Source organism: Corvus moneduloides, chromosome 18 (assembly GCF_009650955.1).
Source record: "Corvus moneduloides isolate bCorMon1 chromosome 18, bCorMon1.pri, whole genome shotgun sequence".
Lineage (NCBI taxonomy): Eukaryota > Metazoa > Chordata > Aves > Passeriformes > Corvidae > Corvus > Corvus moneduloides.
Window position 1 is genome coordinate 11,468,340 of NC_045493.1, and position 561,383 is coordinate 12,029,722.

Sequence of the window (561,383 nt, forward strand, 5' to 3'; positions counted from 1 at the left end):
CGCCGCCGCCGCGGGCCGCCCCGAACTGGTAGGTCTGGCAGGTCTGCTCGTTGACCGTGTCGAAGTCGTAGCCCTTCTTGGGCGGGTGCTCACTGTGAGGCGACGAGACCATGAAGTGCCCCGAGTGGATGATCTGTGGGCCCGGGGGCTGCCCCCGCCGCGGCCCGCACCGCCGCCCCCCGCCCGGCGACGCTCCGCCATCGTCCGTGTCCGACGAGTCCTCGTCGGGCTCCGTGCGGGGGGACAGCGGCCCCGCCGCCCCGAGCAGCCGCGCCGGCCGCATGAACACGTCGGCGGCCATGGCCCCGCTGCCGCCGCGGCCGAGCCCGCGCCCGCTCTGCGCCGCCACCGCCCCGCTCCGCCCCGCGCCGGCCCCCGCCGCGCTTAAAGGAGACGGAGCGGCCCCGCCGCCGCCCTGCCCCCGTCAGCAGCGCGGCACCGGGGGGGCGGAACGGGGCATACCCCGAGCTTCCACTGGGATCACCAAGAAAAAAAAAAAAGGGGAAGGCAGTACTGCTGCCCTCTGCCAGGAATTGCCCGCCCACTCCTTCTGAGGATAGCTGATTCAAATGATCCAGCGGGGACTTCCATCCAGCAGGATTTTTTTTTTTTTTTAAACCAAACTGAGACACAAAAAGTTTCACCTCAACGTGAGGAAGAACTCCTTTACGTTGAGAGTGGCAGAGCACAATTCTCCCTTTCTGGAGACTTTGCAAACACACCTGGATGCGTTCCTGTGTCACCTGCTCCAGGTGACCCTGCCTGGGCAGGAGGGTTGGACTGAGCGATCTCCAGAAGTCCCTTCCAGCCCTAACGATTATGGATAACATCCCTAAACTTAAGGCACTGTGAGGAACACGAGATGTAGAGGATAGCCCAGAAACGGCTGAAGAATGTTGAGAGAGCAATTGCACTAGAAATACTTAAACTGTCTTTAATACGCTAAATTGCTTATTATTTTCCAGAAGCAGTCTGCAAGAAGCCAGGGCAGCCAGGGAAGCTGGAAACCTGCAGAGTCACAGAGACGTCAGGACATGGAGCTTCTGCTGCCAGGCTGGTGGCTCACACCTAACCCAGTACCTGCTCAGTGCCACGTGAAAAGGAACCACAATTGTTGCAGGGGAAGTCAAGATCGGATTTCATCCTTCTCAAAAGCATAAAGGAAGCAATGGATCCTGCAGGTGAACATAAAAGTATGGCAATAGGGCGGGTGTGGGGAGAGAGCATCATCCTACAGCACAAAACCCCATGCATGTATGTGTACACAAAGTCAAGAGAAAAGATCTCAAACTTGCCCTGTAGTGCAACCCTCTGTGACCAGGAGAGCAGTCAGATCCTAGGACGCACATTCCAAAGCATTTATACTAATTGCATATATTATTTCAGTTCTAGGACCTCACACTTAAAATGAAAAAAACAGGCTCTTCTACATAGCCACCCTCAGGAGGGAAAAAGCTTCCAAACATTAAATAGCCACATGCTTCTTTTTCTGGTGTGTTAAACCAGAAATAAGATGAAGGGAGACATAAGAAATTGAGAGCAAGTGTTGGGCGAGGAGGGAAGAGGCATCCCTGTAATATCCCAATTACGCCCATGCAATGATCTGACATTCCCCATTAGCATGGAATCAAGGCTGATCCCTGTGTTTAGGGGAGGAGTGGTAGGTCAAACACTTCCCCACATATGAAAGCAACAGTAAGGAATGATCACATCATGTGAGAGCTGTCTCAGATCTTTGAAAACCAAAACTAGCATTTAGCTCTTAGTCAGCATCACATATGACTCAAATTCTGAAGAAAAGGCCCTTCATATTTAGCTTCAAAGCTGGTTATTGCTACTTTGTATTAACATCTGCTTTAAAAAAAGAAAAAGTGCTGCCTGTCAGCAAGGCATTCTGAGAATATTTTAAGTACAAAAAAATTAAAACATTTCAAAATAACATTCTCAGTTTAACAATACTTATTAAAAGTCTCCCATGTAGTTTGTTAAGAACTAAACCTGAACTAAAAAAATCACATCAGTAGCAGCACTGTAAAAAGTACTTCCGTGACAACAGCCTGTACATTGACCTCACTAAACTCTATGCAAGCCACACGTGTTTCCTCCTGTAGGAAAAGAGGGGTGACTTGTTAAAATAAAGTCATTAGGTAGCAGTGCAATTTTCTAGGAAGTTAGGAGTACACCATCATTTAAAGAAAGGGCAGCAGCCTTAAGCTACAACTACTAACTTAATAAAAGTTCAGGGTTTTCTCCTCTGCCAGATGCAAGGCAAGGGGCATCCCTTAAAATAAATCCACTTACTTTGGAGACAGACCTCTTGGTTTGCCTTTTTAAGATGAGCTTTTAGGTGATCAGTAACAGTTCAAGACTGCCAGCAATCCTCTCCTCCTCCACAGCAATGAATTCCAGGAGGCACGGGGAAACACTAAGAGGCCACAGCATCTTTTGAGTGTGTCTTTTCTTACTGTTTTTCATCAATCCACAGTGCAGGGTGAAACACAGGCCACCAGCTTCTGATGATGCTCCTTCAAGGAACATGAATTCCTTGAAATAGGCTTTTAGCACAGGAGGAGGACTCAGAATTCAACTGTAATACACACTGAACAGAGCCATCCAAGCTGTTTAATGCCCACAGTATATCCCACACCACTTAGTGGTGAGATTATCCTCCCGAATCTACAGACAGGAAGATAAGCATTCCCATATTGATGAGGGAAAGAGCTCAAGGAATCTTACTCACAGCCTGGGCCGGGGCTGAGTGCGGGAGTCCGGCCCAGCCGTGCATGCCTCACTCCGCCGGGGCTCCGTGCCTCTCCTGCTCCCAGGAAACCACAAGGACAACCTCCAGCCGTGCCCTGCTCCAGGCTGCTGCTGCTCGCTCCCTGGCACAAGCCTTACCTGTTCAGAGGCCTTTCCTTCTGGGACCCATCTTGAGTTACAGCCTTGCTTCTACCTGTCCTTTCCTCTCTCTCCAGTTCCACCCCGTATGGAACTTCTTGATGTGCGTCTCCTGGTTTAATTCACTAATCTGGAGAAGGAAAAAAAACCAAACTAAAAATAGTTTCCTTCCCAGGTTAGTGAATGTAAGGGGTCGGTGAGGATGTTACAAGCAGCCCAGTAAATGCGAAGGGGCAACAGAGCCAAGGTAGGAGTGGGCTGGAGCTGCCTGTAGAACTCCAGGCCACCTTGGGACAGAGCACACAGAACACTAAAAATAAGCTGGACACTTTATATCTATCTTGAATGTAAAGAATCTTTCCAAAACTCTTCTGGAGTTTTACCCTTGCAAGTATCAGACTCGAGCTCGTTTCCAAAGTGAAGCACGTTTCCACACTCTGCCTTCCCTCCCCCCTCCAATTTAAGTTACCACAACACATTAACTGAGCGCCAACTGAGGAATTTGGTACTTGAATTATCTGAAACTACCAAATTATTCTGCAGATTGTTGTAAATACATTGGCCGTATCTGTTTGTTGTTCTTACAACCACCGCCTGCCCCTGCCCCACCACACAATTATCAAGACACCTTTGGACTGCTCAAAGGTGGATCATTTTACACGTTACCAAACGAGACAACACCAGAGGACGCACATTTTAAAATACTATTTATAGAAACAGAAATTTATTGCAAATTTAAAAAAAAAAAAAACAAAACTGAGATTAAATTTCTTGATAAAAATTATTCACACAGCATTCATGTTGTGATTTTTTATTTTATTTTGAAATGAAACCATTGTACATTGTACAAACCATAACTACCGATGGAATAAATAAGTGAAAAATTATACTGCTGTACAACACACACACACACAAATCATAAGATGGAAAACGATTAGGTATTGAAGAAAACAAAATTCATTACACCTTCTAACAGGCCCTTAGATATAAAGAACATTCCAAAACATGACAATGTTTATGTATGAAGATAGCCACCCAAAACTGATATTTTATACTGCCTTGTTGATTTTTTTTTTGTTGTTTTGTAAGTGCCAGCACTTTTTGGAATGTTTAACAACTACTTTCCCAAGCATAAAAATTCCAAGGAATAGTTCTGCTATAAAATGTTTGGCTGAGTAAATCGATTATCCGGAAGGCCTTCCCACATGTTCCACCAACTCAGCTAAATTACTTGCTTGCTTCTAGTTTCTTTTTATTTTTTTTATCTTTTTTTTTTTGTTATTTAATTTATTTATTTATTTGTAACTGAAGCTCCAACATTCAGCATTGTAGCAAGGAAGCACTTCTTGATATTTGCACTATTTCTAAAATATCAGCTGTATGAGAACTTTCAGTCATCTTGAAAAAAATTACATCTCTCCTCCTGCTCCACCTCTCAATGCTTTCAATAAACCCTTATACAGTGAGTTCATAAAACAAGTTTTGGGTAGAGATAGGTCCAAGCCAAAAATAGCTGGATTTAGATCTGGTTTCAAACCTCAGGTGGATTTGAATTCCATGTTCTGGCTTGGTCCCATCTGTACTTTCTGGCATTAAAATGTGTTCAATCACATCCGTTGGCCCATAAATGTTATCAGGCACTTCAAAAGAAGACTAATAACAGTCTTATACACTATTTTGGATTTCTTTATACCAGATAATGTCAAAGTCTCTTCCCCCAGAGACTGACAATAACAGGTCTAAGGAACCCAAATCTATCTGCTTGTTCAGTTGTCTGTTGTCACTAGAATCTCTGGTTAAAATAAAAGATCTGAATGCATTCTGTAGAAGCTGTACATAAAGGATTTCTACCTCAGAAATAAAGCCTCTAGGAAGATGGTTATGATGCCTTGTCTCATTAGCCACAGAACAATGAACAGTTCTGAGCAGAAGCCACAGGAGAGAAAAGGAAGTTTATAATTAAACCTGTTGATGTCAATAATGCCAATAAATGCTTCTATCTAATGAAAAATTTGAGGTATTTTTAGTGCTATTTATATATTTTATTTCTTCCTAAAGTACAGGAATTAGTTCCTAAATGAAAAGTCTATTTACTCCCTTGGAAACGTCTACAAAATGAAAATTAAAAACTTGCTGCGATGCACCTGAAGAGAGGGATTAGTAAACACAACTACTTGTCAAAGGTGGCATCAATTTGTTTTGTTTTAGCATTAAGAATAACGAAAAGTTAGTAAATCAAAAATATTTAAAAGTTTGAATCTTTCTAGATTTGCCCATTTAATATATCAATAGAACTTCTCACAAAATATCACTTAAATCTGAATGTAATATACATACAAATCAATCGTCATGGACCAGTTATCCACATTTTAGGCATACACACAATTCAAGAGAGAATTCTACCGTTTCATTGCATATATCGTGCAAATTCAGTTTTTGGCTCCTCATTTCCTTATTTTCAGAATGTTAATGGACTTCATGATCAGACCAGAAATCCCAAAATCTTATTAGGGAGCACGCTGTTTTCATGAATGATTTGCAATCAGATTTTATTCAGTTAAAATCCAAAATGTTTTATTTCAACATAAAGGAAAAGTTGAGTGTCATAGGTTATTTGGGGTTCAATCCTACAAACATCTTACGGAAGGTCAGTATTGGCTCCCCACTCGTCCCTCCCCTTTTCCCTCCCCCCAATTCCTCATTATTTTTCCTAATAAAGTGGTAATTGCAAACGTAATGCAGTAGTCTAGGTGCAAGCCATTTTCACTATTGGAGAATTCAGACCTAAATAAGCTTCACGAAGACCTAATTTATGAAAAAATGTTATCAACTGGAAGCAACGTCTTTTTTTCGTCTAAAAAAGTATTTAGTTTTTCAGCTTACAAACTACACGCAACCATCTCCAGAGCTGTGAGATCGTATTTTAAATTACAAGTTCCATCTCCCACACCAGGAGAAGGCAGAGCAAGGGCCCGATCCAGCAGCATGTGTGTACACATGGATGGATGTGTGTGCATGGAAGTGGGAGATCAGCGGTTCCACCGACACCGGGTGTTTATTCCCTGGAAGTACAAAGCCCACTGGAAGACCAGACCCTCGTGACCTGATGCAGATGGTTCCACACTTCTGCTTGCCAGGAATTTGAGGGGAGCTGCACCTACCTTGTGCCTTTCCATTAGTTTAATTAGCATTAGCACACTTCAATGTAATTGGAAGAGAAGGAACATTCCTAACTGGTGTTAGGAACTGGACTACGGAAACAACAAGGCTTATTTACAAGACTTGCTGAAAGAGAATAAGGAACCCCCCTCCCCCCCAATACAGTATTTTCCTGGAACATAGAAGTAAACATCTCATAATGAAACAGTACAATGAAATCCAGTTCAGTGAAAACATGATATCAAAAAAGACCAATTGAAAATAAACTCACTGTGCATCAATCCCTTTGATCCTATTTATGTACATAGTGGAACTTTCCTGTAAAGCAAGTTGTACCCAGTACAGAGATCTGGACCTAATACGTAAGTATTTTAAGTGCCTGTGTTATAATCTATTCAGATCTGGACTATAAATGGTAAACAGATCATGTTAACTTCTGATGAAGTTAAGTATTTAGAAGACCAAATTTACAGTTGCGAATGCCATGCATTCAATAAAAGATCTCCACTATAGCTGCTAAAATAAAATATCAAGCTCCTTTTTCTCCTTGGACTCCAAGAGTGAAAATGGCTTCCTGATTCATAGTTGTTTAAAAATTTAAGCACCAGGGATTTAAAACTTAAAAACGAAACAAAAACCCCGAACAAAAAAAAAAAAAAAAAAAAAAAAAAAAAAAGCCTTACTACATGGCATTATGCAAACATAGGCCACTTTGCAAAGGAGACAGTTGCAAAACAACTTTTAAAAGTTAGCACTGTTTTCAGAACACAAGGCACAAAACAAAAGCAGACATCACGCCAGAACAATGAACTTCACATGAAAGCTAATACCTGACCTGTACCATCCTTAAATATCTTACAATGTTAAATAGAGAAATGAAAAAAAAAATACAGCAGCAACATAATTGTAATTTTGACTTTAGAAACAGTGCGTAGACCCCTCCTGAGTTGTTTACTCCAACCATTTCAGAGACAGTAACTTAAAAGTTCTCAATGTTTGTTTCACAGGAAAAAGTTTTCAGTGTCTGAGAAGTTAAACCTTTGTTAGGCTTTCTTGGATTTTTGCTTGGTAACTTGAAAAGTTAGGAGTTCTGTCCTCATCCAAGAGAAGATGCTTAAGTAAGGTTGTTCTATAATTAAGCCCACTGATGTACCTTACATAAAAACTGACCAGAAAAATCTATAGTCTAAATCTCTTCAACATTTTGTTGGGAAGCCTCTACTTTCATCTTTTTAGAAGGTGGCACTCCTTCAGAGTCCTTAATGAGGGGGAAAAGAAAAACAGCCACGTTATCATTGCACTGAAGTTCAGGCACCATAAACATCAAACAAACAGCACCAACAAATTCCCCGGTGTGTGACGTGTCCCAGACAAAGCATCCCTGGATGCCAGAACATGTCCCAGTGCTGCCTGAAGTCACTCCTCTACTTACATCTTACCTCAGCATCTTTGCACTTGTCGTCTACAAAGGGCAAAATTCTAGTTCCAGGCTAAAACCCACAGTGAATATTCCAAGGAACAGCCTCGATGGAGGGTGCACTGAAACCAAGGACCCACAGCAAAACCAGGAGGAGCGGTGCTCTGCCTGAGGATCTGGACTTGTCCTGCCCTGAGAAGGGCACAATTGCAAGGATAATTTCTTCCTCCCACCCATCCAGAATTTTTCAGTGTTTCAGTGAGTAAACACCCAAATATCCACAAATTAACTCTCCTAACTGCCATAAGCAATTACCTTTATAGAAGGTGTTTTACTTCTGAATGGTCCTCAAAGGGTCCAGTAGGTTTGTTCCAAGCAATTTATTAATGTAAAATGTTAATATTCCCTTAAAAACATGGTCTGGTTTAATAAACTGAGAAACCCATCAGACCAATCTGGTCTTACTGTTCCAGTTCTGTGAGATTCAAGCAGCCAGTCACCTGCACCACAAAACCAGGCACAGGCACATTTCATACTTTACAGCTGCTTTACTGTCCTCACTTTTGAAATCAATGGAAATACGAAACTGTCCTCCTTACATTTGCTTTTAAGTAAAAATAAGCTTTTCCAAGACCATGTAATCTGACTTTTGCACTTGAAGTTACCTGAGAGTTTTTAGATGCCTCTGTAATTAAATCATTTTCTCCAGAGGACTGAATTTCTGCTTTCTCTGAACTATTCATGGAATTCTCCATTGAAGACTGTGAATTCTGTTCATCAGAGGTATCTGAAATGTCAAGAAATAATTTTAAACAAATGAAAGCTTTCAGCAGGAGCTTTCCAGGATGTCTTTCCATCAGCAACATCCCCAGCACACACATTTCACCCACACTGTAACCATTAATGACAACACACCTAACAAGTGTACGGATATGGTGAATTAAGCTCAAACTCCAGGATCACAACCTGGCTGCTGCCAGAACTTTTCCTTCCTGCTGCCAGAGCACAGACCCTAGGATCAGACCCTAGAGGGAGCCAAGCTCCTGCACAGCCTCACACAGAATGTCCGAGCCCTCAGCAAACAAGTCTGGACTGCAAGGGAATTCCTTCAAACCAGAAGCAAAAGGGCTGAATTGTTACAACTAATGGCTCTAAAAACCTGTGGTTAAGCAGAGAGAATAAAGTTACCTGAATCAAAATTCAGCCATATATTTAAAATCCTTTTTTTCGCCTGATACTACATTTGAGATAGAATTCAGCTAACTAGCTTAACAACTAAATTTTTAATTCTGGTGCATAGGTGTAAAGAAGTCCTCCAGCCTGTTACAGCTGTTACTTGCTTCCAGCTTTCACTGGGAGGTTTTATTTTTTTGGTTGACTGGTTGTTTTTTTAAACCCTTCCCTCTCTCAAAACAAGACTTACAGAAGACTCAAGGTTAAAGCACCCATTTACTTAAACAGGGGACAGGGACATGTAAAATGTACTCCTAGATCCCTGACCCAAAGAACATATGAATTTATTCCAGATGAAGAGAAATGCAAGATCAAACAAAACTGCTGGACAGCTTTGGTTAATGAAGATGCCATAACCAGTGAGTAATGTATATTTTTGTGGTGTACTGTATAGAAAGCATCACAAGCATTTCTGAATTCAAGACAAAGTGACGCCCATGATGAGCATCTCAAAGATCACATTCAGCAAACTTGGGCAGAATTCTCTTCCTGTCCATGTCTAACCAGAAATGCATCTTCATGCTGATAAAGAAACAAGTCCCAAGGGTCCAAAGAAATCTGAGTTTCAATTTTTGCTGTGTATGTCTCAGCACCCACTGAGCTGAGGAGCACTTTGCCATGTGCCCATCTCCCCGTGACAAAGCCAGCTCATCACCGCTGTTCTCTTCCAGCTGCTCCTGAGGACACACTCAGGCTGCTGCTGACCTTTGGACAAGGGGATCCATACCTTAAACCACCAAAGCTATTCCAACGCCTGCAGGACTTGTTCACACAGCAGAATGCTTTGAATCCACCTTATTTAAGAATTCCTCATTAAGCATTTCTGACCACCCAAACTGGCTTACAGGAACCTCCCTGATTTCAGTGGAGTAACATGAGATAGACGTGCAAGGTCATTAACCCTGACCAGCTGAATAATGTCCCAATTGCAGGGTTCTGATTGATCACAACAAGGTAGATAAATGTTTAATAAATTGTTTAACACAGCATTTAACCAACTGAAAAAAACCCACATAGCGGGTATTTTTTGCCATTATGTCTCCCTTTCATTTTACAATAACTGGTGCTGGAACTAATCCAGAGGACTTGGTATGATTTTCCCTGAACCTAAATTTAGCCAGGGGAACATGTATGCTATGTAGCAGCTTCACATAAGCAGGTTCAGACAATATTAGACTTGGGAGTAAATCCTTACTGTTTACTGTGGCCAAATATGCAAGTGGAGATTTTCTTTGAAGGAAATGATGTTCTGATTTATTCCCATTTGGTGCTGGTTCTGCTGTCAGATTTGAACCCCAGTTAAGAATGACAACACTTAATATATTTAACCACTCTGGCATTACCAAGATAAAAGTTCTAAATTTAAATTGGTCAGTGGATCTACTGAGTGAAGAACTAAATCAGGAGGGCATAATTTAATTGCTTTGGTACGGGAAGAATTCCGCAAGCAAATTATTAGAATGGTGTTAAGGACATCTTTTATCTGTTATAATAGGACAAAGAAAGTTATCTTTCCAAGAATATAAATACAGAGCATGTTTCAATTACCCAAAATACCATTTAAAGAGTGAGGTTCAGAACAATCTCTTAACCCACATGTATTTTTAATCTGTGCACAACTGCAATAGAATCTTGTAATGCTTTTAGAAAATTAGGACAGAACTCAGAGCTAACTTTTGAGTAAGTAGCTAGCAGGGTTAAGAGAAAAGAGAGGTTTCATTATAGTTTACACAACTAAAAAAGTAATTTCAAAGTATCTCACCTCTCATTTAATGTCACACTAGAGAGCAAACCTCCACAGATCTACACAAAATAATACCTTCAAGGATTTGTGTGATTACATCGTAGCAGCCATTTCAAAGATGATTTTAAATTATTTCTTCTTTCAAGGCTGAGATTTGGGAACAATACACCAGTATTTTGTTTGTTTCTCTCTGAAAAGACCCTGAATGTCAGTGTGACCTTTCCAGTTGTATGGAAGATCACCAGTAGGTCAGAGAAACTGTGGCCCATTTTCACATAAATGCTGAGAATTTAGAAACCATTTCTTTCAAATTGTTATTTTCCAGTTCTTAAAGTGGATAAGCAAATAAATAACACACTGAAGGATAACTTCTTTTTGTTTGGCTTTCAAATGGCCCTCCTAGCTCACCTTCTGAACCAGGCTGCTCCTTTGCCTCTGCCTGAGTTTCGTCAGACTTGACTTCAGTGCCGTCTGCTTGTATTGCCAAGTTCTGCTCTGGTGCTGGACTGGAATTACTGCTGTTTTCCTGTTTTATTGGGGAAGCATCAGCTATTGAGCTCTGGTTGCTGTTGTCATCTGTAAACAGAGGAGTGGAAAGCAACAAAGTTTGATTTGACAAGGTACAAAGCACACCTTAATTCTTCCACATTATTCCCTGGTAACACATGATATAATTTAGTTCATTAGGGATCAAGTCCAATCATTTAGACTCACACTACACATCCAACTTTTTTCCACAACAGCCCATGGAGTTTTCAAGCAGTGACCAAAAATCTAATTCTAACAAATTTTATACATTAAAATCAAGAGTGTTTTACTCAGATCTGATCCCAAAGAACCCAGAATTTTGTAGTATGAGTAAACCAGATCAACTGAAGTGACGATCTCATATAACACAGGGCTAAGTAAGTTCATGCTGCAGATTTACAAATACTCATCACTCCAATGTTCAGATGAGCAGATATTTTTTGAATTGTGTCCTTAAGGTCAAAAATACCAACCCAAAACCTCTTCAAGGTAAAATGTAACATCCAGTCCCAATATCAATAGTTTCTAAGCGATAATTGTCCAGAATATTCTCTAGCCCTCAAAGACTTGGATCACAGGAATTTTCTGCAGCACAATCTGTAGATAACAGGAAATACTCTGCCTGTGCCCTCTCCCTGTGACAGTGGTTTAAGCAGCTCAGCTATTATTTTATGGACAGTAGTGGGGTACAACTTCCTTTAAGCCAGACTAACATCCATGGATAACCAAAAGGGAAGCTCCTGCTCCCTAAAGAAAACTAAGCCTGCAAAACATTGTGACTTAAATTACTAGAATACAAGTCAATCCACCTCCCTCTGCATCTGTACAACTATTACATCCAAAGGACTTCAGGAACACAGAGCTGCTGGTGGGACCACCTCTCTCCAGAGCAGCCTGAAGTCAGACCACAGTAACTTTATCACGAAACTGTACAGTGTGAAATTGTACAGTTAAAAACACAGGTGATAAATGATAAAAAAAGCAAGTAGTACATTCACCTCATGGATGGGAGAATCAAGACTTAAAAAAATTAAATGATCTGATCAAGGCAAAAGTTAAAAGGTTTGAAACAGATGAAAAACTAATCCAGATCTGCAAAACTCCTGCTCACTCCTTTAACTGCAAGCCCACACTTGCTCTCAGCAATGCAAAAAGCAACCAGGAGGCAACACAAATGCAAATAAAACTGAAATTAAAAATTTACAACCCACTAAAACGTGATCCTCTCTTATCAGCTCAAACAGTGCTGCGTTCTCAGCCATAATTGCTATCCAAACACCCAGAAGGTAAAAACCTGAAGCAGAGCTGAGCTGTGCAAGCTGCTCTGTAATAAACACCAGGCTAACACTCAAAAGTCACATTTTAAAAAAAAATTAAATGAAATAAAATTGACCTCATAGTGCCTGACTGGCCAACAAAAAAATGCTTTCTTGAGCAGTTAATTTCATCAAGCTGCAGCAGAAGGAAGGCACCACAGAACCAGAGCTCTCTTTCCTGGCTCTTGAAGAATTCTCTTGACCTTTATCAGTTAGAAAGTTAATAAGTACAAAACCTGCCTAAATTATAGCAGGTACCACTGAGGCTTTGGGGGTCTTTTGGTTCTTCAAGCAGCAAACTCGACAGACTTATTACTTCACCTGAGTGCAGCGCTTTGAATGACAGGTATTTCCATTTTATTTTCATATTTAGCTCCACTAACAGTATTTTTTCCCTCACACTCATAGCCCAAATATAAATAGCATTTAAACAACAGTTAGTACATCCACAGAAGAGACATCCAAGGTACCAAGTGAGATCTGATGCTGTTTTCACTTTGATTCAAGTCCATACATCGGAGCAATGCAGAAGCTGAGGTTGTTGGTTTACACTTTCACAGCAGTGTAAGAGGGTAATTGGGTCTGACCTTCTCCCACTCACCATGCATGTCCATCATCCCTGGGGAGGAGCTGTTCTCTGGAGTGGTCACTTCAGAGCCACATTTTTCATCTTTGCCCTTTTTCTTATTCTTATTTTTCTGAAAAACAAAAGGCCCCACACACAAATGAGACTACGGCCGTGCAGAGAAATCCACATTGCTGTGTAAAACCCTCCCCACTCAGCGCTTCTGTAAGAACAGCTCACAATTTCAAATGAAACCCTCTTCTCTAAAACTAATGCTGTTTCTTCATTCAAACTGGAAGATGGATTAAGAAAAATCAGACTGACCTAAACCAAAGAGCACAAGCACAACAACCCTGTGTGAACTGTAGGTCCCAACCTGCTCCCAACCCACAAGGATTAAGACAAAGGAAGGGACCGTAGCATCCATCACGTGGGGAATCTGTGCCTGCTAAGGGATGCAGCATTTGCAATTAGGAGGTGACGTAATCAGTCTCACAGGAAAAAGAGCCAGCTGCACCGCTTTTGGAGATCCTGCCTGCTGAGGAGACAATTAAAAGCCTGACTCCAGGAAGAATGCTCTCAGCCCATCCTTTCAGACAGAAACTGTCCCCCAACGAGGGAAGAAACTGAAACACAATCAAATATTGTCTAAGACTGCAGAAGAAATTCAACAAGTGATATCTGGAGGGACTTTTCTCTCTATTTTAAACAGATTATTAAGCTTGTTTCCAAATTGTATTTTTACTTCAGAGAAGCCAGATTTTACTCGCTGATGCATGAAACAGAGGCGAGAGCACATGGACTTCTTTACCTTTGCAAAACGAAAGGTCACAGGGGTCATGATCTCTCTCAGGTTTGGTTTTGTCATTTTTTAAAGATAAAAAGGACACTTTTGCCAGAAAAGAAATATCGAAAGTGACTGTGAGCAATTTAAGCTGAGAAGTGCTTTTTAAAGAGGCTTAACCATCAAAGTGATGAGGTTCCAGAACAGCCTTCTACAACCAGTAGGAGGAAGAGCCAAGCTAACTGTAGTGCAGAGAAATGTCAAAGTGTCTTAGGAGCAACACATGATGGGGAAAGTAATTTAATTTCTGTTCACCAAAATCAAAGACAACTTCCACTTGAAATAGGGAAGGTCCCATTCTCCTGTTTTAGTGAAAAGCAAATATATTGTCTGGATGAAATTGGATATAAAAGGATGTCCACAACAAAATTTAATAGCCGAAATTATCCCTGCCTGATATTTATTGTTAAAATATACGTGCTTGTGTTCTGTGTGAGACCTTCCAGAGCAGTAAGACAGAAACCTTGCAACACCAAGCCTGCAACAACTGCAGCTGCACAACAGCCTCTACCCAAAATGAAAAGAATGTGACTGTAGGACATCAATGTAACTGGTCTTAAACAAGTGTCCCAATTTCAGCAAATCTGGAGCCTCAACTTAAAGATGATGGCTCAGGAAACACAATTAAACTCTGCACATAGAGACCATTATATAAGCCCATTCTTCATAATAGAGAACCTGACTTTGGGTAGCAGTGACCTTGAAAATTCATCCAGAAGCTCACTTAGAAATTCCGTTTCCAAGTCCCACAGCACCCATCCTGCAGGCACAGCTGAACAGCAGGAAGACAACTGCCAGAAGCCATGAGCCTAAATATCCTAAACCCTGCACTCCCTCTCATACGGATAGCACAATTTTCCCCCACTATGTACTATTAATAATAAAATCCAGACCAAACATTTGACAACTAGAAAGAATGAACAGGTTTCCCAGTTCCCAAGGGGGAACTTCACAGAGATGCTGCCCAAGCAATGGAAGAACCCCCACAACTCTGACAGTCCCTGAAATCTGTGGGACAACAAGTATAGAAATAAACAAACTCAGTTAAAACAACCCTAATAAAAAAAAATAGGTCTTAAATTTGGAGTCTGAGTAAGACAAGGTCATGACACTGTCTTGTCTGAAAAACCACCATTTTGCACATCTATTAATGGAGAAGTTTTCGTCCAGATAGGCCTTCACTCCTATTTCTGGTAAAGTAAAAGCACATGACAGCCCAAGGAAAGAGTAGCAAACTTAGGATATGTTTTCTCTTGTATCATTAATTTACTGTGGTATCATGGGTTAGTGTTCTTTGTATCACAGTATTACAATTTATAAGATGAGAGCAACGATCATTTTGAAAGGCAGTTTGCAAGTCCTATCGACTTTGATTTTTACACTTACTTCTGCCAACACCACATGAACAGTGCACACAAAGAACATAAACATGATGCACAGACAGAACATTTATCAAGGGAAAACACACATGACAACAGAAGCATGGTGTTGCTGTATCACTTGGGCTGGACATCTTAATACAAGTGATCCCAGTGCCACAGGATATTCCTACCCTCATGTCAGTGTTTTGCAACCTATTTTTGAGCAGAATAGCAGTGACCCACACATAGAATATGCTCTCTGCCCTGTTCCAAACCAGCTACTTTCTTTAAATCATCAGAGAGAAAGAGGGGAAAAATAATCCATGTCAAAACTTACCCTCCCTGCCTCCCAGTTATTGAAAGGTTTAAAACTCAGTTTCAGCTGCATGTTTAACAGTTATCTGAGAACTGATCCCAGCTGACTCCAGGGAGACTGTCACACACTGACCCATCAACATCACTTGCTGTAGAGATCAACATCTCCCTGCAGCTTGCAAGACCCACACCAGTCTTAGCTTAAAGGCTCAAAGAAAATCAAAGAATATTTCTTTCGACTTTGCTTCAACAAGAGCAACTGCATCTGGAAAAAGCAAGATACTGCAGGATACTTACATCATCCACTTTAGGCTCTGTTACTGGTACCCATTTGTAAATCCTTAGGGATGTGTCGCCAACTGTCACCCACTTCTTCTCCCTATAAAATTACAATGCAGGAGAAGTTAAACTTCAGATTCAGAAGAGAGTGATCTACTATTGTAAGTTGTCAAGGATTTAAACAGGCTATTAAGTAGGATGATCTCTATTACATCATCTTTAGCACTGCATTGTGCAAATTGTTCTTTGCATTTCACAACTTGCTAGAGCACTGCTAACCTCCAGATTTCTCAGGGCTGTTACTTGACTGGGTGAGTAACTGCAGTAGCAGTAATAAGATCTGAATTAAAGATAAAGTTAAGAAGAACAGCAATTGAAAATGCGGATTTAATGCCTACAATTTTCATTTAAGTTTCTAGACAGCAGAAGAGGGTTTAGACAGACCAGTGTGTTTTGATTGTCATGAAGCTGTTTAATGGGATTAGAAATCTAGATGCATTTTGACCACCTGAGGTTTATCTGGGGGCAGAAATTTGCTGCTGGCAATTTAATGTTCACTCCACACCCCTGACAGACAGCTCTGCAATTCCAGCCATAGGACCAACAGCCTCATGGGGAGCAATATGTGCCATGGTGCAGAATCCAGGCTCTGGAGAGCCCAGCTCTGGGGAAAGGCAAGGCTGAGGCTATCAGAGAGGGGAAAGCACAACCTCAGGCACTGTGTGCAGACTCTGCCAGCCGTGAATGGTGACACTGACAAATTGTGAAGGAAAAGTGGCTGCAGGGCAGCTCTGCCTTAGGGGGTCACAGTGCTGGGCTGGAGAGGGATGCTGAGCGCTCGGCTGAGGGATGAATTCCTTGAGCTCTGCACATCAGGGCATTAAAAGAAGGTCCATAATGCCAGAGAAATTTCATCACGTTTCTGTGATCAGTTTTCAGGTCACAGATTACCACTGCTGGTTCCTGGGTTTGCAATGCAGCTCTGCAAATGGATCGATTAAAAGTTAACAACAAAGACCGATTCCATTAAATATTCAGGAACATCTGAAATTAATTTGGCATGAGATCTCAGGCTTTTTTTTGTTTGTTTCCATAAGCACGTTTAAATAATAGATTTGGGATCCAGTTATAGATTAAAAAAATAAAAAATGTTCTTTGCAGGATGGGAGAAGCTGGATGTGACTCCAAATATATGTATTTATATATATGTGATAGCTCCATTTTTAGAAAGGGCCTCCAGAATCAAAAGCAGCCACACTGTACAAATGTCACAAACATCCTCCGATTTGTTTTAGCCACTAAAGCCCAATCTTGTATTTTCCCTTTAGAAGAAGAGGCATTTTCCTGTTTAATTAAGAACAAAAGCAAAACTAAATTATGCATGACTATTTGATACATTTTTGGATCTGTCCATAATGATATTTTAATTGAAGTCCAAAACTATTTCAAATTCATTTCTTTCCCACTGCTCTTTGTGGAGCAGTGTTCCCTCAATGTGTTTAGACACAGCCATTTGGGTACACTAGGTGGCTGAAGTATGTCAAAATCCAATTTCACTCTAATTTGGAGCTCTACATGCGATAAAATGACAGTGGAGATGAGGGCATGTCAATAATGAGAGCATACTTAATTGTGAAAAGATGATCATGATATAATTTGGGGTTTTTTAAGGATACAAGACAAACTAGATTTATTTCTACTAAAGAAAACCTTTGAAATTATGGAAATAAAACCAGCTGGGGTTTTGTTTTGGGTGTGGGGAGAGGTGAATAAATGTTTTTTTAAAAAATCAAGATTTTATTCTTTTCCTACAGCAAAATATTACTTAGAGATGCTGCACTGGAAAACCAAAAGTTCAAGATACCTGTTAGCATCTCAAAGCAGCCTCACACAGCATCTTCACTGGACAGACTGTAGAACACAGGAGGAAACCTATATTAGTAACTTTTTCCTTCTAGTATTAAAGTTAGCCCTGACATTTTAACTCTTCTGAGCTTCTTATGTACCACTTTAAGTTTTGATAACCCTCAGCTATAGGGATTTTTAAGCTGATTTCAATACACAGTAAGTCAGACAACAACGGGAATAAGAATATTTTGTGATGGAAGTACACCAACATCCCAGTCCTGCAAACACTTATGGCTAAAAAGAAAACCCAACATCACAGTGCTATTATGCAAATATTTTACATGTGTAAGTATTTACAGTATTGACAGTTTAAGACCATGAAAGTATTAATAAGAAAAAAAGAAAGACAACCTCCTCTAAAACTTAATAAAAGCATTGGCAGCACAAACACAAATCTGTTAACAAAGAAACGCAATGAATTTCAGACATTTAAAGATCAACAGGGTAAAATCATTTCAAGATTTAAGACATTTATTGCAAATTAAGCTTAGAATATTATCTGTAATACTTACTGCCTTACCATTTCAAAACAAAACCCAAAATGCAAACAAGCAAACAAAAACCCCAAACCCACTTCTACTCTGAACACTCACTTTTTAATCTTTTGTGCAAAGACACCATCCCAACCTGCTGATCAGGGACTTTCCTTTTCACTCAGTGAGAATTGATAATTTACTGATGCTGCCCATGGCAGCAAGTTTGGGAAATGCTGCACAAACCACAGAATATCCTCATCGGCCCAGTGCTGGAGTAGGAACGAGGAATTAATGAACTCTTGTGCTCAGTCTGTTGTGAAACCTTAAGTAGTTTCTTCACCTGTTTTCCTGTCTGCTGCACCCACCCAAAGATCCTGACCAGAATTCCACCCCCGTCACTCTATTCCACCTTCGATAAGTGATGACTGAGCAATATCTGTCATTGCACCGTCCCCTGTTATTCTCTATAGGTTGATCTCTGTGTTGACTGTTGGATTGGAAAAGATGGCTAATGTAACACCATCAGCCTGACACTTTATCAGGCTAAAAATGTGGTAATTATTAACTTTACTTGTCCATGTCTAGCTGATAAAACTCCACAGTTTTATAAAAAAACCCATTTTGCCTGTTTTCAAAGCTCTCCTGTTCCTCCATGAATGACTCAGGAGTAACAACACCAGAAAATGGCAAAACTAAAATATATACAATAAAATTTTTAATTTTAATCTTCCACACTGAAAAGTATCTTCAATATTTTAGTTATAGTAAATTCAGAAACTAATCAGTGCAACAGAAACAAACCCTTACATTTATCTGAAATTGTGTAAAAGCATTTTTAAATTCTGAACTGTATCTGCACAGCATTTAAAGGACAGCCAAGGGTACAAAGGGTAAGCATTAGTATCAACACTTCTTCAGCGCTCATGCCTGAGGCATACTAATATCTCAGAACTTACATCATTATATACTCAATTCCCCATTCTAAAAAACCCAAGACTCTTAAATATATTTATACTTTGTTTAGTAACACTAAAGCGCCACAGATGAACATCAGATTCCACGTATAAAAGTAATATACGGGTGAGCAAACACAACAGTGTATATTACACTTATACAGAAAGTGTCAAGGCAGCTTCTGCAGCAGCAGTGAGTGCCAGAAACATTTGACAGCAGAGACACAGAAAGCCTTTACTGCCAATATATCACTCAAGGAAAGGCTTTCCCACTTGTTTGGCCTTTTCCCATGACTACCATTCATCACGGTGATCTGCATTTACACAAGGATTTGCTCCCACATACCCCATCTTCTGCTGGTGATCACGAAGTGACGTCATAATGCTGAATTTATCACATCACACTCACTTGCATTGCAACAGAGTTTGGTGAAAATCACAGAATTATGACCTCCCTGTGGGATCAAGCAAAAGAGAAAGGGGATGGGAAAGAATATGCCATTATTATACACAAAAAGTGCTGTCAGATGCACAAAAAATGATTTTTTGAAGCGTAGGCGTGCTTTTCCGAGCACGCCTACTGCTGAGTAGATGTTTGTCTAGTGACTAACGTGAAGGAGCCCCAAACACACATGGTGTTTATTGACCAGGCTGCAAATACAATAAAATGCCATGTAGGGTAACTGGACAAGGACATGTGGTCACAGACACCTTCTCTCTGAGTTTATCTCAGTACAGCACATTTGGGGAGTCTCCTGTAATGCACACAGGCCAGCATGGCTTAAAGCAAGCCCTGCCTGGTTCCACGTGGCCACAAGCACCTTGCTCACAGCAGACAGAACCATGGCTTACACATTACAAAACTTTAACTTCAAGTTCTACTGAAGTCAGAGAGCGTATCCTGGCTCAAAAAGAAATAATCACAAGCCAGAATTAAAAAAAGGTATCATAATTCAAGCATGGTAACAGCATGTTTGGGCCACTACAGAACTTCAGAGCATTCCTGCACATACACTGGGTATTTTTACTTCAACTGCCACTACCTGAACTACAATCTTAGCAGGAAACCCAACACAGCCAGGCTAAAGCAGTGATCTGGGAGTAGCAAACAGCCTTTTTCCAAAGACATCATGTTAAGGAGTTCTATGTCATTAACTCCTTTTCAGAGCGAAAGCCTATTTGAAGAAGGAGGCACAAGCAGCAAAACCTACAGAAGCTCAATCTCAGAGCATTACATACCACACAAAAACATTTTAGCAAGTCTGAATGGAGACAGTGAACAGAAAAGCTACAGCAGCATTGCCTAGAAATCCTGAACAGCCACAGCTCACAATCCCAGCCAACGGGACCAGGTAACACAGCCTGTAGAGACTCTTCCCCTGACTTTCTCCAAATACTTTCACCAGCTGTCCAGGTTCACCTCTTCTCCCTAAGGTGTTATCAGCCTCCAGATCAGGGCTTTGATGGGTCAGAAGAAGGTCGAAGGACTTCTGAGAAATACTGCAATTCAAAGACAAGGCAACGCAGTCGGATTTCCCAATTCCTAGAGCATTCTCTAAAGCCAGGGTTACCTATCCCCACCAGGTACTGCAGACCTCCACCCTTAAATGTTTGCACAGCTGTCCGAAAGTCCAGCAGTGCTACATGCAAATTATTTCACTGCCTCCTAAGACATCCTACCACTTAAGCTTTCCTCCTGCTCATCCCTTCTCTCTTCAGTAAATGTCTGCGTTTTCCTTCATTTAATAAATCAGACATTGACAAAAACCAAGCATGTCTCCAGTATTTTTCTTACGCTGGCTGAGGGCATAAGAGTTTTTGCCCCTCTTTTCTTGGAGCCCACTTGGAATCTACACGTCCCCATCAACCTTTAAAGACAAAAAACCAATCCTGTACCATTCACTGTGACAAATTAATCTCAGACGATTTTTTAAATAGACTGAGAAAAGAATTTTAAGTATTGTTAAAGAAAGGTAGAACTGTTCTCTTACTGTGGAAATTTAACATTTCTGCCACACAAACACAAGGCAACCGTGTATTCTGTAAGCCATGTGCTGTGTGTTTTCCAAAACAGATGCTCATTCATGAGCAAGGTTTAAACAAAGGAGATAAGGTTACAGTAATCTCAAGATAAAAATGTAACAACTTCACTGTTTACTACTAAGTTCCAGCAATAACCAGAAGTGCCACGCGCTCCTGAACAGACAGGAAGACAGAGGACCTGCATCCAAGGGCTGGCTGTCCAGGAACACTAATTTTCTAAGGAACAAAGCCTGCCCTGATGGAAGCTGCCTTCCAGCAGGCACAGATGTGACAGCACAGGGGCTCAGGAATACCAAGCACAGCAAGGTGCTGCACACCTGCACAGGTGGATAAAGCTCTGGATAAAGCCAATGTCCCCTCGGATGAGTTCACAGCCCAGTCTGTCTCCCTGCCCATCCCTGGCACGCACCACCCCAAGCACACAAGTGTCACAAAACTCTGTTCTAGGAAATGTTGGACGCAAGGTATTTTAATTTTCAGTGGCTGCATTTCCACAGAAGAGCTGTGGATGGCAACAAATTGCTCCTATTATGCAAATGAAACTGCACACTTGGAAATTGCCGATGTGGCTCTTCTGAAGATGCAGGAATTGCTAGTGTGGAAAGTTCAATTTAACAAGCCAAGTCTTCTCAAAACACTGAAACCACAAAACACAGAATCTCTCTTGCTAATTTCCCACTGTATTTGACTGCAGGTAGGGGGTAATCATGAGAGTCACCTTCAAATTATGATTCCTCTGAAAATAAGAGAATTGCTTTATGTAAATACTTGTGAAGTGCACGTACAGAAAGTCATATCAATACTTCTGATAATAATCAACAGAAACACTGCATGACTGTACAGGAATCCTTTAAAGCAAGTTGTCTATCGTGAAGGTTAAAATGTAGAAAAATCTATTTATATCATAAGATTTCTGTTTTACAGAAAGAGCCATAGCAACGGGCATGATGGCAGAGAGTCCTTGCCAAGAAAAAATAAATAAATTAGGTATTTTGTTGAATGGCCAAGCTTCTGTCTCTACTCTTTCTGAATTCCACAAACCAGGATTCAAAAGGAGCGTGCTGCGCTCATGAATGAAATACCTACAGACAGAACAGTCCCACACATCCAACCACGCTCCCGTTGGAACAAAAGTCCTGTCACACCGCGGCACATTGTTCTGACCCTCCAAAACCGGCCCAGCAGTCAGCAAACTGCACTTAAAAACAACACCCGAGTAGAAGAGAGTTCCTGAAACCACCCGAGCTGCGGTGCTGGGGCTGCTCCGGCTCCCCACACAATGGCTGGATTCTTTGAAATCCCCATCCCGTGCCCGGCGTTACTGGACACACGTCCCGATTCTTTGTCCGGCTCACGCCAACGGACCCATTCGTGTGCTCAAGGCCATTTAAAACTTAACAATCCATTTCGCCCTAATAACGAACACGAATTCTGTATTTTGCTTTTCTTTTAACGAAAACAAAGCGCTAGCTGAGGAGGGCAATAGAAGTGTCCCCTTGACTTCAAAGCCTCGAACCAGCTGAGTGATGCACAATAACAATAACGCAAGGGATTTCCCCGTGGATTCCAAACATTTAAAGAAAGTATTTTAAGATACATGCACAGAGACTGCTGAGCAGTCAGCTAACTTGCTGGAAGAAAGATTCACTCTTGAGTCACACCGGCACTGCTCTTTATCCCATCCCAAATCCCCGGACCGACCATGCAGAGCACGGCGGCGACCGCTTTACTGCATTGTTTAAACACCTCGTGTGGGTTTTTCTAACAAAAGCAGAAAAAAAAAAAAAAGACAAAAGCGGGAAAATGCCAAAACGCGTTGAAGGCCTAACAAGAGGGACTTATTTCACATGGGGTATAACCTTTTATTTTATGATTTAGGAGAGGTGCCAGGGGCAGTTTCGCGCTCTCTCCCGGAGCGTCGGTGGGAGACGATCGCGCTTGGGTTTGCTGCGCTTTTACGCGCAAACCCCGGGAACTTGGGAGGTGAAATCAATACACAAACAGGCAACGACAAAAAAAAAAAAAAACACCTCTCGGGAGCTTCACAGGGGTATTCTCAACGTGTTTTCTTTTTTTCCAGAACACTTCTCCGAGCACTACTTCCACCCAGAAGAGCGGGCGGCGGAGCCACCCCGGGCCCGCTCCTCGGGCCCTTTGTAGGGGCCGGCGGCGGGAGGCGCCCGACACGACCCCGCCGCCCGCCCATGCCCGAGGCGCCGGGCCCGGGACCCGCGGCGCGGGGCAACGGGCCGGGGTCCGCGGGGAGCGGCGGGGGGCGGCGGGGAGGGGGCTCGGCCGCACAATGGAGCCGCCTCTCGCCCTCACACGCCGCCGCCGCCTTCATGTGACTCGCCGGAGCGAAATGGCTGCTGGGTGCCGCCGGCTCCCCGCCCCCCGCGGCCGCCGGCGAGCCCCGGACCCGCGCGGGGCCGGCGCGGGGGGCGCGGGGGGACGCGGGCGCGGGGTCCCGGCGCGGCGCGGCCCGCTCACCATTTGCGCACTTTCTCGATGGCCGCCATCACCCGCTTGATATCATCCTTCGCCCGGCTCCGGGTCTCGGCCCGCACCGACCGGCCCGACATGCTGCTGGGGGGCGGCGGGCTCAGCGGGGAACGCGGCGCTCGGCGCGGCCAGCGGCTCGGTCCGTGTGTCGGGGCGCCCGCCCGCACAATGCCGGGGCTGCGCGGGGCTCGGCGCGGCTGCGCTCCGCGGCTCCGCTCGGCTCCGCCCGCCCGCCCGGCGGGGCCCGCGCTCCGCGCACGCGCGGGGCCGGCGGGGAGGGGAGGGGCGGCCGCCGTGAGGGGACGGCGGGTGGCGGGAAGCGCGGCCGCGGCGTGAGGGAGAGGAGGGGGGGGGGTCGGACCCCCGGGCGGCTCTCGGGGCTAAGGGGACACCGCGGAACCGCGGGGACAGCGAGCCGCCCCCGGCGGGGACCTGCGGAGGAGGTGCCGGGCGGGAAGGAGCCCGCGCGGCGGAGAGTCCGGAGGCGGCCGCCGGCCCCGCGCGCGCGGGGGCTTCCAGAGTTCCCGTCGCTGGTTTTCCTCGAGTGTTCGCTGGAGCGGGCACAAGACAACGTTCTTTCCCCACTTCCACCAAGCTCAGCCCGTAAGTTACCCTAGAACTAAAAAGTTTGTCCGATTTCAGCTCGCCTCAAGTCTAAAGGGCTGTCAAGAGCTGCCCAGGGAGGTGGTGGAATCACCTCCCTTTCAGGGAAGGACTGGATGTGGCACTTAGTGCTATGGTCTAGGTGAGAAGGTGCTGACCGGTCAAGGGTTGGACTCGAGGATCCCAAAGATTTTCTCCAACCAAATTGATTCTCGTGATTCTGTGATAAACCAGTGCAGTCTAGCAGCATCAAGAGCACAGTTACACTTTACCACAAAGCAAACTCCAGTCCTAAAATCCAGGGATTTTAAAAACCTCAAAGCACTTTACATATAGAGAAAATACGGGTTTTTGTGCAGGGCGGCGACAGAGACCCCTGCCACCTTTGCACCAGTTGCTGTGACAGACCTTGAACACAGGAATGGGCAATGTAGTCCCCTGTTTAACAGGAAGCATAATTAGCAGAGTTTGATTTTTTTCCCCCCAGTGCTTATAAAGTTTCTCAGCTGCTTTAAATAATTCCAGTAATATCCATGGAATTGGGCTGCTTTTGAGCAGTGGAGGCTCAGCTCCGACAGAGATCCATGGCAGTACACGAACATAAAGGGTAAATGAGTTACATGGGAGGTGATGCTCTGCAGGAAATTTGTCACAGACCTGCGAGCTCTGGTGTGGTACTGCTGGACTCCTTCATTAACTTCTCCCTAATGCACACCTTGCTGCTCCTGCTAATTGTACAATCACAGATGCTCTGAGTACACAACAGCGATCTCTGTTTAAAAAACATTGCTTCTGAAAGGAACGCTTCTTAAGGGCCTACATTATTATTCAAATTGATGCCGAGGATGATGTAAAGAAGGGAGCTGTTCAACAGCACTTCACTGATCTTTCTACGGCAACTTGTATCAGTCTCATTATGCTGTTTATACACACACAGTGCGATGCCGTCCCATTGGTATTACACTGCTAATTGGAATTACTACTTTCAGAAAGAAAAAGTCAGTTTAAAGGCCAAAAGAGAAGCGTGGTTGTAATGTACACCACAGCATTGCTTTCTTTACCGAGGTCCATTGGATTTATAATTACAAATCCATTCTAACCTGTCAAAGCATTTATCAATGTATTTAATCAATACAGTACTCTTACACTGCTCTTTTGCTGTCAGGTTTCACAAATGAATACTGTCCTAACATAATGAAAATAGACTGCATCTGACATAAACCCACCTGAAATGACTTCTAGGAAGGTTCCAGCCAAGGTTGGAGTGGCCACCTGCTTCATTCTTTCCAGCCACCCCAGTGTTTCCCTAGATAGGCATGAAATTACAGGTTTGTGGCATGTGCCAAACTGGGGACTTATTCTAGAGTTTGACTGAAATGCAACTATGTGACCTTTACTTTATAATAAACACAAGCCATAAATTTTGCAGATATTCGAGGAGAGGATCCTGGAAAGTAGGAACAGACAGAAAATCTTGTGGTTGCTATGATTCTGAGTCTCTGTAGATCAAAGCTTGTTCTCTTTCCTTCTGTTCTTTTTCTCTGGTTTAGCAATAGGTAAGCTAAGAATGTCTGCAACAAATACCTCTGTTGTGATTTCTGCTGGAATTTCTTCAGTCAAAGCTGCTGCACCTGTAGAGCAGTAACAACAACACAAGACACAGAGAAGCAACGTAAAAATGGCTTTCCAGTAAAATTTATAAGCAGCAAGAAGTGAATGAAATGTTTTTAAAGATGTACGAAGGGATCATGACAAAGTGATGGTTTACTAGCTTGATACTTTGTGTGTTTATATCAGGGATTAAACCTGTGTGTCTCACCTTGCAGCAGGTCCCTGCCTCAGAGGAGTCACGAGACAACTTTTACACTTGGTCGATTTGATGTGATTTAGGATCCTGAGGGATCCAGGGATTTCCAAGTTGCTTTGCAGCACCAGGCAGCTCCCTTCGGGAGCGGCACCTTTGCTGCATGCGGCCCATTGCCAGTGACCCTAAACAGATGCTGTTCCAAACTGGTGGGGACTGGGACATGAACTGTACAAAAATGCAGTTCCAGTTACAATGGGCAATTAAATACAGCCGCTTGGCTCAAATCAATGCTATAATTTGCTGTTCCAGACTGGTGTAGACTGGGACATAAATTGCAGACAAATGCAGTCGTTACCAACAGCTCTGTTACAATGGGCACTGCGTCCTGGGTAAAATCAGCACTGGGATTTCCCTGTGTGTTTCTAATTTCAGTTCCAGCCAGCAGATAAACAGCAATGTAATCTTGTCAGGCCCCAGTTATAGTTCATTGTCCATTTATTTTTAGATACACCCATGTAATTGCTGCGTGGATGAAGGACAGTCTGTAGCTCTGTGACTATTTTTGCAATCCCATCTGAGCAGTTTTGACAGCTCTTGGCCTAACAGGGTAAATGGGTTTGAAATTTAAATTATTCCATCTGGGAGTTGAAACAATCCTGCTTCTGTGCTGTGTGGAATGCTAATCCCGTACCTGTGGGATCACAGGTGTCCGGTTCAGATCCTCCTTCCCTGGGTCTCCTGCCCAGCAAGGTGATCAGACATTCAGCCAGCTCGTCCTCTGTCATCTGCTCCCCTGTACACAACAGAGCAACCCCAGCCCGTGGGTTATGGGGTTGAGAGCACAAAAACTCAAAAGCAATTCAAATTACAAAGTGCATGAATTAAACAGGACAGTTCAAAGGAGGATCTGGCTTCTCTGAGATACACACATTGCCAACCAAAACACGTGATCCCAATGCAGGAAAACGTTGATCCTAAGGAAAATTGCTCTTCCCTATGGCATTTTGGGAAAAAATGTCAGTCAAAGGGAGAAATTCTGATGCAGACAGCTCTTTAAGATACATTGCAGTTGCAGGGGCTTGAGCTTCTATTCCCACTGGAGAATTCCTGGCACAGATCACAGTCCATGTAGCCATTTTCATGCAGGCCAGAAAGAGGAAGGTGGAGAAAAGTCTTGATTTAGTATCTTGAAATAACATGGACATAGCACTTGTTCCCGATTAGTGGTTGGCTCATGCCCTGGAGCATGAGGTTATAGATCTGTTATGAAACTGTTCTATCTGATGTACCTATTTATGGATGTTCACACCATCTGTATAAATAGCTAACCTTTCTCACACTGGTTGAATCCTTGGTTTCCAAGGATCTTTGTGGCAAGGAGTCTTGCCAGGTGATGTACTGACAAGTACATCAGTAAACCAGCATTTCCCTTTACCTGTTTTAATGCTCAGCTGCGCTTTTACACCAGAAGTAAGACAACAGAAGTTTGTTATTAACACTCTATGGCACTGGCACAAGCATATGAACACCCACATTTACAGTGTTCTCCCTGATTCAGCTCAACTAAACCATCCAGTCTTTCACACAGATTCAGCCCAGGACCAATTTCATCCCTCCTCTCTTGTCTCCCTTTTATCAATTTTATACTACTTTTCCAGAGCCTGTGTGACTGGAAGAGAGAACAGCAATTCAGATAAGGGCACACTGGGAGAAAGATACATTTTGCCAAGATCCGTACTTATCATTTAACAGCCAAGATACCTCAGGCCAGGAGAGATTTCCAGAGCAGTAAAAGAAGCACAGCTGGGACAAGACATGTGATTATTCAATTTAAAATCTTAAGGCAGATGGGTCCTCACGCCTGCCCTGGTTACCAGGCTATCGTTCTATAATAATTTCTTGCTACAGTAAAAAAGTTCTGAAATTGCAGGCAGAACTAGCAAGCATAAAACTGATATTAGAAACAAAATAACTCACCTCTGCACTGAAGCAGTGACAGGAAGTCTCCTGTGTCAATAACTTTGTCTCCCTTCTCATTATCGTAACCAAGAACCTGAAATGCTCGTTGTATGGTTTTCATTGACAAGCCAAGTGCAGGTCGATGATTTATGTAAAGTTTGATAAAATCCCCTAAATTGATTTTTATCACTTGTTCTCCAGTATCCGCATACTTGCTGAATTTTACCTCATTTATCATTTCTTCAATCTAAAGATCAAGACAAGGCAGATTGTTACATGTTTTATTTTGAAGAGCGTTGGGCCAGTTTCCGATCCCGTGAATGCCAATGTCCCCTAACCGCGCATGTGTTGGTGCCATGGGTGCCATGACCACATCCCAGTAGGAAGCTGCACTCAGCAGCTGAGAGTGGGCATGGCAAACAGTTACACACCTGCTGACAGGACAGTAGTAAGTTAAAATGGGGGTTACACATAAGACAGTCATTTTGGATTTCCTCTCTTGTGACAGGCACTCAGTGACCCTGCAGCTGTTACCGGCACCTTTGGCACAGCTGTGTCTCCGCTCTGGGACAGTGGGCAGGCAAACCACAAACCAGTAAACACACCATCCTTGCTCTTGGAGCACACACATGAGGGTCCCGACAGAACCAGGCTGCACACCCTGGCTGGCATTAGAAATCTTATCTTCCCCTGCTCTGACCTGTGTCTGGGGTGGTTCTGGTGCTGCACAAGCCAAATCTGAAATGTGCTCAGTGGGGCTGACACCCTGCACTGCTGGATCACTTACTCTCCTCTCAGACAAACAGGCAAGCACTGGCTGTGCTAGATACCAGTGGTTTTCCTGAACTCTGGTGCTGTGAGTCAGTCCAGTTGGCAGCTGTGCAGATGTGTGTCCAAAAGGCAGCATCTGCTCCATGCCTTCATTGTACTCGCAGCCCCTTCAGAGATACACGGGCACAGAGAAACACTGGGAGAATTCCCCGTGCCAACACGTACCAAGCGTGCTGCTCCCCGGGAAGGGAAGCTGATGCAAGATCTCCCCAGGGAGGACTTTGCATTCAGCCTTGGGCCTTTGTCCTGGTGTCACAAGTTTTTCCACTGAATGAAGCCCGGGGAAGAGGGAAATCTCAGCCTTATATTTTTCCTGTAGTGAATGTCATTTTCACTCGGCTCTGGCTGATCTGGGATTAGGTTTTATATCAACCCCACTGAACTACAAAAGAAAAACACCAATTCCCAAAAGCTTTTCTAGTCAGCCCAAGCTGCCTTTTCTCCCTCCTGCTTTTCTTTTATTAAAACACGAGAGAGAGAGAGAGAGATGAACCTTCTCTCTGGATTTATTACTGATTTTAGGTTGCCTGGTTTCACAACAGCTCAGCACCTCTGTTTCCATGCCTGAAATGCTGTTTATATTTTAATTTGGGGAAGTTTGGGACATTATCAGTTATTCTTCCAGAGACATTTCCCAAGGGAATATGTTCTCTGTGTCCCCAAGATGCAAAAATGCAATAACCCAAGGAAAAGATCTAACACAATATGAGGAGATAACACCTCAACTTGACACCAGGGCAAAGCAGCCCCAGCTCAGACAAACATTTGCTGGTTGTGGGGGCTCCAAAGTGAGTCAGTTTGCTGGCGGCTGTGGCGAAGGTCCTGCCTTCCATCTGGCTCTCGCAGCGGAGCATCCTTGGGTAGATGGGATGGCACAAACTCACAGCACTGCCTCAGCAGCCTGTGGGTTCCTGTGCCATGGCAGAGATGAACACAGCCTCCCCCACGGAAAGACCGAGGGAGCGCAGTGATGCACCGCTGCCCTCGGGAGAACCCCTCCTGCGGTGACAGGCTGGAGCTGGGGCTCAGAGGCCGTTATTCAAATCTCCTTGCTTCAGATTCAGTAATGCCAGGTTACACATTACCAAATGAGGTTTGTATACATACAAACTGCCTTGGAGAAACAGCCACACAAAGGGGAAGAAGCAGCACCCTTATTAAATCAGTTCTCTCTGCTGTAAAATTTTGACCCTGAGGTTGCCCTGTTGAACAACTATGAGCTGTCAGGCTCCAGGTTTGTTCAGCCTTCCCTGCAGTTGCCCAGCTTGCTAGCAAGGAAAATTTTGAGGAATTTGCTGCCAGATTCTGACTACTACTATATTTATGCAGATCAGATAAAATACACTGAAAGCCAATAAATACATTCTAGAGCCGTCCAGCACAGCAATGGTCAGAATCTGGCCCTTAGAACACTTGGGAGGTGCAGTCAGTCTTGCTTTTTCTTCTTTTAAAAACAATAAAAACAGCTGACCAACCTCTTCCTCTGATGGATAAAATCCTATTGCTCTCATTACAGAAGGAATTTCCTCCAAGGGAATATGTGTTGACACCTGTCTCTTCTCCATTGTATCGATACCTTGGCTGCACAGCTGTACGTAGTAAAAATAGTCCTCCAGTTCCTGCCAGGGATTCAAACAAACACTGCAAATTTCAGTTACCAACAGGCAGGGAAGATAAGGCTCCTTTTAGGGTTTACTAACAGGCATATCAATGAGATTGCTGTTAAAGGCGAGTTGGACAAAACATAAAGAAATGTCAGGCCTGTATAAATTAAACTCCAGCCAGATGTGGCCAGACAGCATTCACGGTGAGCATAATTACCCTGAAGAATTCCCCTTCTCTGCCACCATTCAGGAGGTTGTAGAATGGGATCAAGTCCTCCCCACCCAGGAAAGCAGCAGCATCCAAGGCACTGGCAGAAGTGGAGAAAAGAAGGTACAGGAAGGGTTCATGTGAGGAGAGCCTTCACGGTTCCCTTTCTAGTCGTTCACAGACACTTTCAATAAATAAAATCCCTGGGCCTGAGAATTCAGGAAAGAAAAGCACTGCCTTGAACCCTGTGCTATTTTATCATCAGCTGCACTTCTACAGCATATTTCATACCCAGGTTTTACATACAATAGCACAGTGTGGGAATTAATTATTACTGAATGGTCCTCTTGTTGAGTGGAATGAGTACAGGGCTTGGAGCCAGGAGCTTTTCCATGGACTTGAACTTGGTGTCTGGCATTTGGCTTTTCTGCTTCCTTATAGAGACATTGAGAGAGATGAATTAGCTAGATCAGCATTTTGAACATGCAGAGAAGGCTGGGACTTGGTGTTTGCAATAAACCACACAACTCCCTGTTCCTTGATCTAACACATTTTTTCCCCAATAACTCAGTGCAATCCATTACCCGACTTCCTCTGCCGTGGCGGGCAACGGAGTCACAGGTGCAGTTTGCATTAAACTGAAAGCGCCTGAGTAGCCACCTCTTTGTTTCAATTTCATAGGCAGTTGGAGCCAAAAGAATCCCTTTGGCTTGTGCAGATATAATAAGAAACCAAGCCTGGCAGTGCAATCATGGCATAGCACTGCCATATAATACCCCATGCCTGGCAGCAAGGCTGCAGCTTTCACACACACCTCTGTAGTGCTGCTTCCATGGGGTTTTTTTTGCAAGCTTCATGCTTTTTTCATAATTAAGTTATTTGGGTATTAAACACAGTGGAGATGCACAAGATGCCAGAAGCAGCAATAAAATGATAATTAGCTCATCAAGAACTTCGCTCCAAAAACAAATTACATAGAAATTCAGTGTTGCCTGGACTCTGGCCAACCATTATAAAGAAGGATCATTTATATTCTATTGCCTTCCTTAAAATGTCGCTTATCCTGACCCCCGACTGTTTAAGCCACACAAAGTGGAAAAGAAAATAAATAAACCCGTTGCTTTCCCACCCAGGTTTCCTTTGTTCTGGCACATGAAGGTGAGCTGGCTTGGCACCCCTTGGGCTTTCCTCAGAGCGAATGGTACCTGCAAAATGTTTTCCTTGCAGGACCAGCGGGGTCTTAACCACAAAATCTTGGTCCTAGGAAGGTGAGGGGCAGTGGTGTTTCCCAGGTAAGGCAAACATAGGAGCAAGGGCTAAAAGCCAGCTCCCATGGAGTTATTTCCCAGAAACCAGGAGACAGAGTGCTCTGTGCTAGGAGGGTGTTGCACAGGATTTGAAAAAGAGAAAACCAAACCAACACAAACTGAGGGAGACCATGCCACACTATCCTAACTCTGCCATGTACTAAGCTCCCTTCCCAGTCCCTGAAGTGTGAAGTGGTTCCATGCTGGGCTGGAAGCCTTCATGCCATTCACAGCTGCCTTGCTCCCTCTCTATGTACAAATGTACCTACCGGGCACCTGCAGCCGTGAGGGAAGAGCCTCTGCCCCACAAATGTATTCCAACGAGCAGCTTTGGTCCTTGATGTGCCAAGAAACCAGTATATCTATCCTGCCTCTGCTGTGTTACCCCCCTGCCACGTGGGAGCACATCTGGCACCACTGCCCAAGGGATCTGGCAGAGGGAAACCTGCAGAGGATGGCGTAAGAAACCTGGCAGGATTCATCGCTGCTGCTCTGGGCCAGAGCCTGGAGATCCTCCTTTGTTAAAGCAGCCTCCACTCTTCCAGCCACCCCATTTACTGCAGGCCATTTATTCATGTAAGCAAAGCTTTATAGGATTAAGGTGGCTTGTCCTAAATCCAGTCTTCAAATGCAGGGGGGATTTCCCAGCAAATTCCTATCCCATTTGGAGAGCAGACAGTTTTGTATCAGCAGCTGCCCTGTGTGCTCCTCCTGCAGCAGCCAGTGCTGCTCTTCTGGTCCCTGCCTAACCTTGACAATCTCCCATCATGCTGGCCAGGCCACAGGGGCCACAAAATCCTCTGCCCAACTTCTTACCATTTGGGCACCATTTCCCAGACCGTTCCCCTCCTGTTTCAGCTGCCACCCCACAGAGCTGCTTGGGGCCCAGTGGGTTGACCAAGCAGCTGTGGAAAGCATTAACAAGATTCCTTTCCCTTTCCTGCCATAACTCACGGTAGGTTGACCTTCCATTTCATAAAAGTGCGCTCCTTCCCCCCGGCTGTAAAGATGTAACGCCCGTCATGGGAGGTGGCAAAGTCAGAGGCACCGTCTGGGTGGCAAATGAAGGCTGAGGACTTGTGGGGGTTGCCATCGACAGGCAGAATCTGCAAGCCCACCTGGAAGGGAAGAGGGAGTCTGGGAGGGCTGGGGGTCCCATTGGGGCAATGCCACATCCTCTTCCCCAGGAGTTCTCTCAGCTCTCAGGCAGGACCAGCCTACATGTGGTTTCATCTCCAGTGAAATTCCCAAGGGACCACCAGCTCTGCAAGTGGGGGCTCTTGTACATCTGGGCAGCTGGGGCTCCATACCTTGTCCTTTGTAATGTACACCAGGTAGTGTTGCTGGGGGTCCGCAGAGCTTGTCCTAGGGAGGATTTGTATCTTCTCCAAGGGGGAGCCATAGATTGGTCCCAAAACGGTCTTTCTAAAGGCAAACAACATATTTATCCACTCTAGGCCACCCAAAACATTTTTCCCCTCTGAACAGCTGTTGTGTGTGAGGATGGGTAGATATGGGAGGTGTGCAGAGGCTTTGTGCTGAGGCTGAGAGAACAGGATAGGACAGGGTCCCTGGCTAGAAGGAACTACACTGGGGCTCAGAAATTAATTTAGTGCTCAGGGATTATTATGCTTTGCTCATGTGAACTCCTGTCTCTTTATCTGATGTCTAACTGCTGCATCTCAAGTCCAACATGCTGAGCAGACCAAGACCCAGCTGCAGCCACAACCTTGCTAAATGACACATCAGTGAACAGCAGAATGGGCATAAGAGTGGAGTGACCTGAAGGCTCTAGATTTACTAGAGCCTTCCCAAGATCTGCATCACAGATGGACAATCCCATGCTCATGGGTGGGAGTATGGTGGTTATTAGACCAAGGATCAGGAGGAGGTTCCCAGGCAATGGCAGGCCTGAATCAATCCTCTACCTGCACATTTTGGTTGTCACATTGTAGAGCTTCATTTTGTAGCAGCTGTTGGCAGTGAGGAAAAAGGACTCGGTGCTGAGCTGTGGGTACCAGGCCAAGCACAGGGGCACCGCAGCCTGCTCCAGCCTGTCCCTGTGTGTGACCACCAAGTGGTCCTTGATGCTGCTGTTCAGGTCATATTCAACCTGGAGGAAAGACAAGGAAACACAGCAACTCCCCTGTGGTCTGCCAGCACCCTTGACCTTGTGGAATCACTGGGTTTGCATCTCCTGGAGAAGCCACAATAGGAGAGCCTCAGTGCCGAGACCAGTCTGAGAAACAACCCCCAGCAATGGAACTGGTGAGGAGAGAGTTGGGAGCCAAGGAACCAAACACGGAGTCTCCTCTGATGGCCTTGTCCAGCCCCACCCCTTTAACCACAAATCATCTCTGTCCTTTAAACTTTCACATCAACCCACCAGCTGCCGGTCCTCCCCGAGGCTCAGGAGCCTGGGCTCGTTGCTGTCCGAGTGGACCCCAAAGAGGATGCTCCGGATGGGTTTGTAGTGGGAGTCCAGCCCTGCCAGGTGTTCCCAGCATCTGCTCCCATTCTGCAGGACTCTCTTGTAAACAGTCACTGAATGATTCTCATCCTGCAACAACAGCACAAAGGTCAATGAGCCACGATCCCCGCACACATCCCCTGGCTGGCAGTGGGTTACTTGGTGTGTCCCCTCTAGGCTTAGCCTGGCCCTTTCTGTTCTGGAGTCCCACCAGGATGTTTGGAGTCACTGCCAGGATAAAGCACTGGGCTGGACCCATTTGGGCAGCTGCTCTCAAGAGAGCACCACAGAAATCCTCAACCTGGTGGGAGCATCTGAGCCACTCCCTGCCATGCTCATGTAGAAAAAGGGCAGTAAATGAATTTCTGTGATTCCCTAGAAATCACAAGGAAGATGCTTCCCACTGCTGTGCTCTGGCACATGTGCAGGGAAGGGGAATCTTTTTCTTTGTAGAGATCAGCACCAGTTGCTACAACCTCTGAGTCAAACTGCTTCAAGCTGCCTCTACACTTCTATATCGAGACATGGGATCGAGGGAGCAGCCCTCTCGCAGAGCACCAGCCAGAAGGAAATCCCTGCTCCAGCCCTTTCTACAGATGGATGCAGAGCTAGGATTTGTCACTAAAGTTAGGAACGGGGCGCTGCCAGCAGCGGGTCTGCGGAGCCACTGTGACTGGTGACGTTTTTACAGAGTGAGTCTTCAAGCCAGGAAAAGCACTTCGGAGTCAGGAAGCCCCAGGGGAGGAACAACTCTCTGCCTTGCTCACTCTGCATTTCAGAGTCACCAAGCCCCAGGGGAGGGACAGCTCTCTGCCCCGCTCACTCTGTGCCTTGCAGGATGGCCGGCAATTCCCAGTCCCTCCCAAAGCTGCCCCAGGAACAGCGCATGTAAATCACCGAGCGGAAAAAACAAGCTTACAGCAGTTGCGAGGTACTTGGAATCGTAAGAGAAGCTGATGTGAGTCACAGGACCTTGCGAGAACTGGAATTTTTCGCAGATGGACTGAAGGGAAATTGCATCAAGGATGTAAACGCTTCCATCAGTAAAACCAGCAGCCAGCAAATAACCTGGAAAGCAGATCAGAAACGTCTCACAACACCATCACTCCTCACAGGAAAGCCAGTGCTTGGCACGTGGGGAGGTGACAGGGCTTCGATACCTTCAGGGTCATAAGATAAGCACTGGATGCCAGCCTCAGTGAATATCCTGCTAACGAGGTACTGGGTCTCCTTGTAGTCCCACACCTTCAGCAGCCCACAGTGACTCCCCGCAGCCACGAGTGGCTCCTGCGGGTGGCAGGCAATGGCATTCACAGCTTTCTTCACCTCTTTCATGATTCTTTCAAAGTTTGTGCTGTCTGTTGCAACATGGAACATGGTTGCATCAGAGGTTGAAAGGATAAAGTTCCTGTTTAGTGTGAGAGAAACAGAATTCGATGAATCAGACCAACTGGCTCATGTCCCTCCAAGCTATATTACACATCAGTCTCTTTTTGGCAAGTTAGTTGGACAATCACTTGTATTTTGTGATACACAATATGCAAACGCTCCTTGACCTGGAAGGCAAGTGGCACTTTGTATTCATGACCTGGGAAATGGCCATGGGAAGACACTGGAGTCAGTTCCATTTTCTACTAGGCTGGGCAAGCCAGAAGATGAATGACATCTGGGGAGCTCCTGCCATTTGCAAGTCACTGGTGTGTGAGATAGACAAATGAGCAATTGGAGATACTCTGAATGGGCTTTTCACGTGTCTCCACACCACCATTGTCAGTGGCTCCAGGTTGACTGCGCTGCCATGGCCAAGGTCGGAGGGCAGTTTCAGTCCCTGTCTGTTCACTCAGCCACGCTGACCAGCACGGCAGAGAGGTTTCACTGGGTGACTGGTGATGTGTGGACAGCTGGGTAATTATTCACATTACAGCACAAACGTGTATAGTTTCAGTCTGCCTGATAGAGAGTCTGGACCCAGGAAAAGGGACAAGAGAGGATCACACAGAAATCCCAGACTGGTTTGAGGAGAAAGGAACCTCAAAGATCATCTTGTTTCAACACCTTCCACTAGACCAGGTTATTCCAAGCCCTGTCCAACCTGGCCTTGAACAATTCTAGGCATGGGGCATCCACAGCTTTTCTGGGCAACCTGTGCCAGGACATCACCATTCTCACAGTGAGGAATTTCTTCCTATATTCCATCTAACCCTGCCCTGTCAATTTTAAGCCATTCTCCCCTTGTCCTCTCACTCCATACCCTTGTCCAAAGTCCCTCTCCAGCTGTTTTGGAGCCCTTGAGGAACTGGAAGGTGCTGTAAGGTCTCCTTGGAGCCTTCTCCAGGCTGAGTCTAGGAGCTGCACAGACAGACACAAGTGGGGAAGCACAGCTTCTTTGCCAGCTGTTCCATCACGGCCACCAGTTTATGCACATCTGGCCCAGGCACTGATGGACTCTGCACCTCTTGCGTGCCTTAGCTGGGCTCTCCAGCCATTCCTAATCTCACCACCCTCTGGGATGAGCTCAGGCCCTCCCCTTTGGTTTTCTGCCTTTTGTGCTGCCCAGAGCAGCTACAAGTGGCAGGAGCTACAGCAGTGACCCAGGAAGAGGCATGAGACAACAGAGACCAACAGGGAAACCAAACCATCCTCCAGGACACTGCTCCAGGCTGGAAAAGAATCTGTCCCACATGGCTCATTGGAAAACACGTGTGCCTAAGAACAGACGTTGCCAGGAAAGCTGTAACAGGAGTGACAGACATATGGTTTGCAGGCTGGATGGAGACACACAACAGCTTCATCTGGCCTGCAGACTCCCTATAAATCCTCACAGGCACAGCTACGTCACGCAGAGGGACAGAGAGGAGCTGGTGACCGGTCAGTGTGGTACAGCCCTGCGCTGGCGCCATGGCCCCAGTTAGCTTGCCAAGCCATGATAAAATCCAACTGGATATAGCCATCCCTGGGAGGGGCTTAAGGGGGGGATTAAGGGGCCCAGTGAGAGCTGGAGGCTCAGCATTAGTACTGCCTGGTGTGCCGGGTACGTGACAGAGAAGCTGATCATTGCCGTCCCTGCACTAACGCCATGTCTGCGCCAAGGCATCACCTCAAGCTCAGAATCTGGGATGTGATGGAGCCCGCCCACACTCCCTCCCTGTCCTGCCCAGAAGCCTGAGCACAGGGTTGAAACCTGCTCCAGACCAGGCAGAAGCTCATGGAGCAGCTCTCACTGACCTCCTCCCCAGTTTGGAGCTGCAAGGCAAACACAGAAGAGCTGGGTTCGTAAAGAGACACTCACCTGGTGAGAAAGGGCTTGCTGCTGTCTGGGGAGGCACCAGGAGGATCACGAAGGATTGTGGAGAACGAGATGGACCGGATGGGACCCACTTTGTCATGGCTGTAGATGGTGAGGAGCCGCAGCTGCCCATCATAGAATTTAACCTGTCCTTTCACATCACCTGTGACTACACAGCTGCAAGGAAGGGGAAGTTCTTAACCAACACACTGACTGACAACTCCCAGATATTTGTTGAAGGGCATCCTTAGGCGGAAGCAAATCTCTTCCCCACTTCTCTGCACAAGCACATGAGCAGAGCCCTGCACAGTTGTTCAGGAGAAAGCCGGGGCTGTGCAGAAACCAGCAGCTCTGCTGTGACCCTGCCGTGTCCCTGCCGTGTCTCCGAGGCTGTGGCGGCGTTTGGTGGCTGTCTGCTCCCTCTGCCGGTAGCGGCCAGGAGGCTGAGCCACTGTCTGAGCTACCCCAGCAGAGCTGGCATCTCATCACCACGACTTTTCAACCTTGTTTCCACCCCCAGCCAAATCCATTGCTGGAAAATTACTCATAAACCAGCAGCACTTTCCTGCATGAGTGACCATGCTGCCAAGTGACTTAAAACTCCAACATTTTTTCTGCCACTACTACAGCTGAGGTACCCAAGGACTACAGCTACGGAAAAGGGCTGCCCCGTTACCTCTCCAACACTTTGAGCACGGTAAGACTCTCCTTCTGCATTGACACCACTTTGGTGGCTGTTATTCCGTGGGGTTTGGCTGGCAGTTCCTCGGGGAGAGTGCGGGGATTGTCCATGTCCCACACCACCAGCTTCCCGGCTGAGGTGCCCGTCAGAGCTTGGGCGTTGTTAAAATGGAAAACTGACTGGCTGAACTGTCCCACCAGGCACTTGAAGGTCTGTGGAGACAGCAGCCAGGCCGTGTTTTCATCCCAGAGCTGGCTCTGCCCTTCTCCAGCAGAGAGGTTTCTGCTTGGTCCTCATGACATTCCCTCCCTGCCCCACAGCAGGACAAGAGGACAAGAGCCTCCGGAGAAAGTGCAGCGGGGCACCTTGGAGAGAGAGCCCTGCTTGACCTCAGCTCAGGCAACCCAACAGGCTTGTCCCTGTCCAAGGGGGACAAGCTGGGGACATGGCCACCGTTTTTGCTTGAGGGGATGGGGAGGGACAGTGCTGCTGCAAGCAGGAAAGCCAAGAGGGTAACATACTGTGGTCCCTCCCTGCTGTGCTCACCTGGTTGCTCAGGAATGGTGCCCTGTACTGCAAACCTGCATCATCCTGGGGAAAGCAGAGAAAACATCCAGGACAAGGATTTTGGAATCGAGCTCTGCAGTGCCAGCGTGTTCCCTCCCCACCATCTGGGCACTGGCCCCACACTGTGGTGACCAAAGCAGGGCTCCTGGGGCAGAAAGGCTCCAAGATCTTCCAGAGAGCATGAAACATCCTCTCCTTCCGCCTGCTTCTCTTCCAAAAGCTGCTGAATGGCACAAGGCCCATGGGAAAGCAGGAGTGGGAGAGGTGAAGAGCATCCCTGCTGCAGCAGCTGGGCCTCACCAGTGTGGGAGTGGAGGGAGGGTGATACTCTGCCCAGACCACTTTGAGATCTGGCAAGGGCAGGGAGCAGGGTAGGGGGATGGGGGCGAGGGCAGGGACAGATCTGCAATGTGTGACCCAAGTTGTGGACAGACACCTGGCCCCAGAGTTTCCCCGTCACCTCCTTTCTAGCACCCGAAACATGACTTCCCGTGTCCCTACTTACCCACAGGTAAAATATCACCTGGGTTTTGCTGTTGCTGACAAACTCCTGGGGATTCTGAGGGTTAAAAATGACATAATCCTGAAATTCAAAGGTGAGAATCACATTAGCACCAAGCTGAGCACTGCTTTCTGCTTATTCTTCCATGCAGAACAACTGCTTTTATCCAGAACCACCTCACCAGCTGCACTGAACTGAAAACAGAGGGCACCCTGTGCCTGTCAGGTATCAGAGGAACAGGGATAACCCCTTGGGATGCTCTGCTGCATCCGGGTGCTCCAGGGATGGGGTGTGATCCTGCCTCCCACCCCCAGCTGGCACCCACCAGCAGCCCCATGCTGAATGGGGACATGGGGGCACAGGGGGGAGCAGGTGAGGATGGGGCTGCCTGGTCCAGCCCCTCCGCCCTCCTCAGCCATGGTCACTCACCTGATGCCCAAACTCAGGCTTCAGCTCTGTGCTGCACATGGGTTTCTCTGTGGGCAAAGTCCATCTCCAAACACAAACTTTCTAGAAGAGAAGGGAAGAAAAATCCAAGGAACACTTGTGGCTTTCTGGGAGGTTGGGGGAGCCAGGTGAGTCCCATTCCCCACCCACTGCAGGGGATGGTGTGGCCTAAAAGACTGGAGCAGGGTAAAACCCGGCACAGCCTGGCAGCAGAAAGCTTAATTTCAGGAAATAATGCTAGAAATTGCTTAGATGAAAGTGATGAAGTCAGAAGCTTTTATAACAAATTAAGATCCATTTTCTCAACTCTGCAGCATTCATTTTAATGAAATCCAGGTCTATCTTCTAATGGCTCAGCAAAAACAAGCCATCACTCTGCAAACCCCCTCCCCTCTCTCCTGCTCTCCCCATCCAAATTCCCACCTCCCCTGTGCTGCACTGCGAAAAACTTCCAGGTCTATATCCTGCAAAGCTATGGAAGAGGAGATATTCTCTTCACCTGCACAGTACCAGCACTAATGGTCACCAAATACTTGGCATCCTGGGAAATGGCAATGGCACAGACCCCGTCCTCCGGATGACTCTCGAAGATGGTGCGCACGGGTACCCTACGGAGCAGAGACCCCATGGGTGCTCCTGGCAGCACAGGGGGTTCAAGGCAGTCACTTGGCAAAGTCTGTGGCACAACCCACCCACCCTGGTCTGTGTGGAAGGAGAGATGGAGGGAGGGAGGCTGCAAACACTGGTGCTGCCACAGGCTGGTGGTGCTCAATGTCCCCTCCATCCCTTCCTCCTAAGTAAATGGCACTGGGAAACAACTCACCAGGGATCTCCATCACATCATGAAGATGTGATGTACTTAGTCTGGGAGAGCTCAGCCCCATCTCAGTGTCTCATGGGTATGGGTGATATGAGGATCATGAAGGCCTTGGTTTTGGTTTTGGTTCCTTTGCTGCTTTTTAGTCTGTCCCTGTGTTCTCTCATTTTACTCTCAGCTGAGGCTGGAATCAGTCCTGAGTGATTTACTGGACACAGGGGGTTTCCAAAGAGGAGGTTCCTGGGAGCTTACCCGGAGTAGGAGTCCCACACAATGATCAGAGCGTCTGGCCCTCGGTCGGCGGTCGCGACCCAGCGTTTGTCTTCACTCACACACAGGCAAGAGATGACATTTGTGTGGCCCTGGGGGAGGGAAGCAGCAAAATGCCTTGCAGGCTGCAAACCTGGGGCTGTTTTGTCCATACCTTTTGTTTGGGCTGCCTCTGGGTTTGGTTATAGGTGCCCCGTAAGCACAGGGCACCAGAAAAAAAGATGGAGGGAGGGGGTTCAGGAGAAGGGGAGGAGGAGGGAGATGCTTGGCTGTGTGCCAGACCTGCAGGTGGTACTGCTTGTTCCCCAGGATGTCATGGATGACCACTATGTGGGAGGAGACATACAGGAGCACCCGGTCCTCCCCGTCCATCAGGCTGTGCACGGCCAGGCTGCTGTTGTAGCCAAACACCCAGGACAGGTTCTGCAGGGAAATGGCAGCTCTCAGCAGCCAGGACAAAAAAGGCAAACGAGGTCTGTGGAGTGGTGGAAGAGAGCGGGGCAGGCACGCCAGGTGCAGTGTGGACCATCCTGGTGGCACTGTGCCCGTTGGTACTCACAAGGGGGTGAAGGCTGCTGTCCCTGTTCTTCCGGAACAGCATCCCCGGCATGGCCGCCCACACCAAGCTGGCAAAGCCTTTATGCTGCGTGTGCTGCTCCCTGTAGCCTGAGAGAGGGCTGGAAATGGCTCCCTTGGTCTCAGACAGTGCTGGGGCTGGTTCAGGGGGTCCAGCACCCTCCAGGCATGATGTCCCAGCACTGCCTTCCCCCAGGGTGCCCTGGCTCCCAGCCCAGGTACTGGGCAGGGTGTCTGAGATCCCCATACCTAAAGGAGATGATGGGGGACACATCGGTGGTTCTCCAGTATCCTCTGGTGCTCCTTCCTTCTCCCTGGCAGCAGCAAGGGGATCCTAGAAAAGGGAGAGAGGTTTTGGTGAATGCTGGCTCCTGGGCTGGTCTGGATGGGGACCGCCCTGTGGCTACTGGGAATGAACCCCAGCATGTCTCAGATCCTGGGGGCTCTGTTTCCACTAGGATCTGCCCCAGACCCTGTCTCAAACAGGACTTTCCATGGTACAGCCCCCACCTCCATCTCCTGAGCCATCTGTCTGTCCTGGAACATCTCCTTGGGTTCGCTGCTTAGTGCTGCTCTTCCCTCAGTGGGTTACTCCAGCGTGACTTCACAGGGACCATCCATCCACACCTCTGCCCTCCTCCCAGGGAGCTGGGGTGTGGAGATGCTCTGAAACACACACACTCTCCCAGATTTGGCTGCACAACGACCTGGAATTGGGCACAGCAGGAGGAAAGGGCACCTGTGAAGCTGGGAAATGGGTCCCAGAGCCTCTTCTCAGCTCCAGTAACACTCCCGCACTGAGCACAAGCAAGCCCAGTACTGCCCGGGTTATTCCAGCCTGAGCGCAGACTCCCTCCCTTGTCTGCCCGCACACCGCGCTGGGCATGGAAATTTCCCTTTGGATGGGGGTTTTGCCACAGTCCCTGTAAGCACAGAGTTGCTCCTGGGCGGCAGCTGGTTCATCTCCGGCTTCACGGGTCTGCATTTGAGCCAACACCGAAACCTTGTGCACAGAAAACTTTCACGGGAGGGGAAGGAGGCCCTGGGAAAAACCCTCCCAGGGCCCCGGCAGGCGGGACGGGAGCTCGGGAACGGCCGCTTGGGAACCGCCGCGGTCGCCGGGTCTCACCGCGCTCACACGGAGCCGTTCCCAACACCCCTCCTGGGAACCTCTCCAGACTTCGGTGCCTCCTGCTGTCCCGAGGGACCCTCCCGGAGACCCTCCCCGCTCACCGACACAGCGATCTCCGCGTCTCTTTGCCTCTGCGACCGCCGTTCCCAGGCAACGGCCGCACCGGCAGCACCGGCAGCACCGGCTGCGCCACCGGCTGCACCGGGAAACGCCGGGAGAGGGGGAGGAACCCTCCTCATCTGCACCGGGAAACGCCGGGAGAGAGGGGAGGAACCCTCCTCATCTGCACCGGGAAACGCCGGGAGAGAGGGGAGGACCCTCCTCATCTCCACCGGCTGCCAGAAAGAGGCAGCGTTGACCCCCCCGCCGCTCCGTTCCTTCCCGGAGGAGTGAACCCTCAGCCTTTCACCCTGCCCAAACCTAAATCCCGCTCATGGCTGCGACAAAGCCCCTCTTGGCATGGCTGGAGCCCTTGTTCCCCAGGATATCGTCCTGGGCTTAAGAATCTTTACCCGATGCCCCCCACAAGGAGTTGTAGGCTGCTCTGCTCCAATGGCTTCCCTGAGCAGCACAAGCGGAATCAAAGCGAGAAAAATCATCCCCCATCCCCTGGCAGTCCCCCACGGTCCCCAGCTCTCTGCCAGGACGGCCCTTGCACAGCAAACCCACTCCCAAGGATCACTCCAAGCTCTCACTTCACCCCTGCAGATAATCAGCTCCAAACGCTCCCAGCTGTTGACCTCACCCTTGCTGTTAAGCTCAAATAATAACCATTTCTAAATTTAATTTGTTTTTCCTTCTGCCCAGAAAGAGCCTCACACCCTGCTGGGAGCAGAAACGAGATTTGTTACCAGCTCCTATTATCTCCCTGACCCGGAGAGGCTGCCCCAAATAATGACTACAAGAGCAGAGAGAGGCAATACTCAGTTTTATTGTTTTGGGAGACTATTTTGAAGTTCAACTAGAAATAAGCTTTGAACAAACAAACCAGTCATTCCCGGAATCCCCTCAGTTTATGCACCTTTGGTGGTTTAGGAATGGTATTCCCCAGTTTACTGTTCCCACTGAAAACACCCCAGACCATGTGCCACCCACCACTCCCCCCACTGCTCCTGGGAATGGGAGGAACAAAATGTAAACCCTGTCCTGGCTGGAACCAGGAAAACACCCCAAAATCAACTCCCGCAAATAAACAAATTTTTTAAAAATTAAAAGAAAAAAGAGAGAGAAGACAGATTAGGAGTGCTTTTATCATGACTACATAAACTACTAGAAGTTCCAAAAGCAGAATTATAACCCCTATTCCTTACCTCGTTGTCTTAAAATAACTGGGCATTCCAAAAATCCTTTCAGTATGTTCAGTGACTTTAAAAGTTATGGCAACGTGGGGAAGATGCATATCTCTTGTCTGTCATCTACTGTGACAGGCATCAAAAAGTGCTCTAGGACTTTTTAGCATGTATTACATGATATTCAGTGAGGAGTTTTAAAGGGGGAGAAAAAAGGAATGTTCTGTTATCACCAAATAAGAGCATTTCAAGCTCTTTGGAGGTTGTATCAAGTGAGGTTTGGGTCTCTCTAGAGCCTTATTCTAAACTGATACAAGGTGGAAGAGATGAGAAGCCACATCTTGCAGCTCTGCAGGTTCCTCCTGACAACCAATGCAATTCTGAACTGCAGGCAGGCCCTGCTCTGCCAGAACCCTCCACGCACCAGAGGCCACAGCAACAACACGTAGGGAAGTTTTCAAACCAGATCAGAGTCCAGAAAGCACGCACAAGCTTCAGCTTTATTGTTCTCCAGGCCATGGTCATCTTTGTAAGGGAATGATATTGCAGCTGAAAAAGAAGAAGGTAGAAGGAAATATTAAACGTCCTTTCTCAAACAGGCACAGAAGATCTGACATGGGATAGATCAGACCATAACCCTTCTCCACTGGTTTCCTCTACCAGACAAACCAGCCCCTGAGACCTTTCTCCCTGTGTTCATGGAACTCAATTTTTTGAGTTTGATGGAACTCAATTCCCTTATCCCTGTGCAGAACCAGCAGCCTCCAGCTCCCTGGTGCCCACAGTGGGCATTGACATAGCCCAGGGCTGGCCCTGCTCAGGAAACGTGCCCTGAGCTGGTGAAAGCCTCTTCCCTTCCAGCAAGTAAAACAGCAGCTCACCCCAGGAGACCCTTCCCAGCCCAGCGCTTCGGAGTCAGCCCCACGTGCACCCTTCTACCACTGCGGATCACAGTCACACTCAGAGGTCTCTGAAAGAGAGGTAAAATAAAAAATAAATTCACTTTTCCATCACCAAGTCAACTCTCTGCCTTCTTTTGCTGAAACACCAGAAGAACATTAAGCCCAAGGAGCTGTTCTGCAGCAGTGCCCATTCCCATTCTGGTGACTATAACTGAAAGAAGGGAGTGTTTTGTGTGAAGTCATCTCCAGGAGATCCCCCACTTCCACCATCAACCACAGAGAAGCTGTGGCAGCTTCTCTGGCCAGTCCATGAGGCTGGCAGAGCAATGCTGCTGCAGGGAGTCCCTGGGGAGAACAAACAACAGTGATGCTCACAGCAAAGAGCACACACTCCTCAGCTCTTCCATTCATGAGCAAATAGCTCAGTGCTGTGAGAGAACAAGGCTACAACAGCATAGACTGAATCTGACACTGTTTCTGACATGGAAATTATGATTCCAGAGATCAAAGTTCCATAGAAAAAGCTGTGGCTAACAGAGACAGGCAAGAGAATGCAGTCATGCAGAAATAAGCTCACCCCCTCACTGTGCTGCACCACCGTGGCGATGTTCTGCAGGTTTTGGAAGTTGTTTACATTGACAGATCCAAACTCCACAATCTCATCATCAACTTGAAGTCCCTGGACAGAGATAGAAGAGAGATGAGCACCTGCATTCTCCAAAGACAAGTAACATCACAGGTAATAACACAGGAGCATCACCCTTCACCCAGCCACAAGGAGAGAGATGTGCTACAACACTTCTCACACTCAGGCAAGTGACCATCACTACAGCCTCTCAAAGGCCATAGGGAGAGGTAAGTGTTCATTCCTCTGTTCTGTTTCATGGGAAGAGAAATCCTGAGGCTGGAACGGTCAGTGGGGTGTGGGAGGAGCTGTGTGGTGCCAGGATACAGCTCAGAGAACACCCATCTCATCCCTGTACTGTGACCAGCCCATTCACAGCACATCCCAGCGTGACTAAAGAGAGGGGGTGACACCCTAATCAAGCCCCCAACTTATTCCCACTTACTAACAAGAGACAGAGGAAGCCATGAGCTGTCTGGCTCCAGACAAAGCCTTCCCCACAAGCTGTGCCTGACATACCGAGATGCTGGCAGGAGAGCCTGGGGTCACGGCGTTCACTTTGGCAAAGGCCTGGGGCAGGCTCTGGTTCTGGCTCATGGCCTCAGCCAAGGCCTCCGCCTCATCCTTGGCGTGTTTCTCCTTCTCCCGGGCGTGCAGCTTGTGTAGAGCTTCCTCCACCTGCTTCATCAGGGCCTTGTGATCATTCTGCAAACCTGTGGGTGACACCATGAGCACATGGGAAGCTGTAAAGGATTCCCCCAAAGGACTCTCAGCACCTGCTCCCCTCTGCAGCCATGCAGAGCAGTGCCCTGGCTGTCTCTGATCTCAGCAAGAACCTCTGCTGGTCTATCTGCTGGGGCCTGGTGCCAGCCCAGCAGATGTTTATCAGTAAAAGTCAGACACAGAGAAAACCACCCTACAAATTTTGGTAAACATGCAAAGGCAGCAGGACTGGGAGGCCTATGATCCTTTAGAACTTAGTGAGCAGCTCAAGTCCTCTTTTCATTAAGTCATCTGCTGTCATGTATGAAGAGAAAAACCCATCCTGAAAGTCAGGGCACTGGGAAACCCTGGGATGAAATAAATGCCGAGCTGTTTCCTACCCAAATTTTGTTCCACAAACAGCACAGCAAAGCTTTATTGTGTTTCGCAGATCCCAAATGGCTCCACAGCAGAGGCAGAATTTCAGTGCCGCTGCAGTAACACGCGGACAAAGGCATTTTACTGACTCAGCCCAGGCGGCAGCTCCGAGCGCTGAGCAGAACCACTGGGAAACCGGCTCAGCGCAGCCCTGGGCTCCGGTTCTGAGGAATTACAACGAGGAGATGGGAGTTTGAGAGACTTAAGCGGTGTCACCGCTGTTACGCGGTGCCTGTCCCCGGGCAGAGGCCGGGTTTCTCCCGCACATCCCGGTTTCGCTGGCTCATCCCGCGGGATGGGGGCGCGACCCGGCCCCGCGGCCCCGGGAAGGGCGCCCCCGCCCGGTTCCCGTTCCCCGCTCACAGATGATGTTGTGCCGGGCGGTGCGCACTTGGTACAGGTCGATGTCTGCGCGGGGGAAGCCCTCGGCGTCCACCAGCGGCTCGTGCATCCCGACGCCCTTTTGCTGTGAGGGAAGAGGCGGCGGTTGGGAGGGGGCCGGGCCCGCGGGCCCGCACGGCGCCCCCCGGCCCTGCCCGGCCCGGCCCGGCCCTGCCCGGCCCTGCCCGGGCACTGACCCCCTCCAGCAGCTCGTAGCACGCCTTGATCTGCGCCTCGATCTCGTCCTTGCGCCGCACCAGCTGCTGGACGTCGCTGACGGTGACGGAGCGGCCCCCACCAGGCTCCGCCATGGCCGCGGCCGGACGGGAGCCGGGAGGGGCGCGGGGCGGGGCCGGAGGCGGCCGCGGGCGGGGCAGGGGCGGGCCCAGCGCCGGGGGCCGGGGCCGGCGGGGGCCGTGCCGGGGGTGACAGCGGGGCGGCAGCGGTGGCAATAACGGGGTGGCACAGCCGCGTCAGTGCCTCTGCGGCACACCGCTGTGGCGCTAGCATGGGGTGGCACAGCAATGTCACCGTCACTGGGTCACACTGCTGTGGTGGTGCCGTGGGGTGCCTGTGATGGTGACATGTGGTGGCACAGCAGTGTCACCGTCGGTGAGTTACACAGCTTTGATGGTGACATGTAGTGGCACAGCGGTGTCACCATCACCGGGTGACACAGCTGTGGTGGTATGATGTTACGACCCTCTCCCTGCTGCTGACCCCTCTCCAGTCTGTGCCTTAGCCGGGTGGTGCACGGCATCCATGTCCCATGGATTGTGGCAGCAGGGGACAGCCCCACCACTAGACCCTGACCCCTGTCCTCCGTGCCACTGGCACCCCCCCAAGCCCCCTGTGCTCATCCTCCCTGGCCCCGCTGGTGGCTCCGACTTCCCACCACTCCCACTCAGGTGGAGTCTGTGCGCTGGTGTCTTCCCCGGCAGGGCCACCTCCTGCCCCCTCCTCCTGCTGCTCCCACATTTTGGGGTCCCTGCAGCACTGGGCTCACCGGGGCTGAAGGTGGCACCGCGTGGCCCCGTGCACCACGCACCCAGCTGGACTCTACAGGCTGTCCTGGCTCAGCGCTGCCCAGGATGACACGTCCCCAGGGAGGGGTGAACGTCCCCAGGGGCAGCGGGCGGGCCGGGGGATGCGCTACCCCAATTGCGTCACTCCTCTGTGACCCCGGCACAGACGGGGCAGGGGTTTGCTTGGGGGGTCAGCAGGGTCCCAACCCACGGCAGAGCCTCACACTCACCCCCTGCACACTCACCCTCACCACCCTCCACGTTTCACCCCGCAGTGCCACTGCCGGGGCTGCAAACGGCCCCAGTGACAGCCACCCACCACCCCCAGTCTGGGCAGTGCCCAGCCCAAACCAAACACATGCCTGGGTTGGTGGGGGGAGAAGGTGGGGCCGAGGAGGAGCCTCCTGGTCCCGCCGTTATATTAAAAGCCCCGTTCTCTTGCTCTCTTTGCTGCTGTCACATCGCCAAGTCACAAAAATGGTAAGGGGCACCAGATGAGAATTAATTGAAATGTCGGGGGCTCCATGGCCTTGGGAGGTTTAAGCTGTGCTTGAATTTGGATTTTCCAGTGACTGTGCTGGAAGTGGCACAGCAGAGCTGCTCCTCACAGCCTGACCTTTGGATTCAGCTCCCTGGGGGCTGCCGTAGCTGCCCGACCCGCTAATGTCTCTCTTTTCTCTTTCTCTTTCAGACGTCTTACACAGACAAGGGAGAAAAGGTAAGAGCCGAGTCGTGTCCCTGTCCTGCCCCTCTGCCTGGTGTGAAATATCGGTCCTGTTAGTGCAGATAATATCCATTCCTTGATTACCTGTTGAAATCAGAAGTAAAACTGGTCTGGCTGGGCCATGCTGTAAATTAGTATTAAGAATTGAAATTTCTGTTTTGGGAGGAGAGTGACAAACAGGAGATGATGGGTATTTCCCAGTCAAACCAATCCTTAAGTAGAATCCTCATTCCATGCAACATTTATTTCCAAATGCTGCCTCTTTTTGCCACCTTTTTCACCTTTAAAGTGTTTCCAGTGCTGGGTGCCCTGTGCCAGGCTGGGCAGTGGTGGGGAACAGAGCGAAGGGGGATCTGTCCTGGCCCTGGTGGTTGTGTAAGAGCTTTTGTGGGAGAATTAATCTTTAACACTGTGAGGTTTGTGGGTGGGCAGCCCACTAGGACAGCCACTTATGGGGGGCACTGGGAGAACTGGAAGTATGGCTGTGGCCCCAGGCAAGCTGAGGCTTTGTACCTTCCAACCTGCAGTGCAGGATCCTGTGGATTTGACTGTAAAGCACTTTGGAAAATCACCATTCGGGGGCTGTGCCACACAGTTAATTCAGATGCATTTGGAGGAAATGCATTTTCAGGGTCATGGCTGCTGCTTCCCCCTGCTCCGGAGCTGAGCTGAAGGAAAGGCAGCAGCAGCAGCTTTCAGCCCTGTTTTCCTTTCCTTTTAGCCCCAACGAGGCCGCTTCATCCATTTCCACTCCATCACCTTCTGGGTCGGCAATGCCAAGCAGGTGAGAGGCTGCGGGCACCGGGCACGTGTGCCAGGACACAGCCGTGCCAGGGGACACCTCCCACGCCGGGACAGGCCGGGCGCTCTGGGCATTGGCTGCCGGGGGGGTGGTGGTTCATCCCAGCAGCCCCTCGGGCAGGGATGTGCCGATGTCCCAAAGCCCGGCCCTGGCCTGGCGCCGATGGCCTTGGTGGCCCTTGCGCAAGGCGAGGGGCGACTGCCGGGGGCGTGCGCGGGGACATGGCTCATGTGAACCAGCGCACGTGGCCGGGCCCAGCCGTGGCCACCAGCCCGCAGAGCTGCACGGCCTCGTGGCAGCTGCTCTCCATCCCTGGGCGAGTTAAAAACCGCTCTGCTTCACACCCGAGCTGCTTTTCACCCAGCCTTGCAGAACAGAGGACAGGCAGAAATGTTTCCTGCTCGATGGCGGCCCTTGCAGAAAGTTCTGGAGGCTGCACTTCCCACTCAATTTGGGCTTTTTCCTCAATCTGGGCCCTTTCTTGCCTCTGCTTTCCCCCCCTGGGCTGCTGGAGGAGGCAGAGAAGCTGCTGCCCGTGCCCACGCACACATACAGACACACACAGGGCAAGTGTGACTTGTACCTGCCATGGTGGCTGTTCTCCACGGGCTGTGGGCCACCAGCACCACAGCTTCAACCAGAGGGACTCTTTCCTGCCCATAGGCTGCATCCTACTACTGCAACAAGCTGGGGTTTGAGGAGCTGGCGTACCGGGGGCTGGAGACTGGCAGCAGGGAGGTGGTGTCACACGTCATCAAGCAGGACAAGGTAAGGGAGCCCCTGGCAGAGGTGCCACTGCCAGGGCAGGGAGAGATGAGGTGGTGTCAGACACCTGGGGGCTGCCAAACCCTGTTTGAACCATGAAAACCTTCACCTGTGCTTCCATCCTCACTGCTCCTCCTCTTCCTCGGCAGATTGTGTTTGTTTTCTCGTCTGCTCTGAACCCAGGCAATGAGGGTAGGTGTCCTTGGGGGGGGATGGAGTGGAAAATGGCCGTGGCAGAGCAAAGCAGTTCTGCTCATGCCTGTGGCTGTTCCTGCTCTGGGCAGAGATGGGGGAGCACCTGGTGAAGCATGGTGATGGGGTGAAGGACGTCGCCTTCGAAGTGGAGGACTGTGACTTCATCGTGCAGGTGGGCAGCCCCTCCACCCCCTCCCTCACAGCCCCCCAAAACGGTGAGGGGAGGCAGGGAGGGCCTGGGGATGTCTCCCCCTGGCCCAGGGGAGCTGTGGCAGGACAGGATCTCTCTCCTTCCACCCAGAAAGCCAAGGAGCGTGGGGCTGTGGTGGTGAAGGAGCCGTGGGTGGAGCAAGACAAATTTGGGAAGGTGAAGTTTGCAGTGATCCAGACGGTGAGTGGCAGGGCAGGGTGGGGTCCATGGAGCAGGGAGGCCCCCACATAAACGAAGCCACAACACAACCACTTTTCCCCCTTGCAGTACGGTGACACCACCCACACCTTGATAGAAAAGCTCAACTACAAGGGCCTGTTCCTCCCGGGGTACCAACCGCCCCTCTTCAAGGACCCCCTGCTGCCCAAGTTGTGAGTACTTTCCAGAGGGTCCTGCCTGGCTCTTTTCCATCGTGTCCTGGTGGGATATCCCACCAAGGAGCTGGACAGGTCCCCACTGCCTTACCCTGGAGCCCCCCAAACTGTGGGGTGCCCTTGAGCCTGGCTGAGACCCTCCTTGGTTTCCTCCCACAGACCGAGCACCAAGCTCAGCTTTGTTGATCACGTTGTGGGGAACCAGCCCGACCTCCAGATGGTCCCAGTGGCGGACTGGTAAGAGTGGGGAGAGCTGGTGGGAGGTGGGATGGAGCAGCAGCACAGCTCTGCTGGTCTCACCACTTCTGACGAGGGTGGCTAGGGCTAATGGAGCCAGAGCAGAGCTCCATTAGTGCAGGGAGGAAGCGAGAGGTTGATTGTGCCCTTTGTGGCCTGGGCAGGTACCAGAAGAACCTGTTCTTCCACCGCTTCTGGTCAGTGGATGACAAGCAGCTGCACACCGAGTTCAGTGCCCTGCGCTCCATCGTGGTCACCAACTACGAGGAGACCATCAAGATGCCCATCAATGAGCCAGCACCTGGCAAGAAGAAATCCCAGATTCAGGTGAGTGGACACTGGTGGTTGAGACATCTGGCTGCCTCCACTTCCAGGGTGGCCTTGATGAAGGAAAAGGGACCAAGGGTCAGTGATTTGGAGCCGGAGCAGACCTGCTGTGCTAAAGTGGCTGCTAGAAAGCAATCCTGGCTCTGCTTGGGTCTGACAAACCCTGGGGAAGCCACTGCGCAGAGCCGGTTTACCCCTGATCTCATCAAGAGTGTCTCTGTCATTCCATGGTGCCCCTGGCCTGATCTTGCCTGCATATTTTTAAGCCCACACCCATCCCTTTGAACTTGTAGCTGCACTGTCATTACCATGGTGACATCTTTTCCCTGTAGGAATATATAGATTACTACGGAGGGGCCGGAGTCCAGCACATCGCACTGAACACCCCCGACATCATCTCAGCAGTGAGTGCAGCCCTGGGACCCCCTGCCCTGGGATCCCCCTACCCTGAGAGCTCCCTGGCATGGGAGCCCCCTGCCCCAGCCTGTCCTGCCCTGACTCTGGGCATGGTGCTTGTCACAGACTGTGGTGGACCATGACCCCATCAGGGTACAAGGACACAGAGTGAACGGGCTTTGTGCTGTGGTTGTTTTACAACCAGGATTAACTGCCCAGGGAGTCACTGCAAAGGGACCTTCCTGCACATGTGAGCTGCCTGTCCCTCCAACTTAAAGCAATTGGGGTCTGCAGGGCCCGTGGTGGCACCTTTGTCCTTGCAGGGTGCCTGGTGGGGACTCAGGCAGCCCAGGCTGCAGAGCTGAGCCCCAGAGCCCATCACCCACCTTCAACTGGGGCAGGGGCAGGTCTGGGTTGAGCCCAGCTATTGCTGAGCACCTGGGTCTGGGCTCCTCTCCAGACCAAAGGGCCTCCAGAAGTATCAGTAGGTCAGAGCAGGACAAATCCTCCTTGCACAGCTCTCTGCAGTGCCTGGGGAGGGCATCTTGGGCCTGCCCATTCCTGGTGCCAAAGAGAAACGATGAGCCAGGTTCCCATGCTTGACATTAGCCAATGCCACGGGAAAGCATCTGTGCCCCAACACTGCCCATCCCAGGAAATGCTCCTGGCACAAACCACTCCCAAACTGAGCCAAGCTGGGTCTCCCCTGCCTTGCAGATCACCAACCTGAAGCAGCGGGGCATGCAGTTCATGGATGTGCCCTCCACCTACTACCAAGTGCTGCGGGAGAGGCTCAAAACGGCCAAAATCAAAGTGAAGGAGAACATTGACAAGCTGGCGGTGAGTCAGGGAGGGAAAAGGCCTGCCCAGGGCTGGACCAGCTCCCCAGAGTGCTTTGCAGGGATGTGAGTGACACAGAGAGCCCCATTCGCTCCGCTGTGCGTCTTCAAAGTGTCACCTCATTTCTTTTCTCCAGGAACTGAAAATCCTGGTGGATTTCGATGAAAAAGGCTACTTGCTCCAGATCTTCACCAAACCAGTTCAAGACAGACCCACGGTCTTTTTGGAGGTGATCCAGAGGCACAATCACCAGGTTGGTTTGAGGATCTCCCACTGATCCTGGCCGTGAGCCCTCAGGGCCACCAAGCCCCTGGTCTGTAATGTTGCTGTCTCCACAGGGCTTTGGTGCCGGGAACTTCAAGTCTCTGTTTGAAGCCATAGAAATGGATCAGGATGCCAGAGGAAACCTGACTGTCCTGGAGCCCAACGGGGAGACCAAGCTCATGTAGAGGATGGCAGGAAGTGCCACCCTCACCCCTAAGGAGCTGATTCCAAATAAACTGGGAAACACCCGATGTTTTGGTAAATAGCCCAGACTTGAGTGCCACAAACCCAGGGAAGCCACTGCCAAGTTGGACAATGTCAAAGGACCCAACACCTCTCCCAACCCAGCCCCGGCGCTGCCCTTCCTGGGAGATGGGGTGTGGGAAATAGCAAACACACTCTCAGAAAGCAGCTTAGTCTGATCCAAATCACGGAATTCTTAACAAAGGGCAGATTTAAGGCATGGGCCAAAGACATGCAGCTACAGAGGAAGACAGAAGAAACAACTGGGAGTGCTCAAATTTAGTCTATCCAAAGTTTTAATTTTAGCTACACAGGAAACTGCGAAAGCACAGAGGCGTTTGCCTCTCTGCGCATCTCCTTTTCTAAGATTTTGGTTTAATTGCTTTTAGACTCAATCTTGAATTTCAATTTGCTGAGAATAAACACAGTTTTAGGGAATGAGAATTAATCGTATTTATGTATTTCAGCCTTCCCAAGGCAACAGAGTCTTGCTCTAATACCTGTAAATTCCTGCATTAATGATGGGTTGGGGCTTCTCCCATGTTTCAAGCAGTAATTGCTGGCATTGGCAGCGATTCCTTGGCTCAGATCCTGGCTGCATGTGCAAAGTCTCCTCTGGGTGTTGCTCTGGTGTTGTCACTGTCCTTTGCACGGGGAGTTCCTCCCCAACACAATAAATCCCTTTTCTGACATGGCCTGAGTGCCTGGGGAGTCCCTGTGTTCCCCAAGGCTACAAATCCAGCAGACCCCATGTACAACCCTCAGCCCACAGCTGCTGAAGGACACCCTGGGGTCCCCACTGTTGCACAGCCACCCTCCAAAGCCCCCATGTTCCCAGTTTCCCAGCGTGGGAGCTCTCAGACTCTGAGCAGCCCAAGCCCCTGCCGAGCCCTCGGCTCAGGACGAGCTCCTTGGACACGAGTCCTTCCCCCAGCCCCCTCCCAGCCCCTCCAGGCTGAGCCCCCGAGGCGTGGCTGCCCTGCAGCCCTGTCCTGTGCTCACCTGTGGAATCCAGGAGCTGAGCTGGGAAGTCACCTACAGCCTCTGTCCTGTCTCTGCCACCCCCTCCTCCATCAGCCATTCCACTGGTCCCTGCTCCAGGTATTTCTTTTTAAATAAAAGCTCAGAGAGGCCACTGTGACCCCCCCACACTGGGGAGGGGTACATGGGCCAAACCTCAGCAGCCCCCCCAGCTGCCCCCTTCTCTGGATCCCAGGGAGCAGAACTAATCCAGATTTCATAGAATCACAGAATATCCTGAGCTGAAAGGGACCCACAAGGATCATCCAAGTCCAACTCCTGACAATTTGAATAAAATGATTTTAAAAAGAAGGAAACCAAAGAGCCTCTGGCCCCAGCAGCCTCACAGCATCACTGACACCTTGCCTGGTGGTTAAGGGCTTTTGCCTTCATAAAGTTAAAAATAAATAAATAAAAAAAGGATATGAACTCAGACAATCCAGGGCAGAGGCTGGAGGAGCAGGGACCCCTCACCTGCTGAGGCTGGACATGTTTGGGACTCCTGGCTCACTGTCAGGAGGGCTCTGCTTCAGCTCTGCAGCGTTGTCAAGATTTTTAATACTGAGACATTTCTTAAAGTTTATAGACTTGAATCACTCACATACTTCTTTCGTGCAATATAATGTTGCTTAAATTCATTTCCTGCTCACCAGAGTTAATATTTTCAGTAAACTTTGCTGAAAACCAGTTCTTCACACTGTTCTTGTTCTGGATCTGCCTCCTTGAGCTCTCACAGTTCCCAGCACAGGTCTAAGAGCAAAAAGCTGCCCTGGTAATATATTAAGCACAACATAATTTTTCTGTAAGAAAAGTCAGTATATTTATGGTTTGCTTTATAAAAGTTACTATAATACAATGGTACATAGTATTCAATTCACAAAAATATGAACAAATATATACAGCATGACACATCCACAACAAAAACACTTTCTTCAAAACAAGATACATACTGGTGACAGATTCTATATGCACAAAACATCCCTAAATTTATAAATTTGCTTAACGAAAGAAAAAGCAGAAATCCTAAATCTTCAAAGAAGAGTTGTTGTTTTTTTTAAAGGAACTTAGAAAAAAAAAATTTTTTTAATTTATTGCAAATCATTTGACCTGCCTACTTTTAAAGGAGGCCCTTGATTTCCACACTGGGAATTAAAACAACCAGAAAACTGCAAGAATTGGGAGCTGGGTGTTCTTCCACTTTGCTTCAAAACTGCCCCATTGATTTAGAGTGTCCTTCTTGATGTGTTTCTTTGCACTTGGACAAATCCTACAGTGGCAATTAAGGAGGAAACTCATAAAAAACAAATATTAAACTGAAAAAATCCAGTTGCAAATTCGCTTAAATACATTTTAGGGTGTCTATTAGACTGTACACATTTCCTCGCTTGAAATAAATAGATTTTGCACATTAGGTTTCAGACTGAGGGAGGGGGGAAAAGAAGAAGCCTTGACTTGGCAATTTTTTGTCTTCAGTTTCTTAATGCTTCTAATTTCATCTATTTATTTGACAAAAAACCCCCGTATTTATACAGAATTTACATTATACAAAGCTTGACACAAGCTGTAAATGCCACCAGCTCCTTTGCTATACTCAGTCCTTCTTCCTCCCCATCTCGACATGATTTAGAGCTGGAATCTGTTTTAAAAGAACTCCAAATTACAATAGTCACTTTTAATAAACTATTTACATGCTCTTGAAGTACAAAGAAATCAGCAAAAAATTTCAACATGTTTCTACAAGAAACAGTGTTTGAAGAGAAGATTCTTGAGTTCACCTATGTACAGAAGATGCATTTTTTTTATACTTCAAAATCCTTTTCTTCCTTAAATTTTTATTTTGTACAGAAATGCACTGAAATGATCCCTGAAAAAGGTCACAGAAACCGGAACTGAAACTACTGTGTAATTTGCTGGAGTTTAAAAATGATGGTTGCTTTTTTCTTCCTTGTAGAAATAAGCTGCTCTATACAATATAAATAACTGCAAGATGAGCCCCATCCCCTCCCAGACCCCCGAGAGTCACGGACCAGCCTGGGACTGCAGAGAGGTGAGAACCCCATGGATCCCGTGGATGCCAGCAGGGAGGCACCTGCAGCCTGAACTCACACCAGCTGCTAACTGAAGGCTTAAATTCTATTTCCATAATTTTGCTCTGCTCTCTTGGGTCATTCCTCCCAGCGAGATGGAATTTTGCAGGGAGCACAATGTCTCTCTCTTTTCTTGTCTTAGGCTCGAGCTGAAGTGACAATAAATTTGGGGGTGGGCTTTTCACTGCACAAAAGCACTGCAGTCCCCGTAAGCAGCACAGGCTGGTGAGGTTCCTCTTTATCCCTGTCACTGTATCCATGGGGTGCTGGGGAGCCTGTGCTGAATGTGAACCACACAGCTCCTGCCCTCCTCTCATCCCACCCCTTGCCAAGTACACAGCAAAGGATTAGAGGCATCCCCAAACCTCATCTGTGGCTGCAGAGCTCCCCTGGCCCAACGAGACCCCGCTGGCTGGCAGGGACAGAGCGCCCATGGAAATCACTGCATCAGACTTGGGAGTCCTCACCCTAAAGTGATTTATTTGGGGGTCAGGCAGCTTCCCAGTCCAAGGCAAAATATCTCCCAGTTAGGACTCTGCAAGCCAAGATTTACGGAGAAAAAAAGAGAAGCCTCAGGTCTGGCTTTGAGACCGGACTAACATGATTTTTCAGAAGTGCTGTGGCTTCAACAGCTCTGTTTCTTCCTGGGGAACTTCTGGGAGCTCAGCTCTTCTAAAAACTCACATTATTTGTCTGGGATCCTGAAAGGGGATGTATTACAGGCAGTTTTAGAAGTACCCAAGTGATTTAGGTGCTCATGGTCTTCGGCACCCAAATCCCTTTGGTGCTCCTAAAAACACACAGTGAATGTGACAGTGACCTTCCTCCCCACCTTCCTCACCAAGGATTAAGGCAAACTGCAGGGGCTAATCCCATCCAGAGCACACAGATATGCTGGGAAACACAGAACTGCCAGCAGGTTCTCAGGGCTGGGCCATTTGGGGTATCCTCACCCCCACAAATCCACCATTAACACACTGGTTTGATGGAGCAGAGAGGGAGAAGGCCAAGGACAGGGGCTTCAGTTCTGACACACAGGAAACTTCCGTGCATTTCCAAAGCTTTGAAAGTCAAAGGCCAAGCTGCAGAGGTGCCAACTGGAGCATCAACACATTGAACCTCATTCAAAAAAACAACAACTAAACTGAGCAGCTGGTTTAACTCCCAAATGCCACCACTGCAGTTCCAACCAACATTCAGTGACAGAAACTTGTGCTTCTCACAATTTTAGGTTCTGGGTCACCAACACCCAGTTGCTGGAGAGATTTATGGAGAAAGGGGGGAAAACAACAAAACTGAACTGAAACAAAAGCAGAGATGGACCATGGACTGTCCAATCTCAGAGACAATTTGCTCGCCCTCAGACAGAAACACAGGTGGTATTAAGGCAGCTTGTAGCAGTCTGTGTATTCCTGCTCTATCAGACCTTTTGTCTGAAAAAGAAATTCAGAGGCAGAGGTCTAACCTACATTACAAGCTCCACGCTGCAGTGCAGGCCTGGCAACTCCATGGAAGAGCTGAAAAAACTTCCAGGAACCTCCTCTGCAAGGTTGTCACCTCTGCTCAGGGAGGTTTGGAAAGGCTACAAGAACACAGCTGCGCAATTTGTTCTGTGGGGAGAAGGTGTTTAGTTATGCAGATAATCTTCCCATTTCATAATGACATTGCAACTTCCCCTTACAAGCCAATTAAAAAGGGTTTAGTACAACTAATCTCTACTTTTAAAGCAGGAGAAATTAAATGCAAATTGAAAAACTGATCCTGTCTATACCTGAATGGTCGCATAACATTTCCAGATCTCATCCAAAGAGCTGGTTTTTTGGTGTTTTGTCCCATTTTTAAATGGAACCTCTTGAAAAACTGCAACCTTCACCTCAGCATATCTACAAGGACAAAATACATTGAGAAATCATTTTAAAACATGCCTTCCAAATTTAGAGAAGCATTCATTCCCATGCTATAGATGGGGGGGGACAGGATTGCTCTCAGGGACACTTTTACCATGATTTTCTGGAGGGATGGGACCACCCCAGGCCAAGTTACTGAGTAACAGAGGGAGGAGAGCGGGGCACAGCTTGCTCCTATCACAGGAGGCATCTCCCACATCCAAGGACAGAGCAAATACTCCACGTAAAACACTGGAAGGGCAGGGAAATGCAGATGAAAGTGAGAAAAAATGAATACAAGTCACACATCAGCCTGCTTCCCATCCACAGGAAGAAAATCCTGCTACAATGTGGGCCGTAGTCTTTGCTTGCAAGCAGGGCAGGATTTCTACAGCGTAAACAAGGGCTGAGCTGTCCTCTTAATCTCAGCCTCCTCTGCAAGCAAGACAAGCCCATCTCCAAGGAATGGGCATCCCCAAAGGCCACACGATGCTACAGCTGCACAGCTGACTCCACTTCTTCCTAGTGACTGCAGTATCCAAGGGTTTCTCACAGGCAGGTGCAGAGGTTTTGATCCCCCATGGACCAGCATGGCATAGAAAATGAGAGAGGAGCCCAAGGAGGGGAGCTGAGGTCTGGCTGACCTGACTCTGCCCCAGGGGTCTGGCTGAGGGGACTTGTTCAGGCTCATCCCTAATGAAAAGGCAGGACAGTTCAGCTCTAGTCTCACTGTGGACACATCTCCACACACACACACACACCCCTAAGCACACACACACACTCATTCACACACCCTCAAGCCTCTGGCTTGCTCTGTAACATCAACCTTACATTTATTTACAGCTTACTCTGAGAAATCTGTGCAATTTCAGCCAATCAAGCTCCCAACAAACCCTATTATGGCATTTTCAGTCTCTGCTTCACATTTAAACGTTGAATGTCTTTTTCAGCCAACGAAACTGATGAGAAAAAGGTAGCAGCATTTATGAAAAGATGAAGGTTTATAACAACAACTAAAAAAAAAAGGTACCATTATCCCATTACGGAGCATTACTGTAGGGACTGAACAGAGAAGCTAGTGTTTGGATAGACCATGCCACAAAAGGTAGCCACCTTTTTGTGTGCGTGTTGGATCTGAAAAGGAAAGAGCACCTGAAACATGAACAGTCCTCGTAAGCGTGTGCGCTTTTTGCTTTCACTCGTGATCCTGGCAGAAGTGCGAAACTTGCTTGGTTTTCTTCTCTTTTTCCTTTTTTTTTTTTTTTTTTGTAAGTATTTTTTTGCTTTTAAATTTTTTTCTTCCTTTTTTCTGTTGTTTTTTTTTTTTCCTCTTTTTTTGGCAAAGTGCAACCACACCTGGTTACCACAGTTTTGACATGGCCGAAGGTGCAAGTGTGACGAGAAACCTTGAGTTCAGTTCAGGGTTCCCCTGCAGTTCTCAGAGCCACAGAGACACGGGATTTTTACATCCTCAATTGGAAACTTGTAGTCGTAGGTAATTTCCTCGTTCACATTGATGTGCTGCTTGGAGTAGATGACGATCTTCTTCTGAGACTCCACCGTGATCACTTTAGCATAACAATTTGGCTGCAAGAGTGACAGAACAGGTGATGATGGTTCTGAGGGCCATGGCTTCCCAGCCTCCACACAATCATTCCAAGATAAAATAAAATGGGGCCATCCTTTCCCGAGACAGCCCCAGCCATGCTTCCAGAGCCTGGACCCAGGGCAATCCTAGGGAGGGAGGCATAAAGCCAGAAAACAGAGCAGCCCTCCTTGTGCTGCTCCAAAATATCCACATTCTGGTCATTTGTGGCGCAAAAGAGCCTGGATGATGCTCCACCAAATTTGTCACAGGTTAAGAGCAGCTCAGTGCTTAATATTTTGGCCAGGCAGGCAAGTCTGAGTGTAGACTGCAGCACAGAGCAGAGGGGGAAAACAGCAGGGAATATTTTCCCATGTGGGCACTAGAAGCTGTTCCCACAGCTGATATTTGGTATGTTTTGAGGAAATATTTGTTAGATTTGCTTGCTCAGTGTCCATCAGGGTCCCCCAAGACAGTCAGGAGGGCTTTTGAGCGCACTCAGTCTCCCTGCATGTTTCATTTCTCAGGTCTCTCCAACCTCTTTACACTACTTTAGACCCTGCTCTGATCTGCTGTGATTCATTAACATTTAATCACAACCCTGCGACCCCCTGCCACTTCTGAGCACCCCAGTCAAGGCTGGCAGGGACTCCCCGGGTTTATCAGCATGTCAGGGAACAGTGACAGGCGAGGACACGGTACTCACATTGCAGCTGTGATTGATAAACCTGGCGAAGTTCCCGCATTTGGTGGCATCGATGATGGTGTCGTGGTCAACTCTGAACATGTAACTGCTGCCGATGCCTTCATCCTCGTATCGCTTCTCACGCATGTCAGCAATGACCTGCAGGAACCCCCAGGCAGGCTCAGGCCACGCTGAGCAACTGACCTGTGAGCAGCCACCTACACAAGGCTCCCCTGAGCTCTCCTGCGCCAGGCACTGGGGCTTTATACAACCCCCATCACCCCAAGAGAACACAGTTCAGGATGGGCCTCTTAAGGAGGATTCTCCGGAGTGCTCAGTTTCCATGGGTTGTTGAAAATCCCACCCCTGTACCTCCAAGCCGTATGTCAACCTCTGCCCAGCCCACAGAGCTGATGCCTCCAACCCAGGACTCCAACCCTTGCTGTTATACTCAAGGACTTCTTCCAGGGCTGGTATTTGCTCAGATTTCACACACAGCTTACCTGCCTGATGTTCTGACCCACGTATTCGATCACCATCTCATCAGCTGCAATGGGCTCCATAGCAAAAAGGCCCCAGTCGTGAATGTGACTCTTGCAGAATTTTAGCTTTTTCTTCCGGAACTGCATGAAGAAAACACCCCAAAACCCCAGCCCTGAATTAGCCACAGCACAGAAAGGGAAAGGATGTCTGTGGGTCCAAAATTTGCAGCAGGGGGTGATCTACCTTGAGCTGGTTGAACTTGAGCAGGTCACTGTCACAGCTACCAGTGAAGGAGGAGAGGAGCCTGCGTTGCTCTGATCGCCTCTCGGAACCAGCCCGGGTGGAAGCATGAGGTTGGGCAGGGATGCTCATACCCTGAGAGGACAAATGGGTGATTCAAAGCTGACCCAACACCCTGCAGGCTCCCTGTGAGCAGCCCCTCATGCTACAACACATCACCACAGAACACCTGACATCAAACATTAACACTTCCCACACAGCCCCAGCACGACAGGAAGCACCTACTGTGTGTGACAGAGCGTAAAACCAAATCCCATTCACACCTGGCACTCGTGGAGCACGATTCCTCACCTGTGTGTCAGCTGGAGGCTCCTCTGCAAAAGCTCGGCTATTGTTGAGGTATTTGAGTTTGTCCTTCTTATCAATTTTGTAATAGCCTTCGCTCCGTGCACAGCCCGTCACGTGCTCCCGCATCCCGTCATCCCGCTTCTTCTTCTTGGGGGTAGAAAAGCTGGTAGGTGTCAAGAAGTTAAGGAGAAACACAGCCAGAGGTGGATATCAGACTAAACTTGCTACAGTTGCACAAAGCTAACACCAGGAGCATGGAAAATTAGGAAGGTTTTGTGGGGTTGCAAAAAATAACACTGCTACTGAGATGTCCTCAGCCCAAAGGCCTTGGAGAGATGCTGCTCTCACCAGCCTTGGGAAATCAGCTCCTTCAGACACACATTACAAACCTTCAGGTTTGAAGGCACCTTCAGGGCTTTGGTTCCTGGAAGGACAGTGGAGCTGCACTACTGCCAGCTCACCCCACAGACACAGCCATGAAGGCTACAACTGAGACTGACCCAAAAATGCTCCCTGTGAGGCAAAACGTATCTTCAACACCAGAAAATTGAAGCAGAGGGACCATAAAAACCAAGAGGTGACTGCCTCAAAACCGGAGTGCTGAGGGTTTGCTGCAAAGCAGGTGAGCCTGCAGGTACTTTCACACTTGTCATGCAGTGTGGCACAGGATGAACTCAAGGTGATTTTTAAGTGGCTTAAAAAGTGAGTGTAATTTTGCTGTTACAATATAATCCTTATCATCAGGGAAACAGATTTATTTTCACTATGGGTTGTTAGTTATCACCGACTGTTTTAGGTGGTTTGGGCTTTTTTGGTTTTGCTTTCCTGTCTTGCAGGAAGCAAGGGATGAAGATATCTGAACTTCACACAATCTCTAGTATATATCTAGACAAACACACAAGGTGGTGTGTTTGTCTTCTTCAACACAAACCTGTATATCCTTCCTAAAAACACTACAGGAGAGTTCTGAGGTTTTAAGAACAGTCTTTTAGGCTCTGCTCTGGAGATCACTGCTGATGGCTGCACACACACAGAGCCCTGATGTGCCACCTAGAAACCACTGATTTTATCAGTATTTCAAACTCAAAGCAAGTTAAAGCTGCGAGAACCACTAACTCATCATTTTGGGCACAGATGGTGAGATTATTTTTACAGCGAGTTTTAGCTCCAAGTGAAAGCTCTGTATGTGCAGACTAGAAATTCCACAGGCAAACTGGAAAAAAAGTCTGGTTACATGCAGACAGAAGCTTCTCAAACTAGGAAGGAAACCTCCCCAGAAGAGGTGCCTACAGACTGCCCCTGCAGTCCCAGACTGAACGTGCAGCAAGAACAGCCACTTCTGCAGTATTTTTGTATTGCAGCTTCAGAGAATAAAACAGCCTAAAATTCCCTGCTCATCCAAGCAATTGCTATTCCTGTAAGCAACTGGTTCTCCCACCAACAAAGAGCCTTTTGCATTTGAAGTCCTAGCCAGCCACCATCTCATGCATCTCACACGTGTTGCCAATACAGTGAGAAAGGATATAAGGATGGAAAACCCACAGGGTGTCATTGAGCCAGTCCATACCATTGTCCTGCTGTAACAAGCGGTCATATGTGATACACATGAATTTGATATCCTCCTCATCTATGCCTCCGTTCCAGATATCATACAAAATGGTCATCTCCTCAAACTCGGAGCGCGGCCTGAACTGCGGCCGGGGCGGGGAATACTCGGGGGAAGGGATCACTGGCAGCTCCTCAGATGTCTTCTTCTGCCTTCGCCACTGTCTCTTAGGTTTTGCGTGAGCTTCTTCTTCCTTGAAGTCTTCATTCCACTGGTTCTCCAGTTCCTTGAATGGCAGTTTCTCTGCAACTGTCTCAGCTGCTATTTTCTCATGGAAACCGTCATTCCTGAAGTCCAGGGTGACGGCTTCAGGGTCTTTCAGTCCATAGTAGGCATCAGGATGTCCACTCAACAGCTCTTTGCCCATAGCACCTTCCACCAAGGCCACTGGCACGGGAGGAGGTTCTATGGTTTTGCCTGGGTACACATCCAGCGAGAGGACAGAAGGTGGGGACCGCCTTGGCCGACCCGGCCTCCTTTTGGGAAGAACAGAAGGTGGTGGTGGGGGAGGAAGAATAGAAGCCCCAGGGGGTACTTCTGGGGAGAGCAAACCAGGTTTCACTTCTGCCTTGCATTCCTCGATGGGCATTCTTCCATCTCCATGCATGCACGGCAGGGCTGCTACAGGTATTGGCTCATCAGGTGGCAAACCCATGTCCATGTGGAAATCTGCTTGCGGGGGGCTGGCAAAGGGGATAGGGGAGGGAACACTGTTCATGCTGATCGTAAGGGAAGCACCAAGAGGCTCTTTAGAGGGTTTCTCCTCTAGTTCATCCTCTGACTGTTTCTTGCCAGACAGAAGGCAAGGAATGGTAGCACCAGCCTCTGGGAAAGTAGGGGTGAAATTGAAATCTCTCCCAGGAGTCCGAGGAATGCCACTGTTAATGCCAGGAGATTGGGATGGGTAGGAAAAGGGGCTCCCTGGGACTTGAGGGGAACTGAGGGTCAAGCTACTTCCTGTAAGGGGAGCATCACTTCCTGGCGTGGCTGGAACAGTGTCCGTGCTCTGCGACTTCGCGAGGGGGTGTGAAGACTTGGCCAAAATGTCCCGCCCGGGAGTCCTAGGAATCTCTTCTTCCACGGATGTTTTGGTCACCATTAATTGTTCAGGGAACTTTTCTGGAGGGACTAAAGATTCTTCCTTGCCAGGAGTTGATGGCAGGGGAAGCATGGAGGATGGCACCTTGTGGGCTGGAAGCAGAAGAGTCTCAGTCTCCGAGTGGATCATCACCTCCCGTCCAGGCGTACGAGGCAGCCGCTCGTCCTCCTCCGCTGCCGATGGCGGCTTTGCTTTAACTCGGCCTTCCAAAGTGCTGTCCTCAGACTTGCCAAAGAAGCTGCTTTTGCTGGGCAGAGGTTCTCCAAAGACTCCCACTGGAGCAGAGATACAGAGCGTTGCCTCCTCATCTTGAGATGCAGGCTTTGGACCTTCCTGTACCTCTGCCTCCAGCATGGAAGTGGGTTCGGACTCTTCCTCTGAAAGGGGAAAAGAGAGGAGAATCAGGAGCTTTGCCTCCACTTGGTTACTTGCCACTTGCTAGTAAAGGCATGTTTAAGATGCCACAATTACAGAACAGCTCAATTCCACTGGGAGGCTTTAAAACTCCAGTGCTTTACATTTTGGAGGCACAGAGTGTAGAGTAATTAGACACTACCACACACTTTCCTAATGGACCATAAAAAACCCGCACTATTAATTTGAGGATTAGCTACGACACAGACCAGAACGACGGTTTCTCTGCTTTCAAAAGCCCTGACAACCTTTTGTACAGACATTAAAGGAATGAGAGGATTGTGGGGCGAGGACTTTGGAGGAGAGCTGTCAGAGCCCAGAGCTATCACCTTTTCTAATGTGGGAACTAAACTAATTGCAGGCCAAGGAGCACCCTCAGCTCTCCAAGGAGGGAGCAGTGAAGGGAGGAGCAGAACACTCCTGAACAACACATGAAGGAAATGGGAAGGCCTTGTAATGGATGAGGAGACACTCAGATGGTATCAATGAGGCAATTTATATGCTGCTCTCCCTGCAGCAGCCTCATTTGTCTGGAGTTTATTTACCCACTTAGGGCCAGGTCCAAAAGGAATCAACGGTGAATCTTGTTAGGCAGCTCAAAATAACATTTTCAAGTGGGAGAATGAAAGGAGGTTAAAATGCCCAGGGAGTTGGAAGGGAAGCATTCCCTGTTTGCACTGAACAAACCAGGGCTGCTGGAGAAGGGTCTGAGCCCTGCAACTCCTGTATGACAGGGCTGGGCTGCTCAAGAACAATGTTAGAGCTTGTTTCTACAGCTTACTTGGAAAGCTCCTTACACATGTCATGGTGCTCAAATGCAGGTGTCCTCAATTTTACATCCTTTCTGCATGCTGACCTGCTCTAGAAAGGATTCATGCAAAACCAGTTCTTCTTTGCCCTGCCCAGTTTAACATTTTACTGCTCTGTGACTTTCAGATTTTGCAGCAGCCAAGGAGTGACACCCTGTGCAGGGACTGGATTTTTAGCTCTCCAAGTGGCAAAATACTGCTTAATCCTCAGACACCTCGGTGCTGCCCAAGGCTCCACAGCAGGCCCCACTAGATGTGCCCTCCGTGTTGGCTCCAATTTTAACTTTTAGATTCCCCCTAGTTGCCAAATTTGTCAAGCACTATACATCTCACTCCTGCTCTAGTAAAAGGTTTCCAATTTCCTTGGGTTAAATACAACTCTGTATTGACTGAAAATAATTTCCTTCTTCCAGAAAACTAGAGAGTATCACTCCTTTAAAAGGAGTAAGTGACAAAAACCCCCACAAATAATACTAGGAACCAAACATAACTCTGAGACTCCCCTCACCTGCCCCATGCAGCTTCCCTGTCATATACTGCTTTGATATTAAATCCAAAAAGAGCCAGTAGTGACATTCCTGCTCTGTTTTAGCAGCCATGGCTTTTCTATCTTGAGCTTCAGCCACCACACCACCCGATCAGTCACCCTCAGATGATGACAACTGTTCAGTTCCGGTAGGACTCCAACTAAACTGGCCCAGGATAAGATTCTGGATACAGTAACCACAGTATTTTTAGTAGCAGATGGCTCATGTAAAGCTCCTTACTAGGAAGGAAAGTTCAGCACAGACCTCTTCCCCTGCACAGATAATCCCCTAGCCTAGAGCCAAGACTGGAGGAAGAAAGAGAACAAGGGAAATACAAACCCATGCATATTGGGCACTGTGAGAAAATTTACTTGGAAACGTAGTAACAAAACTCCAAAGCACATGGAAGGGCATACCTGGCCTACAGATGGGAGAGAGTGCAAGTTTTGTCTCCTGGTCTCTTTCCATAACCAAGTGTTTCAGAGTTTCAGCAGCAAGAGATGCCCCCGGGACTTGGCCACACTCACTTTCCTCTGCCTTGATTTCTTCACCGCCTTCATCTTTCACTGCCAAAGCTGGCTCGGCAAGTCCCAAGCCTGTTGCATCCATGTAGTCATCCACAGGATACAGGTCCAAAATAGTCTCCCTCTCATCCTCAGGAAGCTCATGACCAGCAGGTTCATGCTCTGGCTCAGCAACCATGGCTTCTCTGCCTTGATCTTCAGCCACCTCTTCCTCCTCTTCCTCCTCCTCATCTTCATCATCATCATCCTCCTCATCTTCATCATCCGAGTCAGAACTTGATTCGAATTCAGAGGAGTCCTCACTTTCATCAGATGATTCAACTTCAGCCTTGGAAGACGAGGGACTTGCTACATCTACAAGAACAAACTGCCATTAGTTCTGCTTTCTGGCTTTATTAAACAATGAGGGGCAAATATCCCTTCCACTACAAAAGTGTGGAAACAGCATCAACAGCAGCGTGTGGGTGCGAAGGAGCGGCTCCCAATTTATTTATTTTTGCAGAGATTTATAAATCCTGTCTCTGGCTGCTTACAACAATCACCAAACAACAGGCAGTTCCAGGAGCAGTGCTGCCCACGTGGGTCTCTTGGTGCATTGTATCTTTTACTAAGATTTTCTGCTGCCTTTACACATGGTCTTAGAAAGTGGAAACTACCACCTTCCAGGGCAGAAAGTGATTGATAGGACAGAGTTATTAGCAGCCAAATTACCCTTGTCTGAAATCTGGTCCCTTCTCCTCCCGGCCACTCCCGTTTCACAAAACAAGCACACATTTAACTGGCTTTGAGACCTCTGCCCCTCTGCCAGGTTGGGCTGAGATCAGATAGGGACTGGAGAGCTACTGTAAAGGGACCCACTGACTGAGGGATCATGGAAATCTCACAGGTAATAATTAAAAATACCTCTGTGCATTTTCTTGTGTAAAACTGCCCATCAGTGAAAGGAGGTGCACAAGTAACAAAATCAGCTCACAAAGGCAAAAGGGAGACCACGGCTGACCCTATGGTGACACTTGCTGCTTCCACTGGAGCTGCTTACCCTCCTCGGAGTCCTGCTCCTCCTCCTTGTCACTTGTATCTATGCCCGTCTCCTCCTCATCATCTTCATCCTCGTCTTCATCATCATCTTCATCCTCATCATCTTCATCCTCCTCATCCTCCTCTTCCTCCTTTGCAAGAAAGCATTGCCAAAAATGAACAGTGCCTGACCCTGCGACCTGGCTGTCAGTACAGTAACCATCAGGGAGGCTGGTCAGAGAATCTGAAGAGGGAGTGACCTGACAGAGGTTCTGTGAGGACAGGAGCACTCATCTCCTAGAAAAGGGAACTTTAGCATTTGGCATTACCAGGCCCCCTTTTAATGACAAACAGCATTGAAATCGCAGTCACAAACCAACACACCTTGCCAGGTGCTGCTTTCACCAAGCCTCCCTCTTCTTCCTGCTCCTCTTCCTTCTCTGAGGAGGACTCCTCTTCTTTCCCTGATGTCTCATCTCCCTCTTCTCCCTCGCTGTCGAGCTCCAATGGCCTTGCTGGTCGCCGTCGCAGCCCCACTGCCTCTGCATCCTTCTTTGACAGGTCAGATGTTGTATCAGAAGCATCCCTGTCCCTCTCCGACTCTGAGGAGCAAAAGCAACAGAAATTACCATCAAATACCTTGGAAAGGATGGAAAGAGTTAACTACATAAGGGAAATTTCTTTGGGAAGATCAAAGTTAGGAGCAATGTGCCCATGTGGTGTGGGTCCCCAGGCTTACAGGGACTTGCTGATGTCACAGTGAACAGTGCTGATGGCAAAACGTAGGCAGCCAAAGCTGACACTCCCTACGCAGAGCAGACAGCAGACATAGCATGACTGAGGTCAGGACAGGTAACCTGAATTTAATCCTTTTTTTTCCCATTTTTTGGCTTCAAACCCACTTGTTAATCTGAATCAACTTTAAAATGAACTTATGTTTTTATGCAAAACAAAGGGTATTCAAAGCTTTGTCCTCCCTAGTTACAGGAAATAATGTTAAGATATTTTCAAACAGATTTTTCTGGCAAATAACTTTGGTTTCTTTTTCAAATCAAATGCAGAGCAAACTGCTACGTGCTTCCTCCCACCACGTCCCAGTGAGCCGTGAGCACACCCCAAACAGCCCATGAACCCATCTGAGCTCCTTCTGCTGGGGCCCAGCACAGCTAAAATAGGTTATGAGTTATTCTTAAAATGTGGGTCTTAAACTTTCCACCAGTGAATTTCAGATAATTGAACCCAGAGGGGCCATCTCCCAGCTGATCAGAGCTCTGTGAGAAGCAGGGTTTGGCTCAGATCCTTGACTCTGTGTTTAACTGTAAGCGAGCACACTGCTGTGAAGTTTAAAGGGATTCAGCTTGCTTGGGGTTTGCATCTGCTCTTATGTATCAAACAAATGCGCTTTGCAAACCTTCATCTTCATCATCCACAGAAGTAGAAGGCCGGATTCTCTTCTGATCTCCTGCTGAGGCAGCTTCAGGTGGCTCCTTTCTTTTCACCTGAACAAAAGCCACAATTAGCATTTCTGAAAGTTTAGAAACAGCAGAAATCAACTTCTTAAGCAAATTGCCACTTCTTTGCTTTGCTGTGGTCACTTACAGCAGAAACCAAGGGCCACTTCCCAGCTCTTGATCTCTTTATTTGCTTGCAAACAGAATTTCACTCTGAATGAAACTCTACCCCTTCAATTTGCATGAAAACACCCCGGGTACCAGCATGGTGCATGTCATCACCAGGTACTTTGAGGATGACAGGGAAAACTCGACAAATCCATGTGTCTGAGATTGTGGCAGAACAGAAAGAGAGCCTAAACCCACGGCATCTTAAAGAACCTCAAAGCAAGTTTTACTCTAAATAAAGACTGCAGAATCTCTCATCCCAAACCTTTACTTGCACCTTCTGTGCATTCAAAAATCCTAATTTCAGGGAAGCCCTCTACACTCCCCTACCCCACACTTCTTTTAAGATACTTTCAATTTTTTTATGCAAATGCTTTTTAAAATGGATACCCTGTGCTTCTGAGGAGACAGAGTTTAAGCAAACTTCAGGTGAGACTCAGCTGCCAAACTATCAGACATTCCAACCAAAACAAGAACTGTGGAAAGCACTATGAGCGTAAGTGTATTTTTTATGATAATGCTGAAACGCTGTGTCCTAAACACAGGCAAATGTCCCCTTTCCCTTGCAGAGCAGGGAGATCCCCTATTGTGTGACAATTCACACAAGTGGAGGATGAAAAGCTAAAGCTGGAACAGAGGGTCCTTGCTCTGGTCCTGGGGGGTCAGAAGCAACTCCCTGAAAGAACACAGAGTGCGGTGAACAGCCTGCGGGCTCTGGGGCACAAACCTAGTGAGGTCTGTCCTCCTAAGGCTCCTCTGGGGGATGTCAGCATAAGGAAGACAGTTTTTTGTTTTCACCTTGAAGGATGGCAGCCGGATGGCCCCTCGTAACCCAATGCCCAAGCCGATTGCCTCATATCCCAGCCCTTCTCCTTTGTTCCAGTTCTCCAAAAGACAAGAGGCGATTCGATCCTTCGGCTTTGGTTTTTCCTCCAATTCTCCTCCAGACTTCACTGGAGTGAGAGATGCCTGCAACAGAGAAGGCACATTTGAGAGGGGAAGTTTCCTGGGAAGGACACAAACTCTGGAAACCATTTAGACAGTCGAGGTTTGGGAAATATCACTGCCCTGCCCGGGCATCAGTTTCTCTGAGGGCATCTGAAGGTGCCCCACACCTGAAAGGAAATAGAGCTGCACATAATAATACAAATAATTGGAGTGTGCTTTAGGCAAGTCAGCCCAACAACATGTTATTTACCTTTCTTTGCTAACCCACATAACTGAAAGCAATTCCAGACCTTCCAGTTGGGAACACCTTCCTTCTTTTGAGTGTAAGGCCAAATATAGTGCATCAAAAATCACACACATCCTTGTGTTTCCTTAGCAACCACAGCCCAAGTCCACAAAACCTGTCAGAAGGCTCCAGTCCTCGAACAGGAACATCCAAATATTTAGTTGAAACACCAAAGGGTCTACAAAATAGACGCACAGCCTCAACAAATCCTTTTTCACCAGAGCTGAGGTGTGAGGGAAGAGCAGGAATTCAGACCTCTGCAGCTGTGGAGAGGTGGACAAGCTGGGAGAATGTCACACATGATGGTATGTCATGCTCTGCCCGAGCCAGGGGCACTGGAGGTGACACTCACTTGCATCAGCCCATGGCACAACACTCCCTCTTGCACACCCTAACAGAGCTCACATGCTGAAGTGGGCTGGAATCACCAAAGAGGCAGCACAAGCTCAGCTTTCCCGCTAATAAGGGAACAAGACTAATGGGAATATCAAGCAGAGAATCCAAGTGGCAGCACTCCATGGCCAGGGGTGACTGCTTATCGCTGGCACTCTGCTTAATGCATCTTATTCAGGCTTTCAAACCTGACCCACCACTAGATTTGGGAACAAGGAAAAGCTTTCCCCTAGCTCAGGCAGAAAAGGTTCATGGGATGTGCTGCCTTCCCTAGCAACGTGCTCCTTTCACAGCTTTCACCCCATTTGTTTTCCACCCTGCCTGAGCCAGGACACCAGCTTTATCCTTGAGCCCTCCCATCTTTTACCTAGGCATGATGTCTCTTGGAAGTCAATCAACTGCCAGAGTTGGAATCAATCAATCAGCTGCTTTTGATGGAATATAGCAGCCAGAATCAGTGTGACTGCAGAGCACATGGGGAACTGACCTCCAGCTGCCACCAAGGAGCTCAGTTGCCTCATCCTCACACACACACAGACAGCAGCAATAGGAAGGTACAGCTTAAGCTGAATATTCATATTTTGTTTTCTGCAAAAGCAGGCAGCTTGTGACTGAGAAGGAATCCTGTCCCACCCCAATGCCAGGGGTGCTCAGCCCTAGCAGAAAGAAGGCTCTGGAATCTGTGGGGTTTTTCTGCACACAACAGTAACACATGCCCTGGGGCAGAAATGGTTCTGGCATCTCTGTTCCCGGACAGAAAGCACAGTGGTTTTCCATGCAGCAATTTCATATTTTCAATTACACTGCTCACATCCAACATAACCTGTGGCAAGGACTGTGGTACAGTCAGCTTCCCTTCCCAAAATGGTTTACAAATCCCAGGTGAGGGAAGAACACACCAAATCCAGCCATAGCTCAGGATGTAAAAGAGCCTGAAGATCTGCCTTGACTTGCTTCTGCTTCTTCACAGCAGATGTCTGGTTTAAAACAATTTCTAGAGTATTTCAGTTGCTGTTTTTGCAACTATTTGCTGGATCTGTTTCCTTCATTGCCCTGGAAACTCAGGGGCCTCCTCCAAGACTGTCAGCACACGCTCGCTGGCAGGAGAAAAGCTCTGAGCATTAGTCAGGAGGAGAGGTTTCTGCTGCACGTCACGCCAGCCAGCTTTAAGCCAGAGCAAATTACACTGTCATAAAACAGCTGTTAAGCAGCAGCATTACCAACCTCTCCAGAAAGCCAAGGAGCTCTCCCAGGCACCAGAATTAACACACAATTGGTTTACAAAAACAGGTGGTGAGGATACTGCTCTGAAAACTGACATCTGAAACAGAGGATCTACCTGCAGGTTGTGGTTTGTTTTGTTATTTTTGCAGTAATTCACTGCAACGGTAATTTTGAGGCTTGCATTAACCTTTCTGTAGTGTTAGGTATTTTGGGTAGTGACAAATTCACCATACGTTAAATCACAGAGCTGTTTGCTGGCTGAGGTACACTTCAAATTGGGTGAGAAAAGGATCAGAGGATTCATGCAAAGCTGTTTTCTCAACTAATCCCTGGAACTCTTCATGTATTTGGCCAATGTTCGGCTCTTGAGTTAATTGCTGCTTTGTACATGTGCTGGGGAGGGGGAGAACTGGAAACACCCACAAATCTCATTGCACAAAGTGGGGAAAACAAAATGGAGGCTTGGTGGTTTCAAACGCTTCTCTTGCATCTGACCTTACTTTTTGGAGCTAAACATCAGCTTCCTCTTGTACATAACAACTTAGGGCTGTGGGTTTTTTAAAGTCAGTTCCAAACCCCTGCTGACCCCACATGCTGGCCACAAGCACTAAGAACAGCTCTCCCCAGGACCCAGGACAGAGCACGTGAAAACCCACCTTTGCCAGACGTTCCTTCTTGTCCCACCAGTCATCAAACGCCCGGAATGCCACCACTTCGACCATCTTGCGGTTCAGGTCCCTTTTCATGATAGCCTTTAGTTCCTTCACTATGACCAGGAGGACTCCATCCACAGTGGCTTTGTGGGGATCCTCCTTCTTCGGCTCATAACCCGGGGGTGGAACCGAGGGGTCAAACTTGGGCAGTGGTGGCCACTGCTGCCCGCGGGCAAGAGCGGCTCCCATCGAGAAAGGGCGGTAGGGAGGAAGATTCACAAACTGCATCCGGCCTGTTATGAAAGGAGGATACTGGTACGTGTTCTGTGCCTGCATCATGCGGCTCAGCATCTGAGTTTGCATCTGGAACGACATTGGCATGCCACCCCACTGGTTGCCCAAGACACTGATCATATCCACCTGCATGACGGGGAACATGCCAGGATGGAACGGGGGGAGCGGGGGCAGGATGTGGGGCGGAGGGACCCCGGGCGGGGCGGGCAGCGGCGGCGGGGGGACGGTGACGGCCGGGTGGGTGGGCGGCGGCGGCGGAGGCAGCGGCGGAGGCATCGGGAAGCCCGGCTGTGGAGGTGGCGGAGGAGGAAGAGGAGGGAATCCCGGTGGTGGCAGCGGGGGGATCGACGGGGCCAGCACGGCCGTGTTGCTGACGGAGGAGTTCACCACAATGGTTTTGGCACATTCTGCGCTGGTGATGGGCGCAGGGTTGGTCTCGTCGTCAGAGATTTCCATGTCCTCCCCTGAGGAATGCTGACCCTGCCACAAAAGAGGGAGAAAAGGTGACGAGCACATTCTCTTTACATTAAATACCACAGCGCTGGGCTGCTTCAAACAAAAGCTAAGTTTAACACACATTTTAATTGGGAACGGAGAAAAGCGAGCGATGCTCTGAAAAGACAGGGCCCACTGAGCAGCTGGTGCCTATTGAAGCTTTTCTCTTCTGTGTCAGACCTTAGGAATCAGAGAGGTAAAAGCTTTCTAAAAGAGCATCAGCACCAACTGAACAAAACCCTCAGCTTCTATGGAGCAGGAGGAACTGCTCCCGTGCTTGGTGAAATTACACACAATCCAAACGTCCTTCACCGCAAGATACATTATCTCTTATTTGCATCTAGTACTCATAGGCACATTACACTGTGAGTTTTTATTCCTTAGTTTCTCCATGCACAAATAATTACCTTGGTTTTTAATTATAATCCCTGGCTCATTTGCTGTCAACTCCTAACCTCTAATTGTGGAAAGACAGTATCTCCACATGGTTGCTGCTACTGAAAGTTGTCGTGACTAGACCACAGCAATTCACATGGGGAAAAAAAGAACCCCAAATCTGGTTAAACTGCTTTTAAACATCAAAGTCATGAATGCTGCGATTCAAAGACATAGCCTATGTTGTGTTTTGGGACAAAATGAATACTTTACTAGCCACAAGAAATACAGACTTACAGAAAATGCTAAAACTATGTCCTACCTCTGCTGCCAAAGGGATGGAAATTGGACTAAGACAGAGGGTGCCTGCTTGCTCTCAAGTGTCAGAGCTGCCCAACTAGGTCTTGTACAAAAGAAAAGTCTCAGGAACTACCTCCATCCTCAGCAGCATGTGGTCACACCTGCACAGTGTCTGTCCTACAGGCACTTCAGTCCTGGAGGTGTCTCCAGCACCAGGAATCCATATGCATGACTCTCACATCCCTCAGGTATCAAAACCTTGATACAAAATACAGTAACCAAATACTGCTGGAAAACATATCCACACAGTGACAGTTTATCTGGGACACATGAATGGCGCTGATCTTTGACCAGAGTGATGACAGCAGACAGGACAGGATCCCTGTAATGTCCAAACATGTCTTACATTGCCGACATGAGTAAAGAGCCTCCGCGTGTTCCCCAGCACAGCCCAGGGCACAGCAGGGATGCTCCTCCTGGCCAGAGCCCTCCTGCTGCCCTGGGAGCTTTGGCAGCCCAGCTGAGCCAGGAAGAGATCACCATCAAGTGGTCTGTCAGTGCCTCTCTGTATCACAATCCTGGCAAGAGTTTTGGAACCTGCTGGCTGCTGTCAGCCAAATTTGATGGTGGATCTCAAAGATATTTATTATTTGCTCCACATTTCGTGCCAGCAGGTGCCTCTTCTGTCTGCTCTCCTACCAGTCTTCCCAGTCTGAAAGGAAAGAGCAGTATCAGACACTGGAGAACCTAGAAGTTCTGGGAAGAGCTGCTGAGGAGCAGACTTTGTTGGCAGTTTTCACATTGAAGCTGCTGTGATTTGGTTCTTAACCTGTGAATTTTTTACTGGGGTATGCAAACAAAAGCAGGAGCAGCTGAATTGACTCTGCTACAAACTGTCGCTGTGTGAAACTGAGCAGCCACAACTATCCAAATCACTCCAAATGTTTCCCGTTTTATCAAAGGTCATCTCTGCTACAGCAGCTACCACCAGAGAGCAGGCTGAGCACGACGCTTGCAACAGCAGCTGTGCAAATCCTCCAGTCCTGGCACCTCCCCTCACCCTGGCTTCCCCGCATTCCTCTGCTGCGGCACAAACTCACTGCCTCCCACAGCACCTGGGTCACCCACAAAAAAACACTCGTAGTTTTAGAGCCCAAAATGCCCAACAAGGAGACACCATTCACCTGGCAAACCCTGAGCAAGAGCTATTGACCCTTGGTAATAGTGATGGAGAGGGGACTCCCCTGTAGTCACAGTCACTTCAGCGCATCTGTGCATGCAGGGAGGACTCTGAGGGCTGTTTCGTAAACCCTAAAATGAACAGCTAAAAAAGAAGTAGAGGTGATAACCCATTGCACTCAAGTCTTTCCAAAGCCCAGTTGTATCATGCCCTTGAGCTGCCCACATCTGGCTCACATTTCTCAGTGGGTCTCATACCCTGCATCCTCTCCCCAGCTGCTCTATTGCAGTCACGTCCCACGCCGAGGATGCTGGGGAATGAAAGGACATTCTGCAGTTTCAACTACTGCAGCTCCAGTGAAAGGAGCAGAGGAAGAGCAAAAAGGATGACTGTGGCAGGTGTAAACAAGATTCCTGTGAAACAGACCCCGGTTTTCAGTAAGTGAACACAAAAGGCCCTGTTAAAAGCACTGTCTCCAATTGCAAACGCCGGGTGATGCTAAAGGTCGGTGCTGGATAGAAAGCCAGGAGCGTTCAGGCTACCAAAGACAGACTAAATCAGCTTCGAGTTCACATTCATCTCATCTGATGGGATATGGAGAAAAGTCACCTCAGGAGGCCTCAGGGAAGCACTAGAACCAAGCAGTGTCAAGCCACAAATTCTTCCCAGTCCCTCCTGCAGGACCCTGCACCCTCCCAGAGCCCTCCCAACCTCCCATCCTGGAGCACCAGCAGCCTCAAACCTGTCCCAGCCAGTCCTGCCTCAGGAGACTCGTGTGCTCTTGCCCATCACTCAGAGCCCACTGCCATCCACACCAGCCTCTAATCAGCCTCAGTACCAATGAGTCCTGCCTGATAAATTTGGCTGGTTTTCCCTTTTGAAGGAAACATCACATAGAAAAGCCAGTCCTGAAATTGCAGAGAGGTGGCAGGACTAGCAGGATTCCATGCTTTAGGGCACAGAGCTTCCTTCATCCATACATGCATTAATTTTATTTAAGCTGAAATGAGAATTGCTAAAGCAATAACCAGCATGTTTGAAAGACTGAAAGATTTTTCTCTTTTTTTTCACTTCTGGTGCTCAGATGGATCTACAGGAAGCAACAACAGATTCCCTGCTTCCTACAATGCTGGGCTGACAACTCACCTCCACTTGCACAGTGCACAGAGTCTGTGCTCCAGTTTTATCCCAAGCAAGATGGACAGAGAGAAAGAACGAGATTAAATGGCAGGGAGAAAAGGATCAGAAAAGGCACAGGGGGTAGGGGGAAAGAATCACAAGGTTAGGAAAGAGGTCAAACCAAAAGAAGATCATCTACAAGGAAGTCTTTAAAGAAAGTTAAGCGTAACAAATATTTAAAGCGGATGACTTTCCTGTAACTGCTCATATCTAAGGGGAAAAAATGTAGGCACCAAGTGAAAGAGATCAAGGTACAGATAGAAAAACCAAGGAGAGACATAGAAAGATCTTGTGTTACTTGAATTTCTTTTCATTCACCTGTCTGAACCTGGATTTACTATGGTTGCTACCAAATACCTCTCAGGGTAGAGCTGAAAAGCACCTGTGCTGTACTCTCAAAGAAACTGCCTTCTAGCTGGCCTCCCTCTTTGCTCTCACAAGCAGAAAAAAGTGGGCTGATGGATGACATACATACTGCTATGAGAATGTCACGGCCATCACTGTCAAAAAAACCTGTGTCAATCAGTCCCGGAGCTCACCTGCCTGTTTCTGAGGTCATCTGGTACAATGCCACCAGAAAACCTCCCTTCAGCCCACTGAGAGAAAAGCCATTTCCAGCTAAATTAATTTGTGCTGCCATCTTTACTTTGGATTAATTAAATTAAGAGTTAGCAAAACAGGTATTTAATTATACGCATGACACATTTTTCCAAAGGTTCTTTAATGATGCAAATTTGTTGGGAGAGATTCATGTCAGCGTAACTGGTTATAAATGGCCTCATTCACTGTTCACCCAAAATGTTAATTGTCACCTTTAACACCAGCACAGTGTGCAGAGACTCTTAAGTTAAATGAGGGAACATCCTGGGATGCCACTCCTGCATCAGCTGGAATAGTGACAGGGTAGGGCCACTGGCTGCAGGGTATCGATCCCACCTCAGAGCCATACTCAGCACTTTGCAAGCAAATGTTAGTACCTCCAAAGAAACTAAATCCTAATATTTGCATGCAGAACTGGCAGCTTCCAGATGTGAGGAGGCTGTTCCATCCCCTGACCCAGAGGAGCACTGACACTGTGGCAGCAATTGGGACCTTCACTGTACACATTGTTCAGTACCTTGCTTACAGGCAGAGAAACTTCACATCCTTCCATTTCCTTCTAAAAGGCCATCTGAGAAAGAATCTACTCAGAATTTCAGAACACATTGTGAATACCATCAGCTTACAGTTCATTTTGCTTAAACATTCTGCTGGGTACTAAGTTACTTATATTTGAGGCAGGGAATTGTACCACTGAACATAGCAACTACTCTGGCATTACCTGGCTGAGCTCTGGTGCATCAAAATAATGAAATGCAGGATCGATGGCATTCAGCACAGTACAAGGGCACCAGCCTTCATGTTTTTCATTAAAGCTAGAACTAAAATCAGAAGGGACTCTTGGACAAAAAAGTTTTCCTACCCTGGTTAAACAGTCATCACTTGGTTTTGGATTAAGTCCAACCAAGCGTTGAAAAAACTTCACAAGTGCTCATCTCACACTTTATCCTTACAAAAAAGCAGGGAAAGAAAAGCCTTCAGAGGTGAGGAGGAGAGGACAACTGACTGAAGAGGGTCATACACCATGTTGCTGACAGAGTCAAGAACAGACTCCAGGTCTCTCTGACCTCCTATACCCCAACTCCAGTTGCCTCCCCACACTGGGCTCACACCAGGCTCCTCACTGCCTGTGCTCTGTGTTTGACAAGGGAAACAGCCCTAGTGCCGTGATCCCTGGGTGAAACTAGCTCAAGTTCTCTATCACACAATTCTCTCCCCAGACTCCTTCAGCAGAGCATGTTAAAGAGAATGAGACATTTCAAACCTGCCACACTTCTTATGCTACCATCCGGAACAAAAATGAAGCCTGAGGCCACCAACCAGCCACCTGCAACTCTTCCTCCAAGACAACTTCACTGAAAAACTCCTTTCAAGTTCAGCCCAGAGAATCCCACCATTCACTCTGCTAACAGAGTAAATATCAAATACCTCTTGCAGCCCAAAATCTGCAAGCCCAGCGAGGGCTTCAGAGAGTATTGCTTTGTTCATCTTTAATCTGCTTTTAGCTTGCAGGTTCAACGTTCCTGGCAAAGCACATGAGGAGGAGCCATGGCTCTGAACTGCCCTCTTGTCTTGCTGGGAGGGCACAATGACATGGCAGAGGGACTGCGCTGAGCATTCACACCTCGCCGTGTCAGGCGTGAACAAGGCAGACTCGGCACCTTATTTACAATGCACACCAGTATTTTTACTTTGCTAACCATAATTATAGCCCTGCCTCGGGAGGAACACACACAAGGGCGGTGCTTCACTGGTGTTGCAGACGTGGAGTACAAGAGGGCAGAGCCACTCCAGGTGGTTTGCCAGCAGTCCAGCAGCAAAAACACGGAGCAAACACTGCCTACACTTTCCTGGGTGAGCTTTCCAACTTGGTCAGGTCACTGTGCTGTCCCCAGCGCCCGTGGTGGCTCATGGTGGCCAACCCACCACCACCACAGCCTGGATTGATACTGGAATTAGGTTGCTGCCTCCTCCCCGTGGGTTAGTCAGGTCTTTCAACCTCCTCTGGGCAGCTGAGAGAGCTCCCGTTCTCCTGCTGCAGTCAGAGCCCACGAGGGCAACCACACCAGCTTTTAATTGGGACAACTTTCTGGTGTTTGCGCTGTAACAAAATGCTCAGCTCAGTAATTGGCAAATGGAAAGATTTACATATTACAAATCAGTGATTATAAAATATCTCCAGCAACATGTGATTCTACCTCTAGAAAAGAAGACTGCAAGGTTTTTATATAGTTATATATTTATACAGCACTTCATAAATGAACTCACAAGCAAAGGCTGCAAACACACAGATCAGAGCAATGGACTCAATGTTGTATCCCACAAAAAGGGACACCAAAAAGGCCCTAATGGAACTGGGATTTCTCACAGAAGGAGGGACATTCCTTGGCTGTTTTGGTTTCTCTATTACCAATTGCCAAAGTACCTCTCACTACCTGAAAAAGAGAATTCAAGCTCTCTATGATGACAATATCCCACCTGACACACTGTGTTGGCTCAGGTTGTGTTTTGGTCTGGTGCTTACTTGCAGCACTTCTTTGGCACACACAGTGCTCCCCACACCTACAGGGCTGCCCAACGAGTAAAACAAGTGACAATAATATCCAAGTGCTCATTGTAAACAAACAGCACTGCGAACACCAGCCCAATTTACGCCACTTACTTTCCTTCCTAAAGCCAAGAGGGAACTTTGAGTTGATATCTCAAACCACAGAAGGACAGAGGGAGAATTCCCTAGAAGACCCTGCTGGTCCCAGAAGAGGGGAACAGGGGTGAGGAAATGCCACATGCTTGTTTGTGGCTCACAATGTGCTCCATCAGGTGCTGGTCCCTAATTAGACCATCCTGCACATGGGGAGATGCCACAAGTACGGATTTGGAAGGATGCAGGGAAGCAGCTCAACTGGGCTGCAAGTGTAGGGCAGGAAGGGCTCTTGAGAGGGGGAGGTACATGGGGCTAATGTTTACAAAGGGAAAAGGTCTCCTCAGTCACTTCCAGTATTTCCTGACACCAGGAACAGAAGTAAATTGACTTATGTTTTAAGGACAGCAGGAGAGCTGGACAGCTGCCCAACAGTCCATGCCATCATCAGAAAATCTAGTGAATCAAGATGACAAAACAAGCTAAAATGACTCCTGTAGGATGGACAGCAGTGGCAAAGAGCATCCCAGCCTTGTGCAAATCCACACCACACTTCCTACAGGCCCTCACATGCACTGAGCAGCTGAAATGGGTCTCGACACTTCAAGGCCCCGTTTCAGACTCCAGAGAGGATTATCTTGTCTCCCTGCAGGACAGTGGAATAACATCAACATCTCCAAGGAAAGGAACTGAGCAGTAGCTTAAATCAGTATTTCCCAAACCAAAGCCCCTGATGTGACACAGGGCATGAAATGGTCCACACAAAAACCACACAAAAAATAGGAGAAAATTAATGCAATGATTGAACAGGAGGGGTTCAGGCTGTTTTTACTTGACTGTACATCGGCGCTCCAGTGGCTGTAGGAAATGATGTATGGATTCTTCCTTCCAGAAATCGAAATGGATTCTGGAGTAAGAAACACCCACTCAGGCAGCCTCCAGGCATTTCCATGAGACTAAAAACTTCTTTCATTCAGCAAGTGATGCAGGGAAGGACAGACAATTCTAGGTGAAGCAAGAGGACAGAGAAGGGAAGCCCATGTGGTGCAGTCTGAGGTAAACAGATCTTTACTGATCCAGAAAAAAGACAACTTGAGGAATGTGATCCCAAGGGGAGAACACTTAATCATCATTCAGTACTTTCAAAAATCCATTCTCTTGGCAAGACAGCACAACAGTCCAGTTTTCAATGTGGATTTCAAGAGCCCACTGCAAGAGCTTCCGAGGACAGAAATCCTCAGAGCGAGGAATTAAACCAGTGGGAAAACAACTGCCAGATGTGCCTCAGCAGAAATCCTGAAGAGATGAACTGGCAAAGAGAGCTAGGTTGAGGGGGTTGCTCTGTATGTTAGTAAGTGCATCACCTTCCACAAAGGGGATGGCTAAATTCAGGTCTTTCTCCCTTCCAAAAGGAGGAGGCTCTGAATTGCAAATCTCACGGCATATGATGTGGTTACACTACTCCTGTCGGCAAGATCATCGAAGAAGGGATATTTGGAGAAGGCAGACACTGTCTCTGGGCTTCCCAAGCACAAGAGACTCTCCAGTGTCTGCAAGGAGAGGCCAACATAGCATCCTTGGGGTCCACACTCAGCAATGCCAAGACTGGAAACTTCCAGACTCCCCGACCGCGCAGATCTGAGCAGAGACCGCCATGAACATCCAACTGGGTAGGTCACAAAATACAGTGAGAGTATGAGATGGGGAGTCCCTGGCTCCCAGCCCAAGCTCAGGGAGGCCTGGGCAGCCTGTGTGTGCCCCCATGTGAGGCTGGCCTGGACAGTCGCCCCTCCTGCATTATGTGGACAAATCCGAACTGGCAGGGCGAATGTGTGCCAATTCAGGGGCAGCGTCATGTGGCCACAGTGTTTTTCATCACATATGAAACACCCTAAAATTGGATTTACCATCTCATGGAACCATGGCCTTTTCCCTCAAGTCTTAAGTAGATCTTATTAAGGGAAAAAAAAGGGTTTCTTTATGGGGGGAGGAGGAGGTAGGGAAAAGGAAGGAGGAAAAGAGAGGGGTGTTAACATTGGGAAGCCATGTAACAAGGCAGGCTCTTTCCACAGCAATGGTTGTTCTGGTTTCCCTATTTTACATGGGGGGAAGGGACAACTGAAGAGCTATTTGCAATCTAACTTCAAAGGCTTTAGTCGGCTGGGAAGCTAAGTCATGCATAAAAGGATGGTAGAGTGGCAAGAAAATACCCCCTACAGATAAATTAGTCAGGGAATGTTCTCTGCTTCTCCCAAAGACTTTCATACAGCCAGACCGACTTTACCCAGTCAGGTAAAGCCCTTTTCAGACACCAGGTTCAGTGATGCAGAGTTCTGGGAACTAACCAGCCAAATCCAACAGGGGAACTGAACCGTCTCTCTGAAAAACAGAAAGGCAGTGGCATGCATGCAATGGCCTCCTCTGTCATTTTCTGCCACCTCAGCTATTATTTTATTCTAAGGTCTGTCCACACAAAAAAAATGCGGAGCTCGAGGCAGCATCTGCTTCTCTAAAGATGCAAAGAAAAGCAATGAATTCAGAAGAAATCCCACTGTACACAGAGAACTCATTTCCCAAATAATTCTGTAATGCTGTCTTGCTCTTCACACTGGTGTGCAGAAATGTACCCACATTTCTAAAGAAGGTACTTTGCAATCAAAGATAAAAGGAACTGGCAACATTAGATCAGAGTCCACCTATAAGTAAAAAAAACCACCACCCTGCAATAACTGCATGTGCAGAGTACACAGATCCCTCACAGTTCAGTGCCAGGCAGGAGCTCACATGCCAGCCCCTGACCTCACCCTCATACTTAAACCTTGGGTCAAATGGAGCCATGAATTCAGATCTTGCTACCAAGAGGATGATAAGAAAGGAGATAAGCATGGAAAACAGTCTAGCTTCCCAGCTGATAGCAGCCTGTTGAAGAATAGGTTGTACACATGCTGTATTTAAACAGTTCTAATCAGCACAACTAGGCCAGTTTGATACTCCTCCCCTTTTACATAGTACTACTGTACCCTTGAGTATCTGAAATCACGTGGCTATCACAGTTATGGCAGCATTTTCAGTGTCCTGTTCAGGCTCAGGAGACACAAACCCGACTGTGGCCAGGCTGTGAGTCCCTCGCAGCAGTGGCCACAAATGATGAGCGGCACCCTAATGAGCTTAGCAGCTCCTTATTTTCTGAGCATTACAACACAAACCTAACAAGTCCTTCCCAGCAAAGCTGTAGATGCATTAAAACCCAGCTAGGCCATGGGAGATGCTTCACTCTGAGGAGCCTATTCCCAGCAGCTGAGTAGATGTTCTTCCTCAAAAGTAAGGGTAAGGCCAGCAAGAAACAGTTCCCCTTTGGTAACATTTCTCTTCTCTTTTGAGGCATCTTGAATTTTTCACTGCTTTATTTCCTGCTTAGATTTTCCTTCTCTTGCTGTGCTCAGATTTAACTAAGTGCACGCAGTTAGAGAGGACAGCATCAGGCACAACAACTGAGGAATGTAACATATTAATTAAAACAATATAAATCTTTTTTCTAATACAAAGAGCAAGAAATATCTCCAAACTGTCCTTTTTCAAAACCTGCCTAATGAGGGAAATGCAACTTTTCCCCCCCTACCACTCCCTTTGGGAGACAGAAACATAACCCTTGTGGCTGTCAACTGCTGACTGATCCCTTAACAAAAATAATCCCTGCGCAGGACATAACATTTCTCATGGCCTTCAAGAAGATACCAAACTTTTACTATCAAACTATCCCCACTATATGCAAAATAAATTGTATAACCGCAAGTGTTCTAAAGCACCAGAGTGGAAATACCCCCCAGCTGGGCTGCATTCCCACTGCCATTTGTGCAGGCATAAAATATGCAAAGAAGAGAGGAGAGGTAAAGTGTGCTGATTTCCCCACCTGTCCCCTAATTAGCAAGCAGGAGGTTTAAACAAACACACGGAAACACTTTTCACCTAGAACAAAATTCAGCTGTGCATCTCACTGTCACAGGATACTGCACAGGCTCAGGGGTGCAGATGGGTTGAAAAATGGATTAGATGTTTGTGGTAGACAGGTCCAGCAGCAGCTACTGAGCTGAGCATTGCTAATCTGCTGGTCGGGAGGGACCCCAGGGGAGCTGCTGAGGGCCTGCTGCATGGCAGCCACTGCAGACCCAAAGGAAATAACTCCCAACAAAACAGCCAAGAAAAGGTAAAGATGTGCCTTTTCCTTGTTTACTCATGAGTTAGTCTGAAATCTCTCCTGCTGTCTCTTGCAGCAGAGCTGTAATCAAGCTCTCCCACCGGTGACTGCTCAAGTGGAAGGGCAGCGTGTCCACAGCAGAGCCTTTCAGCAGAAGCCAGCACCAGGTGGTCCATGTTCTGCTCCTCAGACCCACCACTCCGACCTTCGGGCTCTTTTAGGCCTCCCCATGTTAGTGACTCTTACTTTACTCACTTCTTTACTACCTGCTTTAAAGAGCTTTGCGAAAATGCTCGAGGATGAGTGAAGCCCTGCAGAAGCTCACAGCAGTACAGCATCACCACAGCCCATCCTTGAGCAGACACAGCTAAACCCCTCTCCATCACACAGCTCTTTATTTGTATTTTTAAAGCAGCATTCCTATTAGACTGGTTCATTAGTTTGAAGTCTTAAAAAGGCAGGTTACTTACTTAAGGAGTTATGTGAAACAGTTGTGAGAAAGGCACAAAACCAGGTGAACACTGCTCTGTGCTCATGCATTCCATGCCCTGTTCACTGATCCAGGTGCCCAGCTGGAAGGCACGGGCATCTTTTTATTTTTTAAGCAGTTCTGCAGGAACAGCTGCCGTGGTGGTTTGCAGCTCATCATTTATTACTTAGCACCATTTGGCCTCAGCACCTTTTGAAGCACCAGAGCTGCACAGTGGTCCTTATATCACAGACCACCATCAATACATCTCACTGGACATGATACTAAGGTTGTGCTTCACTAGAACAATTACACTGTGCAGTGTTCTTGATACCAGAGCTCAGTTAAAACAGTAAAAATACTGCATGAACTGCCACTTCTCTGACTGCAGCATGTGTGCCCCAGCAATGACCCAAGACAAAGCCATGCAACAAGACTTCCTCAAGCTGAAGCCTGAGCATCCAACCCAGCAGGGTTCACAGCTCCCTTGCAGCCAGACCAGGTGCCCCCAGCATGATGCCAGCTCCCAGGGAATTTAAAAGCAATCCCAGCATCAGGACAACACCCTCCCATCAGGGCTCTGCTAGGGCCAGGCTGCCCCTTGCCACCAAACCCTCACCACCTGCGTGCCTCTCACTGACCTGGAACACACCTTAGCTTTACAAACCCATCTGCTGTTACTACTTTTCTGAGGTAATTTGGGAGATACCTGACACTATATTAACAAGCAAATAAATTTGTTGAGATTCCCTTGTCAAAATTCATCCTTTCACGCACGTCTCCATGGCATACATTCCACTGGTAGACTGCCCTTTACGTCTTACTGCAATTTGAATAATTTCATGCAGTATGAAGGATTTTCATATTTTCCAAGTATTTCTTTCTCCTGACAATAGCAAAATGCTTGTAGCACCATGATAACAGTTGCTCACATTTATCTGCATCCTTCAAAGACAATATTTCAATTATCTGCACTGGAAACTCTGAGCCACATCTGCCGACCAAAATGCCACGTTTGGCAACTGCTTAGCAACAAGGACTGGATTGGGAAACAGCCCCCAGAGCCACGTGCCAACATCACACCAGCTCCTGCTTCCACCAAACAACACTGCCATCACCTCAAATAGGTATATTTTGCTCTGCCTGGGATACACAAGACACCAGAAATAACAAGCTCCCTTGGGAAAAGGGAAACCTGGAAAAAAGCCACCTACTTCAGCAATCCCTCCCCAGGCTCCACTGGGAATGTCTTCCTGGTGTGTGCAACACATGTTGATGCTGCACCACGGGAGGAGGACACGCCACTTGGACACAAGCACAAAACTGTATCTGCTCACCGCCAAACACAGTTCTTTAGGAAAAAATCTGGATGTAAGAGAGCAACTCCAACTTCACACCACCTACAAAAGCAGCAGACATCAGATTCCTTGATCAGGACAGCAAAAGGCCCAGGAAAAACAAACAGCATCTGTCCTTGATGTCACCCAACCTGCACCATCAGCCCTCTTCTTCCTAAGGCTCCGTGCCACCACACCCAGTGGCACAGGGACTCTGGGCAGTGGTGAGCCTGAGGACATCCCACCTTGAATGCTTGAAGTTGCAGGCAAGGAGGAAAGACAGGAAAGACTGGACCCTAGCGAGACCATCTTTGTTTCTCCTCTTCTTCCCCTCCTCACCATTCTCAGAGCCTTTTCCTAACTATCTCCCTGACTTACTGCCTGATACAGAGAAAGAGATTGAGCAAAACACAGGTGAGCTGGTCAAAGGTGTGTGATAATTGCACTTAGCACACTGCTATCAACTCCACATAAATACACAGTCCAAACACAGCATTCAGAGCAGTCAGCAATTCCAAACACCAACAGGAAGTGCCAAAGTTGAGGCAAAACTGGAAGTTGAGCTCCAGCTGTCTGACCCCTTTGCAGGCAAGCCTCCCAAGCACAGGCACTGCTGCCAGCTCCGCGCCTGGGCGGTTTTGGTTCCGGCGCAGGCTGTGCCGCGCAGGCTCGCGGTGCCCTCCGTGCACAGAGCCATTGCCAGAGCCCAAGCCACCAACAACTTCCTCTACTCAAACTGCTTCTAGAGCAACAGTCTTGCAGCAGCCAGAGGAGCAAACCTATTCCACCTATTCCAGCCTGGAGAGAAATGAGAAAGTCCAATTTGCTGCCTTGCTATTTCCACCTCATGAGTCCTGTCTGCACTGCTGGAGATGTGTGAATGCAGACACTGACTTTATTTCAGCACTATGCAAAAAAACCCCCACATTTTAAACTTCTTTTTTTTTTCCTTTACCATTTTCTTTCTTCTTTGTTTTTTAAAATATTTTGCTTTTAGGAACACAAAATTTGAGCAATCTTTTTGTCATGATGAATGAGCATTTCCAAAAGCAAGCACTGCACTTTCATAATAAATCCTGAGACAGCAGTAACACGTCTGGGTCAAAGGAGCCCTTGTGGGCAGGTACATGATACACAGAGTTAACAATCTCACAAGTTTCATTTTGAGTTCTGCCCTGTCTTCACTAGGTACAAACAAGTACCCCAAACTGAAAATTAAAATTAACAGAAGGGGGGTGGCAAAGTCATGGGCCTCAAAATTAATGCAACATGGAAAAAACATTCAACTGATGAACTGTATCTATTTAGAAGACTCCAGGAAAGGCACCAGCCAGCAGAAATTTGAATAAGAGCTCGTCTGCTCAGTGCTCTGTGTCAGACACAGACACATATAGAACACAGCCGCTGCTCCGGCATCTTCATAACCAGACCCAGAAATTAGTGCTGTTCTGGCGGCTGCCAGCACAATATGTTAACAGCAATTATTTTCTCAATATTTCTACTGATTACCTAACACACTGGCACGTTTTCTCAGTGTCACTGCATGTTGCAACACACGCCGCCATCCAGTAACTTGTCTGCATTCCCTTGGTCACTTTTCACAGCCATCAGATGCGAAACGCAACTGGAATGATAATGGGTTGGAGAAACTGTGAGGAAAATGTGTCACTTCAATGTGAGGCTTCACAGCCTGCATTTATGACATCTGAACATTCAATATCGTCACTGCTAAATCCTCAGTGTTGTAAAGAATAGGAAGAACTCTGCAAGCAGCAAAAGGAAGATGCCAAAGGCTGTCTAACTGTGGATGGTCTGCAGAGCTCAGATTTGCAGATGTTATTCCACCATAAGTTACGTGCTACGGTTAAACACTGTAATTTGGATCTAACTTCACAGTGTGGGAGCATCTGCAGATTACACAAACACAAAATAAGCAATGCTCTACCTATTAACAAGCAGTTCAAGTATACACAGCCAGTCCACCAGGAACTGAAAATTTGCAGAAAGTCACTGGTGGGGAAACAGAACAAACTGAGCTAGTGGTGAGAGTATTGTCAGCAACAGTGATTTATAAAAAGGAATGGCAATGTCAATTCTATCAGGTATGCAAAATGCAAAAGCCTCAAAGCCTTGGCCTGGTGTGAGAGCAAAAGAACCACTCAGCCTCCCAACCACAGCCTGCTTTCTATTTTTCAGTTACACTCCAGGGCATTTCACCATTTCCAGCTCTGTTATCAACCAGAGACACGTTCTCTCACTCTACTGGAGTTGTTTGTATCCAAAAAAATCAAACCACAAACAGTCAAATATTTTTCCATTCAGGTTTCCTTCCCCCCACAAGCATACACGTATGAGGGGTGTATCATCAGGAACACCAGGTGAATCCTACGCAATCCTGCTCTAAAAATGGGACTGTGAAAACCAACACTGGGCTTGTTACCTCTTGCTGCTTCCTCTATTGAACATTTGTCTGGCCAAGCCCTCCGCTCTGCTAACCACTCTGCAAGCACTCCAAGAATCAAATGAGAGCCAAATACAAAAAGTGAAATACAACTTAGCAAAAACGAACAGACTCCTCTGCTTCATATAAATTTTTGTAGGAGCAGTAGGTTGTCATGTGGTAAATGAATCAGTGTACAAGGAAGCAGTCCCTGCCTGTGGTCTTCCAGCATCAGTTCTGAAAAAAAAGGTAAGATAACAACCTCCACCTCCACTGCTCTGGGAGCCTGGACATCCTTGCCTTGGTCAGGTTATTTAGGAACTGACCCTCAGCATCCCCGGGAGGATGCAGGGCTGCAGTCCTGCCCCAGCCTGCTCCCTCCTCAGGACTCAGAGGCTGAACCGATCCCTGAGCTCTCAAAGGGCCCAGTGTAGAGTCACATTTAAATCACCTTTTGAGGGATTTGTGTGCTGCCTTTCTTTTCTGAACAAGCCTAAAGTCCACAAGATCCCCTGAAGTCCCTGTGGCTTCTCACTGCTGCTGTACATGGGTCAGGGAGGGCAGAACTGAACCCACAGCTTAAGCAGTTCACTCTCATTTTAATTTCACAGGTTTAGCATGGCTAGTGTAATTCACATGTAAAACCACAGCAGCCATCCAAATCTCTGCTGCCTGGGCATTGGCTGGCTGCATTTCTGGAAATTCATGGTCATAATATGATACCTATTTTTTGAGTTTCCATTAGGAACCGGTTCTGTCAGGCATGATCACATTTGCAAGAGCTCAGGAGGCAGGAAAATTTGAAAAAGTGTTTATGAGACTGGGCATAAATCACAGCTCTTAGGTTTTTCTCTCTTCTTCAATTAAAAGACTACATTCAGAGCAACCATTTCCCCCATTTACTCTCCCCATCTCCCTCCAGAAATGATAAATCCCACTCCAGCTGTAAACTGGATCCCAGGTGTATCCATATATTATATATACATAACAGCTACTTATGGGCACAAGGACTCATGCACAGTTACTGTGGAAACGAAGGTATCAAATTTCCTGGCTCTTAAGGATCTACCTTCTCAACCTTATGTGCATTTACCTTGAATAAATCACTTCTGAGCTCTTCAGCCCAGAAACATCCCTCAGTAGAGTGAGATTGGGTTCATCTTTAGGAGGCTCCATGTAACTCATCACCAATGTCCCAGGGGCCGCCTCCAACCCACACAATCCATGGAGAAGAACATCCTCCTGCATGCACAGATGGACTTGCTCTGCTCAGCTCAGCTCCAAGGGACATCAACTGCCCCTGGGGCAACCACTGCAGGTACTGCTAGCACCAAAACCTTCAACAGCTCCTCTCATTGCCCGGACAACACCTGGGCTCTGTTTTGTCTCACAGGAGTTTGAACATCTAAAGGCTGAATTTGGCTCTGCAGGAATGGGGAATCATTTACCAGTTACTGAAACAATGCCCAGTCTGGATGGGGATGCAGCAGCATGGAGCCACACAAGACACGAGGCAGTGTCTTGAGGGGAATGTCATCACATCCTGCTAAGGCTCCAGAGGGGCAATATGACACTTCAACAAAAATTTCTTCCAGTTCTGGCCGTGACCACACAAGAACCCAAAGACGCTTCAACACGAAGGGCAAATTCAGCCCAGATGTAACCTCAGGGACTTCAGCAGAGCTTGTTGTAGGGCTGAGCCTGACCCACCTCGTTTGTGTGTAAGCACAGCTGGGAAATTCTCCCTGGGTAGCTGCAAGAGGACCCACTGCATCCACACAGCTTGTCCCAGGGATGCTGATGCTGTCCTGCAAGAGGCACCTCAGCAACCAGCACGGCATTCAAAGCACGCACAACAGCCGGGTGAGACAGCTGGTGACAGCGGTGGCTTTCAGGGTCTCTAGGGCTGTTGGGCACTGTGTAACTTCCAGTTCACTCCCCAAACCATTTGCTAAAATTCCCAGCAAGCAGCAGAACTGCGCTCGCCTCATTCATGCTTCAGGATCTTTATGATGATCTTTGGCGTTTTTAAGGCACCCCTCCCATCTCAATAAGTCAGTGTTTAGCCAAACTACCAGGAGAACAGGAGACTGCTGATCCCTCAATTAAAAAGTGCTTTTGTACTTATAAATCTGGAAAAACACCATTGTCAACTATACAGTCTTCCTATTACACACTGGCTATGCATACAAACTGATACATTCATAAGCTGAAACATGAAAGGCATCATCAATATACAACGAAGTGACTCCTTGCAATCCTGTCACCCTCCCCAGCACAAAGGCAGGGCCTCTTCCCGTCACAAGCCAAGCCAAAACAAGACCTGGCTCAGATGGGATGTCAAAACGTCAAACTGTACATACTTAACCTTTGCACTTCCGAAACAGCAAAGATCCTGTGAAAAAAAAAATTACTACAATTCTTTCCTTTTTATCTTCTCAAGCACATAGGAAAGAAAGTTTGTACATTGCTCCCTCAAAAATTTCCTTCATATAACAATGCAGCTCAGCTTTTTTTCTTTCCTTTTTTCTTTGTCATCTCCTAGTTTCTTGAAAAAGCCCTCTCTGCCCTGCCTTCCTGTCTGGCAGGTTGTGCTGTTTGGAAAGGATCCTTTTCCTCCCCTTACCTCGTACTGCCCACATCCCACTGTTCCACCTCTCAGCCTGCTCCCTTGGCTAAGCTTAGCTGGACTTTCTCTGCAGACCTTAATCACTGCTCTGAGATTAGCAGGGTTAGGTGTTGCAGACAGATGTAGAGCCCTTCCTCTCCCACACCCCAAATCCCTGCCAAACTCTGGCTTAGGAGCATCATACTGGATCTTGAAATCAAACTCCAGGCTCTTGCATGATAAATCAGAGCATTTGCTGGGCTTGGCTGTACCTCCTTTATTTACGGCAAGTCTGGGTGGGTTAATCTGCCTGATGATTTGACAGCACTTCACCTATAGAACCGATGTTACTGTATCAGCAATCATTGACAAAAACCGTGCTTGTTTTGATGGGAAACAGGAGGTCCTTCAAAAGCACTGATCACCTCAGGAAAAACTTCCCTGTGACTTTGCTGGCATCCTCATGAATCCTGAGATTTTCCCAGCTACAGCACCTACCCAAAGAGAGCTGGCCTGGGGCTGCTCTGACCCTTGAAGAGCCAAGTATTAAGTCAGTAAGTTCAAACTCTCTGCCCTTTATTGCTTCCTTATGATACTTAATGAGCCTTCCCTATGCTAAGATATCACTCCTGCTCTGCTCCCCAAGCCACACAGTCACTAGAAATATTCGTGTCTGCCTTCCCTCTGTTTTGCCGGAGGATTCTCTGGAGGACTGGAGTTGAATAGTGGTATCACAATAGGCTGAAGCCGGAGGTTCAGCTTTCCAGCCCTTACACAGACTCAATGCCCCTCTCTAACTCAGCTGGAAAGCTACAGCTCAAATTTCAGCCTATGTTAAGTCACTGTTCAGCTCTGCTCCTTCAGCAAAAGAGAGGGAAGCCAGAAGAGCCTTTTTCTAAAGCAAAAAACTGTGTGGGGAAAAGGGTGGGGAAAGGAACCAAAAACACATGGAGATCATTTTTATGCATCACAAGGAGCAATGAAAGGCGCAGGCAACTTTTCAAACATGTCAGAATAGTTTAGTGTGATTTGTAACCAAGAGGAAGTTTGAGTAAACAGCTCCAACAACAAACATCAACTTTTTCGGGGGAGGAGACGAATAAGGCAGCGATGACCTGCATGGAGACCCTGCTATCAACCTTCGGACTTCTGCAGAGGATTGAGGCATTTACATCATTCTGTATCATAGAACCATCGACGTGAACTTCTGACACCAGCATCTCATTAAGGAGAAACAAAGACTTACCATGGGCTTAAACGTCAGCACGCTGCTGCCCCGTATCACATCCCAGCCAGTCCCCCAACCCCAGCGTCTGCTACGGAAGTGCCTGACCCCACACACCAAGCTGGCACCTACCCATCTTCCTAAACACACTCATAATTGGCTGCAACCCACTCACATGAGAGCAAGGACAGCAGATACAAACCCAGAAAGGCAAGGAGACGAGGGATGTCTTCCTCGCTGGCTTTTAGGCAAACTAAGAGTATCCTCTCTTAAGCCTGCCAGACCGGAGCTCAAGGAATCAAAACTCCATTCCTAATTAACACATCATCAGGCCCCACCAGCCAGGGACTTGCCTCCCAAGAGGGGGGCCTGGGCCAGCCTGGATGATGAATGGAGATACTCAAGCAGCTGAATTGTTTCAAAGGCTAAACTGGCAACTGCAAGGACAAGCAGGTTTGGAAAGGCATGCAGCAAAAACAAAATATCCAGCACAGTCACATTGTTTTCACTATTTAGCACCCAGACCTGCACTGCTGTTACTGCTGCAGAGCTTTCCCTCCAGTGAAGCACCAGGCAAAGCCCATGGCTAGGGGAGCAGCTCCTCCTCTCCCGAAATGCAGCCGCTTCTCTGGTGAAAACCTCACAACTGCAAACCACTGGAGAGAAATCCATTCTGCCAGCTTAACCCCAGTAAACTTTAATGAGTAAATTAAATTGATCTATCACACTCGGGACATTTACACAAGACCAGCCCTCTTGACTGCAGCATTCTTGCACACCAGGGACAGCAGTTTCACCTGCTAGCATGACCATTCTAAACATTGAGGAGAAAGGTCTGGCATTTGCAAAGATCTGTATTTTGACTGTTCCTTGACACAGTACAACAGGACCAACAAGTCCACTGCAGTGATACTCACATTTGTTGCAACAGACTTCCCAAACAGACATGCCATGCAACATAATTCCTGTCCGCTGGCACCACGCCACTCTCTTCAGCTCTCTCTCCCCCCCTTCAGCCACAAATGCCCCGGCAGAGGCAACAAGCTCCACTCTATTATTGGAAGACTCAGTGGAGCACATCCCCCACAAGTCAACTGCCTCCCCCTTTCAAATACTCCCTCCCTCCGGAGCAAAGTGAGTACTAAAACCCAGCAACTGTCTCCTGTTGGAACCAGACGGCAGGAATAGCTGGAGAGCTTTCAAACACCCCATACACTCAATACTTCAGTGCAACATGAAAGCCCCGTTAAGCAAGTGTGTGCTTGCATACACAGCCCTGCTCAGGGACCACAGCAATGGCAGAAAGTGCTCCATTAACTCCTCTAGTGGCTTAAGTGCTTGTCAACACTCAGGACGTTCACACAGCCTAAATACTGGCCAAACTTTGGTGGCTTCTGCAGTCCTTGAGCTCTCCTGAAGCTATAAATTGCAGCAGGCTGATATTATAAATAAGGAAAGCTGGAGACTGCAAATTGATTAAGACCATTACTTTGTGTCACATCTAACTCATATCCAGCTGGCTTGAGTGAAAGGAAAAGCCACCAGAAACCCCACGCTCTGACAACACAAAGTGCAATTCCCCACCTTGTCCAGCTCTGAGGACATGTGCAAAGCTTCATAACTCAGTTCCAGCTCACTTACCTCGTCCATTTTTTCTGATGTTGGAGTCTGATCACCAGGCACCATTTCTTTAGCCTCCAAGATTTCAGTTTTGGAGGTCCTGCTCAGTTGATCAATGGGAGTCATGCTGGCCTCTGATGTCCCCCGGGAATTCTGACTCAGAGAAGCTGTCCCAGGGATGGGCTCATCATCATCAGAGTCAGGTAACGGTGTGGGGCTGATGTCCTCCAAGCCTGTGCTGGAAGGGCGCGAGGAAGGCGTCTGACCCCTGAAACCGGGCTGAGAGTTCGAACCATATGTTGGGATGGGGGAGAGCTGGGAAGAAGAGGAGGAAATAGGGCTACCTTCCATTCGGACCTCATTATCCGAGTCATGCTCATTAAGAAAGGGTAACTTTGTTCTCTGCTCTTTTAAGAGCATCTCAATCCTTGAGTCCAAACTGTTATGTTGCATTTCAGACTCCATGGTGGGGGTGCCAGGGGTCTCACTCCTCTCTGGAGTCTGAGAGAAGGATGCTGTGCTCGGTTCAGGAACAGAGTTCGAGTCGGGCAAGGGCGGAGGCTCCTCCGGCTTCTCCTTCACTGGGACAAAATCGATGCTTGGGGCAGCACTGCTCTCCACAACCATCTCGGTGGGAGGTGGAGCAGGTCTCCGGTACTCTGTCTCCCTGGAAGTTTGGGGAAACGGCTGCTCATCAGATTGGGGAAATACAGCTGGTGCTTGGTAGGGAGAGAAGGCAGATTTATAGCTCGAAGAACTAGAGTGGCTCAGGGGAGGAGTGTGAGAGAACTGAACTGGCTCCTGCTGATGGGATTTGAATGTACTAAACTGATGCTCCGTGCCTCGGAACACCCCCGCCGAGTTGTGCACGTAGTGGTGTCCCGGGCGACGGTTGTACGCATCCGTAAATTTCGTCTCGTGCCTCCGGGGTTTGTACCCACTGTCCTGCCCAAAATGGTACACGGGCGTTGTCTGACGGCTGGAATAGGTGGAATCCTGGGAGAACGGCGTCCCCAAGCGTGGGGTGTGGGGCGTTCCTTGGGACTGCGGGGTGAATTGGCTGTACGAGTTTGGGGTGTCTTGCCGACAGCTGGAATAGGCTGTGTCATGGGAAAAGGGCGTGCTGCTGTTTGGGGTAACGGAGGATCCCGCGGAAGAAAGGGAACTGTCCTTCATGCGCTTCAGGGAATCCGTCAACTGTAACGACAGAAGAGAGAAAGGCACCTAAACACACACTTTTATAAAGATATTTGTCTAATCTGTTTGGTTTTCAGAGGAGTTGAGCACCCAAGAGTTCGTGCTGATTTCCATGGCAAAAAAATAAATAGGTTACAGCATCCCTGAAAACACAAACCATTATCCATTATTAACAGTCCCCTTTGATTTAAAAGAAAAAGTCAGGCAAAGAGGAACTGGTCTGCAGGAGGAGGAAGAAGAAAGCAGATACAAGTTTTTCTTCTAAGCCACCCCCCAAGAGCATCAGGTGAACAGCAGACTTGCACACCACTTCTAGCTGAAACAGTTCCAGTTTCTAGCAACTATGTAATGCTTGTCTAAACTGCAAACACAGAGGAAAATAAGAAAAGCCTTGAGATGTGAAATTGTCAATTTATCTTTTTTGTGAACAAATCAAAACATACAAATGAGTGAACTGCCAGCCTGCAGCCAAACTCACGCAGCAGAGGTGACCTAACATCCTCCCTACCGCTCATCTGTAACAAGGGAGAAGGCTACACAAATAAAAAGTACAAAAAGTTCTCAACCGCCAGAAAGACCATTTTAAAGCTTTTCACAAAGACAAATGCTCAGAGAGCTACTGATTGTGGCATTTGAAACTGAAACCCTGCAAAACTACAGAATAGCCAAGTAATTGCTCTGCAACTCACTTCACGGGCACGTTCAGGGGGTTTCTAGGAGCAGCCCTGCTCCAGTTATGACTCTGCTGAGTCATAACAGTGCCATACTAATCATCAGCTCCAGAATCAATTTTCCATAATGCAAAGCAGGAGCTCAGTGAGAATCCTCCTAGTAGCAACAGAGGATGGACTGAGCTCCAGCTCCTCAAGAGCACACCAGGACAGTCAAGTGGTGAGACCACAGGCTGGCTGCTCCTCTCTCAAGCACAGGTAGACAAAGACCTGTAAAATTACCTACTTGGAACACGCCAGCACCATCAAACTCAAGCTGAACTCTCACCTAGCTGCTATGTGCACACATCTCACCCACTCAGTAGCGTGGACTTGCTCTCAGTTTGACCCCCTGGACACCATGACCACAGAGGCACCAGTAAAGTTTCTTCCTCAACTGTTCTAAACCCACAGAAAGGAGCAGGAAGCATGTGGCTGGTTCTTAACAACATCCACACCTCTGCACCTTTAGTGTAGATGTGCTGTGGACTGTTTTTCAGTGGGGTTTGTGTATGGCCTGGCGGCAGGGATTGCAGAACTGTCAGGTCTTTGCTGCTCTGCATGAGGGGAGGAGCAAATGCCAGGAGTAATTTACTAAACTAAAACAGCAAACAAGTTTGTTGGCAGATTGTAGTGTCAAAACCACGATGCAAACAGTTAAAAGTTACTCACAAGGCAATAATTCTGGTGGTAATTGGGAAAAAAATCAATTCAGGACAATAAATAACACATATGAACACAACATCTAGAGAAAGAATCTTAAGGATAATTACAGCAGGGACTGCTTTGGGCGATACCATCAACTAAGTGTTTTGCTGTTAACCCTGAAAAAAGACTAAGAACAAATCTGCCCATTTTTATTTGAGATGTGGAAGCAGCAGAAATGAGCAGTCAGGGTCTACTCATAGCAGGGCTCCCAGCAAAATCATTACTTGCCTCCCTTCTGCCTTTAAAAGCACCTTGCTGGGAGGTCAGGAAGAACCAACCTCTTTATGATTTTGTTAAAAGGATACCAGAGTTTTGCCTTGGTGCTGTTAGGGTGCTTTGTGGGAGGAGATATTTAGTTTTTCAGATCAATAGGATTTTCATGTTCAATGTACAGCTATTACCTGTCCTGAGAAGAACACCTGATCACAGAATTAATGAAATCATGGCATTTTAAGAAGTTGTAGAGAAGCAGAGAGAAAGAAAAAAAAAAAATCTCTGCCAAATCTCTTTCAAATTTGATGTCTTAAAATGAGTTCTTAAGTCACAATGAGGAGCCAAAGTACATTTAGACAAGCCAAAGAGGCTGATGACTTCACACAAACAGGCTTCCCTTCCCCTGGCCCTCTCATCCCAGTGGGATTCACAGGGAAGCAGGTAACTGTGCAAAGCCACATAGAGAATTGTGCCCTAAATATCGAGGGACCCCTGGAAGCACGCAGGAATTCTGTCCAGTGCTTTTATGAAAAGCTGATTCCAGCAACTAATTAAGATTCTGGAAAATTGATGCCACTATTGAAGCTCAGACACCTTCCACCTCTTAGCCTTTAAGCAAGGCTGAAGTCCGTGCGCGCTGAGGATTACACACCGCAGACGCCAGGCCAAATGTACCACTGTAAATCATTCCCCTGACTTCAAGGGAATAATCTCATCTCAGGGACAGATCTGATCCAGTCCTAACTGCAGGAATTTCTAATGTTAATAGGGCACGTTCTGTCGGTTCTGTAGGCATTTTTCACTCAGAAAGACAAAAAGCACTTCCCGTGCAAAGCAGGCACAGATGAGCCACATGCTCTACATTCAGAAGTACATTTGCTATGGCAATTATGAGCAAGTTCTATTTAAATGTGAATTAGTAACATCCACTGGAACTACAGCAAGACAAAGAAAAGAAGCTAAATTAAAAATGTTAAAATGCTTATGTTAATGTTTGGGATTTTCTAGAAAGTTATTCTTAAAAAAAAAAAAGCCAAGCACACCTACCTGGAGAGCTTCGTTCCCAGTCGGGGACACGTCCTGTTCGGTGCCTACAGGGAGGGTCTGAGGAGTGTAAAGACCACTAACGAGCAGTTCATAGAATCTCATGCGGGTTTCACCTGCACAGACCACAATGCAAGAGTTGATTAAACTGAAATATCACAGTCTATGTAAAAATACACATTCTTGACACTCACATGACCCTGCTACCACTCCCGGCCCACTGCATCCACACAAGAGAGGAGCATTTATCACCTCTGAGCTCACAGGGATCATTTTTAAATAATCTGCTGGACAAGTGAAGTCAGACACTCCCTTCTCCAGCCAAGACAAGGAGGTTTCTAAATCCTTTTTCCTCTCTCAGCCTCCTTGGCAGCTCTGCTCTCTACCATGCTTTCTGGAGCGCAGCCGTTTCCCTCCTCTCCAAAGTGCCAAGCAAATAGCTTGCAGATTTGAGAAGTGAAACTCTCACCCAAGGGAGAAGCCTCTGCCAACACCCAGAGCCACTTCAGAAAGCTCTCCCCACACACCTTGCTCATAGAAACTGCCTGTTACTAATGCAAACACAATATATGGGAATGCTGAGGGCAAAACCTTGAATGCTGTCTTTCCAAAAAGACACCAATTAATTCTTTTTTCCCCCCCTAGTTTAAGGGGAACCCAGTGGCATCCTTCGAAGAATAAAAGCAGAGAAGCAAACTGTCCCATATAGTGTTACTGAGCCTCAGCCTTTTCATTCCTAAAGTCTACAAAGACCCAGTTTCTTACTATTGAATTTTTCATTGCTACAAAAACTTAATCCTACTTATTTTGCAGCCTGTAAGAAATCTGTCATCAGCTTCAAAGGCAACAGAATCAGACCCTGAAACTGTCTGAATTTTGCTCTGAAAGATAAAGAATACATAGAAAAATGGACAGACCCAGCACCTGAGCCTAGAAAACGAATTCAGGCAATATCTCCCCAAAACCAGGACTACTTTCATGAGAAAGCCCTGCAGGATCAAACCCCAAACTCACTGTGAATCACCCTGCTCAATTCAAAAACAAAGCACCCCTCAGCACAATTTTGTCCTGAAAAAGACTTATTTATCTTGAACAAACGCTGCAGATGGAGTTATTTGGGTATCAAATCTCATTTCACAAAGTCATGAGCCACATCCCCAACTATGTAAACTGTTTTAGTTTAACCGAAGTCATGACAAAATAGATCTCTTCACTGCAAGAGTTTGAAGATAAGCTTGAAATATTAACACACACCACCCACACATGACACTACAATGCCACAGATATGGAAGTGTTAGGCTTACTTTCACTTGCTCTTAAAAAAATATAAAGTAATTGTTACAGTTTCATAGTCCTTCCCGGATCCCAAACAGAATGCAGGAAAAGTTACAATTTCAAAGAGGTTCATGAATGTGAAATGATTCCTAGCTATTGCTCTAAGACAGGCAATTACTAATTGTGTCCAGTCTGTAGATGGATAAACTGAGCCAGAAGAGTTTCTTTAAACAACCCTGTCTCAGATGAGGAGACTGGATTTATTAGTTTGAGATTCCCAGGCCTATGCTCACGCCAGACAGATAAAAATGACACTGTCACTCCTAATATTTATTTTGCTACACTGTGAAAACAAAGTTTTTAACCAACCTTTCATTGTCTTGCAAAGCAGAATACTAGAAAGAAATGCTGAAAATGACACATACGTATTTTAAGTATGTCCTAACCTGCTAATGCTATTTTAGGATCACCATTTTTACTTGATTCTGACAGATTATAGCACACTGACAATCCTACTCTTTTAGAACGAAAGAGAAGCAACTGTGTGAAAAAAAAATACATTGGGAGCATAAAGATGGCAAACAAAACAGCAATGCAATTTGAAACTGACTTCAGCATTTTCTCCCAGGAAACAGAAGCACAACCCCCCCCCCCCCCTCATTTTCCTGATGTGCTACAAACTTTCTGGAACAGCTGCCTGGTCAAGACTTGCAGTGTAGTTTATAAACGGAGGAGAACAAGGAGGAAGGTAGTATAATCAGCTTGTTTAAAATGATTGTCATTAAGACATCCATCACTTACAAAACAGCTTTAGCTTATATTATTAAATCTGCAAGTGGTTAATTTGTCCTTAAACGTGATTTTTACCTTCAAATTTCAAAACAAGGGAAGGAACCCGTCTGTAAAAATTATTGATACTAGAATTTCAAAGTATACATATGTAAGGCCAAGCCTAGCTCCCAACAGAAAATATTACACTACTACTGTGATTTTTCTTCTAACAGTGGTCAGTAATGTCAATAAACATCCTGTTCTACTCTATCACATGTGGCACACCAACTGCTGTGTTGGTTGTGCACTAAACTGTTGAAACCTTTTAATACAGAACAAAAACATCAGCATTTTTAAGAAAATGGTGTTAGCAATGTCTTTTTCCCAATAAAGAGTGCAGCAAGTAAGTTTTAAGCTAGAAATGCCGCCTTTGGAACGTAGAAATACAATCAGCAACTGATCCACACCTCCTCAGTTTTAGACATTTTCTAAAATTCAGGCAGATTTCAGCAAAGTCCTTTCACTAGCACGCTTGGAGGAGAGAGAACAGACCAAACGCAATGCCTTCACACTTCCAGAAACTTTGTTGGGCTTCTGAGGGCTCAGTGTGGGGCTGGGAGCTGGCTCCTCCAGGACAGGGAGCTGCTGTCACTTTAAGAGCCAGTCTCACACTTACACACTCGCACACACCGACAAGTGCTGCGTGTGCACTCTGCTGTGCCAGCCCCCGGTCCGCTCTAAGTATCAATGAAATGCCAGGCACGCAGAGGACAGCACCCAGCCCCGCTGCTGCCGCTGGAATCCACACATTTGGGTCCCAGGAACAACCAGGACTCGCCCAAAAATCCCAAGTTTGCGAAAGGCAGGTGCCACCGGGTCCAGCAGCCCTGGCAGGTGGCTGAGAGGGACCAGCCTGGGGCAAGGAGATGGGGGACACGGGAGGGCAGCGAGCAGGGACAGGGACGGGCAGGGGAGAGGCAGGATGGCAGCATTTTGCAAATTACAGGGCTGTCTCTTAGCAACAGACAACACATTTGGCTCCACGTGACTCGCCCAGGCCCCAGACACCAGACCCGCTGCCGGCTCCCTTCGTATTTTTAATCACCAGGTCCCTGCCCTCTGCAACAGCCTCTGCGGTGGGAGTGGGACAGGCAGGGGCTCTGCAAACCTCAAACGCATGAGGCCCGAATGTGCCCCCTCACCTTTTGTATCCAGCTCCACGTGGATGATGTTGCCCATGACAGAGGTGTTGTGAAGGTGCTGCACAGCCTCCCGGGCACCCTTGACAGTGGCAAAGACGACTTTGGCAATGCCCAGGTGCTTCTTGTTCTTGGGGTTGTAGAGAATCTCCACCTCTTCCACTTCGCCGTATTTCTTGCACATGTCGGCCAAAAAGTTTTCACGGATGTTGTCGTTCAGCTTGGCAAAGGTGACCTGCTTGGGAGGCACTGGCCCCACGTAAAATTCATCAATCTGGAAACGGGCACAAGGTGGGGAACAATAAAAATAATTGGCGTTGTTAATGAGTGTGGGGGAGGACCTAAGCATGGCACGGGAGGGAGGGGGTTAAAGCATCCTGCAAACTTCGGGGGAAAAAAAAGCCTCTGAGGCTCTGGATGAACCTCAGAGCTAAACAGAGGCTCTGCCGCTGCAGCCATTCATTGGAACCGGCTCCTTTCTGGGCTACAAAGATGCATTTTGAGCCGTACTGTCAGTGGAGAGTCCCCCCTCATTGCCCCCCGCCCGAGAAGCCCCAGCTCCAAAACCTTCAAGTGATCTCGTTAGACAGATGCATTGATTTCTTGTTATCCTCATAGAAGAGGATTATTGTTAAACAGTTTACTAAATAACAATGTTAATAGGAATATGACTATCATTTAAACGGTCCATTAAACTATTTGGAACTCAGGCTTCACTCCCAGATAAACAAGTATACAGAGCTAAAGCCAAAAGTCAGGGCAGTACCTTGAATTTGGGGACAGACAACTCCAACTCCTTAGTTTTGGTCCATATTCGCCCTATTCTGGGATCCCTGACACAATCCACAGGAGCGATTCCCGAGTTCTGGGAGGAGGAGGAAGAGGAGAGAAAACACAGAAACAGCAACAACAAGGCTTGAGATTTAAGACAAAAATAAAAGAAAAAATAAACCCCAAGGAAGCACGGGCTGTCTCAAGAGAAGGGGAAAGCGCGCACACACACACACGTGTCAAATTGCAATACTGCTGGGAAATGCACAGAGATTGGAAACACAGAAAAAAGCCGCAGGTTTGGGCTCCTGACAGTTGAATACACAGTGTCAGGTGGCTGTAACTTTGGTGGCTGTGCGTGTCCCCCCCAGACCCCCCTCCCACACACATGTGCTACGGCGGGGATCACCACGACCCGGAGGGACCCCCAGCCCCCAAAACGCCGGTAAGACGGAGGCTGGCAGGGGGAGACACGACACAATGGGGGAAACCCGGGAGCCCCCCACTCACAGGCATGCTGAAATGTTGCCCATCGTAACGGTAGAGTTTGTGCTGTCCTTTTTTCAGAGCCGGGTCAATAATCAACTTGTAACTTCTCCAATGGTGATTTCTTTTCTCGACAGAAGTGCTGGCTTGCGTGCTGTTCTCCATTCCGTTGATCCAACCTGAACGCGGGGCGGGGGGGGGGGGGTGGAGGGCGGGGGGCGAGAGAGAAAGGGGGAAGGGGAAAAGAAAAAAAAAACACACGAAAAACCATAAAGTTAAAAAAAATATTCAACAAAGACCTCTTCGTTTCGGTGTGGTTTTTTTTTTTTTAACGAGCCGCCCGCTCTACACACCCAGGCAGGGAGGAAATCCACCGCGAAGCGAGCCCCAAAATGGGGGAATTACCAACCGGGTCCCCCCCTCCACCCCAGCCAGACAAGAGGCAGAGAGGGAGGAGGAGGAGAGGAGGAGGGAGAAAAAAAAAAAAAAAAAAAAAAGAAGAAAAAAAAAAAAGACCCAATCTCACTTGAACTCTGCTTTTTGCCATGATCTTCAGGGTGCTTGGCTTTTTCCCCCGCCTTGGTCTCTCGGAAAGACATCGCGCTGGGCGGCCGATCGTCTCCGGGCGGCGAAAGGCGAGCTCCCGTCTCACATGGGGCCGGTTACCGGCGCGGGCTGCCCGCCAGGCTCCTGCCTCCCGTTTTCGCGAGCCACCACATATTGTGTGTGCTCGCTGCTGGCGGCGGCCGGGATCCCACAATACACCGCTGCGAGCGCCGCGAACGCCTAACCGCGCTCCGCCGCCTGCACATTCACGGCGGCCGCGCCGCGCAGCCCCCGGCCCGCGGCCGCCCGCCGCCGCCCCGCCGCCGCCGAGTGCCGCCGCATGGGCCGCCGCCGGGACGCGCGGCTTTTTTTTCCCTCCCCGCCGCGGGGTTAACGGCATGCGGGGGGGCGAGTGGAATCTGCCCGCTGCATTTACCTTAGCGCAAACTGTTTCTAAACAAGATGGACCTATAGGTGGGACAAGTTGGGGTTTTTTTTGCCTTTCTTTTTTTTTTCCCTCTCTTAATCTTTTTTTAGGGGAAGACTTCGGCGAGCCAGGGCGACCGCGGGGGCGGGCGGAGCGCGGACCCGCCGCGCTGCTGCGGCGGAGAGTGCGGGGGGGGGGGGATAGGGGGGTGGCAACACACGCAGAGGAGGGGGTGATGGAGGATGGGGGAGCAGTTTTGCTTATTAAAGGTCCGGAGCCGTCGTCAGCCAATCAGCGGGGAGGTTCCATTTTGTTTTCGGTATTAAAGGCGGGCGGGCGGGCGGCGCGGTGCCCCCGGCGCTCGGCGGGCGCGGGGCCGGGCGGAGCGCGGCGGGCGCATGGCGCGGCCGTCCCGGGGCGCGGGGCCGCGGCGGCCCCGGGAGCGGCCGCGCCATTGGCTGGGGCGGCGGCAGCGCGGCGGGCGCAGCCAATGGGAGCGCGGCTTCCATGGGGCTTGAGTTATTAGACGGCGGGGTAAAAGCACCGCGCGGCAGAAGCCAAGGAGAGGCCGCGGGACCCGCAGCCATTTTTCTGCAGTGGAGCGAAATGGCCAACTGGGCTTTTCCTTTGTTCCATAAAGGGGGATCCGCCATGTGAATCCACACCACGCGGGGTGGTGGGAGCCTCTAGCACGGTGCCAGACGACTCACTGAAGAAGGAAGATATAAAAATATATATATATATCAAGCCCTTAACAAAAAAAAAAAAAAAGAGTAATGCGGATTTTTTTTTTTTTCTCCCTTATGATTCGGGATCCATCTTTGTCTTGTGTAACTAGGTCATGGCACACCCTATGTCAGCAGTTAACAATTTCGAATGCCAACAAAAAAAGAGTAAATACATTCTTTTTATATTTTTTCGTTGTTTTGGGGGTTTTTAAGCTTTAAGCAGCTCTGATGACTGAACAATAAATTTGAGAGACTTCTCTCCTGTATTAAACACTTGCTTACTGGCCATTTTTATTAACTCCTTTGGTGCTTAAAAGGTAATGTTTTAAATATAGGTATAGGAATAGTGAATTCTGGCAAAAATAAGGCAATTTTACTATGATAAGCTTTTTTTCTTTCTTTCCTCTTACATTGTAAGTACCCAATCCATTCTGTCCTTGCTAAGTGTAGTTTTCATGTTAATGTTACTGAAGTGGTCCTTATTGCTAAGCCTTCATTTGCATGTCTTATGTTTTTGTCTGTTTAAACCAATTTATGCTTTTTGAAATATTTTACTTATAAAGCAATATATCTGGCTAAGATACGCTTAAAAGTTAGAACCAGTAAATGTTAACTAGGTGTTTTCACACTGACATGTGCAACCTAAAACTATTGAGGAGAATATTTTTAGTGTCTGCGTGCTCTGTGGAAAAAACACTGAACGTCCTTTTTATGTACAGAGTAAATCTGCCACAGGAAGGTAGATTTAAGCCTCGAGCAGGAGTCCTCGCCTGTGTACGGTCAGTCAACATAGCTGGACTTTTTCTATAGCTTTTTTCCCCCTTTTTTTTCCTCTTTTTTTGATGCTAGACCAATGCCATACAAAGATCCGTAACTTATCTTAACAAGATCCGCTTTGGCTTGCAAACTTACAAGAGAAGTGGTGATACAGATCATATATATATTTATAGCCATTATTTTAAAAAAGAGTAACAACTTCACCTTCAGAGCTGCATTCAACTATGGTGTGCGGGTAAGTAAACCCTTTTGCCCTTGCAGAGGAACAAATAGCCCAGGCCTGTAGCTAATGGTATTGTCCTGGGTGGAAAGATCCCAATGGTCGTCTGAAAGCGGTGGCGATCTCCTTCTCCTCAGAAACCTCTAACAGTGCCTCTGAAACGTCTGTTTTCAGGGAGGGATTTGATTTCTTTTTCTGCACAAAGCTCTTGGTCGTCCTCAGCCCTGGGTGGGTTGGTTTTTTTTTTTGTGCGGAGAGACGCTGTGAATCCATTGCAGGCGTTACTTGGCTGTTAAATTGAAAGCACCAAAAAAATAAAAGTATCTGCCTGTGGACAGTAAGATGTTAGTGCGCTTGATGTTAAAAAAAGGCGAGAAGGTGGTGGTGGTAGTAGGGATCCCTTACATGTTTTATCCGTCTAATTACAGAAGCTCGACAAAAAACAGGCAACAAAATGGGGGGGGGGGAGGGGGATGTTTTTCACGACGGTGAATCTTAATGGCGGATATCTCCCTAGAAAGCACTGTAAAATCCTTCATACCGAGAGGTAGTGACTTGGAGAGAGGGGGGAAAAAGGAGGTCTGGAAGTATATCCAAAATGAGGGAGTTTCCTTCCAAGTGAGGGACCCTTTGCAGCCTGAGTGTTACAGATGGAGAGCCGTGACGCAGTTGATATTCACAGCAGTTGTGCTTTAGTGCCGCCACCCAGCCCACGAAATGGCCTCCCCGCCGAATTCTGGTGGGTTTATTATGTGAAAGGCTGCAGCAGCACCGTGTCCCGGGCGGCGGGAGGGGCGGCCGGCGGTGGGCACGGCGCTCCCGGTCGCGCTCCGTGTTGTGTGAGGGCAGCCGCCATCATGGCTTCTCCTTCCATTCGGCGCCGCGTTGTCCTCAGTGCTGGGCGGTGGCGCGGCGGGCTCTCCCCCGCTGCCTCCCGGCGCTCCCCGTCTCGGGCGCTGCAGGGAAATGGTGGGTTTGGGGTGGGTTTTTTTTTCTTTCCCCTTTCTCTCCCCTTTCCCGCCCCCCCCCCGTTTCCCCAGCGCTTTGTGAGGGGCTGTGGAAGAGTGAAGCCGGGCAGGGAGTGGCGGCTTTTTCTCCCCGCGCACAACATGGCGGGAGCGCCCTGCGGCAGCGGGGCTGGCGGCGCTCCAGCCGGGCCGGGCGGGGGGGCGGCCGGCCGGGAGGACAAAGGCAGCTCGGATAATGCCGGCGCAGCCCTGGCTGCTATAAATAACACCGCCCTTCCCCCGCCGCAGCCTCCAGCTCGCTTTAAAAACATCAAGCCATGGAACTCGCCTAATGCAGAGGGGGAAAAAAGAGGAACAAACAACACCATCCCCCTTCTCCACACACACATAAAGGAAAAACTAAAATGCACAAAAAAATTAAAGCCCGGGCCGTGTGGGGGACGGGGGGAACAAGCAGCGCTGGCCGCGGGAGGGGCCGGGCGCCGCCACCACCTCCCCGCCCGGAGCGGGTGCGCCGGGGGGAGCGCGGCCGCCGCTCCCCGTCACATGGCTCTTTGTTGTTTTCCTTCTCTGCCTCTCCTGGGCTGTTCCCCCTCCGCCATCACCCAGCCGGGGCAGCGCTGCCCTGCCTCCTTCGGCCTGCAGCGCCGAGCTCCCCGGGCCCGCACGGGCAGGGCTGGCGCGGAGCCGGTGCCGCGCTGCAGTGGAGCCGCCATGACCCCATGAGGTGTTACATGTGGCGTCTTTTTTTTTTTTTTCCTTTTTTTTTTTTTTCTCCGTGTGGTTTGTTGGTTTTTTTTTTTTTCCCCGAGCAGATTCTGCTGCAGCTCGCTTTGGGTGGAGGCTGGGGGTTATCTCGGAACTTCACAAGCCTCGCTGTGCTCTGCGGGGAATTGCAGCTTGTGCTCACTGCAGACCCAGAGTAGGTGAGCCAGGAAAGCCTGGCTTGAGCAACCACTTCAGAGGGCAGGACAGGGAGGAAAAGCAAACACTGTAGAGAGGTGGCCTCCCTGGTAAGGCTAGAGCAGGACCGTCCTGCGGACCCTGAGGGAGGGAGAAGGTAAGTGGCTGCTTGGCAGAGGCTGCCTGCGGGAGCGGCATGTGCCGGGCAGGGTGCGCCCTGCCCGCAGTTCCTTCGGCTCAGCACCAGCCGCTCCGTGGGTTTGTACAACCTGTGCTGTGGTATGTGCCGAGGCTCAGGGCTGTTTCCCTGCGAGGGAGCAGGGTGCTACCGCGAAGGAGGCACCGCAGCCCGCGCCTTTCGCAACGACTGCGCTCATCGCTCCATTCCTCGCTTCCCCCTCGCTCCTCACCGGGTCAGGCTCTATGTCGAGAACAAGCGACAAACCGTCTGCACAAAACAGAACACGTTCCTATGGAGAGGGAGAAAACCAAACAAACCAACAACAAAACCAAAGCGTTTACGCAGTGCCAGGCTGGCGTTGTAGCGCTGCGAGCCCTGTCCGGGGCTGCGGCGCTCGGAGCCGTGGCCGCCCGAGCCGCCGCTCGGTCCCTGCCCGGCCAGGAGCGCCGGGCCCACGCTGGAGCTAGCGCTGAGCACCCGGCCCGGTCACGGCGGCTCTCAGTGACCGTCTGCTGGCAAAATCGGAAGGAACGGTGACGTTGTTCTTAGCTGAACACCATTAAAATGCTCCTGTGGTATCTCTCAATAGAGGTGAAAAGCATTTCAGCTTCCTGGAAATGGCCGAAAGAGGCGGCGTGTAGATCAAAGTACGGCGCAGAGCTGGGCTCGTGTTTGCAGGGGTTTTTGAACTGTAGTGAAAACGTTTCTGCAGCTTGCATCGTAATGAGTTAAGTCAGCACGTGAAGCGACTAAAAAAGGCATATTTAAACAGCATCGGGCTATTAACTTTCTTGGGATTTAAGATTTATGTTTAAATATATATTTGGCTGTTAGCAATACCAGCATTTAAACCGTAACGTTGATCTGTTCAACCCTGAAGCAAACCAGCTCTGCCTAACGCAGCTTTGAAGCGACACAGCCAGACCATAATACTGTGGGAGCTTAGACAGCTTTGTCTGTACTTGCATCTCTCTGCATATTTTTCCAGGACTCTGATCTATGTCTGCGATTAATCACTGTCCAGGACGGCTGTTCCCGGTGGTAGAATCCATGAAGTGCTCCAGCTGGGAGAGGTCCTAACGCGTGTGCCTGGCGCTGCGTACGTGCAAACCAGGGCCAGAAATTGCTGGGGCAGCAGGCTCTGGACAGCGAGCCTGCCGTGCCGCCCCAGTGAGTTGTGTGGGTCCTCAGCACTTCTGGAAGTTGTTTTTGTAAGTCTGAGCCGAAAATTTCTTTCCGTTTTTAGAGTTTCTAAATGACTATAATGTTCAGTGTAGTTTAAAAGTCACCAAGGCAGTTGAGACCGGTTGTGCTCTCAGAGTGGGTGGTTTCATGGCTGAACCTCGTATCTGAAAAGCGAAATGTTCTGGTACAGTGTGTTTAAATCCCAGAAAGGTCAAACCAGACTTTCATACTTCAGTTAGATTGACCCTGGTTTGCTGCATGAGACTCTTTAGATAAAGAGGTCTTTCAGGGAAAAGGGGAAAACAAAAATTTTTTTTTCTGAACAGCTTGTGGTGACTCTGTGCACATTCTTGAAGCAAAGGAGTTTGTTCTTGCCCACAGCGTCCCTCCCCGGCATTGTTGAGTGGAAAACTCTTATGCTAATTATATCACTGTCTGTTATCAATAAGAAGTGATTTAATTTCTTTGGCAAAGTGTTGCAACAAGAGCAAATTAGATTGAGAGGCAAAGTGAAATAAAAAATATGCAGCTGTTCTGCCAAACAATGATCCTGACTGTTCACAACATTTTGTTTTAAACTGCCTTGTACACAGAATCCTTTATATTGAAGGTTTTCAAGTCACAATCCACTGCTTGTGCAAGGAAACTAGATTAATAGGTTATAAGAGACAAAAGAGACCAAGGTTCATCTGGTTCAGCTTCCTGCATTATGCAGGTCTCTGGATTTTTGTGAATATTTTGCTTTTTCTCATTTGAAAGAATTTAACTGCAGCATAGCTGCATCTTAGATCAGATTTTCATTTTCAAATGGGCTGTGAAGGGGAGTAAAATAAGACTGAATTGTTTCCATCAAAAATCTACCTGACAGACTAGAAATCAAAGTACCTTTTTAAACTTATCTAGTTTCTGCTTTTCAGTTTCTGGATGTGTCTGTCCCTCAGTCTCCTTGGCAGAGGAATGCTCCATGACCAGATTTTCATCCCCTCATAGCTTTGTGCAGGCTGAGCATTTAGACACTCCATTGCAGGCTGCAGAGCTCCCCCTCGGGTCCGTCTTTGCTAATCCTGTAATTGTTCCTGCTCCAGTTTGTCACCATTTTGATCTGGGCGGAAGGGGACGGAGCCATCGGCAGTGACCATGCCCGAGCCAACAGCCCTCCTGGCTCAGATGTGTCTGTCAGGCATCCAGGGATTACACCAGCCCATGTTCAGCTGGTTTCCCAGCAGGGCTGCTAAAATACTCTCAGATCTGCTCCTTCTTAGGATGACAACCCTGTACTGTAGGATTGTGCTCTTTGTTTTGCATGTTTACTCTGGTCCTCTTGAAAACCCTTGGACAGTGTTGTTGCTTGCAATGGCCTTTTTTAATTTTTATTTGATATTCCCTCCTGATACTGCTGAGTGTCACCTACAAACTTGGTTGGTCATGATTTTATATTTTCTTCCAGATAAACAACCTATCTGCACTGTGGGTGTTTCCTGGTTCCGGGTATGTGTACGCACACCTCAGCAGTGTCAATATTGTGTCAGGAGGAGGTCTGGTTGCACACCATCCCTTGCCACACCCCAGTTGCATGGGAAGAAAGCCCAGTTTAGGAGCTGGAAGGGAGCCAGAGGCACACTGCAACGTTTGCCTGCCCTGGTGTCTATTATGTAGCCATTAAATAATGCAGAGCACAAAACAGGTGGTTGCAGGACCCATAAAAGAAAGATGAGAGGTCTGGGGCAGCATGGTTACAAAGTACATTTTGAGACCTTCCTGTTTAGATGGGTTTTTTAGAGGTGATGCCTTATTACATACTCTCTATCCAGCTATTCATTCAAGACCTAAGTACATTAAGGACTTCTTCCCCCCTGCCAAATTTGATTGGGAGTGGAGGAAGGAAGGGGGAAAATGACATATAGCAATACAGTCGCATTAGGCAGTTTTATTTTTAGGAAACCAGGCTAAGAATATCAAAGGAATATTGAGTAGGAATATGGACAGGGTATTTGCCTGTTCAGATTTTCTTGCCATGAAATTTTTCATTCCTTCCTTAGAACAACAGATGATCCGTCTAGGGAATTGTCAGCCAAAATAAGCAACCTGCTGACAGATTTCACCTGTGTCCCAGCATGCTCTGAGGATGCATGGGATGTGAGCCTTGAACAATGACAGGGAATCACTAGGCTGTGTTGTTTGGCTGCCGGGGTGCAGAGATGCATGGTGACACCCAACAGTGGAACAAACATTTACTGTGTTTAAGATCCAGACAAATTTTGATGGATGTGTTGGCTATTTGCCAGAGCGGAGGGGGTTTTTTGTTACTTTTTAAACTGTATGTGTTCATATTATTTCTGCTAGTATTATGACAAAGCTACCTCTGTAAGGTACGGAGTGAGTGCTTTCAGAGATCTGATCTTTCTTGAGCTATAAAGGAATAAAGAAGCTGTTTCAACACCTGACTTGCAGAATGTTTTGTGTTGCTCCTTGCCTATTGAAATGCAGCTGCCATTGAAATGCTGTGATCCCATCAGGATGTAGAACTGGTTATTTTTAAGAATGCTTTCAAGCTTATAAAAATCATGAAATAAATCAAGACGGTTGGCAATTCTAATCAGCATTCTAAAGCCATCAAATTACAAAACAGTTCAGTGCTTCATGGCCCCTGAACAGTACAGTTTTACAGAAATAAAAGAGAAAGAATGAAAAGAATGTACCATTTAAAGATGCCGGGCACTTGCAAAGCTTGCATCAAAAGGAAATGAAGATACAAATAAGTAATCTAAAAGGATATTTATGCATTAAATTACTTGTGTCTCTGGACACTTCATTAAACAGTCTGGATGTAATGGTAGCTGGGGACCTGGGAACGTTTTTAACACATGCAGCACATTCAAGGAACATTCTGATTATAAGTGATGGAATATAAAACGTTGCAGCCAGAAACTGATGACAAAGATCAAATGGAATGAGTTCAGCTTACAAATCAGAGCCGGGTCTCCCACTGGTGCGATGTGACACGAGACCAAGACTTTGTTTTGCCCTTGACATTGCCACTATTGCTCTCAATCCCGCAGTTAAAGATTTGCATCTTGATTTATTGTTTGACAGGACAGTGGGGAGTGTCCCAGCTGGTCCCCCGAGCCCTGGGTTGCTGCCGAATGGGCCTGAAGGCGCTGGATCGGTGAAGGCTGTGCTGTCCATGGCTCCCTGTGCTGCTGCGCTACAGCAGCTCCCAGTTGCTAAGCAGCTGCAGGGCTGTCTCTGCCTGTGCTGTATGAGGGGAACAGCACGGGTTCCTCTTGATTGCTGGAGAGGAGCAGGCAACATGGAAACGGGAGCAGTGGCCATGGCAAAATCGTTCCATTGCTGGCTGGCTCATGGACCCGCTGGCAAAAACGCTGGAGCGAGGAGAAGGGACACTCGGTGGAGCAGGGGGTGGCAGGAGGGGAGGGGAGAGCCAACATATGTGCACAGCAGAGGCTACAAAGACAGCAGATCCTGGCAGAGCAGGGGGCACACACTGAGGAGAAAGGAATGGGAGAGAGGCCAAAGGCACAGTGCAGAATTAAGAAAAAAAAACCCAGGAGGAGAGTGTGGCATATGGAGAGGGGAAATAAAGCAGAACTTGCACAGCCTGCGAATAATTGAATAGAAAACACAGGAAGAGGGAAGGAGCTTGATTCATTGGTGCCCTTCACCTTGTGGAGACAGCTACAGCCAGGAAGAGGAGGTGTGGAATACAACAGCATCCTTCATGTTTCACAGTGAACTGTAGGTTTTACATTTCAACCCATTGCCATTTGTGGTTTTCTGCTTTCATAGCCCATGCCTTTTGTTCAGACTTGATTCCTGCATGCTCTGTTCTTATCTTTGTCTACTTTCTGATTTATTTTTTAACTTGCTTTAGCTTTTTTTTAAGGTAACTTTTAATTAAAATATGTTTTCCAGATATTTTAGTTGTTTTAACCTTCCAGAGGGCAGGCTAGTTTCTAACTGAAGTTATTTTCCACTAAATCCACACAGCCATTGCTGCATTTCTCCCTGTCTCTCTCCTGGGAGCTGCTGCTAGAGGCCAGAATTTTGTTTGCTTCCTGACACCTTCCCCTGCACGTTGTCTTTCCCTTTCCCTGGGCAGTGCCTGCCAGCAGTCCGGAAGGACTTGCAGTTATCAGCGTGCAGGAAGTGGTTTCTGTGGCAGTAAGTTATCACAAGCGCCTGACATGTTGCATAAAGGGGAGTAAAAAAGGTGTCATGAACATATGCAGGGGGTTCTGACCAAAAGGGATCCTTAGTTTCACCACCACTGCCCACATGAAAAAGCACTTAGTGTCAGCACCTAATGTGCAATTGGCTGCAGAATAAGAAATGCCAGTGGAGCTGGCAGGGAAGCAGGAAAGCTGGACGTTCCTCTCTCTGGCTCCTCCAGGCACAGGACTGAGGGGCACGGCTTGTGCAGCAGGGTGGGGAGAGGAATTTAAGCTCCTGCAGCTGTTGCTCCACTGTGACCAGCCCAGGCTTGCTTGGAGGCCTTTCTACTGAGAACACTTTTCCCCAGGTCCAAAAGTGAGTCCTAAAAGGAAAATGGAGGTGCCCACTCAGATCTACAGCAGAAAGGATTTGCTGTGGGTGCTGTGTGTGTAGTTCAGGCCAATAAAATACTTGACAAATATGCAGCCAGATGTGTTCTATACTTAGAAAATTTTTGTCTAAGATGTCTGATTTGGGGGAATGCTGTATTTGCTTCCTTCTTCCATTTGCCTGGAGCTCTTATCTTTGAACAGGCACTGTCTGTACTATTGTTAGACTCCCAAGACCATTAAAGGTCTTTGAACACTGACATTTTACAAGCAGATTCAGCTGTCATTCACACAGGGGCATTTTTAGCCTTATGAGAGATGTAAATTTAATTAGAACAGTTTTAACCAGGAAATCTCCCTACCTTAAGAAATCAGAGCTACTGTGTTAGTCCCAATAAGGAACTGGGAACTTGACAATGTGCCTGTTGTTATGAAAAGATTCAGGAAGGGTGAGATGTGTGTAGGAAGGGAGAAATGCACAGGAAATGTGCCATCAAGGACAGAGGTGTGGAGCAGGGCAGGGCAGTATGCCAGACCCAGCACATTCAGCTTGCTGCTCTCTGTCTGCCCTCACAACCCAACATCACTGCTTGAACACCTTCCTGACCTGCTCTGGTGACTCTCAGCGAGGACATCCAGCCAGGCCACTCTGCACTGTCAGCCCATCCAGCTCCCACAAACCAGGCACAGGCCAAGAATCACAGCTCTAAAGCAAACATCACTCAATTACAAACTGGGTTTATTTCCAGCGCCTCAAGTTATTAATTAACCTGCTCTGAGCGTCGCTGTTCCTGTGCAGGATTTGCTCTGGCCAGGTTATGGCTGCTCTCAGGTCTGAGAGAAACTCAGTCTGGGCCTGTCCTTTGCCTGGCCATGCTCTGACAAGCCACAAGCTCCTCTGGCTCCTGCCAAACCTCCACCTCTGTAAACCAGCAGCTTGCCAGCCAGACAACGACAGAGCAAGCGCTTCCCGCTTAGCTCTACCCATACATCCAGCACTCCACAAAAAGCGGGCAGAAATTGTGGTGTCGCCCATATGAACAGAGGATTTTATCATCTCTTCAGTCTGCCATTGCTGCCTTCCTGTGGGAAATTTGGACAGATACCAGAGGGGAGGATGCAAACTTCACGTTAACTGCCCTTTAATGTCAGTGCTATGCATTACTCAGCAAAAACATGGCCCTATTTAATCCACAGTCCATTCTCTTATAGCCTACTTCACCATCTTTTATTCTTCCCCTATGAATATTCCCAGTTTCCCTGCATCCTTGTCCAAAAGGTTTGAGAGCTTTCTGCTTGTGCCAGGTGCAAGAGTGCAGGAATGACATGTTGATCAAAGCCTGACTCACGACTCTGTAAAACACACACTTGTTCAGGTTGTGCTGTAGCTCACATAGTGAAAAGCATATTTAGGAAGCCAAACCTGGGTTCACTTAAACTAGATGTTCTCTAAAACCTCACAAAAAAGTACAACTCCACGTATTTCAGGTTTAGAGGAATTTTCCAACAGAATTTTGGGGAGCGTAACCCAGATCTGGCAATCCACAGTTGACTCACCCACTCTATATCAATCCCTACTGTGTAAGCTAAAGCAGCTGCCTGCAACTCCTGCCCTGATGCCGTGGTCCTCTTAATTAACACACACTCCTCTTGGATTTAGTCTTCCCTTGTTTCTGAACCAGCAAGTACATTAAAAGAAAATATCTCTATCCACATAATTATGTAATTTGGGAATGAGAGAAGAAGGGAAAAGTGATCTGAAGGAAGTAGACACTTCAGAGAGCGCTCCAATTTTGAAAAAAATAATGTCTTTGTGCTTGCTGGGTTAGGTGGAGTGTTGGGTAATGAAAACACAGGAAGGCCTAAGCCAGAGGGATTTTAGAGGTTATACTAAAGGCATTGGTTGGATACTGGCTAAGAACACATTGTGTTGCAAGCAAAGCTATTTGTAACCCTTTTCCCTAAATTTCCCCAAATTACTCCTGATGGGGTGTGTTCTCTGCTGCAGATCTGGATGCGGGAGAGCATCTGATGGTGACTAATTTCATGCAGATTTGTAGCAGAGCCTTGATCTCTGTCAGCCTTGGGCAAGGCTGTGCCTTATTCCTGAACCTGCTGCTTCTGGCTGTTTGCATGGCAAAAGCAAGCCCAGCTCCCAAGGCAAACACAACTGCAGATCTCACCTGAAACGAGGCGTTCTGGATCCCTCTCTCTCCGCCAAACCTCCAGATTGCCTTCCCAGCACAGAGGCAGGGGTTGAGATCCAGCATTGCTGTGGTAGCTCTGCCAGCCCGTGGTGACAAATTCCCGCCCATGGCTCAGGGAAGCTGTGCCATCACATCTGGGAGACACACATCCCCCAGATCTGTGGGGGCAGAGCTGTGGAGGTGTTGGCAGACACTTGCCTGTTCATTTCATGATTTCAGAGATCATTCGTTGTGTTTGATGTTGAAGAAAGCATAGGATGATCCTAACCTTGTGTTACCTGTTTTTCACAAAAGAATTTGGCTTGAGAGTTTATGCTCTAGTGAGCAACAGAAACTTGAAACTGCCTCTAAGCACCTACTGTATGAGGATGAGATTCTACCATGTTGATTTACTTCATGTTCATAAAATGGGGTGTTTTTCTCCCACAGATGCGAAGCCAAGAACTCCGTTTCTAATGAAAGGTGAAATTCAAAACACAGCACATTGGCCATTTGTGTATCAGGTAGGCCATATTTGGCCCACATGGTTGGCACCCCTGATTTAGAGAATACCAGAGAAAATAACCCGAGAAACAGTTTGTGTTCCCTATAAATAGCTGCTCACCAGATAGTTGTGAGTGTGCTGTCTACGAATGAAGTTTGTCCAAACTACATCAAAGTGCCTGAATGTTCTCTGCCTGATTTTGCTGAGTTGTGTGTCTTAATTTGTCTCACACCTCGTGTTGCAGACCCTTGTCCTGTTTTCTTTCCCAGCCCTCTGAACTCCCTGGTAGCATTTGGACAGATTTTATGCAGAGTTTATCCAAAGATTTCTGCACTGATTTAGTGCATGGGCTACTTGAGCCAAGTGAAACAGGAACTACTTCCAAGGCATGAAAAGGCAGAAAGGAAATTTTCTTATTGAAATATAATTTTTCCATATTACTTAATAGTCTAGAAAGTTAATGCCTTTCTGGCAGCATTTCCTACTGGGAAAAAAGTATGGTTCCTACTCAGCCAAACAACAATGTAATAATGCTTTAGGTTGGGTTAAACGTCTTAGAAACTGGCAGGTGTCACAGCCACCTTGCCTTCAGTGAAAAAGGCAATTGAGAGCCCTTATGGAACAAGGGATTTACATCAGTAGGAGCTACTACACAAAAAACCAGGCACATGGCAAGGTTTGAATAGATGGTGAATCATGTGGCCCAAGGGACTTTTCAGGATGGGGGTGTGTGTGTAAAATATCAGGCCATGAGGACCAGATGGTTGAGCTCTGCATGTGCGAGAGGAACAGCGAGAAACACTGCAGAAATGGAGACAGAGAAGCTGCTGAAAGTCAAGGACACTGGGGAGCTTTGATTTTGGAAATTGTATGGAGAGTTTAGTGAGGGTCAGAGCAGTGTTGGCACTGTGAGCAAAAGCACAACTGAAAAACAATTTTGTACATTTGTTCTGTAAAAAGGATGAATCACCTTTAGTAGTATACACCTGCTTTGTCATAGGCTTCTCCTCTCACTCTGACTCTGTCATCAGAACTTTGTGCTGTGTGCAGGGACAGTTCAGCTCTCCCACATCATAGTTCCCCCTTCCTTCTGTGCCCTGTCCATTCTAAATTCCGTGGGGCAAGGACTCTCCCTCAGTAAGACTCTGTGTGCACGTGACAAACAATTGCTGGCCTTGTGCAATATCTGAAATTTATCAGAGATTCACTTGACTTACTTGGTAAATCCCATTCCTTAGGGTCTGTCTTTCCTATTGTAAATTTTTCAAGGCATTGCTCTTGCTCAGTACATGCTGTAGTGGGAATTCATAGCTGAAAACACAAATAATTAATGTCACTGGTAATGTTAAAAAATAAATATTTAAGGGTATGTCTTGTTATGCACTTTCTTAACTAAGTTTATGAATATTTCCTTGGACACAAATGGGATTAGTTGTTATGTTGAAGTCTTTGTAAGCTGGGGCCTGTGTTATGAAGAAAAAAATTAATTGTATTTCAAAAATGTAGTTCCGAAGACAATAAGGAGGAACAGGTCCCCATTCTTGTCCAGCTTGTGTTACCAAATAAGCTAACAAAATGAGTATGCAGCAGATGGTGTGTGCAAACAATGTTGAACCTAATCTGTGAGTCTTTTTTGGGTGTTTTTCTAGCTAACCTGAATTACCCATCAATATCACCCAGAGTATTAAAGCATCTTTTAAAAATCATGAACTCCCAGCAGTTTTCATAAGCAGTGTGTTAACCTTTCACTCCTTCCTAATTTTTTCCTTGGCGATCACGAAGCAACAAATTGGTACCAAGACTGGAGCACAGATATTTTCCATACCCCACTAAAGCCCTGGTTTTTTTGTACTCACTGAGAATTTCCACACACTCATTGACCCCTGAGCTGCAGATGCATAAGCTTTTGATGAAAGAACTTGTGCCGAAATCAATATACAGGCCAAAACTGAACTAGAGAAGGACGGTTGCAATTAGTAATTATTAGATTTGAATTTCACTAGTAGAGGGTTGAATCTTCTTCCATTTAGATCAGTGGCACAATTCCATTTTAGATTTTGCATTTTTGGAGTCAGCAAAATAGGCTCAGCTTTTGCCCAAAATCAAATGATATGCCTGAAGCTCTGCATAGCTGTTAATTAAAATTAAGTACCTGAGACACTGAAATGTTATAGTTCTTCCATACAAAGTTGACTCATTACAAGTAGAACGTCCATTACTTAAAAACAGTCTTTGGAGTGTTTACAGTTGGACTTATAATCTGCTCATTTTATGTTGTTTAATCCGAAATCTAAAGGTGTACAAATCTATAAGTTTCAATAAGTATAAAATGTGTAAGGAGACAAAACTGTGAGAAATGTAAAGATTGTTTTGTGAGACTTGGGAAAAAAACCCAAAAGCAAAGAAAGAAAGAAACAAACAACAAAAAAAGCAAACCCCACAAATTAATAATGAACCACAAAATACTTTTATCCCCCCAAAAATCCCCTTTTGGCAATAATTGACTGGAAAATAAAACCTGAATTCTTCAGTCACAGGAAGACTGTTAACTCTACTTGCTGATTGTATCATACATAGTGTGATGCTGGTTTTGAGCATCATTTTAGGATTAAACAAATCCTTTCCTGGCCCATCCATTCCTGTGCCATCAGATTGCCCTCACCCATTACAGTGGACAGGAGCTGATGGCTTTTCCTGTGTTCCAGATAAGATTTATGTGGTTCATAAAGCATTTTTTTGACAGCTTCTATGTGCTTGCATCAACTTTTTCCTCGGTAAAATGGTGAATTTTAAACAGATGTGAATTGGACTGCCTTTTAATTATTATAATTTGAATTATGTGACACTTCGTTGGGTATTAGAGGTCCTTTTTCGTCTCAATTGCAGAAATATCCCTTTCTAGCTTTTTGTTTCCCCTGTGCACAAAGCAGGATCCTCGTTGCCCGGGTGCAGTGGTGTTTGTATTGGGTCTGGAAGGCCATCTAGTGACACAACCGTGCAGGGGAAAATGCAAAGCCCTACTCGAATTGTGGTTTTGCGTTTTTTTCCTAGTAGAATTCAATAGTCTTGCTACAGCCGAGCATGTTCTTAGGGGTTTGTTGCTATTCCCACAAGTAGTATTAAAAAAAAAAAAAAAAAAAGGAATTGTTTATTTCTTAAAAACAAACAGGGTTTACTTAAGATAGAGCACATTGTTAATTTCTGCCAGGAAAGAGACACCTTTTTTTGGTGCTGAATGGTGGTAGATTGGCACTGAGCAGTTCTGTCCAAAACTCAGTGTCACTTCCCTGACCTATGCATTGGAGCCAAACACAATCCAGCAACTGTGATCCCCTTCCAGCGCCAAACATACGCAGCTGTTGTGGTCCCCTGCCTTCCACGGTACCAAAAAACACCATGTGGAAGTCTGGGGCCACCACATCTCTGCAATTACAATGTGAAATTCCAGTTATTTTTGCAGCTCACCTTGAGTGGTGAGCAGATGATGAGCAGAGCTGTCGGTTCCTACCCAAGCAATAAATCAGTAGAAATCAAGCAGTGAGTCACTGCCAGTGCCAGCACCAAGGTGCCTTCCCGGGGGTATCTCGCGGGTCTCTGCCTGCCCTCACCGTGGCTGGCACTGCTCGGCCTTCGGGACTGGACACACACCGACGCTGAACTGGAGCCGTCCTTCGGCGCTGGAGGGGCTCCCTGTGGGAATAAACGGAAATCGGAATAAATAAATGGGTATGAGGTGTGTGGGTGGAAGGGCAGAGGGGACGGGGCCCGATGCTCCCGGGGGATGGAGCTTCGAGGGCTGCCCGGCGGGACGGGCGGGCAGAGCAGCCCCGGTGGGTCTGAGGGGACAGACATGGCGCCGAGGGGCCCTCCCGCCGTGACCCCGAGCAGCCGCAGCCTGCGGGCGGCCCCGGGCCGGCGAAGGGGTCCGGGAGAGGCTCCCCCAGTGTCCCGGGGGACCCGGGCGGGGCCCTGCGGCACCTGAGGCGGCGGCCTCGGCGCGGCCAATCCCCGGCGGGGCGCGGGCGGCTCTGCCCACCCCGGGCGCGGAGGCGAGCGGAGCCTCGTCCCGGCCGCGCTGCGCCTTCAGCGGGCCCGCTCCGCTCCCGTGCCCGCTCCGCTCCCGCTCCATGGAAGCGGCCAACGGGGCCGTGCCCGAGGGCGCGGCGGAGCAGCCCCACGGCCCCGCGGCCGCCCCGTCGGGCAGGAAGGAGGTGAAGGTGGTGATCGTGGGCGACGGAGGCTGCGGGAAGACGTCGCTGCTGATGGTGTACGCCAAGGGCGCCTTCCCCGAGGTGAGGGGCTGCCACCCCCGCGGGGCTGGGGGCCGCAGCCGGGGCCGGCCCCAGAGCTTGGGCCCCGCCAGAACCGCTTCGCACAACCACAGAGTCCATTAAGGTTGGAAAAGGCCTCTGAGATCATCGAGATCGTTCTCCTCCCTTTGCAGCAATACGCGCCCTCTGTTTTTGAGAAGTACACAACGAGTGTGACGGTGGGGAAGAAGGAGGTCACCCTGAACCTGTACGACACAGCAGGTAAGGGGTTCCACTTTCCCAGTCCCAGCCGGACTGCGGGGGGCAGCTCCTGTGCGGCCACAGCGATGACACCACTCAGGGGCATTGGCCTGGGACTGAGCCCAAACCCGGCCCCGGCCTTTCGTAACTTCAGGCAAATAAGCAGAAATTGCGTTTTTTACTGTAAAATGCTTCTCCGGTCAATGCGCACCTATTTCTGTTCCAGCAGATTTTCCTATGTCAACTTAAGCCAGGCCGATATTTGAAGCCTGTAAAGATGAACAGATTTTCAAATTGCTTCTTTACCAGCACAGTTTTACCATAGCATTGCAGCTAAGACTGCTATAGACTAAAGTACAAACAAACCAACCACCATTACCTGTTGCATATCAATGTGCCTTCCAGAAAAAAAAAAGAGTCGATTGTCTAATGGCAGTTCTGGTCATCGACTCATTCATTATCTTAACAACCCAGTTAATTCAGAAACATCAAATAGCAAACATATCTGAAAGTATTAAAACCCAGTTCCCAGATGCAAAGCATAATACAATCAACCAGGAAAATATTTTAATCTGCTGCCATGTGTGATTGAATAGGGAAGGAGAAGAAGGCTGGTTTGTGTTCAAAATCAAAAGGCCATAGCAGTAAAAGTTATTTGAAAATGCTGATAGTTTGTTCAGGTTCATTTGAGGAACTTGTGAAATGCTTTGTGTTCAGCTTCACTCCAAGTTCCCAGACTCTGTTATCCAGCTGTGTTCCTAAATGAATCCTAAAATTGACACGTGCTCGGTTTCAGCTCAGTGTAAATCATCTGTTTCAGTTCAAGCCTGTGGAGTCCTTCCAAATTTACACCAAGACAAATAAGAACCGAATGCAGTCCAGTCATTAATAGTAGTAAAACGCATTTACCTTCTTGTATACTGCACGTGATAGCTGAAAACATAATTTTAAAGGCTTTTAATCTAGAAGTGAATTTTATTGTTAATTTTTATTACAGTGTAGTAATACCCTGAGCACCCAATTTGCCAATGTGTCTTCTTGTGTCAGTGTTACTGTTCTAAGTCCAGTTAGCTGGGATAACATACCTTCTACTGAATGGCAAGGGGTTTGGGTCTAAGTCTTAGAGGAAAAGAGAAGGGCTGGAATCTCATGTGAGTAACCAAAGAGGGATTTCCTTAATACAGTGTGTTGGCACCAAGAACCTGCCACCGCACTCGTCATTTTTATGTTTGTTTGCTGTCAGTGTGGAATTTTTGCCTGTCTCACAGTTCCTAGTTCTCATTTAAAATCCCCGTGCTGCACATTCCAGCATTTGCCTTTGGAGTCTCTTCCAGTCTCTGAGAAGCACAGGCTGCATCCGGAGGTGGCAGTAGGCTGAGCAGGTCCAGCATTGCAGCACTGAGCTCTCCCAAGCCTGGCAGGAGTGCACAGCTCCTTGTGTCCCAGAGGTCAGCTCTGCACAAGACCTGCAGCCACCAGCAGCCCAGGGACCGCTCGCTGAGCCCAGTGCTGGTGGCTTATCACAGAATAAGGACAGTTTGGGTGGGAAGGGACATTTAAAGGTCGTCTAGTCCAGCCCCCCTGCAGTGAACAATGACATCTTTAACTAGATCAGGTTGCTCAGGTCCCTGCCCAACCTGACCTTGAGTGTTTTCATGGATGGAGCAGCCACAGCTTCTCTGGGCAACCTATGCCTCATTGTGAAAAATTTCTCCTTTATATCTAGTGCAAATTTATCCTCTGATAGTTTAAAACCATTACCCCACATCCTGTAATTTCCCTGTTCATGCATGTAACTAGCAGGCAGTGTGTACCTTCCACATTGAGTTCACAGCTCTAAAAACTGATTTGGACTAAAACACTGCTCCACTGAAGAACAGTGGGGTGTATTTTGTGTCTTGTGAGACACTTTGGATAGTGGAGCTGCCACTGTTGCCGTGAAAAAGCAATTGCTTTCCATTTGTCGTCTGGAAACATTGAAACCCAAGGTTTTTCACCTCCCAAAACAGCATCATGGCCACAAGGCTACAAGTTTCTTGAGGCTGTTGACACTTGTCTCCTCCCTTCCTGTTAAATTTCTTTCGCTTTTCATAAAACACGGCAAGAAAGCAAGCAGGGAGATTGTCACCTGGGTTAAGACATTTGATTGGGTTTTGGTTCTGTTTCAAAGCTGCTTGCATAGTTTTATGTTACATATCTGTGTCAAACTCTAATTCAAGTAGCTTTTCATCCTCTTTCTGTAACTGGAAGTTTTGCTAGAGGGAGGACTCATTTGAGCACACATTTTAGTCCCATCCTGTTTTTAATAACACAGAACTGATGTTGAGTTCCTTAAGGGTTAGGTTAGGACCAAGAGTTGTGTGTTTTTAGGATCTTGCTTGGAGAAACACTAAATAGATCTGGGTGTACTTCAGCATCATGGGAAGGTAAAGGACAGGTTCAGCTCCATGGGCTGTTTAAAGTTGGAAGGACTCTTTGTATTGTCAGGTCCTGTGCAGCTTGAACCTTTGAGCTTGTCCTACTTACTGAGGAAGGAGGACACAAACAAAATGCTTAAGAATCAGACGTTTCAATATATAAAAGGTATTCTTCTCTTGACAAGAATTTCAGTAACAAATGAACTTAATGGATTAGTCTAAAATGTAACAGAAAAAGAACTTTTGGTGAGACTTCTATACTATGCTACTGTGTCTTCCTCATCAAACACTTCTTGCTGTCGCAGGAAGTTGGGGGTACACATACACAATGTAAAGGCTTTGTAACATCACTTGTCTGGTCTGCAAACAGCCTTTGCAGCTTCTTTTTCAATTAAAAGTTCCCATTTGAAGCTGTGCTTGGCAGAGGCAAAGGCACTGGGAAGTAAATGAAATCTGTAATTTTTCCATGCCAAGGGAGCAGTGTCGATGCTTTAGGTGCAGTTCAGACACAAGGCTCAGTTCCTGGTGCAGGAGTTTCTCAGAACTGAGAGCAGTGCTGGGCTGGGGAGGAAGTAATGTCTCATCATTGTGGGTACTTGCTCTGCCTGACAAGAGGCACATGCAAGGCCTCCAGTGAGGTTTTTCAGGTCTCTGATGACAGAAGCACGGCAGCCTGAGGTCTTCAGAGAAATTTTAAAAGCCAGTGAATGAAAGAATAATTTCTCATGAGTTTGAGAGGGAAGTCAGGCCTGAGTAAGATAAAAAACCCAACTTTTTAATTGAAGTGTGCCCCTCCTGCCCCAAGTGTCCACTTCCACCAGTTTTCTTCCTGCCAAGAATGTCTGTTTCCCCATCTGTTTTAAACTCAATAGTGAAAAAACATAGCTGGCAAGCAACTCACAGGCTGGCACTTCTTTGGTGATGAATGGGCAAAGGGGTGAGGAAGAGCAGACAGAGGTGAACACGCACATGGGACTGAGACCTGTGGTTTCACTTCTCCTGTTCACCCTCAACCATCACCAGAGCTCCCTCCCCAACCCAGGGCCCGACTGCAGTGATGTGGTTACACAGCATCTCCCAGAGGCATGCAGGACTGGGAGCTTGGCAGAGAATTAGCAAATTTTAGGTGAATTCAATTGGGTGGAGTTTTTTCTTCAGAAAAACCCAAAATCTCTGATGGTACGATGAATCGAGGGAGACAGAGGGGTCACAGATGTGCTCACACGTAGGCAGATACTTAACCAGCTCTTCCACAGCATGTTGTTTGTTAATTGGGGAAAGAAAACAGCTACCTGTGTTTGAGGAAGCACACACAGGGGCTTTGCATATACATTCAGTTACTGCTTAGGTTCACCCCTGTTCCTCCTTTTCAAAACTCTTTTAGTAAAAGACCTAAATCTGTGCCAAGTTAGCTCTGACCACAGACTGAGCGGCTTTACAGAGAAAAAAATTCTCCCAGGCTCTTTCTTACATTTCACCAGCAGCACTTGAGGCCAGGGGGTGAAAGGGATTGTTTTCAGAGAGGGGGATGTCTATGTTTAGACACAGCTTGATCTGGGTCCTGTTACATCCTCAGCAGCTGAGGAGCTGCATCTGAGCTCCTAAAGAGCAGTTTCCTTCTCCTTCCCCATGAGTGCTGCAAGCACGCAACTGTAACACAGGTTAAGCAATTGCCACTTCACCTTCCCTCTCTGCTCTCTGCACCCCACCCTGTTCTGTGCTCTGTATCCCACATTCCAAATGCACACGGAGCCGTGTTTTATACAGCAGAATTTTCTCATGCATTTATTGTTTGCTTAAAAACCCTTAAGTGCAAAGCTGGATTTGAAGATGAAGGAGCAGTTGACCAGGGCATATCTATAGTTTTTGACTTGCAACACAACATATTAAAGACACTTTTTCTGTTATCCCATCCAGGAGAGTGTGAATTTGGAGGTGTGTTCTGATTCCAAGCAAATAAACATGTTTCTCCCAATGGGACAGTCCTGTCTGCCTCAAAAATTGCCAACAACAACTTGGAGGACCTTTTAATTTTACAAGCTAGGTTGATAGAAACTCGGAGGCCTGAACTTGAACAAGGAATACTTTACACAGCACTAGAGGAAGTTAGGAAGGAAAAAAAAGTTTGGCACCTGATGTGTTTAATGCATTTAGGGGATTATCTCAGCAACAAAATGGTAAATCAGTTGCAAACAAGTAGACGGATTGGGAGAATAAGAAGGGATAAGCAGTACAGTCTTTGCTCTGAATGTTTATACAACATGCATAATTTTGTCAACTGTCTATTATTTCTGGATTAAACCCTGAGGGATCAATCCCTCTTTGTTCTGCACCTCCCCACAGAGCACATGGCTTTTGCAGAAGCTCAAATACCAAGTGGTCCAAACCCAAGATTCCCATTGTCCAAACATCTCAGGCAAACTTAGTAATGGCTTGTCCAGCAGGGATTACCTTGGAATAACCTGTATCTCAACCAATCATTTAAATTAAGGAAGGGAGAAAAATATTGCAGTATTATTGGCCTTGTGGTATCTGCAGTTCTTCAGACTGGAGACAAAAATGTTGGCAAGTGATGAGTACATGACTTTGGACTGAGGCAGGTGCCAGGGCAGGAATCATTGCTGTAGGGTTGGGGCACACTGAAATTTTCTGCATTCCTTCATTTGAAATATCAACGTGAAGATTTGAGATGTGGAACTTCCCTGTAAGGCAGTTTCTGGTCTGTGTGTGGATTGTGGTGATATTGGGAAGAAGCAGCATTCCCAGTTCTCCTCATGGAAATTCAGTACATCACAGACATATACCTGATTCCAGCATTCAGGTGACAAATTCTACAGACTGCTTGAATCATGTTTTCTTCCTTATTAAATGAAGAAGATTGGGTTTTTTTCCTGAGCTGCCAACTGTATCTGGGAACTACTGCTTTCTTGAACTTAATCTCTCAAAGCAAGACACCCTCAGACCCTGGCATGGTGATTACTGTAAGGGGAAGAGTACAGGTCTGAAGCAAATCAGCTTCCTCTTGTCAGAATATCCCTAATCAGAAGTATGACAAATCCCCTGCTTTTCCAGAATTCAGCAGAATTCCCTTAGATCTGCTGTGGAGTCCTGCTTCAAAGGCCAGTTAAGCCTGGCTTGTGCTGCAGCATGGCTTGTACAATCCTGTATGTAATCGCTGCTTCCTCTCAGCTCACCAGGCTGGGAAAAGCAAGTTTGCCACTAAGGTTTCTGCTTCAGCATTCCTGTCTAGCAAATACATTGTTTCTTCTCCTCACAGCATCACATGTGCAAATGTTTTTGGGGACTGCCACTGTCAAAATTAATAATAATTTTCAGATTTCTCTTGATGACTTTACTTTTGAGTGGTAACTTGGCAGTCAGTGTTTAGAACTGCTCCTAAGTCCTTAGCAAGTGGACAAAGCAGGCTTTTTATTAAAACCTGCCAAGGATGTGTTCTGTATTCTAAACCATCAGTTTTGTCAGTGAGGAGGAATCTCCTGGACTCAAAGGCAGGAATTTTACAAGTATGAAAAATTTGCAGTCTGTGCAATTACAGCACCATTGTTCTTGATCTCAAGTATGTGCCTGTACATATCCCCATCACTCTGCTTGTTCAGGACAGAGATTTCTTCTTCCAAACCATCCTGTGTGTTTCAGGGCAGGAGGACTACGATCGGCTACGGCCACTTTCTTACCAGAACACCAATGTCGTGTTAATTTGTTACGATGTCATGAACCCCACCAGCTATGATAATGTAGCAGCCAAGGTAAGAGGCTTTCCTAATTACTCCAGCCTTCTAAATGAATTACACATACCTGATATATGACAAGATATCAGATGAAAAATGCTGGTGCTTTTAGTGTCCTGTACCCTGGGCGTGTAGATGCCCAGATCACTCATCGTGTGCTGAGCTGCAGATCACAGACCTTAGACCTGGGGCTCACCTCTCCACGGCTCCTAAGTGCTCAGAACTGGGGTTGACTCTCACTAAAAAGATCAAACACCAGCAGTGAAATCACTGCTTTATCAGTAGTGATGCCACATGACCAACATTGCACATCTTAGAGTCAAGACTACTTCCATCACATCCATATTTAACTGCAGGGGAGAGATGAGAGCAACCACTTCTCTGTGCTGGGATTTCTGTAATGCTCCAAAGCGTGCTTGGACGTAGCACCAGGAAAACAAAGCAAGACTTAGTCCAAATTCTGTTTTTAAATATGACTTTAGAGGAGCTCCTCAGAATTTAAACAGATGGTAAATAAACATTTTGGCATAGAGACAGATGCCACTATGTTTTTATAAAGCAGCTGACTTTAGGTAGGACTTTTAAACATTTCTGTGATGTAAATAGTGCATGTTGGCCCCCCCCCCCCACCAGACTAACAACTCTAAAACTGAAATTGCTTCTTACATTAAATGCTGTTTGGCTGTATTGTTTTGATTTCAGGAAACAACAAAATAAAAGCCAGATGTAAAAGTTTTGTTTTTCTACCCCCAGTGGTATCCTGAAGTGAATCACTTCTGCCGGGGTGTCCCGCTCGTGCTGATCGGCTGCAAGACAGACCTTCGGAAGGACAAGGAGCAGCTGCGCAAGCTCAGAGCTTCCAAGCAGGAACCCATCACCTACAACCAGGTAAACTTCAGTGTATCTAAAGTGGTGGCCTCTTGGCAGGAGATAAAGCACATGATGGCATTGTCCTCATGAGTACAATCACAGACACTCCAAAATTAGGTGATCACTAACAGAGGTCAGCACTAACAGAGATTTCTGTAAGTTCTTTTTGGAAGTGGCCAAATCAGCACCCATTTTTAATGCCAGAGTAAAGAGAAATATGAGCAGTTTGAAAGGACACAACTATCTATGCCTTCTATGCTCATTACATCTTGTTCTTCTTTCCTTTCACAGCTGGGTTATTACTGTTATAAGTTTGTAAGCCTTAACAAGTTTGCTGGACTTCCTTCATAATTATTGTTAGCCTACATTGCAGCCATCACTGGTGCTTTGATCAGCGCTGTTACAAAGACTGGAGATGTTAGGAAACACATTCCAGGATTAAATACACTGACCGTTCTGGAATAAATGTGTTCTGCAAATCCTACTTAAAAATAAATCCTTTCAAAGCCAATAGCAAGAACATCTGCAAGGTTTCTCTGACATGAGAGAGTGTTCTTTGAAGTCCCTAAAGTAATCTTAAGAAAACTACATATTATCAATGTCTTTAAATATTATGAAGCAGTGAGATTTATAAGTAGTGTTATGTCACTGGCATAGCCGTCCTTGGTACAAGAGAAACAGTGATGGAACAGCTTGTCCCATGTCACACAAGACCTTTCTGCTCTGGTCCTCCACTTTTTCTTTTCTTTTTCTTTAAACTACAAAGCCATCCTTCTCCTCTCACCTCAGAGCAAGAACGGCAGCTTTCAAACTGAGACACACGTCCGGGGAACAGGGTCAAGTGCACTACGACCTTGAGTGAATCACCACTTCTTCTAAACAGCAGGAAAATAAACTGCAACTGCATCACCACAAAACCATGCTGGGCCTTTTAGTTTGGCTCCCTTGCACACAAGATGAGGTCCCAGCCTGTCACTATGAACAGTTGCAGATTGTCCCTTGTTTGCATGAATAAATCCCTTCATCGTCCTCACATGAGAGAGGTTCAGGGCAAGCAACAGACACTTCTGGCCAGTTGGCTGAGGCCTCATGCAGTTTAAACTCAAGGGCCCACATGATATACAAACTTTGTCTCCTATGTGAGCCCTCCCACTTGGTTTTCCCCCCTGAAATGTGCTCTACCTCAGTCTTTTACAGCTGATGGCACCTTGAGCCACAGGACGTGATGCTTCCCATGCCAGGCACAGAGGATCTGAACAGTATCTGCCACTGCAGCTTGCAAACAACTGGAAGGAGACAAACTGCTTAAATATGAAGAACCACTCCCCCCTATAAAAGCCCAAGTGCTCAAGTGATCCCACTCCCAGAGGTTATAATGAATAAATGCAGAGTTTGTGAGCCATGGGTTGCAGACCTGGAATTCACAGTAAAAGGCTCACAAGGATTCAAACCTGGGGGCTGGCTCTGCAGGGACAATAAAAGGATCACAAGTAAGAAATCACTGTGCTTTGTCTGTAGTGATTTCACGCAACCAGCATTGCATGGAAATATTTTAGATTCAAGTCTATTCCCATTGCATGGCTGAGAAGTGCATGCACCCGTTTGTTTTGATGAGGATTTTGGCTGAGCCCTTGTGATGCTTCAAAGCAAAAGTCAAGGTTCCTGCATGCACACCAGCAAAACGAGGCAAGGCATCACTGCAGATTCTGTTCTTGCATGTGACATTTATTACTGAAGGTGACATCACAGAATAGTTAAGGTCAGGCCTGAAAAAAATACCACCATCTTATCCATCTTAGACATCTTATCCTCACTTAAGTACCTACCTCAGGATTTAGTTTAAAGAAATTCAATACTGAGAATATTTTTGTGCTATCAGGACTCTGCACCTCAGGAGTCTCTAATGCTCTGAACTCTTAGGCCAAGCTTTGGTTCAACATAGTGGAAAAACCCCAAGTTTATTTACAGTGCTTCAGTTTATTACCAATGTCACTCACACTCTAGCACTGCACTCAGAGGCAGCTTCTTTCTTCATGACTGCAAAGATGTACAAAATAATTCCCTTTCTTCCCCAACTCACCTTCCTTCTCTCATCCACCAAACTTACATCTTTTCTTACCTTTTTGCTCTCTCCAGGGTGAGGCAGCTTGCAAGGAGATTAATGCAGAAATTTACCTGGAATGCTCAGCAAAATGTCGTGAGAACATAGAAAATGTTTTTAAAGAAGCCACAACCATTGCACTGAGTGCCATGAAGAAAGCCAAGTGCCACAGGAAACGGAAAGTGTGCTCAGTGTTATGATCTGGACTGCACGAGAGCCAAGTGATTCAGATTTTATAAAGAGTTTAACTTTAAAAACCTTTTTCTTTTTTTTTTTTTACACGTTTGTATCCCTAGGAAAATTTTTATTTTAAAATTGTAATTATTTTTAGTATTTTTGCACTTTCGTTACACTGTTCTCACAAAGTTTTCAAAGCTGCTTATCACAGTTAACCGATGCTGTGTGCCTTCACCCATCTGGCTTTTGCTTCTAAGTGCAAACAACTCACTATTTAAACTGCAATGAACAGCAACTGCTCCTATACAACTTAGCACTGGGGGCTTTTTTCCTCTGCAAAATAATTGTGGCACATTAGAGCTAAAATTTACTGCCTTTTCCCAGCAGAAAATCCACATCTTTTAGAAGTGATGTTAAAGCAGATTATCAGGCACCTTTGAAAAGACAGAAAAGGTTTTGTCTTAGCATTTTCAAGTTAATTAACTTGGTGGCAATGGCATGAGTTGGCCTCAAGCTGCCCTGCAGATGGAACATCCACTACCCCCGTGGACCAGCTCTGCAGAGCTGCACCTCAGAGTTCTTCAAGGCTTGATGCTGGAATGCAAAGTGGCATTTATCTATGGAAACACGTGAGTTGCTCCAGTTAAAAAATAGAGTATCGTGGAAAATAGTTAATTTACAGCACTCAAATTTAGAAGTACTCCAAGCAGCTACTACATATAATGTTAAAAGCCAGTCTTATGATAAACATTTACAGCTTATTTAATACCAGACAAATGCAAATCGTGGTGCACACTGGAGGAAATATTCATTCACTCATGAAATCATCTCTACTGCTATAAATTAAAATGTTCCCTTTTGTGATGAAGGTGTCAGTTGTCTATCTAAGATCAGGGATGCTCCCACTGTACAACCTGGTACACGTGCCTCATATCTTCTGGTTCTTTTGCACATCCCCTCACTGAGATCTTGGATTGCAGGAGCAATTCCTACTCTGTAATCATTATAAACCAAACCTGTGAGGGGAAATGAGGTTCCTGCAGTACAGATGTTGCTGAAAGCTTTCTGTGTAAGGCAAATTGTACATGACCAGCTGGTGAAAAGCTGTTTTGGAGCAAGCCATCATTATTGTTTTACATGCAGGGTAAACAGATCTTGATCCTTGAAAAATCTTTTTTCCTTTTCATTTTTCTCCTAACTTGTTTTGATTTAATTAAGGTTTGTGAATACCTATGAGCCTAAAATGGAAAATTAAATTAATTGGAAGTTTGTGCACATCCTTGACTATGGAAAAAACTTGAAGAATTGTGCAGCCCTTTCTTCACTTGTCAGTAAAAGAAATACAATCACCCCTCACCTCACCCAGTACGAAACTGAAACACCAACATTCAGGAAGTGACTCATTTATCATCAGCTCCACAGTGGAAATCTCTCCGGCTTTTTTAATCTGAGTTTCTCAGGCTGCAGAACTCATGTAACTCACCCCTGCAGAACCAGGTTCCTGCATTGCTCTCAACAGAAAAGAATTTACATCTCACAGAGTTCAAGGAGTAAAAAAAACCAAAAAAACCTCACAGTGTGTGCAAAAGATAGCAAAATACAGCCCAACTGGTTTGAAAACTGTTGAAAATAGGTAAATTGCAGTTTAGTGTTCATGTCCACAGGACAGTGACGTGGCAAAGGTAATTTTGAATTTTGCTAGTTTGCAGCCACAGAACTGGTGAATCCATCTCAAGCCTGTGGTGCACTATCTGTCCCCTCATGAGCACACTCTGGGGAGGAGGGCACTGTTTTCAACTCACACGGCCAGAGGATGTGCCCAATCTGGGCTCTGTGCTGGCTCAAAGGGAGCCCTCAGAGTTGGGAAAGACACAGCCTCAGGCAGCTCAGTGCTGCAGCTGCCTGAGAAGGTACAGAAGTTACAGCACTCAAAAAAGGGTGTTCCAATGAGTAAGTGTAAATTCGAGCAGCACAAGGACTTTAGCAGGGTGGCAGTCAGTGTTTGTCCCCTGCCATCCCCCCAACCCAGTGTTTACATTCTCTTCAGTATTGGTGCGAGTATTTAATATTTGAGCTGAGCCTATCCTTCCCTTTCCAGAACCATGCCTCAAAAAACCAACCCAAGGGCTGTGTGTTTGTTACTAAAAAGGGGCTGAGGCAGCTGCATATTGAATGGTTTATTTTAGGTCCTTTCAGGCCTGGACAGATGACCTGGTCTCCCTGGAAAAGGGCTAGCAGACTTCCCTGCCATTTAAAAACTGCTTTTGCTTGCATGATTTTTTTTTCAAAGGAGGAATTTCTCTTCTTTAAATAGCTTTTTGCAGTGTATATAGCAGCAGTATGGTACAAAGATGAGCATTTTCTTTTCACAGTACACACAGGTTAGTATTGCCACTGAAAATATGCCTTAAACAAATGCCTTGAAAAACAGCATTTGCTCTGTATTATTGATCCACCCAGAGTGTTCATAAACCTCTGCAAATTCAATACCCAGAATTTAAATAATAAAACTGGAAAGTGTCAGGTACCATTCCAGAACTGGAATTACAGTAGATCCCACATTTTCCCCAACGCTGGTGCTTTGCCAGGCAGGTGCATGCTGTTGTATATACAGAAAAAAACCCCAGAAGCAAATACATTTTATATTAAATATACATAAATAGCAGGAGTGTGACTGGAGAGCCATGCTTGCATTAATACTGAGTCTGTGCTGCCAGAGTCCTTCACCAAACACGGGGACAGGCAAGTCCTTCTGAGCCTGTCCATCACCTGTGGCTGGGCTTGAGCAGGATCTGTCCCAAACCCAGCCCTGCTGGGGGGCAGAGGGATGGATGCACACTGGGAGCAGGGGGAGTCACAGCTTCTTCACCTTGTCTTTGTTCTTCTGGAGTTTAGTGTGTACCACCTTGAGAGTAGTGAGGAAGTTCCCGAGGAAGAGCAGCAGGAATGTGAAAGCCAACACAAAAACCTGAGAGGGGAAAGGAAGCAGCATTTATTACCTTGTAATATTGCAACATGGATTATATTCAGCATTGCTGGACTCTACCAGACATAGAACAGGCTCTGTGCCGCATTATCTTGAGATATTTAAATGGAGTTAGATGCCCAAATATCTTTCAGGATGTGGTCAAGCACCCCCTCTCCCCTGCTCTGTGCTTCCTCTGAGCAGAGCCAACACCCACCTGCCATTCTTTGCATTCCTTGTGCCTTGACAATCTGAAAAGCGTGATTGCATTATATAGCTGCCAGAACTGCAAAGGGGAAAAGAAAAAGGCAATTTAATTATGAGCAAAAAGAATGAAACCTTGGAAACATTTGCCATGGGTGCATGTGATCCAAAGCACCTTTGTGTGGTGCAGCAGCAGACACTGCACTGCAGAGTGAGGATGGGATCACCCAACTTACATGTCCAAAGAACAAGAAGGGAAGGAGAAACGTCAGCCCCCGCCACATCCAGGACTGAAATCCTTCTGGAAAAGGTTGACAGAAGAGACAAGAGTGTGAGCATGGATGAGCAGGACTGGACCTGCAGCTCTTCCTCACCCAAACCACTCCATTAGGGCTATTCCTGTCAAGTGAAAATATATACTTGAAATTGCAGTAGCTGGAGTAGGATGAAGATGGGGATGACCAAAACCTTCATCTTAGTCTCCTCAAATGCTGACAAAGATCAGATTCCTCTGCTCCTGACCCACAGGACCTGAGGAGGGGGATAAAAGCCTCACTGCTCCTTGCGCCTTGGGACACAGGCAGCTCTGCTATGGGGAGGCACACAGCCCTCTCCCTCCCTATCACTGCATCTAAAACCTCTACAAAAGCAGTGCAAAGAAAGTATAGCAGGAAACCTCACCTACTGTAAGGTCCAAGTGGTTTCTCTCCCCCAAAGCCCGGAGTCTATAGAGGCAGCCCCTTTGGTAATAATACTGTAAGAACTGAACACAGCCTGGAGAAAGAGAGAGAAAACATCACTACATTGGTTATTCAGAAGTATGGTAAGTATCAAACTACTTTAATAATGTTTAATCCAACAGCATTTAATTATTGCTTATATTTGTGGGTTGCATATTTGTACACTATCTTTGTATTCCTACAGTTTAATATTCCAGTATTTACCAAAACGTGTTTTCTTCTAAGCATGTATGACACAAAATGAATTTATCCCCTGAATTAGCAAAGTAAGATATACTCACTCTGAAATATTGAAAATGCTAAAAATTGACTGCGAAACATCTGATACATGAGTCCATCTGGCCTGGAAGCAAAACACAGGGGAGGCCTTTTAGTTTGCTAAAAGCATCCAATGCAGTGCCCTTCCCCTTCACCACCAGGCCTGATCCCATTAGCAAACAAACTAGCAGCTGGTGCCCAGCCCATTCCACCCACTGGGAGCCCAGAAAGGTGCTACAGCCACACGGGAAATGCTCTCACCGATTAGGTTTCCCCTCTCTAACATGGATGAATGCTGTCCCCTCTTCTCCATTATCACAGTTTTCTCCAGGCAGCAAAGCCATTCAGCATCATCTGCATGGAGAATCCAAGCCCTGGAGCAGGGGGTGGTTGTGCTGCTTATCCCAAGGGCAGTTCAGGATAGATGGAGGGCAAGGGACCTTCTGCCCCAGCCACTATGTCAGCCCCTTACAGACTCAGGAGCAGAAGCTTTTGTTGTTTTAAAACAATTTTTAATAATTAATCAGTTCATCCCCAAGTTGAGACACGTTGCACGGGGGCTGTACGTGGGGTGCATCGTGGGTTGTCTGACCAACACCACCACCCACTGCAAGGGGGCAGCTTGCATTTTTTGCTTTAAATTCTGTAATCAAGGCTCAATAAAGGCACCAAACATTCATTTTGTGGTGTCCCTCCTCTATAGCAAAGTGCTGCTTGTTTCCTTAGTTACAGAGACAGAAACTGGGAGACTTGCAGAGATTTTGCTATCACCAGCCCAACTACAGCCAAAGGGTTTGCGTTTCTTTCTTTCTTTTTCATTTTAAACCAGCAGTGTAAATATAAACTTGCAGCATTGTATTTATCATTGAAAACATCTGTAACATCAAACAAATATTAAGGCTGACACATGTGTCCTGTGGCCACAGCTCCGTGGTCACACTGGATTTAAATGCTCAGATGATATAAACACCATGAAATAGGCTTGAAGCACCTCGAGCAGGCAAGAGCAGACTCACCACGTTAACATCACTCCAGACAGGAACGTGGAAACGTAGTGATGAGACACCCACCAGCCTTTGATCCTGAGCAGAAGAAAACATGACAGTTAGACAAGAAACATGGATTTCAGCATTGATGTCCAGCCTCACAGACAAAAAATGATCCAGAAACTGGGAACAAAACAGATGTCCCAACTCAAGCACAAGGGATGCTGTGGCATTTCCAACCAAAAATGTGTGACCTCTAACAGAAGGCAGCACGCTTACACCCCAGACCACATCTACAACTAACCCACAGCTACCAAAAACAGCCAACATCTTGGACCAAGACCTTAGGGCCTCCTAAGAACTGCAACTTCTCTCTCTCCAAACCTCAGGTGGCCACATTTGCCTTTGGAAGTGACATGGGAGGAGGAGAGAGACAAGAGACTCTGCAGAGAAGCATCAGCATCTCAGATTTGCTGTGTTTCAGTGCCAAGCTGAATCCCTTTTTGTTGCCTGGTTTTCTTTTAAGGACATTTCATGCTTTCCATGGTTTTTGCAGGTGGCACTGTACCTTGAGCCATTGCTAATGAGAATGCTTTCCCGTATCGTCAGCGTGCAGTAATACCACACCAACAGAAAGTTAAACACTTCATCTGTCACCCTGTTAAACAGAAAAAACACAGAATAAAAAACCATCTTGTTAATTATAAACATGCATTTTAAAAATCCCTATTTTTCCTTCCTCCTCCAGGGTAAATGAAAAGCTGCCCCAGTGAGGCTATGGACACAAAGCCCCATCCTGAACATCTCTAACCCACATGCAGCCAGGCTCCAGGGCCCTTCCTCCCCCCCACCCCTTCCCATGACCCAACACTGCAGATCCTGAGCTGATAAGCAGGTATGCAGGGATGGCTTTAAGTGCTGCTCAAGGAGAGAAAACACCATGGAAGCAGCAGATGATCCAATTTAGTGAGGCCTTTCCAGGCTAATTCAATGAGGAGATTCCATGAGATCTATATAAATCCTATCAACTAGAAGAATGGAAGAGCATTATGCTCTGGGGCAAAAAAACCAAAACACCAAAACTTTATTTTGCCATTTGCAAACTCCAGAAGCCAAGGGGACTTGGGGCAGCCTCTGTACAGGGCAGCATCATTCCTGGTACAATCTTGCATGCACCCAGACACACAGAGACTGTAGCGGAAGTACTTGGCTCCAACACCTTCCTGGTTTTTAAGCAAAACTGAATAGTGGAAGCCTGTTGGTGCTCAGACACTTTATCACAACCTAGAGATAATGTTTCAAGTCTGATTATTTCACGCAAATTCTCTTCTGTTGTTTTTGCAACCCCAGAGCTGCAGCACAGTGTTGGTCTCTGCCTGGGACAACCCACAAGCAAAACCAACTGTTCATTCCCAAGGACAGCATGATGCCAGAATAACAACATCATCAATTTTTAGCATCATCAGGAAACATGATGTTGGACTTTCTCAGTTACAAAAGACTCTTTTATAAAGGAAAAACAATTAGCTAAAATACAGCTCCTGCCAGAGTTGAAGAGGTGCAGGTGTCCTGCTGCCCAATTGCTCAAAGCCTAAATAGCACCTGAGCTGTCTCACTGTCCTTAACAAGACATAAGATAATTCAAACCCAGCACAATTTTATGCAAAATACTTGATAAGAAATAAAAATGCAGCTTACCTGTAGTGGAGGAAAAACCTGCAGGCGACAGCCCCGAGTAACAAGATTATTGTCAGATAAAGTTTGAACTTCTCATACTCGTCCTTGTAGGCAAACCTGGAAGGAAACAGGTTCTGTTTATGGACACAGATATTTGATTGGAATGTGGCTTCACCTCTTCCAAACCAGATACAAATGCCAAGCCCAGAGACAGAGGTTTTGCTGAAACACTTAGAAAAGCAGTGGACAGTGGTGAAAGGCAGTGTTCTGCCTGCAGGGAGGGTCTGTCTCAGCTGCAACACAATGGCTTGTCCATCAGAGCTGGTTTCTGGGTTGGCATGAAAAGATTTTAAAAATACATGTATATCTACATCTCCATTTTCTGGAGCACCATATGCCTAGAAGTCACAGTGCCCTTTTTCATCACAAAAAAACTCCAGACACTTTTACAATTAAGGCCACAGGCTGAGCTGGGCTTAAAAGCAAGTGATGGATGGAATCAACTGGAGCTAGATAAGATGTTAGCTTATCCCCATGTCCTATTTCCAACCCTCAACATTTCACTTATCAGGTCTAAGAGAAACCCGTTCCCCTCTCGAGGCTTCAGTCCACACCCACAACTGGCCCGAGAGAAACCCAAATTCACACGTGTGGGAACACACACTCACTTTGCTTGGTTGCTCAGGAGAGTGACATTCACGTTTCCCAGCACCAGATTTAAGTACAAGCTGGAAGACAAAAGCCAAGAGCAGACCCAAGTAAGTTGTTTCATTTGAACACCACAGGATGATGCAGATCGAGGTGATGAGAAAGTGGCTCTGCCAAAGCCACGCTCGCTGGAGGTTTTTAATTAAGACAAACTGGAGGGAAAGACCACAGAAGAGGCTTTAAACACGGAAATATTGGTCAGCATTTCAAGTTATTGAAAAAGGTTATTTTCCTGGTGCCTTTTTTGCATTACAGTCTAAGGGCAATATATGTAGTGTGCATTGTCCAAACATCACAGGGAGGATTTGGAAGTAAACTTTCTGATAGAAACTTCCAAGGGGTTGCAGCATCACACAGCCCTTGGCAACCGACAGAATTCTGCCCTAGCAGCCCCGCTTGAAGAAAAGTGTAAATTTAAAGATGGTTAAAAATACCATTTTTTAAAAAGAGAAAAGTCTTCTGCTGATTCAGCCCTCAAAAAAATTAGCCCAGGAAAACATCAGTGTGGAACAGTGAACTGCACAATCCCTTGCCAGTGTGGGTTACTGTCATTTTAACAGAAAACCTGCACTGCCCACACACATTTACATCCACTCACAGCTAATGAATTCTGTGTACAACTGACATAGCAGCTCAGCAAGAGATTTATGACTAATCCAATTTTACAGGTCTTTCTTCAACATGCACCATTTCCTTTGGGAACAAAGCGCTGTGACCATTTAAAAATCCAAAATTCCTGGAGTGAGTGAGCCTCCCCAGCGGAGCACGTACCCATTCCTCTTGGGCAGGTAGGCTTCCATGTCAAAGAAGGCATTCTGCCTCTCCTTGATCTGGCTGCTGATCTCCTGAATGAGAGCAAACTCCTCAGGACTCGCTCTGGGCTTGCACCTGCAAGAACACAGAAACAAGATATTCCTGTTCATGTTTTCACCTCCTTTTCATTTGAAGGAAAATAATGTCATAAAATCCATGCTGCTAAAAAACTGGCTGTGTGAGGTGATGTGCTTTGCTCCTGTATTTCTGCAGCACCATTTGGCTTATCACGACTTTATTTTGCTGCCAGGTTTATGCTGCTGTAGGTTACTTCAACCAGCTGGTTTATAAATCAGCTTCTCTTTTCATGAGCTCAGTGACAAGATCGTGTGGGAATATTGTGCTTTTCTGAAGGAACTCCTTCCACCTTGGGAACTTTGTGCGTGGTTTCAGGCACTGCCCTTGCAGAGACTGCAGCTCGTCAGGTACGAAACATTTCAGGACGTAACAGGACACAGAGCTGATGATTTACTGACAAACTGTGGTTTTAGTAATTAACGTTAACCAGAGAGCAGTGAGCAGCAGAGCCAGCAGCCCGTGGTGTCAGAGGTGCTGTACTCTGGCCTGCACACAAGGAACTCAGCCCGTGGCTCCTGGGGATCAGCCAAGCAGCCAGAGACAGTTCCCTCCTGTAAATCCACCCAGGAGCAAGTTACACCTTCAGGTTCAAGGACTGATGTTGTTCTTCCAGTGCAGTTTATAGAGCAAAGCATTGCTCACTTGGCACAGCCAAAAGCTGCACAGTCCTGCAATGTACAGCATGCACTGCAAGGATGAAATCCACACCAGCTCCTTTAAACTTCTTTATTTACAGGACTCCATCTCTCACGCAGTTATGAACATTCTACCTGGCTACAATATAGAACAACTTTAGCACTGCAACACAGATTGTCTATTAAAAGTGCTAAAAGTCCAAGCATTTCAGCCCTTTGGGAAGGAGAAATATTCCATCCCTGCCTCCTCCACCCTCCAGGTCTCCTGTTACCGTTGCAGGCTGTGCTTCAGATCCCTCAGTGTCTTCTTCTGCCGATGTATGGAGCTGCTGCAGGCTGTCTGCAAGCTGGTGACTTCTTCCAGTTTCTGCCTGTAAACTTTGTGTGTTTCCTGCAGGAGAAGAGGAGACAGTTGGTAGGAAGAGCCCTTCTAGGTTATTAATGGCATTTGGTCCTCACCTCCGAGGGAAACAAGGAAAATCCTGTTTCTTTGGGATACAATAGGCACCCCTTTAACAAGCAAGGAGGGGGAGATACCAAACCAGTACAGATACAACAGGGCTTAAATGGCCACTGATGAAATTCCTGCAAGAGGAAAAGCATCCTCTACAGTCATCTAATTTCCTCTTTCTAATGAGCTTTCCCACTCAGGAGCTCCTCACTCCCATCCTACCCTGCAATGAAGACCCTAATCCTTGAATCCCCTAATCCTCCATTTGATTCTGATCCATGCGCATCAAATGGTGGCTACATCACAGAACAGGCACTCCAATTTCACAGCCAGATTAAATCTGGAAGAAAAAAGATGAGGACCTAACAGAGTGGGGGGGGGGGGGGGGAAGGGGAAAGACACAAAACCAGACACAGATCCACAGCTGGGGGTTTAAGCACCTCCTGGCCACCACTGCCATCCCAACCCCATGGATATTCAACCAACTTACTGCCCCATATTCCTGTTTAAAGACCTGAACTGGTGTCCCCACCTGTGGCCTCAGATGCTCCTTGGGAGGAACTGCTTTATCACAGCTCATGGGTCCCTGAAGTCCCCAGTTAGTGCCCAGCCATAACAAGCACCTGCTCACCAACTGCAAACCCATCGAGAGGAGCCTCTGCTCTCACCCCTCCCTCCACTCGGGGATACCTGGGCTCTGCTTTTCCACCCTTTGCAAGGATTTCACCCCCTTCCCCATGAGGGAGGTCTCAGGAAGGGCTCCCCAAGCACCAAGCAATGACCTCTGGGTCAATTCTAAGATCTATAAGATGGAAAACAGAGTTTGCAGAGTTAGTGCCAAGAGACAGTGTGGGTTACATGGCTGCTTCACCCACAAGCACACCAAAAACCACAGGAAATTCCCACTGTTTTTCCCAGAGCATAAACTTGGTGGTGAAACCACACAAACCAAATCTTTGCTCTCCTTGTTACGACCCACCTAGTAGCCGTTCTTTATTTACAGGAACCATCCAAAACAAGCTCCAGTATCTGATTTAAAGACCTTAATAACCAAACTAACCATGTACAGGCACTGCAGCTCTTACCGTTTCAGGATCACTTTGGTTGTGCTGAGCACACCTCTACAGCACTAACCCCTGGTCAATGACACATCGACCACCAGCAGCTGCCACCCCACCAAAAAGTGTTTCTACTTTCCTTGGGGAAACTGAGGCAAGGACAAGTCACTGACATTTGCTGTGGTTTAGGTCAGACTCAGGCTGTGTGCTCCTCGAGAACAGAGCACACAGCAAACAAGTGACAAACAAAGCCACACCAGCTGATCTCCCGCAACACCCAACTCTTGCTTCTGCTAACAAGAGTACAACCTGAACTGAGTTTTAGTTAAGAAACAAGCTACATCTAGAAATCACACTTTTTTTTTGCATGCACGGTCTGTTCAACAGCTTAAAAGAGGCTAAAACAGCCTCCAGAGTCAAAACAGCCGGTCGTACTTTAAAACCGGCTTTAAGATTTACAGCACGTGTATAGGTGCAGCACTGACGACAGGGAGGGAAGGGAAGGTTTCTGGAGGTAAAAGCATCTTGTAGAACAGCTCTTGGCCCCCACTCCGAGGCCTTTCTGTCCCTCAATGCACTTTTGCAAGATGGAAAAACAGCACTTGGACCCCTCCTATCCCACCACGGGAAATCAAACTCCGCCAGGAGATGCTGGCGGGACAGGCACTGCCTGCACTGCTCTTTGCACCACGCCATGGGTGCACAGCCACGCCGCGTCCCCTTTCTCCATCCTTGTTCCAGCAGTGGGAACCGCGGCACCACATCTCGGTGCATCCTCAGAGGGACCTGGGGCACGGTCGTGGTTCGGTCTGGGCTGTCCCATGCGCTCGCAGCACGTGCCTGGGGTAGCGGGGCGCAGGCTGTTTGTGGGTGCCGGGCAGGGATGCCCATCCTCGCACCGCCGCGCTCCGTGCGGGCACCCCGCGGCCGCAGCGAAGGCACCGAGCACGCTTGGCCGCCCCGGGCGGAGCGAGGGAGAGCCCGCCCGCACCTCCGGCTGCTCCCGCCGACCCGCCCCGGGGATGCAGCCGGCGGTGAGGACCCTCGGTCCCGCTCCTGCCGGGTCCCCTCCCAGGCTGGGCGAGCCGGGGCCGGCCCCGCGTCACGATGTGAAGCGGAGCCGGCAAGGGCAACGCGGGGCAGTGCGGGGGAATCCGCGGCCGCGCAGGCGGGGGAGGCGCCGCGATGCCGCCCAGGGCCCCGCCGGCCCCGCTCACCTGGAGCTGCTGGAACTCCTCCTCCAGCTCCCGCCACCCGCCGCGGCACCGCTCCAGCTGCTCCCGCATGGCGCGCGGCGGCGCGTGCTCCCCGGGCCGCCGCCGCGCGCCCCCGCGCCCGCGCGCGCGCCCCCGCGCCGCTGACGTCATCGCGCGCGGTCATGGGCGCGGCCCCGCGGCGGCGCGCGCCACCCGCCGCCCCGCCCCCCTCAGGGGAGGGACTCGTCAGGTGAGGGAACGCTCCGGTCTGTGCTCCCCTCGGGCCACGCGTTCCCTCAGGTCGGAGATTCCTCTCAGCTCAAGGCTCCCTTCAGCTGCGGGATCCCCTCAGGTGTGGGCTCCCCTCAAGTGAGGGTCCCTCTCAGGCCCGGGATGCCCTCCTGTGATGGTCTCCCTCAGGCCTGCGCTCTCCTCAGGCCAGGGCTCCCCTCAGATGGGGGCTCCCCTCAAGTGAGGGTCCCTCTCAGGCCCGGGATGCCCTCCTGTGATGGTCTCCCTCAGGCCTGCGCTCTCCTCAGGCCAGGGCTCCCCTCAGATGGGGGCTCCCCTCAGCTGCTGTCACGCGCCCTGCCCCGGTCACCTCCTGGAGGCCCTGCACCTCTCCTCAGCCCCCTCGTGTTGTGCCAGCACCTGAAGTGCTCCGTGGTGTGACCTGGAAGCTCCTTCCTGCCCTGTAAGGGTGGTTCATCACACATGGGGCTGAGAGTGGAGATAAAACCTCCACTGCACGGGGCCAGCCCCCTCAAAGGGACCTGGTGGCTGAATGACCACGCACCTGGGCTGAGGCAGCCCAGCCCTGCAGCTGCCTGGAGCTTGAACACAGGTCCTTAATATCAGAGAAGGTGACAAAGAGGATTCCTGATCTCTTTATTTTTACGATAATTACCCACTCAGCAGCTGGACTGGCCAGTTGTGAGCAGGGCCCAGTGTTCTCAGGCAGGGTGTGAAGAGCTGTAAATGTTGGCACCATGTCCTGTGGGTTTCTTGTGAACGGGTAGAAATAGGCAAAGAGGAAGACAAAAGGAAGGGGAAGGAAGCAATTGAAAAAAAAGGTACAAGGGGGAGGGGAGGGAAGGAGTGAAGCCGAAGTGAAGCCACAAATACAGTGCTGCCTTTTCATGAGGAGCGTATGTAGGATCCCATTTCCTTGAATTGACATAAACAACCAAAAATGTGTAGAGACGCTCCTCAGTGTTCTTGCTGTCCCTCCTCTAGGTCTATATTCACACTGTTTGCCCTTTTTGCATGTTTTTTTCCTACATTTGTGGGTGGACACCTGAAATGCAGTCAATGACCTTCTGCATTCAGTTTCCAGAGAAACCTGCTCAGAGCTTGCAGTGGTTTGGGATTTCTGCTGGTTTAAGAATCACCAACCCCAGGGATGTTGCATTGTCCCTGCTGCTTCTCCAGTGAGGCCATGATTGTCCAGAGATCAAACATATGTGTTACGGCAGGTCTTGATAATCCTGAAGTAGAATAATAAACTAATCAACATAATAGAAATGTCACAGGAATTTGTTATGTCTGTATTAAATTTTTCCTGGATTCTAGCATTTGTCCACAATCCTATGTAACAGGACTTTATGTTACAGGAGGCCTGGATTTTGGATTACAGACTTTGGAAGAAAAAGGATCCCAGATCGGAGCGTTAATTCTGTGCTGGATACGTGCCGAAACTTTCCAGTTCTCCACAAGGTTGGAATACTCTCTGCTAGCAAAGTTACTTTTCCTTCCCACATGAAAACATTCCCTCCACCTTTGCTGTTCTCTATCAGATCAGTTTATCACAGAGCCACCCCTAAGATGTTGCTGCATCTTACCCCTTGCTGTTGAGGGGAGGCTGAGGTGCTGACCCTGCAGACCTGGGAGAATCCAGAAAGTAAAAACACTTCCATATTTGTAGGATTGCCTGTGTCAGTCCTAACATTCAGGAAAAGGTATTTCTAGAAGACATCATAAATTGTCAATAACCCTTAAAAGTATTCCTTTCCCTGCTGATCTGTAAGACTCAAAAGAGCAGAAGGAAACTCTTATCAGTCATGAATATTTGCCCTGGGCTGTAATTCTGCAGGCTGAGGACATTTCATTAGGGCCGTGGTTGGTGTTTGTCATACAAAGGCAGGAAATATTGCGCATTTCCCACTCAGAGCCCTGCTTTGCCGGCCCCAGAGCTCTCCCAGAACACCAAGGAATCACCAGACATTTATCCCAAACTCTCCTACCTCTCCCCTACACCTCTTGACAGGCAACAATTCTGATGCATGTTGTGGCTGTGCATAATGTTTACCTCAAAAGATTTCTTTCAACTTTTTAACTAAGCCATGCTAATTAATATTCATCCAAGAGATCTGCATTTTCTTTCAAACAGAAACTACGGAAACATTTAATTAAGCACAAACAATGTGAGTGTAGCACTGCTGGCCTTACAGCTGGTCCTGCATTGTTTGACATTGCACCATTATGAAATACTTCAGAATTACCTGTAAACTCTCTCCACCTCCTGGGAGGCTGTAGCTGTTTGTATAATCTCAGTATTTCAATCACATCTTTGTGAATAAAACCAAAGCAAGCTGAGACAACAGTGATCCCCTCAGCCCTGGATGGGGAGCAGAGCTCTGTGCAGCTGATGTTTGGGGTTCCCACACCTCGCCTGTCTTTCACTTGTGGCAACACATGAGAAATGGTGCCTTTCCTCTGAATTTCAGTATTTTGTGATCCTTTTTCTAGGTATCTTGCAGCTTTTTAATGGCTGTTTTCTGCTGCCAGAGATCATCTAAGGCCACTGCACAGCAAATCTACAAACACGAAATCTCTGGTTTGTCTTTACCTTAATTAATCCCCAATTCACCAACCTTTCACTGCCAGAAAACATATCTAAGAAATTGAGTTAATAAATCAAGTTAAGGATCACAGCAAAATTGTGACTGTTTGTTCTCTGGGTGTTAGATTTTGTTTTCGTACACATAGTTATGTATATGTACAGGCATATGTTAGCTCCTTTCCTTCAACCTCCAGACTATTCCTGAATGCAAATTCCATTCATTCTTTCCTCTTAAGATAATTGAGGCTTTTTCCTTTGATGCTTTTCCCCTGTTCTAGAAATACAGATTCTTTCCAGCATAGCAAACGGGAAAGGACAAAATATAAATGTAGATGAGTCCCTATTCTAACATCAGGTGACAAGAAGATGTGGTAAATAAAATACTTGGCACGTGTTTCAGCTGGAGATTGATGCTGCTGATTCATCTTGTATTCATCTGGATTTATCCCTTAGTTAAGGAATAAATTAAGGACTTCAAGTGAGGCGTTAGCTCAAGTATGGCCAAATTTATCTGCTTCCAACAATATTAAGAGTCTTGCAAAGCACTCCACGGTTGCAGTAAATAATTCTCAGCTTTGGGTGACTTCAGAAATTAACTTCATAACTTTACCTTTAAACCTCTACCTTGTTGCAGGTAGTTAAGCAGAGACCATGAGCTGTAAATCTGCAGCAGCAGGAACTCATGGGGAGAGGGTATCTGGTGTCAGCTTCCAGGATTTCAGCCTTTCAGTTTGCATCACTATCTAAGTGCCTGAACATTCCAGATAACGAAGGGGTTTAGCTTTAGGTTGTTTTGATGTAAAACAAACATGGTTTTTATCTTGAGAGAGCTGCTCCCAGCAAAAAGGAGGGAAGAATTTTAAATGCTTTCCCACAAGGCTGCCTCTTAAGCCAGAGTCAACCAGGTGAAGTTTACACCTCAAACCTTTCACTTCAATCCCTCCTAAATCCTGCTGATGACAATTCTTTGGAGCAGAGTGGTGGGGAAGCTCCTTCAGCTCACTGACACAGGCTTGGTTGGAGTCCAAGACCCTCCCACCTCTTCCCTGGCTTTTCTTTTGAATATAGCAGCAATAAAACACGCGTTTGAGCATCCCACTTCCACAGTATGTTGTTGTCACACTCTTCACCTTTAAAGAATTCCAACATATGTTTCCCTAAATGCTTTTTCTCTATTTATTCTACGAACTTCCCAGAATAAATTTAATTTATTGATTCTGACAGTTTTCAGTTGGTTTGGACACTTAACATGGGTGATTCCCCAAGCTTAGTGAGAGCAAACTCAGCTTGGAGCAGCTGTCTCCTTTCAGTGAGAAAATGATTGGTTTCAGATGTAGAATACTGAGGGCCTTGGGCTATATTTAATTTTTTTAAAAAATCCTGCTCTTAAAAGTGAAAAAAATGAAAGTGCATCATATGTCACAGGACCTTGCTGCAGAAAGGTGTTTTTCTGGGCATGTTTCCACGCACAAACTCCCAGTGCTTGATTTGTTCTTCAGTGTGTCCAGCCTGGAAGTAAGTGGAGTTCAACGAACTGTGTTGGCAGAATAAGGGGCTGAGTTACAGCATAATTTACATGGACAGATTTAAAAGCTTCCTTTCAGTCTTAATAAATGTAAGGTTTAATCAACTTCCAGACAATTAAAGCAGCAACAGTACAAACAGCAGCAGAACTGAAGCCCTGTCGCTGCCTGGTGAAGGAGGCTTTGCTGTTCCTTGATATCAACGGCCAATGCCTGTCACAGTGAAACAAGAAAAAGAAACCAAACCGCCAGGAAAGGTATTTGGGGCCAAATCTTGGCTGGCAAGGCTGGAACGAGGGGAATTGTGTCAAGGAAAACCCAAATTCTCCTGCTAGCACATCATAACTTGACTTTTTGACCCTACTTTTCATAGTGGCCTCAATGTTGTGCCTGGAAACAACTGCTCTTGGGAGAGGAAGAGAGTTTGGTTAGGACATTTCAGGGTCACTTTGGGTTTATATCTCACTCTTTGACTGAATTAAATATTCTAGATATATCTGACACCCTTTGCAAAAATTATCCCCACTTCCTACTTACTAAGGGGGTTCCTTCTCTCAAAATGGAATAACATTTTCTAAGTAAAATTTCAGTTGAGTGAGTCAAAAGAACTTTTTGATTAAACTTCAAATATCACCACCTTCTCTTCAAGCTGGTATAATTTTGTCTTTTTTTGTAAGAAGAACATGCTTACATTTTCCCACTCTGTACCCTTGTAATACAAAAAGGTACAGAATGATATTGTCAAGTGACAAAATAATTAAGTATGATTCAAGTGTTTATACCTGGACTAAGAAAACTGTAGATGGGAACCACACACTGCCCCTTCCTAGATAAATGTCTCTGTGAAGCCCCCATGGAGGGGGCAGGAGGGTCTGTAAGGGTGCTGATAACCCATTCTGGGACCATGTAAGTAAAATAAAAACCACACAGAGACCAGGAGCAGAAGAATTTAAAATAAGTGACTCAGAACTGGAGGCAGCACCCTCCATCATATCCAGATACAGAGGTTTTTGCAGAGGGAGTTTTTGATCTCAATTTGTGAATTTTAATTTGTTGCTAAAATATTTTAAGTCTTTTGAAGTTTTTATTGTTTTCAAATGTATATTGATTTTCAAATATGTCTGTAACTACTGGTCAGCAGAAGCTGTGGTTAGGTATGGCGTAGTTTGGACTAACAGTTCAAAAACTTCAGGCAGCCTGTGCTCTTTAAAAATAAACAAGTGAAATGGTCTGAATTAGCTAATTATTTTAATTGCCAATCTCTCAGTTAAGTGCAGTGCAATATAGAGGCCGAAGTTAAAAAATAGTTAACACTTTTCCAGAGATGGCTATTTCTGGTTGTAATTTCAGGCTGTAGATTTTGGGCTGCAATAGGCATTTTTTCTTCTCCCTCATGGGTTTCTTTATTTCTTCCCCAAAGCTCTGTCCTCACTCCAGCCCTTACAACTGGCCATGGTAAAACACAGGAATGATTGTCTTCAGTAATTCTTAGGCTCTGCCCCAAACCAGAGCACATTAATGTGACTGACTGTGAATAAATCCTTCCTGAATATCTTCATCTCGTTTTTAATAACAGGAGACATTTTCTCTTGTATAAGTATTTCTTAACTTGGTCAGCTTCCATGGTTTTCTCTCCGGTTTTTTTTCTGCTTAAAGAAGTCTTTAAGTTCTACCTCTCCTACATCCCTGGAAATGCTTGCTAGCAGCCGCCATCTTTGTAGTTCATCTAAACTAACACAAGAAATTCCATGTGTGTATTTTCCCTTGGTACAGATTTCCCTCCACCATTTCCACACGTGTTGTCTGTGGAGCACCTCTTTCTTCCCTCCACTTCATTTTCCTTCACCGGATTTCTCAGGCAGTGGCATTGTCTCCTTTGGGTCCATGGCCCTCACACGTGTAATGGGAAATGGAATATTTGCCTTTAGTCACACTCACACTTGGAATAAATCCATTCTCTGTCCTATCTGAGCATGGACACAACACTGAAGCCACATTCAATGCCACAGATATCGAAGATGGCAAAGGAGCACCTGTCAGGGAAGACTGAGCTGTATCTCATCTTTACAGAAGCAGCTGCTTGTTTCCATCGCAAGATTTCCCACCTACCTCAGCATTTTTACCATACAGCTTGCAGAGCTGTGCACAAAAATTACGGTGAAAGGATTAGAATCAAATGCATTTGGCTCATGGGAGTCATACAAGAGCTTTGGTTTGATACTAGAAATGTGCACAGTCAATTACCCATTAGAGAAGATGATTACAGACACCCACAAGGCCAGAGTGGCAATCCCTGCTCACCACGGCTGTGGAAGAAATGTAATGGATGAGGGAATTAGTGTCAGGTTTATTCAGATTTCTCCTTTAAGATCACTGATGTGCATTTTCAGCGGCTTCCTCCTGTTTCTCCTGACATTTGCAAGGCTGATTTATTTGTTACTCATAGGTGCTGTAATCAGTGCTTTCATTTCCAGTGTTCTGCTGCTGGGTGTATGAAAAACCAACCAGAGGGGAAACACTCGTTGCTTATTAGCACTTTATATTCTGCTGGAAAATCCCGAGCTCAGGGCACGTAGCTGCACAGCGCTGTATGTCCCCAGTGGCTCCGGCTCCATCCCCCGTGCTCAGCGTGGGGACCAGAGTGTGATGCCGTGTCCCAGCACATCCCTCTCCGCCCCGGGCCGCTCCCGTGGCCCTTAGCGCTGGAGTTTGGCACGTCGCTATGGCGACCCCGCCGCCGCCGCGGGCAGCCCCCAGCCGCCACCATGGCAGGTCGGTGTCCGCGGTTTGATCCTCGGCATCAGGGGAGGCAGGAGAGCGGCGGCCACACTCCAGGGTGCTTTGCAAACCGAGCTCGTGGTCTTTCCCTGTCGGCCGCTCGCACCGCTGCCCTCCTTCCCGGCTCACGCCGGGGAGGAGCAGCAACAGGCGCCCTGAGCATTCCCCTCGCAGACAGTACCCTGGGGGCGAGGAGGGGATGGGGGTGCCTCTGCTGCGCCGGTGGATGCTGGCAAAGGGACCCCGGTGCGGAGCAGTGCCGTGGTGCTGCGTCACTGCAAGGGTTGAGCTCAGCTGGGGCACCTCGGGGCCGGGGGAGAGTCAGGCAGGGTGCACAGGGGTGTGGTGCCAGGCGCGATGCTTCCAGGGACAGTCAGCAGCCGCTTCTCTGCACCCGGGTGTGTTTCCCTCCTTGCTCTTCATTCAGTTAAGATGTAAGATGAAAAAAAGTAGCTACATTGCATTGCTCTGAAGTTCCGCAAAGAGCCAGAGGAAAAAATGGGCTTCCTGTAGGGCCGTGCAAACTAAGCATTTTACCAGAGACCTGACAAAAGTCGCAGAGCAGCGTCTGGAGGAGGACGCGGAGGTCTGTACGAGCCTCATCCCCCAGCGCCGCGGCAGAGACGCACGGGAGCTGCAGCCTCTCGCCCTCGGCACCGAGAGCTGCAGCCGGAACGACTCTGCACCGCCTGCCTCTCGCTGCCAGCCTCCCCGCGCCCTGGTAGTAGGCGGCTAAAAACATACAGGGAGGCGAATACCGACTGCGTTATCACTTACGCAAACCTGTCATCGCTGACGTAAATTTAGAAGGGAATTCAGCAAGTAAAGGCGGCTCCCGCTGGCCCGCCTTACCCCGGGTACTCTGCGCGGGTTGTGCCTCGCAGGACACGGCGAGCAGATGGGGCTGCCCCCGCAGCTGGGAATCCTCCCTGGGGTTTGTAAATCCTAAGCTTTGAGTTAAAGAAGTGGTGGGATGTGATGGTGGGAAAGCGATGCTCCCATCTGGCAGGGGTAGTGAAGAGACTTCTTGTCACAGGCATGAGCTGCTCAGAGGTCATGGCCAGTGTCAGGGTGGGTACAGGTTGCTGTAGCTCGGCTCTTCAGCTTCCCCAGCAAAGGCAGGGCAGACACAAGCCAGCAATGTGTGGCACGGTGTCCTGAAAAACCCCAGCCCTTGGCAAATATTGGCAAGGCCCCCCATTCTCCAAGAGCTGCAGCACCCAAAAGTGAGGGAGGAACTCAGCAGTTTTAGTGTATCCTGTATTTGCATTGCTGGAAAAACATCCTCTATGAGGGGCTGTGACTCCATCATACCGAGGGATGCATCCTGTCCTCGGTGTTCAAGACTCATTCTGGACACATAACTACTTTTATTTAGCAATGTTGTCCTCCCAAATAGCTGTTGAATGACCATTGCCCACAGCTGAAAATGGAGAACTGAGGATGAACCCTTAACAGTATTTTCTTAGTTAGTATTTCTAGCTTTTATTTCCTAGAAAGGACGTAAAGCACCTTTCTTTTCCCCTCTCCTCCCACGGTCCATGTTTTCTCCCCTGCCGGGCTTCCCGGCACCCGCAGCACAGCAGGAACCAGAGCTTCGCTCTGCCGAGAAGGGAAAGACGCAGCAAAATCGCTCGATACGGCTCAGTCCAGAGGATCAGGACAGAAGGGGGAGCCCAGGAGACAAAATCGGAGAGCATCCCACCCCGCCGGGCTCCAGCCGAGCTCTGGATGTTAACGGCATTCATAGAAACTTGCTTTTGTTTCTACAGCCACCTTTTGGCTTTTGTTTATGGTTTATAGGAGACCGCTCTCACCTCCGAGTCTGTGCCCAATTCCCACTGTGCTGAACAGTGGTTCCATTGGCAGTGCTCAGAAATCACCTCCATGCTGCACTCCGCCATTGTTCTCTGTATTTATGAGGCAAAACATCTCCTTTTCCCTCCTCTTCCCCCGCACTGACCCTTTCCCTCCAGGCCTCCAACACCTGAAACACCCCCACTGTGCCTGTCATCCCCTGCCTGCTGTTCCTGCTTTAAACCCACGTCACCTCAGAAGTCACTCCTTGGCAGCTTGATGGGCTGGTGAGCACTTGGCCTGCCGTGGGCTAGTCCACAGCTTCCTGGGAGATGGAAACATTGTGGTTTCAACCCCTTTTAATAAGGCACCTGGAGGACTGATATTTTTAGCAGTAAAGGAGCCTGAGCTGCATTACTGCTGAGGGTATGAAGTGTCCCAGCTCTGGGTGGGCCTCAGGGACACTGGACAACTCCCTGACCCGTTCCATCAGTTGTATGGAATAGATGCCTTTCCCTGCACTCCCCAAGATCTCGAGCAGGTGCAGAGATCAACGCCCACCACAAACCTGACCTGCTGAGATTTATTTAACATTTCCTAACAGGCCAGGCTATGCTATGAGCCCATTTTCACATAGTGCTGGTTTGTACTTCAGTATCTTTAGTTGCCTCCTGTTTGTTGTATCTCTTGTTTCACCCCTCCAAAGCCAGGCATCAGTTACTGACTCGGGTGCATCTTAAAGCATGGCTCACAAATACTGTTCTGCCTGTACCTGCCTGAGTAATTTCTAATTTATTGCTGATAATAATTTGTTTTCTTCTCCAGATACCAACAATATGCCCGTTATAAAGTACCCCAGGATTAGAGACCCTCTCTTTTATGAATGGGACAGGAAAGCCCAGAAATGTGGATTAAGACACACAATCTATGCTGTAAATGGGGATCAGTATACTGGAGAATGGTTGGACAACTTGAAACATGGTAAGATAATTTTGAGAAAAAGTAGCACCTTAGATGTCCTTACAAAGGTTCCTAGGGGCAGGGAGCAGTCAGTGGTTCTATGCTCCTGGAAGAGCATTCATTCATGTATGACTATATTACACACACACACATTTATATATATTTGATAAATGTAATGGAAAAACGCAGAAACATTTCTAATATGTAACTTGAAGAGCTTTTGCATGCACTCAGGGGCAATTACCCAAAATATCTCTATTACAGATGTTTCAAAATCCTTTCCAAATACAGCAAGCTGCAGTCAGCTCCATGCACTGGGATGTGCCCTGGCTGCACAGTCCCTGGAGCTCTCTCAGCTCCTGACTTGGCTCCAGGAATCTTAATTTATTCTCAAGATGTGGCAGGGGCTGCAGGAGACAGAGCAGGGGAAGGAGACCCTGTCCAAGCCTGGAGCAGCCGGAGCAGGACAGGCTTGTTTACAAGCAGTAAACTGAGGTTTGGAAAGATTTCAGTGCATTCAGCAGAGGCCACACAGGAAGCCCCTGATCAAGATTAACAATAGTTCCAACTTGGGAAGCTAAACTGAATCCCAGACATAAGCCTGTCTTGGTGCAGGGAGTGCTACCCTGCCTGCGATGGAGCAGGAAGGGCAGCCCTGTACACCCTTCTCCTAACCATGATGGTCTCCCTGTCACTCCTCTCGTTTGTTAACCAGGTAAAGGCACCCAGCTATGGAAAAACACAGGAGCTATTTACAGCGGTGACTGGAAGTTTGGGAAGCGGGATGGTTATGGCTCATACAGCATTCCTGACCCAGTAACCAAGGAATACAAGAGGGTGTACACAGGCTGGTGGGAAAATGACCGAAGAGGTGTAAGTGAGATTTTCTGCATGTGCCAACAGTGAGGCAGCGGGACCCAAAACACAGGAAAGAGCTGGGTGCACATGTGCAAAAAGATTACTTAAAATACTATTTTTCCCAATACTGAGGCTGAATTGAATGGTCAAGACTAAAAATCCAAGATTTTTATGGGAGTGCCATCTCCTTCCTGGAGAGGGAGTCATCCCCACCCATCTGCTGGTTACCAGGCTATAGCCCCAAGTTCACCACCAGCTGCTGCAGAGCAGTGGTTACTGCTCAGACTCACTTGCAGCTTGGCTAGGCAGGATGGGAGGTTTCCCATCCCATCTCTTAATCCTCCTCACCCATCCCCTTCATTCCTCTTATCCTTGAACAAGTCAGAGGAACCTGTATTATAGGCACTGCCAGAAAATGTACTTTCTTCTGGGAGTTTTACAGCATAATAGGCAACTAACTTGAGTTATTTTGGAAATTAAGCCTGTCACATAAATCACTGGTTTTTTTCTAAAAGGAACATAATGAGAAAGTAATCTGGTAGAAGTGACTGCAATGTAATGTGCAAAATCCCTGTAGGAACGTTTTTGGATCTGCCAGTGGAAACCTTGTGTTTGTCTTCGTGTCTGCTTTTAAATTAAACTCATCTCCACCAACGCTTCTAATGGGCGTGTGGCTCCATGGCTCCTGTCTCTTGGAGGGAGCTTCCCTTCCTGTTCTTTAAGGTCATATTTTGGATAATTGAGCTTTGGTGAAAGATGTATAATGACATCCAAATATCACTATGGTTAGGTTTTCTTCTAAAAAAGTTTCTCCCTTACATCCATGCAGTTTAATAAAATCAACACTCAGAAAAATCAGTTGTTTCCAGAACTGGTTTTATTATTTGTTCAGAGAAAAAAGAACACTTTATTCCAATGGGAAAATGTGTTAGTAATATGGAAATATTTCTTATTGGTATCACTCTCTGGCATAGGGGGTACTTCTGGACTTCACTTGATGGCAAACATACACCTAAGACAAACAAGGGCTGGAGTTGCCCAGCCTGGGACACACTGAGCTGGAAATGTCATCAGGGTTGAAAGACATGAAATCCCCATGTTGAGAGATACATCCTTTAATGCTGCCTATCCCCAGGCAGGTTTATATACTTCTAAAACCCGCTTTTAGCTAAATATTAGCAGCAATCATGCCAATAATAACACACTGAGATATAAACCCAGGGTTTTGTCAAGGGAATAAAACTGTTTGCCAAAAAAAAAATCCTATACTACCACATCTCATTTCCTTCAGCACGAGAACAGCCACAGAGCTGGGCTGCCAGCAGCCATGTGTAAGAGTAATAAACAAAGGAGTCTTCTATCAAAGTGATGTCCCAAAGTAGAACACTGACCCCTTTCAATAGAGCAGCTCCTAACCAGCCATCTCTGTGCTGCTGCCCAGGGCCGGGGGGTGTTCTTTTACCCCAACGGGGAGTGCTACGAGGGCGAGTGGAGCAACGGTTTGCGGAGTGGCTGGGGAAAGATGCAGTACAAGGACGGTTCCGTCTACGAGGGACAGTGGCTGGTGGATCAGCCCAATGGGCAGGGCGTGCTGCGGCTCCGTAAGTACTGACCATCCTCACCCTGCCCCTTCCAAGCTGCCCTCCGGGTGTCTCTGCCATCCAGATTTCTGAGTGCTACACTGCAGCCTTGCAGCAGGGCTGCAGCCGGTCCGTGTCATCCCTCCCCTCCTGGTCTGGAGCTGGGGGCAGCACAGGCTGAGCAAGGGCCCATAAGCCCACACGCACGAAAGCCTACTTTTGCTGTGATTTACATTTAAATGACTGGGATGGTTCGGGTTAGAGATAATATACTGTTGGGTCAGAGAAGAGCAAATCTCTCTTTTCAAGCCAGGCACTTTGCCAGACAGGCTTTCTAGCTCTGCATACCAAAGAAGAGTCCAGTTTCCAGCACAGGAAAAAAAAAAAACAACAACAGTTTTCTTTTTGTGTTCACTCCATCCCCTCTGTCTGCTTCCGACAGTGGCTCATGTTGAGTGAACACAGGGGTTTCATTAGTACACAATCCTTTTCCATAAATAACACCAAGCACATCATGGATTGGAAATGTTAGGGCCAATCTCAGCATAAATACAGAAATTTAAATTTTTTCCCCTTGGACTTTAACACATTTTTTCCCAAAGCCAAGAATCCCAAAAATCTCTGTAATACCAGGCACGGCATTCCAAGAACATCTGAAGAAATATTATCTCCATATTATTATTCATCTATTCTATTTTTTTGCTTGGAAGTGATCTCAAGGCGAGTAATTAGCTAAGCAAAGCAGCTGGGAGGAATGAGCATGACCTTCACTGCACAGCACATGCATGACTGTGCTCTCTCGCTTTGGACCAATGGCTCATCCAGATGAAATCAGCACCCGCTTCCAGAGGGAATCTTCCACTGATCTGCTGTGCTCCCATCAAAGGCCCTGTTAGTTATAAACTAACAGCCCCTGCAGGCTGAGCTGTGGCTGATGAACCATTTCAGAGCCCAGTTGCCTCCAGCGTAGCCTCTGACTGATTGTTAGCTGGATTCCTTTTGGTTAAAATTAGCCGGAGCAATTATTTCATACCCACGAGCTTAATGCATTCAGCTCAGCTGCTGGAAGTGCGCCCACGTGCCAGCAGCTTTGCCATGTGAAAGAAAAGGAGTTCTTCAGTGGAGGTCACGATGAGCTGCAGCTCAAGATTAAATTGCTTGTAGTGGCAGCGTGCCCGGTGAGGGTGAGATTGGCTGAGAGCACCGTGCTGATCTGCCGCCTCTGCTACATCCATTCCCCAACAGCTTTGTACCAGAGCACTTTGCATCCACAGGGATCATGGTTGTGAGCAACACAGCCTCGGGTGCTCTGGGAGGAGAGCAGATGGGAGCAGCTGGGCACCACAGTGCAGTCAGGGCGTTCGCTGCCCCCTCCTTTCAGCCAGGGCTGTGATTTTGGTGGTTTCTCACTTGTTGGTGGCTGGAGTGCAAAAGCCAAGCTGCTCCCACCCCTGTGGGCAGGGCACGTTGGTGCTGCAGATAAGCACAAAACCAAATCAAGGTTGCAGATAACCATCACCATAGCTCCAGCCTGTAAACCAGACCCTGCCTGAGCAGCCCAGCAGCTACATTCTCCAGAAGCATTTTTGGTTTTTCCCTCTTCCCTTACAGCATCCTGGCTATCTCTGCAGCACCATGTGGTGTGCCCTGATATTTCAGCCACTTCTTGTGATGAAGAATGGCAGAGTTCAGCTGAGACTCAAAGGTATTTCCACTAACATGGTCAGAAATCCCCATGGGTTTGGGCTTAGAAACACTGTATGTAGGAAAAGGGGTGAGCAGAGGACTCTCTTAGTGACAGCAGGGTGGTCTGGATGTATCCCAGCTCCAGCGTCACCACGGGTATGATGCCCCTTCTCAACCAGCATCCATGGATGAGGCTGCTCTCTTCCCCTTGCAGCTCTACTTTCCCTGTTAGTGATGGATGGGTGGATTCCTGGAGAGCAGCACAGAGCCCAAAAAAAGCCTCTCTCAACTTGCAGAAAAATGCCAAGACAAGCAGTACAGCTGGAAAAACAGTCTGTAACTGACTGCCTGAACCGTTCAGACTCTCACAGCAATTCTCACCCCGTAATTCATTGAGGAAAAACTTAACTAAAAGTATTCTTTGAAATCAAGATTATTTTGACTGGACAGCAATCAGTGCTCTGTTCCTTGCCCAGACAAGCAAATCTCTTCAAGCCAGAGATCCTGTGTGATTTGTTGCAGTAACAAATCTGAAACTCGTGTCCTGTAATTTTTCTTGTTGTGAAGAGTGACTCAGGGACCAGTCCCTTACCCTGAGCACACTTGCTCCTTGTGTCAGCAAAGAATGAGTATCACTGTGAGAAGAACAAAGCAGGTGAGCACTGTCCTGGTTCCAAGTGGGCAAGTGTGGGCTCCTTCTACAGCATTTTCTCCCTCTGTGGCACAGCAAATGGAGCACTGCAAAATCAAAATGACACACAGTGCCACAGCCACCTTGAAATTACTAAGAGGAGCCAAACACATGATCTCTGCTGGTTTGCTCTGTTGATTGATTTCATTTGTAACCCCTTAACCAAATGGTGCAAATTTCAAGGTCTGTTCATGTATTTAATTGCAGCAAATGGAAATCGGTACGAAGGAGGTTGGAAAGATGGCAAGAAGCATGGCCCAGGGAAATACTTCTACCTCGATAAGGGACAGCAGTTAGAAGGCATCTGGGTAGCAGATATACCGAAGTGTGGAGTTCTGGTTGACTTTGGCAGAGACAACGCTCCAGCCCCTACTCAGTATCCACTCCCAGAGGTAATTGCTTGGAAATTTTGGTGTTTGCATTCATCAGTGCTCGGGTCAGCTCTCCAGGTAGCATTTCACTCCCCAAGAGATTTCCCCCACGGGGTGTGTGCTCAGTCTTTTGGCCAGCAGTGTCCTAAATGGCCCCTAGGGACTAACAGCTCATGCAGCCTCTGCTGGAGCCTCCCAATTGCCTACATCTGAAAAAATGCAGTTCTCATGCACCAGAACCGCTCAGAGACCTGATGCAGCACAAAGGAAACGGGGACAATACAGGCAGAGACAATAGTGGGATTTGCGTCAAGACCAAATGATTTCACCAAGCCCAGGTGCTGAGGCTGAGCAGACCCTGCAGCAACCCGAGCAGCTGCAGGGTGAACAGCAGCTCTTTCCTCCCTGTCAGGGCTCACCGTGTCCAGCAGCCCCAAGGGCAGAGGGGCATGTGCAGCTTCCCACCTGGGCCCAAGGTGGGTAGATGGTGTCCTAGAGCTCACATCCCCTGCTCCTCTTTTCCCTTGACTGACACACACTGCAGAGGAAGAGCCAGGCCCTATCCCCATCCCACAGACTTGGTGAGACAAAGACACACTGGGCCACCAGCCTGGCAGCCACGGGGTCCTTGCGTGTCACTTTGGTGCACGACCTGGAGGACAGGAGAGCCTGTCCCCAACTCCATGCCCTTGGACGAAGACAGGAAATGGGAATCAGCAGTGAACAGTTGTGGCTCCAAGTGACAGCTGTCCGTAAGAGTCTCAGCTTGAACCTCCGTGGTCTGCAAACTGCAGATGTGAAACACAAAGGCATCAGTTTCCAAGGGATGGTCAGTGCACGATGGGGTGGGGAAGCTCCCCTTCACTTAGAGCCAAGCAGAGCCACCCTGGATAACCACAGCACACTACTCTGCTCCAGTAACACAGGGAATAGCACGGCCCCTGGGCAGGTAAAGCCACCCACCTTCCTCTGGCCCAGGGCCAGGGCTGTTCCAAATGACACCACGCACCACTTCCGAAGCTCACAGCTGTTATATCTTTGTTGCCCCTGTTTTTACAAATCCGGTTTCAATAACCAAGGGCCCTTTGAGCACAGTTTTGACAAGCCAGTTAATCCTGTAAGAACCAGGCACACCCACAGCAGTGCAGAATAATAAATCCCAAATACCCACCAGGGAAAAACAATCTCTGTTTTGCAAAAAGAGTGAAAGGAGCAGCACTTCTGTACCTAAAAATATTTACTTTATGTGGTTTGTCAAAGGTCACTGAGAAGAGCCTCAACAACCCAACAGCCTGGGATGAACTGCTGGTACATTAAGGCAGGATGTGCAAGTCTGGCTGTTTATTTAACTCCCCAAAGACCAAGTGATGATCCAATTCTCTTCGGCTCTATAAGCAAAAACAAAGCACCAACTTTCACTGCTGTTACAGTGCTTTCAAAGGGTAGAGATGTGTTGATCTCAGAATATGAAGTAATAGATAAAAGGAGAAAAATTGAATTGAGGTTTTCATAAGCCTTTTGTCACCAGCACCCCCTTTACTAAAACTAGAGGTGAGGCCCAAGAGGCTACAAATCAAAGCCACTTTTGTCCAAGAGTGTGTTTTGTTAAAGTCACTCACACAGAGCTATTTCAAGGAGATGAAGTGATGTACAACACACTAATAAAATAAAGCGAGTATAGTTGTTTCTAAAACAATAATTGAAAGGCTGCAATATGAGCTGAAGTCCTGATATGTGGGAGACTCTCCAATAATGCTCAAGTAATCAAGATCTATAAAACCTTAAGCTTCTTCAATTACACTGCATAACTGATTTGTATTCTTTTTATTTAGATTGAACTACATGATCCAGCTGGTGTTTTAGCAGAGGCCCGGGCAATGTTTGATGACAGCCATAATTAATAACCAGATGCTGAAGAAAAAAAAAAAAAATTAAGAACACGATCCTTGGTTGTTTATTCCTCCGAGTCTCAAATCCACACCGTGGTTATCGTGTCGTGGTCTGCCTCACCCTTCCCTCAAGGCTGCTCAGGTACACTTCATTCTGCTCAGTAGCCTCTTCCCACCCCCATTATTTTGGAAAAGAAAAAAATTAAGTGGAAAAAACCCCAAAAGACAAGCACCAAAACGCTGCAAGAAAGGCAGAGCGACTCTTCGCGCAGCTCCTCTGACTTATTCCTCCTGCAAAGAAATCACCCTCCTGTTGGTTTCGAGGTCTTTGCTTTGGAGAAGGAGGGTTTCTAGTATGTGTTCTAAAAGCACACAGAAAAATACAATCAAGTATTTGTGTCCTCCACTGCCCCCAAACATAGCCCAATACATACCTGTGACCCAAGATGTCTTTTGAAGTTACAACAGCTCATGTTTCAGTTAACAAGTATATTTTAGGCCTCTAGATACCAAATAATCCGCAACAATTGAGTATATTTTATTTCACGAAAGTATTTTATACCCAAATAAGTGATATACAATAACCAATGTTTAAAATGATTGAGGTAAATGCCTAACACCGTTAGTATAAATAAGGGATAAAAAAATTTTAAGTGCACTCAATGTTTAGATCCACGTGTTTGTGTCTGGTTACTGCCTGGGTACACAGTCATGAAGGTACCCAAGGTGTAACTTTCATGACCATTTCCACAGGTGGAAAATGAGAAAAAACATACTTGATATCGTGGCTTAAAGTGCAGAAAATAGTCAGAAAATTAGCTGTAATAACAGCGCCATTAGCTCAGAGCCTACCAGCTTGAGAAAACGAAAAATAACCTTGTCCCACTAGTTTCTAATTCTGTATCTTTTAAACAACAAGAAAACCCCACACTTCTCAGTCCTGTTGTAAAAGATCCACAAATCAAAGAGAAATTCAGTTACTTATCCAGGACAGCAAGGAATTTTACAAAATAAACTTTGAAAACTGATTTTCTGGACATCCATTCAGAACCATGTAACTTCTAAATACAAAATTTACAGACAAGTAAAATTTTTACACCTGACCACACCCTTTCAATCAGTTACTCTAGTGTGAATACCAAGTCAGGTTTTCTTCCTTTAGTGGGGGCATTTAGGGGCCTGTTTCCCCAAGACAGAACTAGTATTCCAGTAAAGGATGGGAAAATACATTTTGTGCCTACTACCAAGATTTTGTGGTTTGGAATGCTGCTTCCTTATTGCCTTTACTAAAGCGATGCCTCCAGGGCTCCATGAACGAGCACCTGTGAGCCTGTAGTTACAATCCTCATCATCAGATTTACTTTAGGAATAGAATATATTTGAAGCATGTAATGGCAGAGCTGAGAAAATCCAGTTTAGCCTCTGTATGACAGGACCTGTGAAAACACCAAGTGGAAAGCTGTTTGCTGCTTGTGAACCATGACTGCTGCTGAAAAACCAAACAACCCAGTAGGTTTTTGTTGTGTTTTTTTTTTATAGTTATGTTTTTAGAATACAAAGGCACCACAGGTGACCTTGTCAGCACTTTGCACTGCAGTGCTGCTGACAGGTGAGATCAGTCCCCATCTGCTCCAGTAGTAACCACACTCTGCACCTGAACTCCATAGGCACTTCCCACAGTTTGCAAGTACGTTGGGATAACCTGAGATGGAGGTTGGTGTGAGAGACCACGTTCAGCCCAGGCTGTTAGGCACAGCTCACTGTACTATCACAGTCCCTCCTGACTCACAGCAAAATCCCAGGTTTCTATTCCACAGTGATAGCTACGACAGGGATGTCAAGTTTTCTTCCCTTTGGCTTGAAACTTGTCTCAAGTTTGTGTTCAAAAAACAGCTTTTACCCATTAAAGCCCAAAGCTACTCCATAGAAGAACTGTGTTCCCAAAAATTCAACTCCTAGACATAGCCAGAATTACTGAAGCAGCCCAGGACAACTGCTGGAATCTTTCTTGGACAAGCCTCTTACCTAGGAGACCAAATGGAAGTTTTTGCCTAGAGAGGAAATGAACAACACAGTAGCCTTGGTGTCACAGAGGTGTCTGAAAGAAAGCAGCAATATTAATCACAAATAACCTACTTCCATAAATAAATATACATCAAGAAAAGTTGTCTTCCAGATCCTTTGGAAGCAAAAAATGTATAATGAGTTATTAAATACTTCAGCAAGGAGAACACTTTTCTAAACAGGGAAGACCAAGGCATAGCTAATTACTTGGGAATCCAACACAGAGAAAGCACCTTTTGCTGCTTGTTTCTGAGGGTTTATTAAAAATATATTTTCAATATAAAAGTATAAAATAATTACTACTTTGGCTTGGAAAAAAAACAGCAGTGGTTCTGATTTTCAAGCAAAAAAAAATTATCCAGTGATAATTTCCATCTAGTTCCATCTTTTTTAAAAAAGATTCTTAAATGAGAAACAGGCAAATCTATCTCTCCAGATAGTATGTGCCAGCTCATGAGAACTTTAAAACAGTTATTGCTTTTATTTTCTTCCACGGAAGAGTTGAGTCTCATTCCTACTCATGTGGCCACACCACATTGCAGTAAGTCTAGTCCTGGGTGTTTAGCAAGTTACAAAATGTGTAAGTGCCACGGGAAAAAGGCACTGGAGAAATCAGCAAAGTAATAATTACTTGGCAGCAAAACATACTGGGGAAAGTGGTGGGAAAGCTTTCACTCCTACCATCTGTCAAGCTTTCCAGGGAGAGCAGCGCTAGCGCTGAAACCAAGCGCTAATTGCTGCATGTCCCAAGTAATTTGTATCATGCCATGCAATATGGGTAGGACAAGCAGTATCTTCTACTAAATGCCAACATCAGATAAACAGAGAAAAAAACCCCACAACTTCTCTATCCATGCCTAACAAATACCCAAATGTACAATGTTATTTTCCATGTATTTATACAGCCACCATTCAGCATTAACGAGAAAGATGCGAGACAGTGATCACAGGAGGAGGGCTGCACACACAGTGCAATCACACCCCAACTTCCGTTCCTTCAGATAGCAAAACTTGTATGAAAGGAACATTTTTTCCTTCTCTAAAGGGTTAGAACAATATTTATAATTATTCTTTAAATGGTAATCAGCAGTTTGACCAGTTCATCCACAGGGAGTCACCATAAGGCAGAAGCAGGATAGCGGGTTTATCTTCTTAAGCGCAGGTTTATGCAAAATTGGTGACGGCTGAGGTGACAGTATCACCTCTGTGATCCAGCTGATCCTGGAGCCGTGCAAATTCAGCAAGTTCATTGAGTTCCTGAAACTGCCTGTCTGTTTTATGGCTCACCAGTGACCGGTAGAAGTGGACTGCAAACACAATGAAAATCAATCCAAAGGGCACCATAATGGACGTCGATGCAATGGCTGCTGCCTGTCCTGATGTGATGGTAGAACTGTTGCTCTGTGGGGTGCTGTCAGTTTTCTTCTTTAAAGGAAGGAACTTCACCCAGCACAGTAACACCACCTCTGCAAGAAAGAGCAAAGTCCCAATGACAGTGGAAAATGCCCATGCGAGCTCAATGTGCCGGTGCATACGCTCGTGAGGAGATTCCTTGACAGAGTTGAGGTTATGCACATTGCTAACAGCCTCTATGTTTGGAAGAATGCAGGTACTTATCATGAGCGCAAAAAGGTGAACTGCAACAAGCACAGTCGTGCAGGCACTGAAGGCTATCAAGAGCCCCTGAGGGTAGTCGTGTTCTGCATCGAGCTGAACTTCCACCATAGCCACCTGAAAAGGAAGGGAGACAGATGCAGTTACCTACATCATATATTATTTGACTATAGGTCATTCAAAGTTTACACTATGTTTCTGGAAGATCATCTGATCCAAACAGAGTAATTTACATTCCTCTTCATGTCAATCTGCACCCTTTTCATGAGGTCCACGTTTACATCTGAGCTATCAAGCAAAGGCCACTGTTTTCACACTTACTGTTCTGTTGTAGAGCAAACCCACAACCACCTTGCCACCTCCAGCTCATGCCAGCAAAACAGCTGACCCTTATGAGCAGCATACTTGCACTCAAGTGAAATATTTCTTCTTTTATGTTAAATTGAAGACGCAGCTTTTGATCTTTCACTTACAAAGTCTTTTGAAGTGTAATACAAAAGGCTGCAAAGGCAGGGAACTGCTGAAACAGCCTCAGTGGTCCTTTCTCCTTGGATATTTGGGTTTAAGTTCTAAAGTGCAGAAACCTTTCATGAGAAAGATCACCTTTCCATGGAGTTCTCAGCTAGATTCTTTCATTGAAGTATTTAAGCAGACTCTGGAACACAGATTCACAACATGAAAGTCTCCAAAATGCCCATGGCAGCCAAGCAAGCCTGTTAAGAAGCTGGAGGAAAGACAATGTCTCCAGAAAAGATAACACAGTGCTCCCAGGCATCATTGCTCCCCCAAAGATGAGGCTACTCATGAAGATGCTCCAGCCTTCCACTACCATATGCGGCCATGCCCTTTTATAATCTTAGATCTCCAAGCATGTTTTTGCCTAAGGAGTAAAAAAATCAGCATTCAATAACAGCACTAGGAAACTCATAAAACCAGCTGGGATATTTCTGATAAAGCAAATGAACTAGAATGCCTTTTAACTGGTTTAAAAACTGCCAGGTGGTTTTATGCATATGTGCAATTGATGAGTGACATCAATCCCAACAGCTCTCCTGAAATGATCTTTCCTGGTAAATTTGCCTTTCAGACAAAGGACAGTTCCAAAGAGGAAATGATGCACCACGGTCTCCACATTTAGTGCTCTTTCTCAAAGGAACTCATTAAACAGACAAAATACAGGTAAAATGCAGAGGAAAAAACCTGACACCAATCTGAAATATAAGCACATCAAGCTGATAGGAAGAAAAATTCATGAGTGATATGGATGCAGGGAGGCATGGAAACTAGGGCCCAAAGACAGCTGCAAAAGCAGCAGGAACATTCAAACCTCACTATTTTGCAAGAGCTGAGCCAGGCTAACCTAGTCCTGGATCCCATCTTCTTATGTATGTTCCAGGACACCAGAACTCTGAATCACTAATGCACCCAATATATTAAGGCAACCCAGGGTTTTGCTCAGACATGTTTCAACAGGCATTTGAGGCCATTTGCCAATTTTTTAATTCCTTTATTGAAAGCTTTTATTGTCATAAGCCTAACCACCCAGCCAACTAGTAAGCAGTTTCCACGTGTTACAAGAAACTCAACAAGAAGTTATATTAATGCACATACAGTCCTTGCTCAAGGATTTAAAAATACCATTTTTCAGCTGTGGGAAACTTCACATTTGAGAGGATAAGCATTTGCTTGTCAGGTCTCTCTTCTGCAAGATTGCTTGTTAAGTCCCAACATACTCGTGGGATGTTGGGCTTCCTGTGTTTTTCACAGAACAATTGCAATCCTTCACCACTGAGGATTCATTTTCGTACGTAAAGATTTTTCTTGTAAGTCTTCTGCTGTTCCTAGATTCAAAGCATGGCAAGACACTTTAATCCTTTATCCTAGTACTTAGTATGATAACATAAACATGGCACTAAAGAGCTTCATGAGAGGAAGACTTTATTTTCTTTTAAGAACTGATGTATTTAGTTTACCAAATATTGAAGACATTTTGTATTTCCATTAATCAATGCCTCCATAGTAATGATATCAAGCATCTGATTTTGAACACCTTGTGTTCATGTCTGGCAGACAGCCTGACCCATAAGTGAAAAATCAGTTCATGTTTTCTGTCTCCTCAAACTCTCAGTGAAGCTAATTTGGGAACTCTTTCAGTGTAAACTAGCAGAAAAGCTGCCAACTCTTTTCAACTCTGAGTTTACTTCCTGGGCCAAGCTTGAGCCAGGCACCTAAAACAAAAAGCTTCATTTTTCACCATGAGGGCCTGTGCCTGTTTTCTAACAATGATGCAGTGTCAGAAGTTCTTCCCTCCTTTGCTCATGCTGCAATTTCAAAATAAACAGATCACAACTGCTCTTGTAAAGTAATACCTGCAAGAACAGGGCCCTGGTGAGGTCATCTGATATGATCCAAATTTATATAAAGCCTGAACTCACAGGTACACGCTGATGTTCTAGGCAGGATATGTTCCTGCTCTACTTGTTCAGAAGAGCTGCTCAGGGCAGGAACTGTCGTCAATGGCTGCACACTTTCCAATACAACACTTTTAGCACCTTCTCCTTCACCACTTTCAAAGCTTCTCTGAGCATTTGCTGCATGATTTGACTGTGCAGCTGCCATGCTGCAAGTGCCCGGCCTTGCTGCGTAGTCACAGTGTAACACGGGCTGGAAGACACCTCAGGAGGTCATCTGGGCTAATCCCTGGTTCAAAGAAGAGCTAACTTTAACTTCAGATCATCCTACAGATATGACTGACAGATTTACTATGGCTCTTGCCAAAGCTGTACATCTGAAGTACAGCTTCTTGACAAAACTAAAGGACTCATGGCACCAAGACACAAGACTGAAGCTCTCATAAGCCTAAAAACAGTGGGTATTCAGATGTTTTCAGAAGATAACTGAATTCTGGCACATAACCTTGTTAAGCCTTCAACAGTCCTGGATTTCAGTCACAGCAGCCTCATTAGTACCACAGTGCAAAAAATTTAACAACTTGCCCTCTAGAAGAATCTGCACTTCTTTTAAAGTATAATACCTTGACCAAGTTCATTTCACTTACTTATTCATAATGCTCTCATGTCTTATTCGACCAGAGGGGCTTAAATAAAGCCCCTGCTTTTAAATTAAAATCACAGGCTTACAGCTTTTTCAGAATCAGTAGACAGTGCTGTAGAGAAAAGGAAATAAAAAGCTTTATCTCAAGTAAATCTGTATTATCTATGAGCTATAATTTATAGATGACTTCCTTTCTTCCCCTTCCCCACAAAGATGCCTCTGAGCTCAGGTTGGTGGGAACATAACCCTGAACTGGGACTGCATTTTATACAGTCTAGCACTGGAATGGCTGAAAAGAAAGCTGTGTTGATCAAATATCACAACTGCATTTTTGAGGGTCCATCCATCATTGCTTGTCTATGGGTGGGACCACAGAGGAAACTCAATAAGGAGCCGAGTGTCACAGCATCACTGGGAATCAGCTCCTCTGGCTGGCTCCCTGTTTTCCTGACTACTATTCACTCCAGAGGCAGAGGCGCAGAGCCAGGCTCTCACAGACTGTCTGCACCATTCATAAAGAGTTATAAACAACTCATACAGAGACTCTGTATGAGCCAGAATAACTTACAGGAAATTAAAAACAGATAAGTCAAAATAATGATCTTATTTACTGGTTTCATACAGAAGGGAAACTAAGCATCATTTATTAGTCCAGGATCTTGACTGCAGATTACTGTATGCTGCAGAATGGCAAAACACATTAATATTTGCTGATGCTGACACTGGAATACAAATATAGGATTTCATTTTATTTTGCTAGCAAACAAGAAAAGGCAATACCCGTGTGATTGGAGCAAATGCATCTTGAGGAGGTAGCACCCCTCCACGCAGTGTAACTTACACCAAATCTATTCAGTAAGTACAAGTTCAGGTTATCCAGAGGCTCAGTATCCCCTTTACATCCTCCAAACTACAGCAGCCACTTACAGCTGCTCCAAGACAGAACAGCAAGAGCCCCAAATACTCCACACTGCCTACTTTGCTTGTCTATAACCTTGAGACAGGGATGTTCAAAGGAGGCACAAAACTTCCCTTTCGTGACTGGAATAAAAGAAACTTCTTGTGTGGGGGAAGATTCTCCAGCACAGCTCTAACCTGTAAGTGCAGTAGCATTACAGAAGGCTACATGGAAGCAGAAACCACAAAACTGGGCCTCTTTCCTGCAGGTTACAAAATGCCATTGTTTCATGTTATTCTACCAGCAACCCAGCTACATGCCGCTAAAAAACTTCTATAGACACTGTTTCAGTATTTAGAAAAGCAAAGTGACCTTTACTGGACAAGGACAATGCTGTGTTGAGCACCTGTACAGCTCTGACACCAGCGGCCCCAGGTCCCACCTAACCTTACCTCAGCATCAACTGTTATGGAAATCAGTTTCAGAAATATTTATCACCACAGTCAGTCTTCTGCAGAACACGACTGAAGCTGTCTTCAGGAGACCGTACGGGCCATATTTCAAAGGCAAGAGTTGACAATTCTTTGATGATATTCAACATCTGAAGCATATATATCCCCATCTAGTCAAAGCCCAGCCAGCCTGGATCACTAGAGAGATTTAAAAGAAAACTGCTGCCTAGTAAATATCATCATCTGAATCCTACATATAAGGAAGCCAACCACAGTGTATAATTCAGACCCCTAACTCTGACTCAGTTCTTTTCACAAAGCTTTTAACTGGTGGCAGGAGGAGATGTTGAGCCTTCTGGTTTTATGACTATTGGCAATTAACAGCTTTCCTACGATTTCTGACTCCCATATTGTGACATTGTCATGCTACTGTGTGATGTATCCCTGGTGACAAAATGATGCCAAGTCAGAATAATTGTTCAAACAAAAATAACCTGCCAGCAGCCTGTTCACTGTGAAGCTCTTGACTCTGCTGCTGTAGGTGCAGATGAGCTGGTGCTTGCAGTGTTGGATACAATCTGCAAACTATTTCCCACATTCAAATAAACTGGATTGAGAAATAAAAACAGATAAAGCCAGGCATGAGAGGGAAGATCACGCAACAATATCTGGGCTCTAATACAGAAGTGAGAAATATGTGATGTATGGAAGGAATCCTCCATTCTTTCATGGACTACACACACCCTACAATGTACAATTTCTTTCTTTACCTCTAACAATTAATTTAGGGGGGTGATATTACTTGCTGGCTCCATAAATTGGAAAAGTATACTAAATGAAGATTATAAACTTCATGGATTTTCCCTTGGACATGTGGCACTGGATGACAGCATCCATGGAAACCTGAGTGAAAAAAATGCTCAGGTTTACTGGGGGGAGCTCAGCTCTCACATCAGTTGCCATCACCAGCCCCTACAACTGTTTCTGAAGCTCACTTATAGTAGCAAATCCTGATGTCTGAAACAAAACTAATTGTAAAACAGGTTTTTAATATTTTCTGAGGAAACATAACACTTCAGGGTTTGAAACCTGGCTGAGCATTTCATACTCCACCTCACTGTCTGAGCGATCCCTTGCCTTTGGCATGCCTCATTCCACCAGGGTATACATCACCAATCCTGAGGGAATAAACTTCGCAAAATGGCTGCAGTTTGACACAAAAATAGTCCAAAAAAAGGGAACAGTTCAGCGGAGATAAACTTAGTTTTTACTAGAGGACGCAAGTACTGTCTAATCAAAGAGCAAGGATCAGTGGGGCTGGCATGGAAACCAGCACACTCCACTCCTGACAATTCCCATCAATTCACTGGGTGGTCCTGGATGTGTCACTTAACCTCTTTCTTCCTTGCCTGATAAGGAAAAGAGAGGAACAATGACCCTTCATTGCTGTTGTCAGCTTTGGTCCAAGACTAGACTGTACTTCAGCAGCATTTTGTTCAAGTATCAGGTGCCAAAGAACTGCAGTTGGTAAACAATGCACAGGCGTGACAGCAAAACAGCTCAGCTTTTCAAGGCAGAGGGACAACTCTGAAAGATAAACAAAGTTTTTAAAAGAAATCTAAAAATATTCGAAATTTAACTCATCTCTTCTGAAATTCGATTAGGAAGTCTTGGCTAGAGGAGTAGGACTAGGTCTGTCAGTGCACAACTGAAGAGACTAGGGGTGGATTTCCACACTGAACTCGTTAAAGGAAGAAAAGAAGTGGATTTTTTTGAGGGGGAGCTTGGAAAAACTAAAACATGAATGTTCACATGTAACATTCCTGGCAATTAGAGATTTTGTTAATTGAAACAAAGTGGCTTTTTCCTGAAATACTGTAAGCAACAAATTCAAAAGCAGCGGTTTTCAACAGCAGGAGACTGATCCCCCAGAATTCTAAAGAATTGAGAAACAAGCAGAAGCCTCACCTCATGCATCCACGGATTTTGAGAGTCCGCATACCATATATTTAGAGAAAACCCAAAGGAATTCAAGACATTGAGTATGACCTTAAAATAATAGGATTTACATTAACTGAGATGCACCCTCCCTTAAAAGAAAATCTGTAAAACCCAACAAACTACTTTTTTCCCATGTTCTCTCTCTACGTAGAGGCCTGACTCAAGCAGCCTCAAACTGCTCTGAGACGGCAGAACGAGTGTTCAACAAGGAAAACTCATTATCAGAAGCAGCTTGTGAGCTCCCTGCCGGATGCGTGTTACCCCAGGAGAACCGACTCAAACGCATGAACACAGCTGCCTGTCAGTCAAACGAGCAGCACTCCACCACCTCCCGAAGAGTTGTGGTCTGTTTTTAGCCATTGAAGGAGGACAGTGACATTTATTTGACCGTCAGGAGGCTGCTGTGTTTTCCAACAGCATCATTGGAACAATGGCTCTGGAAAGGAGTAGATTCAACGGCTGAAAATGTTCAGTTTGTTACAAGCGGGGCAAAAAATCAAACTAAAGCGAGTCAGAGGAGTGAAATTCCGAATTTATAAACCGTGAAGGATTCGTAACAGCTGCATAAAGGGGCCGAGGACAGAGTTTGCAGCTTTGCATGTCAGAGGTCTGGGCAGATGAGGAAGTCTGTGAGTTACTGTATTTCAAACTAAATGGAGCTTCCATATGACACAATTCGGGCTACTACACTGTGCTTCACATCAAACTCGAAAGAAAACACACACGAACAAAAAACTGTTTCTAAACCACGCAAAACACTCCAAACTAAGCAACACCCTAGTTTTCCTTAAATAAAAACCAGAAACCTCTCAACTGCAAAGGACTGACGATGGATGAGTCTGAGTGGCACCACCAACTTTAATCAGTTGTATTTCTTGGTTATCTAAAAGCAGGTCCAGTGCAAGAGCTGCCCCTGCCCTCGCAGCGCAAGGCGCGCGGTCTGGGAGAAGAGCGGCATGGAAGCCCCGCAACCCGGGCAGCGCCGCGGGGCTCCGTGCGCGGCCCCTTCGCTCCCGACACCCCGAAACACGGCACGGTGACGCCGCACTCAGCGCCCCGGGGAGCTGCCCACGGTACACGCGGCGGGCACCGCGGCTTCTGCGGTCCCGAGCATCCTCCGCGGGGGAAATATGTAACAATCAAACAAATCTTGCACTATCTGGCGGAGATAAAAGCCGAGAGGCAGCTCTGAACTCGTGCCATGAAGCGCTCCAAAACAAACGAGCTACCGAAACGAACTGCCGGGAGCGCTGCTCCCTCTGCCCGGGGCTGGCCGGGCGCTCCGGGGCGGCGGCAGCAGCGCCCGCCCCGCTCCCCGCCGCCCCAGGTGCCACACGCCGCGTCGGGGGCAGCGCCCGGGCCGGGCCCGGCTCCCCCGTCCTCCCCGCAGTGGGCTCCGGCCGGAGAAACAGAAGCTGCGGCAGCGCTGCCGGCCCCGTGCCACCCCCCTGCCCGCCGGGCCAGGCCGGGCGCTCACCATGGCGAAGCCGGAGAGCAGCGCGGAGGTGCGGCTGGAGGCTTTCAGCTTGGCGCGGCTCAGGTAGAGCTTCCGCCAGGACAGCGCCTGCATCGAGTGCTCGTTCAGGCTCATGGGCTCGGGGCGGAGGAGCGGAGCGGGGCGAGGCGAGGTGAGATGAGGCGAGGCGAGGCGGAGCGGGGCCGGCGGGAGGTGGCGGCTCTCTCCAGCACAGCGGGCCCGGCCGCGCTAACACCCCATGGCGGCAGCGCGGCTCTGGCGGGCCGGGGCCGCGCCCGCCGCGCGCCCCGCGAGCCTGCGCGCCCCGGCCCGGCCCCGCCCCGCCGCGCCCCATTGGCCCTCGCCGCCCGGCCGCGCCCCCGGGCCCGCCGCGCGCCGCCGCTTCCCGGCAGCCTCGAGGCTCAGCCCAGGCGGGCGCTGTGCCCCGGGGGCGCCGCCCGCCACCAGGGGGCGCCGCGGCGGGAGAGCTGCGGCCCCGGGCCCTGAGGGCGCTGAGGCCCTGGCGGAGCTGTGGGGTCGAGCCGCTGCTGGAGCCCCGCCCCGAGCCCCGATTGGAGCCCCCGCTGGAGCCCCCCGCGCGTTCCCCGGGTGAGCAGCTCAGCTGGAGTGCAGCTGACGGGAATCTGTCGCTTCCGGTGGGTTTGTGCCCCCTCAGCCCGGTGCGGGAGCCCTTGCGCTCCCCAGCGGACAGGATGGGGTGTCCCACTGCAACACTTCCCTCAGAACAAAACACAAAGCCGTGCCTCAACCTCCTCCTTATGTAGCCTCCTGTCCTGAAATGCTTAAACATTTAACCGACACCTGTCCTGTGGATCCAGACTGGCCAAAGCATCCACCCTCGCTTCCAGTTAAAATTGATGCACCTAACCTTTTGTCACGTAGTTCAGGTGTTTTGCAACATTTTGTAGGCCAAGAGCTCTTTGATAAACCTGCCTTTATTAGCAAGCAGTTGATAAGGTTGATTAAGCAGAAGATTTCAACATCTACACATGCCAGTGTTGAAACATCTTTTATTACCAGGTTCACATAAACCCTTTAAACCATAATTTATTTTTTCCGTGTTTTACAGAGGGAAAAGTGAGGCGTAGAGCAGAACTCCCTAGCGAACACTTGGCACAGTTCTGAAGATGATTTCTGAAAAGGTGAGGCAAAATGCTGCTTGTGCCACATCAAATTTGTGCATCAGGAGGCTTAAGGGATGTGTAAGAAACAAACCTGTTGCTCTCAATTTGTAGTTAAGAAAAATAGGATTTTAAAAGTACAAATATTGCTGGACAAGGATACTTTTACTATTAACAGGAACATGGATGGTCGCCTAGGAGATGAATCCATGCTAGTTCCATTAGCAATCAAAAGAACCGCTAGTTTGTATTGTTTTGACATTTTCCACCTTACTTACAAGTAGGAAAATCACAGCACATTGTCTTTGCTTTTTTCTTCTCTTCACACCTTTCTGATTTGCAAGGTCCTTCACTTACTTAAGCGCAGCAAAGGGACTGACAATCTAAACCAACAAGGTCACTTGATGCTTTTCATGTACAAGGCATTATTTTTAAAAAGATGTAGCGAAAACATCCAAGAAAAATAGTCTTAACGATTTGAAGTCTTCAGAGGCATTCCCTGTACCATGTAGATCTGATCTCATTCCCTTCTCAGGAAATAAACACAGTCCTCTTGTTATAAACAACTTCGGGTGAGATTTTTATCTACAGGGGCATTAAAACACCTCAGTGGAAGAAAGAGTTTGACTTAGTCTTTCCATAAAAGCCTTTGCTGTTCTCTCACTGACTCCACGGAATGTTGACCGCCTTCTTTCTCTTTTTTTGGGTGACCATACTGCTGTGTAGGATCCATTTGAGTGGAAGTCCAGCATAAGTTAAAATTTAGAGGCAGATTTGGCACTGTTAGGTTTGTGGTTAGACTTGATGATCTTAAAGGTTTTTTCCAACATAAAAGATTCTGTGATTATAAAACATTACTCTTTCTTTGGTGTGCTTTAATTATTTTAAAAAACCCAAAAAAACAGAACAGAAGTCCTCACCCCACAATCAACATTCTCTGTGTCTCCCACTGGTGCCTGAGGCTAAGTCTGAGCACCACATTGCAAAGCAATGAGGAACAAACCCATTGTGATTTCTTTGTCACTTTTTTCTTGGGAGATATGACAACCATCAAAAAACAGTAACTAGAACTTCCTCCGTATCTCAAACAAACATTTAAGTCTCTGTCATTTAGTTCCTATGGAATCATATATTTAAAAATATTTTGCATTGCTGCTCATGACAAATGTTTATGTACATGTACATAACCAACATTGATTGTTCACTATTTCGTCTTGTTTCTGTGCAAAATTATGGTTGAACTGTAACATCATGAGGGATTACTACTGCACTAATAACACCTAGGTCTGGACCTGTTCCCTAAAATCAGATTTCCCTAAAAAAAACCACCTGCAAGAGACATACATCTGACAAGGACTTCAAGTATCTTTCTAAATAATTGTATTAAAATAGACTCTTTGAACTCACTGTTGGTCTATTTTTCAGTCCATCACTCTTACTTCTGTTTATTGGAAAAGGCTTTGAAAGATACAACAACGTTAAACACTGATGTACGGCTGAGTTTGTATTTCATTCAGAGAAACAGTATGAAAAAGGACCTACAGAATCAGAGAAGCATCTCATCTCATGCCCTTTTCCAAACCAGACCCATGTGTCATTTTGAGCTTCCAAGCCTCGGCGTTGTAGCTATGAAATAAACATTCCTTTCCTATAAGAAAGAAAAGAAAAAACGGTTTGTTAAGCAGAAAAACATACATTAAGAATCAAGCCTTCTTTCTGCAACTAAAACATGAAGATCACAGCATGCACCCTTTTCCCTTTCTGTTCCATTTTACAGCTCCATCTGAGGTACAAACTAAACAGGATAAATTATTTCCAACTCTATTACTCATTATGACACACCTCTACACTGCCACTCTAGAGTTAGCTGAAACTATAAGAGTCAGCCATGCTTAATTAACTCTTAGAAATGCTTCAGGGAGTTCTTCTGAAGTCACGCTGGGGCTCAGAGCCGGAGTTCGCTGTCACCTGTGACCCGTGCAATTGCGGAAGGCCACCAAAAGGGTGTATCCTGCCCTCTCCCTTCATCTCAGCCCTCTCCAGCCTGTGGATTGCACCGATCAAATGGCTACAGAGCTTCAGTGGATTGACCTAATGAAATAAATACATATTTTTTTCTTAATGGCTGAGTTTTCTGCCGGATCAGGTCACTGAACTGACTCGCCCCGTGGCTGCACCAACATCAGACCTACTGCAGGAAAGTGAGGGATGCAAGAGAAAGGGAACGGGCCCTTTCAGCAGCAGGCTGTTATTACCCCTAATTAGAGGTAATGTCAACCCGTTCTCTGGATCATTTATGCATGAACACAATCGGAGCAGGTGGCAGAAGTCCAAGTTTCTTTCCAGAAAGCCCTGAGAAATCTGTACACTGTCACAAGGATACTCACAGTTCTTTTTTTCTGCTAAAAATGTACTTCTGTATTTTCTGTAGGAGGCTGAATAGGTTCGCTGAGTACCCTGTGATTAATGTGATCCGGTGCTGAGCACACCGAGCTGCTGCCCTCGGCAGAGCAGCTTTGCTAAAACGTATCTCCAGCTTCACATGCAAATCAGCACTTCCATTTGTTCCTGTTACTGCACCCAACCCGAATCGAGCCACCACAAAGTGGAAGTCATGGTAGATCTGCATTAAAAACAACACATTTGAACTTGCAAAAGGCAAATAAAGGTTTGCCAGCAGTCCTAGGGAGGCTAAAGGAAACATCTTTGCAAATCTCATCTGAAGTAGAGCTTAATGTTTAGTTGATGGAATTTCTGCAGAGGAAAGATTTTGATCTGCCATGTCTAGAAAAATGGTATTTCAGCTTCCTTCATAAAACAGTGAAATAGTTAAATATCTCATCTTCAATCTTGACCCAAGGTAAAGTATAGAATGGTAGATCGTACAGGATAAACAGTATTTTCAAAAATGTTTTAAGATTAGTCCGGTCCATTCTATGCAATGGGAAGTAACTGTTTTAAAGCTCAGTGGGGTGAAATGATTCCATGTCTTCATACAGCTTTCCCAAGCACAGCACTTCAGCTCTGGTTTCAGCATGAGCCCTGCCGCACAACATTAATTAAATGACAACTCCCAGTTCCAAGCTAACGAGGTCAGGATCCAGCGCCTTGGAATGATTAGATCTTAAATAATTTAAGCTACATTAATGTCTAGCAAAAAAAAAAGTTTTAGAGTTTTTTTCAAAGAGTTCAGCTTAGCCCCTTTCCAATAACCACCACTCCCTTTCCACAGTTGATGCTGTGGTTTTGACACTGCATCACAATGTTGGTGTGTTTTTCCCATATTTTTGACTGTGATTAAGGCCAGCCTTGTGTCAGCCCTGGGCTGTCCTGTTTCCAAGCACTGCCTGATGGGGCTCAGCTCTGGGCATTGTTGGAAAACTGTGCCATAATCTGCTCAGAGGAGAAATCAGCCCCAACCCTCATCAGCCAGCAATAAGCATGGGAATTTAATATTGCTTCTAAATGTTTTTATCCTGTCTAATGCAGCTGTGGATATGGATATTCTTAGCATCCACAGCCTACACATTCCCATTCCCATCCTTTTTTTTTTTTTCCCAGTTCTTTTAAGTTTGGGATAGGTTTTTTGTTATTGACACACAGATTATTTCCATGGTATAATGAACTGTAGTTGAATAGGTATCACTTCTGTCTTAAAACAAGGTTTAAAAAGTGTTTTCTATTTTTGGAGATCTATAGATAGATATTGTGTTGTTTCTGAAACATTTATTTCCACACTTCCAAAATGTGCTCTGGTGTTTCCAGGTGTATGTGATGGATACAGTCCTTGGTGGGTTTGCTTGATACACCAAGAGTCTCAGATTGTCCATGTCCGAAAAAAAATATTTAGAAAAATGAGTTGATTTTCTTTTATGTCTCTGTTCTGTCTCTTTTGGTGGACTTTTGCAGCATGGATGGATGATGTGTTTTTTGTCTGATGATTCTCTAGTAACATCCATTTATCTTGTATTCTGACCTCAATCCTACAGATGTACACATGTATTTAATTTTAAGATTGAGTAATCTTGGCTGAAAGGTCGAGATATGTATATATCTCCTCAGGATTATGGATTAATAATGCACTTGCTCCAACAGACATCTGGAATCCACACTTCAATATATAGGCTATAAAACACTTCCATACCATAATAAAGTTCAATCATCTGCAAATAGGGAGATGTTAGAGAAAGACTACATAATTTTTCAAGATTCTGCAAACAGTTCTTGGCAGATTCAGAAGGAGAAGCTCGCTGCCTTAAATCCTGTTAGAACTCTGTCCTCTCCTGCTTTTATCCATGCATCATGGATCATTAAAATAGGGATCGTTCCAAAGAGATCAACGGCAAGGCCTGCAAAGTTGAATTTTAATGTGTTTTAAATTTTGCATTAACACTTAATATATTTCATATAGTACCTAGGACGCTTAACTGATTGCAAAAAGCAAACCAGAGGAGCACTGCCAAAGCCATCAACCCCGACCCTGGGTTTGGGTACCCTTTGATGTTCCCTTTCTGGGGGTGTGGATGGGGAGTAAAGGATGTCACTTCAGAGAGGAGCCACGCTGTGGAACCTGGGGGCTGTTCAAAACCTGCACTCTGACCCTGCTATTGCAATCAGATGGTCCCAATACTTGCTCAGCATCAATTTAGAGTAGATGTTAGTGGGTGTTGTAGAAATGAGACCCGCCGATAGTTTTAGGAACTGCAGGATTTCCATCCTGCAGGTTTTTTGTATCAGCAGCTACTTTATAGCATTTTTACCTACTTTTTCATGCGATTTCTAACTGCCTGTTGTACATGCATATTGCAAAGGCAATTTTGGTTTATTTAACACCTGTTTAACACCGTTTACCATACATTCTAGATTTTATGACCCGTTCTCACAAGACACGTGGGTGCAGTGCCGGGAGCGGTGCCGGCACCAGCCGGGGTGCGCTTTTCGCGCCGAGCTGCTCCGCACATGTGGCACAGGCACGGAGCGAAGCCAACACCACAATTAACCCCAAGTCCGTGTATTATAAGATTATTTTCAAGTGTTGCTACATTAATTCCCCACTCTTTACCCCGGCTTTACGCCGTTGGGGTCGGACACACTCGCGGAGCTCAAATTACCCCCCGGTTGAGCAGAACCGCTCAACTCTTCGGGCACGTCGCGGGGGCTGCGGTACCAACCCAGGGACCGTCCTCGCCTTTGTGGGGCCCCGTCCCCGTCCCCCCGCTGCCGCTCAGCGCCTGCGTGCCGCGCACTCGTGACCGAACACCGCACGGCGGGGCCGGCGGCCAGCACAGCGCCGGTACCGCCCCGGTACCCCGGCCAGCAGAGCGCCGGTACCGCTCCGGTATCCCACCCAGCCCCCCATCCCGGCCAGCCCAGCGCCGGTACCGCCCCGGTACCCCGGCGAGCCCCCCATCCCGACCAGCACAGCGCCGGTACCGCCCCGGTATCCCACCCAGCCCCCCATCCCGGCCACCCCAGCGCCGGTACCGCCCCGGTACCCCGGACATTCTCCCCATCCCGGCCAGCCCAGCGCCGGTCCTGTGCCGTGCCCCCGGACATCAACCCCGCCCGCCCCGGCCAGCCCAGCGCCGGTACCGCGCCGTGTCCCCGGTCCGCCCCCCCGCCACCCCCCCGGCCCCGCCGCTGTTTACGTTCCGGGCACTGCGACGCCTGCGCCCCGCTCCGCACGCAGCGCCTGAACATGGTTCCTTAGGACTTTGCAAAAGGCATCGCCGCCGCCCCCCTCCCCTTCCCTCCCCCTTTCTCCCCCCCCCCCCAAAAAAAAAAAAAAGTCCTGGTGCAAAATTGCAAAACTTTAGCGAGCCCTGGATGGCTTTTGTTTTGCCTCCTCCCCATTTGGGCCAAATATGCAGGACAGGAACTGTTGACAAATAAGTGATGAAACTCTCCAAAAAAATGGAGGCAAAGAAAGACTCTGGAAGAAGATTGGTGTGTAGCTGGCTTCGGTCTCTTTCCTATTCGTGCCTTTTAATTGATTTTGCTTAATTGTTTGCAAAGGGAGAAATGCATGTGGGACGTAGGCAGCGGAGCGACTTAGTTTGCAAGAGCGCGGCTGAGGCAGCGGGGAAGGGGCGGAATGGAACCGAGGGACGGGCAGGGTGGGACGATCATGGATCATTTTTTTTCCGGTGCGTGCGGGTTTGCGCTAATCCACCGCGCGTGTCCGCGGGGCTGCGGGGCGGGTTCGCAGGGCGAGAGCTACCGGGAGAGGGGCAGAGCCGCCGGCGGCAACCGGTGCACCGGGCTCCCCCCGCTCCTCCGGGGACCTACCTTGTGCCGGTCCCCGGCCGCCTCCAGCCCCGTCTCCGCGCCCGCCGCAGCTTCCCCGGGGCAGCGGCACTGGCCTCCGCCGGGCCTACCCTCCATCCCCCCGCATTGAACTCGTTGCTGCCCCTCAGCCGCGGACCCCCGCGCTTTCGGCGCTGTCGAGCGTGCGGGGCGGCGGGGGGAGCGCGCGGGGGCTGCGCATCCATCGCGGCGTTACATAAAGCGATCTGGTTTTTTAAATCGCCGCTTCCGGTGTGACTATGGAAACACTCGGATTATGTAAATACCGAAACCTGGATGCTGGGCATCAGATGCGAAGATTCGCCCCCCTTCCCTTCCCCGGGGAATTAGCTCGTGTTCACGTGTAATAATATTAATAATAGTAATAATAATAATAGTAATAATAATGATAATAATAATGATGATCCGGTCGCTAAGGAGCGTTGGCCGCCGTTCACGGTTTTTTGTGGGATTGCAAAACGCATCGGTGCTGTAGCTTGTGAATTGTCGGCGAGTTACGTGTCCCCCGCTCGCCTTCCAGCGCCAGCCCCTGCTCAGCAGCCCAAGTTTGAGTTTTTCTGAAGCCAAGCACCTGTTATTCCTACTGAGTTCCGTGTCACGGGATGGAAAAGGTGCATGCAGATGGATTGGAGCTTGTTTGGGTTCAGGTTTTGTTCAGTTTGTGCCTTGCCATCTTAATTATTTCCCCCAGAATGTGTCATCAAACAGTTGTGCACGATTCATGTGCTTTCCTCGGTTTTTTCTTTTCCGGACAATGTGTTTTATTTTGGTTTTTGTGTCTTTTCTAGCGCTGCATCGGCCGAAGGCGGTACGATGAGAACGAGGACCTCTCGGACGTGGAGGAAATTGTCAGCATCAGGAGTTTCAATTTGGAAGAGAAATTAAAGAGCAAAATGTACCACGGGGATTTCGTGCATGCCATGGACGGCAAAGGTAACACTGCCGGGCCGGGGGCTGTCCGGCCGCGCTCGCCGCCGCCTCCACGTGCGGCTCCGCTCCGGCTTCGGATTTCGCGCCCGCGCCCCTGCCCGGGGATCCGGTGACGCCGCCGGCCCGAGGGGAGCCGGGGGGCGGCTGCTGATGGGGTCCTGCAGCCTGTCCTGCCCCGGGGGGGCTGCCCCGGCCCGTCCCCCCCGCACCCGGAGGGCGGTTTTTGCCCCGCCGCGGTGCTGGGATGAGCGCGGTGATCCATGGCAGCAGCGCCCAGCGCTCCCCCCGCCGTGCCCCGCCACCGTGACCCCAGCGCAGCACCGGACTGTTCAGGAATTAGGTCCTGGCACGGGAGAGGCCGAAACCCCAGCCCCTACTTAGCCAGAGGTGATTCCTGCTCCCCCTCCGCCCCCTCTTGAATCCAGGACCCTTTTTGCGAAAGGGTGCGATTGATGAGCCTCTTCGCCAGGCTCGGAGACTTTAAAGTCAATAACTTCTTTGTGTGTTTATCATATATTAAATTACAGCGCTCCCCTCCCCAAAGTTACTTGCTTTGCTTAGGTGACTCGAATTCCGGAGCGGTAAACAGAGCCAGACAGCCCAGCTCTGCCGCACGGCTGCCGGGCAGGAAGGGAAACGGGAGAGGTTTGCCCGGGAATCAAACGGGCCGGGGGGGCTGCAGGTCACCTTTATTTACCGCTGTACTGTTGACACGGATCCCTAATCCCAGATGGCTATCACCAAAACTCGGCCTGACTGAGGATGCCTGTTTAGGATGGCTTTCTCAGGAAAGAGAAGTTTCGGCTGTAATCCTCCTGAAATTGCCCTAACTGTGCGGAGCCACTAATCGAGTTTAGAAAATTTCCTTTTCTCCCCTAGGCGTAGTTTTGCATGAGCATTTTAAGCTCCTTTTAGAAAAGCTGATATGGTAGAGAAATTAAATACCTGTCTTACTTAGGAAGGTATTTGTTTAGGAGATAAGCTCAACCCTGACCCGTCTTCCTCCAAACAAAACACAAGCAACTATTTTTTAGCTGGAAAATGTTAATTAATTTTCCAGAAAATGATTGCATTCTACCCTACAGCTTCCAAACACTCCAGTGGCTGCCACTGCTCCATGCTAAGGATAGTACAATCCACATCTTCCCTGGCTTGGCAGCTCCAAAATCTTTGGGCAGCTCTCTCCTTTCTAGGGAACTTGAAAATAAATGAGTGTCTTTTGTTATTTTGTTGTGGTCTGTGTCGGCTTTGTTCAACCCCACAAGGGATTTAAATGCTTTGTTGGGGCATTAGGAAGAAAGGATCTGCCTTGCTATTTGCTCTGGTTTTATTTTTACTATTGGTTTACTTTTTTTCCTCTATAAATCCAAGAGTTGAATTGAATCTGGGCAAAACAATGACAGTAGTATGTAAGAATAAAACAGTTTATATGAACACATGGAATTAGTTGAGCAGTGGTTTTTTTTCTTTCCCATGTCCTTGTTTTTATTTTTAATGATAACTCTACTTGGAGTGGTGTGATTTTTGGCTTGAATGCAGTTTGTCATAGCTACTTGTTCTCTAGTCTGCAAGGCTATTTAGCTTCCAGTGCTTCTTCCACCAATATTACTCCTGATGTTTGTTGACTTTCTGACTTGGATCAGTGTCTGTAAAAAGTCTCTGTGGTTTATTTATTTGCTTACCTAAAGGCAATAGCTTTAATGGGGATGCGTATGGGAAAGGACGACTTCTCTAGCACAGAAATATTTACTTGGTAACTTTAGTTAAATGGAGTATTCACTGCACTTACTTTGAGACTATTGGCAATAAAGTTTCTGTAGTTTTAATGTTTCTGTAAATGGATAATTACAGTGCTCTGATTTGGTACCTCTTAAGTAGGAACATTATATCCCTACTTGTCATAATTACTAACTGAATACAGCAAAGAAAAAGTTGTAAAAATAGAGGGAAGTACATGTGCAGGCATGGGAGCTTGGCCTCTGGGCCCCTTCTTACTTTCAGTGTGGGTTTTAGAGCAGAGAAACATCAGGAGTACAAGCTCAGGCTGAGATGCTTGTGCTCTCCCAGGAAGCACAGACAGCTGGATGAATCTTGGAGTTAAACTGCTCGTGTGTACCTGAATATCCTGCAGGGAGTGTACGCTGGGTTTGGCAGTGCAGGGCATTTTGTAGTGCTAAACAGTCAAGCAATGCTTTCCATTTTAAGGCAGTGTATGGACTCTTTATAAAAGTAATTTTTTCCTGTAGAAAAGGGGGAATAGCAGAGCCATAGAAACAGTCCATGGCCGCTGCAGGAATTCCTCTGCTCTCTGTGGCAGAAGGCTCCAAATGGAGCGGAGGTTTTGTAGCCATGGCTCACCCAAATCGCTGCCTTGTAACTTCCTCTCTAATCCCCAAATCACTGCTATTGTGTCAGACAGTGCATAGAGAAATCCCCAGGAAAGCCCAGTCCTGTGTAATCCTCAGAGAGGAGCAACAAGGTAATGCTGGCCAGTGTTAACATGACAAATTTATGTTTAATTTTCACTTTGATTGTGTATTATACTGTGACTCCCCACAATTCATTTTTCACAGACCTCCTAAGTGCCAGGAGTTGTATAAAATATAACTATGAGCTCCTAAAGTTACGTTTCTGATTAATTAAAAGTTGTTCAGTTGAAATCAACAGTAACCCCCACATAAAAAGAATGATGTGTTCACAGAATCAGGGCTTTCTGCTAGAACCAGATAATGCTCCATAAGAAAACATGTATTTGTCTAAGCAGAAATGTGTAACTTAGAATATCTAAACTTACACATACACTTTAAACTACACATTTGCCCAAAAAATACCAGACTGATTTGCAGTAATTTAGTCAGGATTATCTTTTAACTGTTAATTTGGTATTTCATTACAGCCTGGGTGTTTCAACACAGACCTTAATTGACAAACTGACTGGCTTCTATTTTATGTGCATCAGTGAACAGGAAAAATAGGGAGCAGCTGGGAGAGCATTGTCTGTCATTGGGTTTCCGGTTTGGATCTAAAATATGCATTCTCTTTCTATTTCTCTTGAGGTGATAGGGAATTCTTTGGTGAGAAAAGAGAAATGGGGAGAGTCTGAGAAAATGTAACGTGAGGTGCCAACACCATTGTAATTGCCTTTGGATGTTGTTCTTATTCATTTTCACAGATTTTACTTTTGAGTATGTGCAAAGAGAAGCTCTCAGAGTTCCCCTCATCTTCAGAAATAAGGATGGACTGGGAATTAAGTAAGTTACAACCAAATTTTGGTGATTAATAAATGCTTTTATAAAATAACCATTATGCTTTCCACTTGTATCTGATATTTCTTTTGATGATCTCAAAATGGATTGCAATTAGTAAGACTTTCAGCACCCTTGAGAGGAGGAATGATTATTTTCCTCTTATAAACAAGCAGATAATGAGGTCTGTAAAAGTTATGTGCATACAGCATGGTACTACACAGTGAAAAATAAGTCAGTAGTGAAAGTTAGGAATGAAATCCAAAGGTTTTTAAACCCAATCCATGCTGTAATGACAGAACAAACTCCCTTCAATTTTTGAGTTTTCAATTCTTTCCTTCATTGCAGGTGGAATTCTAATGATGCCTGTTGTTTTCCATTATAATTATGTCTCTTCAGAAGGTTACAGCTTTGTAAATATTTAATAATGTCTACTTAAATAAGGGATTACTGGAGCCTTTTTGAGGTAGCATTTTGTTAATATCCAGTCATAATGGATTTGGTATTTTAATAAGAGAATCCTGCAACGTTGTGAAAGTGACAGCATCTAAGAAAGATGTATTAAAAGCATTAACTTTATCAACCATATAATCCATAGTTTAAATGAATGTTCCTTGATAATTTTGGAAATTAGGATTGTGTAACTGACTACAGCTGAAAGAAAGAAAAATAATTTTTTGAAAGCATCATTACTTTACTCAGTTTCACCTCAGTTTCCAACTGTGGAACACCTCACAGTTGAGGTGACCAGGGCGTCCCAATTATTAATTAAAAAGAATCAAGCCACCCCAGTATAATTTAAAGAGAGAAAGAGAAGAAGCAGAGTTTGGGGTATTTGACAACCATGTGTCCCTTTACTATAACAGCAAACAGGAGCTGCTATGATGCTTCTGGTGATGTAGTAAAATAGTTTTGTATGTTGAACTCTCAACAAGAAGTGCTCAATAGACCCTCTCTGTATGCATTGATTTTAAACTGCTGCTCCTAAGGGGCAAATGGTAAAAGCTTCAAGAATTTCTTCCTGAAGAAGCCATGAGCTGTTCAGTGAGGCTGGGGAGTGTTTAGGAGTGAGAGATACTGCAGCACCTTCCCAGCAGCCAGATCCTCCTCTTGTGTTTGAGGAAGTTCACATGAAATTCCCCTCAGTTCAAGAAGAAAACGGGGGAGATGTTTCAGCTCCCGCTGTGCCAATGGTACCAGTTCAGCTCCTGCTCCAGCAGCAGAGAAGTGTGAAAATGAGAGCTCATCCTGCAGACACAAACATTCCTGGGCTTCAGATCACAGGAGGCTGTGACCATCATAATGTGGTAGATTGGGTGATCCACATATATGTAGAGTGACTTTTGAGATACGGTGGTCTACAAAATACATGATAGAAGATTATTTTGTTACTTCTGATGTTTTGAATAACTAGTGATACCTGCTTCCAGTTCTGCTTGTGCTGAGCAGTCAGCCTGCATGTCTGTGCCTGGCAGATGTACAGAGCTGAACAGTTTGGTTACTGTGCTTGGAGGTACTCTGAAATGGCAAGGAATGAGAGGAATGAGGAAAAATCCTTACAATGAAACCCTGAAAATTGCTTTCCTCTGTACTTCTGACCATCATGAGCTGCTACTTGTAAGTCTGAAAGCAGGAAAGCCCACCTGTGATCTCTGAGCAGAAGAGATGCTGTTTTTCTTGGAGGGCTTTTTCCAGGATTGTAACTCAGGGAGAGAATGCTCTTTGGAGAGATGTTATCTCATTTGAACAGCAGTCATCTTGCATTGTATTGTGGTTAATCAGATACCTGTGCTGACCAGAGCTCATCCTCATTAGGATTTGAATAGATTCTCTAGCAAATCTTTAAACATTTGCTAAAATGCACCCAGTCCAGACTGAAGTGTTTGCATTTCTCTTCTGGCTGAGGAAACAAGCAACACTATTTGTGTATTACAGACTGCTGAAAATCTCAAATGTAGTTAGTCATATTTTGGAATTAAGTCACCCTGCTGTACTATTCTTTGCTATTTTTTATGTTTGAAATCTTCAGAAGCATTCATGGTGGCTTTACACAAGATACATTTGTCTGAAAATTGTATAACATCAAGGAAAAAACATTTCTGTGCAGTTCTTTCATTGCTGCTATTCTGGATTTATAAACAGAAAAAAACCAAATGACTGGTGAGATTAAAGAAAAAAAATTTTTTTTTTGCTATCATAGTTTTGTACCAAACCAGCCCTAATTGTATAAGAGGGAGTGTGGCAGTTATGCTGGTGTGGCTGGAGCTGAAGAAGTCCAGTCATCTGTGGCAACAGAGTGGGCTGGAATTAAAGCTGGACCTTCCAAGGCTACCCAACTACAAAATGAATTCTTGAAACTTGCTGTTATCAGGCCTGAATTTTTTCATTTAGTGTACTCCTTTTTTTAATGTATCACACATCCGTAGACTGCAGAGAAAAAAACCCAAGAATCTGCCAGGTGTACTCTCCAAAGAGCTAAACATGTTTATTGTTTACAAGGATTGTATTCTTCAAGTTTCAGTAATGTTTATTTTTGACTGCTGCTGAAGCTCTCAGAAAGAATGGAATTGCTCATATCCATGTGGGCTAAGGCTGTTCTCCGTCTTCGTGGTTGGTTTTTATTTTGATTTATACGAATATGAAATAGATTGCCCATCTAATTGTTGGACATTTCCGACACCAAATACAAGCAAACTGTGTCATTTGCAGACAAGCTTTGCATGTTCTTGTCACCCACAAATAGTTCTTCCTTCCCCTACTTCTGACTTTCTAGTGCTTGGAAAGGAAAGATGAGCTCTGAATGAACCCTGAAGGTCAGTAGATTCAGGCTGTTTCATTCCGGCAGGGGAGTGAATTCCAAAGCTGTGAGGCCCTCACAGCCAAATGCAAAGATGTGAGGGTTGGCAGAGAACTAACAAAAGATACTTTCCAGCCTCTGCATCCCACCAGAGGAAGGTGATAAGGGTAAAAGAAAGTGGACAAGCAGAATTTGGCAAATAGTTCTCAAGATATGTGCATGCCAGTAAATGCATTTTTTAACTTTACCTTTTAGTGGTTTCCTAATAGTAAAAATTATTGTTCTGCATGTTTTCCCATGGGCTGGATTGTTCTAATTTTCAACTAAATGATGGCAAAAGTCCAGAGGAAAATTGTTTATCTTCAACCTGGGGCAGTACAAGAGGAGCAGAGCACTGAGCTGGCAGGTCCCACTGGGCTGTTTTTCATTACAATTCCTTAGTCAGCTTTTGTGCAATGTGAAGTGTGAAATATTGTCAGTAAAATGAAGTCAATCACCCTTAAAACCCCACTACTGTTTTTGTTTTCTTCTTCTGTCCAGTTTATATCCTGCAGAATTTTACTCTCTCCCTGACAGGTAGAAGTCGCTCACTTGATGTACCAGGCTACTCTCTAATTACATTAATCCCTAAAACATTGCCTGTGTTAGAAGTGATCCTGTAAATGCATCAACATCCCCGAACCAATTATGCTACCATTTAATTTAGCTCTGAATTAGCCCAAATTGAATTGAACCATTTCCCAACGCACCAAATACAGCCGGGTTGTCTTCTGCCAGACGAGGAGGTTGGAACAGTCATTAAAACAAAGGGGCTTTGATTCTTTTTTTAAAATATATTTTATTTCCAAGCCATGATTTCAACCTGTGATGATGTGACTTTGAGCAGGTTGTTTTACTGCTCTGTGCCTCAGTTTGGCAAGTGTGGTAATGCTCACCTTGGGAAACACATGAGGCACCGTGAGTTGCAAATCACCATGAGTTGCTTAACAAGCTATAAAGGTTTAGGATTTTATTGAAATCAGTACCAATCCCTTCCCTTCTCTCCCACTCTGGTGCTGATAAAAAGTACTTGAAAAGACACCTCTTCTCTTTCATTGTGAGTAGAGAAACTGTTGTACACTTGCCAATGCAAAGGTGTCATGTGTGTCATTAAAACTTGCACTGTCCACACTTCAGAGAGGCCTTGCTTGATTCCACCTCCTGCACTAGGGACAAAGAGCACTATACATTTATTTCTCTTTTATTATGGTAACGAGAGTGTACCCATACTTATCTTGACAGTATTTAACATTGCTTTCTTTGCTAATTACAGAATGCCTGACCCGGATTTCACCGTCAGAGATGTGAAGCTATTAGTGGGTGAGTTATTTTGAATGCTCTGGATTAACTCTATACAGAACAGAATTGCTTTTAAATACTTGTCCAGTTGTGTTTGTAGACATTTGTGATAACTCTCAGAATCTGGGAGAAGGCATGGAGAAGCAATTTGTAAATTAAAAAGGCTGGGAGAACCCTAATTAGTAGTTGTGCTGACCAGACTCCAATCTCATGCTGGATAATTGGCCATTTGGAAGGGAGGGAATGCTTTTGCTCTTAACAGGTGTCCTACAAACACTTTTGGAAAGCAGCAGTTCTCTTGATTGAGTTCCTATTTTTTTTTTTAAATTCTGTTGTAGAGCATCTGTTTGTAAAAGGTGTGACTGGAGCTCTATCACCTTTTGCCTGCGTTCTCTCCACAGTATTTATCAGTGTAAGGGCAGGTCAGTGCTTTGAGGGATGGTTGTGAAGAGAGGCTGAGCACAAAGCCTTGCAAACTGCCTGGCTTTTGATGAGACACAAACCAGAGAACTCGTGACTGTCATCAAATGTTTCCTAGCAATCTTTGCAAAATAAATGTTTTTTAACTCTAAGAAAAGCTACATTTTGAGTAGGAGATCATACTGTATGTTCCTTTGAAATCTGTTTTTATTGCAGATGGGTGTGTTATTTATTGTTATCTGAAATTGTTACTCAATAGTGATCCTGCACTCCAAGAAGTCGTTGCTGTGGAGCAAGCTGGGTGTTGGATGTGTTGGCTGCAGTCCTTCTTGGAGACTTTTAACTGCATTCCTGCTAGTTAGAATTTACAGGGTTTATTTACCTGTGTTGTGGCAGGAGTTAATCTTTAAAATTAGCTCAAATGCTGCATTCTGAAAGACCAAGTTTTTAAAAAATTACTCTTTTATAGTCAATAGGAATATCAAGTCTGGAAAAGATGTAGCTAAGAAAAACAAAGGAGAGGAACTTGTGCCTCATTTCTGCTCACTTGGGGTTATCAGTGAGAGAGGGGTTATCTCTGATAACCTTCTTTCACAAACAACTCAGCAATCTTGCTTAATTTATGACCATTTATAAGCTCAGGAAAAATCCCCAGATATCTGGCAGAAAATGTTTGAGAAGTAGTGTGGGAAGTGCTATTTGTTGGTCAATCTGCATTAAATTAGAAAATAAAGACCTAAATTTTATGGATTTCCTAAATACCTGCATGTGCACATTTGCAGGTACAGAAAAAAACCTTTTTCCTGTGGATAAGCCTCGTGCATAAACCTTGTAATTATCTGGACCCTGTTGCAGTTTTTTGTGAACTTGTCCCATGGCTGATAAACTGCCATTCCTGTCTCTGAGGCTGCTGGAGCTGAGGGTCTGATGTTGAGATGTTTTGGAACAGCGTAGTGTTGCATAACAACAGTGTTTTTCCTGTGTAACAGTCAAAGTGTGGGAGTTGCATTTCCTCAAGACTGATGTCCTTTGAAGTATTAGGGGGTGGAGATTCCTGTGTACATGGCCAGCAAAGTGGGAGGATATTTATAAATAAAATTGCATTTATGAAACAATGGAGCAGAAATAACATTTTCAATTAACTTTGAGATGAAGTTTACTGTAAAAGCGTGCCTGATCACAGCTGGATCAGCAATCCCTGTACCTGCTCTTGGCTAGATATCACATCATGGGTCCTTTCATATCATGTTTGGTCAAACTCCCTTGGGAGTCATTGTGCTGACCCCTTAAGTGGTCCAGAACATTGTCACCTGTCCTTTTTATAATACAGTTGATAACTTTTGGCATCACAGGTGGAAACTCTGATTCAAAAGATCTAAAATATTTGGGAAATGGACTGTAAGTTGTACCTGAAAAAGTCACAGTTCTTATGGCAAATAGTTTTTTCTTGCTGTGGAATTTGTGCTGGATGGAACAGCCATGTTGACACTATGAGCACATGGGGGAATTCCTGTCTCCGTGCCAAATTTTGAAATTATCTATTAATTACTTCTGGAAATACTAGTGAGCATCTTCCTATTGCATATCATTGCTGATATTTTTTCTAGTTTTAGGTTAGAACGTGTGCTACACTCACTATCTCATGTTCAAATAAAGCAGATGAAAAGTCTTGTTTTATTAACTTCTCCTGTCACTGGAGATGTTGATATGTCATTGTCCCTGCATTTTTTTAGCATATCCCTCAGATCTGCCTGAACCTCCAGGTTTGCATTTCCAACGTGTGGTATATTCAAAACTTATTCAATGCCTTGCTGAACCTGGGGAGGGAAGGATGTTTGGTGAATGTGAAATGGGATGATCACAACTCTATGCATCTGATTGTGCGTGGGAGTCAACAGAGAGAGAACACAGCCTGAAAAATGTTGTGTTCTGTGTAAACTTGTTGGGTTTTTAAGTACTCATTATTATAGTTTGCTGGTGCTATTTAAACCTCTCATTTGTTCTCTTTTCTTCTTTGAATCACAGGAAGCACATTTGCTACAGAACCCTTTAAGGATATGGTCCTAGGTTTTTCCAAAGCACATAAATTCCATGGGAAGTTAATGAGACTTTGGTCCCAAACTCTTCTGAAATCTTACTTTCTGTTTCTAATGTGACTGTTGTACCATCTTTGCAGGGGAGTACCTAAAAGTCACAGGGAAATAACAACAAGCTTTTAAACCTCCCTTTGAAAACTCTGGTCTGTGGCAATAATAAGGAGAATTAAAAAAGGATGGGTTTTTTGCTTGTTGTGTTTAGTTGAGCTTAGGTGTCTATTTTTTAGTCTTTTGCCAGACTTCCAAAGAAACATTGCCATTGCGTGATGGATTTTTCTGTTTTCCTGGCTTAAAAAATGCAGCAACCAGCTGTAATTTAGTTTGGTGATGTTCTTGACCTCCTGTTTCTGACACCAGTGCCTGATTGTGCACCCATGTGTAATGGGTGTGCATGAAACACTGCCCTACAGTAGCTTTACTTTACAGACCCATCCATGTCTATAGCCAGACTCCCACCTCCACAGGAACCATATCGTGGATGCTCTGTAAAACCTGAGATGATGGATTAATTTCAGCAGTTGGAAATGTCTCATCTCTGAAATGGCTGTGAGCCAAGAATACAAATGGAGAGGTGGAAAGGAATTCCTGGCCTGCACAGGAACTTGAGACAACTCTTGAAAGATGTAAAGCTCTGTTGTAATTTAATAACTCTTAAGCTTTGTAATTTCATTGCATAAAGTAGATTGATTGCTAATTCTGAAGGGCAGAATGTCACTGTCATCTCTTCATAAGCTGTTTTAAAATTCGATTGAGGGTCATTGGCCCTCTGAGAGTGTCCTTAAACATCTGCCACATATGCAGGAAAACTTTGGTAAGTGTTATTTCTGCAGGGGTGCCTGTCATAGATGGGCAGAAAAGCAAAAGTGTGTTCTCCCAGACTGTCAGCTTGACTCTCTGTACATAAGTACCTGTGTGAATGCTCTGTGCCAGTCACTTTGCAGAACAAGGGGGATCGCTTGCTGGGGCTGAGCAGGGAGAAAGGTGACTGCCTTACTCAGCAAGCTGCTGAAAGCCAGGGCTTCCCTGGTCGCTGTGGACCCTCTCCAGCCTTTGCCACTCCTGAATTCAAGGACTGAATGCAGTCATTTGTTTTAGTCTTTGATGTCAGAAAACCAAAGCATTCCATTTTGTCATTTGTTTGAATTTTGTCTTTATATTATCCTTCATGGACATCACACAATTTGAAGGTGGCAGCCCTGAATACTTTTGGAAGCTGTGAACCATGTAAGGGAGAGAGAAAGAGGAAGTGCTCATGGATGTGTGCCTCAGTCTATCACTCTGAGCTCCTTGCTCTTCCTTTGATTACTTCTTTTTATTGTTTTTTTTTAGTGGTTTTCTTGGGTCATCACTGGTTGAACTGAGAAGAGTATCTGCTTTTCTGTGGCATCTGCAGTGCCTCCCTTCTGACTCTGCACTGCCTTTGTTTCCCTGGGCTGTCCCAGTCTGCCCAGGAGCTCCCTGGATAGGTGTGCAGACCCTGCATGAGGCACAGTGTCTCTCTAAACAGTAATGGCCAGTCTGGATGTATTTGCTTTTATTTCGAATTTTTAGCTGACCTATTTTCAGTTTGCTTGCCACAGGCTCACAGTCTAAGGCTATCGAATCCCAGATTTTACACTCGTACCTCAATAAAGTAAATAAAAAAGTAAATGAATGAAAGTGGTGCTGGGTTTGTGATGTGCATCACATCCTCCCTCTCTGGGCTGGTGTAGCTTTGTGCACCAGGGTAGGTATTTGTTGTGCACTCCTAAAGTGGAGCTTGCAATCCCAGCAAGTGGCAAAAGGGGAGATTTCAAACATTGTAAGAAAGAAAAGAGACTTTGGGTTATTGTGGTCTCTGGGCTGAAGAGGTTAAAGTTGTGACCACAGCGGTCACTTCTGTAGGATCAGCAGCATTGTCCTATGGAATTCACCGTGCCCAGCCAGGCATTGTATCAGTGGGAACAGTGCAAGTACAGGACTTAGACTATTCATGGGGTGGTCTAACAACTGACATCAACTCACTGATTGATTTTATTTAACTAACTCACTAAGGGTTTATTTATAGAATTCAAAAAGAAAAAGTGTAGGAGCAGCGAAGGATGTGTCATCAGTCATGTAATTTGCTATTAAAATCTGATGCTGTAGACTGGACTGGGCCATGATGCTCACAAGTGTAGGAAATGTTTGGTTGCTGTGTTCACAAACTGCAGTGAAAGGCTTTGGTGTTTTCATCTTGTATAAAGAATCCAAGTAAAGTTGAAAGCAGCAAAGCTTTTAATTGTGATACAATTTGTGCATTGAGGTATGGCAGTAAAGAGCAAACATGAGCAAGCTCCAGTAACTGTTGCAGAGACCAATCTTTATCTGGCCCAAGGAGATGATGCACAAGATGGGACCTAATAGATCATTTCAATATTTGATTCCTGTGATTCTGTCAAATCCCTAAAGACCTGGCAGCAGGCTTTGATCTCAAGACAAAGGGTGAAAGGAAAACCAAGGGTCTACATATCCTGTCGCTTTCTTTGGTGGGAGTAACTGAAGAAATACTTGATTATTGCTGGGATTTGCCTTCTCATTAGAAACACCAAAAGAACAGGAGCTGAGCCAAAAATTTCAGTTGCAAATTGACTGTTTAAAGAAATATGTGTGAAGGTCTCTGCCTCAATATGAGTTTATAATCATGGTGTTAGGGGAGCAAGATAATAGAATAAATTGCATCATTAAATCCCTGATGTTTTCAAGGGAAAAGTCCTACTAATGGGTGGGGGGGAGGGGGGGGCAGGTTGGCACTGCAAGTGCAGGTCAGCCTTCCCTCATGCTGCTGACAAGTTCTGGAGGAGATGCTGTGTGCTGTTACACATCTGCTCATGGTTTATTCACTAAGTGCATCATAGTGCCCTGAAGTGAGGATCTGAGCTTTCTTTAACATCAGTGGATGAAATCAGACCTGCAGAGGAGTATTTCCCTGGCTGTTTAGATTTTTTTTTCACAGGGGAGAGCCCCAAGCAAGGTTTGTGAAGTTTGGTATTGCAACGTTTTCCTCATTCTAGGAGGAGCTGCAATTCTGCAGTGTAGTGGTGCACAGCAGAAAGTGTGGCCTTGTTTTCTCAGGTGGGAACCAGACTGAAAAGTGAAATGATTTGCTAAAATCAGAATTTGGGGAGTCTCAGTTTCTAGTTTTCCTGTAAACTGTAAATTATATAGTGAATGTGGCAAGCCATGGCCTCTTTGTGCAGGGACTGTGGTGGGGAGGAGCAAGTTCCCTGACTAGTTAATGTAAGCAGGCTGATGTAAATAATTTAAATTCAGTTGGGACAGAAAGGATTACTGTCCATCAAATGTACCTAACAGCCATAAGCTATGTGAGGCTCTGCATCTTTCATCCAGCCATTTCTTTTCTCTTAAATACACACACTGCTGTAGTCCCCACAAATTCCAGCTAAAATGAGAGTATGCATGCCAGGTACTCCACAGAGAGACAAGAACCCCCCATATCCATGCTTCTGGAAGTAGGTGATATTGAAAAAGGAATAGAAAGAGATGTAAACATTGTAGGTAATAATTATTCTGGCTTTATAAAATGTGTTTTATATATCTATTAAAAACTGTACACGTTTATAGATGTATTCACATACACATGTATAAATTTCATTCAGTACTGAATCAAGAATCATAAGTGGTGTTTCCATGGAAGAGAAAATTGTGGTGCAGGTCAGCTGGGTAAAGGCAGGAGGGAGGGCAGAGACCATGTAAAACACTCCTTTTACATTAGCATACATTTCTTGTGGTGTGCCAGCACAATGGTCTCTGAGCTGGCTGTGCAAGTGTTCAGCTTTTTGTTAGCTGCTACTCAAAAAAGCTGAAAGTGAATCAGAGAAGTGTCCCTGAGTAGCTGATTCCTAGTGATTTTTTTGGTTCATTCCTCCTGCGTGTTTGCTGCTCCTCTCAAATTGATCTGTTCTGAAAATTGTATCATGGTTGAATTCACATCCAACTACAAAGCAAGTTGAGAGGCTTGTAGTGTGGTCTGCGGGCAAGTAGGGGAAATTTTGTCTTAATCAATGTACAGTTCTCCATCCTGTGAAAGAAAATTAGCCATGTAGATACAAAAGAAGGACAAAGCAACCACACACTGCAGCTCAGAAAACTTTCCGTCATTTCTGCTGAATAGGGACCCAGTGTGGCTTTTTCTATAGAGCAACGCTCCATTTGTTTCAAGGAAGTTGTGAAATTGGAGACCGAGAGGAGTTAGGAGGGAGGCTCATTAGAGAGGCTCTGTTGTAAGGAGCACTTCCCAAAATTAAACTGGCTGCTCAAAGGAAGTGCAAAAGTCTGCCCCCAGACTTGCATCCAAGTCTTGATTAAGATGTATGGTTCTCCCCTGGTGTGGGGATTTGTCCTGTGAATGGGAATGCCACGTTGGGAAGAGCAGAAGAGCTGAGTCAGGAGTCATTAATGGCTGTGTCTCCAGGAGTCTTGTGGGGAGGGACAAGGAGAAAGCAGCAAGGTTTGTGCTCTGCTCCTGGTGCCCAAATAATGCATTTTTCAAAACACATTGGACCAGGCTCTTCTAGGGGAGAGGAGTCATCACTGATCTCATGGGAGGGGAGGTACTTGGAGGAAATATTTCCATTCACTGTAAGATTTCTCCTCTTACTACTCACGGGGATTTTGTGCCCCACTGTGTGATCTGTGCCTGGCCTGCTCTCTGGGTTCTGCTTTTTTTTTTCATGTAAGTGGGACTATTGGAATATTAAGAGAACTGAGTTAATGAAACATCCTCCTTGTTCTCGTAGTTGGGAAGGCCAGCATCTGTGTAGTTTTATGCCAGCTTGTGAACGTGTTCCTCAGGCTGTGAGAATTCAGACTGAGGGTACCTCAGCCTCTGGACCCTGCAGGTCACACCCTGAGTTCATCAAGGGACTCAGATCCACAAGAGACCTACATATCTCTGATAGCTGAGAGGAGCAGCACCTCAAAGCAGGAGACAAGGATGACTCCTTGCAGGAGGAGGCTGAATTTGGATGTTCCTCACAAGTGACTGTAAAATAGCTGCAAGTCAGTGCTATTTCCATTGATCTGAGATTACAAACTCAAAGCCTGTGTTTTCAGGAAGCTGAGTTATGTACCTGCCTACAAACTTTTCCAAGAGGAAAAATGGAGAATCAGAAAGCAGCTTACATCAGGGTCCCACTGATTTGTCTCAGATGTTATTCAGAAACATGTGTTTGAGATCCAGGCCATAAAAATAAATTGTTTCCTCCATCATGTTGTTTTGTGACCAAAGCTTGTTTTAAAAACTCACACTATCTTTTAAAAATGCTTTGTTTTTAAAGTCAAGTTCCAAATTCCTCACAGTCATTCTGTCAGGACTGTCAACATGCTTCATGCTCTAAATTGGAAAATGTGCTAAGTCAGGCCTAAAATCAGTAAATAAATATTACCACGGAAAATGATAATTTCCCAGTGCCTGTAAGCTCAGATGGAGTCAAACCAATGGTCTGTCAACAAAAGGGTTTATAGGTACTATTGGTATGAGCTAGACAGACTTCTAGCTGCTGCATTTATTTTAAAATTTGAGTACTGCAAAGAGGAAACATCTGGACAATAAAAAATAAAAGAAAACAAAACGTGCTATTTCATTGAAATTATTGATTCCAATTCTGTCTAGCAGGTTTCTCTTTCCAAAGTACAGCACCGGAGGTTTATTGGCTCATCCTTTTGTCTTTGTACTTTTTTCTTTCTTTTCCCTTGAGCGACCTCTCCTGTTTTCTCTGTATCCCTCTTTCCTTGGTGAGGCTGTACTGTACTGTACAGAACCTGTATTACTCCCCAGTTCCAGAGAAACTTGTGAGGAAGTACAAATAAATCCTTCCAGACTTGAGCAAGTGCTCTTAGCATACTCTTGCCAACCATGAACCAATAGTGATAAAGAGATCAACACACTTTGCTGTAAACAGGACCAGTAGGACTTGACAGGTGGGGTTTTTTTGGTTTCCCATGGAATCTATCCCTTCTTTCTGGGACACCAGCAGTCCCATATGTCGACCAGACAGCCTAATGGGATTTCTGACCTTCTCCATGTTTGCTCAGTGCTAGGAAGAATTACAAAGTTGTGGAGCTGCACTGTGTTCTCTCCTGAGCAAAATTAAAACTAGTAACTGGACATCAGAGTTTCTGAATGGATTTTTTTCAAGTCAAGGTTCCATTAGTGATTTTCCTACAGTCTGAGGGCTCTAATTTGTTGGAAATTGAAGTGGTTTGTAGCAGCTCTGAAGGAACCCTTTGGGACTTTGGCTTCCACCAGTGTTAAGGTGGAGCAGTGCATGAATAAAGTGGAAATCTCTGTCTATTAAAGTGTTGTATTGCAGACTTTCAGAGGATGTTGCTTCATATAACACTCACTGGTTTTGTGCCTCTTAAACAGCTTATTGTTTAAGAAGAAAACTGCAGTCTGTAATAGCCGGAGGGAGCTGGGGCTGTGGTTGATGTCACCATGGGATTTCCCACAGTGCTGGTGCTGGCTGCACATCCTTGCCCTGATGTTTGTAGAACTGTGCTGGGAAACAGGCAGGGAGCTGACCCCGCTTAAAAAAATTATTTAAGCCTCATCAATTTCTTGAGTATTGGTGAACAGTTTGTATCATGAAACCAGGACCTAGGGCAGACAGAGGTTAAAACTTACCCAGTGTTCCTGATAGACTGGAAATAGAAACTTCTTCCTTAATTCCAGTACCAGGCTCTGGTGCCAGACCATCTCTTTGTCATCTAAAGTGGCCTCTGGTTTTGCTGCTGCTGCCTGTTATGTGACCAGGGGAAGCGTCTCTGTTCCTTGTGCTCCCTATTGCATCCAACAATTTGCTTTTTTTGCCATGCCAATTAAGCAAGTTTAAACTGACGTCCTGCTCATTCTCTTCCTTCTCGCCTCACTTCTGGCATTGCTCTCCCATCCCCTCCTGTGTGCTGGCACAGGCTTTCCTCTTTCTTGTAGTGAGGTGGTTCAGGAAGTTGAACTGGCAGAAAACTCATGCTGTCTTTCTCCCTTGCAGAAAGGTGGAGGAATATATATATACATTTATTATTTCTATATTTTTTTGGTGCTTGTTTAGCTCTCAGCACTAACCAGTGCTGGGCTAAGCTGTGATGGATGTAGCCTTCCACCTCTGTCATAAGTTTCCACTGGGGGTCTGTGCATCAGAAGTGTCAGGTGAGTGAGCTTTGAACCACAATTAGGGTTTTTGTGTAATAAAATAAATAAAAATAGGGCATTTGATGCTCTCTCATTATGCCTTTTTTTTTCTCCTAGAAGTAAAAATGAAATATTATAACACTCACTTGCCTATGTTTAGCACGTCCGCTGACTTGCCATTTTGGAAGTAGAACCAGTTCTATTTTTAGAGCTGAACTTCCTGTTTGAGCTCTCTTTAAGTTTGTCCTTTGCCTAACACAGGCAAACTCTTAAAAAAAATCTTAGTTAAACTGGGACAGTTTTGCTAAAAACAGTCATGTTCATGTCCAGATATAAACAGCAATAAATCTGCTTTGAATGAACATTACAACAAAAATACAACCTCTCAAGAGAATGTACTTCCATGATGTCAGGACGTGAAAGTGAAATTGAAGAGACGTGTTGGTGTGGTCACAGGCATCTCAAAGCCTCTGTCTACAGGTGGATTTAAAGCTGAATTGTCCTTGTGGGACAATCAAGCAGAACAAAGAAAATAGAAAGCTATTTTAGAAAAACTCCCCATAGCCACAGTGTGTTTCTGCAATAAGCATCCTCTGCTTTAATTCATCCAAACTAGAAATGAGCTGTCTTATTTTGGAATGATACCACCCAAAATCCTAAATATCTTATGGTAGTTGTTATGCTTTAGTGTCATAATATACCTTAGTTCAAAATTACCTTCAAGTGTACTGCCTTCACCTAAAAAATATACATTAATACCAGCATGTTTTGGAGGTTTGATGTAATCATAGCTGTATATTTCTTCAGATGTCCTCATAAATGTGGGTACAAGATGTGGGGGGGGTGCTACCAACCCTTTGACACCTTCAAATACCCTTCTAGACCAGAGGGGAGCTGCAGGATTGTTCCTGCAGGTATAGTGCACATGTTGATTGGTGATGTGAGTGTAGTTGAAGGTCTTCTTCCATTTCCTAACTGCCAAGTAGGAGGGAAATCAAGGCCAAAGTTTTCCTCATTATGGGCTGAGGATGAGGTTTCAGAGGGTGGAAAGCTTATAATTTTTATAACGTTTTTCTTTATTGTTACTGTTAGATGTATTTTATATTGAGACATTTTAGGAAATGATTAATGGTCTTAAAATAAATTTGATAGATAAATAAAACATAAGATTTTCACCAAAGTTATATCCTGTCCCACTTTTCTTAGACCTTGTATTATTTTTCTTTCTATAACTGTTATTTGTATGCTCTGTGTTTTCAGCCACCTGGAGTATGCTTATACTACAGGTTAATGCATTGGTATACTGTACAAAAAATTGGAAGTAAAATGCTTCTTTGTATAAGGAATTTTTTTTCTGTGTGCTTTTCACTGTCTGAAGCTTCTAAGAATCATTAGAAATGATGGCTTCGGTAGGTGTAGGGATACGGATTAATTCTATATAATGCCACTAAAACACATGATTTGCCCTGAGCCCTTTTCTCCGGCCCAGTCCTGTAGCATTAAGGCTGAACAGTTCCACAGGCAGTTCCTGTGGCCACGCTCTGCACAGCGTTTGTTGTGTGCAAACAGCTCCTAACGCGGGTTATTGCAGTTTGGCACTTTTATATGCAGTGATAAAGCTACAGAGGGGCCGGAGGGGAAGGTTCGCGTCAGGCACGGCAGTTTTACACCTCCATAAGGAGGAGATGCTGTGACCCCACTGAAAGGGCTCCTGCTGCACAGCCAGAGTGGCGCTGGGGACAGAGACCTGGCCGAGGGGGAGGAGGGAAGGCAGAGAGCTCTGCAAAGCGGGATCCTTGGCGTACGCCTTTCCTGGGGGCCCGGCTGTGCTGGGGAAGGTGCTGGGTGAGGAGGTGTGGGGGAGAGCTGTGTGCGATGTCCGGGCTCGTTTCCCTTTGTTCTTCTGTGCCCTCTGGTGGCACTGGGAGTGATGGGATCGGGACGCGTCTCTTAATTTGTTCGTACCCTCGCTGTGAAATGCAGGGAATGTCGGGAATAGCTCCACTTGAGCAAGGACTTTCTGCTCGGATTCACATCCCTCCCAGTTAGCAGGGGATATCATAATAGTCTCCCGTGGGCAGCAGAAGAATACGTGCTTCCAGCTCCGGGAGCTCCGGGGGGATTAACTGGGATGCAAGTCAAAGCCTCAGTCTTTAGGTACAATTAACCCGCTAGTGAGGCTGGCAGATTTCCTGAGGCTCTGCCAAAAATCCTGCTTTACAAACCAGGGATTCTTTCCTCGTAAGAAGCATAAAGATTAGGCAGGACCAGCGGGCCGGTCCCTCGGCATTGCAGGTTGGTTTCTGGTTGTCAACACTATATTGTACCTTCAGCACAGATCTCAATTCAGACACAGAGGGTTAAAATAATTCTCCAAGGTAGCTTTATCCTCTTAATGGACAGGCTTGGTAATCATTCTTACAGAAAGGACATTTCCTCTTTCCTCTGCTGTGGGGGAGTTGCACCTTTTCCTGCTGGTGCTGTGCTGGAGAAGAGACCACAGCCTAGAAAACTCTGGTGTCGTTTGCAGCTCTGATTCACACCTCCTGTGCATTTCTCATACTCTACTGTGTGGTTCACGTTTGCGTTGCTTCCACTGCTCCAAATATCCATGCTAAATCCACGTCATGGGAAATGATGGGCTATTCTGAAGATGGGAGTCTGGCAGCTTGGATAACCTGAAGCTCAGGGCAGGGGAAGGCAGTGCTTCACCTGGTTAGAAATAGGAAATGGCAGCTGTTGGACCACAGAGGAGATTTTTATAGTCCCAGTATTTCCCATTCCCTGTTCCCTCTCTGGAAAATCATTACAATATTCTATACATGAAGGAAAGCGTGGGTGCAAACTCTGCAGGGAAGATCAACAGGAGTTCTACTGAATGACTTCAGAGCTGGAGCCCATCATTCCTGAAGTATCTGGGGTGGGCTTGGTGAGCTGTGATTTGGGAAATCATTTGCTGATGCAGCGAAGGTGCCTGTGTAATCTGCATTCCTGGAGTGCAGTTCTCTCTCTGACAAGTGGACAAGGTTTGCTTCCCTGTTGCTCTTGTTTTACCAAGAAGCCCAGAACAGAAAGGACCAGCTCTCCACACCAAACCAACTTGACCAGGGTGGGCAGTGGGAGACAAGTAATTTTTCCTCCAGATGTTCATTTCTGTATTAAAAGAATAAGGATATTACAGCACACAGTTGTACAATTCAATCTATTAGAATCTTTACAGTGTCTTGGTCAATAGGTCTCCAAATAATGGGAACAGATATTACATATGCTATTGTCCCCTTAATTTTAATGTGGATTTTACTAATACATGGGCTGGAGTAACGATAATGTTTTTAAGGCTTTAAGTAAAGCATCGTTCTTCTGTAGCTCATCCTGATGGATTTTATTTTCCAGCTTACATCCCTGCAATTGATTCTTCTGTCTCCTTCTTGCTGTTGTCTGTTCCCCTTGTCAGAGATGGCACTAGCTTGTTTCTTAGTTACTGTCTTTGTGATTCTTTGGGGATTCACTTGTGCTCCATGAGCAAGCAGCAGGAGAGGAAGATGTTTCTTTAGGCTGTAAAATCCCCCAGCATCACCACTCCACCTCTGAGTCACATCTGCTGCCAGAGATGAAGCAGTGCTTCTTAATCCCACATTGCCCAGTCCAGAGTTCCACTGGAAAAACATCCAGGGAAGTCAAGGGTGAAGTGGTGCATGGCGCACTGAAGCTTCTCATGTCAGCAGGAAGAGACTTTGCCAGGGCTCCAGGTGTCTGTAAATCCATGTCCAGTGGGTGATGAGCTGAAGTGAGGGATAGGTGGGAACAAGGACAAGAGGCTGCCAGGGTCACTGAGATCCTGCTGGGACCTGCTGGCTGCCCCAGGCTTGGTTGAGCGAGGTCCATTCTTTGAGAACATGGTGAGAGTGTGGCAAGGGGATGCCTAGGAATTGGTTAACAGAAATGGATCATGGTAAAATGCGTGTGGAACTGCCCAAAAATCCAGCCTGACCTGAGATCTCTCAGCCTGCCACCACTTTTTGGAGCCTTTGTGTGCTTCTTTCCCTTGTCCTTTACTCTCCTAGATGATATTTTTTCACCTTCTATTAGGAACAGGAGATAGAAGAAAGAGCTGAATCTTTTCAGGACAGAAGAGATAAAGCTGGCAGTGAGCCAGGGCTGCTGTGCAGTGGGCAGTGAACACCAGGATGTGAACCTGTAATTATACATCTCAAATTCTGTGAGCAGTACTCCAAGAATCATTATGTATGGGCTTGTTTGACAGTACTGTGGCTTAAGAGAAAAACATCCCCTCAAATTACTCTTTAATTTGGAAGTCAAGAGATTATCAATTCAAATCTTAAGCTCTTCTGCCTGTAATTGATAATCGTGTTCATTTAACAAACCTGCTATTGAACTGCTCCTCATACTCTTAATTCATCAGGTAACTGCTGATTTTTCTTTTGGAAAGGATAATTGAGAGGCTCTACAAGGTTGCTTCCAGCAAAGCTGAGATCAAACCTAGACTAAAATATGGCAGGTCCCAGGCTCAGCCACGTAGCCCTTCAAATAGAATTTTTCAGTATCTGTGTCCTTAACCCCTCCAGGCTGTGGCCATTGCTTTGATCCCAGGCTCTGGAAGCGGAGATCAGGATGGCTTTCATTAGGGGCCTGTTTAACAGGACTCCACCCCAGCTGCTGACCTGTGGGATTGAAAAAAGACCACTCCCCTAGATAGTAAAGTTTACCGTTAAAAAAACAACAACACTCCCCCCTCCCAACCCATAACTAGATTTTATATATGTTGTTTCAAACATGCAGATACGAAATTTAAGGACTCTTGTGCTTTTCCACACATAGCTTAACTCTCCTCATCCTGCCTCAAGGTGGCAACACTCCAGACAGTCCCAAGCCCAGCCCAAGGATGGGATCCTGTTCCCTGGCCTTGGAACGAGGAGGTTGACTGACAGGCTGGTGGGACTATTCCAGATTTACACTATATAAATTTTTCGTCTTGATTTCAAAGCTTTATGGTCTTGAGTTCTTTTGCAGAATCATTATCACATCTGTCACTGTCACTGCTATCAGGGGCTAAAGATGTTTGTAATGGAGAGCTGCAATCCAAGCTATCACTCTTGCTGAAATACTGCTCCCAAGCACATGATAGGCCAGGTGCTGTAATTATTAATAATTCCCTCTGATGGTGCATATGAGCCCTACATTTTGTTTTAATGCAATTTATTTTGAGTTATTTCTTCGGCGGTGAAAATGGTTTTGGAGAGATTTTTTGGAAGCATTGCGAGTTTGTTTGCTGGAAACCTCTCCTGGAAATGAGGCATGTCTCTCATGGGCTCCTGTTCGCTCACACACAAATGAACTGCTAATTAGGATGATAAAATTGCTGGGAGAGGTGAAACCTTCCAGTTGGCCAAAGAGAAGATTGTGGATTAATCTGTGTAAAGCTGAAGGCTCGACTAAAACTGCTGCTCAACATTCTGGTGCTAATGAGACTTGTATGTCTGCCACTCGAGGAGCTGAAAGTATGTCCTGTAGTTTTTGCTGAGAGATCCAAAGTGGGGGCTCACTCCTCTATGGCATTTAGTGCTTTCATCCCCACTGGTGCTGACTGGAATTGGGAATGTTCAGCAGTTTACAGTATCCAGTGATGCAAGGCAGTTTTTGCACTTTGTGGATAGTTTCTGTCCATGAGTAAAAGCATCTTGAGAGACATATGGATGTTTAGAAAATTGTAGTATGATTTGGAGAGCTATTTGTCTTGCCTGCCCCCTACTACCATATTGTATCACTTCTTCATAGTTTTTAATGTACTTCTGCTCACATCAATTCACATAAAGGAGGAAACTGCTCTCGCCATCTCTGTGAACCACGTGACCTGTTCAGTGTCATATTGGGAAAAAGTCCAGCTCCAAGTTAGTTCCTTGCTCACTGTTTGAGATTTAGGAGTCATGGAGAGGCTGGTACTGGTCTCTTATCCTCTTTTCCTGCAGTTTCCCTGCAGTCACTGAGAACTGATATATATATAGATATATAAAATAATATACATACATATGTGTATATATACATAAATAAAGCCAAGGCAGATGTTTTGAGACTGCTGCTGTGTTTGCAGGAAGCCGCCGGATCGTGGATGTGATGGATGTGAACACACAGAGAGGAGTGGAGATGAGCATGTCTCAGTTCGTGAGGTACTACGAGACCCCAGAGGCCCAGCGAGAGAAGCTCTACAACGTCATCAGCCTGGAGTTCAGTCACACCAAGCTGGAGAACATTGTCAAGCGCCCCAACGTGGTAAGGGAGCCCGTGGTGATGGGCTTTATTTCAGCTTCTTCCCAGAAATAAACCATGGAGTTTAAACAAGGTGATGGGAAGTGCCCAGAACTCCTGCTCATTTGGTGTTGGGATATCATTTTTAGCCAAGTAGAAAGCTGGTCTGCTTGACAGTGGAATTTAATTTACAGGAATTAGGTACCTGATGAGCTGTTAATCATTCAATTTGCACAGATACACAGTTCCTCTCAAGGTATTTAGGGGAAACTTCATCCAAAATTAAATACCTATCTAGTATTTTTCCTCCTCTACGCAAGCTTAAACTATCAAGAAGCTTGGATTCATTATATATGAACCCTCCTTTTATCCAAAAAATGTTCTGGGGCTTCCAAAGCAAAAAAGTTGGAAACGCAATTGTTAAATGTAGAAATGTATACATAATTAAATCAGCATAATCACTGCTTTGTCAGAATTGGCAGTAGAGGAACGGGGTAGATTTGTACATACTTTTTAAAGGTAGAGGGCTTTTGTGATTTTATTCGCAATGGAGTCACTGGTGTGAAACTGTGACCTTATTAGTAAAGATGATTTCATTTATCTCTGTAATGTATCTATGTGTGCTATGCTAGCATGTAGCTGGGTGTGAAACTACAGCTCTATGATGTTTTGTTTTCAGACACTTTTTGCCTGGTTTCTAAGTCCTTTTCTAGTTACAACAGTAGTTTTTTAGCTGGGGATATCTCTTACCCAAGAAGACAGTAGGAACACCACACTTCTGCCTGAACAGGTCACAAATAAATGGCAACTCTAATTGCTGATCTGTAGAAGTAATTCTTTACTAGACTTCTTTGTTCTTTTAAACGTGGATCGCAAATTGAATATTAAACACATATTTAGAAGTTCATTCAGATTTTTGCTGTCATTCAGACACTTAGCGGGTAATTTGAAGGTGCTCTGGGGAGTTTCTGGTGTTCAACTGATCCCGGTTTGCCCAAACACATTGTGCTCAGTGAGCTTTTAAAACATCTGTGCAAATTTCCTGGGTGCCTAGAAATAAAAAATGCTGTTAGGTACCTGTTATCTCGTGTAAATGGTTATTTCATAGCTGTTGAAAATGGCCTGAGTGCACAGTTGTTTGTAAAAGCAGGAATATTTAGATTTCACCGAAAGAGACATTTGCATTCCCATGGGAGTATGAGAGGGTGTTGTGGAAGTCCAGTACCTAAAGTCAGCTCCCATATATTTTGTATAAGATGTCCCCTTGAATTCTGCAGAGTTTTGAGCCCATGTAAGACTGAAATACCTGATTTAGGTTCCCTGCTGTGTAAACTCTGGGTTGCAATATCAGAATGTGGGAATTATCTCAGAATCAGGGCAGTAGCCAAGTTTTGTTTTCACATACAGTTGTGATATTCATGGAATCAGTCCTATTTCCTCCTTGAAATGGAAGATATTAAAATAGTATCATCCCTTTTATGTTTGCATTTTAATGTTCATAAATGCAATATCTAGGCTGTTGGCTACAAAAATGCCACAGACAGAATACAAGAGAAGGTGCTCACAGGTGCCCATGAGACAAAATTTGCACCCAGGTAAATTGCCTGTAAAACTCTCCTTCCCCTGGGTTTTAAAGGGCTGAGTTGTGGTGATGAAATGCTGCACCTTAACAAGTTGGGTGCACGGGACTTTTGCTGTATAGCAAGGTTCTTCCTGTCTGTGAGCATCTGCTGCTGTCACTAGAGGAGTTTTAGCCAACGAGAATATGTCCTACCGTGTGTTCAGGAGCTAACAGTTGATTTTGGTGGTGTTTCAGGTGGATTTAGTCGACTGGGTGGATAATATGTGGCCACAGCATTTGAAGGAGAGACAGACGGATGCTACCAATGCTATTTCAGAGATGAAATACCCCAAAGTGAAAAAGTAAGTATTTAAAAAGCTCTGCTCTTGACTGCCTTAAGTCATTTTAACTTTGCTGAATACAGTCTTTAATCAAATCTCTTTGAAAAGTGCATTTTTATTTTTCAGTTTTAAGCAACTCTGTTCTGAAAGTGGCAGACTGACCTTAAGTAGTAAATTCTCTGAAAGTGCTGCCCAAAGAAATCACCTCACATCACACAGATATGTCACACAGTGTAGTCAGAGTCCTGCTGTAGGCTGGGCTCCAATCCTTCCCAGGTTCTAAACTGCTAATGACAGATGTTATTAGCTGAGAAATGTTTTGTGAAATGAGCTTCAAGTCCATTTTTAATAGGTGTGTGACTTCCCAGAAACTCTCTCACTGCCCTTTCTGCCAGTTTACTTTTCTATTCACTTTTTCAAGAGCAAGGGCAAATATTGGACTGACTATCCAGGCTCAGGACCCACTCAGGGCAGGTTTGATACTGAACACAAGAGCAGTTTGTCCTGGTTCTGCCTACTTCAGCTATAGTTTTTGGGTAAGCATAGGCTCACATCACTGTTTCTTCTGCTTTAATGTCTTCCTTGAAACTTTTTATGTGATGATTGGAAAAAGGAACTATTTGGGGGCCTCAAAATGTGCACTGCAAGTTTCCTGGGAATGAGTAGAGCTGAGATAGGGGTTCCTATAATGATGCAATGACCTGTATGGCTGATGAACAGGTAATCTTGGAAGCCCTTCACTGCTGTTTGTGTTTTATTGGCCAGACCAAATGCTGGCAACATCCCAGGCTCTGCTGTTGAACCGACCTCTGGTGCTCTGCAAATCACTCAGAACTCCTTCCAAACTGTAAAATAGATTGGTACTAACAGATACAAAGGAGTGTGCAGTCAGGAAGTAATATGTAGCATTTGCTCTTGTTCTGTAAAAATAAACATTTTGGAAGGTAAAGTAAAGGTCTTCATAAAAGAAGAGACTCTGTGACAGGCATTGGGGGGACATGCTCAGCACCATTGATTTCAGTGGAAGCTAAAGATACTCCTACATTTTGAAAGGATCAAACTGCTCCTTAGGGTAACTGACTGTGGATTGGAGTGCCCCATGCATTTGGAAATGTCCTAAGTGACTTGCCTGAGGTCACACAATAAACCAGTGGCAGAGCAACACTTGCTTCCCAAGTGGTTAGTCAGCAAATAACATTCTTTGTAATTTGCCAGAGCTAAGAAACTGAATCATGATTCAGGGCCTAAGGATTCATGGATGGTACAAGGTAAGAAGTAAAGAAAATTATTCCTTTCCTAGAGCAGGCACACTCCAGATGCTGAAAAAGATGTAGCAAGTAAACAGAACAAGGCAGAGATGGTTTGAAGGATAAGGTAGCAACATGACTAACAGAATTTAGCAGAAAAAGAGTATATGCTTGCAGTTCACTGCTTGCATCATGAAATGCCAGATGGTAGGTTTCAAAGGGATTTTAGAGACGTACCAATTCAACAGATTTTGACATGGAGTTTTTCCCATTTGTGGAGGGTGGCCTGGTAGAAAGGCAGGAGATGCCTGATGAAGAAGCAGACATGGAGCTGTGGAGGTTGCTGTCACTGGCAAAGGGAAGGTGGAGGTTGACAGCTTGATAAACTAGTAGATGTGATAGGTGCAGGGAAGCTAAACACTGAAAGATTGTGAATGCTTGAAATGTGACAATAGAGTTTGATGCTGGGAAAAGGAGTTACCAGGCATGAGTGTTAAAGGCGAGGGTGATACAGCTGGAGTGATGAAGATGTTGCTACTGAGTGTCATCTCACAGAAAGACTAGAGAAGGATGATTTACAGCACTGTTGGCACAAACCCCTCATCAGTCTGAAGAAGCCACAAAGCTAAAACCAGTAACAAACAGTGACAGTCTGTGAGCACAAGAGAAGCTGTACCAGATCAGGACAAAGATCTGTGGCTGTCAGTAACCTGTCTGCTGTTGGCTGCTGGCTGGCATTGATGCCCTGGCAGGAGCGTAAGAACGGTGTGAGCGTAAAATGATGCCACTCCTAAAAATTATCTTCTGAACTTCAACTGCAGTCCAGGCAGGGGCTGTCCTGAGGTAGAAGTTGTTGCTGTGTGCTCAGTGACTCTCAAGAGATTGCTCTTGCATGAACTCGTCTGGTTTAAAGATGAACTCCTCAAGAGATTGGCTTTCTCCATGTTTGGGAATTCAACTTGACACTTTCCTGTAGAGATACTGGTCCCAGCTATTGCTGTGAGTGTCCAGAGGGTTTGAGCCCTTATTAAGGAGATCATGTTCAGTTGTGGAGCCACAAGTCAGTGCTGTCACTTGTTTCACGCTGCCCATTCTTTTATGTGAATCATCAGTACTCATATGCTTTATTAATGACTGTTGTTGCTCAGAAATGGGATCGATTCATTCCATTCTTGTTCTTAGCATTCCCATAATTCTGAGAGTTTGCAGTATGCCATCCCCACCATTAACGTGTTCCCTACAAACAAAAAGCACTCCAGCGAGAGCGCTGCAGTTTCGCAGACACAGATGGCATTACCAGACACAAATGTCTGTCTTGGCTCCTGCACGTCGAGTTCCGTGCTGGGAGTGAAGTTAGAGAACGCTCCATCTGCTGCTTCAGTTACCAGGAGCACCGCGCGCGCTGGAGACCACCCTGCCTCGCACTTGGACTTGCACCATTAACTTTTTAAAAAAATTCTGGGTAATGAAGTTATTTTTCTGTCTGTAGGTAAATGGCTGCTTACCAAAAAGGAGACTTAGAGGACTGAATTAAGCAAGGAAATAGTTTATGTCCCCTCTTTCACATCCCAGGATGCAAGTTCCGGAGAAAAGCCTCTCAGACATGGGATCCTGGATCAGAGTGGGAAGATACTGTGTAACCAAGAGCCAGCAGAAAAAGGCAGTGCTGTTGTAACATCAGCTTTTAGGGGCAGAAGCTTGTTATATCACCATAACCGTTTTCAGTTCGCTCAAAACAAGCTCAGATTTGTTTTTCTGTTTAAATTCATCCAGAATTGAAGCAATCTGGATACAGCTGAGCCAACCAAAAAAGAAAAAAAAAGTACTAATTTGATTTTTCATTTATCAAAAGAGATGGCTCTGCTGAAATTATTATCCCCTTTATTAGGTTTTATGTTTGTAGCCTTGCAAGATTATTTGCAATGCAGTGGCAGTGAATAGCTACTGTTCAGGACATGAAACAGTAACAGGCACTTTTAAGAACTTGGTAATGTTTGTGCTGTGGAACAAATGAAAATGAAAGATTTAGTCACTGCAGCATCCTTTTTACCTTCAAAATTCTTCCTATTACTTGAAATACCTAAGCACTGCTGTAATAGGTTTCTATATTGCTGCTGTCCTTCAGTTAAGGAGGGGGTATCCTGTGTGGAACATCTACCTGTTCACAAAAGAATGCTGCTCCGTTAGCATGTCCTCAGCTCTATTCTTCCTCTCCCAGGCTGTTGTTCAGCCATCCATTCCTTTCTATTCATTCCTTTACTAAGTAGGGATGGATTTAAACAGATGCTAAAATGCTCTGCTGAGCTGTGGTCTAATTAGACGCCCAGGGTGCCTCTGGAGACAGGGAATCGAGGGAGCTCGCAGGTCCCACAAGGCAACCTGGCACTGGTTTACGCATGTGAGAGACTTGTCTGCACTTTGTATGCCATTTGTGGATTGCTTTTGATACAAAACCTCTATAAGTACAATGCAGTAAAAAAAATTAGACCAATAAGTGCGAGTTCTCCTTAAGACTTTCCAAGCTAGCAAAATAAATAAAATGTGATGTCTTCAGATCAGTGCATGAGTGACAAATCCTCCTTTGGGTAGAACTTGGAGGACTTGCAGCATCACACATGTAACTCAGATAACCACCAGTGTTTACAACAGTTTGTGGTGACCCTGGAAGTGAACAGCCTTGTCACAGGGTGGAGAAACGAGTCATGCTCTCACAGATACCAAACTGCTGTTCCAGGGGCAGACAGGCCTGGCTCGCAGTGAGTTGGCAGCTTGGTTCAGTTCATTGTGGTGGTGGGTAACCTCTTCAGAAATTTAAGCTTCCAATCAAAAAAAACCAAACCAAAACAAAAACAAACAAAAAAACCCCCCCAAACAAACAAACCTCTTCATTCTTGAAGTTCTGAGGTTCCAGCGCTTGTGCGCTGTTGGAAGCCAAAATCTGGAAGGTCAACCAGGGGTCCCTGTGCGGTCCCCACTCGTGGCAGCGGCACACTCGGATGTGCGCCCACCCCGCGCGCTCTTCCTGTCCCACCGGGGCTGGGACCGGGCAAGGGTGCGACGAGGGAAGTGTTGTCGCTTACTTTGGTCCCAGTGTGGTCTGAGAGTGTCATTTGCAGGCACTTCACAAACACTCCGGTGCCTGGCAGAAAATTGGCTTCTGTTATCTCGGGTGTTGTCTCTATGTGTGACTGACTCGGACCGTAACCCCCTCGGGGCATGAGCCGGGCCTTTCATGTGCGTTTGAAGTGCCCGGTGCGCGCACAGGGTGCGGTGACCACGGAGTGTGACGATTTGGTTTGTTTCCCTCGGGCTGGGAGCGCTCGGTACCGCTCCCCGAGAGGGGGACGGGGCGAAGGTGGGTCCCGGCAGGGCACGGGCACAGGGCCCGCTGCGGCCGGCTCTGAGCGGCCTTCCACGGGCAGGGCTGGCCCGGCGGCCACGGCTGGGTGCTGGGGGGCCCTGCGAGAGCGAGGAGCCGGGGTTCCTCACCCCTGACGCGGGAGCCGGGGCTCATCCTTGAGAAAAGCCGGGTTCATCCCCGCAGGAGCAGCCAGGGCTCACCCCTAGGGAAGCCGGAGCCCTCCGTGAGGAGATGCTGCGGCTCATCCCCGCGGAGCAGCCGGGCCCTCCCCGCCGCGGCGGGGCCGGTCGCTGCCGGTGAGGCGGGGATGGGGGCGGCAGCCGGGCCGGTGCCTCCCGGGTGACAATGGTTTCTTTTGTCTTGCGGCGCAATTCGTGGCTTCCAGTTGCAGGGCCCCAGTGTGGGAGCGCTGTCGGTGCGGGCCGAGGCGCCCCGAGGTAGCTATTGTTCCTGCTGCCTCCTGCCAGCCCCGCTCCCAGGCCCGGCAGAAGGGCCCCCGCGGTGCCGGGATGCTGCCGGGGGCCGCTCTCCCCCGACACCGGGAGCGTCGCTCCCGCCCGGGGATGGGGAGCGAGGCCCGCGCCTTTCCCCGCGCTGGCACTTGCAGTTGGCTCATGGGTCTGTGGTATTCGGTTTCAGGCTCAGGGATTTCAACCAGCCGGCGCTGCTCCTGGGAGGAAGGAAGAGTGAGCTATACTTTTCTCATTGGCCCGAACAAAAAACAGAAGCCTCTGCTGGGGTTTGGGAGTGGTTTATGGGCTGAGCTCAGTGGCAGGGGAGCCCTCGCAATGCCAGAGGGAATAGAGCCGTATGGTGCGCGGTGCCTATTGCGGGAGAGAAGGAGCTGAGCTCAGGGTAATGCTGCTGCCTGTGCGTCCGCTCGCGTCTCCCCGGGCCCATGTGCATGAACGCTGCCGCTGCCTGCCCTGCCCGGCGCTGCCTTCGCATCCCGGCGCGGCTCTCGCTGTCTTTGTTTCTCTGTTTGCTTGCGGGTTTGTAGCGATGCGTGGCGAGTGCATTGTGGGTTTGCCTGGGAGTGTGGGCTCTGCGCTGGCTTATCGAGTGGTGTCTGTGTTGTTCCTGTGTTCCCAGCTCGCTGTGTTTGCTTAGTGGTTTAGCTTCATTTGTATCATCTCCCTCTCTTTTTTTGGATCTCTGTGTTTGTTCTTCCTCGTGAGTTTGCAGGTTACTCCATATTTCTTCGCATCATTTCTCTAACAAATTTCCCCAGATGTTTGGGTTTTTTTTTTGGGGGGGGGGGGGGGGGGGGAGTGGGAGGGGGAAGTTCCCCTTTTCTCCACATCACAAATCCTTCCTCCAAAATAACAATACATTAACTCGACAGATATCAGCCTTGTGGAGAACACAAACCAAACTCTTCAATCGGGAAGGGAAGCTCCCCCACAACAGATTACAAGCAGCTGCATGTTTTAAAACCCTGACTGAGGCTGTGCAGGGAGATAAAGTGGAATGTTCAGGGGTTGGATGTGGTAGCAGTTGTGAAAATATTCAACTTGGGGCATCTTTTGCGTCGCCTGTGTTTTCAGGGTGTAACTCTGGTCAGGTTGTCTCCCCATGCCTGATGTGGGATTGTGTTCCTGTAACCACTGTACCTGCCCTGGCCCAGAGCACGGTGGCCACAGCACACAGTGGGATGTAGTTCCTCGATTTCTTTCAACATGGATGCTGTGTTGTGGCTTTTTTTTTTCCCCTCCGTATTTTTTTTTTTCTTTTTCACTGTTGTTATGGAAAACCCTGAAAAGTTGAGTGGTTCCCCAAATTAGTAGCTGTTGGTGATGAGAAGCCGCTGGCTGAGGCTGGAGCTGAGCGGTGCCTGAGATTAGCTGTGGCATGGAGTGTGCTGGGACCATGTGACTGCGGTGTACATTGGAAGAGGAAGCTGTAGAGGTCAATGCAAAGGCATTGTGCCAGACTCTGGCAACCAGGGAGAGAGCTGGATGGCGGAAGATCCTCCCGCAGGCTCCTGAGCCGGCCGGGAGCTGTTGGGTTTGGACAAAAGCAGGCCTGGGAGATTACCAGCAGAAATTAAGGCATGGCTTGTTTGTGGATGGAAAGAAAAACAGTTTATTTTCCAAATGCTTTGCAGGTTTTTATTAATTGCCATATGTGACTCTTTCACTAAAACCACCTTTATTGGAGTGGAAATTGTGTTTAGAGGAGTTTCAAGAAAACAGAGGGGAAAATGGGGAAAAACAAGGAAAAGAAAGAGTTGCGTGTTCACAGTAATACCTGCTTCAGTGCTTTCTCACCAAACTAAATTTTAAGCGCTTTGATTTGACAAATTCAATAAGAACAGGATTCAATCCTGTTATTTCCTCTCTGAACATAAACAGTTTGACTGCTTCAGGCTTAGATTATTGACTACTGAGGAATACCTAAAACCAGCTAATGCCCAAGCCATGTTTGCTCTTCCAGAATATCTTAATTCAATGGGTGATTGTTGGTAGGTAGCACTGTCTAGAAAATTTTTGTTCGTGTGATGTATTTTACATCTGACCTTTTGGAAAGTGAAAATAATTGACTCCATAAGGATTTGAATTTTTTACTTTAAAACAACATGAACCTCTAATACTCAGCACTGCCTACAAGCTGAGAATTTCCATGCTGATTTTTTTTTTTTTCCTAATGAGCAATAATTATTCAATCTGTGACTTTTTGCAGTTTGGCTGGAAGAAAGGCAACTTCCTTTCTGGGCTTCTTTTATTGTTTTTAAATTCTATCTGACTTGTAATCAACAACATCTTGGTAGAGAAAACATAAAAGGAGAAATTAAAAAAAAGTGTTTGGGAGGGAAGGACTCATATTTTGAAATGGAGCATATTGAGAGTGTAGACAGCTTCTTGGCTAGCTGTGATTTTTGAAGCATCTGAAATACCCCAGGGGCAGCAAAAGCTTCTTCCTGCTTCTGAAGGATTAAAAAAAAAAAATTAAAAAAATTCCAGAGTGGGCAAGAGGAGAGACGTGTAATTGCACAAGGAGAGGTTTTAATTGTGAGATGAAGGCGCAGGACCTTTTTTGAAGCCCACAAATTGACTGTCTTCATGACAGCATTGCGTATCATTCTGTCAACTCCGGCTCGGGATGTGGTTGCTAGGCAGCGGCTCTTATGGACCCAGAGTGGCTCTGATTTGCCAGCCTTCTGCAGACACATGGTAAGGTCCTTCCTAGCCTATCATCTACAGGGACTTCTGCACGCCGGCTGCATACTGCTGAGCTTCTCCTACCTGAATGTGAGCAGAAAAAGACACACTTAAATCAAACCTTTTTTCCTTTTATTTATTTATTTATTTTTTTAACAAATCCCCTTCCGGTAGGGTTTCCATAACTCCCTTTAAAAACCAATCCAAACCAAACCAAACCAAAAAAAAAAAAAAAAAAAAAAAAAAAAAAAGCCATGAAACGGAGACCGGAACAAGGAAAAGAGGTTAGTGGGTTAAGTGGTGTGTGTTTCCTGCGTTTGCAAAGGTGCCTACAGTGAGGAGGGCGGCTGTGATTCGGCCATTAGTTACAGATGGTGGCTGCAGGCTGGAGATTCCTGCAGCCAGACCACAGCTCTTGTGTCTTTTCCAGCAATGCAGACTTTAACTGCTCAAAACCTGTATCAAGATGGCATAAAAAATAGTGGATTTGATACTTAGTGTGGCTGCCAGCTGGGTCCTTTATGTATTTTGATGCAGAATGCCTAGAATTGTGAACAAAAAGGAGTTAGTTTGCCAAATGAGGTTTCTGTCCCCTAATCCTTGCAAAAATGGCATGAGTGGCAAGTAGGTAAAGAACATTCAGGAGGATTTATAAGCAAATTAGATTTTTCAAAACTTTGAAGCAATTTGTGTACAACTTTGGTGAAGGTTGTGTCTCTGGAGCGATGAAGGAGAGCATTAAACAGATCACCCCAGGGACTGGCAGTGGCATAAGAAATATTTCTGAACAGCCTAACTTTTAATGTTTTTCTATTCCCTAACTCCGAAAGCTTTAATTCCTCTCATATGAACAGCAAACTCAGACATGGAGATACGCATTTTTCAGCAGAAACCTCATTATCTTCATGAGACAAATCCCCGTACTGTAAATGCAGAAACTTAATTGGTGGAAGCAGCATTGCACAGGCAGTTAACCTCTGCAAATTAAGATGTGAAAAATACTGTTTCAGACTGATTCATTTTTGTCCTTCACTCTGCTTGCAGGTACTGTTTGATGAGTGTGAAAGGATGCTTCACTGATTTTCATATTGATTTTGGTGGCACTTCAGTGTGGTATCACGTTTTCCGTGGGGGGAAGGTAGGTGAACCTTTTTTGATATTTGGTTTTATTTCTCTGTTCTTCTCATAGAGGGGAGGGGTTGTTTTCTTTTCTTTTCTTTTTTCCTATCTTTCTCTTTTTTTTTCCTTGAGCGGATCAGCCAGTGATCAGACTGTTTCAGCAGCTTTGTTGATATACAGAGAGTTTGCTGAACTAGAAGGATGCCACTCACCATTATGAAACAAACAAGTGATTTATTTGAAATACCAAATGTGTTATTTGCTAGTGGTGGTGCTTTTAGGCTTGCTGTTGCTGTGTGGTCCAGAAGTGTCTTGCAGCGAGATGTGGCTGTGCGTACCCTTGCTGTGTCAGAGTGCCCTCACAAGTCTCCTGTAGCTAAAGCTTCTGTTCCTTTTAGAGATTCCGTGTTCCTTTGGTGTGTACAGGCACAGTAAGCCAGAACTGAAACATTCAAGGGTACAGAAGCCTTAAAATACGCAGCATGTATGGCTACATTCACATCTTTTCTGGTTTATGATGTTTTTCCCAGTTGCAGTATGGACAGTGTAGGGTGGGAACTGAAATCAATCAGTGGTGCAGATCCTGCTCCTCTCTGTAGCCCAGTGCAGTTGTACTGTACCAACACACTGTTCTGAACTGCAGGTGAACCACAGGCAGCTTCTGAGTAAGATGTTTCTGGAAGAGAGATGACAACTGACAGTTACCCAGCCACTTCCAGCACGTGGGCTAATTGCTGCTGCTGTCTGTGTATGCCTCTGTGTACAACACCTGGAAAACAGGTGTTTCATGCAGAAAGCAGCTCATTTGCCTAACACACGGTAGCCTTGGTGGAGTCTCTCAGCTGTTTCTTTTTGTTGACTGTTGGTAATAGTTAAATCTTAATTTTGTTTTTAGATCTTCTGGCTGATTCCACCTACTCTGCAGAATCTAGAACTTTATGAAGAATGGGTTCTCTCAGGAAAGCAAAGTGATATCTTTCTGGGAGACAGGGTGGAACGGTGCCAAAGAATTGAGCTGAAACAAGGCTACACGTTCTTCATTCCTTCAGGTATCCCTGTTAACTAACCTTTTGGAATGACTGAGATTGTGTTTTACTAACAGTTCTCTGTAAAAGTATTCTTCACACCAAAACCCCATACTGACATCTTTATTTGCTGTGGCAGAAGAATGGCCAGGGACTAAATGTGCTTTGTTTTCCAGAAATTAAGACTGATGCAAAATGTACTGTGAGGAAGTGTGTGCAGTGATCACTTGTGTGTACTGGGAGAAAGGAGAGAGGAGTTGGGCCTCTGGAGCTGTCAGTTCACCACTTCTCATCAGGGCTGTACTGACTGCTGCTGTGAGCTTTCTGGGAAAGACAATTTTCTCTTTTTGTGATCTCTTCTGGCAGGTTTCACCTGCAGTTCAGTAGCTTGCTTCTTTGCCTCTGTCTGTAGCCAGAGATGGGTCTTGATTCTCTGGTGGAACTCAAGAGAGATTCCAGTCCATGGAAGAGCAGGTGCTGTGCTCCCTCAGGATTGCTTCTTGGGGAAGCAGCTTCATTGTTATAACTCTTCAGAATTTCTGCTGGTGGAGATGGTGCTGAATCTGGACATCTTCCAGCAGCCTGGCCACACTCAATTTTACACTGCTGCCCACCTCAGTAGCTGTGTTGCATGATCCAGGCTCATCTTGCAAAGACACCAAATAGTTGCTGCTTTGAAGGCTGATGCTTCAGCCCTTTCTGCTCCTGCCTAAATTGGATTAAGGATGGTGGAATGTGTAACAGTCCTCATTTAAGATGATATCAGACTTTGCTTTCCATTACTATTATGGGATTGTAAGTTTGTTTATATTAATTTAACACATTGCCTCTGTCTATTGGATCTTACCAGGGAAATAAATATACGTAGACTTTCTACATGACAGAAAGGCAGGCTGGTAGTTTTTCAGCTCTGGAATTAATTAGTCTGTGGAGATAAGATGATTATTTTTTAACCCTAGAGACAGAGAGAATGCAAGTCATGCAGAGACAGGGACAACGTTCTTCTCATCTGGGGAGTGTTGTTAGGATCAGTTGAAGGCCACAAATGTGCACCTTTGTAAGTATTTGGTAAGATTCAGCCTGGGAGATGACAGGGAAAATGACTTTGAGGGTGGAGGAGTTAATCCGTTAAAGGAATTAGATCTTCCCTTGAAACAGGTCAGAATGTGCCGTTACTGTTTGAACTGGGTGTTTGAGTGTGGCTGTGCTGTTTGCTTAGATCCCATTACTGCATCTTCTATTTATCTCCATCCTCCTGTGAGAAGCCTCCTACAAGTAAGACTTTCTGTATGTCAGTTTAGTCATGTTCAGCAGCTGGAACACTGCAGGTTGTGGGAGCTTGGACAGGACACAGCTGTAACATGGTGGCTGACACAAAGTGATTCCAAATGGGTTTTTGACTGTAGTTTCTGTTTTCTTAGGAAAGCCCCGAGTACAGAAATGCCAACACTGAGACATTTTAGGCTCCATGCCAGATTTGAAAGGCATTTATGAATAATGTCTCTGTAAGCACCTCATAGATTCAAGGGGTTTTGCTCTCTTGTATTTTGTTTGGAAAACTTATTTGCAAATCTCTTATTTATGTGAAAGGGCATTATTTCTGCCTTTGTTTTAAGAGTATGGAAATGCCTAATTAAAGGCTGTTCCAGGTCAGTGAATTGAGCATAGCTGTGTAAAACAGGTCAATTCCTGTGACCTCTTTGCTCTGGTTTGTGCACATATCATGTTAGTAATGTTTGAAAGTGGTTTTTATGTGCTTTAGAAGTGTTCTTAGTGTTTAGATTCTGTTTATGGGTGTCTGTAAAACCAGCGTGTCCTGTATTTTCAATTGAGCCTGATAAACCCTTGACCAGTCTCAACTCATCCATGAGGAAATACCTTCTAATTACAGGTTTGGTCACAGAAAGTGTAAGGAATTAGTGCTCAGCTGGGCTGTGAATGGGGAGCATTTCAACAAAGGACCTTTCCCATAAAATATCTTGCTCTGCTCCTGTTTTCAAGTAATTTTTTGGAGTAGTCCTAGAAATGCTGTTATACCCTAGCAGTGTGAGGGTGAAGTAGGTAGAGAAGACTGTAAGAATTCAAGTGAGGGAGTGAAATCACAGGTTGCTGGGAAATGGAAGGTTTGTCTGAGAATCTGGGATCAGCAGCAGATCCAGTAAATCCCCGAAAGTACAAACCCCTTGGACAAGAATGGGGATCATTCTTACGGAAGGCATCATTATAGTGCTCACCAGGGCCTCAGGGTATTTTCCTCTCCATCACTGCCATAATTTTTCAGGATTAAGTTTAAACCAGTAGATTTCTATTGGTGTTTGTAACTGCAGAGCACTGAGAGCGCGATCCCAGCTGTGGTATCAAGGAGGAAGTGAGCCCAATATTGTCAGCACAGTGAGTTGTTACGGGCCAAGGTGCATTTTGCAGCATTTAGGGGTTCCTCCTAAATATGGGGAGGGGGAAAGTAAGCTGGGATTCTGAGGGGTACTCATGTAGGAGCCCAACTGTGCCCTGGTGACCCCACAGGGCTGTTCCACATGAACGATGCACCGTTACAGGTTCTCATCTCCCACTTTACTGGTTCCCGCTGGTGAGTCAAGGATGATAACTCTGCTACAAAGTCTGTGGTAAAGTGATAAAATCAGCTAGGAACCTGGCCTTTTCCATTCTTGTAACTGGTGTCAGTGGAGCTGTTGATTGGGAAACACACACATTGTGCCATTCTGAGGTTTATGGCCAGATTAGATTCAAGATGTTAGACCAGCTGAAGGTTCAAGGGGGAGGAAGCTATAACTGCTACCAGTGTCAGGGAATGATTTAAATTTTTTTTTTTTTTCTGTGTAAATCTAACTGTTGTTTTCCCAGGATGGGAGCAAACTTGTGCTTATGCAGGGAAAGTGTCCCAGGATGTTTGCACTTGTATGTTACCATGGGCAAAGTTTAATACGTAAAGTTTTCATATGGTAAACATTCACCACAGATAAAATTTGGTTGAGGTAACATGTCTCACTCTGGGATATTGGACAGGGGATGCTGCCTATCTGACTCACATGCCAAATGGAAGGGAAATTCTTTATAGAGTGTGCTTCTCTTCAGGTGGAAACTGTGATGATCCAGAAGAGAAAAAGCATTATTTCAGTGCTCAGTTATTGTCTCAGTAGGAAAACAACAAAATTTTACCAGTCACAGTCAAATCTAGTGTTTGTCCAGTACTGTTTTTGCTGTAGTTCTCTTTTGCACCATGTGATGACTTTCCAGGGGGATGTGTGAAGTGTTCGGAGTCTGTTTTGGTGGTGTTATGGAGAAGTAATTAAGGTATCTCCCATCACTGTGCAGGGACACACAGAATCAGTGTTTGGGCAGCATCCCTCAGATTTCTACAGCCACGATTTCTGTAGACACGTGGTTTTGGCTGCTACATGGCACTTGTTCTGTTACATCCTGACTGTTCCTCTACAGCCTTTTTGAAATACTGCTCACTAAGTTAATGCCAGTTAACCAGGTTTTTAGTATCTTCAGTGCTTCTCCCTTTATAAGTATCTTCTCCTTTTACATCACTGCATAACTTCACTGGAACCTTTCTCTCTCCTTCTCTTGCCCTTCGCCCTCCACTCCAGTCTTTATTCTCTGTAAATTGTCTTTCACTTCTCTCCTTGCACTTGTTCTCTCAAGTGGTACATTCATTATGCATCGATTTCCCTCTCTCTTGGTCTCTGGACACCACATTAGTTTCTCTCATGTCCTCCTAAACATCACTGTTGTTACCTAAACCCAAGCTCAAAACTAAGCATACACAAAAATCCATCCTTTTTTCAATCCACTTGCTCTTTTAAGTCTTAGTCTTGCTGAATAAGTAATTTTGATTATGAGTGATGGACCTGTGACATGGATATTGTCTTTCACCTCTTCCCTGTTGCCCTCTACAAGCAAGATTTTGCCATAATTTGAAATACATTAAATTTGTTTGCTTTTCTCTCAATTTCTTGGTGGGCCTCTCTTTCAAAAAATGACCTTTTCTTTCATGCATGTGTATATATGTCTAGTGCAGACACTTTTACTTCAAATTCAGGGGAGTATGCACATGTAAAATTTGTGCATACAAAAGCAGCCAGCTTGTAGTATCTCATGGAAAATTTGTCTTGCAATGTTTTTTCCTGTTAATGTTGTGAAGTCAGAGTGTAATCAGTGCATGTCTTGAGAAGGTGAACTTGAGCCAGTTCTGGATTGCCACTGATGTTGTCTGCCAGAATAGGATAAACTTGGATTTTCTTCTTTTTTTGTGAAGACCAGTTTTACTGAACTCCAAGGTAGTTGCCACACTTGTGGATACAAGTTGTGGATACAGGGTTGATTCTGGGGTTTGTGGTGTGATTGGTCTCAGAAAATTTGCGAACGTCCTGGTTTGGGTTCCTTTGGGAGGAGATGGCTGATGCTACCAAGGGTTGCTCTATCATCCTCTCTTTCTTACAGCCTTTTTCTGAGCCTCTGTCACTGGTCAGAGGCAGTGGGCTCATGAGCAGCTGTGGGCTTGGGTTGGGTCTTCTGGTCTTACTGTAGGCTTTTCAAATCTGTAGCTTTAATGTGAGTCCATGGAAGAGATGAGATGTTGGGCTGCTATCAGATATTGCAGAAGACTTCTGCAGTGCTGATTTATTCAACATTCCTACGATCAAAATCCAGCCAGGGTAACCTGCTGTCAACTGGATGATGTTCCTTTCTGCTTCTTCTTCAAACTTCTCGTGTTGCTGGATGCAATTTTGTAACAGTTGTGTTTCACCTGGGAGCTGGCAGTGTTCCACTGAGGAGTAAGCTGTTTGTTTTACTTTATTTTTCTTATGTTCTCTATACTGCACTTCAGGGCCTTTGGCATGGAAACATGCTGTTAGAGTCTCTCTTAATTATTGTGGTAACCTGAGAGAGCTCCAGAGTTCTTGTCTCCAGTCAAATGCAGAAATAATGACCTTTCTCAGATGAGTGTTTTTGGGAAGGAGAGTGGACAGAAAGAGATGTTCTGTGTGGACTGTAGGCAGCTATTTGGAAGGATTCAAAGTGTTTCAAATGCTGTCTCACTGGTTATCAGTGGGATTTTGTCTATTAGGAGTGTGTGGTCTTAGGTCACCTCTGCTGTGCCAGTGAGAGTTTGACGGATTATTGTGTGATGGGGCCAGAAGGTGGCACATAGCCCTTACAGCAGGGAGAATGACAGGCTATTAAAATCTGGCTGGTACATTTTTTGCAGGGTGTTGTGCTAGGGCTGCAGAGCTGCCTGGCTATTTTTGGTTGCTGTTTAGCTTTTTCCCATTCTGTGAGCTTCCACTGACATTAATGGAATCTCTATGCTTGGAACCTCAGGGACCACATGAAGAAGATTGGTGGAGAGGATCAAAGAGAGGCTTTTTGTCTTGAGTGTCTGCTTTCAGATCAAAGGTGACAGCATAATGTTGGATTTTTGGTTCTACACCTAATGCAGAGCTCTGCCTAATTCTTAAAAACAATTTAAGATTGAGAGTTGCTGTATTGCTTGTACTACTGGGGCAAAACTAATAAACTTTAAACTTTAAAAATGTAAACATCATCTTTCCTTGATAGATTTGGTTGTGGGCACCGTTATGACGCAGTCATTATTCTTTTGAGATTCGCTGGCAGTGCCCACTCTCAGGTTATCTCTTTAGTCACTTTCATTTTTGAGGCATATATGTTTCATCTTTTCCATCCCAAGTTGCTGTAGAATTGCATGAAAATGTGTGGCGACTTCTATATCACAAGGCAAAATATCAGTTCAGTTACTAATGGAAACAGATGCACCATGGTTTTGGCTTCGAGCTTGTAGGCTGTTTGCCCCATAGCTTTATAAGTTAATATTCTTTTTCATTATTCTCAGATGGATGATTGCATCCTTGAGTAGGAATTTGCAGCCCACTGAAATCTTCTAACAAGTTTGCAATGCTTAATAATACTTGTTTTATAAAATTCAAAAGATAATGAGATCATATCTTTCTTTTAACTGTTCAGAAAAACGTTTGTTACTGTTAATTTTACCTTCTTGATTTACTAGAGATGATAAAATCTAAATATTCAAGTGTATCTTAGGAGTGGTGGAATAATTCATAACTGTAAATCAGCTGAGAGCATTTCTGAGTCTCCTGAACAGAATTCCTGCTCAGTGTTGGCTTGGCTTCATACACTAGGATTGTTTTGGGAAGGAAAAAGCACTTATCGATGGCCAGGAACTGAAATAAAAACCATCAGCTTCAGAAAAACCGTAAGTGGATGGTCTTCTTGTTGAGGCTTGACATGAGGGCTGTGAGCAGTGACTGTGCAGTGTCTGTACTCCCAAATCCATTTATCCCACGTGGTGGAGCCTGTCCTGGGCAGGATGGGGCAGTGGCTGTGCCGGAGCCGCTCCAGCTGCCCAGGGAGGCCGGGCTGGTTCCACCTCCACTCCGGCGTCGCTGCTGTTGCCACAGGCTGGTTGAGAAGCGGTCGCCCGTGGGGAAGAATCTTCTAGTTCATGACTGGTCCTCGAAGCCACACAGTCAATGTCCTCCTCTCATCTGTAGGATTTGATTGTAGCTTTAGGTAATATTTAGCAGGTGCTTTTGTTTGTGGCTTTCAGACAGAAATTAGCAATTTCTTGTTCCACTGACCTTTGACTTTTTCAGTACTTATTCCAGTTGTTCTTATATTATACCAGTGCTTTTTTTAGCATTAAGGATAAAATTAAATTTGTGGCTTTTTTCTCTGTTTTTGAGACAATTACCAAGAGGTGGGTTGTTATCTCCTGTCTTGCACGAAGTCATGAAACACAAAGGGTTATGCAGCAGTAGCAGGGTTTGTGTAAGCAGCACTGAGGAGAGAACTGATGAACTCGCTCCAGAGGTGTTGGTATTGGAGGCTGTGTGGCAAGTTTGTGCTGTGAGAGCTGGGAGTCAGGCACACAGGAACAGACGTGACAGGCTGTTCAACACAGGTGACACGATCTAAAATGTCAACAGACCTTCAATTCATCCAGCAAAAAGTAACGGCACAGGTGAAGGTGAGGCAGGGGTGTGGTGCATGATATTAAAGAAAATCCCTTGGCTGTCCTTTTGTGTTAACCCTATGTGCAGCAACTCCTGTTCTGGAGGCTTGTCTTCCCCTTTAAAAACTGTGGTAATTGGGGAGCTGAGAAGATGGGTGGTTTTGTTTGCAAATGGTCACAATGAACATTCATCCTCCACAGTTTATTTCTGAGTCGTGCTGTAGCTAAGCTGTGGGAATGGATTGAATGTGCCATCCAAGCTTCTCTGTTCTCAGAGCTCATTTCCACAATACATTACCCTGATGGAAACTGTTTCCTGTTTTCTGCTCATCTCTCTTTCCTCCTACTTCTACTTGTCTGGTGCTGACCTCCAGTTTTTCTCCATACGCAGCCTGGTTAATATTAGAACAAGAGATTTTTATGTTGGGTTTTTTTCCTCTGTCACATCTGTGCCAATTGTGCTGGGATTTTGTACCTTGTCAGTTCTCCCATCTTTTTTGTCTAACCTTGCCCGTTCTGTCCTGTGTCCCTGGAATCCACCTCTTGGTGCTCATGTCTCTGCAGTTTCAATTATGCACGTACACTCCTCAGGCAAGTGGAAGCTATTTTGAGATGCAGTGTGACTGAAATGCTGCACAGCTGAGTGGCCAAAATCTATTTTATGCACAGGTAACTCCCCTGGCAGGGCTGTGTCCTGCAGAGGGGCTGAGCTGGATGCTGCCTGTGGGAGCACATCAACTGCAGGAGATCTGGGATTCCCCAGGACTGAGCTGTGTGCCCAGCTCAGCACTTCAGCACTGAGGGGATGGTACCCACAGCCATACTTATCTCTGAGCTATGCCTGGCAATCATCCCTGCATTGGCAGGGCTAGGAACTTGACTTCCCAGGACTTAATAGTTGATGACTTTGTTGCTTGGTCTCTCGTTTATTTTTGTTTACCCAACCCCAATGGATTTCAGTACTGTGATATTAAAGGGCTTTGCTATTGACAACTGTGTCATTAACAGCAGTATTTTCAGTCTTGTTATTAGAAATACTTGCATCTTGAAGGACCTAGTGTTCAGTTAATTCAGCAGCTGGGAGCTGAAGGTGCTAAGTGCTTGTAAGATGTTTAGTCCTCGATTGTAAATGCAAGTAGGGAATTAAAGACCTTCTCCACAGAACCAGAGGTTGTTTCAGATACTTTACAGAAGACTTTCAGTTTGCACTGTACCAGCTCTGCAAGAATAGATGTTTGAAACTATATTTGTGTTCATTATTCTTTCTGTTGAGGGTTTGTCATGTCTGGGACACCCTTTGTTGGAGCACTGGCTCAAGCCAGTGATAGATCCTTCCACATTTCTCCCCAAAATATTTGGACTACTACCAAGAAGGTCTAGCAGTTATTAACACAAAGACCCTTGGCATCTCGTGGGGGCAGAGTTGAGAAGTCAGGGAAGGTGTGATGAGAGACCCGAAGACCAGGAAACAATGAAACCAGCTGTACTCCAGTGTGAAATGTTCACTAAGGAAATACAATTTGTAGGAGAGGGCTACTGTGTGGTTTCAGTGGAAGCACCCACTCAAAGAACAACTGCATTGATGGGATTTAATTTTATTGATTATTAAATGAAGGGATATCTCCTTTTAACCTTTCAAATAGGACAAGAATCAGCTCAGTTACTCCTTTTAATTAAGTTGTAAATATTTGATAACAAATTGTATTTTGAATTATGTTGATCATTTCACTAAAATAACAGCTGCAGTAAGGTTGGACATTGACACCTTTGCAGAGAACTGCTGTGGGAAGTGGTACTGAGGACTCCTCAGTGTTGTGCTGGTAACTGCCTGGATCTGAGTTGTCTTCTGCCACCACTCAGTTGTGGGGTCATTAAAGTAATTTCACTTTTTCAAGTTTCAGTTTGTTCATCTCTAAACCTGACAATTAAGGTGGATTGTCACGCAAACCAGCCCTGTGTTTCAGCACCCAGCCAATTAAGTTGGCTTTGGGGACCCAGATTTGCCTCAGCACATGGTTTCCATTCTTTCCCCCAACCACAGAAATCTTTGTTTACCCAGTGGAAGCAGTGGCCCCAACTTCCTTGACCTTGGATCTGTTTTCCTTCCCAAAGACTAGGATGAAGACCATTTATTTTTCTAGTAGTTTGCTCCTAGTACAGACTGATGGATTTCATGTGAGGTGCTGAACTACTTCAGCTGTGAAGTATTTTTAGTGTTGATGTGTGTAGTTGCCATCCTACCCTTACATGAAAAAAAATTCCTCTCTAGTTGGTTGTTCTTGATTTGGAAGTAATAAAACAGGCTGGATCACTGTAACTGAAATTATACTGACCAGAGAGGAAAGAGGGAGTAATTTTGAGAGCTGCCAGAGCCATGAGCCACCCGCTGGTTTTATATGCATCACATCTAGTGTTTGGAGTCAGACCTGTAAACTGACTAAAACCTGGAACAGGTTGCCCAGAGGGGCTGTGGAGTCTCCATCCCAGGAGATACTGAAGAGCCATCTGGACACAGTTCTGTGCAGCTGGCTCTGGGTAGTCCTGCTTAAGCAGGAGTTTGGACCTCCAGAAGTCCCTCCCAACCTCTACCATTCCGTGATTCTGAAATTCAGAAAAATGTACCCAGAGTGATGAGCTTGTGTTTCCAGGGAGAAAAATCTAGTGCTGATTTCTTTTCCTTCGTATCATTCTCCTACCAACATGCCCTTAAATGAAAGCCCCAGTCCTGCCATCTGCTGTGGCTCAAGGACTTCCCAGATAGAGCTTTGCAGGCCTTTATGGTTGAAAGATTGTTGTGGAGGAGCACTTTTGTGGCTGCTGGCTGGAAAACCCTCTAGGTTGAATGGCATTTTCCTGCTCCCTCACTGATCTGGAAGTGAAGGAAAGCTGCCACAGCTTTAATGGAAAGTACTGCACAGTCAGGAGAAAATTGACTGCCCCCCATGTTGCTTTGCTGTCTGCTGGTTTATAAATTGCAATGCTTTTCATTTAAAAAGAAGGGGGAAAAAAGTGTCAGGTCTCTGTGGGTCCCAGATCATTAGCAGGATCAATTCCTTTTTCACTGCAGAGATCAGAGGCTACAGTCTTGCATAGCCAGAGCTTCAGCTCCTGACAGACCAAGCAAACAATGCAGAGGCAGAAGAGTGGTGTGTGGCTGCCTGAATCGCTGTACCTGGATTTTCGTTGTGATAGAAGATTCTTTGGAGCCTGTGAAATGAATTCAGGCCCTTGCAGGATTGGGTCAGAACAGTCTCATCAGCTCCAGTACTAGAAATGTTAAATCCCTTAACTTGAAGCTTGCAGTGAAAATGATGTCTCACTTACTTCAGGAAGTTGATCGTAGGAGATGAAACTTTCACCTCTGAAGGAGGGCTGGTAATAATTTGAAATCTTTTACATCTGAAGGTGTGTGTTCTGGTGCTGGTGTGAAGGAAGTTTGGTGTGCCTCAGTCCAGTTCCACAACCCTTGGCCCACCACCAGTACTGACATGGTTTGCAGCCGTGCTGGAGGTGCCAGTCTGAGAGCCAAGTGTATGGAACAGACCGAATTTACTTCTTAGTCATGGACGTGGTTGAGTCATAAACTTGCGTGTGCTCAGTAAACACTGTAACTGTTCGGTGAATAAAGAGAAGAACTGATTTACAGAAGGTTGCAAGACAGCACGTCACAAGGTGCCCTTCTGCTATGACTAGTCCTGAAGTGCGGCTGTGAGCATCCCATTTAACCTTTCACTGCTTTAACTTCTCATCCCCTGCACAGTGGGATTCAGGGGGTTGTTAAAATTTGATTATAAATTGCTCTGTAATGCTACATAGCACGAGGCATTCTCAGTTCTCTGCTTTCCCTCTCTAGGGTGGATACATGCGGTTTATACTCCAGTAGATTCTCTGGTGTTTGGTGGAAATATCCTGCATAGCTTTAATGTTCCCATGCAGCTTCGCATCTATGAAATTGAGGACAGAACAAGGGTAAGGATACTTGATTCTCTTTTTAACTGAGCAGTTCTTTGTGACTACGATCTGTCATAGTCTCTCCCTCGTATTCCCTTCTGACAAACAACAACTGACGGGATCTCCGTGTCAGAGTCGTTGAAACGAGGTAAACACGAAGTAATGAGACTTTCAAATGTTGGTTATTTTTAGTGGGATTTACTCATCTTCTTCCCACAGATGTGTCCCTTCTGTGTCTTTTGTCTGCCTGTTAAACTTTCATAAAACACCTTCCCTTTTGCACAAAAACATTTTGCACTTTACAGACCTGTGTACCAGTATTTCTGGTAACCCTCTGCTTATCACCTCTCCGTGCACACCTGGGATGGATACCTGAGCCTGGAGAACTGATGGCACTGGGCTAGTTCTGCTGCCCACAGCTGAATTGACAAAGCTGTGCAGAAGTTGTGTATGAAATGACTTCTTCTGTAATTCGCAGTCACTACAGTGACTTGATACCATGCAAGAATGTCTTGGAACAGAGAGTCTGGGGTGGGACATTATTCTGAACGTTGCGATGTTCATCTGGCTGTAGCACCTACCTGATGGCAAGGCTGGGGGAGGTCACTGTGCCACCTCTTTGTTGGGAGTGACAGTTTTATCCTTGGTTAATAAACAGGGCACCTACTCACCATATCCTTTGAGTTTTGTAAAGCAGCAGGATCTGAAGGAAGTGACACGGTTTCAGTAGGCTGTTAAATAAGCTGTGCAAGGCCATCGTGGCATTTTGACGTAAAAATGGACCAGAGGGATGTGCAATCCAGATGGGGACTATTTTGGAAGCCTCACTCTGAGACAGTGCTGGCAAACCACTGACACAGGTGCCAGCTCTGGTGTTAATGGAAATTTGGGCTGGCAAAATGGCAGGAAATTGCAATTCTTCTTCACTAAGAAGTCTTAAAATGATATCTTGTGGACATCAGTGCAGTTCACTGTTGTTCACCTCTACAAGCAGCACAGTTCCTGCTCCAAGTTGGATTTTACCCCAAATTGCTTTCTTTGCAGCGAGAGTGCATAGGCCTGAAGCAAATACAAATTTTTTTGAAGTACATCTCTGACTCAGTGGGAGGAAGGGTGTCCTGCCCCCAGCCTCCCTGGCTTCCCAGCAGGTCCAAGGCCTGGTAATCTTCACATTGCAGAGCAGTGGTGGGAGCAGTTGGTTTCCTGGAGTGACTTTAATGAAGAGAAGCAGAAAAATTAATTCTTAGCAGAAGAGAGATGACAAAAGCTGAAATTTAGGGGGAATTAGAACAGAGGGAATGTGGCAGAGAGCAGAAGTAGAGGTCGAGACCAGAGTGGATTCAGCCTGGCTTGGAACAGGTGAGAGTGTCAAGTGTCTTGAGAAAGTGCAGGAGGACTTGGACAGGAAAGTTACGGTGACAGAAGCAGGAAGGGGCTCACTGTGGCCTGGCAGAGGTGCTGGGCACAGGAAGGTTTCCAGAGTGACTGTGAATAAGAACCACCAATATATGCTGGGAGTACACTGCGGGTGTGCAGGGGAGGGTGTGTTGTTGCTGGGAAGGATGTTTGCACAGGCAGCTCACATGAAGAATGGAGAAGGGGAGACTGGAAGGGAGGATCAGTGCCAGAAATGAGTTATTTCCATTGAAGTCTTTGGGGAGGATGGGAAGGAAACACTCTTTTTTCCTTAAGTTAAATAAAAACTGACGTTCTGTTCACACAGGACTTGAGCAACCCAAGATCACACACCTTTGGTTGTAACTGCTCAGTTGTGCTTCATGTCAGGCCCTTCTCCTTCAGAAGCTGGGTGCAGCTTTGATTTTCTAAGCTCTTTATGCCAGCAGGCAAAACTCCTTGTAACAGTCAAATACTTTGGTAACTTCTAGGAACTTACCAGCCAGTTACGCTGAAATGCCTTTTCAAATTTACTGGCACCCTGATCCTGTGAGGAGGTTCTGGGAGTTGGGTATCTGCGTCTTGAAAAATGTCGTGTCACCATTGATTGGGAAAGGGACACTGCAACGTTTGGAAAGCCCAAATCAGACCTTTTTTCTTGACATTTTTTGTTTAAATTTTCTTTGCAGTCTGTGTAGTTCTTTATCATTTTCCTTTCAAAAATACTGGAGTGCTTTAAAAAAGACCAATGAAAGCCAACAGCCCAGAATATCCACGACTTCACAGAAGCAATTTCATCGCTTGGATGTTGCTGTGTGCTGGCAATGTGTTACGCACAATCTGTACCTGTGCTCACAAACTTGTGTTCGTGGGCAGATGTAGAAAATCAGAACTGTGTGAACAGTTGAAGAATAGCAAGAATTTCTGGACAGAAGCAAAACAGAAGCCGTGCAGCTGAGGCATACAGAAGTTTGATAAAAGGCAGGAAAATCAATACTGTGATTTAGAAATAATAACAACCCCCCCCAAACTAAAAATATCATGCAGGAATCTTGAAGGGGAAATGGTTTCAAAACAGGATTCTGGTGTGTACTACATTATTTGCTTTGTCAATCAAATTTTGTCATTTCTTTGTTGAAATGATTCCATTCATACACTGGCTGGTCTGGCAGACTCAGTACAATGCAGTTCACCCAAATTTGCCAGTGTGAGCATACTGCAAATGAGTTTCTCATCAGTATTGATCTTTCCATTGTGTATGGCACAGAAGTAAATTACATGATGTGATTGACAAAGTAATTTGCCACACTCAAATCAAAGTGTAATATAGGTGTGCTTCCCCTCTTCATTTTGCACAGAGCAATTTTATGGAGGTTTCACTGTGTTTAAACCTGCTATGTAGTGTTTAATCATCTTTGATTGCTGATACTCAAAGTCATTTTTATGCTAGGTGTAGTTGTTATTGTCTTAGCTCAGACAAGAATAAATACAGGGTTGAAATGGTAATGCTGATTTACAGCCTGATAAAATTGCCTAGTTTATATACTTGTCATGCTTATTCTAGCTTAATTCCTCATACCCCTGGGAGACTTTTTAAGAGGGTTGTAGCCATTTAAAAATAGTTTTAAGGAGTAATAAAAAACATGTCTATTGTTGGAAACAGCTCCTAATGTGCAATTGAGGTAAACAAATATTCTCCAGCTTTACAGTTCGTAGAGACTCTCATTTTGCAGCCTGCCTTTCCTGGAGGCCAATTAACAGCCAGTCAAACAGGCCAAGCTGTTTAGCTCTCTGCAAGCCCAGCTTGAGGAACTGCAGAGCAGGATGCCATGCAGGGATTCATCATTTGGCATAGGGGTGATACAGCTCTGTAGTACTGAAGAGGAAGAATGTGTCAAACTTACTCCCAATTCATCTAAATTTAACTGCCTTAAAATATTGGAATGTGGTGGGGACAAGGGCACTCCAAATATATACGTAAGGTGGTCACTCACAGATGATGGTGTTTGCTATTCACTTGGTTTTCTGAATGTAAGATAACATTTTAAGTGGCTAGATTAATTATTTTGTAAATAATCATAAATTGCTTTTCAATATTGTGATTAGATTGATTAAACACAAGTGGAGTTTGTAATGATTTTAATGGGCATTGTGGAAGAGATTAATACTTTTTTCAGGAAAACCTGTGTCTTACTTGCTTAGGGGTTTGTTTTGTTTTGTTTTGTTTTGTTTTTGGAGGGGTATATAAATCTCTAAAATAATTTCACTTTGAACTGAAGAAATGGATCATATTCCAGAGAGGATTTTTTTCTTGCTGTACAGGAATAATTAATTTTTTTTTCAGTGGATTGTAAATTATTAATCACAGAAGTTAGAGCTGGAAATGCCTATTAGATGATCCAGTGTATTTCCCTGCTGGTGGGGAATTTAGTCCTCTGGCAGTGTCTGTATCAGATATTACACTTCAAACTCATCACAGAACATTTTTAATTTTTTCCTTCTTTCTCTTATTCCTCCCCCCCTGCCCATAAGAGTTCATTTGACTATGAGTGTACAATGGAAAGAGTATGGACATGCACATAATGCAGTTCAGGTCCATTATCATTAATAAATGTTCAGGGATATCATAAAGAGCATATTCCTCTATACTTTTCCATAAAGCAAACTTGGAAAGTTTTTGAAGCACTGTTAGAGTCTCTCTACTGGCAGAAGGCCCTACAGATCTCTGCACAGTATCTCTGTCTACAGATGGTAGGGAGAGCTCTTCCTTCTGAAGGTTTGTAAAAGCAAAGCCTTCTTGGGCAAACAGTGGATTACAGAGGCATGGAGGGATTTGCTGTGGGTTGGAACATTGATAGTGAGGCAATTAGGAACTCAAATTGAATATTAAAGATTGATATACATAATGGGAGCACTGCATGCATTACTGCCTTGTCTTTCACATTGAATTAACATTGGTAACAACTAAATTTGGTGAAGCTCAGAATCTGTCAACAAATGTTGAGCAATGATGTCTTTAATATTCCCAGGCATGTGGCTGAAAACCTTTTGAAGGCTGAGGGGTGGAAGGCGGCTTCCTGTTTGTAAGTCAATTCTTTGCAAATTTTGTTTCCTGCAGTGCTCTCTTGGAAAAATTTGAGTTCCTTTATTAGCATATATTTTAGCATGGATAATTTCCCCTGTGTTCCCTAATAGTCATAAGTGACTTGATCTCTTCTCTGTGACAAATAACTAAACTAAAGGAAAAATTTTCTTCAATGCAAAAAGGCCCTGGGGTTAAATGTTCTCACATTTAGGGGGTTGTTTGGCTGGTTTCTTTTTCCTTTTCTTTTTCCCCTTCTTTTTTGGTATGTGTGCTTTGTAACAAACCACACAGGGAAACATTTGGAAAGGTGCAGCAGTGCTGGATGCATGACCTGTAGCAACAAGCAGTTCAGATTTGCCAGCTGTATTTGTGTTGAATTTAAGAGATTTTAACTTCTGGGAATTGCCATGGAGTATTTTAATCCTACAGTGTGATACATCTAGTGTGACAATACAGAATATTTTCCCTTCGTTACATTTTGTTTTACTGCTAAGAGTGTTTGCATTTCCTGTGCCCTGGGAAAAAGGGCAAGTTCTTTGGCTGACCACCTTGGGGACAGTTTTCAAATATGGGCATTCCAGTAAGTCACTGATCTGCTCAAGTGGATGCTTTGATCACCATGCAGGTGTTTGGACAGTGCCTGCTTTGCAGAGCTGAATCAGAGTTTTGCAGGTGCTGGGTTAGTGGTTCTGTTTAGACTTTGGGCTTTTGGCTGATCTGAGGTGGGTGGTGTTTTGTTTTTTTTTCTGAGATAATGCTCCTTTCTGGTGCAGTCCAGCTTTTCACTAAAGGTGGGTGCCCACCTCTGGGCTTAGGGAGCAGTGAATATGCAGAGAATATTTTAAAGCAGCTCCTGTAATCCCAGTGCAGTGCATGCACCTGAGCCTGCAAAATGCAGATTTCTGTGCCACCAGGAGAAAGAGGTGTGCAGTGTAAGTACAAGTGCATGCAAGATGCATGGCATCCATTTTTAATAAATCACAACAAATACACATATCTTCCTGCATTTTAGAATTCTTTGGTACAGTGACCTTCTACAGATAGAAAACTGTGTTGGAAAGGAAGGAAACCCTCTTTGTTTTCTTTTGAATCTGAAATACTTTCACAAATAACTAGTGTTGGAGAATTCAGCTTTTTGTGTGAGAACAACAGGTCTAAGATGTAAGAAAAGGTACACAGTTTGACAGGATCTTTTGTCAAAATCCTGCTTTTCTATTCTTACTCTGTTTGTGGCAAAAGCTAACTTGCTACCAAAAGGTAAACCACATAAGGGATTTCTACTTTAATGTGCAGTTATCAAGAATTTGGGTGTTCATTTGTTTAATCAAATTGTTGAGACAACCACAAATTAAAAAGATGAATTTCCTGCTTGACTCATTTTAGGTAATGTTGCCATTTTTAGAAAAATCCAATGATAGTGTTTAGGAGATGAAAACCCACACCTTTATTTTAAGTTTTAGTGACTAACATCTGTATGTGACCACCCTATGTTTATACAGCAGGTAAATAATTCCGTGGGGGCCATCCATCAGTTTCATGATTTCACAAGAACACAAACCCTCTCCTCTCCCACCACCCCAAGAGGATACAAATTAGTGAACCAAGAAATGATGCTGTCGTGGCAGGCAGGCTGGCTCCTCATTCCGTATGCTGGAGGCATTCAGCTCCCTGCTCCCACCCTCTCCCCTCCCCCTCCTCACACTGTTTGTGCTCTTGATAACACGATGGGAATGATGACTGGCCCTTGTGCTGCAAACTTCTCTCCCTTCCCATGGACTGACAGTGTTGATCTTGCTTTCAGGTGCATGCCAAATTCCGGTATCCTTTCTACTATGAAATGTGCTGGTATGTTCTGGAGAGATACGTGTCCTGTGTGACCCAGCGCTGCCACCTCAGCAAAGAGTACCAGAAAGAATCAATGTTAATTGGTGAGTGAATCCTTTGAGTGCAGATTCAGAACTGATGCTGGCACCTCAGGCTAGCTGCTGCTTTGGTTTCTGCAAAGCAGATTATAAATTGAACTGGAGAACTGGAGAAATTCTAATGAACTGTTTCTTTATTTTGGGGTGGGGAAGATTTTTGACTCTTAAGCATTTCCATGAAGTACCAACCTACTTCAAATTATATTTATTGAACATTCCCGTAGCAAGTGGATCCCAGAAAAATAATTTTTGGATGTGTTTGTTCCTTGGTTTCAGTAATGTTAGTGTTGGGATGAGCTGCCAAACAGTTGAGGATTTACTGCCACGTTCAGCACAGTACCTCAGTAGCCAGAATGTGTGTATTGCAAACGTGCTCTGGTGGGTTGGATCTTTAGTCCTTTTGTAGAGGAGCTCCTCTACAGAACATGTTGCGGTCACTAAACCTTCTTTCTTTCTCTTCTCTTTTCCATAAATTCTCCTGTAATTCTCTGGTGACTGAGTTCTAGTTCTGCAGAAAAACAAACCCAAGAAAACACCTACCCAAATCTCCATGATCTGTAACCCAGGTGCAGGGAGGTCAAATAAACCTTTGCAACAAGAGCTGAAAATGGACCCGAGGAGGGACAGATGAATGTGCCTGAGGCATTACCTTGGCACTGGTGTGAGCTTTGCATCAATGTGTGACAATCCTGTTGCTGCTGTGCTGAACTGCCCCCTTTTTCCTCCTTTTCATGCAACAAGGTGGTGGGCCATGTTCCCTCTGCTTTTAAGCTCAGAATAGCTGAAAATAGCACAAGCACCAGCTAAATCTTAACTGATACGTGTTAAGTGTGGAGGAGGACTAAAGTATTTCTGTGCCTCCTGCTCCCTGAGGTGCCACTTGCAGTGAACCTGGCATGGCTGGCCCTGCCCCAGGCTCTGGATGGAGGAGGGAAATGTTCACCTAAGAGCACAATTCTTAGTAGAAGGGATTGAAGAAGTTATGGGCAGGTGTCACTCTCCAGTGAGTTTTACTGACCAAGAATAACTTGACGGAGCTAATAGTCTGTGTAGATAGGCCAGAGGGAATTCCTGGGGTCACTGGGAATTTGGGTGCTTCACATTTTAGCTCTGAGACCCTGGTCAGAAAGGCTAGTTAAGCAGAAATTCTGTGTGCAGAGGAATTTTTCTCATAAGATCATCCTAAAGGAGGAAAGGATGAATTAGCCCTTTGGATCAGCTCTTCAGAAAGCAGTGATGAAAATGATAACTGCATTCTTTGGAAAATAAGGAACAATCTCCTGTTGTCTAAACCACTGGCATGGAAAGAAGCTGGTCCTGCAGGCAGGGCGGGGGTGCCAGATCAGCGACGTGTAATTTCAGAACAAATTAGATGTGGAGAGTGGATGGTTCAGGATACTGAGATGGGACCTTTTCCAGCTAAATCACCAGTGTGAATTCCAGCCCAGTTCCATAATTACTGATAATGGTTTGGTGATCCCCACGAAATGTGCCTCAGTCCAGTTAGCTGGGAGATATTCCAGTCATATAAAAGCTCACTGGGAGCTATAGATACCCGCTGTCTAGAGGGAACTGGACTGTTTTGCATGACCAAAGAGTGCCAGCTGCAAAGGTTTCAGGGAAAGGAGCCTGGCTAGTTGGAAAAGGGCTTGGTGGTGCCTTTGTCAGGGTCTTGTGACCTACGGTGGCTTCAGTTGGAGGCAGAGACAGATGCATACTTTTGTTTCGTCAGAAACTTGGGGTTTTGTTTTTATTTCTTGGCAGAAACTTAAACTAATTAGTGGGGGTTGTGGTTCAAATTATCAGGTCTGCTATACTGCTGGATCTTTCACTTTGGCATTTGCCAAATTCAAAGGAGTAAAGGTACATTATTTACCTTTACAAAACTGCATTGCTTTGTTCTGTGTGAGTCATACTGTTTCCAGTGCTTCCTTTGCTTTTCTTTTAACCGGTCTGTGCCCACCCTCTTGACTTGAATCTCTACGAACTGTAACCCTTGAGTTAAACTGGTTTGTCCTGTGGAGTCTCTACCTTGACTTTGTTCACTTGCTGAGGGATGGGATATCCTAAAGACACCAGTGTTCCAAACCCTACCTCTTTGTTTTTAAGCTTTTCTTCAGAGCTGCAAAGGTCCTTAAATTTTCTGTTCTTTAGGGACTTCTCTATCTGCAAGCAATTTCTTGATTTCCCGTGAGGGAATATCCCTTGACAAAGAATTTCCCATTATTCTCCTTAAAGAGTAATGAAGCAAAGTACTTAACTTCTCCTCAAACCCCTCAATAGATTTAATTGTCTTCTGTCCTTCTTGGTTTAAGAAAAAATTCTTCACATACTTGTATTCATTTTCAGAAATTTCTCTTGAATAAGCGAAATGTTTCTCCTACTTTCAAAAAATAATTTCCTTGACATATTTTGTTCTAAGTGTCTGTTTTCTGCCTTTCCTTTTGGGTGCTAGAACTGGCTATTTTTCACCCTCGAGTTGTGCTGCTTTCTTTCCCTATGTAGCTTCTGGTACAGTGGTTATAGTGGATCTCTGAAGTTAAGAAAGTGATTATTAGTTGAGGAGACATCAACCAGAGAGAGTGCAGGACACTGCTCACAGTCTCTGGGATCTACAAGGGAGTAGTTTTCATAGAATTGGTGGAGATTCTGTTCTCCTGCATTTAAAAAAAAAAAAAAATTACTGTGTTGATAAAGAGCATCTTTGGAGAAGACAGAAAACTGAGTTCATCAGCATATGGATTTTAAGAATGTCTTTAGACTTTTCATACTGTGTTATAGTATTTATTTGCTTTGACATGAAGGTTGTTAAATTCAGAGTGACTTTCAAGACACTGTCTATTCATGAAAGTGTATTTGTGTGATTGTGTTGAGATACCTCTGTCCCAACACTTGTGTGCTGGTGTAGCAATTTATATTGTTCTTTGTATTTCTGTTTTCTAAATGTCTCCACTCACAAAACTTCAGACAGGAAAAAACCCCACCTCTGTGGAGGCATGGCTGAAACCTGGAGTCTTCCCACTCCCTAAATAAAAATGTGAGTCCAGCTCTAAATGAGGTGGAAGATGATGGCTGTGTCTTCCTCCCCCATGCTGCAGGCCCAGAATGAATTTCCAGGCCGTGTCCTCCCAGGCAGTGTGTGAGGCTGTTCTTTCTCAGATCTTTCCCAGGAGGGCAAACACTCAGGGGAATGATGACATGACAGCAGTCACAGGCTGCTGTAAAAGCACACAATCTCTTCTTCTTTTTTCTTCTGCTTGTCTCTCTCAACTGGGACATTTGTCCTGCCAGCTGAAATCAGAAGGGAGCCTGTTTGGGTTTCCTACTAGATTTGAACGTGTGCTGTTTTTCAGGGCGGATATGTCTTCATTATTTTTACTCTTATCATGAATGAGTCTGTACTGGATGTTTTCAACTACAGTTGACCTTCAGTGAGATATGGATGTTGAGAGTGAGCTGACAAAGAGTAATTGGGAGAAGATCCTGGGCTATCAGAGACGTGCTTTCTCTGTAGCCTGCAGCTTTGAAGATTCCCATTGCTAAAATTTTAACAGGATGGCTCTAGCTGTATGTTAAGCCTGATGGATATTGAAAATATGCCCTCTGGCACAGTGAAGGAACCATGTCTTTTTTTCCCCCCTTCTCAGGGGATGGAAAAGATTTGCTTATGATAGACAGGTACCTGAGTATATTGAGTGGTTCCTGTGTGGGGTGCTCCATGCAGTGATACATTTCTAGTATGCTCAGGGTTTTTCTGCTAATGAAAATGTCATTGCTGTCTTTAGCAGATTGATAGCAACTGCTGCTCCCAAGTCACAGTGTCAGGGTTGGGAGCTGGGGTTGGCAAGGTAGACACTACACACTGGACTGTTCTAAAGAGTTAAGAAAGGTTTCATAATTATGCCTGATCCCCAACCCTTTCTTTTAAGTTCTGTAATACAGCAAGCTGCTTTTCAGCACGGAAAGAAACTGTGTATAATTATTCTTGTACAAGTGGGTAACTGTGGGGAAAGTTAAGTGATCTGCCCAGAACCAGAGGGAAGTGAACTGCTATAGAAAAAAAGACTTCTAATGCTCTGTCCTGTGGTCAAGTCTGTGCTGCTCCACCTCTTCACTGAGCTAGATCACAGAATGGTTTGTATAAGCTGGTTTTATTTGCTTTGAGATGAAGGGGGCGAAGGTCTTTTTGCACTAAGTTGTGTGGGAGCCCAGACTGGATAACCCGTCTGAAACTGGGGTTCAGACCTGGGACTCACTGGTGCATTGACTCAGAAACACAGCTGAGCTGAGCAGGAGCTGCTTCCTATAGAGAGACTTTATAAACCAGAAACCTCCAAGTCAGCGGAGCCCTGGTAGTACAGTGCTTAAAATGCACTCCTCAACAAAGTAAATGCAGATTATGCTTATGTAGGGCCTCAGCTCACAGCACAGTAACTCTGTCAGACAGTGTTTTCATTGAAATGAATAAATAAAAATCATGGCATGTTGCATTACAACAAAACACTTGAAAACACAAAATTGAATCTCCCTCACCTTGAAGTTATCCTTCCATTATTGATTCCCTTGGCTGCTTTTTTTTTTTTTTTTTTCAGATTAGCAGCAGTAGCAGACAGTTGTTGTGTTTTGAGAGCAGCCTGCTCTTAATCCGGTGGTGCACCAGCACTGTAATCCCCTGGTGCTCCAGAATAGCCTGGTACACTCCAGGTTAGCAGCAAGCCCTGTGCCCAAGGGGAAAGTCAGGCAAGGCATGAGGTGACTGCCAGGCATGCAGAGAACAGGGCACTGCTTTGGTGGTGGTTTGTTTGGGGTTAGATGTGAGTTGTGTTTGCCTGTCCATGCCCAGGTGTGGCTGGCACAGCAGGGCTGCCTGGTGCCGACAGCCGGTGGCAGGGACGCGGTGGCAGCTGGCAGAACGGAATTGCTGGCCCCCCTCCATGTGCTGGCTTCTCGTGGGAATAGGCCCCCAGTATGCTCTGGTGCTCCACTCCTCTCCTGCCTTTTGTTTCCATAGATTAGAGCAAGAGACAAAAAGTGGAGATCTCTCTTGGAAGCTTTTCCTCCTCACACCAGAGCATTACTTGGAGTAAATTATTCACACCTCTATAACATGATCTCCCTAGTTTTCTTTAGGCCTTATTTACGCTTGTGATTTGCCTCAGTTACAGCCATTAGTTCTTGTTCTGCAGAGCTGCAGCATAGGAGGACAGAAACACGATTTTCTTTGTGCAGATTTATACCACTTTCTGTTAATGACGCTGTCCTGGCAGCGTAGGGATGTGTATCTGCTTTCACCCTCTCCTGTTTGATGCCTGGCATTTTCTCCCATCTAGGCTGGGCTTTGTGCTTCAGTCAGTTGTAAAACAGCTCACCAAGGCTGTGTGGCTCAGAGAAGGGGCTCCAGCCCTGGATCCGAGAGCCTGGATTCTGATTCCTGGTTTTTCCCTAGATTTGATGTGTGACAATGAGCAAATCGTGCTTTCTCCCAAGCATCTGTTTCCTCAGTTGTAAAATGGGAGAATGACATAAGCTGATTATGTAGCCTTTGAGGTGGGTACGTGTGCTTGCTACTGTGGACAAAGGAAAAAACAGTGTGAAATAAAAGTTGGATAACTGAGTGGGTTTTAAATGTTCTGGTTAAGATATTTTCTAATCCTGTTTATTTTTCTAAGAGAAGTATGGGGGTGTATTAGCACAGAGCAGAGAGGAGGAGCTGCTTTGGAGTGCTGATGCCACCACCTCAGCACACAAAATAATCTATGAAGCATTTTTGGAGGGTTGCAGGGAGGAAGTTACCCTGCCCTGTGGATGGAGCTGGATTGGGCTGCACCCTGCCTTGGTGATAGCTGGTATTTTCTGTGGCTGCCATCTTTTGACAGGCATTTCAGCTTGAACTTGCCTTTCAGGAGTCATTTTATGGCCATTTTGGTTTTGAGGAAAAATACAAGCCTGTCTGAAGGAGTAGACAGGACAGAGATGCTGGATGTTTGCAGACCCTGTAGCAGCAGCACACTTACCCTGAGAAGTGTGAGGTGACCAACTCGTATCTCTGGGGCAGTAACACACAGAGCAGACCTGGCCTTGCAGGGTTTTTGTTGGGAACTGCAGAGCTGAGCAGCCAGGCAGGCTGAGCAAGCTTGCCCTCAGACACTGCCACTGCCTGTGGCATCTCTGGTACCCAGCTGACCAGTGTGTTTGGGACAAGATGGTACAGACTGTGCACGAGACAAGGAGCTTCTCTGTGATCAGGAGGAATTCTACAGCTTGGAACTGGGCTCCAGCATTTGTTTTCAACCTCCCTGTTTAACAACCGGATGCTGAGCTTTCTCATTAATGTCCATTTAATCCTTCCTTAAGCATGGTTCACATTGTCCTAATCCAAACCTACTGCACTGCAAAGCATGGAAGCTGTGAAAGGAACTTTTCATTAATTGTTCTCTCACTTTTTCTGTGTGACTTCTGTTTCCTTCGCAGTGTGTTTTTGTTTGCAGCTTGATCTCATACCCATTTCAGCCAGTAATAAAATTCACATTGACTTAACTGGGTGTTGCCAGTGTTAACTTTATTTTCCACAGAAATTCCTGCTGTTGCTAGCCTGCATTCAATGTTGTTCACTTAGTAAGGGAAACTGTGTCTAATAAATAAGAAAAGATGTGTGCTTGAGGGAACCATGGCCACTGGTTTCCTACATTGCTTTCACTGCTTGATTGCACGGAGTTGGGTAACAACTGGGGCTCTTAGGGGGAAACTAAGATTAATAGTTCTTTAGACTCAGAAACTTGCCTTTAACTTTTCCTGAGAAGTACCTAGAATGTATTGGGAATGGCATTAAGAAAACCAGTAGCATGTAGCTGTGACTATCTCTGTGTTTCTCAGTGTGTTTTGTCTTGTTGTCGTAAAATAAGCACAATTGAAATCCTCTGTCTCGGAAGAGCAATGAGTATTCATGCACTAACAACTGGGGATTCTTGTTTTATCAATAGTTAGTTGCTTGCAGAGAGGAAAAGTATTGAGGAGTTGATTTTGTGCTGTGCAGGGTTCCTGGAAGAATGATGATGTACAGCATTTTAACGTGCTTTCTCTCATCATTTCCCCCTCCTCCTTCTGTGCTAACTCTCCTCTTAAAGCTGTAAAGCTGCCGAATCTGGTCTTTTTCGGATTTGTGGGAAAATTAATTGTGTGTGACTTAAGAGCTCTGCCTACTCCTAATTGAAGGCATAGAGGACTGAAGCTTTGAAGAAAGCATAATTTTTCCCTAAATGTTTCCCAGTCATTTGAACTGAGTAGATGTTAATGAAAACCAGCATTAAAACAGACAAACAAGTGCCCCCCTCAAAGAAAAAAAAATTAAAAATCAGCTGAATAAAGCCCATTCCTGTCACATACTCACTAAACCATTCTCCAGTGCACTTTGAAATAGGCAGCACCTGGCCCCAGTGGTACAGAAGTGCTTCAGCTGTGAGGTTACAGTGGGTAAAAATTCAGCATTCTTTTTCTAACTTTCAGATGCAAAAAGAAAACGCAGCACAGACAGCTACTCATCAGATTCGTGGTTAGACATGGATGAAGAATCTTGTGATGCCCATCTCCAGGAGGAGAAGGATGACAGCGTAGATAAGAACTCCAGATCCTTGGTGGATGGCTCCTCCTCACCCAACAGCACGCACTCGGAAGGGAAGGAGGCTGCAGGGAGGAAACAAAAAGCCACAGTAATGAGGTACCTAAAAAGAACTTTGTCTAATGAGTCAGATGACAGCGTAAAATCAACAACCCCGACGGACTATCCCAAAACACCCACGGGGTCTCCAGCTACAGAAGTTTCAACCAAATGGACTCACCTCACAGAATTTGAACTGAAAGGTTTAAAAGCCCTGGTGGAAAAGCTTGAATCTCTCCCAGAGAACAAGAAGTGTGTTCCAGAAGGCATTGAAGACCCACAGGCTCTCCTGGAGGACATGAAGGTGGGTGTGATAACTTGCTGATCCACACAAACTCTGCTCTGTGGGCACAGAAGTCAGCAGGAAAGCAGAAAGCAACGTTCTGCAGAGGGGTGGCAGCTTGTGTGTGGTGACCAGCTCATGTCAGGCTGCTCTGCCACAGACAGGGAAATGATTCCTTGAACCAAAGCTGTCTCTGGCTCCTGTTTGCAGCCAGATTTAAGTGACACAGTCCTTTCTGACTGTCACAGTAGTGGCCAAAAGTTTATATCCTCTCATAATTCAGCACTTACTATGTTCCACATGTAAATATTGTACCTCAAAAAGTCTGTTTATATTTATAGTCTTAATCAGCCCTTTTTGGTCTCGTATCTCCATGGTGTACACCTCATTAGCTGACACATACAAAATGTAAATACGTGATTGCAGCTCAGAAGATAGATTGTCTAACACTTCCAGTTGCTTTTTTTTTCTTTCACCTTTTTCATTTTCCTTTCCTCCATTGCCCTCTATAGGTTGATAATTATTCTCCACTGGTACAATATATTGGTTTTGGAGATGGTGTGAGGAGTGAGTGCTCACTAGTGACACAACTTCTTTGTGGATTTTCAGTCTGTGAACAGTATGGGTCTTCAGTTATGTATTTTCTATACACAAGAGCTCTGTAAGGCACAATCTGAGGGGAAAAACACATGTTTATATGGTAAATGGGGAGAGAGCCTGTACTTTCTTAGTGCAAGTGGTGTAACAGCTGCTTAGAAAGGCTTCAAAGCCAGCTAAAGAAGGCTGAACATGTGCAATGTGCAGTGGAACCATATTCCCTGATCTTGGAGCTCAGAAGTGTGATACACTGCACTCGTTCTGGTAAACCACGAGAGCTCAAAAATTCTCTTCTTGCAAAATCAGCCACTTTGTACATGGAAGTGGACACACCTGCTCAAAGTTGTGGATGTAGATTCACGAGCTTGCTCTGGGATCAGTCATCTTCTAATCAGAAATCAAAATGAAGCCTCAAGACCAGGAGTTGAATTTGTGGTGAAGCAGAAAGAATGGTCATGTTACTTCTCCAAGCTTGATGCACAGAGTAATTTTCACTTAAAAATCCAGAAAGGGGTGCAACATATAATGGCTGGTGCAGATGTTCCGAGTGGGATTCTGCTCCCTCTTTTGATGACATACTCCAGAGTGCTGTGAGACATCTCCCCAGAACACGGTACCATATGTGAATCTGGCTTAAAGCTCAGTGTGGGAGTATCTGTTTTCTTATTCCTCTCCAGAGCAGTGGATGCATTGACTACAGAGATGGAGAACTACAAATGGACATTTTTAAAAAAGGCCAATAGCACCTTTTTGGTGATACTGTGCTGTAACTGGTATTAAGTGAGCACCTGCCAGTTTATTGTGTGCAGCTTGATGTTCCATCGCCTCTGAAAACTGCCTGCTTCTAAACTTTCTGTCCTTGCCAGCACACACTGTAACCATCAGGATGTAGCCCAACATCTGGATACTGATGGTTCCCTGCTGGTTAAAGAGCCCATGACCACATCTAAACATCAGACACGCTGCAGGATTGTTTTTTTCTGGAATCACCTCTGGATGTTTGGCCAGTCTGTGACTGATTAGCCAGAGTGAGACCTTTTCAAAACCATGTTAACTCAAACATCTTCTTGAACGGTGTCTAAAGAACTACTGAAGAACTTCCTCACCCATCTTTTTTACAATATTGGCCCACGTATAAGCCAGCCCCCAGTTTCCAGAGAGTGGGAGTCAGTATGGCAGAGTAAATTAATTAAAGCCCATACAGCCATCTTCGTCCATAACTCCCTGTGGTTGCACAATCCACTTCCCAGGTGCTCTGAAGGAATGGGGGCAGTTTGGGGCAGTTGAGTACATTTCCTCCCAGGTCAGGAGGGGAGTCCAGGATTCCCAGCACAGGCCCTTTCTTGTCTCATCAGCAAATTGTCACAGGCAGCCCCTGACAAAGTGTGTCCCATTCCCATCTGCTTCTGGGACCCTGGATGCAACAGCCCATCACTCCTTTCTGCCACTGTGTTCGTTGATGTGGTAGAGAGCAGTGCAGTGGAGCCAAAGCATCTGATCTCCTCAGAGCATGAGGTTTGTTTTATTCAGTTTATTCAGCTTCAAAAAAAATAATCAAACCCAAGTGTGTGTGTTTAGAGCTTTTACCTTCAAAGGATGGAGCGTGCTGAGGGAGGAGTTGCCAAGTGACAGATTTTAGTCCTCTGAGCATGCGTCCAGCATAATGGTCCTTGCAGGATCCCTGTGTTCTGTGGTGTAAGGATGCAGCTGTTCCATCCTTGCTATTCCATCAGGTACTGATGTTCAGCTTCTCAGCTGAACAGGGTGAATGAACGTTCCCAGGGATCCTCACCCTGTGCTCCACACATGGTAATGGATGAGCTGTCGTTACCACAGGGAACTGGGGTGCAGAGAGATTAAGATAAAAGTAATTTTGGATGCTGGCTTTATGTGCCACAGAACAGTTAGTGTATTTAACAAGGATAAGTGCAAAAGATGAATTTAATTATATTGAAACTGTAGTGGCTTAACATTTCTGCAGAGCAGGAGTTCTGATCTCTAGTATCCAGATCCCAAGCCAGGCATGAGGAAGAGCAGGAGCACACAATTCATGACAGCCTGTGGAAACTCCACTTAAAAGATTTGCCCTGTACCACATAGAGACATAAGGGCAGAGGAAGAAATACAGTCCATTTTCCAGAATGGTATTTATCTCCTTGACCACTGAATCATGTTCCGTTTTACTTTGCCGCTAATTTTCCAACCTGTACAGATAATAACATGGGGGTGTTGCTGATAGCATCAGCAGTGGAGTGAGCAGAGGCCTGGCCCCTTTACCTCACCCTGATGAATACTCAGAGCACCAGTCAGCTGTGTGACTGAATGGAGGCAAGAATCCTTCAGAAGCCATGCAAATGACCCATGCTGTGACTGTATTTGGCTGTATTAACAAGGTTTATTTCATGGGCAACCCAACTTTCGGGCATGTGATCTATTAATAATGCATCCTATTAGAAGTATCCTTTTAGTGCACCCATTTGAGAGTTATTTTTAACAAATGCATAGCAAGAACATGCTCTGACAAAGTCTGAAAGCTCTTGCTCTGCTTGCAAAGTCTTAAACAAGTTTCTTCCTGAAGCAAATAAATCAGCATTTATTGTAGGACTTTTATTTCTTAATGAAATACACTCAGGAACTTTTTTTGTATGACATTCAGGTCTGTCTTTGTGCTTCAGGAAGATAATTAATGTTTTCAGAAAACAGGATATGGATAGTTAAACTGGAGAAAGGAAACCATTTTATTCAGTGATGTGAAGTTTCACAGAACTAATCGAGGTAGCTCACAAAGAATCCATGCTTTCCCAGCTGAGCAAGAGCACAGTATAGGATGGGTGACTGGATTACTGCTCTTAGTGGTAAATACAACCACAGCTATATACAGCTATTTAATGTCAAGTAGGTGAGACTGTCTGAAGTAAAGTAATTTATTTTCCTTATGAGAAGGGAGACTGAAAAGTAAACTAAGCCAGTGTAAATTCCTTACACATCATCTAAGCTCCAAACTAACTGTGCCTGTCTGGTGGGGACACAGCAATCCAAAAGTGCCAACTGCTGCCTCTGCAGATTGAGCACCCATTTATCACTGTGATCGATGGAGTGCAGCAGCACAAGGGAGGCTTATTTGCAGAGTGGAACAGGCCTTTCTTGGAGAGCAGGTCAGTTCTTCCCTCAGCCCAAACAGGGAATTAAATCCCTGCTGGCTGCAGCAGTGCTGTGGTGGGCTTATGCATGAAGAAAAGAATAAAGAGGTCACCATCGTACTCCTTGGTGTAGTTTGCACCCCATATCACAGGGCAGGTAAAGCTGAGCAGACCTTTGATTGTGCAGCCCCACACACATTAAACACACTGCCAGGGATACTCACCTGTGTGCAGCTTCTGATTTCTGCACATAGCACTTCTGTGTGTTACCAGCAGGATGGTAGTTCCTCTGCTGCTGTTGGGGAGCAGGATTGTGAGATCTGCCTCTTAGTAATGCCACAGATCTTCCCCACTTCAAAGCAAAAGCACTGCCCTTCTTCAGAAGGGCCTGTGGAAGTCCATTAGAGCAGAAGAAACTCAGTTTGAAGAACAGAGGTTGTCAAATATCTGCAACTCCTTGGCAGCAGGAGAAGATTCTTGTGCAAGACAGATGATATCTACTGAAATATGTTCTTACTTTTTCTTGCCAAGAAATCTTACCCCCTTTTCATTCTGATGACAGAAAAAACCTCCCTCTACTGAATGCATTTCAGGGGAGTCGTTCCTTGCTGTGCTTTTGAAATTAATGGCTAAGCTGAATTCTTACATAGTTAATCAGCTTCTTCCCTTCATACCTGCTGTTGTCACCACAGCCCTCAAGTGTAATGAATCGGGCCGCCTTGTGCTGGAAGAGCATCACGTTGTTCCTCTAACTGGAGCCCCATGGCTTTTCTTTATCTATTTTTCTTGTTTTTAAGCAGGTGAACAAAACCCTGCCTCCCCCAGCCTGTTGTGAGCTGACACTTGACGCTCCAGTCAGCGCAACTGTGGCTGTGCTGCGGCTCTGCTGCGCAGACAGCCGTTGTTTTCAGCTGCCTCAGATGATAAGCTGCCATAGTTTTACATTTCTCCTTGGATAATATTTTCACGTGATACATATGATAACAAGAAACCTTCATTACCTTGCCAAGTTCTTGGAATATACTGTGCTTTCCATTGAACTCCGAGTCTCTGACAGTCGTTAGTGGAAATGTTAAGGTTTTCTGTCTTACAGGCTTTCAAACCTAAGAGTAGCAAAGTAAAAAGGGATTAATTTGTCCTTTGTTTATGGCTCTCAAGCTGCCTCCTTGATCTGGAGAATTTTGGCTTTGCAATGAGAGTACAAAAGAGCTCTCAGTTTTTAGGACTGAACTTTGAGAATGTGGTCACAGCTCGGTTAATGCAGTGATCTCTCTCCAAATAAAAAGGACATGAGAAAAGAGGTGCTCACTTCACCTCAGCTCAGCCAAGAGTTAATTTGCCAATGATTAGTCCCTGTGTAAAAGTTGTTGGGTGTTGCACTGGATGAGCAGGTACAATACAGACTCTGCATCACAGCCAGGCTGGGGCAAGCTGGGTTTTACTCCTCACCTTTGCAAACTCCTGAGTGCAGCCACAGCACCGGGCTGATGAAACTGGGCTTGTACTGGTATCGCTCATTTTGGTCACTGGCACTGCTTTCGGCCTAACCAGTATCACCACCAGCCTTGCTGGTGTGGTGGTGTCTGAAGGAGCAGCGCTGTGCTGGGGCTGTGCTGTCTGTTACTAACACAGCTCTCACTCAAGCGCAGGCTGGGGAATTGGGCTGAGTGTCACAGGTTGTCTGAGCTCCAGGGAGAAAGTCAGCCCCAGGGACACTCATCCAAACTCGGGCTCCTGGGGACTGGAACATGCCATCACACTCCGGGCTTTAGTTGGATGATTACAGATGAATTCCAAGTGCACTCCCTATTAAAACAATTACTGTATTTTAAGCTCTTTTTGTATAGTGTGTGAAATTACTAATTACTAGAGTGCTGCACTGGGGACTGACAGAGCCTGCTGCCTGTTGTTGGCTAATTAAGCTTTTTCCATATACTTGGAGCAGCAGCACTGAACTTCATTGTCTGGGGTCATCTCCTACTATTCTGTTGAGGTAATTCCCAACCTGCAGTTCTCATTTGTTCTATTGGAGCTTTTTTTTTTTGGTCTTTAACCTGTTAGTGCTGATTTGGCCTTCAGTTTTCAGCAGCACAGCAGAATCCTCCTTTTGACTTGTTTTTTTGTTTTCATTTCTTCCTTTTTAGCCACCTGAACTCCAAATGAAGAGCTTTGTAGCTAAATTAGTGAGCATGTAAGGAGTCATGGGAGGCGAGTGTGGACTATTCCCAGCTCCATCACTGAGTGTTTTACCACCTCTGTGTTGAATTACTGGTCATGGGAGTGATTCACAGTGGTGGAAGCTGTGTCAGCCTGTGCAACCCACTCACGAAATTTCTAGAACAGTGCATCAAAGGAAAGGGTTTGGTGGGGGTGGAAGGGAGGGGAGATCAATCTTTTTCCCTTAATGCTGTCCATAGTCAGATCCTTTCCTAGTGAACACTCAGGAGCCTGAATGCTTCAGCTGGTCACATAAAGGGAACTAGATTCCAGCAGCTCTGCCAACTACAGGGGAAGGAAGGGCAGTGGGAATGATGGTGCTCTTGGATTGCCATGTGCAAAAAGATGAAAGATTCCAGAGTACATTTTTATTCTTAGCTTACCTGAATGACCAGACTTCTGAGCATTGCTCCAGACTACACACCTGATGCCCTGTGGTGGCTGAAATAACAGGGGCAGAGCTTCGGTGCTTCTCAGGTCTTCCGTAGCCTTGATTAGGAGAGAAGGGGTCAGTTGTGGGGTCAGTTGGGATTCAATGACCTGGAGTTTGAGGCAGAGAGGTGATACTGGTAAGACACCGGTCTTGGACACACCAATATTAAAGAATTCTGTAACATTTGAGATGATTGATGGCTGATTTTGCTGCCTGTTTTGCAAGAAGTTTCGCATCTTGGCTGTTAACAGGTGCGAGAGTTTCAGTGGGAACTGGAAGCAAAAGTAACTTGCAGAGGTCTTGTCACTCTGTCATCAGAGCAGAGTGTTGTCTTCTGTAGGTCTCTGCACTCTTCAATTGGAGAAACGTTTCTCTGGTTAATAAAGGCCTTTTCATTTGCAACAGAACATACTGAAGGAACACGCTGATGATGACCAAAATCTTGCCATTTCGGGTGTCCCTGTGGTCAGCTGGCCCAAGAAGACCACAAAGGTAATGAGACACATTTACTTACTAACCATTGTTGTGCCTGGTCTGGTGTTTATTTATCTATAATCTGACAAAGTGCTGTGTATAATCTGTTGGCAGCTGCTAGCATTTTTAACACAAAATGTTACTTTCAATGGTTTTGTGATTAAGTCTTGAAGCAGAACAAGAAAGTGCCTCGCCAGGGAGAAATCATTAGAGTTTCCATTTAAAAAGAATTTGTTTGGGCCTTACTTAGCAGTATAAAACTTTGATATGTCTTGATCGTTTACTAATTATGGTTAAATCTAAAAATTTTGATGCCTTTTGTGTAAAATTAAATGATGTGTAAATGCTACAAATCAGTCACTTAGGGAGCACTCTCGTCTGAACTAGATGATGGTTTTTCTCTTACACTATGAGACTCCCTTAATGCTCTGTACAATGTGCCCCTGTAACTTTGAAGCATTGATTTCTGTCCTTATATCCTAATTTTTCCTCTTGTACACGGCAGTAATTCTTTTCACTTTGCAGGAGAACCGTGAGGTTTGCTTTGTTAAGGCTTATAAGGAATTCGAAATAATTAACGAAAGAACAATGTCAAAAGGCTGGTTGTTATTTATAACAGTGGCATGTTTACCACACTCCAGTTATTCAGCATGCTGTAAAAGCAGCTTTGCTTATTTAGAAGATGTCTCATCGCTTCTATTTTTACTTTCATTTTTCACTGAATTAGTTTTATAATCCATTATTTCTTTAGAAACGCTGAAGGGGTCGGTCAGCTTAAATCAGACTTCGATCTGAAAATCTGTCGCTGTTACCATTGTAGATTCCTTTCAAATAATTGTCAGGGAAAGTAATTCACTCAGTTCTCACTTTTCGTGCTGGTGAACTTGTTATGGCACATGTAGCCATGAGAATTGGCTGCCTTCAGATGGGAAGGAGGAGACCATAGACATGGAACTGCCAGAGGAGAGTGGGGCAGGATGAGCACATCACGTTCCCTCTTGTGCTTCTTTTTGGGTTTTGGCTCAGCACATTTCAGAGGAATTGTATCTTGTTAAATACGTTTTCCTTTTAGCTTGTAATAAATCCATGAGAATATGCTGTGTTTAAAGCATTTGTTTAGAAACAACAGTGGAAAACCTTGAGAAATAGGTGTGGGATTCTCCACTCCACTGGTTCGATGGCTGCTGCTCATTCCATGGTCAGGTATATTCTAGGCTTTGAATAAAGCAAAATCTCTGTGACCAGAGAAAAGGTGGTGTGTGAAACATACAAAATAAAACTAAGGAACAACTGACTCTCCTTTGAGCTTGTGAGAGAAGGGAGGGTCTGAGTGCTTTGAGGCTTTTATAAGCTTTGGCATTTGTTAATGTTCTTGTTGACTTTATTTTGGAACCTTGATAAATGCTTCATTTCTTCTCTTTTATTTCTGTGTATTGGCAACATAACTGCAACTGTAAAGGATTTGTAATTTTTGTGACTTAAATCTTACCCTTTTTTGCAAAATCCATCTTGCTGGCTTGCAGGGTTTTTTTTCAGGTGTTTATTTTCCTTCAGCCCTTCTGAAAGCAAAAACTTTTAGGAGGCATCATTCCCACTGGCATGACAATAACAAACATATCAGTTAATAACAAATATACAGAAAACTTTTACAGAAAGTCAGACTTTAGGTTGAAGTTTGGAAATAAAAATTGATAGCAGAAAAAATCCTTTCACCATTCTCTTCATATCTGCTTTGCTTAATCTGTGATCAGTTTTTGTTATGTCTTATGTTTTAGTTCGAAGGTACACATGCAGATAGGGCTGCACATTTCCCAAGAGGAATTTGTTGTTGTGCTTCTAATTGGCAAATGTCCTTGTCATCTTCCATGTTCCAGCTATTTCCCTTCCTGGGAACAGAGGCCAAGTGAACAGGCTGGGAAGAGACATCTTAGAGCTGAGCCTTTTGAGTCCCAAATTAAAATCTGTGGGAAAGACAATATAGGGGAGATTTGTCTAAAAGCAGTTTTAGCAGTTAAGCTTGGTTATTTCGCCTTTGTTCCCTGTAAGCCCTGATAATGAAATAGAAGATTTTACAGAGAAGAAAAACCCTTAGGGAGGGGGAAACTCCCTTGGAAAATGGATTGTAGCTGGTGGAGCAAGTGTTCATGGCCAGAAGATTCCACAAATGTTGAGCACAAGGCAGAGGAGTAAAATCTACCAGTAATTTTACTTTCTGCAGTCCTGCTCTTGAGTATTTATAGGAGAAATGGCAGATATTTCCCAGTGCTTTCCCTGAAATCGTTGTGTTCAAAGGGAGCAGGAGATCCAGTACAGCACAGTACTAGCTACTGTGGGGCTGTAAGGAGATGTGGTAGCTGGTATCAGCTTCCTGGGACAGGGGGGTTGTCTGATTCCAAGGCATAAATGAAAAGAAGGGAACTGAAATCCAGAAAGAAGTAGTAGTACATGGAACAGAGTACATCTCTTGCTTTCTCCCAAGAGAAGGCTCCAGAAGAGATTTAGAAAGACAAGAGCAGCAGATGGAGAAGGAAGAATAAAGCCAGCATTAAATGCCAAAACATTTCAAAGAAAATGGAAATGACTGTAAAGAAAGGAGGGGAGGAGGCTAGAAATGGCGAGAGAGCAGGATTAGGAGAGAAGCAAGTACTGAAAAGGGATGGAGTGGGAAAAGCAAAGAGCAGAGGGAGAGAACTCTGACTGAAGTCGGAGATCCTTGGAATAGGGACAGGGAGTGTCTGTGTAAGTAACCCAAGCTGGGGAAGGGCGAGCTTGGTTACATTGACTTGCCTTTGAAAGAACATGCCTTTGATAACCTGAACGATTTTTGAAGCAGCAAATAATATTTCCCTTTAAGACGGAGTCAGTTTCTTTTACGTGTTGTGAGTGTGACGTGAGCAGTGTGCACAGAGCTGCAGAATGGCTGCTTGAAGCCTGTGCTGGGGTTTAGGGAAGAAATGTGTTCATTCACCTCAAATCCCACTTGACAGAGGATGAGGTGTAATGGGGAGGACATTTAACCAAGTACAGGGAAGACCCATCCCTGTGTCGTGGCCCCGCAGTTCCGCATCGCTCTGTCCACCTTTTCCAAAGGCATTTGGGGCTGCCAGGCACACTGCAGTTCCCTGACGAAGAAAATGACTCGCTGGGAAAAGAAACAGAAGTAATAATCAGCAATGGTTTAGTGAGGAGATGGAATAGCTGGGTGACATTTGATGATCTTGTGGTTAGTGCACAAAATGGGAGGCCGGGGTCTGTGCCTGTTCCCAGCTCTGCTGCAGCACCTTGTGTCGTGTGAGGTGAATGGCACATTCCTGCTCCCTGAGCTTTTCCGGGGGGAGATGGGGCTTCCCATCTGGGAGGCTGGGAGGTGAAATTAATGTTTATAAAGATATCTGGCATGTTCAGCAGAAAGTTTTGTAGTAAAATGTACGAACCATTATTATTTTGTGGTAATAAGAGAGATGAAGTGTGATTCATAGGCACCTCTTCAGATCATATTTACTCATCTTTATGGAGCTATTTTGAGTCGCTTGTACTTCTTATAATTTACTGGTAATTATTTAGCACAATAATTACTCTCCTTTAGGCACCTTTTTATTTTTTCCCCTTTGGTAACTCTATTTCAGAAGAAGCAAGAATCTGTCTTTTTCTTCTATCTGTAAAGTAAGAGAAAACAGTCCAGTGCCAGGGGTCTTAGGATATTTACAACAATCCTAATTTAGGCCTGTGGAAGGAATCAGGAATGTGGGACTGAGTGGATATTTGAAACCTGCTTGTCCTGATGGCTGACTGACAGTTCATGTACCTTCAGGCAGGACGTTTCCCACTGGCTGCTGGCGCGGATGCAGCTGTGAATGTGCAGCCCCCATCCCCTTCCTGTGCCGGGGGCTGTGCAGCAGTGGCCTCTCCTCACTTGGTGCAGGGCTCAGTGTTGTCTGGGGGGTCGCAATCATGGATCATTAAGGTTGGCAAAGACCTCCAGGATCATCAAGTGCACCCTTTGACCGAATCCCGCTATGCGATGCTGTCCAAAGGGCGTGCCTTCAAATGCTGGGTTCTTAAGCAACTAAAGAGAAGCAAGAAATCATCCCAACTAACTTCTACCCCATCCCTGGGGCATGAACTTTTGGGTGGTGTGAACAGAGAGCAGGGCCTATACCTGATTTTCCACTGCAGCAACTCATGGCTGGTCACTGGTGCAGGAAGCTGGTGACTGCCAAGCCCAGTCTTGAAACCCATTCCCATGAGTTGCTCACCCCTACAGTACCCGATTTATCTGCACAGGAATTAGGGATAGTATTTTATTTAAGGAACTCAGAATATGGCTCAAGCAGAAACCACATTTTTTGAACCATTTCCTATTTCTGGAAGAAAACAGTCAACTCCAGCAGCGTGCAATTACACTCTGTGGCAGTGCCTTCTGTTTTTATCGTGATAAAGATCTTTAGTTGTCTATGAAGAGCAGCTATAAAGAACTAAAATATGTTTGGACTCTCCTGTTCTGTGAAGAGTTAGAAATGCAGACTGGGAGCTGGATTCTCATCTCTCTTACCTGGCACAAAACTAAAGCCACTGCATTTGCAATGAGAGCGAGTGTCCAAATATATTTAGGTCTGGCTCTGAGCAGGAGATGGAGCTGTAATTTTCAGTAGCTGGTTAACAGTGCTGCAATATGTGGCTGTTTCTCTGATGCCTGTTCATGTTCTTTCTCCATGTAATTTTTACCTGTTGATTTTAAAAGAAGATAGCTGAGAAGTATAATAAGGAAATGGTAATGTTCTTATTTAAAGGAATACTATTAATTACTAAAGGCCACAAACTGAAACTTTGATTGGATTACTGGGTTTTTTAAACACAAGTTTCCCTGCAATTGGCAATGCAAATAATGTTCATAGCTCTGTACCAGGGCATGAGAACCAGGAAGAAAAAGTGATCATTGAAAAAAATAAGAAAGGCCTCCCTCAGGCTGGTTTTTTTGCTGTTGCTGTTTTGGGTTGGGATGGTCATGGGTGGGCATCGCATTGAAAGAAACCATCTGGGATGGCAGCATCTCATTTCTGTCATTAGTGAGTTCTGTCCTACAGCAGTTCAGTTTGTACCCCATTATTTTTACTTTTGCAGAATTCTACAGATACATCCATGGATCTGAAAAAGAAGGATTAACTCATATGAACTAATCTGTGAGAGGCAGAGCAAAAGGCTGATTCCTGTGGCTGAGGAAAGTCGTGTTCCACCAGCACACAGTCCTTGTAGCACTGTCCTGTTCCTGGTGGTGCCATCACCGCCATTAAAGGAGTCATAGGAACAAAGCAGAAATACAGAGATTCCCTCTGCTTATCTTCCCCGTTAAGATGGAAGATTATATCTTCATCTTTTCTGCTTAGTGTCCCCCTGGTAGAAGTTTTTTCCCCTCTGTGAATTTACCTAATAATTTGTGGAACCTGTTGATCTTTTTGATCTCCTCAGCATCCTGTGCCAGTGTCCCCTGCAGTTTAATAAAGCTCTGTGTAGATAAGTACTTCCTTATGTTGTTTCAGATCTGTCCTTTAATATCATAAATACACTTCATGCCCTCTGTATGGTGCATTCTGGGAAATTTGAATGAGGTCTCTGTTCATCTCTGCTGTCAAGGATTTTCTTACGTCCCCATTACTTTCAGTATTTTTTTCCCTATTTTGAAGTTGAAAATCACAAGTCAGTTCAGCCTTTTCTGGTACAAAAAACATATATTTGAGCATTTTTTTTTAATTCTAGTTTCATTATAGGTAGTTTTGTGGTGAGGGTGAATGTATCACATATATTCAAGATGTGATGTTTGAGAGAAGGGACTGGCAGGACAGATGGTTCAGCATGGCCCAGCAGAGTTGAAGGGGAGATGATTGTTGTGTAAGGACTTCAGGGAGTATAATCATTGGGGCAGAAAAGAGTTATTTAAGCTAATGGACAATGCTGGCATGGGATGAAGTGACTATAAACATACTATAAATAGATTTAGGCTGGAAATAAGATTTCTGATCATTGTTCACAGTCTGAACCAAAGAGCACACAAGAAGAACAGTAGACAGCTGTTGTGAAAAGGGTGGTAGATTTTTAGAATGAACCTGTATTTTAAAGAATAAAAGGCAGTGGGATTAGCCACCATCTCCAGATCTGGACCCTATCGATGTCCCTATGTACTTTCACGTGTCTGCTGCCATTTCCTGCACGGTACCTTTTCCCCTCTTTTTGGTGTTTCACCTTAAAAGTGCTGGGAAGAGAAGAAAATCCACTAGTTTTTAGTAACATAGCTCCTTTATTTATGGATCCAGTTTTATGTGACATTATGCATTGGATCAAACCTAAGAAATAGTAAGTAAATGGACTAAGAATCAGTGGACACAATAAATTCAATTGTAAGCAAAAATTAGGGGGTAAAGCATTAAATGGAGTGTTTTGATTAACTTGAAACCAATGTGATTTTTCAGAAGTGTTGAGCATTGTTTTACATCAGATTTTCTTTCAGTTCAGGGGGAGAGGTGTGAGGTGGACAAAGAACATTCCTGAAAACCTTTGAATAAGTGCTTCCAGTTTTTACTTGCTTGCTTACGAAGAATTCCTGCCATAGCTACCGCTGGGCCAGCTCCACCCAGAGAAGCAGGAGCAGTGAGGGACTCGTTACAGCAATCAGTGTTTTAACCAGAGTGGTGTGTCTGAAACAGATCTGAGCACGTAGAAATGGCACAACATCAAACCAGCATCAGCTTCAGGAGCCTGCCCGGGGGCTACCACCAGGAAAGCAACATTCCATGTAGCAGCAGTGGGAAAACTCTGCCAGATTCCCTAAGACAGGCCAGTCCTTGGAGATCTACTCAGGGTGCTTCCTGTGGGAATACAAATGTATTAGAAAGCACATACTGACAATTAAAAACAAGCACTTAAGAATTAAAGTGAAAATTGAGTCTATCTAGTGTTAGAAAAATTCTGGGAAGGATAAAAAGAGGTAGATAAGACAGCAAAATAATCCTGTGTAAATTGTTGTATGATCTATTTTCTGGTTGAGATTCTGGGTGAGTTGTTGTATGGTGTATTTTTCTGCTTGAGATTCAAATAAGTTTTCCATCAGTCATTCCAAGTGGCGCAGGAGCAAAAAGGAGATTTAAACTGTCACATTTCATTCTTGCCAGGCACCAGCTTAAAGGTGTTTGAAGTGATCCCACACAGCAGAGCCTGAACTCTGTTTGGTGTCAACAACAATTTTAAATGCCAGTAGTCTGGAAGGAGATTTGCATATACAAATATGTGTGTATTGTGAATCCTTTTTGTTGATAAAAAGTCCTGATTATAAAGTTCATAATCTACTGCAAATCAGGCATTTCTTCATAGTTATCAGATGCTAATAATTACTTTTCTCCCAGAAAATAACATAAGTACAAAAGAAAATGAGGATTTAAATCAATTTAAATTTGTTTTTCTCTTTACTGATTTAAATTGTGATTGGAATCAGTGATTTAAATAATTTTGAATAATTTGTGTTCTTTTACACTGTATGATAGTAGATGCCATGTGGTAGGAGAGAGCTGAAATGCATTCAAGAAAAATACCCCAGTTCTGGCTCCTGACAAATTTATTAAGACACAAAACCACATAGTTGAGGTTTGGGGGATATTGTTTTTTAGGGGACTTCCCACAGTAGCTGTACACATACGAAACCAAGGCCTTCCCCTTCTAAGTACACTTGGAGGCAGGAAAAAAACCTGATGCACCAGAACCAAAGGCTTCTTGGGGTACTGTGCAAAGGAGTAAAAGCTGTTGAAGCTACTGGGAGTTCCTGTCAAGCCTCTGCTTTCCCGGGGCAGTGCTGCCCAGGAAGGCAGCTCCTTGCCTGACCTGTTTATTTTTCTGAGCACTGTTTCAGTCTCTTACACACATTAGTCCTCCAGACAAATTCATTTGTGCAGAAGCTCGGTGGAGACCCGAGGAGTCCCAGGGTTTGGTGTACGTGTATCATATGTAACATGCCACGGGAGGCTGGAGCTACATGGTCTTGAAGGTCCCTTCCAACCCAACCCACTCCGTGACTCTACGAAAGAGCTTCACTGCTTTTTGCTTCAGTATTTTTCTAAAACCTTTGCCTGGTGACTTGACAGATTATTTCTCACCTCAAGAGGCTGTACTTGAAATATTGTGTCCCTTCAGGGAGTAATTATAAATAGCAAGGACTTGAATGAGCACCTTCTTAATCTTCCATCTTTGACTTAATATTTTCACTTCTTATCAACACTCAGCCACTTGCTTTGAAATCTGACCAATGCCTTTATGTGATTAATACATCAAACAGGTAAATTAGAGCTATTTTGACTCTGACTAGAAATCTAAATGGATTGGGGAAAAAATGAAGAGACATCTCTGTTTTCCAACTGTTGTGCTCCAGGTATCACACGAGAAGATTTATGTATTCCTCCCCATTGTCATTCTTCTACCGTAGACACGAATATTCAGTAATGCGAATTTTTCCCAACTACGCCTTGACTGCCATTTTTCAAGACAGAAGCTTTCTCTTTATTTCATAACAGTAAAAGTGCTGATGAAAACTGCTGTAGTCTTAAGACCTTTTCCTTAGATAATGTATGTGAAATGAGTTGACAGATCTTAGATTTTATCATCAGGAGCTTGGCCTACATTCATTGCTGAGCTGGCCAACAAAACCAGACCAAATGCTAAGTTTGAACCTGGTTTAAGAATTCCAGCATCCTTGTGCTCTCCAGCACCCCGACATCAAAACAATCCATGCTTTGAGTTAGGTATCTGAAAGTTAATAGTTTTGTTTCTGGATCGAAGCACATTGGCAGAGCGGCGGGAAAGGCGTTTGTCATTCCACAGTACAGGCCGTGCAATTATGGACATTAATCCTGCGTGCACTTTTCAGAACAAAATTGAATTGTATGTTCTGTCCCCAAGAAGATGGCTTCCTCTTAGTTCCACAGCACACTGAAATTAAAATCTGCTGAGAATATAAATGAGGGCTTGTTTCAACTTCACGACTTTCCTGCAGGCACTAGTGGACCAGATAGAAGAGGGACAGCAGTGCTCTCCTTTCTGAAAATAACAAATATAACAAAATATATGGGTAAATTCCAATAAAAGCAAAGCAGCTGTGAGTCTTAGCCTAGTGTAGTTTAGTTGTTAGTCCTGGATGTTTCCCCACAAATCCAAGTCAAGTTTCTAGTTGACAACAATGAGCAATGAGCCCTCATAGGCAAACTGCACTTCAGCATTTCCTTTGCTTACCATGTGTTTGGGTTTGGTCTCTGGATTTTCAGGCTGCTGCCCACACGTTGGACACAGCTGACTGTCTCCCAGCATTCTGTGCTGTGTATCAGAGCACACTGAGCCTCTTGCAGGAAAGCAGGTTTCCTATTCCGGTTAATCCACTCTATCAGCCACATCTATTTGCATGTTCCTCCACAGCATGGCAGTCACTGCTTATCTTCTTAGGAACCTCCTTCACTAGTTTTTGCGTTTACTGACAGAACATGGCTCTTGGAGACACAGACTGTGCTGTGGAAACACTTTGTGTCATAAGTTCTGTGGTAGAGGGAAGCAAAGCAGGATTTCCCTAATTTCCCAGTGCATAGTCCCAGTCATGTCATGGCTCTTCCTGCAGAGAAGAGTCTGTCTTGTGTGATAGATGAAGTCCATGTTTCACCACTCTGCAGTCTTATTTATTACTTTTTTAACATGACAGGGTGTTGGGGTTTGGGGAGGGTTGTTTGGATTTTAAGGCTTATGAGTGAGTGAGTTACTGTCAGCATGTTCTGTCTGGGCTCTTGCTTGTTTGGGTGCTGCTCCTCTGCCGCAGTAGCCCAAGGTTGTCCTCCTTCAGGAGGTGTTTGTACAGCCCTTGCTGCCTTTGGTTCTCCTGGAACAGTGCTGGACACTGGTTAGGGAAGTATGATCAGTAGCATTGCATGGAGGGAGCAGTCAATATTATTTCATCTTGTGTTAACTTTATTTGATCTAAGGTTGATCAATCAGACTGTTTATTGAAAAGATTGTGACAGATACTCAGTGTATCTGATGACAACTCTTATGTCATAGTTCAGATAAAGTAGAAATGAAGTAGTAAGATTGTGGGTATTTAGGCTGTCAGACTGTCACTGCTGGTGCTGAGAATACAACTGAAATATTTCTCAAACTCTTGAGAAAAGTGTCATGAAATTTGCCCAGGCCCAACAGTTAAGATCATATTTCATGTGAATGGACACTTACACCAAAACAATGAACCTTAGAAAGCTACTAGGTAACTCTCTTATTCTGATACAGGTCAATAATTGTGATTCATAAACATCTCAGTGGGTTTCCTTTTCAAAAACATGTGTGCTGGCCTGCAGAAAGCAGCAGCAGCTCACATCACAACATCTTTTTTCAAGGACTTGCATATCAACCAGCTTGAGGTTGTGTGTCCAGTTGTTTCTGTGTAAATATTTTTTCCTAATACCAGCTAAATATAATACTCTGTAAAGGTGCATAAAAAGTTTCGAGGGAAGGTTAAATCAAAGGTGTGTTTGTGCCACATAAAAAACTTTATTTCACTTCATATTGAGCATCATAAACTCTAGTGTGTCATAGGAAAACACGGATCCTGTTCAGCGCTGGCGGCAGCAGCTGCAATCTGTTGGTACAGGAGATGCTCAGGAGTGAGTGAGTACAGCACAGGGGTTGTAGTCGTCCTCCCCCATCTTGGTTTTACTACTTAAGGATATTTGCATGAGAATAAAATCTGGCTCTTTGGCACTCATCTGCTCCTGCTGTTTATTCTTCGCTTGAGGTTATTGTCTCAGTTTGTGACAACATAATTGGTTTCTGTGGAGAAGATTATGATATTGATGAGACTTATATATGACTTCAGGTGAGGTGCAATCAAAGCAACAGTTCAAAATAGAAGGTGCTGTCTGTTTTCATGCAGTTTTCACTACGGCTCATTCAGCAGCGTAATTAAGGATGTTATTTATTACTGAACTGTATCACACTAAGTTGAAGTATGGACACAGTTCTGCCACTGCAGGCAGGACTGGGGTCACTGCTGCTTATTTTGTGTTCTAAACTGTTGTAAACTCCACCAGGCTGGGCAACTAGATGGTGTTCACACAAGGGTTGCTCACTATTTGTTGTAATTTAGTGTTCTCTAGTGTAGACAAGCTGAAAGAATTGAGCTGGAAAATGCTCTCTTAATAGTTCCTTCTGTGTATTAAATATTCCTTTGAATGGTTAGCTGCTCTTGTACAGGATGAGGTTTTTTGAGAGCAATTATAATCACAAAAAATTATTTTATTGTGTTGTTTCCCCCTTGCTGATTCCCAATTTGCTATTTTATATCATACCCTATCCCGGCTTTTTAAACACCACCTCGGCAAAGTTTACCTAGTGTTGGGAAACCATTCCAAGATCTTGGCATGTGTGAGATTTCCCTCCTAACTCAGACTCTGTAATTAGAGCTCATTTGTCACTTGTGGTGCTGTTGCAAGGGCAGCGTGGCCACACTCTCAGGTGGCAGGGCTGGCTGTGGGGTGAGGGTGGTGTGGGTTACATTGGGAAGGAACCTGCTGCAGCCCAGAGAGGCCAGTGCCAACATCAGGAGTGCTGGAATGCCTTGCAGATTGAGAGGAGTAGGATGATCTCTATCATGATTTAATTTGCTGTGAATGACATTTTGCCGTGGTGTGACTGGTGGATTGTCCTTGGGGGATGTCACAAGTTATTTTTTTCTCTCGTCTGGATTACGGAGCCAAAAGGCTGGAGGGACAAACAAGTGTGAGCCAGGTTACACGGAGCCTCGCAGGGAATTGGGCTAGTGGAGACTTGGTCTGCCTGTGGGCAGGTGTGGGACCAGGCTTCTTCCTTCTGGATGTCACCTGTCCTGCTGCTGCTGCTGCTGCAGGCCAAGTGTGTTATGGCACCACAAACACGGCTGTAGCCACGTTCTTGCTCGTAGTTTGAAACTCTCCACTGTAGGGCTGTCATGAGATACATCCCCCCCTTCCTCTCTCCTCCAGAAAACACTGGATTCTGATATTACCTTGTGATTCTGAAAGCCAAGGCCTTAGGCACATGCCTTTCGTGCCTCAGCTTTCGTCTGCTCCTGCTCTGGTTGTGTAGGAACACAATGGGGGAAGAGAGAAACCTGAGGAGACAGGCTGAGCACATCCCATTGCCTTCTGGGGAGCCCCATCATGTGTTGTGAGTAAATGCTTTTTGCTCCAGGCATGGTGGATGAGCAGGATGGGGAGAACACCATCACCTACCCATCATTTAAGTTTGAGTTGGCAAGAGGACAGGAGTACAACAAACAATGGATATTTAATGTATTGAAAATAAGGAAGGGGCATAATTACACAATTCACGTGGCTTTATCAGCAGTTGCCTGTAAATATGTGTTTAAAGTTTGACTGTGTTTTGTTACTTAAACTTGAGGGACCAAGTGTGGATCCTGGTGTCACAAGGGCTGTGTTGCTCCTTGCTCCCGTGCCAGCTCCTGCCTGTTGCTGCCTCTTCTGAACTACCCAAAGTGGTTGTGCCATGTGGTAATTCAGACCAGGGAACTGAGCTGAAACTAGTTTGGCAAAAATCCTGATGGAAGGACCATTAGATGTGCTTCTTTATGGCTTCTTGGTTGCTCAGCACATGCAAATATTTAATCTCATGTTTAATTCTGTGTTGTGGGCGTAGGAGCCGGAGGCAAAATCCTAACAACTTGAGTGGAATCGGGATTTCCCCTGAAAGCAGGCCCATAAATCTAATGGGAACTTTAAATCTCCGGCACTCAAATACAGGCCTGTGACCCTCAGCTGCAGGCTCTGGAGGGCGAAGGCAGTGTCCGTGTTGAGGTGCTGGCCCTGGGACCTTTGGATCCAGAACAGGTCCCCCAGCTGACCAGTGTGTAACGTGTCACACTGCGGGGAGAGTATTTCACTGTGAAACCCCAGCAGCGGGTCAGGATGGTCACAGTAGGGCTAGAAATGGTTCCTTGGGAGCAAGTAAAAGAGCGGGTGCCTGCACAGGGAGCACGCAGCGTGAGACCAGCTGCGAGCAGCTCCACAAGCCGGGTCGCCTCGTCTTAGCCCAGCGCTGGTTCTGCCGCTTGCAATCTCGAAGTTTGCTCGGTGCCTTCCTCCTCCCGAGGGATGGAGGTTCCCCGCTGCCGGCCCGCCCCGCGCAGCGGGAGTGGAGCGGGCAGGTAGCGCGGTGCAGGGTGTGTGTGTGTCTGTGCGCGTCTCCTTTGTCTGAGCAGCCCGAGCAGCGCCGAGCGCCCCGCGGGCGGCCGCGCATCCTCCCCGCCCAGCGCCGCTCGGCACACCCGAGCCTCGGCCCGCCCCCGCCGGCCCTCGGCACATCGCGGGGCTCATTACCGGCGGGGGGCCAATTGCCGGCCGGGCGGCCGAGTCCCCCGTCCCCAGCCGCGCCGTGTGCGGGAGGCGGCCGCGGTGCCCCGGCCGCGCGGTGCCCGCTGTCCCCGCAGGCCGGCGGTGTGGAAGCGGCCCGCGATTGGCCGTGCCGGCAGGGCCAGCCCCTTCCTGGCTGCCTGGCATGAATATGCACGGCCCCCCTTCCTCCTCCTCCTCCTCCTGCATGTGTGTGTGTGTGTGCGGGGAGCGGGGCTCCGCCAGCAGCGCCGCTCCAGCCATGTCAGCTCGGCTCCGCCTGGGCCCACCATGAGCCATGGCCATGTCTGCGAGCGCCGACGAGGAGGACTACGAGTCGGAGCCGGAGCCCGAGCCGGGGCCGGGGCCCGAGCTGGGGCCGGAGCAGGTCCGGGGCGGGCGGCGAAGTTTGCAGCGGGAAGGGAGGGGAGGAGGCCGGGCCGGGCAGCGCCGCGCCGGCCGCGGGGACGGGAACAATGTGGGGTCGGGAGCGGCCCCGGGGCAGCGCCGCCCGCCGAGGGGCCGCGCCGGGCGGGGCCGCGGAGCCTCCGCGGGGCCGGCCCGGGGCGCTCGGCCTCGCCCGCCGCGGGCGCCCCGGGCACCGCGAGTTCGGCACCTCCCAGGGCCCCGAACGCGCCGCGAGCGGGTGGTTGTTGCCTCTCGGGGGCTGCCCTGTCCGCGGCAGAATTGTTATTTTTTTTTCTATTAAGATTCCTCAAATAGCTGAGAGGGCTGCGGGACTTGGGGGAGAGTCTGATGCTGAGCCTGGCTACCTTGTCTTGGTTTGATTTATAGCTAAAGCCTCCTTTCCATTCCCAGGGACGAGGGATGTAGAAGAAAGAGAAGGATGTGCGCCGAAATGAAAAGAGAACTTTTATTAATACTTGCAGGGTTTATTCTCTGAAGGCTTTTTTTTTTTTTTTTTCCCCTGTGGGGGAAGGAGAATAAACTTTTTGAATTTATGAAGTAATCTGTGAAAAATAATCCAGAACATATGTTCTAGATTGCGTATTTTACTCTCTAAGAACTGCCTAAGCAATTAAAAATGCACCAGGAATAGTATTAAACATGTGTATGCAATTTAAACATAAACTTGATAGTTTTGTTCATAACTCGAGGTGTTTCACTCTTTAAAATAGCCTAATATTTTGCTTTTAGAGACAAGTTTCTTCGTAGGCCAGGTGTTGAGTCTATCCTCCAAAACCCATCTTGTTTTGAACAACTTTACCTTGTTTTGCTTCAGAATTGCATATAGAAAACAGGGCCGAGAAAGAGTTTGGGGTGGTGGTGTGCCTTGGGTGCTCCCCAGGGATGGCAGATCTGATGCAGAAACCTTGGGGGAGACAGTGTGCTGCACTGGCCTGGCGTAGTGTCAGTCCAAGAACCTAAGATGAGGTTTAGATGAGTAACTTTATTAAGCCTTTACCTACTTCTGAGGATTGTGAGAATGTGCAGGCCTGTGCTGCTGCTCAGTTCACTGCTATGCTCCCAGACAAAGTAGTTAAAATGTCCCAGTCCTCTTCTTAAATTTATTCTCATGCCAGGCCTTTTCCATTTGTGTCTGTGTCTTGGTGCAATCACTGCCCACTTTTTAAAAAGAGCTAATGGTTGGGAGAGCAGATTGGTCTCAGCTGTATTGTACCAGCTGTGAAATTGCTACTTGGAGGTGCTGGTTCTTGCTGGATGAATCTGGAAAGTTGGTTATGTTCTGGGATTCTTCAACTCTTCTAAAACCTGAGGCTTTCATAGCATTTTTGTATCTTAGAAGTTTAAAACGAAAATTACTGCAAGCAAGGGGAAATCTTTCTTTTGGAGTTTCTTAAGAGTTTTGGTCTGATCCTAAACTATAACGCAGTGACCTATGTACCAAAGACCTGTGGAATGTTTTCCTTTCTGTTCAGAACTGTTCCAGTGGTAAAACACCTCATGTAGCTCCAGCTGTATTTTCATACAGGCTTGCTTTAATGTCTGCTTACCCTGTTTTTCTACACAGGACGTGTCAAATCAATATTATGTTGCTTTTTCTGCTGCAACAGCCCTTGTATGTAACAGGTGAAAGGCTTCACTTCTAAAGGTGTAGTTGAACAGCACAATTTCAGTGCTTGAGTAGAAGCTGCAGATTTTGTCACTTTTTATGCTGACTTTCTTTCCTCTTTCCCTGGTCTGTGTCTAAACTAAGAAGGCAGAAAGACTGCGGGGTCTTGCAGCACAGAGCACACAGGATTTACTGCACTTGTGGTAGTTACCAGCAGTGCTGGGGGCTTGGAAGTGTGTGGGTGCCGGGGCTGTGTCCTGGGCTGTGGGGTGGGCAGCACCTGCCCCAGCCCACCAGGTCGCTGTGTTGCTCCTGCTGTGAAGAAATTTGATTTCTGACTGTGGCATTTCACTGTGTGTAAAGAGAGGAAACTGCCCCTGGCTGGGGCAGGGGGATTTGTCCTGAAGCAGCAGTAAAAAAAGCTGCATTGTGCCCCAAGTCTGTGCAACTTACTGGTGTCTTTAAGAGCTCCTACTTTTAATGCAGCTTATCTCCCAAAGCATATTTTTGCCAATATATCTTATTCCATCCTCCAGGCCTAACTTCTGCCTCCTCACCACCAGAGGAAAATAAACAGGGCGCACTGGCATTGGCCAGTTAATCACACCCTAAACAACATTGCTATGTTGGCAGAAAAGCTGCTGGAGTATCATTAACACCCAGATGAACCTGCAAGTATAAACTTTTTTATTTTCTTTCTGTTTTCTTGTGGGAAATTAGTCTGATTCAGTAGCAGAGCTCTGTGTGGTCACCTGGAAGGGTCACTAGGAGCTACTCTGGTTTTGGTAGAAGAGGATTTTGTAGGTATGAGCTGGAGGAGATGGTGGCAGTGAACATCTGGAGAGGATTAATGCTGATTGGGGATGGCTGGGATTGAAAGTTCCAGTGCCTTCTCTTTCCCTCCAGTGCTGCTTGTTTAATGAGGGACCTTGGACTTGGAGGACACCTCCACCCCAGCAGGAGCATATTCTGAAGGAGGGTGATATAACTGTAAACACTCACTGTGAGGAAAACAGCCCTCCTGGAGTTTACATTGCAGATTTTCGGGCAGATATGCTTTAGTCAGACATGATCCGTGGTGTTGGCATGTGCTCTTCAGTTAATACAACTTTTAAGGATGTTATTGTCATCGGTGTGTTTTTTTTGCTCTCTTACTCTAGCTTCTTCCTTGGCCCCACTGCATTCCTGCAGTTACATCATCCTGTCCTTCCTTCTTCCTCTAAGTTCTTCCTTTGACAAGGGTTTCTGTTAATTGCTAAACAGACATAAGGGTTTAATACGGAAGAACTGTTGACTTGGTAGTGATTATTCCCAGGTGTCACCCCAAGACACCAGGCTCCTCAGGGAAGTGGTGGAATCACTGTCTGTGGAAGTGTTAAAAATACATGTGGATGTGGTGCTTGGGGACATGGCTTAGTGGTGAACATGGCAGTGCTGTGTTAATGGTTGGACTCGATGATCTTTGAGGTCTTTCCAACTTTAAAAATTCTGTGATTGTGTAGTGCCTGGCAGTGTGAGTGTAACAGGCCAACCTTGCCAGGCAGCCAAGGCCAGTCCCCGTATTTTGGGGTTAATGTAGAGTTACTTGGTCTGCACCACTGCTGGGAATTGTCAGTTTGAGTGCGTTTCTAGCAGGAATGCCAGAGCTCCCTGCCTAAGGAGACTGGGAGAGGGATGGGGCACTGGAGCTGGAGAGGATAGTGCTGCTCATTGCCCTAGGCAGCAAGTAGGAGCCTTGTCCTCCAGAACTTGGACCCTGTTTGGATGGAAAAATGCACCTCTGATGTGATGGGAAAGGGCAAAGACAACCGACCAGAAGCCTTTGCTGTGCCATCCCGTGGGTGTCTGCAGAGCCCAGTGTTGCCTGTGACCCAGCCCATTTAGGGTGGTGTTTTAGGTGACAGCAGTTGTGAGTTGTGGGTTAATGCATGTGGCTTTTGTAAAAAATTATTTTCCCTTAGTGTTTATTTATCAGCTCTTACAAAGAAACACGTGGTAATTAGATTTGGCTATCCTAATTCTGTTAAAACAATTTCATTGGGATGCAGCGCCACATAAAGCTCTAAGCTCAGGACTGGCACCCAGCAAGTCCTGGGTCCTCATCTTTGGGGGCTGGTCAAACTACAGTAAATGAGAATAATCAGAATTTGTCCATGTGTTACAGAAGGAAATCACCCATGTCTTTCAAATGCAGGGGATATATTTGTGTGGCACAGCACCTTGAAGCAATGAACACTCCACACGTAAAAGATCTTGTCTAGGGCAGATTTACACAGTGGATACTACATGAGCTGTTCAGACTGTATGTGGTTGAAGTGCTTCAGGGTCTCGCTGAGCTGCCCACCTGAGAAGCTCTTCAGAACAGCCCCACTTGTCTCCGGGTTTTTTTTGGAGATGTTGAGTCTGAAATAATGGTTTGGTGCTGCTGGCAGCAGTTTAAGCAGGTCACTGAAGCTGAGTGGTGGAATAAGAGCCATGCCCAGGTAAAGGCCACTTGCAGAAGAGCTTGTTTCTAGGCTGCAGACTTAGTCAGCCTTGCTTTGAGAACTGGGACCTCCTTCCTTCTGGACTCGGTCACAGGGTCAGCTGATCTTCCTCTGCAGGGTGGAGGAGTTTGTGAAGTTGCCTGGTGACATCTCCGGCAGATCCCAGTTGGTGTTGGGACAGCAGCTGGGGAACATCAACACCTATTTAATGATGCATTCAATGGCTGATAGCTCTTGAAGTGTTTTCTCCAAAGCTTGATGTTCATAGTATTTTTTTGTTTGCCTGAGGTCTTGTGACTTATTCTTTGTAATTTCGAAGGCTAGAAATTCATTGCTATAAACATCAGGGTTTTGTTGCTGTTGCAGTAAGGATTGTGCTCAGGGCAGAGGCCCTTCCTTAGTGCCTCTGGTCCTTCTGACCCTGGTTGGTGGTTTTTCAGTGACAGCTGAGCAGGGCTGGAACGTGTGAAAGTGTGCTGAAGTACCTGTAAGGTGGCAGTGGAAACTTCCCAGCCGCCAAATGTTTGTCCATAACCAGGATAAACTCATGTTCTGAGCAGAGGCTTCCAGGTAGCTCATTTCCTAGGGTTGGTTTAGAATTGTGAGTGTTGTACCTGGGCTTATTCCCAGATCGGCACAGCCTTGTTGGGAGACTCTTAATTGCTGGTGACCAGCCCACCTGGTGCCCTAATTGCTGTCCTAAGGGAGCATGTTGAATTTGGTGGGGTCTGTAGGAGGCCAACACTTCAGAAAATCACTTTGCAAGTTTGTCCCCCTTCCTGTTGGAGGAGTGGGCATGTTTAAGCACTGTGGTGTGGGAGGGTGAGCCCAGCTTCGCGACTAGTAAATGGTTTTGTAGTGCATAGGATATTACATGTGATGGCCCAAGTGTACCCCCAGTGCCCAGGTGCTGTGTCTGCTTCAGAAATAGGAGCAAGTTACCTTTGTGTGTCATAGCAGCGATTTGGAGAGCACCAAAAAAAAATCCCACAAAAGAAAAAAAAACCAGCAGGATGTCCTATTCACATGTCTAGAAGGCAGTGCAAGTCCACCAGCTTTCTAGGTTTCAGTGTAATAGAGACAGGGGTTTAAGATATTAATCCTAATATGTTTCAGCAGCTGCTTGCACTGCCTTTGTTGAGAGCTTGGCAGAGGGGCTTTCGCCACTTCAGCATCCCCCTGCCTCTCTTTTGAAGACTTGCTGTGGCCATAGAAGTTATGAGCACAGTTTTTGTGGAAATGTTGGAGGACGTAGCGGGTGGCTGGTGGTGGTATTTCAGGCAGGATCTGTCTCAGCTCCCTGGCTTCTGTTGTAAGGTTTAAGGGGGAAAAAAAAGTCTTCAAGTTTGGTACAATCTTTGTTTCCTTGGCAGTTCTCAGAGATGGCTGTGGGGGGCTACAGAGTCAGCAGGCCCAGACTGTGCTTGAGGGTTGCATCTCCTTGGGAAAGCAGATGGTGGGGTCCCCTACACAGGAGTGAGATTGTGTTGGCCTAGAACCTGGTGTAGGGCTTGGTATGACACCCAGCCCTGAGCCTCAGGCCGCGGAGCTGCTGTTTGCTGGCCACCATGGTAAGCCCAGGATAAGGAGTGCTGCCATCCCCTATCATGTGCTCATTATTTGCAAGACAAATCCATGGAGTTGTGCTGGGAAGGTGGCAAATTGCAGTACAGAGATGGGGACAGGAGCTGTGGAGGAGATTTTACCCAGTCTCATTACCAGGGCTGGTACGTTGTAAAACTGCAGTTTGAGCTGGAAATCCTGCAGCATCTCCTCACTAACATCGACCTGGAATTTATCTGGCTGTCTGCCACATGCTAAATAAACCCCAAGCCATGTTGGAGGCTCCTTCTACCCCCTTGAATCCCAGCCCCTTTCTGGGAGGAACCCATAGGCCAGATTTTCTTCTGTGGAGGTTTTTAAGCGACCACTTTTGGAGCCCCTTGAAATTAGATACGAGTGGGAATTCCTGCAAGGCCTCTCCAGCCTTGCTGGCTGCGACATCCTGGAGTGAAAACGTGGCTTGGATTGAGGATTGGTTGGTTGGTAAATTAGTACAAACCCAGCTCGAACAATTTGCTAACGAGCAGTGAAGAGCTTTGGGTAGGCAAGAAATGTTCCATACAGTGAGATGGAGGTCTGCACCTCTGCTGTGTGCTGGTGGTGTCTGGAAGGAAATCTGAGTTGTGTGGTGTGGTCTGACTTCAGGCTTGTTCTTGTACTTTTCACCTTCCTGCTTTTGTGGGGTTTTTTAGGATTCTCAAATTCTGTGTTCAAGTGATGCCTTTTTATCACTTGTGTCTTTGCAGTGTCCTGGCATTTAAACTGTTGTCCTCAGAATTAGGACTTGGCTCGTATTACTGTGGCAGGAGCAGGAGTTGTCTTTCAGCTGGAAAAGTACAGAGTTCGATTTTTCCTTGAAAGCATTTAAAAACAGCATTCTGATGGTGTCATAGCTGTTGTTTGCCTCAAACTTTATCATGTTGCATCCCAGTAGGAAAGAGTCAGGTGCTCACACAGAATCTTCCATGTGCTATTGTCCAAGGGGAGCTGCCAAGGTTGTTGTGCATGTTTTGGTTTAACTTGTTCCCGCTGATATCCAGCCCTTCATTCGTGTCTCGCCTCCCTTCCTAGCTGAAGGAGACTCTAATAGAATGGAGGAGTGATTCATGCTGAGGAAGAAAATTATCTCTTATCTAGGTTGCCTCTAAGCCAGTCCTGCCAGAGCCGACTTTATCCTTGAGAGGCTGGAAAGTTGGTCTAGAAGGTAAATATTTATTCTTTAGAGTGTCTGACATTGATCTGAAATCCAGGCGGCTGCTGCGGTTGCTGATGGGAAGGAAGCTGTGCTCGTCCGTGTTCACGCACCACGGTGAGATTCATCCTGCACACGGAACAAAATCTGTTCTGGAGGAGTGGAATTAAAGACTAGCAGAAATCTGCACAACCTCATGGACTAAGTAGTGTTTTCTCCCACCTTAGTAATGATAGTCTGTAGGAGAGAAAGTTTAAGGGGTCTAGCTCCTTACTTCTTTGCTCTCCCAGCACTGAGATTCCGGGGATGGAGGCTGTTAAAATATCAGCACTTCTCTGCAGCTTAGAGAAAGTCACTGGAGCTTTGCTAAGTCAGCTGGGAGGAAGATCAAATACACTGCAGTGTGGCTTCTCTTCAGGGTTGTACAGCAGGACACTCAGGGAAGCTTTTGTACGACCAAGTGGAATGTTTCCACATCTTTTCTTTTAAAAACTGGTGGAATTTCTGCATGGCTCCCTACAGCCAAACTGCCCCCGTCTTGATTATTGCCCAGAATTCAACAGGAACAGAAAGTGAAACTGGGTGGTCTGTTGGTCATATGCTAAGATGTGCAGAAAATGGAAGAGTTGTATAAATGCTAAACCAGATGAGCTTTGCAGTCCTGTTATTATCATCTTTATGGAGAAAGCTGTCAGGGGTCAGTATGAGCCAAGCCAATTCTTGCATAATTAGCCCCATACAATTACATGGTATTTAGTGATGTTTGGCTTGAGCTGTAAGTTCTTGTGTATAACAGGGAATTTCTGATGAGAACATGGAATTTGGATGTCCAGAGTGAATATGTTGCAGTTAACCTAATCATTTCAAATCTTTTCATGCTCCTTTAGTTTCTGTCTTAAAGGTCATTGAAATCTAGACCTGGGATGCCCTTTTTAGCCTTTGCACATCATCAGTTGGTGTTCTATTTTTGAGCACTTGATAGTATTGGATAGGAGGGGAGCTACATCGGAAGGGTTTTGTAGCATTTGTGTTTTATTTCCTACTTTACCACTTGGCAGTAGTTCATACTCTCCTGGTTTCTTAGGGAGATTACTGGGGGCTTGAGCTGTTGCTGAGTGCTTCTCTGCTGTACCTAACCACCAAATTACTTTTGCTGCTCCTTGGATTCAGCAGAGGAAGTCCTTCTCGCTTAATCTGAGCACAGAACGAAGAGGTCTCTAGCCCAGAGCTCAGCACTGGCACAGATCATCTCTTGACCCAAGCCTCACTTGGGACTTGGTCCTGCGTTGAGCTGTGCTTCTCCCTGCCCTCCTGTTAAAATGGGCTTTCTCTGATTTTGGGATCTCTCATTTATGTCCTGGCTTCTGTGCCTTTTTACAGCACATCCTTTCTTGGAAAGGCGATGGAACTCCTTTATGTCTACGAGTGATCATACGTATCTGCTGAGTGTTACTCGTATGTGCATAATTCCAATAACACCGCTCAGTTTTCCGCACAGCTCAGCAGGGAGGTGGGGTATGCAGCTGACCCTGTGTGTGTGTGTGTGTCTCTTCCAGAACAGGGCAGTCGGGCGGCCCAAGGGGAAGCTGGGTGCTGCCTCTGCGGTGAAGCTCGCGGCCAACCGGAGCACGGCGGGCGCCCGGCGGCGGAGGACGCGATGCCGCAAGTGCGAGGCGTGTCTGCGGACAGAGTGCGGCGAGTGCCACTTCTGCAAGGACATGAAGAAGTTCGGGGGGCCCGGCAGGATGAAGCAGTCCTGCATCATGAGGCAGTGCATCGCTGTAAGTGTGCCTGGGCCTGCAGCTCGTCTGCAGAGCCCTTTCCTCTCGCTGTGTCTCCTGGGTGAGCAGGTGTGGGATTGGGAACCCTGCTCTGAGTAGTCTCTAATCGGACAAAAGTGTGTAATCTCTGCCCTCTCAGCTCAGATCCCTTCTTTCTCAGTACTTCTCGTCCTCCCCAAATCTTAAACCAGAATGCCACTAAAACTTAGCAGCCCAGCTTCCCTTCTCAGCAGTATAGAAGTGGAGATTGTCAGTACATCAAAATCAGCACTCAAATCACCCTCAAACTCTGGGATTTGGGGGAAAAGGGGAAAGAGCGGGAAGCTCTGATTTAAAGGGCGAAGAGGTGTGTTTGGTTTGAATGTTGGAATTTCCTGAGAAAAGCTGCCCTGCAATCATCTTTGCCGTCTTACCCACATAAATTAAGATGTGCGAAGTCCTTGACTGGCAGCCTCCAAGATTTTGGTGTTGGTGACCCCAGCCCCAGGCTCCTTGAGATCTGAATTTCAATTTGTTTGCTGTTACTTAGGCATAGAACAGAGGGTCTGATCTGAATGAGACAGAGCGCCATCAATCCAGAGTCTTGTCTTCCTCAGGGACTGGAAATGGCTGTCAGGGAAAGAGCATTGGAACAGGGCAAGCAGGCAGTTGGTTTCCTGGGCTCCTGTGATACATTACTTAGGAGCTTCTCAAGTCACAAGCGATAGCTTTCTATTTAACAAATATTGACAGATTAATCTTCTATTAAGTTGTTCAAGCAGCTTTTGAATCCGTTGCTGCCGTGCTGACTTGTGGAGCTTCTTCCCAGGTCTTGTGTCTGCAGTGACTCTGTTCAAGGCTAAAAATCAGCTTTAGCTTTTATCTTAATTCTTTGGAAGGTCTTGTTTATGCTGTTGTTATGGGTTTGGTTTGCCTTTGTTGTTGTTTTTTTAAGGAAAGGAATGTTGTTTATTCATAACTGAAATATCACCCTATCTATACTGATTTCTCTCATTACAGTACCCTTCACTTAGTATTTGGGGGGGTTTTCTTTTAATTCTTGGGAGACGGCTGAAGTGGAGGCATTAAATGACTTCACCTGACGCTGATAAAAAAACTGATAAGCACTTAAGATTTTCTGTAGTTGCTCCTGGTAGCTCACTCCATGTCCTGTTCCAAGCTCTGCACTGTTCCTGACATAGAGGATTGGGTTCAGCGCTGCCGGATCTTTCAGTAAAGTACATGGAATATCCACCTTTCTGCAGAGTGCTTTTGCAGCTCAAGTGTCTTTTCTTTGAACACTTGATTTCCTGGAGTGTGGCACGAATTGAACAGCATGGATGAAGAATTTATTATTCTCCAGGGGCAAGAAATAGTGAAATCATGCTGCCTTTTTAGTGGAAGGACTAAATTAAGGCTGCAGTGTGCTTTCTCATCCTTACTGATGAAGGAAACTTTCATACTAAGCTGTTTCACTCTTGATAACACAAGTTAACCAAAAGACTGAGCCTTTTGGAGATGATCTGGATTCTCTTCTAGCTGAGTGTAGTCATCCTCTTTCTTCCAATGAAGATGTATTTTTCTTCTTGTTGCCTAGAGTTTTACTTCCAGTTAGAACAGAGGTAGCCAGGGGACTCTGATTACTTGTCCCGCCTTCATATGCACTGACAGTGACTTTTCTGCACTTTTTGTGTTGGTGCAAGTATCAGGAGAATTATTACAAACTCTTAGAGCAGCAAAGGCACAGAAAATTAAGGAGTTGAAGTGTTGTAACTTTCAAGGTGCTTTACATTTCTGTAAGCAATCCTGTTGGCTTTGCTCTTGTTCTGTAACAATTCAGTAGTAATAATATTGTGCTACCTATCCACCAGCTTCCAGCCAAAAAAACCCTGCAAAATGCCGAAGCTGTCTGGAAGTAATGATTCCTACAGTTCTGGGATTGTGCTTGCCCTGGTTAATAACATGGACAGTATTAACTAGACACAGACTTTCATTAAGCTCAGAAACCTTCAGAGAGCCGATGGTACTGCTGTTCAGAGAGCAGGAACCTCCTCTGCGCTTCCATCAGGAAGGAAAGCAGGAGTGCCTGGGACACTGTTGCATGGAACAGGTCTGAGGGGAGCGTGGGGCTTGGAGGACACGTTGTGACAGCGCAGCTGCTTTTCCAGCCCCTCAGTGGGACAGAGCCAGTTGTGGCACAGAGGAGGTTGCCTGGGCACCCTTGCTTCCAGCAAGAAAAATTGTACTGCTGTTTGCAAAATGCTCTGTGCTCTAATGGCTCACTGCAGCTGGGCTTCCTCCTGCCTGAATCTTGCTGAAGGATGCACCGTTGCTGCTGAAGTTTGGGTTGCAGTGCAGGTATCCACTTAGGGATTATTCACCCCATCCACAAGAGATCCTTGCTGTGAAAAGCCACATCTCTGCCTCTGGCTGTGTAATAGTTAAGGGCTTGCAGCCTAATCGATTGCACTTCCCTTTGTGGCCAGCTTAGGATATTCCTTTTCTTTTTTGTAGTGAGGTTTATACCTTATTGCTGCAAACCGGAATTTTGTTAATCATTAGCAAAAAGGTGGCTTTTTAATTAGAGTGGCATTCAGTGCTTTGACATGGGTGACAGGTATGTGAGATACTGCAGTTCCCTTTCTGCCTCAGCGAAAGACAGAAAAAAATCTGTGTGATCTCACTTGTGACACATGCAGGAGAGAATCCTCTTTCTAAGTGAGCAGAGCTTTTTGCAGTGCTCAGGTTGGGAGTAGGGCCCTGGATAATGGACTGCCAGTCAGGAGAAGGTCTGTTCTTGGTTCTGTTGTGGGCTTGCTGTGAGACCTGGATCAGGTCCCATAACATCTGTCTGCCCTGCCTGTAAAATAGGGGAGCTGCCAAATTGCGACTCGGATTGTGAAGCCTAGTGGATGTGAATAGTGATGTTCTAGGTTGCTTCTATCCCCTCCCATTGTACACTGGTGAAGTGACTTGCATGCCAATGTCTCTGTCAGCTCACAGATTCAAGGAGCCCACCACAATTGCATTTTCATCCATCCCAGGAATGCTGCCTGAATCTGTTTTGCTACAGGGAGGACACTTTGGTAAAGTGTGTCCTGTGGAGCTTGGTTTGGTACCCAGCCCAAATTTGTTAACAGGTTTTTTTTTTGCCTTCATGTCAGTTTGCACAATTAATCCCTGTTTATCTCCTCTTTGGAATGAGGATACTGTAAATGCACATTGAGCTCTTGTATTTCTATGTCTGCCATGTCTTGATCAGTTCTTTCTGATGCTTAAACAGCCGGTGCTGCCTCATACTGCTGTGTGTCTGGTGTGCGGAGAAGCTGGGAAAGAGGACACTGTGGAAGAGGAGGAGAGCAAGTTTAATCTCATGCTAATGGAATGCTCCATTTGTAATGAAATCATACACCCAGGATGCCTTAAGGTGAGTACAAGGATGTGATACACGTTGGAAACAAAAGCTGAATTAGTTATCACCTTAATGTAAAAGTCGTGCACAGAAATTGGGAGGCTTTCAGGTTTTCATTTTTGGACAGATCAGTAAGTGAGCAGAGAGCTGGTGTGAGGAGCAGGGTGAGATCTGTGGCACGCACAGCCCTGACCAGCAGGCAGGGTCCTTGGTGTAAAAAGCATTCCCTGGGAGCAGAGACCTGGCTTTGGACATCCCCTGAGCGTGTGTGCATGCAAAGACCTTATGGATTTGTTTCTTTCTTTTTGCCCCCTGTTTAAGGAAGTGAGGTGTTTCAGTTGGGATGGGGAAGGCGGAGCAATCTGCCTGTACTTCAGCATGAGATATTCCCAAATCCATGTCAGCAGCTTCTTGCTGAGTGCCACGAAGTACAGGTGAGCGATTGGCTGCTCATGTAGGTCCAGGCACAGATGTGCCTTAGGGTGGCAGCTGGCTCTAAAGATGTCAGGAGCAAATGCTGGAGCAGGAGGAGTGCAGCTCTGGAGAGCAGCCTGAGCGAGTGTCAGGCTGCAGGAGTGCTCACCCTTGGCTGACTTGAGTCCTGTGAGCAGCTGTATTCTTTGCTGGTAACAAAAGTGTCATTTTGGGCATATCTTTGCACATTAGCATTTAGAAGCTGCCTTTCTCCAGAGCTGGTTTCTTTCAGCTGATCAGCCATTTCCTGTTGCTGATTTGTTTATGGTTAAAGTGATGTGCCAAAGCAAATGCATTCTGACACACCATGCCCCAGAAAGCAGCGTTTGGGCCCTTCTGGGATGCCTGGGAGGAGAGGTATGTGTATTCCTAATGCAGGCCCGGGGTGCAGCTCTCCTGGCCTTCCATCTCTCCTGAGCTGTACGTGGTGCTGCACCAAGCTCTGTGCTGTCATTTATTAGAGCAGAGCCTTTCCCTGATTCATGGAGCTGGTGCTCAGTTCCTGCCACAGATGGGCTCTGAAAGGGAGCTTTGCTTGTTTGGCTCTGCTTAAAACAAAACTTTGGGGGCTGATGAAGCAGAGGAAGGAGCTGCTCGTTTTAAGAGGTACCTTAATTCTGGCTGCTTTGCTATTCCAACCCTTGCTGGAAGTGCCCTGTTCTCCCCCATCTCTGCCTTTGCAGTGTCCATGGCACCTCAGGGCTGAGTTCAGAGGACAGTTATTGTCTAGTGGCAGCTCAGGTATGGTTTCCTCTCCCCATACTACATTTGGGACTAGTTGCACAGGATATGGGTCAGATCTGTGAAGTCAGGGAAGTGCTGTTTGCTCTCTTACACGTGCGTGGTGTTCTGAGTGCTCTTTTGGTAACTAGGAGCAGCATTGCTTTGGGTGTTCCTGACAATTAAGCACTGGAATATTTACTGTGTGCCTTGTATTTTGATTTCTCAGTGCTTCTGCTGAACTGAAATGGTGGGTAACTGGTGGTGTTTATTTCCTGAGGCAAAAAAGCACTGGTAGGATTTCAGAATCATCTTGGAAGGTGAGATGAGACTACTCAGGGGAACAGCAGAAGGAAAATGGAGCCTCTTCCTTGGATCCTTCCTTGCTCTTTATTCCCAGGTTCCATGATTTCCTGCAAGACACAAATCTCTTGCCACATTTACATGTTGTTGTAGCACTTGAGCCCTGAGGATGGAGCCCATAAATAGCCTTTGATGCAGCCCCAGCCCCAGGGCAGCTGCTTCCGCTGCCCACGAGGGAAAGTCCCTTCCTGTCCCACTTGGGAAATAGCACCATGTGAACTGCTGGTCATCTCCAGCTAAATGTCTGGCAAATGTACTGTTGGGGGAGACTGGAATAAACTGGATCAGTGAAGGGCAGATGTCCTTTCCTGGCTTATTCCCATGTGGAGTGAATTCCCTCCAAATGCATCTCCCAGAGATTGTGGAGTAGTTTGGCACATGCAGAGGGTGATTTGTTCTCCAGGGGAGGTTGGTGGTGGTTTGGACACCATCTTCTTCCAGCTCCCTGATTAGGCTGTACATGTTCTAGGGGGTTTTCTCCTTGAAACAGCAGTGTCAGAGGACCTCTCTGAGGAGTTAAATTAAGGGTGGCTCAGGTGTATCTGTGCCCTGGCTAACTGAGCCTTGAGGGGCTTCTGTGGGGGCCCCTTGCTGGGGAGCCCTGGGTACCAGAGCACCCACAGTGCTGGTGTTGGAGCTGTGCTGGGGACAGCCAGGATGTTCCACGTGCTCAGAAGTGTCACAGGAGCTTCCTGACACCCTCCTTTCCTTGAAAATACCACACCAACACAAATGCTTGTTTTGCTGAACGGGTTTCTTATGAAAATGATCTTGGTGAGAGTTTTGCAAGCGCAGCACTGCTTCCAGAGGGAGCTCATGAGATCTTGGGATGAACACTGCCTTTCATTGTTACAGAGTGTTTGAGTTGAACCAAGAGTGGTGAATTTTTCTTGCTTCATCTCAAGTTGCTGGTACTGCTGGCTAGCATGTCTGAGTGTAGCATCTGATGCTGTTTCTTTTGGGAGAAGGGGTTCCTTTCTCCACTAGGAGCCTGTTCTTTTCCATTTCAGCTGAATGTAGTGATAATGCTGTGAATATTTAGCTGCCTTGTCAGAGCAGCAGGGATACAAAGGCCTTTCCCAGTGCAGCTTCAGCCCAGGTGTGTCTCACTGCTTGTTTCAGTCTGGGCACTGCCAGAATTCATGGCTCTCCCTCAGGAATGCCAGATCAGCATCCCAGGGTTTCCATATCCCTACCAAGCCGAGTCCTCAGCAGCGAGGTCTCGTGCTCAGACTGAATTGCTGACCTCGTGCTGCAGGTAGGTTTCTGTGACGCCTCACGCTGTGCCTCAGACACCCACCTGCTGTTTGCAGCAAACACTTGGAACTGGCTCCCACCCAGCCTGAAAGGCTTGGGACAGATTCAGTGGCAGGTTTGTGTGTGTCTAATTAGTTTGCTTACAGTTCCTCACATCTGTTCAGTTCCTTAAACTTCACAGAAGGGACAGAGCTGTAATGCTTTCCCTTCAGCAGCACTTGTTCTATATTCAGTGCGGGAAATAACTTGTTCCCAACTTGGGCTTCGGCCAGGAATTGTTCCCCTGAGGCAGAGATGTATACAACAGCTCCTGGAGTATCTTACACCTACCATGGGAAAGAAGGTTCAAAGGCACACAGTTGTGATAAAACCAGTATTTAAATTCTGCCCACTTCATTTACTCATTTATTAACTCCAGGAGACTTCCTGAGAGACTGACATGTCATCACTCTCACTGGATGGTGAAACTAGAATGGCTGCTGTCTGGCTCAGGGACTTGAGGAAGCAGTTCCTAAATCCAAGGGCTTGCTCCTGCACAGCCAGTGCCTTTTCCCTGCGCTGGGAGGAGAGGAGGAAATGTTTTCAGAAACATGAAAAATCTGTAGATCCCTGCCCATGCTTGTTCCTGTCTCCTGCAGCCACACTGCTGCTGCCAGTGCCCAGCTGTTGGTCTGGACAGCAGCATGTTTTTGTTGTCTGCAGTAGTAATAAATAAATAAATATTTTTTTTCTTTCCCCCTCCATCCCAAGTTTTGTTTTTTCTGAATATGTAACAAAACCGTTAAGTGGGAGTGTGCCATCAGTGAGTGTGTGTTTGTGTGGAGGGTGTATCTTAGCTCTCCTTTCCATTTGCAGAAATGTCTTGTCTGAAATGCCTGTCTCCTGTTTGGAAAGCACTTCAGGCTCCTGTGTGCAAATCCAGAAACAAGGAGGAGCATTCCAGCTGTGTAGGGCAGGATTGTGCTTTTGCTGGAGTGTAATAAACACTGTGAGCTTGAGTTTCTTTCAGAAAGCAAAATGTCAGTGTTGGAGGTAGTGAAGTCGTCAGCCCTTCTCTCCCTTACACTCACTGGGGATCTGGGGGTGTGAGAAACCCTGGAAATGTCTCCGTGTGTCCAGTCCTGTGAACAAAAGTGCCTGTTCCGAGCTGCCTTGGCAGCCACCATCCCCACTGGCACTTGGGCTGAAGGGCTGCAGGCTGGGACTGCTAGTTCTGATCCTGAAAGAAAAGTATTTTAAGGAACACTTGATTACAGTGCAGGGTGCTGTGCTGCTAGAAATGCCCATGGGATTAATGTATGTGAGAACATGGATGGGAGAACCCTGCCTGCTTGAAGGATCAGGCCGTGCCTCTCTGGGGGACACGGGACTGGGCTTTGCAAAGCCAAGGTGTAGGGGGGTGTTTGGAGATGGTGCAGTCGCAGCCCTGGGTTTGGGAGGTTGCTTTGGGCTGATGGGGTGGTTTTTGTTGTTGTTCTAAGAGCAGAGTGTGAATTGGGATTGTCACTGACCTTCGTGGAAAGCCCAGAGCTGAGCCCTTTGTCAGATGCGTTTGGCCACCGTTCCTTCCCCCTGCCTGCAGCGTTGAGGGGTGGCTGTGCAGCACCCGGGGCTTGCTCAGCACCAGCAGGACGGTGCCTCTGCTCCCCTGGGAGGGCTGCAATCCGTTCCAGAAAACAAGGAGCTGTACAGAATGCCTTGGAATGACCATCACCTTCCTGCAGGCTTGTGCAGCACAGTTGTGAATTGCTGTGTCTCTTCCACAGGTGAAGGAATCGGATGGTGTGGTTAACGATGAGCTGCCGAACTGCTGGGAGTGTCCAAAGTGCAACCATGCAGGGAAAACTGGAAAAGTGAGTTTAATGGGAATAAGTGGTGCTGGAATGAGATACAAAATCTTAAGCATTCCCTCTGGCTTGTAGATAGACTTCAGCCCAATACCAGCTTTTGGTTTTGTGCTTAATTCAGGTTTTGTTCTTAATTACTCATGGTGGGGGATTGAAATAAGGTGATCTTCAGGGTCCCTACCAACCCAAACCATTCCTGGGTTATGTGGTTCATTCCATGATGATTCTGTGTGTTGAAGGAGACAAACTCACAGCTTTCTGTTCTTCAGTAATTTTTGTATTCCTGTACCAGCACTTCACCCAGCACCTGGGGAATATTTAGGTTAGTTCTGTGCACTGCTGCACGTTAATTTTCACAATGAAAATTCCTTAAATTAAAAATTCACAAGCAATTATGCAAAACCTGGAGTGTCTGTTGGAATTAGCGAAACATTATTTCTTTGCAGACTGAGACAGACACTTGCAAGTGTGTAGTTAGAAAAATAACTTCAGGAAAATTAAAACTTTTAACTCCTTACTAATAATTTTGTGTGTTGAAAAGTAATCAACCCACCAGCATTGGAGTGCTGGTGGCAATGTAAAGAGCTGGGAGATGCATAAGGTATAAAGTTGGTTTGTGTTTTGTGTCTCTCTGGCGTACAAGCAAAAGCGCGGACCAGGATTTAAATATGCGTCAAATCTCCCGGGCTCGTTGCTGAAGGAGCAGAAAATTAACAGAGACAACAAGGAAGTGCCAGATGCTGCCAAACGGAAAGGGGACTGTGAGGAGACTCCCAGGCGGAAATCAGAGGAACATTCCAAAAAGGCTCCAGTTGAGTCAATCCTGAGGAGAAAGTCTGACGAAGTGCATCTGTGGAGGAAACGGAAATTCGAGAAATCCCAGGAACCCACGATGAGAAAGCGGGTAAGGCACAACCCCCTTCTCACGGGTCTGCGCAGAGCCTGGGCTGGCTGGGGCTGGTGTCTCTGCTCTCCTGGCTTAGAGCTCATCCCAAATCCCAGATTGTTCCCAGAGGAACCTGCAGTGTTTTACCTTTCTGGTAAAAGCTGCTGGTCTGACAGGACAGTGGCTTGAACAGCCATACTCGAGTTGATGTTCAGAGGCCAGAAACACTGGGCTATGGCTGTTGTTTTATTCAAGGTACTGGAAAACCCACTTTAACTGAAAAGTCTTTACAAGGTGCTCACAGTAGGAACAAGGTGAAAATCAATTTTTCATGGAAACCTTTTCATGTCTCTCCACGTGGTGGCGCCTGGCAGCTGGTTTGGGGCTGTGCCAGCCTGGGAACCCATGGGAGCCTTTGGAAAGGACACCTTGGGGTGGCTGCAGAGAGCAGGAGCTGCTCCCAGCAGTTGTGTAGATAATCTGGCCCTGAACGTAACAGGTGGGGCTCTCAGGCCAGGCAGGGACACTCTGAATTGGTGGATTTCAAAATGTGGTACTTGGGATATGCAGAAATGCTGGTTTGCAGAGGCAGAAATGAGGGCTCAGATTTACTGTGTCTCACAAGTAAGTGGCTGATGGCTGTAAAATCAGAATCTGTGGCTGGAGTGGTGTGGCATGTGCAGCTCACCAGGGGTGGGAGTCAGTCAGTCCTGCAAGGCCAGACAGTGGGAATGCTGCAGGATGGCAGATGGAAGGATTTTGGGCTGCTATGGTGGAGAGAGAGCAGAATTCACAGTACCAGTTCATGCATACCTGCTGCTGGCCATGCTTTCCTTTCCCCATCCCTTTGGACTCCCCCCAGTGAGGAAGGCACTGTGGGTCACCACATTACCACACAACACAACAAATGTGTTTGGGTTTTTTACTTTCTTCCGACAGTTAAAACTTGGAGAAGAAAACAAGCTATCCCATTTACATCTTGAAATTACAGAATCTCTCATGGAAGCCTTTAACTCCAGAATAGTTTAGCTGCACTGTCTCATTTTATATTTTCTGTTCGGGTGTCTCATATTAAAATACAGCAACCAGTTGAGTTTTGATGACCCAGGGAATAAAAGTCTGTTTCAGTACTGATGTTTGGCCCTTCCTGTGTGGTTGAATATTGCCCCTGCCACACAGCACATCCTGGAGTCCCTGCTCCCCCCAGGGAGCCAGGGATGTCCTGGCACACTGCTCCCTTCTCACAGCCTGCCATGATCACGGAATTCCAGTGCCTGGAAGCAGAGCACCCATCAGTGCCCTGTGTGAGGGGTGCTGGAAGCTGCACTTGGGCTGGTGTTGTAATGTTTTTATTCTAACCTGTCATTAACTTACTGTGACCTCTCCCTTTAGAGTATGTTAATTTTAAGGCAGGGTGATCAGTTTTCTCTGCCATGTGCCCCGGGCTGAAACTTGGGAACACAGCCACTGCCTTGATGCAATTAGTTCATTGGGAAAGAGAAAGCACGGGTCCTCTGACACAACAAGTGTGCTCACAGCAGTTGCCTCTCCTTGCCAGTCCAGATCTCCTTATTAGAGCTATTTCATTTTAACAGCTGGTGGCTTCTTTCTTGCTTGTGGTGATCAGATTAGGCTTGAAGCCTTCCCGGGCCTCAGTTTGTGTCTCTCACACAGCCTGATGAATCGGAGGATGAGTGGGAGCCAGTGCAGAGCAGTTTGTTGGGAGCAGGGACCAGGGCAGGAGGAAGGTGCTGGCTGAGCCCTGTGGTGTTACATTCCCTGTTCTGCAGGCATTGGAGGGGATGGCCAGGGTTTGGTTGGGTGGAAAGGAGCATCTAAAGTGTCTAAAAGGGGGCTGTTGGGTGTCCAGCAGCTGGGATGGCAGCTGCTATTCCAGAGGTTTTGGGAATGGCCCTTCTGGCCATGGCGTGAGGGCACTGGGGCAGTGTTTGATGTGGGTGCCCAGTGGGTGTGGCCCGAGCCTGGGTTCCTGTGGCCTCCTGGGGACAAAGCTGTCCATGGCATGCTGCTGATCTTCTCTGTGTAAATGATCGACTTGGAGATGGGAAGGCCCTGGAATGTGCAGGATTCTGCATGGTGAATCAGTACCTTTATCACTCCTGGAGTCCCGTGAGCCAATAGCTGGACTCCTCATCCCTGCTGGCACTTGAACTCGATACCTTTGGCCGGTGGCTTTGCCCCAGTGCTGGGATGGTGCTGGGATGGGTGGGGCCTGGCACTGGCAGGGGGCCCGGCCAGGGCAGGGCTCCTGTGTGGAGCATCCACATGGGAAGCACTGCTGGGAAGTGCTGCTGAGCATGGCCTTGCTCCCACAGTCAGCCCTTGTCTCTTCCTTCCAGCGGCGATCGTGGAAGGCCCCGGATGACCGAACTGCCATGATCAAACCCCTGAGGCGCCTCAAGCAGGAGCCCGAGGATGAGCTGCCAGAAGCACCCCCCAGGTCCAAGGATAGTGACCAGTCTCGGTCAAGCTCGCCCACAGCAGGGCCCAGCACGGAGGGTGCCGAGCCCAGGGACAAGAAGAAGTTCAAGATGAGGAGGAAAAGGCGGCTTCCCAATAAAGAACTGAGCAAGGAGCTCAGCAAAGAGCTTAACCAGGAGATCCAAAAAACCGAGAACAGCCTTGCCAATGAGAACCACCAACCCATCAAATCTGAACCGGAGAGCGAGAACGAGGAACCCAAGCGTGCGTTGAACAACAGCGAGAGACTCCATAGGTTCAGCAAAGGGTTGAACGGGACTCCCCGGGAGCTGAGACACCACCAGCTCATGCCCAGCCTGCGCAGCACCCCCCGGGGAATAGCCCGGCCCCCGCCCTCGCTGTCGCCCCCCAAATGCATCCAGATGGAGCGGCACGTGATCCGGCCACCTCCCATCAGCCCCCCTCCGGACTCGCTCCCCCTGGATGACGGGGCAGCCCACGTGATGCAGAGGGAAGTCTGGATGGCTGTCTTTAGCTACCTCAGTCATAGAGACTTGTGCATCTGTATGAGAGTTTGCAAGACCTGGAACAGATGGTAAGGAGGGCGGGATGTGAAGAATACGAGATGGGCACGGAAGGGCAGCAGGTGATGGAGGCGCAGGTGTTTCCTGGGAGAGGGGTGTGGGCTGTCCCTGGAGCTCTGGTGAGCCCAAGCAGAAGGGGTGACCAGCAGAAGTGGCAGGTCTCACATTGCTTTCTCAGAAACAGCAGTTCCCAGCATTTCTGATGGGAGCTGTGTGTCTCAGCCTCTGCGTCAGCCTGCTGGGCTCCGGAGCAGCCTGTGCTGCAGTCAGACACCGCCGTGTTCCTGCTGCTGGAACGCCAGGCTGGGGCAGTCTCGGTGTCATTCTGCCCCAGGACTTCCTGACTGCCAGCAGGTAGTCAGGAATTTGTGCAGTTCAGCTATTAAATATCTCTTGAGATAGCAAGGATCCCACCCGGTGCTCCTCACCAGGGCTGTGCTGATTGTCCCCCCGTGAGGGTACACGGAGAGCCAGCCTGTTGCCTGTGCTCTGTGCCAGCAGAGCACGTTACAGAGGAATCCTTTGTTGATGGTATTTGCTCACAGCGTGTCCCTTGTGCTCGGTACCGTGTGGCCCTGACACAGCTGTGGCTGCACAGCAGCAGCAGAAGCTTTAGTGCAGATTTACAGGTTTCAGCGACCCCTCAGCGAAGCCTTGTGGCTCTGGTGACTCTTGCCCCGTGTTCCTGCTGTGCACAAGGACGGAGAGACTGGAACAGGCTCCTTTCCAGCAGGCTGGTAACAAAGCGTGCACGAAGTATAGAGGCTGATAATTCAGTGTGAGGTGATGTGTGTGGAGTGTCTCCTCCATGGGCTGCTTGGTGTCACTGAAACCTGCTAAATGGATTTTTACTTAAATGCAGTATTTTCTAACAAAAAAAAAAAATCAAGAAAATGCAGACTCCTGCACACTCATCAGGACTTGGTGGTGTTGTCCATAGAGAACCATAAAGAGCAAAAAGACACATAATCCACATGGATAGGGATAACAAAAACACAGAACAGGAGAGGGAGGATCTGTTTTCCCAAATCCACTGGTTTTAAGTAAGGAAAACACAGGGGAAATGGGGGTATTTATTTAAATCAGACTTCATAGTCAAAATGTAAGGAAGAAGTGGTGACTTGTCTTCAGGCTATAGAATAGATTTTAGTAAGTGCTGGGATGACTTAAAACGGGATCCGAAGTTGTTGACGCTTGTAATTCTGTGGAAATAATTCCATGCTTTATTGCAGGATATATTTGATGGAGAAACTAGAAACTTACATAACATCATGTGAGGTTGTGTTTATCTTTGCAATACTTGGCCTTATTTTTGCAATTTTCAGTTAAATGATGTCGTTTTTCCTACTGTTTAATGACACCTTTTAAAGCCTTACCAAAATTCAAACAAGTGCCAAATTAAGTGCTGTTGGCTTTTTTTCTTTTTGGGTAGGTGCTGTGACAAAAGATTATGGACCAAAATAGATTTAAACCATTGTAAATCCATCACTCCACTTATGCTTAGTGGCATTATTAGGAGACAGCCTGTAACCCTTGATCTTAGCTGGACAAATATATCTAAAAAGCAGCTGAGTTGGCTTATCAACAGACTGCCAGGTAAGTGATGTGTTTTGATCACCAAATCACAAACCAGTTTGTATAACAAACCAGTCTGTATCTAAATTGCAACCTGTGGGGAAAGTCTCCAGGGACTGGGGTGTCCTAGAAGTGGAATAGACTCTCCTAGGAGGGCTGGAGATGTGTAAAACTGAAGCATCAGCGGGTTAAAATGGGCCAAATTATTTTTTGTGACTACTTGGTGTGTTCAGTTAAAATAATTTGAGGCAGGTCTTGGCCAGCAGGTAATGCTGCTGTGGAAAGGGCTGAGGGGACTGGGGGAGGGAGTGGTGTGAAGTTCCAGGTGGTGGGAGAGATGGAGAGCTGGGCAGGAGGAGGCTTCGTGGGGTCCCAGCTGGCTCCGGAGCGCTGGGACCGTGGTCAGAGCAGCCTGGGGGTGCCAGTGGAGGTCACTGGGATGTCTCTGGGAAGGTCACAGTGCTCCAACCTGTTCTGTATCTGCAGGTCTGCGGGACCTGCTGTTATCAGGGTGCTCATGGATAGCAGTGTCGGCACTTTGTAGCTCCAGTTGTCCCTTGCTGCGAACTCTGGACGTGCAGTGGGCAGAAGGACTGAAAGACGCACAAATGAGAGACCTCCTGTCCCCGCCCACGGACAACCGGCCAGGTAAGAGCAGGAGGAGCCCGGGAGCCCGGTCCCACCCCCGGGGCGTGTTTTGTACTTAGCTCCCCTCGGAGCAAATGGGCAGGAGCCCCCACAGCTGAACCTGGTGGGGCTGGGGCCGTGCTGTCCCTCGGGGAGTTGGAGGTAGTGACTTGCAACACTCCTGGCTGGAGCCCCGGGGTGACAGTGATGTTCTCTGGCTGCTGAACCGTCATCTGAGCCACTGTGCTGGTTTTCTGTCTGACTTTCTTCTCTTCAGGCTGCAACGGGTGTACTTTAGAGAGTATGGAAACACTTTCTTCCAGTTCAGGGAAGGAGCAGTTCTGTGGGTCATGCCACATTCGCCCGGATTTCGGCTCAGGTGAAATTTTGAGCAAATCAGATCTGCTTTCTGGCATGCACTGCACAGCCTACTGCTTATTCCCAACTTGTAATTCTGCTGGGCCCCTGCAGTTACTTTCATCCCTTTGTTTTGAAATCAGGAGGTGGCTTTGTCCATGTGCCTGTTCCAAAAATAGACAAGTGTTCCTGCTGATACTCCAAAGCTCCAGACAGGCAAAAGCTCTGAAGTTGACCTAGGGCAGCAGTGTTGTGTGTCACGGTGCATTTCATAGAGGCCTGCAGATGTTGGCAGCACGGGGTGGGGCTCCTGGGAGTGACCTGCTGCCTCTGCCTTGCAGGTCAGATCGACAACCGGAGTAAGCTACGGAACATCGTGGAGCTGCGCCTGGCCGGCCTGGATATCACAGATGCTTCGCTGCGGCTGATCATCAGGCACATGCCCCTGCTCTCCAAACTCAATCTCAGTTACTGTAACCACGTGACAGATCAGTCTATTAACCTGCTGACCGCCGTTGGAACCACCACGCGGGATTCGTTAACGGAAATTAATTTATCAGGTAAGGGATGGGGGAGGGGCACTGCCCGTGGCATCAGAGCTGTGGGGGGGGGGTTTGTCCTGCTCCTGGTGTAACTCCCTGGCAGCAGCTGGACGTGCTGCTGCTGGAAGTGGCCCCGCAGCTGCCATGAGGTGGTGGTGTATCCTCACTCATCCTCCCAGGGGATGTTCCAGTGCTGCTGCTCTGCACATCTGGGCTGCCTGGCTTTATCCCATGGGTTACACAACAGCAGCAGGAATGGGGATGGGCGATGGAGCTGGCGGGGGATTCCTCTGCCGGCACCGCAGGAGGGGCAGAAGGGACTGGCCAAGGTCGGGATAAACCCTCCTGGTGCTGGAGAACAAAGCAATGTTCAGTTCCTCCCCTCTGCTCTCCCCAGACTGCAATAAGGTCACTGATCAGTGCCTGTCTTACTTCAAACGTTGTGGGAACATCTGCCAGATCGACCTGAGGTACTGCAAGCAAGTGACGAAGGAGGGCTGCGAGCAGTTCATAGCGGAGATGTCCGTAAGCGTCCAGTTCGGGCAGGTGGAAGAAAAACTTCTGCAAAAACTGAGTTAGTTAAAGGACTCGTGTAAATACTGGGGCGAGGGGGGGAAGGGACTAAGAACACGTAGGGATTTTATTTTCAATTGGGAACTTGGAATATCAGAAAATGCCGCGATTGGATTTTACAACTCTTGTTGAGGAGAGAACAACGTGAAACTACCCATGTTAAGAATTTCAACTTGTGCCACTAATTCAGTCCACCTGGGATGTCCTGCACTGGCTCTTATGCAAATTCATAAGGCGACTGTTACTGATGATAATTGTTCACACCCTGGAAGAGGACTGAGCTCCAAGAAATACTGTTATTTAAAGTACCACAGCATGTGCTTGGTAGTGTAAATTTGATTTCTGCTTTTCATTTCTTAAGAAAAAAAAAAGTTGGTGTCATTCAAGTGGACCACGCACTGCATTTCTGCCTTCTTAACACGTTTTGTTTTGTTACATCTTACATTATGCAGAACTATTTTTGTACAAAAATTGTTTAAAAATTATTTATGCAATGTTTGAATGCATTACCAGTGTTTCGGTTTTGATTGCCAATTTTTATCTTTACTTATGGTAGGCGAGAACTTAACCTATACTTCGTAGACAGTATCTATCTACAAACGTGCCCAGGTCAGGAAAAGTAGGTTCATACTTTCAACTTAAAGCATGTTTTAATGGAAGTTTATATCCTGCTTTGTATACTTCAGAAGTGACATAAGCATGTTGTGGAAATAAGGTGTAAATTATAGTTGAAGTAAAACACTTTTATCTGTATAGAAATCACCTTTTTCTCAAAATTTTAAAAGAATTCCAATTTCAGCTTTTGCACATAGGAGGGTTTCACTCTGTAGCATGAGCTCTTGTACTCAATATAAAATTAATTTATACAGTGAGTCCAGCAGTAGAATAAATGGTCAAACGTAGTCTCTCTTTCTTTGAAGTGTGAGTTGAGTTCTCATTTAAGGTTTATAACATGGTTATTTCCTGATTGTAAAATTCTGCATTCATAAGTGCCATTGTTGTACGGTGTTGTTTTCGTAGACCTTCCTGATGCAGTTTTACCTTTGTTGAATTTGTATAAACAATTGTACAAAAACAGGCGCTGCCTCTGTGCGTTTCTGTCAGGGCTGAGGGGGAGTGGCTGCAGGGAGTGCTTGGGCTCTAGCCCGTGGCTCTGAGCATTTTCCAGTGCATTGTTACATTCACATCTCCATTCCTCCAGCAGGCATCTATCTGCCCAGCTCAGGCTCGAGGAGCACTGACAGCTTGAGAACATTAAAGTTGGAGCTGAGTAATCCCCAGCACTCCCAGGGCTGGGTAAGAAAAGAGACAGAGGCTGAGAGAGCCCATCACCCATCTTTATTAAGTTTGAGTGGCTAATGAGCAGCATGGAAACAACAGCGAGGGCATGTCTGTCTTCATTAGCCTCCCCTCTGGACAGACTCCAGGAATTAAGTACCATTAAAAAGTTACTTCTAAAAAATAAAGCCATTGAGAGGTTTGCTCCCTTCTGAAAAATACCCAGTCAAGCTAGGAGCTGTGTCCTGTGTGAGGAGGAGCTACTTTCTCTCTTCCACACCAGCCCAACCCTTCACAGAACAAGAGCAGGTGCCAGTGCAGCACAGGTGCCAGCTCTCAGGTCCTGCACCCTCAGCCAAGCACAGCCTTGGCTCTGGAACTTTGCTGCCACATGGGAAATCAAAGGAGAAGCAGTAACTTTGTTAATCAACTCTGCTTAAAGAATAACTGGACACACATGGTCCTTCCTCACCTTTTTTTTTACAGTGAACTTCACCAATCCCAGTCATGGCCATGCTTGGCCCCAGGCATCCTGTTTTCGCCCCCGACACGAGCTACTCTTGCTGCTCCTTTCCGCAGATCGTTGCTCACAGACATCCTCAAAGGACCATAACAATTCCTGCTCCAAGAGGACTTGTACCCCAGCTCACGGCACAAAGCCCAGCCTGACCCGGGGCCAAGGGCTGGCAGCAATAACAGGGCCCTCAGCAGCCCCTGGGAAGCTGGTTTGGGTGACTTGGCTGTGGGTGAAAGTCTGTGAACAGGAGGTTTTAAACAAAAACTGTTTGCTGTCCCTGCTCCTGCCTCCCCCTCCCCAGTTAAGGTTAGTAACACCATACATTCCATGTTAGCAGCAAGGAGGTGGTGCCCCTGATCAGGATTCACAGTAACATCAGGCTGTCGGCACCTGGAGTACAATCATCACAGATTAATAGTTACAACAGGCATGAGTGGATTAAGGACCACGCTAATATGGTTTACTGTAATACCCCTTCTTAAAAAAATAGTTTATTCCTAAACTAAAAACCACTTAGTAACTGGTTTTTGGAGCCCACCAGGCAGAGCCCGCTGCAGCCCCTGAGCCCTGCAAAGTGATGGAGTGTTGCATACACTGACAGAGAACAGCCAAGACAGCACACGTGTCATGACAGACATTCAGAGGGAGCAATCAGCATAAAGCAAGATTGCTTAAGGGCTTCTGTGTGGGAACAGTTCATGGCAGTGCTTCCTAAGCCGCGTCCGACACCAGCACCGCAGCCGCGCTGTCGGAACAGATACATTCTATCATTAGGGAAAAGCTGAATAATCAACTGATATATTCATTGCTTCTAATGCACTAGAGAACACCACAGGCTAATAGGCTCAAGCAGAGGTGTTTGCTGACCACTTGCCGAGTGCTGAATGCGTAAGGACAGGTGAGATTCTTCAGAAGAGAGCAAGAACTGCTGTAAACAGTTTGACTCCAACAATCTGTGGGGCTGTAAGGTCAGTGGGGCAGCGCTGCTGCTGCACGCACAGGCAGCACCTGGACCTGCCCAGCCCCGCACTGCAGGAGCTGCTTGAAAAACCTTTCACCAACTTCTTCTACATCTTGATGTCGAAAAGGCCGAGTTTAACCAAGAACTACAACGCTGCCGTGCGCCCCAGGGCCCAGCACTCCTGGCCACAGGAATCCTGCCCGGGGGACTCGGGGCAGGGCTGGGTTAGGATTTGAAGACGTGCACGGCCCGCACGACGTACTGGCGGCAGATGGGGCACTCGCTCATCCTCTTGCCACACTTGGTGCAGGTGACCATGTGGCCGCACTCCAGCAGCACGCAGTCGATCACGGCGTCCATGCAGATCCGGCACAGGTTCTCATCGTCCTCGTTCAGCTGCATCTTCTCCCCCTCTGGAAACCAACAGAGAGGGAGGTCACAGCTCTGGGGCCTGCAGAACCAGGGCAGTTCCAGCCCAGCCCCATCCCCTCACATGAGCTTTTTTAACCCCCAGCTACAAATTAATCGGTATTCCTCCAAAAATAAGCAAAGAAATAAGAACTAGAAAGCCTCTCAAGTGAACATCCAATATTTAGCTTCATTCTTTAAACCCAGAAACTATTTTCAATTCACAATGTAATGTCTGTGAAATAATGTGCTGGATTAAGATTCAGAGCATGTTGGTTTTTCATCTTGGAGCTCACTGTTTGGCAGAACGCTTTCCTCAGAAGATTAAACACAATAATAATAAAACAGACTAAGAAGTGGAAGCCTTAAGTAGGCCATAAAGGTGGCAGAACTGAATAAAACCTGTCAATTTTCATTGCAAATAGTCAACATCCCCATCAATACCTGAACATGCCATTAGACCATGGTGAAAAAAATAAACATTAAAGTTTTCTTCCCAAGTTTTGTGTGAGCAGGAATTGGTCTGAGGACAAATTACACAAGTGAAAGATTCCAACTGCTGCATGGAGTAGAGGGTAGAACAACAGCCACTGAGCAGTAGCCACAGAACCACAAAATTTATCATGAACATGTGAACTGAGACCAAAACACTTGGACTTTTGTCACTGTAGATTTTAATTCTGCAGTAACAGACCTGAAGTGCCCTGATCTGCATGGCTACAGCACAGCTGTGGCTAATGTCCTGTGAAACCCAGCAAAGCACATGGAGGTGCCAAGTTTCAGTTCTCTGAGGAACCAGTTCTCAGTTGTGCAATTTTACCTTCACCATGGAAGCTGAGCTCTCCAAGCTTTGGAAGAAAGTCTCAAAAACCCAGCACAGTCCTGGAAAGCTTTGTTTAATCACTACTGTTCAGCTACTCTAGGGGCACCTTGCATTGTTAAAACCCATTTTCCAGGTGTTCCAGCAGAGCAGACCAAGCTCAGACACCGAGTTCTTCCACTGGCAGAACCAAACCAGAAACTGGAAACCAGGAACTCAGTAGTTGTAAGAAAGCGGAAATAAAGTATAAACCTACGTGTCTTGTGGTTCTCCTCATTCTCTCTGTATAGTCTGCTCACTTTTTCCACAAGTTCCCATTTTTCACAGCATCCTGAGTAGTTGACAAAATTACAGGCGAGTATTTCCTTCAGCTGCCGGACACTCAATCCTTCGATGTCTTCCAGACTGGAAATATCGGACAGGGATGCCCTCGCTCGCTTCCTGGACAGCCCCAGGGTCTGAAACACATCAGTTGTGTGGTGTTGAGCACCAGAGCTGGAGCACACGAAGCTGCAGCAGCTTGGCTAAAGTTTAATTCTTTTTGAAGCTAGTGTGTGCAGACATTCATTGCTCGACACAGCAAACTCTGGAAGAACCCAGAGCATGAGGCCAAATGTTGGCAGAGATCTAAAAGACTTTATGGTGTCACATGCCAAAAATCTATTCTTTGGATAGTTCATCTCACCTGCTCTTCTGCACTTTCTTCTTCTTCATTGTTTACAGATGTTTCCATTTGTCCCTGTGTACAAAATGAAACTCATCAGGATAAAAAACCATGTTATTCCCTTATAAAACACTTTCCTTCCTACCAAGGTGATCACAGGTGACAATGAAATGACATTTTGACGTTCCAGTTGCTACTCATCAGTCCAGGTTTAAGTCACCTCTGACCTGAACTAGGAATCTTTGCTAATTATCTCCAGCTTTCAGATGCAGGATACAAAAGGCATTTTTCCTGCCCCTCCAAACTGTACCAATTGGTGTTTTATTTTAAATCGAGACAGAACTATTAAAAAAAAAGATATAAAGTAATACTATTGCATAAAACTTGTTAATCACTGTACCTGTGAAGGTGTCCCACTTCCTGTGCTTCCTCTTCTGTTGGCAAGTTCTCCTGGATTTGACATGGATACAGACGTGGAAAAGGGATGGGTAAAAAAGCCCGAAGTCTGTGACCGTGACGAACGCAAGCTGCCAGCGTCCATGTCCTCCTCCGACCCCAACCCATGGTGGCACAGCACCAGGTCCACCAGGTCTTCCTTCTCTCTGCAGGTGTCCGTGGGGATGTTTCTGAGGATCAGATACTGACGCAGATCCTTCACTTTCAATCTCATTAGCTGAGGGCGCTGGAAGGCCGTTTCTTGCAGCAAGTGACAAGTGGAACATCTCCTGAGATTCTCTTGTAAGACTGAGCAAACGGAGCAAAAATCCTTCTTGCAGTCACAACACACGTGCTGAGGGGAGAGGAGGGAACCATTCAGCTGTGCATCACAGGAAACAAATCCAGGCCCTGCTCTCTCCTTCTCCAGGCTACAGAATTTACTGTTACTTCTTCCACTGTCAGTTGTGACAGACATCATTTTTAAGATTTAAGTCCAGCAAACTGCCCTGTCAAACAGTTTTGCAGGTGTCCCAAGAGAGTCCCTCGCTCTTTTGACACTACTGAAGCCGATTTGTGGTTTTAGTAAAAAATACTATGAATAAACAGATGAATAAAGTATTCAAGTTGTAGATTAGACAACAAACAAAACTAAAACCAATGTCATGGTCTGTTAAAATACTTTTGAACATACTGTCACTGCTCCTTTCACATGTGTAACAGTATAACCCCAAACTTTACAGAACCTACTGCTTCCTCAACTGATTCCAAGAACTCAAAGTAGGGCTCGAATGTGAGGAATCACATGGGAGGGACACACTCCCAAAAGCCCAGATGTCACTTCTGAAGAAAGCTTTGTTCAAAAGACTCACAATACACAAAAGCTGGAATAGACAAGACTGTCAGCATTCCAGCTGCTGAACAAACCCAAACTCCTCAAGGTTTTCAGGATTACAGTAAATTAATATTGGCTTCAGCTATGTCCTTACACAACACTTAATTCAACAAAGCCTTGCCATGTGAATAGGACACATAAGGGGAAAACAACACACAAACTGAGGGAAGAGGTTTCATGATCATCTGAAAGAGCTGCAGAGGATTAGGTCACTGGCAGGAGAAAAGAACAATCCTGAACAGTTATGATACACAGAAATAATATAATATTAACAATCTCAATTTTATCTGCATTAACTCACCAACCTGCCTCCTAAGGAAGGAAGAGGCTGTTGGAGCACAACAGCACTGAGCAGAGCGAAAGCTGGTTAGGAAACAACCAGAACTGCATGAGAACTTCCAGAAAGAAGCTGGAGTTTGTGAGTTTTTAACTTTTCCATCACCCAGTTTGTTCACTCCAGTACTCAACCACTGTTTGATGCCATCTTCAAAACCAGATTTGCTTTACTGTTTAAGATTCTGAAGCTAATACGTATCTTACAAATCAGAGTCCATTAATTTTCAGGCCAGTCCAGATGCAACATGTCACTGACTAATGAACATCAGACTTATTAACTTCTAATCCTGGCTGACAGTAATTTCCTGTGACTTCAGAATAAGGCACTTCCTCCCTCCCTGCCTGTATCTGCCTCAGGTTTCTGAGAAACACACACTCATCTCTCAGCATGCCACAGATGCGTTCATAGGGGTAAAAATACTGTGCAATAAGAAATATACTCACTTTTTTCCTAAAAACTGAAAAGGAAAGTCCACAGGCTTTGCAGACGATGTTCGTGCCGGCTGCAGCAGGAGCTGGATATGCTGAGAAGTCTGTGCTTGGTGTAAACCTGAATGGGCCAGCACCTCCCCCAAAGCCAGCCTGCTGGCCACGGACTGCTCCCGTACCCATGACTTCATTCAGCAACCCGCAGCAGGAAGCCCACATGGAAGTAGCTCCCGCCTGAAAACATCACAAAGCAAACGCAGAGAATCAGTATCTCAAAGCCCACATCAGATGTGCCTTGCTGCTGAGGAGCTACTTCACTCCATCTGTCATCATCCCAGGAGCATGTGGTGCAAATTCCCGGAGCTCCAGGATTCCAGCACGCTCACGGCTGTGACAGACCAGCTCCACTCCCAGCTGAGATCCAAAGTGGGAAAGATTTGCCTCTGAAAGGCCAACGCAGGCGCAGGGAGCTCACACTCTCAACTCCTTTTCTAGAGAATTCCCCACAAAAAGAGTCAGGAATTTGAGGAGTGATGCAACAGCAGAGCAAGGAAGGAGTGACTGACAGCCCATTGTAGGTGAGGGGCAAACCCTGAAATGGTGACAGGCAGAAACTGCAACTTCTCATGATTAATGCAGAACTGTCCCTGCAGGATCTGCTCCAGAACTCATCCAGCTCTGGTATGACTCACAACAAAACTCTCTCTGAAATAACATTCCTGGTTTTCAAACTTGAAAACCAATCTTCATTAGAAGATAATTACAGTCTGGTTTCACTGAGAAGGAAATGTTTGTTCAAGACCTCTCTGAACCTCCTTGCTTTGTTGCCTTACAAAATGTTTAACAAAAGTTAAAATAAATCTAAATGAACTTACTTTCTATTGATTGGATTTCAGTTTTGAGTCACAGTCTTAAAACACTGCAAAAAATTCTGAACACATAAACAAAGTGCTACTTTTTATCCTTGGAAGCCCTTAGCACTGGATTCTCTATCAAAAGTGCACAGTCTACTTGAAGGTGGAATTTGGACTCCAAGTTGGGCAAGTCACAAGTTTAATCACTGTCAGGTGGCTCTCTGAGACCTGCTAGAAAAAAACAGGAGGGGCAAACAGAATCACATCAGGTTCTCCCTGAAAGGAAGCTGACAGGTACAACTTCCTTTAAATTTTTTCCTACTTTTTTCTTTAACAGCAGTTCTCTTTCATTCCAGGACAGCATCTTTTTTTTTTTTTTTTCCCCAAAGCACCAAGACAGAAAATAATTGCTTTTGAGACTTGTAATTCTTGCTGTAAAACCCCAACCAACCAGAACACACACTTCAGCTCTGTAACGTGGTGCTTTAATTCCTGTAGTAACTACACTAATTTCTAGATGAAGTTGCACATTTTCCCTGAACTGAACACAATCCTCTTACATTTTTGGGAACTTAATGCCAGAATAACTGGGGATAGGCCAGAACTTCTCCGTTCAAACCACAGAGCACAAAAGGTAAGAACAAGAGCTTTAGTTACAACATCAAACATACATTCTAATTAAATCCTCTCATCTGTTAAATCCACTCGTCATTATGGGTATTTCAACAGCAGAATTATCATGGTGTAACAAGAACCCTCTGTGCCCTGGGCACCCCACGCACAGGACATCTTCCTCAGCCTCCTCAGGATGAACTCCAGCGGCCCTTCCCTCACACAGCTCACATCCCAGCCTCAAACTAAGGCTTGTTTTACACTCCTCCATTATAAACACTGTGGAAACTCATCAATATTAATTTCTCCTGGACAAAACATAATTATCCTAGCTTATTAGGCAAGAGGAATTAACTTTCCAGAAATACATCCTGAAAACCAATGTCAATCCAACAGAGCTCCGAGTTTTAAAACTTGGAGCTTCTGAAAAATACTTTCTCTCATCTTTAGGGAAAGCTGTAGCACAACCATTCCTCTCATTCATCACCTATTCTTCAAAACTGAGGAGCTAATTATGTATCTACAAGATTTCAAAACAGCCTCAGATGCATAACGGAAAAATAAAATCATTAACCAAAAGGATCTTTCAAAATTCAACTTCCTTTATTATACAGCTATGGCCTGTTTAGGGGGTCACAGCAGCAGCAGGACACACAATGACTAAAAGGATGTAAGACATTTGATACCACAACCCCGGCCTGAGAGTTTAACACCTGCTTCTTAGACTTATTTTATTCCAGAGCCTGTAACAACTGTTCAGACATCACTGTCAACAGCAAACATACGTATTTTTAGGAACTTTTTGTCACCCATTTTGGACACAAGAATGCTGTTGATACCTTTATCTTGCTGCCAACCACTCACTTAAGGTGAAAGGTAGGGCTAAGTGGGCATTAATTTTCTCCTTAACCTACATCACCTGTGGATTCCTTCTATGCCCTCAGGTCATGAACTCATAACTGAATTACAGTGTCTAGGCTCTCCATATTGCTCGGTAAAAGAAATGACACCGTGCTGAAAAGCACCAACACGACACGCAAATTAAACAGGCTAAAACAAAAAAAATCCCTCTCTTGAGAGTTAATCAAAACAATTCCAATTTCTGCACCAAAACTATCAGTCTCCACTGCCATGGACAGGCTGCCATCGGTATCTTCCCTCCCCATACCTTATGTGCATCTCACAGGAGCAAAATGCTGCGTTCCAACTTCTCTGCTGTTGCTTTTCGCTTTAAGGGTGTTTAGTTACCTGATGAGGATTTCACCTGCTGCTCCTGCCACGCCTGTGCAAGCTGGGTGTGCTACCAAAGCCGCAGAACGACAGGAGAGCGGCGCGAGGGATTTACTTTTAATCATTTTAACCGAAACTTCCTCTTTACACCCACCCTTAGACCAAGCAGAGCTTTTCCGGGACGGCACAACAGCCCCGGGCGCGACGCGGCGCCCCAGCGGAGCGACCCGGGCTCCGGCCCCCCGGGAGCCGCCGGTGTGCCCCTCACGGGCCCGGCCCGGGCCCTGCCCGGCTGCTGACTCAGCGCGGGGGCCCCTCGGCTCGGCGGTGCCGGCCCGGGCGCCCCTCAGAGCGCGGCGGGACGGCGGCCGCGGCCTGAGGCGAGCCGGGAGGGGCGGCCCGGCCCGGACATCCCGCCGGGTCCCCCGCCCCGTCACCCTCCCCGGTTAGCCCCCTCCTCCCTCCTTCCTTCCTCGCAGAGGGAGAAGCGCTCTCCCGGCCGGATGAACCCCTCACCTTCATGGCCGCTCCCGCCGCTCCAGCGCCGCGTCGCCCCCGCCCCGCGCCGACCCCGCCGGGCCGCCGCTCGGAGGGCGGGCCCTGCCGCCGCGCCGCACGCCATTGGCTGCCGCGCCGCCGCGCCGCGCGCCCATTGGCTGCTCCGCCCCGACGGCGAGCGGGCGCGGCCAATGGGAGCAGAAGACACGGCGGGGCCGGGGGGGGGCGCGGAAATGCCCCGAGCGGGGCCGGGACACGCGGGGGGCAGCGATGGGGCAGCGATGGGGCAGCGATGGGGTCATTGAGAGTGGCACCGATGGGGCACCGATGGGGTCACTGGCAGTGGCACCGATGGTGGCTCCGAGGTGATCTTGCCCCTCCACTCGAGCCTGGGACATCGGCAGTGCTGAGTGCAGTCCTGGGCTCCTCAGGACAAGAGGGAAGGAGCTCCTGGAGAGGGTCCAGTGCAAGGCAAGGAGAAAATGAAGGGTCTGGAGCATCTCTTACGAGGAGAGACTGCTGGAGCTGTCTGCAGAACAGAAGACTGAGAGGGGATCTCATCAATCCATAAAAATATCTCCAAGGGCTGCCAGGAGGATGGTGCCAGACTCTTTTTGGTGGTGTCCAGTGACAGGATGAGGAGGAATGGCCATAAACTAAAACACAGGAAGTTTCACCTCAACATGAGAAAGAACTTTCCATTAAGGGTGGCAGAGCACTGGAACTGCCTGGGGAGGTGATGGATTCTCTCTCTGTGGAGCCCATCCAGCCCCACTCCCTGGCCTTGGACACTTTCAGGGGCAGAGCAGCCACAGCTTCTCTGGACAACCTGTGCCAGGGCCTCCCCACCTTCTGAGTAAAGAATTTCCCCCTAACACCTAACCCAAATCCACCCTCTTTCAGTTTTATTCTACCAAGCCCTTTGGTGAGAATCATTACATTTGAGAAAAGATTTATTATTTAAAAATCCACTTCCAGCAAGCTCCTAGATGCCATTATTATCTTCTCTAGGCTTTGAGTGGGGTATATATTTAAAATAACAATCATAGGTTGCAAGAACTGAAAGCTTTTAACCAGATTACATTAAAGAAACCCCAGCAGTACAAACCTGACCAAGGCTTCAGGAAAGCTTTACATAAGAGCACACAGGGCCAAGAATAAGGCAGGCCTTTGCCAAAAAGAGGAACAGACGAAAGTGGCTGAAAATAAATATGGAAAACAAATCAAATTTACCCCTAGAAAGGGTTGGATGCAATCTGCTAATTTCTGCAGGAATGATCTATTTTTGGAGCAAATAATATACAAGAACTGGGTTAAAAAAAAATGGTGTGTAATTGGCACGTGAATGGCACAGTCCTGGCAGCTTCAGGAGTAAGAGCAGATACTTCACACAGCCCAACTTCTGGATTTGCATTGACACCATATTTTAATTCAAAATCAGGTCACCTTTTTTTCAGAAATGTTTATGCTCCTTGACAAGCTTTAGATATGCTCTGAACTTCTACACACGACTTAATAAAAAATGCCTTTTTTTTTGCAATGATAGCTTGCCATTTTAGTCAAAGCAACTGAAAAAATTGAAGAGACTTGTGAATACAACATTGGAGCTTGCAATGGCACATTCCTCATGCTTCTCATGCAAGAGATTGCTTTAAGACACCTTAAACATATCAGTACAGTTTGGTTTTTAAAAAGTTCTGTCATCTAAACTCTGTCGATTCAGAGTCACCCTTGAAGTACCAAGTTATACACATATTCTTGTTAATAAAATAAAATTAAAACATGAGAACTCCCCATGCAGTCACTGTACTGGGGTAAAAGCTGTCCCAAACCAAGCAAAACCCAACATTTTCCCTTTTTCTCTGTTAAGGATTTGCTAACAAGAAATCCTCCCAAACACAGATGTTTTAGGGAGTAACGTGGGACTGACGGAGCTGAGATCTGGTGACAGTGCTGGCAGCTGCACTTGCCACTCCTGCCTTAATTTGGGCAGATCTGGATGAATCATGTCCTTAACATGTGATTTGAGATGACTTTTACAGCATTAGTGTGCCCAGACAGTAACCACGCCGAGGGTTTTAAATGAGGATCTTTAACTCCGCCAGCTACTCCGTGGGTGAAAAGGAGCATTTCAAGAGGTTCTATTAATAAAAGCCTTGCCCTCGCTGAGCCTTCTGGACTGTGCCAAAGCAGCATTAAAAGATTTAAATCTATTACTGTGAGATGTCCCATTTCCTTCTGCCACCAAATAACAAGTGACAACGACTCGCTGCAGCTCCATAATCCCCCAAGGTTTCACACAGCGCCAGAGACAGAGGTAGAGGAGTGATTCTTCCCAGGAATATTAATTTGGTTTTAATTTAGCAATCTGCAAAATTTAATAGTAAAGTTAAAAAAGACAAACTTCATCACTGGGCTTTATCTGGGGATTTCAGGTTGGATATTAATGCCTGTAGGAAGAATCAGGGAATCACAGAATCAGAATGGTTTGGGTTGGAAGGCACCCTAAAGATCATTTATTTCCAACCCCCTGCCATGCGCAGGGACATCTTCCACTATCCCAGATTGCTCCAAGCCCTGTCCAGCCTAGCCTTGGACACTTCCAGTGATGGGACAGCCACAGCTCCTCTGGGCAACCTGTGCCAGGGCCTCACCACCCTCACAGGGCAGAATTTCTTCCCAATATCCCATCTAACCCTGCCCTCTGCCAGTGGGAAGCCATTCCCCCTGTCCTGTCACTCCATCCCTTGTAAATAGTTTCTCTCCGTATTTTTGTCAGCCCCTCCAGGCACTGGAAGGCCACAATTAGGTCACCCCAAAACTTCTCTTTTCCAGGCTGAAGAATCCCAGTTCTCTCAGCCTTTCCTCACAGGAGAAGTCCTCCATCCCTCTGATCATCCTGGTGCCCCCTCTGGCCTCCCTGCTGGGCACAGCCTATTTTAGATAAGATAAAAGATGACTTTTTCAACAGTGTTACCTAATCTTGAATTTAATACAATCAAAGTCATCTCTCACTGCTTTTTTGGAGAGCTGGTTTTTAGGCGTGAGAGCTGATTTAAATATATTTTTAAAGTGTATTTTAAATGTTCTCTCTGCACCACGCACTGAAGGATTGGCAGCAGAGTTCACACTTTGGCTTCAGAGCCTTGCACAGAAACATCAGAACCAGATGTTTGTCATTTCCTTTTCCCTCCCAGTCCTGCACAGGCCGGCTGCAGCCCAGCCTTTATGTCATCCCCCTCCCCTCCCTGCCCTGCCATGCCACCAGTTCCGTGTTTCTGCCCAGGCCACAGTGCTTTATTTTCAGGAAATGTCAGCAGATTGACCTTTATAACATAATAGCTGCTGTTACTTCCTGCGTTTTGTATTCAGATACAGCTCAATGAGTTCATTGAGGGCGAGGAAACGATCATTAATTACGCCAGCAGCAGCAAGCTGCAATGTTAAGTTTCTTAAATGTAAATGTATCCTAGAAAATTACTCCCCGCTTGATTTGCCTCCTCCTCCTCCTCTCACCACCTCCAGGCATGAATCAGGAGCAGCGCAATGGAAATCCCCGGGGACATGCAGATGTATAATAATATTGAGTTTTGTTTTGCTCTCACTTACAAAAATGAGAACTATTATAATAATTGGAGTATTTTCTTTGGGAATATGATGCCTTAATGAAGTACTTTAACAAGTTATTGAGAAAATAAAAACTTACATGTGGAAACATCTTTACGGCATCACAATTAGCTTGCAGGAAATCCAGAGAAGAGCGAATTCACTCTGTGGTGTTCTCTGCAATAAGGAAATGCTCGTGTCAGAGTATGTAAAGTATTAGATAGGTGGGTTCATCTAAATATTGCTGTATAAAAGATGTAACTTTTTACCCCTTGGGGTGTTTGACTTGTGGAATCCTCCACTTTGCAGCTTGTGCAGAATAAACAATGTATCCTTTTTAAACCAGACTCTGTGTTTAAAGAGCTAGGCAACCCCACCAAGACACTGCCCATGGTCATCTGTACCTCACCTGGCCTCTATTAATCACAGGATCATTAAAGTTGGAAAAGACTTCCAAGATCATCAAGACCAACCTGTGACCAATCACCAAACCCTAATCCAAATTGCCATGTCTACTTGTTTTTTGGACACTTCCAGGGCTGATTGACTCCACCACTTCCCTGGGCGGCCCCTTCCAATGCTTCACCACTCTTTCAGTGAAGAAATTTTCCCTAAAATGTCCACCCTGAGCCTCCCCTGGCCCAGCCTGAGGCCGTTCCCTCTCCTCCTGTCCCTGTTCCCTGGGAGCAGAGCCCGACCCCCCCGGCTGCCCCCTCCTGTCAGGGACTTGTGCAGAGCCACAAGGTCCCCCCTGAGCCTCCTTTGCTCCAGGCTGAGCCCCTTTCCCAGCTCCCTCAGCCGCGCCTGGGGCTCCAGACCCTTTCCCGGCTCCGTTCCCTTCCCTGGACACGCTCCAGCCCCTCAATGTCTCTCTTGGCCTGAGGGGCCCAGAACTGACCCCAGGATCTGCGGTGCCTCAGCAGTGCTAGCACACAGGGAAAATGTCTGTTCCCTTATCCAGCAGATAACTCCTCAGGGATGCAGCTGCCCAAGAGCAGCCCATCCCCACGCTGTCCCCAGCCGCGGCCTGGCTGCGGTGCGGGGCGGTGCGGGGGAAGCAGCCCCGCCCCGCGCGGACCCTTCTCTCCCCGGAACGTCTCTCTCGCGCCCGGCACGCCGGGCAGCTCCTCCGTGGCGGCGCACAGTCCCTCCTCTGATTGGCTGCGGCACCGCCCGCGCGCCGGCGCGGGGGGCGGTGATTGGCCGGCGGGGCGGGCGCGCGCGGTTTCCCCGGTGACGGGCGGCCCGGCGCCGCCATGGCGAGCGTGCACGAGAGCCTGTACTTCAACCCGATGCTGACGAACGGCGTCGTGCACGGGAACGTGTTCGGTGTCCGCGACTGGGTCACCCCGCACAAGATGGCCCTGCTCGTGCTGCTCAGCGAGCTGGGCCGCGCCGGCGCTCAGCTCGGCCTGCTGGAGCGGCGGCGGCTCAACCGGCTGCTGCTGCCGCTGCTGCAGGTCGGGGCCCGGGCTGGGGCGGGGGGAAAGGTGAGCCCGTTGTGTCGTGGCCTGTCGCGACATGTCGATGTCCTCCGCAGGGTCCGGATATGGCGCTGTCGCGGCTGCGCAAGGCCATCGAGGAGTGCTGCCCGCACCTGGCCGGCTCCGTCCACATCAGGTGCGGGGAGCGCTCGAGCGGGCGGGGCGGGGCGGGGGAAGGGCCGCCGAGGCCGCTGTGTGAATCCTCTGCGCTGCTTGTGTCCGCTCTGAGCGCTGAAAGGTGGTCTAAAACTTGTAAATGTCAGGTTTTAAAAGCATATATTTGAGCCAAAACTCTACTTCGACAGATTTCTTACTTGTCATAACTAAGTTCTGAAAGGCACGAACAGCAACAGTTCCAAAAATCTAATCAATCAAAAAAATTATATTTTAAAAATAATAAAAAAAGGGGTTCCTATTTGTTTTAAGAATAACCATTTTTGTCTAATTATTCTCTTTTAATAGACACCTGTTTAAAAAGAAAAAAAGCCCAAGCCTGATTATTATTTGGCTTATTATCAGTATTTAATACGATCTTATTTATCTCACTACGAAAACCACCTGGGCCCAAGAAATTAGTTATCACTTGGTTCTGTTTGTGTTTACTCATTTATACAGGAAGCAGAAGAGTTATTTTGTTTGATGTCTATATTAATACCCTAAAAATGTAATTTTCTTCCCCTGTTTAGGTTAAAACTTATGGCAGAAGGAGAACTGAAAGATATGGAACAATTTTTTGATGATCTTTCAGATTCATTCTCAGGGACAGAGCCAGAAGTTCATAAAACAAGTGTAGTAGGTAAGCCATCATTATCCATAAGCTGGTTTTGATGTGATATCTCTCACTGATGTGACTCCCTCAGGATACTGCTTTGTTTTTCTGGGGAGGTGTAAAATTGCACAATGTCATTTTTCTCTTGCTCGGATGTTGCACATTAACCGATAGTTTTGCATGTTGTGGGGTTGATGCTGATTTTAGCAATTTATCTGTGAGATTTGCTGCTAAATTATGACCAGATTTACACCCTGCAACACTGAGTTGTATCATTTGGTAGGCTGAGATAAGACTCAGTAATTTCTATTCTATTTCTCATTAATTTCTATTTAATGAGGAACTAAATGACGTTTAAGCTGCTGGCCATGATTTTAGTCTCCTGTCTGAAGCAGCACCTGACAGACCATGCTCACAGCAGGTGTTTCCCTCTCCAGGTCTGTTCCTGCGCCACATGATCCTGGCATACAACAAACTTTCCTTTAGCCAGGTCTATAAACTTTACACAGCACTCCAGCAGTACTTTCAAAAGGATGAGAAAAAGAACGGAGCCGATGAGAATGAGATGGAGCTGACAAGTCCAGAGGAGCTGGATGGGAAAATGGAGAAAGAAGAACTTGACGGGCCTTTAAGGTGATATATTTGTGTTAAAGTCTTTCCCACCCCTTAAGAAAACGAATCTTTTATTTTATTAAAGTCTCCTACAGCCGGGCTGAGATTTGTGGCCGCTCGTTTCCTTGGTGCCACCGTGTGGTAACATTTGTCAGTGGCTCAGTGGCTCGTGAAGGTGGCACTGCCCCATCCTCATCTTTGCTTAGGGAGCCACAGGCTAAAAGGCAGCAGCTGCCAACAATTCCCCTCTGCTGAATGACTTCTCTGGTTGTCACGTGCTAAAACTGTTGGAGAGGCCACTTCTGCTTCCAACAGGGAAAGATTGCTCAATAAGGAGAAGTTAAGTTGAATGGTTTTGTTTTGCTTTTCACCCTTCTCCAAATAAAAGAACTCATGTCTATTTACCTCAAAAAGGAGAAGCAAATACTGAGAGTTTTCACCTGCTAAACAGGTGCTCCACTGTTAGAAGAATCCTGAAAGTATTTTATATATCCATAAATTTAAAATGTACTTTGCAAACTGTATTTGTATAAACTTTTGCAGGAGTTGCTGCAGCCTGAGTCAGACATTTTGGGGTCTGGCTGTGTGCTGGACTTGCTGTTTTTCCACAGAATAAATGTCTTGCATACCAGCTGTTTCCAGCAGTGATGGATGTGGCCAAAGTGCCAGTTCATCTCCTTGGGACTCTCTTCAGAAGACAGAAAGAACAGAGCAAAGCCATTTGAATATGTCAGCCCCAAATGTTCTCTCTGCTGTTTTTCTTTAGGGTTTTTTAGGATGTATTTAGGGTAACATTGCTCTCGACTACAAGAGCAGGGTTGAAGCTGAACTGTGTGAAATCGTCTGGATTGCTTACTTTGATATAGTAAATTTTATTCTTTATTAAGTTTTCTCAGCGTTCTTTCATGCTTTGAGCTATAATATCTCAGAAAACTTTATAAAGCAAAAGTGTGGGGTGTCTGATAAAATGCATTTCCGTGTTGCCTTTCCTTGCCCCTGTTTCTAACCAGAGTGTTTCTTACCAGGGAAGAAGAGATAGCCTGCAGTGGGCCTCTTTCCCAGAAACAAGCAGAGTATTTTCTTTCTCAGCAGGTATGTTAATTCTCATTAAAGTGGAGAAAATGTTCCATAACATGAATTTCACCTTGAATTTCATCCACCGTGTCAGCCGTGATGTTTTCTCTGATGTGGTGGAGACTTGTTGATATCTTGCATGTTGTTGCTCAGTATGAGCACTTGGGGCTATGAGTGTTTTATCCAGACATGTCACCATATGCTGATATTTGGTTCTGAGAAGGTCCTTCTGCTCTGCTTGCCTCGTATTTCTGTGAAATGTGCAGTTTTGTTGGTTATTCCAGCTGGTAAATAAAAAAGGGAACGGAAATACACATGGACACAAATGTCAGTAATTCAATAGTCAGTAATGCTAATTTTAGTAACTACATTTTGTAATTTTTTATTAATTGAACAGCTTGCCAAAGCAAACTGTGGATTTAGGGTATTTGTTTTCCTAAGGGTTTTTTTTTTGTATGAGAAGATACATGTAATTCCAGTGAGCAATGTGTGGCATTAGTTCTACAGAATCAAACTGCCACTGTCATAGTAGACAGAGCTGCTACAAAATCTTCTTTAATGTCCTTTCCAAGCAGATAACAACCTGACAATCCTGTACCACAATATATTTTTATAGCCCTCCTTATGGAGTTACATATCTTATTTGTACTGTTCAAATTTTATTCCAGGCTTCTTTACTAAAGAATGATGAGACAAAGGCTCTTGCTCCAGCATCTTTACAAAAAGAATTGAACAACTTGTTAAAATTTAATCCAGACTTTGCTGAAGCAGTAAGTATCTTTTTCTTCATCCAGAATGGTTGTAAAGGGATTTCTTATCTCTAGAATAGGATTATTTGGGAGTAATTTATTCTCTATTGAAATATAAGTACACTATAAAAGTGTGAGCAAGTTGCATGTGAATGTTTAGTAATTCAGACTAAATCTCCTGAAGGTACAGAAACCTTAATTAAGCAAAGTACTTCCCCTTCATGCACAGATATAAGCCTCTTAATTTTGGTGGGACTGAGTGCATTCTTGTTCAACTAAATCTGAAACTTACTTATTTTACCCACATTTTCCTAAGGAGTTTCAGGCCTCATACTCCTGTAGTTTAAAAATCAGTATTAAGTGTAATGTCTGTTAATTTTGCTGGTTGTTGTTCACTTTGCTTCTGGTCCTCAATAGCAATTTATACTGAAAGCCATAGACAACTCCCACTGAGGGGAGTTTCCAGACCTGTGGTGTGAGCTCTTGCTTTGTCCCTCAACAGCTTATTCTTGAGCAACTTCCATAAATTCAACTCTTTCCTGCCTTGCTTTCTACCTCTTCCTCCCAGCAGCTGTGGGCCAAGGTAGACAGGATTTTCCTTGCTGCTGTTTGGAAGGGTATCCTTGAAAGGGCTGCCTTAGTCCCTGGCTGGATTTCACAGCATAAAGGATTATCCTGCCCAGGTCTCAATGCCAAAAAGAAAATATGTAATTTAGCATCTTGTTTCTATCTGCACAGCATATGGAAGCAGTCCTGATGTTTCTTAGTGTCTTCCTGAGTGCAGACACTGTGGGAGTCCTGCCTCCATTCCCACTCTCACTTCACACGTAAATACAGGGATTCCATCTCTGTAGAGATCTCAGACTGGCTGGGATCATTCTGACAGCCAGATCTTGTAATCTTCACCATTTGGCAGATCCTGTTAGGGCAGACAACCAATTTTGTCCAAGAAAGTACCTATTTTTATCCAGAAATTCCGCACAGGTCGTGTCAGTATTGGTGCAACTTCTGATCCAGCATGCACTCCCTGGCCGTGCAGTATTTCATGGTTCCACATGTTGGGCTAAAATACATACTGTTATAAACAAAACTCTGGTTTAATATCTGTACAATTAAAGCTGATTTTGCTTCGCTTTTCAGCATTATTTAAGCTACTTAAACAGCCTCAGAGTGCAAGATGTCTTCAGTTCCACACACAGCCTCCTGCATTACTTTGACCGGCTGATCCTCACGGGGGCAGAGAGCAAAAGCAACGGGGATGAGGGATACGGGCGGAGCCTGCGCTACGCCGCGCTCAACCTGGCGGCCCTGCACTGCCGCTTCGGTCACTAGTAAGGAATTCACCCGGGGGCATCTCAAAATGCTGACAAAGAGACCTTCCCTTCCTGCTGAAAATCCCTTCAGGGGCTTTCTTTAACTTGACAGCCGGTGTGGTTGGGTTGGGAGCCGTCTTTCGGTCTTGATTTGTTTGGGTTCGTTTTTGTTTTGACATTTATTTGGTTTCCATAATAACTGAGCCATCTAAGAGTTGACATTTGTCTGTGTCCTGGGTATTTTAAGTGTTCAATTACATTTTCCTGACCTCAGACGGGTCAGTGGGCATGAATGCCTATTTTCATCCATATTCTCAAGAAAGTGTGGTTGGTTTTCTGCAAGCCAAGGTAGAACTGATGATCTGGCAAAAGAATAATTAAACAAAAAAAGCCATCTGAGCTTTTAGAATTTAAAATGCCATACGGGTAGGATTTATTTTGTTGATAAAGCTGGCCTACCCATCTTCACTTATGGTTTGCATTTATTGATTGCTGCCTGGAGGCATCATGTGAAAGGACTGGAGAGGGGAAGGATGCTGCAAAGTTGAGAGCAACAATTTCTACACAAGCAGATTCTAAATACTGCCCCTGTTCAACCAATAATTTGGCACCATGGCATGTACAGGGTTTGAAAGCCCATGCAGGGGTTACAGCTGCATTTTGGTTTGCAGATGCTGTCAGGCTTATTGTCCTCAAAGCCAGAATGCACTGCTGAGTGCTGGGAGGAAAACACAGGCTGTTAAATCAGAGATCTGAGTGCATTATGCACAATTCAGATCAATATTCCTCTGGATCAGGATGCTGTATCTTAAGCACTGTGGGAATACTAATTGTTCTCCCTCTGTCTGCTCATAGCCAGCAGGCTGAACTTGCACTTCAGGAAGCCATCAGGATTGCCCAGGAGTCCAACGACCATGTCTGCCTGCAGCACTGCCTGGTGAGAGCTCTGTTCAAATGGGGCTTGAGTCGTTCTGCTCAGTGAACTGTTGCAGAACTTCTCATACAGCAGCATCTCACCCAGGGCATTTGACTGCCCAGCAGTGGGGTGACATCGCTCCTGGCACACAGGACAACAAGCTGTAGAATCATGGGATGTTTTGTTGCAGCTCAGGTTTAATTTCCTAAGCAGGAATTGTTACCCTAAGGATCTCAGTACTAAGCTCAAACTTTAGTCTTAGATGTTGTAAAAAGAAGTATTTCATAAGCTTCCTCCTTCCTGCCTGTTGACTTCTCAAAGTGTAACCAGCCACCTTTAGAGCAAGCAAAGTAGGAGGGCAAGACTTGGATTTCTCTTTATTTTTTTTCCCTGTAATTAACACTATAATGAATTTACATCAATGGTATCAAACTCCTGAGGTGCTGCATTCCACAGTTCCCTGTGGTTTTGTGCATCACTGAACCTCCAGTGTTGGCTGATGCCACACCAGCATCCCAGCCTAGCTGCACTTCTGATATGTTTTGCTGTGCAGCATTTAGTAGAAGTTTCATTAGAATCAATCCACAAGTGGTTTGTATTTCTAGTGAGTTTCTGTGCATTCTGTAACAGGAAGCCAAGTTAAAAGTGCTGCAGCCATCAGTTATTTGCAATGAGATTTTGATCTTTTTCCTTGCTAGAGCTGGTTGTACATCCTGGAGCAGAAGATATTCGATAGCTGTGTTCTGCTGGAGCACTCTGTGAACAAATCCTTACATTTTGGGTTGCCAGTGAGTCCATTTCATCAATCCTTAACTTTATTCTGGGACAAACCCATGTGGTGGTGGGGAGTGTGTGTGATCAGAGTTTGGGGTTTTGTGGCTGTTCTGATCAAAATACCTGACTGGATTTAAACAAACATGTTTTAACACTCCAAAATGCAGCTGTTTCTATGACTTTTATTCTTCATATTAATAAGCCAGAGTTCAGTTGCTTTAATGCCAGAGCATTATTGCAAGGTTCAGTGGTTTTCCTTCTAACTTGTTTGATTTTCAGGCAGAAAAGCTCTCTGTGGCTACTGGCCCAGGCACCATTTTGGCACAATCTGGTGCTCAGGGGACGTTCTTAGGCCTCCATCTTCCCTGAAGCTCAGTGCTGATGCCTCTGGCGGGGCTTTGAACACATCTACTTGTACAGCTCTGTGAAATCTTGCAGGGCAGCCCTCCCCTTTGGTAGTTTGTGCGCTGGATCTGTTGTCTGTTAATGTTTATTTCTGTCTTCCCCAAATCTGCAATTCCTTTGTTAAGAGAATTGTTCTAAAATGGACTCAACCGCTGTTGTTGGGAGATAGGAGCAGACATGGCCCCTTTGTGGGAAGGACAGCAAAGGCTGTGTTTTCACAGCAGTTCTGGAGAAATCCAGGTACTGGTCCTGTCCTCCTCCATAAGATTTCTGTGTGGGGGAGTGGAAATTACCTTTCACATCTAACAAAATGACATTCATATATGTGTGGGTGTGCATAAGTGAGTATTTAAAGAAATGCCTGGAGCAGTGTTCCTTTGTCTGTGCTGTCTTTTTGGGATTCTTTTTTAGTAGTTTAGAACTCCGCTCCAGTGTAATTTGCAAGCTTGGGGTGCTCTGTTATCTTCCAACACTGTAGGTATGTTTTTTTCCTTCTTCCCAGTATCTTGCTTCCTTGGGAATACAGTCCTTGGTTCAGCAAAGAGCTTTTGCAGGAAAGGCTGCCAACAAACTAATGGATGCCTTAAAAGATTCTGATCTGTTGCATTGGAAGCACAGCCTGTCAGAGCTCATTGACATCAGCATAGCACAGAAAACAGCCATTTGGAGATTATATGGCCGCAGGTATTTGCTTTGTGTGGAACTCCTGGATTAGTTACTGCACTTGTTAGCACATAATGCATTTATATAGGTGTAACAAGTGACTGTGTCTCTCCAGTGCACTAAAATAAAGCAATCAGACTGTGATTCAGTGCAGGCTGAGTGCAATTATTTCCATTCTTTTGTGTTTCTTTAAAACTCACACTGAAGAAGAGATAGAGTTTCCATTCAGTAGTGGCAAATAGATCATAAATTGTTCCTGTGCCCCCACTTTCAGCATCTCTGTTCTTTGGCTGTGTGCAGCTTTCAGTCTGTAGTACTTGCTGTGCCTGCACAGTCCAGAGTCCTTGGATAGCAGTTGTTTTACAAGTTTTCCTTCTCCCCAGGCCCCTGGCTTAACCAGGCAATGTAGACTACTGTCAAAACAAGACCATAGATTAAAAATGGTTGTTGTTTGCTGCTTGAAAACTAAAAGATACTTCTCTTGCACAAGCACCATGGCACTTCAACAAGCCCAGACCTTGCTGAGCATGAACAGTCTGGAGGCTGTGAACGTGGGCGTTCAGCAGAACAACACCGAGTCCTTCGCCGTGGTGTTGTGTCACCTGGCAGAGCTGCACGCCGAGCAGGTGAGCTTTAGGGCTACTTGCACTAAGTGGCATTTGGTGAGAGGACGTGTGGGTGTTACTGACAGAGGGTGCAAGACTTGACTTGTGGTTTCTTCTGCCTTTTAAGCCTGCTCTGGGGGCAGAGACAATGCAAGGTGTTTGCTTGGCAAATCCCTTCCCTGAGGGTTGTGCCTAAAGGGAGGGGAGCAGGGCCCGCCCTGGTGCATTAATCAGTGTTGTTCTGTGTTCCAGGGGTACTTTGCAGCTGCTTCTGAAATACTGAAACACCTAAAGGAGAGATTCCCTCCCAACAGTCAGCATGCACAGGTAGAACACTTATCATTCAGCCTGAATTTTCTTCTGTGTGCCTTGGGCTGTACATTTTCTCATTCCCCTTGGCTCGTCCTCATGGGAAGCTGTGTAGCATCGGCTTTTTTACAAAAGCATGGAAAAGCTGTCTGCGTTGTTTTCAGACTGGTGAGACGTTTCTCCCACCACAGCCTCCTAAGATGAAACTGTTTAAGTAGAAATTTCATTAACAGAGGAATATACATCTGCTTCATGAGCACATAGAGCAGTTAAATGCTCTGCATTGATTTGGAGCTTCAAAGTTCTGTTTAATTAGTGCTGCTTATTTTGATAGATTACAATCCAGAAATAACTGAGATAATAGGCTAATAACCTGGTTTTTGTGTGACTCTGGGAAACATTACCACAGGAGTCTATAAGGTAGTATTTACATTGAAGTGTTCAAGATCCCATTAAATGTAGTGTGGTCCTCTTTTCACTACAGAACAAGTCTACTTCTCTAAAAGTCTCAAATCATTAGTAATGATTTAAAAGAGCCTTTTTACTTAAAATGCAGTCAAGTAGGTGAGCTTCGATACTGAAACATTAATCCTGACCTGAGCATTTCTGTTGGGGACAGTAATTCAGTAAATCCAATAATTGGACAGTGGAGTTAGTGTGTCTAGACATAAATACCCAGAGGGGAAAATAAAAAGTAAATTCTAACTTGGGATTAGAAAATGAGCAGGCACAATTTCTAAAACTTGTTTCTGGATGTTCTTTGTTTAGCTTTGGATGCTGTTTGATCAGAAAATACAGTTTGAGCGAGCCATGAATGATGGCAGATACCACGTAGCAGATTCTCTTGTAGCAGGAATTACAGCACTTAATAGCATTGAAGGTGTATACAGGTAAGAAATCATGGGTCTTCATGCACTTGCAGGTGTGTTCCATAAAGATAATGAAAAATTTAGCAAAATGATCACTGGCAGTCACATATCCTTACATATTTTTTCCCTTTCCAGAACTAGTTAAGGTCATGTTGTCTAACCTAGAGGGCTATTCCCGTAGAGCATTTCCTGCAATAATAATTTGTAGTTGTTTCTCTGGGCATTTTAAGAACTGGAATAGCTGAAGTTGGTGTTATTCTAGAGCTGTGAATCCATTGTGGTAACTTCTTCAAAATCTGCTGTACTCAAATCTGAGCACAAAGCAGATTTTTATGTCAAATAGCTGGGGAGGGAGCTCAGGTCTTGAGCGAATTCCTCTGTGGCCTGCTTTCTACATCTCCAAAATGGAACAATGTGATTTTTTTTCACTCACCTTAATGGGCTCTTGTTTCTAAATGAGAATGACGTATTAAAAATAGTTACAGTTAAAACTTGTTATTTGATGAGTATGAAAACCAGCTTAGTGTTAAAAGAATTTCGTGTTGATTTTCAATGATGCAAAACACCTAAAAGCAGCCAGTGCTAGTCAGCTGGAAGATCAGTATTCAAGCTGTGGGACCTGATGCTTGTCCTTCTGGAATTGGACTGATCATGAATTTCCTGATCTTTAAATATTCTGCTCAGTGTCTGGTTCAGGGTGTTTGTACCCAATCCCTGTTGCTGTGCATTTGGTCCTGACTTCCCTGTTCTCCATTTTCCTGTTGCTCTGTATCCTTGTTAGCACAGGCCAATTTTAGCTGCTTTACCTCATACCTGTTTTTCTCACAGATAATTACTTGTGCTTTCTAGCTTGCATGGCCTCCCACTTCTGCTGCCTGTTTGGCCTTTGGTTTTGGCAATCCCTGGTTTCTATCTAAAGCTGTTTTATGAGTTTGATCCTTTCTGCCTGGGAGTTGTCCAGTTGGCATCAGTGAGATCTGTTTTTCCTCCTGTGTGTGCAGCATGTGTACACTTTGTCCGGGTGCCAGTCTGCAGCTAAAAGAAACACAGGTCACAAAATAGAGACCTGTTTAACTGTGTTCTGAAGAGCAGAATTCTATCTAAAATACAAAAATACAGTGATGTTTTCTTTCTACCACGACAGAAAAGCCATTGTACTGAAAGCCCAAAATCAAATGTCAGAGGCACATAAACTTCTGCAGAAATTGTTGATCCACTGCCAGAAAATCAAGAACACTGAGATGGTGATTAGGTAAGAATGTTTCATTTTCAGAGTATTAAAGCCACTTTTCAGTGATTAGAATCAGCCATTTCAATTTGTCTGTGTTCAGACTTCACTAGTCTTCAGATTACCTGCTGTGATTCAGAGATTACAGAGTCATTTCAATTATTAATCACAGTATGGAGGAATCCTCAAAATATTGTGGCATTGAAACTTAAGTTATTTTCAATACGTAAACTGAAAGGTGATAAATTTAAAGTTCCAGGAAGGTTTGTGGAAGAAGGAAACACTGCATCTAAAATAAATAGGGAATGGAAATGTGTGTGTGCGTAGTTCTACCTTGGTGTAAATCTTGAGAGAGCTACAGTGTTATTTAATCTTTTATATGTCTGTGGCATCTCCTCTTAAGGGTGTAATTTAAATTTATTGTATATGCAGCAGCATAATTCATAATAAAACCAATACCATTATGGATGGAATAATTCCTTGGGAAACAAGTGGACATTTTTCATCCAGAGTAAAGGTTTGTAACTGTTTGCCCCTGTTTGGTTAGCGTGCTGCTGTCCATAGCAGAGCTCTACTGGAGATCCTCGTGTCACACCATCGCACTGCCGGTGCTGCTCCAGGCTCTGGCCCTCGCTCGGGAATACAGCCTGCAGTACTTGGCTTCTGAAACTGTGCTGAACTTGGCTTTCTCCCAGGTAGGTCTGATTTGTGTTTTCACAGGGCTGCAGGGCAACATTTATTCTGGGGGTCTGGATGCTGTTTTTACTCCTGTGAGATTTAAGAATACAACCTTGCTGGAATTAAATTGTTGATTCTGAAGAAGCATTCTCTGAATGTAAAAACCTTCGAGGAAGTTAATAAAAGTTGAGTTTCATGTGTATTACTAAAATGTATCATTATTGCATATAATCAAGCAGCATAAATTTCCCCTCTCTTAATGTCTTCAGTTATTTTTTTATGCTGGTGTTTTGGCTTCCTAGTAGCACAGGTTGGCTTTTGTGTTAAAAATAATGCTCCTAATGAGTTCAGTTATATTGTTTATTCTGAGAGACATGGCTGTCAGCACTGACTGAGTGGAGAAGCCATTCCCAATCATTTCAGAGAGCAGCTCATTTCTACTGACAAGTTTTGATTTAAAAGAAGATTGTGGGGAAGAAGTTGAAAAAAAAATTGTGTGCATTACATCATGTTATTAGAAACAGACATGGCTTGTGTTGATGTTCCCTGAAGATGCTGCTCATACCAGTGGATTCCAGTGTGAGACCAGCCAGTATTTCTTTTTCAGCTGATCCTTGGCATTCCTGAACAAGCCCTGAATATCCTGCACATGGCAATAGAACCTGTCTTGGCCCACGGAGCCGTCCTGGACAAAGGCTGTGCCATGTTCTTGGTGGCCAAATGTCAGGTGGCTTCTGCGGCTTCCTACACTCCACAAAAGAAGATTGAAGGTAGTGTGAAGAGTAATTCTCTCTGAAACTGTGCTCAGAAGTGCAAACCAGTGTCTGTACTGAAATCCTGCTACACCAGAGTGTGTTACCTGGTTATTATTTATAATTAATTTGGAATTAGTTGTTCAACAGCTGTTTATGATGGAACATTGTTTATCTGCATACTTTCACATACACATTTTGCAGCAAAGTCTGAATAATAGAAACTAGCTGAGAGATCATGTTGCTAAGACACAAATGGTTTTGAAAAGCTGAGGAATTTATAATTGCTCTCCTTAGACTTGAGCTGCCTTGCTTGGAGTTGTCACTGTGGTATTTTCGTAAATATTACTGTCCCCCTTTTTCCCACAGCTTTGGAATCTGCTATCTTGAATCTAAATGAAGCCAAGACTTACTTTGCTAAAGTGGACTGCAAAGAGCAGCTCAGAGACGTTCTCTACTTCCAAGCCCGGCTGTTCCACACCCTCGGCAAGACCCAGGAAAGGAACAAATGTGCCATGTTGTTCCGTCAGTTGCACCAGGAGCTGCCAGCACACGGTGTCCCCTTAATCAATGCCTTCAAGTGATGCATTTAAAGATGAGATTTGTTTGTTTTCCTGGTTTGGTTTTGTTTTTTATGAACATCTTTTTATTGTATCCAGTCACCTGTGTTTCAGAATAACTGCCAATAAATCATGGTCTGCTCTTGAACAAACTTGTGTTTTGTAACACAAACGTAGTTTTTCACCCATTTCACTTCTATTCTGTACTTGAAATTAAGAAATTAGTGGGGGAAAAAAGAGAAAAGACTCTCTTGACCATGTTATAAACACACTGAGGGGAGTAGTGCAGTCACGAAGAAGTGTTCTGTTCTTAGTAGTGACATTTCCTGAATCAATGCAGGCTTTATGAACACGGGTACAAAAAATAGTGGAAAATGTTTGTGCTCTTTATAAGTGGTATGGAAGGGGGAGTCTCATTTAAAATGTGTCCTTGCTTTTAACCTGTCTGCAGTTGCTGTTTATGCTGTAGAAACAGATGGTGCTGGCAGAAGGAAAAAAGACCAGGTTCAGTCAGAGAGTTGTAACTGTGCAAAGTCCTGGCACTGTTGTTTCATGTGTCCTTGTGCAGAGAGGGGATGAGGAGAGTCAAAAGTGGGAAACAATAGCCCCAGCTCAGCTGAAATGTTTTTATTGTGTGTATTCTCCCCTCAGCACTGTGTCACTCACCTGCTCTGCTTTTATGGGTGAATCGATGGAGAGCACAACGGACTGAAGTACCTGGAGGGGCCTTCAAGCAATCTGGAGAGGGACTTTGAACAAGGGCCTGGAGTGCAAGGACAAGGAGGAATGGCTTCCCACTGGCAGAGGGCAGGGTTAGATGGGATACTGGGGGGAAATTCTCCCCTGTGAGGGTGGTGAGGCCCTGGCACAGGTTCCCCAGAGAAGCTGCGGCTGCCCCATCCCTGGAAGTGTCCAAGGCCAAGCTGGACACCGCTTGGAGCAACCTGGGATAGCGGAAGGTGTCCCTGCCCATGCGATGATCTTTGAGGTCCTTTCTAACCTAAACCATTATTTAACTGAGTATCTGATGTGCTGGCACTGGCTGCTAACAATGAGATCCTCATTTTGGAAGAAAATTCATTTTGGCTGTAGTGTGGGATTTGAGGGCAGGCGGGATTGCACTTCTGTGAGTGTAAACCTTTTGTGGGTGCCAGTCACCTGGTGACTATATAAAAGCTGAACATCATTAAACACCGGCAGCTACCCTGCCTGGAAGCAGTAGATTTAACTGTGGCATTGTCAGCAACGAGAAAGCCAGACCAGACCTAAACCTGGTTCTGCTGGAGCCTGGCCAGGTAAGGAGGAAGAGAGAAGCATGAAGGTGTGGTTGAGACAAGGATAGTCCGGTGTTAGTTTACACATTCCATTAATTAGTGCTGCATCGGGGCTGTTGGCAGATCATCAGAGACTTGATTTTAAAACGATGTTCCCAACAGCAAAGGGGAACCCAGCTTTGTGGAACGCTGGTGGTGGCTCATTCCCTCTCAGCTGTGTATTAACCGACATTAAGGAGTTCAACCCTTAAAATGTTTGGAGCGCCCACCCTGTTACGGTAAGTGCATAAACCTGATTTTTAGAGTGGCTTTCACGGTTCTGGTCAGAATTACAATATTTATCTACAGAGCTGGTATGGAGGCCTGGCTCTGCTCTGGGGAGCTCTACGGTGTCAGAGTGGTGCCTACAAACGAGTCTTAAAGCAAATTGAGGAAGAGGGTTTGGCCGGCTGTGGCATTTGCATCTGCTCAAGGCTGAAGCTGTTGCTTCACGAAAAGAAAACCGCGGGTGAGCTTGGTGCAGAAACGGTGCTGGATAGAAATAACAAACCCCAAAAAATGGACCGAGGGCTGGTGCCAGCCGCGGTGTTAAAGGCCGTGCCCGTGAGCTCTGTCTCAGCGCTACAGAGCTGCAACTTGTGTGGGAACTGTTTGGTGGTGGCAAACAATCTGACATTTCCAAACAACTGGTTTCCAAACCTGCCCTTTAGGTGATGATTTGGGCAATCGCTCAGTCCGGGGGAACTGGCGCAGGTAACCTGGTTTGCCCCCAGCCGCCCTGACGCTGGAAGCCCAGTGTTTGCACAGGGGCAGGGGGATGAGGCGGGGGACGCGGGGGCTCGTGTCCCCCCGAGGCGGACGCGGGGAGCCCGCAGCGGGGCTCGGCGGCAGCGGGACCGGCCGGGGCTCTGCGCTGCGTCCCGCGGGGAGGCGAGGCGGGGCCGCGCGGCCCGGGGGGGAATAAAACACTGGGGAAAAAAATTTATAAATAAACAAAAGAACAAAACACACCCCAAGAGCGGCTTACAAGGGGCGGGCGGGCAGGATGCGGCTGCTTGGGGGGAAACCTACCCCTCCCCGGGGCGGAGCGGGGCCTCCCTCTCTCCCTCCCTCTCTCCTTCCATCTCTCCCTCCCTCCTTCCCTCCCTCCTTCCCTCGCTGCCGCCGCCGGAGCGGAACCGAAAGCGAAGGCGGCGCCGGGCAGCCGTGCTCCGGCCCAGCGCGGCGGAGGCTGCGGGGGCTGCGGGGTCCCGGGGTCGCTCCCCGCCAGGTCGGTGCTGCGGGAGCTGGCGGGGAGGCCGGGCGGGCCCGGGCGGGGGATGCGCCCGCGGTGGCGGAGACAAAGCCGCGCCCGGAGGGACCGGGCGAGCGGGGGCGGCCGGGCCAGGGATGGAGCGGGGATGGAGCCGGGGCTGGGGCTGCTCTCCGGGCGGCGAACGGCATCGCCTCCGGACGGGGCTCTCGTGGCCGGCCTGTGCGGACACTCCCGCGGTGCGGGCTCGGTGCTGTCATTTCCCCATCCCGCTCCGGGGAGCTGCGCCGTGGCCGCCGGGGCCCCGCGGACATCCCGCTGCCGCCGGCCCCGACACGTGCTGCGGGACCCGGCGGGTGCCGGCATCCCGGGCGCGCCATGGGACCGGGTGGCCACACCGCGTGCCCCACAGACCCCACGGGGCTCCTGCCCGGGGATGGAGGGGCGAGATCAGGGGTGCCAGGGAAAGATAGGCCATGGGGTTGGGAAAAGAGGGGATTTTTAAGGTCAAGAGGCAAGTGAGAGTCCAGGAAAAGGTGAAGGGGGTGGAGTTGATGGAGCGGCTGTGTACAGGGGACAGGTCTCATTAGAAGCCACAGGTTGGGTTGCTGCGAGTGACGGAGCGTGGTTAGGAAGTGGGATGCAGCCCTGCAGCCACGTGCACGGCACAGAGCATCAGGAGCATGAAGGTAACATTCAAGACCAAGAGCAGAAGTGAGATGACCACGGGAAGCTACTGTGATGGAGCTGTGGGCTGACTGCAATGCTGCAGGGGCAGAAACCACCCCTGGGAACAGGACCTGGTTGTCCTCAGGGCCAGGGGGACCACACTGGGGAGAGGATGTGTGGTGACTGTTGGAAGGCACCGGAGTTGCCTTCATGGCCCGCAACCAGAGAGACAGCCCCTCTCCTGGGAGAACGAGCCCCATCCGTCTCCTGGCCCCTCTCCATGAGCACTTTCTCTTGGGAAAAACAGCCAACAGACCCCAAAAGCCCATACCTGAGTGTGCTGTGAGGGGTGTCTGATGGACCAGTGCTGTTCTGGGGAAGGCTGTTACCACTTTGGGGAGGTAATTTGGAGGAGCCTTTGCTTTCAACTCAGCCCTAATGTCTTTTAAAGTGCAGAAGTGCTCTCATTTCCTCTCTTGTGGGCATCATGGGCTGGAGCTGATGTTTCCAGGAAAACTGGGAGTCGCTTGGCAGTGCTGAGCAAGGTGATGGGGATGCCCTGAGCTCATCCTGGCCCGTGCTCAGCACCATCTCTGGAGCTTATGCTCTTTTGGGATGCTCATTATATATTGTTTCAGCAGTATTAGGGAGTATCCTCAAAATTATAAAAAAACCTCGGTAAAGACGTTTTTGTGACTCCTGTTGAAACCTGCTGCTGGGTGTTGTGACACTACAATGCTACCGGCTTGGCTTTGCATTTTTTCCCCAGTTCTTTTTACCCTGTGCTGGCTGGGCCAGGCAGCGCAGGAGGCTCTTCCATTCACCCTGGGGCGATGACAAGCTTTGCTGCTTGGGCACAGCGACCTGTCCTAGATGGGGCATGGATGCCTGTTTCCAGTATCTCATAAATTTGGGTGTCCTCTTGACTTCTAGAGAAACTGCCGAGAGATTTTTTCCCATTAAAGTCAGGTGGGGGATGCATATGGTCTTTGTATACTACAGTGACTAATATATTTCTGGCAAGGTCTGTGCTCACCCGTAGGAAGGGAAACTGTGATCGATGCCCCCGTTGCTGCAGATGACACCACTCTTGGCACGGGCACTTCCACCGCTGACCCTGACCGGGGAAAGCAAAATAGCCACTGGACTCTGCCCAGGGAGACCAATAACTGCCCCAGGCTGGCCCTGCTTGGCTTTTAACTAACCTTCAGCAATAGCAGGGGAGAATCTCTGCGAGTAAAATCAGCCCTGGTTTTGGTGTTTTGAGTTCAATAAACAGCTTAAGTTGGCGTTTGTGAGCTGACCCCCACGGAAGGATGGATGCAGGGGTCACTGCCGAGCTGCCACCAAGTCTTACCCCCTTAGGAGGGTCTGATCCTGACACTGTGGCTGCCTTGCCACAGGGAAGCACGCGTGGGGAAGGCGAGTGTGCGGCCCCCGCATCTGGGGAGAGAAACAGCTCTGGGGAGGGAAGGGCAGGCTGAGGCATCCGTAGGCTCTGATTTAAATCCGAGCAGTCAGTGCTGCCTGCGAGGTGTCACCCTCTGCACTCGCCCAGAATCGGTCGGCATGTTCCCCTCTGGAGGTGGCCACATCCAGCAGGGCCCAGGCAGGGCCCACACGCTCTCAGCAGAGCTGGGGCGGCCCGAGGGGGCTGTGAAAATCCCTCACCCTCGCAGGGGCTGATTTCACTCCCATTCGCTTCCGCTCGAGCCACGTGGACTCTGAGCGAGAGGGAGAGCTGCTGCCAGGGTTTCGCAGACCTCTTTTCATTTTAATATCCCTCTCCTTGCTGAATTAGATGCGAGACTGATTGCTTCGATAATCCTGCTGCAGCCGCTATGGGTTATATATGGATTGCAGCCAAAAGCTGTGCCGATAAATCATTCCTATACACCAGGCTGTTATATTTCCTGAGGATTTTGTGGGCATGTGCTGCTCCCTTTTACATAAGGATCTGCTGGAGTTCATACCAGAATGTGCTGCTTTTCCCCAGGCAAGGGCCTGGATGGGTTGGTGTAGCCAAAGCCCCCAGGCTGTATTTTCTCTCTTTGGGATTATTGCCCTCATTTCAGCTATTTACTTTTCTCTCTGGCTGGGAATACAGCTGTTCACCTCCTCCTCCTCAGCCTCCTCATGTGCTTATTAAGGATAACAGGGCTGTGTTCAACAGTGTGACCCCACTTTTGGGTTTCTCTCAGAGGAGGTGTCATCTCAGAGGGCAATTTCTGAAAACCCCCATCCTCCAACCCTTTGCACACACTCAGAGGGAAAACCCATCTGATTTCCCACTCCAGCTGATGTTAGGATGGGGCTTGGATGACTTTTAGTTCACAGAGCCTGGGGAAGCCTGCTTGAATTAATCAGACTTGATATGTTTATCCTGGTCAAGCCAATTAACTCCCGCCGGCCAGGACACGCTCAGCTCTCAAGTGTGACTGAGACTTCATAACTCTATTTTGCTCAAGCCTGGCAAAGTTTATCAGGAACGCTTGGAAATCGGGATGCAGGCAATTCTCTGGGGGCAGGATGGGATGCCCAGCCGTGCTGTGGCACCGCTGGGGACCGATGTTGCTACCAGTGATGTTCCTGGGGTGGTTTCATCCCAAGGCTGCCCTGATGAGCTGCCTTTTTTGGTGCGGCCACAGAGCACGGTGAGGGTAGAGGGCATAGCATTCTGGATCAGCTCCGGCTTCAGGGCAGCTATTTATATGTGCCCACTGGAGGGGTGCCCAAAGCAAGCCAGGCAAATTGCCTTGAGATGCATCCCTGTGAATTCAGGATGAATGGGGGGGGCTGCCTGTTTGTTTTAATCCATTTGGGAGTGCATTAAAACACGCTGCCGTGGGCTGCCAGCAGCACTGCGGGGAGAATTTGGCTTGGCTGGTGGCTCCCAGCTCTCTCATCCAGCAGAGCCCCATCCAGGAGCGGATTCAGCCCCACGAAACCTGGCGTTTCTGGAATAGTTTGTCCTTGTTGCTGTTCGTTGGCTTATTTATAGCCTCCCCATCCCTGTGCTTCTCCGTGCCTCGGAGCAGCGAGCGGTGCCGCGTTGGCTTCAGCTCCAGGCCAGTCCCACTTGGGCACAAAAGCTCCGGTTTATAGATCAGTGTTGAAAACAGCAATTAGGCCATTGTGAAGCCTCGAGGAGGGGGAGATGATTTGATTTCTGTACTTGACCCATAATTTCTGCTGGGCTGATTCAGAGTGGTTGTGCTGCGGGTGCAGCACGGAAACTTCAATGGAGATGAGTGGAGCTAATTTTAACTGGCCGCCTCGTCGAGGTGTGGGAACCAGGCAGAAAAATGCCTCAAACCCTGTTCCTGCTTCTGGGCTGGTTGTTTCAGGATATTTTTTTCGCTTCCTTCTGTGGCAACTTGTTAACCTAGAAATTAAAAACAGCACCAGTGTTGGGGCAGGGAAGAGGGATGGTTTAGAGCCAACCAACCACTGAACAGCCCCAGGTGCTGTGGGGCGCCTGGCACGTGTGAATCAACATAATTTTCTCCTCTTTTTTAATTATCACTTAATTATTTGATTTTTTTTTAAAATTCTTTGTTGCTAACAGTTTTCTCTACCTCAAGGTTTGGGGACCTGAGTTTTGCACAGAAGGCCACAGGGCGAGGAAGAGAAATCGCTGGCAATGATAGGCTGTGGGAGGAAGCAGTGAGCCAGGGGGCTGGTCCTACACCCCACGCTTGGTAAGTGAGTCCCTGTGCCCCTGAACTGCTTTGTCTGAGGGGGGGGTTGGCAAAGATGTGCTCACTTTGAGCAGTAAAGTAGGGAACTCAGTGGTATTTATGCCGGTATAGTGCAATTCTGGATCCTGCCCTTTAACCCCTTTGGAGTATTTCCATAGTGGAGATGATGGAGTTGTTATTCCCTGGAGGTGTTTAGGTAAAGGGCATGGGAGGAACAGTAGTGACAGCCCTGGGGTTGAGGCTGGCTCCGGCCTGAGGTCTGTCCCATGGCAGGGTGATTGTGCATCCTGGTGCCATCCTGCACCACTGCCCTTGGCTTTGCCATTCCCTATGGAATGAATAAATCAATCTGTAGCACAATGACAAGCAGGAAATCCTGCTTTCCGGAGAGCCTGGCTGACCCACCCTGTGTTTGCAGGCACATCTCCCCGCCACAGCATGGCCAGGATGAGGCCATCAGTCTCTCCACACTGCCACATGTCCCCGGCAGCTTGCCTGCCCCACGGCCCCTCTGCTGCACTGGAGGCTGCGGCCGCCAAGCTCCCGCGGCGCTGCAGGACCCCCCAGCGCTGAGCCCCGGCCACACCAGCATGGCCTCGCTCATCGTGGTGACCGAGCACGACGCCACGGGGAGCGCAAGCGAGGAGGAGATGGACGTGCCCAGCAGTGAGGGCTTTGGGGATGGCCGGAAGCTGCACCTCTCCGGCCGCAAGCTGTCCCTGCAGGAGCGGCCGCAGCCTGCCCGCTCACCTGGGAATGGCAACGGCGCCAGCGAACGCTTCATCTACCCCTCCCTCCCTTACTCCCCGGTGACGTCCCCACACTCCTCCCCACGGCTGCCACGGCGGCCGACGGTGGAGTCCAACCGTGTGTCCATCACGGGATTGCAGGTGAGGGGGATGAACATTACAGGTGAGAAGGGTGAATGCTGCTCCCACAGTTCTCCTGCCCCCATCTGCCTGGATTTCCCCACCGTGGCATTTCTTCTCACTTGTTTTTTTTTGGGATAAACCCCTACGGCATGTTTGCATGTGTGTGGCAGAGGGCAGTGGGACATGCTGGGCCATGGGGACAGCCCTCAGGGAGGCGAGATCCCAACTCACCAGTTTTTGTGCCTTTTGCTGATGCCACCAACTCTCACAGCTGTTTGGTGGAAGCCAGGAGTGTACCACAAGTTTCTTTATTCCTTAAAAATAAGAAACAGAGAAGTTCACTGAGACCTAAAGAGAAAACAGCCCTGCCTGCCCCGAGCCTGACAGAAAACAGGCAGCAAGAGGCTGCTTTGCCCAGAAGAAATAAAATTACTTGGCACCAGGTTGCCAGCATTAAACCCCTCAGGGCTCTCCCGGTCCGTTGCTCTTGTTCCACATGAGTGGGCAGGACAGGATCGCCTGCCCGGCCGTTAACGTTTGCAATTAGCCATCTATAAACACACCAACGTGTGGCTTAGTGGGTGGCTTTTGTGGCTCATGAATCAAAGCTGCCCAGCTCCACATGGGTGCTTGGGTAGAGCAGGACGGGGCGTGAGTTTGCAGAGAAAGTTTTGCTGGAGATTTAAAAGAAGAGCGAACGCGAGCGGTTTTGTGGCTCATGCCAAACTTCCCCGCTCTCTCCCCACAGGACTGTGTGCAGCTCAACCAGTACAAGCTGAAAGATGAGATCGGGAAGGTGAATATTGGGTTTGGGGTGGGATGAGGGGTTTTGGGGTGGGAGAGCGTCAGGCTCGCTTTCACTTTCCAGTCATGGGAATGCTTCAGAATGGGAGCAGTCCATCCACTTGCCATGGCAGTTCTTTGTTGCTTCCTGTTCGGTTCTGAGTGGTGCCAATTGAATTGTATATTTTAAAGATTATTATTAATTTTCCCCCTTTGCTCTCCCTCCCACGCAATGGGGCATTTGAAGCTTTTCTTTGCTGTCAGTGTGATGTCAGACTGTACACCCCCCTGTTCCTCCCAGCATCGCCCACCAGCTCTGTGATCCCTGTGGGGTGGGTTTGCGGAGGAGCCCAGAGCCAGGTTTGGTGATGTGGGTTTTTTGGATTGTCCCTAACTGCTGCCCCATGGCTGTGCCCCCTCTCCAGGGCTCCTACGGGGTGGTAAAGCTGGCCTACAACGAGGACGATAACACCTACTATGTGAGTAGCTCAAGGCCCTAGAGCCCGCAGCAGGGCAAGGTGGGAGGGGGATGGATCCCCTCTGCTGACTCCCTGCCCCATCCCACCAGCCACATTTTATCCTTGACTAGCCCCAAATTCCACATTTGTTCCCCTCTTGCAGGCAATGAAGGTTCTCTCAAAAAAGAAGCTGATGAGACAGGCGGGCTTCCCCCGTAAGTGGCACAAAACCTTTTGGTTGGGGGATGTTTTGGGGATCCTGGGGGATTGTTCCTGACTGGACACATCCGTGCCTTTCCCACAGGCCGCCCGCCGCCCCGCGGGGCCAAAGCTGCTTCTGAGGGCTGCCTGCAGCCCAGAGGGCCCATCGAACAGGTCTACCAGGAGATTGCCATCCTGAAGAAGCTGGACCACCCCAACGTGGTGAAGCTGGTGGAGGTAAGCGCTGGCTTCCTTCCAAAACTCATCCTTGAGCGTGATGGAGCCTGGATGCTGCAGGGATGGGCTACACCTTGTCTTGGGTGAAGGGGAGTGACCCCAGAAGGGAGCAAGGGCCTAAGGTCCTGCCTTAGGGAGAATTGTGTTTTCCTTGGTTTAGAAGGAAACACCTCCTCACCTCCCAAAAGATTTTTTCTTTCCTGCCCAGAAATGGAAATGCAGAAAAATATTGCTTCTGTGGAGGAAGCAAGTGCTGAGACAGGTTTTGGGGATGAACTGGTGTTTCTGTGCAGGTTCAGCTGTGCAGCTGCCTTGCCCTCCACCCACTGCCTGTATGAAACAGTCCAAAAATCAAGAATTAAGGATGAGCAGGCTGGAGTTTATTTGGCTCATGAGTCAGATGATGCTTCCTGTGTGTTTTAAATATTTGCTTCCTTGAAGTACAGCTACATCTCTGTCCTCTTTTTTTCCCTACTCTTGTGGGTAGAAACTCAGAGATGAGCAGACCGTGCTGATGGTGCAGATGGTGCAGAACTGAGATGGCTGCTAAATAAAATATCACAATTTTTAATTTGCAAGGCTTTCTTGGCACTGTTTAATTGCCTTTTTGCTTCCTTTGGCAGGTCCTGGATGACCCCAGTGAGGATCACCTGTACATGGGTAACTGCCCACTGCCCTGGGGTGTCAGAGGGATGGGGCAAAAGGTTCCCACTGTGTTTTAGAGCAGTTTTGTGTGCGGGGCTGGGTCTCTTCTTCACTTTGGGTATAGCCTGGATGTGCTGGAGTAGCAAATAGGATGAGGTTTGGGTAGGGAACAGAGACAAGAGTGCTTTATAGCACTTTATTGGCATTAATTCGGTGCCAGGGCATGTTTTGCCATGAGAGCACCAGCACTGATGTTCTCAGCTTTGAAGCCGGGCTGATAGAAAGTAGTTTTTATTTCTTTGACTTCAGGGAAAAAGGCACGAGTTAATGATCCAAGGTACAAATGAGCCACATTCCAACCTGCCTGGCAGACTGCAGTTGTTTGCTTGATGTAAATACAAAACTCTTGGAGAAGGCATTTCTTTTCCATCATTTATGTTCAGCCTGTACTAGTGGAGGAGTGTGTGAGGCCAAGCGCAGAGGTTTGCTCGGGGTGTGGGCTCTGCTTTTTTGGTGGCAAACTGAGGGTTTTTATGTGCCGTGGAGGGCACTTCATGATGCTGAAGCTGCAGCACTGAGAAGATAGTTGGCAGCATCCCCTTAAGTGAAAATGGGAGCAACCCAAATGCCACATGCCTTGCATAAGACGGCATCTCCTTTTTAAAAATAACATATTATTTTTAGAATTTTTGTCATTAAAATAATTGCTTTTGTGCTGAGACTGCTTGCAGGAGCCATACCCTGTAAGCGATCCGTAATCACCTTCTCTTTTGTGTTGCAGTGTTTGAACTGGTGAAGCAGGGGTGAGTACTGAATTCCAGATTAAATCCTACTAACACTTGAACATGAGATGGGTTTGTGGGTGGCAGAGCTTGGCCACCCAAGGTGGGAATGGGGTACAGAGGTGATGGGGAGGTTCATGGTGGGGCTTGAGGTCTGAGTAGCGTCTCCCCAGCCCGGTTACAGCTGAGTACACCCTGCAGGTGCCTGTGTTTGGGGTTGTGTGCTGTCACCAGCTGGTGACAAAGCCTTCGGGCCCTGTTTCAGCACATCCAGGTAGGGAATGAACTCTGTTCTCTGTTGCCTTTGCAGCCCTGTGATGGAAATCCCAACCTTGAAACCTCTCAGCGAGGACCAGGCTCGGTTCTATTTCCAGGATCTGATCAAGGGCATTGAATACTGTGAGTGTCTCTGCAAAAATGATGGGATTTCTTATTTTTGGGTTTTTTTCTAAACACCTGGAGCTGGCCTTTCTGCTGATGTGCAGTGCTGTTTCTGGTGGCTTATGCTGCACAGGGGCTTTTAAAGCTGGGGCTGGTTGTGGCATTAGCAGAAGGGCTTAGGCCACATGGAGCCCTTGTGGCTCCTTTGCTGCAGAGCAGCAGACCAGTGCTGCTGCACCACTCGTTGTCCCTCTGGCTGCAGTGCACTATCAGAAGATAATCCATCGGGATATTAAACCTTCCAACCTCCTCGTGGGGGAAGATGGGCACATCAAGATCGCCGACTTCGGAGTGAGCAACGAGTTCAAGGGAGCTGATGCCCTCTTAACCAACACAGTGGGCACTCCTGCCTTCATGGCCCCAGAGACGCTCTCAGAAACCAGGAAAATCTTCTCTGGAAAGGTATTTAATAGCAGTTTGAAGGGTCTTGGACTAACCTTGCACACATTGTCTGTTGTAGATTTAACTATGCTTTCTTCATTCTGCAGGCTTTGGATGTCTGGGCCATGGGGATCACCCTGTACTGCTTCGTGTTTGGGCAGGTAATGAGATGGTTTTTCAGTGCTGTTGGTGTTTGGGGGGGTTGGTTTGTGCCTCCCATGTTACAGGTAAGCAGTGGCACTGGCACCTTGTGTCCCTGTTCGAGCTGAGTGGAGATGAGGATGTGTGGATGGAAATGGGAAACCTTTGCCTGTCCCTTGAATGGGTGCAGCCAAAAGGGTTGTGTTTTTCTTCTTCCCCAGTGGAAAAAATTCTGTGCCTCGGCAGATTTTTTAGGAAGGGAGCTCTTATAGCAATTCGTAATTTTTGGTTAAATGTTTTTTTCATTGTGTCTATAAGTAGACATTGGTGTAATAGGAAATCTTCTGGAATTTCCCTGTAACTGGATCTTTGCTATCGTTCATACCCTATGAGATCCTGATGTTCCTCTGGCTGCCCCACTGCTGCCTCTTAATGGAGATTGTTGCTTTCTTCATTGCTTTTTTTCTTCATGGTAGTGCCCTTTTATGGATGAAAGGATCTTGAGTTTACACAATAAAATCAAGACCCAAACGTTGGAGTTCCCAGACCAGTAAGTACTCAAAAACAAAAACAACCCATCAATCCTTATTTTACAGCTCATTGCAGTTGCTTCTCAAGCACTCCCTGGGTAGGGCTGGCCCTGCTCTTCTGTGGTTTTGCAAAACCCAGGCTTTGAGTTGGCCTCTCCCTGCTCTGCCCTGTGGGATCACACTTCACATTGCCTCATAAGGGGTTATTTTGCTTTTTCGGGGGGTTTGGAGAGGAGGGGGTGTATGAGGACCCGAAGTTGCATCCTTGCTGGGGCTGGAGTCCAGCCCCTCTGCCTGGGAAGGCTCACAGTGGCTGGCACTGAGGTGACCAACAGAGACAGCATTCATCCCTTTCCCCATCTCATCTCTCCCTTCTTCCTTCCACAGGCCAGAAGTTACAGACTTCTTGAAGGATTTGATCACAAGGATGTTGGATAAAAATCCTGAATCTAGGATTTCGGTCCCAGAAATCAAGGTACTGACCCAGCTTCCTGGTGCTGGCTGTGGCTTCACTTCTGTTGGGTTCTCCTTGCTTGGCTTTTTTTGGGAGTCAGTTTGATCGCGCCAGGCTAGGTCCTCCCCCTGTGCCCAGGGCCCCTGGGCAGGTAAGTCCCAGCTCCTTCCCCTGCTCTGGGACCTGCTCAGCTTTGGGACCTTTGGTGCCTATAGAAGTCACAGGCAAAAGGAAATCCCCTGAGTACAGTATTTCCTCTGCTACCAGGAAAGTACTGTGCAACAGCATTTCGCAGGAGATTTCTGGTCCTTCGCCCCTGCGGGAGCCTGGAAGGGGCGAGAAGCTGAGAGAATGGAGACCAAGGTAGGGGGAAAGGATTGCGGGGGAATTGCGAAACCATTTTGTGCTCCTCCTGCAGCTGACCAAGTTACCAGTGTGTGGGCAAGGAGAAACAGGGGTTCTGCCTTCAGCCATGGATTAAACCAGGTTCAGGATGAGGGCTCGGTGGGTCTCCCCATTACTGCTGCTCATACGTATGGACTGGAATAAATCTCTCCTGCCTCTTGATGCTGCTTCATCCATAAGATGAGAGTGAAGATAGGTCTCCTTCCCTAAAGCCCAGAGATCCCAGTGCTGTAGGTCACCAAGGTTATGGCTTGGTTGTGTAGGTGGGGCTAGTGCTGGCTCTGAATGAGCCACACCACAGCATTTTCTGCTCTGGACTGTGCAGTTCCTGGCAGCACCGGGGTGAGCTGGCTCACCAGTGAGATGGCACATCCCTGCCCTGCTCCCTGGCGTTTCAAGGAGCACGTAGGAGCCATAGCTTGGACAAGGAGATGCGTTTGCCAGGCTTGTGTTGTTTGAGTTATGAAAAAGAGGAAATCATTCCTGACAGGCTGTATTATTAATTGAAGTTGCACCCTTGGGTCACCAAGAACGGAGCGGAGCTGCTGCCCACGGAGGATGAGAACTGCACCCTCGTCGAGGTGACGGAGGAGGAGGTGGAGAATTCAGTGAAGCACATTCCCAGCCTGGCCACCGTGGTGAGTACAAAGGAGTTGATGGTCTGTGGATGTACAGCAGGGTCCACGCTGCCTGCTGGGGTGGCCCTGAGCAGCTGGAGTTTGCTGCTGAAGGACAGAAGCATTGGACAGGATTAGAGCAAAGACCTTCCCTCTCTTGGAAACAAGTGCTGTAAGACACTTCAGTGTCTCAGGGTCTCAGCAGCTCACTGGGTGTGGCTGTATCCCACAGTGCAAGGGAATATTTTAGAGCAGTTCCAAAGGTAACTGTCAGTGGGTTGCTGGTCTTCACACTTGAGCTGGCTGCCCAAATATCACTGTATTTACTCAGGGCAAAAGAGCATCTGGTCCAGAACCTGCCCATGGCTGGGAGCAGGTGTTTTGGCCAGGCACAAGGAGCTCCTGCCCTGTTCTGCCTGTCCAGCCATAGGGGCTGTGGGAGCTTCTTAGGATGGAGATTTTATCTGGGCCACGACATGCATCAGCCCCCGCCTGGAGCTATTCTTGGTGACTTCATCTCATCTCTTTTCAAGCTCATATTTTTACTCTCTGCAACCCACTGTGGTGGTGAGAACCACATTGTAACTCTGTTCTGTGTGGAAGGTGAAAAATCCTTTGTGGTTTTAAACCTAATGATTTCTTTGGGTGCTGCCAGCCCTTGCCATTCACAGTTCCCTGGCATGGTGTTATCTGCCTGCAGGCACCCAGGCTGTGATGTTTTTGAAGAACAGGTTTCCCTTTGAAGCCCCTTTTCCATCTCATAGCTGTGCCCACATCTGGCCTTGTTTCTGGAGCTCTCTCCCTTTGGGGTGCGCTGCAGAAATCTCACTGACCACAGACATTTGAATATGCAAATGTACCTTGTGCTGCTCAGGCTGAAAAAGCAGATGTTGCTCTAAAGAGATCACCATTGATGAGGGGTTTACCCCCTTTTTCCTGTTCGGAGGGGACTTGATCAGTGGGCTCAGTGCTCCCAGCCCTGTTGAAATCCAGGTGTGTTCAGCACAGCTCAAGGCAAATGAGATTTTACTGTACCTCTTTGACTCTTAAATAACACACTGGCAGATGTGGTATTTTCACATTCGCATTTGATCTTCAGAATTACCCTCTGGTGCCTGATCGTTGTGCAGCCAAGTGCAGGCGTTGACACTCCAGTATGAAATTCACTCGTGGCTTTGACTCTTGCATAAAACACCCTCCCCTTTGGACATGGAAGGGTTCTCTGTGCGCCCTGGCGAGCAGATGCATGAGGCACAGAGGAATGAGAACAACATCAAATGAAGCTAAGGGCTCTCAGGGATGCACCTGCCGAGACAGAGTCCAGTGCTGCTCACCTTGTCGTCTGCTCCCACCAGCAAAACAAGCTGGGGGATGCCAGGGAAGAACCCTGGCACATCTCTGTTCCCACCAGTCTCTGATTGGTAACTTTGTGTTTTGCAGCCAAAGCTGGACAAATGGCCAGCTTTTCAGTTTGGTTTCAGATGAACATTAAGGTAAAATCATGCCAGTTCTTAACCCTCTCCCTTTCCAGTGAATTATTCTGCCAGGTAATCATGGAGAACTGGGAATTTGCAGATACTGAATGCAGTAATCAGTAAAACCTAATTCTGGGGAGGAAATAAACCTCCCAGACTTGGCTTTGCTCTCCTTTCTAGCCTCTTACACCTAGTGTGGCTCTCACCTGCAAGAGTTTCAGATGAGGATACAGCCCCTGTATTAAGCAGCTGGAGACTTGCAAAGATGCTTCCTTCTGATTTCTGTTCTTTTAATAGAGAACTTTGACTTACTTTCACTAGTTTTTTTAATTACTTGGGCATGAAAGTTGGATGTTCCTGTTGCTCTTGAATGGAGGAAAAGCAACTCTGATGAACTACATTCTGGTTTTGCAGATCTTGGTTAAAACGATGATCCGGAAGCGATCCTTTGGGAACCCGTTCGAGGGGAGCAAGAGGGAGGAGCGGTCATTGTCTTCCTCTGGGAACCTGCTGCCGTAAGTGTCATCACCTCACCTCAGCCCCAAAAGACATTTGCAGCTTTTTCCAATGTTCTGGAGGAGAAATTAAATAGCTGGGCTTTGAAACTTTCATGGGGGCCATGATTGCGACATTCACACACCCTCTGTCTGATCTGTAACTGCTTTATGGGATTTTTGTGACATGGAATAGCCTGCTATTCTGATGGGATGAAAAACATCTTTTTATAGCACTTCCAGCCTGTTATGTGGGGAGAAGTGACACATGCTCCGTGTCCCAAAGATCCCATGGCAGGGAAGGGGCAGAAACTGGTGTCTTGTGGCCTGCTTTGCCTTTTTCTGAGTCACTCAGCAGCTGGTTTATTTCCTTTGAAAACAGGAAACGAAGCAGTGAAGATAACCTGAAATGCAACGACTTGCCCAACGTGGGAGAGGAGGAACTTCTTTCGTGAACGTAGACTTTATGGTTCTGTTGAGCAACTCAATCCAGGGCACGTCACAAAGTGTGCGCTGGGGACGAGGTGACCAGAGCCCACAGCAAACACAGCATGACATGGCGCTATCTCAGTACAATGCTGGATGTAGAGCTCACATAGCAGCATGTTATCACATGTTATCAGACATCCGACTATTTGCCATAAACATGGAACATCTCTGATCACTTGGACTGCTGACTTCTGGTGGGAGAGGCGCTGGTGGACAGCGAAGAGGTGAGCGGTCGTGGTGAGCAGCAACAGGGCTTTGCAGAACAAAACCCACAGCAGCCAAAGGAAAATGTGTTTGGAACTGCTTTTAGCTGGTTTTAATGCCAAATAATTTGCAGGGACTGACGCCGGCGTCCCAGGGGCGCGATGCCCATCGTGTAGCCGTGGGCACGCGCAGAAGGGTGAAGCTTTTGCCAAGTGGGATACACAGCAGTAAAACCAACCACACGTGTGCACTTTGAGAGTTCACGACCTACCAGGAATGTTGTTGCATCTATTTCTTGTCGTTCTGGTTTGTTTTTAATTGACACCTTTTTAACTGCATGGGAACAAAGCAAAAACCCACCTTTTCAGCTTTTTAAAGAATGCCTATCTTTGTGAGCCAAGTTGTATGAAATGGCATCTTCAGGACGTTCAGAAAGTGAGGTTAATTACCTCCTCAGGTAATTAATACCTTTCCAGAGGCCTTGGTGTGACCAGGACTTGGTAAGTTAGGTATTCAGTGTATGAAAGGAAAAGGTATTTAAGGGCTTAAGTTCAGCTTGAACTATTTTTGCTGCAGACTTACAAGTGAAAGGTGGTGTTTAGCTGAATGTTTTAAACAGAAAAAGCACTAACAGTTTGTTTCTAAATCTTTTACTTGATCTAGGTAGATATATTATAAAATATAAAATTCAGGGTAAAATCCTTCACTTCCATGTACATTACATGGTTTACTACAATTAAAAATAATACAACTTATGCTGTTTTTTAAGTATAGACTTAGGGCTTGCTTAGAATTTAAGATCTTAATGATTAGCTAGTAATTTTCAAAGAAATGTTTGTTTTCCAAACTCTTAATCTGGATTCTGGGGCCAATGCTATGTATTTTTTGCAAGTTTGTTACCAGTAATTTGTGAATGCCTGTGGGTCAGAGGCTTGTTAGTAAATTAAGTGTATATCTAGTTCGTGGATTGTTTCTTACGAAGAGCTCTTTCACCTTCAGTCAGATTACTCTGATTATTTGTGGTGCTTGTACAAAATAATAATCTGTCATGTGGTGGGAGAGACTCTGGTGTCCAGACTCACTTTCCCAAGTTCTCTGTGCTTGAACAAAGCTGGAGAATGAGGAGCCAGGGTTTGCCTAAGGAAAGGGGTCACGGTAAGTACAGTTGTTTTGTGGATGGAGTGTGGGACTAGGGGGAAAAGGTCTGGTTGTTTTCCCTTCTCAGTCTGATGTGGTTGTGTGACCTTGAACGAGGCATTTGATGTACCTGACAGAGAAGGAGGATTTGAGTCTCCCAAGCTTGTGAGGGACTGATAAGGTGTAATTCTTTGCCCTCAGGAAGAAGGCACTAGGAGACTGCCAAGTATTTGGATTAATGGTAAGATCTCTGCCTATTAACCCTGGCCATGGATGCCCTGCCTTTAGAAAGTGACTGTTCCCTTGTCTTCCTTTATCCTGGACAGCACAAGCAGTAGCGTGCCGAGGTCCTTGGCCCCGCTGCAGTCAGACCTGGCCTGGTAATTCCTGGTTAGGACTGGTTTTTGTTAAAGCCAGGACAGCATTAGCAAGGGTGCAGATGCCTACCCAAACTGTCCCTTACGCCTTTTGATCACTTGAAACGATGTTCCCCCCGAATTGCAATTTATTATGGAAACATTGTGCTGCTGGCCTCTCCAAAGCCAGTGAGGACAGGACAGTTGGTGGTTTAGGAGCAATACTATGGAGTCTGGAGCCATAAGACACGCACTGTTTTCCTCCCATTTTAGTCCGAGGCTATGCCAAAGCCCTGCAGCTTCAGCTATGGGAAAACCAAACAGGTAACTTGGGGGCCAGCATGACGACAGCTGCCTGCTCCCTCTTTCCTACAAAGGACTTTTCATTGTGGAAATGTGTGTGAGTGGGCAGCCTGGTTCTCTAACCCTGCAAATGGACTTGATCTGCCAAAAAAAAATGTAAAAAGCTAGGGGATCTGATTCTTTGTAGCTAGTGCATAGTAATGTGTGTGGTGTGTTTGCTAGAGGTGTGTTGTAGAGATCTCTGTGCTGCCCATCCCTGGTTGTGATTTGTCAGGTGAGACAATTTACATTGACCAAACAGGTCTGCCAGGTGTAACGCAGCTTCTCAACAGCTGTACCAGCTCCCTGCTGCCCAGTCAGTCTCTGGGCCTCAGATACTCCCACAGATCAGTGTCTGATTGCCTGCACGGGCTTGGTTCTGAAGGATGCTAAAGCTCAGCACTTCCCCAAGGTGCTCTCCAAACCAAGTATCCCTCAGTGCAGGCTCTGGTGGGGCTGCAGCCAAATGCACGTTTCGGAAAGAAACGCGATGTGGATTTTCCTGGTTGGTCAGCTCTGTTGAAAGCATAAAGCGTGGCCATGTGAGGGAGATCTCTCTAAATGCATGACCTGTTAGAGAAGCTGTACTGTGTATATAAACCTGCTCAGTTCCCCAGCTGCTGTTCCTTAGTAGTAACGCTGGCTTTCTCCTTATAGTGAAGTGAACATTTTGCTTGTGCCTTGGAACTGGGCAATAGCTTGATTTCCCCAACTCCCTTCCTTCCAAGCAAGCCCGGTGCTGACTGTGGGCTTATTGCTGGGTACTAAGCCTTTTTGGCTCCGAAAGCACACAGGAAAGTGCTAAGGGGAAACCAGGCCTCTTGTCTGAGTAGTTTTCCATGGTGGTTCCCTTTTACCTATCAGGCAATCGATCTGTTTCTTTTCTAAGGTCCTGAACTATTCCTGATTTTTATACTGTTTGTTTAATGACAAGGCTTGTGTTTCATTCCTACCCCTTTATTATGCATTTAACTTTATCAGGTGTATCAAGTTTAAATACTGTGTATTTACCACTTTTAAATTATATTACCTAAGAAGAAAGAATAAAGCAACAACTAAGTGTTTTTCCACACAGCTATTCAAGCTTCACTGTACAAGTTGAAATAAATGACATGCAACCAAACCCAGAGTTAGCTGATCAAGTGGAACCATTATTCTGTTTGAGTGGTCTTTATCAAGCTGTAAGAGTTTGGTTGTTGGAAGAGGAATCTGAAAGCACTCTCCTGTGTTAGTGAAGTCTGGTGCTCTACCATTACTGGGGATCTTGGGCTAGGATGAGACCACAGCAGCTCAGGCCACTGTATAATCCAAACTGAGCAATCACATGCATAGACTGGAGCACTGACTCTTGGAAGGGCACTCTTTGAGTTGGGACATAACTTAGTGCTCAGCAGCAGCAGGCACATAGAGAATAAAACAAATTGATAATGCTGTGGTTTATCCACTGTGCTGCTGGAGAAAGGCAGCTAGGATGCTGGAGGTATGGAATAGATCCCAGGGCTCTGTAACACCAGAAAAGATTCAGAGAAAGGGAAGACCTGGACTTTGTGAGTCACTGTGATCACTAGAGGTGCTCGAGGCCATGTGAATATAAAAGCCAACAAATCCACTTCAATCAAATTGTGTAAACCCATTAAATGCAGCAGCCCAGACACAGGGTTGGTGTGATGGTGAAAAGCACGAGAGGTGTGCCAGGGAGTAACAGATCTGTTCTTCCAAGCAGTTGGTACCAGCATTCAGATAAAGACCGTAAGACCTTGGCCTCTGACTTACAAGTCTTCTCCCTTGGAGAGGGTTTAAGGCAACAGACATGGACAAGGTGTCAGGAGAACCAAGGCAGAGCAGCTGTAGTTGCAGCAGCACTTCTCCAGAAAGAATCAAGAGGCAAAGCCCACAGAGCCCTGGCTTTGACAGCCCACCACTAACACTTGGTGTGTGGGGAGAAACGAACAATCAAAACCCAGGTTGCAGAACTTCAAGAAGGAAGGCTGTATTTTATTCAAGTAAATTTTAAAGTAATAGCATAAAAACTAGACAAAACAGAAAAAAAGTTCTGTAACCAGTAAGCCATTTATCACAGCACAATGGAGCCAGACACTGCTTTATCTTGGTCTGTGGCCACTGGAATTTGGAGACCCAATTAAATAGGAGGTACAGGCTTACCTAAGCTTCACAATCCTTCAGGGAAAGAAAAATGACAACAGCAAGGAGCTGCTGTCCCAAGGTTAGGCACCTCCTGGCAGTGGCCATGTTCACTCTAAGGAAGAATCTCTGCCTGTTGTCCTGTGCCCTCTGTTACCAGTGAGCTCAGGGATAGAGGACTGGAAAAATGATGATGCCAGAGCTGTCCCTGTCCCAGGCTTGGCCAGTGCAGAGGTCTAGCATAAAGCACAATTTTCCCTCTGTGCTTAGTGCAATTAACCTGGAAAGACAGCAGACAAGGAGCAGACCCAGTTCCTCTCCCTGGGGCTGGCCCCCAAGTAGTAAAGAGTAGTGAAGATGGTCCTTTTCTCAGTTTCGTTCCCCCTTTCCTTCCAGCAAAGAGGGGGGTGGTCTCATGGCATGGTCAAGAAACGTTCCCAGCAGCGGTTTAGAGCAGCAGTTGGTCCTGCAGCATCAGGAGCTCAGGAGTTTGTTCCGTATGTCTCACCAACTCCCTGCAAGGATCAGAGCTCACAGTTCTCTGCCAGAAACTCTTCTTAGTCCCGCTTCCAATCACATAAAATCCTTTGCACAGGCAAGCTACTTCCTCTTACTCAGACTTTACTTTTCCAGTGGCACAAGGTGTTTTGATTGAGAAATCTGCCCTCTGCAGCCACACTTCCCACCAAGCACAGGGCTGTAGGGCTGAGCTCTGCCCTCAGCACTAGTCAAGCAACCAAATTTGAATCCTACTGACCAAACAGATCATTTGGACCCTGGAGGGAGCTGTAACTGTGGCTGTCAGCACACTGGTCTCAGAAAATACCAACCCATTGAATGGGTTTTTTCACAGCTGCAGGAACCCCAAAAGCCAAGAAGGAAGGATTTGATGGGAACAGCTGTTCCCTACAGCTCTTAGAAGGCAAATGCCAACGACTGCAACCCAAAAAGGAGGTGCAGTAGGTGCACAACAAGTTCTTGAATATATATTTTCCTCTCCAAGAGTGGTTGCCCAGGAAACATGACAATATTTGTTTCTAGTGCTCTTCCCTGCAACAGCTTTGAGGTAAAAATTAGCTTCTCTGACGAAGACAAAGTTTCCTTAGAACTGTGGTTCAAAATCCCCATTTGATATGGACTTTCTACATCCTGTTTCAGAATCGCTGTGGAGTCAGAGGAGGAAGCAATTTTGCCTTTACCCTGCCTTTGTTGATGCTTACCAGTTCATGATCCTCCACATATTTGTATTTCTTCTCCCGATAGTAGTATCTCTTCTTCATGCAATACAGAACAACAATGTCACACAGCACTGTTGCCTAGTGGAGATTGAAAGAGTTTAAGACAGTGATCCTCAGAACTGAGGCACTAATCCAGAGTCGAGCCCAAGTGCAGACAGTGTCACTTACCACACCAAACAGTGCTAAGCCAGAGCCGATGTTAATCATGGTAGGAATTACATCAAATTTTCCTGCCTAGAAGACAGTTACAAGGCTGAGTATGCTTTTCAGCATCTCTGAAAGCCCTCACTACAAGACCTCCAGCAGCTGTCACCCTACCTTTCCAAACACTATGATATCAAAGCGGATGCCATAAGCTTTGACAAGTGTCCGTGATTCAGTGCCATCACTGTTCTTGTAGTATTTTGCAAACCTGCAGAAAAGATAGGTCAGAGCTTAGCTGGAAATTCTGAGGTTGCTTATGTGATCATGCAACATCCAGGTGTGTTCCCCATCCCAAGAGGATGGGCTGAACATTGGTACTTCAGACACAAGCCCCAGGTGATGGAGATTTCATGCAGGCAAGCTCATATAGGAAAAAAGCCCAAACCAGGTGAATTCAAGACAACAGTGAGCACCATAAAATCGGGAAACTTGCAAAGCATAGGAAGGAGAGAAAACAGCTTTAGCAGGGGAGCAGAAGGACAAAGAGGAAGAAATTCAGCTAGGTGAGAGAGGTGGGCAGGCGGCTGCAGGGGACCAGGCAGCCGCGAGAGGGCAGGGCCGTGAGCACCCGCGCGGCTCGGCCGGGCACACAAAGGCTGCTCCGTGTCCCGCACTGGGTCACCCGCAGGCAATCAACAGGGAAAAGGAACGAGAACAAATAAGTGAGATCAGACTTACTCCACCACGTGGTTGACTAAGCCAGGAGGAAGCAGAGAAGAGGGTGGAAGAAAAGAGGAAGGATTGGTAAGGGGCTGTACCACGGTCTGGAATAAGCAAGAGCACTTCAGATCCAGCTGTGATATCCTCCAGACGACCCTGACACCCCAATACCTGCAAGCCTGGCACCTCCCAAACACACATTAGTGCTCTGCACAGCTCCACAGCAAATTCATCCAAGTTTCACCAAAAGATCCTCTGTGCTAAGCAAGATTTTGTGATTCTAAAAACAAAACAGCCCTGAGCCGTGTTTCCTCGCGAGCAGGAATCCTTGGCAAGGTGGCAAATCCATATTATTACAGTCTGAGTCTGGATGCAACCATCTGCTGGCTCTGTGCTGGTGTTTTACTGGAAGTGCTGGACTTAGCTGTACTGGCCAGAATGTGTATGTGGTGGTGTATGCCAGGACACTCCTGGTGCAGATATGGTCTTAAACTGACAGAACCACTTTTACAGGTTAGTTTTTCCCGCAAGCAGAGTGCAGGAGATGCTTCGGTCTCCCAACCCCACCTCAGTCCCCTCAAATTCTGCCCTATCAGCACACCTTGAAACAGTCAATTGTCCCATTGAAACAGTCAGTTGTCCCATTGCCACCCCATTGCCCAAACAGCCACCCAAAAGCTGATGGAAACATGACTCAGGCACTCTGACGCAATCAGTGGAGCTTCACTGACCTCCCCACCCTGCTGTGGTTTGCGCACAGTGAGGATCCCACCTGCTCTGTCTTACAGCATCAGAAAAGCTCTCCAGGTTTTCTTTTGGTGCTCTCCAAGCACCATTGAAAGCCCAAAACTACCACAACTGCCAGTGGCAGATGGAGCTGCAGGGACATCAGGTGCCCTCCACAACCACATTACCTGAAGTTGTAGCCAGGTGAGACGGTGTGGGCAGAATCCTTGTTGTCGAGGCGCCGGAAGGAATATTTTGGCACACAGTGGGAAGCAGCTCTGTCCAGGTTGCAGTCCCAGTTGATCTGCAGTGCCATGACTCCACCCTGCCAAGTGGAGGAGAGGTGATGGGCCAGCCCAGCACTAGGCTCTCTGCTGACTAGGACCCTGATTTACTGGCTCTAATCCCAGGCTCAGTCCAACACTCTTTTCTGCTGCTACAGAACCTTGCACATAACCCCACCCAAACAAAGCAAGGCCAATGATTTATGTAGCACTGACTCCAGTCCCTCTGGCCAGAGCACTCTCCATCCTGCAGCTGATCTGTGTTCTGTGGCTTATGCCACGAAGCAGAGGGGGCAAACACCTACCACTCCTCCTCTAAAAACAGCTGAAGCCCAAGAGAAGGGTCTGCTAAATACCTCCACAGCCATTTCCTGGAAGTCCTGCCCTGCAGCTTCAACTATTTTCCCTAAACGGAAGATAGGGCAGAAGGGATCTGTCTGGGCATCGTAGATGCAGTTCTTGAGGTAGGTGGAGTTGATAGTGGGGAGGATGTTTCGCCTACAGGAGAACAGAAAGAGAAGAGTTGTTGCATCCCCTTTGCTGCCCATGAGACCAGACAGTGTGATAACCCTCTCACTATTTACTTGCTGAAGTTGAACTTGCGGTACCAAATGTTGTTCTTCACCAGAAGGGTGAAGTTCTCAGCTTCTCGCAGGAACGCTGGCCTATAAAACAATAGGGAAAGTAAGTAAATACAACATGTTTTCACAAACAGGACTCTGCAGAGTCCTTGGTGCTCACCTCTTCAGCTCTTCCCAACAGCATCTCACTGGGAGAAGCATCAGCTGTGTACCACCAGCCCGCTCTCAGGAGGGGCACCGTGGAGTAGGAAGAGAGAGCACTCACTTGGGTATGTGACTGTCATCCTCCAAGGGGCACCATGCAAAGACTTCACAGGTGTTAATGCTGCTGTTGTATGGAATACACTTCCCAGTCTGGATGCCTGGAAAGACATGTGCATGGAGGTACTACTGAGCAAAACCAGGCAATATTTGACCTGTGACATCCCCTCATTCCATATGGTGAAAGTAATTTTCCCAGAGGTGAAGTGCCACTACCAAAACCCACATTATCTTCTATTGCAAGTTTCATTTCAGAGAAAGAAGAATCAGGTGCTTTTCCTGAGTCAAATTCTCATCCATGTGAAATACTGCTTCAGGGACTAAAGGCTATGAAAAAGCCTCACACTGTTTTCTAACTCACCAAAGTCCACATCTACCCAGCATCCACCCAAAACAGAGTAAGTCCATCTGGTCTAAGTCCACCAGAAGAAAAATCTGAGCTTCCCTTTCAGTTCTCTTACATGTGAGAGAATGAGAACAAGGAGACTGAAGTGAAATGCTGCTTCCTTCACAGCAGGGAAGGCACAACACAGAGGTACCAGAACCCAGACTGAAAGGAGTCTTTGCAGCAGGTTCTTACCACTGCTGTGGGTGCTGACGTATCCTGGAACACAGCTGTTGTTCACCGTGCACTCTGTTTGATCGTCTGGGAGCTGGAGAGGAACAATATTACATAAAACTCTGTAAGCCATCTCCCCCGCACTCCCACCCACACAAGGCAGGATTAAAGCAGATCCTGCACCTACCTCTGGGCAGTGGCCTTGGCTCTGGTTCAGTGTGAGTATCACATTGGTCATGACAAACACGGTGTTCTCACCCTGAGCATGCAAAACAAGAAGGAAACTTAAGAGCGACAGTCTGCAAAGAGCATCCAAGGCACTGCACCAAACATCTTTGTTGACAGAGCCCAGGTGGCCCAGCAGAGGGGACTTGCTCTGGACAGTGCTGGTGCAGCAATAAAGGAGCAGATTCCTATGTGTATCGCCTGGTGCTGCTGTGTTTAGCCAGAGGAAGGACTGTGGGAGGGACTGGCAACTCTTTCTGTCCTCCCACTCAGCCCAAAGTTCCTCATTCACATTATGAAAACAGATCACACAGCTCCTCAGGGGAGTCGTAAGGCAGGCGCAGAAATAGAGCTCCAGCTGCAAGTCCGAGCACAATTCCCACTCCTTCTTTTTGCAATATATCAGTTAGGAATTTGCCTGGTCCTGTTTCTTCAGGGAGCACTATTTTCATTACTTTACTTTCACTACTTTCAGATCTGTATGATTCCAGATCTGTCATTTGCTTCTGCTCCACTGATAAGCAAATGTGACCACTCAGCCAAAATCTGGCTAAATTTGTCTTTTTTTCTGCACTGCATGTCATGCAGACAGAGGGACCCATGACCAGCAGCTTGGCTCTGCCTGCTCAGCCTGAAGGCCACCACATATGGCCCACACAGCACAGATTCCCACACATACAGTCAATCAGTAACTACAGCAATCCTTCCTGTTCAGTTCTGGATCAGGTGACTTGCAGGCTATTCCTGTGGCTTCTGCCAACAATTTAACTTGGGGTTGTTTTCTTTAGAAAGCAATAAGACGACATGTGGTTATTGTTGCAGCTTCTTCCTGATACCTGCAAAGTTCTTCCTCCTCTGCCAGGACTGGCTGGGGCTGTTGCAAGTCTTTGTGGGCACCATGGACAGTGGGATCAGTGCACCCTCAGAGAAGCAAAGGCTCCAAGGAGACCTTAGAGCCCATTCGAGTACCCAAACGGGGGTTATAAAAAGGAGGGAGGGGGAGTTTTTATACAGGCAGATAGTGATAGGATAAGAGGGACCAGTTTTAAACTAAAAGAGGAGAGATTTAGAATTAGGTATTAGGAATTCTTCACTTTGAGTGTGGAGAGGCCCTGGCACAGGTTTCCCAGACAAGCTGTGGCTGTCTCATCCCTGGAAGGGTTCAAGTCCAGGTTGGACAGGCCTTGGAGTAACCTGGGATAATGGAAGGTGTCCCTGCCCACAGCAGGAGGGTGGAACAAGATTATCTTGGTTGCTTCCAAACCCAAACCATTCTATGATTCTACACAAGCACACACACAGACACACTTTTCTTGAAACAAGCTTCCCCAGAACAGGTGCTCAGCATGATTTGCAACAAAGCAAGCTTCTTCATTCTCTCATATCATGGCCACACTGGAGCAAAAGCTGCTCCAGCCCTCAGTGGACCTTAGCAAAGCAGTAGCTATTTTTTAGGTAACCTCCTCTCTGCATGTGAAAGCGATTGGTACCTGGGGAGGGATGACATAGTCAGCTACATCCCAGATCCTGGTTCCCAAGGTGGATGTGTTTGTCCGTGTTACTCCTTTCACCTTTGTGGTTACAGAACTGACCACGGAGTCTGTTTCCTGGTAGCCCTTTTCCCACAGAAAAACCCACCTGAAAGAGAAGGATTGCAAGAAACAACAGATAAACACCATAAACAAGCTCTGGTGGTTGAAATTTCTCCTTCCATATGTCACCTGAAAGGGCCAGCCTAGAGAGTTTCACAGCGTTTCCTTACAAAAGGGTCGCCAGACTGGCAATCTCCTGTCTGATTTCGGGGGGGATATTTTTTATTTTCAGACTGGTTTGCAGGGTCTAATTTCCTTTTACGGCCAGCCCTGCTGGGTGAACGACAATCACCTCCTGAGACGGTCCCGCTCCTGAGAGGCCCTTGGGCCATTCTCTTAAAAGCTGGACTTGATCCTTGCCGGGTCCTTTCCAACTCAGAATATCCTGTGATTCTGTCCTGTCTGCAGCCCCACAATCCCAGCTAAGACTGCCCAGTTACGCAGTGCCACCACGTTCGGTGAGCTCCGGGCTCCCCTCAGCCCCTCGGCCCGCGCCGCCCTGACGGAATCGGTCCCGCGGCCCCTGAGGGCCCCTGAAGGAGGGGCGGCTCCCGCCCTCAGCCCCGCCGCCCGCTTCCCCTCAGGGCGGCCGCTCCGGGACACCCGCGGCTCCGCCGCCAGCTCACCCGATCACATAGGCGAGGATGCCGAGCTGCACCCCGCGGTTTACGAGCCCCACTTTGCGGCTTCGGATCAGCACGATGCGCGGGGTGTCGTACTCGAAGAGGAAGCTGTGGAAAGCCCCGCACAACGCCATGGCGGCAGCCGGGAAGGGAGGGCGGCCGGGCCGGAGCCGTCCCGGGCCGGGCCGCAGCCCCACAGCGCCCCGAGCCGCCCGCCGCGCGCTCCCGCAGCCCCGGGGCGCGGAGCGGGTGCTCTGCCCGAGGCCAGCGGAGGCAGCGGCTCCGCCGGCCACGGACTTTCCACGGCTTTTTTCACAGAATCACAGAACCCATTAGGTTGGAAAACACCTCTGAGATCATCGAGGCCAACCTGTGACCAAACACCACGTTGTCAACTAGACCCGGGCACCGAGTGCCACGCCAGTCTTAAACATCTCCAGGCTCGGTGACTCCAACGCCTCCCTGGGCAGCCCGTTGAAATATCTAATCACCCTTTCTGGGAAGAAATTCTTCCTAATTATTTCTAACGTCCAACCTAAACCTACCCTGGCACAGTCAGTTCAAGGAGCAGGCACTCTCACCTTCCTATCCACAATGACCAAATTGTTTATTTATCCTCTTCAGAATTAATCTTCGCTATAAAAGCAGGGATCTGCCACCTAGTTCATGTACCCTCCACCTCCTGAGATACCCAACACAATCCTTATTGCAGAAACATCATCATAACCCTCATACGAGCAGGTAAATAATCAGGAAGACATGAACTGAATTGACAAAGTGGCAGTGGGAATTTCAGACAGTACAAAACTATTAAGACCCTTTAGTTCAGCTATATATTAGTAAAATGCTTTAATTTTTGCAAAAACAGTCAAAACAGAAAGGACCCAAAAAAGTGGGGAAAGGATAGGAATATGGGTGAATATTCAGTGTAATTTTCAAAAGGAGAATTGGTTCATATGATAGAACAGAAATGCATTAATGCCTATGGTAATATTTTCCCACTCTAGATATTAAGATGCGGCAATATGAATAGGAACACAATTAATGCATTTTTCGGTTGGTGATATAAATACAATCAGCATAATCTGCCAGCAATATATCTTAAAATGTATGTAGGAAATGGAAATGGCAAGCTGCTGGGTTAGCTCAGAAAGGACAAAGCTTCGTTGAAAGGAGTGCAGAACATACCTGTTACAATCCTTCTCACCTTGTTTCTACAAAAATAGAACGTGTCTAAATATAACAGAAATGGAGAACAGACAATGTGTTGGAGCACAGATTAATTTACCCTGAATTTGCTGCTCCTTGGCTGTACTCTGGCCTTACACATCATAGCACAAAGCTACTCACACAAGTTCAGGGGGAGGTGTAGGAGGCAAGGCCTGCTTGAAGCTAAGAGCAAACAGGAGGCCAAAGTCCCACATTACAATTCCAATGAGTATGAATGAAATGCCCAAAAATATTACACAAATATGGTAAAAGTACTTTTCATTGTAATTCCTTGGTTCAAGCTAAAAAGAACAATACAAAAAGAACCAGCTGGGCTTTTCAGAAAATGCTTGTTGTCACTGGAATTGTCTAAAATGAGCATGTTTGATCTGGTTTGACCATGAGGCCTCCAATGGTGAGTTATGAAACTTGTTCAGTGGCTTCTTTCTAGAGCCTCTTGATCCAGGGCTGCAGAAAGCTGACAAGGCTGAGGCAGAAAAATGCTCAGCACCACATTTTTTTAGGGCATATATCTTTTGGGCTTCCTTCCTTCAGGGCCATGCTTTGAGGTGAGTCCTGGCTTTCTTCAAGGTGCGATCAGACAGCACCAGGTGCTGAAACCAGTTCAGGTTATGACACACTGCCCTTTTTCCCTTCAGCAAGAGCTGCTCATGGTGCTTCTGAGTTGGCTGGTGTTTGCCACAGCAGCACCACTTTTGGCAGTCTGGGGAACAAGCTCTTTGTCTAAGGGTTAGCCCAAGCTCATATTCTTCATTATGATGGTTCTCATTGGACTCACCAGTACACATTGGCTCAGATTCTTCATTTTCATGGTTCTCTTTGGACTCACTGGTACACATCAGCTCAGATTCTTCATTTTCATGGTTCTCATTGGACTAACTGGTGCAGCAGCTTGCCAGCAGCACAAAATTTCACAGGGTGGCTCTGCAACAATTCCCAGCATAAATCAAAGAAAACAGCATTTGCTGCTTCATCCAACCACAGAGAGAATTTTCAACAGGGATCCTCACCATTGGGTTCTGCACTTGACACAGCACAATGGGGATAATGATGATGGATCAGCAGATCTGGAGGAGGACTGTTTTTCTGTGTTGCCATCGCCCACCCCAGCAGAACCAAATCAACACCTCATGAGTTGTTTCAACACCAACGCACTCCCGCAGGCACGTGCCCACCAGAGGAAAGCAGCAATTTTTAGTTGACTCAAGAAAATACATCCTCTGGTCACAGAGTGCCCATGTTCTGACAGCTTTAAAATCATGTTATTCTAGACCAGCTCTTAACTCCTGAGCACACTTCAGCATTCTGGATATCAGCATTTTCCATTCTCTGATCAGTAGAGAGTGGCAAGAGTCATGGGAGCTTTAACTGACTTCCAGTGTCTCTCAAAAACTTGACTTTCCTCATGCACAACTCACATCACCTTATGGATCAATAAGCAGTCACAGAGCATGGAACAAAGAGATCCTTTAAGTGTGACAATGTAAAGCTGGCAGTGCAGACAAAAATCATTAAACTGAAAGACCTACTACACCATGGTACTAATATCCAAGCTCTGATAACAACACCCATATGCCTTCTGTCTCAGACATGCTGTCAGGACTCAAAGGGCTGTATTGCTCTTGACTGGTTTACTTGAGTGATCTCTAAGTCCTGTTCTCCTTCATTTAAATAAATAATTTGAATAGGAATTTGCTTAGCTGAAGGGTCAGTTCCAGGAGTTGCAGACATGCACAGATCCCTCTGTCATTGCTATTCAAAATTTGTTCTACAGTTGGTTGCCTGTTCAAGTACCAAAAGAGGAAACTGTTTAAGAGAATACGTCTGGTGTAAAACCCAGCAGCTCAGCCTTCTGCTTGCTACCATCTCCAGGTATTCAGAAGATAGAGACATATAAAGAAAAACTCATTTTCCCCCTTTCTCTTTGGGTTCAGTCCCTGTTGCTCTGCTTTGCCATCTTGATGCCTACAAACTGGTCCAGAGCAAGCTTTTAATTTATTCCATTCTCTCCTGCACATCCTACTGCAAGCTAAGTTTGGGAGACTCTGAGTGGTTTAATGAGAGCTCCTGAGATCATGCAAGTACTTGCTTCCCATTCACCATTATATGATTTGTATTCTCTGAAGGCCGTGAGTCACTCCATACATCACATTGTGATATGTTCTTCTATCTCCTTGCTTGCACAGACATGAAATGCCCTTTTTTTCTGTGTTGAATGGTTCCAGGGATATGTTTTATGGGCCAGCTTTTAGCCTGCAGGTCAGTCAGGTTTTATTTGAGAGTTTTCCTAACTCTTTCCAGGTTCAGAGGTTTTTCTAGCCCTCAGGGTAGAGATTAATTCCCATCTGCTCTTGGTGGTATAGAAGCCTTCTCTGTGGCAGCTTTGTGCTCAGAGCTGACCTGTTCAGAGTTGTCTTATCTCTGTCTAGAACCTGTGTTACATCTGCTCAGTTTGTAAACATATGAATTTTTTGGTTTGTAGCTTCCAGATTTATATGTCCCTTACTGGGATCTGGGAATTCAGATGAATTCTTTACTCTTTGGATATTACCGCCAGCAAAATTTTACCTGTGTAAACTAAATACTTTCACCTTATAATTTGAATCACACATCTGTTTGTGCTATAGTGATTTTATCCTAATATAAACCAGTATAGCTGACTAAGCAATTCTGTTGACCTATGCATGGGAGAAATAGTTATGCTGGGAGGCTGTGTTCCCAAGCTTTCCTTATTTCCCTTGTTTTCTGAAGGACTAATAAGACAAAAAAATTATAGAAACTTTTTATTTTTCACTCAGGCAGATACAGTCCTGAATGCACAGCCTTTTTGAGTAAATAATGCCAATTTACACAATTTTTTCAGAGCACTACTACTTATTCTTCAGAAAGCATTGAGGAATGTTTGCACTTACGTGGTGTAATTAAATTTTGGGAAGTGAATGTTGTGCTTATTGGCACAGTGAAATCTTCAGAACTCCTCAGAACTGCAGGCCAAAAAAGAAACATCAAATCAACTAACTTCTTTTGCTTAAATACATCAGTTAATGTTATGCCACTATATTATTACCTGGAAAGCTGTCAGTGGGAGGAATATGTTGCTAAGAATAACAGGGAGTTAGGTGGCTCGGGAGAGCAAGAAAGATAAGGGTGGATTTCTTAGTTTTGGGTATCAATTGTTCTCTCTTTATTGTACTTGTTTGTGTGGGCCAAGCCTAACCTGAGTCTGTAATTACAGCTGAAATATGAACTCAGGAGGCTTCTGATATAAATCTTGCTATAGAATAGTACTAAGAATTTACACCATTTGACAGCTGCTGATTTCTGCCCCATGAATTGGTGGTTTCACTGCTGGTCCCCACAGACACGTGGTCATTTACACCAGAGCTGCACAGCTATTAAAAGGGTAAGAATGAGCCATAAGCTTGATCAGGAGTATTTGAACTTCCACCAAGACAGCCATTCCAAGGGGGAAACCCAGTCCTCCAAGCAGTCATCCTTGTAAAGGAGAGTGCTCCTAAGCAGGAAATATTTTTCCTATCATTGTATTTTGAGCAATGCTTCTGCACCAGAGATCTGTGATGACAAACAGCACATTAGCTGCTGGATGATGTGCAGCTTCCATGAGGGACTTCTCGTGTCTTCTAAACCAAGTTAACTAATGAGACTTAATTGCAAACCAAATCAACCTTTGTGGGTGCTACCTGGGCATGAAAGTCACTGATTAGCTTCACTGTATAATAGGAAAGATATTCATTATGTGTGTTAATTTTTAAAGAACTAAAAATGAATGAACCTATAATGGGAAACTCTTGATCCTTATCTACTGGGGAGCATCTGGAACCTTATCCAAAGCTCTTCTGAAAAACGTGTGATAAACACCAGTCCTTCACCCAGCTAATCCAACAACAGTGCCCTCCCTCAGGCAGAAATGAACAATGCAAAATAAGAGAACCTTCTTGCCAACATACAGTGGCTTTGTTCAGCTCCTGCCATAACTACCAGGAAGGAAAAGGAGGCCTCCTGTGTAGCTCATGAGATCTACCTTTCAAAGGAATTTGGTCAATAAAGACAATCATGGGTGTAACCAAAGCCCCACATTGCTACCTCAGTATCTCAACCACATGGCAGAGCTTCCTGGGCTCTGAGCTTGGTATTGTTCTGGTAGAAAATAAACACTCAGCTTTGCTTTTTAGTGATTCCTCCATTTTTTTTTCCCTTGCCAATGGAACTTGTGAAGGACTTTATACATCAGAGGTTTGGACCAAACCTCTCATTCATTATTTTTGGTGCCTGTAGTGACCGACTCCTGGCATGTTAGAGGAAGGTTAGGGAACAAGACAAATGTGTCAACTGTGCAATGTAATTGAAAGCAAAACTCCCTCTGTAACATCCCAGCAGGAACCTACACAGGGTGACATTTCAAAATGATTGGCAGTCGCTGAAACTTTATAACAAACCCTTACGATTTCATTAACTCAGGAAGCTCATGCATATCTTTCCCGGATGCTGTATGAACAATTACAGCCTTCCTGTTGTTGGACAAAGCCTTTTTCACATCATAACTCTGTCCACATGAGAAGGGAATGGAATTTGCTCTTAAGTGCTGAAAAACCTCAGCAGAAGGAGCTGTAGGAGGCATTGTGGGCTCTGGAGGGGACCTGGCAGTGGAAAAACTGCTCCATTTCTGCAGAACCCCCCAAATTAGGGAGAAGATGAGATATAAATGTAGAAACTTATATGAATATATACTTATGGGCTTGTAAATGAGCTAATGAAAGTGCTAATTGACCTAGTTTCTTATGCATATATTTCAAAGCTGGTTGAGAGGAGCTAAAATTCATTACAATTTCCTTTCTTAGAGTATCAGTTCCATAATTTCAGTTGAAATAAAATGTTTTATAATTTTTTTTTCATCCTTTGGCCTCTACAGACTAGAAATAGAACATTTTTATCTTGGATATTGTACAGTCATGGGATTACAACAAAAGATGGCTACGCAGCCTTTCCATCCTACTCTGGGTCACAGCAGCATTGTTCCATGGAGTCTTTTTCCTAGAGTTTTCTTATCTCACTCTTTGAGATTGCCAGCATTGAGGTTTTCATCATCTATGTAGGGAGGATGAAGAGATTGTTCTTTGGTCTGAGGAGAATCCCCAAACACCAGCCTGCAGCACAAAGCACACACAACCAATCTACCCATGGGGAAGTGGAAGGAACCTCACTGTGATAAATGAACCCACAGAACTTCCACACCACAGAGCCTTGCAGAAGAAAACCCGACGTTAGGAAACTTTTTTATTTCAGTCCCTGATTAAAGCTCTCTTACGTTGATGCATTTTCCTTGACATTTGAATTAATGAGCCAAATGTCTCCAGTGAATTCGGGATGAGCCCGTGACACCTAAAGTTGTTTCTATGGCAGCTGCATGATGATACAAACTGGAGGCTATGACTTCACTGCAGAATCATACAGCAGGGCAGGTTGGTAGAAGTCAATTATTCAGGTATTATAATGAGTGTTAACAGTATGGCTGTGAAGGAAATAGCTGATTTACATACATGAGATCTATAAGTGCCTAGGCAGAGGGATTATCTTAAAACTTCATTACATTGTCCATGTATCTTTCTTTCAACATAAAAAAAATGTAGAGATGTCTTTCACTTAGGGAGGTTTTCTGTGGATTCCACAGGACCCCCCCGACCTCACAGGTTTTTAACAGTTGCATTATAATTCACACATCGTCCTGTTTGAATTCTTGTAAAGAAACAAGCTCTTACTCAAGGCTTTTTGGCTACTTAGAGACAGTTTCAAGCTGTCCTCCTCAAATGTAAGATAGGGAGCTTGACATTTCAGATTGTTGCAGCTTTCTATAGGAGGAAGCAGCAGAAGGAACTACCCAAACCATGGTCCTGCCACACCTCATCAATCCTTATTTAGCCCTTTGCTTGGGTCAACAGTGCTTGTCATTGTTTGGGCTGAGGGTGAAGTAATTTCCTTCACAATTTTATATGAAGTTTCATATCTGGGTCTGGTGATAGATTGAGAGATCAAGTGTTTCAGCTAGAAGTTTAATTCAACAACGTGAGCAAATTAAATGAGGATGTAAAAGTGGGCAGAAAATCTGAATTCTGAATATTGAACTGACATTACCTGAAGACTTGCCTGCATTGGTACAGTGTATTCTGCTGTATGCCAGATCTTGTTTCTTTTGTGAGCCACTTCCTTCACATTGGTACTTACTGAGCTGTTAACTTCATCCTCTCCTGACAGAGTCTGTGAGCAATGGCTATACAACTGTCTGGACAAAACAGAAGGCACAAAAAAGCCCATAAGAATGTGTCAGCTTCTTTGTATCATTCTTGAACAAAATGCACTCCAAGGTAAAAATCAGATGGACATTTGCAAGTAACTGAGAGAATTTTTGAGTGAGACACATCAGCTGGACCAAATTCTGCCTCGGTTTCACTTTCACAACTTTTGGCTTTGTCAGAAGTGAATCGATGTACACAAGAAGAGAATTTCTATTTTCCCATCCTAAATGATATAGACTACATGAGGTGACATCCTGACCCTTCAGATGCCATTTGGGAAACAGCAATTATCTGCAACAGGCCTTGATGTCATCCAAAAACTTTCCCCCATGCTGCGTTGCTGTGGACCTAGACTTGATTTTTTCTGTCACAAATGGTAGTGTCCTGTCCATGTTGTTTTTCTTTAAAAGAGCTTAAAATACATAGGCTTTAACTTTTCAGAGTGACTATTTTTGTCCCTCATGCTGACTGCTTCAAAAACCTTGGCCTAACATTTTCACTTTCTCGTGAATTGAATGTGTTAAGGAGGAAGGACACCGCTGTTTTAAAGCTGACAGGAATGTCACCCAGCTCATCTAACTCATAAAAGCACTGTCAAGTTTGAAAAACTATTGTATGTTCAGAAGATACTTGCTACATTACATAAAAGTGATATAAAAGCTTTGCTTTGAAAAACAAGCCACAAGCACTTGCACCCATTCAGGTTAACAACAGACTTTTCTGGATGAGGATAAAATAGGATCTGAAGAACTGAAATACAAAGCAACTGATCAATGTTCCTTTATTTATATCCTCTATTTTGACAGCATTTCAGCCTTTTCCTTCTGGAGAACAGTGCTTTGGGATAACGATGTCGTTGGAAAGTGGCAGTGGGAACCCAGCTCTGAGCAGCAGAAGGTGGGCATAGAACCTTAGTAAGGGAACTTGGATTTCCTGCAGACTTGATTCTTGGGGCGATTGGGATCAGTGTGCGCAATGTCCTGGCCTGCTGCCCTCCCAGGAGAATGAAACCAGCTCCATGAACCTTGGCAGTCTTTGTTCAGCACACACTTATCAATGAGAACAGCCCTTGCTTGGCAGCACAGAGCAAAATTTGCCCTTTAGAGGCAATCAATTATGGCATATTCCTAAAACATCTTATTGTTCTTGGAATCTGCTGCAAGGGGTGACTCGCCATTTCATCTGACCTTGAACAGGAGACTCTACAGAGCAGGCTTTAATCTCAGAAACGCTGGTGTAAACCTGAGACTAATCAGTGGAGTTATTTTGGATTTTTCAGGCAAGAAAAAACCAGACAGCATGGCAAGAAACAAAACTGTGAGTGTTTTCTAGAGGAAGCTGAGTTAACTCTGTCCAACCAACCCCACCTTGTTAGATAACATCCTATGCCACACTCCCACCTCAGAGTTCCCACAACCACATCCACCTTCCAAGGTGGTCTAACACCAGATCAATGGTCTTGTTTGCTGCCATGGCACCATCTCTCCTCAGTACTACCAGACTTTGCCAGTCTGAATAATGCTGGGACAACTGAGGCTAAATGGATGGAAGCCAGCATCAGGCCAACCTCCTTTCTGGGCCTGACTCTCCACCCCCAACACTTCCCACCAGTGCAAAGAAGGTGTAATGCTCTTCTGGGCTGGGCAGACACACACAACACTCACTCCACAGGGCTGGCGATGCCATGGAAGGTGCAGGGCAGTGGTAAAGCAGACTCTGGGGTCATCAATAGCCACAGAGATCTCCAGCTTCTTATCTCACATTGCATGGGATGCCATGGTCTTAGATTGGTCTTGCATCAAAAAGGAGTGATGAAGTCACTAGTCCTCTCAGCAGAGCCAATACCTTGGCACATACCTTGGCTGTGCCTCTCCTGCTGCACAGAGCCACACAAAGCTGCAGCTGTTTTCCAAGCCAACAGTGTGCATCTGGTCCAGGGGGCAGGGAGAGGTGTGAGGCCACCACTGGCACTGTACACACAGAAGGTGGGGCTTGAAAGATGCAGAGCTCTCAAAGTCGGACCTGTAAATCCCAGGCTCAGAGTCTGAAAGACACACATTTGGATCAGAATCCATTAGACCCAGATTTAAAGGACCAGAGCCCTCTCTCTTGGAACAGAAGACTCACATAAAGCACAAAATATACAAACCCTTCAACACAGATCTAACGTTTTTCTTCCAATCCTTTAGTACTTTAAATCACAACTGTACACATGACAAAACATTCAGAACCAGACAGACTTCTTGGCTGTCAGTATTGTCTTAAATGCCTCAGCTCACAGGAACAGGCCACATTCTGCACAAACAGGCTTAATTTTTGAAGATGTCTGTGATCGCTCCTTAGGCTTTAGCTCACCACAGTACAGCTCCAAGTGGGAGCCAGAAACAGGCTTGGGATGCATTTAGGTACTAGAATAGCCACAAAGAAATTAACTTTTAATAGAATACAGTCAGACCTATGTGTACATACAGCACAATATTTATAATAACAGAAACAAACAAACAGGAGGGGTCAGATTGCTTGAGCAAAGCAGAACTATTGTTTTCTCTTCCTAAATGCTCTTGTTTTCACACTAACATCTTCCCTCTGTTTGGGATCTGACCTCAGCAGCCCGGCTGGACTGTTCATCCTCTTGCTCGTGATGTTCCCATATAAGGTGATCTCTCTTTGCCAGGGGAGCAGGATTCTCATTTGCTCAGGTTTCGTCCCACTCGGATTTGCTTCGCTCTCTGGTCGAGCTCTCTCACAACTTTTGCTCAGCAGCATCTGCACAGCAGTGGCTGTAAAGGGAGGAGAAAGTCAGGAGGGAGGAGAAATTCAGGAGGGAGCAGTGAAGATGTGCCTGCAGATCCAGAGAGCTCTGGATTGTTTATTTCTGTTCTCTTTCTTCCACAAGTTACCTCTGCAGGATGTCTTTGCAATAAGCAGCTTCCACAAGCCTTTCCCAAGCTAAATAAAAGACAAATTCTATCCAGAGAACTGGATGGAACTGTAGGGCTGAACTCTTACAACAACTCTCATGTCAAACTTTCCTTCAAATTCTGTATCACTCTCCATGCAAACTGATTTGGGAATGTGGAAAAAGTCCCCAGAATTACACAACAAATATACTGGAACACTGGCCCTCAGTTCTGTAAGACTTGACTCAGACACCACATCACCCTAACTAAGATAACTTAAGACAAGCTAAGCATAAACAAACCTCAGCTGCTTCCTGTAATTTACCCAAGGCTGCACTAGATCTCATAATCTCTTTCATGTCTATGAAGATTCTCTTGTGATAAAGAGGTCAAGGCACTGAGCTAAGCCTTGATTTTTTTCTTTGGGCAGTAATTTTGAGTATTCAGACACCGCTGCAGACTGTAAACACCAAGCAGCAGGGGGGCAGCCTGGGTGCTGCATGTATGAAGAGCACAAAACTGATGGAAGGAAGGATCATGATAACATAAAACTTTGAGGATGACACAGGATCTCTCACACTTTCCCCAGGTTGGAAAGTCCCACAAAACTGGGCTCCAATTTACGATTTTGCTCCTTCCTTCAATCACTTGAGCTTTCAAACATGTCAACAAGTTCAGTCAGTCCAGTTCTAACAATGTCTGGTCATGGAGGTCTCCTTTGCAAGAGTCAGAACAATCAGACTTCATGGATTTCAATCTCACCATCTTTTTCTTCTTATCCTGGCATTTTCTAAAGTTTTCATTCTTCCTCTTCTTTATCTTTAATGTTACAGAGAAATGAGAAGAGGTGAACAGTCCTTTCCTTCTTGGAAGGTGTGAGGACTGGAATAGTCTCATGTAAAGGAAAATCTTAGAACAGCAGCCTTGCACTGTACCCAGCACAGATCCCTCTCCATCCTCACCGCAATTGCCCTCCCCTCAGCACGGAGGAAGGAAGGATATGTATCAGTATTTACAGAAACAGTGTTTCTCTTGGATTAAGTGATGGGGAACTCACAGGCACCTCCATCAGAAATAAAATTCTCATCTGCGGTCAGTGTTCTACATGCTCAAAATACTCATCAGAAAAAACTGTAACTGATACCAGGAAAGCATGACAAGGGAAAGCAGATCTCTTCTGGGAACTTGTAGGTAAATACGACTCCTAAAGGTCAGTATATGGACGGAAAGCACAAAGGAAACATGATCTGGTTTTAAAGTTCAAATCCAGGAGTCAGGAGACTTGGATTATGTTCCTGGCTCTACCACAGCTTTCATGCCCAACCTCAAGGCACCCGGCCATCCCCTTTGTCACTTCATTTAACCAGTTAAAAGTTCGGACACCAATCAGTGTCACTTCTCAGCCTTCCTGTGAAGACCAATAAATTTTATGAAATTATTTTATGAAGCGTTTTCTGTTTCTCAGAAGGAAAAGAGGAGATAATCTAAGATAGTCGCAGTGCTTAGAATTGCAAAGTATTACATTTATGGCTGCTACTTACTGAGTCAAATTCTGCAGTGATTTACAACCTGTGCATTTCAATTGGCACCAATTTAACATGACTCACTGCATATTTTAATCCATCATCTGGGGACTCACATGGGATTCTAAGACTATCCAAGAACCTAATTGAAATAGCATAGAAATCCAACTATTTCAGGCCTAAGCATGGCTTTTGAAGGATCTGCGAGAACAAACTTGCAGACTGAGAGATTTCATGAGCAAGTTTGAGTTTAATTTGTAGTCTGGTTCGGATTGTTTGGTGTTTTTAAAGCTGCCATCCTTATTTCAGATTTATGCACTACATATTTATTGCTACTTTGAGGCACGCTGACAACTGATGTTCAGCCTCGAGGACATAAATTTGCCATTTGCCCCAGATGAAGCCTGGGCCCAGGACTGGCTGTTCCTGTTCCACACAGATCCTCTGTGCACCTTTCCATTTCAAAGGAATTAAGTAACCGTTCACCTGACACGTACATCAGCCACACTTGACATCCCTTTGTGCTGTCAAAGGCTGCCAGAAATCTTAATTGGGTAACTGCAGCAATCTGTTTGTACATCTCCTACACATGCGACAACAACCTCCCTCAGAAGGAGCCGCAGAGCCAAGTTTATCCTCCAGAGGCTGAATCTCGGACCTATTTCTGCCGCTCCTCGCACTTGTGCTGTGAAGGAGCCCCACCAGAGACTTGCCCTGTGCCGTGTCCGCCCCAACACCTCGCCAGCGGCCTCAGCCGCAATTCCCGGGCTGTTCGCGGCGGGAAGGGGACGGGGCAGGACGGGACTGCGTTTTCCAGCGGCCCGCCGGGCGCAGCGGGAAGGACTGCCCGCGGTATGCTGTGGGGACACCGGGAGGGCTCCCGGTGCGGCGGGCTCCACGCTGTCGCAGTCGGTCGCGAGGGCAGCGATCCACGATCCGCCGGTCCCGGTGCCGGTCGCGGTCCCTCACAGTTGGGCCGCGCCCCCTCATGACCAAGCCCCCCCACCTCGTAATTCGGCCCCGCCCCGTCTCCGGTGACCACGCCCCCTCACCGGCCGGCCCCGGCTCGGTTGGCGCCGCTCAGCCGTAGCGCCGGTAGTGACGTCACCGCCATGTCCTGGCAACCGTCCCCGCGGTAACGGCGCGCGGGAGGCTCCGGTCGAGGCCTCCCCGCTGCCGGCCCGGCCCCCCCGCCCGGCCTGCCCCGCCGGGGCCCGGCCTGCCCCGCTGCCTGCCCCCGGCCTGCCCCGCTGCCTGCCCCGCCGGGGCCCGGCCTGCCCCGCTGCCGGCGCCGAGGGGGCGGCCGGACCCGGTCACCGCCCCCCCGGCATCTGCTCTGTCTTCTCTGCAGAGGTTTTCCCGGGACACGGTTATGGGTGACCAAATCCAGTTCATTGTTGAGAAGCTCAATCAGGAGCCCTTCAGGAAGAACTACAATTTGATCTCCTTTGACTCCCTGGAGTCGCTGCAGCTGCTGCAGCTGCTCAGTGATGTTCTGGGGGAGATTGACCCGAAGGTAAGGAGGGCACTCAGAGATGCTCAGACCTCCTGAGGTGGTTTGACACTGGAATTTGCTTTTATTTAGGTCTGGCTCAGTATAATCCCGCGGCGTGTTTGTTTCACCAAAACAGCTTGTATGAATCTTCCAGGAAATAAATGTGCCTGGCAAGGATCCTTCCTGCCTATGCATCTGAGTGCTCTTGGCAAACCCGCAATTGTTTCTTGGGACAGGGAGGCAGCATACTTGTCCCCCAGAGGCTGATGACTATATTTTTCCTGTGAAATTAAGGATACAGATCTTGGTTCATTCTGACAATTGTGTTAAGTCAAAGTCAGGCTGTGTCTTGCACACAGCCAGGGCAGGAACTGAGCAAGAACTGAACCTCACGACTGTGCTGTTGCAATGGAGATTAAATCCCTCTCCTTGGAGGCTGCCAAAAGTGTGTGAGAGACCAGAAGGGACCATTCATACACCTGGGGTGTGGATATCTGTGCCTTGGAGTGCCAGAATATCTGACTTCCCGGGTGGATGTGGTCAGTGTGACTGCATAGATGAGATCCCATGAGCAGGGAGAAGGTATTCCTGGAGTAAATTGACCTGAATGCTCATGCTGCAGGAAAATCCATTAGAAGGGAATTGAAGTTTGGTGATTTAAGGGATGTTCCCTACAGAGTATCTCACTATCATCTGGTAAATTAATAAAGTCACTTCTTTCAGTGTTGCCAGTTAATTAACATCACTTGGACAAACAAGTTTATAAAAATAATAATAACAATTGATTATAGTAAATAACATAGTGTTATCCTAATAATTAGCAATTATTACATTGATTGTTTTATAATAAATAGTTACAATAATTTTTACTATATTAACAGTAATTAATAAAGAAAAATTACCTATTTAATTTATAAACCGTTTAGCATGCTGTCGACATTAGAGAGGAGCTGCCGGAACAAACAGCTAAAAGAATGCTGAATCTCCTTGGAATCCTCAAATACAAACCTCCCGGGACTGTGCCAGACCTGTGAGTACCTTTTTTGCCTACAAGTCGTGTTAAAACGCCGTGTTTGGGTTAGATGGTAAGGGCCTTTAGCTCGGGTGAGCGCTGCTGCCCGTCCCATGGGTGTTGGGCTGGGATCCCGGCGGTGGCTGCAGGTGGGCGCTGCCCGCACCTGCGCAGGTGCAGCGGCGGCTCCGGCCGGCAGAGGGCGCCGCCCGCCCGGCGGGGTCGGCCCGGCCCCGGTCCCGGGCCCGGTCCCGGTCCCGGTCCCGGTCTCACCTGCGCCAGGTGATCCCAAATCCCGCGCTGCCCCCGCTCTGCCGGCATCTCCCCAAGGCTGTCACAGGAAACGAGGAGTTGTCGCTGCTGGCTTTATCCTTTTAGTGTGTTACGGGGTTTTTATCCGACTCAGGGTAGGAGAATTGGGAGCCTAAATTGAAGACTTCCAGTTCAGAATGGTTTGGGTTTGAAGGGACCTTAAAGATCATCTGTTCCAACCCGCTGCCATAGGCGGGGACACTTTTCACTAGACCAGGTTGCTCAGAGTTCCATCCAGCCTGGCCTTGGACACTTCCAGGGATGGGGCAGCCACAGCTTCTCTGGGCAACCTGTGCCAGGGCCTCACCACCCTCATAGGGAAGAATTACTTCCTAATATCTAATCCAACTGTGCCCTGTGTCACTGTGAGGCCACTCCCCCTTGTCCTGGCACTCAAGGCCCTGGTAAAAAGTTCCTCTCCATCTCTATTTCGTGCTCCCTTCAGGTTCTGGAATGTGCAAATCCCTCAGCCTTCTCTTTTCCAGGCTGATCAAACCCAATTCTCAGCCTCATCAAGAGTGTTTCCTCTTCTAACAGCATTACGAAAATCATTAGGCAAGTGGAGAAGGAATGTCAAAACATTGCAGATTTTTTGTTCCAAGCCAGCATTCTTTTGTTTGAGATTTATTGGCATTTTCTCTTGGTTGGTTCCATACAGGAGTGCTTTTCGCCAAGGGCTGGTTACTGGAAGCAAACTTGTAATTCATCCTGTCTTACATTGGCTTCTTCAGAGGACCAGTGAACTCAAGAAAAGAGCTTACCTGGCACGTTTCTTAGTGAAATCGGAAGTGCCAGCAGAGTTCCTACAGGATGATACTGTGGCTGAGTTCAACAAACAGGTACCATTTCTCATGAATGCCAACACTTTACATTAATTAAAGTGCCAATGGGAGGAGGGATAAATGAATCAGGGAGTTAATGCTGGGATACATGTTCAAGTGAGTTATGTTAGGAGCTTGTTGGAATCAAGGATAAGCAAAGATTCATAATAAAAAGTAGATGTCTTGACCACTTTTCTTCCAATAACCCTGAAATTATATATTAATAAATAGCATTGAATTAAAAGGCCTTAAGCCCATTAAGTACCGGGTGCCAAATAATGTTCAGAGCCACGTTGGCTCAGACAGACTTATAGTTCTTAATTTTTGAACAGGTTTGGGGTTTTTCTCTATGAAATATAACCTGGATATTTTTAACTTTATGAATTACCACTTCAGACAAGTCCAGAAAATGTTATGACCAGAAGAAGAAGACCTAATTGTCCATTGATTGTATTTGGTAGTCATGATAGTCAATTGATAGTATTTGATGCCTAATACTTGTATTAGCCTCGTTCCACTTTTACTTTAACCATTTATTTTTTTGTGAATAAGGACAAGATTTCTTTTTTTCTGTGCTGACATTCCTACTTATTATGTTCCCACTTCTTTTGTGAGCATTAAATGTTGGTTTTAGATAGACTGGGTGGGTTTGAAATGTAAAACTCGAAGTGAACCAAAGTTTTGGGTTTATTATCTGAGGTACATATTTACTTAATTTTTTTCCAGTTTTCTGTGCCTTTTGTTCTGTAAAACCACAGTGGTTCTGAGTGTTTGTAAGAGGTAACTTGATCTATTAACTGTGCACCAGCAAAGCTGAACAGTCTGACTGAGGCTTGACTAAGCCTTTTATTTTTTTGCTACCTCTAACAATATTGGATTTATACCTTGAAATAACTCAGCAGAAGTAGCAGAGAGAGAAAGGAATGCAGATTGTATGTTTTGTTCAGTATGTCACAGTTTTAATGTGTATAAATATCCACCTCCATAATTTCCATTACATAAGATGTGTTCCTTTTTGGGATTACAGTAATAGAACCATCTTATTAAACTAATACCCTGCTGATTAATTCAAAACAGAAGCTGGGGTAATAGAATGCCTTACTGCAATATAACATGACAGTGCAAATATTTAGATACTAATGAATTAAACAATTAGCCTAAATTATTTAGATACAGTCTTGCAGTGGTGTCTTTTAAGGGAAATTTCAAAAAGGAGAGTTCGGACACCTTATAACATGGTCAAGTTTTATGGGTGTGTAGAATTAAACTCAAATGTACTTTTGTAAATTACTTATAGAACATACTCAGCAACCTGCCACCTTCCCAGCTGTGTTGTGATTTAGACATTGGATTGCCTGCAATATATAATTTAAGAAATAAGCAACTTCAGGCATTAGTCTAGTTGTTTAGGCTTCAGTGAGTTGCTTCCAGGTACCAGATATCTCCCTTTCCATATAGGGAAATATCCATATCCAAAAACCTGGGTGGTTTTTTGGTCATTTGAGCATGTCCTTTATTTCAGGTACAGGTGGGGCACCCACAGTGAAAAGTGAGAACTATTTTTTGTTATGATCCATCAAACTGTGCTCTGTTCTTGTTTGAATCCTGCCATTGGCCTTGAAACTTTACATTCCAATGAGGAAAAGACTTATGGAACTCCTCATTTGACAGAGGTAGACATACAAAGGAAAACTCTTGGACACCAGCAGTGGGAATGCAGTTGCTCAGAGACCATCTGCTCTTTAATTTTTGTTAAAGGATTTCCAGAGTGCATAAGGGGTATTGTGGAAGCCAGTTGGGCTTTACTCTTGCATTTTGTAACTCGTTTCTCCTTGTCCAGCCTGTGCATTCCTTGTCACACCTTTATTTGCCACTTAATCCAGCTCTTTATGATTTTATCTTCTCCTCCTTAGTCATTTTATTGCTATTTTTTTTAAAATTCCTTCCAGCTTGTCAGTGTGTGCTTGATACTGAAACAACCAGACCTGAGCAGCACGCTCTGGGTGCTGCTTCCCCAGGGTTTTATAGAAGGGAGTTGCTGCTTCACTGCTCAGGGCTGTGATGCCTTTGTTTGAACTCGTCTTTGCTGTTGCTATTTGGTATTCACCTTTCATATCAACTGCTCTTTCCAGGAAGTAAAAAATGACTTGATACTCTCCTTTTAGATTTTTCCATCTCATTGAAGGGCTGTTTCTGTGGAGATTATCTTTCCTTATACCTCAGCTCGCGTTTCTCCGAGTTGAATCTAAATTTATTTCCTCTCCATATTTCTAAACTCTTGCTGTCCCCTGTTATTTCTCTACCCACACAGACTTTCACACTGCCTCTCAGTTTAAGATTCCTGGTGGGCAAAGTACTGGTGTGGAAGTAGCACACTGTCTCCTTGTCTCTGAGTGCTGAGCTGCATCTATCAATCTCTGGGATGTTCTGAGGGTTATGCAACGTGTCACAGCCATTTCTCACATGTTAACTCAGCTCTGTTCTTGGGCCACTCTGGAAAGTCAGCAATTGCTTCCATCAAGAGTGTTGTTAGAACAAACTCTTCCTTTTGGGGCTGATAAATTTGTATATGTGGTATATACAGATGTATAGTAAGAGAGAGTAATTTGTTAATTTGTCCCTCTCAGGTGATGTCTTATCTTCCTGTTTTGCAAATACACTGTGTATTACAAGAGATGAAAATACTGAGGAAATTGTGAAGTTCTGATTGTCCCTTCAAATGGAAGATAATGCACTGTGATTTTATTTTTACTTCTGCTTTATAAGTTGACAGGCTTTTGCAGTGAAAAAATGCCTTTTTATCTTGTTCTCACCGTATTTCTATGTCTACATTTACTGTCTTAGTGGTAAAACAGTGTGTTGATCTGAAAATCCATAGACACAGAGCTTATTCTGCCTGATTTCCATTTCATTTTACAGTATGAAGAACTCATGGAAGCATTTAAAAACCTACATAAGGAGCACGAGCAGCTCAAAATATCTGGTTTATCTACTGCAGAAATAAGAAGGGTAAAAAAACTCCACAATTTTTTATGTAGTTGGTTTTTTGAATGTCAGTTCCGTGTTTGTTGGCTTTGTGGACAGTGTGAAAGCCGTAGAGGCCAGAGCTGGTGGGCACTGCAGCTGCCTCTTGAAACTGCTCTCTGTTGGCAAACAGAAAGTCCTCGCTCGTGTTTAGAGCTGAGCTTTCTGAAGCAGATTGGGGAGCGAGGCTGCCAAGACTCTGTGCAGCATGATTTCCAAATATTAGAACTCCATTTCCTCTGAATGCAAACTGATACAAAGCCTTTTGCTTTCCTGATAGTGGCTAATAATTCCAGAGGGTGTTGAATGAACTAAGAGCTTAAGTCAACTGAAATGATGAACCCATGTGGCTCAAGTGTTAAGTAGAGATATTTGCTCTGTTTCAGCAGAATAATTAAGCTTGTGTACAGCTTTCCAGTGGACACACAGACAAGCCAAGCAAATGTTGAGATAAGGTCTACATTTGGAGAATTCATTTTCCTTTCTCTCATAACTATCAATCTGTGGAGCCCTGCTGTTGTAAAATAGGACTAAAGGAGAATAATAATCAGATACATGTTTCAGCACTAGAAAGTGTTTCTTTTAAGACAGTTTTAATACAAAAAGTGGCAGCAGACATCGCTCATAAGCAACTTCATGCAAATTGGTCTGCTAGGAAGTGGGTAATGCTGGTGACATTAAGAACATATGTCAGACTGCATCAGATGTTGAATTCATGCTGATTTTTCCTTGGTGGTTTCTGTTTGTTTGTTTTTATTTTAGAGAAATCCACCTGCTTTTATTTTAAATGTTCACATTAATACTCAAGGATGCAGATGAAGAATGTTAGCATAAAGAGAGTGGGAACTGTGGGGGAAGTAAGAGAGAAGAGAGATTGGAATCCTGGATGTTTGATCACAGATCAATAAAATTATAACCGCCTCCGTGTATTCAGGGAATAATTCTGATTTTCATATCAATTTGAAGAGAATTTAGTCCAATCCAATATACATGGGGAATAAACTAATATTTCTTTATCTGTTTTTCCTGCTTTTTAGGACATCAGTGCAATGGAAGAGGAGAAAGATCAACTGGCCAAAAGAGTAGAGCGTCTTAAGAAGAGGGTAATAAGAGAAGTAACGCTCCTACATTTCAATGTCATAATCCTTGGCCTGCAACTCTGATTTTGGAATGCAAACAAGGATTAAGATAAACACACTGTATGTCTAGGAAGGAATCAAGTAACTAATTGACCTACAGGGAATCTCCCCAGGCGTTGATCCAGAGCTTTTAAGAATCTCGAGTCCAGTACTTTGCTGTCATTTCTGAGTAGTAACGTGTATGGAAGTGAAGTGCTAAGTGGGCTTGTGAGACATATGATCTCTTTAATGTATTTCTCAACTATCTGACAGCAACATGCACTATTTATCTGCTTGCTGTAGGTGGAGACAGTACAAAATCATCAACGGATGCTTGAAATAGCAAGACAGCTTCGCTTAGAGAAAGAGAGAGAAGAATCTCTGGCTCAACAGAAACAAGAACAAAAAAGTCAGGTACTGCCATAACAACATACCTGTTAAAATAAAGAGTTGTTGATGTTTGTTTGGGAATCGTGCATTTTAGAAATACATCAGGAACAACAGTAGTTGGGAGAATTTCTCCCAACCCCAGAAAATTAAATCCCATGTAAAAGATCTGTGTACATTTTAAAGGAAGAGGCTTGCTTGACCTTGCAAGTTTTGAACACCACAGTGAAGGTACTTGGCTGCCTCAGCTCCCACTGACATCATCCTTTAGCATTCCCAGGAAACGTTCCATGACTTACTGCCGGAGCACCCGAAGGGAACTCTTCATATTTATGGTAGTGAGCAAATGTTTCCTTAGTTTGATTTCTGTCTCTGTGATCTGCATGAAGATTTCAGGGGCTGAGCAACGCAGCAAATACCTCATCTTTTTCTTGGGTGGGGGCAATATGTATTCAGGAGCAGCCTTGGGATTTACGCCCCTAAATTTGGGAAAAATGATGTCCTGAGAAGCCCTTAGAGCTGTTGACATCCAGGTGTAAGGGTGGATTTTATTCCTGACCTGTGTAAAATCCAGTGCCGTTTTGTTACACCATCTCACCAAATTCTGTAGCCTGAACTTCACTAAAATGGGAAAAGCCCTCAGATTTCTCATAGTGCAGTCTGTGTCTGGATGTGGGATCAATGGGAATCAGTGGCCTCTCAGGCTACCGAGTCTTTGCCTGAGCCTGAGTGAGATCACGACTAAAATGAATGTGATGTCCAGCTAATTCCAGTTCTTCCTACACATCTCTCTAAGTCACAAAAATGCAAATCAGCTGGGTCTTGTTTGGCAGGAAGCTTTCCAGACTGCTTTCAGGATGGACAGTGGATTGCTGTGACAACTCAGCTGCATTGCAGGATAAGGAGAGTTATCTGCTGCAATCCTGATGCCTGCTGCCTTTTGTTGTTGTAATGTTCAAGCCACTCATATTTTTTTTGAAAACTGTTGGATGAATTTCTGTCATCAGAGAAAATATCACTTGGGAGAACAAGAACACTCTTCTCAATTAACGGGAGGGAATACCAAGTAAACCCAGGCCAAGTGTTGAAAATTTGGTCTGGCACATTCCCTTGTGAAACAGAAAATCACCAGATGTTAGAGCTGCCATGTTTTGTGTTTGGGGTTTTCTTGGGGCTCCGTTGGTTTAGTTGTTTGCACATGGATTTCCAAGGAATGAGCTTGTGTGTGTCCAATTGTCTCTCCAAAGTTGTTCCATGCAGAGCAGAGACTGCAGAGAGCCCAGGTCCAGCTGAAGGAGATGCAGCACGTGGTGGCAGATTCAAAACCAGAAAGTAAGTGGGGCTTTTCCTGTTGCATCCTAGGTTAGTGTGATGCAAAACATGCTATAGAATGGTGTATAAATTATTTCCAAAATGATAGAATCTGACTACTTCTCAGTTTAAATCTAGTAAACCGAGTCATTGTCCTACTCTTGAAAAGAGCATTTACTATTTCAGTTGCATCACACAACTGCTTTGGCAGCTCTTCTGAGTTAAAGGATTTTTTTTCAGTCACCACATCGTAGCATTGTTATTATTTTGTAATTTAACTTTGATTTTTTTAATGATTTTCATCTGCCACTGAACCACAAGTGGAACTAAAGGAGTATCTGAACCATCTTCTGTACTCACAGGGACTTGCAGTGGATTTTATAACTGTTCCTTTTTTGCAGTAGCTATCAGAGAGTTTATACAGCAAAGCTGTGTCAACATTTCTATTTCAGTTCCTGGGTTTTTTTAAGGCCAATGGAAACTCGGTGGGTTCAGTTCACAGAAGCAAAGGTAACATAATAAAAAGCCAGTAAATATATCATTTAATCATTGAGATGAAAATAAAGTTAACATATTTAATTTCCTTATCTCGAGTCCTGCTTCCAGGAGAAAAAACAAAAAGTATTTAGATGTTCCCAATCAAAGCTTGGAGTCATTACTTAAGAAAACTTGTGTTGAAATTTTGCCCAAAGAAAGACCTCAGGACTCAGCTTTGTAATTGCTTTCCCCAGTTACAAAGGCACTGCCTGTAGCAGCAATTACAGAATGCCAACTGTGGGGTTTTTTAATAATTGAAATTAGGTGGCCACAGTGCACTGAATAGGTTCCATTTATTTTAAAAGCTTTGTTGGTCTACAAGATAGCACAATTTATTTCATTTTGAAAATTCCCTTTGGCTGCAGTTTGGTACCTCAGCTGCCTCCTGGTATCAGTGTAGCCTTGTCTGCTGACAGTGCAACAGCTGGATTTTCACTGGATCCTTCCCTTTAAAAGAAACTTCTTGCATTTTTAATACTTCAGGTGTTTTTACTGCCTAAATAAGATAAAATGTTCAAAGTTGCTGCTAATGAGCAGAAGCTTTGTTGTTTGTCTTATGGATTTGATTACTTCACTTTATAATTAATTTTACATTTAAGGAAGTGTAAAGGAACTCTGTAAGGAATGCAAGTAGCACATATTCATGAGTATCATTAGCATGCAATTAGCATCAGCCTGCTTGAGCTGTGCCAGGAGAATACGCCTTGTGGTTGGTAGGATTTTAACTCTTAGAAACATAATATTTAGAAGACTTTGAATTGTATCATTAATTGTTATGAGCTGCTACAAAACAGCTGAAAGTGATCATGCTGGTTCACAGAACACTCCTTCCCTGTTTATTAATTTGAGTCCTTCCCTGTTTATTAACTTCAATCTTTCCCTGTTTAATAACTTCAGTTGTACTCAGGATATTGTTTAGAGAGGGATTTGCTGCTGGTAGCACTAAGTAATATAAATTTTCATATTCTGGAGGGTTTTTTTGTGGTCTTTGTTGTACTGAATATGAACAGTGTTTTTATGAACCCTGGCCTCTGGTCTGAATAACCACAACCCAGCTCACACCAGCTCTGCAAGATTGACATCATCTTGCTTTGAGTATCTCTGCTGCACAAACAGAAATTGATAACATGAAGAAACAAACCAAATCACTGAATTCTTGATCTCTGTCCATTTTCCAGGACATTACTGGTTACTTTATTGGCAGAAATATGAAGATGGGAATGAGTAGCTGGAAAATATTGATTAAAAGAATGTGTTAAAATGATTTGTTGATGAACAGTAAAATGTGTAATTTATAAACTTCATTAAGTTAATATGTAGAAATAGATTTAGAACACTGAGAACTTCAAAGATACTTGTCAAAGAGGAATTGCTTTGTACAGATGCCTTTTCATTCTTGATGAAATTTAGGAACCTATTACTTAAATATTCCACTTGGTATAAAAAATAAATATTTTTCTCTTCCACACAATGATCTTTTCCTAAAATTCCAAATTTAAATTATCTCCTCCAACACTGCAGACCACATTACAATTAAAGCTATAGAACTGTTTGCTAAAGGAGACTGGCTTAGGTGGAACTTTATTTCATCTTGAAATGATTTTTTTTATTATAAAGTCACTGTCCATTGATGCAAGGTCGTGGTAAAGCACTTTTAAGATAATTTGATATCTGTGATGAGAAGACAAGTCTGGTTGGTAAAATTGGTGGTGTTGCTATGGTTGACTTTTTTAAGGTCATTAACTCTTTTGAACAAACAAGGCAGCAAAAATTCAATGTGGTCTCTGTTAAAAGGATTAAAAGGAGTTTAGTGGAAGTTTTAGAGAAACAGAATGGGTGTTTGGCTCTTTTTTGTTTGGTATTTCCACCAGATTCTTGAAAGAAAATAACTAATGATCACTGGTGAAATAAAAATAGGGAAATGACTGAATAATGAGGAGACTGTTGATTCAAAGTGACCATCATCACTCCGGAAGCCAAGCCCATGCCAACAGGACATATTTTAAAGAATAGCAAAATTCCATTATATTCCTCTAGGAATAATGTATATGCAAGATATTTATGGCATGTGGGGCTCTTCCCTAAGAAGTGTCTGAGAAGCATTTGTGGGTCAGGTGTGAGAATGGGAGAGTTGGAGCTCCCACTGTCATACATGGGGTGCCTTCCCTGCATTTATTTCTGGGAGAAAATGCCAGAGGAGTTTCTTTGCCTCTGGGTTTGGCTCTGGTACATCCAGCCCTGCAGCCCCGGGCCAATTCAACATTCAAGAAGAGCTCTGAAAGGTCAGAGAGGTTTCAAAGAGCTCTGGTAATAATTACAAACATGAAAAGCAGAACTTAGAATCACAAATTCAGGAAGCTTTTTGGTTTTTCAAGGATATATCGAAGGGATGATTGATCTGCCAGTGTTTGCATGTCCCAGGTCTCTGTTTAAGAGAGGGAAAGTGGGAGTGGTGTTACTGGAAGCTGTGGAGGGAATCATTTCAGCCTTTGTGGCTGCAGAAAGGGAAGGGAAGGATTTGATGCTGGAAGTCTGTTCTAGACTTGGTCGTGGCCTTCCCATGTGGTATTAGATAAATTGTTGGCAGAGAGTCTATGAAATGAGTGTCCCTCTCTCTTTTTTCCCCCTTTTAAAAACTGAATTCCTGTTGCAAATGGTTCTGGTCCAGGATGCCCAGCTGGCAGCCTGTAGAGGGAAAAGAAGTGGGATTCTGAGCACAAGGTTAATCAAGTTTTAGCTCCATTAACAGAATTATGGAGAGAAAATTGCCTCTCTTCTACATGACTGAGCAAGCACGAATAAACTCTTTCTCCCATCCCTCTCTTTATAATAATAATAAAAAAATTTGAATGGAAAACATGAGGAGTTGCTCTGAATAGCTCTCCACATGTAAATACGTGGTTGGCAGAAGCTTGCTAAAATAACCTGAGGGCGCAGAGCCAGATTTCTGTGCCGCTTACGTGTGTAGATTTTGTAACCACAAGTCAATGTTGAAACATTAAAAACAGAATTTATATGTGTAATGGAAAGATCTGAAGTATGCTGGCCTTTCTTCCCCTCTAGCCTGGGAATTTGCAAAAGAATGTTTTTCACTGAAAAAAACCCTCAAACCAGGAGCTGCCCTGTGTTTTGGTTTTTAAGGTTGTGTTAAGAGGCAAAAGTAGATTAGGTAGTTACTTCTCCATGGGTTGAGTTGTATAGGAGGAAAAATATATCCAATGTATTCAGGAAAGAAATGACATTAGTCATGAGGGATGTTGACATCGTGTCTTTCCCCATCAGGATATCAAGTTTTAACTTGTTTTGTTGCTCCATCAGGACTCAGAATGACACAGAACCACTCTGTGTCAGGGGGTAACAGGACTTGGTAGCAGCTCCGAGGTTATTTGAGAAATAAATCAGATTGTGATCAAGGTTATACCCTGTGAAGTCAGAAGGTCTCTGCTCTTATCAAAGCTCTTGTGGTTCTTTGCTAAGTTTCTTGTCATATTTAGAACAAATCCTTTAGGCATGTACATTTTTATCAGAAAACTGGAGTAGCACAAGAAATGAAGTATAGGTTATATATGCAGGTTTCTTTGCTGCTAAAAAAGTCAAGAAATTGATTAAATTAAAATATTAATATTTCATACCAGAATAATTTGATATCACATTGATTTCCACACCAAAGATTTTGGTTATAAATACCAGATTGGGAGTGGTGTTCCAGTCAGTTCTGAGGTGGTAATTCAGCTCACAGGGTACGTGGGAAGCAGCTTTGCTGCATTTGCAGAGGTGGGAGATTTCTAGTGAGACATAAAATGTGGTCCCTCCTGCCCAGCTCTGTTGCGGGCTGAGGAAGATTGGAATCGAGTTCTTCTGGAGGAAAGAAGTGGGAAATCTCTCCCAGAAAGTCCCAGTGTGTTTCCCAGGGTGCAGCTGCAGTGCCAAGTGCACGATGGCTGTTCCACAGGCAGAGCAACTCCACTCTCCCACTCCAAAACCAGTCTGGGGGCTGTTTGTTTTGATAAATGACCCTTCCACGAAGGGGAAAAGGTCCTGTGGTAGTGTTGCTTTCCATAAACACAAAAATCAACCAACTGGGAAAGAGGAATTCCCACTCATTTTTACTTTCTGTTGACTCGACTTCGTTGGCAGTGCTGCTTTCCCCAGGGCCTGTTTTCTTTCTCCCAGTTCTTGAGGTTTTCTCAAGAGCTGATGGCTTATTTCCCTTCTGGCAGCTTTCCTGTCAGAGTGGGCTGGGAGCAGGGCTCAGGAGGATCTCTCAGGACACTGATTTAGAGGTAAATGGCAGCAGAAAAACGGGGGCCCCTTTTCCTGGGGCTCTTTCACTTTGTCCTGACCTTTCCCTTTGGCAGTCAGGCTTCTCAGCCTGAGAACCAAAAGCTGTTTTCATCTACATCCTTTCCCATCTCTGTTTCAGCAGCATCAGCTGTACTTTTGTATCTCTGTGCTCAATTTTTCTCTGCTTGTGCAGTAAATGAAAGAGATGGAAATTGTGAACTTCTTGTTTTCCTTGGCATTTCATCACAATTCCATCTTCTCCCTAATATGGAGAGAACCAAAATCCCAACCCTAGCAAGTTGTTTGAAAAGGAGAAAGAACCCTGGATGCTTACCTTTTAGTCACCTAGATCATGAAAAATTCTCTGAAATACTCATTCCCACTCTCATCTGATGTGCAACTTCCAAATCTTGTAGGCCTTGGCACAGTTGTCTCAGAGGAATAATTGCACTGAACAGCCTGTTGTCAGTGGAGACTGTGCAGTGTAATTTAAATAGATGTTTCCTTTTATTCTGTTGCATTTTTCTCTCTGTGAATTGTTCTTATCTGCATGTACTTGGGTTTATTTATAAATGATCTGTTAAGGAGCCTGAATTACTCTGCCTAGAAAGAGCCAAGTCCTCCTAAGCCTGGTAAGGTGTAGGTGCATCAGGCTGGTGTCCAGCAGAGCTTATAAATGGGGTTGCTTTTTTCTATTGGATTGTTATTTTCTGCATTCTCAGTCTATAAACTGTCCTGAGATTAAATGTTTGTTCTTCCGAGAAGAAATCTTCACAGGGAGGCAATCTGGGTTCCAGCAATATAAAGGACCCTTAAAGTAGGCATACATTAAACTTTGCCCATTTTAAGGCCTTTTTAGATGCCAGATAGAAAAAAGTTTTATTTTAAGCATGACTCTCCAGGGATGTAATAAATCTGTCAATGAGGTAGGACAAATTAAGATTTTTCTACAGGTAATGGTTCAATGGCTGTTTATATCAGTGCTGTGTGTTGAATTTTTTATCTGATTCAGCTGGAGTTTCATGTGAGATGGGGTTTACTTGTTATTAGTGAGAAGAGTCTCTCAAGGAGCTGATAGTTATATGTTAGAGGTGCATAATAAATCCTCTTATATTGTTTAACATCCAGATTAAAAATTTAAATCCAGTAACTCCCCCTTTCTTTGAGCACTGAAAAGAAGACTCAAATGTTATGCTGTTGTTATTGTAATCAGCTGCTAAATACTTTCATGTGTTGGGGAAATCAAACTTAAGTTATCTGCTACATTGCTTTTATAGACACTCACTGAATTGATTTTTTTTTAAGGTTTAATGAAGAAACTAGAAGAGGAGATAAATTTCAATTCCTACCTGGTTACTGAAAAAATGCCCAGAGAGATGGAAAGTAAAAAGACTTCAGTGTATTTCTTAAAAAAGGTGGCTGCAGAGCCAGCCATGACTCAAGCTGATCTCACTGCACTGGAAAGTGAGGTGAGGGACCAAGGTCACACTTAATTTGTGTTCTGTAGCATGGTCTGAGCTGGACTTTGCAATGTTCTTATCCCTACTTCATATCCTGGAGAAAATGTTTCATTCCCAGAGGAACATCCCTTCAGTTGTAAAACCAAAGGTGTCTTAATCACTAAATGCAAACTCTCTGATAAGGTTTTATTAAAATACCCACAAAAGAGATACGAACAAACCAACCCCAATCCAAACCCAAACATATCCTTAGGTGCTATTGAGGAAATTGTGTTAATTTAGCACTAAAGAGCTGATTTTTCTTCTCTTCAGATTTCACTTGATTGAAGCTCTCCCTGCCATCGAGGGGTTTTATACCAACACATACAGAGCTTATGGAGGGAACAGCATTCCCTGAGGGATGTATCCTCACAAGATGGTGCCTTAATCCATGTGCAGTGGCTCAGAACTCCTCAGTGTTTGGAAGAGCCCGGCATTGTTTGGTTTAGTTTTTAAGACCAAAGAAAATTTGGGCATCAAATACTTGATTCACCTTTCTAGGCTTTTTCATAAGTTAAAGGCAAATAGTCTTAGAAAAACCCTTATTTGTCAGATATATCCAGAACATGCAGAGGGATTTATTGCCACAGAAGTACATTTATATGTTCACTCAATGAAGTTTTCATATTTGCATAATCCTAAATAAAAGATAATTTATGAAATATTATGTCCTAGAAGAATTTGGAGGAATGCTAATTATTAGTATTTCTACTGATGATATGATGAAGATTTACACCAATGTTAGAGGCAAGAAGAGTAGTCCTACATCATAAATGTCTTCTCTTACTAGTTTAATACTCCTGGGATTCCCAGCTCAGGCTTTGCCATGAAATAGAGATAATGAGGAAACAGAGTATCCATCTTAAGGGATGACAGCATTAATAAATGGCAGATTAGGGCTGAAATAATAAACCAGCTCTGTAATTCAGCCTCTGCTTTCCTAGATTAGTTCCTCTAATCAAAACAATATTTGTGGCTGCAGTTATGTCTTTCAGGCATGCTTGAAACCCTGTTTTGCACATTTCTTTTCCAAGACTGTTGTTTGGTTTATGGCAATATTTTAAAAAGCTTTATGTTTTTTCCTCTTTCTCCATGATGTAACCTTTGATTTGTTATATTTTGGAAGTATCTTCTTCTTGAAAGATAATAGAAACATGTCATACACTTGGCTGTTATCACAGCATGGCCTTAGGCAGCTTTTTTTTTTTTTTTTTTTAAGTCAGCCTTTTATTATCTCAGTGCCTTAAAAAGGAGCTGAACTGCACTAAGCATGTTTCCACCATGCATTTTACAATATAAAACCCAGGAATTTATTCACAGAAGGGAATTCTTAAGCCATTTTAAAATTCAAGCCTGTTCTACCACTAATAACATAGAATTCACAGGAGAGTTGGGGTTTTTTTCCAGGTGTTGGAGTATTTTTAGTCCTCTTGAGCAGTTTATTTGAGATTCTCAGTTTTTCAAGCACATGGATATTGCTCCCAGAACTGCCAGGGTGATGCCCAGCACTGTCCCTGTTATGGTCTGACTCCACAGGATTGCAGCACATGTTTGCACTGCTGCCTTAGCAGTGGCAGAGAATTAAAAGAAGGTTGCTGTGACTGTGTTTGCCATGGCTGGTGAGAGTCCTGGTGCACTGGGAAAGCTGGAATCTGCAGTCTGGTGTGTGGCTGAGAGCTCCAGGTGCAGCAGCTCTGAAGCTTTGACTGGAATGAAGCTCAGGAGTTTGGGAGTAAAGACAATCAAGTGCATCTTGTGGCAGGAGGAGGAAGGCACTACAGACCTGGAATATGATGGTCTGTGACTCTACAAAGTGTTGATGAAATCTTTATCACTTAATCTTTATTTGCTTCCCTTTGAACTTATGTTTAAAGGGTTCAATGAAAGGGAATTTTAGTTCATGTCAATAAAATCACATTTATCACTCAGTATATGGCAATATCAGTCTTTTTTCTACCAACTCACTGCATTTTCTCTCCACATGCACCAGTTTACTTCATTTTCAGGGCCAAAATCATGGTTCTGCCTTATCATAAAGGCACAGAACTGGAAATCCAAAAACAGCCTCTTCCTGGCCAATACTTAATGACTCATGGAGCTTTTTGGGTCTGTTTCTCTGCTTTAAAAAAAGGAACTGGCTGGATTGTAAATCTGGGTTGCAAAGCATTTAATTCTTGGAGAAGACAAAGACACCAAGCTCTGTTTCCTTAGTTTTCCACTCTGTCTTGCAGATAAATGAAGTCAATGCACAAATGAATCAGCTTATTGAGAAAAGGATGATGAAGTATGAGCCAACTGATAGTAAATTCTCCATGTATCGCCAGCAGGTAAGAAGGAACGAAATGTGTTTTAAGCAGAAGCAGGAGAGAAAATCAGTCACTGATTGGTTTATGTGCTGATTTTTTTCCTTTGATTTATCGAGCAGAACCCAGTAGAAATACAGAATAATGGAGGACAAAAGGAAAATAAAGAGCTGTTGAACATATGTATGTTTAAGGCTGAGTCAAATGTTGCTTTCAGTCGTGTCAGTGAATGTTTTGACTGCTGTCCTTGCATCACAGCAGTTCTGGAAGGAGCATTTTGCAGGAGCTATTTTGGTAAAGTTCCAGCTGTGGATGGATTCTTACAAGGCAGCATGAGGGCTGCCTGCTGCAGTTCTGTCCCTTCCTTGTGTCTGACCACATGCCATTTTTCTCCATTGCATTTCATAAGAAGGAGTTCTTTGATCTCTCATCCTGAGGCTGTAAAATAATCTTGCTACAAAATAGGCTGGCTGGTCCAGGCTTAGTAAATTCCCAAGTTATAAAAAGGATTTATGAACTCGGAGATTTTCAGAGCTTATGCAGGAACCTGAGCGCTTCCTTTTCCAGGCAACCTGCACCACTGCTAATTTTATGGACGATTTTCAGCGTGATGCTTATGGTGACAGGCTTGAAAAATAAAAGACTTAAGGAAAATGTATCAGTGGGAGGGAAAAAATGGGGATAAGATGTGTACTGGAGTTCAGTCGCAACCGCGACGTGAAACACCGTTTTATTTTGGAAGAGATGCTCTTCCTGAAAGAGAATCCTGCTCTGGAATGTGCTGGGACCAAGGAGGATCCACTCCAGGAGCTGAGGTTGCTGCTAGGAGCTCAGAGCCCGTGGTGCTCTTTGCTTTCTTCTGCCAGGGCCTGGGTTCTGTTTCACAAAATAATCAGCTCTGTTGTCCCCTGGTTTGTCACCACAGACACCTCATGCAGCAAAGAGCTGAGCTCCCACCCCAGCACAATTCTGTTGGAGATTTTTTTTAGGAAGAAAGCTGGTCCTCTCAGCTGAGTGTGAGAAAGCTGGTGTGTTTTGGCTTCATTTTTTTCTAAGTTTTCCCTTTCACTTGAAGAAACCAGCCATGCCTTAAATTCCTGCACCTGCATCTAAATGAATGTGTTGTGTTATTTTAGAATATTTTTCAACAGGATACTTTGGCAAGAGAAAAATGCTTTTTTTAAAAATCCTTGAACTAATGTATACTTTTGCTCCCAAATCTGTTCTGGTCAAAACTCAGGTACTACTAAATATTCAATCTTGTATAAAGCATTATTTTTTAAGTGCTTTATCTTCTAAGTCAGAAAAAAGAAAGAATAATCTGTAATCTACACTATTTTTGTACTTTATTGCTTTATTCATCATCTTCTAGCTATTTGCCAAGATTTAGTGGCTCAGTTCTGCTTCAGTGCAACATATTTCTGTAGGTTGGAGTAGGTTGGAGTTATAAAAATCTGTATTATGACATTTGTGAAATCTTGGATAACTTTCCAGTTAAGCCATGTTGGTGTACCTTACATATGCACCAAGAGGGACTAAGCAGAAGAAATGGAGCAGCTAAAATGCCTGCCTTTTTCCTCAATGAAAATGAAAAGATGAGGTGAAGAAATGTAAATCTAAAATGTAAAATAGATCAGCTTGAATCTGGGAAAAAGTCTGTGCTGGAAACCTTATCCAAATTGGAGAAAGTTGGGATGCTGCAGCCAACTTCAGTGAGGTCGTGGTTTAACCTGCTGTATGTAATTTATGCATTTTTTCTAAAAATCATTTTTCTCCTGATTGAACAAGGCAATTTTTACATTAATGATCTTGCAGGCTTCTATAATTTCCCGGAAGAAGGAAGCCAAGGCAGAAGAGCTTCAGGCTGCCAAGGAAGAGATGTCCAGCCTGGAGAGGCAGATGGAGCAGAAGAGCAGTCAGGCCCATGAGCTGGAAGGCTCCGAAGTCCTGACTGAGGAGGAGGTAGGGATTTGTAGCTGTTTTCAAATTATTGATTTCTGTTATTCACATTGTGCCTAATCCATTGCAAGGTATACAAGGACTCAGTGTTGGGCTGTCTTAACATTCCAGCCAAAATAATGGCAATATCATCACAGTGGTGTGATGGTGAATAACTAACTATAAAGGTCAATATGATTATAAATAATATAGAAACTCTGTATGATTATAAAGCATAATACCAGTGATTATCAGAGATGTAATTAGTCCTCTGGTATTTATTACCCACAAAAGTTCTTACTTAAAACTCAGATTTCCCAGACCCTCCTGAAGTTTACCTGCGACACCGACTTTGACTGGCACAGACAGTCTGGCCCAGGCAAAGTGAGATTTGCAGCTGCACTGCTCAAAGCAGCTTTTTCTGCTTCAAAAGTTTGCCAAGAATAAGGGAGCTGCAGTTTGGTACTGGTTTGTCAGCAAAATAAATTAGCTTTTCTTCAGACATTAATTTTTCCCAGTTGGGAAGAATCCTGCTAAGGGAACTTACAGGCAGCATCACTAAACTAAAGAGAATTTTATCTGCGTCCTTCTCTGACTTAATATCATTCTCTCACGTATTGTCTTTGTTTGCACTGCCATCATTTAGCCAGAGGCACACACTCTTTGCTTGCTTGTTCTTTGTTTTTGTGCTTTTTTTACATACTACTAAATACAGGGAACGCCCTTTTTAGAAGGAACTCCCTTCCTAATCCCATAGGATGTGCCTGCTCCACAAAATCAGTTACTTTTAAAGGAATCTGAAAGTGTGGATGAAAATACAGGTGGGAGTAATGGCATGGAGACGTGGAAAATGAAGATGTTGGTTTCTCTTCCCATGACACACTGTACCCTTTCCTTAGGTAGCAATAATAAGGACCCCCCTGCATTAGATTTCTCTCCACTCCAAGGTTTTCAGCTCCACTGGGCACGTTGCTGGAGTCTTCGACAAGTTTTTAAGCAAAACTAAAAGCAGAAATATGATAATTTGTGTTTTGTGACATGTGATGGAAAGAAGTGTTTAATTAATCAACAAGAATGTATTACCAAGACAGCAGCATATGTTCTACATTATCTGCACAGGCACTGTAAGGTAAGAAATAATTGTGCCTATTCTTCAGGGAGACAAGAAACTGATCCATAGAAATTTGAGGAGAACAGGGTAGGAAGGAAACCTCATAACCTTGTAAAAGGCTTAGTAATGAAAAGCTCAAGTTAATTGTCTGACACGAGGAAGTGGCTCAATACAGAAAAAGGACAAGACCTGTTTTGGACATGACCTGCATTCCTTTTGGTCAAATATGTTCTGCTTTTGATTTTTAAAATATTTTCAAGTCTTTGTTTTGCAGAGTGAAGGATAAATGACTGAGCAATTTGGAGAAAACCATTGGCTTAAAATCAGAATTGTTTGTCTTTTCATAAGAAGCATTTCCTGGTTTGTAAAATACTTTCTGCAAGGAAATGTGTATTGGCAAGGAAGCCAATATATAAATCCATGTCCTGTTCGTGTTTATTACTTCCTTCAGTGAGGTGCAGTGGTACTCACAGGCACCAGTGTAAAGGGTGTTTCCTGTCTCTAAAAGCTAGGAAAGGATTTGAATTCTTGATGGTTTTTGATCATTTCTGTTTCAAAGGTCATGGTTTCCTCATCTGGAAGGTGGAGACAGTGATATTTAATTCTTTGTAAATGTCTACTGCCAAAATTGCTGCACAGGGCCTTGGTGCTGTAGATTCTGCATCTCCTCAAAGTCCATGGCAAATGCACAGAGCCAGTCCTGCCTCAGACTGGGGTGTGAGGAGCCAGGACTGAGAGAAGAGACAGGATTGGCACGGAAGAGGTGATGAAGCAAAAGTGGTGTGAGCAGGTTCTCCCTCCCCAGTGAAAGTCTCGGTTCCTCACTCCCAGCCAACCTTCTGCTGTAGGTTTGTTTCTGATATGTTCTGCTTTAGGATTTGTATTTTCTGTTTCAGTGCTCTGCTGCTCCAGCTTTGAGCCAATAGCAAAGGAAATGTTGATTAATGTGGTGGTGAGTCAGTGCTGCAGTTCAGGGGTTCCTGGGGACAAGAGGAGTTGTACATTCAACCTTCACACTCTGACAGCCCAGAGCTTCCTTACACTTTCCTCTTCCAGTCACACGTTTTAGTTCCTCCATTTTTAAGAAGGGAGAAAGAGGGGTTTTTAACAAATAGCTTTGCTGTCTTAAATGTAAATGGATTTTTTAATCCTATCAACATGCTACAGTTGAATCAAAGCACTGTTTTTCTCCTATACCCAGCATTTCTAATCTTTGCCTTATCTCACTTTACTCTGTCCTCTTACATCCCTTGGCACTCTCAAGACTAGGCAGTAGAAGAATCAGCACCTTCCTAACTTGTGCTCCCAAACCAGCATTTGGATCTCCAGTTGAGGTAGTCTTAGCCCTTCATTCACCAAAAGGTCAAGCCTGGCCTAGGTTTTTAGGTGCCAGTGTTTTGCTTTCTTCCATAATCATGAAAAGCATTCCACTGGGTTTGAGAGGTTGTACACCTGGGTAGAACTCAGGAGAAACAGCAGGGAATAACCAATTCATTTACATCAAACACAGCAAAGTAGGAATAAATTGTCTGCTTCAGGGATTATGAAATCTTTTTAAGTACTTCAAACAAAGTGCAGTGAGCAGGGGGCACAGTTGGCAGCTCCTCGCTGCAGCTGTCACATCCTGAAAATTAGGGAATCACATGTTGGCACTTGGAATGCTGGATGATTCAATTACAAGTGATCCTAGGTAAAGCTGGGATATTTTTAGCCCTTTACACAACCCATTGTACTTTCCAGAGTCCAGCACAGGGCCCCAAGAACATCGAGTTTCCCAACGATTCGGAGTTGTCTCAGCTGTGCTGAGCTGCAGGAGTGGGAATTAGTCTGGTTTTGAGAACCTGGCATAGAAGTCCTCCCACTTTGTTCACAGGTGTGTGAGGTTTGCATATGCATTTACTTAAGGAGTTTAATCTTTTTTCCATACAAATGCTCATCCATGCCTACCTGCCCCTGGGAAAACAAGACGAACGTTTCCATTTGCAAACAGAGAAAGCAGCCTCAGACCAAAAATCTTGTCACTTTTCCTCAAAAACTGCTGATCCACCTGAATCTGCCAGATTTTTGCTGTGGGAAGCTTTCTGTCACCTGAACCAAACATGCAGAGATTCAGGAAAATCTCCCAGAGCTGAGCACTCCTTCAGCACCCCCTGCCACCAGGATAAATCCTGGTTCTCACTGATCTGTACATCTTCCCTGAGCATTGAAAATGGGTTTTCATTATAAATAATTGGATTGATTCAAAGTATTACTAATGGCTGCTTTAATATTTCTTGCAAGCAGAAGCAAGCATTCCTAGAAAATGCTAAGAAGGAGTTTTCCTGGCTGAGCTGTGCCATGAGCAGACTGTAGGATACTTGCATTTTATTAGACCGAGGTTCTACTGCTCTTATCTTTTAGAAGCCCATCCTTCGATGTCTGAGTTATTAACTCTGTCCAACATTGGCTGTACTAGCTTAAATTTAGAGCCTCTTAGGAAAAAAGTATGGAAAATCTGTCATTTTCAGGAACTTTTCCTAACTGAATTTTAGTACTTTGGACAGTCTGTATCCATTAATTAGTCTAGTTAGAAATTAAAACATCTGTTCCTCAGTTCTTAATGAAAACAGATATAGTCAGCTCAGATTTCCTGCAATTATTGTGTTTATGCAAATAATTTTCTTAACTAAACTGTTTATTTGGAACCTTGTTTAGTTATGTTTCATAAAGAAACACTTTATTTTTACAATTAATACTTTATTTTCTGTAGTACTTTCGTATGAAGAACATTTTGATTACAATAACACAATCAAATTGCTGCATTAATCCAGAAAATACTATTTTAAAAGATTTGACTCTGAAGTGAGTGATTTATCTGTGATTTGTTCTTTTGAGTAAACAGGCTTATCCATTTTCTCCTTTAATGATAATCTTGGAATAAGAACCTTGTGAAAACTTCTCCTGGGGCAAGTGTGAGGTTAAAGGAGATGAGGTGAGGAGCTTGTAGTGAAAGGCCAAGGCTGACATAGAGGAGCTGGGCTCTGGTCCCAGTTCTGACCACAGAGGGCACGTGGTCACCAGGCTGATGTCCTTTCCTGGAGAGGGATAACCTGTCAGGCTCTGGATGCCCTTGGAGAAGCCATTTCAACACCCCAGATTTGATTTTTATTTAGAGCTGTTATAATAATTACTTCACTAAGTGTGGAGAGACTGAATCTGGTGATACCAACCTCTTCCAGATTCTAATAAATGGAGAAGCATAAAGTAGGTGCATTGCTGGATTCTTCCAATAAAAATGGAGCATAATCCAGGAAATCTGCCCAGGGATGGTGGGTGCTGTGGGACGTGATGTGAGAGATCAAAGCCCTGTTTTCATTCACCATGTTCCATAATCTGCATTCCATGCTTGTTATGTTACAGTCCCCCATAAAAATAGCCAAGTGAAAAGGCAGAATCTTTGCTTGCTTTCCCTTGGATGGTTTTTGTGTCTCCAGGGGCTCTAACTCGGCTGACATGGGCTCCAGGCTGGTTTGCTTCAGCTGCTCCCTCAGTGCCAGCACTTGGTTCTTGTCCAGTCATTTAATCTTTGAAGCTGAAATAACTGCTTGTGTTAAATTGCTTGAGAAAGAAAAGCTACTGGTGGACGTGGCCTTGACTGGAACATCACTGCACGGGCAGATCCATGGGAATTCCACAGGATGAGCCTGCTGAGTTTGGACACAGGGAGCAGTTGCCTTGGTCTATGGGAAAATGCTGCTGCTCAGAAGTGGATTCCTTTGGTTACTCAGCTTGAAAGTGATGTGGCCAAACAATGTTATTTCTCTGTGAACTATTCAAATTATTTAAAAGATCTTTCACCACAGTGAAATGCAGTGTTTTGTGGCATTGATTTCTCATGTACACATGAGGTGTATAAAGCCTCAGAAGCAATGCTCACACAGATGAAAAACATTGGTATTTTATATTTTCTTTTAATTTTTGGAAACCTATGAAATGATTCTCAGCTTTTAGGCTGAAGAAACCTAATTTTGCTGTAAGATCCCTAGAAGCTCCTGATTTAAGTAGAGTCAAATCTAAGAGCTTGGCCCTGGATCTAAAGGAGCCTTCAGGCAGTGAGATTTTGAGAGGCTAATCTGTGCTGCCCTTGGAGTAGATCAGGTCTTTTGAACATTTTGCCAAATTATTGATTGATTTTCTACACAGATGATAATTTTCCTACTGTTGTTTATAACTGTTTTATGTTGTTTGCTGCAATAAAAGCTGTGTGAAAGGTTAAGTTTGCTTTAAAAAGCCAGAGATTGTGCTGACTGACATCCACCTCCTAAAATGAACAGATTTCAGTTGTCACTGTGAGCAAGTTGTAGTTCATTTTGGATGAAATTTGTATTATATAGTCCTAAGTTAATCAACTAATAATAGAACAGTGGTGGAATTGGTTCGTTAATCAACAAGATCCTTTGACTTCCATTGTAAAATACATTATGCTTTGAATATTGAATATGCAAATACTCTACCTCCCACTCGAGCTATTTTCAAGACCTTAAAAGTGAAGAGAATAATAGTTTGCTTTTCATCCTGGGATACACTGACAGAAGATTGTTCAGATTTGATAGCTCTGTGTGGTCACGTATTAATTTAATCCTTTACCTCATTCTTTCTTATATTCCAGCGGTCAAATGAAATGTCCTAGGGATCAAGACAGATGACTGTGCTTGCCTTAGATTTTCCTCAGTTGACAGAGATTGTATTTATACTTCTGTAATCACTTGGAAATCACAGAAAGCTTGGTATTGTCTAAGGAAAGAAAGAAAGAAAAAAAAAAGTCTTTTGTATTAACTAAGAGGATGTGATTGAATTTGCTATGAAAAGGAATGAATTTGGTACTGCTGTATGAAATGTGCCAGTAACGTACCATAGAGTGTGACAGGGCTCAGGTGACCTTGTCTATCCTTGTCCTGGGTAGTAGCAGGATGTAGGATGTTATCCCAAAGCCACACAGAGGCCAATCTGCATAGAGCACATTGAGTAATTTGTGGGTTTGTTCTTTCACCAAAAACGTTTATAGCTTTTGGCTTTAAAAATAGTTCTGGAGCGTAGCAAGAGAGAGGCAGCTTTGGCCTAGATATTGCACAGGATGGCAGATGAACAGGGTTGATTTCATTGTGGGCATTTTGCCCAGGACACTTTTTATAGAACATACAGTTACTCTGGGGGTTCTTAGCCTATGGTCACACTGGGGGTTTGGATTTATTCTGTAGAAGGGAGAGGGATAATTTCACAAAAAGAAAAATTAATGTAAATTCCAAAATTTAAGTTCATTTATGTTTGAATTTCAAACTTGTATCAGTGGGAGTGGGATTCATTTTCCTTCTGGGGCTGCCTGGTCTGTGCTCCCTGCACACACTGAACTCCTCCTCATCCAGGAGCCTTCTGAAGCCTGTTCTTACATCATTTACTCTCATAAAATTTATTTGCTTTCCATCTCTGGATCAGAATACGTTTTTGAGCTGTGATTGGCATTTACCTCATAGCTCTCATGTAAAATCCAGGCATAAGAGCTAAGATTGCACGACAGATGGAAAACATTAAGGCACAAAAAAATCTTACCTGTTTGTTTCAACCCCTGGTACTTGTGTTACAAATTGAACACACACAGGTTCAGGTGTAAATTAGCTAAGGTTGCTGGACTGTAAGGGTTTTTATTATTTTGCTCAGTCTTTAATACAAATATAAATTCTCCATTGCTTTAGATTTTGAGTGAAATAAATACTGTATTTTTCTCTTTCTATGCAAGGACTCTGCTTTTTCCTGGGTTTGAAAACTTAGCCAGCGATATCATCTAGGTCTGCAGGAGTCAAGGAAAGAGTACAACACGTTTTAACTACTGAGAATATTTTAAAAAGAAATAAAATGTTTTCCCATGTCCTCTTCCCTTCCAATTCTGCTGCTCTCTGTTACCATGTTTTGGTCTGCAAAGCTGGGGCTGTGCAGTGCAGAGCTGGGGCTCTGTTACAAGTGCAAATTACTGCTGCATTAAGTTTTTATTATCCATGACTCCCATAACGTTTTGCAAGGAGTATTTACTTTTCCAGCTGTCAAATGGTGGTGAGCAGAAGGGAGTGATCTCAGGCCTGCAAATGAGTGAGCTGGGACAGAAAGCAGTGGAGCTGCTTTTCTTGATCTCGCTCAGTGAACAAATGCAGAGCTGAAAATAAATAGACCCTGGGAATCCTGAATTCCAGCCCTCTGTTCTAAACACTGCATCTTCAATGTGCAGGACAAAGAGGATAATTACATTTTATGCAGTAAGAGGCTTGCTTGGCTGTAAGTGAAGTGAGTTCCTGCTCTCTCTCCCGCAGTTCAAGCAGTACGTGAACAAGCTCCGGAGCAAGAACACGTTTTACAAGAAGAAGCGACTGGAAATAGCAGAAATTACAGCAGAGTACGGGATCCTCCAGAGGACTGAGGAGCTCCTGAGGCAGCGCCACGAGGCCATTCAGCAGCAGTTGGTAACATGAGCTCGTGCTGCTCCCCCAGCCCTCCCTGCCCCGGGAACAGCCTTAGGATCCCAGGGATGCTGCTTGGGTTATTCTGATGTGTTTCCCCCTCAGCTCCTGCTGCCCCTGCTGAAGGAGCCATTAGGGTATAAAAGGTACTTTTGCCTGTTGACTGGGAGGCTGCTGTACTTCGTGTCCATCAGGACTGCTCTGCAGCTTCTTTTTAGACTGAAGGGCCCGACCCCGCTTTTTAAAGTTGATGGTAAATCTGCACAAATGCTGCTTAGGGCAAGGCTGGATGCTTAAATTACTTTTGGGTATCCACAGATGTAGTGAGGGCTTAGAGAATGACCAACAGCAAATAGGATCCAAGTTACTGCTGTAAAATGTATAGGAATGATATTTAAAGAAAGAGCAGGCAGGAAGGAAACATTCTAACCCCAGAATATTTAGAAGAAAATGCATTTAAATTTAAAACTGGATGAATCTTTCCTAAGCCAGAACAGCAGCAGAAGGGATTCTGCTCTGGATAACTGTAAGCATCCCAAGTGCAGGAACACTCTGTGGTATTTTGTTCCAATCCCTGTATTCTTGTTACCAATATACTTTACAAAATAATTAGCTGCATCTTCTGATCAAGCAGACAGATTTTACACATTGAACTTATAGAGAGCCTGACCTCCAGCTCACTTTACCCTGTGGAAATTCTCTGTTCACTTCATTGAGCATTGGATGACCAAATATTGTATTTACAGAGAGTTTTTATTGTCCTGCTGTTCAGGCATGAGATAAAATCTACTTTTCTGGCAGCTGGATTAATTATAATAAATTAATTAATAATAATCAATTGATTAATAAAATAAATTGATTACAGTACTTACCCTTTTTGCTTCTTTACAATATTCCAAGAAGGAATTTGCTGTTTCTTGGTTAATGGACTCACATCCAGCATTTATTGTTTGTGTCTGCAGCAAGCAATTGAGGAGAAGAAAGGAATCTCTGGATACAGCTACACCCAGGAGGAGCTGGAACGAGTCTCTGCAGTGAAGAGTGAAATGGATGAAGTGAAAGGCCAGACATTAGATAACATGTCTGAAATGGTGATTTTGGTCTTAAACTATTGTATTTCCTCAGTTTGAGTATCTGGGTCCTCAGCATATAAAACCCAGTTTAATGTTTTTGTTTGGGTTTATAATTTTCCTTTAATCTGTGTTTATACATATATATATATATATATATATATAAATATTTCTAACAAATACATCTGCAAAGATAATCTTGACAAAGTTTACTAGAATGTGCATTTCTTGTCTTTAAAATCCTACAAATAAATGCTTCTTTTCTCCCCTTCAGAAACTTTAGGGATATCAAATCTTCTTGTCTTTGAATTTTTACTTTTTTTGTGATTTCAGAAGTGGTTTCATATTTGTTCTTATTTGACACATTATTTGAAAGAGACAAATGGTTTGAATCTGTAATAGAGGGTTTTTCTAAAATGTTTGTAAATCACTGGAGTTAAGCATTTGTTGAAAAGATACTTAATATGCTTAAAGAGCTAAATAGCTTCTCTTTTTCTCTGTAGCCTGATTTTCAATTGTCCTTAGAACTGTCATGTTTTAATTTACCTGCCCACATAGCCATAGAAGCAAGAACGAGCTTGAATTTCTAATTAGAAAATATTATAAGAGAGCAAAAAGCAAAATAGCATCTTTTTAACTCATTAGGAAAATAAAATGGTGTAACTAAAATAGAATTACTCTCAAACAGAAAGGTGGATGCAATTTGAATTTTCAGTCTGTCAAAGTCACTCAGTTTTAGCATTTTCAAGCTTTATTTAACCTAGGCAGGTTTATTTGTTTTCTTAAGGATTTCTTCCTTTCTCTGAGCCCCCTCTGTGCATCCCCTTCATCTCCCCTACTCCTTCAGCTCTTTGGTGTCTGGCACATGGGCAGTGTCCTGGACTTTTCTGGGATGTTCTCAGTTGGAACAATGGGAGCAGAATTTGCCTCATTTGTGAGAGCGACCCCACTGCCAGATGGGCTCTTTCCCTTTTTTAATTAGGCCTGAACTTCAGTTACATAATTAAGGTTTCATCACACATTTTTTCTCTCTGTATTTTGGTTTACTTCCCTTTCTTTTCACATTCCTAATTACATAAATGTACAATTAGGGTCACAGAGTTAATGAATATTATTTTGTCCCTTTCTCAGGTGAAGAAACTGAATGCCATGGTGGCAGAGAAGAAGGCAAGCCTTGCTCCCGTCATCAAAGAGCTGAGGCAGCTGCGTCAGAACTGCCAGGTTTGTAGAAACACTCCTCTCTTTCTCTGCAAATTGAGTCAAACCCCCAAATAAATCCAGTTTACAGATCTCTGAAGTGGTCTACAAGGACATGATCAACTCTGAGGGAAAGCTGGAAACAGCAGAACTTGTCAACAGCGTTTGCAGCAGGCAACATGCTAAAGGTTGGAATTTGTAAAAGCTGACAGTGCAGGCACAAAATGTAATCCTTTATAGCAATTTTAAAAATTACTACATCAGGGGAAAATGTGAAAAGTCATAGTTCAAACCCAAAGCAAAGTTAGTTTCAGCTTAGTTGCAAAGCTATTTCTGTATTTCAGCACTGATGATCCCAACCAACACTGTCCTTTCTGAGTGGATTGCAGATAAGTTCCCATCCAAGTGTTGGATACATTGCTCAAATTCCTGCATTAGTCTGCGGCACTGACAAATCTGTCCATTTGTTTTCAAATTTTATAGAGAGCTGGGAAAAAAAGTCTTTTGGGTCTACAGCTGCCATAAGTTGGCTCGTTACCATGGAATTAAATAAACTGGTGCATTTATCTATCAATGAAATTTCCAGAAAACCTACATTTAATGGTTCCATTCAAAGTGTCACAGATGAAATCCAGCGAAGGGGTTGATTGTGTACAACTGTAATTGAAATTTGGCTTTTCATAGGGAGCACTTATATTGATCCTTTCTCAATGTCTATTTTTACCATTATTTTTTCTTTCTTCTTGCAAATACAGCCTTGTTACCCTGGCAGGGTAAAGCCATGGATGTGCTGTACAGAGGAAATTTCCCTCTCTCTGATCCCCAGAATGTGAGGGGCTTGGTGGCTTCCCTGTGTAACCACAACCATGTGCCAGTGAGGGTCACTGAGTGTGCCAGGAGCTGGGGCTGGTGTGTGAGGGGCCTGAGTGTCACAGGAAGATTTCATTTATGTGCCCTTTTGCCCTTTTCACCAAGGAATTAACTCAAGAATGTGATGAGAAGAAAATCCAGTACGACAGTTGTGCGGCCGGGTTGGAGACCAATCGCTCGGCCCTGGAACAGGTGAGGTGGGGCTGGCTCCTGCTCATGGATAAATGCTGTGGTACAGTGTTTCCCTGCCTTCCCTCGGGATGTGGAAAGTACAAATCCAGTCAATGAGTCAGTGTGACCCATAGGTCATGCCTGAAGCTGCTGTGTGGGGTGCCTGCAGTCACACAGGTCCTGAACAGCAGCAGATGGACTCAGGGTGCTTCATCCAGCTCTGATCAGCAAGGACGTGCATCTGCCAGAAATTCTGCTGCCCTGGACAGTATCTGTTAGGGAAGAATTTGAACGTAAAATAAAGATTAATTGGTCAAGACAAATCTTTATAAAATGCAGATTCACTGCACTAGCAACAAATTCAATGGATAATTAATGACTGAAACTGGTGGCAAGGAGACTTCATTAAATGGGACTGTCTTGTATTCCTTTGTCTCACTCCATCATTCCTGTGAATTTTGACTGGGCTTGGTTTCTCAAGGCCTTGCCCACAAAGGAATACACTGCAAGATAAACAGAGAGTACCTTTAAAGTGTGGGTGGATATACAGAGTTCTTTTCCTGCTCTAAAAGTTCCTCTGTGGGGTCCTTTACACCAGATGGACCTGGTGTGAAATGGACCTTCCAAAGGAACTATTTTACAACAGCAATCAAGGCTTTTTTTCTTGGCAGACAACTCGTAGTCATTTTCTAGCATGTGGTGACAATCACATCCACTCACTGAGCTGGCCATGAGTTGAACTGTAGAATTCAGTTTTCCAGCTGATGGTCTGAAAATCACACAGTGACAGAGCTCTGGAATGGCAAATGCTGTGCAGGCTGGAATGTGTACAGGAATTCCATTGAGGGTTTTTTTGGATGGACCATTTAGAGATGGGAGCAACCCACTATCTCCATACTCCTCCTCCATGTAATTATTGACTGCTGATTAACATACTATTGGCAAGACTAACATGCACTTTGCAGATGTGTTCCAGGAAATGCTTGTTCACAGCTGTGCCTGGCACTTCAGATGTGGTGAGGAACAGGAGTCTTGGCAGCACTGCTGAAGAGTCTGTTAGAAGTCAGGCATTAATAAAAACCTGTTAACAGCCATTTTGCATCTCTGACTGTGACTGAGGCTGCCAATGTAAAGCCATTCAGTTGTCTTTCACTTTAAAAGTGACTTGTGAGAAGCCCAAATTATATAAACATTTGAGAAATTATCAATTCAGGATTATTATTATTATAAACTCTCATGGTTTATATGGCAACACAGGGCATCTCCTGGGAACTTTCAGTCACCATATCCTTTGGAATCTTACTCTTTTCCCACAGGAGGTGAAAGGGCTTCTTGAGGAGTGTGCCCAGGAAGAGAGCAACTACCATTACATTAACTGCATGAAAAGGGTAAGAGCACAAATTGTTCCCAGTGAAATGGAATAGCAATTATAATATATATACACATACATCTATTTAAATTGTGGATTTCTTTACAGACCCTGGAGATCCAGCTGCAGCGTGCCAAGGAGGAGATGAAGGCCTATGTGTCCCCAGACCCCCAGGAGCGGCGCAAGGCGGTTCGGTGAGCGGGGCAGGGTGCTCCCCTTGGGGTGACTTGAAGGAGATTCACAAACTGAGGCTGAAGTCAGGAATTTTCTCACTGGCATTTGGACCAGAGGAGTTCACCTGATAAATTTAGAAACACTATAATAATCTAAAAATAAGCATCTCGGATTCCAGCCTTTACTGCTGTAAATCTACAAGTTCTCTCAGACATACCAGGAGATTTGCCCTTCTCATTGGAGGTTCTCAGCCTGGGATAGGGCTTCACCTGGCAGCCCCACACTTGGAGGATGGTTCTGCACCATCCCATGAACCTCCATCCTTACCCTCAGTTTCACTGACTCCAGTAAAAGCCACTTCCTTCATCCCGTGACTCTTTCAGGACCCCTCGCCTTTGACTGGCAGGGAGAGAAACAGGAAACACTATAAATTGAGCTGCTGATTATTTTTGGTGTAGTTTTCTATTTTAAATAGAAATTTTTCCTGCCAAAGATGGAAATGTTTTCTGAGAATGAGATATTTCAGATTCATTATCTGTGCTAAGAAGTCTAAATGTTACCATGTCATAGAGATTTTTTACACTTAACTAAATATTTTTGTAAAAGTATCCTGTTGAAAATTTTGTGTATGTTCAATCTTCTAATACAACATAAAAGCTGAAACAAAATTCAGGCAACAGTCAACAAACTGTTTCAAGATTAAGCATCAGAAAACCCCAAAACATTTATAATTTCCAGTTGGTAAAAGTGTCATAATACCTGGGGCTTATTCTTCATAATTAGTTTTCCAAAATTTCAGAATATTGCATGAAATAGAAATTCTGTTTTCCAGAAAAATGAATCTTAGAGCCTTGTTGTCAACAAAATAATCCAGTTGGTGTCAGTAGCTTTACAAGGTGGTCTTTGCTTTCCCACCACAGTATTTCTCAGTCACAAAAACATTTATCAAAACAGTTTTAAAATTGGTGTTTGTTCAGTTTTATGGCTATTGACAGGAAAATTGTCAAACAGTGAGAAAACTCCAGGGATTCTCTCAGGGGAATCCATCAGACCCTTCCTGAAGCCCCTTGCACTGGTACCAGTGGAGCTGCATCTCCATGTTCTAGAACAGGAGGCAGAGATCACCAGGAAGCGAAGGACCAGAGTAACATCCATGAGAGATGACCTTCTGCAAGGATGTGAGGCCTGGGAATGTTCAAACACTGTATGGCAAAGAGCGGTAAACAGTGGAAAGTAAGAGTAAGAAAAGAATCAAAACTACAAATATTGGGGAGGGAGAAGAGAAGGACGAGGAGAGAGAAGGGGCTGGAGGCTGAGAGGCCTCTTGCTCCATCTCACAAAATAATGGAAGGCTGTAGGAAATAAACATTTAACTAATGAAGGAATGATGAAACAGCAAAATTAAGCAGAAGGATGAACAGATAAAACCTTAGTGATGATATGAATATTCATGAGGATGAGGAGCAGCTGAGGCAGCGGGGTCAGACAGCAGGGAGTGGGAGCTCAGGTTGGTTCACTCCAACTCAAATACTTGGGAACTGAAGATCCAGGATATGGGGATTCACACGGAGCAGCCGTCAGAGCCCAGTGCTGGAATGGAGCACGAGCCCAGCTATGTAATCCCAGGTATGGTGAGGGAATGTGAATAGGCTGTTACCCCTCTGTGCTGTCCCCATTTCACTTCCCGACTGTGGAAATTATCCTCCCACAGGGACCAGCCACAGTCCTGACCTTTCTAAGAGGTCACAGTGCTGTCTCATTTCAATGAGTTACAGCAAAGTTCAATAGAGACATCTTAGCAAAATATAAAATGAGACGATTACATTTTTCTCTAGACATCCCTTTAGAACCTGAATGTATTTTTCAGCAAGCACTGGAATGTAAACGGAGTAAAAATGAACCATAAATAGAATTGCACTTTCCTAACAACATATTGAACAAAAAAATGTCTTAATTCAGACCCTCTTTATTGAATATAAACTCTCTGTTCCGTGGAGTCACTTGTTAGGAATGTGAAAAGTTAATTTTCTTTTCTAAAAATAGAAAGTTGTGGGGTTTTTAACAAAGTTATTAAGTTACATTCTTTCCAGTCATCATTATAAATAGTAAAGAAAAACTTACTAGGAAAGACATAAAATCCTCTGATGATTACTTTGAAAACTCTACTTCAAAAAAAAAAAAGAGGGTGTTCTGGAGGCCAAATGTGTGAGAACACGTGCTGTGTGCCAGGGCAAAGAAGCAGCTTCAGCCTCACCTCCAGTTGGGTGAGGATTGCTGAGATCAGTGGGACAACACAGCACCTGGAGCAGCCTCAGCACAGCTCTGATCTGTTCTGGCTGGAATTGTCCAAGAGCAAGAGATCCTAAAGTGATCCATTCCTGTGGAGGCAAGACCAGCTGGCCCGAGGCCCAAGTGCTCCAGTCAAAGTCCTGGAGTACTGGGGAGAAAGGGAAGGAATCAGGGAATGTGATGCCTTGGGTCCACACAGCTGCTTTCACGCTCCAGGAAACCTTCATGCTCTGGCATCATGAAGGCTGAAATTTCTTTCTCAAAATTAGGATTTCTCTATGCAAAAGTCATCTGCCCTAAGCAATTTGAAAAGCTCTTTAAATGAGCTGGGTTATTTTGAATTCCACTAGCTGACTCTCACACACAAAGAATATAATAATTACACAGAAAATACAATTGATTTTTTTTCCAAGTGGCTCAGTGCACAGGTTTTTTTCTATTGTCACATTTCAAAAAAACTAAAGATACGTCCTAGTGCTGTCTGTGGACAGTGCTGTTGTGGTTTGCATATTCTGTTGTCAGGGGTCATGTGTCAGCTTTGGGTATGGCAGAGTGATGTGGCCACTTGGTACAGACAGGGGTGGACAGCCAGGGCTTTCCGTGCTGAATGTCAGCATTAACACTTCTCAGCCTATATTGAGGCCCTGAAATGTGAGGGCTGTTTTCTGGGAGAGGAACGTGCAGCATTCCCACTGCACTCACTGGACTTGTCAGACCTGGGCTGAAATGCCATTCCTCCTCATTCCTGTACTTTCCCACTCATTCCAGTGCTGCATTCACAGCAATTAAGGGCTCTGGGTCTGTAAACTCTGACACTCGTACAAGCCAGGCCGTGGCTCACCTCGGGATGTCACCAGGATAAATGCATTATAAAAGGCATCAGGAGTATCTCATCTGCATGGTCTCGCTGTTGCCTTCAAGCTGGAAGGAGCAGTGATCATGCCTGCTTCAAAAATGTAAGAGACCTTAGCCAGTATCACTTTTCCCAGCTGCACAGCTGAGACAAGGAGATGTGATCCTTCATATTAAGACATGTGTTGCCCAATGACAAAAATGGGGTTTTTTGTGTTTCCTCTTCTGTCTCATTTATGAACCTCCCAATACTTCCATTATTTTCCATGTTGGCATCATTATTCTGTCCTGTTACACAGAACCAAATCCTGATAAAATCATTTTATATTTCCTTTAGAGAACAGTATACACGGATCATCCTTGAACAAGAAAACCTTGGGAAGGTAAGAATGAGGCTTTTACCTTGTACAGACATTGTACAGTTCATAGTTTTGTGGGGCTTATTCCCAAAGGCTGTGGTCAGTCTTTTATAAAAAGCATAATGCAGCCTACAAAGAAAATTCCATCACTGCTGGCATTGGTAACTAATACCCTGGAAGAGGATCCTGCTCCCTCCTCAGGGCTTGATTTCCTGCAGGGAATAGCACAAGCTGCTCTAAGGGATAGGCAAACAGCTCAGTGTGACAGCACATTCCCTGAAAACCGTTTGGATAAGACCCTGAAGCAGGGGCATAACGAACTGTGCCAGCTCAGATTTTCTGTTGTATATAAAGCAACCTGTTGAAGACAATAAATTCTGAGCCTGTCAACCTCATCACTGCTGCTAAAGGCCAGGGGATCAGCGGCGTCAGACTAAAGCAGTTGTCCAGTTTTAATCTTGTCTGAAGCTCAGATCAGCAGGGACGAGGTTCGGCTTAGCAAGTCACACCAAACAGCTTTTATTAATTTCCTTTTCTCAGTAAGTCTGAGTGATTTTTACAGGTCTGGGCTGCCACTATTAATAATCAGCAGGGGGTTTAATTGTAAAACATTGATTTCATGTTACAGTATCATGATATGAATCCATTGTGCATTGTACCTTGATACTGCGAGAGCTCTGCATGGAAATGATGTCAGATTTTTAGCATAAGTTCTCAAATAGATAAGATTAATATTCAGACAGTTAGAAACCATGGAAATAGTTGTCAATCCATACAAAGATCTAAATCCCAGGTGTTAATGCATTTAGCACTTGCAGGGCGTGTTATCAATGTGAACAAAACAATACTTCCATAGCATATAAAAATCTCTGTCATTCCAAGCTGCCTATGCAAGCAACTTCTGTGGTGTAGAGCTGTTGCAGAAATCTGATATTTTTATATTTTTAACAGAAACTACGAGAGAAACAGAAAGTTGTACGGGAAAGTCACGGGCCAAATATGAAGCAAATGAAAATGTGGCAGGACTTCGAGCAATTAATGGAATGTAAGAGAGAATGTTTTCTGAAACAACAAAATCAAGCAGCCATTGGTCAGGTCATTCAGGAAGGAGGTAAAGATAGGCTTGTGTTATGAATTCTTCCTCCTGATACCCACATGAAGTAGGAATGTTAAATACTGTTGCTTTCATCAATTCTACCATTTTTATACGTGGTTTGGTTTTGGTGCATAAACAGAGAGAGCAAAGAACCCTTCTGGAAGCTTTTGCTCCACTGTTTCAGTGACAATGTGCCATGGTTGGAAGCTGTTGGGAGGGCTGCACTGGGGTGAACCTGCTCGTAAATCCGTGTTTTATGAGGCTGGGAATGGCACGCACTGTAGGGAGATCAAAGGGAAACAAACCCTTCTGCAGGGTCACAGAAAACTCACGTAATTGCTCTGCCTCTCATTCTCTGCCACTAAGGTTACATTTTTGCAAGGCCTGGGACTTGGTACTGTATAATTGTGGCCCTCCTGGCTTGGCCCTATCTGTCCCTATTGTCCTTACCCAGCCAGTGTGGCAGCAGGAGCGGGGCCGCTGTCACCCTGGCCCGAACACTCCTGGTCATTCTTTCCTTGCACGGTTGGGCTCAGCTGATTGTGCTTCCAGGAGACACCTCACTGCTACAGCATCAGGAGTCAGCCTGGAGAACAATCACTTGGATTCTGAGCTTTTTCCATTATCTTTTGTTGCTGTTGTTTTTAACAGAAGTATTTTTCTTGCACATTTACCTCCTTCACATTTTCTGAGTTGCCTGTGTGAAAATGTAAAGGGAGCTCGGCCGAAGCTTTCCCCAGGGAGGAGTTTTGAGCTGTTTTGTCTGCACAGTGCAATTCCAAAGGGATTACACAGCCAAAGAGGGTCATCCCAGGGCTGGAGGTTATCCATGGATGTAGATATGGCCCAGTGGTTCTTGCATCTGGCCTGGAGTGCAGCCCTGAGCTGTGAGCCACAGGCAGCTGTCACTGCCCTCAGAGGTGCCCCACGGCTAAGCCGGGGGCACAGGGATGGAGGTGAGGACTGAGAGTGTCCCTCACACGTCACCATTCTGCACGAGCAGCTCTTGGCCCCTGGCACAGATCAGCAGCACAGAGATAATTCGTGGGACCAGAAATCCTGCTGTTCTCCTTTGGCTTACTGGATTCCTAGATAGGTTGGTGGGGTTTTTTATAGTTTTTCCTGCCTGAAGTAGAATGTCTTTTCAGGATATAAAAAAAAGTAATTTTCCTTTCTTTGATACCTAACTATGAGATCTTTTGCTGGTTTCTATATCCAGAGAATATGGTAATTATAGAGTTCCTGGTTTGCCTTTGCATTAAATATATTTGTTAACAGGACTGAAATAAAAGCTGGCAAAACTACATTTTGACTGTATGGTATTCTTCTTTTTTTACATTTTTTAGGTGAAAGAAGGAAATTGTTGGTGGCTGGGCCACAGGAAAAATGGGTTATTTAATGACATTTATTTGAGAAGCTTCCTAAGGGCTCACAGTGCAGCTTGAGTGTGAGGAATGGGTCTCAGATCCATAGATCCCAGGACATCCTCATGCCAGCCCTCCCACGAATAGCTGGAGATAGTTTTTCCCAACAGCTGCACACTGACCCTCCTCAGGCCAGGGAGAAGAGCAGGGTGCCTCTGGCACAGGGTGGAAGGAAGACACAGGTAGAGCTGTGCCACCACCCCCTGCCTCTAGGAGCTGACTGCTGCGGGATTTAGTGAGGCAGAGAAGGAATCTCCGGCAGGGAGAAGCTCAGGAAAGGCCAGGCTGTGTGGGGTGGGCACAGCCATCTCCGGAGACACCTGGATGCTTTTGCCTCCTGCCCTGTGCCATCATTCCCACACAGCACCTGCACAGCTCCTTGGGGCTGCAGAGCTGGAAAAGCCACGGCAGTCCCATTCCTGGACTTCCAATGGAGACGTTTGCTGAAGGGTTGACAGCAATAGTAAAATAACACAGGCAAGGAGATATGAGACATGCTGAAAACGTGGGATAATCACCAAAAATGGACATTTAGGTTACTTAGGAATCAGCCTGTGGTTCAGAGTCACTAGACAGGGCAGGGAGAAAGGGGATTTCATAGACTTAAGTCAAAACTTTTAACCAAACCTTAGAAATCCTATTTGACTGGACCATTTACACAAAGATGTATGACAGGGATTAGCCTGCAGCCCAGGAAAAAGCAATGCCTTGGAAATTCACAGCAGTGATGTGGAGTAAGACCGAGTACAATCATTTTCTGGTTTTCTGTTCCGAGTTACCCTAAAAATAGTTCATCTTTCTTCCTTATAAAAACAGTTTATTGCTAGTTACTCAAAGATGACGTGATTGTTGTTCTGATCTGATTAGTGCTCTGTCATTTGTGCTGCACCAAGAAAGGGCACACAGATTATACACTGCAGCAGCAGCAGCAGCAAAATGACTTTCTGAGATGAAGCAGAAAATCATAATAACTGTTATCAAAAAGAAAATTGGAAAAACTCAAACACTATTTTTAGCTTTTTATACAAGTGGACATTTAATAAATGCAGCGTTAATGGATTCTGTTCACTGGTTTTCCACCTAGTTCAGGATTTGATGGGAGCATTCAAAAATCTTCAAATTTCACAGTTTTATCTTTACTTCCTATCTTGCAACAAAAAGTTAACTTCCCAGTTTTTTACTTTGTAATTGTTAAGAGCCTAACTGGTTAATAAGATTAAACATCCGGTATGGCAAAATACTTGCATTTCTGTTGGGAAGGTCCAAATAAATCAAAAATTTAGGTAAATTGGAGGCTGCAGCACTTACCAAATTTGTCCCAGCTGAAACACTATGATCAGCAGCAGCTCACTATGTTTCCAAAGGCTTCTCCTTATCCCTATCCAGAACTGGATGAGGAAGCATCCCAGCTATAAAACTACTGTAATATTCTGCAGCTTTGGGGGATTTAGTGATGTTGATTTCAGCTGTCCTTGGAGCTACAGCAAGATCCACATGGACCTGAGAGATGAAATAGTTCCAGGCATCAGAAACAGGCATGAGAAAGCAGCACATCCACTGTTATGGGAGCAGCCATTTACCATCTGGGTATCAGATTATTTGGTTTATATTAGAGGTACCATCTTACTTCCATTTAAACTCTAATAACTAAAATGGATGTTCTTACACTCCCTTCACTACCCAAATCTAGGATTACTTATTTCTATCTCTTTACTCACACGGAAATTACTACTCAGGATGTCACATGCATATAGTTGCCCACAGTCATGAAGGTTAGGCCCTGCTATTATGTTTAAATATCCCAATTTCCAGAGCTTTCTTGACAAGACTTCCCTACAGTGGGATGCTGCTCTCTGTTACAAACACGCTGCAGCAGAGGTGTTCAGCAGTGCCTGGAGATGTCCATGGATAATGTACTACCTATGGAATCAATATGGAATCTGTTCTCCCAGTGCCTTGCTGGTTCTGGAGCTGGAAATGCAGGTCAGAGCTGCTCCTTGGATCACTGATTGGTGTCTGGCCCAGAAGCAGCTCAGTGTTCACTGCCTGGTGACTGTCCCCAGTGAGCCATCGATGCAGAGCCCTTTGGCTCGGTGCAGTGCCTGAATCCCTCCCTGGCAGTGCTTGGCCAGCCTGGAGCCAGCTCCCACATGAAGGCAGATGGTGACTGACTGAAGACACAGAGACTGGATGCTGTCACCTGAGAGTGTCCCCTTGGGAGAAAGGCTGTGCCACAGCGGGGTGTGGGACGCTGTTCTCCATCACCCTGTCTGGGACAAGGGGAGCTCTGGTGCCCGTGGCTCTGGGTTCTCTCTCTGGCCCTGTGTTTGCTCAGAGCTCCTGTAAAAAGCAAAGCCCTGTGCCCGGCGTTATCACTCCCGGCAGGAGGTTCCTGCCGAGGGAACGCCGTTAACCCTTCAGCTGCCTTTCTCCAGTGCAATGGGAACGGGACTGACATTCTCGTGGCTGTGCCAGAGTTCCAGTAAGGAAGTATTACACGAATCAACAACTTTATCACAAGGTCCCACCTGTCTGGCAACACCCACGTGGGTAGTTGTTTTCTAACAATCAGAATCTGACCTATTTCCAGCGCATTTAAAGAGTTCTTTAAATTCTCAGCGTGAATTTAAAGCGGGCTCTCCAAATTCTCTGTGCCTATCTCTGCAGCAGTAGTTTCACAGTGGCAGTCTCCAAACTCCCGAGGTAATCCGTGTTATTCCAAGGTCAGTGGGTGAAAAGGGCATTTTTCACACTTGCCTGGCACTGATTTCCCTGATTCCCGTGGTGGTGTCACCCTGGGTGAGCAGCTCTGAGGGCTTGGAGAGGGAGCAAACATGTCCCAAATAATCAGCAGGAGCTGGGAGACAAACCACGCTGGCCTTCCTTTCACAAAACCCTCCCTGACTTCAGCGGGAGTTTTGCCAAAACAAGGTCTGCTGGATTTAGCTCCGTTCTTCATCCTGACAGAACAAGCAGGAATTAAAGGGCCCATCATCAGATTTATAGCACACTGCAAATAAAAATAACAGTAATTATCTGAAAGAACGACTTTCATCCAACATAAATCAATGTTCCATTGGACATGTTCTAATTTATAACAAAAATCAAGTGTTTGTGGAAGATTTTCTCAGTACAAACAATTGAAATAACAAGTCTTGAGCAACGTGGTTTGATTTTTAGTAGGCATTTATGAGAGGCTGTTGCACAAATCCAGTGCTGGAAGTATTTAGTGTGTTTATCATGTGATTAAAACTGTATTCTTTACCTTGTATTTAAAGGAATTATTTATATTTATTATTTAAAAGTGTATTTTTGCCCTTTTTTGACCTTCCATTCTGCGTACTAAAGAAAAAACTCTGGTTTTGCTAATTAGGAGACACACTTCCAGCATTTGTTGAAAGCCAGGAGCTGCAGTTCTTTTCCTGCAAATGGATCTACTCAAGTCAATGTCTATTTTCCTGCTTCAGTTCAGTCTCTTATTACACAAGAAGATGTCATTTTAAAGCTTCTAAATTTTATTGCAACTGCTCAAGTTCTAAACCCACTCATTTATACAATAAGCACTTAATTAAGTCTACTCTTGAAACACGATAAAGCCAAATCCTGCACATTTTGCTAATACCAGGAAAAATGCAGTTAACAGGAACATGGAAAATGGGATCTTACCCGTTATCAAAGATAAATTCCTTTCTCTCTCCCTACTTATTTTTCCTGGAATGGAATAGGAAATATGCTTTGCACTTTGGGAGCAACAACAACAAAACCATAAAGATTTACATTGCATACAAATAATGACCAAGTAAGGGAAATAAAGAAGGAACTAATCTCCCAATTTCTTTATACATTTTACAACTGGTTCAATCAGAAAAAACCCTAAAAACCATTATGATTCTCTGCAATTAAAATTTGTCGGGGGTTAATGTTTGTTTTTTTGAAACTGGATTACTCTTTTTTAAACAGCAGTTGAAACTCTAAAGTATGAATAATTCAGCGGTTTACTTGGTTTACACTACTACAGCATTTTCTGGTGAGTAAACCAGGGTTTAGGCATTTCTTTGCAGTTATCACAGAAATTTTAGAGCCATTAGTGAAGAATTACCCAGAGCAAAAATGGCTGATTAACTTGGGATTCTAAAAATGGAAACATTTAAAATTAAAATCATATTAAAATTGTACATTTTGCTTATTAACTGCTATTAAATGATGCAGTGCTCCAAACCAGCTTTCTGTGGACTGCAGCATTAAAACCCTGGAGGTTTTATAAAGTATTTATAAAACACTCCCATCTCCCTCGTTCCGTGCTTAGAGCCTGCCGTGTTTTTATAGCGCGTTAAAAAGCAAACAGAACTATCAGAACACCGAAAGTCACCCACAGACAACCTGTTCCACTAATATTTTACATTCACGTTACATCTTCTGGCCCTAAGGGTTCCTCTCCTTCATTTCCCCTTCCCGTGGGCTCAGGGAGCAGCAAAGGAGCCAGTTAATGTTCCTGGGGCAGTGAGGAAAATTGGGCAGTGACAGCATCATCCTGACATTAAATCTCCTTCAGAAAACGTCTCCCACAGCTCCTAACCAGGCTCTAACAGTGAGGTGGAGTGTGGCTCACTCACAGTGGGTTCTTGCTGTTGTGTTACTGCTCCTTTTGTGGTTTTTATTAACTATGCTGCACTTCAGCCATTTGTATGGGAAATGCACCACTTCAAAATCTCATACCATGAAGGTTCTTTTCTGCTTCTTGGTTTAATTGAAGGTTGATCATAAAACACAAAGAGAGGGAAGGGGGGAACTTATATACTGGAAAAAGCACTATAAATATTTTCCTGGGGTCGTGAACACAACCTTGTATCACTTCACCCAGTGTTGTGGAAAGAATTAGACAACCCTTTTATGAAATGTCTAAAAGGTGTTTACAATACAATCCCAAATTAACGTGGCTTTTTCTTTAGAGAAAACATCCCATAATTCATAATTCTGTTATCAAATTTATTTTCAACCTTTGAGGGGATTCACTTGCCGGTGACTTGGCAGTGTCAGACAAATGTTTGACTTTTACTCTGACACTTGTTGAAGAATTTGATTGAAACTATATATGTCTAGATAACACCCAACAAAGTGCCCCTCTTGCGTTTGTTTCGAGATATTTTTGGAAACAACAGAGGCGACCTTGGACAGAGCTGCTTTTCCAATTTAGGAATTCATTTGGTCTAAGAGAGTAAAATTATACTCTTTAATCCTTTCATGTACCCACAAACAAGTCAGTTTAATTTTATGCTACTGCAGAATTGTTTTTCTGTACCTTCTTAGTGGTGGATCTGTTTAGGATAAGAATTAGTTCGGGTAATCAACAGTTACTTTCAAATGTACATATAAATAGTCTCTGAGGTATCACATGCCCCTTAAAAATATTGTGTAATCCAAAATCTCAGCAGTCCTTTATGTAACACCTTTGCTCCTCTGGAACCAGTGCCAATGAAAGGCGTTTGCCTTTGTCTTTGCTCAGAAAAATGGGATTTCAAGGCAGAGCTCACAGAGACTTGATGTAAAATCTAAATGGGGAGTGGGAAAGGGCTGGGACGGGGCTGACACCTGTCCCCTCCAGCACAAAGGGTGTTTGTCAGGCTCTCAGTGGAAGAGCCAAGGTCTGGAGCCAGGTCCTTGCTCCCCCAGAGCGGCCGATTGTTCTCTCCTGACTTGGGTTTGCCAGCTGTGCAATCGTCTCTGCAACGTTTTATTGCATCTAATCACTTAGGATGTGCTAAATAGTTTGCACTTAATTTTCTATATAATCAATATAGTTTAATTCATTTGTATCACTCTGCTACAGACCTCCTGCACTCAGGGACAAAATGGGATTAGTTTGTGGCGATGATAATGCAGTTTCACTGCTGGAAATAAAAGAATTGACAGAGTGAGTGTTCTTGTCGTTTATCCTGTACAAGATTTTCTCCCTTCAATATTAATGTTGCCCCGTGTTACCTAATGATCAAATCCAAGGAATAACATGGAAACCAAATCTAGACATGCCAGTGGGATCTATGTGGGATAAGTAGTATATGCTCGGGAGTATATTGTTTATATTAATTTGATCACACTCCATGTCAATGCACACTTTTATAGCTCTGTTACACTGTGACTGATAGCTCAAGTTCTAACTCCAGAATATCCAGTTTCCTGATTTTATGGCATTGTCATGTAAAGCATTTGTGGACAGCTTAAGAGAAGCGACTCTGATCCTGTGAATCCGTGTGACTCCATTGGCACATCCACAAATCAGGTTAAAAGAAACTATTTGGTGTAGCAACTCCCATCACGGAATCTCAAAATAATTGACAAACAACTCCTAGTAAATTCTGTTGGCCACGTAGCCAGATCAACGAGTTGCTGCTGTTGATGGTATTTTCTGGATTAACAAACTCCACTCTGGAGCGGAACAGAAGCAGAAGTAGGAATCCAGTCCCTGTCTCTGGGCTGTGGTCTCAGGGCATGCCCAGGATTCCCAACCTGATGTCCCTGTGAAACCTCCTGAGTCTGATCCTGAATATTGTTGTTCAGACCCCCAAACTCCCATCCTAGCCCGAGGTTTGGATTGTTGGAACACAAAGGAACGACATCTCAAACGTCACCGAATTTCCCAGCGCACGAGTCAGTGTCCTCACTTGGAGTATCCTCAGCTGACCCTGCCACTGCCTGAAAAGCAATTCAGGAGTGAAATCTCTGTACATTTGTGATGTGATAATTCATTGAAAAGTATAATGGAAAGATCAGAACAGGTAGAAATAAACGAATATGATACAGACAGACATAAAGCCAATTCCTGAAGGAGCTTTTAATTATATTGCAACAAGGAATTTCAAACATAAAAAGCTTCGTGGAGCTAATGGAGTCAACAAAATGAAATGTGAGATTTTTCTCCTACCCTGAGATCTTTTTGTAATGCCAGAGAGATAAGATCAGGAGAAGCCCTGTGTGTGTGCATGTGTGCACACAAGGTTGGGTCTCACTTAGGAACCAGGATACAACACTTTGGGCAAACGGGTATTTGTGGGCTTGTTCTTGGTACATTTGAGTTAGAGGAAATGAAGCTATTTTTAATATTATATTATTTGAATATTACTCAATGTTGTCTTCAAAAATTGTAAAGATGCATGAATGTGAAAGAGCTGCCAGAGAAAAACTGGCTGCCTTGGAGCACGGTAAGGGATGGGAGAGTTTGGGTTTCTGGTTTATTGCCCCAGGCAGCTGTGACAAAGCTGCTGCTTCTGCTTTTCTGTCTGCTCCTCAGCATGCTGGAATTGGCTGGATTAGCCTTCAAATAGAAGAGCAGCAGATTTATCACTGAGCACTAAATCTTGCTTTTACACATGAGAACAACTCCAGGGTAACCTCAGTTAATGAATAACCCAGTCAATGGTGAAAGCTCCTATTTAGTGTGATAAATTTGGCCTTAAACAAAAACTTTTGTTGATACAAGCATATACCACGGGGGAATAAAAACATTTTCCCCATGAGAAAATTCAGTGTCAACAGAAAAAAAATAAATTAAATGTTCATATCATTTCATGAAAAAAAAATCCCATTTAAAAAAACCCCGCAACTTTATAATGCAAAGTCTTGAAAATTCAGACTTTTGGGGAAAAAAAAATAATATCAAACCCAGGTTCTTTAGAAAACAGAAAAAATTAAAACCAATGCAAAATGCTTTGATGGAGGTGTTCTCCTTACTTGCAAGATGTACAGCCTGTTACTGAGTAGTTCATTTAGAATCAGATGAACTCCTCATCACAGGCTCAGCAATGTTTCCAGTATTATATCCTACAAGGAGAGACATGGATACTGGAGTTTCATAATAAAGGAATTTTTCTTTGATACAGCAGCTGCATCAGAGCCAATTTTACCTGCAAACACACAGTCCTAATGCAATTTATCTTTCTTTGAAATAATCCATATGGGTACCTCAGTTTTTATATAAGGGCATTCAACAGAGAGGTTTGCAATGTTATGGCTTCCCTGGTGCATAAATATTGAATCCCCAATCACAGCATTAACTAATTAAGTTGGGGGTGATTATTGGCTGGAGGAAAAGCACACACTAAGTGAGCATGGGTTAAGCCTGCCCTCTTACTGCACACACTGTGGTTGCTCCCTGAATACAAGGAGGATGTGGGTTTCCAGGAGATTAAACCCAGCAATAATTTGCACCTGGAACCTAAAAGGAAGCAAAAAACCCCCCTAAACTGGATGCAGCTTCTTAAATTGCAGGATGCTACATAGCATAGTGTGGAGCTTCAGCCAAAGCTTCTTCAAAACAAGAATCCCTTCAGTAAAATGGTAGTGAGAACTCTGCTTTCAGCTGGAGTTGCTTCTTGGCACATCCCAACACATTCCATTTACTCAGGAACACTCAAGAGAAGAGGTGGGACTGCCCTGCTCTGTGGCACCTCAGTCTAAACCAGCCTGGAATCATGGTGACAATGATTTTTTTTCAGTGGTTCTGGCACAACTCCGTGGGACTGCACGGTCAGGCTTATCACAACCTCTTGGTGAAAGATGATTATTAACTCAGTTGTTCAGTTTATGGCCACAAAACAACTGTGAGAGCAAAACTGAAGGGGTGGAGAGCTGCAGGTGAGGAGCTGGGAGCAAGGGACATGGAGAACAAGGGGCTGGATCTTCCTAAACTACCTTCACCCTCAAAGAAAACAACTTTTGCAAAGCTGCACCTCTGTTTGCAGTCCCTGGTGTCCTCAATGTGCTTCAGGGACAGTATGAAGACAAATTACAAAAATAACAACTGTTTTATTAGAAAGCTCCCAAGCCAAGGTGAAATCTTCCCTTAATCAAAACCTGTTCCCCTAATGGATGTTGAATGATCACAGAGTTAAACAGCAGAAAACAAAACAGAAATTTTATCACTTAAGAAATGCCTACCAGGCAATCAGTGCTGGAAGGCAGGAAATTAATACTCATAACTTCTGGTTACTCTGGCAGCAGGGTTGTGCTCCTCTCCTTCATGTGAGTCTCAGAAAATGAAATACTAAATGCAGAATGATCACCTGGGCTTCTGATTTTCCAGGGAATGCTTTTTCCTGCATAAACTCATTGTCCTCCCCTCTGAGAATGTATGCATCTGTTAAAGTGGAACATAGAGTTCTGGAAATGTGTCGCCTACACGATGGGATAAATCAGACTGAGCCTCTTTCCTGATGTAATGTCTTGGACAGATCTCTCCTGAGTTCCTCCACAGGATTTTGGAACAAACAAAGGGAACTCAGACTGCCCTAATTAGTGCACCCTATCATTTACATGGGGCATTGCTCGTGGCAAGGCAGGACTTCATGACTTTTATTTAGTGCCACAATAACTCCCAGACACACTGTACATGTTCTGTGTATTGATAGATAAAATGAGTGGGGAGATTTTAAAATGCTTATGCAAGAAACTGTGAAAAACACCAAAATACTGCAATCCAGTTGTGGGTTATCATGTAATTCAAGTAGACAATATTTTTCAATCTCCTAAGCAATTAGAATTTGAAATATGGAATAAACCCTACATCACCATGTGCCCTGTTTATGGTCAGTTTAAGGACTGCAGACTGTGCCAATCTGGTTTGGGCTCTGCCTTTGCAAAATTAAGAGAGAGAATTTGCAAAGGAAACAATCCTAACAGTATTTTTCTGAGTAAATGCTTTCATCCTGAGCTTTATTAAAAACACACAGAACTAATGCAAATGTAATAATAACATACATAACTGCCAGCAGTTCATGCAATATCATTAAGATATTAAAATTCCATATAAAATCAAGATGTCTGCTTACAGGAATTGTTAGACTCTCCTTAAGATTAATAGGATGACAATTTTTAGGGGAATAATTCACTCCTGCTCTAAGTATAACCCCTGTGAACTGAATGAACTAACCTCTTTTGAGTCAATCAAGTCACACCTACCTGGGATAAAAGAGTCCGACCCAAATAATCCATAATTAGATCCTCAGCTGCCAACACTATCAATCTCCTGAGGTCCAGGGTGGCCTGATCTGCCCTCGTTCTCCAGCTGCATTTCAGGGAACAGGATTCATTCTTGAAAGAAAAGAGAAAATTTTCAGGCACGTGGAATACTGAAATAATGTTGTTGGACATTCATCATCTTGAAGTATCTTAATTTGTTGCCATTAACATATAATCAGGAACCAGATTATGACCTTGCCAAGCAGAACAGCAATTATCTTATTGCTTATGCAGTTGGGGGCTGCTTGCTGCCTTTTATTACACCTTGAAGGAAAATTCAGATGCTGTTCAAACAGATTGAAGTTCTTAATATCAGGTTCAATCTGCCCAAATCACTACCCAAAAGTTCAGCTGCACACACCCTTTACACAAATTCATTTTTAGAAAGACAAAAACTGGATCAATACTGAAGTTATAAAAGAATTAATTTCCCTATTATTCTCATGTATTGGGTGTTTAATATTGGTTACCTTTCAAGAACATGATATTCGTGGGATAATTCAAGTTGATACTCTCTGTTTCCACCACTATTTTTTCAGTGGTCATTACATAAATGTAGTGGTTACCTGTGGCTTTGAAATTCCACAATGATATCACTTAAAATAAAAATAAATATTTCAATTTTAGTATCTTATGATGTAATTAAATGAAAAATGTTGCATGCAAAGATTTAAATTTTATTTAGAATCCCTTATTCACAGCACAGCTCTTATGACTATTAAATCTGTTTGAAAAAGAAAATCTTATTGGTATCAGGTACAAATAAAACTCATTCCTTTCCAAAACCATCTGGATTAAATCCTTTCAAGCATTAACACACTGAGGCACACAGAATCCTTCAGAAGCATCAGAAGGCCCTCACACAAACTGCAGGGATTTTTTCCTCATTTCTATGGCATATGCTGTATCAGAAATCACAGTTAAAAGAAATTTCATGCTCAAAATGGAAATCTTTTCTCACATGTAACTCAGCCAAAAATTCCTGTGATGGCAGAATTAAATTTGGGGTTGTTCTCAAATGGTAAGGAAGCTACAATATGGAACAATTACCTTTTTTTTATTCCTAACTACAAAAATTGTTACTTTCACTGAACATTTATAATCATCTTAAAGACTCATCAGTAGCTGTCAAAGAAGTCCATTGTCTCTGCCCAGAATTTCTTTTGAATTTTTTAGAGGAATTTGCATATGTGCTGATCTAGAAGAAATAATTAATTCCTCTTTCATGTAAAATGCAATGAGTGCAGCAGATAGGAAATGATATTCACTTACAAACACGTACAAGCAGCATCTTAACCTCAGCTGAGACTTTCTCCCACAACACAGAAAGGTGGAATGCTACCTGGGGGCCACAACGAGCCCAGAAATTAAATTCCAGACTGGTCAGACTGAAGAGAGAACAATTTTGGTGATTTTGGTGTCTATCTTCTGCCAATATTTTTATTTTCTTGCTCTAAAAATACCCCTAGAGGAAAAAATCTCACTGCATGTAACTTCTTTCTGTTGAGTCATTTGGTTTGTTTATGAATCCTATGTAGAGGTGCAGTTTTCCAAAACGCCTCCTGCATGCAAAATAACTCCCCTCTGAACAGACTCTCTACCTGAGCATCAGGGAAACAAATAAACCTGTAGCTGAGGACATTTCAAGGACAAGGAAAATTACTGTTGAGAGAAGAATTATCTGATTTGGTTCATGTTTATTTTTACTTATCTCGAGCAATCTGCTCTCCAACAGAAGATGCTTATTTGCAGAGGAGAAGACTGTCTCCTTCTTGGACTGACGCCCAACTGGAGCAACGGTGCCACCAAGGACAAGAAGTACATCCTGAGCACGGATCAACTCATGTAATAGTGACCAGTGTTAGGGTAGCAATGGTTTGTGTCATATATGTCAACTAGTTAAGGATAAATTCTTCATTTCTTCCCATCACGTTTCTTACCCACTAGGCTGTCTGCCTTCCACCCAGGAGGTGAGTATTCCCAAGTAAAATATGCTACATGTGAAACTTTAGAATTAATTATTCCCAAAGAACTTGGGTAGGGAAGCTCTAGGGTACAGCTCTGTTAGTTTATTTTACACATGCTTGCTGCCAAGCTAGGGGGTTTTACAATTTCACAAGAAATCTTCCTGTGAGGAACTGCTGAGAAAAACTTCTTCAGTCCTGGTGTCCTGTGATGAAGGAATAACTCCAGGTTACCAGCTGAAGTAAACCTGACTGTAGCAGACTGGTGGGTGCACAGGTTAAGAAGCAGAAAAGACCTGTTAATTTTTTGCTGCACTGAATCACTAAGAAAAATGCAAAAGGGAAAAATTAAGGCTCAATCCTTCCATCTGCTTAAGGCTCAACCCTTATTTTTAGTTTATTTCTCATGCAGTGACTTTGTCTTGCAAATTCTTTCATGCGAGGCATTAACTAAGGCTGAGTTACTGATGTGCCAGTGATGGTATCCAGTAGTTACTGAATATAAACCTGGGTGTTTGTGTGCTCCAAGCCTTTGCCTCAGTAATATCTTTAAATATAATAGTCTCTGCCTGTTGGCTTGTTTTCTCACAGGGAGGGTGACAGAACATTTTGTGTTCTCTTATCTTCAATAGCAATGAAACAGGAGGAGCTCCACAATGCGAAACCAAATCTACTGCTATTAATACAACATCCCAGCCACAGAGAAGAGATTTGTTTATTTACCAAAGCTAGAGATGCCTCTCTCTGACCTTTCCAGAGCTTGTGTGCTTCAGCTGGGAATAGATTCCTCAGAACTGGGTGCTCTTTCAAAAATATACAGTAAAAAACATATACACGACACCCCCGAAACAGAGCTCAGGCTGCAGCCCAACTTGCATGAAGTGACACACAGCTCTGGGTAGTTAGAATAAGTCTAACTAGGGCACAGTCCATATTCAGTTTTGATTCCTTTGCTAGAGCACGGAGATCAGTCAGCTCTCCAAAGCCCACTCGCCTTCCTCGCTGCCACTCAGCGACACATTCGGCTGACTATAACCATACATGGGCCCATTTTCTGTCTGAGGCCTAACAGCTCCCTGCAGCCCAAGAAACCTGCCAGGATGGATCTTCTTCTTCTCTGCATAATTAAAAAGTGCTTCAGACTGGAAAGTACTTGGTTTAAAAAAAACCCCAAACAAACCAGTGATTCTTTTTCTGGAATTCGCCCTGCTTTACCTGGGCTTTAAACCAGTGAGAATCATTAAATGCACAAATTAAACTTTTTTTAAACTATATTTTTCACAGTTGGTTGTGTTTAGTGACTGCCTGTACAACTTGAAATAGTATCTGCAAGAGTTAAATCTTGCATTAACATTAGGGATTCAGCCTGGTTTAACCTCACAGACTCAGGATTTTTTTTGTTAAGCTGGTGCATCTCTGGTATAGCAAGATCCTGGAGCTCTCCACAGCTCCCTTTGCTGGACAGCTTCACACTGAATTTCCTCAGCTTTCTACCCCTCAGAAGCAGCAGCCCTGCACCACATCTGGCAAAAAGGAGTGTGGGCTGGCTCCTCAGCCACCTAGTTCTTCAGCTCAGCACATTATTTCAACTTACCACTGATTTTGGTACCTGCTCCGTGACTGATATTTTAATCTAAGCAGACTAATAATGACTTACAGAAGCAGATCTGGGAGTAGGAGCAGGAAACCAGGGAAGGAACTGGCCCTACGTGTCCTGGTTCAAAAGTAATAATCATTGAACAATATATAAAAGGGAAACAACAGTTATGCCATGTCCTCCTCCAGAGTTACAACAGAAGGCAGCACCCATGCCTGTGGTTTGACAATGTCAATCATCTGTAGAATTAGAAATAGGAGGCAACAGTCCAAAATATGGACTGTCTTTTCTCTATAACCACTGGGCAAAATTATTTATAAATAAAACCTCCCAAATATTATTCTCAACCATACAGCAATTTGGAAGGCCAAAAAAATGTCTTTCATTACTCCAGAAACTACTTCACACTTCTGAAGGAACTGGTTTAGGAGCGATGCATCCCCTCATGCTCTGACCAACTTCACACATCATTTTTTATCCAAATCTAAGTAACAGGCTTTGGGGACCTTGTCTGTATTCCTTCCTACTCAAGTCTGCTCCCATCTGCCTGATCCCCTCGGTGACTTTATAATAGTTCTTTTGTGTCACCACAGCTCCTGCTGCCTCCCAGTCAAACTTCCCACACCGATCTCTCAAACGGCACTCCCTGCTTTTGCATCTTCACTGTCTGGATCTGCAAGTGCATGAATAAGGGCTTGTTTGTGTGCACAAAATTTACTATGACCACTTTTACAATTCAAGTTCAGGCAGAGAAGAACTCCATACACACAGCAAAGCTCCGTCTCCACGGAAAATTGTCAAAAAGCATCTGATTGCAGGAATTAGGGGAAAGTTCTGTGAGGAACTTGTGGAAAGGGGTCCCTCACCCTGCCTGATTCACAGCTGGGGTTTCTCTGTGGCAGATGAGACCAGTGATGTGAGAGGTTAGGCAAGAGTGGGAGCAGATTCCTGTGGGGCTTCACCAGCCAAATTCTTATCTAGCAAAAGGTTGCTACAGCAACTCTGAGCCTCCTGAGATTAAGAAATTATTGTAATGGCTGCTGAAATGCCTCCCCACTGCTCTGAGACAGGGCAAGGAAAATCCTTCCCTCTGATACAGGAACGGTTGCCCGCTGCCACACTTCACATCAGCTCTGTACAAGCACCAGGCTTCCTGAAGCTGCCCAGGAGCTCATGGCTACTTTTCTCTTTGCCTCATTTACATGCAATGCAAGCATAGAAATAATAAACCTAAACATCACACAACAAGGACTACAGTTCCAACATCTTTTTTTCCCATGGAGACCGTAAGAGAAAAACAAATCATATGGCAGAAGTTAATATACTGCTGAGTGGGCTGAACAGAATTTAGAAACCTGTACAAAGCCAAAATATGTATTTTCCAGAGTAGAATTTGTGATTTTCAAAAACCACATAGATAGAAAAAAGCATAAACAAACCAAACCAGGACAAAACCCTCAGAGCTTCTCAATGACTCAATGTCAGCAGGTTTTTGGCTGCCCCCAGCCTGTGCTTGTTTTCCTCTGGCATCTGTCCCACTCACAGGTCGTTCAGTCCACTGGACTATGTAATAAATACCAGACAGAGATGATGCTTTAGACAGAACAGGAACACTTGTGACTGAAACAGGTCCTGAATCTAGAATGGGGTGGCCTGAGGACAACGGGGACATAGAAACAGCAAGTGGTGTACACTGTATGTGGAAAAAGTTTTGCAGAATTTCTCCCATTTCCCTCCTTTTCACTTTTCAGCAGCCCAGTTTGGTCTAGAAGCCAAAAATGAAAACAGCAGAATCACTGATCTGAAGTAGCACCCGTGCTTACCTGAAATAACTGGATGACATTTTAAATTATTTCTTCAAAAAGAAGAGTCACAACTTTTGTACAGATGCCCAGTTTTAACCTGAGCATTACATTTTGACCACAACAAAAAAGACCACATTTCTCAGGGTATAAATCTAGTCAAATCTATGCAGTTACCTCCTGGCTGAATTTGGCCCAACATGCCTAAAAACCCCTTTGGGATGGTTCAATTCCAAGCATTGCACTAATCCGTTCTCCTGCAGTTGCTGAATGCTGTGATATGTGGTGTCAGCATACAGCATCTGAAACTTTTTTGACACAAGCTTGGTGTCATTAATAGAGTATTTCATTGCTTTTTAACCTTTCACCAGGTCTGTGAGCTTTTGGATTAACACTGAAAGGCTCCAGAACAAACCCTTCTTTCAGTATGACAAAATATCTTGCTCAAGTCTGAGAAAATTTTTCTTTTTACTTCTCTCAGTTTACTGTCTACTGTGAAGATGATTTTCAGAGATCAAGAAAAGCATATAATGTTTAAAACAAAACATTTGTTAACTAAGGATTTCCTGGATATTTCTGCTTTCTTATTTATACTACGTCCTGGACCTTGTGAAATCACTGTTTAACTTTCAGTATTATTTATGGAAGCAAGCCTGTTGCTGTTTCCAGATCTCAAAGAGAACTTTCAGTTTGCAGTTTCAGTACCAGGTGCACAGTCCTGGTTTAAATTAATCAACTAAAAAGGCAACATAAAGTAAGTATTTAACCCTCTCATACTCTGGCTGAGTCTTCACAGGTAGGATGTTTTTCTGCCTCTAAGCTCTCTCATTGGAATCAGGCTCCAGAGTCCTCAACCCTCCTCTTCTATTTGAAATTTGGGAATGCACAGCCTTTTTAGTGCAGCAGAGGTACATACTAGTTTTGGGGCATTTCTATAGTGCACAGAGAGATTTGAAATATTGCCCCCTTGGTTATAGAGATAAAATACCTAAACATGGAAAGAGATTCTAGGAAATGTACAAATTCTATGAGGCTTTGCATGGTGCCACTATTGATCAAATCTTTTCAATCCACAGTAGAAAGAGGCAGACAATGATGCATAATGATTAGTACACTGGATGTGTGATAAATCATTATCAACTTCTGTGCTGTCAGTGTGACTACTCTGACTTAACAGCCACGAGGAAAAACAATCAGCTTCAAGTGGGACCCTCCTCAGCACACAGACCTGGATTTGAAGGCTGTAGCACTATGTGCTGTCACTCTCAGCTGCAGAAACCAAGCGCAAAGAGATGTAAAATGTGAGCAAATCAGAAATCAAAGTTTTACATTCATTTGCATGGGTAGAAGTGACTGTGCATATGGGAAATTCACGTGGCTGCTCCAAGCAAGGCTGATAATGGTTGCACAATATGAACTATAATGAAAAAGATGAGAGAGAGCAGTAATAAGTAACTAATTTAAAACTCTGCTCAGGTGCTGCCTCACCTTCCAGTCCTCTTGCTGACAGCTGTAGCTTTGTCACATGACAGAAGACACACGGGATCATTGCTCAGGCTTCAGCACCACACCAGCATTGGGTAAATCTGCTCAGGAGGCTCCTGGGATGACACAGAGAGGTTGCAGTCTGGTGATGGTAGAAGGATGGAATATCGTTGTTTTCCAATGTTGTTGCTTTTCTTTTAAACCTGGGGAAATGCATCCCTAAGTCTTTATTTAAAAGAGAAAATATTAAGACTTCAAAATCAAGCACGCATTGAAATGATAAAATTTCAGTGTTAGAAAAAGAAGCCAGGAATCTTGTAATTAAAGATTCCTTTAGGGCATATGCATGGAAAGGCAACCTTCATTCTGGCATTTTCCAACTTCAGTGTACTTGCAAATTATGCATGTTTTGGCAAAGATTTTGTATCTGTAAAATGTATATATTATATATAGAACTGAATTAATCGCTGATATATTTTTGCCTCATAAATACAGTTTCCTGTTTCCATGCTAGAATCTACAGCATTAACATATTCACATGCCAGTTGCTGGATTTATTCTTGATAATCCAAAGGCTGAGACTGGACATGCTCAGCCTCTCCAAATTTCAGTCTTATCTAGCATTTTTTCTAAGTCACCCAGATAAATTATCTCAATGTCCTGGTAAAGGGATTCTCCTGTCCAGGGGTTCTGGAGAGCTCCAACTTTTTTTTTCTACATCTGACACACAATTATGAGTTCAAGTGCTAAGACTGATGAACAGAATTTTTCTTCTTTTTCACTGATTTAATTGTTGAGAATGTGTAATGTTGTACCAAGAATTTCTAAATAAAAGTAGTTTTTAAAACACTGTGTAAGCAAGAGTGTGGCAAATTTATTTCAGTGTGCAACAAGCCACATAAAGAAAAAGCAACACAGTGAATCTGAAAATAATCTTCCTGAAGAATTAGAAAAGTGGAAGAAAGGCTGGAGAAGGAGAGACACACTCATTCATCTTCTTGCAAATAATGTAAGAATGTGACATATTCATTTGTACTTGAACAGATCATTTCATTGTCCAGAAAAAAAAAGTTTTCTATAATTTTTTTTCTGATAAATTAAATAAATGAGCTAACGAATTATAAAAGAAAAAAAGAACATATTTAACCTTTATTGCACACAAATTCTGAATTATACACATGGTTCATTTTCATTCATGTCCTCTTTCTGTAATATAAATGTTCTGCAAAAGCAGCAAAACTGCTCTTTGCTGCTGCCTTCAAATGGAAGTTTCTCTGTGTATTCTGCAAACATTTCAGTCCAATTAAATTCAGTGAAAACTGAGGCACACAGGCACTGAGGCCTCTGTTGGACTCAGGAGCCAAGCACAGAACCTTCAGTATTCCATCTGCACACCCATCCCCACAGCCCTCTTCCCTCTTTCCTGCCTAGGTATACTTTCAGGGACAAAAAAGGCAGGCTGAGGATGGAGCATCCTCTGACAGATGTGCCCCCTGAAAACACTCCAGATGCCAAGAACATGAACCACGTTTGGATCAGGAAATCCTGACTGCCTCCAGTGAGGGGTTAATGAAGGATAAGTGTGTGCATTTGCTGTTTGTTGCTCAGCTAGCACTTCCTTATGACAATATGCATTACTTAATCTGCAAAGGTCAATGAATTGCTCTTTAGTGCCTTCCAAATGCCTGTGCAATGAACTTTGTCATTTTTAACACACATTTCTCAGCAAAGAACTGGTGGTACAGGTTTGAGGCTTAAAATACCTCTTCAGCTGCAAACACCTTTCACTGCACTGTATTTCCACACTCCCCACACAGCTTTAGAACTGTCAGGCCTAAGCAGAGACTCCCCTGTAGTCTCACTCTCAATTTGCACAGAACCTTGCACAAGCTAAACAATAAGGAGTACAATTATTAATTTCCTTTTAGTCCTCTTGCAATATAAATGACCAGCCAAAGTATTGAATGTGCAACACAAGTGCAGAGAGATGTAGGAAAACTGAGATATGTTCTCAACCTGCAGTGTGGCCATGGTTAACAGCAGTTTGGGGGAGCAACTTACTCTGCATTAGATCACTTAAAAAAAAGAGGTGAAAATATTGCAGGTCAACAGCATAAATGCCCAGAGAATGGTATGAATGAGCACAGCCCTAATCCTGGGAGCTAAACCACACAGCTGCTGCTCCCCTTTCCCCCATGTGGTGCTCCACTGGAACCAGGCGTGGTGGTGTGGATACCCAGAGCCCCAGGTTTGGGATATATTCCGACCCAGTGTGGATAGTTGGAATAGCACTAGAAATCTCCATGCAGCACCAGGACTGTGGGGTTTAACTTAGCAGGTAGTGGAATGCACAAGCACAGCACAGAGACAAGACTGAGGAATTAGGCTGCTGGCAAGTAGCAGCTGAAAGCTGATTGAATACAACAGATTGGGCTTTCAGACTGGACAGATAGGCAGCAGCTATTTAAATGGAGTATTAACAGTTTTGCTCTTAATTATTTCCAAACCTTCCAGCTAATGCAAACTCAGTACGACATGTATTTTGGCCTCAATTAATTATTTGTTGTTTCTGTGTGAATCCAGTTAAAAGAAAGCTGAGTGGTTTGTTGAGAACTTCTGCGTCTTTATAATCGTTCCTTTAAGTGCTTGGCTTACTTCTGCAAGCAGCTGTCATGCAAGTAACTGAATCTATACCTCACAAAAATGGCCACTTTCTCCATTTCAAGTGGAATTTCTTTCTGAAATGACACTGCCCTGCAAGCCAACAAATGGTCACCACTCTGCCCAGTGGCAGGTGGAAGGCCATGGAACTCCAGATCTAAATATGGAAACTCTACGCCTTCAGAAAAGGGAGATTCCTGTCTTGCCTATTTTGCATCTTACTTTTTGGTCTGGGAGGAGCTGACATTGAGGCATTTCTATATCTGGAACAGCTTTTTCTAGAATTTTCTGGAAGTATTTATTAGGAAATTTTATCTCAGATCCTTGCATAGTTAGTCATGTGAAAGCCACAACAGCTGGTTTACACCTCAAAGAGTAAACAATTACTAATAAAATGTCAAACCACTCCCAAACATCTCTGAAATAAGAGAATGACCTTCCAAAATATGTTTGAACAGACTGCTTTAATGCAGCTATTTCCAAAAGAGCTCTGTTTTCATATCTGTACTTTCTATACATCGTCCTTAATACACGTTTTGTATAGAATACCTGGGATCTCTCATCAATACTAATCCAATACGGATCCAGACACACAATAGCACTTGTGACAGATGGGACAGAATGTCCTACATGACATTTATTCAGCTTGTGAGAGGACAGACATATAAAGATTATGGCAGCATAAAGTAAAAAAGGTTCATGAAGCCAACACATGGTCCAGCGTACGGAGTGCTGACTGGCACAAAGCCAACCCATCCCAAAATCTGACACGTATTTTTACTGTCATGGTGAATTTATAGCCCAAGATTTTTATATTCTCTTCATCAAAAACAAACAAACCAACCCAAACCCCTCTTCAATTTCTGCTTTTTATTTCATTGCACTTAGGAGAAAGAAAACGTCCTCTCATTGAATTGAAGTGAGAATGAATTTAACTGAGCCTCTTTGCTAATCAGAATAAGTGAATTGATGCTTCTTTGAGCCAAAACAGCAAAAAAATAAACTACTGGTACTGCTTTGGTATATAATGGCTTTCAGACCTCTTGTTTGGATGATTCAGAAGGAATCAAAATGTACAGAAAGAGTAACAAAACCCAGTCTTGTGTAAGCCAGGATCAAACAAAAGGATTAACTGGTATGTCATGGTTTCCAGTGGCAACCACACTTTTTCAAACAAAAATTGTTAATGGATAGGAGATTAGGGGTTTGATTAAAAAAAATTGGACATCACATTTAATAAGAGTTGAGATGAGCTGCATACATCCCATGCCACGTGGAAAGACATCTCTTTCCCATCAGCCAAAATGTCGGTACAGAAAGAAACACAGAAGCCACAGAAGCTGTTCATGGCTGCAGCACATCATATCCATCATAAAATGACTACAAAATGCCCCCAATTCCAGTACTTTGAGGCCTTAACAGGTATCACAAAACCACCCTAAAATTGTCTCAACATATGAGAATATTGAATGCTCCAAGTTTTCTTATGGAAGATGAGCATCCCCAGGCTTTGAAGGAATACCTGCCAGATTCCCACAGCTCGGTGATTGGACTTTTTTTTTCAAAGTGGTGCTTGCCTTTAAAGATCAGTTTAATCAGTGGAGATCTCCCAGCTTTGCAGAGCAGCAGGGAGTTCTGCACAGCAAATATGAATTAGCAAATCCACTTATCCCTTCCTACAGTTGTCACAAACAGGTGCTACGTGAACACAGGCCAGAAACAATTCATGTCTTTACCACTCTCAATGAGATTTTAATTCTTCTTAGTTTTTTTCTGTGACATTTGAAATGAGTAGACTCTTGTATGTGCAAGGTAATCAGATTCACATTTGGGAATGGTACATGAACTGAACACACTGCCCCGAGGCTCAGGCCTGAAGGAATTTCAAGTGTGCAGAGATGGAATACGCAAAGACAGGAATAGGAGGTGGTTTAACGCAGCAGGCAGCTAAACACCACGCAGCCCCTCACTCACACCACTCTACACCAGTTACTGGGAGGAAAATTAACTCTATCCCAGGCGACACCAGGACAGAGGAACATGGTGACATTGCTAACTGTGAGAAGGGAAGTGCATTTTTGGATTGGGGAGGCAGAGGTGCATGTCAAATGCTGTGATTTGGAACAACAGTGCTTCTCCCTCCCTTTGCACAGGTCTGAAGAGCTCCACAAGTGTTGTTCCATTTCAGTGCTGCCACAAACTCCCCAGGTGAAGGCAGCACCAGCCAGCAGTGGAGTAGCAAGAATGCCTGTTGTGTTCTTTCAGTGCTGCAAAATTTCTGGCTGCCACACCTAAATTATTCCTGGAGTACCCGGTGCTCCTCCTCCCACTCCTGCATGGCTGACTGAAGCTAAGACGTGGCCCTAATTTTGCAGCAAGTCTCAACAAGAACAGTAAACAGTCCACAGCATTCCTGGCACACAGAGCAGACGGGAGCAAGAATTGTCTTTTAGCAGCTGCCATCCAGAAGAGACAGAATATATTTTCCAGTTAGGAATTCTGGATAAAAGCAATGAACCCCAGATAGACAGTTTGTACTGTACCCTCCATTTCAGCCAGAGATTCTTGAATTTGCAGTCAGAATACGGCAGGACAATGTCTGATGATGCTTTCGCTTTCTCCTTCAATCCAAGCTTCTTTTCACTACTCCATTGAAGGCAACATTACACAAATCTGTCCAAAAAGCACAGGATGGTGCTGTATGTTTTTCACATTTCCAGCAAGAAAATTAGATTATTTAATTTTTCATTTTATTTAATCATCCCCTGATATCTCATATTTATCTCTTTGCCTGCCTATCACTATATTGTAACTGAATTTTGTTACTAAATGCCATTAGTAACACAGAGAGATGAAGTGCTTACCCACATGCGCCAGTGTTAGAATTAGAACTGTATTTCTCAAAATTCTAACCCATTGTTGGTTAAGAAAAAGTCAGAATCTTCATCTACTGTGCACTTGGATTCTAAACATTATTTCGCCCAGTTCAAAGATCCTGTATTATGTCTCCAGCTGGCTTTTTCTTTTTCTATACAGCTGGAGCACAAAAGTGTTCTGAAATGTCCCAACTGAATTTCAAATGAGTATCAGAAATAGGCAAGGATATACATGATACATGCGGAATATGTGTCTAGGGAAATCACAGAAGATCTAGTTTCCACTAGTTGGTTATACATAAATTATTTAGGCAGTAAGCCTTTTGATTAGCTGGAGGCAAAGATACCTATTTTAGGTGTACTTATGGTCAGGATTAACTCATGAAACTTGGATGGCATCACCCATAAAACGGCTAAAATAATTTCAGCAACCTCATGCAAAAATTAGATGTTCTCTTTTTCATCACTTTTTAAATTTTTAAAATTATTTTTTACTTTTCCGTAACAAATACGACATGATTTTTGAAAATTATGTGATAAATGTCTTACAAAACCACACTAGAAACTATTTAGGGTGACAGGAGAAGAAAGAGGACTGGGAGCCAGGAGACCATTTCTATTTCTAGTTCTGCCATAGACTGTGTGACTGTGACTTTGAACCTCAGCTCTCGTTTTTGTGAAACGGGGATGACAATCCTGTTCTCTCAGGGATATTCTGTAACATAATTTTCATTTTTTTAAGGTTTATGAAATGCTCGAGACCCTTGATTAGAAGCTGCAAATGCAAATAATCAAGTAAGAATAACCACAGTATCAGCATTACTATTATTATTGTTAATAATAATAATGTTTGTTAATGTTATTAATATCAAATTATAAGCTCACTAGCATTGTTCTGACAAAAAGCCCAACCTGCACAGAGCAGGAAAATCATTGTAGCTCACTTCTAGGAACAAGAATGCTGCCAGCAGAGTTTCAACATGGGAGTAGAAAAGAATTCTTTAAGTTCTCCATCTGAGCAATTGTAGGTGGTAAAAATGAATATCTTTTCAATAATGCTTTGTGACATGGGAGCAGAAGCAGCTTTAAGAGCTTAACAGTATTTTTAAAATATGACTCAGGGGAGGTTTTCTTTTTCTAACAGAACTGGGGAAAAAAAAACCACCCAAGAGTTAAACAATCTTTTAGAAATCCAAAACCTTGAAATAAAACAAGAATTGTAGGTTAGGATAATTTGAGTTCACATGCAACACCATTGACATATAATAAATCTATGCATAAAAAACCATAAAAACCCAGATGTCTTATATTGGAAGCATTGAGTTCTGACAGATAAACTGTAAGAATTTCTGTTTTGTGAGTGACCAAAACCTACCACAGGTAATTTGGGATCTTAAATCCCCTTCAAAAAGCTGTCATTTCTGTGAAATACCTAGATAGATTGTATTAAGTGGTAGAAATGAGGTGAGGAAATGGAAGCATAGGAGATCAATATAACATTTGTTCCACTAAAGAAAAACATGTTCAGGTTTGGTTAGAGTCACATTAATAGAGAATGAAGGCAGTCCAGCAGGTTCTTTTTTCCTCCTGAATAGCCCATGTTAGGAAGCATTTGTGAAAACCTTAGAAAGGTAGGGGAAGGTGACAGACACACTGTACCCACTAGTCTTACCACAAAAATATTGCCTTTTAAAAAACAAAACCCATGCGGATTGTGGGTTACACAGATTTCTGAGGGTTCAGACTGGAAGACTTTAACTGGTAAACCAAAAAGAGCACTTGGTTTCAATCCCTCATTTTGTCTTATTTCATGACAGAGAGGAAAAAAAAAAATCACCTCATGAGAATTTAATATTAAATAGCATTTTGGAAATTCTATTTAATATACCCCATAACCAACAGAAGAGCTTGTTTGATGGCATACAAGAATTTTATCATTGTCTGAAAACTGAGGTGTGCTACTTCACTGTATTACTAATAACTACCTGTGAGTTCAGAGGAAATCCTCCACAAGAAACACAGAAACTTCGGCTTGTGTCATATCACAAAGTGTCACACGTCTAAGAAGAGTGGTAGTCATGTGCCATTAGTCCCAAACAATGCCTGAAAATGGAGTCATCTCCATGAGTAAGAAAAGCTGTTCAATCTTACATTATTGCTTCTCACCTACATGGAGTGAACCTGCATGTCTTCCTTTCAATCTTGGAAAGTCAGAGAGAGTGTGACTTTTCCTTGTGATTCAGCAAATACATGGAATGACAGAAGACCGTGGCATGGTAGATCTGTTCATGGTACCATGCAAGAACTCTGAAAAAAGGGAAATATTTGTTGTACAAACACTGCCGCTGATAGGGTCAAGGGAATAAAAAAACCAAAGACATTTTAAAAACAAGTAATTCACACGGTTCACTTAAACCAGAGTCTTACTGTACAAAGCCTGAGTAACTTTTTGCTCAGGAAGTAGTGGCCCATGACCATCACTAAAGTAATTCAACTTTCTATTGCACAATTGAGTGCACCCTGTGTAGCACTATGAAGTTCTACAGGTAAGTACTACACAACAGGATCACAGCTATGACACCCCATCACCTTGTTACAGATGTAAAATACAGGGCAATTCTGTAACACCTTACAAACAACAAACTACCACTTTATAAATGTTGTGCTAGGCCATGCAGCCCCCTACAAGCTTGGTAGTATCCCCAGCCCCATCTACAGAGAGCAAAACTGAGATCCAGAAGCCCACAAGGAATATTTATAGAAGAAAAGAAACGGCAGAGAGCTGCCAAATTAATCAGAATTAGATCATAATTAGATGGAAAAATCAGGTCAGGATGAGATAAGAATTCAAATCATGTGGGCACCAACCAGTGTTTTATTTCTAAAGTTGCTGTGCATTTTCTAAAATAACAGTCCAGCTGATTTCTTGTCCAGGGAACTGACTCACCATCAAAATAAGGAGAAATTATTTTTTCAGATATGGATAATGGACTTTGGTTCTGATAAAATGTTTCTCCCATACTCCTATACTTAAACCAGTAAGGGATACACAGAAAGATTTTTCCAAGCAGGGAAATGGAGATTACTATGGCAAATACTCTAATGGAGTCTTCGGAGATGAACCAAATGACCATGAATAGGATATAAAAATAAAATAAGAAATCTACCAAGCCAAACAGTGATCTCTCATGGTTACTGTCACTGAGCTCAGACTCTGTCTCGGTGCCTCTTTTACACTTCCAAGGCAGCAAGGAGTTCTTTGTGCAGGAACAGAGATCCAGTTCTAGAAATCTCCCAGCAGCAACACCATCCTTTGTGTTCACAGTCTCTCAGTCTCAGTGGAAGTCAAATTCTACCTGCTGCTGATACAGGAATGCACATTACCTAGGAATAAAAATTATTCAGAATAAAGTCATATTATCTTCATCAACATCCAAACTCGCATTGTATCACTGATTTCTCTGCTGGGTTTGTGTAACTGTTTTAGTCTCAGTGTTTTTTTCATTTTGCTGTTTAATCTATAAGCTTCTTAAAGGGGGAGAGAGTCAAAAAAAACCCCTTTGACATAATACCATGAATTCAAAGAGCAAGCTGACTGGAAAAAATAGTTACTATATTTAAACTGCATTATCCTATGACAGAACTGCAGATTTAAAACCTTTCCACTTTGATACAGCAGTTTTGCAGCATTTTAATATGCCTTAGTAGATTTCAACTGGCTGAAACATTTTAATAACTGTAATTTCAGAGGAATAAAATAGTACTGTGGGAGGAAGAAACAATGCCCCCATTTGTCACTCATGAAGACTTGTATTTGAAATCAGCCAGGGTGATGAGAGCAATGAGTTTGGTGGTCTCAACATAAGCCCCATTAGGCAATTAGCCAGTTGGCAAAAATCATGACATAATTTGGCACAATTAAGCAGAATATTCACTTTGTCTATGTTCACTGAAAGAGATCCTTTTGCAGGTCAGCATTCATGTGTATTGGCTCAACAACTGGCTTTTTATGTTGTGCTCTTCCATGCTGAGTTTAGCTCCACTCAAAACTATTAATCTTGATTGAAAATTGAGCTACGAAACATATGTGTTTGAGTACAGCAAGAGACAATTCACATTATGACCAGTAACTCTGCTGTGAATCTGCTTTGCAGCAGTAGGGATGACTTAATGTTATTGCAATTTGAAGGAAAGCATCCTGCAGTCCTCTCTCAGGCCAAATTCCCATTTACTTCAATTAGTAAGCATTACAGGAACTGTTTTAATGCTGCTGCCTGATGTGTTGGCTGCTTCTTCTTAATATATTACAGTGAAAAAAGATAGTAGTGAATATATACTTCCATTATGTGAATGGAATTTCAACAAGGCCCAAACTGCCCCATTTTGTTGTGTTTCTTTCCCAGGTACCACTCAGAGGGGTTCCACTCTAATAACAAACTACGACTTCGCAGCAGCAAAATGAATTGATTTCCTTCCTTAAAAATGGAGAATGTAAAGCTCTCTGCACCTGCTGGAAGCATGAATTGCCTGGAAGCTTTCATGGGCTCGTTTGCTTCAGGCAGAGCTGAGGTGCTGTCATATTGATTTGGGCCAAAATAACCATCTTTAGATAACCCTCTCCTTTAGATAACCATCTTCTTTAAGAAGCAAGACGAATGTCACGGAAAGCGTTATGAATCCTTGCAGACCGATGGGAAACAACACTGATTTCAACTCACAATTCTAAATTTGTATGATCTCAAGTGATGCCAAATTTAGCAGGTACTGCTTCTGCTGCAGTGTCTACATGGGTATTTGTAGCTCGTTCTGCACTGTGCTGTCTAGACCATGAATTGTATCTGCAAATGTTTTTCAAATGTGTAGCTGTCAGAGGATTTGGAAGGTATCACCTGCAAAGGAGTCCTCACTGGCCAGCAGCAGTGGTCCTGCACTTCTCGAGAAAGACAGGGAAAGGACTGTGAAGGAAATGTAGAGGTTATTCTGCTCTGAAAGAGAAAGAACTGTAGAAAAGTCCTTAATTCAGCCATTCTTCTCTCAAAATTCACTGAGCCATAACAGAACACGTGACAGAAATAAACACAGGCAGAGGACTGTGCTTCCAGGTTCTTTCCAGATTTTATATAGGGTGGAAAAAAGGGGGAAGAATCAAATTCTCTGTACTGAATAGATGAGAGAGAAACAACGAATGGGAGTTGTGAGACTGTAGCTGAACTAGTGAACCCCAGAGAATGCCAAGAGTTCTCCAGGATTTGCTAGAATTCAGACTCCGTTTGCCTTCCTAGCAGCATTTCCTCCTGTTAACAAGTTAGATAGAAAGAACACAGTATCTACTTTATTTTACCCTCTGCCAAGATCTAATTGCATGTGCCATGCCTCTGGTATGCTTAAAATAATTTTCCATAAGGCCTTTAGGAAACAGGCACAAAAAAGAAACCAAGAATGACACAGGAAATGTAACACAGGGAGAAATAATATGAAATGTGACCTGGGTTTCTTACTAGTATCATTTTGTTTTGAAAATTGACAGAGATGCTTAATTGTAATACTTTAAAATGGTAAGAAAATGAAAGGCAGGACTTTCAAGTCCTTTACACGTGCACTTGTATATGAAGGCTAGTAAATAAGCTTGTGTGTACAAATATTGGTTGGTAAATGTATTTTTACAAAAAACTTATATATAATGCAGGTTTTATTAATGTGGCAGAAGGGAAGAAACTACTCATAGAGATACACTGAGCTGGTAATGAAATACATTAATTCAAGTAGCTGGCATTATTCCATATGGAATTATTGTGGAAATCATGTATTTTTAATGTTGCATATGCATATATATATGTTTCGGGGATGGTGGCATCATGGGTTCATACCATATGAAAAAAACTATTATAACTGGTTAAGAAATTACAGTAAACTGTATAAACTACAGTTAAATTCTTCACCTCTGTAACAGGCTAAGTCTATTTAGGTGTAGTGTGAGGTATGAAAAGCAACATAACTGTACTGATGCAACATTTGGCCATGCTGATTAATCCTGCTGATAAGCAAGATGAAATTAATATGGGCATGGCATGGAATAAGTAATTGCCTTACCTGAACTAGGTCATCAGATCTAGCTCAGGAATTTTCATTCAACTGCCCTGTGAAGTGTGGGCTGTCAAGTTCTCCTTTCTTGGACTTTGGCCATTCACAGAGGAGTCTTTTAGAGCAGTTGTACTTTTGTTAGAAAGGATATAGGGCTCCACGTACCCTAGAACACCATAATTTTATATGGGCTGTCCCCTCTCCATCCCTTTTCTAGCACAGAGGTTAAGACTAAGATATTTCATTCCAGATCAGACATGTAGTTTCTTATAGCATGGTGCTGTGGGTGGTTTGTAAGTGGCGGAAATGCAGATTGTATGTAGGATCTGCATTTATGTAAGCCAGCACACATGTAGGGATCAGCTTTGGTATTTGCACATGCATATGTACCAAGTTTTGAAGGTGTTTATGCTGTGTGCTGAGCTGCTTGCTGTGTTGTGCGTGTGTTGCAGGTGTATTAATGTCAGTTGGCGCTGATTTCTCTCTGGTTTGTGTTCACTGAAGTTCCCGTAAATTACTGGGTGGGATTGGATGGATCAGTCAGTTTTCTGTGTTCTCTATCGGTTCCTGTGCTTGTGCCAGAGCCGAGATACAGCGCTGAGGAAAGCTGGTACCTCACCCCACACCCGCGCTGAAATCACAGCGTGCAGTTTATTCCTCCTCACGTTATCGCCGGGGCTGAGTGTGCTGTCACTGGGATGTGTGCGACGGCAACTGGGGACACTGCTCAGCGCCAGCGCAGGGCAGGACCTCTGGGGAGTGAGCCGCCGTCACAGCACCGAGGCAAACGGCCCTCACCTCTGCACACTCGTGATGGATGAGGCTCCTGTCACGACAGGGGCTGGTGCAGCCCCACAGAATCACAGTCTTTAGGGTTGGAAGGGACCCATGATAACACCCAGTCAACCCTCTGCCAAGGCAGGGTGACACAGGAACGCGCCCAGGTGGGTTTGGAATGTCTCCAGAGAGGGATAATCCACGGCCTCCCCGTGTGAGTCTCACCCTCACGTTCTGACTGGATGATGCTCCTGTCGCGACAGAGCGCGCCAGCCCCACAGTATGATGCTCCTGAGGTGAGGGCCAACCCCACACTCACCCCTGGACTGGATGAGGCTCCTATCACGACAGGGTGAGGGCAGTGCTCACAGGACGGCTGGCGCTCCCTTCGCCACACGCGCCGGTGCAGCTCCGCGCCACCCCCCCGCACCCCAAGACCGCTATGGCGGGCAGCTCCCCTCAGGCCGCCCCGCTCCCCCTCACCGCGGGCTGAGGCCGGGACAGGGGCGGCTCCTGCCGGGGTAGCGGGGGCGGGAAGGCGGCCGCCGCACCTGCGGGGCTGTCCCCGTGCGCAGCGGAAGCGGCGACACCGCCGCGTGAGGCGCAGCCGCCGCCGGGCTCCAGGCGGGAGGACGAGCGACCGCGGGACCGCGCTGCGCAGGGGCCGCGCCGCATCCATCGCCTCCGCCCCGCGGGCGGGGCCGCCCGCACGCCCGCCCCGCGCCCCGGCCCGCCAATGAGCGGCGTCCACATGCCGCGGCGGCGAGAGAGCACCGGGCGGCCCCTGAGTTACATTAGAGCCGCCGCCGCCGCTGCGCGACCGGAGCGAGCGGAGGCAGCGGCGGGCGCGGGGGAGCCCGAGCCGTGACGGCGACAGAGGCCTGGGCCGGCCGGGGGGGATTGAGCTGCTAGAGGAGGAAGGAAGGGGGCGATCCTGACCCTTCGCGGGCAGCGGGGCGGCTGCGGCTTTTTCTCCCCCGCGCCGTTATCGCCCTCCGTTACCGGGGCGGCTCGGAGCCGCTGAGGCGAGCGGAGAGGCGCTTGGCCATCTGGACGCGGCCCATCCCCGCAGAGATCCGCCGCGGCCCCGAGGCGACAGCGGCTCCCGGGGCCCACGCGCTCCCCGCTCGAAGTCCGCCGTCCCCGCCGGAGAGGCGGCTCGGCTCCCTCGGAGGCGTGAGGGGTGGGAGGGGGTGGGGGCTTTTTAATTTTTTTAAGGGCTGCTTTCCCCTTTTTTTTTTTTTTTTTTTTTAATTTTTTTTCCTGCCCCTCCCGGCCTCCTCCGCGGAGAGGTGTGCTCGGGCTCCTCTGCTGCGGGAGAGGGTCTATGGTGATAGCACGGGGGTGGTGAGGGCTGAGGAGGGGTCTCGCCGCCGCCCCCGCCGCCGCTGAGGAGGAGGAAGAGGCGAGGCACGGCACCATTTGCTGCTCCCTGCCCCAGCCATGGAGAACGCGCACACAAAGACTGTGGAGGAAGTTTTGGCTTATTTCGGCGTCAACGAGAGCACCGGCCTCAGCCTCGAGCAAGTGAAGAAGCTGAAGGAGAAATGGGGCTCCAACGGTAGGTGAGGCAGCCCCGCCGCGGGGATGCTGCCGCCGGCGCTCGCCCTCTTCCCCCTCTGCTCCCTTTCCAAGCCCTCTCTCTTCTCCCTCATCCTTGCCGGGGCCCTGTGCGAGGCCTAACGCGTGTGCACTGGCAAAGCCGGCATCTCTTCCAGGACCCGGAATAGGAGCGAGGGAGAGAAGATGGCTGACTTGAACTCCACCTCGTGGGTTTCTTTCAATCCCGAGCTCGCAGGGCTGCTCTGGGGAGGAGGGTGTCGCCTCCGTTCCCTTTCACCGTAACGGTGGGAAACCTTCTTCCATTCTGAAATGAAGCGCTTTGGGGGTTAGGATTTGCCTTTTTTTTTTTTTTTTTTTTTTTTTTTTTTTTTTTGCCCGTCTTGACCTTCATTTTCCCCAGTTTTTTTAGCTCCTTTCAGCCCCTTATTTTATGTTCTTCTCTTCAGTCGGGACACAAAATTCAGTCGATTTTTTTTAATCCTTACTGCTTGGCTGTCCTGGTCTCTTCTGAACGCCCTTGCCCTTGTGTAAAAAATGAAAATCTATGAGAAGATTACACGGTGGAGGTGTTTTTTTAGCTTTAGCACTGCTTTTGTGCCTCTTGGATTCCTAAATCTAGTTGCAGGGATATAAAGGGGAGAGCAGAAATAAGGACATACCCTTAAAATGGAGGAAAGAATCTGAAATATTTTGAACCAAGTTTGATGGTTTGTGGGTTTTTTTTAAGTGAATGTGGAGGAAAAGCTTTGTCAGAAAGCATTTGAAAAGCGTTTTGAGCCTTTGACCCTTTGTGTGCAGCAACAGCAGAAGTCCCACAGCTGGCTGGAGTGATGACTTGGCTGAATTATAACCCTTGGCACATTCCCGCGAACCTTTATGTGTCTTAAAATGCAAAACTCTCAGGCCCATTCACGTACTCTGGTGAAAAGAGCCGCCTTAGTGGGGCTTTCAGTATGTCTGTCAAATCCAACCCAGCTGAGTGTGCAATTCAGGAACAATATCTGGTGTGGATGCCTGATAATGCTCTAATGTGTTTCTTCGATGATTTCTTTTCTTTGACATGCTTCCTGGAAAAATCTTCCACTGACAGAGCTACCGGCAGAGGAAGGTGAGCATGGTTGTGAAATCTTTTGCTAATTCCTGTTGATAATTCATTTTTTTTAAATGTACATGGCTCAATGGCTTTGTTACATATTGCAGGAAAAACCTTACTCGAGCTTGTGATTGAACAGTTTGAAGATTTACTAGTTCGAATTTTGTTGCTCGCTGCTTGCATATCTTTTGTAAGTATGATTTATTTATTTTTTTTATTTCCTAGGGTTCTGTATGGCAGAGTGACATATTCCAATGTATGTGAACTGTACATACTGAAATTATTCTTTCTTGCTGGGTAGAAGTAAAAGATGCAAGGTTGCTGCCTCTTAAATTAGTTCCTTGTGACGAGGTTTCTGTATGCTGACCAACAGAAATTTCAGGGAGTCTTTCATTGCATGAATCATAAGTACATAACTACACTAGGACAGGTATTTTAAAAAGTGCTTCTCATTCAACCCAGTTTGCTTATTTGAGGTGGGATTTCCCAATGCTGCTGTTGGCTTTGAGAACTAACCTTGAGTAAGTAAGCGTTTAACTGGACATTCTTCTTGCCTTTGGGTTAATCTTTATCAAGCTCAATGTATAATCATTGGAAGACATTTTTGGATGCAATGCAGACTGTAAATAGAATCTACATGGCGAATATTCCAGTTGCCTTCCCTTCCTGATAATAGCAAGGTGACAGTTGTTGCTTTTGACAGTGACAAGAATGTTGACGGCTGTGATGGCACCATTGTTGACCAAATTTGGTAACTGACCTTTGGATAGTCAAGTCATTAAATGGACATCTTACTTTGCATACAGGACTAAAAGAACAAGAACATTTTAAACATTTTTTTTTTTCTAAAAAAAGCACGATTAGGCAATCTTCTTACGTTATGTGTAAAGCCTATGTGCTTGCTTAAAAACTGGAAAATGGAGTGAAGGCTCAGTGGAGAAGGAAGGTGAAGGCTGTATTTCTTGGGGAGCTGGACAACAGAAACAAAAGCTTGCAGAATATTAAATTGTTTAGGTAGGGAGTAAAAGTTTACAGTAGACTTTGCCCTGGAGTTGTAATTAACTACTTGAAGAAAAAAAAAAATGCTGCAGCTCTTGGAGGGGGTGGAAATTGTGGTGACTCTTTAGCTAAGGGCAAGCTAATTAGGATGGGCAGAGGAGAATGTGCTCTGGAGCTGTTGTGTGTGGTGGGGGAAGGGTTGCCCTGGTGCTGCAGTTTGTGCTGTGCTGGGGATCTGCTCCCCCCACACTGACACCTTCCAAAGGGCTCTGGCTTTGGGTCCAATTCACCAGTACCAGCTGAGCAGTGACTGGTGATATCGATCTTGACCATGGAGACAGATGTGCTTCACTCACTCCTCTGTTTCCTGGAGAGGAAATCAGGCTGGCTATTGAAAATCGAATAATAAACAGTCATTGAAAAGCTTTTTTTTTTTCCCCCTCTTCTTTCCCCTTATCCTCCTTGAGGGTGAGAAGGGGATGTCTTTTTGTTCCTGGAAAGTCAGGAGTGTTTCTGTCATCTCATGAGACAAATGACAGCACAGAAGTTTGTTAGCCTTCTGTGCCAAAGTACATTAATTGTTTTTATTATAAACAAGTAAGTGAAAAATCAGATTCACCAAACTAAAGCTTTCATTGCTGAGTCTCAGTAAGTATGAGACCAGACTGACAGAGGTCACAGAACATACACTGCTGAGTCCTCGTGGAAAACTTGATTAGTAGCTGAATTCAGTTGCTTTTTTCAGTATGGTTAATTTTCCTATCTAATTAAGAGACTGTATTCTAATGGAGTGTGGGATAGATCTGGGTTCTCTGCTTCTGTGCAGCTGACATGGTACATGACCTTGGGCTACTACTCTGCCTTTTCTATCTCCTATTTTAGAGTTACAGAGGCACACTAAATTGATGTTAGAAGTAAAGATTTTTCTCTGATGAAAAGTAAAAAAACCCTAGATATATTGTAATTTTGGTACTTTAGAAGCTCTTCCCCTTTGTATTTGTTTCTGGTGTTTTCTTTGCTCAGAAGGTGATCATGTTGTCTGTTTTTCTTAGGCTTTAACACTTTTTCTTGATGAAAGCATAATAGAGACTTTCGTAGTAGCTGTAAAGCACTGTTGGATATGTTGATACCAGGATTGCATTACTGCAAAAATAGGATGTAATTACATCACCCAAATTCTGGTGTTCTTTACCAGCTGCACATTGTCAGTTTAGAAAAATCAAGACTCAGGTATGAGAGAGAGGATCTTGAAGTATACAGATAATTTTTTTTGTGTTGAGGGAGTTTTTATGGTGGTTGTTGCAATCATAAATCATATTAGTTTATTGGTGTTACAACTGCCTGCACAGTAACACTCATCTGTAGCACTGAGACCTGCATTAGGTTTTGTGCAGAAACATTCCTTCTTATATAGAGTATAAACTTCTGTGTTCAGAGTGCCTTTTGTGCCCTCTGCTCCCACACTGCCTGTCAGGTACGTGTCAGTAAAATAACTCAGAGCAGCAGCTCAATCTGTGTCACCCAGGCTGATTGCCGGGGTCAGATGCTGAGTGTTTGTGGGCTGTGGATCCTGTGTCCTACATTCCAGGTCAGAACTGCTGTAAGAGATGTGGCTGGTTAGTGAAAGCCCTAAGTATGGCTTTTGAAGAGAAACAGCATAAATAATTTCTGATGGTGAGTAAATGGATCTGTGAATAGACTTGTCTCGGTCTTGTGTTGGATCTGTGAAGCCTCTGCAGAAATAAACCCGTGGAGTGTATTCATCGCTTCTAATTCTTGATACTTGTGTAGCATGTGCTCAGATCTACAGTGTTTACTGAAAAGAACAGCTTGCTTTGCTGTATAAATGATTTTGACAGGTTGCAAAATGTTGACTGCATCTGATGTAGAATAATTCCTTGGTGAAGTGTGGATGCTTTAAGCAGTGGTGTGTGCAGAACTCTGCAATCTTAGCTCTGCATCACTCAGTGGATTTCCTTCTACAAGGTGCAATGTAGGCTATAAACTCTACCAAAACTTGAAGTATTTATACAGCATCCTTAGAGCACTCTTCCCCTCAGTTATTCCTTTGATTCCTAAGCTGACTTAGAAATGACTGTTTTGGGAATGTTTTCTAATAGTGGATGTCTGTGTTTAGGTTAAAACAATATATTGTGCTTTAGCCCAGACATTGTTAGAGCCTGTAAATTAGCATGAGTGTAACCTAGCTTGTGGTAAAAGGTGAGCAAAGGTCCTCTTGGAGGAAGTAGGATGTGTCAGTAACAATGTTGCAGGCTTTGCCCTGAAATCACCCCAAAAGCTACCTGTTTAGGTCAGCAGCAGTGAGTGTGTGGCGCAAGATAAGGGTTGCTGTAGAACATGACACTGACAGGCTTTTAGCTAAACTTAGATTGCTCATTAGCACGAGGGTAGTGGTGATAAAAATGTGAGAAGTCGTTGTGATTCCATTTTATGTTGTAAAAATTAAACTGTGGGTGACAGGTATTTTTTTTTTACCCCATTATTGCTATAATAATATATTTATTTTCAGAAATATGGAGTAACGTGGTGGGTGCTGACGATCTGTTAACTCAGTAAAATTCTTAATTTTGTGCATATGCATGTGGTCAGGATGTCTTGGTTTGTGTTTGAGATTTTTTTTTCCCTGACCTCCTTGTGTAGTGGACAAAAATCTCTACTGAATCATGGAACTAAACCTGGGAGGTTTTTCTTGAATGTTTCCTGATGTTCAGTGTAACTGACATGGATGGAACAGGGATCAGGACTACTGAAATAGTTTGCATCTGCTTAATTTTAAACTAATTTGTATTGAAATGATTAATCACTAAAAGAGGGTTTTCTAAGCAGTAGTTGATACTCTGTCCAAAATACACTAGAACTGGAATCACAGTATCCTGTGAGAAGAAAACCCTTGAAAGCAGTCCATACATTTTATATGACCTGCTTTAATTAATCCAGGGTTTCTTTTTGTTGGGATGAGTTCTCGCCTCTCCCAGCTTGCTTCTAAGTTTCCATTGTCAAAATGAAAACCAAACAAAAATCCCTGTGCAGTTGCTGACAACAAAGTGTTTGCTTTTCCTCTGTTAGTGGTGAGCGGGTACAGCCTGCTGGGCAACACAATTCTGTCTCAAAACTCCCATTCTTCGATTCTGTTGTTGTTACTTAATGATACATAGTCATCTGAGGTAACTTGTCTCCATAACATCCCTGACAATAGAGATACTTCACTTGTAGAAATGGAAAAAAGCTGTAAGGGTACTTGTGCTGTTTCAGCCGCTTCCATCAGTGCTCACCTCATTGCTGGCTGATTTTGGCATTGTACCTCTGTCCCCTTTTTACAAATAACCATGAAAACTAAGTACTGTTTGCCTGTCATTGTGTGTCTTTTGCCTCAGTGTCCTGCAGGTCCACCCCATTAGGCTTTGTTTAAAATAGGCTCTGCAAGCCGTAGCTCCAGCAGCCCTAAAGCAAATACACTGAATGAAAGTTGTGCTTTAAGCTGCTTATGTTGGCTGTTGATATGGGGCTTTTATGTCTTGCTATTATTTCTCTTATATTTTTAGGCTTGCATTTCTCTTGAGCAATTATCTTATTCTTTTCTTATTTTTCCTGCTCTTTCTTAAATACATGGTGACTTTACCTATTGACAGTACTGCCTGACCAGTGCATTGGAGATCAATGACCTGGAAATTAAACTGTTCTGTGTGTGAGTCTTAAAGTGATTAGGGCTGAAACATGGTGGGGCCCTTCTGAGTAGAAATTTTTAAAAATGAGATTTCTCACTGTAAACCTCTCCAGGGTCTTAAAAGTGTGCTAGTGGAAACTTTCTGACAAGGACTCTGTGACTTGGACAAGAGCTGTCTAGTCTTTACCAGGCCCCAGCATATGGTCTGTTGTTACTAAAAATGCAGTGTTGAATACTTGTTATTGCTTATTCTACTTCCTCTATGTTTTTCTTGCATTTGTTTTGTTTCTTACTTCAGGCTACTATCAAATAATAAACCTGATCTGTTACGGAATGTGTTGTGTATCACAAATATTCTAAATGGAGAGTTAATATAGCTGTAGTCTGCTATAGGAAAACCAAGAACTCACTATGTATCTGGTTATTTTATGTCTATATTTACTAAATTGTTCTAGAACTAAAGCTTGGATTGTTCCACTGGTAGTAATTGTGTAGAATCTTCTGGAGGGAGAGCTGTGTATTGCTGGCTTCCAGGGTTAACTAGATACTTCATTTTAGTCTTGTAACAGATTGATAATTTCACCAAAAAAACAGCAGTGAAGACTTAAACCATCAGACTATACTCTCAGGATCTCTAATTTGAGTTCATCTGCTGTTTTTGAAATAATGGCTTATTGAAAGAAAAGATCCCTTGAAAACTTAATTTTGGCTCTCCTTGACATACTTGGATCTTGCTGTCCTTGTAGCTACTTTCCTTACCTCTGGAGTTACAGCCTGTCTCAATGTTATTTTACAACACACATGGTCTTAAATCGGAAAAGATTCTGGTTTAACATTGTGTAAAGCAGATGTTTTATTCTAGTTAACCTTGTAGGTGCTTGCTCAGATAAGCACATCACAAAATAATTGAATTTTATTTGCTTTGTTTGGAAGCAAATTGGGCTCTACAGAATTCCAATAAAGAAAGAGAAGGAAGAAACAGTTCCTAAAGAGCTTTTCTGATGGCAGCGTGTGACCTTGTGTACGCTGAGAGAGCTGAAAATGCACCGTCGGCCTCTCCTGTAGCTCCATGGGCAGCAGCAGTGCTGGTGCAGAGGGGAGGCTGCCCATGGCACAGGGATGTGTGTGGAGTGAGCACAGACAGTGGGGCCTGTCCCACTGCCCCAGCAGGTCAGATGCCAGGAGGGGTTCTGGGGATTGGAGAGCAATGGCGTGGTAGGAGGGAAGAAACACCGAGGTGTGGAGAGATCCTGACTAAATCTGTTCTGCACAGGAATTACACAGACCCTCAAAATGTTGTGTTGCCAGTTGGGATGTTGCAGTAGTATTAATCACAACCTGGATCTTACGAGTTTATCCCTTCATAATAAAGATTTGTTGTTGCATTGGATTTGCTTGACAGTCTGTTTTCTGCTTGAGGCTTTCATGCTGCTGCTCCTTCCTTTTGACATCCTGGAGTGTCTCACAATTGAGCAATAGCTCGGAGCAGCATGTTGGTGGAATCATGGTCTTGCTTTAGTAACAGTTTGCTTGCTGCAGTCTTCTAGTGATTCAGAGTGCTGTTGCCTGACTACCAGCCCTAATTATCTCAACACGTTGTTCCTATTTACTGTCACTTTCCAGGCTTCCTGTTGCTCAACATGTTGATGAAAACTCTCTTCCTCTCTGGTCATGTTAACTTTAACTTGACTTTTCATCAGTGACTCCAGCACTCTGCAGAGGCCCTGACACATTCAAGTCAAGTGAATGACAGATGCCTAAAACTGGAGTGCACTTTTGAAACAAATGAATTAAAATCTATGTGGAGCCTTTTATGCAAGTCCTCAAGTTTAATTTACCTTTTAAAATCCAATTTTGAGTTTTATCAGCTGCTTGGTTCAGAATCTAGCTTCAGATATAACTATGCCATTCACTTAGATGTTTCAATAAGACACTACTTGTATTTAAATAAGTAGATGCTTATTTTTCATATCTACTCACTATAGATATGAAAGAAGCTGTTGTAAAGCTGTTTTCATTTGTGTGGCTAAGTTACTGGTAAAGAGCAATTAACTTGCTTAAAATTCAGATTCTGGCAAAGTTTGTGTTTTAAGTAGTCAAACTAATCTGTCTGTGTCCTGTTTTATACCATAATGAAATAATTATTTTTCATTGTCATAATGTTGTCACAACTTCTGCTTTCATTTCTGAAGCGACAGTAGCAATTGTTTCCCAGATAAATAGCTTACTCCTTTAGAAGAAGAGCGGCCTCTAAAATGAACTTTGTACTACTTTAGTAAAGATTCTTTTTCTCCTTTTCCATTGCGTTTTGCCAATTCATTCATGAATTACAAAACTACAGACTTGGTAGACTGAGGGGTTTCCAAAACTGCTGAAGTCTGAGCAGTTGAAATTTAGCAGGCATAAAGTTTGCAAGGTGTCTGTGTAAATCAGTAATTTAAATCGCTGTGTTTCTCTTGCAGGTCCTGGCCTGGTTTGAAGAAGGTGAAGAAACAATCACAGCATTTGTAGAGCCTTTTGTAATCTTACTTATATTAGTAGCCAATGCAATTGTGGGAGTGTGGCAGGTATGCAGAGATTTTTACAGCATCAAATCACAAATGTTTGGGGGTTTTATCGTTTAAGAGGAAGCACTGTACCCTGTAGTGTCGGGTGTTCTTACACAGCAAGTAGGATGTGCTGCTAACTTTGGATTCCTGAGAGTCAGCAAACCATAAAGTGTCTCAACAGAAAGTGTTGACTTAAAGGTAAAATGAAAGCTTCAGAAGTGTTGCCAGAGAGGCAAAATGCCCATCAGTGTGTTTGGCCACACACTGCTGAACACACGAACAAGACAGGCCAGAATAAAGACCTGAATTCAGGCAATAAATCAGGCCTTGCAAAGCTAAGAACAATTGGATTGGTTTGCTTGGGTTTTTTTCCCAGCTAAGGAACAAAGGATGGAGCACTTGTAATCTTGTTTCTTGTCTGTTTCCTCGTGAGACAACTGTTGTGTTTTAGTGAATTATTAATACAGTATTAATTCTCCCTGTTCAATCACTATTAAGTGTACATCCAAAGACTGCATGTCTGTCAAAGGCACAAGTTTCTTCTGAAAACATCTAAATACCATGAAACTTTTCCTACACTGTCAGCTGTGACATTAATTTGATGCTTTTTTTATAAATCATGTAGACAGTAATATCATAACATAAAATAACACTTCATGAGATGCCAAAACAAAAATGTTCATATCACTTTAGTTTGCTAATTTGATCACTTTAGGCAGTGGATGTTTTGTTAGAGGGTTTTTTTCTGCAGATAAAAAATACCCTGGGATTTTTATGGTAATTCCAGTTCTTTGTATGATTGGTTGGTTTTGTTGGGGTTTTTTTTAAGGGAAGGTGCTAACCTGACTTAATTACTTGTTCTCTTAGTGTGTGAGACATCATGCTTAAAAAAAAAAAACCAAACTGGTCAAAATAACAAAAATTAAGAGGAGGAGCCCTGTTAAGAGGTTAAAACACATTAGAGAGAACCCTGTATGCTGGAAGAAGTGGCCTTGAGTGGCATTGCTGCACATTCCTGTGCTCTGCTTTGTGCTATCCCGTGTGAGCTAGCTGAAGAGTATTCTTCAAAACCCAGTTTTTAGCAGTACCCAGCTTGCTGGTCAACCTGCTGGAGCAGGTGTGGAGGGAAGAGACGTTGGTCAAGGGGTGACAGCATTGCCCCCTGAAATGACATTTTATATTCAAGTCTCCATAAAGTAATTGTGCAAGAGTTAATGCTTAACTTGAAACTCTTGAGTTGCAGTTCTGCAGGTACTAATTTTAAGCATGAAATGGAAGGTAAAGCTGTCTGTATAGTTTGAGGATTTTTCTTGTGTAGTTGTTTCCCTTTTGTAGGAAATAATCAGGGTTTTTTTTTTCAGATGTGATAGTATGCAAAGAATATACCTCTGTGTATTTTGACATGCATGGAACTTCATTGTGAAACAGAGTTGCTGCACAGATGAAGTGACTCATTCCTTTGTTCTAATGGGCATGGAAAATCAGTCACAGTACACAGTCTCCACCCATAAATGTATCTGTTCCTACAGGTACCAGATGTGAGCACTGAGTCACGGCCACGGCTCTGCCGCTCTCAACCTTTCCTCTCACGTGCACTTTTCCCCAGGAGCCACCTGCCAGTGCTTCAGTGCCTGCAGGATAGTCTGGCTACCATAACTTCAGGCAAACTGGGAGCAAAAAGACTCAGTCTAGCACGCTGAGCTGGCTGAATGAGCTGAATCACAGACTTTGTTGAGGGTGGAAATGATCTTTAAGATCAAGTCACACCATTTACCCAGCACTGGCAAGGCCACCAAGAAACCATGTCTCTGAGGGCCACATGTACATCTTTTAGATACCTGCAGGCATGGTGATTCATCCACTTTCCTGAGCAGCCTGTTTGGATGCTTCACAACCATTTCTGTGCAGAAATTATTGCTAATATCCATTCTAAATCTACCCTGGTGCAACTTGGGTGTTTATTCTTTTCTTTTTCTAGAGAGTGACAAGGTCCTCCCTGAGCCTCCTTTTTTCCGGGCTGAGCCTCCCCTCCCCCCCCACCCCCAGCTCCCTCAGGTGCTCCTGGTGCTCCAGACCCTTCTCCAGCTCTGTTCCCTTTCCTGGTCATGCTCCAGCCCCTCCATGTCCTTCTTGTCATGAGGGGCCCAAAACTGCCCCCAGACCTGGAGGTGCCTCAGCAATGCCCAGCACAGGGGATGGGTGCTGCTCTGATCTTACTGGCTACACTATTTCTGCTACAAGCCAGGTGCCGTTGGCCTTCTTGGCCACCTGGGTTATCATGCTGAATTTTTACTTCTCCTTTTTGAAGGAGAGATTCTGTTGAAGTAACCTTCCTTTTGTGGGATTTTAAGGTTTTGCCTCACAGGGGCTCACAGTTAGTCCATAGAAAAGTAGTATTGGTGTTAACAGTGCTGAGGAGCAGAATTAATTTACCTGGTGGAGTATGAGGCTGGTATTACTTAAAGCTTTATGGGTTTGTGCTGGTATCTGCACTGCCAGACCCTGAGCTGTGCCATTTAAATTTTAGTTCCTCAAGGTAGTTTTGGTAATTTTTAAAAAGCTCATTTTTCAGCTGCACTGTTACATGGAACTGCTGAGTTCCTCAACATTTGAATTTCTGATGGTTTTGTTTCTGCTTTGACATGCAGGAGGAATTTTTTATTATCTGGAAAGCCTGATGTATATTTGAAGGGCAGATGTTCTAGAAACTATGTGCACTCTACCATTATCTATAATTATCAGGGCTAGATGACGTTTGTTCTTGTCAATAGGCAGGGAAATGGAAAATAAGTTCCTTCTCCAAGAGCTGGAGAAGGAGCACTGATAAGCTGCTGGTTTCTACAGTTGTTCTTTATCCAGGTGGCATCACAACACTGATACCAGTCTCTGCCAGTGCTTAGTGAGAGGACTGCAGCTGAGACGGGAAAGCTGTTGTTTTAGTGGAAATCAAAAGGTTTTCATATGTGGAGATTCATCCAAGTTTGTAAATTGTTTAGAGATTCTGGGGAAGTTTCTAGTGTATGCTTTAATTTCACTTCAGCATGACTTGATTTGCTGAAACAAGTAGTAGTAAGTTGGCTTCATCATAACTTGATCCTTGATTTATGTCAGTAAACGAAATTCAGCAGTGCTAGTCCACTCCAGGCTGAGTGTAAGCTGCTCCAGCCAAAGTACAGCCAAAACCTACATTCATGATTCTTAATTCTGCTTAGTGCTTTTCTTAAGGTCAAAAAGCATCCATATGTGACATGGAACTCTTTGTGTGGCCTCCCTGCAACAACACAGTGGATATTCTTGTTGGAAAATGCTGCGGGGGTTTAAATAAACAATTTCTGTGTTCTAAAGGCCTCCAAACACCTGAAGTACACTCTAATGATTTCCAGTCATCAACCTCTTAAGGGGAGGGGACACAAAATGTTCTGTATGAAGAAACACAGCAGAGCTGAGTTGGCAGCATTCATATGATAATGCTTTTGAAAAATCGGATCTGACTGGCTTATTTTTCCTTGAGGGCTTTCAGAATTACTCATTTTTGCTGTCCTTTAGGAAAGAAATGCTGAAAATGCTATTGAAGCTCTTAAAGAGTATGAACCAGAAATGGGTAAAGTGTATCGACAAGACCGAAAAAGTGTCCAGAGGATTAAAGCAAGAGACATTGTCCCAGGTGATATTGTGGAAGTGGCAGGTAAGACCCACTTATACATGCATTAGCATATTAATGTAAAATTGTTGTGGGGCTTTGTCTTAATGATTTGAGGCCCTGGGGGGAGTTTTCAAAGACTCCTAAGTATATGCTTCACTTAAGAACAATCTTGTTCCTGTTCATCTGTAATTACCTTAAATGTGCATTTCTACGGAGGGGATTGTTTTTCAAATTGCCACTTAGTTTAATTGGTAGGTCTAAAAGCAGAGCATTTTAATTGGAGTTGTGATTTTAACACTTGTCACGAATTTAAAATTTTGTTTTCTAATGTCTGCTTTCAGAGTGTCTTAAAACTCATCTGGTTTTTCATCACAAAATAGATGTTTGTTCCTGGTTTTTAAATGTCTTCGGTTTCCTTGGGTTTGGGAGCGCAGAGATTTTTTTGGTCATGCTCTGTTATTTCATCTGAATGTGTTCCTCCAGCTCTTAGACTTGTAGTAGCAGTGCCTTTGAACTTCTTTTCACAAATGTCTTCTGTCCTCTCAGCAAGTATGACTGGCACGTGACTTCACTGCTTTCTCATCTTCCATAATTCTTTATTGCTTCTTGTGACAATTTGCTGCATAGATCTCAAAAACATAAGCTATGCAGAGTAGAGCTCCCTGTTACTCCTGGGTAAGCTTTTGAAGTGCCAGTCTTAAAAGACTGGACTTTTGCATAGAGCTTTCTAATATCTTAGTTTTCCTCTAAAAGGCGTATCTTTGTTTGGAAGGAGTGCAAAAACAGAAGGGTTATACACTTTGAGCTAAAACTCCATCATTTTGGCAATAATGCCATAGTAATAACTTTTTCTCTAAACTGGGCTTGACTGTTCCTTCCCAGATAAAACCAGGTGGCTTTTGCTAAGTGTCAGGAATGTTGCATGCTCAGATTTTGTAGGTCATTATCAACTGTTAACTGAGTGATTGTTCCTTTGGGAACAATTCAGGGTGTACATCAAACTTACTTTGCACTAGTGTCACGTTGATTTTAGAGGTGGCAGCTGTCTCAAGAGGAGATAAATATATACCCTTAAACTTGACTATCCTCCTGTTTTAATTAGCAGGCAAAGAGAATGTGCACTCAGAATGAAGTTGGTGTTGGCTGCCTGCCCAGCTTTCATTTCTTGAGAAACTTTAACATTGGCTGAGCCCTGTCTCAAGGCCCTGTTCTGTGCACAGGATGATTCAGCTACACGTCCAAATCCAAAGTGATGATAGCAGAAACAGAGGGTGAACTGTGATGCTTTATCACTTACTGAGCCTCACTGCTCCTGCTCTGCATGGCCAGAGCTGTGTGCTCTGCAAGGGAGGGGGGTGTTTCTGCTGTGTTTGATGTGTCCTTTTGAGGCAAACAGAACTGTATCAATTACAGACTCTGCAGTAGATGTCTTGGCCAAATCCTTATCCTGTTTTTAAATGTCAGCAATGGAATGGTAGTTTTGGAAGGAGTTTTCATCATGGGGATACACTTGGGTTGTGTTTTTTGGTAATTTAAGGCAGTATTGGTAAAATTGTGAGCTGATGACTGTGTTTTGCACTGGTTTGGGGTATCACTGAGGAGAAGCGCTGGATTTTGATGCTCTGCCAGGTATCTAGAGCACAGAGCACTTTCTACTTGATTCATTGCCATTTCAGAAGAGGTACAGATTGTGTTTTCATCTTCAAATTTAGCTTTGCCTTTATTCTGTATGAGAACATCTGGGGGATGTGTAGGCTTTTACTTACCTGCTGTATATTGTCAGTACCAATAAAATCAATTACTGTGTTTAAAAGGCCTATGTCTGAGGGAGAAAAACGAATTGGGAATAACCAATGTGCCTGTGACACCAGGCTGCCTTTAACAAGCATAGTCTCCTCTTTATCATAGGGTTACTATTGCATTATTTTAAAATCTGCCTGTAGAACAATGACTGATAGTCCAGCACACGTAGAATTGATTTTCTTTTTTTTTAAATAAGGACAAGCTTAAGCAGGTATGCTCATGTAGAAACCCAAAAAACATCCAAGTTTTGTGGCTGTCCTTTAAGACAGGTGGTCTGGCTTGTTGGACTGCAGAAGCTTTTCTGGGTAAAATACTCACTTGAACTGGTGGGTCAAACAATGCACTTCAATTACCCTCTTGAAGCTGCAGTTGATTGTAAGTCATGTGGATGTTTAATAGAGAAATAAGTGCTTCAGTGTAACACAGCTTCTGATACTGAAATAATAAATTCTTGTAGCTAGACAATGCAGAAGTTTTAATTGTAATCAAATGGAAAAAAGCCACAGAGCAAGTAGAGAAGAGCCAATAAATGCACCATGTCCCAGTGCTGGTGTCAAGACCTGGAGGTGAGAGAGACTCTGTGCATGCTGGTGCCTCAAGTGCAGGAGGACTGCGATGGCCTTTGACATGGTGTTTGCAAAAAGATGGCCATGTAGGGAAGTGACAGAGCCCTTCATGCTGGGATGCATATCTGGCTATGGAATTCCTGGCCAAGTGCCAATGACATTTGTGTGTCCAGGCAAATATCTTTCAACTGAGTGGCATAAACAACCAGGTGATTGGTTTCTCCCCTGTGCTGATAAACAATATTGAACAAATTTTTACAAGTCTTCCCTTGCAAAATAGTTGTATTTAATGCTGTAACAGCTTTGTAAATTTGAAATAGCTGTGTGTGGGTCTGACACAGAGATAACTTTATCGTAGGAATTGTTAGATTGCTATTGATACGTGCAGGCACGAATTTCTTAACTGTATGTTGTTAGGAAGACTTTCCATGTTCACTTCAGCAGAGATGGTAGAAAAGATACTGTACGATGAACAGGAGCTCTTAGGGATGTTGGGATCACAGATTTGGGATGTGTGCCTTAAATTTGCTTGCACACCTGTGGTGGGTATGGTTCTCAGAGCTGTAGTGTGTGATGGTTACTAAGCTGCAGAGTTTTTCTTAGAATTGATGAACTGACAAACATCCAGATGCTGTCCTCACATGGCTTTTCAGTTTGCCTGTCTTTAAATGGATTATCATGCTGTTGTAAAAGCTGGAGTTAATTGGAGGCTAGACTCTAAACTTGTAACTAATCTTATTAGATTAGATACACTTTGGTTTAGTTTAGTTTTTGTTTGCTGGGTTATTTTAAAGAGAAATTTTAAAATTTTAAAGAGAAATTTTAAAAAGCATGGCCCTACTTAAAAGTTTTGTGTCAAGTTCAGCCTGAAAAACTGGGATAAACTGGTTGTAAATCATGTCCTTTTTTTTATAGAAGCACATTTGGGAACAGAAATGACCTTTGTTCACTTCTGCTGTATTTTCCTGTCTAAAATTTTCTGGAGTAGATAGAGTGTATCTGAGTTTCTGTAATTTAATAAATGAAAGTTCAATAGTTGCAGTCAGTAAGTGACCAAAGCACAGGCACAGTAGTTCCTCTTTTCCCTGAATTTCTGAAGGATGGTTCTTGTCATCTGTTACTGTATCTGTAAGTACTCAACATGTTAAAAATATACACAGAGTTGCCAGAAGCTGTTGCTTATTAAATTAGTGTATATTCCAGAAAACTTGGTTTTATACCTGGCGCACAGAGTAGGCAAGAACTGCTTTCTGAAGCTTTGAATTCCAGCTGCAGAGCACTTCAGGACTCTTGGGTGCCTTATAATAAAAGAAAGATAAATTTTGGGATGAAGAAGGTCAGGAAGGAAGATTCTTGAGGTGAGTTACATCAAAGTCCCATGTGGTTGTGAGGAACTCCAGGTTCTCCCTGGTAGTACAACTGAAAAACATGGATGTTGCAGATCTTACTCCAGAACATCTGGGTCCTTGTGCCTGTGTTACTTTTCTAATAACTAGGATTGATTTTCAGGCTCAGTGCTAGACACGCAGGTTTACTTTTTCTGGGAAAGTATTGAGATTGGAAAAAACAAGGAAAAGGATGGAGGAAGGCTTAAGCCCAGAACAGAGACCTGCTGGAGGCTGTCTTAAAGCAAACTGCTGAGAGCTTCTCTTGATAGGGAAAAAGAATTGACTGCAAATGTTGTGGTGGGTGTTTCCTTACTGGGTGCAAACTGTTGGGTTTGAGTCTTAAAGCATGTATTTTGCTTTTTTTCCTAAAGTACTACTTTTGAACCAAAAAAGACAGGAAAGTAAGATCAGTGGTTGATAAATACATGTACGAGTAGGGCATAAATCTGTGAGCTTCAGTGAATGTTTTGGCCAACACATCAGAGGCAGCTTGGGGATAACCAGACACAGTCCAAACTCTGTTCCATACTTCACTGGCGTCTGGCGTCATTTGAGGTTCAACTCAGGGCACAGCCTCTACTTGTGTCACTTTTAACACACATTTGAAATATTGCAAAACATATTTCCAATTTTTACCCCAATTCTGGTAGCATTTTCCTTCTGAGTTACTAAACTGTTTGGTAAAAATAGTGAAACTAATTCTGGTTTAGTTGCTTGAAAATTGAGAACATATTCTGATATTCTGTACTCTGACAGAACTGATACTGAGTGAGTTTTATTATAAGCACAAATAGTTCTGAACAAAAAGCTTGAACATCAGGATAATGTTCTGTTATTACTGTATCACCCTAACAAAGGAAGCTTTTTTCTTTTAAGGCTAAAGAAAGCTTGCATTTGGAGCTTTGCTTCACTTCCAGAATTCTGACTCTTGGTTCTTCTGTTACCCAAATGCAGCATAACTTGGAAACAGGACTTCAGCTTTGGTGTGAAGATGATGTTGTTCTCTACCTGACTTGCCTTGAGGCTTAACTTACCAGTCTGTTCTTTCTGCTATTAGGTATTTTTATAGGCTGATCACAAGAGTTTGCCATCTACTAGGCAGTGGTATAAATAGATCCACTAATTAAAAGCTAAAACTAGACAAATTTGGTTTAGAAATGAGTGCAGGCTTACAAGCTGTGTCCCTGTCCATCAGCAAATCTTATCCAATGTTCTGGTGCCCTCTTCAGAGAGAATGACACAAGTATGTGTTTAGAGAATATAAAGAAACAAATTCAGAAAAATTTGAGTCTTACATACTGTTTAACACAGTATCTCCATTTTTCTCAACCCTCAGTTTTGACCTGGAGATATTTTGCTCCCAGAAAGCGAAGCTTTTTCTGTCCTTTTGGCTTTTCTTGATAACAATATAATACATATGTGTTGTTCACTTTTTTTTTTTTAACCTCTACCTTTAACAGTTCCTGGGTTAGGATACTCACACTTTGCATACACTGCACAGTAAGCTCGGTGGATATTTTTGGTCTGCCTAGAATGCAGAAGGTGGATGATAGAGGCTGTTTTATGCAAGTTGTCTGATGGAAAGAATGAATTTAAATGTGTTGTTCTGTCTCCTTGTCAGTGAAAGCAAGTGCTGTTTTACTGCTGTGGTTACGACTGATGGACCTTTGCTGGTGTAATCTGTCTCATTGGAAAATAAATCTTACCTTCCTGGTTTGGAGTGGAAACTCAGACTTAAAATATGGTTCATAATCACTCTTCTAATTTTGACACTTGGATAGTCTTGGCCTTGTATGAAAGTGTAGATGGACTCAATTATGTTCCTGTTTTGTAGAGCTTCTGATTTCTGGTACTATTTTATTATGCCCTGTTCAGGAAGCATTAAATGCTTAAAACCTGTTACTACAGAAGAAAAATTAAGTTTCTGATGGTCGAAGGAAATCAAGCACAATAAGAAGATGAGATTGTCTGTGTACAAGGGGAGAAGAGGAGCTAAGCTGAGCTTGTGTTAAGGAAGTTTAATACAAAAACCAGTTGTGCTGCAGCAGCTCTACCTCTAAATAAAAGCAAACCATTCTGTTCAGGTGTGAGCTTTAAGTATTACTGTCCTCAGCAATACTCAATTCAACGCTCAGAAAACACTCAGTTCTGTTGATTGAATCTATTCATTTCAGTTCTTAAACTGTGTTCTTCAATTCTTCATGTAGGAAGCTTCAGTTGCTTCAGTTTATTAATAAATATTCACAATGGTGTATCCTCTAATTTAGAGTATAAACTTACTTTTGGGTAAGAGAGGAGACTGAAATAACTGACTCTTAAAGAGACTAAATGCCTCACTAGGAAAAGTGGTTTAAATAACTGTACCAGTAATCTGTCATGTTAGACCAGAAAACAGTTGCTAACACTTCATGCGTTTTGGCAAAAGAATTAATACTTACTTCTTTTCCTTTGGCTGGTAAAACCCCGTGTATTTTCACTCAGGTGTTCTAATAGCAGTGTGGTAGATTATATCTTCTAAACTTGATAGTATTTCTACTCTAGCCTGCTAAAATTAGAGCGTCCTAATAAAGCAGGAGAAAGACCATAGTGTCTTAAAAACCAAAATACATGAACTTGTCAACAATGAATGTTAATATATTAAGACACTTTTTTTCCTCTCTCCATTTGATGGCTTATGGCAATTGGTTTGGGGATGCTTTTACTCAGTTTCAGGAGCTGTTTGTGTTCACAAACTGTTCAACTACAGAATAATTGGAGCTGTACTGATAATCTTTATTACAAAAGTCCAGTTCCAACCCCCAACCTGCTGATAGCAGATCCAGGGTGACACTGGCTTTGGTTAATGATAAACATAAATAAGAAAGTGTGAGGTACATATTGTATATGAACAGCCCTTCTGACTTCTACAGGAAGAATTACTTTCATTTGCTGTGATCACACAGAGGGACTTTCTGCAAACATATCACTTTCTTTGCTAAGAAGAGGAATTGTTCTTGTAACACATTAACATAAAAAAGAAGCAAAACTTTTCACTTTTGACAGTGTACTTGCCTGTAAATCTGAGTAAGTCTCCAGTGGTGTGAGGGGTCGAGAGTTAACAGAGCTGGTACTGGTGGTCAAAGTACACATTTCAAGCAGTAGTTTTGTTCTGAGGACTGTTCTATAGCATAGTGGCTTTTGGAGGTACAACTTATGTTGCTTCCTGAGCCTCCTGTCACCAGCAGTTTTGATTAGAAGATCTGGCATATGGATCTCAATAGACTATATTGAGATAGTCTAATAATTTGAGACTTGAAAGATGAGTATGGTCCTGTTGTAGTCTAAGGTTCTTTGTTAGTACCCAGAAGTAATTAAAAATACAAGGGACTGAAATCCACACAACTTTAGCAGTTATTTTCCCTCCACCTTCATTGCTCATAGAATGTGTCCCATCACTTCTGCCCATCTTTCTGGGCTGCTTAAAGCACAGACTGCCATAGCCTGCAACATTAATATTGTATTTTGGCTTTAGAGGTCTCCCAGTGAGTGTCTCAAACCACTGTCTGACAGAATTCTGAAATGAAATATTTAATTTTATTGCTTTGCTGGAAACTGGTAAAGTATTCAAAGGGATATCAGTGCTCAAATGAAACACCCAGGTAATGAGTTGGTCATTTCACTGTAGGACTTGGTCAGTGCCAAGTATTAAACTGGGACTCAGGTTGCTTAATACATTCTGTACGTGAAGTTGATGTGGGACAAGTCTGTGGAGAAACAGTGTTGGACTGTGTAAAAATCAAATATATGTGTCAGTGCCTGTTCATACAGAGGGAACTTGGCCCATAACACTGCCACAGCACTGGGAATAGGAAGATGGGGGCTGGGGAGCTTTGAACCTGAGAAGAAAGGCTGGGGTGTTGGGTGTAATCAGTGGGAATCTTGGCAGGTAACATTGCTGGTTAGGTGGCTGAAGAACCCAGTATTTTCAAGTACTAAATTATCCATATTTTCAGTGAAAAATTGTGACTTCTTTAAAGCAACTGAGATAAACTTTAAATTCCTATTGCAACAAAGTACCACTCTAGTTTCTACCAAGGAGTGGGAATTGTAAATTGTCTGTTTCAGTATGTACAGTTAAATAAAATGGATATTTATCTTTTTTAACCCCCTGTGGGGACCAGGTTGTTTTTAAACAGATTCATTTATTCTGTGCTGAAGCTCAGCATTAAAATTCTAAAATGCATGAATAAAAGGATTCTGTGGGTAAAGCTGTAATGATTCAAACCAAACCCTTCTCTCACTCCTCCAAGCAGCACTCAATGCTGTAGTTAGTGGGGATGTTTTAATCAGTAGTTATGTATTTGGCTACGTTATGTTTCAGAACACATACCTGGGCAGTTTTGAAAGCAGTTTATTTGATTTCTTCAAAGCTGTTGTGGAAATCAAGTGACTATTTAGGATTAAAACCTTCAGTTGAAATAATGGATAAAAATATTTCTGCAACTGAGTTGTTATTTTAGATGTCAGACTACGGAATTGTGTCATTTACTGTAGGAGCTCTGTGCTGAGCAACACAAATACATAATCACTTTCTCATTTCTTTCAAGCCTTGGGTATTACTTTCATTGGTTCTGTGGACTGAATTGTATGAATTTTAAAAAGCCTTCCAAAAAAACAACAACAGACAATTTTTTTCCTGTTTTAAAAGTATAGGGAAAAAACACCTTCTATTTGTAGATGAGATCTGTAGTACACTGCTCACTGAACATTTCCTGTGGTTCTTCTCTGTCATAGGATGACTTCCTATTTATATTCAGCTTCAGTTGTGCTCTTGAAAGTATATTCAAGACTATAAATGACTTAGTGTCATAGTTGTTATTTTGCAAAGAGCTGTTTAAAATATCTCTCTAATTGACCTTGCTGTGCAGTTTTCCTGCCTATTGGAAATGCCTTGAATATTTTACTACAGCCTTCTCAGTCAGAGAGGGCGAGTGAATAATGTGTCTTATCTTAAATTGTTGAGAAATTTATAAAGCTGCACTGTCATAATAAATTTAACACTTCGGTTCTGGCAGTTCAGGCCGTTGATAACAACAGTAGTAGTTTTCATGGAAATACTGATGTTGAATATCAGTAGCCTGTTAGAGGGGTCTCTCCAAGTATTTTAAGTCTTGTGAATATTGAGTTTGAACAACTTAGAGCAGTTCAGAAGTAGGTTAGAAAATCGCTTGTGAACTTTGCCGTATGTCAGTCCAGTTGCTTGAAAGTTTTAAGATTAGTCTTTTAACAGCTTCTTTTTTGTGTTATGCATCTTTACCAGTGTTGTCAGATGTGGTGGATGTGGGCTGGCTGTAGCTCTGCAGCTCTTCCCGGTGCTCTGAAGATGTTTGTGCAGGTTGACAGGCGCTCACCACATTGCTCTGAGGGCTTGGCCTGTCCAGCCATATCTGAAAAGCAGCTGCTACTGTGTGTCTGCAAATAACCCTCCTCAGGACACCAGGAGAGCAATTGAATAGTTTTGCCTTTTTTGGCCTAGGCCCCCGTTTGTCTAAGGCTATTTTCTCTTGCTGCTCAAGGGCATTGTGGCTTAAATTAGTATTCACATGGTATAATGATACATTTGTGCCTGGTTTTTTATCCCTTCCTATACACATGCTCACAAAAACACACGTCTGACTTTACAGGCAAAACTATATACAATCTTTTCCTGGTTTTAATGGTTGGAGTTACTCTGAATTTACAGAAAGTCCCATGGTGCAAGTTTTCCTAATGTTTGAAGTAGCACTTAATTCTCCTCTTCAGGGTTTTGTTGCACAGTTTTCTACTCCAGGGTGTGAGTGGTTGGATGAGCCAAGGCTGTGACACCACTGTAGGGATTTTCATGATATTATTTCTTAATGTGCATTATTGCTGCTGATTGCATAAGCAGTTCCTGCAGGAATTGCAGCTTATTTCAATTTCACTGCAGGGACACAGATTCCACCTACTGAAAAGATCAGCTGTCTTTAGTTAGTTATTCTCCCTTCTTTATTTCTTTGCATTATTTTATAATAATTTAGCTGACACTTGAATGCTTGCGGTGCTAAATTACATTAGGAGTGTTCAATCGTGTTAATTAGCAACATTGACATGCAGAATGTAGAACCCCTCCATGTGAGTCAGAAATGTGCCTCGTTAATATGCTTTAGCAAGTTAATTTGCATCCAGCCATTTATTTTCAGTAGGCACAAAATGGTAGAGCTCTAGCTTTTTTTCTTAAAAACTAGGAAAAGCTGGGTAAGAGGAAGTAGGAAGGTAGAAGAATTAGTTTTGAGATGTTAGGGATGCTTGAGCTCAGCTGACAGCTGGATTCATCACTGCCAATTTTAGGAGTGGTGTTAACTTTTATCGTCTGCTGCTTTGGTTTCTCCAGCACTTGTTAGTGAACTTTCTGTTGTTTGTGAGTTGTTTGTTTTGTTTTGTTTTTTTCTTCAGTGTTGTCTTTTGCAAAGTAGAAATGTGTATGACGAGATAAACATAACAGAGATCTGTGAAAATTGTAACTGGGATGTGGATTGTGGTTATTTAATAGAGCAGCATTACTGGAAAAGAAAGCTACTGTGTGATCTGAAGTTAACATCCAACTCTGAAACATCTGGCAGGATTCAAAGTATAACATTACAAGAGCATATTTGCAGAAGCACGTTATTCTCACAATTGGTGCCAAAGAAAAGGAAAATACAACTTCTTTTAGTTTTCTAAATAAATAGATGTGGATAATGTGATCTTTGGAGAGCAGAGGACTCCCTTTGGGCATAGAGAAAACAACTAAAAGACTCTGCAGGACCACTTGTTCTGAAAAGGGAACTCGATTCACCTTAGCTACGGGGTTTGACTGTTTATAAATACATCTTCTGAAATTGGTATCTTGCTCTTGAGAATGTTTCCCCTTTGCTTTCAAGTGGCCGTGTGGTTAGAGAAACAATCCAGTGATTTACAGCTTCTTTCTTGGAGGTTAGGTAGGGGCAAGTCTAAATTGTCAAAGTGTATTGGATACTCAGAAAATGGGAGTACTGCAAGTCACAAAAGCAGCAAAAACTGCTGGTGATCTTAGTCATTTGAGCAGTTATTGGAAAGTCATTTTTCTGGCTGAAAGAGCTAAGGGACACGTGGTCAGAAACCTCTCAAACAGCAAAATTCTGACTTTGTCTTGTCATTCCTTTGTAGTTGGAGACAAGGTTCCTGCTGATATAAGAATTACTTCTATCAAATCTACAACTCTAAGGGTAGACCAGTCAATTCTCACAGGTACAGTTTCTGTGACTTTTATGTAATTATGTGCATAATTGAAAGTGCCTCTTCACTGTTTATTTGGAATGATCCATCAGAAACAAGCTTGCAGTTATTGAAGTTCTCTGCATTCAAGTGCAGTAAATTTCTGATCTGGTAACTTCTAGAGTGGCTGAATATGTTGCTTCATCATTGGCTTTGTGTTCCCTTTAGTGGGATGAACATTCTTACTGCGTCTTGTAATGCTTTTTTGGTCATCCCCTTCTCTCAACAGACACAAGCAATTTGTGGGAAATGAAAATAAAAATTATGAATTTCTCTTCTAGTTCACGGAGTCTGCTAGGTTTGAACATCTTGTCGCCACTCAAATATGAAAGTATGTAAATCTACTAAATGTCTTCTGCAACAGGAGAGAACAACTTTTGCAATACTGGCAGCTTTTAAGCTGCTGCCACTAAAGACTCAATACACTCAAGCCTTATTTGCTGAAATTCTGTGCGCTCACATTCGTGTGTTTTCTGGTACCAGCCCTCAAATGCAAGAGCTATTTTTAGAGCCCTTTTCAGATTTGTTGAAAACAAAACAAAGTAGCAGCACTTCTGAATATAGGAAAGAAGTTGGGAATCAACCAAGCATGCCACAACAGTTTTCTTTCAGCTGGAACATGAAGATCTGTCTGCCTGTTTTGGTAGCATAAATTAATGTTAACTAGCTCTGAATTTTAAAACAGTAAAGTATTCATAGGAAGCCTATTTTTCATCCTTGAATCTGTCTTGAAACAGGCTCCAAAGTTTCTCACCACAGATCCTGAATAGCACAAGACTGATCAAGCTTTACTTACGTTTAGCATAGGAAAATGGACTCCATGCCTGTAAAGCTGTCGGAATAAGTAGAAATAACCCACCAGAATTCTATAAAAAGGGACTATTCCTTGCCTTTATTTAAGTAACAGAATTCTTGTTTTAAAGGAAGCCTTTGCTGTTTTCAGCCAAGCTGATGCTTGAGTCTCCTGACTGATAAAATAGGACTGAGGTCTGAGATGCTGCTCAACAAAATCCTTTTAAAAGGAGGAAGCTTTGGCTCTCTTGAGCTTACACAAAGTAGTGTAACTCAGTGACTGAAGCTGAGAGCACCACCTTGTGAAATCTGGTGTAGCAATGAACATCTGCTTTTAAAGAAGAGGAACCTTTCTGTACCTGTGTGACATGTTTGTAGAAGCTGATACATAATTTTCAGCTTTCTTGGCCAACATTTGAGGAAAGAAGTTTGACATCCTAAAAATTTCAGGGCTCAAGATTATAACTTTTTGAGTCCCCCAGGACTCCAGATGCATAATCTCTTATTAAGACTATTATCTTTATTTCAGGTGAATCTGTGTCTGTTATAAAGCACACTGACCCTGTGCCTGATCCTCGTGCTGTAAATCAAGACAAGAAGAACATGCTCTTTTCTGTAAGTTATTTGTTTTGAGATTTTCAGAACATTTTTAAAATAACACTGAAGCTGATAAAAACGTGCAGAACTTCAGGTCTTCCCCCAAAAGCTGCATGACTTTGCTATGTTCTCTACACGTCTGTGTGTGTCTCCATACACATTGAACTAAATGCATTAAAAATTAGAATTAACTTTTAATAAAAGCTGTCCTCAGGGGAAGATGCTGGATGAAACCAGTCTATATGAGGAAAATTATTTTTGTCCTTTACAAGGAAGTCTTGGAAGGTGGAGCACACACACTTTTAGTGTCTCTACAGTAATTTCCTGAAGTAATAGTTCTTCAGCATGGTAAGAGCCCACACAAATTTTGGTGTCATGTAGCTACGATTGAGAACTGGCTTTCTATATAGGCATGAAACAGTTTGTTCAAATTTATTTAAAGGAAGCATTAAATATCTTTCAGATAAGAAAATAACTTTTTGCTGGCAGGCTGCTTAATTTTAACTGTTCTTTCCATGTTAAATATGTTCACACAGGGAGCTTCAGAGAACACATCTATTACTCATAGTAAATAACATTAAATCTGACAAAATAGAGCCCTAATTTTAAAAAAAAGAGGGAAAACACATTCAGTATTTCAGTTGAAATACATACTGCTTGCTCAGCATCTGGGTTTGGCTGTGCTGCTTGTGAGAGATCAATAGTGACTGATTTTGAGCCTGTTCTGGGAGCAGAAATTCCACCCTGGAGTGTTCCCTTACAGACACAGGCAGTGGCATCCTCTTCCTCTTTACCCTTTTCCATGTCCTGGCTGAGACACAATCTGAGCTTGCATGAGGTGGTTTGGTTTGAGGTGTTTTTGTGGTGGTTTTTTTTTTGTTAAATTAAAACCAAACAAAAGAAACTCACCCACAAAACCTGTTTGTAGGTTGACTCCAAGTTTTCCCTTCTCTTTCTTTACCTCAGGGTACAAACATTGCTGCTGGTAAGGCCATGGGGGTGGTTATTGCAACAGGGGTAAACACGGAAATCGGGAAAATCCGTGACGAGATGGTGGCCACCGAGCAAGAGAGAACCCCGCTGCAGCAGAAGCTGGATGAGTTTGGGGAGCAGCTGTCCAAAGTCATCTCCCTCATCTGCATCGCCGTGTGGATCATCAACATCGGCCACTTCAACGACCCCGTGCACGGCGGCTCCTGGATCCGCGGCGCCATCTACTACTTCAAAATCGCCGTGGCCCTGGCCGTGGCCGCCATCCCCGAGGGCCTGCCTGCTGTCATCACCACCTGCCTGGCGCTGGGCACACGCAGGATGGCCAAGAAGAACGCCATTGTGAGGAGCCTCCCCTCTGTGGAAACCTTGGGCTGCACCTCGGTGATTTGTTCCGACAAGACGGGGACCCTGACCACGAACCAGATGTCTGTGTGCAGGGTACGTCCCACTGGCTGCTTCTGCTGCTCCTTTTCTCCTCAGCTGCTCTCAGTAGTCAGCATGGCTCAAATTCTCCTGATCCCGGCTCTTTCGGTTCTCATATTATCAAAATCCTGCTTTATTTTCCTAAGATAAGCCTCCACTTTAAATTCAGTTTTCCACTGTGTAGTCTTGAAGGCTTTTGTCTCTTCCCTTCTTTAGTCATGGCTAAAAATAGCTCTACCCACACTCAAGGAAGAGAAAGTTGTTTGTAAGCAGCTTTCCATTGACTTGTCTGGGAGCCTTTCAGGTTGTTGGTAATTATTTGGTGGGATTTATGCCTTTTTTAAGAAAGTTACACTGTCGACCAGACTGTGTGTAAGTGTCAAACACTTGGGTCTTTAATTGAGAAAGACAACAATGGTGGAGAAACTTAGTATGAGAAAAGGAGATATACTGCAGCAACTTGGGAAGTCAAAGGTGTGTTCACTTCTGAGGAGGTTCCACCTTCATTTGGTTATCTTACCTGCAGTAGCTCTGCTGGTCTCGTGTGGATCACTGTAGTGTTTTCAGTGTGCAACACTGACTAATCTGGCAGCTTGAGGTGCAGTTGACCGTGTCACCAGCATTGCCAGGGTCATCTTCAATGTTGGTGTATTTTTAGGTAAGCACGAGTTCTGTGCCTTTCCTCCCTTCCCCCCAGTACTCTGTCTAGTGTTGGCTAATTTGGGACTTTCATGGCTGATCACTTAACATGCTGCGTGTTCAGTTGCCAGTTTGTGCTTCTGTGTAGGGATTTAGTGGCGAAAACACTGAATTCTTCTGTTTAATAACTTTAGATGTTCAGTGGCACGGCAACTCCAACATGAAATGTCCAGAGTCTCATTACATTGGGTTAGAATTCCAAATGTGTGCATGTTGAGCACTGCACACCAGTGGTGAAAGTTTGTAAGCCCTAAGCACTTTATTCTCGTGTGATTGATGGCTTTTTCTTTCTAATTGGTGGTTGACTTGTTCTGCTTCCTTAAGTATCGTAGTATTTATACCTAAGAGACACAAAGCAGCTGCTCATCAGTATTCCAGAAGAGGTTACTTGCAGTAGAGTTGCATAACTGCCCTAGTCTTTGCAGGGATTTTTTCATCCTGCAGATGCCAAAAGCAGGAGGCTTCCTGGTTAACTCATCATTTAAGTTGTGTTTATTTAAAAGCTCAAAATGCTCTGCTCCTTATTTAGAGGGCTAAATGTTTTAGATCTTGTCCAGTACAACTTACTTGGTTCCTTGTTAACCTCTGACAGCTGCAGCAGAATGTGAATTGCAGTTTGCAAAAATGTAGCAAAATTCTAATACCTGGAACCATGAGTTTATTTTATTGGGCTGTATTTTGTGAGAATGCTTCTCTAAAACATGGGGCAGCACGATGAGGGGAGAGGAGGACATTGCTAAAATGTGATGTGACAAAATGGCCTGTACTAACCAGTGGATCAGAAGTTCCATTAGGATACACCATCAATTAGTGAGAAATTATCTTCTCCAGTACCACTCCAGTAAGCCATGAAGAGTAAGACAGCTTCAGGCACTGTGGTTTTTATCTCCATCCTCAGATGTGGCTCTGCCTGCAGCTCTCCTAGAAAGGAAACAAAGGAATGACTGAGTTGCAGGTCTCTTAGAGGTACAACTGCATCCCTCAGATGGGTGTCTGAATTTGAAAATATCATTTCACCAGTGCTAGAACAGCACTTGAGTTGGCTGAATGGTTTAAACTCCCAGTGTTCCATGTGGTAAAGTGACTTGTAACTGGAAATCCAGGACAAGCAACACTTTTGCTTAAGGCTGGTATTAAGAGAAACTGGCCATAGTCTGACTCTTGCTGAAACCTCACCTCTTAGATCTCAGCTTCTCCTATTTGTAAATGCTTTTATTTTGATTTTGGGAGGAATTATCAGTGTCCAAGCTGACAGTGTCCAGCTGAGCTGCTTTTGACTGTTTCAAAGCAGATAATTAGTTCATGGTTTGTGTTACATGAGGATTAATACACATCTGTGAAGCTTAGGAAGAGCTTGGATCTAGTGAGGATTGTCAGGTGGTGTGTCAATGGTCTTCCCAGCTGAAGTGTACACAGCTCCTGTGGTTTTCAGCTCAGTTTTCCAAAGAGATCTGTAGGCAGAAGGGCTGTTACCTGCACTTTGTGCTTCCGTGTATGGAGCTGTTCAAACATATGTGAGATCGAAGTGTGGAGGATCAGGACTTGTCTGGTTTGTTTATTCAGCCTGAACTTGCCTCTTGTACCTGCTTGCTTAAGGCCTGTTTAAATCTCTTGAATTAATTATTGTTCAAAGATAGTAACACTTGTAACTCTCTAATTTCAGATGTTTATCCTGGACAGAGTAGAAGGAGACAGCTGCTCTCTGAACGAATTTACTGTAACTGGTTCAACATATGCTCCCATGGGAGAAGTGTAAGTGTTCTGTTCAAGTTAAATATTTGTCTATTTATGCATTCACTATTACTTTGGTCTAGAAAAGGGATGCATGTAATATTCAATAGTGATTGTTAATAAATGAAAGGTCAGCCTGTGAGAATGCACACTGAAGGGCTGGGGGCAAAGTAATTAACAGGAAAACGAAGATAAATGGTAGAAAAGTAAACTTTCATAACACTGAATACAGTCTCCAGTATTGCCAAGTTCCCTTGATAATCTAAAAATTAATTATGGGTAGAGAGGATTTATTTTATTGAAGTCTTACTGGACTGAGATTAGCTATCTCAGTGCTTCTATGTGAGGTTTACTTTTATGTAAAAACTGGGTAAATCTGAAGAAGGTAAGCATTTGCTAATCTGTGAACTCAGTATTTCCAATTTCCCTGCCTCAGAGAATAGGGAAGTTGTTTTTTCTGAGGCATCTTCTGAATGTGTTACCTCTTAAATTGACTGTAAATTCCTGTCCCTGGCCCTCAGTAGTTTATTGGTGCATCTGTACTTGAGTTGATGTGTGTTTATCCCAGCCTTTGCTATTTGAGCTGCTGTTAAACCCAGTCCTTCAGGAAAGGAATGAGGTTTGGTTTACTTTAGCAGTTGCAAGTCTCTACTAGTGAGGTAAGTGGTTCATCCTGAAAACTTCAGGAATTTTTAGGGCTGCTTCTTGAAGAAAAGTTTACTGGCTTGTTACAGCTCCTTTTACTTGGTCAGTCCTCCATGTGTTTTATAATCTTATCAATTCAGTTTTACTTGCAGAGTAGAATTCTGCTATGGGCAAAGTAGAATTTAATTTCAGTTATTGTAAACGTCTGAGCCTTGTGCAGTTTCACATGTGTGCCTCTGACTCCTGCAATCTTGCCCATCTCAATAGTGATTATCTCTGTTTAATTCCCACAGCAGTTAAGACCCTGGTGTTCCCAGCAGCTGGAAATCTTAATTCCCCAGTTCTCCTTTTTATTTCAAAGCTAATTGCTGTCAAAAGCTTTCACTTTCATTTCAGGAGGCAGCATTTGCTTAGACAAGGTGACTCCAGACCTTGCAAAACTCCCAGCTGTTGCTCTTTAGCTGGTCTCACAAGAGCTCCAGATAAACGAAAAAATAAAATAGAATGTGGTGCCAGATGTGGGGGATAATGAGACAGATAATGTTTGTTAATGTGCTGTTTTCACTTGCTGAAGTTGGAGAAAGTGAACAAGTGTGTTAAACTCACAAAGGATTCTGAGAGAGGGAAGTTGCCTCAGAAAGGCTCTTCCTGGAGCATAAGGAAACTCAGCTCAACTCCAAGCCTTAGGGCTGGTTTATTTCTGCATTTATGGGCAGCTTTTAAAGCAGTGGCTTTGAAGGGATTTTGAGTAAGGTGACTGACTTCACCTTGGATTGCAAACTGTCACTGAAAATGAAGTTTGGGGGGGGGGGTTAAGAGGCAGTTAATCCATTGCACTGCCCCAGAGCAGGACCTGCTCCAGATATGAACCATTTCTGACAGGTGTTACTTGGTACTTCAGACACTGTTGGCTTCCACAGCCTATTCAATTTCATAACCATTAAGTGTTTTTGCACTAAATCAGTAATTTTTCACTTAGTCTTAAAAAATATGATACCTGACTCTCCCCTGAGATTCATTCAGAATATAAAATCACAAATATTCCCTTCTAAAAACGCCCCAGATTTCATAGTGATTTATTTTGCAGGGATATTGGGAGTTTGTCAAAGTTTGGAGTAGTTCTGCCATGTGTCAGCACACTCAGTGCTTACTGCAAACAGAGCACAAACCCAACAATAATTAAGAACTGGCAGATTGCATTTGACCTTCAAATGAGTTAATCTTGAAAAACCTGAAGCTGTAAGAAAAAGAATTCCTTTATCCAGAACTGATCCCAGCACCTTAGACTGCATTTGTTCTTCAGAAACTGTTGATAAGGGACACAAAAACAAGGGTTATAAAAAGCACACCCTGGTGTAACAAGCTATGGATAGTCCAGTATGCTGGTGTTCTTTGAGTTCAGAACAGGTGAAAACAGGAAGTTTTGGATGGGATAGATGAGGTGACAACCTGAGAGCTGGACTTTAAAGCCACAGCTTATGGCTGTAGGATTATATGCAAAATGAAACATGAAAAACATACTTGTTTTCTTAAAATTCATTTTGTTCTTGTGCTGTGTTACACAACACTGGAATTTGTTTGCAGTGCCACAACTGAACAAAAGCTTACATAATGGGACATGTCACAGTCTGTGTTGTGAATTCTTACGGAGTAATGATCCACATCTTTCCTCCATCAGACCTTTTTTTTTCCCCCTCCTTGGGAGCTTTAATAAAAGATGTTATATATTAGCTCTGTCTTGCTAATTTTGCTGGTGGGAAAATAACAGTATTGAACACTGTCTTGGTTCTTTTATTCTTGCTGTAGAAGTATGGGAATGTTCCAGAAAAGGAATCAATTCATTGTTTCCAAATGTGAAAGCAGAGAAGTTGCTTCTTACTTGTGATGTCAAAATGGTGCTTTACTTCAGGAAAATGTACCTTCCCTCTCTCTGAAGCCTTGAGATATTTGTCATTAAGTGTGTACCACTTCTAGGAAAGAGTATTTCTTTTCTAGTGGAGTTAGTCTTGTGAAATGACTTCACTTTTCATGGCTTTAGGATGCTCACATATAATAGACATCGATTGTTAGGAAATTAAAGAAGTGAAATCTGCTTTAATGCCTGCCCAGTTCATGCATTTCATGCATTGCAGTGAAGCTGCAGAATATGCAGCAGGAAGGAAGCTAAACTCCTCAGGTATCCAGCAATATCCCTCTCCTGTGTGGATCTCCCCTCCGAGCCCTGCACATGCTCAAATAGTGCTTTCCTGTGCCTCATCACTGAGCCCTTTTCCACGCGGCTGTGTGACTGTCACTGGAGGAAGTGAGGTTTTGTCACTCAGGGAGTGATGTCATCAATGATCTTGTCATTCCATTCATGGCTCTGACCAAACTTCAGAACTCCCCTTTAGCAATCCTGCTCTTCTCAACAACTTCTGTAGTTCCAAGTCCATAACTAATGAGCATTGTACTAAATGGAAATGCAGTAAAGAGGATAAAGAAAAGATGAGATGCTAATTCTAGATAACTAACTTCAGTCTCCCCCTTTTCTTCTTCTGGAAAGGCATAAAGATGACAAACTGATTAAATGTAGCCAGTATGATGGTCTTGTGGAACTTGCAACGATCTGTGCACTCTGCAATGACTCCTCTTTGGATTACAATGAAGTAAGTTCATATCCTGGAACAGAGGAGAGTGTGGGAATGAGGATAAATGTTCTCATCTGTCTGTGTAATACCTTGCAGTGGTAAATCCCCTTCTAGTCAAGGAGGGAGAGTATTTAGGCCCTCTGAAGTATTAATTCTGAGAATTACTTGTTTGTTGAACACTGAGAACTAAATCCAGCAGCAAGTGTATTCTGTAATTTGGAGATTTCCTGGTGCTGCTTTCTTGCTTTGCCTCACTGCCTTACAGTTGCTGCCAATCCCAAAATGTCTTAAATGCTTGATGATAAAGTACTGACACCTCTCTCTGCTGCTCTTGAGGGTAAGGGCTTCAAATTCCTACAAATCAAACTCCTCAAAGCTGCTCTTTTCAAGTAGTTTTACTTGTTTCATGTGCCACATTAAATCTCATTAAGCTTTTCCCCTGTTCCCCCCCCCACCCTTGTGAAACTTGAGCTTTTGTCTGTGGTAGGTTCCAGGTGAGGTTTAAACTCCTGTGCTTTTGTTTGCTTTGTGTTAACTCAAGGCTAAGGGAGTTTATGAAAAGGTTGGTGAAGCCACAGAGACGGCGCTTACGTGTCTGGTTGAGAAAATGAACGTGTTTGACACAGACCTGAAGGGACTTTCTAGAATTGAACGCGCAAACGCCTGCAACTCAGTGAGTCCCCCTTTATTGGCATTGTTTGGGAAGATAGCTCTGTAGTATGTATCACCTAAATGCATTTGTATGCTTTTTGTTTTAATAAGGTAATAAAACAACTCATGAAGAAGGAATTCACTCTGGAATTCTCAAGAGACAGGAAGTCGATGTCTGTCTATTGTACTCCGAACAAACCGAGCCGCACATCCATGAGCAAGATGTTTGTTAAGGTCAGTCCCTTGAGTGAGTGTGGTGGTGAAATGGTGTTACATACTTAAAAATTATGGTACAACGAACTGCAGCTTGAAGTGGGAGGAAGGACTTCATAATTTAAGCAAATGTTGTAATGGAAAGGGATTTATTAAGCTAAACTACTTTTTGCCTCTGCAGGGTGCTCCTGAAGGTGTGATTGACAGATGTACACATGTCCGTGTTGGAAATGCTAAAATACCTTTAACCTCAGGAATTAAGCAGAAAATAATGTCTGTCATTAGAGAATGGGGAACTGGCAGAGACACATTGCGTTGCTTGGCTCTGGCAACCCATGACAATCCTCCCAAAAAAGAGGAAATGAATCTGGAGGACTCCTCAAATTTCATTAACTATGAGGTAAGATTTGTAGCACTTCTGCCTCTCCCAAACTGGAGAATGGTGACTCCTTATGTTTGATTATTCCTTGAGGAAGTTACATCTGAGAATTTTCTTTCTGGGTATTTTTGATGTCAGACACAACAGTTCCTCACGTGTGGAGGGAATGCTCGGTGTAAGAACAGACTTTGTGTTTTAGGAGAAACTGTTGATGGCATGTAGACAGACTGCTGCTGCTTGGCTAAAAGCACAAGAAGAACTCAGTTAAACAGTCCAAAAATTGTGGTGTTGTTTCAGCTCTTACGGTTTTTCAGTTTGGCATTGCTCAACTGCAAGACTTTTTTTGGGATTGTGTGGTGGAACATACCTGCTCTGGGAGTCAGGTTCACTTGCCTGCCTCTGTGCTGACAGCTGCAAGGGCTCAGTCCATGATTATCATCTTAGCTGCTCTGTAGTTTTCTAGTGAAATCTGTATCTGCTATTTAGAAGGAAGGTAATAATAGTTGCATGAGTTTTGGCTTGTGCTCTCTCTGCTCCTGGCACTGATGATAAAAATGAAAGACTCAATGCTTGCAGGTTGAATTTGCAAGGCTGGCAAGTAGAGCACGTTTTAACTTGTAAAATTAGTGCATTTGAAGTAAAATTTGGTAAGGCAGGACAAGGAGCGACCCCAAGTGTCACGACACAGAGAGATGTAACGTGCAGGGAAAACAATTATTTCGCTGCTGCCAGAGGAGAAATCTGCAGGATCTTGCACTAAAACTCAGCCTATCTTGTTTCAGACCAACCTGACGTTCGTGGGCTGTGTGGGAATGCTGGATCCCCCGAGGATTGAAGTAGCTTCATCCATAAAGCTGTGCAAACAGGCTGGCATCAGAGTTATTATGATCACTGGTGACAACAAGGGCACGGCCGTGGCCATTTGCCGCCGCATCGGGATCTTTGTGGAAGATGAGGACGTGTCCACCAAAGCCTTCACCGGCCGGGAATTCGACGAGCTGTCCCTTGCTGCCCAGAGAGATGCCTGTCACCATGCTCGGTGCTTTGCCCGTGTAGAGCCTTCCCACAAATCCAAAATCGTGGAGTTTCTTCAGTCTTTCGATGAGATCACAGCCATGGTAAGCGATGGTTACTTGGTTAGAAAGGCAAATGCTATGTTTAAACCCTAATTAGGCCTTCTCAGAGTAATTCCCCATTCTGGAAAACACTTGCTTCTATGTTTCCCTGCACTTAGTGAGTTTTAAGGATCCCAAACCACACCCAGTGCAAAATTCCTTTCTGGATCTGTATGTTAATGCCCACCCAACTCTGAATTCTCGTTTTAGACTGGGGATGGTGTCAATGATGCCCCTGCACTGAAGAAAGCAGAAATTGGAATTGCCATGGGTTCTGGTACTGCAGTGGCCAAAACTGCTTCTGAAATGGTTTTAGCAGATGACAACTTCTCCACAATTGTGGCTGCTGTGGAAGAAGGACGGGCAATTTATAACAACATGAAACAGTTCATCCGATACCTGATCTCCTCCAATGTTGGGGAAGTTGTTTGGTAGGTTTAAATTTATTTTTCCTTTGAGCTAGAGTCCTTCAGTATTTCTCACTAAAACTGGAGGAGGAAGTTCTCCAGGTAATGGATCTCTGTGGAAGTTGCATGTTTCTGGCCTGGTCTTTAGTGAAGAATTGTAGCTTGCCACAAAAGTTGCACATTGTGTTATGTAGAATATTCTAGCTCAGTAAGTAATGCTTTCCAACTGTTTCTATGACTGGAATAATTCTCTAGAGAAGGAGAACCAAAACCTTAATCAAATAGTACAAGATCTGGAATTTCAGATAACGTAGTTATGGGCATGGTTTAGATGTTTGCTTAACCTCAGATTTCAGGAACATGTCTTGTGTTCCTCTGGGAGGAGCAGTGGTGACCCAGCACCACAGAATGCATTTCTGGTGACAAAATGTAAATATTGGTCTCCTCACATCAAAGCAGACTTTCTCCCAGAGTGGGATAAAGCACAGCAATTGTCTTGCCTTGTTTCTTGTCAGCTTTAAGGCTGTCCTTCATATGGCTCTTGCTGCAGCCCCTATTTCTGTTCTATTTATTCACACAGGCTTGGAGCCATGAAAGTTACAGGCTCATTAAACTTCTGCAGGGACTAGCAGTAATCTAGGGAAATGAAGCTTAGTCATTTGAGCTAAAATGTGTCTTGAAGAAAGTGGTTTGCAAGCCTTTATCCATGTGTATATATATATTTACCTATACAGACAAGTAGGGAAAAAACAACCCTAATTTTTGAAGTTACCAGAAGAAGAAGACAATGCTTCAAAGCTTGCATGCCAGTGGTTAGTCTTTGCTCTTGGGTATGTGTTTAGTTTTCTGATTGTGAATATTCAGCTTGTGATCTTCGGTGGGTAAGAGAGAACAGAAGTGCTGCTGCAGGCTTAGACTTAAACGTTACTGACATGCACAAGAACAAGCTTGTAACTGGTGGGTTTCTTTGTAGTATCTTCTTGACTGCTGCCCTGGGTTTTCCTGAAGCTCTAATTCCTGTTCAGCTGCTGTGGGTAAACCTTGTGACGGATGGTCTCCCTGCCACTGCCCTGGGCTTTAACCCTCCTGATCTTGATATCATGAATAAGCCACCACGCAACCCCAAAGAGCCCCTGATCAGTGGGTGGCTCTTCTTCCGTTACCTGGCTATTGGATGTAAGTACTAATGGCTTTTTTTTTTCCCTTAAATAAACTAAGACATCAATTACAACCAATTTTTTTTTCAGTACTGGAAGTCTTGAGGCCGAAGTTCAAGTGTGGCAAGCGAGGTCTTGTCTTGAGTATGGTTCACAGCGCTGAGAAAAGCTCTTTGTTTACTTTCAGGTTACGTTGGTGCTGCCACAGTGGGTGCTGCTGCTTGGTGGTTTATTGCTGCTGATGGTGGTCCAAGAGTTTCCTTTTACCAGCTGGTATTTGTTCAGTTTAATATCTTTGGGGGGAGAGGGGAGGTTCTTGCTGCTTTCATACTTGAAATGACTGTACAAACCTGGTAGGTTACGGGAATTTGTATAATTAGACATTTTCAGACTTGTTACTATAAAACTTCATCATGATTAATTAGTCTTGATAGCAAAGCTCACAGTTGGGATACCTGAGCTTCTAACAATTTGAAGGACTAATTGTTGTCTTGTAAATGAAAGCCTAAAGGGGATTTTTCTAAAGCAGGCAAAAGTTTATAAGCACTGCTTTTAGGAGTTACAGTAATAACTTTCCTTTCTGTAACACTCACTGCTTTTTTCTAGTTGCCTATTTTACATTTTAAAAGGTAACAAGCTGTGGAAGTGAGTTGACTCTGTTCTGTTCCAGAGCCATTTTCTGCAGTGCAAGGAGGACAACCCAGACTTCTACGGGGTCGACTGTGTGGTGTTTGAGTCCCCGTATCCGATGACAATGGCTCTTTCTGTGCTTGTCACCATAGAGATGTGCAATGCTCTCAACAGGTTCGTATGTCCCAACAGGAAAGCCAAGCCTCTGCATAGCTTGTCCAAAATCCTGCTTTTTGTGCAATTTGATCCTTGGTGGACAGCTCAGCTAATGAAGAGTGAGTCACATTTCCCTTCCGAGTTCTGGTAGTGCAAACAAAGTGACTCTTAGATAACATTTGAGATCTCTTATCATAAGGTGTATTTTTAAGTCTGCCAATTCACTCTGGTATTTTACTAAGCACAAGCAACTGAAATATTTTCCGTTATTTTTAATCTAAGCTTAATCAATCAGATTATCCCTCCTATGTTGGTATAAAGTGATATCAAGGAGAACTAAAATAAGAATGCTGAAGATATGGAAAATAGCTTTTCCTGCCCTAAGGGAGTGTGGGTTTAGCCAATTAATATTAGATTATAAATGGAAACCACTAAATAGCACAATGTCAAGGGTATTTTTCTTCAAATAGCTTAGAGGTCAGTTAATTTAAAAACAAATAAACTTGAAATGCAAGTGCACTGGGGTAGTCCTACATAAAGATACTGCTCTACATCTGCTGCTCTGGATCTCAGCCTCCTCTCCAGCACAGCATAAATGCAGATGGAATCAAGAGCCAAGCATTAAGAAGGTGCAAGTTCTTGACCCTCTGTAAGTCTTCCTGTGAACTTGAGCAGAAGTGGGTACACTTGGGGCCCTGGTAGACTCGGGGGGATTGTGTCTTAGGCTGCCATGTCCACACTTCCCTCTCCTCTCTCATGGAGAGGATTTTGGAGTCATAGTGAGAAGAACAGGCTAGATCAGGAACGAGCAGAACACTTGAGACTCTCGAGAATAAACCCGAGGCTGATGGTGACTGCTTTGCTAAGCTGACTTCCAGGCCAGTTGGAAGTTGCAGCATCCAAACTGTATCCTGGGCTGTTTCCTGCCTGGGATCCCCGTGCCTTGCCAGGCTGCTTTGTGGTTCTCAGAGCTTCCTGTTGGTGTTACAGTCACACACCAGCCGTGTTTCTGTTGCAGCCTGTCAGAAAACCAGTCCCTGATGAGGATGCCCCCGTGGGAGAACATCTGGCTGGTGGGGGCCATTTGCTTGTCCATGTCCCTCCACTTCCTTATCCTTTATGTGGAACCACTGCCAGTAAGTGCTCGTTCCTTACCCCCACCCTTGAACTCCCAGACAGAGCAAAACCTTGTGTGAGGCTTGAGGCCAGGGCTGGAGGGGGAGCTTGGTAACCCCTGGCTTTTCTTTCAGATTATCTTCCAGATCACGCCTCTGAACGTGACGCAGTGGCTGATGGTATTGAAAATCTCCCTCCCTGTCATTCTGCTGGATGAAACACTTAAATATGTGGCCCGTAACTACCTGGAACCTGGTAAAGATGATAGTGTGCGGCCTGCCACCAAACCCTGTGCTCTGTCAGCATGCACCGAAGGAGTTTCCTGGCCGTTTGTGTTCATTACTATGCCCCTGGTTATCTGGCTTTACAGCACAGACACTAACTTTAGTGATATGTTCTGGTCTTGACTGACATGGTGACGAGTTTTACATTCAAAGGAAAAAAAAAAAAGTTTAACTTAATTTTTTTATTGTTTAGAGCAACTGTCTATTTCTGCTGAATTTTCACATGAACATATTTGCCGGTGATGGAGGTTTCATAATCTAGATTTTGGTTTTTTGCTTTTTCTGACTTCAGTGGGGGCAATATATTCCTCTTTTATACACAGTTAAAGTGTCCATTGACATGTACAGAGAACTAACACTATTTTATGCAAATATTTTTTTGTAGATGAAAAGCATGTACAGTGTTCTGTTCAATAGTCTATTCATCATGTAAAAAAAAAGTAAATTTTTTTTGAGCCAGCGGACACTATCAAACTAAATTGGCAGCAGATTTTAGGGAATGAATGTGTGTTGTCTAAAACTAAAAAAGCATGTAACTGTTTGTCTTCTGCATGATCATCCAAACTTAATTTGTCATAAAGTCAGGTTTTGTTCACGAGCAGAACTTTCTGCACTGGGTAGAGAGTCCTGCTCCCTGGGTCAGGATTTCTTCTCGGTCCCCTCTTCCCTCACTCTCGGTTCTTGACTGTCCTTGTTTACACCACTTTCTGTATGAGGTATGCCTGATCTCGCTCGTGCAGAAAATACCATTCCAGGTGCAGCCTGCTGGGGTTCTTCCATACTCTCAACACACATAGGGTTGTTTTTTTTAAGGATTATTTATTTGTCTATTGTATTTTATTGTAACAGACCTTACTTTGCCAGTGTTGCCCATTACGCAGGGATAGGGAGGGCTACTTCTGTCTCCTTAAATCTAAAGCCTTTTTAACACACACACACAACTGTTTCAATTAAAAAGAGGGGTTTAAGTTGGAGTTTAATACCTTTTTTACACGTGTCAGATCCTTTCTTTTTCTTTCTTTTTTTTTTTTCCCCTTTAAGACCAAAATTTGCAATGAGACCTGAAAAAATAACTTGCACTGCATAGCTAGAAATTGGATTTCCTACACTTAGGGCACTAATGCTCAGTTGTATACATGGAGTTACTCTGCTGGCCTATTGTTAGCCTGACTTGAAGTAACAAGCTCGTGTGTGTTTTTTGTAAAATCTGTAAATAGCACATGACCAAATTGAACATATTGTATAGAACTATTTTTATTTTAATGTGGCACTAACCACCTTCATTATTACGGTAAATGTTAAAGCATGTTTTCAAATTCAGTCCTGTATCAACAATGTGTAAGTCATTAACAGTCCTAACTGTGGTGTTTTTCTCCAATGCCTTCCAACTTTCATCGACTAAAGTGAGTATTTTTCTTCCATTTCACCCTGCCAGTGGTGACTTGCTGTAAAATAGCATATGCTGTATACATGTTGAAGAATAAATAGTAATTTCCTTCATTCCCATGCTGTGTTTTGTCAAACTCTGCTGTGCTACATTATTATCACCACTTTAGACTCTTGTTTTGTGGTCTGAAGCTCAAATTACTGATTCCAAAGGCAAAGCACTTGCTTTTGGTTTAGTGTACTTTAGGGTCTTGTTTTATGGCACCTGGGAGCCTTAGTGCCCCAAGGTCTTACAGCTTTTGGTCTTAAGTTTGAGATAAAATCAGACAAATCTGTAACTTAAGACCCTGACAGCTGTTACCGTGAATGTTTAGTGTCCAAAACTCTCTGGTACTCGTGGTCAGGTGCTGGTTTACTCCAAAGCTTTTCCCTGCTCTGAAGTAGGGGCTGCCCTTCAGAGCTGAGCACCCTTCCCTTGTCCCTGGTACCTGCAGTGCTCGAAGGGCAGGTGCTGCTCCTGGCAAAAACAGCTCATTATTTGTTATTTGCCATCTGAGAAGGCAAAAGAACAGTCTCACTTTAACAGGGCAGTCTTTGAAACTTGCCCTGGGGTCACTGTGTCTGTAGAGCAGCAGGTGCTGTTATCTTGTGCTGGCTCAGTCTGCTTTAGTAACCAAATTCAAGCAGCTTTGTGATCCCTCTTAGACGGGAAGGATAGTTCCAGGCTATGTTCTCTTGGTGCCAGCTGGAATCCAGCGAGCACACGTAATTCTCAAGGTTTAAGCTCTCAAGTGGAGAGATGCTCCCTCAGAACACAGAGGCTCTATCAGAAATTCCACTGCATTGTGATACTTTGTTTATAGAGACTTTGACTTGTTTGAGTTGATGCTGAAGTGGCTCAGAGGAGCTGACCTGATGATGTAGTAGGTGTGTTGCCAAACTGTGAGCATTCAAATCTCCTCGAATGCCCTTTTTTAGTGTGGAAGAGCCAAGCTAAGGTTTTGCATTCCACAAAACCACTGGCCTGTGCTGGCCATTTGCTGTATCAATAACAAAGGAGCCGTATGAGACTCGTCCCTGTTTCTTGAAACAAAAAATAATAGTTCCTGTGATGGAGGATTCCTTGAGATCAAAGTGTGTACCAGTATGTTACTTGCTGGAAACAAATTAGCAGCTTAGTTCTGTGTGCTCCCACTGCTATTGACAGATGTTTCCAGGGCAGGAATGCCACTGAATCCTTGAACACAGGTTCTGCTGAACCTCAGAGCACCACGTGGTGGCCTTTTTAAAGCCACGTGTCTGGCTGCCACCATGAATAATTTGCTTCTTGTTCGCGTCTTTTATGCCAAATAATCCTGCTATACACCCCCTTTTCCCCTCTCTTAAGAAGCTGAAGGGGTGAATGACTGTAGATAAGTAGAATTCAGTCTTCAACACCTTCTCTGTTGGATCTGTCAGTGTTGAAGATGAATCTTGCTGCTTGTCATGGATTTCCACAGACATCTGAGAGCTCGTTCATGCCGCAGTCTCAGAGGCACTTGGGGTAGGGCCTTGTGTTCCTTGGAGTTTGCCTTGAAAGCTGGATGAGTGGTGGGCAGATGGAGTGGGCTCCATCCCTGCAGGCTCCTGAGCTTACAGGAACAGTCAGGTTTTATAAGGTGCTCCTACAGAGCCCAAGCAGTCTTCATCTGCCCTGTTTTTCTTCTATTTCTCCCAGTCTTGTCCAAGTTTTCCTGCAGAAATGGAGCAATAGGCTTCCCCAAGATCAGCGCTTGCTGGTCTCGGGTTTGATGGCAGGCTGTGCTGTGCTTTCAGGACTTCTGTTTTCCCAGTGTGGTAAATCCCACCCTTGCCTGGTTGGGATTGACCAAATGTTCAGACCTACCATGAGCTTCCTCCTGGGCAGTGAAGCATCCTGCCCTGGAATCACGTCTTTGTGGTCCTGGAGCTGGAGTGCTGGGTCTGGGCTTCAGCCCTGGCAGGTGAGCAGGCTGGGGGAGGCTGCAGGAGGAGCATGAGGCAGCTGAGGGCTTTTCTGGTCTAGAAAGTACAGAACTGCAGTGCAAAGTTTGTAATTTCTGCAGGAAATGTCTGAACTAAAGTGTTTATCCTGAGCTGTATAGATCCTGTCATCCTTCAGCCTCAGTCCTTTCAGCTGGAGAAGCCAGGAAGGGAGGACTTTTCAGGACAGACTCATTTACCAACATCTCATTTAATTTCTTTGGTCCCAAATACTTCCTCTCCAACTTCCCCAGTGCTGGGGTTGAAGAAGGTAACTCCTACTGAACCATGTTAGCCCAGAGAAGGTAACAGCAGCCCTTAGTCAAGCAGTACTAACTCAGAATTCCCCAGGCTTGATCTCCCATTCCATTCTTAAAAATAACTTCATATTTTTTGTTTCTCTTTGCTCCCATCTCACCGAGCTTTTTCATCTCTGCTGTTTTCTGGATTCCTTGGTGCCCTCACACATCACTGCTTATTCTCCAGTGTGAGAGGGGTGTGTAAGACCAGGATCAATCATGGGATTGATGCTGCCTTATGCTGGGAACACCAGGAAGGATATTGGCTTGTGCTGGGAACCCAGTGGGATTTGGAATGAGAGCAGCTCCTCCTGAATCCCGTGTTCTGTAGCAAGGAGGATGCTCAGGCAGCTGCAGTCATGCATTGAATTTTTAGACAGGAGCTTTTGTCTTTGCAGTGCCTTGGGGCTCTCTGCTTTCACGTGTGAGCGATCCAAAGTGCTGAGCTACACAACGAGCTGCTCCTTCTTGCTGGCATCTGAGCAATAAAAATAGTTCATACTTGGTTTCCCAAAACATTATTGCAAAAAAATGAGTATGAAAGAGGCTGCAGAAAAACATTTCTACCCGTCTGTCAAAGTGCTCCGAGGCTTGTGTTGGTAGAGAGGCTGTTGGGGAGGTTCCTGGTACGAAACTGAGTTTTTAATCTGATGATAGAATGCAGTACAGCAGTGCCGGCCCGAGAACACAGCTCGAGCCCAGAGTTCATGGTACACAGCCCAAAGGGGGCTGGATTTGCTGACATGAAGGGAGGTAAAACCAATACAGAGTCGTCTGTCTCTTGCACCTGTCTTGTTTACTTTTTTGCACTTCTAACCATTAACTGTTTCCCTAATCTCTGCTAATTACATCCTTAATTGCATTAATATGCATTTTCAAATCTTAGCAGGAGAGCCCAAATTTTAGTGTTGAAGCAGTGTTTGGAAGAGCTTCCCTGGAGCTGTAGGGACTCAGAGCAGTCTCTCCAGACACAAGGCTGACCTTATGCTGTGGTAGGGGTGAAGTACAGCAGGAGCTTTAGGATGTTGTACTCTACCCTTTGCCTACACATTAATCCGTGGTTTAATGACTTCTTCAAAGCTTTCCTACTGCTTCCCAGAACAAGCTGCCTAACTTGGAAAAGGGACATTGTTAGGTCACTTTGGGGCCAAACTTGCCGTAATGCCTCGACTGTAAAAAACAAGTGCGTGGTGTGGAACTTGAAAGTAAAAATTCCAAAGAAGTGAGAATTGTCTGTTACCACTGGTCAGGCAGAGAAAGGCAAAAGCTAATTAAATGTGTCTTGTTTTTCACTGCAGTCTCGAGTAGGAAGTGCTGGCTCTGCTGATAATCAAGAGAGCTGAGCCTTAATCCAGAGGATTCTGAGCTTCAAGAACAAAGTAACCTGAGAGTGTCCCTTCAATGACAGAGCAGCCAGTTACCAAACTTAACATTCTTTCTTCTGTCACTGTTGATCTTAGTCTTGCTTGTATAATGATACTTAGCATTCATCCTTTCATTAACTGATGCCTTTTCTTTCTTTCCTTTTCAGCAATACTGGAGTAATCGCTTCCTAAACAATTTTGCAGAAATGTAAGGTTGTTTTGTTGCGTGCATGTGTTTTTAGCAACACATCTACCAAAACTTCTGCATGTATCGTGTAAAGATTCTTTGCTTTCCCTAAAAACAAAACTCATTGTGTTCTCTGTGGAAGAAATGTGTGGTACCATTAGGACTTCATGATACAGATGTACAAACGTGCAATATAGCTTACCAAGTCGGAACTCTCTCCAGAGAAGTTGGGTTTCTGTGCTGCATGGAGAAGAGTTTGGTTATCCTTGAACAAGAATTGCAGAGCTGTCAGCCAATTTCCATATTCCTGTATGTAAAATGTCAGTTTATACAATGTACAATATCAGATAATGCATGCCTTGGGTTGTAGACGGATCTCTCTCTGTATTGTATCATCCAAACATCCTACTCCAACAGCTTCTGTACAATGCTCTCCTATTTATAAACCCATGGAAACGATTACAGATGAATGTTAAACCGTAAGCCTCCACTTCATAACATTGGATTTTTTTATCATCTGTGCAAATCAACCTCTTTTGCACTGTAATGTAACTTATTTAAATCTAAGGCAGTAAGACAGATGTTGGTGCAATACAAAATATCGTGATGCATTTATCTAAAAAGCAACGACGACGTAGCCAGTTCCCACAGCTGCATGTGTGACCTTTAGAAGTTGTAAATAAGATCAATTGTCTATTGACATGCTGACAGTAAGGAGCATCACACCTAGTTTCATTTGTATCAGGTAAATAAATTTATTCTACAATACATACTCGGCGTGTTATTTGATGCACTTTGTTTCCTGCAGGTCCGTGCGTAGGCACTGCAGCGCGCTCTTACTTTAATGCCAGGATGACACTTTTTAGCACCAACACCATTGCAATCTTTCCTCCTAGAACTATGCAGATGCAGCTGCTCCTCGGCAGTATTGACCTCCTCGCTGGTGTGATTCCTCTGTCCAGGGGCTTGTGTGTGTGTTTAAGGGACACTGTCAAGTACTTTGATCACTCAGTTTTTTTAAAATGCTCCATTGTTTGTAAAATCCCTCTGAGAAACGGTAAAATAAACAATTCTTTCCCAACTACATCTTTATATTTTTTTTGTCCTTTTCTATTTTCTAAATTGCCCCAGCCTAAAGTCGCTCCTCGTCTCTTCCCTTTCTGTAGGCAAAAGGAAGAGAAGCCAAACGTGTTTGCTCCAAACCACACCACGAGCATCCTGCTGGGAGTGCTTTGGGCTCACTCCCTTCCCCAAACCAGGGGCTGTTCTGCCACGAGCTCACAAGGCTGCTGCCGGGCAAGGCTAAAGCACTCCCAGGGTAAAAGCTGGATTTTCCAAGTGTCCTGTAATGCTCTGCTCCAAAGCCCAAACACTAGGTTTTGTTTGGAATAAGAGACAACTTAGGAATGTGTTTTACATTAAGTGTAATGCCTCTTAGCCTCCAGCCCCTGATAGCAGCACCCTGCTGGCAAACAGCATTATCCAAATGAGGTGACACATCTGAGACCCTTCAAACGCAACAGTGTGATGTTTAAAAATACAGGGGTCGAATTCCATGGTCCAGCAGCTCTATAGGATGGTGGAGGGCGCGTTAACGCATCGGGCTGAGCTGCTGGTGGCTGCTTCCTACTATGGTAGTGCTGTGCTGGGCAGGCTGAGCTGTGCTGCTCGCCCCGGGGCTGTCAGAGCCCGGCTCCGCACTCCCTTATCTCCCGCTGCAGCTCCTCTCGAAGCCGGATTTAGAGCCGGGCCTTGGCACACACCGCCGGCGCTGTCAGCACAGCCCCTCCCGCTGCAGGGCTCCGGCAGCGCTTCCCACGGACACCTGAGCTCAGGACCGCAGGCATTTGGCCAGGGCAGGTGGGGGAGACAGCCCCATGAGCACCTCTTCCCTTTCTCAGCCTCAGCCCGCCTGGGAAAATGGAGCGTTTCTCAGAGCTCACCATCACTGTTGTCCCAACGCACCCGTGTGGAACTCGCTCCAGCCCGGCTGCTCCTCTCCTGCCCCTTTTTCCTGCCTGTGGAAATTCTCGTCCCCAGCACCGGTGCCAAAAGTAAAGCTCAGCAATGACAGGAAGTCGTTATTCAGCACCCAGCTCGTGCTGCTGTCACAGCGAGGTGCATTCCCCAGCTGGTTCCAGCAGCTGCACGTTCAGACAGCTCTGAGCAAACTCACACCAACTCACACCTTATTTTTAAACATTTCTTTAAAGGATGATCTGCAAGTTTAAGCAGAACGAGTCCCCCAGCTGGAGTACAGCCATGTGAGGAGAACGTGATGCTCAGTGGGTTGCCAAGGTAGTCAGTGCAAGAGTATGTGTTAAGAGATGCTGAAATAAACAGCTTCATCTTCCCCCTCCTCCTCCTCTTCTCCTTGCAAACCCCCAGCTCTAAAGCATCACATGGATGAGTCCACTGACAGCACAGAGCAAAGAAACCATTCCCCACAGCTCAAGTTATGAGGCATTATGGACATATTACACCAAACTCTAAATACAAAGGGCAGGAAATATCCCTATTTTTACCTCGAGGTGAATTTGAGTATGATTAGAGCCCACATCCACCCCCAGGAGGGTGGGTGAGAAATGGGAGAAGCTCAGAGCACCTGAAGAGATCTTCTAAAAGATTTCATCCCAACAGTTTTACCCACATGGAAGCACAGAGAAGACTTTGGACATGAATTTATCAGGCTCCAGGGATTTACCCAATACCCTGAACCATCCCTCTATTTGCCACATGGCTCTTTTGATGGGATGATAAGGGAGGAAAAGGAATCTTATCTCCAAACTCACAAAGTCCTCGGCCCCTCTGGAAGCTCTTTAAAAGGGAAGTTTGTACAGAGTGAATGTCCACTGGGGACCCACACCCAACACCCCAGAGCCACTGACTTTGCAAAGCAAAGGCTCAAGCCAGTGAGTGAAAACAGATTATTCTTTCTATTTTGTTGTTCCATCAAGTGATAGCCATGGACTGGCCAAAGGGCTTTCCTTAATATAGAAATTGTTACATTGAAGTTACCCAGGTGAACATTTTATTTTTTTCCTGAGTTGTTTGCACCAAAATTTATCTTTCTATATTATTTATTATCTATTTCCTCCCCAAACACCCAGTCCTCTATATATCCTTGCCTCCTCTTGGCCAGCTTCCAAAGGACACTTTAACCACCTAAGGCTATTTAGTTTGAAGTCACAGGTTTATACTGAGTTTAAGCCCTCCTAAGGTCACTAAATTCAAGAACCATGGACACTGCAGATCTGGGGTTTTTAAATATATTTGGTTGTGGTATGTTTGTGTAACTTGAAATGACAATGGCAGACACAGCCTTTGAGATTTTCTTACCACTGAGATCTAAATGAGGGAATAGGGTTTGCTGAATCAGAAATCCTGCCTGCTTCTGCCCTGGATGGATCAGTTTCCACATCACTGAGCTCCTGAAAAGCAAGGAGGGAAGAATCACCACACAAAGAGGCTTAATGAGGAAGACAGTTACTGAAAGGGGGAAAAAAAAAATCCTGGTTAATCAAAAATCTCTCTATAATCAGCAGCAGCAGAAAAAGAAGCAGCAACTCGATTCAACAGAGGACACTGATATGGGCCAGCAGTCCTCAGTCCCTCCTTTATCTCTGCTTCACAATTCTAGAATTCCCATGATCTGGAAATCAGAATTAGAAACATTGCCACTATTTCAGGTGTTACCAGCACATGACAGGAGTAAATGCATTATTTAGGCAATTTCTAACCACACCATGAATGTGTGCTGCTTTCAGACTCTGGTAAATTCAGCCTTTTAGCCCTTACCCAAATCTATGTACAATTTGAAGAAATTCTACCCCTTTCCCATCACTTCTTGTCAAAGTGATGAAAGAATTAAGTTAGTAATGAAATATGTGATTTAAATTTGAGGATTTCGGGCAAACAGGGGCACTCTGCCTTTACCCAGCCCCAGACCAGCACCTCAGACACACCAAGACTTTTCAGTACAACTGGATGGCAGCAAATTTCTTGCCTCATGTCCAAACTGTTTCATTTCCATCACTGATTTAACACAGCCTGAACTTCAGGTCCTGGCTTTGTGATCTTTTCTTCTTGGGTGCAGAGCATGTGATTGAGGGAGGGAATGAGGTCAGCTGCTTATTAAGGGCTAATTGTTACATTCCCTGAACTAAAAGCCTGTAACTGCATTGGAGAGTACCAGACCTCTGCAAAACCAGAGATCACTTTCTAAAATTAAAGCACTAATGAAGGCTCATTAATAGGCAAGCAGAATCCCTCTAGAATTCTGAAGTGAGGGCCAAATATATCTCTCTCTATAGTCTCAACATGTATGGCACCTCAAAGTCCCACAGTCAGTGCAACTCTTAGCAAAGATCACACACGGCTACCCCAACACATCGGGTACTCACCAGGCTTTATCTGACAACTTCCCATTTTCAGTAAGGAACCCAGTTCTCAGAAAACCAAAGCTGTGAGGATACAACTCCACTTTGGACAGCCATCTCAAGGTGTTCTTAGGTGTGCCTGGACATGTTTGCTAAAGCTGCACCTAAGGACTCATCTTGAAATAATTTTAGTTACCTGCCTGTTGTAAAAGCAGAGATTATCAGATTATCTACAAACACACTACAGAATGGTTTCAATAGAACTGTGGTTCTCCAGTTTCCTGTTTTATGTAAATACTTCAGAGAAGTGTGTAAGGCCAGTGGTTTCTACCTGCAGTGAATGACCTATTCAGAGGAACCATTAGAACAAAATGGCTGAAAAATACATCACATACCTCATATACTCGTCATCACAATTAAATGTATCCTGTCTTTAGTTTAGTAACACAAACAACTCCATTTTCATCCACAGCAGAGGTTTGCAATAAAACTAGAAAGCTAATGCAGCTACCCAGCTTTCAGCTGTAGAATATGTCTGGTGAACACTGAGTGTGAGGAGAAAGCAAAGTTTTTTTTATATAAAAAAAGATGCTCTGAATATGCTTGCATGTTTTTTTCTGTTATGAGACATGTGATGAGCTGAAATCCATTCACTGCATCCCACAGCAATGGCAGAGAGATGAACAGGATGAGGCCCCTTATCTGCCAGAAAGTCATTAATGAAACATTTGCTCTCCCCGAGATGCCCCCATTTGGTGGATTTGCTTACTGGAAGAGCAGGAGCACCTTATGCCAATCCAACTGCCACGACAGCTTTGCTTTGCTGTTCTTCCCCTATCACCTTCAAATAACCGTAATTCAGTTTGGTATTTTGGAAAATCTAAAGCCCACAGAATTCCAGAGAGAACAGACAAGCAGCTGTTTTCTTTTCTTAAATGGATGAACTATTGGACTCCTCCTTTGTAAGCCCTGTCATACCAAAACATTTCCAAAACAGACAATAATCTGCCTCTTGCTTTTGTTGTGCATTTTTGATACAACATCACAGAGGGATATTTTACCCTTATCTGCCTTTCAGGGAGAAGCTTCTTTTCCACGTCATGTGTTTGTAACAAACAGCCATTTTTCCTCCAACTGATACTCGAAACTATTTTTTAGCTTTCTAAAAAGTCTGTGTGCTCCAGCATACCTGTGGTAACAAAATAAATACAAAAGGAATTAAACTCTCAATATAAAGATTAAAAAAACACGTTTTGGTAAAGACTAAGGAAGTCAGAACTGTAAGAAAAATAAGTAATTCCTCTTCCCACACATCAAGCCCACAGAAATGAAACAGTTTCTAGATTACCCAAAGCAGTTCACCCTTGTTATGCTGAGGTTGGGAATTTGTATGTGAAGCAATTTTGCTTCAAAAGGTGAGGGAAAAAGATGTGAATTCAAAAACTACCTGACAAAATCAGGAAGTACATAAACATGGGAAAAACAGAACAATATGTGGATTTGCGTAATTTAACATTTCTCCAGCACTGCAAGGGAAGAGGGATGAATTCTTTTTATAGCATTTTAAATGTCAGTGCTGTATACAGAATGTAAAGTGCTTTGAGTCACTGCTGCAAAACCTTCCAGGAACATACTGAAATAACATTAAACTGCATTTTAAAATAAATGCTAACATAGAGACTTTAAGTGATTACAGGGTTTAGTAAGGGTTGAAGAAAAGACTTTAATTCTCCACCACTGGCTCCATTCTGAACACAAAGGAATCAGTCAGCTACAAAAAGTGTCCTGCAAGTCCAAGTTGCCTATTGTCCCAAACTTCTCCTGGACAGCACAGGTAATGCCCTAGAAAAAGACAAATTAATTCAACAAATACAGCAAAAGAGAAGTGCTGCTTTCAGCCACACTCAAGTAACTCCCCCAGACTTCACTGAGAGCAGCTCCCCCAGACTCAAATGGCTGCATACAAATGAGCAAGACCTTTCCCACAGAGGAGTACAAACCACTGTATTTACAACTTGCCCAAGCACACTTAGCCCTGGACAGAACTCAGACATTGTTTTCATCACAAACAACAGGCTCATGACACACCTCAGATTCTGATGGTTTTAGTTTTAGCAGGAATTTTTCAAAATGAAAGTTGCAAATAACCTCGGATGCAGTTAGTCCCTTACACTTAATAAATAAGAAGCATCAAGAATCTCCACAGTATTGAGATGCACAGAACTATTAACTGGTTTCAGAGTGTATTAAAAAAACAAAAAAAAGTCCTTTGTTACTGCAAAAAAATCATAGTTTCTGTTCTTCTAAGAAGAGTGGCCCTAGTGGTGTGTTCAAGGGCCAAAACGAGCAGCAGGAGGCTTTTACTGCATCCCAAACCACTGTTCTTGATCTGCCCACTGAGCTGCTTCACTGTCACTGCCTTCCAAGTCCCCCTCTTCTCCACTTCCCTCCATGTCATCCACATCTTCTTCCTGGGTGGCGTCTGTTGGACTTTCCTCTTTTTCCATCTTCTGCAATCCTTCTAGTGACTTCTGATCGTTTGGATCCAAACTGAACAAGTGAAGAAAAAGAAAGCATTGTCCTGAAACTTTTTTCTCTTTGTGACCTTAGTGTAAAGAAAAACAATAAAATCTCATCCTGTTGTCTGCACTTCCTGTTTAACATCATCAGGAAGCTTATTTTAGATGATGATGCAACTTCCCCTTGAGCTACTGTAACACTGAGTATTAAATCTCTTTATAAAACAGTTCTGATCCCCAAGAACGCATTTATCTAAACATCCCACTCTTCCAGAAAACTGAGTCACCTCTCCCAACAATACTAATTATAAAGTAACATGAAAGCAGTAAAAATTTAAATGACTCTGACTAAATATAATCTATGCAGGCAAAAACCAGCTGACCCATTTAAGCTATACAAGTTTGCAGCGGACATAATGTGCTGGGTTTAAGGCAAATTGAAGATGTTGCAATCAAAACATGGGAATATTTAACAAAGTAACACTCTAAAACAGCATTTAGGTTATGTTAAGTTGAATCACACTATTTAAATTTATCGAGTAGCTCATTTTTATATGCACCTTCTAGTGTAAAAGAATTAATCTTAAAGCCTGACTATATAATAATTAATAACTATAAATAATTCCATACCTTAATCCTTTTGTTAGTCAAGGAATCACAAGCCTAGTGACGTATTTAGCATTTTACAGTCCTTACATTTTGCATTTCTCAGTTCAAAGTCTTAAGATCAACCAATTTAGTACCAGGGTGTCATTTCTGTGGTTTTGCTTGTTTTAAGGGAGATTGATATAAAGCCACCTCTGATTCTCATCCTAATCAATTAATAGCTCATCTTTTTACTCAGTGAAACTGGTTATTGGCTCTTATAAACCTCCTGCAGTCTCAGGGTGTGCTTTACCTCAGGGCTATGCTGTACTGGTCCATGGCTTCCTGGTACTCGTTGACAGCCACGAGGAAGTCTCCCAGGATCCGGTGCAGCACACAGTCACTCTGGTTAGCCAGGGCATTCCTCAGCAAAGCAATCCCATCTTCATACTTCTGTTCTCTACCTGTTCACAGGCAAAACTACTGTTTTAATTAATAGTTGAGACAAATCTATAAAAAGTCACAGTGTTCACAGTCTTCCCAACACAAGGCTATTTGTCCCTCCAGACCTGTCAGCAGGAGGACAGCAGTGCTCTACTTCTTGCAAGATTAATTCTAACAATGACTTTTTGTTGCAATAGCTGTTGCACTCACAATTACATCTACTTCAAAGTCAAAACATTTTGTTTGCAATTGCTGTAAGTGTAATATCAGTTGCTGGATGCAATTAATTCCTGTGATTTTTCCTTCAGGATAGAACTGATAAATCCCCAGACTGTATGATCACTGTTCCATCCTTCCCATCAATGTGGCTGCAGAACATCCTTTCACGTACAAAGGTATCTTTAAATAAACCAACATGGGGAAAAGGAACTTACTGAGAAGTTCTGCTTTCTTTACCACAGCTTTAATGTAGTCAGGTCTTTGTGTGAGAGCTTTATCCAGCAACGTTTTTGCCTTTTCCTGCGTGACTGGGTCCTCCAGGCAGACCGTGGCCAGCAGAGTGAGGGTCTGTGCATTTGCCCCCAGGGTTTTGTACACGTTATTTGCCATCACCATGGCTTCACGGATGCTGTTGGATGCCAGGTAACACTCGATGAGACCTGGTGGTGTCAGATAGAAACATTGCAGGGTTTGAGTCAGCACCACAGGCACTCACCCCTCCATCATTATTTGCACTTAGTAGCACTCAGGTGCTGAACAGCTGACACCCCAATAAGCAAACACAAATTACAATTGAGAAAGTGAATCTATGCATGTCAACATACTCATTTTACAGATAATTGACTTGATCTTAATTAATGGGCAGGCACTGAAAAAAACCCCAACCCTAAGTACACCTAATCTAACATTTTTGTCCAATTCCACTACTGAGATAATTAATACTTCACCTGGACTCTTCACCACTCACTATATACTTGAAGCTGCTGTTGAGATCAACAAGATTTAAATATTTAAACAAATATGACAAAACAAAGCTCCCAGCAAAACTAACTATCAGTTAATGTCATCATCCAAAAGCGAGCTGCTCAAAACACCTAAGTTTGTTTACACCCAGATTAAACAAAACAAAAACCAAGAAAACCCCTTTTTGAAAGTCATTCTTACAAACCCACACATTCAGTGGTATATTTCACCTGACAGCTTCGACTGCTTCATGGTTTTGAGGTAATAATTATTTACTAGAAAGCCAACAGGAGGGAAGAACTGCTGTTTATTCCCTTGCCTCATCATCAGCATGACACCAACCCTCACACCGGAGCAGCTGTGAGCAGCTTCTCGTGGCTCACCTTCGTAGCAGTCCAGGCGGCAGGGCGCGAGCCGGATGGCCTCACGGAAGTGGATGATGGCCTCCTGCACCCGGCCCATGTTCCTCAGAGCAGCTCCTTTCAGCAGCAGGGCTTGCACACTGTTGCTGTTCAGCTGGATAGCTTTGGCTCCCAAGTATAAGGCACGGGAGTATCGTTTGCTGTAGAAACTGTGACACCTACAGAAAGAGGAGAGGGATTGTAGCACTGCCTGCGGTGCCTGTGTAGAGTCACGGGGGTTTTGAACTCCTTGCATTTGAAGTTAAGAAAAAAAACTTCTTCTGGAGTTTAAAAAAACCCCATTATAAATATTAAAATTGTTACTGCTGGTATTGCATAAGTGTGGTAACTCTAACAGATTTAGCATACAGAAAACAAACATGAGGGATATTTACAGAGAGCTAGTTTAAGGCACCCAAGAACGGAACAGACAGGATAGGAAAGCACCTTCTGAACAAAACAAGCTGAACCCACCGTGTCAGCTGTAACCCACCACACTCAGCAAATCAAGAGCTGAGGTGAGAAAGGAAAGAAGACAACTCACCCAGATACCACCCAGGGCTCCGCGTGCTGGTCAGAAATATTGAAGAGCCGGCAGCCCAAGTTCTCCACATCCTCCAGCCGACCCTCACGCGCCAATAAATAGCCATAAACATCCATTCCTAAAGAGACACGTTGGAGGATCAATCCTCAAGAAATGTTCATTCACAAGAAAAAAAAGCCACCAAAACCACAAACACCTACTTTAAACTGTGCAACTACCAGGAAGGGTTCAACACATGCAGCTTCTGAATGTCAACTCTGAGCTGAAAGCTGGGTAAACAATATACAATATTCCACTGCATGTAGCTGTTACTCTTCAGGTCAACCTTCTCTCAGGATTTACCCACCTTTTATTAGGTAAGGATCCAGCATTTGTGCTTGTTCAAATTTTAGGATGGAGTTTTTATTATCTCCAGCTCTGAAGTACAGGTCTGCTAAGCTCCCCAGCAAGTCCACGTTATCCCTGAGCAATGACTTCTTCTCTAAAGAGCTTAAAGGGAAAGAAATGCCCGTTATTTATAAATGACATTTTGCATATCGTTGTATATAAGAACTAATGTATTATTGGATTGCATCATGCTCTTTCAACTCTTACCAAATGGTGTTTATTGCTCTGGTGTTGTCTCCAGTATGCACGAAGGCGTATGCCTTGATCCACACGGAGAGCCAATCCAAATTGGGAATGCTCTGGATTATATTGATGGTCATGGAGGCCACTTCTGCTCCCTTCACTGACAGCGAGAGCAAGCCTGTTTAGAAGGGTTCATCCATCAGTCTCAGCCACTCAAAACTGCCTTTGATACAAACAGTCTGAGGGTCAGAAACTCCATCCCTTGACAAGCACAAACAGCTGTTACAGGGCTTGTTACAATTTACATAATGTGGGTATGATGTGCAAATGCAAGACAGTTACAGAGTCCCAAGTGCAATTCAAATTACAACACTACTGAACACTGCAATGCTCCCAGTGTGCAGACACCCACCTAGGATGGCATCCAGGGCCAAGGGGCACTGCCTCAGCACTTCTTTGTAGCTCGTCACCGAGGAGCGCTCCTGACCTGCTTTCTTGTAGAGATTTGCCAGCATCATATTGATCTACAGACAACAGAAATGTGGGGACAGTCAAGTGTGAGGAAGGAGAAAGAATCACTAAGAAAGGTCACAACTCTGTCTTCAAGTCTGCCTGCCTCTGATCTGGGCAAAAGACAAAATAACCTGCTCTTCTGAGAACGCTCTAAGGTACCACATAGTATAAAATGAAAATTCTGGCTTCTTTCTGAGTATAAAAATAAAATCTACATTCTTTTGTATGTGCACAGTGCACCTTGAAATCTGTGCTGTGCACCAAAGAAGTCAAAAGATGGGCAAGTGCTCCTACGTGATGCCAAGAAGGATCTGTATATCCATTAATCAGTCTCTTCCAGGAATCTCTCTGTATCCACGGAAGTGTTTGAATTAGCTTAGCAAGGCAGAGAAAGTTTCCATTCAGCTTCTGAATGAAGCCATGATTGACTAAAGAACAGAAATTATCTGAGCTCTACACAAGTAGCTGGTTTCTGCTACAGCACTTTCATTTACTGGTATATATAGGAGAAAGTTTACTCTTCTCAACTTTTTCTGTTCTGTAACTTGATCTTTGAACAGAACACTCTGACATTAACTGGAGTTTAACCCATGTACACTTTTAGGACAATTTAACATGAAACACAGTTGACTGATCTGATGTGTTAATCTTTTAAGCCCTTCTGAGTAACAGAGCCAGCAAGCAAAGACTCCACAGATTTGGCACTGCAGACCACAAAGGGATCTAAATATTTAACATTACCTAAACTGTTGTTGAAAGGATTAAAAGATTTTAAAAGATGGAGCACTAGCAAACCTTCTACTTGCCAAAGTCTCCAGCCTTTCAAGGATTTTGCACTGCTCCAACTACACAAGAAGTTAATAAAAATGCACAAAACATTTAACTCCTTTCTTTTTTTTTTTTTTTTTTTTAAATTCTTTCTAACAGAGGAAATACAAAATTGGTATGATTTTAAAGAAAAGGGTCCCAATCAGCTAATCTAAAATTAGGAAATGCTACCAAGCAATATTTAACTACAGAAGAAGGCATAATGCCATTATACCTGTACACTGTGTTCTGCCCTATAGATACACTGACCAAGAACCTGTGACAAAAACCTGCCAGAACCCACCTTTGGAGTTCTCTGCCTGGAAGGAATCCCATCAAGAATAGCAATGGCATCTTTATCTTGCTTCAGCATTGTGTAACATTCAGCCATTTTGTATTTCACTTCAATTTCTGATGGTAAACACTGAAACAGAAAGAAAGATTTAAATGCAATATTGGTTTAATCAGGTATGAAACTTTTAATAAGGTTTCCTCATAAATATTTATACTGTGTTGAAAAATATCTAGTGCAAGTCAGCTAACAATGCAACTCACTGCTAGTTCATATTGTTCCTGTCTTCAAATTAAAAGTATAAAGTACACATACAGAAAAATTTTATGTTGGAGACCATTTTAAGTTTTGCATTAGAAAACACCACACAGATATTACCAAACTAATCAGCCTTAAAAGTCAGGTTTATTTGCCATGATAAATGCACAATCTAAGGCATTTAAAAGACATGTAAAGGTGATGCTTAGGGAACATAGTTAGTGATGGACTTGGCAGGGACTCGACCTGAAGGATCTTTTCCAGCCTCAGTGACTCTGTGAATATTGAGTCAGCAACATTAACTGGAAGAGGGAACGTGATCACTTCATGCAGCACGTTATCAATTCTTAAATACCTGGCTTTGGGGTGTTGATGCAGCATTCCCAGTAGAAGGTCTGACTTTGGAAGTTTTACTTAAGGCTTTTTTCTGCTGTAAGGCCATCGTGTACTTGCTGACAGCATTCCTATATTCCTTGTCATGGAAGAGGGAGTCTGCATGATAGACAAGGAGCTGGTACTTCTGAGATGGAGAGAACAGTTCCCTAGAAGAAATGCAGACAGAAAGGCTGAGATCAGCTGGCTGTACAAGAATCAAAACTTTACAGATCCAAAGTATCTGTAGCTCTGGTTTGTCTGGCTTCAACTTCCAACTGCTGCAGCTTCTTTACTATGCTGGAAGGACCATTGAGTAACAGGTACTGACCCCTCACACAGGTACTGACCCCTCACACAGGTACTGACTCCTCACCCTGGGGTTATCTCACCAATTTCCTTTATCTGTAAACAAACAAATCCAACAGCCACTCCTGACACCTCATCAGCAACAACAGCTTAATGTTTGGCTACTTGGCCACTGCCCTCATCCTTCCCATAACAAGGCTGTCAATGTCCATTACACTGCATCAACTTTCTCCTAGGATCCTTTTATCAGCTAAGGATCCAGCATTTTGCCCACTCAGATTTCAGAACAGAGTTTTGTTTGGATGGACTCAAGTTTAAAAGGCAACCCAGATCCTTGTACAGCTGGTCTGGTCCTAATCCCTATTTCCACATTACACAAACCCCTTTTGTAACACTCCTTGTATGTGTGCAGACCAAATGACCTAACTGTGGCCTTCCAGGACCTGAAGGGAGCCAACAAGAAACATGGAGAGAGACAATTTACAAGGGCCTGGAGTGCCTGAACAAGGGGGAAATGGCTTCACACTGACGGAGGACAGGGTTAGATTGGATATTAATAAAATTCTCCCCTGTGAGGGTGGGGAGGCCCTGGCACAGGTTGCCCAGAGAAGCTGTGGCTGTCCCATCCCTGGAAAGTGTCCAAGGCCACGTTGGACAGGGCTTGGAGCAACCTGGGACAGTGGAAGGTGTCCCTGCCCAAGGCAGGAGGGGTGAAACAAAACAATCTTCAAGGTCTCTTCCAACCTGAACGATTCGGTGATTCCATGACTCTCTGCCAGGACACCTATGGTGTAGCGGGCAACCCAAAGGGACGCTAATGCTGGTACCCGAACAGAGGCAGGACCCATCCCCGGCAGGGACAGGGCAGGGGCAGACCACAGGCCAGGGGCAGGCCAGGGGCAGGCCAGGGACAGGGACACCCCGAAAGCGGCCCCGCTCCCCCCTCACACCGTGCCCCGCGCGCGCCCCCTGCCGGCGGGGCACTCACGGGTTGTTGCCGCTCATGGTAAGGAGCAGCCCGCTGAGCAGCCGCACGTTCGAGTGCAGCCCGGCGGCCGCCATCTCACGCACGTGCTCCACCACACTCATGCTGCCGCCGGCGGGGCGGAGGGGACGGGACGGGGGGAACCGGGAACGACGCGGAGCGAGGCACCGGGCACGGAGCTACCGCCGCCGCCCGCCGCCACTCCAAAATGGCGCCACCGAGGGGTCCTCGCGCGCCGCCGCCTGCAGGCGGCCAAGGCACTGCCTGCGCGGCCCGACAGGCGCGCGGAGGGCAGCCCGCGCCAAGGACCCCCCGCGGCGGCGGGAACGGGTGTGAGGGGATGGCGGGGTCCGGGCAGCGCGCGTGAGGGGATTTGCTCCTCTGTGTGTCCTCTGGTGGAAGATACGCACGCCCCCTGTGTCCACAGCTCCTGAGTTCGCCCCTTGTCCTTCTGAGAATACGCCGATGGTTGCCGCAGCTAAATGTGACTGAGGGCTCCGACATAAGGAAGCGCCTGCCTATAAAAATTGGTAACTAAGGAGGAAGACCTTTCAAAACCTAAATTTCTTCGGAGAAGTCCTTCACTAGGCCTACCATTAACTACAAGGATAGACTGAGAGATGAATCATAAGCTTTATTTTCCCACCTTTATTACAAAAACATTGTAAAACATGGCTATCCTATTCCTAAAAATTGAATCAGTGGGAGCTTTCAGTTTGGACATACCATCACTGCTGTTGGGAGAGGAACACAGCTCTCAGCAAACAAACACACCAGGCAGCAAAACATCACCAGCACTGGGCTTCAGGTAACACCAAAAGTTAAGTTAAAGAATAAACTAAGCGTGGATTTGTGTTCTTCCAGAAATCATCTGGCTGATCAGAACAGCCACTTTTTACCAGTTTGGAAGTGTTTGAATCTGCCATCAGGAAGGCAGCCACAGACCCAGCTGTGTGGGATTTGCCTGTGTTACCCTGTAAAGGCATTTCAGGAACACAGCTCTGCGGAGACAGACCTGCTAAATAAACAGGTAAATTGATGCAAACTGCAGCTCCTGTATTAATCCCAGTTTTCAGTGAGAATGATTCGCTTCCAACTGATTAACGTTACACAATAATCATGGAATCACAGAATGGTTTGGTTCAGAAGGGACCTTAAAGGTCCCTTAAAGATGGCCAGGGACATCTTCCACTGTCCCAGGTTGCTCCAAGCCCCGTCCAACCTGGCCTTGGACACTTCCAGGGATCCAGGGGCAGCCCCAGCTTCTCTGGGCAACCTGTGCCAGGGCCTCACCACCCTCACAGGGGAGATTTTTTTCCCAGTATCCAATCTAAACCTGCCCTCTGTCAGGCCAAAGCCATTCCCCCTTGTTCAGGCACTCCAGGCTGTTGTTGGCTCCCTTTAGGTCCTGGAAGGCCACAATTAAGTCACCCCAAAGCCTTCTGCAAAAAAAAAAAAAAAAGCCCTCTTTGACTTATTTGAAGGCTGCCCATAAGACACACAGCAGTTACCACGTTAATTACAAGCGAATTTTATTGAAAACAAGGTAAAAATCACTGCACTGGACAACACAGCGTGAGAGGTCTGTTTTCCCTGGACATACGACACCCAGACTCCAGCCAGCAGAGCAATGACACAGCTCCCCTGCCCCACAGCCAAGTCCACTTCTTCTCTTAAATACAAGCCCTGGTTTAAATGCTGTAGCCACGATTACAAAGCAACTTGCATCTGAAACAGCACGTTAGAAATCACTTATTAAGCACCAGCTTAATAATATTTGCTTACACAACTTATGTTTTTGCTCTCCCTCCCTCTATCACTCATTGACAGGTTTGGTTTTTTTCTTTTTTTTTTACTTCATAAGCACTTAATTCTTCCTTGGTACAAAATGTATCCAAAACAAAGGCAAAAGACTTGAATATCTTGCTGTGGAAATGCTTGAAGTTGTTGCCACTTTGCTTCACTGCCCAGGGCCTGAGAGACTCTTGTTCATGAACTGCCTCTTCACAAAGCAGATCCACCACTGCAGAAGGAAGTACAGGTCAGAAAATCTACAAAAGTGGTTTCCATTGACTTTAAAATATTCAATCTCTGACATATAACATGTTAAGACTCCAGTTTTCCACACTGGTTTCTACTGGAATTGAGGTGAACAAGACAATAGGAATGGATACAATGAATTCATATTACAGGACTTTGAATTAAAATGGGAAATTCTTTCTCTTATCTTACTTTTATTGTATTTTATTCCAATACAATCATAAATGAGGGATGCATTAGGAAGCTATGCCTTTGAAACTAAATTAGCCTAAGTAATTTCAACATTAAATGCAGGCACATTTGCACATGAAACATGTGAACAGTCAAGAGGTGACTCATTCATTGATCAGTGATTTTTCTTTCAATCTGGGTAAGAGGCAAAACAATCGACTTCAAAGCAGCTCTCAAATCAGAGCTGCCTGGGAAGACAAACAGCACCTCCTGAGCTTGAGAATTTCCATTTGCAACCCCAGCCAAGAGCAGATGTGCAGTGCTTTGAAGAGCTGAACCAGACACCTCTTATTACTGCCCTGCTTTTGAAACTAACCCAAACTGTCATATCACATTAGATTAAATTTATTGATAACTTGCAGCTGTCATTTCACTGTAAAATCAGTCCAGCTTGGCTGAAGTTACCCACCCCTGACCATCACCCAATCATCTCACTTCTCTCCACGTGGCTGAAAAAACACCCCCAACCCCTCATTAACTCTGTGGTGATGCCACTGAACTCTTACCTTGCTTGGCTTGTCACTCTGGGGATCAAATACTTTGTCACAAAGGCGAAGGCCGGTTTCTTGCCTCAGCTGCTGCAGGTAGGCCCTCATCACCTCTGAAAGCAGCACAGCAAAACCAGGGTAAACTGGGGAGCACCAACTCAAACTGGATTTAACATGGACGCATCAGCGATCACTGCTTAAAGCAGAGAGGGAGTTTCACATCTACAGGTACTCCCAGCTGGCTGAGTTGATTTGCTCAATTTATCTATGGATAAGATAGAGGTCAGAAAATCCAGCTTGTGCTGCCTTCAGAAGACAGATTTAGTCTTCTAAATTTAAAAGATTTGGTTTTAACAGTAATTTTTCTAACTGCAGTCACAAAAATGCAGTTAATAAAGTGTGAGCCCAAGGCAGCCTTCAGAGGCCCTGGGTCAGCCTTACCTTCCTCCTGCTTGTTGGCAGGTTTGGCATAAATGGCGTTAAGTGGAAAGCCAGGCTCCCCTGGGATTGGGAAGTTAGTGATTCCTAGTGTGTACATTTCCTTCTCTCCTTGGCCTTTGGAGTTACACTGGAAGACCAGGCAAACAATGGATTAGCAGTTATAAACAAAAGCATCAGGAGCATTAGACCCAAGTATTTTACAAATCTGTAACATTAAAAACTCATCAAGAAGAGCAACACAGCATATCCACATTGGAGTATTTGAGACTCTGACAACTGGGACTAGGGTGAACAGGACTATCTGTGCCCCTGGAAGGAGAGTATCAGGAAATCCTTTCCTGAGAACAATCGTCAGAGCAGACTGTTTCCCTCCTGCACAGAAATTCAGTTTTGTTACCTTTTGCAGCTTTTTCAGGCACTCAGAAATGTAGAGGGTTACATAGATCAGTGTTCTGTCAGCCTCGTTCTGCAAAACAAGAGCAGGAACTCTTCAATTACAGGACTTTGTGGAACTCATAAAGTCTGAAGCAGGAATGAATTCAAGCCATTTTGGGCTACAGTTTCCCCATGAGAGGGAGAGCTGCAATTCATGGCATTTACCCAACTTTAAAGGTTAAATGGAAGGGGAGATTTTGTGATCTAGTAGAGTTACTTCCTTGAAAATAAATTTATATTCACAGCACCAACCCTCCAAAGAACTAGAATATGCTCAGTATCTCAAAAAATTACCTTAATTTCATAATTTTTGAAGAAAACATTAGCTTTGAAGTAGTAGATGGCTTCATCTATAATATCTGTGTCCTTAGCTAATAAAAAAGAGATACAGAGTTAAGCAGTACACTATTAATACAACATTTGTCATAACTTCTACTCACTGAAATAAATAAGGATTACTGCAAAGGCAAAACCTTGGTATTTACAAAAAGCAGAAGTCAGCACCATGTTAAGAGAAAACATGTGAAACACCATGAGCTCAGACTGTAATATTTAAGCTTCCTACTCCCTTCTCCTTCCCCTGTGATATGTCACTTCACAAACACCAGCAATTCAGCAGTTCCTCACTTTTCTACCATTTGAGTAACTCATCAGAGTTTTAACATCATAAAAGGATAGAAAAAAATGTTTTTGGAGACAGCATACCAGCACAATCACTCACATTCCATTATCCTCTTCAAAAAAAAAGGAGGGGAGCAGAACACAGTGATAAACTGACCTTTGCTACCATCCAAGACTGCTTAAATCCAGAAACATTTCCTTTACATTTGCCTTCTCCACCTGAACCGCCACATTGCTGGGGAATACCACGCCTGGGAAGTTCAGGTGCTGAAGGGGAATCTGTACCTGGCTGCCTGTGGGCCCTGTCAGGGTGCCTGTAACCTCATTTCAGTTCCTGAAGCTGCACACCCTTAGGTGCTGCAGTCCCACTCCTCATCGCTCAGAGCAGCCGAGCGTCTCCAGCCACAGCCCAAAGCAGCAGTTCTCGGTAGCTGAACCCCTACTTCCTCTGACACAGAGGCTTCACACCACCACAGCCTCCTCAAAACCCTGCTCAGTAGCACAGGGAGACACAGGGGGAAGCACCAGAACAGCAACCAGAGGCTTGGATTACTGAAACTACTAATTCAGCAGAACACAAAGCACATTTATCTGCGCACAATTATTTTCTATGATTTGCACAACTGAAGTAATTGAAAACTTCTTTCCTCCTCTCTAAACTGCAAAGCCTTCCATTTCCCACCCCTGACTCGTCTCGTCACTCTTGCTGGGGCTGGCTTAGAGCAACCCCTGAGATGATGAACTATATCCAGTAATTCAGAGATTATTATAAACTTACTTTCTCGAGGTGCTGGGCCCTTGAACTGGCTTCTGATGGGTAACAGTGCCATGTTCCCAATTAGTTTGGTGTCTGAGTCCATTAAAGTGGAGTGGTAAGCCTAGAGACAGAGAGAGCTGGTTATTGATCCTACTGAAAATAGACATTTCCATATCCAATCACATGTCCCCTGTGTCTTCATCAAACAGGAGTCACAGCCTAGTTCATTATGATGCTTCCAGCATTTTTTCCTTGCACAAACAATTGCTATTTTTTATTTAGGCCCCGATCTTGGTGCCATTCTGGTGAATACCATCGAAGTACCACCAGTGTCACTACTTGCAGTCGCAGTGGTGGGAGATGGGATAAAATCTGTGTTGTTGGTCTGCAGGCACAGTTCATCCCCAGTGTGCCTGACCCCATCCTGGCAGCACCAAGGGGTAACAGCCCTGCTCACCTGCCTGAGTTTTGGGACATTGCACTGAAAGTTAGTTGGTCATTAAAAAATATGTAATTTATTTCCATGTCTGAGTACTAATAGTAGATAATTATAAATAAAGCCAGGCTTAATACACTAAAAAAAAAAAAAAAAAAAAAACAAACAGAAAAAAAAAAAAAAAAAACTAACTGATTTAAGTGAAAAACAAAACAGCTTTCTGCATATAAGAAATGCTTCCTAGAAAACCAATTTTCAACAACGATTCAGTTTAATTTCAGGCACTTTCCAAACGTTTCCTGGGTGCTGTGCCAGGCCACTGGGAATCCCTCACCTCCTCACAACCCACCTTTTGTGGGGGGCAGGGAAGGATGTGACTGTAGAGGAGAGTGGGTGTAAAAAGCAGTTTATTTCACTGAGGGTAAGGTGGTGTGAACAAAGCCAGAGCAAAGCCCTGCTGTGACCACCCTGTCCCCCGCTGCTACCGGGGCTTGCACCCTCCCTCCCGGCTACGGGTGGATCCCTGGCAGGGGGAGGAGGAAGAGGAAGAGGAAGGCGCTGGCCTTGCAGCAGCCTCCCATAAAGAGCCATTCCCCGCTCTCAGGAGCGCTCCCCGCAGCTGCTGCCCCTTCCCCCCGCACTGACCGAGGCCAGACCCCGCAGCAGAGCCCCTTCCCCGGCCCGGGATCGCCTCCGCCGCCCCCGGCCCGGCCCCGCCGCCCCGCGCCCTCCTGTCCGCGCTGCCGCCGCCGGGGCCGCGCAGCGCCGGGTGCGGAGCCGCTCACCGGCATCTCGAAGGGCAGGAGGCGGCTCGGCGGGGCCGGGCGGGAGGGGAGCGGGGCGAACCGGGCAGCAAAGCGGCCACAGAGCTTCCTCCTCCGCCTACGCTGCAGGAAATGAGGCAGCGGCAGAGGCGGTGCGAGGAGGGGAAGCGGGAGCCGTGCACCGCCCCGGAGGCAGCGCACCGGGAAGGGATCCCGGGAGGCATCTGTGTACCCGGACACTGCCCCTACGGGGAAAGGGCCACGGAGAGGCATTGCTCGGCCAGGGCTCTGCCGGTACCGGGAGGGGATCCCGGGAGGCACCGCCCGTTCGGGCAAGGGGTTCCGGGATGCTTCGCTCGCAGCTGGTTTTCTCTCCTGTGCATTTCCAGCACAGCCCAGCCGGCTGCAAGGGGCACTTCGTGTAAGGAAGCACAAGAGGGGTCCAAACGTGCTGTGTTCAGAAAGATACAGTATTTTTAGGTGCACACTCCTATTACTATCATTACCTTCCCTGTGACCCAGCGTTGCTGGATTTGTCCCCTGGTACCTGACTCACGGCATGTCAGGGAGACAAAATGGGAGGGTTTGGGAGGTGAGTCACAATAATTCAACTGTAGGGTTGGGGTTTGTCCTTTCAAAACGCCCTAAGCATGGCTTGTCCTAGTGGCAGTCTGGAGGTGAATTAAACCACCGAAATTTCCCCAACTTTTGAATGGTTTAATTCAGCCAGATCAAGACCTGCCACACACAGAGTTTTGGAAGCCCTTTTCCTCTAGATATGCAGGATTTGCTGGGCTGTTGAATCTCTTGCCCAGTTCTGGCTCGGCTTTTTTTCATACGTACTAACATTGGCCTCTGTATTTTATAACACACAAGCATAATAAAAAAAACTTGTTTATTAAAGTAGTTATGAGGTCATGTAACTCACTCTCCACTATAAATATTAGTTATTTTACAGGTAAAATATCAAGTGTGTTTGTGTAGGGATTGGGTTGGGGGTTTTTTTTTCATTTTTATTTTTTACCAAAAGCAAAGTATTTTCCTCCCTGTTTGAACATGTTTTTTACTCATCCACGTGATCTTGAAAGTATTCATCCACAAGAGCAGATTTATCTTCTTCACATTCCTGTCAAAAAGACCAGAAAAATATAAACCTTCCTGGGTTGAACACAGGAATTATCAGGGGACTTTGAACAGTCATGCAGGAAAAAAACTTAGTGATCTCAATGGTCCTTTCTGACATTTGAAGGTTAAAATTCTGTTAATTTTGAAAACCAAAGTAATACTTTTAAACACAACCACTTGATCAATCTCCATATACAAGGTGATATTAGAGAATTTCACTTTTGTAACTCTAAATGGAGATGGTACAAGCATTGTCACTGAAAGACTAAACATGTCTTATTTTGAACTGTACTATATTACTCTCTTATCTCAGCAGAGATCCCTCCAGGGCAGGGGCTGGGCATACCCCACAGTACTAAGACAATATTTATTAGCAAGGCAAAGAATATATTTGTATTACAACTATATTATGGATCCTTTCTAATTTTTAATCTTCTCACCAGCAGTCCCTTACCTTTGGTTCTTTAAATTCCAGATCTTCCCCATACTGAATGGTGAAGTCTATGTGCTGCAGAACTATGTTTATACTTTCCTCATCAGAGCGATCCAGAGGCAGAAATCGAACCATACCATAGTCATCAATCTATAAAAGGATTCAAAGGATGTTGGTACAAAAATGCAGTCAGTTAATTCTCAATCACAGCACTCTAAGCCACTTCCTTAAACCACATTTGTCTGGACTTCTAAATACCATTTAAAGTCACACTGCAAACCAATGGTAATTCCCTACTCAGAACACCTGGTTACCAGTCCTAAGTTCTACACTGTAGAAAAAGCCATTTCCCAAAATTGCCAACAGAAAAGAATTCAAAGAAAATGTATTGGCTACAATCCAGCTATCAAGAGTATCATATCAGTAGTATCAAGAATCTCATGCTAATCTGAAAAAATGAAAAACTGAGTTAAAAGAGGCAAAAAGTGATAGTGCATTTTAGGGTACAAGCAATATACCTACCAATCCACATATAGATTTGGTCAGTTTTTTAAACCTTTTGCTTCTCAATATACTTGTAGAATCTTCGATCATAGAATACATATCTGGATCCAAGTACCTGCAGAAACAAAGTCACCATTAACATTGAAAGTCTGTCATTCAGAATGACACAAAAGACCCAAGATAATTACTTACAAAAAAGCCAAAGATCAGTACAAACATGGAGCTATTCTTTTGACTCTGACTAAACTAAGCATCCTACCCAGATGCTTAAAGACTATTGTTTGAAATAAATGAAATCCATCTTCTCCCATTCCAAAAGAGTCTGTTTTAATTGTGGGAAACATTAGACTGAATTTTCAGTGAACTCTGCCTCAATATATTATACTACAGAGCAAATAATTTTTTGGAACTTACTTTTCTATTTCCTTCTTGGCTTTCTTGCTCAGCAAATCCATTTTGGTCATGACGTTAATCTGTGGAATCTCCAAAGATATCATTGCACTGAGAGCTGCCAGGATTCCAGAAATAAACTTGAAGAGGATGAAAAATGATGTATTAAAGTACAGAAAAACACAACACAAACACACAGGACACTCAGCCACAGGCCAAATCTGGTAATGAATATATGGAACATGGACACCAAGCCCTATGAGGAATTATTCTCTGTTGGAAAAAGGCGGTGCCAAGTATCCCCTCTATTTTTGGAGCCTCAAATATTGATCTGCCACTGAAAAGGGCACTAAGAAAACCCAAACCCTTCTCAGGATAGTTACTGCTAAATGGGGAAAGTGGCCTGCTTGTTCTCGGGATCTGAGAAAGTTCTCATGGAATCACAGAAGAATTTAGGTTGGAAGGCGCTTCTGGAGGTCATCTGGTTCCTACAACTGCTTAAATAGAGGAGCTTCCAGGTCAGACCAGGCTGCTCTGGGGTTCGCCCAGTCAAGTTTTGACTCCATGAACATTCACTGCACAATCCCTCTGTGCTTGTCCCAGTCTGACCACTCTCACAGTGCTGGTTGTCTTTACATCCATCTGGAATTGTCCTTGCTGGAAGCTGTGTCTGAGGCTGCTGACGACAGCAATCAGATCTCCCTGAACTTGGCAATTTTTCCTCCGGGCAAACCCAGCTCCTTGAATGGCTCAGACTTGTTCTATATCAATATGAACTTTTTCAACAGATTTCAAATGGATACCTTAAAAGATTCCACCATAAACTGAGAATCCACAAGGAAAACTCCACAGACACGGAATTCCCACTGCTGCAGCTGCTCCACCAACTGTTTCATCACTGGCAGGTGCGTGTAGAGTTCGATCTGACCTGGGGCACACTCAGGATATTAGAAGGTTGGAATGTGAGGCAAACAGGAACAGTTCACAGTTACACATAGACACAGGATTGCATTTAACATAAATAAAAACTGCTAAGGAAAGCACCCTCTTTTCAGGCAGCTCTGTCTGTGTTTGGGTGAAGTGGAAAAGACCTCCTTTGGTCTCCAGTTAGTGTTAAGTTTGCAGTTGCCACAGTATTCCCACAGCACATGATGCTACCAAACATCTGTGCAGTCACCCAGATGAACCCAGGACCAAGTGCACTCCTAAGACACCTGAAAGTGACTCTGACAACTGTTAATAGCTCATCAAAATGTGAATTATCACGACCATCTAAAACCAAATTTTCCCATTTGAGAATTTTCCAATGAAGAGCGATACCAAAACATTGGCGTGTGTTTACCTGGGCAATCAAACAAAATATAGTCATCCTCCACGTGCCCAAGGCTCTCCTCCAGCCAGTTGAAGTTATTGGCAAAGTATTCCATGCAAAACACCAAGCCACCATTGGGGCCAAACCTCAAGGACTCATCTTCCATGACATCGTCCACTTCTATCAGCTCGCGGATGTCTGTGACAACACACACGTCACCAAAAGCCGGGAAATGAACTCTGCAGGCAGCTCGGCAGGTGAGAAAACTAACACGGCTTTACAGCAGCGCTGGGTGCACGGCATCTCCCCACTCACAGGCACACCCAGCAGCCACACAAAACTGTGGACGAACTTACACAAGTTCATTAATTCCCACAATACACACATATACGCTAAATACTTCCCCGGACTTATTTGGATATGAGTAGGGGTCTTTTGAGGGTTCCTGGTGATTGTTTGGGAAACATCTCATTCCCCAAATTTTCATCCTATGGTCCTGCATCTTCTAGTGAATCTCTTCTCCTTGAAGGTATCTCAGCTATGTGGCCAGGTCAAGATGCACATTTTTTATCATCTTTGTTCAGACCTACTGTTGTTCTCAAAACGGAAACATCTGCCAGTACATATCAATCTCTAGTGTAGGCAAATACAGGGATTAAACGCGAGCTGACACAGGGCAACAGTCGCTGATGCAGGCAGTTATCACTATTACAGCGCTACATTAATGTCTGACATAGGCACTATTTGCTACCAGACCAGGCATTATTTGGGATATCACTGATATAAGGATCACACATTATTTTGTTTAAACCGTTTTCCAACATCTTCCCTCACTGTCGCATGACCTCCCTTTTACAGCAATAGAACTTGTGCGCTAGCACGCCCCCGGGGCGGTTCGAGCCCGGCGGTGCCCGGGGCTCGCCGGGGGCCGCCGCTCACCTGCCATGACGGGGTAGCTGAAGAGCTCGGCCGCCGGGTCCAGGTTCACCACCTGCACGGCGCGGCCCAGCGCCTCGCAGTGCTGCACCATGGTGGAGCAGTACGTGCTCTGCAAGGCACACACGGCCGTCAGGAGCCGTCAGGGGGCTCCCGCCGCTCCCCGCTCCCCATCTTTCCCCGCCGTTCCCCGCTCACCTTCCCGCTGCCCGCCGGGCCCATCACCAGCTGCGCGTACCGGGGCATAGCTGCGGCGGCCCGGCGGGAACTGGCCGCTAGGGCGCTCCGTAGCTCGGCTGAATACGTGACCGGCGCAGCGCATAGCCCTGCCCGCCCCGGTACGGCGAGCCGGCGGGGTCAAGCTGTGCACGCCCCTCTCGCGAGACGGTGGCGCTGGGGCGGGCGCACGTGCGCGCGCGGTGAGGGACCGGGACCCGCCGCGGCCCGAGGGGCCTCCGGTAACACCGACACTGCCCCCGGGTCCCCCCGCCCCGCCCCGCTCCGCTCAGCCCCCGCCTGCCGGCTCCCACACCCGCCCGCTCTCTCTCCTGCGGAGCCGCGGCGCTGCCGCCCCTCGCAGGGATCCCCCCCGGTGCTTGTACCTGAGCATCCTCCCGGCGCCCTCCTTTCCGTCAGCCCCGGCACCGCCCCGTCCTGCGAGCCCGCCCCTCCTCAGGTACCCGAACCGCATCCCCTCAGCTCCCCCCACCCCCTCGGCTCCCCCCCATCCCCTCAGCTCAGCTCCCCCAGTCCCCCCCAGTTCCGTCCCCCAGCTCCCACCGTGTCCGTGATCCCCACCATGCCTGGTGTCCCAGCACCCTTCCCCCGACCTGCCCTCACTTTTGCCCCCTGACCACCCAGCACCCTCCTGCGCCTATTTGAGGTCTTCCTGAGCACCCCAACATCCTCACCCGCACTGTGACCATCTACCGCCTGTCCTTGTCCTCCTACCCTGAACCCACCATCTCTGGAACTTTCCCTCAGCATTCCTCACTGCTCAACACAGCTTGTACAGCAACCGAAGCTTCCTCACACATATCCTGTTTGTTCCCATCTTCCTGGGGATTTCTTGTGTGTTCCAAACTCTTTCCTTGTTGACTTCTGTCTTCTAAGTCCCTTGCTTGAAAACGTGTGTGTAAACCGCTATTAAATCCATTAGTGAGTTGAGTTCGCTTTCCTTGCTTTATGCTCTTTGGTTTTGTTTTTTTTCCCAGTGTTCTTGGATCAGCTTGTGACTCTTCAAGCACTGATTTAAATGACCTCTTTTCTTTGCTAATATGCGAGAGGTACCTGCCCCCGGTGCCCCCGCTGTTCATGTGCCATTGATTTAACATGATACTTCACGTTGTGCTTAACCCAGTGTGTTCTGCAATTCCCTGTGGGTTTCTGAAAGGTCTTTCTTCATTTTCTTCTCCCTGATCGCTCATGCTCTTTTGACACTTTCACCTATTTCCTCGGGGATTGTTGTTGAGTTGGGATGTGACTGACTGAAACGCAGACCTTGGGTCCTCATTCTTTCACTGTGTGACCTCCAGGCTTGTGACATGGCCACAGATGTCGCTGAGCCGGTGGTCCCTGACTGCAGAGGGGACGGCAGGAGCGGTGCCAGGTCAGACGCCGATTACCCCCTCCGGGTCCTCTACTGCGGAGGCAAGTGCTGAGAGCTTTCTGGGTGTGAAGGGACTGGGAGCAGAGATCTCTTCCTGCAGGAAGTCAGTAAAGCCATTAGCTCAGAAAAGGGCTCTGAGCATTAGTATGACAGTAAGAAATGGAACACATAAAATTAATTGTTGTACTGTGTTTAGAAGTATTCTTTGCTCGTTACATTTGTAGTTATGGGGGTGAAATTTAAAGGGAATCTTGACAGTTGTGTTTTTAGATAGGAATGTCATTTTGCTTCAGGCTGGAATACAGTTGCAGGGGATTAAGAAATAGCTCTATTGTGTCTGAAAGTCTGCAAGGTTGGTTTGGGTGCTTGTGGGGCTGAGCCCCTCTTTGGAATGTTGGCAGTTCTTGGAAAAAAAGAAGCTGACCAAACCATGTGGTACTTTGTTAGGTGTATCTTTTCCCTCAGGTAGAAGTGCTGTTTTGTTCTGTAGCTTTTCCCGACGTTGGGCATCTCCTCCCTTTCCCTCAGTGCCTGGCAGCTCTTGCTGTGAAGGTTTTATCATAATGCAGAGCATGTAAGCACAGGTCTAATGAGAGAGGATTTAAAATGTGGAGTGGCAACAATAAAGTCGTTTTTGAGTCAGTGTGTGGTTATAACCAGAAGTTATATAAGAAATCATCCCTGACTTTAAAACACCATTTGGAATTTAATTACTAAGGCTGTAAGTAAAAATGTAAAAAGTAAAAAATTCCTTTTGTAATCTGTTCTTTTTTTCCCCTTCTTTCTCCAGTCTGTTCGTTGCCAACAGAGGTGAGTTATTTTTTTGTTGTCCAGATTTCCTTCTGTCCTATTATGCCCTATTTTGGTATATTTGTGACATATTTTGTCATTCCTCCACTGACACATTGATATGGCTTTTCTCTAGTACTGTGAATACATGCCTGATGTGACTAAATGCAGACAATGGTTAGAAAAGAATTTTCCAGATGAGTTTGCAAAACTTACAGTAGGTAAGAGTCTTTTCTATTTTCTAGCTGATCTGTGCCCTTGGACGTATTTAGAAATATTTGAGCTTGTCCAGTTGTTATCTCTTTCCTTTTCCTGCTGTATCATGTGAAAGTTAATGCTTTGGATGCTGTGAAATACGTTTTATAATGTCGGGAAACACTAAATAATCAATGTGTAGTTTCATTAATAATATTTGAGCTTTCTTAAGGTTTCTACCATAAACAGTCATCCATGCACTTGTTTTCCATCAAAGTTAGTTTATTGGATTTTATGTCTGTCCAGTCTACAGTGGATGGCTGGAGGCAAAGTCATTAATTATGGGGAACTTACTTGTTTGCATTTGGAATTTCAGTAGTAACATTATCATTAGTTTCTGTCTCTGTGCAAGAGCCTTTATTGAAGTGGTCACTGTGTCTTTGAGCTAAGGCTTTTCTGGAGTCTAATTTGCATAAATACTGTAATGAAGATGTAACATGCATCAGTCAAGGGGCTGCTGCACTTCAGCATAGTTTACTGATTTATCATAATACCACTTTACCTTACTTTCTGTTCCTGTAAGGCTGTGGTGTCTGACCACTAACTTTGTTCTTCTTTTTTTTCCCCTCACTGCTTTCTGATGCACATAAGAAAATTCACCTAAACAGGAAGCTGGGGTTGGAGAAGGCCAAGGAAATGTGGGAGGAGGAGAAGAAGAGGAGAAGAAGAAGCAAAAGAGAGGCAAGGTCTAAATAGTTGATTGTGGTACTGATTTAAACGCAGTTTGGGGCATCCCTTTCTCACCTGCTGGTCTGGACCAGGGCACGAATTCCTTGCATCTTGGTGGTTAGCTCTGCACAGAACATAGGGAATATCTTCCTCCCTGTGGCAGCAGAGTTAGCTCTGTGACCTGTGCCAGTGGAAATGTTGGACAGGAGAGACAGGCAGGGAAAGGGGACCTGCATCCTGTGCCTCATTGTTCCTGTCACCGCTGCCACTCTCAGTCAGGGAGCAGTTCTTCCCAACCTGAAATCAGCTGGCATTTCTCCCGGAATGCTCTGCCCTGTTGAGCAGCATTTTATGGGTTGCTTGTGGAGTGGAACAAAGGCTGCTTCCCTCTGTTAATGCCTCATGACTCTGCTTTTGCCTTTGTTCCTTCCACCTCTCTGTATTCACGGAACAGGATTTGGTTTTATGCTTTTAAATCTATTACCTGCGTCTCCATTAACAGCTGTGTCTCTTCCCAGCAGTAGTAGTGAAAAACATTTTCAAAACCCAACGTTGGAAGATACAAAGTTATGTGGAACAATTTAAACACAGTTTTATCTTCGATTGTTGGAGTTCTTTCTGCTGAATTAATTAACATACTTTCCACCATAAATCAGAGTGCCGAAGCTGTTAATATGCATTTGCCTGTGCAGTGTCAGGTTGTGTGCAGTGCTCCAGAAATTATGGTTAATACCCAGTAAGATCCATGTTTTATGCCACATATATTTTTGTTTTATTTTTGTATCTTGGCAACGAGTTTAATTTGCCTTCTCAGTAGGCAATGTGTAGTGACAACAGGATTTCATGTTCTGTAACTTGGATGCTTTTTCCAGAGATTTCAGGACATTTTCTTTCAACATTAATTTGTTGTGAGGGGTGGTATGATTAGTTTTCAGTCTGGTTTTTGGTTCTAAAATAATAGTGTTTAAAATATTTTGTGATTTTCTCCTAGAATCCAAATCTTCATGAAAGAGTGTGGTGTTAAGTAGGATGGTGTAAGAGTGACCATAAAAATGTGAGGGAAAACAAGCACAAACTTAGTAAGACACTTACTGAAGAAAATTTAAGGCAGAAATTTACTGTCTTAAAATTACCAGACACCAGTTTATAATAAAACAGAATTGAAAGTGCTGCGTGTTAGAAACAGAAACAGTCACAGGGGTTGGTTTACTTGTCATAAATCCTTTAGGTTTTCATGCTGAGAAGGCTCAGAAACATGAAACTTTGGTTACCCTGGAATAACTTGATGACTGTACACAAAGTCAGCCGAGATCTTAATCTGGCTTGAAGAATCCTAACGAGGGGAATGTATCTTTTGCATGCTTTACTCCAACTCATAAATGCCTGATACATGGAGTGTTCCCACAGGCTGGCCTAGAAATAGGCTGTAGGAAAGGTGGTGTTAGATGCTGTGGAATTGGGCTGCTGTGGCTGGCTGCTGTCAGAGGTGTGGGGTTTGCTGCTGGCTCACATATCCCTGTGTGGTTCACTCTGGGGTTGTGCACAGGTATCCAGACCTTGATCTGCTGTTTAACCCAGCAGCCTGAGGAAAACAAGACCTTGTGGCCTCAGGAAATGGGCACGAGCAGCTTGCTTTACCTCAGACACAAACCCTGAGGATGTTAAAATACTTGGGGAAAACATCAAAGAAAAATTTATTTCTAGGATTACACCAAGAACAGTGTAAATGTAGACCGAACACAGTAATTAGTAAAGTGTGGGGAAAAGCCCTTTTTTGCTGACTGTAGTGGGGGTCTGCTGTTCAACCTGTGCTTGAATGCACATTTGACATGTATATGTTGTTATTTCCCATAATACTTTGATGACACGGGATCTTTCTTAAATAATACTAAACCTGAGACAATGTGCAAAATATATTTTTGTTTACCAACAGTGTTGGGGAGGTAACAGTTTCTTTGTTTATAGGGACGAAATCTGACCTTGTGGGCTTTTTTCTTTGATGAACTATGACATCATTTAACTAATCATGTAACCTTATGCTCTGTTTTAAAGGTGGAAGAGGTCAGATAAAACAGAAGAAGAAGACTGTACCACAGAAAGTTACGATAGCTAAAATTCCCAGAGCAAAGAAAAAATATGTCACGAGAGTGTGTGGCCTCGCAACGTTTGGTGAGTTTGGGTTTTCCTGGTATTGGGTGTGCCTGCCTTTAACCTCATGATATTTCTTCTGGTTGTATTCCATTGAGAAATCTGCTGCCAGCTGTGTGAGGTGGAAGTCCTGAGGTGCTTTTAGCAGTTCCAAAGCATGCCAAAGGTACACTGACTTCTCACAGGGATAAATTATTAAGGTAGTTATTGCCATGTTTTTTCAAACAAATAGGGCTACAGGTATTTTGAAACAGGGTGCAGACCCACGTCAACAGAACGTGTAGAGGACGTCCAGCACTTTCTACCTTGAAGCATTTGTACATCTGTTGATGTTTTGGATGTAAACAACAGGCTTGGCTTTCAATGGAAACTCTAGCAAAGTTTCAACTGTAAAGCGCCACTGCTTTTTCAACAGTTAAAACAAGATTTTGGCTTTAAACTTGAGAAAATATTTTTATGACAACAACTGTATTTAAATTGTTTGTTTTCCCCTTGGCAGAAATCGATCTTAAGGAAGCACAAAGGTTTTTTGCTCAGAAATTTTCCTGCGGTGCCTCAGTAACAGGAGAAGATGAAATCATTATTCAGGGGGACTTTACAGATGACATTATTGATGTAATCCAGGAGAAGTGGCCTGAGGTAATAAACCCTTTCTTCTGTCAGGAAGACACACACTTTTCCACATTAGCCTGTGACTTTCCAATGACTTTGGAAAAGGGTTTCATCTTTGGCAGCACAGACTGGTGCTTAAAAATAAGAGCATGTTTTTGCATTCCCACCCTGCAGTGAGGGAAGCATGTCAGAATAAATCCAGCTGTCAAATATCTGTGGCTTCTTTGTGACCATTTCTTAGCAGTGAGTGTCTAAATATTCTTACCTTGCTATCCTATTTTTCAACACCTCTTAAAATATCGCAAAATTAAAGCAAACAAACCCAAACCCCACACATTTGTGCTTCAGAAGAAGAGATCAGCTAGTGTGAGTTGGGCTGAAATTTAAGGCTGAGAGCTGTAATAGCAGGGGCTTTCTCTGACTCTCCCTTGTCCTGGCATTTCCCAAGTGGAATTCTTTATGGTTTAACTCCATAGGCCTGTCTTTATTCACAGTCCTGCAGGCTCAGCTGTGTCCTGCAAGCACACGTCACTGACGTAGAATTTACAGCAGGGAATCTGGAATGGTGCTGTTCACTTCTCCCACACTTCACTACATTTACAGGGGTGCACGTCGAAGGAGGCATGTAAAAAGAAAATACTTAATTTGCTGTGTTTTGGATTTTTCTCCCTAGGTGGATGATGACAGTATTGAAGATCTTGGAGAAGTCAAGAAGTGATAGTGAAAGACTACCTTTATTTAATTATATGGTTATAAATGATATAGCAAAAGTGAGGCTTCTAAATCCATTTGCTCTGCAGTGAAACTGTGGAGAACCCATATCCTTGGCATTCTCACTGTTCTGTATAGGCTGCTTGTTTTTTTGTTTTGGGGTTTTTTTGTGATATTTGCCAAAGTTAAATTGGGGTTCTACCATGCTTAAGCATGAAGTAGATTTAAATAAAATTACTGTTCCTCACTGAATAGTTTTTGAGTTTTTTTACATCTACTTTCCTTTAACTATCTTACAGGAAAACAAGAATTTATGGCATTAAAATATTGATTTTCATCTGCTGTCCTTTCTGCTGAGCTTAAGTGAATAAGGCATGTGGCTGATGTAGACAATTTTACCTCTCATTTACCTGCAGAGAATTTTAGAAATTAGAATGGAACATTCTAGAGGTTTGTTAACAATGAAAGGACAGTGAATCCTGGAGTGGCCACACAGTTGGGCTGAAGTGATCATTCTACGTCCCTGCCAGCTGAATTATTTTATTGGCTGGAAACACTGAGAAATACGTGAATATGACTTAGAAATTTATCCTATTTTCATAATTCCAAAGATCTCCAACCCTGCTGGGCATCTAGGTGAGGCAATTGTAGTGGCTTTATGCTTTTGTCGTGCTGCTCATTCAGGAACACAAATTAATAGTGAGCACTGTTCCACAGGCCATGTTAGCAGTGGGGTGGGGTGCCAGCTCTGCTCTCTGTACTCCCACAAACAGCCTCGAGCATCGATTTAGTGGTTTTTGTTGCACTGCTCTATTTAATAACACTAAATGCAAAGTCCTGGAAGTGACATCCTCCTGCCACTGCAGAGCCTCTGTGAGCTGAAAGCCAAGGGGGTGATGTGTCAGATGCCCTGTTCTCTTCCTGTAAAGTTGCTTTTTTCAGTGATTTCTATTTATAAACCGTGGGTGTATGTGGAGAGGTAACTCTATCCCTATAGCTGGAAATCTGGAGTAGTGTATCTCGAGAAATGACTGCGTCTCTGTAGTCCTCCTATTTAACACTGGACAGGGAAGTTGCCTCCAACACGTAACATCCTGCCGCGTTCTTACTCATCCCCTATCAACCACGTTATTCATCATCACATTTTTTCTGGCAGCTCCAGCCCCGCCCGCAGAGCTCCGGGTGCGGCGGCCGCGGGACTCGAACCTGTGGCTGAGGGCCTCGAACCGGCGGCCCCAGGACTCGAACCCGCGGCCCCTTCGCTGCGGGGGGCGGAGCTTCCACCAACGGCGGGCGGGGCCGGGCGGCGGCGGTGGGTTGGGGCGGGCGGGGGTAACGGGCGGGGACGGGGGGCACGGGAAGCCCCCGGGCTTAGGAAGAGCCTTCCCAGCCGGGCGGGACAGCGGGGAGGTGCTGCAGGCCTGCCCGGGAAGGGGGGCCGCTCCCCGGGGGAGGTACCTCAGGGCCCCCCTCAGGCCTGCGGGAGGCCGCAGGGCCGCCCCCGCCCCGCTCCGGCTCAACGCCGCTTGTGCTCCCTCAGGGTCGGCGGGTAACGGGGCTGCTGAACGCGGGAGCCTCCATGCTGAACGTGACATCCTTGAAGCGTTCCCGGTTCCACTAATGCCTGGCAGCGCTCTGGCCCCCAGTCCCCTATGAGTTCATCGCTGCTGCGTTCTGCTTCTCCCCAGGTAAAACATGAAAGCGCCGCCAACAATCAGCTCTCTCTTTGGTTGGAGGGTACTCATTGTGCTGCTGGCGGTTTGAGTCATGGACCACAGGTGGTACCACCTTGTCATGCAAAGGGCTTTAGTCAAGGGCCGCAGGTTGTACCACGAGCATAAGGAACTTTTTGAAATGGTTTCTATTTATAATATAAACATAACTCTACTGAAATAAAAGCCTCGAGTTTATTATGAGATAATTTGTCACTTCCTTGTGTTGAAATGCATTCCTGTCTCACCTTTTGTAGGCATTTAGCCCAGATCGCAAGAACAGCATCATTAGGAGACAGAGACAAGAACTCAAGCTTTTAATTGCAGAACTGAAAGATCGTGACAAGGAGCTCAATGACATGGTGGCAGTGCATGAGAGACACATTCAGGCCTGGGAAGATGATCGCCAAAAAATACTGACTTTAGCAGAACGATGCAGCTTATTAACCAGTAAGTGTTGTGATGTAAAGAAGAAGATCTTGGTCTTAAAAGTATATTCAGCTGCTTTGACCCTTCAATAACAGTTTTGCACCGTATACGGGACCATTTCCTACCCATCAGCCTTTAAATCTTATTGTCTGTTTCTGAGATCTAAACTTCCACACTGGTGCTGAAGTGATCTGATTTTGAAGGGGGTATGATGATCAGATAACTCTTTCTCGTCTGAATGTGTAAATTGCTTCTGTGAATTCTTTAAAAAATAATCTGGTTAAATAAATGTCGGGGAAGAGAAAAATTTGCAACTTGATGGCGAGTTACAGAGCCCTGTGCCCTGAGGTTCTGCTGCACAGCTCTGAACAAACACAAACCACCCAGTGAAACACCTGGTGGCTCTGAACAGTCTCAGCACAGAGCTCACCACACAGGTTCCTGCTCCATCTGACCTGGGTAGCCAGGGAATCCTTCTTCAGAGTGTGCAACACAAGCATCCAGTTCTGAATTGTGTGATTTTAAAACACTGGGTTAAATGATTTCTGAGATTTAAGAAGTTGCATGACAGCCTCTGAGCTGTTTTCTCACAGATAACTTTGTCTCCTTCCTTTGCAGATGAGCTGAACGAGAGAAATGCAATTTTAAAATCACTGACCAAAAAGTTGAAGTTGTTAGAATCCCAGCATAATGACAGTAAGACAACACTTGAAAACACACAACAGAATTTTAAAGAGCTCACCCAAAAAGTATCAGATTCATCTGTTCACTGCCAGGCTCTGGAGGTAGGGACTGAGTAATGATCTGATTTTGCAGTCTATGCATGTACAGGATGCCTGTGATGAACTGTAACATTCCAAAACTGAGACATGCAGGGTATTAAGACCCTTGATCACAAGCTGATCGGGGAATAATTTTTACTCCAGTCCTCTTTTCTTCAGTTTGCTCAGGATCCTGCATAACCATTCATGATGTTTAAATAACATGGATGCATTTACTGGAAAAAAACAGTAACTTTCAATCACTGAAGTAATAGCTGACACTTATTTCTGTTCACTAGGAGAAAAATCTGAGTCTCCACTGCTCAGTTTTGGAACTGTCTGCTAAGACAGGCCAGCTGCAAGCAAGGGAACAGGAGCTTCTCACTATGCTTCAGCTGAAGGTAGTGTCTGTAACATCTGTCATCTCATGGGCACTAAATGTGGTCAAACTGCAGTGCAGCTGTTGCTGACTGTGCCATGAGGCTTCTGTCACTGGTGGTCTCACTCATGGTTAATTCTTAAGCTGGTTTGAGAAGGGAAAAGTAGTCAGCAATAAACTGGTTTATTTTCATAAACAAGCTTGTTTCCAAGCTTTAATTTTAGGGTTTTTTTTTTTCCCCAAAAGCTCAGAAGGAAGTCTGTGCATCTGTAACTGCTGCAGAAAGATGTACTGTTGTTTTGTCAAAACCCACCCATAACATAAAAAATAAGAATTCATTCTGTTTTCTATTTCAGGACAAGGCCTTAATTGAAACAACTGATCAGATTACTGAGGTTACATCCAAGTTTAAGACACTGGAAGATGCACTGCATGCAGCAAAGCTGGAGGAATTCAGTCGCAACAGAAAACAGCAAGACCTCAATCTGACCCTGAGCGATGTCATGTTTCAAGTGAATAAGATTAAAGGTAAATGTTTATACTGGGCACCTAATTTAGTGTAGGCCAGCATGACTCCTTTTCACTCTGGGAAATGCTACACTTTGTTTTACAGATGTCCTCTCTGAAAAGATGAAAGAAAGCAGCAAGCACCAGGAGGAAATCAGTCACCTGAAACAAGAAAATGGCTGCTTGAGGAGTGAGCTGATGCTGGCAGGTAAGGGTGGGCAGTTGGCCTTTCATGCCTTGGCTTTCAACAGCTCAGAGGCTTCTAGGCAGCAGTTCACCGATATCTGTGAAGGAGGCAGCTTGGTACCTACCTTCCTTGCAGTTTAATAAAAGTATATCCCTTGTGTGCCATTCTTCTATGGAAGCAATATCTGGGGCTTCTGCAGGGACACTTTATAAAATCTTGTGAAAGCAGAAAGTTCACCAAAGTGATTACATGGCAGGGAGTAAGTGGCTTGGGGGATTCTCTCCTGAAAATTTTGAGACTTTCTCTTCTCTGTTGCTTTCTTTAGCTGATGGGTTTGGTTTAGGCTGGTTTAATATGCAGACCTTGGTAAACTGCATCTTGCGCTCCGTAATACCTTTGGTTTTGGATGGAAGAACATCTGGTGCTGCAGTGGATAGAAAAGGTCACTGCAATATTCTTGGGGACAGCCACAGAGACCTTGAAAGATTAGGTGGCCAAAGGTGTCCCCTGCTGGAAAATTTCCTTGCCTATCACTTTTAGTCTGCTATTACCTTTGCCAGACATTGATCCCATGTCTCATTATTTTAAAACCAATAGAATTGGGAGTTGTTTCTCAGCGCTTCCCTGTACATGCATGAATTAGAATTAATTAACTGAATTTCCTTTATCCTTGCCTCTTTTTTTTCCCCTTTTCCCTTTCCCTTTTCTATTTCCTTTCCTTTCTGAAAATGTTAAATAAATCAGCCACAGTATTGCTGCTAGTAAAATGAAGTCAGGTGCTGAGGAAAAGCCCAAGGAAAACACTTGATTTTTTAGTTTTCTTGTGGGTTTTGTGCTCTTTTTATCTGGAGGAGAAACAGATCCTGTTGATCTTAAGAAAATGCTTTTGTTTTGTTTCAGTACCACCTTCTACTGCTACAGACACAGCATTAGCAATGCACTTGCTTTGTATCTATTCGCCTGAAGTAATTGAAACAATTATTATGTTTTGAAACAGTGGAGGAAGCACAGCGAAAGGACCAACTTTATCAATTTGCCAAGTCCAAGCAAGTGCGGATTGAAAAACAATTGTCCAGTTTGCGACAGGTACAGCCCTGATTGTTTCTGCTCTGAGGTTAGAGAAGCATTTTCAGTAACATCAGACCTGCGTGGAACAGTGTAAAGAAGTTAGATCTGATTATTTTAATTAAGGAAAAAAAAAATGTCTGTTTGTGCCTTGCTGGGATCCCTGTAGAATGTTGATTTGTTTTGTTTGGGGTTAAGCTGAAAAGCCCATGGTGCTTGCTGGGAAGTCAAGTGAAGGGCAGCAGAATTGGGATTGCACACCTGCCCAAGGTGAACTCAGCAGTGTAAGGGACATGGTGTCCTGGCAGATTTGTTTTTCAAGACTTAAACCCTGTGTGTTCACCTGCTCTCAGTTGAGGTTCTCAAGGCATGTTCCATTTTTTAAACTGAAAATAATTGATGGGTAGTTACCTTCTCCATTAGCTTCACAAAAAATCCCCTGCAGTGAAAGCCAAATCCCATGATCATCATCCATGTTACATTCTGTAACTGTGGACAACATAATAACAACATGAATTAAGTATCAGATAACAGTAATGGTATTTTATTTATGGTTCAGTGTGGTTCCATCTTAGAAGAATAGTCCAGTCTCCTAATAGAAATCCTGTTTATTGCTGCAAAATGTTACTTTCCTAAATACATACAGAGATGTCCTCTTGGATTTGGAAGTCTTTGTCAATAGTTTGACTACAGGCATTGGTTTAGAAAAACATTTTCAGGATGTTTTTGGAAGACAGGCACTGTGGTACTGCCTGATGATGATGTTCCTGCACCCAGACATTTACTAATGCCCCTCATGGTCTCTAACAGGTCTGTATAAAACAGCAGCAGGACTTACACTTCCTTCATGTCAACTTGGATAGCTCTCAGGATTCCAGGCAAAAGCATGAAAAGGCAGCAAGTGGAAGGAGGTAAAGATATTTTTAATTTTTTTTTCTTAAATAGTTTATCCTCAAAGAGAGACTTCACTGTTCAGCCTTAACTAACATCCTAACAGAGGTGTGTGCTGGGTCAGGATGGCTTTGCTGGACTCAACCACAAACATCCAATGAAGCTGTCAAGTACCTTGTTTTTTATTTGGTTGAGAGAGGCCGTGAACATCAGTCACAGACCAAGTACTGTAGCAGGCCAGACATCTCATGATTTTTTTAGAAAATGAAGTAGTCTGGTGGTAGGGGTGTTAATCTGACTCCCTACTACTTTTGTTTAAAAAGCTAAGTTTATTTTAGGAAGTAAACTTAGAGAATTGGTGCACACCCTGGAGGTTCAGACAGAATCACCACACTGTATAAAACATGAGGCAACTCTCAGACTGATTTGAAAAGTAACAGCCGGATCTGGGCAGATTTTCTGTGGGGTTTTGGCAGGATACAGTTGCCTGGTGATGTGTGAGCTGCTGCAGAACCGTGGCAGCAGCCTCTGTTCTGTAGAGCTTTAGGAGTGCACTTGGGGATGCTCTTTACCTGCAGCGTTTCTGACTTGTTTTTGTTGTGCCGTTGTAGCACAGGGGCCACATTCTCTGCCTCTGAAAGCCCCAGCGAGACAGACATGGGTAGGACTGAGGGCAGCCACAGGATGTGCGAGGAGTGTGGAACTGCACCAGTTCCAGCAAGTAGGGTAAAACCCACCCCTGAGATGTGTGAAGTAGATAATAGACAGTTACAGAATGCTTCAGACTTGGAGGAAACTACCTCAGCGTTCTTAAAGCGGTGTCAAAAAGTTGTGAAAGGCTTGGCTGTCCCTGCGGAAGAAGGAGAAAAGCAGGATGTTGCATCAAGCTTTGATGAGCTAGACAGTGAAAAATTTCATGAGGCAAACAACACAAGGCCATTGAGAAACAGGGAAATTGGAGAGAATGGAGTGAAAAGCAGAGACCGACAAACCTTTGAGGTGTCTTTGCCTTCATATGATCATTGGCTTAACATAAGATCTCATGTAGATTTGCAAAGCACTTTGATCCAGAACATCACATCTGACAAAAGTGATAATGGAAAGAAAACCTGGGAAGAGAGATCTGAAATTGAGTCTGGCCAAGAAAGCAGAGACGCTCCTGTGACTTGCAAGTCTGAATCTGATTCCTGTATTAATAACTTAATTGTAAATGAAGATGAGCGATGGAAGCCACTATCAGATCTGGAATGGCTGGAGATTTTCAAACCCAAAAAGAGAGATGGAAATACACGCTGTGGAAAAGATTACAGCTGTTTTGAGACTGCAAAAGAGATTAAATGTACCTGCTCAAAAAGGTTATGAGTTTGTTGCCTTTAAGAAATAAGTATAAGCTAGAGTTATGTAGAAATTTAGGAGTATAAGCTCTTGATATTATCTCAAGCTATGTATAAAGTAACTGCTGGTTTAAATTTAGTCTATCAACTTGAAAAGTAACAAATTTAAAATAAAAATAGCTCTTAAAGTATCATGATTCTATTTTTATGCATTTATTTTTCCTTATCTCTTGTCCTCAAGAGCTGTGTGGGCAGGAGAAGCCGCAATACCATATAACTTAGGCAAATAAACTAATTGAGAAAATCTTAGGATTTTTTGAAATCCTGGGTGTTGCTTGTAACTCTGATGGGTCAGATACGTTCTGACCAGAGCTGGACTTGTACCATGATGTTTCTGTGAGGCAAGAAACAGATCCAGGTTTTGTGTGATGCTTTAGTGACTGTGTTACTTCTATTGAGAAATCACACCTTGGCTGGGCAAGAATGTAGGACACAGCTCTAAGCACAGGCTGCTGCCTCTGTCAGGGCAAGAAATGAGATGGCAAGATTTACAGGACAGCAATCTGTCCACCATCCAGTTCATGGGACTCTATCCCTCTGTCTGTGCTGTGGGAGGAAGAGGACAGGTGGTTGGGGACAAGCAAAATGAGGTTTCTAATGCTGAGAAGTGTCAGAAGAAGACTCAGGTGGCTCAGTGGTGTTGGAATGTCTCAGAGATAAAAATGCTGCTCAGAAGTAGCTTTGTGCCTGCACAAGCAAAGGCATTCAGAGCTGGGGCTTGCTCTGGATTTGTTCTGTTGGTTCCTCTATTTCCTTTCAAAAAATTGATTTGCCAGCTCTATTTTAGAAGGATTTCTGAAGTTTCACAGTGATTTCATAGCTGCCTTTTAGCCAGAGGAGGAGCCTTCCAGCTGGTGGTTTGACAAGCACAGTAAATGAACAGCTGTTTAAACCTGCTAACAGTGTTTGCCAGCAAGTCTGCCCAGCATCCAAACAGATAAATGTTTTGGAATGGAAAGATCTGATGTATGGATGCTTTCATTCTGTGTGGCTTTTGAAATAGAAATATTGTAGAAATCCTTCCTGCAGTGAGACAAACCTGTTCAGGAACAAGGTGAATGGGCAGCCACTGAAAAAGAATGCTGGCCTGGCACATTCCCACGTGCCTTAGCTGAGCTTCACACACCCGTGTGGGCTCTCTCTAGTTTCCACTGGCTATAAATCATTGTAAAGACTCCACTCCCCTTCTGTCTACCCTGACCTTTCTTCTTTACTCCCCCCGCAGCACCAATGACACACTGCCATCCCTCCAAATCCCTTTTGAGGCTGGATCATGAAAGCTGCTTTCACTTTTTGTCTTGTCCTATTTGTCTTGTCCTTCAGTGAATTTTAAAAGAAAATGGACAAATTTAAGCTGGGCAGTGCAGCTAGAAAAGATATCCTCTAGTTGGGGGGGCTGTGCTACCCACTGGGGATTTGCTGCTGAGCTATCCAGTTTTCTTGATGCCCACATTTGGTCCTGGGGCCCTGCTAATTGGAGATGGATTGACTCAGTGCAAATCCCTGACTGTCTGCTCTCCAGCCTCTGCAGACTCGGATTTGCCAGGCAATAAATCCTCGCCCCTAAATGGGAGGAAGGCAGGAGCGTTGCTTCTGTGAGGGATTAATGGCAGAGACCAAACACAGCGTTCCTCCTGGGACTTGAATCTGGATCCTCCAGTTTTCCATTGCTGCTTTCATAGTGCTGATGATGTAGTTTGTGTTTAGGGAAGGGTGCTGGCACCTCCCTGTCAGCCCAGCAAATATTTTTGCCATGAGTTCCTGAATTCTGGAGCAGCCAACAAGGAGGCTGTTAACAGTCAAATACCTTCCCCAACAGCAAAGGGGATTGTGAAATCCCCGAGTGCAGGCATCATTTCTGTGTGTTCTGACTTGGTGACTTCATTTATGTTGGGCCAACGTTTGCTGCCTTTGGATTTTTATCTCAATTCTCATTTTAAAGATGGAGCATCAGCAGGTACTTGTTGAGTCTGCTCGGGCTGGACTAAGCCACCCATTCCTGAGCCATTTCTCTGCCTCAAAATCAAACCAGTTTCCCCTTCCTTTCCAGCCTGTGTGTTTTCCAGGACAGGCCATGCTCATCTCATGTCCTCACATCCCTGTTCCAGGCTGCTTGTTCCCTCACGTCTCCACAGAACCTTTCCTTGTCACAAACACAGCCATGAGCTTTTCTCTCCTAAAAGAGAGTCTGTTTTATCCCAGTGTTTTATGGGAGAAGTGAAATGGTACACAGCAGACACTCATGAGCTGGCAACTCTCATGAGGGCTTTTTCCTAGATTGAATGTCAGTTAAAAATACGTTTATTTTTAACAGTCTTGCCCGGTATGGAATGCATTGTTACACCAAAATAAGTATCTAAAGAATATCTAACGAAATGTTGTCAATTCAAAGATGATATTTTCTTTGAAATATACTTTTTTTTCCCATTATTTGCCTATCCAGGCAGGGCTAGCACTCTGCTTCTGTTATGTTCAGAAGTTGATGAATGTGGTTTGCTCCTGTATTTAAAAATAAATAAACCCAAGCCTCTTTGGGAAAGCTCTCCTGTGATCTCTGAAGTAAGATGATGACTGTGAAATTCCCTTGAAAGGTACACCTGCAAATATTAATTTGCCTAATGGTTGATTGAAACCAAAAAGGGAGTTGGGTGTGAGGGATGAGGGAGTAGCAGAGTGTTGGGAAGAATGAAGTATCGCCTTTCATGTGCTCTTTGCAGGGTTAAGTGCACACTCAAGCACATGGTCCTGGAGCTGGCTGAGACTGGTTGAATGTCAAGCCCTTGTCCTCAGAGGATGAAACCGATGTAGGGAAGCTGTAAAGCATGGGAATGCTCTGAGGAACAGGATAACCTCCCAAGCTTCTTGGTTTCCTTGGCTCAGGGCCCACAGTTATTTATGTTGTGCCATGATTTTCCCTTGAAAGTTTAAGAAGTATGGTGATACTGTTTCTGCCAATGTCTTAACTTTTTTTAACAGCGAAGAAAATCTGGATCTGAATTCCTACCACTTGGCTTCTCCCCATTTGACATCCACTCAGAAGAGTGACATGACTCAAAATTCCGGGAAATCCTCTGGTGAAGACTCCCCTCTGGACATCAGTGACCTGGCAGTGACTAAACCAACAAACAGATGCTGCATGAACACAGTCAGTATCTCATTGCACAATGTCCTTGACTGATTTTAAAGGGAATTATGACTGGTGGTAGGAATGCAAATGTCTCCCAGCATGGAAGAACTGGGGACTCAAATGATGAGACAGCAGGCTTAAGGAAAAGGTGGTAACATATTTTTTAAAAACAACTCCTTGTTGTCTCAATATGCCTTTGACAGCATAAGTATAAATGAGTTTTTTAAAAATAATTATTTTTTGGTTTTGGAATGAAAAGCTTGAGGAAAATGGATGCTGGCTAATTGGTAATTCCACTAAATATCTGAGTACATGTGGATGCAGTTATCAGAAGCTGTTGGACATGTTTCTTTCCTGTTCTGCTTGGTCTTCCCTCTTTCTCATGTCTTTATTCTCTCCTTTATCCCTGAAGTACCTCTCTTGTGTGAGCTCCATATAGAGGCATGTGGAAATCTGTTAAAAAATGTCAGGAGGAAGGAGCTCTGTGTTAATCAGAAGCACCAGCAGTTAGACAGTGTCTGTTACATTGCAGTATTTTGAACAGAAACATTTCAAAATCAAAATGCTAGTTCCTGGTGCTTTATAATTCTTTTGAATACTCCAAAAAAAGATCCCTCCATAACTCTGGCTCCTCTCTGTGTCCCCCAGGATACCAGTTCCCTGTTCTGGAAGCTGGAGCGCTTGCTGGCCCAGTCCCGACAGATGCTTACTGATCTGGAGCTCAGCCTTCTCCATACCAGCCCCTCCTGCATTCCCAACACCAACAACATGAATAAGGTACAGATTGCTTTCCCAGGACTCAGGTCAGGTGCTCAGGAATACTGATTGGGAACATCCTTTCCCTTATGCTTGGCTTGCACTGCATTAGCAAAGCATGAGGAGGATATTGGTTATGAAAAGACAGTTCCTGCATGCCTTAGTGCTTGAATTTTTTATAGGATTCTGTATGGCTGCTCAAGGTCATGACAGGATTTGACTTCTGCATGTGTCTAAACAGATGGAAGGCAGAAATCATTTTGGGGCAAGATGTAGGAGGTCTAAAAAAAGTGAACACTGATTCTTTCTCCCTTAAAGAAAATGAGATGGTTTCTCAGGCTCAGCACACACTCACTGCTCTGCTGTCCCAGAGACTCACAGTCAGAACTAGTTTATTATTATATTCATGGAAAGGAGGGCAGTATAGGGAATAGGTGGTATATAGGATACTTTTGGATAAGCATTTAAACCAGAAGCTCAGCTTAAATAAATTTAGAGCTTTTGTGGGTTAACAGTTTTAGCTCCTTCATTGCAGGGTCAGAGAATATATACAGTGGTCAAAGAAAAGAACCTGTATGTAGCTGTCACGGCAGTTTATTTTATGAGCACAAGTGCTGATAAAGTTCCTGGTGAGTATTTGGGCAGTAGAAGTAATCAGAGAAAGGGTCACTTGTTTGGTGGATAAATATCCATAAGAATTTCTGCCTTGTTTGACAAGGACATTGTACCTTTTGTCCCTAGAAATGAGTACACTTGTGCTGGTGTATATCCCAAAGGGAGGATTTAGGCTCCTGGGTTCAGAGCAGTGCTGAACCCTCATCTTCATCCTCACATGTATCACCTCCCTCTAAAAAGTTGCACTCCTTTTAGCCTTAGATGAACTTGACCAGAACAACGTTACTGTAAGGAACAGACAAAGCCATTTTTATAACATTCAGCACCATAAAACCTTCGCTGTGCTGGGCCTGAGTGTAAAGGTTGTGTGCCAGCGTTTGCATAAACTGAAAGGATATTTTGTTCAGAAGTTCCTCTGCAGGATTTCATTCAGTGGCAAAGACAGCAGCAGTTTAGTCTTCTGCAAAGACTCCTGAGTAGGAGGATTCCTGAAAAGCTCCCTGCAACACAGTGCTTGCTTGTGGCTCTTGCCCAGCCCCATCAGCTGTCTGGCTCCTGCTCACTGCTTGGCACGTCATAGCTCAGCTACTCTGGCTGCCCATGACTCTGCTTTATAATCTGATGCTGCATTTTTGAGCTTGGAAATTGGCTTCTCCTTCAGCACGGGTGCTTTAGTGGATAGAAAATGAAGCAGGCTCGTGTGTAGTGGCGGGAGCAGATCCTGAGCCACATCTGTGGAACTTTGATCTGCTTTCAGAGCGGATCTGGGCAAAAACTCGTCAAGCGTGTTCGAGTTAATCTATGCAGGCCAACTAACCTGTGCTTAAAACCAGGCTTACCTGGGGCTGTTTTAAACTGAGCTTTAGAACATAATACATATTAAAAAACAGCCTTTAGAATTTCATCAGGAAGAATTTGTACATGTTGGATTCTGTGCCCTGCTTGGGGGAAGGAGGAGAAGAGGGAATTAAGAAGTGCACCCCTGCTGCTCACCATCTTGAACCTGGCAGCTCTGGAAATTTTATTCTCTGAGTCCTTTGATTTCCATGTAGTTTTTTTACATTACAATGGAAACAACAGAGCTTGCAGAAACTCTTCACAGAAGCCAGTTATCTGCTGCAGAAGAAAGAGATGCTAAGCTTCTTTTTTTTCTCTGTGATGTTCTGTGAGCATGAAGGTGTTTTCAGCTTCATCTTTTATTGTTTGCTTCCCTCTATATAAATGCATCTGCAATATTAATACACTTTATAGATTTCTGAGGTGGGCCTGGCACAGGATTCGAAGTGCATTTCCAATAAAACTCTTGTGATTACCATAACAGCAAACAGATATTAAGGCAGCAAGTAGTTCCTTTAGTCAAATAATTAAACTTTTCTCAAGCATGTTCCTCATCCTCAGGGCAGTCAGATCTCACAGCTTCATTCCCCAGTACCTGCACCCTCCTTACTGTAGTTAAAACCCTTCTGTGTGTTACAGATAACAGGATCAAGGATGTGAACATTGTTGAATGAGAGATTGGGAAGTTTTTTCCAGTGCCAAGGCCAAGGGCTGTTTTAGGATACTGTTCCTGGGCTCAGAGCCCCAGAAGTAGAATGTATTGAATAGAGCTGTTTCAGAATATCCAAAGCAGCCTTACCCACAGCAGATTGCTTTTTTCTTTTTGAATCAGGAAATTTCTCACTCTCTGATTATTTGTTCTCCTATTGTGGATTGGATGCTTGCGATAGGCACCACCTTGTCTGGTTCTGAGGACAAAAGTGTAACCAGATATGGTCAAAATCCTGAAGACCACATGAAACTGAATAAGAACCAGCAACAATGAGGAGAAAAACTGGCAAAAAAAAGAAGTCTTCCAGTGCTGACACAACCTGAACTCATGCCTGCAAAGGGAGGTTATCCCACAGCCAGCTGGGCTGTGACACTGTGGCACCGGGTTTCTCATGTGGATCAGCCTCAATCCAGTGGGGAGCTGGTGCTCAGTTCTCTGTTGGATATTCCAGCTGCAGTCCCTGAGCTGTTTGTGCCCTGTGGAGCCAAACCTGCTGTGCCCTGGGGAGTCTGGGTGGTTTGCAGCACCCTCGTGTTCTGCTGGTTCTGCATTAAGCCTGGAGACACTGAGTCTTCTCTCAAAACCTGTCGGATCTGCGGAGTGCAGCTGATGGAGCTCTTGGAGGAGATGGATGCTGAGTAGCTGGAATGCCAAGCCTGACTCTGCTGTAATGTTCGTGTGCACAGAGAGAGCTCTTCTTTTCCTAAAAAGAGCCCTGAGGTAAAAGCAGCCGGAGGTTTTATAGGCTGAAGCCAGCACTGTGACTTGCATGCTGAAACCACTGATGTTACAAAGCTTCAGGAGCAAATCCCTAAAAGTGCTGAGCCCCGTGCTGAGGCAGCAGAGTGGTGAGAGCACGCTGAGCCTACAGAAATAATCACATTTGCCTCAAGTGAGAAAGAGCCAGTGGAACAAACACACCACAATCCACTGTGGATCCATGACAAGAATGAGGGACTCTGCGAGGCACTGGCTAATGCGTAATTCTCATTTTCTTTGTGTGTTAAAAGGGACTGAATCACTGTGATCAGTTAGATCTGAAGCAGAGCAGGTCCAGAAATAACTAAACATTTGTGGAATTTCATATACAGAATTGATTTTGGTTGTGTTTGTTTGGTTTTAAATAGCTTTGAAACTCATTTGAAGGCAGGTGCACTGACAAACATTAGGGTAATTTCCTCCCTAGCTGCCAGTGATTTAGCCATTCTCATCAGTCAGTTGTTTTGCCTCTAGAGAGAGGTTGGGTGGGAGGGAGTTGAAGAACTCAGGAGGAAAGCAGTGAGTAAAAGGCTATATTCAGTTTTGGACGCAGCAGCATGTGCCACTGCTCATAAATGGTGACTCAGTGGCTGGCCTGGGGCACAAAGATCACTCCTTTCCTCAAAGCCAACTGGAAAGGTTTTATTTCCCAACACTCCGGTGGTGGCCCTGAGACTGTTGTCTTTCTGTGAAGTACTTTGTTTACCTTTTCCTCTTTATATTTTTACTCTGTGTTCTTACTCTGTTTGCAGTGTGAAAATGTGTGTAGTAAATTGACATACGTGTGATTGCATCAGATATTTCAGAGGAAATGTTCCTGCTTTTTAATAAAAATCTTTTCATTTTCTGCAGAGGAAGAAGTTGTTTCCAACACAGAAGTAATTCTGAGGACTGAGGATCATCAACCCAGCAGCTACAATGGAAAGTTACCTCATTTTTTTCCATGGTCCTCCTGAGTGTTTGAAAGACTCACAAGTGGCACGAAGATGTGACTCTGCGGGAATGTATTTTATCTTGAAATAAAACACAGAATTATGCCAAGATTAACAAAGCTATTTTTATAGCTGAGAGCTCAGGTTAAACACTAGCTTGTTTTTTGAGAATCTGAAGTGTGTAATTGTTACAACATAGGAACTATTTTTCTTTTTTTTTATGGTGGCTCTGAAATATTTATAGAGTATGACACAGCCAAGCTTTTTGTTCTGGATTTCTTGCCTTGTAGAGAGAGATGAATAATGTTTATAGGAAGTTCCCAATTAGTGTTGTAAGCAGGAATGCCACTGATGTTGCTGAAATGGGAGAGCTGTCACCCACAAGGTGGGCAGAGCAACTTTCCACGCTCAGGAGCTGGCTCTTCCAGCAAAAGTTTATCAGATCAGGTGTGTATGGCCTCTGTTTGCAGTGCAGAGCAGTAGCCAAGTATGATGTCACCTTTTTTTAGCATTTAAACTGGATTTATCTTTGCTGATTGGACAAGACATGCTGTTACCACAATTTGAACTTATTTTTTAACTGAGAGATCAAATAAGCTAATAAAGGTGATGCTTTGCTGTGTCTTTCTTGCCCACTGAACACATTTAGCACTGAATTTCTGACACTTCTCAGCACAGCACAAGTGGGCTGCTCGGTCCCATGCAGGTTGGGAGCACTTTGGGACACCAGTGCCCCTCCCACAGCCCTGTGCCAGTGTTTTTCCTGCTCGAGGGCAGCCAAAGGTGGGAGTCTCTGCTCCATCCACTGCCACCAATTATTGCAGAGAAACACAACACTCCGTGGATTCCCCTCGTTAACTCTTTCATTTCATGTTCTGTTTTCTCTTTAATTATCCCAGTGACAGCCTTTCCTCTGGGTATTAATGCCCTAGAATGCCCAGCCAGTTCTGATCAGAGCTGGTCTTCTCCAGACTCTTTCCCTGCCTGCTCGCCAGTGTTACCCACAGAGGGAAGGAAGCTCAGCTGCTCCAGCTGTTTCCAAGTTTCCTCAAGCCTTTACAGTGCATTTATTCCTCTACCTGAACAGAACCTTCTCAGGCTCCGTCCTCACCATCTCCTGCTGTGGCCATGACACAAATTCCCCTAAAAAAGCCAATGATAACAATGCTGTGATGCTCACCCTGAAGCCATCCAGCAGCTACACAGAGAAATTGGTGTAGCATCCAAGCAGGAGCTGCACCGATTTAAATGTGTTTGAGGTTACTGGATGAACTCATTGAGTTTAAACCCCTTGAGAGTTTAAAATGATGGCTTTAAAATCAATATAGAAAACTGAGCTCAAGCGATGCATCAAGGATCTGCAGAGCACTATGATTTTGTATCGGGGCTGCCCTGGATTTGTGGAATGGGTAGAAGGGGAATAATTGGGTTAATTTATTCAGCACTAAATGACTTAAAACCCAGCTGCATTATTGACCACACTCTGAGGCTCGTATGGAAACACTTCAAACTCAGAGCCTTATTTCTGGAAGCAGCTCAAATACTCCAGGGAGCCCTTTGCTATTGTATCCTTGGACTGAGTTATTATTTAAAGACAACAAAGCTTCTGTTCAGCCGCGGCCTTTCCGCAGGGTGGATGCGAGCTCCGGTCATTGACTTTGCTAACGGGAATTGGCGTTGGAGCTCCGGGGCTCAGGATGAGCTGCGCGTGTGTGTGTGCAGGTGCACTGGGAGAGGGGTGAACGCGGGCACTGAGAAGGGACGGCCTTGCGGGCGGTGACCGCCGTTCCTGGTGTTTCCTGAGCTGAGGAATCACCTCGGTGCCTGGTGCCCCGCGGGGGCCGCTAAGAGACGTGTCTCCCGCCCCGTGTCCGTGTCCGTGTCCGTGTCCGTGTCCGTGTCCGTGTCCGTGTCCGTGTCCGTGTCCCCCCGGGGGCTGCGCGGTCCCACCTGCCCGCGGGGGGAGCTGCGCTGCAGTTCCGGGCGCGGCCGCCAGGGGCGCGGCGGTGCGCGGCGCAGTGCGCGGCCGGGAGGGGCGGGGGGCGGGCGGCGCCGGTCGCTCCTGCCCGGAGCGCGGAGCCCCGAGCGCGGGTCCCGGAGCGCGGAGCCCCGAGCGCGGATACCGGATACCGGAGCTCCGAGCGCGGCCCACCATGAACAGCATCAAGAGCGTGCCGGCGCGGGTGCTGAGTCGCCGCGGCGGGCACAGCCTGGAGGCGGAGCGGGAGCAGTTCGACAAGAGCCAGGCAAGGACGGCGGGAGGGGGCGGCGGGGCCGCGGGACCGGCCGCGGTTACGGTGCCGGTTCTTGTCCTGGTCTCGCTCCCGGCTCGGAGAGGGGGCGAGCCGGCCCGTTCCGCGGGGCATCGCCCCGGGGCGCGCTGGGCGCGGGGGCTTCTCGGGCGATGGGATGAGACGGGATGGGGTGCGCGGGTCCCCGCCGGGCTCCGGGGAAGCCCCGGTGGGGCAGCGCGGCCGCCGTCCCTCTGTCCGTCCTCGTGTGCGCCCGTCCGTCCCCGGTGCCGGCGCGGCGCGCGCTCCCCGCCCCCACCTGCGCCGCCGCTTCCTCCCGCCGCGGCCGCGGGACGGTCCCGCGTGGGCACCCGCCCGTCCCGCCGCCCCCGCGCCCGGCACCGCGGCCCCGCCGTGCACCCCCGCGGGCAGCGGGGCCCCGCGCAGGCGGTGTGCCTCCCCCCGCACCTCCCGGGCCTTATCGCAGGTAAACACGGCCGGCAGCACACAGGGAAAGTTTCACGGTGTCGGCGGGAGCGCGGCAGAGCCCGGGGGCTCCGCGGCAGCCCCGCGTCCCCCGCCCCGGGAATGGGCATCTCCGCATCCCTGCTGAGCCCCGGCCCCAACCACACCGGGGACTGTTTGGTCACCGCGGGCATCGGGGTGTTTGGACCCACGGAGGGTGGCAGAGTGGAAACAAAACCCAAATGCGTTTGTGACCCGTCGTGTCCGGCTTGGCCGGGGTGTCCGTAGTCCTGTGGCCCCCACGGGGCGGGCAGTGGTCGGGCACATACGGGGCTGGTGGGAAGTGAAGTACTCAGCGTGGGCAGAGGGATGGGCAGAGGGATGGACGGGCTCGCTGCCGCCCCAGCAAAAATAACAGTGCCCTCCTGCACGCCTCCTCTGACCCCTCTGCTTTTGCGGGCTGTGCACTCATCGCAGATGTTTTTCCCTTTGCCTCTTTACTCTGCTGTTCCTTCCTCAGCCCCTGGCCCCGGAGAGCGCCAGCGAAGGCAGGTGGGAATTTCAGGCCTCGCAGGGTCACGGTGCTGGGTAGGAAACGGAGCTTGCTGGGTTTGGGGAGCAACACGAGCAAACCGGCAATTCCGGTTCCCTCTGGACGCGTCTCCTTCAATCGTCCCACTGGGCACCGCTGATAAATGATCGCGGCGGCAGCGCTGCCCCGTGCGCCAAGGGCTGCCGGTGCCGGCCGGGCAGGAGCGGGGCCCTCCTCCCTCCCGCCCTTCCAGGGCATTTTGGGCACTGGCACTTGTGCTCTGGAAATCCACTCGGTCACAGGGATGCTGTGGGCAGAGACGTGGACAGGGCAAGGAGGTGGTTGCTCTCCATTGGAGCTTTTAGCTGTCTGACCCCAGGCTCACCGGCTGATGGTCACATTCACTGCCCAGACCTGACCTTTCTGCAGCAACTGCTAAAAACTGTCCTAAAGGAGCTTTACACCAATGTGGTTTCCGTAGTGGTGCTTCAGTGAGAGCAGAACTGTTCAGTGTCAGAACGTGGGTATTGATCTGCCTTTTACCTCTAATTATAGCAGCTGCCGAGCCGGCCGCCGATCGCCTCTGTGTCATGGGGGTGCTGGTGCCGTGTCCCCTCCTTGTCTCCGTGTCACAGGGGTGCTGGTGGCACCTCTGCTGTCCAAGGACTCTGTACCACGCTGGAGAGCGATGCTGCAGGAATCCAGAGCCCCATCCCTTTTTCCCCTGTGAGGGCCTGGGTGATGTCTGTGGATACAGAGGGGGGTTGTTGACCCTGCTGTGATCCCAGGTCCTCGTGGGTGATATGAAGGTCACCTGCTTTCCCTGAAAGTGCTTTTTCCATGTCTTATGTCAGGGTGATGTAGATGACCCCCTTGGAGAAGCCGTGTGTGGGAAGTAGGAAATCACCACCCCACAGCAAGCGCTCGCTCGGCAGCCTGGCAGGAGGAAAAACGTGCTCTTTTCTGCTGCCAATTTTTGCTTTTCTTAAACAAAAAGGTTAAAAATCCAGTGAGCTCTGGAACCTGCAGGATTACAGTGTGTGTGACTGCCAAGTGGTGCTTTCCTGGTGTGATTTGGGAAGGAGCAGCGTTAGGAAGGGAACTCTGGAGCAGCCGTTCGTAGCTCAGCTGTTCTGACAGCTCTCGTGCTGCCTGGCCAGCTTGATGTCCTACTGCCAAAAAATCTCTCCTGCTGTGGCATCGTGTTGGGACCCAGCATCCACCTGCCAGGTGGGAATTGTGACCCTTTGGGATGCTGGGGCTCCGGGGAGCCGTGGGCGGGAGGATCAGCCGTAATTAAAAGCAGCCTGGAACGAAAGGGTGGATGTGCTCCTTCATTTGGGCGCTTTGATCCTGGCTTTAGTCACCAGCTTGGTACGTGCAGACTGTGAGCAAAGCATTGGGGCTGCACCCCTGTGGGCTCCCACAGCCCACAGCCGGGCAGGTTTTGGGGTTTGCCCCTCACCCTGGTGCCTGTCAGTGATGGGGAACAGTCCCGGGGTGCATCAAAGTTGTGGCCAGGCTGGTTGTGCACCTGCAGTTACAACCAGGGCCTGCCCATCTCCAGCTGTGCCAGTGGTGTCCCAAGAGGTTGGATCAAGGGCAAGTCTCCCCATTTCGGAGCCATCCTCCACAGCCCAGCTTTGCCAGGCAGCCAGCAGGGATATCCTGACAGCACGTGTGTCCCAGGCTGCAGCATCGCCCCATGCCCATCCCTGGTCCCACCATCCTGTTTTCCTGGATCTCCTGGCCAGCCTGATGTTTGGAGGCGGTGAAAGCACACCTGGGCTGGCAGCCCTGAGGGATTGGCATTGGTTCTGTGCCACCATGGTTTATTTGGGACTGCACTGGACACAGTGTCTCATGGTCGTGCTGTGGGTGGGCTGGGGCTGCCCCCACATGGGTCCAGTCCTTGTGCTGGACATGAAATGGCTCAGTGAAACCTCTGCACTGAATACCGAGGATGAAACCAACCTCTCCAGCAGCTTCTGGGTTGAATTTTGGCTGGTCAGGCTAGCAGTGAGACTAAGGGCAATAAATGCAATAAAACCACCACTGCCAGTGGGAATTACAGCTCTGATTTGGGACAGACCAGCAGGGTCTTCACTGCAAGATGCATTTCCAAACCCTGCCTTGCCTCGGCTTGGTTGCTCCCTGTGATAAACCTTCCCTTCTGTCAGTATCCTGTGCCTTTGGTGCCAGACTGGGAGGTGCTGGCACTCCTGAGCACATCTCCCTGGCCAAGCTGCCATTGAGGGCACAGCCTCTGCCAGCTGCAATCTTTTGGGGGGCTGTGAAGGCACTTGGGGAGAGGCAGCTGTGCTGCAAGTGCCTGTTCCCAGGCACTGGAGCCTCGTTAACCTTTGGGGATAAGAGGATTACAGCAAGTCACCGGCTTAACTCGGCTGGCGCTTCACGGCCCCACATGGCAGGGTAACACCGGGGCTTTGCGGGTGCAGGAAAGGCAAAGCAACCGCTCTGCCCAGCAGCTGGCTCAGCCTTTTGGGACACATTCACTCTCTGGGATGATTCACAGTTTTGTTGCTGTCATGGCCAGTCTGTGGGTGGCTGTTCTAGACTCCTTTGGGGTGGGTTTGGTGCATGGACACCTTTGGCATCGCCCCTTCAGCGTCGGGTTCCTCCTGCATAAGTCAGGAGCACTCGATAACTTGGCATCGGGTTCCTCCTCCTACAGGAAAGCACCTCATTTCAGAGGTGTCCCTGGACAAGCAGCCATGTGGAAGCAGGTGCTTTCCTGGGCAGGTAGATAGGAATTTTATAAGGTTTTAGGGCTGTGGAGCTGCAGGGAGGGACCGAGTTCCTCTTCCGGCACAAGTGCTGGCAGCGGGGCCGCTTCCTGCGTTCCCAGCTGGGACCTTTTTCCTCTGCTCATGACAGAGGGCTCATGGACACAGGCACAGCCCAAGTGCTTCTGCAAGGGTGAAGCAGCTCAGTTGAGTCTGAGGAGGAGGAGGATCCTCATCAAACACAGCAACTTGGATTTGCAGCCCATCAACACATGGGAGATGCAACCGACCCCAGTCTGGGGTCATCTTTTGAAATAAATCCATAATTTAAAGTGTGCTGTGATCAAACAGATCAAAATATAGATAATCCTGCTCTGATAATCACATTGCTCTGAATTTTCGCTCCATCAAGATGGGCATTGAGGCTGCCACTCCCTCCTTGCTTGGGGGCTGCATTTCCCCACGTGCTGTTTGCGCGCAGCAACATCCTCAGAAGAACCCAAACCACTGCCCTGTGGTTCAAAGGCTCCTTGTGATTACACAAACAACCCTGGAATTTGGCATCTCACTGTTGTGCTTTAATGTTCCCCGGGCACGGCGCTGAGTTCAGGCTGCAAAAATGCAAAAATTGGTTTCCTGGGACAGGGACAGCCGGGAGCACCAGCGGCAGTGGTCACATCCTGACAGATCCTGCTGGGGATGGGGGGGTTTAATGGGTGCTTTGTTTGTGGATAAAAAGGCCTATTCTGATGTGTTACAAATGACTTTGAGGTGACAAATGTCTTCTAAAATTTAGGGTATTCCCCAAAGGCACCAGCACTGCATGTCGGGGTAGGTGTGGGGGTCCCACCATGTCTGACAGCCGCTCTCTCCCCTCCTCTTGCAGGCCATCAGCATCAGCAAAGCCATAAACACGCAGGAAGCACCAGTGAAGGAGAAACATGCCCGCCGTATCCTTTCCCTTGGCTCACCAGGACAACACAGAGGAGTTTGGGATGTGGGGATGTCACCCCCTGATGCTGGAGCCACAGGAGATTTGGGAGACAGAGAGATCGATCCACGCAGAGCTGGGCTGGGGGGGTGGCATCACGTAGGTTCATCCATCAGTGAAAAGGCAAACAAGAGCAGCGCAATAAAATTGCATTTCTTTGGCAGTAAAGTGCAGAGGACCCCAGCGTGCCCTTGGCAGGGGGAAGTGCACCCGAAATGATGAATGGGGGTCTTATCTGGGGGCGCAGCATTGTGCTGGTGGTCCCTGTGCTCATGGGGCACCCCGAGCATGTCCTCTTTTCAATGAAAGTTGAACAAGAACAGTCCCCAGCCCAGCCTGTCCCCTGCTCTGTGTGTATCCAGTTGGCCTTGACTGCACTGGAAGGGATCATCCTGGGGACACACCACGAGAAGGGGGCGTTCACCTTCTGGTCCTACGCCATCGGGCTGCCCCTGCCCAGCAGTGCCATCCTCAGCTGGAAGTTCTGCCACGTCCTGCACAAGGTCCTGCGCGACGGCCACCCCAATGTGAGTGTCCCCTCTGCACTGTCCCTCCTGCTTCACCGGCAGGGGGAAATTTTTGGCTCTTGCCAACATCCCTCTGCACAGGGGGTGGGTTCCCTTCCCTACCCCAGCCACCTTTCCCAGGCCATGGGGCACTCTGTGGTCTAGCATCTTTGAAACTTCCCCATGCAAATCCCCGACCTTTGGGTGCCATGGAAAGGCTGGAACTTCTCCCAGAGCTGGACTGGTGTAAGGGGCCAGATCCCTCCTCTTCCTTAGCATCAGGGCAGGCAGGTGCTCACCAGTGCCAGTCCCACTGTGCCACATCCCTCCCTTTTTTGTCCCCAGGTCCTCCAGGACTGCCAGAGGTACCGCAGCAACATCCGAGAGACGGGGGACCTGTGGGTGAGTGGGGCAGAGTGGAGGTTTGTGCCTCCCAGGGGCTTTGGAGGTGGGTGCTGAGGAACATGGTGGGCACAGAGGGGGTGGAGCACTGCCTGAAATCACCATCTGTCTCTGCTCCCTTGGGGTGATGGCTGTGTCCGTGGTGGAGCCATGGTGGTGTCCGTGGCTGGCACAGGTTCACTGGCTCCTGTGGGATCTGCTGGCTCTGGTCACATTGCTCCGGATTCCCCATGTCTCCTCTCGTGTCTCTGCAGGGCCATTTGCACGACAGGTACGGGCAGCTGGTGAACATCTACACACGGCTCCTGCTCACCAAGATCTCCTTCCACGTCAAGGTGAGACCCTCTGCACCACTGTAACGAGGGGATGTGCCACACCAGCAAAAATAGCAGCAGCAACTGATGGCTTCTTCTTCCTTTTCCAAAGCATCCCGAGTTCCCCCCGGGCCTCGAAGTGTCGGATGAGGTGTTGGAAAAGACTGCAGGGACGGATGTGAACAACATGTGAGTGTCTTGGCAGGGCCACCTGCTCTGTGACACCCAGCTGGCAGCGTCCTGCTAATGAAACCACTCCAGGATGGGGCAGCCACCGGGATTTTGTGAATTGTTTGGATGGTGCCTGATTCCTCCTGCATCCACAGAGCGCTGTGGTGTGTAAATGCAGGGAGAAAAAGCCCCAAACTCTTGTCAGTCAGAGCCCTTGCCATTGTGAGGACTCCCAATGAACACGAGCAGCTGGAGCAAAGACATCTCTGCTGTCAAGTGATGGAGTTTTGGTTTATTTTGGCAGCTTCCAGCTGACGGTCGAGCTGTTTGACTACCTGGACTGTGAGCTGAAGCTGTCGGAGTCAGGTGAGGAGGTGGCAGGGGCAGGTCCCTCCCACTCGCCCTGGGGCTCTTGAGCAATAGTTTCGCTCTTTGGTCCGGAATGGAGTTCCGGGAGGCTGAGGTTGGAGGCTCAGGTCCCTCCTCCTCCCGTGAGATTTCGGAGGCCAAGGTTGGAGGCTCAGGTCCTTCCTCCTCCTCCTCCTCCCGTGAGATTTCGGAGGTGGTTTCTCAGCTGGATTCCCCTGTTGAAGCTGTGTAGAGGCAGTTGTAAGAAAATATGTAGGGGATGTGGCTGCTTTGAGCCCACCTGAGCAAGGCAGAGTGTTGTTTTCAGAGCAGAGCTGCTCTGAAATACGTTTTTATTTTTTTTTTGGTACAACCACGTTAATCGTATGCATTACACAAATCCTTTCTGTCCCCCTGAAGCAGAGGAAGGGGCTGTACTTCTTTTTAAAGACTCATTTCCCCTGTTGAAATGCCTCTGGGGAGGGCTGGAGACCCCTGCTCATGTCTCTCACCTCCATAGGAATTTTTAGATGGCTCAGAGAGGTGGTGGATTCTTCCTCTGTCGAGAGTCGGGAACACGGAGCTGCCCTGGAAAACGGGGCACAGCGGGAGCGACCATGCTCCCGGCTCCCGACAGCCTCCTGCTTCTCCTCCTGACCCAGTTATACAGAGAATTTATATTCATAAATACTTTAAAGCTGAGCGGGGAAGAAGCAGGGGTGGATATGCTGCCTGGATCCCTGCCAAGGGAAGGGATCTGTTTCCGAGCAGGGGCAGGCGAGGCTGCGCTGCCGCCGGGCTCGTCCCCTGCCCTGGGATCCTCTCCCAGATCCTTGCATGATTAAACAGAATGGAACAAAACCTCTCCGTTTCCCCAGCTGTGTCGTGCAGCAGCAGCTCCAGGGCAGCGTCCTGGGGTTAAATCTCTCCTTTTTGGGGTTGGGGTATCCATGGCAGACCTGAGCACCCCTTCTCTCTGCCAGCATGGTCCCTTTGGGTGTTTTTGCTGCTCAGAGTGGGGTTGTCTCAGGTTAGGGCAGCAGCCCTGGCATTTCCCCGTGTCCCACATCCACCGTGGTTAATGATCAAGCGGCGTCCTGGGCGCGGGCAGCTCTGCAAACACGGCTCCCCTCAGTTTTCAGGCAGCTCAACACCTCGATGGCCGTGTCGCAGATGTCGGCGGTGCAGTGCCGCCTGGCCCCCCTCATCCAGGTCATCCAGGACTGCAGCCACCTCTACCACTACGCCGTCAAGTTAATGTTCAAGCTGCACTCCTGTGAGTCCTGGGGATGTGCTCCGTGCTGGTGTTGTCCCAGGGTGGGCTTCTGCACGTGGGGATGAGGCTGGTGTGGATTGAGGCATCCATCGCCATGTCCCTGTATCCCAGCTGGGCTCTGGGGGCCTGCTCCATCCCACACAGACATTCCAGATAAAGGAATTAGAAGCACGTGTCCTTGATTAATTCAAACCCACAGTGCCCTGGCCTGCCAGCCCCCTGCATGGGATCACTGGGCAGTACAGTGCCAGCGGCCTCGTGTGGGTATTTTGGAGTTCCCACACCCACATCTCCCTGTGCCCCATCCCTGGTCCCTGTGCTGGGGATGGGAATCCCCCACTCCCATCCTGACCCCTCACATCCCACTCCCTCCTGGCTTTTACCCCGCTGGCTTTTGCAGAGGAGGGGTCTGGGTGCATGTGAACACACGTGCAGTGCCTGATCAGTCACAGCTGTCCCTCCTCACCCAGGTCTGCCGGCCGACACCCTGCAGGGCCACCGGGACCGCTTCCACGAGCAGTTCCGCAGGTAACCGGGTCCCAGCTGGGGAAGTGGGGTCCCCTCCCTCCTGCCAAGCCCCATCTCATTTCCCCTTTGTTTTTCTGTCCTCTCCAGCCTCAAAAACTTCTTTAAGAAGGCGTCCGACATGCTGTATTTCAAGCGGCTCATCCAGATCCCTCGGCTGCCGGAGGTATGGCAGGATTTGGTGTGGTGCTCTGCAGAGCTTGTGGGTGCCCCCATGGATAGGTTTGGGGTCTGGGGACACTGCAGAGGGACCCTCTGGCCCTGTCAGCAGCACAGGGGTGGCTCCCTCCCTTCCCTTGGCGCTCTGCCTGCTGCGGTTCCTGAACGCCCTGCAAGGCTGCAACAGCTTCTTGTCCCCACAGAGCCCCCCAAACTTCCTGCGGGCGTCCGCGCTGGCCGAGCACGTGAAGCCGGTGGTCGTCATCCCCGAGGAAGCCCCCGAGGATGAGGAGCCAGAGAACCTCATTGAGATCAGCACAACTTCCACCACGGAGCCGCAGGTGGGGGCCCGGGGCTGGGATGGGGTCAGGCTCCTGTGTCCTGGCTCAGCTCAGCACCCTCTGTCCTCCCCAGATCACCTCGGACCTGTTTGAGCAAACCTTCGGGCCACCCAACGGCGTTTGGGATGACAGGTATGGGGGGGCCAGCAGGGGCGAGGGGCCGCTGCCATGTGGGATCAACCTGCCTTTGTCCACAGGGATGCACAGATCGAGAGCCTGAAGAAGGAGGTGGACACGCTCCGTGCAGAGATGGAGAAGATTAAACTGGAGGTAAAGGCTGGCTGGGGAGCAGCTGAGGTGGGAGAATGGGGGTGGGTTTTGGTGCCGTGGTGTGGAAATCCTGAGGGGATGCAGCAGGAGTGGGGCCCTGACATCCAGTGCTGTGTTTTGGGACCTCTCCCAGTGCCACGATGTGACTCCTGATGGGGTGGAGGCATGTGAGACCTGTCCCTTGCTGTCCTGACCTTATCAACAGGGACAGGTTGACTGCAGGGGTAAAGGGGAGAGCTTTCCTGTGCATCCCACAGCTGCTTTGCCCAAATTGCAGTGGGGCACCTGGACAGGGTTGTTGGGGAGGGTAGGGCTGTGCTCCAGTGCCCGGTGACCCCGCAGGCGCAGCGCTACATCACCCAGCTCAAGGCACAGGTGAACAGCCTGGAGGGAGAAGTGGAGGAGCAGCGCAAGCAGAAGCAGAAGGCGCTGGTGGACAACGAGCAGCTGCGGGATGAGCTGGAGAGGCTGCAGAGGGTGAAGCAGGACAGTGACAGGTCGCAGCGACTCTGCGCCGAGGCTGAGAGTAGGTGCCCTGCGGAGCCCTGCGGAGCCCGGGGGATGTGGCCGCCCTCGCTGCGGCCACTGAGGGTCTCTCACCCCTGCAGAGAAAGCCAACGCCACCGAGATCCGCTACACGAAGCTGAAGGAGAAGCACAGCGAGCTCATCAACACCCACGCTGAGCTCCTGAGGAAGGTAACGCTGCTGCCTGTGCAGGCGGGCACTGACACTGAGGGCAGCGTCCCCGGATTAAATCCCTCCCTTTTGGGGTTGGGGTATCCAAGGCAGAGCTGAGCACCTTTTCCCTCTTCCATCATAGTCCCTTTGGGTGGTTTTGTTGCTGGTTTTTGGTCTGTTTTGCTGTTGTTTGGTCTGTTTCTGCTGGTTTCTGTGGCAGTGTAGCCAGTGGGACATCGCTTGTACCAGCAGTCATGGGATGCTTGGCTCTAATCCTGGAAAGGGGCTCTCAAGGGGTACACTGGTGATGGGGATCCTGTGTCTCAGTTGTGCCACTCACCTGTTTTGTTTTTTGCTTTGGGTGTTTTGGTCTTGTTTTTGTCCCTTTGTCCCTCTGCAACCACGGGTATGGCTCGTGCCTGCCCAGTTCCCCTGTGTTGGTTCCATCGCCCTCTGAGCACCGGGCAGGGGGCACCCCTTGAATCCTTGTCCACTGGCAGCCTACCCTTTGGGTGGTGTGAGAAAAGCATCTTGGAATTATCTCCTGAGCCAGAATTTGGTTGGAATGAGTGTGGGGACGGTGAGGGTCCCCCTTGGAATGCCTGGTGAGCCCTGTGTCCCACCACAGAATGCTGACACCGCCAAGCAGCTGACGGTCACGCAGCAGAGCCAGGAGGAGGTGGCACGTGTCAAGGAGCAGCTGGCATTTCAGGTGGAGCAGGTCAAGCGAGAGGCCGAGATGAAGGTGAGCTCCAGATCCTTCGCTGCCAGCACTGAGCCCTCCCCAGCCTGGGAAAAGCAGTGGCTGGGCACAATTTGGGTGCAAGGGGAAGGGGTTGTTGTTGATGTCAGGCCCTAATCCAAGGAAGAGTTGCCCTGGCTCCTCAGGAAGGTGTTAATATATTCTTCACTTCCTCTTGCCCAAATCTGCCTTTTCTTCCCCCAAGAAAATGCCACAATGCAAATCGGTGGGTTTGAGCGCTTTCATTCTCCGGGGCTCAAGCTGGGGGCTGCTCCAAAATTCCTGGTGTGGGAAAAGGAGCCCTTCCAGGAGACGCCCCCTGCCCAAGACCCCAGAACCCTCTCCCTGCAAAATATGGCTGGGTTCATTCCCTCCATCCTGCTGTGTGCCAGTGCTAAGCGGGGCCAGGGCATGGCAGGGGCTGAGCCCTGGGCACGGGGTGTGGTTGCAGCTGGAGGACCAGAGCGTGCAGATGGAGCAGCTGCGGCAGGAGCTGGACGCCCGCCGGGAGGAGCTGGAGCAGGCGCAGCGCTCGCTCAGCCACGCCAAGCAGGTACGGGGTGGGAGGGGCAGCACGAGCTCAGGCCCCCATCAAACCCTGTCACAGGGTGATGGACCTGCCACCACTGCTGAGCCAGAGGTTCAACAGCAGCCCGAGGAGCTGTCGCAGGGCTGAGCATGGGCCCAGCCCATCAGCGTCACGAGCTGGGCATGTCCGGCGCTCCCCCCGCGTGTCTGTTGGGCTCACAGCAGTGACAGGGGTGTGACAGGGTGTCCTGGCCCCACGGCAGGCAGGTGTGGAGCTCAGCGCCCAGGTGGATGCTCTGCACGCAGAGAAGGAGGTGCTGAGGCGGTCGGTGAGCGAGAAGGAGTGTGAGCTGCTGTCCACGCGTGGCCTCGTCGAGGAGAAGGAGCTGCAGCTGAGCCAGGAGGCAGACAAGGCCACGAGGGAGATCCGAGAGCTCCAGGGCAGGCTCCTGGAGAAGGTACAGTGCTGTGTGAAGATGTGTGAGGTGTTTGGGGGATGCTGGCCGATGTAGCCAATGGGATATCAGTGCACCAGCAGTCATGGGGTGGTTGGGTCTAACCCTGGAAAGGGGCTCTCGAGAGATATGCTGCTGTTGGGGATCCTGTGTTGTAGTCGTGCCACTCACCTGTTGCTCCTGCCTCACAGAGCAACCAGGAGCAGAGCCTGCAGCAGAAGCTGCTGGAGGAGCAGTTTGGAGTCCTGCAGCAGACGGTGCGGGAAGCCCAGGGCATCCTCCGTGATGCCATGGCCAAGCTGGATGACCCCCTGCACCTCCGCTGCACCAGCTCCCCAGGTATGTCCTGCTCATTCAGGGGGCTGAAACACGCTGTGCCTTCTCCCTCCTGGACAGATAACGTTGCATCTCAGCTCTCCCATGGCATTTTTTCCATCATAGCCGAGGCAGTTGGGGTCGGACTTCCCAGGATGAATTTTTAGCTCTCATCTCCAGCACTACTTTGCTCAGATTTTAGCGCCATTCCCCAGCCAGGGATACACTTCCACTCAGTGGTGCCTCATGGTGCAGACACCCACCAGCATGGCCGTGCTGATGAGACGCAACGCAATTCCTTGCAGATTACCTGCTGAGCCGGGCGCAGGCGGCACTGGAGTCCACGGATGCCCTGGAGAAGGGGCACGCGCAGTACGTGGCCTCCATGGCAGGTACCTGGGGCTGGGGACCGGCGGCATTGCTCCCAGCTTGCTCGTGTTTCCGTGCATCCAGCAGCCCCCGGCGGCTCCGGGGCCATCGGCAAGCGGCAATGCCCTGGTGGCAGAGGGACACAGACGGGGCTGGGGGCTTCCCGTGGGCTCGTTCAAGCTGGAGGGGTCAATCCCAACATCTCTGAGTCTTGTACTGATCCTTGAGTGCCTTTGAGGACGGGCTACAGCCCCCAGGACCTGGCAGGGGGTGCCCTGGGCTGGCAGCTCCTGACCCTGTGCTGTCTGTGGCAGATGCTGCAGGGCTGGTGGGGGCTCTGGCCCTCTTCGCACACCTGACGGCCGACACCATCGTCAACGGCAGCGCCACGTCCCACCTGGCCCCCACGGACCACGCTGACCGTGAGTGCAGGGATGCAGCGTGTGTTGAGGGGGATTTTTCCTCATGGAGCTTTTCTTTAGGGAGGCCATGCCAAAGCCCTCTCTGCCAGGAGCAGATTTTACCGAGGGCAGCACATTCCCCATGCTCCCCTTCCTGACATTCCCTGCCCTCTAGTGCCCCTCCCTGGGCCAGGAACATCACATTGCTCCTGGAAACTCGCTTGTAATCTAGAAGAAATTTTCTGGATGCTGTGGATGAGGGGAGGAGGAAGATGAGGGTGGCAGGGCTGGGATGAAGGGACTCCTTGCCCAGCCAGGGGCTGGCACCAAGCCATGCTCTCCGCAGGGCTTACGGAGACGTGTCGGGACTGTGGCCAGCGGAGCCTGGAGTACCTGGACGAGCTGAAGGACAGGCAGAGGCTGAGCCATGCCGAGCTGGGGGACGTGCGGCGGGCGCTGCGAGGGGTCCTGCAGCTGGCCCAGGTAGGAGATGGAGCCCAGCACAGCCACCTTCCCACTCGTGGCTGGCAGGGTGGGTCACAGGGAACACTTTGGAATGGTTTGTCCCCCATACCCACAAATTCCGGTGCTTTCCTTGAGCCATCTCAGCTTCTGAGCACCGAGACCCATCCTGGTGGTGCACAGAGCTGGTTGCCCTCAGATCAGCTGAAGTCTTTCAGCCCAGTAACCCCTGTGGAATGAAACTTCCCAGCTGTCGGTATTTTAGCTCGTGAAGCCCCTATTAGTGTTTTCCTTTGCACCACTCCTCAGTTCAGCTCTCCAGAGCCCTCTGGAGCAGAAGCTGCTCCTGTGATGGAGTTTTGTCACCTTGATTTGGGGCATTTCTTACCTCTGAGGTCCCTGTGCCATGTTTGCTTCAAGTTGGTGCCTTCACCTTTGTAGGCTGCAGAATGCTGCTGCTGCAACTTTAATTATTGCGGGGGGGGGGGGGTGTCAGGAAAGCAATTGGATACCTTGGTTTGTAGTTATTCCTTATGAATATTCCCTTCTGTCCCTCTGCCTAAAACCTCTTGGTGCCTGCTGCCACCCCTGGCAGGAGCTGAGACCCAAGAGCTTGGACATCAAGCAGGAGGAGCTGGGGGACATGGTTGAGAAGGAGATGGCCTCCACCTCGGAGGCAATTGAGGATGCTGTCAGGAGGATAGAGGTGAGACAGAGCTGCAGGATGGGTCATTCTGGGGCCTTGGGGCAGCAGAGTGTCCATCACTCCTCCACCCTTCTCGCCCCAACGTGGCATCCAACCCCTTCCCCTTGTGTTTCCCAACAGGAGATGATGAGCCAGGCCAGGAACGAGAGCTCTGGGGTTAAGCTGGAAGTGAACGAGCGGTGAGTTTTGGGGAGGGGTGTGTGGCAGGTCTGTGCCCCATGCCCTGCTGGAGTGTGCTCTGCTCCAAAACAGGCTGTTTGGTCTTGAAAAAAGACCCATTTTCTGAGGCCAAAGCTTCCCTGAATGCTGAACACTTTTCTCTTGCTTCCCTCCAGGATTCTGAACTCCTGCACGGATCTAATGAAGGTCAGTGCTGCAGAAACCCACCTGGGGTGCACAAAACTGTAACTTCCAACCATCAGCAGCATCAATCCTCCTCTATAAGACCCCCATCAAACCCTAAAACCTGTTTTCCTTCATTCCAGGCTATTAGACTTCTTGTAACAACATCTACAAACCTCCAGAAGGAGATAGTAGAAAGTGGCCGGGTAAGTCCTGCCTTGCACTCATCTTTCTTGTGCTGACATCAAATACAGGAGAATTTCCCCTAAATTGCAGAAACACTCTGGATTTCATGGTTTCCCATGTTAGCAGTGCTCTGGCAGTACCAGCTGCTGGACATGGGCTGCTCAGCCCTGTGCTCTCTGCACAAATCACTGTCACCCTTGCAAAGCCTTGTCCATCTAAAGATGATGGCCCAAACTTGAGTGTTTTAAACCAAACCCAGCCCAAATTTGCAGGCTTGGGGCTCCAGTGTTGGTTTTCTTGATAATTATTTAAGCAGGTCAGTAAGAACAGCATGAAGAGCACAGGAATGCTGTCGCTCCCTTGATTTATGACTTTCTATATGAATTTATATATTGTTGCACTTCCTAGGGATATTTTACATGGATTTATATGTTGTTGGATATTAGGCACAAGTTAATCCAGGCCATAATATTCTCGTAACAACAGGGGGCAGCAACAACTCAGGAGTTTTACGCCAAGAACTCGCGCTGGACCGAAGGGCTGATCTCTGCCTCCAAGGCCGTGGGCTGGGGAGCCACACAGCTCGTGTAGGTACCCCCAGAGTGGGAGCTTCCCCGGGGACACAGCACACCCAGGGCTGGCTCACGCTTCCCTGTCACCCAGTCATCCAAAGTGTCCCACTGCTGAGGCATCACAGAGCATCATTGCTAATTCCTTACGGAGATCTTTGCTGACTTTTTATGGACCCTCAGTTTGGGTCATTGCTAATTCCTCACGGAGCATCACAGCCCAGGTTGAACCACAGGGTCACCCAGCTAGGGATGGCAGTTCCTCCCTGTCTGCAAAATGGGAAATCAAATCCCCCCTGTCCTGGCTCCTGCTCAGATGGTTGTGGATGGGGTGGTTGGCATCGGGGCAGGGCGTTCCCTGTGCCAATGCAGGAAATATGGGGGGATCTTTTGAGAAAAGCTTTAAAAAGCTCATCCATTATGGAAACAAAATCCTGTCTCTGTCCAAATCACCCGGATCATGGCTTTGAATAATTGCTTTGTATGTGAGCTTTAATAACAGTTGGACTCAAAGATCTTAGAGATCTTTTCCAACTTTAATGATTCCATGATTCTGTAATTGCAAAGCTGCTGGATCCAGCTGCTGATTTCTGAGGGTATTAGCAGGAGATGAATAATTTGCACTTGCTCTGTCGTGCACAGTCTCTGACACAATCTCCCCTCCGACCCCCAACGCAGGGAGTCTGCGGACAGGGTTGTCCTGCACACAGGGAAATACGAGGAACTGATCGTCTGCTCCCATGAAATCGCTGCCAGCACAGCCCAGCTGGTGGCTGCCTCCAAGGTGGGTGTCCAGCAGGATCCTCTGGATGTCTCCTCATTCTGTCCCACAGTGTTCCCATCCTGTCTGCCAGTCCTGCAGCCTTCCCAGAGCAGGGAGAAGGGAACCTCTTGCAGTTTTCCAGTCAGTCTAGGCTTTTAATCCATGTGTTCATATTCCCTCACCTGAGGCTTGCCTTGGAAATGAAGATGTGTAAATCCTCCTGTCAAGCTGGTTATGTAAAGAAAATGTTAATACCTAACAAGAAATCCAAAAAAGCAGCTGCAGAATTGAGGATGGTGGACTTTGGTCCTTGCTGCCTTTCCTGTTGGTGTGGGTGGAAGTGAGGGGTGGAGGTTTCAGTGAGCACACAGGGATGCAGGTGCAGGGGGATGGGGATCCATACGGATTTTTACAGCAGATGGTTTTGAAATTAAGAGGATGGTTAAAAAAACAGAGCTGTGTCTTCACTGAGTGCTTGGCTCAGGTGGGAGCAGAGCTGGTTTTGTGCCCTAGGGCTGAAGGGCTTTGTAGGGATCACCTTGTCTGGCCGTGATGGGATCACTGAGGATAAACCTTCCCATCTGTCCATCCATCCATTCTTTCCACGCCCAGGTTTTCGTGCCCAAAAGCTCTTTGCGTCTGCCTGGGGCTCCCGGGAGCTCCATGGGGGGTTTATGGTGGGCACCCACAGCCGTCCCTGTGCTCGTTGCAGGTGAAGGCCGAGAAGAGCAGCAGGAACCTGGCCAAGCTCCAGGAGTGCTCACGCAACGTCAATGAGATGGCAGCAAATGTGGTGGCTTCCACAAAGTCAGGCCAAGAGCAGATAGAGGAGAAAGGTGAGGTTTTTGCAAGGAAAAGGTAGAAAAACCCACTCCAAATCCCTTTCCAGCCTGGGGAACACCCCGAGGTGTCCATCCAGCTCTGTTCTGGCATGTGAGTGTCCTCTGTGAGGGGTGCACTCAGTAGAGACCCTGCTTTCCTTCTCAGACACCATGGACTTCTCAGGCATGTCCCTGATCAAGCTGAAGAAGGAAGAGATGGAAACACAGGTATGGCCACGAGGTGGATTCGGTGCGGCTGCGAACAGACCCAGACCCGCACTGGGGGTCCCTCTGCCCCCAGCACAGGTCCCAGGATGGTTTTTGGGTGCAGGTGAAGGTGCTGGAGCTGGAGAAGCGGCTGGAGGGCGAGCGGGTGCGGCTGGGCGAGCTGAGGAAGCAGCACTACGTCCTGGCCGGGGGCTGCGAGGACGCGCCGGAGGACGGGGAGGCCAAGCCGGCGCCGGCACCGCGACGAGGCATCCTCAAGAAACCCCCCATTGCCCAGAAACCCGGCCTAGCAGAGGTGGGGCCCGGGTGGGGGGGTGCAAACAGAGCAGGGGGGATGTTCTGGGCACGAGTTCTGATATTTGGCTTTGTCCCCCTCTCGTTGCAGCCCTAGCGAGGCCCCGGCCCCGGGAAGGGCTGGCGGAGGCCCCACACATCACGTTGCCTTTGCGCTGCTGTGCCTTCAAGCGCGGGGTCTCCTCACTGCCCGGCCTGGAAAAAAAGTCCCAAACTGGATATTTTTTAAGGAATATATTTTATTTTTTGTTTTCCTTTTTTCTGAACTGTAGAGCAGCAGGGCTCCTGTGCTCCCCGGGCAGCGCTGAGTGCTCTCCTCCTCTTTCTTCTCTTCCTCCTCCTTCTTCTCTTCCTCCTCCTTTTTCCTCCTCCTCCTCGCCTGCCAACCGGCTCTCCCGGTTTAATTTAATTTGGGGTTCGTTTGGGTTATTATTTTTTTTAAGGACTTTATCAGCACTAGAAGTTTTCAGTAAATGTAGCTCTACTGTACTGCTCAAACCCTTTTCAAGAACTGTGAACTGGTTTTACAGTAGGAAACTGGTGGGCTTTTCTTGCAACCATTTTTTTAAATTCCCCTTTTTCCAGCCTGAGGAATATTTGACTTCATTTTGGCGTGGGATCAGCCCTCAGCAGGAAGGGAAACGTTCACCTTCCCCAGCACGTGGAGCAGGGCTTTTGTAAGGGAAAAGCAGTTACTGACACACACTGGCAATAAGGATACAAACGTTTTTATTTTTTTTTTTCCTTTTCTATTTTTTATTACTACAGCAATGTCAAGGGATCAGTTGCATTACATTTTATATTTAAGATAATTAGCAGAATTAAATCTAACCGTGGCCTAAGGGAGCCGGGGGCTAGAGAAGTCTTCAGCAATAAGGAATTGCTGATGTGGAGAGATGTGGGGGGCAGAATCAAAATCCTGTCAGCTGTGTCTTCCCTTGGAGCAACTACCAGGATGTAGATTATTAAAGGAGCAATATTTAAAATATATTTGTGTTGCTTTGTTGTTCAGGAGGGGGTTGATGGCAGGGCCAGGGCCATGACAGGGGGTCTGTTGGTTGCAGCAAAGTGACCCTGAGCTGTGGGGCAGAGGGAGGCAGTAAATTAGCTAACTGTGCATAAATATATCTATATACACATAAATCTATATAGAGAGAGTCCTCTCTATGTATGTGTAGCCTTATGTATCTATGGCTTGCTTGTGCCTATATATATATATATATGCATTTTTGCATATTTTATATACCTATACTGTTATGCACTATATTTATACACAATATAAATAAAAATTAATAATTATATATATAATTATATTATTATAGATGTAGGTTATATAGGTAATATATAATAGTACAGATTATGTACATGTTGCATATATTTTTATATATCTATTATATGTAATAAATTATAGATAGATAATTAATAGGCAGCTGTATATGATACCTAATATCATAAGACTGAAGCAGAGTTCAGCATGACAGGGTGACCACAGGTGCCTTGTGTTTAAGTGGAGATTTGTGAGGGTCCTTTTCATGTTCAATTAACATTTTCATCCCATCCCTTGTTACCCTCAGACCCAGTTACAATCAAACTTCATAAAAGCCACAGTAAAACCCAGGGCTTTCTGCCTCTGTGACTGACAAGAGGCTATAAAGCAGTTAACTAGAATTACTAGTGGCTGTATCTCAGGTAAACACTTTTATAAGGTATTTCATTATTTATTTTAGTTATGTAGCAGTCTCGTGGTGGCCGAAGCTTTCATCACAAAACTGACTTTACAGGTTTATGGGCAGTTACACAAGTGCCAGTGCTTGTTTCCCAGCTCGTATGGCCAAAGTGCATTCCCCAGTGAAGGGCTCAGGTGTTATCCTGGTGCTGCCGGGCGAGGCGAGCAGCTGCTCTGATCCTGCAGGTTCTGCTGAGATCAGCGTGGAGGTTTATTCCCTGCTCAGCCTTTCCATGAGCCCTGGGAGAGGGTTACACAGCCGTGTCCCTCGGGTGACTGCTGTCACATCAAGTGACAATGACACAGCAGTGACAGGGGCCAGCTCCCTGCTGAGTTTCGTTTCTTTCAGAGCCCTTTTCTCTTAAGGAAGTGCTTTCTAGAGTAGCTCAAGGTCTATTTATAGATGGTGATAAAGATATATTTGCTGGGAGACTGATGTCATCCAACCACTCACACCATCACATTTCATCACGGAAATACTGATTAATTGAGAATGCAAACTTTTAAACTCTCACTACCCTAAGTCTAGCCACAGCCCTACTTAAAATTTAAAGGATTTGTTATATTTAAAGAATTTAAAAATAAAATGTGGCTTTGAGATTGATGCCGTGGCCAAATGTAACTTGTTTACCCTCACTGCTGTCACACCGTGATTTACTTAAAACCATCCAGGCCAGGATAATCAAAAGTATCAAAAAGTAACAGCAAAGCTAAAAATATTCTCTATAAATCACTTGAAATGTAATCGAAGTTAATTTTTGTACAAGAATTAATCTTACTGTCCAGGCTAAGATTTTTCTTCAGGCCTTTACTTTTTTGGAAAAGTGGTTGCTATTTGTAGCTGACAAAAATACCAGAATGACAAACTGTGTGTCTGCAAAGGTTTATTTTGAGGCTCCATCAAGACATCCTGTTGTGCAGGATCCAATTTGCTAATGACTTTTAAATACCATTATTGTGGCTATGGAAGATGAGAGGAAGATGTTTCACTCCATGTGCTCCCAAGAACAAATTTTACTCAGTACCTGTAAGAGAAGCAGTGGAAAATAACCAAGTTGTGAAATACTACATTCTGCTTCCTTCCACCGAGGTTAGTAAAGTACAATTTATTTCTTCTTGAAGCAGCTTTCAAACAGGCTGTCATCACAGCCCTCCTCTGCCCACCCTCTGGCTCTCTCAGCAGCCAAACCCCCAGGAACCACAGATTAGTCTGAACACCAGCACACGAAGCAGCTGCAGCTCAGCAACAGCATTGCTACAGAGAGCAAAGCTGGCAAAACACAAGTGTCAGACCACTGGCGGAAAAAAACTGCATTGAAATGAAGCACACTAATAGAAAACAGGCTGGTACGGGCTCGAGGAAGTCAGGTGAAGAAACCAAACCACAAAACTTCTGCAAAAGTATGTTTTTAAGAGCCCTTGAAGCCACAAAAAGCAGCCACTCCTTTGCAAGAAAAGTTCTTTTTCTGCTGTGCCCAACCAGGCACGAATTGTGTGAGTCTGGGCAGCACAATATTTAGGGGTGTTATTTCCTGAATGACCCCCTCAGAAAAGTGACTTGGGAAACCCAGAAGCACCAGCTACTACAATCATTTAACAAATGCTTCGTGGGTATGCAAGTTTAAATCAAAACAAAGCTAGTCTGGATTCCCCTCATACCATGTGAGACAACACACCCCAGGCTAAAAGGCATTTCTGCATTTCTCCACCATCAGCATTTCTCCTCCACCAGGTGGTCTTATGCCAGTGCTGAGAACTGGAGCCACTTTGTCACCTCCCACCCTCTGTGACTGGCTCCATTCAGGACTAACAAACCCCTCAGAAACCAGCCCATCCCGAGCAGCAGTTGCTAGAATAATGTGCAGTTTTAAGTGCACGTAGCAAGGTGTGGGATTACGTGGTGAGAGGAAACATTTTTAGCTTTGAAGGAAAAAATAATTCCTACTCATCACCTACAGGAGTGCAGAAAAAGCACCTTTGAGCAGTTTGGAAATAATAAGCAGTATTAAAAAAATAGCTTTTAGCTTAGAGCAGGGTCCAGGGTATGCACTGGCACATCTCCCAGCCTCAGCAGCCTGGGATTTATCCTGCAGGTGGGGGTAAAAATGGAGAGTGAGGCTGAGAGCCCAGTCCAAGCTGCCCAAGGACAGCCTCCTTCAGGGACAAGGTGTCCTGGGGCACACCTCAGCAGAGCACCTCATAAACTTCAGTGGAGACCCAAAATCTCTCAAAAACCCTCAAGCAACACGTCCAGTTTCTAGGGACCAAGTCTCAGACAGGTGGCGATCCTGTAAAAGCCTGGCAGGATGGATGGTTAATGTACAACCCGAAAGGACTCAAATTACAGGACCAAGGGCGAGGGAAGGACCTGGGTGGGCCTGCACAGCCTCCAAAGCCACTTCCAGGGAAGGGACAAGCCAAGGCCACATGGATACCACAGTGTGTCCCCAACACACCTTTTTTGTGGCATTTTGCTCTTTGGTTACCCAACACCCAAGTGCCACGTGAGTCCCCTCCCTGGCGAGGTCTGACCCTGGTGGGTGACACCTCCTTTGCGCTGGGAATAATCCCACCCAGAACAATCTCCAGGGGCACCAACCACAGGGAAGGGCCATTGGAACCCCAGGTTTGGAACAGGCACAGCTGGAGCTCTGCAGCTCTTCAAGCTACAAAACACAGAGCAAATTCTTAGAAGAGCCGAGCTGAAGAGCTGCAGCTTTTACATAACACCTTCCCCTGCCCTCGCCCACCTGCACTGAGTCAGCACAGCAGGTTTTCCTCATCTGCACTTTCCCTTTTCTGCAGAAGGTTATCCAATCTCTGCAGCCACCACAAACACAACGGATCAAGAAACAATTAAAAAAGGGATTTTCTTCCTTAATCAGTTATTCTGCACTAGGATTTCTCTTTCACATCGCTTCTAAAGCGACAGATTTGACAGAAAATTACATCAGGTCTTTTCTGCCCTCTGACTCATATTCCTAAATAACTGTGGTTGACTCATTTCTCCTAACTTGGCTGAAATCTAAGATTTTCCTCTCCTTCAAAAAAAAAAAGCTTTCTCCCTTCAGCTTTTCCAGGTGATTCTGAACATTCCCACTAACTAATTGTAGAAAACTAGAAGAAAACCAAAGGGATTTTACCTGATAGACAGCCCACCTACCTCACTGCCATGATTACAACATGTAAAATCTATTGTGAGCAAACCCATCCTCTATCAGCTCCATACAAAATGGACTCACTTTATCCAGTCACTAAAAACACAGCCAACAGATTCACTATGAATAATTAAAGCAGTATTTTTTTTCAATTCTATGTTCTACATCCACCTACAACTGTGTTTATGCTGCTACAGAAAAAACACCATTAGGGTTGAAAATCATTAATGTAACTGCACCACGACTGAATGGAAGCACAGGGGGACAGGACACCAAGAGATATGCTATTTTATTTAAAATCAGAACACAGTAGATAACAGAAAGACTTATTATGCAAACAAATCCACTGTATGTTTCACAACTTGCTCGGCCTATAAAATTGCCCCTTATTAAGACAGTCCAGGATCACACAGAGGAACTGTTCAGGCACAGGACGACTCTGCCCCCTCTGAACTCCACGTCTGCCACGCAGCTCCATGTGAGGGTAGAAGAATTGTCGCTTTCAGCTCTGGATCTACGTCGTGATTCCAGTTTGAGAGGGTAAAGAAGTCCCAAGAGAGGTCGAGACTTGAGGCTGTGGAGGTTGGGGCACTAATGGGGATGGTCACCTCGACCAGCCAGTGCCCAGGTGCCTCCTGGCATCCCACAGAAGCTCGTGCTCCCTGCCGCCCCTCCGGTACAGAGGTGACCTGTCTGGATCAGCTGTGCTGGAACAACTGACTCCACCTTCTCTGGGAGGCAGCCCTGAGTGCAGTGAAACCCACCCAGGAGTCAGAACTGCTCGCTGCTGATCCCAAATCCAAGCCTAACCACGTACAGTCGCGTTAGTCTCACCTTACAGAACTGTGTACAAAAGACTGGCACAAATAATGCTGCCCAAAGAGAGCATTTCCAATGCTACCAACACTCTAAAGCCGTGTTACACATTGTATTTAAAGGATTTTTCTCCACTCCAATTGCTTTGGGGAAGTATGTGCTATTTGTAGCAGACATCAAAAATCCTTTATATATATATATATATATATATATATTTTATTTTTTTGGCAAGCATCGTGAGCCACCCCCTCTCAAGTCTCAGCTTGCCTATGGCATTTTAATCTCACTATCTTATCAACAGTGCAAATTAGTAGAATTCTAAACATCCTAGCCAGAGCAGAATTTATTTATTAGCTATAACAGAACAGGAGAAACTGCTGAAGGGCAACAGGTTGAAAGCACTGACAGAGCTCTTGCCTGACTCATCCAGGTTAGCTTTTTGTCAAGTTTGTTGCTGAAAGGATTTGAACAGCTTTCCACAGTCATTCTTCTCCTTTACCCTTAAACAACACCAGCAGTCAAGTAAATATTTACAGTTTGTGTGCACACAAACACACAAAATTAATGGCAAAACGTTTTCAAAGAGCAGCTGGACTTCAGTTATGAGCTTGCAATAACTGAAATATCACATTAGTTACATCATCTACGTTCAAACTTACCCATCAGTGAAGGCAACTATAAGCTTACAAATAGCAGATACAGCTGTTTTTTCTGAAGTACGAGGGTCAGTTTTCTGTAAAAGTCAGTGCTCTCAAAGAGCCCTTAAATAAGAGTTAAGCAATGGCCATTCAAATGATAAAAATGCTAATATCCTAGAATTACAATCACAAGTAGTGATCCTAAGGCACATCAGCCACATGCATATGCAATAATGCATTGTTTTGCTTTCAGACAAAAAAATTGCATTAGCTTTGTCTGTATTTAGTGTGCACAAGAGGTTGTTTTTAGATAAACTATCCCTGAAAGGTCATTGTTATCACAAAAGTTACCAAAAGACAGAAGATTTAACAAGTAGTAAAAATATTTTTGGACTACTAATACCAATAAAGTCTGATACATAAAATGCAGTGCAAATTCACAATACACTTATCTATCACCCCCATCACTTCTGAGGACTTCCAACCCTCAGAAAAAAAGTTGGCACCTGATAAGTGTAAAAGATACCTGGTTGTTTTTATGAAATCTTAGCAAAACTGATTTGAGAGTGTTTTAGAGTTTTTGTGTAGCAGGCTCAAAGTATGAATTTCTGTACTCAGACATCACCCTGGTAGCCCCCACCCATTTTAATTCTTTCTAGGACAGAAACCATTTCTACAGCAGACTCATGTTTAGCATCCAGATACGACAGCTGCCATCCAAATACCAGCACTAACAGCACAGCAAAGTTACTTTGAAACGAGTCATAACTAACCATGCTTATACAAAGCTTCAGTGAGAAAGTAAGACCAAGAAAAGATATCACACTATTTAAAAAAAAACAACAAATCCTGTACCATCACTAGATTACAGAAAAAACACACTTTGCAAACAAATCCAATGCACATTGCTTCACAAAATCCCCCATCTATGAAAACTTGCCAGACTTACACTGGGGAATTGGTTCAGATGCCAGTAATGCTGACCAACCTTCTGCCCTTAGTCTTCAGAAGGCAAAATAAGCCAAATGACCCTATTTTCAGAATCGAGAGCTTTCTGTTATGAGCTTAATTTCAGATTAGTATTTGCTAACCACCACACTCCAGAGGAAATGATTAAGGGACAATCCAGGTCTTACATAAAGAAAAAAAAAAAAAAAAAAATAGCTATTCTATTCTGACTGATGTTGTTTGCAGTACAAACCTCCAAACAATGTAGTGCATTCCAGGACAATGATACCAAAACGCTCTGAAATAACCAGGGGCTTTGACAGATTCTGGACTGATTGATAACAAATTCACAGACACATTCTGTGCAAACAGTAAGTGTTAGAATTTGCCTCCCCAAGTGCTGGATTAAAATACCAGCATATGTCTGCACCTTAGGCTTCAAGAGTCACATCAAGAATGAAATCTGAGCTGCCCTAAAAAGCCTCTCCCAGTCCAGTGGCCTAAGTCAAGAACGGATTCTGTAAGATGCAAACAGCCACCATGGACTTCAAAAGGCTTTTCTTTTTTGCCTACTTGCAGAGAAACATTAACTGCCAATCCCAGACAGATACACATGCCCTAAACTGCAAAACTAAAGGAAATGGGAAAGTTAAAAACAGTTCTGCCAAGTGAGAGACAGAGTTAAGGGATAAAATGAAATTGTGGAAATTCAAGTGGGCAGTTACATGTGAAAATCCAGTATTTGATTAAGAAAATACCCTGCCTAGATTCCTGGAATCACATGGTATCAAAAGCTAAGCACCTGTGTAAAAAAATCATTTCTGTATCCAAGGTGTGGAAAAGGAGAAAAAAACCCAACCGTTAGAAAGAGTCTTAATAGGCAAGGAAATAAAACTGCCTGGTAAACGTCTATAAAACCCTAAACTGGCTCTGCAAACAGTTTAGTTTCATTTCAAGAGACCAGGACTTGGAGGGTATCAAGCTACTTAGGAGTGGGAGTAGTGCCTACCTTGATTACACAATGCCTAAGGTAACAACTGAAATGCAGAAACGAAACTCTTGTCATTTTCCCTGTCTAAAAGCCACCCAAGGCCTTCTGACAGGAGTTGCAGCTCAGTGAGCTCTGAAAACGTTGTGCACCTGGCCCTGGATGCAAAAGGATGCCAAGGGGGGTCCTGTGGACACCCTTTTCCCAGCAGTCAGATACGGTTGTTACCATCCCAACACTGTCACGGACACAGAATTCCTTAGAGAGACAACCAGCTCCCTGTTTGCCACACATCCATCCAGCTGCGATGGGAATACATCAGAACAGAGGAGGATGCTGATTTACCATCACTAAGGAATTCAGAGCGTGACTCAGTTTGTAATGTCAGCAAATCCACTGTGAGTGGCTTCCCAGTTTGATGGATTTACAAAATTTAGACCTTATCACCTTCCAAGGAAAACCTTGTCATCACTGACCTTTGCAAACAAACATCATCACATTTAGCAAAGCAATTGCAAACCTCTGTGCCACAGCTCGGCCTTTGTACTCCATTGTGCAAAGAACAGAGGCTTCCCATTGCCTACAGCAAGTCTCTGATGGGGGAAAAGGAAATATAAGCACCAATACATAAGTCAGGCGCACCCAAATATTTACTGGAGGATAAAGCCAGGATGTGGTGGAAGGCGAGCTGGTCTTTGGGGAAGAGGTGGAGGATAGGGTGGTACAAACTGAGCTGGGTATCCTGGCTGTGGCATTTGACTCGTGGGCTGAGCTCCTCCCGGCCGAGGCGGGAGAGGAGGGTACGGAGCACCTGGGTAAGAGAGAGCTGGTCCTGAACTCATGGCTGCAGTGAAGGGAGTGGGGAAGCGTCCTGCTGAGCCTGAGGGAGGCGGGGGGGGTGGGATTCGCCGGGGCACGACCGAGGGAGGAGTGTTTGCATCCGCCTTGTAGGGATCTGCGGGCGCTGCCGCGGTCTCGGGTGCCCTCGGCTGCGCCGGCGCCTGAACCTGAGGAAGTCTCTGTCCCTTCAGCACCATTTCCTGGAGCTTCTCAATCTTCACCCGGCGCAGGTGAGCCAGTTTCCGCTTGCTCTGGTACTCGTCGATGAAGGAATCCAGGGGTATTTCACCATCAAGGAACTTTTCTGCCATATTCTGTCAAATACAGAACATTCTCTTAGGAAACAGCCTACTGCAACAGAATCTAAATGGCTCACATCCCAAAAATAGCATCATTTTGCCTGTGATTTTCCAGCTGGCATATGGAAGATGACTGGCATATTGAAGAATTCTGAGCAGAACTTTGAGTTAGTTATTACTCAGAAGCACTGAGAGTTAAATATCACTTTTGCATAAATTTATACTGAAGTAACAGCAGTAAAAACATCTGAATTTTGCTCTGAGCATTCCCCTGATCACCAGAGATGGGAATGAACCAAGTGCAGCAGCTTCCCAGATTGCCAGCTAAGCTGAATTACAGCTCAGTACTGCTTGAATGCCAACAGAAACACTGGGAACTCGGTGAGACTCAGCAGAGAGATTACTGCTAAGTCAGGTTTAATACTCACCCTTACTTGTGGCTTTGGGTAAATGATGTTTAATAATTGAGAGGTGAACAAACATATAATCACAAAATTCAGCTTGTCCTGGGAATTTCTTTGTATAATCACAACTCAAGGCTAATAAGCAAATTTTTTCTCCTGATTAATTACAGAAAATGCCTGCATGAAATCAGCAAACAAAACCAAACACTTCCATTATTCTGAAGTCAGATGACCCTTCAAGCACTTCTGTCACAGCAAGTGGTGACCACTGGCACCTGCACAGACACACTGAAATCACAACGGAATATTTCACCAGAAACACTGGAGGAAAAGCAGCATGGGCACATTTTTTTTATTAGGCTACTAATTGACATTTATAATGATGTAATACATATACCAGGCAAACTCCACTAAAAGAAGATTCCACATTTTTATACTCTACGAGTTTGAAGGCAAAGCCAAGGAACTAAAGAGGGCTTGCCAATCTTTTCTAAAAAGAAGCACTTTCTCTCTTAAACTTCAAAGATGTTAAGAGTAAAAAATTACTCAGATTAAAAAAAAATAAAATTGCTGGAATCAAATAGCTGTTCACTGAAGTTCAAAGCAGAGACAAGACCATACTCTTAATCTGTCACATGTTCAACTCTGTACTGCAGCCACGGACACTGGGAGGTTCTGGTAATGGATGGAAGTGGCAGAACTGGAGTGCTCTGTAATTACCTCTGTATCTTCCTCAATCTTCGCCCCCTCGGTCTGCAGCAGTGCCAGCAGGGTCTCCAGGGAAGCATTACTGGATTGTCTGTCTGTAATGGCACAGGAAGAACAGAAAATGACAGCTGGCTCTAAGTGACTTCTAACGACACAACAATCTCTAAGGCACATTTGTACAACCAGCAGACTGCAGTTCTAGACAGGGTGAGGAACAGTAAGAAATATATTAAGAAGTTCAGGAATATTGTCACAGTGCTAAGAGCTGAAATTTAGTTCCAATTATATATTTATAATATTGAAAGCACTTCAGCAAGTGCAGTATCAGATGCACAGTATAATTCAGTATGGAAGTTAAATGCAACATTCCATTTAATTTATAAACAGTCACTGAAAATTCGAAGTATTTTGCTCTTTAGCAAGGTAAACGAAGTTGATAATTTAGAGAAGAGTAGGTCAAGAGTAGGTAGGTAACAGGAAGAACCCACAGGATCTGTTACTAGATGTGATAGTCACTTAATAAATCATCAGAAGTGTGATCTATTTCAGCACTACACAAGAATGACATTTCACTTTGTACCCTAATTCACACAGCTAAAAACGAGACACCAAAAACCAACAACAAAAAGGCAACATATTTACATTCACTTAGAAAACAGCAAATCATAATTGTCAACAGCCAGTGTTACCTAGTTTTGTTTTCTTTATCTGGTATGCTTCAAAAAGAACTTGCAGCTCTTGATATTTCTCAGTCAAATTTGATTTCAAAGACTCCAACTTTGGCTGGTACAGGAGATTTCCTTCTGCCAGACTGCGGTTGCTGGCGAGAGTCATGTCCTTGCTGTGCTGAACATTTTGGGACTGGATATAAATAAAAAAAACCCCAAAACCGTGTGAATTAACAGTGAAATTATTAAGCAAGACAAAACAGAACTTGAAAACTTTTAAATAAACAACAAAAGTAAGCTCTATGTAAAAATTAGTGCCGTGGCATTAGACCTGCAACCGATGAACAAATGATGAACATTGACAGATAAAGCAATAATAGCTCTTGAAAAAATCTGAATTCCAGCAGTGATACAATGAGTGTAGAAGAATGTCATCCCTTATCTTGTTAACATATAAAAAATAAGGACTGCATCGTGACTGCTTCTTCTCCAGAATATTCTTCCCCAACTGTCTTACACCAATCCTGGATTAATGCCAAAACCTTCATTTTTTTTTCAGTTTAATCCTTCTGCTTAACATTTCCTAGCCTAAAGAAAAAGTGACAATTCTCATATACCCAAGATTCAGCCAGATTCCAGTTTGCTCACACTCACACATGCACATGATTTATCAAGAGAGCCTTCAGGAGCTTTGGGAGAGCCGAGTGTTTGGAGAAGTCTGCCCTGGGTGTCACGTTAGATTCATTAAAATATTCAGACATCAAAAAGGAAAAAAAAAAACAACCAATGGATCTGATTTCAGATCCTCAGTCTGAATCAACAAGTGGAATAGTCTTCCCATGGCACAACAGACTCATTCTACTAAGCTGCCTTCAAAATCAGCACAAGTCTGGTACATTTTTTTGACCTCCCCCATCCATATGCCCCTTCTAGTCCAGGTTATCCCTGTTCAGCTGTAACTGCTCCTATTTACAGCCCTGAGTCTGTGCAAACAGAAGCACAGGCCTTGCTCCTTCCACACTCCTGGGTGGACACAGAGCCACACCTCAGAAACAGGAAAAGAGGAAACCCAAATGAGCTGTTTAAAAGCTTCACATAAGGTCAGGATCAAAATTCAGGTGCTTTTCCAAGCACAGCAACTGTCTTTGAGAGCAATCACTTCCTTTTGAAATATTTATATGCTACTTTAATTTGCTAAATTCAAAACTGGCTCGGTGTTACTTTAACGCACCTTTGTCCCCAGATATTGCTCTTCAAAAACCAAAATTTTACTCTCACTCTGTTCTTGCTAAACCACTTTAAAACCCAACAACAGCCAAGGATCATGTAGAGTCCTAAAGTCTACACCAACCCCAATTCTACTCCAAATTGCGAAAATCAGAAACTACACTTTTGATATTGTTTTGTCTTCTCAAGGTTCTCACATGAAGCCTAAATAAGCATCCAGCCCTATGCTTGTGTTCAGTGTGGATCCTTTCCAAGAATAAAATCCCCTTCTTAGCTTTGAATCTAATGCAAAATAATTTTAATTAAACTGGTTTCCATTTGTTTATTCTCATATGATCCAATCCTGTTAGGACTGTTGCTTTCAGAAAGCTGGAGTCCCTCTATTTTACATTTTTTTAAAAACAATTATGAAGGGAACTAAAATACATGAGATTTAACAGCTTAATTACTGGCATCCAACCTCTTACCGACCTCCTGCCATCACCACTACTCAATGGCTCCTGAACTGCCAGCCAAGGAAAATTGTGTGTAAAAAGACTGATGGTTTCTGGTGCCTCTTCCACCATTTTAATGAGCTTACTACTTCCTTCCAGCAAATTCAGTATTTTCACTGCTTGGGAGGCTGATACTCTCATTTCAAAGCAAGTGCACAGTCAGTCAGGGAAGACCAGTTTAATGAGTGAACTTTGATCATCTTTTGGGATGAAGATGTACATTTACTCAGGGCAGAAAAAAAGCCAGTGGACACAAACCTATAAACCTTTCAAGAGCACAAATACCAGGAAAAGGAAGCTTTCACTAAAATCGTATGTAGCAAAGTGGAGAAGGTAGAATTCCAGGTAAGCAGAGGAAGAAAAGGCTTCCTTAAGTCAGATGAGACTTTTGTGATGTTGTCCCTGCCTCCAGTGTCAGAATATCTCTCAACAGGATCAGGCAGGAGGAAGAAGCAGCAAATTCCTCACCTTTTATAGTGATTTGCTGAATAACTTTACTTTTAAATAATTTTAAATGTGTGAAGATGAATAAATACCACTATGACATGATGTACCTGACTTGTAAAAATAAGAAAAATGTGACTGATATGACCTGCCTACATTTAAGGTAGAGTGACATCCTGTCCTTTGCATCTGATATCTAATAATTATGGACTAGACTAAACTTTGGCGAAAGTGTTAAAAATAGTTGTTTTAAGCTGAAAAAGTTAAGGTATTTGTAACTGCACTTTAAGTTATAGTGCTTGAAATTACACAGGACTTAATGACTCAACTTTTTCCATCTTTGAGCACTTCTGAGAAGGGCATATTTTTTCTACAGAAGTTGATCAAAAATGGTAATTGACACTTAATGTTGACTTAAAATGTCACTCCTGAAGTCTTCACTTCCAGAATTAGTCTGTGTCAAATTTCTTTTACCAATGCACATTTGGAGAGAGGAGAAATTTGAATCTTACCCAAAACCATGAGAAGAACCAGTTCCTCAAATACAAAGCAAACTTAGGAATGATGTTTAATGAAACTTAAGGAGGAGCTGGTGAAGACCCATCCACCTGTTCAAGACATTGAAATACTTCATATAACCAAAAGAATTTTGAAGTCTGTGAATTCTATTTCACAACAAACAGAACAGACATAATCCCAGAGCAATGCAACTTGCATACAGTCATGATTTACAGAATAATCTCTGTCACTGATGTTAAGGTCTGTGTAAGAAACTTTACAGCAACTGTTCCACTGCACTTGGAAGTTAATTCGAGGAATCAGAAAGCAAACACTGTAAAGTTTGCTCAAAGAGTGCTGTAGAAAAGCTTTCAAAAAATGACTAATTTAAAACTACAAAAGAAAAAAAACAGCTGCAAAATCACCCAAGGGTCAAACCACAGCATGAGCAGTCCATTAAGATTATCAGTGCAGCACAAAGCATGCTTTCAGCATCCATTCATAGCTTTCCACAAGCCCTAAACAAAAGCTGAGGAAGGAATAAATCCAACAAAAGGTATTTTGTTGTCACATGTGCCGTGTGACAAAAACGTGCATTAGCAGGGAACTGCTCCTGCACTGGTTGTTCACCTGCCCACTGGAAGTGCAAGGAAAAAAGTTATTTGGAGATAAGAGTCAGGAGCATGGGACTCCAGTAGAATTCCTAGCAAGAGTGTTGAGGCCATGAGCACTTCAACAGGCAGGAAACATTAATGTGAAACCAGATGAAAAATGCCAGTCAGAATCACGAGACACAATGAGACAGGACAATATTAAGGAGAACATATGCCTTTTTTTTAACTGCTAAGCTCTCACCATGAATTCTGAATGGAACAAATGGGGCAACCATACTGAGCTGCTTATAAGGGGATTTTCATGGCACAAGGATTGCTCACTACTGAGCAGACCACTCAGTACCAAACCGTGCTGCAAGAAAATGAAGCCATGGACACACGGAGGTTATTAAAAACAGTTTATGCAGCACTTCAAAACTTTGGCTGCTTAAAAAACGAATTTCTTTAACAGCTATAATTTGAATAATTTTACTCAAGGATTCATTAATAAGCATTTCCAAGAGCAGGAAGCAGCAACTGCTTTGGGAATTTAGAGTCTACTACTTTTATGAACTGCAGCTTTGTTTCATCCCACTTTTAAAAAAAGGGGAAAAAATGCTGGATAAAATTAAACCAGAACTAGCACTAGCTTAGCAACATTCATACTATAGATGTTGATCCTTTAGTCCAAAATAATGGTTTGCAGCAAAAGTTATTTGTGTAAAACGTCTCTGAGAAGCGTCACTCCGGTTCATCCGAAAGCACATTCCCAGAGGAGCTGCCTCCTGAGAAACTGAGCAACTGCAATCCCGACTACCCACAAAGTCCATCAAGAGCTGCTATAATTATAAACTCGCTCTGGCCAGCACCACGGTGAGGAGTCTCTTGGTACCTTCGAGAAAAAGTCTCTTAAGGAGCTATAAATAAAAAGCAGCTTTGTGTGGCACCGTTTTAATTGCTTTATACAGGACACATCCACGTTAGTTTTAGATTTCTCCAGCCTTTATCATTCTCCCACTCTCTTTCACTTACACAAACTTGTAAATTAAGAATAAAATAGCAGTCACACTGTGGAAGAATAAAGATGCACATTTGGAGTGTCAAATTAACCCCTGAAACAGGAGCTGACAGGTGCAGAGTAGGAGAAGAGACTTCTTTTACAGAAGGTTTAGGAGTGCTTTTCATCAAGGACTGGTGAATAATAATACACCCCCTAACAACATCTGTTCTGTAATAAATATTAAAACATACTGCAAAGTAATTAGATTGGCTAAATTTAGCTCTTCTGATTACTTAAAAATGGCAAAATAAAGCTTAAAAGGTAAGTTGCAGCTCCCAAACATTTACGGCAGAGGCAAGACACTCAGCACTGCAATTTGCACTTTGACACAGACAGGTTACTCATTTGATGCTCAGCTAGAAGAGAAAAATCTGTAGTTGCCACCAAGTCTAATTCCTAACTTTGCAACTAAATTTCATGTTTGGCCAACAAGAACATGACCACTTGCACAATGTGGTTTTAGGACAGGAGTAGGAATCCAAGAAATCTGGGCATGAATGCACATAGTTTAACTTGGACTTTCTGCCCTACGTGATCTTTTCAATCAGCTTTTGAGAAAAGGACTATGCTCAAAAAAATTCCTTTTGTGCTTGCCAGTGTACTCTGCAATGCTGGAATGAGAAGAAGGCAATGCATTTCTGACTTCTTGATTTCACATAATTAAGGTATTGAAAAGCAAATAATTTTTGGCCATGGAAGCTTAGCAATAAGTAACACAATACTGCACTATTACAGAAGTGATGCTCCAGGAGATAAAAAGAAAATTCATTTTCACAGAGAAATTCATCAAATTACCACCAGTGTCAGGTCACAAATTCTCTCATCTGTACTTTTTAGAATCACCGAGACTGACTTTTATAAACAAGGTACTTTTATGACCCTGCCCTGGCAGGGGGGTTGGAACTAAATGATCTTTCAGGTCCCTTCCAACCCAAACCATCCTGTGATTCCCTATTTCATGAAGATGAATGCTGTACATGTACTACAGAGACCAACCTGAAAGGATTATAAAAAAAACTCTTCTCAGTTTTAAAAGACTGAGAGTACCAGACAAGGAGCTTCCTTCCTCTTTCTCACAGACAAGATGTTCGTTGTTCAAGCCCTGCAAGCCCAGAGGCTGCAAACTCAACCTCAGAGACAGGAAAAGCACCAGTTCAGCTCTGATGCCACAGCGTCACACACCTGGGGACACACGTGCAGGACATGCTACAAGCACATCACCCCGTGGGCACACACAGATACAGATACACACCCCCCACACACTGACACATACAAATCCTGCTCAAATGCCACACAGGAATACATTCCCTGTAAGGCTGGAAGCGCCTATTTTTAGCTGTTAGCAAGAAAGCCAAGTGGTTTTTCCAAATCCTCCTCCTTTGTGAACAAAACATTGGGGTTTGAGCTGGGTTTCCCTTGCAACAAGGAGAACAAAGGGTTTTTTCAATTATGGAATAATCAGCTTTAATCAACTTTGCCACTGAAAATACAAGTGACCTCAGAGAAGTGACTCAGGAATCGTGATTTAATTGGCATGTCACGGTAAAATTAGGAATGTAAGGACTTTGGAATAACCCTACAACCTAGATACATATGGACTGACAGCCAAGTAGCAGTGAAGTCACCATGGTTCCTCCTTAATGTTCAGGATTTCCCTCTCTCCCGCTTCCTGCCACACACTTCCCAGTGAAAACTCAGGTCTCAGCAACACAAGCTCAAGCAGTAAATAATCCAATGAAGGCGAAAACAGAATGAGGAAGAAATATTCAAGCATGGCCAATTCCTTCCAAGATGTATAAACACATTTCTAGTTGAACAGACTCCAGTAAAAGCCTCCACATCCAATAAAAGAGGATTATAGCAGACAGCAGCACAGCCGTGTTTCCACACAGCCTGAACACCTTCAAACCTGGCCACACTTTCCAAACACCACAAAATATTCCCTCAGGCCCAGAGAACTTTACTCTACAATTTAAAAGCCTTCTGATGCCAACGAAAGAGGAAAACCAGAGGGTCAAATCCAGAATATGGGCTGGTTGTGTAGTGAGAGAGGATCTTTTCTACGGAGGTCATGAGGTTTTCTGTCACTTCTGACCTACCGTCTTAAGTCCATACTGACGAGTACTGACAAATAAATAATAACAAAGAGCCCGGCCCTGTGCTCGTGTCCCTTGTCAGAGGTCACACTGGAGCCAGCCGTTCACATCTTTACAAAGTTAAGCCCATTATAACCCGCTGACTTTCCTTAAATAGTTTTTATACAGCAGAGCGCTCCAGCCCCCAGCAAACCACGGGGCTTCCAAGAGCTCTGCATGTTCTACTTTCCACAGCACCGCCTGTTTCTTCTAAGTTCTCAAAATATAAGCTCACCCAAAAAGTTATTATGGCTGCCCCACTGTCAGAAATCTATTGGCACAAACTTCAAAATCCAAATTGTTGCATAATACAGCAAATAAATTCCCCAGGACACCCCATCAACTCAGCCTCAGCCTTCAGTGGGCCTCTCCATGTGTAATACTTTGACAATTTGGCTCGAGGTGATCCAGAAAAATTTTCTCAGAAGCACCAAAAGGACCTCAATCTTAGTTTGAGGGAACACAGTTATAATGGATTTCACTTAATAAACTAAGCTTCTTTCTCAAGAACATGTTGCCACTTTTTCCTTTTCCTGAGGCTTTTATCCTCTAATTTAAAAAAAATAAAACAAAAAACCCCAATAAATACAGGACCCAGAGAAGTAGAGCACATTTTTTTCTTTTAAAGTTTTCATATATATAGTTTCATCTTATTTGCTCTTATCTGACTAAGAGTGAGAGTCTTTCAGGCACATCTGTGGCCAAATAAACCCAGAACAGTCTCATATCTGAACTGTAACACACAGGGTCCATTGGTACATCGAAAAACCAGTTTAAGACAACCACAGCCAGAGAAAGAAAACAGGCTCCTATTTTGTTTTAAGAAGCACAGATCCAAAAGCACGACTTAGAGCCTGATGCACTGACAAAGACACTTCAAATAGGCAAAACAAGCAGCAGAAAAGCCTGACAGCCCTCGCTCCGTCCAGCATACCAACCGGGGCACACAGAAATCTCTTTCACATTGTTTTGAATTCACGCTGGCAAAATCCTTCACCACGACCAAGACACAAAACAAGGGCTGTACGAACGGAAAAGCTGATCCCACCTCCGGGCCGTCAGTGTCTCCCAATTCAGCGGCTGAATTAATTTAATTCAGCGTTTTCAGCCCGGCGAGCCCGCACCCCTCCTATGGCACCCAGCAGGCACCGATCCCCCCGCCGCGGGCCGGCGAACAAAAGGCCGGGAAGGGCCGGGAGAATGAGGGACGGGGGAGGCAGGAAAGGGAGAAGCAAGGAAGAGACCGGCAGCGCTTCCCGCAGCCCCGGGGGCTCCTCACGCACCGGCAGCTCCACGGCGGGGCCGAGACGGCCCGGCGGCTCCGGGGAGCGGGGAGTCATTAACCCCCCCAACACCGAGCGGCACCGGACGCGGTGGGGACCCGGCGGGACGGGGGCGGCTCGAAGAGAGGCCGCGGCCGGGGAGCATGAGGCAGCCCCTCACCTCTTCCATCTCGCGGGCCATGTCCTGGAGCTGCTCCTCGTCGTCCAGCAGCGCGCTGAGCTCCTGCAGGCTCAGCGCCTCCAGGCGCCGCGCGTCCAGCGCCATCCCGGCCCCGCTCCCGGCCCCGCTCCCGTTCCCGCCCCAGCCCCGGACCGGAAGTGCCGCCGCGGTCTCGCCCCGACCCGGCGGGCACCGCCCTCAGCGCCCCCTGCCGGGGGGGCGTGTCGGGGCGTACCACGGGGGCTGCGCGGCGGGAGGAGGGCGCTGGTGGACGGAACCAAAGGGGCCTGGGGAGGGGGGTCGCGGTGGCTGAGGGGGCCCGGGGTGGGGGGAGCGCCTGTGAGGGGTCTGTGGGCGAAGGGCGCCGGGAAGAGCCCCGCACAGAGCGAGCTTTGTGCGCGGCGCTCACGTGAGGCACTCGGGGCCTTCGGAATCCCGAGGGATCACTCACGGAGTCACTGAGGTTGGAAAAGACCTCTGAGATGATCGAGTCCAACTTGTGACCGATCACCGCCTCCTCCACCGGACCACTGAGTGCCACGTCCAGTCTTTCCTTAAACACCTCCAGGGATGGGGACTCCACCGCTTCCCTGGGCAACCTTTTCTAATGTTTTATCACCCTTTCAGTTAACGAATTCCTCCTGATGTCCACTCTGAGCCTCCCCTGGCCCAGCCTGAGGCCGTTCCCTCTCCTCCTGTCTCTGTTCCCTGGGAGCAGAGCCCGACCCCCCCGGCTGCCCCCTCCTGTCAGGGACTTGTGCAGAGCCACAAGGTCCCCCCTGAGCCTCCTTTGCTCCAGCCTGAGCCCCTTTCCCAGCTCCCTCAGCCGCTCCTGGGGCTCCAGCCCCCTCCTCAGCTCCGTTCCCTTCCCTGGACATGCTCCAGCCCCTCAATATTCTTCCTGAATGGAGGGCCCAGAAGCGGACACAGGACTCCAGGTGTGGCCCTGAGGATGCGGCTGCTGGGACACTCGGAGGTTGGACGGGTCACTGGGATGGCTCAGACTCCGTCCTGTGCCCTGCCAGACAGAGCTGAGCTCTCAAGAGAGCCTTCACAACCCCACCACACGCACCAGCACAAAGCTCATGCCTGGAAGTGCTGTAGCCACTCATGGCCTCCTTTTGTTTAAAACTCCACGGCTGTAAATTAGGAAGGAAAATCAGTAGATTTAACTCGCATTTCCTTACCCGGTTGGGACTTGGCTGGAGTAAGTCTCAAAAGAGTGATTGCATTATTGTTCTCAAGCTTAGGCTGAATACTTATTTAGGCTAAAAATAGCTAAAAATCATATCTGGCCAAACTTTGGTGTTAGGTCATTTCATCCATCTTAAATACTTTTTTTCTTCAGCAGTGAATGTCAATAAATAATCTGTCAAAGATGTGTTTCATGGTAAATTTAAATACTTTTGAAATGCAATGTAGCAAAACTGCGTCAATTAAATCACCATATATTTTGTTCTTCTGATTCATATCAGTCATGTCACCAGCACTGCAGTAGGCACTATGTGGTAACCCTTAGGAGCAGCAGCTCCCCAATTACTGCTGCTGTTAGCAGGGCTGATAAAGACAATTATGCCTGGAAACAATTAATTGTGTTAACAGAGCCTAAGTTATATGCATCTCTTGGCATGCACCACCTTCCTGGCCTGCTTTTGTCCCTATGTGGGTGTGGGTGTGTGTATTATTTCCTGCGTGTGTAACACTGGAGAGAGAGCCAGAAGGAACCAGGAGCCAAGTGAGAAGGGGAGGGAATGGCCACGTGGTCCTTGTCCTTTGGAGTTGATAGTTTTGATCTAACTGGAAAAAAAAAAATCCATATAGTGACAATTCTGATGCAATGAAGTTGCAGTTACACTCAGGAAGTGACCCAGCAGTTCCTGGCAGGACACTGATGATGTGACAGCTTTATGGCTGTTCTTTTGTCCTATAACTAAACTCAGCTCCCCATGCCTCTCACCCTCCCAGAAGCCTTCTCTTTGTCATTATTATCCACAGGGAATAACGACCAACAAGGTGACCCTGCTGGAGGAAGCCTTCCAGGCCTTCTGGCTGCTCGGTGCAGAGGCACTCCACAACCCTGGCGCAAAATGGGTGCACTCAGAGGGAGGCGAGGGCGCGATGTCTGCACAGCAGGAAGCTGAGCTGAGCCTGCCGAGGGTGGGGAGAAGGTGTTTAGTGATAGGGGCATGTGTCGTGTATGACAGCACTCACCCACCCCAGCACACCTGCCTGCTGCAGGGATATGCTCTGTGCCAGGTGAGTCAGCAGCTGTGCCCTGGGCACTGACACGGGTTTGCAGTCACTACAGCCCTGCCCTGTTATTTAAAACCAGGAGATAGTCACCCTGCCAACACCATTCCACGTACCCTGTATTTGCACATGCCCGTCAAACAGAGTTACAGCCGTGTGTTAAACCTCCTGTAAATTTGCACATGCAAACACACGTATAGATATACACACACACAAACAAGGAATTAGTTGAGGAATTGGGAGAAGCCCTTTCTTCCCAAGAACACTGGTAATTTGAACTTCATGCCATACCTAAATAAATGGTTTGGGGGGGAGTGTGGTTTGGAAGAGTCTGACTCAGCTCCATGTTGTAAATCTAGTTTTGCCACTGCCTCGCTGTGTGATCCTGAGTGGAGCTCTCAGATTCCCTCAACCATGATGCCTTTTGCTTAAAAAAAGGAATAATAAGAACTGCTCAGTCACAAGTGAGAACATAACTCATTTGTGCTCAAGTACAACATACATTGAAAATAGTACTTCTCCCTGTGTAGGTAATTTGGGTTCTGGTGATGGTGGAGAGGAGTCTCCATTAAACATTTGTACTTTGGTCAGTATCTGCACGTAATTGAGTTCTCCAGTTGTCCAGAAAAGCAGCTGAGGCTGAGACACAAGATAGAAGTCAACTGCTTTTGTATCATTATACTTTCTATTTGGACAGGTAGGAGAGTGCCTTCCCATTCTGCAGTCTTCATGGAAGATAAAGGTTTTGTGACAGCGCGTCACTTGGACAGGATATGAAGGATTGCAGATAAACCAGGATTTTGGGCTACAGGGTTTATCAAATATTGCAGTGCTGCAGGCTGGGATTTATCATCTCCCCAGGCTTGGTTCCTATTTGCTTTTGCTGAAATCCTTTTGAAGGGTGACAGCATTCGAGTACATTAGAACTGTAAGCAGGCAAAGTACAGAAGTCAGGATTTCTTATTACAGGAGAAATGGAATAAAAAAAATTGTGAAGATTACAGGGGAAACCATGTCATGGTGAATAAGAAGTCAGGCTCCAATCTTGGGGAGAACTGGCATCCAGACTAGTTTAAATAAGATGTTAGGGGGTTTTTTCTATTTAAACTTGATCTTGAATTTCCTCCTGGTACCTCATATCCTTTTACGGTCAATAGCACTGCACTCATGCATATTTATTAGATTTAGACATATTTTGCAAGTCACCTTCACATCTTATTTTCTTTTCCTGGACAAACTGGTTGGTTATGTACACACTGAATTTGCAAATCTCGTCTTTGGTGTCTATTAACCCCTATTAGTCTGGTCGCTCAATGTACAGATAAGTTTTTGGGCTTATTTGCAATTTAACTTCCTTCTGTATATTAAGCACAGCCCATACTTCTGTTTAGATTTCACAACCCGGATTCCTTCACACATGGAAATGACCTGTGTATTCAGCAGCCTGGCAGAGAAACAGCCGTTCTGTTTGAGAGATCAGTGCTCCTGCTGTCTGAGAGAGAGCAGGAATTAGGTGTTTGTAAGGTGCTCCTTCCTTCCAAGGAGCTGCAGGTGTGAGAAGAGCAGCAGATTTATTTATCTGCACTTATTTTCTTTGCCTTAAGCTCACATTGAAGCTGGAATAGAAGAGGCAGATATTATTTTTCCTCCCCAGACTAAACCACATCTCTGAACCCAAGCTAGAAGCACTTTCTGTTTGCTTGTGGCACTTCCAGACCTGCTGAAGGCCTAGAAAGTGCAGCCACTGAAACACACACAGTTGCTTATTGAGGCAGAGGTTGGTGTGCCAGGAGACAAAGTTGTTGGAATAAACACAGCTGTGTTTTTTCCATCACTGTGTGCTCATTTACTGGGTCAGTCAGCCACAGACCCTGGCTGTGCAAAGGTACAGGGTAAATCCAGGTCTCTGGGGAGGTGCTGGGACTATAGGATCCACTCTCAAATTTCACCTTGGATGGGGTTTTCTGTTGTTTAAATCAAATAAAGCTGTGGTTATACTTATTACAGGGAATGGTTAGAGCTTATTCATAGTGAGGAAAACAACCTGCCATGGGATATACAGTCAACTTTGCAATCAGTTGTGCTTTCAAATGCTTAATTGCTTGCAGTTCTGCCAGGACAGTCTTCAGTGCCCCCAGGTTAAGGTTTCAGATGAACCCCTCCGAGTTCCCTGTGAGGACTTTTCTCTTTGAAGAAAAAAAACCTTTTTATCTCCATCACTCTAATTGAGAAGCTCTTGAACTGATTTTGTTCACGTTCCCTTGTAAATGTCAACTCTGGCCAAAGCCACAGCCACAAAATACTACAGCCCAGGGTTTCAGAGGGAATAGTGGCCTTGTTTCCAGGAGAATAGCCTGAAACACAGGCTGCCCACAGGCAGCCAGGCCCAAGGGATTGGGCAGCTCCAGGGAGCAGCTCGTGTTCCAGCACTGGAGCAGTTCCCACTGCTGCTTTGGGTGAAGCACAGCTTTACTGCCAGGCTTAGTCTGGCTAATGGGCATCTCTGACCCTGATTTTCACTTCAAAAAGAAGCTGTAGTTGGAACGATTTAGACAGGCAGGATTTTCTGTACAGACCTAGGGTTTGTGCAAGCAAAAATATCTGCATTAGATTAATTCTACTGGATCCCTGGTGGTGTGTGGAGCTCCCACCCATCTTCCAGGGCATAAGAAAACCCTCATGGCTTTAGCACACAAGCAGTGCCACTTGTAACATGCCAACAGCACAATAAAAGGGCCCATTGAAGCCACGAGAGGCTCAGTGGAAAAGCAGCCTTGAGTTATCTGGATGCAGAAGAGAGAATTCAGCACCTGTGGCAATGAACAAAGTCAGGCCCTGTTATCAGCTTGGACTGGTGCCACCAGCAGAGACAATCTGCTGTTTCCAGTGTGCCATTTCAGTTGAAGCTGTTTGGACCTGACCTGGGAATACAATGATGGGATTATCATCACAGCAGGCTTGGGAAACAGAGTTCCCTTCCTGAAATTCAGTGTAGTTTTTGCAATAAAACGAATCTGATTGCATCCTCCAGTTCCCTTTTTGCAGCCCTGCCTGGGAGGGAGACACAGGATACAATCAAAGTCTCTTTCCTGGCATCTCATGTGCTAATGATCATTGTCCTACCAGTGCTTCACAGGGTGAATTGGCTTCTCTAGTTCCCAGGTAACCCAATTTGGGTTTTCCCCCAGTTTTTCAATTAAGCAGAAATTAATTCCACTTCTGTGTACTGGTGGCCATGTTCTGCTCCCAGGTACTGATAAAAATGCAGAATTAATCACTTGCCTGTCAGCGTTGGGTGGAACCCCCAACCTCCTCATACCCACAGTGCAAACTTTCATCAAGCAGGAACTCCTGGCCATTTACTGAAGGGGTGCTTGAGGAGTTCAGAGTGCCACACAGGTTCCCTAAGTGGAGGGAGGAAAAACAAAAAGAGATCTCGTTCTTCTTCTGAGGCACAGATTGTTATATCACAAAAGCCAGCAGCTGAAGAGATTCCAGTCAGGAAGCACCGTGCCTTGAGAAAGGGTTAGACTACCTGTCCTTCCCTGGGAGACTGACACCCAAAGGGATGTGGGATGAAAATGAGTTATCCCGACTGCTGGGCTCACAGCCATTATCAGATGCTGAAGTGTTTTACATACCTCCTTCTCTGTGGGTTCCTCTTGTCATTCCCCAGAACACGTGCAAGAGCAGCTGCACTCAGCTGTGGTGTCAGATGAACGTTACCTTGAAAACCCGGAATGCAAAGAACACCCCCAACCAGAGCAGCTCGACGTTGAGTGGCAGAGGTAGTATTTTATTTTTTTGAGCATCCCTCCTCAAGGACACTAAATTTAGAGTTTGTAAAACATCACTAAATGAAAACAAAACATTGCCAATAACAAAAATGCAAACCTGCTGAAAAGGAAAATGCAGCAGCATTCAAGTATCAGAAAACATGAGAGCTAAAGTGCTTGAGAGAATTTCTTAACTATGCAGAGTCTGAAGTCAGTGTTCCCCTAGAAATGCTATTTTTAAAACAGCACCTGCCTGGCTGCATAGGATTTTTTGCCAATCTATAGCAGGATAATGCTACTAAGCCAGAGCCATTACCCCAAAGGGCTAGGAGCAACACATTTCTTTCTATCCCTCATACTAAAATAAATTATATTCAAAGAAACACATTATAAAGTTCAGGCAGCTGAAGTTGGACTTCAAGGAATGTGACTGTACGGATTTCCCATGCAGTGAAGTCACTAGCGTGGCCTGAAGCTGAACAAAGCTTTGGTGGGATTTATAAAGTGCTGTCTTTTAGTGTTTTATGCCTGTCTTTAGTAGTGTTTTTTTCACACCAGCACCGGGGTTGTGAGTTAAAAAAAATTCTGAAGTAACAGACCAATTCTCAGTGGATGCTGGAGCCAGACAGACATTGCACAGTGCACACAAGTAACGTTAAAAAACTACAAACCAATCAAAAAAAAGACAACCCCAAGCCCCAAATTCTAACCCAATTATGGTAAAACATTTCATCCTTAAAAACAAACACCCACCAAGCACCAAGAGAAAATCAGAAAGTAACATCTGCCTCCTGGTCCCCTGGCTTGTCCCAGCAAGGATGGATACTACATGATACAAGCTCAGCAGCAATGGTTGGGAGCCTGAGCCTGCAGGCACTCAGTGCAAAACTCTGCCGGCATTCAGCTCCATGGGAGTGATCCAGTTTTTGCCAAAGCCAAACAGGCTTCAGCCAACTTTGGATTAGCCCCATAGATTGACAGAGGGAGCAGGACCTTGTTTCACCGTTTTTCTATCCAGCCACAAAAGCCATCCCCTGAAATTCCTGGAGGGGTTTTCAACCTTCCCCTCCACGCATGCATTTAACATCCATTACAGTTAATAGCAGTTACACATGCAGACCGATGGGAGAAAAGTCCCAGTCGAGAGGAGTTACTGGTAGTAAGAAAAGAAACCCAGTAGAAATGCTGAGAATTGCTAAAGACCCAGCTCCCTCGGGTAAATCCCTGTTTTGCCAGCTGGCAGGTGCCCGCCAGCCCGTCCTGCAGGAAGCTCTATGGTGTGTGTTTGGGTGTGCACGGGTGTGTGACGGGGCGAGCCAGCGGTGCCGTTCTGCCACCTCCGGCCCAGCGTCCCAGGGAGCGTCCGAGCACCGGCCGCGGCCGCCCTCACTTGGGAGCCGCGTTGTTGTAATCGTCCTGTGCCGCGGCCGGCAGGGAATGGTCTATCCTGAACTCCTCCTCCAGCCCGCCGGGCGCCTTCGCAGGCTGGACACTGTCCGTGCCGCCCCCCTCCAGCCCCAGGATCTGTCTCTGCACCAGCTTGGAATAAAGGCCTCCTTCTTCCATCAGCTCCTTGTGCGAGCCCTGCTGCACCACGCGGCCCTTGTCCAGCACAATGATGTTGTGTGCCCTCTCCACAGTGCTCAGCCTGTGAGCTATGACAAGCACCGTGTGGTTCTGCAAGTCGCCGTAAATCGCCTGCTGAATCTGCGGGGAGAAAAGGCGTTAGCGCCCGGGCACTGGGAGAACAGCAGCTTTGTGGTCAGTGTCCAGAAACCTCTGGACTGGAGATCTGTTCTCCTCTGGCTCCCTGCAGCACTACCAGCACCAGCATGTCCGGCCCAGCTCCCGGCTGCAGCCCAAACACCATCTCAGTCCAGCCAGGTGAGGTATGAACACAGGTCTGATCCTGCAAGCTGGGGACTTGTTATAGCTGGGCCCCAAATTTGGAGGCCATGTGGTGCTGGCAGAGACTGCAGCAAGCCGATACCTGGTGAATGCAGCTGCACAGAAAAGCAGCATTCTTTCCTGAGTGTATCCAGGCAAGGCAAGAGAGGCTTTTTTTCAATCGAGACAATAGCACTGACATCTAAAGGCAGGCAGGTGGCCATCAAGCACATGTCACATTGACACCCCTGGGTAGCCAAAACCAGCCCTGGGCTGGCATCAGGTACCACACACGTGGCTGAGGACCTATGAGGCAGCAAGCTGCTCCAAGGTCAGACACTTGTGCTGCCCCAGCAGGATTTGTCCTCTGGGATTGGAGGCACATCCTCAAACCCCAGCCTTGAACAGGCTTTCCCTCATGTCATTGCATCAGTGAGGCCAAACTGCTGCTGGAAGAGCTGTTTGGTCATCACGTCCCAGACAGATAAACCAGTTCACAGGATGCTCAAGGGTTTTCCTGCAAGTGTGGCTTCCTTGGTGCCTTGGCTGGGATTTGAGCTCAGGCAGTCCAACTCTCCTTGCTGCAGATCATTTTATAGGGTCTTCCTCTGTATCCTGTCCTAAAAGGCTACAAAGAGTCTCTGAATGCCAATTAACACTTTCCACATTGAAAAAATCAGCAAAGATCCCTACCTCATCAGGTTTGTCAGGCATTGGCTGCTGTGAATGTGGAATTTTTCCTTTCCTGGTGGCTACAAGAGCATTGGAAGCAAATTCCTGCTACGGAATTGGCAGCTTACTCCACCCTCTGATTGCACCATGTCAAGACTAAGCTTGCCCACAGGCTGGAAACTGAAGCTACAGTCTGTCCTCCAAACCCTCTCTGGCCCAAACACCCAAGTGAGCCTCTCACCGCGTGCTCGCTCTCTGCATCCAGCGCGCTCGTGGCTTCATCCAGGATGAGGATGGGAGGGGTTCGGATCAAGGCCCTGGCAATCGCCACTCTCTGCTTCTGGCCACCTGACAGCTGAGCTCCTTTTTCACCTGCCTCTGTTGGGTGAAGGGAGAGAGAAAGGGGTCAAAACACAAATCAAGAGCTGCCACAGAAGTCCAGCTGCCAGGCCCTGCAGAGGGGTGGGTACCTGTGTGGTAGCCGTCTTGTAGCTCAGTGATGAAGCTGTGGGCGTTGGCCTTCTGGGCAGCCTGAACCACTGACTCGAAGGAGGCTGAAGTTAAGCCATAAGAAATATTATCTGCAATAGAGCGGGCAAACAGCACGGGCTCTTGGCTCACCAGGGAGATCTGCAGGAAGCAAGGGAGAGCAGTGGTCAGGAGCAGAAGATGCACTGCACGGCATCTCGGATCATTGGTATTTGTTCCTGCTGAGTAAGGACCAAGATCAAGATATAAAAGTGCCATTAACCAAGATATAGAAGTGCTCAATGTGAGCTTCCAGTGAGGATGCCAATGTCAGGGTTGTCCAGTTTGCATCTTCTGCTGGAAAGCCATCTTGCAGGAAAGAAACCCGATGCAATGCTGGCACGTTGGCATCTGGGGTGGGCTTCCCCTCCTAAAGCCCGCTGTGCTTTTGCTCCAAATCTGTTATTCCCATCATTGTTTGCTTTCCCCAGAATGGAAGACCAGTTGCTGGGATAAGTCAAGCTGGGGAGACCTTCTCCCAGGCCCTTGCTGATTTTCCTTTCAAGGCCAGTAATCACACTTGGGCCGTGTGAATGAGCCCTCTTGCATCTTTTAATCCCAAATGAGCAAGTTAGGGATGTAACTGCTGCAATTCCTTAATTGCTTAGCAACAGCCTCCCTGTCCTGCCTTCCAGCCATGGCTGCTCACTCTCATGTTCGGCTGCTTTATCAAACCCTTGATATTGGAATAAATCGAACCTTTCAAACTATTACTCAGAACTGTGCATGAAGAGAGCCAGGGGGACACGATCACATTTTAATTGACTTCTCCCCATGTTCCTAACAGCACACCAGGCTTTCTAAACTGAAAGACTTGCTTGGCCTTTGATTTTCGCTCTGTACGGGCAGGGAATGTAAATTAGTCACAGTGACTTTGGCTTTCCAGCCTGTCTCTGATCAATTGTTTTCAGGTTTTCCTGCTGACTGCTGAGGCCATTTGCTCTGGGGGCAAACAAAGGAGGCAGTTACTTGCAGAGATGAAGGCTGATCTGTGCTGACACACAGAGGAAAGCTGAGGGGCCTGGACCCCTCTCTAGGCAAACCACCAGCCCCTCTGGTGCTCCAGCTGCTGCCAGGATCCTGAGAGGTTTAACTCCCCATTAGCTGAGAATCACTTTAAGATCTTAAGGTAGAAAGTGCTGGAGGAATGCAAAGCTCTTTTTCCAAACCAAATTTAGATGATAATTAATCCAACAGCCAAAACCATATTTCTACTCTGTTGGCCAAAAAATACCAAACTAAACATGTTTTTTGTTCTGTTTTTTGGAAGGCTTCCCCTTCCCCTTGAAAGCAACCTCCATCCCTTTCCCTTCCACCCCCACAAATTATCCGAATTAATTTCTGGGACCGCTTCCAGCCTCCAGCTTTCTGGACATTTCTGAAGCTGCCAGCTCAAATCCAAAGCGATGTGCAACAGTGCCATGCAGCCCCTCTGGGCTCTGCAGGTGGGAACTGGACTAAGCAGAATACAGGTGTGATAACCAGAATACACGTATCAGTCGCTCGTACCACGGAGTGCAGGTACTTGTGATCGTACATGTTAATGGGACGCCCATCCAGCAGCACCTGCCCGTCCTGCAGAGGGTAGAAGTTCTCCAGGATGTTGACACAGGAGCTCTTCCCACTCCCTGAAGGACCCACCAGCGCTGTCACTTTGCCAGGATGCAGGGTGAAGGACACGTTCTGCAACATGGATGGGAGAGCACACTCAGGTCCAGGCTTTTCTCAACGTCCTGGGGCACTCCACAACAAAGGTAGCCAAAATCTGGCCAGAGTGACCCTCTGCCTTGGTGATTGCACCATCAGCCATTTGTCCTAGCTCTGGGGAAGCAAAAAGCCTCCAAATTGCTTCAGATTTGCCTGATGATGTAAGCAGGTCCTCTAAAAAGCAGACTGACCTCTTTGCTGCCTCCCCCTGCCTCATCGTCCCAGCCCCTCTCCCACAGAAGCAGCCTGAGGCAGCTTGGCACAAAGCCCTGTACCACGCTGACACGTTTAATGCCTGAGCGGGGAACAAGGGTTTTCTTAATAAATCTCATTCCTTGTAAGGAAGGCCGGCCCTAAACACCCGCTGTTCCTTTTAATCTGTTTTCCAGCATGTGCTGAGCCTGCCTTTACACATCTCTGACAGGCAGCTGACACTCCCCATGGGCTGGGGTTTGGTTCTTGCCAGGGTGGAGCAGCAGCACATGGTGCTGGGAGGGCACAGTGCCCACTGGGCTCACCTGGAGAACCTGCGTTGCAGAGCGAGTGCGGTAGGAAAACGTCACATTCCTGAACTCCACCTTCCCATCCACGTGATCCGGGGCCAGGGACCCGTCGTGCACCATCGTGGGCTTGCGGTCGATGAACTCGAAGACCTTCTCAGCAGCTCCCACTCCCTGCATGAGGCCACTGTACACGGAGCCGATGGACTGGAAGGGAAGAGGCAGTGGTGAGACCCTCCCAAGTGATGGGAAATCAGTCAGTGCCACCCTAAGGAGAATGGCTGAAGCAATCCCAAGTCTCCTATAGCCTGACATTGACTACAGTCATCAGGCACAGGAAAACTCTTCCTCCTCTGCTGGGTATGGAAGGGATACATGGACAATCCAGGGAAAGGGCATTTTTCAATATTAAATCCAGAGCTGCAGAACAGTTTGTACTACAACTGCCCCTCCCATCAGGAGGGGAAAAAAAAACCCCAAACCAAACTAAATCCATGCCAAAACCACAGCCTGGAAACCCCACCAGAGCCTGCAGTCATCCAAACAGATAGTGAGAGCTGGGAGAGCTGCCTCCAGCTCTGCTCTGCCCCTGCACAGAGGCTGAAGCACCACCAAAGCCACACTTGGCTGTGAGGAAACCTCAGCTGGATCATTCCTGCCTGGATTAGCCAAGTTTATGCCTCTGCAAGGGGAAGGCAGCCCTGGGTGGGCTCTACCATCCCACCCACAATCCCATCTTGCTAAGGTGCTGCCAACGCAGCAGCTTGCAGCCTATTCCAGGGAAAGGGAAAAAAAAAGTAATATAATTAAGTTTTTAATGAAGCCTGAAATTTAACAGGCAGCTTTGTAATCCCTTCATTCTCCATGCCAGGAAATGTGCTTGGGAGGCAGCCAGGGCTCTGCCCTTCAGCAGGGCCAGCCTGACCCCTCTGGTTCCAGCTGCCCTTTTGGGGGACAAGGTGCTTCAGGAACATTAAGGTTGTGAGACCACGGCAAGGGAGGAATGGGGAGCAGAGGGGATAACCCCCCCCTCTGGCAGTGCCACAGCACCAAAGAAATGTGTCATGGGAAGGTCAGCACTGGATCTATCCCTGCAACTGCCCTGGGACCTTCTGGGAGACAAACATCCTCTTGACATGGGATAGCCCAGAGGGTGGGGAGGCCCTGGCACAGGCTGCCCAGAGAAGCTTTGGCTGCCTCACCCATGGAAGTGTCCAAGGCCAGCATGGATGAGGCTTGGAGCAACCTTGTCTGGTGGAAGATGTCCCTGCCCATGGCAGGGATGAGTTGGAATGAGATGGTGTTTAAGGTCCCTTCCAACCCAACCCATTCTGTGATTCCCTGCTAAAACAGACTCACCTCCATGCAGTCTCCCAAGACGAACTCGTAAATGATGAAGGATATCAGGTTTCCGCTTGTCATTTGCCCGGAGATCACAAGGTGCCCGCCATAGTAAAGGATGCTGACCTGGACCACCAGGAGAGTCAGCTGAAAGCAAGAAAACACCCCAGAATCAGCAAGGACAACAGATATTTTGGTGTGTTTGTCATTACTCACACAACCCAAACTTCATGTGCTGACATTTATTCTTTGAGCCCTGAGCTGAGGATTCCTGACAGTGCAGCTGGCAGCCCTAGGAGTGAGCATGGATAAACAACTCAAGTACATGGGCTGATTTAAAGAGCTGGGCAGATACCTTCAACAAAACAAGTCCTGAGGGACAACAGCCAAGGAGGGAGAATTTATCTGAAATAACAGAGCATCTCATGAACTTCTCTCTTGGACTAAGGGCCTCAAGCATAATAATCTATGTTCAAATTATCCACAGTATGCAGTCACCTCACCACTAAAATAAACTTTCTGTTATGTGAGTGTGACATAGTTTAATTTAGAACACAAAATCAAGCCAGGAGTTAATGCAGAATATCCTCCTTGCATGTACAAGTCCCTGAAGCATAACCTCAGCTCTTGTCTGAAGTCAGTGTGGGGGGTACCACCTACTCTGGAAAGGAGACAGGTCAGCTCTGATGTGACAAATACCAGCCCCTTTTATTCAGCTGGTTTTGTTCCATGCTGCCCAGGTGCTCCAAAAAGCAGCGATGCCCTGGTGCCCTGTGGGACCAGAATAGGCTGTAAATTCACACAGACAAAAATAGAGGGGAAAAAAATTCCTCTTCTATTGCTCTGCCGTGATCTGACCTTAAGCTCCTGCGTTCCCTCCAAGAAAGACTCTACCAGGGCTGAGCTATCCATTGTCTTCTTTCTACGCGAGCCCCGCAGGAGCTGTTTTTGAGGGGTTTTGCCTTCTTAGACTTGTCAGGATCAGTGTCAACCCAGCTCATGCTCCAGCTTCACCTGGGAGCCCAGAAACAATGCTAATAATGCTCCCATTTTGCTTCCAGACTTGGGAAGCCATAAAGTCTCTTACAGCTGCACAAAGGCACCATAACTCACAAATCCTTCACCAGAGATTGCTTCAATCCCTAAATGCACAGGGATAAGGGCAGCCTCACGTGTGGCTTTTGCCAACACTGGAGAAGCCCCAAACCATCTGGTGTTAAATGATGAAAAAGCATTTTTCAGGAAGAAAAAAAAAAAACAAAAAACCCAAAGCCAAAGCCCAGGAGCCTCCCCCTGCCACCACCCACACGCAGAAAATCTCCGTTCCTGAGCAGAAGCTGCGGCCGTCCCCCAGCCGGAGCCCCGGAGCGGAGCTGGCACAGGCACGCACTGCAGCACACACAGGCACGGGTGCTCCACGACCTTGAGCTCTTATCAATCCCTATTTGCAGGGGAAAACAGGCAGTTCTGCGGAGCGACGCAACGCTGCCTCGGGGCGGAACGGGATGATGTTTTTTGATGGGTGAAAGTAATAAATGATCAAGAGCCCGGGGATTACCGGCAGCAGAGAGCAGAGAGCAGGGCTGGGCTCGCCCCGCAGAGTTCCCTGGGAGCGGAGGAGAACCACGTGCAGGTGCCTTGTGCGCTTTGGGATCCAGAGAGACTCCCCTGCCC

At 45.5% G+C, this 561,383-nt stretch overlaps 25 protein-coding genes and 6 long non-coding RNA genes across 67 annotated transcripts in view; 14 read left to right on the top strand and 17 right to left on the bottom strand.

The window, feature by feature from the left end:
* Positions 1-328, bottom strand: part of MLXIP (MLX interacting protein) — a 45,523-nt gene extending 45,195 nt beyond the window's left edge. For all 3 annotated transcript variants that reach the window (XR_004243623.1, XM_032127717.1, XM_032127716.1), the window contains exon 1: positions 1-328. This exon is cut by the window's left edge and continues 70 nt beyond it. Coding sequence is in view for 2 of the 3 variants with exons in the window: in XM_032127717.1 (XP_031983608.1) it covers positions 1-301 (301 nt within the window). In the remaining variant the exon portion in view is untranslated.
* Positions 329-3,693: 3,365 nt separating this feature from the next.
* On the bottom strand, positions 3,694-23,762 carry BCL7A (BAF chromatin remodeling complex subunit BCL7A). Of its 2 annotated transcripts, XM_032127927.1 has the most exons (7): positions 23,530-23,720; positions 19,343-19,451; positions 15,678-15,759; positions 12,897-12,993; positions 10,860-11,027; positions 8,140-8,261; positions 3,694-7,315 (listed from the first exon to the last, which is right to left on the bottom strand). In XM_032127927.1, the coding sequence occupies exons 2-7, from the start codon at positions 19,375-19,377 to the stop codon at positions 7,244-7,246; spliced, it is 576 nt and encodes a 191-aa protein (XP_031983818.1). In that variant the 5' UTR covers positions 19,378-19,451; positions 23,530-23,720; the 3' UTR covers positions 3,694-7,243. The 2 variants fall into 2 exon arrangements, with proteins under 2 accessions (XP_031983818.1, XP_031983817.1); XM_032127926.1 differs by lacking the exon at positions 19,343-19,451 and having other exon boundaries at positions 23,530-23,762.
* A 1,485-nt stretch (positions 23,763-25,247) lies between these two features.
* Positions 25,248-42,816, bottom strand: WDR66 (WD repeat domain 66). 4 transcript variants are annotated; one of them, XM_032127906.1, is made up of 23 exons: positions 42,711-42,816; positions 41,988-42,184; positions 41,727-41,811; positions 41,461-41,567; positions 41,184-41,324; positions 40,884-40,993; positions 40,314-40,422; positions 39,797-39,877; positions 39,371-39,448; positions 38,845-38,889; positions 38,293-38,510; positions 37,620-37,793; positions 35,491-35,738; positions 35,250-35,398; positions 34,247-34,420; positions 33,789-33,973; positions 33,171-33,285; positions 32,815-32,978; positions 30,563-30,653; positions 30,217-30,360; positions 27,929-28,157; positions 26,643-26,744; positions 25,248-25,775 (listed from the first exon to the last, which is right to left on the bottom strand). In XM_032127906.1, exons 2-23 carry the CDS (start codon positions 42,021-42,023, stop codon positions 25,651-25,653), a joined length of 2,910 nt encoding a protein of 969 aa, XP_031983797.1. In that variant the 5' UTR covers positions 42,024-42,184; positions 42,711-42,816; the 3' UTR covers positions 25,248-25,650. The 4 variants fall into 4 exon arrangements, with proteins under 4 accessions (XP_031983797.1, XP_031983798.1, XP_031983796.1 ...); XM_032127907.1 differs by having other exon boundaries at positions 37,620-37,718; positions 41,988-42,814; XM_032127905.1 differs by having other exon boundaries at positions 41,988-42,814.
* Positions 37,787-44,473, top strand: LOC116452960. Its single transcript, XR_004243639.1, has 2 exons — positions 37,787-38,313; positions 43,417-44,473. It is a non-coding gene; the product is annotated as an uncharacterized LOC116452960 (long non-coding RNA).
* PSMD9 (proteasome 26S subunit, non-ATPase 9) lies at positions 43,520-47,291 on the bottom strand. Its single transcript, XM_032127911.1, has 6 exons — positions 47,144-47,291; positions 46,929-47,031; positions 45,945-46,138; positions 45,378-45,479; positions 44,780-44,868; positions 43,520-44,447 (listed from the first exon to the last, which is right to left on the bottom strand). The coding sequence occupies exons 1-6, from the start codon at positions 47,255-47,257 to the stop codon at positions 44,420-44,422; spliced, it is 630 nt and encodes a 209-aa protein (XP_031983802.1). The 5' UTR covers positions 47,258-47,291; the 3' UTR covers positions 43,520-44,419.
* A 348-nt stretch (positions 47,292-47,639) lies between these two features.
* On the top strand, positions 47,640-54,039 carry HPD (4-hydroxyphenylpyruvate dioxygenase; the record flags this gene model as incomplete). The annotated part of the gene is given in 19 exon segments (XM_032128345.1): positions 47,640-47,759; positions 47,762-47,842; positions 47,844-47,876; positions 47,878-47,916; positions 47,918-48,145; positions 48,147-48,458; positions 48,663-48,689; positions 49,417-49,479; positions 50,161-50,265; positions 50,412-50,454; positions 50,547-50,629; positions 50,759-50,848; positions 50,936-51,039; positions 51,202-51,279; positions 51,444-51,606; positions 51,939-52,010; positions 52,720-52,842; positions 52,979-53,095; positions 53,181-54,039. Coding segments are annotated over 19 exon segments (1,992 nt in total), but the record flags the coding sequence as incomplete, so codon positions are not given.
* A 1,128-nt stretch (positions 54,040-55,167) lies between these two features.
* Positions 55,168-102,944, bottom strand: SETD1B (SET domain containing 1B, histone lysine methyltransferase). The gene is made up of 18 exons (XM_032127904.1): positions 102,661-102,944; positions 102,159-102,313; positions 101,644-101,742; positions 100,881-101,151; positions 97,636-97,748; positions 93,782-94,957; positions 72,806-73,576; positions 70,097-70,267; positions 69,091-69,178; positions 68,064-68,281; positions 67,702-67,831; positions 66,555-67,016; positions 63,209-64,765; positions 61,687-61,853; positions 61,339-61,470; positions 61,116-61,235; positions 60,634-60,771; positions 55,168-59,929 (listed from the first exon to the last, which is right to left on the bottom strand). Exons 1-18 carry the CDS (start codon positions 102,731-102,733, stop codon positions 59,756-59,758), a joined length of 6,015 nt encoding a protein of 2,004 aa, XP_031983795.1. The 5' UTR covers positions 102,734-102,944; the 3' UTR covers positions 55,168-59,755.
* Positions 102,945-103,575: 631 nt separating this feature from the next.
* LOC116452959 lies at positions 103,576-110,513 on the top strand. Its single transcript, XR_004243638.1, has 3 exons — positions 103,576-104,847; positions 107,873-108,095; positions 109,517-110,513. It is a non-coding gene; the product is annotated as an uncharacterized LOC116452959 (long non-coding RNA).
* Positions 110,514-119,364: 8,851 nt separating this feature from the next.
* Positions 119,365-130,011, top strand: RHOF (ras homolog family member F, filopodia associated). Of its 2 annotated transcripts, XR_004243637.1 has the most exons (6): positions 119,365-119,614; positions 119,767-119,854; positions 125,908-126,017; positions 126,753-126,887; positions 128,057-128,359; positions 129,006-129,090. XR_004243637.1 is itself a non-coding variant. In XM_032127910.1 (5 exons), exons 1-5 carry the CDS (start codon positions 119,450-119,452, stop codon positions 129,168-129,170), a joined length of 663 nt encoding a protein of 220 aa, XP_031983801.1. In that variant the 5' UTR covers positions 119,367-119,449; the 3' UTR covers positions 129,171-130,011. The 2 variants fall into 2 exon arrangements, 1 of the variants encoding a protein (XP_031983801.1); XM_032127910.1 differs by lacking the exon at positions 128,057-128,359 and having other exon boundaries at positions 119,367-119,614; positions 129,006-130,011.
* TMEM120B (transmembrane protein 120B) lies at positions 128,577-141,062 on the bottom strand. The gene is made up of 12 exons (XM_032127909.1): positions 140,938-141,062; positions 138,484-138,602; positions 137,457-137,573; positions 136,646-136,705; positions 135,999-136,094; positions 134,869-134,958; positions 134,331-134,396; positions 133,338-133,399; positions 132,998-133,090; positions 132,553-132,617; positions 132,330-132,398; positions 128,577-132,115 (listed from the first exon to the last, which is right to left on the bottom strand). Exons 1-12 carry the CDS (start codon positions 141,004-141,006, stop codon positions 132,002-132,004), a joined length of 1,020 nt encoding a protein of 339 aa, XP_031983800.1. The 5' UTR covers positions 141,007-141,062; the 3' UTR covers positions 128,577-132,001.
* Positions 141,063-141,113: 51 nt separating this feature from the next.
* Positions 141,114-158,253, top strand: MORN3 (MORN repeat containing 3). 5 transcript variants are annotated; one of them, XM_032127998.1, is made up of 7 exons: positions 141,114-141,166; positions 142,530-142,632; positions 150,682-150,837; positions 151,532-151,689; positions 153,116-153,275; positions 155,839-156,023; positions 157,835-158,253. In XM_032127998.1, exons 3-7 carry the CDS (start codon positions 150,693-150,695, stop codon positions 157,901-157,903), a joined length of 717 nt encoding a protein of 238 aa, XP_031983889.1. In that variant the 5' UTR covers positions 141,114-141,166; positions 142,530-142,632; positions 150,682-150,692; the 3' UTR covers positions 157,904-158,253. The 5 variants fall into 5 exon arrangements, with proteins under 5 accessions (XP_031983889.1, XP_031983890.1, XP_031983888.1 ...); XM_032127999.1 differs by lacking the exon at positions 141,114-141,166 and adding an exon at positions 141,177-141,268; XM_032127997.1 differs by lacking the exons at positions 141,114-141,166; positions 142,530-142,632 and adding an exon at positions 147,988-148,053.
* A 152-nt stretch (positions 158,254-158,405) lies between these two features.
* ORAI1 (ORAI calcium release-activated calcium modulator 1) lies at positions 158,406-175,922 on the bottom strand. Of its 2 annotated transcripts, none has more exons than XM_032128003.1 (2): positions 172,115-175,922; positions 158,406-161,686 (listed from the first exon to the last, which is right to left on the bottom strand). In XM_032128003.1, the coding sequence occupies exons 1-2, from the start codon at positions 172,133-172,135 to the stop codon at positions 161,120-161,122; spliced, it is 588 nt and encodes a 195-aa protein (XP_031983894.1). In that variant the 5' UTR covers positions 172,136-175,922; the 3' UTR covers positions 158,406-161,119. The 2 variants fall into 2 exon arrangements, with proteins under 2 accessions (XP_031983894.1, XP_031983893.1); XM_032128002.1 differs by lacking the exon at positions 172,115-175,922 and adding an exon at positions 169,452-169,737.
* On the top strand, positions 170,564-284,292 carry KDM2B (lysine demethylase 2B). 8 transcript variants are annotated; one of them, XM_032127985.1, is made up of 22 exons: positions 170,564-170,593; positions 177,667-177,811; positions 180,981-181,059; positions 185,163-185,209; positions 200,985-201,163; positions 202,956-203,062; positions 211,855-211,948; positions 212,825-212,978; positions 223,826-223,941; positions 230,205-230,331; positions 237,829-238,283; positions 245,055-245,141; positions 267,353-267,577; positions 270,840-270,983; positions 275,549-275,635; positions 276,264-276,533; positions 278,876-279,552; positions 280,974-281,137; positions 281,603-281,764; positions 282,021-282,122; positions 282,442-282,660; positions 283,040-284,292. In XM_032127985.1, exons 1-22 carry the CDS (start codon positions 170,579-170,581, stop codon positions 283,219-283,221), a joined length of 3,837 nt encoding a protein of 1,278 aa, XP_031983876.1. In that variant the 5' UTR covers positions 170,564-170,578; the 3' UTR covers positions 283,222-284,292. The 8 variants fall into 8 exon arrangements, with proteins under 8 accessions (XP_031983876.1, XP_031983873.1, XP_031983874.1 ...); XM_032127982.1 differs by lacking the exon at positions 170,564-170,593 and adding an exon at positions 176,261-176,518; XM_032127983.1 differs by lacking the exon at positions 170,564-170,593 and adding an exon at positions 176,261-176,518 and having other exon boundaries at positions 276,273-276,533.
* LOC116453013 lies at positions 258,821-259,490 on the top strand. The gene is made up of 2 exons (XR_004243651.1): positions 258,821-258,908; positions 259,340-259,490. It is a non-coding gene; the product is annotated as an uncharacterized LOC116453013 (long non-coding RNA).
* A 239-nt stretch (positions 284,293-284,531) lies between the features above and the next one.
* RNF34 (ring finger protein 34) lies at positions 284,532-297,775 on the bottom strand. Of its 4 annotated transcripts, XM_032127992.1 has the most exons (7): positions 297,657-297,775; positions 296,859-296,935; positions 289,974-290,192; positions 288,264-288,653; positions 287,885-287,938; positions 287,456-287,657; positions 284,532-286,384 (listed from the first exon to the last, which is right to left on the bottom strand). In XM_032127992.1, the coding sequence occupies exons 2-7, from the start codon at positions 296,868-296,870 to the stop codon at positions 286,197-286,199; spliced, it is 1,065 nt and encodes a 354-aa protein (XP_031983883.1). In that variant the 5' UTR covers positions 296,871-296,935; positions 297,657-297,775; the 3' UTR covers positions 284,532-286,196. The 4 variants fall into 4 exon arrangements, with proteins under 4 accessions (XP_031983883.1, XP_031983884.1, XP_031983887.1 ...); XM_032127993.1 differs by lacking the exons at positions 296,859-296,935; positions 297,657-297,775 and adding an exon at positions 293,171-293,232; XM_032127996.1 differs by lacking the exons at positions 296,859-296,935; positions 297,657-297,775 and adding an exon at positions 292,673-292,825.
* A 198-nt stretch (positions 297,776-297,973) lies between these two features.
* Positions 297,974-310,670, top strand: ANAPC5 (anaphase promoting complex subunit 5). The gene is made up of 17 exons (XM_032127991.1): positions 297,974-298,218; positions 298,299-298,378; positions 298,929-299,038; positions 299,449-299,644; positions 300,649-300,715; positions 301,366-301,467; positions 302,587-302,777; positions 303,615-303,696; positions 304,374-304,463; positions 305,357-305,538; positions 306,008-306,143; positions 306,375-306,449; positions 307,200-307,321; positions 308,445-308,552; positions 309,076-309,223; positions 309,814-309,976; positions 310,328-310,670. The coding sequence occupies exons 1-17, from the start codon at positions 298,015-298,017 to the stop codon at positions 310,540-310,542; spliced, it is 2,271 nt and encodes a 756-aa protein (XP_031983882.1). The 5' UTR covers positions 297,974-298,014; the 3' UTR covers positions 310,543-310,670.
* Positions 310,671-312,977: 2,307 nt separating this feature from the next.
* CAMKK2 (calcium/calmodulin dependent protein kinase kinase 2) lies at positions 312,978-329,987 on the top strand. 2 transcript variants are annotated; one of them, XM_032127800.1, is made up of 18 exons: positions 312,978-313,062; positions 317,298-317,414; positions 317,833-318,304; positions 319,035-319,082; positions 319,495-319,548; positions 319,691-319,742; positions 319,832-319,965; positions 320,589-320,625; positions 321,392-321,413; positions 321,703-321,791; positions 322,036-322,235; positions 322,322-322,375; positions 322,832-322,905; positions 323,273-323,360; positions 323,607-323,702; positions 324,254-324,382; positions 326,251-326,351; positions 326,713-329,987. In XM_032127800.1, exons 3-18 carry the CDS (start codon positions 318,005-318,007, stop codon positions 326,783-326,785), a joined length of 1,551 nt encoding a protein of 516 aa, XP_031983691.1. In that variant the 5' UTR covers positions 312,978-313,062; positions 317,298-317,414; positions 317,833-318,004; the 3' UTR covers positions 326,786-329,987. The 2 variants fall into 2 exon arrangements, with proteins under 2 accessions (XP_031983691.1, XP_031983690.1); XM_032127799.1 differs by having other exon boundaries at positions 312,981-313,062; positions 317,282-317,414.
* An 845-nt stretch (positions 329,988-330,832) lies between these two features.
* P2RX4 (purinergic receptor P2X 4) lies at positions 330,833-338,164 on the bottom strand. Of its 4 annotated transcripts, XM_032127803.1 has the most exons (12): positions 337,957-338,163; positions 337,229-337,376; positions 335,701-335,772; positions 335,535-335,607; positions 334,959-335,055; positions 334,697-334,777; positions 334,469-334,610; positions 334,017-334,153; positions 332,557-332,650; positions 332,407-332,472; positions 332,221-332,316; positions 330,833-331,515 (listed from the first exon to the last, which is right to left on the bottom strand). In XM_032127803.1, exons 1-12 carry the CDS (start codon positions 338,085-338,087, stop codon positions 331,483-331,485), a joined length of 1,170 nt encoding a protein of 389 aa, XP_031983694.1. In that variant the 5' UTR covers positions 338,088-338,163; the 3' UTR covers positions 330,833-331,482. The 4 variants fall into 4 exon arrangements, with proteins under 4 accessions (XP_031983694.1, XP_031983692.1, XP_031983695.1 ...); XM_032127801.1 differs by lacking the exon at positions 330,833-331,515 and having other exon boundaries at positions 331,523-332,316; positions 337,957-338,164; XM_032127804.1 differs by lacking the exons at positions 330,833-331,515; positions 332,221-332,316; positions 332,407-332,472; positions 332,557-332,650 and adding an exon at positions 332,657-333,136 and having other exon boundaries at positions 337,957-338,164.
* Positions 338,165-345,232: 7,068 nt separating this feature from the next.
* Positions 345,233-350,860, bottom strand: LOC116453005. Its single transcript, XR_004243649.1, has 4 exons — positions 350,415-350,860; positions 348,097-348,274; positions 347,352-347,538; positions 345,233-345,481 (listed from the first exon to the last, which is right to left on the bottom strand). It is a non-coding gene; the product is annotated as an uncharacterized LOC116453005 (long non-coding RNA).
* Positions 350,861-351,147: 287 nt separating this feature from the next.
* IFT81 (intraflagellar transport 81) lies at positions 351,148-388,307 on the top strand. The gene is made up of 18 exons (XM_032127981.1): positions 351,148-351,433; positions 352,339-352,442; positions 353,395-353,575; positions 356,477-356,566; positions 357,619-357,684; positions 358,003-358,113; positions 359,334-359,418; positions 365,524-365,687; positions 367,949-368,044; positions 369,836-369,982; positions 377,408-377,557; positions 378,517-378,645; positions 379,756-379,845; positions 380,797-380,883; positions 382,179-382,250; positions 382,340-382,425; positions 385,884-385,929; positions 386,857-388,307. Exons 1-18 carry the CDS (start codon positions 351,290-351,292, stop codon positions 387,037-387,039), a joined length of 2,031 nt encoding a protein of 676 aa, XP_031983872.1. The 5' UTR covers positions 351,148-351,289; the 3' UTR covers positions 387,040-388,307.
* Positions 388,308-391,187: 2,880 nt separating this feature from the next.
* On the bottom strand, positions 391,188-405,567 carry LOC116452794. Its single transcript, XR_004243606.1, has 3 exons — positions 405,288-405,567; positions 398,377-398,508; positions 391,188-391,385 (listed from the first exon to the last, which is right to left on the bottom strand). It is a non-coding gene; the product is annotated as an uncharacterized LOC116452794 (long non-coding RNA).
* Positions 405,568-406,437: 870 nt separating this feature from the next.
* On the bottom strand, positions 406,438-418,841 carry LOC116452900. 2 transcript variants are annotated; one of them, XR_004243627.1, is made up of 5 exons: positions 417,999-418,841; positions 415,711-415,776; positions 413,989-414,205; positions 412,988-413,128; positions 406,438-410,618 (listed from the first exon to the last, which is right to left on the bottom strand). It is a non-coding gene; the product is annotated as an uncharacterized LOC116452900 (long non-coding RNA). The 2 variants fall into 2 exon arrangements; XR_004243628.1 differs by having other exon boundaries at positions 412,807-413,128.
* Positions 418,842-418,905: 64 nt separating this feature from the next.
* On the top strand, positions 418,906-462,885 carry ATP2A2 (ATPase sarcoplasmic/endoplasmic reticulum Ca2+ transporting 2). 2 transcript variants are annotated; one of them, XR_004243626.1, is made up of 21 exons: positions 418,906-419,240; positions 420,333-420,350; positions 420,443-420,525; positions 427,482-427,586; positions 431,115-431,253; positions 442,154-442,234; positions 443,583-443,668; positions 444,617-445,081; positions 447,429-447,517; positions 450,684-450,786; positions 451,310-451,441; positions 451,531-451,653; positions 451,814-452,032; positions 452,794-453,129; positions 453,337-453,557; positions 454,507-454,709; positions 454,878-454,963; positions 455,361-455,494; positions 456,495-456,612; positions 456,727-458,279; positions 462,094-462,885. XR_004243626.1 is itself a non-coding variant. In XM_032127768.1 (21 exons), the coding sequence occupies exons 1-21, from the start codon at positions 419,123-419,125 to the stop codon at positions 462,105-462,107; spliced, it is 2,994 nt and encodes a 997-aa protein (XP_031983659.1). In that variant the 3' UTR covers positions 462,108-462,885. The 2 variants fall into 2 exon arrangements, 1 of the variants encoding a protein (XP_031983659.1); XM_032127768.1 differs by having other exon boundaries at positions 419,123-419,240; positions 456,727-456,847.
* Positions 462,886-468,029: 5,144 nt separating this feature from the next.
* ANAPC7 (anaphase promoting complex subunit 7) lies at positions 468,030-476,269 on the bottom strand. Its single transcript, XM_032127770.1, has 11 exons — positions 476,058-476,269; positions 474,744-474,930; positions 474,143-474,262; positions 472,931-473,042; positions 472,543-472,696; positions 472,295-472,437; positions 471,949-472,066; positions 471,387-471,583; positions 470,475-470,699; positions 469,910-470,060; positions 468,030-469,042 (listed from the first exon to the last, which is right to left on the bottom strand). Exons 1-11 carry the CDS (start codon positions 476,156-476,158, stop codon positions 468,853-468,855), a joined length of 1,698 nt encoding a protein of 565 aa, XP_031983661.1. The 5' UTR covers positions 476,159-476,269; the 3' UTR covers positions 468,030-468,852.
* Positions 476,270-477,561: 1,292 nt separating this feature from the next.
* On the bottom strand, positions 477,562-482,555 carry ARPC3 (actin related protein 2/3 complex subunit 3). Its single transcript, XM_032127772.1, has 7 exons — positions 482,289-482,555; positions 481,089-481,188; positions 479,984-480,060; positions 479,652-479,720; positions 479,255-479,381; positions 478,832-478,926; positions 477,562-478,077 (listed from the first exon to the last, which is right to left on the bottom strand). The coding sequence occupies exons 1-7, from the start codon at positions 482,538-482,540 to the stop codon at positions 478,015-478,017; spliced, it is 783 nt and encodes a 260-aa protein (XP_031983663.1). The 5' UTR covers positions 482,541-482,555; the 3' UTR covers positions 477,562-478,014.
* Positions 482,556-483,145: 590 nt separating this feature from the next.
* On the bottom strand, positions 483,146-487,287 carry GPN3 (GPN-loop GTPase 3). The gene is made up of 8 exons (XM_032127771.1): positions 487,166-487,287; positions 486,971-487,079; positions 486,062-486,229; positions 485,523-485,647; positions 484,744-484,859; positions 484,348-484,444; positions 483,847-483,975; positions 483,146-483,393 (listed from the first exon to the last, which is right to left on the bottom strand). The coding sequence occupies exons 1-8, from the start codon at positions 487,211-487,213 to the stop codon at positions 483,331-483,333; spliced, it is 855 nt and encodes a 284-aa protein (XP_031983662.1). The 5' UTR covers positions 487,214-487,287; the 3' UTR covers positions 483,146-483,330.
* A 56-nt stretch (positions 487,288-487,343) lies between these two features.
* DENR (density regulated re-initiation and release factor) lies at positions 487,344-494,012 on the top strand. Of its 2 annotated transcripts, none has more exons than XM_032127774.1 (8): positions 487,344-487,425; positions 488,503-488,617; positions 489,367-489,386; positions 489,502-489,586; positions 490,212-490,301; positions 492,342-492,458; positions 492,937-493,076; positions 493,723-494,012. In XM_032127774.1, exons 2-8 carry the CDS (start codon positions 488,512-488,514, stop codon positions 493,765-493,767), a joined length of 603 nt encoding a protein of 200 aa, XP_031983665.1. In that variant the 5' UTR covers positions 487,344-487,425; positions 488,503-488,511; the 3' UTR covers positions 493,768-494,012. The 2 variants fall into 2 exon arrangements, with proteins under 2 accessions (XP_031983665.1, XP_031983664.1); XM_032127773.1 differs by having other exon boundaries at positions 487,379-487,643.
* A 1,093-nt stretch (positions 494,013-495,105) lies between these two features.
* Positions 495,106-509,463, top strand: CCDC62 (coiled-coil domain containing 62). 4 transcript variants are annotated; one of them, XR_004243684.1, is made up of 12 exons: positions 495,106-495,448; positions 495,730-495,922; positions 496,520-496,686; positions 496,962-497,063; positions 497,398-497,569; positions 497,655-497,756; positions 498,733-498,821; positions 499,611-499,711; positions 504,062-504,230; positions 504,861-504,989; positions 507,253-507,852; positions 508,744-509,013. XR_004243684.1 is itself a non-coding variant. In XM_032128231.1 (11 exons), the coding sequence occupies exons 1-11, from the start codon at positions 495,413-495,415 to the stop codon at positions 508,771-508,773; spliced, it is 1,290 nt and encodes a 429-aa protein (XP_031984122.1). In that variant the 5' UTR covers positions 495,106-495,412; the 3' UTR covers positions 508,774-509,463. The 4 variants fall into 4 exon arrangements, 3 of the variants coding, with proteins under 3 accessions (XP_031984122.1, XP_031984120.1, XP_031984121.1); XM_032128231.1 differs by lacking the exon at positions 507,253-507,852 and having other exon boundaries at positions 508,744-509,463; XM_032128229.1 differs by lacking the exons at positions 504,062-504,230; positions 504,861-504,989; positions 507,253-507,852; positions 508,744-509,013 and adding an exon at positions 500,303-501,701.
* Positions 509,464-510,855: 1,392 nt separating this feature from the next.
* Positions 510,856-528,951, top strand: HIP1R (huntingtin interacting protein 1 related). The gene is made up of 32 exons (XM_032127607.1): positions 510,856-511,069; positions 515,685-515,748; positions 516,174-516,316; positions 516,641-516,697; positions 516,952-517,032; positions 517,124-517,200; positions 517,487-517,548; positions 518,666-518,806; positions 519,277-519,334; positions 519,422-519,497; positions 519,694-519,831; positions 519,905-519,963; positions 520,029-520,101; positions 520,444-520,627; positions 520,710-520,798; positions 521,409-521,525; positions 521,974-522,075; positions 522,314-522,508; positions 522,697-522,844; positions 523,126-523,212; positions 523,504-523,611; positions 523,937-524,073; positions 524,648-524,758; positions 524,879-524,937; positions 525,094-525,124; positions 525,244-525,306; positions 525,773-525,873; positions 526,534-526,639; positions 527,331-527,454; positions 527,606-527,667; positions 527,771-527,962; positions 528,053-528,951. Exons 1-32 carry the CDS (start codon positions 510,977-510,979, stop codon positions 528,056-528,058), a joined length of 3,144 nt encoding a protein of 1,047 aa, XP_031983498.1. The 5' UTR covers positions 510,856-510,976; the 3' UTR covers positions 528,059-528,951.
* A 4,158-nt stretch (positions 528,952-533,109) lies between these two features.
* On the bottom strand, positions 533,110-547,197 carry VPS37B (VPS37B subunit of ESCRT-I). Of its 2 annotated transcripts, none has more exons than XM_032127608.1 (4): positions 547,049-547,197; positions 539,176-539,347; positions 538,499-538,581; positions 533,110-537,389 (listed from the first exon to the last, which is right to left on the bottom strand). In XM_032127608.1, the coding sequence occupies exons 1-4, from the start codon at positions 547,151-547,153 to the stop codon at positions 536,886-536,888; spliced, it is 864 nt and encodes a 287-aa protein (XP_031983499.1). In that variant the 5' UTR covers positions 547,154-547,197; the 3' UTR covers positions 533,110-536,885. The 2 variants fall into 2 exon arrangements, with proteins under 2 accessions (XP_031983499.1, XP_031983500.1); XM_032127609.1 differs by lacking the exon at positions 547,049-547,197 and adding an exon at positions 546,889-546,984.
* A 5,870-nt stretch (positions 547,198-553,067) lies between these two features.
* ABCB9 (ATP binding cassette subfamily B member 9) overlaps positions 553,068-561,383 on the bottom strand; it is a 13,637-nt gene continuing 5,321 nt past the window's right edge. For all 4 annotated transcript variants that reach the window (XM_032128081.1, XM_032128083.1, XM_032128082.1 and 1 more), the window contains 6 exons: positions 559,728-559,856; positions 558,387-558,575; positions 557,671-557,844; positions 556,104-556,263; positions 555,875-556,011; positions 553,068-554,781 (listed from right to left, as the gene is read on the bottom strand). In XM_032128081.1, coding sequence (XP_031983972.1) covers positions 554,461-554,781; positions 555,875-556,011; positions 556,104-556,263; positions 557,671-557,844; positions 558,387-558,575; positions 559,728-559,856 — 1,110 coding nt within the window. In that variant the 3' untranslated portion in view covers positions 553,068-554,460. The remainder of the gene's footprint in view (positions 554,782-555,874; positions 556,012-556,103; positions 556,264-557,670; positions 557,845-558,386; positions 558,576-559,727; positions 559,857-561,383) is intronic.

Bases quoted from the DNA above. Each gene is read 5' to 3' on its own strand.
- BCL7A (XM_032127926.1), bottom strand. From the start codon at position 23,621: ATGTCGGGCCGGTCGGTGCGGGCCGAGACCCGGAGCCGGGCGAAGGAT. The intron at 11,028-12,896 runs GTGAGTGGGAGA...CTCTGTTTACAG, and splicing joins AGGGATGATGGACATGCATG to ATGACAACAGCAACCAGAGC. The intron at 7,316-8,139 runs GTAACTTCAAGT...CCCCTCATTAAG, and splicing joins AGGCATCTAAAAACTCTCAG to GACTCTGAAGGAGTGCCACC.
- WDR66 (XM_032127906.1), bottom strand. From the start codon at position 42,023: ATGTTCCAGGACAGACAGATGGCTCAGGAGATGGAG. The intron at 33,974-34,246 runs GTGGGTTGATGT...TCTTTCCTCCAG, and splicing joins TCGGGGAGGACCGGCAGCTG to GTTGAATATGACCTGAACAG. The intron at 32,979-33,170 runs GTATGGAGCCCC...CTTCCCTTCCAG, and splicing joins TGTACATTACAAAGGACAAG to GTGGGCTTGCAGATTCTGCC.
- PSMD9 (XM_032127911.1), bottom strand. From the start codon at position 47,257: ATGGCGGAGCCTGGTGGGGGCCGCTCCGTCACCGTCAGCGACGTCCAG. The intron at 45,480-45,944 runs GTATGTCAGGCA...ATCTCTGTCCAG, and splicing joins GCTCTCCTGCCAGCATCTCG to GGACTTCAAGTTGATGATGA. The intron at 44,448-44,779 runs GTGAGCTGCTGT...CTTCTTTTTCAG, and splicing joins GCTGGGAAGGGTCTCCTGGG to CTGCAATATCATTCCCTTAC.
- SETD1B (XM_032127904.1), bottom strand. From the start codon at position 102,733: ATGTCTTTCCGAGAGACCAAGGCGGGGGAAAAAGCCAAGCACCCTGAA. The intron at 97,749-100,880 runs GTGAGGGGGCAC...TGGTCTGTGCAG, and splicing joins CGTGGAGCTGGATACAAAAG to GTGAAACCCGCATGAGATTC. The intron at 68,282-69,090 runs GTTTGCAAAGCG...TTTGCTCCTCAG, and splicing joins TGTGGATGATGAAGATGAAG to AGTCGGAGAGGGACAGGGAT.
- RHOF (XM_032127910.1), top strand. From the start codon at position 119,450: ATGGAAGCGGCCAACGGGGCCGTGCCCGAGGGCGCGGCGGAGCAGCCC. The intron at 126,018-126,752 runs GTAAGAGGCTTT...TTCTACCCCCAG, and splicing joins ATGATAATGTAGCAGCCAAG to TGGTATCCTGAAGTGAATCA. The intron at 126,888-129,005 runs GTAAACTTCAGT...TGCTCTCTCCAG, and splicing joins AACCCATCACCTACAACCAG to GGTGAGGCAGCTTGCAAGGA.
- TMEM120B (XM_032127909.1), bottom strand. From the start codon at position 141,006: ATGCGGGAGCAGCTGGAGCGGTGCCGCGGCGGGTGGCGGGAGCTGGAG. The intron at 137,574-138,483 runs GTAACAGGAGAC...GTGTTCTTGCAG, and splicing joins CTGAAGCACAGCCTGCAACG to GTGCAAGCCCAGAGCGAGTC. The intron at 132,116-132,329 runs GTGGGTGTTGGC...TTCCCCTCTCAG, and splicing joins AGGAATGCAAAGAATGGCAG to GTTTTTGTGTTGGCTTTCAC.
- MORN3 (XM_032127997.1), top strand. The intron at 151,690-153,115 runs GTAAGTGAGATT...GCTGCTGCCCAG, and splicing joins GGGAAAATGACCGAAGAGGT to GGCCGGGGGGTGTTCTTTTA. The intron at 153,276-155,838 runs GTAAGTACTGAC...ATTTAATTGCAG, and splicing joins GCAGGGCGTGCTGCGGCTCC to CAAATGGAAATCGGTACGAA.
- ORAI1 (XM_032128002.1), bottom strand. From the start codon at position 169,565: ATGAGCCTGAACGAGCACTCGATGCAGGCGCTGTCCTGGCGGAAGCTC. The intron at 161,687-169,451 runs GTGAGCGCCCGG...CTTCCTTTTCAG, and splicing joins TGCTCTCCGGCTTCGCCATG to GTGGCTATGGTGGAAGTTCA.
- KDM2B (XM_032127982.1), top strand. From the start codon at position 176,468: ATGAAACTCTCCAAAAAAATGGAGGCAAAGAAAGACTCTGGAAGAAGA. The intron at 185,210-200,984 runs GTGAGTTATTTT...CTGTGTTTGCAG, and splicing joins AGATGTGAAGCTATTAGTGG to GAAGCCGCCGGATCGTGGAT. The intron at 275,636-276,263 runs GTGAGTTTAATG...TGTGTCTCTCTG, and splicing joins ATGCAGGGAAAACTGGAAAA to GCGTACAAGCAAAAGCGCGG.
- RNF34 (XM_032127992.1), bottom strand. The intron at 288,654-289,973 runs GTGAGTATATTT...CTCTCCCCTCAG, and splicing joins TTTCAGTTTTTAGGAAAAAA to CACGTGTGTTGTGACTGCAA. The intron at 287,939-288,263 runs GTACAGTGATTA...TTTTGTACACAG, and splicing joins GAAGTGGGACACCTTCACAG to GGACAAATGGAAACATCTGT.
- ANAPC5 (XM_032127991.1), top strand. From the start codon at position 298,015: ATGGCGAGCGTGCACGAGAGCCTGTACTTCAACCCGATGCTGACGAAC. The intron at 306,450-307,199 runs GTAGAACACTTA...TTCTTTGTTTAG, and splicing joins CCAACAGTCAGCATGCACAG to CTTTGGATGCTGTTTGATCA. The intron at 309,224-309,813 runs GTAGGTCTGATT...TTTCTTTTTCAG, and splicing joins TGAACTTGGCTTTCTCCCAG to CTGATCCTTGGCATTCCTGA.
- CAMKK2 (XM_032127800.1), top strand. From the start codon at position 318,005: ATGGCCTCGCTCATCGTGGTGACCGAGCACGACGCCACGGGGAGCGCA. The intron at 319,549-319,690 runs GTGAGTAGCTCA...CCCCTCTTGCAG, and splicing joins AGGACGATAACACCTACTAT to GCAATGAAGGTTCTCTCAAA. The intron at 323,361-323,606 runs GTACTGACCCAG...CTCTGCTACCAG, and splicing joins TTTCGGTCCCAGAAATCAAG to GAAAGTACTGTGCAACAGCA.
- P2RX4 (XM_032127801.1), bottom strand. From the start codon at position 338,087: ATGGCGTTGTGCGGGGCTTTCCACAGCTTCCTCTTCGAGTACGACACC. The intron at 337,377-337,956 runs GTGAGCTGGCGG...CTTCTCTTTCAG, and splicing joins ATCCTCGCCTATGTGATCGG to GTGGGTTTTTCTGTGGGAAA. The intron at 334,154-334,468 runs GTATTTAGCAGA...TCCACTTGGCAG, and splicing joins TCCAGGAAATGGCTGTGGAG to GGTGGAGTCATGGCACTGCA.
- IFT81 (XM_032127981.1), top strand. From the start codon at position 351,290: ATGGGTGACCAAATCCAGTTCATTGTTGAGAAGCTCAATCAGGAGCCC. The intron at 352,443-353,394 runs GTGAGTACCTTT...GGTTCCATACAG, and splicing joins CCCGGGACTGTGCCAGACCT to GAGTGCTTTTCGCCAAGGGC. The intron at 358,114-359,333 runs GTACTGCCATAA...GTCTCTCCAAAG, and splicing joins AACAAGAACAAAAAAGTCAG to TTGTTCCATGCAGAGCAGAG.
- ATP2A2 (XM_032127768.1), top strand. From the start codon at position 419,123: ATGGAGAACGCGCACACAAAGACTGTGGAGGAAGTTTTGGCTTATTTC. The intron at 451,654-451,813 runs GTCAGTCCCTTG...TTGCCTCTGCAG, and splicing joins TGAGCAAGATGTTTGTTAAG to GGTGCTCCTGAAGGTGTGAT. The intron at 452,033-452,793 runs GTAAGATTTGTA...ATCTTGTTTCAG, and splicing joins CAAATTTCATTAACTATGAG to ACCAACCTGACGTTCGTGGG.
- ANAPC7 (XM_032127770.1), bottom strand. From the start codon at position 476,158: ATGAGTGTGGTGGAGCACGTGCGTGAGATGGCGGCCGCCGGGCTGCAC. The intron at 472,697-472,930 runs GTGGGTGTCTGC...CCTTCTAAACAG, and splicing joins GGCCCTGGATGCCATCCTAG to GCTTGCTCTCGCTGTCAGTG. The intron at 469,043-469,909 runs GTAAAGCACACC...TCACTTGTTCAG, and splicing joins CAGTACAGCATAGCCCTGAG to TTTGGATCCAAACGATCAGA.
- ARPC3 (XM_032127772.1), bottom strand. From the start codon at position 482,540: ATGCCTCTCCGTGGCCCTTTCCCCGTAGGGGCAGTGTCCGGGTACACA. The intron at 480,061-481,088 runs GTAAGTTTATAA...CTTTTTTATTAG, and splicing joins GGGCCCAGCACCTCGAGAAA to CTAAGGACACAGATATTATA. The intron at 478,927-479,254 runs GTAAGGCTGACC...TGCTGCTTTCAG, and splicing joins TGCCAACAAGCAGGAGGAAG to AGGTGATGAGGGCCTACCTG.
- GPN3 (XM_032127771.1), bottom strand. From the start codon at position 487,213: ATGCCCCGGTACGCGCAGCTGGTGATGGGCCCGGCGGGCAGCGGGAAG. The intron at 485,648-486,061 runs GTAAACACACGC...AGTGTGCCCCAG, and splicing joins TATTTTGTTTGATTGCCCAG to GTCAGATCGAACTCTACACG. The intron at 483,394-483,846 runs GTAAGGGACTGC...TCTTTTTGACAG, and splicing joins TGGAATTTAAAGAACCAAAG to GAATGTGAAGAAGATAAATC.
- DENR (XM_032127774.1), top strand. From the start codon at position 488,512: ATGGCCACAGATGTCGCTGAGCCGGTGGTCCCTGACTGCAGAGGGGAC. The intron at 489,387-489,501 runs GTGAGTTATTTT...GCTTTTCTCTAG, and splicing joins TCTGTTCGTTGCCAACAGAG to TACTGTGAATACATGCCTGA. The intron at 489,587-490,211 runs GTAAGAGTCTTT...GATGCACATAAG, and splicing joins GTTTGCAAAACTTACAGTAG to AAAATTCACCTAAACAGGAA.
- CCDC62 (XM_032128229.1), top strand. From the start codon at position 495,413: ATGAGTTCATCGCTGCTGCGTTCTGCTTCTCCCCAG. The intron at 495,449-495,729 runs GTAAAACATGAA...CACCTTTTGTAG, and splicing joins TGCGTTCTGCTTCTCCCCAG to GCATTTAGCCCAGATCGCAA. The intron at 497,064-497,397 runs GTAGTGTCTGTA...TTTCTATTTCAG, and splicing joins TCACTATGCTTCAGCTGAAG to GACAAGGCCTTAATTGAAAC.
- HIP1R (XM_032127607.1), top strand. From the start codon at position 510,977: ATGAACAGCATCAAGAGCGTGCCGGCGCGGGTGCTGAGTCGCCGCGGC. The intron at 521,526-521,973 runs GTGAGCTCCAGA...GTGTGGTTGCAG, and splicing joins AGCGAGAGGCCGAGATGAAG to CTGGAGGACCAGAGCGTGCA. The intron at 524,074-524,647 runs GTAGGAGATGGA...CACCCCTGGCAG, and splicing joins GGGTCCTGCAGCTGGCCCAG to GAGCTGAGACCCAAGAGCTT.
- VPS37B (XM_032127608.1), bottom strand. From the start codon at position 547,153: ATGGCGCTGGACGCGCGGCGCCTGGAGGCGCTGAGCCTGCAGGAGCTC. The intron at 538,582-539,175 runs GTAACACTGGCT...GTGCCATTACAG, and splicing joins GATAAAGAAAACAAAACTAG to ACAGACAATCCAGTAATGCT. The intron at 537,390-538,498 runs GTAATTACAGAG...TGTATTTGACAG, and splicing joins AGATTGAGGAAGATACAGAG to AATATGGCAGAAAAGTTCCT.